At 42.0% G+C, this 576716-nt stretch overlaps 4 protein-coding genes and 4 long non-coding RNA genes across 20 annotated transcripts; 5 read left to right on the top strand and 3 right to left on the bottom strand.

Annotated features, from left to right (window-relative positions):
- The first annotated feature begins 20397 nt into the window (after positions 1-20397).
- PLAAT1 (phospholipase A and acyltransferase 1) lies at positions 20398-40509 on the top strand. Of its 4 annotated transcripts, none has more exons than XM_057739303.1 (5): positions 20398-20469; positions 26863-26996; positions 27601-27739; positions 31247-31515; positions 38945-40509. In XM_057739303.1, the coding sequence occupies exons 2-5, from the start codon at positions 26934-26936 to the stop codon at positions 39074-39076; spliced, it is 603 nt and encodes a 200-aa protein (XP_057595286.1). In that variant the 5' UTR covers positions 20398-20469; positions 26863-26933; the 3' UTR covers positions 39077-40509. The 4 variants fall into 4 exon arrangements, with proteins under 4 accessions (XP_057595286.1, XP_057595285.1, XP_057595288.1 ...); XM_057739302.1 differs by lacking the exon at positions 20398-20469 and adding an exon at positions 20593-20660; XM_057739305.1 differs by lacking the exons at positions 20398-20469; positions 38945-40509 and adding exons at positions 20593-20660; positions 37366-37762.
- A 320-nt stretch (positions 40510-40829) lies between these two features.
- ATP13A5 (ATPase 13A5) lies at positions 40830-154784 on the bottom strand. The gene is made up of 30 exons (XM_057740176.1): positions 154713-154784; positions 138006-138179; positions 137173-137319; positions 136880-136950; positions 136694-136774; positions 120842-120911; positions 118085-118219; positions 108994-109066; positions 107948-108076; positions 99349-99519; positions 97227-97384; positions 94291-94479; positions 90214-90275; positions 88351-88501; positions 85428-85514; positions 84365-84521; positions 82363-82480; positions 78248-78372; positions 77290-77450; positions 74942-75067; positions 73698-73777; positions 71320-71362; positions 69369-69478; positions 64963-65059; positions 62873-62945; positions 53800-53974; positions 50877-51079; positions 44999-45087; positions 42918-42998; positions 40830-41438 (listed from the first exon to the last, which is right to left on the bottom strand). Exons 1-30 carry the CDS (start codon positions 154773-154775, stop codon positions 41178-41180), a joined length of 3660 nt encoding a protein of 1219 aa, XP_057596159.1. The 5' UTR covers positions 154776-154784; the 3' UTR covers positions 40830-41177.
- An 846-nt stretch (positions 154785-155630) lies between these two features.
- LOC130854834 (uncharacterized) lies at positions 155631-163596 on the bottom strand. The gene is made up of 3 exons (XR_009054199.1): positions 163365-163596; positions 162889-162947; positions 155631-156434 (listed from the first exon to the last, which is right to left on the bottom strand). It is a non-coding gene; the product is annotated as an uncharacterized LOC130854834 (long non-coding RNA).
- Positions 158138-159633, top strand: LOC130854835 (uncharacterized). Its single transcript, XR_009054200.1, has 3 exons — positions 158138-158473; positions 158747-158849; positions 159461-159633. It is a non-coding gene; the product is annotated as an uncharacterized LOC130854835 (long non-coding RNA).
- A 10382-nt stretch (positions 163597-173978) lies between the features above and the next one.
- On the top strand, positions 173979-182188 carry LOC130855370 (uncharacterized). Its single transcript, XR_009054311.1, has 4 exons — positions 173979-174114; positions 178947-179063; positions 179858-180025; positions 181721-182188. It is a non-coding gene; the product is annotated as an uncharacterized LOC130855370 (long non-coding RNA).
- Positions 174107-297253, bottom strand: ATP13A4 (ATPase 13A4). Its single transcript, XM_057738878.1, has 30 exons — positions 297127-297253; positions 260433-260606; positions 244383-244529; positions 240687-240757; positions 240516-240596; positions 238941-239010; positions 236921-237055; positions 233283-233352; positions 227823-227957; positions 225155-225325; positions 224176-224333; positions 223388-223576; positions 220229-220290; positions 215467-215617; positions 213924-214010; positions 213540-213693; positions 212245-212356; positions 207477-207601; positions 202535-202698; positions 201605-201727; positions 200282-200361; positions 199341-199383; positions 198825-198934; positions 196853-196949; positions 194658-194730; positions 187193-187364; positions 186292-186482; positions 185099-185187; positions 181777-181857; positions 174107-176799 (listed from the first exon to the last, which is right to left on the bottom strand). The coding sequence occupies exons 1-30, from the start codon at positions 297187-297189 to the stop codon at positions 176587-176589; spliced, it is 3591 nt and encodes a 1196-aa protein (XP_057594861.1). The 5' UTR covers positions 297190-297253; the 3' UTR covers positions 174107-176586.
- A 54823-nt stretch (positions 297254-352076) lies between these two features.
- On the top strand, positions 352077-439715 carry OPA1 (OPA1 mitochondrial dynamin like GTPase). 10 transcript variants are annotated; one of them, XM_057738273.1, is made up of 32 exons: positions 352077-352296; positions 355931-356249; positions 356908-357004; positions 358755-358862; positions 359511-359564; positions 360247-360314; positions 369310-369420; positions 374369-374422; positions 377144-377248; positions 378606-378692; positions 379365-379478; positions 381405-381485; positions 381612-381686; positions 382006-382077; positions 382161-382260; positions 382590-382720; positions 385247-385319; positions 385412-385484; positions 386400-386515; positions 387395-387459; positions 388237-388313; positions 394121-394286; positions 396630-396782; positions 398371-398479; positions 398968-399047; positions 402090-402230; positions 404040-404156; positions 405914-405985; positions 406147-406240; positions 406692-406802; positions 431589-431663; positions 433756-439714. In XM_057738273.1, exons 1-31 carry the CDS (start codon positions 352265-352267, stop codon positions 431651-431653), a joined length of 3120 nt encoding a protein of 1039 aa, XP_057594256.1. In that variant the 5' UTR covers positions 352077-352264; the 3' UTR covers positions 431654-431663; positions 433756-439714. The 10 variants fall into 10 exon arrangements, with proteins under 10 accessions (XP_057594256.1, XP_057594260.1, XP_057594257.1 ...); XM_057738275.1 differs by lacking the exon at positions 352077-352296 and adding an exon at positions 352392-352471; XM_057738277.1 differs by lacking the exon at positions 369310-369420 and having other exon boundaries at positions 352078-352296; positions 433756-439713.
- Positions 439716-515826: 76111 nt separating this feature from the next.
- On the top strand, positions 515827-518089 carry LOC130855987 (uncharacterized). Its single transcript, XR_009054409.1, has 3 exons — positions 515827-516021; positions 516897-517038; positions 517712-518089. It is a non-coding gene; the product is annotated as an uncharacterized LOC130855987 (long non-coding RNA).
- Positions 518090-576716: the final 58627 nt, after the last annotated feature.

Genomic DNA, 576716 nt, shown 5'->3' on the forward strand with positions numbered 1-576716 from the left:
TTACATCTATTTATTATCATGACCAACTAAATGAAAATTATTTTCTCTGTTTATAAAGTGCACAGAGACCATTTCCCCCTTTCTCCCCTTTCTTAGTTTTTTGTTTGTTTGTTTGTTTGTTTTGAGACGTAATGAATTTGAGGTTTTGCTCTAACTTTTGGAATAAAGATAAATCTCCCTAAGAATTAAGCCCAGGCTACAGTTTTTACAATATAGAGATACCTCCAAGGTCATGAGCCAAATAACCTTTGGAATTAGCTCAGGGACCTCTCATGAGATGAACAGAGACCATCACACGCTTCGTCCCCTTTGTGTCTCAAGGAGATTAAAAAAAAAGTTTTAATTGCTTTCTACCATTTTACTCTATAAATTGGAGTGAAACTCAGACTTTGTAGCCACTGTTTCTACCTTACATGCATGTAAACCTGTAAATGTTCACTCAATAATAAATTGTGTTCCTTTTTCTCTCTCTCCTACGTTGGTTTAGGAGGCTCTTTTTTGTTGGCAGGATTGGATTATTTCTCCAACACCAACCAAAAATTGATTCTGGAAGTGGGAGTTTGCTATAACAAAACCCTTAAATATTTAGATGTGGCTTCGTGGTCCAGCATCTGCTGAGGAGGAAGCAGATATATCACATTACACAGTGGCAAAATGTGAGGTAATATCTTCACCTCCAGAAACTTGGAAGCCAGAACAAGTGTGTTCTAAATCTTTAGTTCTAGGGAAATAGATCAGGAAAAGCCAGAATGTTTGCCTGTACATTTTGTGTGTTAGTGATTTTAGCAAGGTATTATAAAGAAGAAACAAGCCTGTACAAGGATTGACTGGTTTGAAAGTAGAAATAAAAGGTGATAGGGATCTAAAAACTTAGATCTGAAAAGCCCACTGCTTCTGGACTCCAAACTGGTAGAAATATAAAGGCTTTGAGCGAAGAAGGTCTATAAGAACTTGCCAATTTACTGAAGAAACTCAGTCCTGGCACAGATCAGATTAAGAATACTTCCTTCCTGCCAAAGCCTACTGTTTCAGATCAGCCTAAGGATGCTATTAGGTTGAGAGAATCCAACACATTTGTGAAGAAATAAATACAGCCAGCTGGAGCACTAAGTCCAGGAAAGAACTTTGGATGTGGTCATTGGTCATTGGCACATGGAATTGACAGGCAACACACAAATCAGAAGCAGGGAAACACATTGGAGGGAAACACATTGATTAAAACAAAACAAAACAAAACAAAATGGAACAAAACTACAGGCTTGGCCTTAAAAACCCTTGATGTAAACATCTTTGAGCCTTCATCTTCCCAGAAGGTAGAGCTAGGGCATAGAAAACAATCGGCTGGGGAATTCATTCCAGAAACCAAGTCCAAGGTTTATTAAGAGTTTTCTCCACTATAGAATAAGGGTTCTTCACAAGACCCATCTCTCTGTATCTTATCCTTACTATGACACACAGCCTCCTGAGTTGGCCTTACTTCCTTATCCTGAAAAGAAGCTTTCATTTGGATGTCCTGTCCAGGGCTGTCCCTGTATGTTGGGCTAGGAGGTCGGATGGCAGGAACTTGTCTTTTCTATATTCCCAACCTCAGTATGCCATAAACAGAAGAGATGGGAAGAACGCATATCTCTGAGAGACTCTGGCCTTAGAGATGGTGAGATGGGACTTTGGATTGTCTCACTCCGGGAGGAAGGCAAGTGAACCTTTGGGAAACAGATGGGTAAAGAAGATTTTTAGGAAGTTACGCTCTATATTGACTCATTCAATTCTCTCTCTCTTTTTTTTTTCTTTTTTAAGTCTTCAGCAAACACCTTGAATATTTTTCAGAACTTTCAGAGATGGATTGGTTTTTTCTTTTTATGTTTTCCTCCAGACAGAGATGGGTTTTAAGCAGAGCAAATGGTTGAGATATGACTGCATTACACACACATCACATTTATTTGGCTAAATAAACATAGCATGGGAAAGACACCACTAGTGAATCAGTCTTTTAAAATGAGCATTATGCTTTGATCTCTTATAATTAAAAATTACCCCCAAGTCCTGAGAGTAGCTTGTTTTACCCATTTTCTAGTTCCATGAAGGAGCCCAGTTTCCTCAGCATGTACATAGGTTATTATTATTTCTTTTCAACTCCAGGGTGTTTATGTCCTCAACTGCAAAGCCAAAGAAAGCTACAGTGTTCTCATAGAAAATGCGTGCTTTTCTTCTTCCGCTGTGGGGGTGGGGTGACCCACAGTTGCACTGGCTTAATCACGCCTGCACCTGGCAATCAATCACTCTTCTGGAGACTGCATCCCATTAGGCGTCAGCACAAAAAGGACTCTTGCCAAGCAGAAGCAGGGGCAGAAAATGCAATTCCAGTCTCTGACAGCGATTGAACATAGATTCTGCCAAATCTTTGCCTGTTGTCCCTGGATATGAAACAGGCACAGAAAAGTTGCAGAATGAGTGACTCCTGTTTCCTTTAGAACAAAACTGCCATGCTTTTTTCATTCCACAGTGTATCCATGTGGGACACAACGCTAGAGCTGTATGTTTTTCCAGACGGAGGTATAATATGATATGATATGAGAGGTATACTCCAAGTAGAAAGTTCAGTGGCAAAGAACTACCTCTTAATGTTTCCACCCATGTGCAAGAGTTTTGTAAGTACTCTCTGTAAATTTAACCCTCTTCTTCTCCACTTAATCCCTCAAATGCCTACCTCATTTTGTTCCCTCCCCAAGACTTCATTTAAACTCTGGTCCAACCTACACAGATCCTTCCTGGAAATCGCAAAATCACAGAATGATGGGATAGGAAAATTCCATGAGCGATTTTGCTTCACCCCTTTGCTTTAAGTACTGAAAAACTAAGCCCAAGAATGGTGAAGTGATTTATCCAGGTTCAAACAGCTAGTAAAAATCAGACTCAGGATTAGAACCCAAAGCTCTTGTCTCCTGGTTCAGAGCTTTCCTCTTATTTATAAGTATTTTTCCATTTACACTGAGATTCTTGAATGTTGATAGACATTTGGTCAGCTGAATCCATTAGGTATTCAACTAAATTTTAAAGCTGTTGAAAAGACACCGAAGAGGCAAGCTCAACACTCTATTTGAGGAGAAAAAATAGTGCTCCTTGGCTTCTTTTATGAATTGCATCCTTATACTCATAGATCTTCCTCAAACAAAGATTTGCTGCCTGATAATCTGGAGTGAGAAGTATTGGCTTGTCCAAAAAAGGAATTTATCCTGGAAAGATAGAAGTTAGCAATTGTAGAGCTGCATATGAATGATAGTTGTGTGAAGACGGTTAAGGTTGATAATTAATTATTCAATTAATTAGTTAATTCATTCTTTCCTCATTTCGTGTGTGATGTTGGCAAGATACTGTGCTAAGGTTTCTGGAGAACCCAAAGGTGAGGAGGTCCACGTCTGCTGCCCTAAATGAGCTGGCTTCTGGTCATTAAGAAACAGCAAGTAATGGATTTTCAATGGGGTATTTTGATTCTGTAGGAGTGGAGGGCACTCAGATGTTTCTGGAGGAAAAGGTTAGCTGTCACATTCTCCCTATATATCCATTTTTAAAAATAGCTTTTATTGAGGTATGACATACAATAAACCTCATGTATTTAAAGGGAACAACTTAATATGTTTTGACAAATGTAGACATCCATGAAAACACCACCACAGTCAAGTCAAAACAATGACACGTCCACAACCTTGTAATCTGCTGGTGTCCTCCCTAATTCCCTCCCCTCACTCATCCCTGACCCCACTGCCCAGCCGCCAGGAAAACAAGGACTGCTCTCCGCTGTTATAGATTAGGTGCACTCTCTATGACTTATATAAATGGAACCATCAAACTCTCTTTTGTTTGGCTTTTGCTGCTCAGCATAATTATCTTGCTATCCATCCACACTGTTAGGTGTATCAACCGTTTGCTTCTTTTTATTACTAAGTAATAGTCCGTTAAATATATATATATAATGTAATAAAAGTATAAATATATAAAAATAAATGTTACAAATATTTATATATAATTTACACTTATTTATAGATAATTAAATAAATATATATATAAATAACACTTTATTCGATGAATATATATATACACATTTATGTTGCTTCTACTTTTTGACTGTTATAAATAAAGCTATGAACATTCATGTGCAAATCTTTATTTATGTAGACATATGCTTTCATTTATCTCGAGGAAGTAGCACAGAGTGGAACGGCTGGATCATATGGTCAGTGGATGTTTAACTTTCAAAGAGGCTGCCAAACTGTCTTCCAGAATGGCTGCACCATTTTGCATTCTTACCAGCAATGTATGAGCGTTCCAGTTGATCCACATCCTTGCAATACTTGGTATGGTCAGTCTTTTTAATTTCAGCCATTCCAAAAGTATTTTTATATATCCATGTATACCCACTGATTTATAGAGAGGTTGGTAACCTCTTTGGAAAAAATCTTGAAGCCCATCTATCATTTACGTGCAGAGATATGTGCAGAGCGAGACAAAATGCACCACTGGGAAAAAATGTATCATAAAGGTAAAGGGAGGGTGTCACAGGGGACTAGACTTAGGAATGGAACCAAAGGAGGCTGTCGGTCCTGGGGTGTGTGTGGTGGCGAGAGCAGAACTCATCTTGCACCAGTTTGCTGCCCTGACACACAGGCACAAGGGAGAGAGCTGTTGCACTCCGGAAACCTGCAGTACTTGACTTGCGAGCGCCACCTTGCTAAGGGTCTCTTCTCCGCCCAAGTATCACACAGAAGGTGTGCTGTCCTTTTCACTTTGTAAGGATGACGGCAGGGATCTCTGTGGTCAAGTCGTTCCTGGTCCACCAACATCGGGTGTGGCAGCTTCCCAGCTCCACTGGGCCTCCTGTGAGGGCAGTGGTATTGGTGGGGGCGGAGTTTCAAATCCAAGTGGCACCTCTGAGAAACGGTGGGGCTCAGGCTGACTGAGGCGATGATTTCTAATCAGGACTTGATTATGGAAACATGAAAACAGACTTGCAGGTAATTGAGAAGAAACTGATTTCCGGTTGCATTTCTAAAACAATCAAGCAGAGGATCAGAGTTATTGATATTTAATAGAATAGATAGAACTATGCTTACTGACTGCTGAAGCCTAAGACACGCAGGTAACACACAGAAGTAGCCATGAGGTCAGGGAGAATTTAAAAGGGACAAAGAGATGGATAATGACAGCAGATATTTATTGAGAACTTAATGATGTGTCAGGTAGTATTCACAACGCTTTAAATGGATAAACTCAAATCTTGAAACATGAGGCTTTTATGTTGTGGATGGCAAAGCCAAAAAAAAAAGAACAGTCAAAGAGTCTTCATAGAAAATATGTGGGTTTTTTTCTTAAGCTATAGAAATGTAGTTACACAGATTCATTTGCTTTATCATAGCTGTACCTATGCGTTGCTGTTAAAATTATTATTTCCATTTTACAGGTGTGGAAACTGAGGCCCAATGAGCTTAAAAGAATTGCCCAAGATCACATTGCTAAGAAGTGGCAGGGCCAAGATTAGAATTGAGGCAGTCTGGTTCTAGAGATCATGCTTTTAATTGCTCTGCTGTGTTGACTCTAGAGAGAGCTGTAAAATGCGCCTGGATTCACAGAAATGTTTAGCTTTTACTGAGGGAAAAGGAGGGGCTTCATGCACGAGACAGCATTTTAAATTACATCTCTGCAGAATTATAAAAGTAGAGAATTGGAGGTTTGTAACGGTTAGGACAGGATGGAGAGCATTTCTGCCTGATGTCAAATTATGCCAATGATTTTTGGATGCACTGTTTTCACTCTAAATTTGAGTGGAGGCAGCCTATATCAAATACAGCTGGACTGACTTATTAAAGATACATATATATTTTATTGACTTTTATTTAAAGTAACACGTATTTGAGTGTTATCTCCAAGTCTTCTGGCCACTTGGAGTCTTTTAATATAGCGTAGTGGGGGAAAGCATGTGCGGGGGTGGGGAGGTGGAACTATCTGGGCTGGTCCAGGTCTTGGCTCCACAACTTTTTAACTCAGTGGCCTTGGACGAGTTGTCAACCTCTTATCAGCACCACAAGGAGACTGAGATGTTACCCTACGTGCAAGCTAACAATTTAGTCTGCCACAGTATCATGGATGCTGGCAGCAGACATGAGACCTGTGAGTCAGAGACAAAGACTACTCATGGCAGCAGCAGTGGCCAAGGTGCCAGCATTTGTGCCAGTTCCTCGAGTCCCAGTTATTAGAGGGTGATGGGATGAGGGCAAGATGACGTCACATGACATGGATTGTGTCCACAGGAGAGGAACCACAAGCACAGGGAACCTGAATCTTTTATAACGAGCAGTAAGCCTGCCTGACCTTTGCCCTGAAAGATGTTATCTTCCTTACACTGGACAATTAACACACCCACCCTTTGCACCTGAGGGAGATGTTATCTCTATTTTCCTAGCCTGTTTGCTATACAAACATCCTTGAATAGATAGTCTGGAAAAACAAAAAATGAAAAACAGCCAGTGCCTCTGCCTACAAGATGTACAGAAGCATGAGAGACCCATCAAGAACTGTCTCCCAACACCTCTAGGAGCACAGTTTATTCATCTATGAAAGGGGGGTATACATCTTCACAGAGGTGCTGTGAGATTGTATTTGATTATATTTGGAAAGAACTTAGAAGATTATATGCCACATTTTAAACATGCAGTGTTAGCTGTTGTTCATGTAGTTGCTATTATTTATTAAATTATTCCCACACCCATCCAAGAAGAAAAAAGCCTTGTGCACAATGTCAATTAACCTCAAAATCCCTGCGGAAGATTCCTGAGGTTTGCATGTTATCCATTATTCCAAACTCCTGTTCCTGGTACAACGCTCTATACTCTGATATCTTTTTTCAGATTCTCTGGTCCTCTCTGACTTACTTTGTTCTCAAAATGTGACCATAGTCTCATCTTCTTTACTCTTGCAAATGGAATATTCTTCTGTATAACCAATTTCCACTGCAGTAAACCTTACTCACTGGAACATTATTTAAGTTTAGTGAAATACAACATCCTTTCCTCTTGACAATGGAATTCTTTGCTTTTCACCTCCTTGTGAAAGATGCCAATATTTATAAAATAGAAGTATTTATTTTGGCACATTAAAGTCATTTGAATTTCTTCATATGTATTTTCATACTACCTTCTCTTTTGAATATTAAGATGAATAAATTTAATTTTTCCTCCTGTTCAAAAACAATCAAAACAAAATATATTTTATATCTGCATTTTAATGAGCGTTGCTTTAATAATTAGTTCAATGTGAAGTTAGTCAACACTTAATTGAGTTACAAAAATAGAAAATAATTATTCAGATGCCCGAGTTGGGGTTCAATGATCGTCAAGTACAACAAAATCCTATTTTGACTTATCTAATGGGAACCTTCAATTAAGCTTTCATTTTATTTGTTTTGGAGAATCAGAGGAGGGAAGGAGGAAATTATTATCAGGTAAGACAGAGTCAAATAGTTTTAACCTTTATCCTTTGTCCTGAGAAACTCTGGGCCTTCCTTACCTAGTGGCTTTTTAAAAAACATATATATTTGAAATTTTTTGTCCACCACGAATATTCTCATTGGTGCCAGATTCCAAAACAGACAATCATAACACCTAGATTTCATACATATAATAAGGAGGAAAAACCACATTCTCCACTTTCTCTTAACAGGGAGCTGAATGTCACGCCAAGGCCTGACAGAGATACCTCACACCGCCATGTGGGAACAAAAGGAGCAGAAAGGTGGACATTCCCAGCTGCCACACTTGACAGTTAGAAGGGGTGAGAACACATTTGAATTTCTTAGCAAAGTTATTATAACTTTTAGTTAATCACAGGCTTCTATAGTATTCCCCAATGAGATTATTTGGTTCTGACACAACTACTTCTTTAAGAGATTTAGCGCGTTTTCAATTCACACACAAACACACACATAAAGACGCAGGCACACGTGCACATGGATGTGTACACACGCACATACACCATGGAGCAACTAAAAAGAAATTCAGATGAAAGTACAAAAGAAACCAGGCAGGAGAGGGGCACAGATGAGAAGCCCAGCACGCCGGGTGGTGGTGGAGGTGGTGACGAGGTGGTTCTGGTGATGATGGGAGCTGCTAGTCTTTGGTTCCTTACTTAGCATGGCCACTCAGGATGCTAAGCCTCTCCCTTGTTGAGGGGCTTGCTGCATCTGAACACTCCATGCCATAAGCTCTAAGATTCCTGCATCCAAGTCAAAGGGAGGAAATGGCGAATATAATTTAGGAATTTAAAAACTGAATTGGAATTTGTGGCAAGAAACAATCTGGGTAAATGTGGTTTAAATACCACAGACTCTCACTTCTCGTACTGAATTTTCATAGATATTCTTGAATAGGTGTTTCTTCATTTGCTATTTGCCCTTAGGGCCATTTCCAGGAGCTTCACTTTTTTTAAATATAACGTTCACAGGTTTCGCTGGGGAGTGCGTCACTGGTCACTGCTGTGACACCGGAAGTTGGTCTCCTCAGAGCGCTTTCAACGGATACGTTTCACAAGGTGCTGAAATGCCCTGGGTTTTATAAATTTTGTGATCTGTCCTAGCCCCTGATGAATTCCAGCTGGACTTTTTGGCATGCAGTAATCAATTCACACAGCTAGGCTCAATGTGGGTGATTTAAGAGATTTATCACAATAGTACAGAAAATATATTTGATGTACAGTTTAGGAAGGACAAACCTCCTACCATGTGCCTGTCTAGGGGAGCACTGAAGAGGAAAGATGGTTCCTCTTTGTTGGATTCAAATCCAATAGCTCTTAGCTAGTTTATTTTAATTAGAGCTAGGAAAAGAAGTGAACCTCCAGCTTTCATTTTAATCAATAAATTCAGCTTTTTTCTTCTACCTAAAGTTCATTTTTGGAGTTGTATTAAAAACCAAGCAAAGTGAATGAAATTAATGACACAATTTCTTTGTAGTTGGAGTGCTAATCTAGTGTGCAGTGTTGATGGAAAAGAGACAAACCCAGAAAGTTTCCAAGTAATCTTTATCAGTTAGGATTAGTTCTGGTTGCATATAAAAGGAAAACCAAAATAGCATGAAACATTCAGGATTTATTCTTCTAATAGAAAAGAAGGTAGAATAGGTAGAATAGGTTCAGTATTGACATGAATGCTCCCAAATAATTAGAAACGCAGGCTCCTACTTTCTCGCTGCCTCTGGCTTTCATCCTTAAGGCATTCATGGGCCAACACAACAACTGGAGCTCTAGCCATGTCTGTAGCTCATGGAACAGAAAGGAAGAAGCAGGATGAAAGAAGGGTGTATCTCCCAGCTGGGTTAAATCCCTTTTCTGGAAATACCACAAAGTGATTCCATAGTATTGCTTCCATTACCATCTCACTACTCAGACATCGTTACACAGCCACACACAGCATCACAGAAGCCTGGCAATTATACCTTTTAGATGGGCATATTGCCAGTTCAAATGAAAGTGGGGTTTTTATTGAGCGAGAAGTAGAGAAAGGTTTTGGAAGGGCAGTTAGCCACTGGACGACAATCTAAAGAATAATCATCCAGGTGCTTCTTCTCACCTCAAGTTATTGAAGTTGACTGAACAGAGAAACCATACAGAGGAAACGAACACCTGACACTTTTCCCCAACACTTTTACGTTTTTCTCAGTAACCTTTAGGGAAATTCTAGCTGCTAGTGGACCTCACATAGGCCAGGACCTGACTGAGAGTTAAGCACCCAGGCTGTAGAGTCAGGCAGAGATGGGTTTGAATCCTCCCTCTACACTCTCTAGGTGTATGACTTAATTTTCCTCAAATGTGAAATAAGGCTGTCAGTCTGCCTCAAAGGCTTGTGGGTTAAGAGGGTACAGGAGAATCCCAGAAGACTGTTCCTGTTGCATAGTGACCACACCATTAGTGTTAGCTGTTATTATTCTTTATGGCAGCTTTCCTTATCACTCATCCCGCGTGACGTTTAATGACTCTAATCAAAATAGATTTATAGTGCTCTTCTAAACAGAATAAGACTTGAAGTCCTATTCTATGTCTAACGATACAGAACCACCTCATTGCTCAAGGGATATAATCAGAAGTGCCCATAGAGGTTAGTCACCTCTCTGTTAGGTGCACAGATATTTCTAGGACATGATTTTTATCTGGTTTCTAGTCTCATGTGTCTAAACTGGACATATGGTCTCACATATAAGTGGTACCAATGGTGACAACTGGTTAACGTGCTTTGAATGGGGACCAGCTGGCAAAGATCCTTGGTTCCTGGTGTTAGAGGTTGGTTTTTTTTTCCCGGATAATAGAATACGTCTCAGGCATTGTACTTAGTTTGACCTTCGTGTAGAAATTTCTGTATTTTAGACATTGTATTTAATTTGATCTTCCTGAAGAAAACCGCTGTGGAAAAACAGATGACCAGGGCTAGGGTAGGAATAATGCTGTATTAGTATCCACCGTCCCCCTGATGAGTTTTCTATTTTGCACAGTGATTTCTAATTCTTTACATCCTCTGAACTTGGTAAGAACCCAGCAAGGTCAGCGGGGCCGGGGAAAGGATCGTTTTCCTTGTTTTGCACATGAGGAAACAGAGACACAGCTCTAAGTGTCCTACATGCAGTCATACGGATTTCAAGCCACAGAGCCAAGACCAGAATTCATGCCCTCTGCCTACAGGCTGGTACCCTTTCAGCTCCGCCAGAAAGCAGAGCAGCGGGGCGGCTGCTAAACAGCTTCTGAGTTGTCAGAAAGCCACATTTTCAAGCAGTTTCTGGAAGAGTAGAGATGACAGCAGGTGGGACGGGGCAGCTATTTTTTATCAGGTTATAATTTTGTGTTAGTAGCTTCAAGAGAACATCCTTCATTTCCCCGGGAGGAGTTAGTGAGAGTCACGTTACTTTCTTTGGCATCTGAGATCTTGCTGGGAGGTGGTCTCAGAGCAGTGAGAACTGGCACTTGTGATCAGCAAATGAATCCCAGGGGAGGAGTGCCAAATGATTGTGGGGAGACAGAAACTAAAACAAAGGCAAGCTCATTCATATGTTCATTCCGCTAAGATTAATTTAACCAGCGTACATACAACTGCAGTCCTGAGTTAGGTATTAGGGACACACATGAATAACAGACTATAAAACTATCCATCGTTTTGCTTCTGAGGCATTCACAATTGACTGGGAAAAAGAGAAAAGCGCATCTGACAAGGACTGTTTTAGAAAGTTATGAATAAAGTGCAATGAAAGAGAAGAAGAGGATAAGGCTGCTTCCTTTTTAGAGTAGTAACATTTGAACTGGCCCTTGAAATATGAGGAGTTTTTATCATTGAAACAGGAGGCATAAGGGCATCGTGGACGTGGAGACAAGATGACATCTGTCATGGTCAGGGAATTTTAAGTGGTTCATTGTGGCTAGAACATATGGCGTAGGGACTGGGGGTGGTAGGGTGGGAGAGGGAGGTAGAGGTGAGAAATGAAGTTTAAAAGGTATAATGGGATCTGACATCAAGGCGGAGGTGTATGGCTGAGGAATTTATACTTCATCTCGCAGACGGTAGAGACGGGTTTAATCAGGGGAGTGACATGATCGGAGCTGCCTTAGAAACAATTCCGGTGCCCCGTGAAGGTTAAACATGGGTAAGTGCTACTTGGCGGGCAGGAAAAAGTAACTCAGCAAAGCAATGCATGCTTCCTTGGTAGAGCTCTTTTTGTATTTTCTTTCCCTTAAATTTGCTTCTACTCTTCTATGTATTTTTTTTTCCAGGAGTTTACAGGCATTCTGGAGATATTAGTGCTATTTCCAACTAGTACAGGAGTTACTGCCAGTGGTCTACCTGAATATTCATGACAGACCATAAAACCATTTCACATGAGTAATTACAGAGGAGTTTAAAGAGTCCGGGGGCACGCGCCACAGAGACCCACAGGCAAACAAGGGGCGACTGCTTTGTGGCAGCTCTGTCACCCAACCGCTGCACTTTCAAGTATGTCTGTGCCCTTCCGCCCATCGCAGGTCAATTTGCTGTGGAAATAACCGTGCTATACTTGATGTGCAAAATCCCAGGCTCTGGCCTCTGAGAGGACAGCGTTAGCTGGATAAGACAGACACTGAGAATCAGTAGCCCAAGGAGTCTTGATATTTTTTCTAGCAACAAGCCACAGTGAATCACTACACAAAGTTTAACATTAAGAAGCTGAGCTTCAGGCAACCCTGGGAAGAGTTAAGATTAGTTATCTGCTAAAGAAAGAAAAAAGGGGTGAAGGAGGCTCTTCTAGCCAGCTTGGAAGACACCTGCCTGTTAAGCTAGTTCTGTGGTCCTAATGGAATCAATCAGAAAAATGTGGATAGAAGGAAAACAGGTCACTTGAGCCAAAAACTTGATTTCAACGATTTAGTTTCCTGGGTTGAATGATTGGTTTCTGGCTAAAATTTCCAGGCAGTTCAGTGACTGGAAGTCACCGTTTTATGTCTAATTTTGCATATACATATGAATATGCATAATCTTCCAGGCAGTCAGGTTTTATGAATAGTCCAAGCCAGAGAGATAAGGACATCTGTGATCTGTTTTACACAAGGCAATGTCTTTTATATCTTTGGAAATAAATTCTTGCTATAATTTCTTTTGCAATTCTTTTTTACTTAGGAGTAAAATAGTTATGTTTTGCCCATGTCCTTAAATCTGCCTAGTCAAAGATCCATTTCCACCATACTCTTTTTTAATAAATTTATTTATTTATTTATTGGCTGTGTTGGGTCTTCACTGCTGTGTGAGGGCTTTCTCTAGTTTTGGCGAGTGGGGGCCACTCTTCATTGCAGTGCGCAGGCTTCTCATTGCGGTGGCTTCTCTTGTTGCAGAGCACAGGCTCTAGGCACACAGGCTTCAGTACCTGCATCACGTGGGCTCATTAGCTGTGGCTCTTGGGCTCTAGAGCACAGGCTCAGTAGTTGTGGTGCAGGGACTTAGTTACTCCATGGCATGTGGGATCTTCCCGGACCAGGGCTCGAACCCGTGTCCCCTGCACTGGCAGGTGGATTCTTAACCACTGTGTCACTAGGGAAGTCCCTCCACCATATTCTTCCAAGTGTGCACACACTGACCACGTATCTACTTTGGGTAGCAGCAATGACAATAAAGGCTAACATTTACACAGCATTTGCCAGGTATTAGTCTAAGCATTTACTATCTAGTGATTTGTTTAATTCTCACATTAACCTAAAAAGATAGGTCTTCATAAAAGATGGGAATATCGGAAACAGAGAGATGAAGTAATCCGCGCAATCGTGGCAGGGCTGGACTGTACCCCCAGGCAACCTGTCCTTCCTGCCTCTCAGAGCACAGCCTGGCCGAGGGCTCATACCCAGCAAGCATTAGAATCTAATTATCTCGAGAGCAAAGTGCTTGCCTTTAATGTCCAATCTCTTTTCCTTTTCTTTGTTGATCATTCCACAGAAAGAACGGAAAGCCATTTTCTAATGGACTGGAGAACGTGCCAACTTGATACAATGTACGATATATACGAACTGGGGGGCAACAGGCCTGTGTCTTCATCCCCGATGTCATATTTGACACAAGATTTCACAGCCAGGGCTGATTTTTTATTAATACTCTTTTACCTGTCTTCCCCATGCTTTGTTGAAAAACAAATCTGAGTGTCTACACATCCAAATATCATTTATTTCAAAATGCCTGCCTCACATGTCATCCGAAATGTCATTACAAAATGTAAAAATCAGTGTCTCACGATCGCAATCATGCAGGGCTTACTCGAACGTCTGGGAGTGCCGGCATCTGTATCTTGAGGTCCACGCTCTCACACCTGATTCTAGGGCTCTGTGATTTGGAGCCATTATTTTCTCCTGTGCCAGAGAACAAGCAGCATGGGACACAGAGTGCTTGAGATGAAAAGGTAAGGAGGCTTTCCTTGCTTCCTCTCTCCCTCCCTACTGTACAGGTTGCCTTCTCCTCTGCGACCCCACATTTCAGGCCTGAATGATGTCTTCACTCTGTGGTTGATACAATAAGCCACTGATTGCTCACGGAAGAAGTGAAGAGGGGAGCTTATCTGGGCAGTGAAATCCTAGTGTCTTTTCCAGGCTGCCTTGGAACTTGGAGGACGCTGTTCTGGGCTACAGCCTCAACCTGCCGAGAAGCAAGCTTCGGTAAATTATTTAAAGGGAAAAAGACATTCCGAATGTCTGATTTACAGATGTTACATAAAAACTTGGTCTTAGCTCTTTTGCAAATCATGAATAAGGGTGTGAAATCAAGTAGGAAAAAATTCTGTCCTTACTCCCCAACCCCCACCACCAACACAGCAGACCTTTTCTCAGCTTTTCTCCTCTTGCCTTTTGGCCATTTTCCTTCATCTATCAACCCAGTTCTCCCCTTGTTATACCCTTCTACCAACCTTCTCTAATAGGATTATGTATATAATTTTTTCCACATAATTATATGAAAATGTTTTCCTTTAATGAAACAGTAATTAAATTGGAAAGATAAGTCATATAAATGGCTACATTTTCAAGATTGGAAGGGTGGAAGAAACAGGGGCATTACAAGGTGAAAGCACTCGATTGAGTGATTCTGGGTCTCATGGTTTACCAGCTCTCTAATCAGCTGTGTGGTATAACTGGGGTATGCTACGCATGGCATTTTATCAGCATGGTGGTTTTATTAGTCATGCTATTCTCCCTTGCCTACTTCTTTCCCTAAAGCCTAGGAAAGCCATATACTTACTTTCTCAGCCTCTCTTGCAAATAGGAATAGCCCTGACCCAGTTCTAGTCAATAACATATGAACGGAAATCGGCTGGAAGATTCTAGGAGAGGTATTTTTTTCCCTGTTAAGAGAGCAGTGCAGGAGGAAAAGGCTCTCTCGCCACTGCTTCCTACTTCTGCAGATGGTTGTGTGAGGACGTGATGGTGGGAGCTGCTGCAGCCGTCTTGCAGGAGAGAGAAGGCCAAGAGAACTGCAGAGACACTGACAGAGGGATCCACATCGTTCAGTTGCTGCCGTGTTCACGCCACAACCATTTGTCGAATGCTTACTCTGCACCAGGCACTGTACTAGTGCTGGGGGCTCACATGCACAAAATAAACGATGTCCCTGCTTACAGGGAGCCTACATTTTAGTAGGAGGAAAGACCGCTAATAATAAATGTATGTCAGCTGGAGTTAAGACTTATAGTGAACAATTAAGAAGGATAAGGGATCTGGGGCGTGATGGGGTGATATTTTATATAGGAAGTTCTGTCTGATAAAGTGACATTTGAGAGACCTAAAGGAAAGGAGGGAGCATATCAGGCAGATATTTGGGGGGGTGGGGGGTGGGGGGAGAAGGAGTGCTCCAGGAGGAGGGAACAGCATGTGCAGAGGCCTCATTGCCTCTCTGGAAACAACAACAAAGGAGAAGAGGGTCCATTTGCTTGCTGAGATTTTGCCATGAAGAATCACATGGGTGAAAAAGAAAGAAACCTCACCCAGAAAGGAAAGGATGGTTGAAAGGACTTCTTTTGCAGGATGGCAACCAGTGCTGCTAATCTCCTTATTCTGGTGGAAAGTAGGCAAGTCAGTTCCAAGACTCAGTGAGCCTGGTATACAGGAAATGATCAAAAATGGACCGCTTTGGGAGGCCCTGGATAGTTTCATTAGAGCACTGCTATCCAATAGAAATTTAATGCTAGCCTCATATATAGTTTAAAGTATTTTGGTGAGCATCTTAAAAAAGTAAAAACAAGTGAAATTAAGGTCGTATTTTATTTAACTGTCTATATTCAGATATTATTATTTCAGCATGTGACACAGACACGTTTCAGGTGCTCAGGAGCCACATGGCTCATGGCTACCCTACTGAGCAACATATCGTCAGAGAACCAAGAATAAAAAAAAGGTTTACTTTTAGAAAACTTGTGGAAGGATAAAACACAAAATATTTTTAAAAACTCATGTATAATTTTACCTGTTTTAATGTATCTCAATCAAAATGCAGACCATTTCTAAATCATTAAAATCTAGAATAATATTTGAGAAAAATCCAGGACTTGGCAATTCAAGGGAAAATGGGGATAATAATATCCATTAAGTTGATGTACATACTAAATGAGATGAGATATATTTTTGGAGAAACAGAGCGTGGTATAGATACATACACCTCTATGGATATAGGGTTACTTCCTTATTTTATTAGAATATTGGCCCCTAGTTATATAAACACTTCAGAAATCTGTAGATGATTCTTTCCTCCCAATATTATTTTGCTCTTTGCTTTTAAAACCCCTATACAAACAAACATATGGACACCAAGTGGGGAAAGTGGGGGGTGGGGGGGTTGGGGGGGGATGAACTGGGAGATTGGGATTGCTAGATATACGTTACTAACAAGAAAAAAAATCAAATTGTACACTTTAAATATATGCAGTTTACTGTATGTTGATTGTATCTCAATAAAATTCTTAAAAAACTAAAAAACAAAAAAGACCCTTATACATTAGGAAACACTGACCAGGAACACATTTGAAGTCCTAGGCGTAATCAGTTTGATAAAAACTGTGCCCTTCTTTCCCAACATGCAAGAAATATCTGGGTCTGCACACATGGAAAATCGAGAGAGTTTCTAATGTCGCTACAAATGTGGGGGAAGAGACAAACTCTGATGGTTTGTCAAGCCTTTTCTGAATTAAAATCTGATTTAATTTACTGTATTCTGAGGTATAAGTGAATGTAAATATATAACCATCTTTTTTCTTTGTGACGTCTGAGATTTCTGAATTCCTCTGTAATTACATTTAGCAGGGGGAAAACATCCATGCCTGTGCTGAGCAGCTCCCAGGAACCTGTCAGGTTTTCACAGCATAGTAACGCACCCATCACTGCCTCAGACCTTCAATAACTACGTAGGCCATGTGCCTGCGTGTCCAGAACTTCAGAGGTTTCCATGGATACGGGAATTTTAGTGCTAAGGCACACTGACTGTCGTTTTTCTTGTCACCAAGAGTCCTCTAAACACTTGTGCTTTAAGATTTTGTGCAGAAATTTAGCATTTTATAGAGGACCAAGTCAGAATCCTCTTTTCCCCGATGCTTTGTATGATTTCCCCTTAGGGCAAAGTCACTGAAATCGTTTACGTTTGTGGCCTCTTTTTAGTGATGGACTTTTATTTATTAGACTAATAAAAGACAATAAAGGCTTAACTACGTTGTCAGTATCACTTTTAAGGGACAGATATTTATACTGTGTAAACGTTACAATTAATAAATAAGACAGTTTGCTCTAAATTTAAAATAGAAAAAAGCAAATAGGAAGGCAAGAACAGGAATATTATGTATATATTTAGCCATTTCTCTTCCTGAACAGGGTGAAATATAAGTATCAGTTTTCAAGGACACCTTTGTGTCACATCTATCAACCAATCACTGTTGGAATGCATTCTTTCTTATATTCAGGTTTTTTGTCTAATTAAAAGAACTTTTTGTAAATCTGTGAACATGGCCGGCTATGCCATTACTTTTCCTGTTTCATATATGTATAACTGAGGCTCAGGTTTCAGGAATACGCCTTGTGTCGCACAGCGAGCAAGTGGCAGAACTGGGATTAGAACCCAAGACTCCTAACTCACTGTCCGGGACTTTTCCATTGTGCTTTTTCCTGGGCAGAATACAGGCAACTTTTTCTATAGAAGGCATACGCCTGTCCTTCCTTCCTTTAGAATGTTGATAGGTTTCTGTGCCTCTGACCTGGCCTCCATTAAATCTTTCTTTTCTCCACTCATTTCTCCAATCATTCAATCCCCTTGACTGCCCCAGACACTTGGCTTATCTAACTCACCAAGTTTAGTAATTTCAAATGCACATAACCGTGGGGAAACAGCAGTCACAGAGATATCACATACCCTGGATGTGCATTCCATGGGGACTCAGCAGGGAAACAGATTTCTAGTTAAACCACATTGACCACGAATGTACAAAGCCCATTGAATGAGAGGCTCACGCAGTTTATACCAAAATCCAATTTGAGCAGACGTGTTGCCTGAATAGTCAAGTAGAGAAAAAAGTTTTTACTTTTACAGCATTGCCTTTGCGCGGCAGGGTTGGAACTATATGATTGACTGTCTGTACTCTCACTTATTATGCTCCTGTAGCCAAAAACCTCTGCATCGTCTCAGCAAGTATCTCAGTTGAGGCCATGAGATCTTTACAAGACCATTTTTGCATGAAGTCTCATCTATCATGTATTTTGTTTTTGCAGTTTTTTTTTTTTTCACCTAAAATGAAGACTTTGCTTTTAGTGTCTAATAAAAGAGGGAGTCTGGGTAGAGGAAGAGCTCTTGACTAAGAGAACTGATTTGGGCCCTTCCCCGGAGACCCTGAGTGAGGAGCTCCACGGCTCAGGCCTCAGAGCTACTTCCAGGACCTGAGTAACCATGGGTTTCTTGTGAGGCTCAAATGAGACAGAGGATATGAAAGTGCTTTGCTAATTGTAAACTATGCACTAAAAAACAGAGTTCTTTCAGGTAAATAACAAGGTCCTAATGTGTAGCACAGGGAACTGTAGTCAATATCCTGTGCTAAACCGTAATGGAAAAGAATATAAAAAAAGAATATATGCATGTGTATAACTGAGTCACTTTGCTGTCCAGCAGAGATTGGCACAACATTGTAAATCAACTATACTTCAATAAAAACAAAGAATACCAACCCCCCCCACAAAAACCCAGAATTCTTTCAAGGACTGTCTAACTTCACACACTGCCAACTGGCTTTAGTCTCCTTATGTTAAAGAGGCAAATAATGACACTTGCTAACACTGGGCTTTTGCTGGACTTTATTCATTTTACAACAAACATGACTCAACTATCTCCATCATGGTTATTTCAATACGTTTCAATCCTTTCAACCTAACTAGGCAGCCACTGAGAGTGTCACCCACGTGGTGCTTCACTTAATATAATAGCCGAAATAATGGGAATTAGTTATTTGGTTGTAATCTAACATGTGTTCCCATCCCATGCCATGTACAGCCCCTGACATCCCAAGACGACAGCTCTAGATTCAGACATACTTTGGCTATTCCTAGTGGAGGCTAATTCCTCATTCTTTCTGGATGGAAAATTTAATTCAGCACTGTTCACCCACAGAGTACTGCCAAGGAGCGATTAACTATCTCTCTAACCTGAAGGAATGAAGGGAGAACTCAGAGTTCTCCTGAACCACAAAACTTTCTCTGTTTCTCCGACTAATTCCATTCAGGCATGCAATTGAATTTACTCTTAACCGAACGCATTTCATCTATACCTGGCAGGGATCTAGAAATAAAATCAGAAGATTTATTTCATTTTAATTCCATCATGACGCATTTAATCATAAATACCCCCCAAGATGAAAAGACAATTTATCATTTTGCCCTGACGGAGCAACCCTCCTCAGTTCAGATTCATGAATCCATAATGCAGGGAGGAGAACGGATGATTAAGTGTCCGATTAGAGAAAACAGATTAACCTGGCAAACATAATAAATTTAGCTCATAAGCAGGATGGCTTTATAAATGCTCACAATAACTCTCCTGTATGAAATCATGAACCACTGCCTTCAGTGGTGACTCAATCCAATAGCTGGGGAACATAAAGCAGATGCATGTTTATGGAGCTCTCTTTGCGACATTAAAAGCGTATCAAAAGGTGTATCTGATTCAGTTTATAAGTCTAAAAATACATTAACTAGGGAACATGTAAGAAAAACATTAACTCATAAAAACAAAGCTACAACCTCTCAAGCGCTCGGGTTTCTGCTTTACCTATAAGTGTATCTAGATGCCACATTTTCAACGTCTTTCTACTACGTCGTTTCAAAGATGCCAAAGCCAGACCCCAGTTTCAAACCCTGCAGATTTCACCCTTAACCTTCACCACAGAACCTGATTCATTTACAAAGGCAGCTGCATCTTTAGGTAGTTCTTATGCTGTTGGGACAAAACAACATAAAATTAGAGAGCTATTTCAGCCTTTGAATCAGTAGGGGGAAAATCTTTTAACAGAGAGTCCATTTATATCAGAGTAAAAATCCAGGTTACGACTTGTTCGAAGGCAAGTCCCTGTGCTGTGCTCCAAAAAGTTCACGTAGCTGTCTGCGAGCCTTCCTTACTCAGCCGGTTTGTTTTCCTGGCCTCCCTTTTTTAGCAAGGAGAAAATGGATACTCTCCATGGCCAGCTTTATTTTTAAACTCTTACGGCTATGTTCCTGGAGGCCTCTGCTGGCCCATGGCCTGGAAGACAGTCGGTTAGGCCCTGCCCTGTCACATGCACCCAAGTCACTCAGATTAAGGGACTTGCTCTGCTCCTCTATCTGGAACCAGACCTTTGTCAGGGGCAGGGCGGGGGACGTGGGGAGGGGCGTGGGCTGCCTGAGAGAGTCCTGTCTTTAAGGAAGGCCCCATCCCCAAGCCAGGTAAATTTCCCATCGGGAGAAACTGGTACCTAGCCACCTAGGGGCCGGGGCACCCTTTCTTCTTCCTTTCCCTCCTCCTCCTATTTCTGAAGTTGATTGTAGGCTGGAGGGTGGTGACAAGGAGGAGTCCTACGGGGGTGGGGAGGCCCACGTGCATCCCCACAGTCCTGGGCGCTGGATCCGGCTCAAAGGTACACATTTTGTAGGTATGCCTGGTGGGAAGCAGGGAGGCTTTTTAAGGCCACATCTTCCTCCCACCTTAGCTGAGACTGAGATGCTTTCCTGCCGCAGAGGGACCAGGATCCTTTCTGCAGCCTCAAAGGAATTTGTGCACAGCTAGGAGGGAGCGCACTTCTGGGGGATGTAGAGTGCATTCGTGCTCACAAACATTTCTGGGCTCAAGACAGGTTAACTGTACCGTCGCCGCCCCTAGACCGGCCCTTGGTACCGGGAACGTCCCCGTGGCGGGGCGGGGTGTCCTTGGCCAGTTAGATTGGGTTTGTGTGTGTGTCCGTGCGGGCGGAGGGCCGCTGCGGTGCGGGTGCTCGCGGGGGTGCGGAGCGGACGCAGGCGTGTGCGGGGTGCGGGGTGCGGGCTGGGGCTGGGGGTGGGGGTGGGGGTGGGGAAGGGCTCCCCGGCGGCGGGAGCCGCGAGCGTGCGCAGGCGGCCGGCCCTGGTGACCGGTAGTCGGCCGCTGCCGCCGCGACCTCCCCCGGGCGCGGATGGAGTGGACCCGGCCGCTAGCGGGAGGGGCGGCAGCGGCGTGGCCGGCGCGACCCCGGGACCCTCGCCGCTGCCTCGGTGGGGAGAACAGCCCAGGCTTCAGAGGGAGGTGGGCTGGGGATGGGGAGCGAGGACCTCTAGGAGCCCAGGCAGCCTTGCCGAACCAACTGTCAGACCAGGGAGCCCCAAGGACCAGTGGAGAGCATCTATTTAACCCACGTCCCTCCCTCCCCACCGCCTTTGTTTGTTTCTTTTTATCAAATGGGGGAAGAGAGTCCACCAGGAAACGGAGACTTGCTTTTCCAAACAACACAGCTGTCAAGTGCCAGAACCGGGACTGGAGACCTGGTCTAGCTTTCCAAGGCCTTCTACCCACCGTCCTCGCTGCAGTGAATGTGGAAAATAATACAACTATTAATATCATATTAGGTGTTGGAGCTGTGAATGCTGGTTATCGCTGGCGTTCAGGGCTATTCATGTAATGTATGTGCTGGGAAAGCCCAGCCGCTCTGTCCTCCCTGGGCTCGGGCTCCTCATTCCTTCATTGAGCAGTTATTTGTGTCAGGCGCTCTGCAGCGACCTGAAGGTGCAGCGATAAACAGGAAGCAGCCTCCACATGGCGCAGAGGAGGAAACTCCCCAGACATCAGTAACTGACGCAGGTGTAGGAAATGCAGTGGGGGGTAGAGAGGTAAAGGAGCAGTGGTAACTGGGAAGGAGAGGTCCCTTGTGGCTGAAAGGAGGAAGATCTTGGGGAGGGGGTGACATCTGGTCACCTGGAAATGGGCAGCGCTTTCCAGGTAGAAGTTTCGGTATTAGCAACATAACTCCAGGTGAGAGGGAGGGATAATGGTTTGGTTTGCCTAGAATGTCCGGGTGAACGAGGAGTCCAAGATGACAGAGAGAGCGAGATGCGGAGTCGACAAGGGGGATCCATGGAGGGATTCCAAGCAAGGAATGATGGGCAGTGGCTGAGGATGGCTCGTTTGGCTGGGAGTTGGAACCCTCAGCTGTAGGGAGAGGGTGTTGGAGTGCGGATCCTTGAAGCTCCGAGGGTCTGTGAATTAGCCAATCTGGGAGCGCAGGGCTTCTTGGAGCCATCTCAGTGTGGCAGGGCTGTGGATGAAAGATGCAGCTGGAGTGGGAAATGGTCCAAATTGAACTGAGAGACTGTTGGACTGTAGGGATAGCCTGTGGTCGTGTTTCAGACTGCCGATAGCATCCTTGGGAGTAGTTTGTGAAAAAGTGCTCTTAGTATTCATGTAGCACAGGTGGCCCCATGGACACAAGCAGCAGTTAATCAGCCTGTCCCTATCTGTGCAGGGCGCCGTTATTTCTTCTGATGCATCCCTGGGGATCAACAGGGAGCTATAAACAGGACAGCGTGTTTTGGCAGTTGAAATGGGAAATTTCTTGTACAAAGATTACAGACTTACCTTCATGTCACTCTTTATTATAAACTAGTCAAACAGTTCTTTGCAGATGAACTGTTAAAATGAAGTATATTTACCTTAAAGGTGACTCACAGATTTCAGCAGAGGACTTAAAAATGTGTCTTTAATTGGTTCTGTATCATCATGTTTATAAAGCACAACATGACATCCTTGTGCTTGAATTGGGTAGATGTCCACGCAAATCAAATTACCCAAGCAGACAGGTTTTAGTCATTTTCCTAAGGTATGAGTCTGGGAATCTTCTAAATGATTCCAGCCCATGTTGGCACCTCCCCTGCAGAAGAGCAGGGTTCCCCAAGGCTCCACTTCCCATTACTCACTGGTTCTGCACATGAATGTTTAAAAACTTCCTGTGTTGTCTTATGGAATATACATTCTGCACGCTTTTGCAGCTTCTCCATCTCATGGATATTTGAGAAGGGGGAAAAGATGAAATGTTGTTTAGTAGTTAGTAATTCCTTTGGTTAACGATATTAATCAGTGGTGTGAGGAAGGAGCGTAGAGTCTGGAATAAGAAGACAGATCTGGAATTGAATTCTCGTTCTGTCACTCACCACCTGGGTGACTTTAGTTCTGATATTTAATGCATAAGAGTGTCAGTTTCCTCATCTGTCAAATGGCGCTGGTAATGACCAGCTCACAACTGGTACCCAGTCTCACAGCGTGAAAGAAGGGCTGCAGAAAGGTCGGCGAGGCAGCAGGACAGGGCACAGGGGGACCAGCAGTTAGGATGAGGAGCCTGACCTTGGAGGTAGGCTCATCTGAGTCCAGATGTGGGTTCTGCCCTCTCCTACTGTGTGATGTTGGATGAGTCCCTGAACTGCTGTGAACGTCAGATTCCTCATCTTTAAAATGGGGGAAATAATTATATCTACTTCGTGGTGGTGATCTGAGGATGGCGCAGTTCCTGGGAGAGAGAATGAGATGAATACTAGAGAGGAAAGGGGCCTTGGAAAGCCTCTTCACCCTACCAGTGACCCCCTTCCCACCCCATGGCAATCTTATTTTTATCAACTGTGACTGTGTTTAAACATTCCCAGTGACCGAGACTGCTGTCTATACAAGGTGCTGCATTCCGTTGTTGGATCACCTTCAGTATAAAAAAATATAGCTAAAAGCTGCCTCAGTGTAACTTCCGCATATTGGCCATTTTCTATTGGCTCTGTGGGAAAAGAATACATTCATCTTTCCTTTTTTATTAATTTTTAATTGATTTTGATTTTTGATTTTTATTTTGAGGTAACAGTAGATTCACATGCACTTGTAAGAAATAACACAGAGAGATCCCTTGTACTTTTGCCCAGTTTTCCCCAGTGGTAACATCTTGTAAAACCACGCGGCAGTATCACAGACAGGTTATTGACATGGACCAAAGGGAGAGGAAGAGCATTCTACCACCTCTAGCATCTTTCACATGTTGCCTGTTTATAGCCACACCCACTTCCTTCTTACCACTTCCTTAACCTCTGGCAATGATTAGTAGTTCTCTATATCTATAATTTGGTCATGTCAAAAATGTTGTAGAGATGGGATCATACATATAACATGTCATGTCACTGGCTTTTTTCGCTCAGCACACCTCTCTGGAGAGCCATCCTGGTTGTATTGTGCATTTATCAACAGTTTGTTCCTTTTTATTCCTTGGGAGTGGTGTTCCATGTATGGGTGTCCCACAGATTGTTTACTGTTCACCCATGGAAGGTCATCTGGCTTGTTTCCAGTTTTGGGCGATCATGTCATAAACATTTGTGTAGAGGTTTTTGTGTGACTATAAGTCTTTAATGTCTTCCGTCTCTGGGATAAATGCCTGGGAGTGCCATTGCTGGATCACATGGTAGTTACAAGTTAAGTTTTTAGAGAAATTTGCAGACTGCTGTGAGTGGCTGCAACATTTGTATTATCAACAGCAGTGAATGCGTGATCCAGTGACTCCGCATCCTTGCCAGCATTTCCTCCAGCATTTTAAATCTTAGCCGCTGTGATATGTATATATTGCTATCATGGTTTTAATCTAAATTTCCTTAATGACTAGTGATGTTTAACATGGCTTACTTGACATCTGTGTCTTTTCTTTGATAAAATGTGTCATTGTGTCTTTTGCTCAAGTTCTTATTGTAGTCTTTGCTTTTTAATTGTTAAGTTTTGAGAGTTCTTTGTATGTTCCTGATACTGGTCCTTTCTCGGATGTGTAGTTTTCAAAAATTTTCTCCCACTCTGTAGCTTGTCTTTTTATTGTTTTTATAGGGTCTTTTGTGCTGCAAAAGTTTTAAATTTTGAGGACATCCAATTTGTCAGTTGTTCCTTTTATGGATAGTACTTTTGGTATAGAGTCTAAGAACTCTTTCTTTACCCTAGATCTTGAGGATTTTCTCCTATGTGTTTCTCTGCCTATGTTTTATAGTTTTATATTTTACATTTAAATTCCAAAGTGACAGAACCAGCATGGAGAAGACCTGAAACAAGAGCTCACGTCTCTCATACCTAGGCCAGTTATTTTTCCCTCTGTATTTTATAATACCAGGTTTCAGTGAGAATTTTCCTAAAGTTGGCATTTGCTCCTATCACTTTTTAGCTGTAAAATGGGATAATAACATAATAAACTCAAATCATGGTAGGTTTTTAAAAAATTAATTAAGGTTAATTGAATAGTGCACTTGAAAAAACATGTTATATTACAAAGTACTTTCTGTTCAAATGGTGGTTATTGTTGTAAGCTTGGCTGGGTCTCTGAATGCTAACAGGCAGCTGTGCATGCTTGCTGATTCCTATTCATAGGAAATGTGTTTGTTTATATCATAGTATAGTATCTATTTTTCTTTTTAGTGCCCATGTGGCCAAATTGTGAACTGCCATATTAATAAGACTCAAACATATTTGAGAGGGTAGTTAGACTTAATGGTTTCCATACAGTTGTTTTGATAGTTATTTTTCAACAGATGGACAGTTTGCATTTGGCCTCATTTCTGTGACAGTATGGTGATTGAAGTTTTCAACAGATGGCATACAAATACTTGGGAAAACACCCTCCCAATATTAATTGTTGTAAAAAAGACTTTTAGCGTGCCAGGAAAATGATAGTCTGTATTCCCAAGTCCTTTGCCTGTGCTATTATAAATATAATTTAGATGATTTGGAAGTTTCCCTTTCTGGCACTTAGGTTTTATTTTGTAAATGAGTATACGTATCTACATTACAGTGAGAGATGATGAGGCATACTCTCTTGTCGATTAGATGTTCCACATGGATATAGCATGAAATCTCCTTCTGATTATCAATGAATGTACATAAATTCCTCTTACTGAGTCATTCTACTTCAATGCCGTATGTAGAAAATGTAACGTTCCATAAAAATGAACCATCAGAGACTTATGTGTTCTTTCTGAAAAGTACTGACTTAAAAGGAAAAAAATTCACCAAACTGTGGATTTTCAGACATACCCATCAATATGATGAACTCCCCAATCTTCCACCTTGTCCCCCTTCTGCATCAGCCACCTTGTACTGTTTCAGGAATCAGAAATGAAGAATCAGACAGTAAGTGGGGCAGCTGGGGAGTGGTAGAAATCTGTGGGGGTGTTTGTGGTTGCCACAATGACAAAGGGCATTTACTGATATGTAGTAGGTATGTCACCGAAACTGGATTTGGGTCCCCTTGCCTGACATGCAGCAAAGCCAACCTACTGACGCTGGGTTGTGGTGAAGGAAAGTACAGCATTTATTGCAGGGTGCCAATCAAGAAGAACAGGCCGCTGGTGCTCAAGAGATCTGAACACCCCAGTGACTTTCAGGGGAGGGTTTTTAAGGCAAGGTGAGGGTGGGGGTCACAGGGTGTGTGATCAGCTTGTGCTCAATTCTCAGATTGGTTGGCATTGAGGTCAAGTTTCAAGCATCATTAATCGTCTGGTTTCAACCAGTCAGAGTCTATGTGCTTGAGGTCAGCAGTTTTCACATAATGGGGGTCTGCTTCCTGTAAAAATAACTTAGGAATGTGTGCCAGATCTTTATCTATATATTTCAGGGTACCAGAAGTTCAGGGACCCTGCTCTGTGGCTGATTTATAGTCTAAATTGTTACCAGTTTCCCCACCCAACAACTTAACTTTTCTTAATCATTAACTCTTGAGCCAGCCTTTTGAGATTCAGGGGAGGCCTGGGAGACTAAAGCAAAAGCCTTTTACTTCAAAGGATAGGAACACAGGGACTTGTATATGGTTTCAGGTGGAGGCCAGTATGCCTGGGTCTGCACAGCACAGTTCAGCACAAGGAAGAAGGGTCCTGTGTCCTACAGTATGCCTGAATATCTCACTGGACACTCATCGGAGCCTGGAACTTGTGTCTGCTTAAAGCACAAAGTAAGTTTTGCAGGATAAAGTATTTTTTTTGCACAGAATGTTAGTGTCCACCCAAAGCTCTTCTCCTTGATTTTACTATGTTGCTATATGAAAGGCTGAAAGACTTCTGATCTTCTGCCTCTGAATCCTGACTTTTTCATGCTAAGTGCTTTATTGTATTTTTGGTGTAGTCATGAACTGAGCATTTACGTAGCAAAACAGATATTATTATAAATTTGCTTCCCCTTTCTATTCCAAATAGGGCATCATATTAATTTTTGAAATTTTGTGTATAGGTAAATACATTATCCATGAATTTCTGGATTTAAAGAGAGAATTGTGAAATACGTATTATAATAAAGGAGCCCTGGGGTTACTCAGTACGAGAAGCATTGCTGTAGAAAATTAAGCAATAGCAGACAAGTTCTTTCTCCACTTGTCCATGTGTGCACGCATTACTCCGTGCCGGGATCCTTGAAAGAAAAGGACAGCGTGTGAATCTGAATACTTAATAAGGAATACAATCTCAATAAATCCAGTATTGCCATGTTTCTATAGAAGCCTTGAACTGATTTTCCTTTGGCAAGTCAAATCAGCTACATCTTCTTTGTATCTGTCATTGCAGATGGCATTTAATGATTGCTTTAGTTTGAACTATCCTGGCAACCCTCAGCCAGGGGACTTGATTGAAGTGTTTCGTCCTGGCTACCAACACTGGGCACTCTACTTGGGTGATGGGTATGTTATCAACATAGCACCTCTAGGTAAGATTTGTTTCCAGAAGCTCCTGGGAGCTTTTTAGTTTTCTTGTTACAAGAAGGAATCATGAACAAAATTATAGAGTAAAAACAAACTAGAAATCAAATATAGAAGGTACATAAATCAAGCTGATCTAGGTTTAAAGAAGAACCTTCTAACACTAAAGTGGCATTAAAGAAATCACAAAAGCCAATTAACATTAATTAATATTTTAAACCTTTGGATTAAAAAAACACAATTAAAAAGTAAATAATCAGCCAGGGAAAATATCTGCCACAAACATGACAAGCGTCAGTGTCTTTATATATAATACAAATAGATTATTTCAATTTATCCAACACCTATTTATAGATTTTCCAGTATGTGCCAAAAGCTATTTTAAATGCTAGGGATACATAAGTCAGTTCCTGCACGGTGGAGCTTACATTCTAGTGGAGAGAGAGAGAGACGGAGAGAGACGGGGAGAGGGAGCGTGAACAAAACACAGAAAGCAGTGTTAGGTTAGAGAGAAGTGATACGGAGAAAATAAATCATAGAAGTAGGATAGGAAGTTCTGGGAGTTGTGGGTGCTGCAGTTTTAAATTAGCTGGTCAGGGAAATCTCGTGAGAAAGGAACGTTTGAGAAACAACTTGAAAGAGGTGAGGAAACCCAGCATATGATATTTGGGAAAAGAGTTTCTTAGGCTGAGGGAACAGCAGACACCTAAATCCCAACAAACAAATGGGTAAAAGATTGTGAACAGTCTGTAGAAGACGAAAATCTAATACCTACTCTTCAAGGTTTCAGCTTTTCAGTCACCTAGGAATTGTAAAATAAAATGACAGATTTTACACCTCTCACATTAGCAAAATTTTAAAAACTGATAATCTGTTGATAAAAGTATAATGAAATGAACACAAGGATGTTGTTGATAGAAATGTCAGTTGATAAAATTGTTCACAAAAACAATTTAACAATATATGCTGTGTCTTAAAGGAGTTCATATGCTCTGACACTGTAATTTTACCTCTGTGAATCTATTCTTGAGAAATATTTTTAGAGGTATTTATTTAATATCTGTGTATGAGAATGTTCACTTCTATCTCATTTATAATGGTTTAAAAAACAGAATGGATTAATGGTCAGTAAGGGAATGGTAAAGTGAATTAGGATTTAGCCACAGGATATTAGGTATCTGTGTCTGGCAAAATTTTTTAGTTGCAAGTAACATAAATCAAATTCAAATTCGCTTAAACAAAAAGGCAAATTCATCTCTTCACTGAAGGAAACTACAGAAAGGGTGGAGATGGTGCTGGCCTCAGGGATGCCTAGATCTAGGGGTTTGAACACTCTCAGAACTCTCCATCCCACATGTGCTTTCTTTTTCTACATATTGTCTTCATTACCCCAGCTTATGTCTAAGAAGCTGAACTGAGGACCATAGCATCCTTAGGCACTCATCCTTATAGGCGTGTGACCCACAGGAGAGAGAGACTCCCTGCCTGTTGCAGTTAGAAGAATCATGGAGAACGACCCTGGTTGTCTGATGTGGGTCCCATGTCCATCACTGTACCATCCCTGTGTCCAGGGCTGGCCTAGAAAGAGTCTTTTCCAGAAAGAAAGACGCCGTAGTAGGATGGGGTGTTAAGCAGACTAAAGCAGCTCTCACTTTAACAGCTAAAACTCATTTCTAGGCATCTTTAACTGCATGCAGGATGATCTTGTATGATAGCTATTGGAAAATTCCAGATTGTAAATGCAGTGTGTAATATGGTACTCGGTTTGTAAAGAAATCATATGTACACACACATGTTAATGCAAACACACACACACACAAGTGATAATAAAAGACAGTAGAAATACATCAAAATAATAATAATAGTTATTTCTGAGTGGCAGGATAATAGGTGATTTATATTTATTTATGTGTTTATGCTGTATTTTTCTGTATTTTCCATGTTTAGAAATGAGCGCAAGTTAAGAAAAAAGGTATGCAAATAACAAATAGCCTAGAATATTTTTTCCTCAAGATACCTTTATAAAGAAGTGTTTATAGGCCTAAGTCTTACTATCTTGAGAGCTTCTGAGAACTTTTAATGAAGTGATTTTTGCAAGATTTTGAGCTATTCGCCTCTTGTTCTAGAATATTGAAAATGGAAATGGTAAATAAAAGGACATTTACAATAAGAGCCATTCATTCTGTAGAGTCTAGTGATTAACGCTAAGCAAGTCTTTACATTCTTTCTGCAGTTTTCACATTTGGAAAATAATATGAGGTTTTTGTGCTGCTTCCTTTCTTTCATATCTTAAACTCCATCTTTCTGTGGCTCAAGCACTGAGGTTTGATCCTGTTGACTGAAATTAAATTCCTGTTTCTGTTAACTACTTGTGTGGAGTTCCACAAGCAAGTTTATCTCCCCAAGCTTTGATTTTCTCATCAGTAAATTGATTGCATCAAACTAGTAAAAAAAAAAAAAGTTGCATAATTCTAACTAGAATGCATGTGTCCTATGAACGTGTAATGTGTAAGAACTTTCAACAAGCAAGGTGTTAACTGGAAATGCTGCTCCCATGAAAAGGCGTTTGGAGGAGAGGAAAAAAAAGAGGAGTGGGAAAAAAGTTTGCTGTTAGTCATTACTGAAAGGAAAAGCGTCTGAACACTGGTTATATAGAGACCCTTCATCTCATGGTTTTACTGGAACAATGGCCAAGCATAGCAGTCTTGGGCAGATGGAGAGGGTCTAGGGCCTGGTATTAAAGCTGAACACTAAGGAATCATTTGTCCAGCCTCAGATGCCGACCACAGAATAGCAGGATACAGAGGTTTCGGGCAGTCTAGGCAAATGTGTGCTAATAGAAGCTGTAAGATGGAGCGATAGGGAATGGGGCATTGTAACAGGTGGGTAGGGCACAGCTAAGGGCCACAGAAAGTGGACAGTGCCTACTACATTAGGTTTAGTTTCAGGACTTAGTTTCTTGGCTAAAAGAACTACCAAAACAAAGGCAGGGCCCCAGCCTGACCCCAACTGATGCCCCTCAGAAGGCCGAGGTCCCCTGCAGGTTTCAAAGTGAAGCCCAATTAAAAGAACAAGTGTAAAAGCAGAGATGGGGGTGAGGAGCTCAGATTAGATGCAGGACGAGAGCACTGATTGAAATGCATTATTAGTTTAGAAGGGTTTAAATGCTGAAAAAGAGACTGCTGTATAGAAAAAGGGGACAATGATCTTATCTATACTATGTTAGAAACACATGGCAAGACCCCTAATAATAATACCAATTGATAGAGAACTTATTCCTCAAAAATGGGTAGAGTTTTTACACCCAGTTTGTTCTATGGGTAGATATAAATTTTCAAAACATTTTCTTATATTCTTACACATAGAGTAGTTGAATAAGTGCTATTGATACATTAGAGAATGAGTGTTTACAGTTAGTAAGATTAAATGGTTTCTGGTTTGAGGGTAAGTTGGGATGGCAGTGGAGTTCCCTGGGCTGGGTCGCTGTATCTTGCTAACCAGGATTCTCCTTACAGACGATGGCGTCTCTGCATCGTTTACAAGCGCCAAGTCTGTGTTCAGCAGAAAGGCCCTGGTGAAGATGCAGCTTTTGAAGGACGTTGTGGGAAACGACACATACAGAATAAACAATAAATACGATGAAACATACCCGCCCCTCCCGGTCGAAGAAGTCATGCAGCGCTCAGAGTTTGTTATTGGACAGGAGGTGGAGTATGACATATTTGTCAATAACTGTGAGCATTTTGTGACTTTGCTCCGCTATGGAGAAGGAGTTTCAGAGCAGGTGAGTTTCCTTCAGGAGAAATAGAAGTTTCTTACGTTGGGAAAGTCGTAACTACTGACTATGATCAAATTTTCAGGCCTCAAACAAATGGAAAGAAACAAGAAAATATGAAAACACTGAAGGACAAAGAAGGGAATCGAGTTGCCCAAGGTCATGAAGCAAGTTCATGACCAAACAGAGACTAGAACATCCCTATCATGAATGTGGGCTAGAAGGGACTTGAAGCAGAGTCAACACCACAGCTTTCCGTTGGTCTTATGGCCCCATGTCCTTCAGGCTTTTTTCCCATTACCCCACGGTAGAGCAATTAAATCAGTAACTTTATATACTGAGAAGACTGCTGAAAAGAATGCTGACTTTTCTGAGTGGGAGTTCATTTGCCAAAAACATAGATGGTAATTCCGAGATTCTTTTCCATTAGCTGAAAGAGGCTAACTGATGGCATAGCTTGGTGGGTTTGTAAATGCCTTCTATCTCCTTGCAATGCTAGTTTCAAAGAAATGTTGTGCTTTTAAGTCGATCTTTGACTCATTGAGCTTTTGGATGATTTTTAGTGGATTAATTGACTTTGTTTTTAAAGCAGCTTCTAGTTTTGTTATTTGGTAATATGGCAGATTCCTCACTAAAAGCGTGCTCGATTCAGTTGCCCTTTTGCTACCTATCTTCCCACCAATCCGATTCCATCGTTGATGTTTTAACCTAAAGATTTATTAAAGTGGTGTGAGAAAATGAATATACAAAGGCTTCCAGTATCTTGGAATGGTGGATCTCTTATATAAATGTCTACTCTGAGGAATGCAGTTACAATTTTGCTCATGAAAGCTTGGGAAAATGGGAGATGGAACATAGTGAAAGGATACATTTGTTTTTATTAAGAAATAATTTAATTGGAAATTCATTTTTATTAGGAAGTACATTACCATAGTGAATGTTCTCTTCACATGTAGCAGTAAATTGCGCCTCAGCCAGAACACAGAGGACACACATGCGTTTCCACTCACCTGTGCGTTGAAAAGTGGTATAGCTAGGAAATTAAGTTTGTTAATGATAAAGTTGTCCACTGCACTTAATCAGCATTTTTTAAAAAATGTGACTAAATCAAAAGGAATTAGAGCCATCTTTTTGCTTTGACTCTCACTTGGAATCTATCATCTTTCCACCTATCATACCCAGATCAAGACCCATGAAGCAGTAACCATTTTTTAACAACTCGTAGAACCGTTCTCTAGCAGGTTCTCATGAAGATGGTGTAGTGACAGCCTTAAGGACACACCTAAGCTTTGAAATTCTGCTGATCTGAGCTGGAGCCCCATCTTCACCACTTCTTAGCTGGATGACTTTGGACAGTTTCCTAATCTATAAAGCAAGGTTGTTTTATAAATTGTAGGAGATTTTTAAAGTCTCTTAGCATACTCTATTATATATTATTGATCCCAATAAAAGGTGTACTTTCAGAGATATTACTTTTAATTTCAGTATTTTAGCCATTTTATAGATGTTTCTTGACACTCCAGTAAAATTCTGTTGTTATTTTTATTACTATCAATAATTAGTAGTAATAACAGCTACTATTAGATTTGTTTTTTGGGGTCTCTTTAAGGCTCAGGGGTCTTGAGCATAGAACAGTATTCTTGGGAAATGGCTATTTCCCCCAATTAAAAAAATACTATAAATGCATTGAAAGGTTAGAAAGGTGGAAGGATTGTGGCCCCATCTTTTTCTTCTTTGTACTTTTCTGTATTTTTAAAAAAATTAATGGACTTTTTACTTTTTTAGAGTAGTTTTAAGTTCACAGCAAAATTGAGCTGAAAGTATAGAGAGTTCCCACATACTTCTCCTCCCACACACATATGTATATCCTTCCCCACTGTCAACATCCCACAGCAGTGTGGTACATTTGTTATAAAAGATGAGCCAGTATTGATACATCATTATCTCCCAGAGTCCATAGTGAAGGAAACCAGAATATGCCACCCCAAACATGTCACTTTGGCATAAGGATTATTTTGAACAGTTGAGAGGCAACTGAGTAGAAGCAGATGCAAGAAAAGCTCCCAGCCTGCCCCCTATTTGCCTAAAAGCAGGACATACATTTTCAAAGGTGTCCCTCCTCCCCACTCTACCAGGAAGGACAGAAGTTAATCATCAAGGACAACCAGTGGTTAATGTAAGACCCTTATCACCCTGGAGAGAGCACTGGAGGAATCGATGTAACAAATTACTAACAAGCCTCTATTTACCGTTAGTTTCCTGTATGTGTACCTTCCCACAGTTTGCTGTTTGCTGCCCTGAAACGGCAAGCCGCTTTCCTTTGTCCCGTCATTTCTCTATAAATTTATGGTTCTTTGTTGAAGGTGCTGTATAAGCCGGAATTCTAAGCCACCTCTTTGAGTTACTCTTCCCTGAATTCCTCCCATGAGTATATGAGATGTACATGTTAATAAACTTCTGTTTGCTTTCCTCTTATCAATCTGTCTCTTATTACAGAGCCTCAGCTGAGAACTTACTATGGGTAAAGGAAAAAATTTTCCGCCCCTAAAATAGTTAACATTAGGGTTCACTCTTTATGTTGTACCTTCTGTGGGTTTTGACAACTATGTAATGACATGTATCATACAGAATAGTTTCCCGGCCCTAAAAATCCTCTGTACTCTGCTTATCATTCCCTCTTCCTCTAAACCTCTGGCAACCAATGATTTTTTTTTTACCACCCTGTAGTTTATCTTTCCCAGAATGTCATATAGTTGAAATCATACTAAGCAACAGGCACTTAAAATTCTTCCCTGTCTTGTCAGGGTTTGATAGCTCATTTCTTTTTATCACTGAGTAATATCCCATCGCCTGCATGCACCAGTTTATTTACCCGCTCACCTACTGAAGGACACCTTAGCTGCTTCCAAGTTTCAGCGATTATGAATAAACCTGCTGGAAACATTTGCGTGTAGGTTTTTTGTGGTTGTAAATTTTTGACTCACTTGGATACACACCAAGGATTATGATGGCTGGATCACATGATAAGAGTACGTTTGATGTGATAAGAAACTGCCCAGCTGTCTTCCAGAGTGGCTGTGCCGTTTTGAATTCCCGTCAGCAGTGAATGAGAGTTCCTGTTGCTCCACATCTTTCTTTAACATTTGGCGTCAAGGTTTTGGAGGTCAGCCATTCTGATAGGTGCGTGGTGATAACTCCATCGCTTTAATTTGCAATTCCTTAAGTGTATAGGATGTTGAACATCTTTTCATATATTATTTGCTATGTGCATTTCATATTTACCGATGCGCCTCCTGAGATCTTTTGCCCAATTTTAATGGGGTTGCTTGTGTGTTTTCATGTTGCGTTTTGAGAGTTCTTAGCATATTTTGGAAAAGAGTCCTTTATCAAGTATGCTTTTTGCAAAAGTTTTCTTCCGGCCTGTGGCTTGCCTTTTCTTTATTTTTACAAATTCCTAAAATCAACATTTTTCACTGCTGGAGTCTAAACAAGCTGTTAAAATGTGTCTGTCTTTGTGGACGATGGTCGCACCCTTGAATGGGCCTGGACAGGCTGACACACAGTACGCCCTGACTGTGTTTCATTGCGTTGCACTGCAACCTTAGAGTCTTGGGGGAAGAGGGATTCTGATAACGCCTACAGTCACCTGTGACCCAGCTACCCTGATGTCTGGACCCAGCTGCTTCACTTGCAGCTAACATTTCAGTGGGCATGTATATATAGATCCTCAGAATGGGGCCTTTATCATGCCTCCCCCCGCCCCAGCCCCAAAACACTGTAAAGGATGAAGTGTGCAGGACAGGATTTGGTGATCTCATAATCCTCAATCAGCCATGAAGTAAAAGCTCTGTTCCTGCTGGTTCACCACAGAAATCCTGGGATTTTATAATCTTGCAGGTCAGATCCCAGTTACATGTAACTCTAAGGGATTGTCCAAATTACATAGGATTTTTCCATTAGAATGCAGCTTGAAATAAATAAACATCTGGGATTTGGGAAACTGCATGCTGGAAGTAGCTGTATTATAATTGTATCTTGCCTGTGCAGTCTCAGGGGATTTTGAGTTAGGCTCAAGTTGTCTGTCCCCTCCCCCGGTCTCTTAGATGTACGGGATTTCTCTTCCACGCTATGTTTCTAGTGGCTGAAAGACACCCAGTGAGTCAGGGCTGCATTTAGCTGGGGCCACCCCACCCACAGGATCCTGCCATTTCCCCAGGGCTGCCATTTCATACGTCTGTTTGAAGATACCAATTGCACCTTCCTATTTTTTCATCGCCTGCCACATTTTCCTGTATCAGATCTCCTTGGGATCTTAGCATCTGCCTGGAGTTGCATGAGGTTTGGGCTCGGTTTGCAATCCTCGATCCCTGTCGGATTATTGATTCTGCCCTTTTTTGGAATTTTGTCCTGTATCTTGTACCTCCCAGCCCCTTCTTGCTCCCCGTGGCCTATGTTGGTAGCTCTGTGCTACAGTGAATTCTGACTCTCTCCTAGGAAGCAACTTAGGTAGCAACTAATGAAAAATTACAAATAGAAGAAACGACCAACCAACCAAATACGTAAAACTAGAATTGTAAACTAAAACAGGATTTTTCAATTGTTTGCCAGTGTCATTCTCCTTAGCAGCCGGGGATGGTGGCAGAGCAGAGAGTTACAATTACAGGCCTCGTCCCTGCAGACCACGCGGTGATGGAACGGAGTGAATACTCCTGCCGTTGTGCTTCTGTCCTGTCCAGGACCCTTGCTGTCTGTTCCCCTAGGGAAGCCACAGATCGGGAGGGAGCATTGTGTGGCATGTGGGGGTGGCAGGCTCCGCGGTGGGGGGCTGTGGGTTAAACAGAGGGCGTGCTCTAATGTGAGCTGGGTCAGGCTTTCCAGCATTTGGGCTGGTCCCCAGAGTCATTTAGGAAAAATGTTTTGCTTTATTTGAAAGCCTGATGCTTAACTCCCAGAGAATAACTGTTGTTTCCAGAATACCTGATGACTCTGAAGTATTCGAATGTGACCTTTGGGTCATAAAATTGCACTCAAACCCTTGCAGATGGAAGGCGATATTAGCTGAGCGCCACGAATCCATGAATATTCATCAGTTCCCTCATCGTGATGATGATTAGTTCCCTTAAAGCTATGAATGTCTGAACTCCGTTATGGACAATTGAGCTTGAGAGTGGTTTCTTTTCGTTTGTCTACACAAGAAATTAATTTTTGACATGGCAGTTAAATCAGTATTGACTTACCTTGAAGTTTGTCAGAATAGAACGTGTATCTACCAAATAAAAGCCTATATGTATTTAGCTCAAGTCACATCCTTGAATTATTTTCCTAACAGACATTAAGTCGGGGAACACACACACACACACACACACACACACACACACACACACACACACGATATTCACCTTGGTGTAGACCCAACCAAACCAGTGTGTGTTTAGGGGTAGGGGCTTCATAGGGGGAGAACACATGGTTCAAGACTAAACTATATCCAAACATCCTGGTGGTCTGACCTCCCTCAGGCAAGTCACTTTTAACTCCTCAAGTTTTACAAAACAGGAGTCACGCTCCCTCCCAGGGGTCCTATGATAATTCTTAAGAATGTTGGCATCATGCGTTGTTAACCTGTCAGAAGCTATAAAAATATGAGGAATCTATACCTGTGTGTATTTCTATCTTCGTCATGATAAGTATAAATGTATTTCATCTTCATACAGAATTTTAACTTTGCATGGAGTTTTAAATTCTTCCATTGCACATTAAAATGGGTCTTCAGTTTAGGAAACACACTAAAGCTGGGGTTTAGGACACTGAGATGCTTTTAGAATAAGATATGTTTTTTGTTTGTTTCCTGTTTCCTTATAGGCCAACCGAGCAATAAGTACCATTGGGTTTGTGACGGCCGCTGCTGGTGCCTTCTCTCTCCTGGGCTTGTTTCCAAAAAGACTAAGAGCAAAATACTATTAATTTACTGAAGAGATATTGGAGCTGAAGGAATTTGTGAGGAGGAAAAAAAAAAAACTTGGATGAATACTTATTTTCAGTGCATCATTCTTGTTCCAATTTCCAATGATGGATGGCAGGCTCTTTAATAAATTGCTTACTGGTATTATCTCATCACTGAGCCATGGAAATTTTTCTCCCTACTAGCGTAGATTTCTCTTGGCAGCTTGAATAAGAAACAGTAGCCTTTTGAGGGAGCCAGCAAAGGATCTTAATATCACATCAGCGTTTTTCTTCCATAAATATTGTTTTCCTTTCCCCCGAGGGTAACTATTTAGTATTTGCCAGAGAGATGAAGAACCTTTGATATGTGATTGTGAAAAAAATGTTAAGAGCCCCAGATTGTTTGGGTTGACATCAAAATTCATATCCCTTTTCTAGTGAGAAAAGAAATTTGGGAATTCAGCATCTGGTTAGGCAGCTTGAAGGACTTTGATTTATAAACCATTTGCGGGTGGACACCCATCTCCTCGCTCCTGTGTAGATGGGGGCAGGGAGAAGGGGCCCTTGGCTCCTGTATTTCAGATCCAGTGATTTCCCTGGAAGCAACTCATTTGTCAGGAGTATGTGACAAGCAGGAGTGGGCTGTTACTTCTACAGAGTTCCATCGTTCCCCTTTTAACCTTAGCAAGAGCTCATTAAAGGTAGGTTTAAGGTGCCTTATTTAGAAAATAATATCCTGTGTTACTTTTTAAGGCTTTTACTATGTCAAGCAGTATCAGGATTTTATTCTTGCATTTTATTGATTATGGGTTGAATGAAGCAAACTACTTTTTAATATCTTTCCAGTGGAATTCTTGTTGGCAGCAGCGGGGGAGAAGTGGATGCAGGTCTCTAGCCCCTGGGATTGTGTCAGATACTATAACGTTACCCTACAAGTCACACTACCAGCTAATGACATCCTTATTGTCCCATCGTTGAAAGCATGGCGTTAAATACGGGAAAAGTTTAAGTAAATATAGGGGTTGGGGGTGGAATGAGGGAACCAGGAACATGGTAGATAAAGTAACTGAACAGATGACTCAGTGAATGTCTTGGACCCGTTAAACTGACTCAGATTTTACTCCTGGGCCAGAAACACTTTACAGTCTAATTGCAGGGCTGAGAATAATAACAGAAGGGGTCGTGTGCTGCCATCAGGACCAGGAGAGACCCTGCCTCTCTTCCTGCTGCCCGACTAATCCCTTCCCTTTCTGAAGGCACCAATTCTGTTTGCAGATAAGCCCCAAAACTCTCTTCCTCCGCTGCTCCTCTGGGAGGTGCAGTGTCTCCTACCTGAGAGTGTGATCCAAAATTCTCCTCTCCTTTGTGTCCTAAATTCAATTGCTTATTCCTTTTATGTCCTACTATTAATAACAAAATTAAAAAAAAAAAGGCTCTTTCCTAGTATTTTCAAATCAGGGTGAGATTGGCAGCAGCTTAATGTGTTATGTCTCCCCAGGTGTGCTTACTTTTTAATAAAGATGACTGCCGAGGACAAATCTTAGCCCTAAATAGGAGACTTGGGTGTGGTGGAATTACCACACCGGCCTGGAGAGAGGGAACAGAATCAACAACACAGAGGACATCCTGAGGATCCTCGAGTCAAAGCTTTCTAGAGGACTCTGGACACGTCCACTCCAGGAGACAGTCCTGGCAATATTGAATAATATGGAAAAGTCACAAATGCACGTTTGAAAATTCATGGGTTCATTTTTCACCAGTAGTGTTCAAGGCTCTAGGAGTTTGCAGCCTCAGAGGTAAGCTCACAACGTTAGCCATCAGTTTTCCCCCCAAACGGCCACTCTTGGTGATGGGCAGCTTACGGCGGTCCGGTCTGTTTTTCCTATAGGTGATCATTTGGTATGTGGCCGTGTTCATTGTCCTTTTATCAAACATTTTTTCCAAGACTACTTAACCTTTCTCTGACTGTATTTTTAACAAAGTCTAGTGTAGAGTCCAACTTTATCATGTCCAGTCCCACCTTCAAAAAAGATGTGTGAAATAAAGATCATCACCTATCACATACCTAATTGGATATTGAAAAACTGAGTGGGGGAGGTTGTACGTTTATTGAAAAAAGATTAAAAAAAATCTCTTTATGCTATCTAAATGTCATAATGTATCAGTTGAATCTTATTCTAAAGGTCAAATTACTAAATGCAGATATTTCAGCTCAAGGAAAATGAGCTGTCATATGTTTTAGGTTGACATACATTTCTTAATCATAAGCTATATTGGACACATTTAAAAACTGTCACCTCTCCAAGGTTAAAAATAAAATACAATATAAATATAAAATGTTTGTTTTAGTAGGGATTTGCATTTATGCGGCTGGTTTGTGTAAAAAAGCATAGAATACTGTTTACCGCAACGAGTTGCTGAAATGTTGAAAACATTTTTTCAATCCTAAAGATTTCAGAATTGTAAAGACATGATTGAATCCATACATCACAGTATTAGGCACATAATTGGCACTCATGGAATGGGACTGGTTAACTAATTGCCTGTGACCCATTAAAGATCTGTTTAATTAGCAAAATTAGCTGTATGCTTACAAGGAAAGCCTAGTAGGTAATTTAAAATGTCCGCCAGGAATAAATATCATTTCAAGGTCACAGTGAGGCTGATATATGTTAAAGGTAATAACGTGCAGAATATATTTGTAAAGGATATACCCTTTTCTGTGGTCCTTAATGTGTATCAAGTAATTGATCTAGATTCTGAAAAGATGAAATGGAACTTAAGATCGTTCAGCATCCTGAGAATTGTCATGCTGTAGATACAGATACTATGGGTCCCTTCCCTAGGGTTGCTTTTCTTAAGATGAGCGGTGCTGAGTCTGGGCCAACTTTTAAAGTTAGAACTTGAGATTTTCCTCTGTCAGTAATGAAAAGCAAATAAAGGTTCCATGCTTCTTTGAGTGAAAAGCACATTTTAATAATTTATTTCATTATCTTTGTGATCTACTCTGGACCTTCTAGCTCACCGGCCCCAAAACAATATACTTTGGGAGACACCAACTTTGGTGGAGTTTGCTTTGAGGTTAGCTGTGCCCAAACCAAGATTATAGGCAGTTATCAGACACCTCTATCAATCTCCACTTCCACACTTAACACAGTTAGAGCTGAATTTTCTAAAGTAAATTTCATTTCTTGTTTCTCTATTAAAATCATACAAAGAAGCAAAAAGAGGAATTCTGTGACTTTAGGAAAAGATATGTACAGTAAATGTTCTTTGCAAGTGAATATAAGGTTAAGTAAATGTGTGACAGTTTATTGAGCGAAGGTTTTTGTTTTCAGATTCCTTTATTTCTGTAGATGAAAATAAAAATACATTGGTACAACTTTCAAAGATCAAACTCTCCTTCAATTTTTCTTTCTTCTATTGTTGTTCAGACTATTAATTTTATTACCATGAAAAGTTGTGCATTTTAACCAGGATAATGCTATGGACTGTGAATACAGTTTGCTAGAAAAATAAAAATGATACTCTAGGAAATGCATTATTTTTCTCAATGGTAGAGGATACAGTCAAAATAAGCATATTTAAGGTCCTTTGTTGCAAGGCTCAATACACTGAGAAAAACACTTTGAATCTTCAGATGAAGAAAGAAAAGATAAGGGTAGACTGTCATCACCTCCCTACAGTGCTTGCGTTTCTGGGTAAAAGAGGGATGCTGTTAACAATTCTGATTACAATCTGGTCCAGAAATGCTGTTCTGTGGTTTGGCCTCCCAGTTCGAGTTTTCCTTTTGGAATCTGTTCAGAGCCGTCATAGCCTTGGTTGGTGTAGAATCCATGTGTGCCATGGCCCGAATAATCTGTCCTGTTTGTGGGAGGCCAGGTTGGGTCTTCTGCCAGGGTTTTCTGCCAGTTCCTATATTGACTGTTAGAATGGATTCCAAATTTTTTCTTGATCAATAGCCAGAGCTCTCGGTTTTGAAGGATGGCATCCTGGAAAATCAGGTGGAAAAAACAATTAAACCATCATCCACTTCCCCGCCCCCCCCTCCCCCCCTGCCCCCCGCAGCCAGGTTGGTCACCGCCCCCCCCATTCCCCCAGGCCTTCCTCTACATGTGCTTATTACTGATGCTCTGTGGTCCCTTCTCCTTGCAGCCCCACGAAACCTAGCAGCTCCCTGGGTTCTTTCCCTTGAGAATTGAGAGTGTGCTTGTGTTCACAGAAATCTCCAAAAGCTTACAGCTTTTCATTTTCACAGATTTCCTAGTTCCATTCTGGCTGGGGATTCACTTAGAATTATTTTACTGCCAGACCGAAATGATAAAAAAATAATGCACTCAAAATCAAAAGAAGAAAAAAAAAATCACTGCTACCTGCCCCATGCCACAAAGAAGGTGCCAAATAATGGTTTGTTGAATGAACAAATGAACTCTAGAAGTCAAATGGGTTTTGCTTTCCATTTGCGGTGGGGGGGGGGGGGGTCTCTTTTTTTTCTATGTTTACAAGCACACAATTTTTATGCAGTTATAATCATAGAATTGGTCAAATCTTGCATTCCACTTTTGTTTATGCTAGACACTCTCTGTCATGTATAATTTGTAGCTACCATCTTCTCAATAATCATTTTTAATGATTATAACATTTCTTCAAGTTGTTGTATTACTATTTATTTAAACAGCATTTCTGCTTTTGAACACTTGAGTTGAGTCTAATATTTTACCACTGTAGATAATACTGTGATGAGAACCTTCACACACATACATTTTTTTCCTCTCTTTTTGGGTTATTTTTTAAAAACAAAGTCTCACTAATGGAATTGCTTAGAGTATGAGAAATTTTACGTGCATTGTATACAATGGGATATTTGTATATAAACATATTTTTTCTTAATTTGGTCAATGTCTTTTCCCAAGGAACTTCAGTAAATGAATCTTTATTTTTTTAACTGTCCCTTAAAAAATAGTCCCTAAGCCTTTCACTGAGTAGATAAAGCTATTTAGTGACACTGAGTAGAAAAGATATGCTATAGGAGAAGACCTTCAAGGGTAAGAATTGACTAGGATAGCAACAGCTTCTCTCCTCTCTTAATTAAGGAAGCCCTCCTGAAGTCAGTTCTTCACTCTAAAAGGTCTCATTGAATTTTAGAGCTGGAAGGTCACCTGGTCTAGTCTCTACCAGATTATTAAAAATACTAAGAAAGTACAATACAATGCCTTCATGTGAGGCAAAATTCGTTAATTTGATGTTTTGCTTTCTACACTACAGACACTGAGAGCATTTCTATGCAGCCTTCAAAGAATTTTCACTCATTCTCATCTCCCCCAAAGAGAACATGTGCAGTTTTTACAAACTCTTAAGAACTATCATTTTGGGGGATAAAAGTGGTTGCTCTAAAAAATGAGAATCTGTTGAGAGTCAGCCCTTTATTTATCTCCCCAGAAAAATAACGAGTCATACAGAAATTTCTTTACCTCTACAAAAAAGGCCACACAGAATTGGGTGAGGGCTGCCACGAACATTGAAACCCTCCACGATGTTATGGTTGGGATGAACTGTTGAAAAAGAAATACTACCTTTATACTTCTCATACCTTACACTTGAAAAGAGCACATCTCATCTTATTTAATTTATGTATTGGTAACAACTCTCTGGGCTTGGAGGGTAGGCGTTACTCTCTCCACCTTACAGATGAGATGGTCAGTACCTTGCCCAGGGACTCAACGCCAATAAATAAATGACAGAGCTGAATTCAAATCAGATCTGACCGGCTCTTGCCCTGTGCTCCCCTCCACTGCCTAACAATGGACACAGAGTAAATGCGCCCTGGGTTGCAGACATGAGACAGGACACTTTGGAGCCTGCGTGTCTCTCTTCATTTTTATCTTCTCAAATAGAGGGAAGATTAAATCATTCATCTAACAATATTATTACTTCTCATTCTCCCAAAGCAAAAGCTACCTGGAGGTCTTTCTTGCAATAAAATTGACATGTGAGTAAAAGAAACAAAAGGAGGACAGAGGTTCAAGTTTATTTTGACAGAACCTAGGCAACAATTTTTTGAACACATGTTCCCAGCCTTAAATCTAATGGCTTCATGAAAGTTGAACCCGCCCAACCCATCTCCTTTTAAGGAGTAAAGGGTACACCTTCACCACCAAATACACTTACTTAATAGGTGTGAGAACTACGGCTTCCCATGGCTGCATCCACAGCAAAAGAATAGTTATGCAGCCCCCTTTCTGACCCTAAAGGGTACAGAATATGTGGGATGACTGTGGAGAGGATGAGCTGCATTCAGGACTAAAACCACAGACCCTCCACAATGTTTAAATGCTCATCTTTGATTCTTATCCCTATTCTGATAGGGGTTATTTCAAAGTAACACCATGTTATTCTTTCCCCTAAGTGGAGACATCCTTTCTCAGGGCTGTGAAATAAGCTCCCTGGTTGCAAGGGTGGTGGGGAGAAGGCTGTAAGATCCGGCCGCATGTCAGATCGTAGAGGAGAGCTTGGCTCTTTCCCTCATGCTGCCACCACCCTGATCTGGGAGGTCCCTTTCCATCCCTTTTCCTGGAAGGCACTCGTCACACTGTTTTGGAATTTGCTTCTGCGATGCTCTCCCCTACTAGCTTCTGAGCTACTTGAGAGTGGTGACCACAACTTCTTCGTCCTTGTAACCCCAGCGCCAAGCACATCCTGGAGCTTCATAATGTTTTGTGAATGACTGAATGGTCTAGGTTTTCATTTCCTAACTGCTTCCCCTCCACAGCCTCTCTCCTCTCACATACACCCTTCTTGCTGTCATCTAAGGCATCGTCTTAAGTGCCCCACTGGAAAAGCTGCTCCGATATCTTCAATGACTCCCGCTGCTCTCGGCAGAGAGTCCAAACATCACTGGCTGTCCTGCTCACGCTCCACAGCATACCGCCTCAGTCCCAGCTCATCTTCCAGGTGTTCTATGAAACAAGCCCTGCTTTTGATTTTTCTCTCTGCCGCCCTACGTTCTTTTGCTTTTCCAAGACAAAAGAGATCCATTCAGCCCTCTCTGCTTGTGCTTAGGCTTTCTCCTGGTTGGGACTATCCCTGTCTCCTACTTAGCAAAATCTAGCCTATCCTTCTGGACCTGGATCAAGTTGCATCTCCTGCATGAAGCCTCCCATGGCATCCACAGGCCCCAGGAGAGCTTCTCCTTCCTTTCTCACTCTTCACGACTAGGTTATAAAAGATTTCTATGTGATTAAAAAATTAGACTTGAAGGATTAATTATTGTATTAATGCATTAATTTCATTGTATTGGTATAACACGGAAGAATAAAATATCCAAACATGGTGTTCCAGGTATGAACAGAAAATGAACTCAAATGATGATGCTAATTATATGAAAACATTCAGAGGCTAGCATGTGTGAGATGGAGATATGTTATTTGCTCTTCTAGTAAATGAGAATAACCTCACAACATTCTCGGTCCAGAGAGACTACATGTGTAACTGACTTGCAAATTACAATGCAAATATGGTCCCACTGCACATGGGAGCCATGGATGCCACGTACCTCCATTCCACGGTATATATCTTGAAAATCAGAAAACAGAATGAAAATTGTGAGGCCCAAGGCAGACACCAGCAAAAATGAGAATATATCTGAAGAAACAGCAAACATTATTTTTAGATGCTAAAGGAATGTTTCCCATAATTTGGCACACACGTTGCAGAATCAATTATCTCTGTTGGGCAAATACCACATACATCTTCAGATGTTTTGATATATCCTCATATGTTTTCAAATATGTTCTAATGCTTGCAAGACAAAGGTGATATCTTAAAAATCTTTCCTTGAAAGGCTGAGTGTAGAAAGCTGTTAACTAAATGTATTCTAGTAAACTCCATCAAGGAGTTACCTCAACTGAGGAGTCCTCGGGGCTGCGATACCCTACAGTGACTGGCCTGTGTAAGTGGTCACCGGGGAGGTCCTAAGGCTTTATCACCATGGGTCTAGTGAGTTGTGCATGGATAAATGAACAGTCTATCTTCTTGGTGGCACCTCACTCTTCTTTGTTGCCTAGAGAATCAAGTCCAAGGGTCTTGAATGAGTGACATTCAAGGCCTTCCACAATCTGGATCCAATCAGCCTTTCTAAACCTATCTCTGGTTGCTCTTCCTTATGTGCCAGTAAAGTTAAACCACAAACCCGCTTCCACAGTGGGTTCAGCTTCTATGTCTTTGTTCATAAAATACCCTGCATGGATGATATTCTTCCAGTCTTGGCAAGTTGCAATTTTTCTTAAAAAGCCCAGTTCCAATACAGTTTCTTTCAAAGACTCCCTAATCCTGCCTTACCAAGTTTTATTTCATATGATATCTATCACACTCTGCTTTGCCTGGTCTTCATTTATGTATCCACAAGGCTGTAACCATCTGAAAGGGACTTTGTATCTGCTTCTCTGAGACTCTGAATTGAAACAGGAAGTGGCTTCTTTCTCTCCAGGCTGCCCAGATTGCTTTACTTTGGGGTGCTCAACTTCTCAGGATGCACTGCAGCAACATTCCTGTTCTTAGTCCCCAACCCCATCCACTCCGCGTCCATCAAAACTTTCAGGCACTTTGTAGATGGTGCTTTATAAATGCTCTTTGACGGGATTAGCACCTTCTGCCCCAGACAACAGCATTTAATCAGTGTTGATGTGATGCAAATGATTCTTACAATCCTCAAAATTTATAAACAAACAAACTAGGTTTTCTCCTATATTCTCTCTACCGCATTTATTCCAGTGGCTCCTGGCTCCCAACTCTACACAGGTCCACACCAACCAGAAATTAGAGGCACCTGTCCCTCTACAGCAGCCCCTATGTTTTGAAGCAACAAGGGCTCTGTTTTCACCCTCACCACCTACACCTCATATTCACCCATGCCTCATTTTATATGTACAACTAGATGCAACACTTCCTGGAAGAATACCCAGGCAACAAGGGCTCTGTTTTCACCCTCACCACCTACACCTCATATTCACCCATGCCTCATTTTATATGTACAACTAGATGCAACACTTCCTGGAAGAATACCCAGGCTTGCTTGAGAGGGGTGTGAAACAGAGAGAAGAAAAGAGAGAGCTGTATCTCCTCAAATAAAGCAATCTGAGCAGCTTGGTGATGAGCATACCCCAGGAGATGGCTGTGTGTATTTTTCATTTACTTCGTTGTTTCCAAGTCCCAAGGACCCAGATGCTGGGAAGAAGGTGATGCCCCAAATGCCCATCCTGATGAAGGCCTGGTACTTACTGGAACTGGGCTGACTGCTGTGCTCATCACACTGTCCTCAGACTAGTGATCTGAACAGAAGGCCAGTCTAGGGCACAAATGAGCAGTGTGGAAACAAAATGATAAAGCTCTCTTCTTTAATTTGGCTTTGATTGGAAAAGGTAATAAAGAACTGAAGTGAATGTTGCTCTCCTAGGTTAGCTGCTATTGATGAGGAATCTTGAAAGAATGGGCTCTGTTTGCACAGGTGATCTGGGGAGACAAGCCCTGGACAAGCCATTACAGATGATGCTCAGATAAGAAGAGAGTTGGTGAATATTCACACCTGTTTCCATAACAGTTAAACCTGTACTTTTTCTACATCTCATAATCATAAAGCTGATCTTCTGTCAAAGGCTGTTAAGAGAGGCAAAGGCTTTTCTGTTACACCAAAATAAAATTGCCTGCATATTTTAACCACAGTTCCAAGGACTTTTGACGTGTAACCTTGAGCATATATAATTTATTATAAGATTACATTTGTTAGAGTATGTTTATAAAATTTCTTTTTCATTTAAAATTATTGGTTATGTTTGACATAGGGATTTGAATTTACCTACAAGTTTTAAGTTACCATGATGTAATTAATTCAGCTCTAATTAACTCAATTTTTGCAGCCACTATTCAAACTAAAGTACTAGCCAATGTAATATATCCTCCTTGTAAAATATATTTAGTATAAAATATCGGCTATAAGAGATGAATTTGAAAACACAAGACAGAATCTTAATTTTTGTGACAGAAGCCAGGGGCATTATCAAATACTCTGTCAAAATTATGAAAAGAGATAAAAAATTCAGGAAGAAATTTGTAAAAACTATAATTAAAAGAAGATCTTAGTGTGCTCTCAAAACCTTTGACAAAACAGCTATATTAAAAAAAAATGGGAGGATGAAAACAGAGAGAAGGGGAATAATATAATTTCTAAAACTGGATTTCTATGGTAAATTACTTTTCTAATTTAGGGATAGCAATGAGACTTATTTCTCTAATATCTATGACTTTTTTCAGAAATTAGAAATTAGAGTTTATGACACGTGATGTACAAAACTGGGGTAAATTCTCCAAAGCAGAAATATTACAAGCTAGATTTTCTCCGATCATGACAATAAAACTAGAAATTAGTAACTAAAACTCTCCCCACATACAAATTGAAAACAAAATTCTAAAGATCTGCTGGGTCAAAAGGGAAACCAAGTCCATTTGGAAGCTATTGAGAAAAAGAGCAGTAGAGGAACGAAAACAAAATCTCTTCCCACTTGAAAATTAAAAATCACTATTCTTGACTAGTGGGTCAAAGAGGAAATTAAGTCATAATTAGAGACATATGAAAATGTAAACAATGTAACCCAAACTACAATTATTGGCCTTGAATGCTTTTCAAGTTTCACGAGAATAAAATACATGGATTATAAAATCAACTCAAACATTAAAAAATTTTTCATAGGAAGTAAGAAGGGGGAAAAATAGGAAAAACAAAAATGAACAAATTAGAAAAGAGAAAACACACAGAATTATTACTAAATCGAGAACCAGTAGAAATACATTTTTGGTAAGAATAAATGAACATATAGGTACTTCTCTGGTGGCTCAGTGGTTAAGAATCCACCTGCCAAGGCAGGGGACACGGGTTCGAGCCCTGGTCCGGGAAGATCCCACATGCCACAAAGCAATTAAGCATGCGCGCCACAACTACTGAGCCTGTGCTCTAGAGCCCACGAACCACAACTACTTAGCCTGATTGCTGCAACTACTGAAGCCTGTGTGCCTAGAGACTGTGCTCAGCAGCAAGAGAAGCCGCCACAATGAAAAGCCCGCACATGACGACAAAGAGTAGCCCCCACTCGCTGCAACTAGAGAAAGCCCACTCACAGCAACGAAGACCCAACGCAGCCAATAAATAAAAATTTATATTAAAAAAAGAATAAATGAACATAACACACATGAACATAGTTAAGATGAGAAGATATTAAAAGAGTTACGGAGGTCATTAAAAATCATAAGAAAATACCATCCCAAACCCTGTGAATAATCTCAATGAAATGGAATTATCTGGGCAAAAATTTTTATTTTAAAAAACAGTTTGAAAAGAGAACAACCTAAGTCAACCCTCTAAAAATTAATTCTTTCAAAGAAAGGATTTGGAACCAGATGATTTTACTGGGTTTTTACAAATGGTCAAGGGGTAGACTATTTCTACCTGTAAAATATTTTTCAAAGAAAAGAAGAAGTCCAAGAGTTTTCAGGTCTAATACCTAAACCTAACAAAACACTACACAACAAACTTCAAACCAATCCCATATAAAATGTAGATATTAAAAAGCAATAAAATTCAATTCAGTAAAAGTGTAATCCACCACAATAAGTAGAGTTTGCTTAAGAATATGAAGATGATTTAATAATAAGTTTATTAATGAAACACATTCTAGCAATAGTTCAAAATAGAAAACAAGTATAATCATCCTAGTAGGTGACAGGAAGACATTTGATGAAATGCATCTCCCATTTTTTATTTTAAAACATACTCGATTTACTAGAAATAGAAGGGTGTTTTCTTTGCATGATGTGGCCCACCTTGAACCTATATTCAAAATCCTATTTACAAGTGAAACCTACTAGAAGTATTTTTATGAAGGAGTAGAACTGTCCGCTTTTTCCACTATTATTAACACTGCCCTGGCAATTCTTCCTTTCCGATAGCATTTTAGCTATCGGAAAGGAAGAAGGAACATTATTAATTGCAGATGACAATAATTATCCTTCTAGAACACTCAAAAATCAAAGATTAACAGCAAAGTTCAGAAAAGGTTCTAAGTAGAAAATAAAAACAACACTCTATCTTTCACATGTATTTGATTACCGATTAGAAAATATAATGGGAAAAAGTCCGTCAAAATATAAACAAAAATATGAAAAGCATAGGATTAGCTTTTTTAATAAATGTGCAGTATCTATAATGGAGAAAACTGCATATATTTACTAAGAGACATAAAAGAAAGACATGGCATGTTCTTAAAGGTAAAAACTAAATTGTGTAAACAAATACATTTTTCTCCTAGTATCAAAATCCCACAGGTGATTTTTTAAAAATCTGGCAATTTATTCTATAGTTTATTTGGAAAAATAAAGAAAGAAAAGTAAGAAGTTTTTGAAAAATAAAGAGTAATGATGATATACCAATCTTTTACTTATTAGAACTTATAAAACTATAATTTCTAAAGTATAGTAGTATATTAAGAAGAGACAGGCCTATCAATGAAACATAAAAGATAGTCTAGAAACAAATTAATTATACATAAATTAATATACAACATAAATATAATATAAAACATACAAATTATATATATATATCAGAAAACCTTAAATATACATGTATATAGGTATGATAAAGGTGGCATTATATTCAACTGAATAAATCATCAAAAGGAATATTAAATAATAAAATCTGCCAGGAAAACTAGTGACTAGCTGGATAAACTAGTTTGATCTCTCTCTTAAACTAAGTGCCAAAATTAACATTAGATTTAAAAAGCATTAGAATAAATTTAAAAACTAAATGAATAATAATCTACCTAACTTTGTAATGAGAAAAAAAAAACTCTCTGTGCATAAAGGCAATGGAAAAAAACCACAAAGAAGTAACTCATACAAATAAGTAAGAAATACAGCAGCCACGCAACAGAAAAAGAAATGGAAAAAAAAAGTAGACCGCTCAGAGAAGAAAGGCTAATAACATGAAAATACATTCATTGTCACTGATGATCAAATAAATGCACAGAATGATTGAAGTTATTTGCCCAAAGTTATAAAGCTACTAAGAGGTCAACTTATATTTGAATTTGTTAGAAAGCTTTTTACAAAATATCTGGACATATGTATATATGCTTAAAATCATTCTTGATGACTCAAATTAGGACAGGACTCATGTGACCATTCAATAGAGCATGTGCTCACCTGTACATGAGCAGGTTTCTGCCCAAGGGCTCTACCACTTATGACAACTATCGTTCAGTACCCAATTTTAGAATATTACAATTATTTCCTTCTCAGCCAATCACTTCACCAGTGAGTTGCAACTCTGGGGATGGTGGGAGAGTTGAAAAAAAAATATTAGAAATATTAAACTTCACACTTACAGTTTGTGTAGATGGGTTTTCGAAACGGCTTGCCCTTAGAAAAGATAAATGCTGTTGTGATACAGTTGATGGTGGTGATGGGCCACAGCGAGGTACTCTCAAAGCTTAAGACCGAACCAGGAACCAAAGTTGCATTTGCAGTCCAGTTTCTTTCCAAACTCACATTTGTTGAGAAATTACTCTGGTTGTCCAGAAAGCACTTACTAGAAAAGAATCACCAGCATTTATGAAACTTTTTACTCTATTTTTATCCAGCTAGTAGGAAAAAAAAAAATTAATCATGACCAGGAGACCTCACCTTGCAAGCTGTTCCAGCCAGTAGCTACCAGAACATATTTTGTTCACCTCTTGCAATGACAAAGCAGAAATAAAATGCAGAGGAAGTCAAGACTGTTCTTTGTCCAGAATTCCATTTGGAACAAATGATCTGTCTTGAAAGGGCTTGGATGACAATTTCCTAAGGAATCCTTTTCAGTTCAGGACATATGAACTGTGTATGTGTGTGTGCGTGCATGGGTTCTGTGTTTTCTTTTGCACACTAACGTAAGCCTCCTAACATGGGTGGGTCCTGAGTTTGAATCTGCCTGCTCTAATCCACTCTCCTCCCACAGCCAAAACCTCTTCCTGAGGATCTGAACATTGTCTTGCCTATGAGTGTCTGTGTTTCTATTTTGCTAATAAATTAAGTTCAAACTTCTTAGGCAGGCCCAGGAGACCTTCACACTCTGGTCTCAGTCAACCTTTTGAGCCGTATCTTTTGCCAGACCTCCCATGCTCCCTATACTCCAATCATAGGGGAATAGTCCCTGTCTCCCAATTTGTACACCTCTGGGTCTAGACATCCTATTTCCTCTAAGGTCACTCCATCTGAAACATCTTTGCATTCGGTGGTGAGTATAACTAGTGCTCCCCATTCTTCTCTCGTGTGTTGCATTCAGCTCACTGTTCTGCAATTATTCCTTCACGTATTTTCATTTCCCACCCCTGGGATGAGGGTTCTTTGAATGTGGAATTTTTTTTTTTTTTGGTTTTATTTTTATTTGTTTGTTTGTTTTACTCAAATATATAAGAAATCCTTAGCACCTAGCACAGTGATGCCACATGATATTTGCTCAGAAAAATATTTAAGACATGGGCTTTCCCGGTCTGGATTGATCCATTTGCAATATTCATTTCTTTCAATAATCAAGTCCACAGACAAACATGTTTTCATCAGTTTTCTTGTTCAGCTTGAAAGTCTTTACTACTATTATAACTGTTTATAGATAAAATTCATTTTTCAACTGTGAACTCAAATGCAAGGCTTAAGTCTTATGACCCTTGGTTCCCCAGCCTCCCAAAATGTGCTTTACATATTGTAGCTGTTCAGTTACTGTCTGCAGAATAAACTAAGAAACAAACAGCAATTACAAAGCTTTGCACAAAGGGGGCAAGTAGACCAGAAGGCCTGAATTACAGAGTTTAACACCAAAGTGTATCTAATCCAATATACTTACAAAGCAGATAAGAAAGTTGAGGGCTAGAATGGCATAGCTACTTAATGACAGAGGCAGGACCACCCATCCATCACCCTTTTGGCTACATCATGTTGCCTCCTAGATTCAATCAAAAGGTTATGTCTCTGAATACATGCACTCCAATTGGGGGAAAAATCTGGTTTTGAAACAAAAATGAATTCTATATTCAAGGAATACTTGAATTGCTGAATTTTGGGTCTGACAGTCTTAGATATCATTTTGTAGTTTTCAATCTGTCCTGCACTGACAGGAAGGCGCTATGATACCTTCAAGATGACAGTGGAGTGAGGGGGAGTTTGTATAAGCCTTATCTGAAAAAGAGCAACTCTTTCTGCCTTTCCTTTTGGAAGCCAGGCAGGCTTTGTCAGAAAAAATAGTTTGAACATCTAAATTCACCTCCTCTATGGATGATGCCTTAGAGGACTGGGACGGGGAGGGTGGGGGGGAGTCAAGGGAGGGAGGGAATACGGGGATATGTGTATAAATACAGATGATTGAACTTGGTGTACCCCCCAAAAAAATAAATAAAATGGAGAAAAGAAAAAAAAGAACTTTGAAAATAGAAACATCCTCCAAGAACCAATGTACAACTTCAGCTTTTTCCTGTTTAATAACTATCAATTCAGTCACAATCGATTTGACTGCCAATAATGATTAGAAATAAAAAAGTAAATAAAGGAATAGAAAAAATAATAATAGATAAATGAATTCACCTCCTCTTACCCTTAATTTATCATTAAGGAAATTAAAGCCCTGGGAGGTGAAGAGATTTGCCCTGAGTCTACTGTTCAATTCAATGAGAACAATGACAGCACCAATGAACATTTTAACATTCATTTGAAAAACTGAAACTAATTTAAGCAAATCTCTCTTGGATCTCAGGGGCCAGCTGACTATAGCCCATCGGCCAAATCCGACTCACCACCTGGTTTGGTCAAAAAGGTTTTATTGGAACGCAGCTACGCTGACTTGTTTACATGTTGTCTCTGACTGCTTTTTCATTACGACAGCAGAGTTGTGTAGTTGCAACAGAGACCACAGAGCCCACAAAGCCCCAAATATTTACAACCTGGCCCAAAATATTACTATAAGAAGTGTTTGCTGACCCCTGGTCTATACGACGTCCAAACCACCAACGAATGAATACATTCTTTCAGCCAACTGGCCGTCACATCTATGCAACAGCAGGCAAGGTGAAGATCTGTCCCCACCCATGCCACCTGGCTCACCCCTGCACTCCACCCATTGACTGTGTTCTGGGTTCTATCCCATCATTGGTATTTTTCAGTCTGGAAACAACTTTGGTTCATTAAAATTTTAGAATATATATTCAAACCAAGCTGAACAACGTCACTGGGTACTCACTGTACCACCTTCAGAAAGGAAAACTAAGACACCAAACTTACCTGTACCTGTAGACTTCACAGTACCAGGGCTGCTGCTTCACAGAGAGGAAGATACAGACCTGCACGACGCAGGTGAAGCAGGTGTGCAGGCACACTGACAGCAGCAAAGGAGGAGAAAGGAGCTGCCCTGCTGGTCGGTACGCAGCCAGCTTTGGGTAGGCGTGAGTTGAGCTCACTGAAAGACAAATGCATTTTTCCTTGTTTCAATTTCATTATTGAGAATAAAAGATTGAGATGCGTGTTATCCTGAGTCGTGCGTTAGGGTTCAGATTCAGCGAACGTACATCTAGCTAAGCTCACCGCCTAGCTGCACATCTAATGCTACCAGCCTTTGCCTCTTCCATGCTTTGGTCTCATCTTCAAAAATGAAAATTAATGGGTTCAAAAGTTCTATAATTCATACATGTACCATACTGCACACTGCAAATATTTCAAATATTTTCTCCACAAACAGACTGTCCAGGAGTGGTGTGTAAAAGAGAAGTGAACTTCCACATGGATGACAGTACTATTATCTCTCAATGATGATGGGAAAGCGGAGAGTTAAGATGAAGAGAGTAAGGAGGCATCTAACTGGACTGCCCTTCGTATGCTGGGAAATTTTTTTTAAAAAACATTCACTATATTATTCATTTAGGCAACATCCTCTGAGCACTTCAGTGTACCAGGATCGATGCCAGAGGAGTGTTCTGCTCCCTCCTGGATAGGTGTGTAAATGGAGGACTGCTAGCATTAGTTAGGCAGAAGAACTTAAAAAAATCTAGCATCTAGATCAGAGTGTTAAAATATATTTTGGTCCTAGGATTTATTTTTTAACATTTAAGGGATTGGCAATGGGCAGGGATGAAACAGAACTACCACCCGCTCCCCCTTCCAAAAAAAAAAGACGATTACATCCATCTCAGAAGCCTTACATTCTAACAAACTGATGAAAATGGAATGTACATTACTTCTCAGGATGGAGCAGGAAAGTAGCATGGGGAGGTCAGGATGTTTCAGTTCGTACATCTGTCACTTCTCCCCTTCTCATAGCTTACGACTGGTTTCTTTGATATAAGAAAGTGAGGTGTGTACCCTTAGGTAGAGGTTCATGCGTGTAGAGGCAGGATGGAGGGGAGTGAGTTTGCAGTTTTAGATAATAAAACTTTAAACCGAGTCTTTAGTTTGCTCAATGTGTGTTCTGGGGTAATCACATTCCTTGGTGCTTCATTTTCTCCCACATAGAATGAATGCGTTGGAATGTCTAAATGGTCTCCAAAGGCTCTTCCAACTCATTTACCCTAAACCTCTCTGACTGTCTAAAGCTTTACCTTTACCCACTTCATCATTGTTTCCCAGAGGCTGCTAGGCTAGCAGCTGTGAGGTATGCAGAGCTGAGAAGGGCAGCTCACCTGCCTTTAAAGAACGTGAAGTTCAGTGGAAAACACAGACAAGGTGTACGTAATAAAGAACGTGGCGAGCCTTTGCCTCAGGTTCCTGGGAGGTCACCTCTGGACCCTTGGAGTGAGACGTTTGACAGGCCTTTGTCTTCACTTCCTGGGATATATCCTCTAACTCCTTGGAATCTACTGATTGATAGGAGTATCTTTGTTGTTCCTAGCGGACCTGAAGAGAGTCTGTGCTAATGAGATGACGCAGGACGCGAGCTAGCCATGCCAAAAATACCAACTGTGTGATTAGAGGGTTGGGGCCTTCAGCTAAAGACAGCTGGAGACTGAGTTCAACCCCATGGCCGGTGATTCAATCAATCGTGTCTATAAAACGAAACCTCAGTAAAAACTCCAAAACTCAGGTGAGCTTCCCTGTTCGGCAGTACTCTGCACATGGTCACACATCCACGTGCCAGGAAAGTAAGGCAAACTGACTCCCTCGGGAAAGGACAATGCAAACGTCGTGTTTGAGACCCTCCCAGACCTTGCCCTTATGTCTCTCCCTTTGGTTGGGTCTAATTTGTAATAGGACTGTAATCGGATGGATAGCACTTTCCTGAGTCCGGTGAGTTGTTGCTGTGAATGACGGAACCTGAGGGACTAGTGAGAACACCCACCTTTATAACCAGCATGTCAGAAGTGCGCGTGGCACGGGGCTTCCCAAACTTACAGCTGGTGCCTAGAGTGAAGGCAGTCTTGTGAAGGCTGTGCCCTTAACCTGTGACATCTGGTCCAGCTCCAGGTCGCTGGTGCCAGGTCACTGCACGGGCACACAGAGAAGAGGTACACAGTGCGGACCGTGGTCAGTGCCTGAGGGAGGGGTGCAAGGAGGCTGCGCTCTGCCGCCGTAGACAGCAGAGGCTGCAGGGCCTGGAGCTCTCTCTGCAGTCCCATATCCAAGGCAGAATGTGGCCCCAGAGTTCACAGAGAGGCTTTGGGTAGCAGAAAGACATGTCATTGCATCTCTGTGCATCTGGCTTCTACCTCTTTGATCTTCTCTTTCTCAGATGTTCATTGTAGTTTCTGCCTTTTCTTTTACACAGGGACTGTGGAAGATGGAATTATTGGCATCATTGTGACAAACTGTACTTTATCTCCCCTTAATTTTGGTTTTTACTGTGTGATTTTCTTTGGCCAAATAGATGTTAGCAGAGCTCTGAGGCATGCTTGCATGGCTGGGCTTGCTCTCTGGCTCTGCTCTGCTCGATCTGCAGGGATGGCATGCCCAGGTCTGTACATTCAGCCTGGCCCCAGAAAGAAAAATATGCAACAAACCTGAATTAAACCCAAAGCCTGGACCAAGGCCAACTAATCTACATCCTAAGCAGAGTGGCTCGGGTGAGCCCACTTAGATCGGCTGGATGAGAGTCGACTCATAGAGCCGTGAGCGGCTACTGTAAGCCACTGAGGTTTGGGGGTGGTTTCCTAGTCAGCATCACTCTGATTCACCCAGAGTCCTTACGCAAACATTATTTTAGCTATTTCCTAATAGAGATGCTTAACACGTTCTGACAAGGAGTCTGTATACTTGACAATAAACAAAAATAAAAATAAAGACCACCATTTTAGAGTTCCTACTAGGTTCCAGAGGCTGTGCTAAGTGTTTGATAAACATTATGGTTATTTCTTTAAGAAGCAATGCAAACGAGGTATTTATCTCCTGCTTTACCAGTGAAGAAACTGATGTTCAGAGAAGTAGAATCCCTTGCTTAAAGACCCATAGTTAGTGAGTGACATGGTGGTGATGTAAACTCAAGTCTGTCTGATTGTAAAGCCCCATGTTCTCTGCTCTATAGCAGATTGCAGTGGTTTGGATCACGTGAATTAAAAAGAATAAAATGAGGAGCCCTGGAATACCAGCTTAGACAGCAGGACTGTTTATCAGCAACTGGAAGAACTTTTCTAAATTGTCTAGGTTTCTTTAAAATGATGATATATCTCTCAGATCGCATGCAGAGGAATAAAAACTTGTGACGTGTTATATTTTATTCAGAATTAATCATTAGCTCCTCAGAGTTTCCTCAGCACATTACCCATATTGCTGCTATCGTTCAGAATGTCTTGAATTAAATTTACGTGTTTACACACGTACTCAGCAGGCTGGGAGCTCCCTGAGGGAAGAAATCCTCTCGTTCCACTTTCTGTCCCTTACTGAACCTAGCCCAGAGCCTGCTGTGTGGGAGGGCTTAGCAGCTTCAAATTCTATTCTCAAGATATAGTTTTCAATTGTTCATCATTTGGATATTATGTAGGTATGTTCTCCTAAATAGTCGACTTACTTCGTGTTATGGACACTTCAAGTCGCGTAAGTCACATTTCAAGAGTCTCATGAACCCATCTAAACTACATGCACAATTTTGATTGTGCCTCAGGAGATTTTTAAGGTGAGAGCTATACCTTCCCTCAGATTCTCCAAGGGGACCAAGACCCAGAAAAGACTCATCGAAGTACTGATGGAACTTAAATGATATATTTCTATAACAGATACAATTACGCCTACAGCCTCCTTCTCTGTAAACTGCCTCCTCCCGTATGCTGGAGTGAGCGATTGGCCCAAACAGAGCTGAATTACCTGACTCCTCCTTCATTCATAGAAATGATTGGCCTCGAGTGGGCATCTTACCCAAGAGAAATTGATAAATTTTCTCTCCAAATGATTTGCAAATGACACTGAGAGGCTGATCTAATTGGCTGTAGGAGGACATGCAGAAAGGTTATGGAAACTCAACAGTCGTCACCCTTTGGAGTCATTTGCAAGGTGAATGGGTGAAAGTCAGATGAAAACCGGGAGGGCAGAAAGAAGAAAGACACAAGATGGTCTCTTGGAAATAAGGAAAAGGACGCTAGCCCTCCTCAAGCCTTCCAACTTTCTGTTTTCAGAATTTTTTTGAGAATTAGATTCTTAAAGATGCCCCTTCCTCAATCTTCTTGATCTAACTTGAGCGGGTCTTACTGAAAAGACCAGAGACATAGCTAGAACAAGTTCCTTTCAAGATGGCTTCTAAACCTATGAGGGTCCAACTGGACTTCAAGACATGCATTTTCCTAATTGAATTTTCTGACTTCATCTTACTTTTGTCCTAGATTTTTCCTTTCATATATTATACCTTGTCTTATTAGCAGCCTTTGTATGTTGCCCTAAAGTCTCGTGGGAACAAGGCAGGGTGTGGATAGATAAGCAAGTAATAAATAAATAATGTGACCACATTGTCTTTTTTTTTTTTTAACATTCTCCAAGAGAATATACTTTGTAGATCTATTTCATTATGGTTTTTGAAATTACTTTTTAAAATTTTTATACAAGTTTTCAAGGTTACACTCCATTTATAGTTATTACCAAATATGGGCTATATGCCCCATGTTGAACAATATACCCTTGTAGTCTGTCTTACACCCAATAGTTTGTACCCTACCCCTTCAGTGCCCCTCCCCACCCTCCCCATCGGTAACCACTAGTTTGTTCTCTCTATCTGTGAGTCTGCTTCTTTTTTGTTATATTTACTAGTTTGTTATATTTTTTAGATTCCACATATAAGTGACAGCATTTGTCTCCCTTTGGCTTATTCCACTTAGCTTAATGTGATGGCATTATCTTGGTCCCATACTAACTCAGGCTTAAGGTCAAAGCCCTAACCTGGGAACCTGGAAATGTAGATGCCTTGGTGAGAGTGATTTTATATTGACCGTCCAATCGTCAATGACTCAACATCTGCAGGTAAATGTCTACAGTTCTCAGCCTGGCAGCTAAGATTCTGTGATCTGACCCGACCTACTTAGTCAAATTTTATGTCCTGCTGTTTCTTTCCACATACCCTACAGTGTGGTCAAATTGAAAAACTCACGCCCTATATTTATCAGCTCTCTCTTGTTCATGCTGCTTCCTTCTACTTGAAATGCCCTTCTTTTGGTAAAAATATTTGAAATCTATTCACCCTTCCTATTTTGGTGTAAATGCTATTTCTTCCATGAAATTATCCCAGTATCTCTCTTTTCTCCATTGCCATCTCCTCCTTAACTGCAGATAATCAGAAACAATCTCCCCTTTTTCCAATCTCCCAAAGTGTCTGCTGTTTTCTGGTACTCAATATTCTTGACTTGTATTTCATCCATTCATGTATGTGAATCCTCCACTAAACTCTACACACCAGTGATCAGCCTTTCAATGCCCGGGTACTTAATGTGCCCAACACACAGAAGGAGATGATCGCTTCTCTAAGAGGAGGTTGAATGGAGATTTTCCTTTTGTCTGGGAAGTTTTGTTGAGCCTCATATTTGAGGACAATGAGACGTAGGTGCCAATTTAATGTAAAGAGAGATGACTACCATATCTACATACTTCCTACTAAGAGGGATTCATACTGGTCCTGCAACTGTAAGCATGACATCCTCACTCCCCCAGTTACCTATGTACAGACTACATAAGAGAAAACCATGGAAATGATCAAGGGATGCTTTAACGGGAATTTTTAGGAGCATCAGGAATTGCATTTTCTTCCCAGCATTGCAGCACAAATGGAGGGAGGTCATAAGAAGCACTCTGGGAGAGACCTGAAGTGGTGAGGGTGATTGGCTCTCATTCCCCTGCTTAGAATAACGGGAGGAGAGAGGGGGCAGCAGAGAACAAGCTACACATCTACTATCAGGTAAGTCAAGGAAAAGGGATGGAAATTAGCCAACCAGGAGCTGTCTTGGAAGGAATCTGCCCAATGGGGCAGTCAGCTGAGGCTAGAGGGCCCAGGAGAAGAAAAAGGGTTTGTGATATGTTCCACTAGAAGGCAGTTCCTGAAAGAAATCCTGAGGCGTCAGAGGAGAAAGCACCACCCATGTCAGGGACTGGTCTAGTCCAGACCACTGGACGGGGAATTTCTGAAGAACTCCAGAACTCACCAGCAAGCCCCATGCCAAGTGCCTGAGTTTAGATGCCTACCTTGTTAAAGGGCACTTGACAGGCTGGGGCTCCTGCTGCTCACCTTCGCCGAAGCAGAGGGGAGAGTAGGTAGCAAAGGAAAATCGAGACCATGGCCTTCTCTCCCACTGCCTGCTCCAAGCCATAGGCTTCACTTGGGGAAGAAAACTTTGAATTGGATGAAAACATAAAATCTTAATTTATAATACCTGGACTTATACCCAAAGATGAGGTCATTTTAACACCTAGAATTGACCAGGAAATCATCTACCTGTAGGATGACTGAACTTGCAGGGATGGGAAAGCAATAGCATTTGAAGGTAGAGGGTGAAAACAAAAATAGCAGTTCCCACCCTCTATTTCTCACCTTCACTGTTTACTTAGCCAGCTACACATTTGTTGAATAATACTTGGATAAAGTGCCGTCATTTGAATAGAACACTATGCTTCTGACCTATCATCACCCTTCCGAGACTTTTCTCTCCTACTGGCAATAGTGGTCCTGTCCTGCGTCATCCCAACTCTCCCATCGAGCTCGCTCTGAGATGAGAGGCTACGTTTCACAGCATGACCAACTGGCGTGAGAGTCAACAGGCTGTTGCCATGGGAAAGCATAAAGTATACCCATCACCTTGGGAGTCAAATTCATAACCGATATCATGGAATTAAGTGTGCAAAAGCTCAAAATAACTTCCTCAAGTCATCTGGAAATTCTGAGGCGAGGCTACCACCCATTTTTTTTTTTAATTTTAATTTAATGTATTTATTGGCTGCATTTGGTCTTAGTTGCTGCAAGTGAGCGTTTCTCTAGTTGTGTCTGGTGGGGGCTACTCATGGTTGTGGTGCGAGGGCTTCTCATTGCTGTGGCTTCTCTTGATGTGGCGTATGGGCTCTATGCCCTCGGGCTTCAGTAGTTGCAGCGTGCAGTGTCAGTAGCTGTGGCTTGCGGGCTCTAGAGTGCAGGCTCAGTAGTTATGGTGCATGGGCTTAGTTGTTCTGCAGCATGTGGGATCTTCCGGGACCAGGGCTCGAACCCGTGTCCCCTGCATTGGCAGGCAGATTCTTAACCACTGCGCCACCAGGGAAGTCCCACCACCCATGTTTTTGAATTTCAAATCAAATAGTCTACCTGTACACAGTCTAAGTCTTTTCAAGGGCTAATCAAATTAGTCAGTCATCTCAAAGTAGCACTGACATTTATGCACTACCAAATGTAAAACAGATAGCTAGTGGGAAGCAACTGCATAACACAGGGAGATCAATTTGATGATTGGTGATGACCTAGAGGGGTGGGATAGGGAGGGTGGGAGGGAGGCTCAAGAGGAAGGGGATATATGTATACATACAGCTGATTCACTTTGTTGTACAGCAGAAACTGGCACAACAGTGTACAGCAATTATTCTCCAATAAAGATATGGAACAAAAAAAGACAAAGAGGATGGGTGTAGCCCAATATCATTCGTCTTGTAATGAGCGCTTACAGGGTGTGATGTACCGTGCTATACACTTTACATGCACTATATTATCTGATCCTCACAACCCTATAAGGACCTTTCATACAAGTCAATTATTTTGTTTAGAAAATAGTTTGCCAAAGGTCACAGAGATAGGGAGTGGTGGAGCATGGCCATGGCCTTCACTTTCATGCTATCGCCTGCTAGCTTAGCTCTTGGAACATCCCGGTATTCGGCTTTTCTTTTTAGTATCATTGTACATCTTCACAACTTAAATCATACAAATGGCTTAAAAAAATAGCAAACATTCTAGAAGCAATATCACGGATTCAAAATTATCCAGCCGCGTGAATATTAATAACACATAGAAAATATTTTAATGAGCTATAAATAGACATTTCGACCCTAAGAAACAAAATTGATATTACTTACATCTCTGACACTGGTAAATTTTGTCATCGGGTTAATATAAGAAATAACCTCAATATCACTTTTATGTTTTAAGATGCTACATGAAATTCTCAAGGTTATTAATATCCTGCATTGCTGGGTGTTTTATCTGTTATTTTCTATAACACTTCCTTTGTTGAACAAGGAAAAGGAGATGAGTATGTCATTCTTTTTCTTTGCTCTCTGTTGAAGCAGTCACCTTTCTCACTTATTAAGAGTGAGTATCAAGCTCCATGTTCCTTGATAGGAAATGCTTTATCAGTGTCATCTGAAAGGAAGGAAATGAGCAATAGCTGCTGTGAGCCACACCTTGTTTTTGAGAGAATTCCACTAGAATAAAATGCTAGCATTTGTTCTCAAACGTCAAAGACCTAGCAAAAATCTGGTTTCACGTCAATGTGAAGCACAGCTGAATAATGGAAAATGACCTTTGGGTTTTAAAGATTTCCTTTCCTAGATTTCTTGTATATTTTTCGGTGTACAAGACACAAACCTACAAAGAACTCAGAACGCGTTGACAATTTTATGAGGCTAAGACGTATTTTCTATCAGGACATTGCTAATACCAAGTCTGAGGACTTCAATCCTCAGCTTTCTTTCAATACCACTTTCAAAAAATTCACAGGTTGGGGAGGGATGAATTGGGAGACTGGGATTGACATATATACACTAATATGTATAAAATAGAAAAAAATTAAAATAAATTCACAGGTAACGAGGTCTTGGGAGTTAAGGTGTGTCATTCTCAGGAGCTCTCATTTATTTGTATGAGTAGTTCTAGAATTTCGTGGATAAATACAAATGATATGGTTTACTTTGCTAAAGAGCTTACTTGTTAAACAGACCATCAAGGTAATGGCAATATCTTGCATGAGATACTGGTAATTCCCAAAGAGCTGTAGTTGCTGAAAAGGAAAGGAAAGGAAACACGTGAGGCGTCTGCCATCACAGCCTCTGTCATTCCCGACACACCTCTCAAAAGCAGTCAGGAAGCGACTGTTATTTTGCTTGCCACTTTAGGAAGAAAGGGACTCACCTAAGATCTTTAGCATCCCATTGGATAGAATAAAACCAAATCGCTATTTTCCCAGTGTTTAACTTAATTCCATATTAGCAATGAGAGGCAATCAGTTGGGAAACACCCTGATTATTGGCCACAGTAATTCTAGCAGCTGTAGACGCCGCCTGGATAGTTGAACTCTCAACCTAAGATATTAAAGCCTGAAAGTTCTGCTGGGAACGTCATATTCAAAACTTGAAGTCAAGGCCTCAAATCATTCAACACGTTTTTCTCTCCATCCTTATCCATGGATTGAGTTCACAACATCGTTCCCTTGGAGCCCATTTACTTTCACAAACTGAACAAATGCCCCACCCCAAGCAAGCCCGTTGCAGACTTCATTCTGGTACACTAGCCTTTCTAAGGTTTCTGTAGACATAGAACTTCTTTCAGTACACATTCATGGAGTTGAAGTATTTAAACATAAACGTCAGCTCAGTACTCCAGCAACTTGCCTTGCGATGCCTTTTGCAAACAGGTCTGTTTCTCTGCTTCGTAACTAGTAACTGAGCACTAAATCATAATCTGGTTCTATGCATATTACGGACCAGGTTAATGCAAATTTAAATATTTCTGGCCCCCTAGAGGGTGAACTCAAAGCCAAGATGTTTCCAGATGAAGGGCCTTGGAGGACACTCTTACTTAGATCTAGACCTAGGTGAGATCAGAGTGAGTGGCTTCAGAGTAGACTGGTTCCAACTCTACCCATGGAGACTCTGGAACTGAAATTCTGATTTTGTAATTTTCAGAGACTGCAAATGGTTTCTCAGTGTCCCTCTCATCCTCCAATTCCTTCTCGGTCTTTTTTATATTTCCTTCTCATATTCTTTTCCCCTTAGAATGGTAAAATTATATGTAAGCAGGGTGAGACGGAACAAGGAGAACTTTTCAAAGGCAGCTTTACTTTTTCTTCTGGGAGCAGTTTTCAGAGAACGATGGAGAGCTTTGGAACTCAGTCAGCCTGACTTACCAGAGGCAGATAAAGGCTCGGCCAAGGGCAAGATCTAGTTTGTTCTTAGTGACAGAGGCAAAACCTGAATCCAGGTTTCCTGACTCCCAATCCATTTCTTGTTTCTATCCACCTGGTTGGCCCTTAGCCTCTGTCTATGCTTCTTGCAATCAAGAGCCCACCGAGGCTGGAGTCCTGTGGTCCCCGCTTTCATCACTCAGAAGCCTCAGAAAAGCAGTAAAACAATTCCCTCCCCGCCGTGTTCCTTGAGCGTGTGGGATCATTTTACTGTAGGGCAAGTTATGACTGAACCCATGCAGATTACTTTCAACCTATACATAGTTCTTCCATATAGCTAATTAATTCTTAGATGATTATTTTTATCATTTCACTTCAAAATCTCTTAAAAACATTTTTACAGAATTGTTAATCCTTTACGAATGACGTGTGTAAGTTCTGGGCAAGTTCAGAACTAAAGCTCCAGTGTGGGAATTTTTCCAGTTTTTGAGTCCTTCAAAGTCAAACTCAACAACTTCTCTTTCTTTTTATCTCCTTTTAGTCTGCCAAAAATATTGCACAGTTGGAGACTGAGGCATTTCCTGCTGAGTTATATTTAGGCCACTCTGAAGCTCTCTCCATACTCTCAGGGAAGAAATAGAGGCTCGAGGAGGTCAAGTGTCTCAGGTTATCTAGAGAAAAGCAACACTCCTAGACACTGAGCCACATTTACTTATTTCTAGATCCTTGTTTCATGCACAGCTGTACCAAGTTCTCAAGTTTGTAGACATCTATTTTGAGAAATGTCGTTTATTTATAAAACATTAAATCCTGTGTAGGAGCCGCACCCACCCCCCAAAATAAACAAGGGATATAAATGCAATTAGAACTGGGAAGAAATTATTTTGGTGCCTACCCAATAGAGCAGTGATGTACCAATAAACTGGATTATGCCATACATTGTCAAGTATTTAAATACTCCGAAGGATGAGACCAGAGCAGCTCGGCCTTCTCTGTTTAAGAAAACATAAAAATAACTGGTTATATATGATACAAGTCTCCCCGTCTCTTTCATATTTGAAAAGGAGCTCATTTTAATAGCCTGCTGATATACGTTCACTTAATCACTGATTCATCCTCCCAATTATTCATGTAAGCCCTCATTCACTCACTCGTTCTTTCCATCATTTCCTCACCCATTGCTTCATATGTTCACTTTTACTCAAGGCTTATAAGGCCTCAGGGTCACAGAGGATACAAATGATTCAGGCACCGTCCTAATTTTCAACAAGCTTTCAGTGAATTAAGAAGATTAACGTGGACATTATAACACAATACACAGTGACAAGGTGCAGAATGTCAAGCACTGACCCGCCTGTGATTCATCCCATCCTAGCAACACTTGCTCCCTGTGTGTGTCTTACAGTCCCTTAGAAACATAAAGCTAAGGGCCAGGTGCTCTCACATTATAGGAAGAGTAGATGTGATGCCAATATTTGAGATGAAATGGATTTTGTTGGTTTCAATACACCAGAAAGAACTCAGGGTAAAAATATGAGCTGGTATGAGAACCCAAAGAGATAAGGACAATGGTAAAAACTGCAGCTTAACAAGTAAATAGTCCCTAGTCAATGACATTGTAATAATTTTGTATGGTGACAGATGGTTACCAGACTTGTCATGGTGATCAGTTTGTAATGTACATGTCATGGTGATCAATTTGTAATGTACATAAACATCGAATTACTACGTTGTGTATCTAAAACTAATATAACGTTGTATGTCAACTATACTTCAATAAAAAAGAAAAAAGGTAAATATCATCCCCTTTAAAAAATTCTGTTTGAACTGTTACTCCTTTAACTGAGTCTGGCTGGTGAAGGATTACGACAGGCCAGAGTAGCACACGTTGCAGGGGGCTGGGGAACGTGGCAAACAAGCCCTCCTGCAGCCTCCTCTTGTCAAGGCAGAAGTGAATCCACACAGGAGGCAGCCCACATCCTCTTGGGTTCCAGTCCCCAGTGACAAGGACACCTGCGCTGCTCAAACTTTGTCAATAGACCAGGGACACAAGAAAGAAAACCCAAAGAGCCAACGAACAACCGCATTGTTTTGGGCAAGATGAGAAGATTCTGGTGGGAGGTGGGCCAGGATGCTTTGGGTGGATGCTTTCTACCAAGCTGCGAGGTACTGCCTTTTTGTTTCCAACACAGAGGGTGGAGCAGAAGACCAGTTAAGAATGGCAAGCATGTGAAGCCTGGATCGTTTTCTGACATAAACTTTGTGATTTCATCCTTTTTTTTCCTGTGGAAAATTGACACCCAGATTTAAAAAAACAAAAAAAGTGCAAAAATCCGGAATAGTAAAGCATAAAGAATGTTTGCACAGCCTCCAAAATGACTGCTATTCCTAATGGTTGTGAATTTTAAGTGGCTCACCCACTGACTAAATGCATTCCACAAACGTTCATCGAATGCTCTGATGGACTGTGGTAGGCACAGTGACACAGAAAGGAATAAGGCATAGTCCTTGCCCTGAAGGACTTGAGCTATAACAAATGGATTGTGTTTCAAAAAATAAAAAAGGAAACCTGGGGATCTGGACCCATGTACCTAAAACTGTACCTCATAGCTCCTCTAAGGGATGTTTTCTCAGGACTCGGCATGTAACAAGAATAGCAAGGGTAGAATCAGCCTAACAGAGCTGAACTCTTATCTAATTTTTATGAATCTGTGAAGTATAAAAACAAAAAGTTTCTACCCTGAAGTCTTAACTAAGCCATCTGCCACTAGAGAAATTTTACATCCTGACTTGTATTTTAAAACAGTATATTGCTGGACTTCCCAGGTGGCTCAGTGGTCAAGAATCCGCCTGCCAGTGCAGGGGACATGGTTCCATCCCTGGGCCGGGGAGATTCCACATGCCACGGAGCAACTAAGCCCATACGCCACAACTACTGAGCCCTTGAGCCACAACTACTGAGCCCGTGTGCCACAACTACTGAAGCCCGAGAGCCTAGAGCCTGTGCTCCACAACAAGAGAAGCCACCGCACTGAGAAGCCCATGCACCACAAGGAAGAGTAGCCCCCACTCTCTGCAACTTGAGAAAGCCAGTGTGCAGCAATGAAGACCCAACACAGCCACAAATAAAAATAAATAAATAAATATATGAAAAACAAAACAAAACAGAAACAGTATATTGCTTTCAGACATGCACTGGGCATGAGAAAGAGCATCCAGAGTGCAAACACCACTGCCTTTTGGATGAATCAAGTAGGCACATGATGCTACTGTCCTGGAGTTTGAACCCCCTAGGCGAGGCCTCCACACCTGGTGCTCCAGCTTCCCCTCCACAGCTCCTATCTGAGAAGCCTTCCAGCCCAATGTGGCTATCAGGCCCCTGCACTCTCCAGTGAAAACTCCATTTCTAAACATGGCTCTCCAGTCCCCCACCTGGAATTCCCTCCCACCTCTTTTGCATTTCCATACCTCCTATCCATCCTTCAAATTGCAACCCTCCTTTGAAACCTTCATCCTGATCTGCTGGAAGGACGACGGTATCATCTGGAGTTCATTTCTTTAAAGCTGATTTATTAAGCGTCTGTCACTTATCAGGCAGAAGATTCTGAGTTACACGATTATATCTACATATATCTACACCCTTTACTGGAAGGTGAGTCCTCCAGGGCAAGGCTCTGTCTCATTCTTAATCCACCACATTTTCAAGCACAATATTTTAAAAGAGCTGCACGTTGTGTTGATGATAGGAAACATGAAGTCTGGCAAGTGTCCTGAGCGCTCCGGATGTGTAGTCACCATGACACAAACCAGGTTAAGGCAATAGAGATAGCAAGGGTAGGGCCTGGAGGGTCTCTCCAAAAGACCCATCGCTAAAACATAATGCCTGGTTTGCTGGGGATGAAAAAGAGGAAAGACTTAGAAGCACTGTGAAGTATCAAGCCTCAAAGATGGACTCTAAGGACCAAATGGTCCTCAGAAGCACAAAACATGGGAGTAAGTAAGGGAAGCTGCTTTGAAGGCAGGGGTGATGCTGTTTGAGGGCATGAAGGACACAGGAACAGGCACCCCGTGCTCAGTGAGAGGGGTCAAGCTGCCTTGCTGCTTTGCAGCCACACAGAGGCTAGCACCTTTAGGTAATTCCTATCAGCCGCTGCCCATTCAGATGCACCAAGGGACATGCTGAGAACCTCATGGCTCTCTTTTTTTGTATAAACCTCAAGATTCGCTGATGTCCTCCAGACCACTGGCTATGAAGATGGCTGAAATTATGCCATGGTATTACAGGAAAAAACAGAGGGATAAAAAGTATGAACAAAATACACAGCCTGATGTAAGTCAGAAAGAGAAAGACAAATATATGATGTCATTTATATATGGAATCTAAAATATGACACAAATATGATACGAAACAGAAGCATACAGATATGGAGAACAGACTTGTGGGGAGGGGTTGGGGAGGGAAAGATTGGGAATTTGGGATTAGCAGATGCAAACTATTATATATAGAATGGGTAAACAACAAGGTCCTACTGTACAACATAGGGACCTATATTCAATATCCTGTGATAATGGAAAAGAATACGAGAAAGAATGTATATATATATAACTGAATCACTTTGCTGTACAGCAGAAATTAGCACAACATTGTAAGTCAACTATACCTCAATTTAAAAAATAGAAATGTATTAAATGAAAAAAAATCTGACGTTTTATTCTTAACCGTATTTAAAATGTGAGTAGAGACAAGATCAGAAATGAGAATGGAGTGGATGTAAGGCAGTTATGCTGGGAAAAGAAACAGTTTTTAATTTCTTCCCCTTCCCTAATCATCGTCAATCCATTGTAAAAGACTGCAGGGCAGTCATTTTGGATATTTGCTAATTTGTATTTTGGAGACATAACACTATTAGGGGAAGCTTTCTGGTGGAGGGTTCCTTTTCTGCGTCCCCCCGCCCGCCCCCCACCATCCCCAACTCCTGAGACAAAGGTTCCAGTAAGCATCCAACACACAAAATAAAGGAGAGGAGAAGTAAGATGTACAATTGGTTTTTAAATATCAACTCTAGCCTTCAACGGTCCGCAGGACACAGCCACGCGTCCTTTAAAGCTCAGCAACGGTCACCTTTTAACAACAACAAAAATGCTTTTCACCAGCATTCTCAAGCAGCACTCGCGGCTCCGTAGCACTTTACCCAAGCCTCTGCTGTGACATTGATCACGTTCAACGGCAGCTGAATTCTGTCCGGAGCCAGACAAGCGAGCCCGACGGTCAGCGGATAGAAGGGGGGAGAGGTAGCTTACCTGATGAGGTGAGGCACACACGTGATGTTGGCTGTTTTCGAGGTGAAAGGGGAGGCCACAGAGGCCTCCTGTTCTGACAGAGAAATGCCCGCATGAGCCATTTTCAAAGCCTGGAATGATAAGGCCATGTTACACCCACGACCCCTCACGCCAGGCTCTAACTCCTCTAACCTCGCGAGGCTGTTCTTCAGGTTACAGATGTGGTAGCGTTGCACCCTTCCAGCCCTGGGTCTCTCTTTACACAGCTCCTGCACCCGGATGCACGCAGTCACCAGCCAAAGAGGCACCGACTAAACAACGACCCAGTGGTAGAAGAGGACTGTGTGTGTGTGTGTGTGTGTGTGTGTGTGTGTGTGTGTGTATGTGTGTGTGTGTCTTGGTTGAAGGGGTGTAGGCATGATAAGAAAGCGGAGGGACTCGCTGAAGAAGAATATGAAAAACATGACAACATTTGGATGACTCTTTGTGGGGGCCTTTACCATCACAGGTCTCACACGTGAGGCCATCTTCGGGAACTGCGGGAAAAACGAATCCCCACCTTTCCCTAGGCTGCCTGATCCACCTAACCGCTGGGATGAAGGCTGGAGCACACAGCATCTTCCCTGCAGCCAGGGACCAGATCGCACTCCTCAGAGAATCACTCCAGAAGATATACCGTCTCACTGAAATGAGGGCTAATTCATCTCTCGCCAAGACTGGAAACTGTCCAGAGAGTGCCCAGAGCCGAGAGCGCCAACGAGCGGAGCAGACAGCCCCTAATCCTACGAGAACTGCATGAACATACAATGAGATTCTGTATTTCTCTAGCTCTGCAGAAAGTGCAAAGTACCTGGTTGCCATGGCCGGTGTACACTAAACTCAGGTGCAATTAATATCAGAATATTTCCTTCTTCCTCCTTTCTCCCTTAGTGTTTTATACCTCCATTATGTAATTTAGGATCCTCTACTTTATGGTAGGGTTAGTTTTATGCATGACTTTTTCCCCCACCAGATAATGAACTTTTCAGAGGCAGAGTCTATGTCCTTCATAACATCCGGTTTATTTGTTTTGTTCTAAATTCCACATAATTAATGAGAATAGGTACTCACTCTAGATTTTGAAGAGCAGCCTAACAACTAGCTTCTCATGAAGTACACAGAACTTTGAAGAAAATATTTAAGAAGGAAGTAAAACAAATACCCAAACCTTAAGTATCTAATAGACTTTGGAAGTACAAAGCAATTCTCTTCACTTCATGTCCCACAAATTAGCTCTTAATATATTTTCTCATGCACGTAAATCTTCAAGGCAAGCTACTGTTTCAGCCATATCTTTGAAACTCAGATTATAAAATATGCACTGCCTTCCATTGCGTTAGAGAAGTAATCTGCTGAGAATCTCATAATTTAGGTTTGCTATTGCATGTAATCACCAAATAATTTGGTCTATTATTTTGCTGAGTGTAAGAATTTGGGGGTAAAGCCAACTTGTAAAAAGTAACCCTGGTGTAGAAGTCTGGCAGGAATAAACACAATTTCCACGTAATTCAAACCTTTATCATCAGTTTCAAATTCTTCCTTCATTAAGCATTTACCAGCTGTGAGACTTCAGGCAAAAAAAAAAAAAAAAAAGAATTCACCTCCCTGAGGCTCATTTCCTTATTTATAACAGGAGAGATTTAAACCAGCTAGTCTTGTGAGGTCCCTTTTGGGTCTGAAATATGGGAGTCTATATAGCCTTTCCTTGTCTTTGTTATTCTAGGAGTTGCTAGAAAATAGCTGAAGTGACTCATCTCACTTTATTTCTCACCACACCCAGCCCACACTCTGGAGGAAGGGAACGTAAACACCAGAATGATTGATGTGATGTGATTGTTGGCAGTAGGGTGAAGAGTCAGACCTCAGGAGACATGGGGTCCTCAAGAGGGATAGCAGTGAACCCCCTGCCTTAGAGGAAGTAATTTCTACTCACCCCACAGTCATTAGCTCCATCTCCACACATGCCTACACAATAACTGCAGGGGAAAGGAGAAGAGGAATTAATAGCTTAACTCCTCACTTGCGTAATTTCCATTATAACGAATACACATGCGATGTGTGTGTGTGTGTCCAGAACACATGTGGAATCAGGCTGAAGGAAAATGACTTGGAGAGAACTATTCCCAGAGGGATAAGATCCTTGTATACTTAAATTATTTCAATCAATCAATCAATCAATCAATCACCCGGAAATGATGGTGATACTGCCAAGATGATCGCACACTTCAGAAGAAGTCCTGTTGGACTATATCCACCAAGGCCAGGCTGAAGTGTGTGCTGTCATAATCACAGCACTTCCCACACCCTGATGCACAGGTCATAACCTAGTCCATCTGCGTTTTGGTTGCTGATGGCCACTGAAAGTTTAACATGTACACACTAGAAGGAGAAACATTTGAAAAGCGGTTTAACATAGAGATATAACTAGATATAACTAGAGACATGTACACATGTTCTAGATGCATCTTGGAGTGAAAATGAGATAATATACTCCCCATCTATACCAGTTTGATGTGCAAACACAACGGTATAAAGAGAAGAGTAAATTTTAAAGCTGTTACTAAAGAAAAGGAAATTCTGATGCAAGACACACTCTGTCTTCTATTACAAGTAAATAGTACATTGGAGGTATTGATTAATGGCCATACTATTAAAGGCTCAGTGGTAACTTGCCAAAAACACATGAAATAACACGATATAGAGAAAAATGAAGTCATCAGAGAATTTCCTTATTATTAGTTGACACACAAGAAATGGCCATCTTTATAGGTCAAAAATGGTCAAATAGAAATAAATTCATATGGTTTAACCTACTATCTGGCTAGTATATATGAAGATCACATTTGTTTGTGCTCATGTACGTGTCAAGACTATACCCATTTGCTGAAAAAGACTTCCTTTCTTCAGGCGTAAAGTATGTATTTAGTCTTTATATCACACAAGGAATCTTACATCTTCTTGTGTGGTCTGAATAAAGAATAAATTCTGAATGAAGATCTGGAAATTGAGAGGATAACTTACTCTGAGACAGCATGTATCCTACTGAATTGATTTTTATTTAGGGGAATACAGTTTTTCAAAATTGAAGTTGTCAACATTTCTCAGGTATTTGAGAATGGTAAAATTACTTACTTCAGCCAATATCACATAATGACCATGTAAGTAAAAGTCATTTTTAGACACTGGTTACTAACCCAGTCTCAAGGCATTGTGGGAGTTAATAGGCAGTTTTGGAAACTTCCCTAAGAATGCTTGGGCAACAAAAAATAATAGTCAAAGGCAGTCTTTTGATTTTACCTACTACTTATCAGCAATTATCTAAAGTTTCACTACTCTCCACTCCTTCTCACTTTCCAGAAATCTGTAGTCCAGAAACTGTAACATTCTCAGCAAGTAATAGGTAGGTCTGGTCTCAAGAAGAGCTGTTTCACTCTCATGTGACTTGATCATCTGTATTTCTGAATGAGATAAGAAAGGACTTTTTCTTTTTTTTTCACTTTGGCCTCTATACCCAAGACAGTGAGAATACCATTTCATCTCCTTCCCAGAGGACCTGAAATTATTCACATATCTTCTGATGGACCAACCTCAAATAATACCAGGTAATAATTCACACACTTGCCCAGTTTTCCTATTCTGAGCTGTACAAACCCCTGTTGTTTCCAGTCTCTATATCCAAGCAGGGGATCTTCCTCTAAGATATGCCACAGAAGGAATGCTCTCTGGGGTAGACAGCTTCTAAAATGTCCCTCAGTGATGCCCACCTCCCGGTATTCATGACATTGGCTAATGCCCTCCCTTGAGTGTGAACTGGGCCTCCACAGTGGACTTGCTTCTAATAAAAGGAATAAAGTGATGGGATAGGATGTCACTTCTAAGGTGAAGATATGAAAATTGGTCAACTCTCTCTCCCTCTCTCCCTCTCTGACTCCTAGTGCTTGCTCACTCTCACGGAAACTAGCTGACACATTTCGAGCTTCCTTACGAAACAACCCATGTGGCAAGGAACTGAGGGCAGCTTCTGCCCAACAGCCAGAGCAAAACCAAGACTCTTCGTCCAACCACCCACAAGGAACTGAATCCTGCCAACAACATGCGAGCGAAGCCAGTGGCAGATCCTTTCCTCCAAGTGCTGAGACAACTACACCTTGTAAGAGACCTAGAGCCAGAAGACTCAGCTAAACACACCTGGATTCTTGACCTACAGCAATAGAAAAAAATAAACGGTGTTATTCTAAGCCACTACATTTTGGGGGTAATTTGTTACATAGCGTAGATAAGTATAATCTCCTTTCATGCAATAACACTTACTTTAATTTCTGAAATTCTTCAACAAGGCTAGATTTCTGCCCAGGGGACATTCTTGCAAAAATGGTTCCATTCACCAGAATCTAAAGAGAAAAACAACGATTGCAATAAATGAGAAAGAAGAACACTTTTTAAATAAAAGAACAGCCCTTAAAAAATTACTCCTGGCCACTATTTTAGTATAGCATTGGGTGGTGTGACATTAGACCAAATGTCAGGGAAGGGAAAAAGGGGGATTTAACACTTTAATATTTAACTTTCACTTTCAGTTTTCCATCACAAGTCTATTACTTTGTTCCAGGCCATTTTCCCAAGATGGGGGTAAGCTCTAAAGAATAAAAAGTAACTAAAAAGCAGCAGAGCATATAAGATTAAAATGCTTAAGGAAATACAGTTCTTTTGAATAAGCTCTGTCTCCATAACTGCAGACTAAGCAGAGGAAAGAGTACTAGATCAGGAGCTGAGAATCAAGGTTGTATTCCCAGCTCTGCCCCAAACTGTGCAAACCTTAGGCAAGTGACAACCTCTCTGAGTCTCAGCTTTCCCCATCTCTTCAATGAGGAATTGCACTAGCAGCTTTCTAGAAGTCTTGGGGGGGGTCTAGAGTCTATGGTCTCTGACGGGCAAGGCGACAGGACTTTCAAGATGCTAACAGATGGCTGCTGCCCTGGGCTCCTGCTCCACCTATCTCCTTCCCACTGACAGCACAGCCCTGCACCACACTATTTGAAAATAGACACACAGAGACAAGATAACAAATGATTTTGAGAATATACCATGAAGACTTTGTTTCCTCCTGCTGTAATTTAAGAATTCAGACAGGATGGGGAATAGAGCTCAGCCTGACATGAGCTGGTGGCTTTCACAGAGAAACAGACCCAAAACACAGGCATCCTGTTTGGAACTCTCTGGAGGTTCCCTTTGACACAGAGGGACAAAGGGTGGAGGTTGGGGCTGGACTGGCCGTGGGGGTGGGGTGAGGGGCGGTACCAGTCTCAAGCTCTGAACAGGAGGCCACGTGCACGTGCAGGACCAGGAGGCACAGGGCCAGGAGGCACAGGGCCAGGAGGTGCAGGACCAGGAGGCGCAGGCAGGCAGGAGGCTCCTGAACAAGCAGTGCATGCTTGGGGGTGTTTTTCCTAACGCTGAGATAACCTCGCTGATCATCCCCTTCACTGTTCTCTTACCCCTTTTTATCACACTAATTTGGGGAGCAAACTAAAACACATCATTTCTCCAGTACTTACTTTTGGAAGCAAGCTGTTGAAATGCTGAAATATCACTTGGTAAGATTTCCCACTCATTGCAAAATGGTAACAGCTCCCTCTTTCTCCACCAGGCACTGAACTGTTTCCAATGTTAATGGAGGTTTCCTAAAATCAAAAGCGCTTTATTTCTGCATTGGCTCTTAAGGAATGTCCTTGCTTTCCTACGTTGTATGGAAGGAAGCGTATTCATGTTACACAACAGTGTGAAGACTGGCAGGTACATAATGTGGAACTTGCCCATAGAACCTAGACTTAAATGAAGAAGACACTCGAAATGTCCCCCCCAAATTGTATGAACAGAGAATACTTTGGCAACGTGGTGCTCTGGATCCTATTCTAGGAGGTAATAGGTGTGATGTCAGTCTACTGAGCAAATCATTCCAAGGTACCAATGAATGATTCCAAAGAAGGGAAACAGTCTTCCCTTCTCTTCCTTCTCCTCCTCGTGCAACTTTTTATTCCCTCAGGTCTCTTACCATTCATTCATTCAAAAATCATGCCCCAATTTCTTCCCTGTACAATAGGTAGACTCTTTCCTCAGAGCCTAACCTGACCTCTCCCCAGCCCACAGGTAACCTCTCCCTCACGGTGCCCAGATGCTCTTCCACACCCTCTGTTTCCTGCACCAGTGCTACTTCTTTTCTTAAACCCTCTGTGTCCTGTCTTTCACCTGTCAGTGCAGCCCAATCACTGGGTTCTAGTCCCAGCTGGCTCAGCTCCAAGGGAAAGCATCTGATGACCCCTCATGTCAATAGCTGGTGATGATTGTTCATGCAGTATTTCTCAGAGGACCTTACATTTGTATCAGACTCTAAATTCAGATTGTATAAAAGTTGAGAACATTTTCTTCATTAGAGGAATTCACTAGGGGAAGCATTGCATTTGGAAGAAAAAATATTTTGATGTGCTAAACTGGGAGGCAAGGTGATACTCCCCTCACCTTCCAACCTCCGTTGTAAAACAGCCAATGAAGACTTGCTGTAAAGTGTTCACCTGAGGCAGGGGCTGGATTCCCTTTGATTTTTTGGAAATCGGGGAGAGAAAGTGTGGTGGGAGGGAGACAGAGAGGAGCAGGAAAGCCTGAGACTATGATGAGACTTCTCCCTGCACTGACAAACCTCCAGGAGAGGCATTCAGCTCATAAATGAACTCTTTATTAAAAATTAGTAAGGATCTATATTCAATATCCTGTAGTAAACCATCATGGCAAAGTATACGAAAAAATATATAGATGTATAGCTGAATCACTTTGCTGTACAGCAGAAACTAGCACAACATTGTAAATCAACTATACTTCAATCAAATAAATTTTTAAAAGTACTCCATCTCTGTTAAAAATGTATATATGTACATGCAAACTAATTTTTATTGACTAAATAATTTTAGGCCCTTTAAAAAAAATTAGTGAGGATCTGAGCTTCATCACTCAGTGCAAGTGAGGCAGCATGCATGGACGTGGAGGCAACTGGGCTTGCAAGGAAATCAGCACCAGAAAGCAGAGACAGAGCTGTCATCTCTCACAGCCTGCACAGTGGATGTGGGCCAAGTTAACGCACCTCTTCACAGGGTAGGGGCAGGGTCACTCTGCACAGCGGTGCAGCTTGTATGCTGCACAAAGGCCTACTTGACACCAAACAATCTGAAGGGCTAGTCAGCTTGGAGGAAGGGAGCTTTCTGTAATTTATCACCTGGAGGACCATCTCTTTGAATTCACACAAAGGCAGAGGCGCTACATTTAGTAATGAAACGTCAGGCTGCGGCCCATTCTCTTCACATGAAAGAGCTGTCCTGCGGGAAGAGCACAGGAAGCTTGCTACCTAGAGAAGCCCAACATCTGTTCACATCATGTCACAGGTACGGTACAGTCTAAACACCCATGGATTGGCAGGGAATCAAACAGACTGAATTTGATTCCTTGCTCTGCAACTCACCCGTGTGTGTTTTGGGCGCTCTTACCTCTCTAGGCCTCAGTTTTCCCATTTGTAAAATGGATAGTTTGCTCAGCTGTGTAGGGTAATGGGATGTAAACGGACGGACGTAAATCAGCGGTTCTCAGCCACATCTGCACACTGGAATCACTAGGGGAAGGACTGATGCTGGTTCCCGGCCCAGAGATTCTGACTGAATCTGTAGTCTTGGCTTTGGAAGCTTAAAAACTCTTCCAGGTAATTTCTACATGAAGCCAAGACTGAGAAGTGCCGGTGGAAGTGCTGAAAGGTTTGCAAACTGTAAAACTCCGGGCACAGGGGAGGAATGATTACTGTGGTGACTTTTAATGCTGAGAGAGGGTGCGCAGGGTCAGGGCGGGCCTTGTAACATGCACTCACGTGCTTTCCACGCCCACTCTCTTGGTTCTCTACCAGCTGCCAGGTCACGGAGGCAGGGACAAAGTCTTCAGGTTCATTGGCTTCCACAAGGATCACTCGACTCCCTCGAGGAATCATTTCAGAATTCTTTGCAACAGTAACGGCTGTTTGGAGGTTGTCACCTAGATGACAAAGAAAGTGGCCTTGCTTTGCGTAGAAACCCCTCAGCATTCAGAGCTGAGCTCTCCCTCCGCTGAGTGACCACACCATATTCTTAGTGCTCTTGGGGGGCATTTATCGCTTTCTGCTTTTTTTCATAACCATTTATCAAACCTATCTGTCCCTCGTGGTCAAACACTACATCTGCATCTCCCTCCCATAACAGCATCATGTCCAAGAACATTGCATACACTGTATTTCCAAAACATGCACAAATGAATAAATATTTAAGTGCTTTACAACTAACCCTCAGGAGACTGACAGCTTTCAGCAGTGAAGGTGATATGGGCCTGGTCTGATAACATAAACCCATTCTTGGGATCTGGATTCTAATTAAGTAAAGAAGAAAAGCACTCAGGGCCGGCCATGTTGGATTTGACCGCCACGGGCCATACCTACCCTAGCACCCTGCAGGACAGTCCAGCAGAGTCTCAGCCCCGTTACACAGAGGTCTCCCTGGGTGCTAGATGAGAATCCCAGCCTCATCTTTCAACATTTGCTGTGAGCCTGTTAGCCCTGCACAGGTCCTGGGTCGGAACAGAGGGCATTAAACAAAGAGAATCATATATGGTCCTTGTCTCTAAAGTTCAGGGTCGTGTTCAGGGGGAGCTACACATGTTCCCAGGTAACTGGAGCAGAGGGTAACAAACTTGACAGCAAGGCAGTGTGCTTTCTGCCTCAGTCATGCGAACTCAGCGCACATGGTGTTTTGCTTATGCCTGGGATACAGTTAACTTGTCAGGCTTCCAGAAACTCATACCGGTAATCATGACGGTCCTGATGCAGGCCTCGCTCAGTTCCTTCAAGACTGGTTTGGTTTCCTTTTTCAAGCGATTTTCCATTATGAGAAGTCCCAGAAATGTTAACTCTGACTCCACCTTCTCTCTTTGGATTTGGAAGAAAACCAATATTAAAGTGTATTCATATAATCTCAACCATTGGATTTATTTCTTCTCGTTGAAATTTCCAAGTTTTATCAATATAGCACACGCACAGGCTTAAAAACTCAAACAGAACCCAAAAGTTTATAGTAATGAAAACCAATAGCCCCTGTCTTCACAGCACCTCACACCTTCTGCTCAGAGGTAACTACTTTTATATCTTTTATCTGCTTTTTCCAGTTTTTCAACTCCATTTTTTTTAAAAACATGGTGTTTATCTTCCAACTCTTATGTTGTTTGTAAGATTTATTTTGTTATTTATTTATTTTATTTTATTTTTGGCTGCTTTGGGTCTTAGTTGCTTCTTGTGGGCTTTCTCTAGTTGTGGCAAGAGTTGTGGTGCACGAGTTTCTCACTGTGGTGACTTCTCTTGTTGTGGAGCATGGGCTCTAGGCGTGCAGGCTTCAGTAGTTGTAGCATGTGGGCTCTAGAGCACAGGCTCAGTAGTTGTGGCGCACGGGCTCAGTTGCTCTGCGGCATGTGGGATCTTCCTGGCCCAGGGATCGAACCCGTGTCCCCTGCATTGGCAGGCGGACTTTTAACCACTGCGCCACCAGGAAAGCCCTTCTGTTGGTTTTTAAAATTTTTTTGTTAATCATATATTTTAAAATTTTTTTAGCATTGTAAGCATTTCAGTTTGGTAGACATTTATTAAGTACATACTGCATATAAGATACTATAGTAATAGCTGAATATGAAATCATTTATTTCAAACTCCATCTGTAACCTCCAGTAAATATATGACATCAGCCAAGCATCTGAAGAGTTTTCAGAATTTGAAAGTGGAGGCTTGGAGTCTAACTGGGTTACATTAGCTATGTGGGACCTCTCCTCCAAAATAAAATAAATCTCAGGTGTTTTTTAAAAAGTAAATTTGGGGCCCAGGAGCTCTTTCTTGATCCCTCATTTTTCCTTTTTCTGTCCAGAGTGGAGTTAAGATTTCAGGGAGAGGACGTGGAGGAGAGGGAGACCTAGGAAACTAACCTCCGTGGCTGCCATCAGTTAATCTCACGTTCACTGTTCTCAGTCTCACCTCCAGCTTCCATTGTACATGACATATCAGAGTTGCGTCCTCTCCGGGCTTCTGCAGGGTGAACCAGCTTTCCTCTTGCAATCGCTCTCTCTCTCTGGCATGGTATAGTCTATAGCTTCTTCTCTCCTGCTGATTCAGCTACCACTCCTCCACTTACTTTACATCTTATAGAAACGTGTAGAAATCTCTCATCTACACTATTGCTTCTCTGGTTTTCTTTGATACTGTTTCTTTTCTATCACATCAGTAGGATTCAGAAGGGAAAAAATCATGTGGTCAGTAAACCTTCAAGGAAAGATCTGAGTTGGATTTCTTGATAAGAACCAAGTCCAACTTGGATAAGAATACGATGAAGAAGCTTCTCTCTGGAGTAGAATATAAGTAGCAACAGGCTTCCCAACAGTCCAGTCACTAACTGACTACTTTATTTTAGATCCTATATGAGGCACATTGGTGAATCCTCAGATAATCAGATATGAATCCTGCCTCATGATCTTACAGAATATTATAAAAGAAAGTCCACCTGAATACAGAATTTGTTAAATTCCCATCATTTAACTTCATGGCTTTCTATTATAAATTGGATTAATATTTTCTTATTAACTAGAACCAAAAGAAAGATCCCCAAATCTTCTCACCAGTGTATTCTGGTTTGGGGGTCCGTTTTATGACTCTTCCCTTGTTCACTGCTTCAGGCACTTGGGCCTCTTGGGGTTCTATAACATTCTAGCAAAATACTGTATCAAGGCCGTTGCAGCCACTATTCCTATTGCCTGCAATGCGACGCTCACTGACTTTATCAGACCTCTGTTCAAATGTGGCTTCCTCAGAGGACTTCCTGGATTAGCCCATGTGAAACCGTGCTCTCTGTCATTTCTAAAATCCTTTTAGCCTGCTTTATTTTTTCTTTCAGGGCATTTATCACATCCTGACAATATTTTATAGGTTGACTTTATTACCCATTTCCCCCAATTAGGATATAGGCTTTGTGAGGGCAAGGATGTTATTTTATTCACTTCTGAGTCCTCAGTGCCTTGAGGGGTATCTAACAGCTACTACATAGTGAGCTCAACAGAAATTGGCCAAACTCATAAAAAGGTGAATCTTGATAAGGTATTTCTTCTGCTTTTATTCTGAGTTTTTTTTCCCCCAAGTCATCTCAAGAAACTCTTCTACTTCCCTTTTGTGATGCCAGTTTTTTAAAACTTTTTGATTTTCCTAATTGGAAACCATTGCTAACTATCATTAGATTCTAAAAAATAATCAAAACCCTATTCTTTTCGCCTGTTTGAAAATAATAACCGTATTCTAGGAAGCATGATGATACATAAGCTCCTGACAGTCTCTGGGAAAACCTGAGATGGTTGGAAATTAGCACATTTATCCTCATTTTCTTATTTTGTGCTGTTTATAATGATGTGTATCTAACTGGTAGCTTTTAAATGAGAACATCACAGTTGTATTTGTACGTGGCAGCTGGGTGGTGGCCATACTCCATGCGTAGCAACATAAATCTTGTCTTTACACATCACCTTAACCTCACTATTAAAATATGTATCTTGAAAAATTACAAAATCCTGTGCCTTATGGGGCTTCATGCTTGCTCAAGAATAGTTAACGCCGTGAATGTTAAACCTGAGAGTGCTGTTCATGTATTTGTGAACTGCATATATTTGTGTATCTATTTAGGAGATTAAAATGTCATGGCTGAAAGGCTCCTTAGAGATCATCCCATCCCACATTTTATAGATGAGGGAAATAGACACAGGGTAAGGAAGGGAAGGTGATTATTGATTAGAGTAGATGGACTTAGGTTGTAAATAATAACGTGGAACTGAGGATATGCACGTTTTAGGCAGAGGGGTTAATAATTGTATATAAGTGAGGATCTCTCTATCAGCAACACAAAATCAAAGATAAGTCATGCAAATGGTTTGTTATTCAATCTTCCATAGTGTTTCTTTACTCTTTGTCACAAATAATTCAAAAACAACCTTCAAAAACTGAGAAACTGGGCTTCCTAGGTGGCGCAGTGGTTAACAATCCACCTGCCAATATGGGTTCCATCCCTGCTCCAGGAAGATCCCACATGCCACGGAGCAACTAAGCCCATGTGCCACAACTATTGCGCCCATGTGCTGCAACTACTGAAGCCCACATGCCTAGAGCCTGTGCTCCGCAACAAGAGAAGCCACGGCAATGAGGAGCCCGCGCACCACAACAGAGAGTAGCCCCCACTCACCACAATTAAAAGAAAGTCCGCGCACAGCAAAAAAGACCAAACTCAGCCAATAAAATAAATAAATAAATGAATTTTTAAAAAAAACCTGAGAAACTTTGAAAGAAAAAATAATCTACAGATTATCCTCTATTGAGGACAATTTATACCCTGAATGTAATTAAGAATACTGAATCCTATTTCATGTAAGGAAGTCAATTTGCACTCACTACCTCTCCAGATCTGAGGAAGGTGTACTAGTGAGTCTTGAAAAAAGACACATCTAAAGGATTCTGGACGTCATTCAAAGTGCCAACTGTATCCTCTCAACCCCTTTGCCTGCGGGACCCCCAATCAGTCAGCCACGTGATATTCCAAGGTTGAAGGAGGGTTAGTTGTTTGGGGTGGGATGATGGAACACAGGGCAGAGATAGCTCACTGACATCTGAGAGTCAGGAGCTCTCAACTGCCATCCTAGTTTTGCCACCAACCAGCACTGGGACCTGAGCAAGTTCTCCCCAGTGTGGCTTACAGCTGCCCCTGTCCAAAGCGAGGGACTGCATGGGTGATTCTGCATCTCCAAGAGGCTTCCTGGTGATCTGGCTGTCTGTTCATCCATCTCCAGGGCTCAGTCACTCCATGCACACATAGCTTGCCCTGGCAGCAATTTTTGAGTTCCTTACCTGGTCAAACTCTCCACTTCTGAAAGCTTCCCCATCTTCAAGACTTTGTGGGCAAGAGCAATGACACGGAAGCCTTGCATTGTATAATTCCTCAGCTCCTGTGGGAAATTCTTGGGCACTACCAGGAGAGAAGGGGGAGGTACATGCAGGTCCCATTAAAGGTGGCTCAACTCCTAAGCAAGACTCTGGGTTGCAATACTGTACCTTGTGTTAACTTTACCTCCGTAAAAATGCTTTAATAGAAAAACTACAGCTTCAGTTAAAGGCTACAAACAACTTCATCAGTATGTTATCATTACTCTCACAGAAACAAATGCCAAAGATGTTCTGGTCATCAACGGGGTGTCACATACACTGACTGAGTTCACTAAAGACAGACCTGAGGACTGTCTACCCAGATGAAATGAGGGAAACTACTGATCTTGTAGATCAGGAGCTGGCAAACTGCAGGCTAAATCTAGCCCAATTGCTTGTTTTTGTAAGTAAGGTTTTATTGGAACACTGCCACGCCCATTTGTTTGTTTATTATCTATGGCTGCTTTGGGGCTACAATGGCAGGGTTGAGTGACTGAGACAGAGGTGGCATAGCCTGCAAAATCTAAAATATTTATTACCTAGATCTTTGCAGAAAAGTTTGCCAATCTGTACTTTAGATAATGGATGACCCAAAGCCAACCTTTGTGTATTTTGACATGGTAATCATAACTAATGTTAATATATCTATAAAATCTGCATGGTTTATGTGTGCTTATAAAGATATTAGGAGGAAGCACGGTATAATGAGAAGTGTAGTGGCTGAGGCTGCAAACCACCTGAATTCTAATCTCTATTATACTTCCCACTAGCTCCCTGACCTTGGTCATTTTAAGTTTCTCTTCTGCACCTCAATTTTCCAATCCATAAAATGAGGAGGTTATAGATCTCTATGTCCCTATTCAGCTCAGACTTTCTGTAATTCTAAAACCATTCTGGAGGTGGGGCTCTATCTCAAGCAAGCTCCTAGCTCTCTATTTCTTAAATACAGGAATTAAAAAAAAAAAAATCACTGAATACGACATTAGCATATGTCAAAGATCAGATGTTAGGACAAGAAGAAGAATTGGGAGGGCTACCAGATGACTAAAAGGTGGCAGATGACACCTGAAGAAAATAACAGCCAAATACAGACCTTCAATCTGTGAAGGATGGAGTTAATGGAAGCTATGAGGAAGATCAAAGTCAGAAAAGAGGGGGACTGCTAAAAAAAGACTCAAAGTAGAGAGAGAAGTTAAAGCAATCATTTGGCAAATCTTAAGATTTGTGCACAAGCTGATGGCTCTCAGCAATTGTAAGGAGAATATAGATGAAAATCAGGAGGAAAAAGGCCAATTTTATCCAAATGAACTCATTTGAATGCAACAATATTCTTACAAATCTAGGCTGTGGTTTAGAGAGTGCATATGTTTATGAGACTAAGAAACAATACAAATCAGCTCAAAATCTGGCTCAGAAAGATGAAATTGCTGTGAAAATGATCAATTACCTTGCTCTAATACCATCTAATTTACTCTAATCACTTTTTTTTCCAAAAGATTTATCTTTTTTGTATTCTCCTCCCATTGATCTAAGACCCCATAAGAGGTGCCAGCCCCCAGGAGGTGACAGAGCAGCCCTGTCTGCAAATTAGTCTAGTGTTAAGACCTGTCTCTTTGGTTCCCTCTGGACGCTCCTCATTTTCACCCTCCCTGGCCCTCCGACCCCTCTGCAGCTCCCTGTCTGGTTTCTGATGCTGCTTCACACCTCCTTCTCTGATGCCCCATTGTGACTGGGCTTTTCTGGCTGATATTTACTCTCTGCTTGGAAATGATCACCTCTGCCTTAGCAGCTCTACTGGGCTCACTTCCCTCCCACCAAGAAAACAACCACCTCCACATTCATTGATTCAGGTTGTTGTTTTGCTCTGTGTGTTTGAGCCCTTAAAATATTTTTACCTCCTGAAAGAGAAAAGTGTCACTTTTAGTACCTGTTTCGGATCTGCAGAACCCAGCCAGCATCTCCGGGGCACCCTTCATGTAGACACAGAAGTGATCCTCTCCTGCCAGCTGAGCGACCACAGACATCCTCTGCAGGCTGGAGGAAAATGGAAACTGACGCAAGATGGTGATGGCTTCCACAGGACTCTGAGTGCCCAAGAGAGGAGAGCTTAAGAAGCTATTAAGTGAGAGTTAGCACACACACACCAACAAATCAGGTTTATTCTGTAGTGAGCCCAGGGACATCATGAAGCAGTATGTTATCTGAACGTTGATATTTTTCTAGCTGTGTCTCAGGAGATTCCCTCATCAAGTTGTCTGGTCTGCAAGGCCCTTGCCCTTGGCTGCCTGGAGAAATCCTAATCATCTTCCAGGCCAAGCTTACAGGACACCACCACCTCTGTGGTACTTCTCTCCCAGAAACAGTATTCACTCCCACCTCTGGATGCCCTAATTTTTTTTCTTTTCAAATATTTATTTATGTATTTGGCTGTATTGGATCTTAGTTGCGGCACATGGGACCTTGCTGTGGCATGTGGAATCTTTCGTTGCTGTGTGCGGACTCTTTTCTACCGCAGGCGAGCTACTCTCTAGTTGTGGCGCAAAGGCTCTAGAGCACTTGGGCTTACTTGTCCTGAGTCAGGTGGGATCTTACTGCATCCCCTGGACCACCAGGGAAGTTCCCACCTCTGGACTCCTGCTGCTTTCTTCAGCCTTTATTACAGCACTTCGCACATTGTATTGCATTTATTTGCACTTATATTGGTTTTTCTATCAGTCCACATACTCTTCCAGCACAGGGCCCAACATGTCTAGTTTTGAAGTCACTTTATCCCTTAGCACCTAGCACAGGGCTCAAGCATACGTAGGTATTCTATGAGTGCTTGTTGAATAAATTAATGGATAAATTCAAGAATGAAGGAATGAGTAAACTGATCATGGATACTGTTAGGATACGACAAAATAATAGGAATATAAAAATATGTAAAAGTCAGGGGAATCTCACCAGTTTTAAGGGGGAACATTTATATAACTTAAAAAGGCACATCATACCCGACTGGCTTTTGGTCCTGGTTTTATTATTGTGTTGGAGTCTGAGGTCCCAGATTTGCAGTGGTCTACATTACAATCTTCCATTTCCTGTTTTAAAATGAAAACATTCATAAGATTCCTTAGAGAAAAATAATAAGAAAGAAATATGTCTCATTTGCATAGCACTTTAGTCTTTTCAAAGCCCTTTTCACCTATTTTCTCTTCTAGGCCAATTTTTGTAATATCATCACTGTCAAATTTCTGTTGTCTTGATTTATATTAAGGACTTTATTGTAAAATGTCAAAAAGCCAGAATTATTATGACTACATTTTAAGTAGTAATTGATCAAGGAGGTGTGAACTACAGCCCACTGGCTCTTCCTAAAAGGCATGTCTTGTAAATGGATGAGGGTTTAAGTGGAGATCCACTCTTTAATATACCTGAGCACATTAGCTCTAAGATGACAGAGGGTTGAGTCTTGAGATAAATATGAGACTATTTCTTATGCTCTATCTATGCTACTACCCTAATTGGTTAGCTGCAGAGTTACAATTTAGCTGCTAGCAAATTAGAAAGCATATTTGAAAATAGTTTGTATTCTTTGGATGCTACAGCAGTATAAGCTATACCATCTGAGTAACCAATATGAAGTTAAAATATGGGAAAGGCAGTCGGGTATATAAATATTAGAAGTCAGAAAATGGGAGACGAACATCTGGTCTCTGCTCAATCATTTACTTGTTCAGCCTTGGGGACATCACTTCATTTCTCCAGATCTCAATTTCTTCTGAAAAATATTCTGACATCCCTTCTAGTGCTAATACTCTTAGAGTCTGTAAGGACATTTTCCTTCCCTGTTATGTTTAGTGAAAATTTCCTAACTCTCGAAAGATATTTAACTAGAGACTCCCTCTCATCCAGCTTTAAACTCAGTGGACAAGCTTGCACTTTCATGCTTTGTTTGGGGTGGATACAACTGGTCTTAAAAATAGTTTTTATAGAGCTAATACTATAGATTTATATCCTCACAGAAGACCCCAACTTGTATGTCACTTGTACAAAGAGACCAAGCCTCCCTTGTTGGAGAAAGGGGCACTGTTAGAACCAGGATCAAAGTCACATGAAGCAATAATGCCCATGTGCAGCTCCTCACTGTGTCAGCTCGAGTGATGCCGGTAAGCACATTGCTTATAATAATTACACCGATTCTGCGCCATTAAGATCCAGAAAAGTGATTTCTGTCTTGCCTTTATATCGTGAATAAAAAGGATTGCCTGCCATATCAGCAAATGGAGGATGTTGCAGCCGTCAAGCCATCCCATTACAGCTGCCTGGACGGTGAGCCCTGAGAGAACTCGGGATGGGAACAGGATGCCCGCCGTTGAGCAGTCAGCCACTGCAGCCACCGCCGACAGAGCACCCGGAGGAGACGCAGGTGAGAAAGCACAGGATGCTGGCCCCAGACAGCTGAGGTGCACATCAAAGGAAGGATTTCAGTGAGCCCAGACTCTTGCATTTTCCCATACTCAGAAAAACGCTAAATTCCTTAACTTGAGATCTCTGGTTTTCTTTAATTAACAGTAATCTTTTGATTCCCGACCACCTGGGCTGTGTTGCAAAAACGCCTGTGTATCCTGCCCCCACCCCCACCCCCGTCATCCCACCGCTTGGCTCTTTGGAGCAGTCTCTCAGAATCATCTGAGGTGCTGCAGCCTGGGCTGAAGTCCTCAGCTTTGTCTGCCAAATAAAGCTTAACTCTCAACTTTTCGGTTGTGAATTTTTTTCTGGTGGACAACATCAAGCGTTTCTCCACAGCAAACGCTCTAATTTTAATTTACTGATATCAGAAATTTCCCTGTTTACCAAGTTTCCCCTTTTATTATTTTGGCCTCTAGAAAGCTACAATTTTCCTACAATAAATACGTGAACTAGCGTCTCTGTGAGGTGTTCTCCACGTCCCCTACCATCGTTTGTTTTCATTCCTTCACAGCTCTGTTGAAATGCTGTCCTGTATTTGACGCATCATTGTAAGTAGCGTTAGAACATTGTTTTTGGAGGGCAGAACCATGTAGTTAATTAACTAACGAATGAATGAATGGATACTCTCCATCGTTTGGGCGCTTTACAATGCACGCAGCCCCTTCGGGCTCATATTCTCCACGTGGTCTGGAGTGAGGCATTGTTATCCAAATGCACAGACGAGGTAATGAGTCAGAATCTTCCTTCTGGATCTGGGGTCTTGCAGCTAGAGGGGGGTGGCGTCTAGAGGCTCTCCCGCTGTGCCGTGACAGCCACAGGATGGTCTTCTACCCTTCAGTTGCCATGCGCACGCACCTCAGGAAATTGAACCCACTGGATTGAGGAACTTCCATTTTGGTTTTGAGACTGATACTGTCTGATGCAGTAGCTACCAGCCACTTGTGGCTATTTAAATTTAAATTAGTTAAAATAAATAAATTTTAAAATCCAGTTCCTCAGATGCATACCCACAATTCATGTGCTCGATAGCCACCATGGCTGGTGGCTACTGTATGAACAGCACTGCGTTACACTAGTGTTTCTCCAACGGTGTTTTGTACCTTGTTTTAGCCTGTCAAGGTTTTGGAGGTGAAATAGGTTGTTTAGTAACTGTTGCGTATTATATTCCCTCTTGAATATTCACAATGCATCACAATATATTAAAGAAGTCCTAAAGTTAAGAAATCAATTTTGTTTAAACAGCAGTTCTCAACTTTATTTGATCATGGAACCCTGTTTCATGCTGCACTCGTTGACAGAGTCTTGGAGCAGAGATTTGGAAATTCAGGTAGGATCAGACCCTCATTCACATATTGCTGTGAATCTTCTCTGGGTTTCAACCAAAGTTAGAAGAGCCGTGGCACTCCCAGAAAGCATTCCTTCCAGTCTTCCTCACTCAGTTGAACCAAGAAACAATCGCCTTACCCAAGCTGTGCCCTCAAACATCTTGAGGTCCAGTGGGTCTCCCTGGATGGTCCCGTCGAGAAGGATCAGAGAGTGGCAGCTGGCCATGGCCGCACACAGTGGGCCCCACGGCAGAGCCGCGCCCGAGGTAAAGCTGTGGACTTCCTGGAAGCTGGTGGAGAAGATCGTCCGTGAGTTACGGTCTTCAGCAAAATCATCTTGCACCATGCCCCTTAAATTTTACTAATCTTCAATAATATTGAACCCCTATGCTCAAAACTGCCCATGCCCTGTGATACATTTTGCTACTTGGGTATAATCACAGGGCCTTCAGTCAGGTTGCTTGCCGCCAGCCCGCTTGGTGGCAGTGTTGCGGGAAGACACATTGTGGGAAGGCTCAGAGCGGACGTCTGCAAATGCTGCAGAGCTGCCTCTAGAAAGCCACCCAACCCAGGCAAGAAGTCTCCAGGCCAATGCGGTAGCAGGGATGGAAAGGAAGCTTGCCTGATGGCTCCTTTCTTCTTCAAGTAAAAGCAGGCATGGACTCAATAGTTCTCACTAATTGGCCCTTTGGGCTTTGCCCCTATTTCCTGAAACTCCCGGCATGGGTGTCCAGCATCTAAAACTCATTTCCCTCTTTGACAGGAGACTGGCTTGGCTTACCTTCTCTCCTCCCATCTTAGAGCTGGATAGTAATTGTTTCTAGTGGTTTCTACCTCCCCCAAAGTTTCAGAGCACCAGGGGCGAGGGAGGGAGAGAAGAGGTGGAAACTGCAAACATCCCTTTCCCTTTTCACTGCTCCGGCCCAGTAGAGGCCCTGCTTGTCTGGACAAAGGCCTGGCCTGGGCATCTGAGCAGCCAGAAGCAGAGGCACATGAATAGGAGCCCAGGTAGTTCAATGACACCCAGCCCAGGTATCTCCTGCACCATCGTACTGCCTGACTGCTGCTCCCTGGTACCAGTGCTGCACCCAGCCCTGTCACCATCCTGGAGAGCCCCTGCCTGACTCTTTCAATACCAGCAGCCTCAGCCAGTATTTGGAGCCCAGGCAGGGTACCCTGAGCTTAAGAGCAGAGGCACCTCCACTCTGACTGAGACGGCAGGTCCTAGCCCTGCAGGAAAGGGAGCTTGGGGGCACTCTGTGAGGATGGGCCCTCTCTCCTGCCTCCAGCTCTGTTTTGGGATAGCTTTTATGTGATTGCCCTCTCTGCTCCCTAGTGCCAGCTTCTAACCATATCTGTAAAAATTCGAGCCATAACCCCTTCAAAACTTATCTCAAATGCTCTCTCCTCCAGGTGGTATTCCTTGATCCATACATTTTCAAAATGAATTTCTACCTTTTATCCACTATGATATTATAAAAATCAGGACTGTGTTTGTTTTTTCATCAAGCAATCATTATTATGTCTTCTTCTCTACCCTGATATCTGTGCCTTAATCGTAATTCTTCTCCTGGCCTGTGTGGTACATGGAAGGTGGCTGCATTTGCACCCTTTGTCGCCCTAGAGTGTGACTCCATGAGGGGGGAGGTGGAGGTCCTCCTTTCCGGATTTCCCACCTCACAAGCCACTCAGGAAGTCTGTCCAGCTTTTAGTTAGGCACAGTCCTGATTTCACTCCTTGCTTTTTTGTCTTATTCATTCACCTTCCTAATCATCCACCTTATTCTATTCCATTTTTCATGTGGAGTTTGAAGACCTACTTTCCCCGTCTGATTCTGAACTTAGAACTCATTTAATTTAACACATGAGACTAACGGGGAGCTGGTACCAGCCAATGATGTATATGTTATGTGAGAGTCATCCCTCAACACTGGGAGGCTGGACTGGAGTGTCACCAGGGTAGCCCCACCAATCACACACTCTGTCTTCACTAATGTGCCCACCAGTTGTCAGCAGTAGGGACAGTCCCCCAGAGGTCCAGTCCATCTTCTGTAAGAGTGCCAGTCTGCAAAAAAATTAGAATGGATTTAGCAGAAGATTTAGAGCCTTTAATTATATCATGATTTACACAAAACCTAAGCTCCTAAGAAGTTAAAGTACATTTAGTTGTCCCAAGCCCTTTTTTTTACATTAAATGTGTTTATTATTTAAAATTTTTTTCTTTATTGTGTTTATTTGTAGTAAATATGATACTCAATTCTCCATTATTTTCTTTTTTTCTCTCCCAAGAACATATTTTTTTCATTTTTATTTTCCATTTGTTCAATGATTCTTTTTTTAATTTAATTTAATTTTTTATATTTTATCTTTATTGAGGTACAGTTGATATAAAATATTCTATAAGTTATAGATGTACAATATAGTGATTCACAATTTTTAAAGTTTATACTGTGTTTATACTTATTATAAAATATTGGTCAAGCCCTATTGGTAAACATCAAATTTTAAATCAGAGAAGAGCGCCTGAGAGAAAGAGTCAGTAGGTGACAAATGATTCCCAACACACCATCTTGAAAATTAGGTGAGTCTAGTCACTAATTATTACAGAATGCAAGTGTTTCATTTTTGTTTGTTTATTGTTGTGACTGTTGCTGTTGCTGAATGAAAGAGGTTCAGCGAATAGAAATCCAGTAAGAACCAGCTCGAGTTTGGCACTTGCTGTCTTTCTGAAGCAGAGCTAGGAATTTCTTTCTTTGCAAGACTGTTTAGTTCCCAGTCTGCCATCTGGTTCACAGCTACTTCCTAAAAATGTGGGTCACGTGGTGACTGTCCAGATCGATAATGAAATGTTGATAAGGGGTTTTGAGGCTACAGAGAGTAGTGAAGAGCTAATAATAAATATTAATTAACGCCCAGGAATGGGTTTACTGTTAGATCAAGAGGAAAATGGTTGGGAGAGTTGATTTGCTGTATTATGGGAAAGTATTTGTCAGATAATGTAACAGAGAAAGCAAAACGGACCTCAGTACTATCACAGCACTTTTAATTTGCTCTTTGCTTCACCGTCAATTATTAATTACAAACCCCGGTGTCTTTACGCAGTAGGCCAATTGCATTAGGCCTGCTCAACACCCAGTCAGAGTAAGGAGGTGGCTACCACTGCCTCAGCACTGTCAAGGCTGAGCAAAACATTGCCAAGTGCTAGAATATTCTTTTCAACACTGACACCCAGGACTCTGACTCTATTTTTCTTGGTCATCTCTGTGTAAGACACTGAAGTTTCTAGTTTTCTATCAAAGGGTATGTTCTATCATCACAGCATCATGCTTTACAGTGAGGTGCTTATAATGCTTTCACTTCCTACAACTAACTAAATAAGGTGAGACATTCTAGCTTAGAAGCGAAATGAGCAGACCTAAGGTACAGTGGCCTATAGGTTGGAGAGAAAGAACCAGAATCCAGCCCGTCTGGAGACTCCCACCAGACGACAAATGTTAAATGACTTCTGCAAAGCATGTGGAGAGACACAATCTGTACTGGGCTTCTGGATTAAAGAAGTAAGGAATCTTGGTCTGATTACCTCGTCTGGACTCCATGGAGAGCTAACACGCTTTGTATGTTATTCCTTCAAGAACAACAACAGCAAAATAACAACAAGCAAACAAGTAAACAAACCACTATCTGCTTCATTTCCCTCCCGTATTTTATAAGGGCCCCAACCTGTGTGTTTAGATTCCAAAGGCTCTTGAGTTGCTACATTTCAAAAAGAGATAGCAACTTAATTCAAACTGAAATGTGTTCCTGATGATTAGATTATGTTTTTAAACATCAATATCTTAAACATGAAAATGGAGATGATACCACAGCAAAACAGATATGGGACTATGTTATTTCTCTACGTGAAAATGACCCTTATACAATCAAACTAGCCATAAATGGAAAAAAACTAAATTATAGTTGCTGTTGTAAAGGGAATAAGATAGAAAGAGAAAACTTCTTAGCAGGAATACTCGCCCAGACTTGGACTGAATTGAATAGAAAAGAGAGAACTTGTTTTCAAGAACTTATCACAAACCAACGTGAGCTAGAAATATATGGGAGCAAATGTGCTCAGAAGCCCAATGGTGAATATCTTCTAAATTGAAATAACACTAGATGGAAATTCAATTAATTGTGGAGGGCTTGATTCCAACATCATGTGGGTAGAGGTTTATGATACGAAAGCTAGAAAGAAACGGAGACAATTGTAGTTCCAGCTTCTTATCTTAAAAAGTCCCACAGAAACGTAGTGTCAGATTCAGGATTAGATTTCTCATTTTGCTGATGGCCAGTAAAGAGTCCTCTGCATGATACGATGCCATCAGGCCACACGGAGTTCGGCCAAGCCTGCTGTTGAGCAGCCCTATGACAGCCTAGCAAAGGAGCACTTGAGGATGTGGAGGGAAGAGCTTTCTACGGGAAGGAAAACGAAAGCCTCTGAAAAAATTAGTTTTAGAAACAGATATGTAATGAACACATTTCCTAAATCTCCCGCCTATATTCTAGACACTGGTGAGGCTGCTGGGTGGTTCACGGGAACCCATGATCAGGGGCTGGCCTCTGTCCCTGAACCCAAAAGGAAGCTATTGTTAAGTTAACCTTCCGGGTTTCTTCGTCAAAGGAAACTAGAAAAGAATAGAACTGAAATGATGTAAGAGCTATGCCCCTTCCACCTGGGGACCAAGATGTGTCAGGTGAGCTCATGGTGTCTCTCTAGCATGTCCCCTGCTCTGCTTTCCCACCCTCCTTGTCTAGGACAAGGAGCCATCTCTTTCATTGTCCCCGGGAAGACCCCTGACTCAGTCCTAGCTCCCTTTGGTCCCTTCTCACCCTTTCCTCAGATGGATGAAATACAACACGCCTATAGAGATGTCGCTGATCTCCTTAAAAAATGAGAAGGGCTCCCATTCTCCTCCACCGCCAGGCCCTACTCCTTAGCTCGGCACATCCGACCCTGGTTCCAGCTGCATCCCCACCACGCAGCCACGTTCTCGCCACCCAGGGTCCTGCTCCCCGCCTGCTGCAGCCCTGGCATCCCTGTGCTGCTGGGCTGCTCGCTGCTGAGCCTGGGGCCCATTGGGCTTGACAACCAAAGCCACAGCTCAAAGGGGCCTCCCACCTGTGGCAGGGAACTGCAGCCTGATGCTTGGTTCATACCTCTCTTCAGCCCACATTTCACTGCATTTTCATCATCTACGACTCCCTTTTACCTGCTTTCTCAACTAGATCATGAGCTTCTCAAGAGCTAGAGCTATCTCATTAATGGGGATCTCTGCCAATGTGGGTTACCTAAAAAGTGGCAAAACCTTTATCAATTATCCTTATGCAAACAGAGTGAAGACATGGAGGGACCAGGCCAGGCCCTCTACATTAGAGATGGTAAACTGGGTACCCGAGCTGAGGCAGGAGCTGTCCCCCCACAGGAGAGCCACGGAGAGGGGTCCCAGGACCTGTCCCGTAGCAGTTGTCCCCTCCTCTGGACATACTTCCCTTCTGCCACCTTTCCAGGCCCTGCGCACAGACAACCTGCCCCAGTCCTGAGTCCTGACATCCGGGGAAGGATAGGAGAAAAGAGGGGCCAGAGTGTGTAAACATAGATCACAGCCCACTCCCTCCCTTTCCTTAAAAGAAGCGGCAAAGGAGAAAGAAATATGCTCACTTAAGCTCTAGACAACAGAGCTTCGGGGAATAGAAATGTTCCTCATATTTTTTTGCCTGAAAAAGCCAGTCAGTCAGAAAACTCATTATAGTAAGCGGTTGTTTTGAAACCCAAAACAGGCACAAAAATATTAAATTTCACAGGGAAGAAATTCATTACGTGATGGCTAAACCGCTTCCTCAGGACTCAGGGAAGCAGGCTTCTAGAACGTGATCTCACACTAGCTCCCTGTGCAGTCTTCACGGCCTCTGTGTTCCCATCTGTCCCACGAGGGTGCTGGACTAGACTGGCTTCCCAGCCTGGCTATGTTTTTTTTTTTTTTTTCCCAGCCTGGCTGTGTCTTGAGGTCATTAACCTCCAAGCCGGAAAGTTGAGCTCATACTTTGTCAAAGCACACGAGGTTGATTTGCCCACACATATTGATTCTCTGCGGGGAGATGCAGAAGATTTTCTTCTTCTTCAGCCTCTTCTGTGCGTACACGATGCCTGTGGTCAGGGCGGCTGGCAGCACCGGAGGGACAGTCAAGGTGAGGAGGAGCAGGGCCATGGTCGCCGTGTCTTTCGGAGAGACCTGGGGAGGGAAGGGGCATACAGGTTAGCCTGGCAGAGCAGGCGGGCGCCCTTCCTGGCACCATCTCCTGCCATGTCCCTGGGATTCTAGAAGCTCAGAACAGTCACTGTGAGCTGTCTTGGTGGGACCGGGTGTCCTCTTGGCCGTGCCCAGGAATCAACAAACTGTCTTCCACTGCAGCACAAAGGAGATCCTGGCTCCTCACCCCAGGTCCTGCTGCCTTTCCTGACCCTGCTTCTCTCCACCGAGGTTTCCCTCCACCCAGAGCGCCACCCCTTCTCTGCTCATCAGACATCCTCGCAACCCCTAGACCCCCGGGCACTGGGACTAGTCTCAGGGTGCGACATTTCACACTTGGCTTGGCTGCGGGTTTATGAATCTCCCTCCCCCGCTAGCCTACACACTCCTCGGGCGCAGCCGCGGTGCCTTCTTCACCTTTGAAGTCATCTTGGAATTCATCGTACGCATCTCCAGGTGCGGAGCCTAGTGCAGTTCTGACACTCGGGCGGTGCTCAGCACACACACTGAATGCATGGTGACCCCATAGAAACTCGGACCGAGACTCTGCCAAGATCCCAGCATATGTGAACTACTCTGGGGAAGCCGGTCATAAAAATAGCTTGCTCTCACTGGACGCGCCCCCTGGGACAGGCACTGTGTACATACAGTATTTAGTTACTCCTCACACCTTAAGACAGTGTGATAAATATTATTTCCTCCATTTGACGAAAGAGGAAACAGAGACTTAAAAGATTAAACAACTCTCCTAAGGCATGCTGGTGAAATGGTGAGGATATATACCCTCGTCTGTTCAACTCAAGGGCACAAGTGTGTGACCAGTATGTCACATCATCAAGCCAGGTCTCGTGGAGTCAGGATTCCAGGCAAGTCCACAGAGGCTCACAGGACGAATAGGGAGGGGCCAAGACCAAATCATAGGTCACTTAATTTCCCCATGCTTTATTAATTAGCGGCTTTCCCTCCGCAATCTTGCCTAGGTTTTTATGAAATTATCATAATTTTAGCTCTACAGTCCTCTCTTCAGTATTGGAAACACAGATTCAAATTCAGTAACAATGGCTGCAAGACACATCTTTGGGCCATTTCTAGTTTGCCGCAAATCCATCATTTCCTGCTTTCTCCCAACCCCAGCCACAGAGAGGTTTTAACCCTGAGGACTCATCCCTGCCTCATGCTGAGCCGGTGCAAACAGAGGCAGCCAATAGGACCCCAAGTTCTGTCCTATAAGAAGACCGGGTGCAATGAGCACGCTGCTTTGGTGTGTATTGGATGTTGAGTCCTGCCCTAGACACCTTCATTACCCATCATTGGCAGGGCTTCCTGGTGCACAGGGGAGGGCTTTTTGCTTCTTTTCCTGCTCAGTACTCCTGATCCCCAGATGAAACTGTCACACTGCCTCACATTCCAGCCCCACTAGCTTTGACATTCTCCCTCTCTCTTTCCAGCTCCATTCTACTGGCGCCAGTGTGCCCTGGCCTCCTCTGGCCACCCTTTCCTTAGAAATGCTCCCTGGGGGCTTTTTTCAGACTGAAATGACTACCCAGAGCTCAAATTTGAGTCTGAACATTGCTTAGAAAGTCTTCTGACTGTCTTTGCCTCTCCCCCACTCAACACATACACGTTTCTATGCCATCGCTGATGCCATCAGTTTGACATTGTAAAGAGGCCACCCACTCCCAGTTTGATACCCATGTTTGGATCCTTTTATTCACAATGTTTTATTCTCCTCTATAAGCCCACGCTACTGAGATCCCAGCATGTCTTACAGAAGAGACTGCACGGTTCATAACAGATCAGACACTTAGGACCAGAAAAGACCTCAGAGGTCATTTGTGACACCCCTTTCCTCTATAGCCATCACAACTATTCAGAGAGAGGTCCAAATGATACCAGATATCCTGAAACTTGAAAAAGGAAGTGGGAGTCCAAACAGAACACAGCTCTGTAAAAGCAGACATTTAATTTCATCTCGGAAATTAACTTCATTTCATCCCAAGAAGAACATAGGGCAACTCACTGACTGCATGGTGTGTTGGGTCTTCCCTGAACAATGTACACACTCGAATGCTTTAACGTTCTCAAATTGTCCAAACTTCTAGGAATGGGAGTCAAGATCCCCTTCAATCTGATCTACTCCTACCTTGCTAGGCTTCCCTCTTAATTGCTTGCTGGTTGCAGGATCCGTTTGTGCTTTTCTTTCTGCTGCATTTTGTTCATTCAAATTAGTATGCCCTTTCTGCTTTCTGATCTGATTAACTGAATCCTCCCCATCCTACCAGGCTTGGGAGACGCATTTCCTCTGAGGCTTGGATATCCCAAATGCCGCAAATGCAGTATCCTCTTTCTCCCATCCATGTGGTGAAAGGAGCCATGAACTTTGCAAGTTTTGACAGCTGCACCTTTCAAAACAATTTCCACTCATCATGTGAGGCTATTTAAATTTAAATTAATGAAAAGGAAATAAAATTTAAAATTCATTTCCTCAGTCATACCAATCACACTTCAAGTGCTCAATGAACAAGTATTAAGGGCTACCAAATTGGACAGTGTCGATATATAGAATATTTTGCAGGTATATAGAATATTTTCATCATCCTAAAAAGCTCTAGTGGATGACATTGATTCTGAATGATGGGATGAAGAGGAAACCTTATCTAACCCTTTTAAGTTAAGTTAAGCTCCTTGAGAAAGCTATCCTATTAAAAAGCCTTACCCCAAGTACTTACTCCATGATAAACATATATACCAAGGGCATAGAAAAAACCCATGATTCCAAGGAAGGCCAGGAACACTATGAACTTGAAGGCATCACTGTATAGTTTGAAGTTCAGGGGCCGGGGGTAAAGGATGGATCTCACCAAGTCCCCTTTGGCTGTGTTGTAACCTGTATGAAAATAATCACAAATGGAGTAAGATCCTCGAAAACAGTTTCCCTAAAAGCCAAAAACCGGTTTGCATCAAATTAAGGATTGGCTACTAAGGTCATTTGAACATGGAAGTAAAGCAGCAGTGCTGTGACCTAAGAGTGTATTTACACTTGCTATTCTTTCAAGTTGCCAGGAACAATAAATGGCGTTCACTTAGCCCTGCTCAATTTCTCTTGCTCTGGGCGTCAGTGCTTCAGCGGCTCACACAGTGTAACCACCCCACCCCTGTTCACACATGGGATTGAGGAAAAGGGGACCAAGGAGCTGACAAATGCCGTGACCTGATGAGCTGTTGAGAGAAGAAGACTTTAAAGGGAAAATATGTGTTGAAAATAATAGAAAATTAAGAGAAAAGTAAAGCACAAGTAATCCTTTATGCCTCTGGTCATGTTATTATGCTCAAAAACCTTCCAGACCCCGCACTTTTTAGAATAAAGTTCAAATATCTATGAACTTTAATAATAAAGTTCAAAATATGCCATGGTATTTAAGGTCCTCTTTTATTTGATGTACTCTTGCCTTGCTAGGCTTATCTCTTCACTGCTCACTGGTCCCAGAAGACCCCCATGCGTTCCTTCCTCTGTGTTTTGTAGACACAAATTAGCCTATAATTCCAGCTATCTGATATGATTGGCTAAATCCTTCCCATCCTATCAGGTTTGGCTCAAAATGCCACTTCTTCAAATAAGTGTTTCCAGAATTCTACTCCCACATTTCATGCCCAAAGTAATTTCTCCTTCTCTTTCAAGTCCCTGTACCACTTGGTCATATGACATCTCTCACGGCTCTGTGTTTTGTTAGCTATAAATCCATCTGTCTCTTGTATCAGACCATAATCTTCTTTAAGGGCAAGGGGTTTTCACAATCTTTTTTTTTTGGCCCTCCATGCATAGCACTAAGTAGATACTCATTAACCTCTAAAGTATTGGTGAAAATGATTGACCACTATATATTCCTGGTGTGAGTCAGTATTCTAAGCACAAAACATGCCTTAATCCCACTGCTTGATGAACATCTGCTCTCCTCAAACATGGCTTTGCAGGCTTTGAAGGAAAGGATCAGAGTTTCCTCTAAGCTGTTGCCTTAGCATTTTCCAGGCTCAGATCAGGGGTTCTTATGATATCCACCCATTAGCTTCTGCTTAGGCAGCAGCCTGAGAGATGTTTTCATGCCCACTGACTACTTTGAGCACAAAGAAAAGAACCTCCTTTTTTTAAACTTTTTATTTTGTATTGGAGTATAGACAATTAACAATGTGATAGTTTCAGGTGCAGAGCAAAGCAACTCAGCCATGCATATACATGTATCCATTCTCCCCCAGACTCCCCTCCCTCCCATCCAGGCTGCCAGGACCCAGGAGGTATTTGCAGAATCTATAGGATGTGGTACCCTATTTGGTAAGGGAGAAAATGAAGAGTTAAAGATGATATGAAGAGACTAGCCAGATGGTGATGATGTCAACAGAAAGAGGCAACAGAGGCGGATGAGTTCCCTTTTAGATGCCTTGATCTTAAAGCATCTGTAGGACATGTAGGTAGAGGTATCCAGCAACAACCTTGAAATGACAGCCCGACAAGCAACTCTCTGAAAAGAAAAAGTCCTCAAGTGGTAGTAGTTGAAACTGTTTTCCTGGTAATCACTTAGAGGAGATATAGAGGGAAAAGAGAAGCCTAAGGACACACAATAAAACCAAGAACATAATTTTGCCTTTGAGGAAGGGTGCTTCAACCCTGTATACCTGTCATCATAGACAGGGGTATTAACAAGAGCCATTCAGCTGGAAATAGTGGCAACTTAGAATAACAAGGATCTGATTGGAAATCAGAATATGGCAAACTCCATGACCCAAAACAAGATTTCCCTAATCCAGCTCCCCCACCCCTAATCATGGACCAAGTTTACAAAAGTGGAATCTACTAACCTGTTTGCAAAACGACAGCTCTCACTGGCCCCTGCCTAGAGGGCTTGACCTGGATAACTTCTGTTCCACAGAAAAGGACGTGTTTCCGATAGTCTTCCAAGCTGTGGGATTTCCAGGCTGTGGTGTTCTCCGTGTGAGGCAATGGTGTCTTTGTAACAGGTATACTTTCTCCTAAAGAAGATGGTATTTTGTTGATTCTGTGTGAACTCAGGTAGTAATTTAGAGCTGGCACTTGCCAGTTTTAAGAAAGGATACAAACCATAGCTAATTTGGTGGTGAATTCCTATGTCGTGAGTCAGATGACTGTTTTTAGGGATGCCAGTGATGCAAACAGTGGTACGCTTGACTATATTTCACATATTTATTTAAGATTTGGCTATCTTTTCCACATCTTGCCAGTATGGTTTATTGTTTTTATTTAAAAAGGAGCCCATTTTAGAGAAAGGCATCACCACTGAATCATTCCCCCCAGCGTTCTTTAAGCCCAGCACTATACCAGGCAATGTAGAAGCTACAAAGCGTGTGTATAGTTATAATTATTATTTGGCTTTTATTCACTCATTTATCTGCCCATTCAGCCTTTTTTTTCAGCAAATATTTTTAAGTGCTTATTCTGTATCAAACACTGCTCTAGATGCTGGGAATGTATTAATGAAGAAGACACAGAAATTCTGCCTCATAAAGCTCATGGGACCAGGCCAGTAAACAGCAGTAAATAATTAATTAAAATACAATGTGGTGAATACCAGTACCAGGTGATCTGAGGCTCCAACCCAAATGGAGGATCAGGAAAGGTTTCTTATACAATTAATAAATGACAACTTGAAAGGTGAATAAGTCCAGCCAGTTTAAGGAGAAGAAAGTGTTCTTAGAAGAGCTGAGAGGAAGAGCATGGTGTGCTCTGGGTACTAAAGATAGTTGAGGATATTTGGGACATGGAGTGTGGGGGTAGAGGAATACAGTTCTGGAAGCACAGAGACGGATGAGAAACGATGCTTTCATGAAATCTATACAAATTATTCTCAATATTCTTCATTCGGTGGTGGAAGGAGAGGGAAGTGGGTGAAGACTATCAAAAGGTACCAACTTCAGTATAAGAGAAATCAGTACTAGGGATGTAATGTATGAGATGATAGGTATGATTCATACTGCTGTATGTCATATATGAGATTGTTATGGGAATAAATCCTAAGTGTTCTCATCACAAGGAAAATTTTTTTTATTTCCTTAATTTTGTATCCATATGAGATGATGGAAGTTCACTGAACTTGTAATCATTTCATCATGTAAGTTAAGTCAAGTCATCATGCTGTACACCTTAAGTTGATATAGTGCTCTACGTTAATTACAGCTCAATAAAACTGGAAGAAAAAACATTCTTCATGGTCTTTTTTTGGAGCTTGCTGTGAAAGATAGAAACAAATATAACAAGACAGAACCTCTCTTTTCTCTTTCTGGATGACCTCAGCTCTACTTCCATTAACTAGGCCTTGTCCGCAATAAATTGGAACTTGCCATCTGCCTGCACAAGGACTAAATCACATTGTGCTGCTGTGACTACTGCCCTTCCACATCCCCTGAAGGGAACTCAGGGTGGAGACCAGGAGTGAGGCACTCTGTGCTTTGGAGGATGCGCGGAACAGGTCTTCAGATAGTTAGATGTTTTCAGGAGCCGATGTTATGCGCCCAACCCTTGCATCTCCTCATATCCAGAAAAGCACTAAACCCCTACATGGTGACGTCTGCTCCTCATGACGAGCAGAAACCCCTGCAAAAAGTGTGTTTGATTGCATGTACTCCTCCTTTACCAAGAATACGTATATACCAATCTTCCCCCCTGCCTCTCTGGGACAGTTTCTCAGAGCTATCTGGGATGCGGTCTCCCGGCTGGCAGTCCTCATTTTGCCCCAGATAAACTCAACTCGCAACTCTCATGTTGTACATTATTTTTAAGGCGACAGCCTTCTAAATAGATATGTCAGTAATGTCTATCTCCACCTTTCCTCTCTCCTGGGTTCTTGTTTTTTGCTTCCCAGTGTTGGCTGTTCATCTCAACTTGGATAACCCACTAGCCTCTCCAACTCAACATTTTAAAAATCCATACCAATATTTTTATACCCAAACTTCCTCCTGACTTCCCTGGTCCTACCCTTCTGCTAAGTCACAGATTTATAATCTTGGAAGCATCTTTGATTCCTCCTCTTCCCATAATCTGCCTTTCCATGGACTGATTCTCCCAGTCCTACTGCTTCTTCCTGTGAGTGTCGTTTTCGGACTCTTGCATCTAGGTCCCAGGGGCTTCAGTGGCAGTCTCTGTCTGACTCATGGTGGTTGCGTTAACAATGGATTAGCTGTGATTTGTTTAGCCCTCTGAAGTACAAACATATTCTCTGGATAATTTGAGGCTACGATGGAACTAATAAGTCCTTTTTATAAATAAGCATCTCAACCACAATCTGCCTTGACATCCTGAGTTAGGAAAAACTTCTGATCCTTCCTTCTGTGTTTCTTCTCTACTCTCACACTACTACCACACTCACAACACTTCTGACACCAGGTGTGGGAGGTAGGGTTTTCTCTACAACAAGCAATTTTGTGACATCAGCTGGCTGTCCTATATTTAACTCAATTCATCTCAATTTTGACACCATTTATCTGGAGATAGCGTCAGATCCCACAGGTTAAGGGTTCAGTCTCATGAGAGTGTTCCCACCCCATTCGGATGTAAATTGCAAATCCAGATTGTTACCTGTGCAATCAGATTGTCACCAGGTTGTCATCTGTGACAGATGAGCTATCAATCTGAGGGTCCCACGACCCCTTCCTTGGATTCAATTTTCTAAAGTGGCTCACAGAACCCAGGGAAATACTTAGTTACATTTACCTGTTTATTAAAGAATATGATAAAGGACACAGAGGGACAGCCAGATGAAGGGATACATAGGGCGAGGTCTGGGAGCGCTCCGAGTGCAGGAGCTTCTTCCCCTCGGAGTTGGGGTGCATCGCCCTCCTGGGATGTGGATGTGTTCACTCACCTCGTAGCTCTTTGAACCCCCTACTGTTGGGATTTTATGCAGACTTCCTCACCTATCAACTCCACTTCCAGCCCCTCTCGCCTCTCTAGAGAATAGAGGTTGAGGTTGAAAATTCCAAGCTTCTCATCTTGGCTTGGCCTTTCTGGTGACCATCCCCCACCCAGGAACCTCCAGCATCCCATCAACAGAGGCCTCATTAAGACAAAAGATGCTCCTGGTGCTCTTATCACTTAGGAACCTACAAGGGTTTCAGGAGCCTTGTCCCAGGAACCGGGGGCAGAGACCCATATATCTATTTTCTATTATCTCCCACCTCCTAACTGTTCTCTTCCCTCCAGTCCCTCAACCCCTTTAGTCATCCAAACCATTTCCCGGTGAATCCTATCAGAGCCCCCTTTCATAATCTCATTCTTTTCTCAAAAATCCCTACGCTTTCCCACTGCCATTGCTAAAAGGCTCAAACTCTCCCGCTGGATTGTCAGAGCCACCACAATCTCAGCATCCACGGCTCTTAGTCCTCAACACAGACTCCAGCTGAACAGGCCACTGGCAGAGCCTGGTATTGACGGCCACTCTTTGCCAGTATTATTCCCCTGCTTTCCCTCCTGGATGTACAACAGGCTATTTCAGACCCAATAAAAATCAGCTCAGGGTTCAAAAAGGCTACGTTTCAGAGACAGCATAAAAATGTGAATACTTCCTGGCTCGTAGATTTAGAAAGCACTAGCGTTTAAGCTCTCATCAGATTTTTGCTAAATATTCAATTAGCAAGATAACATGTCATATTTCCTGTTTGGATATACTATTACATCGATTATAGTCATACAAATTTAGGTTTTTATCTCTCCTTCTCAGTAATAACTGAGGGTAAGGACTTGGACATATATAACTTTTTATATTCATTTTCCCTACTGCTATGTAATAGGTTCAAAATACATGTTTTTTTTTGGATGCATGAATGAATTAGAGAAAAACAACTACCCAGGTTTTTCTATGATTAGTTTTTGAAAACTAGTCTTCTACCATGATGCAGTTTTTATGTCCTAAGGTGCAGGGAACTATAATATTTTTATTAGTGTTCACAAACATTCTCCAGGAAATTCCTTTAGCCGAGCATTTCCCCTACATCATATTCTTTGAAACAATTATGATATCCATCCATTGTATGGATTTATCGGTTGCGTTCTAAATGACTTTGTAAAAGGGATAGAACCTTTTGACAAATCTCCAAATCACTGTGCCACGTTGTTTTGAAATCAGCCTTTGTAAAAGGCAGATACTCATAGATAATTTCAAGTGTTTTTATGCCTTTGGATTACAGAATATGAATTCACACTATATGATTAGACTAATATTAGTGAACAGCTTCACACACACAACTGACGATATTGCAGGCAGGCAGGTACTCGATCAGAGAGTCCTTTGGAGATAATGTTCCAGAGATGACACTTAGAGGATTTTTACACAGAGATGATTTTCAAATCTTCTTTACACTAGTCAATATTAATAAAGAGTCTTGTACATGGCCTTTCTTGGGGTCCCAGGAAAGGATGGATTTGCCTACAAAAGTCTGGCAATCTAGGTAGGCTGGAGAGGGTTTCAGAAGGAAAGACACTTATCGTCAACTGTTCAGTTGGCTTCCGAGACCCGGAGATCCTGACTCCTATGAAACGGAGATTCTCTCCTTTGTCGCCCTTGAGCCAGATGCCTCAGCATGGTGACAGTGTTTTGAAAGGTCCAGTCCTTGTTTGTTTACACATCTGGGACCATAAGATTGTAAACTACTTGAGGGCAGGGACCATTTCTCATTTCTTGTCTTGATTTCAGCACACAAAAGAGTGCGGGCTGAAATGGTATTTAATAAACAGATGAATGAGTGAATAAATGAAAGAAAGAAGGGAGTGAGAGAGAGGAAAAAAGGGGAAAAGGAAGAGAGGAAAAGCTCTGACCTGTCCACTGACTATAAGCTTGTCTGACAGGATATAAATGTGAAACAACCACTTAGGGAAATGCCTGTGTGTCCAACTCAGACCACTGCGTGCTTCTGCACAGACCATTCAGATGGACCTGTACTTCTAACGAGCAGAGGGCGAGGGGAGGGGGTGTGGCAGAGAGAACGCTACCCCTCTCCCCTGTAATTACCCTTAAGAGAGTGAGGAGCAGCAGTTTCAAGCATAGGCTCTGGGGACAGAATGCCTGGGTTTAAGTGTTTTATTTTCTTCTTGGAATGTATAGCTATTGGAAATTTATGTCATTTACCTACTTCCGTGTTTTCTGTCTTCCCACTTGAGTGTCAGCTCCTTGAGGGCAGAAATCTGCCTTGTTCACGGTTGTATCCCCAGCACATAGTAGAGCATCCGCTCCATAGTGAGGGCTAAGAAACATGTGTGGAATGAATGAATGAATGAATAAACAAAGGAAGTCAAATCTCAGCTCCACCACGTTTAAGCTGTGTGACCTTAGGCAAATAAATCACCCTCTCTGGACTTCAGATTCTTCCACTTTACAGAGCTGTGGATTGAATGAAATAGCACATGTAAAATGCTAGTAGAGTGCCTAAATTAGCTATTGCTACCAAGAGAAAATTTCCCTCCATGGTATTCGCTTCTGCCTCTTGACTCCTTTGTGAGGAGCTGAGTCTTGAAGGGGATCACTGTCTCGGGAGGCAGAAATAAAGGACAGAGGACTAGCTTTTGAGTTTCAAAAGTCATTCATAAATTTGATGATGGATTTTAGAGATCACCGAGAGTAAGACAAAGCTTTTCTGTTCATTATGCCTTTCCTCTACTACTTTTCTAACCAAAAAAAAAAAAAAAAAAAAACCCCTGAACCAAAATAGGATATTCTAGAAATATTCTAGAAGTCCCCTGGGTCTGCCTCTTCCTCCAGGTAGATAGGCCCTGGACACTTCCCAAGCCCCAAGTGGCATGAGGCAACAGAAAGGAGCATGTGCCCCAGACCAGAGGCCCCTCCCCACCACCTTGTGCAACTTTTGTAGCCAGACTAGAATCAGGAGGTCCTGATAATTAATGGGGATGCCTGACTTCTACCAGATACTTCAAGCCGCATTACTTTCAAGGACGGCCAAATTTGGAGCCAAAATAAAAATGAAGTGTAGTTATAAAATCAAGTTAAGGCTCTTGCATAGCTGAGCTCATGACAATAGGCTAAGGTCAAGAAGATGAGGAGGAAAACCCCACAATGTGCGTGTGCTATGCATGGAAATAACCAGGAGAGAGGAAAAGGCAATGAGACACCAAACAGGAAAGCAGTAGCTGTGCCCACACTCAAATCTCTGTCCTCACTCCTGTTCCCTCATGCCTGGAAGCCAATGCCACCTCCAACTCTGACCCTCTCACTCACTAGCTGAGCAGCCCTGGTCTCTTCTCACCTCAGTTTCCTCATCTGTAAGTTGGGTATTATGATAGCTCTTTGTCTAATTTCTTTTATGCCACAATGAAGTGAGATATAAAAGTGGTTTATAAAAATACGAGTGTAAATTTCTATAGAGATGCTAGGAGTATTTGCTGTTCTTGTTAGATAAATAAATGCTTCTGTATATGCCTGTTTTTGCACATGGGGAAAACTACCTGAGTCACAAGAGTGGACACATGCCTGAGAAATACAGCTGTAGTTTCAGGAATCTAACCCTACTCTGATTGTTCAATCAGGATCTCTTCCACAAATACAAATGTGAGCGGAAGGGTCTAATCAGTCTGTGTAATAAAGTATTCAGAGCATGCTGGTACTTAGATCTTTTTCAAGAAATTAATGAAAAAAAGGACTTCCCTGGTGGCGCAGTGGTTAAGAAGCCACCTGCCAATTCAGGGGACATGGGTTCGATCCTTGGTCTGGGAAGATCCCACATGCTGAGGAGCAACTAAGCCCCAGAGCCACAACTACTGAGCCCCTGTGCCACAACTACTGAAGCCTGTGCACCTAGAGCCCATGCTCCGCAACAGAAGAAGCCACCTTAATGAGAAGCCCGCACACCACAACGAAGGGTAGCCCCCACTCGCTGCAGCTACAGAAAGCTGGAGTGCAGCAACAAAGACCCAACACGGCCAAATAAATAAATAAAAGAAATTAATCAGAAAGAAATAAATGTATTTCCGTTTTATGTGTTTATCTCTAAAACTGACTTGATCAGTACTTAGGTTACATAAATATTAATGCTGGTGATTTTTTTTTTTTTTTTTTCCTGAAACAGACCCTCAGAAAAAAACCACGGACCATTTGAGGTCATTTGAGGTCAACCCTGCACATTTGTTAAAAGGCGGTTTTTTTTGCCTTTCCTACTTCTGAGACGCGCTGAGTTTTCCTGAGAATCCGGGCAAGAACAGCTACCCAGGTCAGCAGACCCAGGGGAGTAAACCCTGCTGTGTGTCCTCCCCTGTTTTCTCACTGCCATGCTCTCTGTCACCGCGAGAGAAGCCCCTCTGGGTCGGCAGGCTGCTGGGAAGGTGAGACAGCTGCTGCCTCGGAGGGAAGGGCACGGTTTTCTTGGGTGTGAGGCTTGCGCTTGGGGGACGAAGGCAACGTGCCGGGTGAAAGGTAACCCTCACGGCGACCGTTATAAGGCAGTTAGAGTTCAACACCGTAAAGGGGTGTTTTGTAATTATACTGCACGCGTTTATGTTTACTGCATTTCCTTGTATCGATTTTAAATTTAATGTGAGACCTGCTTGTGTTCAACAATTTAGGAATAGAGAATGCCTTTTATCTTTAGATGAGGTTAAAAAGTTTTGTGTGTGTGCGTGTGTGTGTATTCTGTCTTTACACCATTTGGTAATAGAAAAATACAATAATCTGTAAGCACAAAAGACAAATAATGTGTATTTTTGTTTTCCCATATACTCTCCTCTTCTTTCATTAAGATGCTCTGTGTATTTTCTTTTTTTGCCTAAAGAATATTTTATAAACAGTGCCTTAACTAATTACACAAATTCAAACGGACTGTGCAAAGTGCAAATGAGGACAAGGACAGTTCAAACCATAACTAGAAAACCAGTTTTCTGCTTGGCGAGGTCAACTGGAAACATGATCCTAGAGAACAGAACTGTTTTGCTGCTTTTCTAGAAGGTTCAACTCAGTCACCTTCCCATTGAAAGCTGCAACTCAGTTTTCCATCTATAGACTACAGGGTTGGATAAAATCTCTATTTCCTGCCAATTGTGAGGGCATAGTTTTAGGCTGTGTTTTGTTTGTATGGGAGTATAAATTATTCTTATATTTATGAAGAGATTGTGTATCAAACAGTATGGTGTTCTAACCCTCCTCTGAACTCAGAAGGTCCTATTCATCCCACTCATTGGGCAATTAATTAATTCCATACCGTATAAGTTTTTTCTTCTAGTTTTGTGTGTATTGTGGTTTGACTCATACTCAAATATTTTCTCTTTGCATATATTGTTTCTACCCACACGAATAGTCTGGGTGTGTCTTCCTCATCTATCTCTCAATACCTTAGTATTGGTATAAAGCAGGTAAGTGTACATTGATCTGCTTTGCCCATTTGGCCTGGCTGTTGGAAGGAAAGAGGAAGCTCTATGACAACCACCTACCTGTAAGCATGCCTTCATTCACCACACAGCTTCCATCAATCAGAACAGCATCACACGGCAGTGAAAGTTTTCCTGGAAGAACAAGAATATCTCCGGGAACCAAGAGACGGGATTCCAGCTCCTGCAAACCTATCAAACAGCAACGTTTTCATGACTAGCTGAACTTTTCCTGTTTTTACTTAACTAAAAATGACTGAGAACTCATCAACTTGTTGGCCAAGAACTACCCTGCATACTCACCTGCTCCAGCCTCTTTCCACTCAACCTCAGGTTCCCAGAGAACCAGGATTCGGGAACTGATACCTGGGCCATGGCAAAGGATTTGCTCAGCAATAAGATCTTAGTACCTGGGACAGTGCTCTCCCCACATTCAAGGGCGTCGGTCAATGAAGGAGTACCCCTTTGCTGCTGCTCGTTCTCTTTGGCTGGGTTCCTGACCCCCGGTAGCACACTCTGTCCTTGGATAGGGGCCTGTGTAAACACTCCAGACAACTTCTGCTGCCCTGGAGTGCAGCCACTCCTTGCTGACAGCCTTGGCCACCCCAGCCCAGGCTAACTCAGAGCAAATGCCAAGTGTCCAGCCAGCCATCTGTAAGCCTTACGCAGGCCTGAGTTCCAGACAACACATTGAAATGTATGACGCAGGGTCTGTTGGGGATGGTTAGTTGGGGAAATCAAAAAGCCTTAAGAAGGCTTTCTCAGTAACATTCCAGTGAGTGAACTATGGAGGACAGAGGGAATTTGACATAAACCAGACACTGGACAGAAATGCTTCCATCAGGGCTGGGACCAGGGTGAAGCATGCCAGGTACGCAAGGTACCGAATTCACCGAGGGGCGCGCTCTCAATCCCGCAGGCGCAGGCCAGCATTCTCACGCCCTTGCCTCCTTAAAGTTTGCCTCTATGATGCCTCGTTTCCCTCGCCTTCGTCCCAGTCCTCCGTTCAATTAGAAAAGGCTTTTTCTCCTTGACTAATAATCGAAACAAACGAGGCTGACTCCACTCTGAATGCTGGAGCGCTGACGACGGCAGAGCACATCGCTTACCTTTGCCTCTCGCAGTGATGGTAACCTGGACTTTGTTGTGATCCTCCACGAGGTTGTGCAGCTTAACTGATTGCTACAAATTCAAAGTCAATGTGTAAATATTAGGTAGCCCATATCCAGAAACCCACCTGATCTCAATACAGTAAAAGCTGAACCTACCATCACAGCCAAACTGACTCTGGGGAAAGACTTTCCATGCTCCTGCTTCCCTGCCTCAGCCCCTACCTTACCCAACTGCCTACTTACAGCAGCAAATATGTTCATTAGTTTAATGCTATTTCAACCTCGGGAAAAATGACGCACGGTCACTGCCCCACGGACTCAAGCCAAGGAACCCAGACTCCCCTTCTTGAGGATGCACGGTTAGACTGGAGAAAAGCAATGAGACCACAAACAGGTTCCTTCCCTTCTCTGTGCCTCTCTTGCCCTGTCTGTAGAAAGCCAAGCTGCATTTGATCTGTAAGTGGCTTTCCATTGTTAGAGCCTGTGAATATTTAGGCTGTATTTTGATTGTATGTGGAACAGGCATCGCCTCCTTTATGAACTGGTGGGATTTCATATTGGATAATTCTGCAGATGAGTCCCGCTGCTCCGTGTGCAATCCTGGGGCTACCACTTCTGAGTTGTTTAGCCTAACTCCCTCTTCCTCATCTGAAGGTGGAGATAATAACTATCTATTTTATACGGTTGTTTTAAGTTACTTAATGCTTATCTTATTTTAGTCATCCCTTTGAATAGTACGCGTTACTACAGTAAGAGCTCAATGAGTGTTGATTAATAAGAAGGGTGTTGTTAACAAAACTAAACAAAACAGTTGTCTGAGTACATCCGCTGGAAAAAATCACTTGAGGTGGAATTCACGGAGATATGACCCTGTACGAAGCAGAGGAAATGGAAGCAGCCTGGAGAAGTAGAGGAAGCATCTCCTAAGATGATTCAGAGGACAGGAACACAGAGGTGAGAGGGGATGTGGCCCACAGAGTTCTCTAAACTGACCGTCAGGGGCGCCACCAGCCAGAGGGAGTACGATGCAGGACCAGCTGGGGCATCCCTGGAAGACACTGCCCCCCTCTGTAGGGTTGTCAGTTACTTGGATACGTCTAAGTAGAGGAGGTCTGAATACTGTCAATAGTACTTAAACACCGTTTAACGTGATTCAAATACAAAACTTCTTTTTAGATGTTAGAGTAAATTTTTTTTATCTGTTCTGTTGATGATGGTTAATGTTATAAATGTCATCAGGCTTAGACAAGCATTACACACAATTATGCAACGTTCCTCCTGGGAGAACATAATAAGTTCAGTGTTAATATTTATATAGAACAATGTATTCTTTACTTCAGTTTTGCATGAAAATCTCTACTTCAATCACTGGGACCAGCTGAGTGGAAGAAGTGATACCTGTTGGGCACATATTCATTGCCCTAAGCTGACTCCCTGAGGCGTACCTGTTGGGCATTCCTTTTAGTGATGGGTGACAGTGAGAAAGTGGTTTGCTAGCAAGAGCACTGGATTCAATCAGGGTTCCTGAGTGTGGTTGCTCACCCAGTAACCAGCCAAGTACCCGTACAGAAGACATTTCACCTTATAAATTAGCTGTTTCCTTTGTAAACAGACAACATTGAATTGGATTATTTTCAAGTTCCCTTCAGGCCCTAAAATGACATGATACTGACTTATTTTGCTATCAGAGATTTATTCAAAATCCCTAAGGCTTCATAGAAGAAATACCCAGAGTATAACAGATGATTCAAATTACTATTTTTAAACAATTTAGAACCTTATTCACTCATCGTGTGCCAGGTGTTATTTTAGGCACTTGGAATATATGGCTTGATTTTTTTTTTAATCCTCAAAATAATCCTATAATGAAAGTCCTATTACCTCTAATGTACGTATAACAAAACAAAAACAATAAAACAGAAAAACAGGGGCTTGAAAATGTTAAAGGAACTTGCCCACAGTCATTTACTTACTAAGTATTAAAATCAACAATAAAACCAGGTTCATCTGACTCTGAAGCCTTTTCTGTTGATGAATCTGTTCTCTGAAAGTGCTTGAAAGCAGCTTTTGTCCCTTAAGAAGATAAACATCCTTCCTTACAAATTTCTTTAAGTTATTTTCTTGCTTAGCAAACTCTCTAGTCAATGTCATCCAACTTCAACTTAGCTTAAGAGGATGATACCACGTTTGGAAGTGGTGAAGTATGAGTTAATAATGCTTAACTATAATTCTCAAAACTCATGATGGCATGAAGCTGGGTTTGTTTATCAGACTTAGCATTCTGCAGAAGCCGCCAGGCTTTGGTGCCTTCACTTGAGCTGTTCCCTAGAATGTTTATTTACCCCCATGTTCTACTAGCCAGCTCTTTCTAATCCTTTACGTAAAGCCCTGCTCAAATGCTGTCTCCACTCCATAAGTCCTTAACACCCCAGGAAGGATTAATTGTTCCGCTCTCTGTGTTTCCACCTGTGTTAGTGCATAGATCCCATTGCGTTAGAGCTATCTGTTTTCTTGTCAGGTCTCCCCTCCAAGTCAGGAGGTACAAAGATGGGACTGTGTGTTCACCTGTGTCCCCTGTGGTGCATCACATAGTAGGCGCTCAGCAAATATTTACTTAATTGAACTGAATTATTCTACCTCTCCCAACAACACTGCAGTAGGATAATATAAGCATCCTCTTTGAGCCAATGTACTCAGAAACACAGGTTTCTATGACAACCAACCAGCTAGGAGAAAGCCAGTGCTGTGATGCTTGCCATGATTTCGAAGCTCACTCTGTGATTTTCATTAGGCCCCTTCTGGTTTCTCCAGTCCCTGTTCAGCAGGACCAGGATCCGTTTCCAAGACTAATTTGCATATTGTTATTATTCGGCATCTGTTGCTGTGAACTTGTGTTTGCTGTGGCTGGATTTCCTCCAGAGATGAGTCATGAGGGCATTAATTCAGGTGTCTCTTGAGCCCGGCTCAGTCCTGAACGAGGCAAAGCGCTATGGGGCAGATATGCTCCGTGCTATTGCCAGCAGCCTTCCGTGGAGCCAGCAGTGAAGTGCGCAGTACAGGTCCATGGAAACGCAATTGAGTGCCAAAGTTTGCGCTCATACCCACACCAAACGCGGTGGAAAGGGACTGCACTGCAGTGGGGGTGTTTCTTGGCTTAGGTAAGGTAACCTCTCTCTGTGTGACATGACTTGGGGCTAGAGTAGACGCAGGAAGATATCTTATTCTAATTCTGCCAACACCTCCCCTTTTGCGATTTTCAAAAACATTTTTTTGTTCAGCGTGATTTGGAGACGGCAGTAGATGCTTTTTTTTCCTTTTCTCCCAGCCCTCTTCCCCAAATCTGCTTTTTGTTATAAAATTATCAAAACGTCATTTACTGCCACAGAAAGCTCACAGGTTATGTTGAGATTTTGCTCGATGGGACAGCGACTTGATTTGGAGTCGGGAAACCTGGGACTAAGATCTATAGCTGCTGTTCCTGGGTGAGTGTGAGCAAGTCACTTTATCTCCCTGATTGTCCCTGTCCCTCCTTCTCAGGTGATGGGAGGCTATATCACACATGTATCATTTCACAGTTTGTCAAGTCTCATACGAGCACATTCATTATAAATGTCAGAACCCACTGCAAACTGTAAAGTGCTCAACAGATATTAATTGTTGAGGACTTGTGATGTAAGCTGCAAGGATACAGTTTCAGGAAACTGGCCCATTTTGAATAATGTTACAAGATACCTTGCAGGTTGGGTCAGATAAGCTTTTATTAACAAATGCTGATGGGATTAATGTCATCATTTCAAAGAAGTCTTTTGCAATATTGCCATCAAGTCTGAAATTCCCATGCCAGTCACTGTTTTGAATAAAGGCATTCAGGGATTCTTTAAAGGTGTAGGATCTGAATGTTTAAATTCCATTAAGGATTTCAAAATAAGTATTAAGAAAATGACAAATAGGAAAAAACAGAATACCTAATTTTGGAAGAGGAGACCTTTATAAGCAAACAAGAAACCCAGAAACCATAAAGAAAAAACAAACATATTTAACTAGACGTATTTTTTAAATCTAGCAAAAGTCAAGGTCAAGAGAAGAAAAGACTAAAAAGTAAAACTTTTTCATGTATATGATGGATATAAAGAGATAGTAGATAAAAATGCAAATCTCTTTTAGACAAAGGAAGAGTGTGTCTAACCTCACCAGTAATCAGGGAAGTGTAAATTAAAACATCAATGAGATGCAATTTTTAAAAATGTATTAGGTTGAAATTTTTAAATCTCAAGGTATAACACCTAATGCTGGTGAGGACCTGGGAAAATGGATACTCTCATAGGCTGCTGATAGAAGAATGAATTATTTCATTTGGGGAAAATAATATTACAGTATTTATTAATATCCAAAACATACATATCTTTTGATTCAGCGACCTGGCTTTGATTGTCTTGCTGAAAAAAAGAAATGCAACCACTAACATGTAAGGCTACCTTATGTTGTAATGTTTAATTCAACATATTTGTGGTGGCAAAAATTGGCGAAGAAACCCCTTATTTTCCATAAAGAGGAGAACAGTTGAATAAATTATGGTACACCATGGAATATCACATCATTATTTTTAAACTTGATTTAGAATTATTTCTTTATAATGGTGGATGGCCACTATGTAAATCATAAAGTGAAAAATGCAAGTTCCAGATTAATGCACATAGGACACTTCTGTTTTGAAAAAAAATAATAAATACAGAAATAAATCGCTATATAAACTTGTATTTCTGTGCATCTTACAGAGTGAAACAAGTGAAAAATGTGTTCCGCTGATGATGACATTAGTAAATAAATAAATAGATGTATTTGGGATCTTGGTGCTTGAATTTACCTTCGGTGGATTCCTCTGTAACAATAGCTGTTAAGCCTTTAGAATGCATAATGATTACCTGTTATGAAACTGTTAAAAAGTGCAAATTCCTATTATACCTCGGATATTCTGATTGAATAGAAAGGAGTTCAGGAGCTCAGGAATCTTGAGTAATATTCTTACTGCAATGTTGCCCTCTGGACTGTGGAATCAAACCTAATTTTCTCTACAACACTTCCTCTACTCCTACAAGGGAATTTCTCAATTTATTTGGGGTTCCCTTAAAGAAAGGTATACCTGAGTTCCAAGTGAAGAAATGGGCATTGTAAAGGAATTTTAAAAGAGAGACTGAAATTTGTCATAAAGATACAGATGAATAACGTGTAGGACAGAGATAATATCTAAGTCAGGGGAAATGGGTGGACACATGCTGGGGGGTGTCATCTATCAAACAGTAGTACCACGTTTCCTTGGGACAAACTGATTGCGAATAACAGAAGCTTGGTAGGCTGGTTTAAGCAGAAGGTGAGAATTTATGAGGATGTAGGGATGTCTTATGAACCTAAGGTTGGAAGTACAGCCAAGTCTCCCAGGGCAGTTTCCTGAATAGGAACAGAAAATGCCCTGAGGGACAGGTGACTCCATCTCTGCTGGACTGTGTACTCCTCATCTCTGTGGCTCACGGTGTATTTGGTTCATTCTTTTCCTCTCTTTCTCTGCAGAGGTGTATTTTTCCTTTGTTTGTCCCCGGTCCTAGCTATACATCATTTCTCAGATCACTCTCCTAACGGAGTATGACCAGCAGCTTCAAACCTTTATTCCAGGATCTCAGGCAAGAAGATATGCTGCCATCACGCCTGCTGATGGATCGACTTCCACTGGCCACGTGCCCCCTGTTCCAACTAGCTGTGCCAGTGGAGGGAGAAAGCTATATGCAACAAACCAGTTGGGGGCTGCAAGAGCTCTGGGTGCACCCACTTTTCAGGGAAGAGGAGTAGGGGTGCAGCACTTGCCCCAACATATGTGTACTTCATTCCATACTTGTCACAGAATAGGAGGCTGGCAAGAGTAACTCAAGTTCCTGGGTCCAGCCCCCTGTAAAGTCCATCTGTACTTTATGTCCTTGGATTTCATGAGCTGCTGGTGTGTATTTATAATATACATCCCTTTTGTGATGAAGGGAGCTTTTTATTTATTTATTTATTTATTTATTTATTTATTTATTTTAAGCTCTTTATTGGAATGTAATTGCTTGATACACTTGTACCAGTTTTTGAGGTACACCAAAGTGAATCAGCTGTATTTACACATATAACCCCATATCCCCTCCCTCCCACGACTCCCTCCCACCCTCTCTGTCCTGGCCCTCTAAGGCATCACCCATCATCAAGTTGATCTCCCTTTGTTATGCAGCAACTTCCCTCTAGCTATCTATTTTACATTTGGTGGTGTATCTATGTCTATGCTACTCTCTCACTTCGTCCCAGCTTTCCCTTTGCCCTCCCCCACCAAACCCCATGTCCTCAAGTTCATTCTCTGCATCTGCATCCTTATTCTTGCCCTGTCACTGGGTTCATCAGTACCATTTTTTTAGATTCCGTATATATGAGTTAGCATATGGTATTTGTTTTTCTCTTTCTGACTTACTTCGCTCTGTATGACAGTCTCTAGGTCTATCCACCTCATTACATATAGCTCAATTTAATTCCTTTTTATGGCTGAGTAACATTCCATTTTATATATGTGCCACATCTTCTTTATCCATGATGAAGGGAGTTTAAATAAACAGGTTTCTATTATTTGTCCACATCCTGACTGAGTAGTTTATTTGGCTGGTCAGTCCAACATTAATAGGGTCCCACAGGAATTGACTTCGGTCTGCAACACATGCTCCTGCATTCCCAGGGGCCAGATAGTTTCTTATTAGTGTTTTAATGTTTTCCAGAGCTCTTTTTTCGTCACTTATCAGCAGCCTTGGCAAAATGATAGAATCTTAAAAAGGTGGTACCTAAAGAGACAGTTTAACCTCCACTATTTACAGCTGAGGAAAGTAAGCCCAGGGAGGAGAAAAGAGTTCCCAGAGTCACACAACGAATGAGCCAGTGGTCGTTAGACGCCCCGTCCTGGGATGTTCCCGCGCTACTTCCTTGTTCAGTGTATCGCTCCTCCCTTCAGTCTCTGTGCCCCTTCCCGTCTTTCCCATAATCTACTTTCCCCACTCCAGGAACAGTAATAAAAACAGCAACAGCCATAACAATGATAACAAAAAGCAACACTGGATGAGCACCTACTATGCACCAGGAACACAAGGAATTCAAATGCACCGTTTCATTTAATCTTCTCGACTCTAACGCTGAATACAAACACACACATCTTACAGATAAGGAAGCTGACCATTCAAGTGTCAAGTAACAAATAGTGTCGAGTAACACAAATAGGAGTGGGGGGGGGGGTGGATTTTAGCTTGACTGGATAAGATCTCCCTGCCGAAGTCCTCAGAGCATTCTGTATTTTCCCTCAGAACACTGAGATGGTTTGTGATGCTGTACTCAGCTGACTGTGTGTATGTCTTCCCAACAGAAGGAAGCATATGGGAGAAGAACTGTATTCACTGATGTCTGACATCAGCCAGAAAGCATGCGAGTTGCCTTGTACGTATCAAATTAGACATTCTATTAAAGCAAAGATTTCTCAAAACCAGGAACTAGAAGTTTGACCTGGGAGCGTCACATTACATACCTCTATCAAATGACAAAGGTAAAAGTCTGGGACACTGTAATTTGCCTCCTACTGTGACGGAGCGGCATGTGGTACATCTTTTATTGTCCTGGTGTTTATTTTCCTTCTTTTGTCAAATGCTCAGAGTTCACCGGGACAGTCACTCTGCCCCCTGACTTGGCAGCCAGACAGAACGGAATTGCCACCATCAAAGGCAGGTTAATGATCACTGGTAATATTTTTGTGATTTAAATTAGTTCATGAAGAAATACACTGGGCACTCATGTAAAAAAAAAAAGCAAAAAAGCAAAAAACCAAAACAAATAAGTAAATAAAACAAAGCCCTTCTAGTCCTCACTCTCTAGCTCAAAGTGTCTCCATTGATTTACCTTTCATTTTCAGGTCCTGTTTTCTAATTCTTTAAATATATATTGCCTTTCTTTCATTTCTCATCAAACACTTCATATCTTGAAATTTGTAGGATCTAACACCAGACAAAAAGCCAATCTTAGACCTAATATTTGCTGAGTGACTAAAATAGAATAAAAATGAAAGATCTCTTTCAGTTGGGCTTATTTCAAAGCCTCCACATCTGCCTTATTGATATGTGCCCAGACTTTACTCTGCTGACAGCTGCAACCCATCTCTCCTCTCACACACAGGTGTGACTTTCTTCCCCAGCTATGTGCTACTTTGGAAAGTGCTTTCTGCTAAGGAAATATTACACGTGCAATAGAATTTCACTTGTGGGAGCCAGAAGCCCTGACTCTGTCACAAACCCACTTTATGACCTGAACAAGCTCCCGTGTTTGTTTCCCTTGAAAATCTTAGTTTCCTCATCTCTAGATGAAGGATGAAATTTGAGACTAGGCGGTTTCCACAGTTCAACAGAGTTGACAGGCGGACACAAGTACCATTGCTCCCCATGTTTAAAAAGCCAATTTCACAGCCAAGTTTTCAAAAATGTACAACAAATACAGTGAGACACCCTTTGGATGTTGCCTCATAATTTAGCCTGAAGGATCTTAAGCAAAGTAGTAGAACATTTTCTAGAAAGATGCTGTGGGGAACTGAGATTTAGAGGGGCTGTGGTAAGGAATATTTAGCTAGATTCCATTTCTGAATGTTATTATACCATTTAAAAGGCTGATTTTCTTTAAAAAGGAAGAATTTAAATGGCTGTAAGATGAACAATGATGGTAAGAGAGACAGAAAGGTACTATGCTGTCATCGTTAATCCATCACAGTTTTCTTTCCCACCACACTCAGACACAGCCTCAGAGTCCTTCTAAACATAGTATTCAGTGCAGCCTTCAGTTGATAATCAGTTTGCAAAGATGTTTAAATCCACCTGGTATTACTGAAGCCCTCCTCCTGAGATTCCATATTTAGTGAGCCTTTGCTTTTTTCCTCTGTTATGACTTATGTTTAACAAAGCAACTCTTTGCTCTCAGTGGAAACGCCATAGGTTTGGCTTCTTGTGTAGCCAGAAGCTAAATAGAATCCAACTATGATTTCTGTTCTTACCTGTCGCAAATCATACACACTTAAGACAATGGAGAGAACAGACAAGATGATGATGGCCACTGAGTATTCGATGTAACCTTGAGACAGCCACAAAGTGAGGGTAAAGGCTTGAAACACGTAGAACGGATTTAAAACCTGCAGGTATGAAAAGAGCGTCTGGGTCACTTGCACGGACCTTAGTGGCAGTCAAGGTGATGTCATTTCTTTATAGAATTTTTTCTGTCATTTTTACAACATACAGCAATAGAATTCACTTGGAAACTATTAATTTCAGTAGAGACAATGTCAAGCACATAAAAGGTGATAGCGTAGAAGTAAATTTGTTTTAAGTACTCAGAGCCTTGCCCACAAATTGATCGTTCTTATTTATTTTGAATTTTCAAAAATATTTGACCAATAACAAAATCTAACAATTTACCTTTTTAGATAGATGTACCCACAATGGAGGAGAAACATGATTCAGACTCTTTTTAAAACAAACTTCAATTTTAACCTTTTACTGCAGGTTTCTTTTTCATGTAATCCCATGCTGTGGTGTCGTCAAGTTGTACAATGAAAATTAAAGATTCCACTTTTATCCAGGTCATTCACTTAAAAATAACATACCCTCATGTCACAGGTCTTAGCAAGATCCTCTGAGAGTCAGCCAATTCAGCATGGACCTTCCCTTGAACAAGGAGGGGTAGTCTTACCCAGGGAAGAGGCAAGTCTTATTGAAAGATGCAGTGAAAATCATGGGCAGACGATATATCACCAGCTGGTCATCCATGCAGGTATTTTTGGTCTCAATAATATCTTTAATTTTTTTTATTCCCTCAGTTGTCCCCAATTTGGTCCTGCTGACTTCGCTATTAATAATAATAGCAGAGAGGGTAAACCCAAGGCAGCTAGAGAAGGTCACATGACCTACACACTTAACTTGAACTAAAGAGCCCATATAAGCAAAACAAGGATTCTTTTCTCGATGAACTGCTCTTTATAATTATTATGAGTTTAATGAAGTATTACCTAAAACCAGTGCTATTCTCTTACCTCTACTTTCTATCATTCTCTACTATATTAAATAAACTTCCATCTTAGTCCTAAAAATGAACTGACATCTGGTTAATAAGTTAGGATATATCTTAAAAGTTTCTTAAACCCTTGGATATATTTTGTACGTTAAAAAATCTTGTGTTCCTTAATGTTTTTATTATTTCCATTGCAACATGCTTTTCTTACAAATTAAAGCTCTTCTGTCTATTTGGGCATAAAATGCTTTAATTGTAGATTATGCGTTTGTGATAATACGATTTTGAGTTTGTATAAACTCAGTAGAAACTTGGCTAAATACTTCTTGTAGAAAAAACAATACCATCCTAATTAATTTAGCTCCCTTATTCAATATTCTTTTGAAACCAAATGTGAAGACGTAGCTTTAGTTGCTTTTTTTTTTTTCTGCTAAAGGCCTAATAAATGTGTTAGAAAATATGAGCACTCCTTTCAAAATAGACTAAATTGACACTTGAAAGTGTCTTTGGTAATTTGAAAATGTACTTGAATAAGAAGTTTAAAAATCAGCCTGCTTTTTAATAGTAGGAGGGATTGTGCCTATGTGGAGGCGTGGGGTATGAGGGAAATCTCAGGACCTTCCAATCAATTTTGCTGTGAACCTAAGACTGTTGTAAAGAAAAAAAAAGTCTAATAAAAAATTCATTTTAAAAAAATGGCCATGCTAAAAACCAAAATGATCATCACTGTGGATTACAAATAGACTAGAAACGTGCAGCACTGAGTGGGGACGGATTGATCAGTCCGTTGGGTTTCACACAAGGACTGGAGATCGATGGCTACGAGCTGAGTGCTAGGAGGAATGTGTCCCACAAGTGACAGGGGACTTCACCAGGCTTGCTAAAAAAAACAGCGGTCCCCAGAGCAGAGGCTGAGAAAAGTCACAACCAGCAAGGGTTCACCAGCAGAGGCCGGAATAGAAGACACAAGTTCGTGGTGCAGCTGTGGTCTTGGTCAAGCCCCAAGCTGGCTCAGGGCCACCATCTAACAGATCCCCAAGGGACAGAGCACAAACCTCCAACACAGGCCCCAGTTCTGAACTGGGGACCCATGGGGACTAGTGAGAACCACCAAAGAGGGGAAGTGAGCACAGAGAGGGAGGAAAATGGAAGAAAGGAAAGTGCCACCCAAGCCCAGCTTACCAAAAGTAATAATTTCAAAGCATACAGAGAAAATACTCTAAAACAAACAAAAACACTAACGAAGGAAGAAATCACCCTCATGAAAATGGATATAATAGAGTGACAGAGCAATACAGAAAAGGCTAGAATAATACGTTTTAAATCCTCAAAGAGATCATGAAATATTCACAATCCTCCCCACACCTCACCCACCACAAGCACCATCAAAAACTGAAGGAGACAAAACAACCAAACAGGAGATCATGAAATGGGAAAATCCCTTCCCAGCGTCCCTCATTCTGGGAAGGGATTTTTAACGTGGATCTGAATTTAAAACAAGTGGTTATTGGAAAGGACCAGTTAGAATTCCTGGAATAAAAAATACATATTTATTGAAATAATAATAAAAAAGAAAACCTCAATAGACAGGAAAGCATAAAGTCAGTGGGAATAACCAAAAAAAGTTGCACAAAACACAAATTTTTGTCCCCGTTAAAGTATCCATTTGTTTAAGATTTCCCTGAGGATTAGAAAGAAAAAAGGAAAAAACAGGAGTTTACTTTCAAAAGTAAATGAAAACAGTTACCTGTTTAACAAGCAGCTTCCATATGGGTTGGATTTCAACCTCAATGGCATTTGGCCCGCACACTAATCTTCTGTAGGAGATTGATCATCTATTAGTGTCACACCTACATGCTCATCAATAAGTGAGAACAGGCCACACTAAGCAGAAGTCCCTTCTCTACCCTTTAGGGACTTATTGACTTCAATTAAAAATTAACATGCTAATCTCAAAATACTAATATATTTTTAAATGAAAGTTGTTAGCACGTGATGGAGAAAGTTGTTTTTCTGGTTACAATATATCTTAAGTACAGAACAACTCAAGAAACAAAATGAAGTTAGAAAGGCATTTTGAGGTTTTTTTTTTTTAATAATTTGATTGTATTCCGAGAGCAGCTAAAAAGACACAGATATGAAGATGTTCCTAGAATTCTCAGGCATTCTAGATCGCACTTGATTTTGGAGATCATGTCTATCTTACCTTGGTATCTCCAGCACCTAGGACAGGTCTTTAGTATATGAACACAGTGAATACATGAAGGAATGAGCCAATGAACTGGAAGATGGTACGTGGTCTTCACGGCTCACACCTTGTAAATCCACACATATGTACGACAAGAAGCCCTCAGGGAAGGATAAATTAGGAGGTTGGGATTAACATATGCACACTCCTATCTATAAAATAGAAAATCAACAAGAACCTATTGTATGGCACAGGGAACTCTCCTCAATACTCTGTAATAACCTATATGGGAAAAGAATCTGAAAAAGAACAGATATATGTATATGTATAATTGAGTCACTTTGCTATACACCTGAAACAAACACAACATTGTAAATCAACTATACTTCAATATATAGCAAAAATTTTTAAAAAGAAGCCCTCATGTTTGCATAGCAATTTATAATTTACAAAGTTCTTACAAAAGATTCTCTCATTTGATCATCACGATAGTCCAAAGGATGTGGTACATATATGCAATGGAATATTCCTCAGCCATAAAAAGGATGAAATAATGCCATGTGCAGCAACACGGGTGCACCTAGAGATGATCATAGCAGGTGAAGTAAGTCAGACAGAGAAAGACAAATATCGTATGATATCACTTATGTGTGGAATCTAAAAAGATGGTATGAATGAACTTGTTTACAAAACACAAGTAGACTCAGACTTAGGAAACAAACCTCTGGTTAACAAAGGGGAAAGGGGGGTGGTGATAAATTAGGAGTCTGGGATCAACATATATGCACTACTATGTACAACATAGATCATCAACAAGGACCTGCTGTATAGCACAGGGGACTCTACTCAACATCCTGTAATAACCTACATGGGAAATGAATCTGAAAAAGAATGGATATATGTATGTGTATAACTGAATTCCTTTGCTGTACACCTGAAGCTAACACAACATTGTAAATCAACTATACTCCAATATAAAATAAAGATTAAATTAAAAATTAAAAAGAAACAAAGGAAAGAACTGATATCCCCATTATGCCAATGGGAAGAATTATTTGGTGTGAGTATTTCAGCAAAGGTGCACATAGCTAATATTAATCATGACAATATAACTTTAAGCAGAGGTGACAATGTCAAAAACTGAATTTATATACATTTTTCCCTTTAATCATCACAGATCCCTGTGAGATTTTATATTATCATCTTTATTATAAAGAAAACTGAAGTTCAGATAACCTAAGTAACCTTCCCAGAGTCTCAGAGCTAGAAAAAAGCAGAGCCAGACCTCCCACCATGGTCTCTAGGACTTCACTTCACACTCTGTCTCGGTAAAGACCGATGGTGAAAGTCTGTATGATGGACCATTTGTCCATGTCAGAGAGCCGAGTTCGTCTGACTTCTCAGTCATGCTATTCCAGATACAATTATCGCTTACAAGGGTCAGTGAGGACTCAAACCAAGGTCTCTGATTCCATGCGTGAAAGCACCATGGCTCAGAAATGTTGGGAAGCAGTGAGGTCAAACAGCACGTGCTGCTCTGTTAGGGACTTCAGAAGTCCCTAAGCCTCACACTGGGAAGAAATAACGCAAGCCACTCTACTGGTGTGAGGGACAGTGGATGTTTTATGATTCATTTCCAGAAAACGGAGTACAATTTGCTGACACGACCAAAAGCTCATGCCAAAAAGTAACAGAACAAAGCGAGGCATGGTAATAATCAGGTCGTCTTAAAGGAAGTCTAAACCCCCCAATCAAATAGCAACAAAGTACTTATTTTAACCTCACTGATAGGCGACATCAGGGAGAGCGTGTGAACCCTGCAGTACTCAGCCAATGAGAAACCAGAGGTGGGATTTGCGAACTAGGGGATAAAATGCTTGCTGTGGCCACCCTGGGGTGCGCCTGTCTGGCAGACACCGCTCTTGCAAGACCGATACTAAAGTCTCGCTTTGCTGTACTCCGGGCTTCCATGTCCTTTCTTTGGGAATTGGACAAGTGGGCTTATTTCTTACAATTTGGGGGCTTGTCCAGGATCTATTTCAACTCGTGGGGCCTGGGTCTTCCCATGGGGGAGGGAGACGCTTCCCGCCCCAGTTTCAGGTGGCCTCCCCTGTTTGGGAGGTTCCTGGCCTCTGCGGATCCATGGAGTTCAAGGCTTGTTTTTGGAGACAGCCAAGGGGAGGACACTAGGGGAGGGAAAGGAGAAAAAGACAGGCACTGCGGCGGCCCAGTAATCTTGTGCACGAGCCAAGGTAGGAAAATTGGACTGTAAGTACTGCCTTGGGGCTCAGGAATTCTCGGAGTCTGAGTGTGCGTGACTGAGACGTATCCTAGATACGAAACGGGTGCGGAGTCTCCATCCGCAGTTCCATTCTCGCGTGGGGGAAATGGCCAGAGACAGATGAAGCGGGTCTTGATGTGTGCGAGAAACTTCCTTTAAGGGGGGTTGAGTATGTCGGGGGGTGGGGGATGGGGCTTGGGAACTAAATCACTCGCCTGGTAGACGAGAATGGGAAACAAAAAGTCTAGGCCTAGGGAAACTGGGAGGAAAGTTCAGAAGCTTTCCCCCAGATATTCCCCCAGGGAGTCCACTGGGGGAAGGGCTCGGTTGAAAACACCGAGGTTTGCTCAGTTGTAGGGAACTGAGCCGTCTTGGCTGAATGGTGAACAGTTAGATACAAGGCTCCTGACCTGATGGCTTTCCTCAAATTAGCTGCTCCAGTGGAATTTGTCAGGATAAAAATTGAGAATTTTACATGAGAGCTTTGCTCCAAAGAAAAGGGACAAAAACTCTTCCTGGCCGGTTACCGCTTTCTCAGGCGACTGAGAGATTTACGGGAGTGGTAGAGGCGGAGTCCTCATACCATGCAGTGGTCCCATAAGGAAACCCAGTCATAATTAAAACACTTGCTCGCCGGGGTTTGCAAAATAAGAATTGGCCAATAAGCGATCCGACCTGCTTTGGTCTTAAACTACCGAAGGGAAAAATCGAGACATGTAAGAGAGCTGAAACGACTCTGGGGTGACTTCTAGAGGAATTAAGCTCACAAACGGGACACTGGCCCACCACACAGTTTCACTAGTAAATTTTATCCCTGACAAAGTCAGTTTTAAAATCAGAAGAAAGGACCTTTCAAACTGGAACAAGGGACCTCAGAAAGCCAGCTTCTGACTGACACCCCAGCCAGGTAAACAAGTGTACAAGACACCTTGAAGGGTAAAATGAAAAACTGGTAGAAGAATTCCTCAGAGAGGTACAGACAGTGTTTGTGAAACAGGACGAGGAGATGAGGAATGGCATTTCATTTTAGGGAAAAGACAGTAGGTTTGAACTACAGGTGGCTGCTTCTGAATGGGAAAATAAAGTAATGATACAGAAAGTGATAAGAAGGTTTGTGGAAAGTGGACCCTGAGAAAAGAGTTTTGTGCATGGTCAGGATTGACTAAGTTTAGAATAAATGTAGTTGAGTAAATGAATTTTAAAGGTTAGCTGATACAAAAGTTGAATTTGGCTTTTCTCTCTGTTAAGAGGACAAGTTTTCTGGAAAGAAGAAATGTTACAAATATAGAAAACCAGGTCACTTCAAGAGAGAGCGTCCCCCATTGGAAGAAGGAGGAAAAAGTGGCCTCCCTCATGGCTTTAGATGAGGAAGAGTAGGGGAGTCAAGGGTGCCCCTTTGCTAGACCCCAGTGGGAACCCTTGGCAAATTTGAAGGTGGGGCCCAAAGGGGAGGATTCAACCTTTCTGGTTGACAAAGGGGCAGCCCATTCCTTCCTAACGTTCAAACCACAAGGGACCGAATTCTTACTGGAGAAGCTTCTAGTTTCGGGGGTGAAAGGAGAAGGGTTTCAAGTTCCTATATTTGAAGCGATGACTGTGAGGACTGAAACTGAGGGGTCATTTTTATTTGTTCCCGAGGCAGGGGTGAATCTTTTAGGCAGAGATTTGATCATTCAGTTGGGTTTAAATACAGGGATAGAGAAGGGCCAGACGGTGGTTGACTGATTCTCGGATCCTGAAATATGAGGCAGTATTATTAGAAAGGGATTATTTGATACTAACCACAGATTCCTGCCTCAAACTGGATAGCTTCTTAAGTGCCAGAGAGGTAAAAAGTCAAGAAGAATTAGGTCATAATTGTCTAGATATCATTGAATACCAAACCAAAGTCAGACCGGACTTGGGGGAAATGCCACTGCATGGGGGCATCAAGCTGTTCATAGATGGGTCCTCCAGAGTGATTGAGGGCAAGAGACATAACGACTATGCCATTATTGATGGAGACCAGTTGTCTACCTGTGAGAGGGGAAGGTTGCCTAATAAATGGTCTGCACAAACTTGTGAATTGTTTGCCTTTAATCAGGCTCTGAAATTGCTTGCAGATAAAGAGGGCACCATCTATACAGATTCTAAATACACCTTTGGAGTGGTCCATACCATTGGGAAAATCTGGGCAGAAAGAGTTCTTATAAATAGCAGGGGAAGGGAACTGATCCATGGAGAACTGGTTGAAGAGGTTTTAGAAAATTTGTTCCTCCCCACAGAGATAGCAATAACACACGTCAGTGGTCACCAGAGGGGGGCTCCTTTGAGGCTGTTGGCAACAGACTTGCTGATGAAGTAGCCAAAGAAGCCGCCTTAGAGAGTGAGACTAAACTCCTAAACATCACCACCAAGATACCCGGGTCACCGTAAGGCCACAGTTTACTGAAGAATAAATGAGGAGAATGGAAGAATTAGGAGCTTCCCCAAATGGAGAGGGGAAATGGTTTCTCCCAGGTGGGAGACAGATGGTCAGTAAACCAATTATGAGAGAGCTAATGACCATATTACACAAGGGAAACCATTGGGGATCTCAAGCAATGTGCGATGCACTTTTGAAAACCTATGGGTGTGTGGGCATTTACACCATTGCTAAACAGGTCGGTAGAGGACATATAGCCTGTCAGAAAATAAACAAGAAGGCTGTCAGAAAATTAGTGAAGAGGGGGAGGCCCCCAGGGCTGAGGCCATTTCAGAGCATTCAAGTTGACTTTACTGAGATGCCAAAGAGTGGAAGACTCAGATATTTATTAGTAACTGTTGACATCTCACTGGATGGGTGGAAGCGTACCCATGAATGACTGCAACAGCAAGGTCAGTAATAAGGGTACTTTTGGAACAGGTGATTCCTAGGTTCGGTTTAATAGATGTTGATTCAGATACTGGGAGTCGCTTTACCTCAAAGGTGTTACAAGGGATAATGGGGGCCCTCCAGGTGCAGTGGGACTTCCATACACCCTGGCATCCACCATCCTCAGGGAAAGTAGAGAAAATGAATCAGACCCTTAAGAAACATTTAACCAAATCAACGCTGGAAACTGTTACCTTGGATTCAATGTCTTCCTGTAGTGCTCCTAAGAATCAGGACAGCTCCCAGGAGGGATCTAGGGCTTTCCCCTTATGAGTTATTATGTGGATTTCCATACCTGGGAAGGGCAGCTGACCTGCCCACTATGGAAACAAAAGATCAGTTTCTAAGAGGATATGTGCTGGCCGTGTCCTCCACCTTGTCTTCCCTCAGGTTGAAAGGACTCCTTGCCAGCCTGGAGAGCGGGTGCTAATTAAGTCTTGGAAAGAAGATTGACTCCAGCCCCGCTGGGAAGGCCCCTATCAAGTGCTCCTGACCCCCGAGACCACCATAGGACAGCAGAAAAGGGCTGGACTCATTATACATGTGTCAAGGGATTAATAAAGGACTTAAAAGGGGGAAGGGAGGAAGAATGATGGGAGGTGCACAGAGTGCCTGGGAAACCTTTAAAGCTGACTATAAGAAAGATGTCCAAAAATGACAACTAAATCCTGGCAAACTGTATGAGGGTTAACGTGGGTAGACCAGATAGTGGTATCTAGCACATCCTACCTAGGGTGGGATTCAGTTTACAGTGAAGATCCCAATTACTACCCAGCTAAGTTAACAATCAATGTAACCAAGTCAGCTACACCCTTAACTGTAAAGTTTGATGCTTGTCAAGTTTTACCTCGTGGGAATCTAGAAGCTCAGAGGCAGCTTTCACAGGTAGACAAATATCTCTGTCCTAAACAAATCTCAGGTGAAGGTAATTACAGTTAAAGACTTAAGGCAAACTCTAGAAATTGAGACAGGTTATGGAGACACTAATGCCTGGGTAGAATGGGTCAAATTTTCAGTACAAGCTTTGAACAAAAGCGATTGTTACGTATGTGCTGCAGGATGGCCACTGACGCAAGTGGTCCCGTTCCCTCTTGACTGGGACACAGATCCCACTGGGATGAGTTGTATGCTGCCCTGTACCAGGACAAGGATGCTTGGGGACATGAGACTTGTAAGAGCTTGTCTCTGCTCTTCGCTGCACTGCAGAGGTCACACCCGAGGACAATCCCCTCCTCCATAGGGACGATGAGTCACTCCTCGTGTCTCTCTAGTCAAGGGGAAGGTTTCACAACTCCTGTGGGACAACTGCTGACCTGTACCCACATCCTAGACATCTCCAGTAAACCTGGCAGCAACTACTCGAGTCTGCACATCCCCCGAGCGGATGTGTGGTGGTACTGTGGAGGGAAAATCTTGCATAACCAGTTGCGGTCGAACTGGACTGGGACCTGTACTTTGGTCCAATTGGCCCTTCCATTCACCCTGGCATTTCATTCTGACTCTGAAGGTAAACATCAACACAGAAGTAAGAGGTCCGTGCAAGGGTCATTTGATTCTAACGTGTACATGGACTCAATAAGGGTACCTAGGGGGGTTCCTAATGAATTCAAAGCCAGGAATCAGAGAGCTGCAGGGTTTGTGGTGGTCCACCATTAATAAAAATGTTGATTGGATTAATTACATTTATTACAATCAACAGAGATTTATTAATTATACCAGAGATGCACTGCAAGGAGTAGCAAGCCAGCTGGAAGCAACTGGTCAGATGGCTTGGGAAAATAGAATAGCCCTGGACGTGATTTTAGCTGAAAAAGGGGGAGTATGTGTCATGCTGGGAGAAAAATGTTGCACCTTCATCCCTAACAACACAGCCCTGGAGCCTGGGATGGCACGATAACTAAAGCATTACAGGGATTGACAACCTTGGCTAATGAACTAGCTGAAAACTCAGGAATTAAAGACCCATTCACAGATTGGCTAGAGGGATGGTTTGGCAAATGGAAGGGGATGGTTGCTTCAGTCCTAACTTCCGTGGTCATTGTAGCAGGAGTCCTAATAACCATGGGATGTTGTATTATTCCACGTATAAGAGGGCTAACCCAGAGGCTAATAGAAGAGGCTGTAAACAAACAAATGCCCATGACTTATACCCAAAAGAACCTCCGGGTGTTAGATGAGAAAGAAGATCATGAAAAGAAAGTCAACATTTGCTTGACATGTTTGAACAACAACAAGGCCTTAAGGGCCTAATAAAATAATAAAATGGAATCAGAAGTGATAAACAAAAAGAGAAGGGAATTGTGAGAAACAGTAGATGTTTTATGATTCATTTCCAGAAAATGGAGTAAAGTTTGCTGACATGACCAAAGGCTCACGCCAAAAAGTAACAGAACAAAGGGAGGCATGGTAATAATCACGTCGTCTTAAAGGAAGTCTACATCTTCCAATCAAATAGCAACAGAGTACTTATTTAAATCTCATTGATAAGCGACATCCGGGAGAGCGTGTGAACCCTGCAGTACTCAGCCAATGAGGAACCAGAGGAGGGATTTGCGAACTAGGGGATAAAATCCTTGCTGTGGCCATCCTGGGGTGCGCCTGTCTGGCAGACATCCGCTCTTGCAAGACCAATAGTAAAGCCTCGCTTTGCTGTACTCCGGGCTTCCATGTCCTTTCTTTGGTCATCAGACAAGTGGGCTTATTTCTCACACTGGTTAGGATTCTTTTCCAGAATCCATCAAAATAACCTGTTGCTGGCAAGTGTCAGAATTTCTCAGAATCCTAAACTTGGTTTTTTCTCTCTCTCTTCTTGGAATAACCCCCTCACATCCTTCGCTTTGTTAATGCCTACTTAGGCTCTGAGAGCCAAATCTGATAATAGAGTCTGGTGGTGATAGGGATAGAGTAGGTTAATCAAATAGCTAGTTTAGAAATCCCTCTAGGGAATGGTTATAAATAGAGAGGGAATTTTAGGGGGCTTTGGGAGACCACTGTAAGTTAATATCACTCGAGAAAGCAATCCAAACATCATGAAATAAGGCAGGCTTGCTTAACTTGTGAAACCAAACAAGCTTACTTAACAACAAAACTAACAACAAAACTATACAACAAGTCAACGACAACTGCATCCTGCTGGTTGAGGTCAGTAAGTTAATGATCCCTAGGACATGCTCCTCTGCTCACACTAAAAAAAAAAAAAAAGAAAAAGAAAAAGGTGACATTCTGAAGTAGAAGACCCTCATTATACTAAAACCATATTTTAGCATATATTACCACCCTTCCACTGATTTGAATAGCTCCATGACCATCCTGGTTTGACCACTTAGGGACAAGAAGACAAGAAGACTCCCCCATCCTATGTGGAGGAAGAGCTGATGACGGAAGCTTGATGTCTACTCAAGAATAAGGAAGAAGGTGATCTTCTCCCCCTCTCCACTTTTCCGTTGATTATAAAAAACGTAGCCCACTAAGTTCTGGAGGCAGCGCCCGCTTGTCTGCCCACTTGTATCCTTCACAAGTGTCCTGTACTAATAAATCACTCTTATCTATCACTTTGCCTCTCACTGAACTCTTTTTGGGCCAAGACATAAAGAACCTGAGCTCCACCAAGCCTGGAGATGCATTCTGTGGTTTCAGTGGTTCAGAAACTTGAGATCCAACAGACCTGGGTATAGCTAAGCCTTTGTACTTGTTTCTTTCTCTACTTGGAACCAGTTTCCTCCTCATCTTTGCACGGCTCATGCCCTCCTTTCATTCAGGCCTCTGTTTAAATAGTATATTCTTATTGGAGGCTTTGCTAATAATTGTATTTGAAATAGCTACCCGAGGGGCTTCCTTGATCATGCAATGATTAAGAATCCACCTGCCAATGCAGGGGACATAGGTTTGATCCCTGGTCTGGGAAGATCCCACATGCCACGGAACAACTAATCCTGTGCGCCACAACTAACCGAGCCTGCGCTCTAGAGCCCGCAAGCCACAACTATTGAGCCCACATGCCACAACCACTAAAGCCCGTGTGCCTAGAGCCCATGCTCTGCAACAAGAGAAGCCACTGCAATGAGAAGCCTATGCACCGCAATGAAGAGTAGCCCCCGCTCTCCACAACTAGAGAAAGCCCGCGCCCAGCAATGAAGACCCAACGCAGCCATAAATAAATAAATAAATAAATAAATAAATTTAAAATAGCTACTCTGACCCCCCAACTCAGATTTTCTTTATCTCCTTAACCTGTTTCATTTGTCTTTATAGTGTGTTTGATAATCTGAAGTTACACTGTATTTTTTACATGTTAATGAACATGCAAATTATAGACTGTATCCTCCACTGTAATATAAGCTTCTAGAGGGCACTGGTGTATTCTGAATGCCTAAAGCAAGGCCTAATTCATAGGAAGCACTGGAGAATGATTTGTTAAATGAATGGATGGATGGAAAAGGTGTGAGCCTCGGTTCCATCACCTATAAAATGGGTTTGATAATACCCGCCTAATAAAATTGCTTGTAGCAGCATATGATGTAAACAAGTAAGCATTTAGCACAAATGCCTAGAACATGACGCATTCTTAATAAGTGGCAGCTGTATTTGAAGTCCTCCCCTCTCCTGTAGGCACAATTAAGTATTTTTCTTGCCTCCAACAACACTTCATTTCTTAGTAACAGCACATGCCTCTTTGAACTGTAATGTATATGAGTGTTAGTCAAATGTTATCCGCACTCTGGCTGTAGAATTTCTCTACAGCCAGAGTAGAAATCCTACAGCCAGAGTGCGGATATTTGACTTACCCTCGTAGTTAATGTCTTTCTCCTCAAATTTCCTAGACCCTCTTTAATGGGAGGGAGGGAGCTTTCTCAACACTATTTTTCTAGCATCTAGATGCACAGTGTCTGACAAAGGATGTTCCTTAAATATTAATTAATTCCTAAATATTGGAATTAATTAATAAGGACCTTTGTGACCCCTGACTAGAATACTGTCTCCCCTAACAAGGCTGAAAACTCAGTTCACAGAACTACAGCAGCATACAAGCTGTGGAAGCCAGTTTGAAAGGAGCAAGCCAATGCCCAGTGATCTTTGTCTTCCTTTGGTGAGATGGTTTCTGATGTTACTATTAAGGGGCTAAGCTCTCGGGAGGACTGAGATCCAGTGGATTAATACTGGCCTGTAGATGGTCCTCTTTAGGGCACATCTGGGCTGTGTGAATAAAAAATATTGCCTGTCATGTCAGTAAACAAAGGATGTTGCAGCCATTAAGCCATCACATTACAGCAGCCACCCTGAGCGTGAGCCCTGAGGGAACTCAGGATAGAAATAGGATGCCCACCATCTAGCACTCAACTGCTGCAGCCACCCCCAAGGGTGCACCCCGAGGAGACTCAGGATGAGAAAACGCAGGGTGCTGGCCCCAGACAGCTGAAATCATATCAAAGGAATGATTTCAGTGAGCCCAGACTCTTGCATCTTCCCATACATAGAAAAGAACTACATTCCTTAACTTGAGATATCTCTTTTTCTTTAACAGTAATCTTTCAAAGCTCCAACTACCTGATCTTTATTGCAAAAACTTTTGTATATCCTGGCTCCCCTCCCCCCTTGCCTCTTTGGAATAATCCCTCAGAGAGATCTGAGGGTCCTGTCTCACTGGCTTGAAATCCTCAGAATGTCCACCAGCTAAAACATAATTCGCAACTGTTAGGTTGTGAATTTTTATTTCAGTTGAGAGCCATGTTTGAATCACAGACTGGCATGCCCCTTGCTGCTGCATCTTTTCCACTATCTCTTGCCAAAAAGTATTGCGTGTTTTGGGAATCATATACTCATCTCAATCTCAGCCAAAGCCAAGCAGAACGTTTAGGGACACTGACCAATGGCTGAGCAACCAGAAGGAATATGAGGCTTGAAGCTGGGTCACAGGAGCAAAGTTCCAAGGAACAAAGGAGATGAGATGCCCTGACTTTAAAAATCTGACGAGCTGGCAGGGAAAGAAGCCCTAGAATTAGTCCACGTGGCCTCACGAAACTAAATAGTCTGAATGAAATTAAGAAGACTTGCCTAATATTCAGAACCATTCATTAGGGGAATAATTGTTTTAAATGTAGAAGGTCCCTCTGCAAAGCGTTGAAAGATTTCTGAACAGGGAAGTTGTGAAGGGCATTTCTGCACTGGCTATGAGCTACACTTGAGGGAGCACTGAGGTTTCTTGCAACCACGAGATATTAGAAAATCTGCTGGAAGGTATTTATTTCTGAAAAACCAAGCAGGAATGACTAGGAATATTTTCTTTGGTGATGGTCTGTATCTCTTTTCAATTTGATTATTTGTTCCTTCATTCATTTATCAATTTATTCAGCAAATAATTGTTGAGAATATGTTTTATGCTGGGCCCTTTAGGCTCCAAATGGTGAAGACTAGGCTGGGGGTCCTCAGCAAGGCAGGAGGACCATGTCAGAATCACTGGTGAGCATCTTCAAACTGCCTGTGACCACCAATAGAGTCCTTGGTAAGGAGGGAGGCCTGTAGTTTTCCAAACAGTTAATACTAAGCCAGGAGATTCTAGCATGACCCCTTTCCATGAACTCTGGAATTTCTAAGGAGTAGGTTTATTAGAGTTTGAAAAAAATTCCCAGGTGATTCTGCTAGCTAATCCCTCAGTCACCTAATGTACCTGCTTTCTAAAGGAAGGGAGACATAAGAAATTCACAGATGCATAGAAATGATATCCAGTTGCTGCAATTAGGGTATGCTTGTAAAGTATAACAGGTATATTCGTCTTAGAGCCCTCCCATTAAAAAAAATAAAAATAACAAGATAGGCATGCTTTGAGAAATTGCTTTCAGGGGAAAAATAATCCCTATTTTAGCCGTACTTGAAGCTGCTTCTGTACTTTATACAGAGTGGATCTGTTTTACAAATGACAAAAGAGATTTTGTTTTTTCACATTAGTCCTCGTCTGTGACCTGTCCATTTCCTTCATTTCCTAAAGCATGTTTCCAGATAACCTCAGGAAAGTCAAGTGCTTGCAGGGTTTCCTGCCCTGTATGTGAGCTAAGTGAGGTGCTTCCCATCAGCTTTTTTGGGGAAAGTGGCTGGAGCAATCCCAGGCATGAAGATCCAGAAAGCAGAGAACCAGGAGGGCATCTGGGTGGAGGTGGGGATGGAGAAATCCCAGGATCTCCAGGGAGACACAGGACTAAGACTTACTCATGCTGCCATAAGATTTTGCTCTGAAACAAGGCATTAGAGTTAAGTGATTTTATATTTTCAGTGGTCCCAGAGCCATAGAACCATGGGTTATATTTTTAAACAAGTTATTGACTTCTGGCCGAGTGCTAAGATTTGAGACTATCTCAGTGGATTCCAGAAGAATGAGTGAAGCCTGTCTCTTCTACTCCAACCAAACCTTCCTTGCTCTTTCCCAAATAACTGATCTGATGGGCAAATGTCTACACTTGGGCCATATTCTAGGGATGGAGCTTTCCAAAGGAATAAGGGTCATGGTATATGGGCATGATTTCTTTTCTGACTTTTGCTCCCCACAAGACCTGGGGAGTAAGAGAGTAGGGTTTCATAGCAGCCTAATCGCTTTCTCTCTCCCCCACCTTCCTCTTGCTTCTTTTCTCTCTCTCTTCTCCCAGAATAGCTTCCACCAGCTTGGAGCTGAGCATTGATGGCAAACCCACCCTCTTTTGCTGCTGTCACTCAGATTTCTTTCCTTTAATACTAACAGGCATGCCTTTTTTTTCTCAATGGTATAATAAGTGTTGAGAATTACGTTTGCATAATCACCAAGCCAATTGTGAGCAGGACTTCACAGTTCCACGTTCAATGTCACAGTGAAATGAGCCAAGCTTGGAGTGTTCCCATTATAGAAATTGGCAAACCCTACCCACTGAAGTTTGTTTCTTCCAGAGTTCTGGGTTACCAACAAGGCAATTGGTGTGGAGCTAACCCCTGGTTAGGAGGTGCCTTGCCCTCTACTGCCAGAAAGTTCCCCTTCTGTTTTCAGGAGGCAGGAGCAGTGCGGGTTGAGTGAAAAAACGAAGAGTCACTCCACTTAAAAACTGTCCTAATAGGGAGACCACTTGGATGGACGGGGAGTGAGTGCGGTGTTTTTTCCACCGTGCCCTGTGTCTGTGAGGTAAGAGAATTATCCCAAGTGTCTGTGGATTTGTCTAGAAGAGGCACTAAGGAGGGAAGTTGTGTTCAGCTCATGAACGAGTGAAGGTAGGGGCAGGGGACCTCCTCGAATAATTTTCCTGCTTTCTTCCTGATGCCCTCTGATGATTTCTCTCCAGGGTAAAGTTATCACTCCTGGTGTCTTGACTTGCTTTTTGCTACTGAGAAGTGAGAACTGTACACCTGTGCATTTTTTCTCTTTACCTAGCTTCTAGGAAGCCTGAAAGAGGAGGTTGTATTTAGACTTTGTGGCTTTTCATGATCAGAGATTTTCGTGCATCCCTCTTCCTTTATTTCTCACATTGGGTCCTTGCTTTTCATGTACACAAGCTCAAATTCATTTAGGAAATTGCTAAGAGTATCACTCAACCAACCAATCACATTTAATTTTTGAAAAAAGTGTCCCCTAAAAAGTAAAAGGGAAAACGGGTGGGTGGGTGGGGAAAGTTCCACATCCTGCTTGCCCTCTTTATTCGCCAAATAGAAAAACCCACAAAATAAAATATGACCATATGTTTCTAAGTAGATTATCTCCTCTAGTCTCCATATTTGGGAAACTATATTCTTTGTCTTGCTTATTAGATTGTCAAGTTCTTTACTGTGTGGACCAGACTTAAATTTAGTTATGCATGGTGTTTATTAAAGCTTGGCACTTGGTAAATGAGGACAAACGTGAGGTAGCTACACGGATGGGGAATCTTTCCTACGGAAACAGTTTCCTAGGCAGAGAGTATCTACATTCGTCAACTAGATTTCCTGAATAGATCAATCCTTTAAGTGTCCTGTGCTTAGCGCTATTAAACCAATATGTTTTTAATGACTTGGAAAGCTTTTTCTATTTCAATGTTTTAAGTATTGTATCTGAAATCTTACATAATGATGCCATTTCTAAGGCACTTTGTAATATTGTCATAATCTAGATGCCTGGTTCATTTTTCATAGTGTTCAGACAGAGGGAAAACTTGATAATAACAGCTCAGTAATTCGCAGGCTTGGTGTGAATACAAATGACAGGGGTGCTTGCTAAAAATGCAGTTTCTTTTCTCACCACTACCCCAGCTTCCACCCACTAAGTCAGAATTATGGAGGAGAACGCAAGAACCTATATTTTAAGTACCAGATTACTTCTCGGCTTGAGAATTTGTGTTTCTGACTAACTGTGAAGAAGGTCAGGTAGATCCTTCTTCTTGTCCCTAAAACTGGACAAGAAATGAAGGTGATTATTAAGATTCCTGGGAAGGCTTGCGATGGTTTACTTTCAGAGTCACCAGGATTTGCCATTTCAAATTATAGAGGGACGCGGGGACTCTAGGCCACTGTGAGTTAATGAAGAGTCTAAGCATTCCCTGTGCTACTATTATGCTATGATTTTCTAATCTACTGGCATCTATAGATCTCATTCTCATAATTGTACCACTGTTCTTTGTCTCTCCTTCCCACCAGTCAGTTAATGTCTCTGAGACGATGACCAAGTCTTATTTATCCTTAGATCCCTAGTGCCTTGCAGAATGCCTGGCATATTAGATGAGTTTAGTTCACAGATCAATGAATGCATTTACTTATTCATTCCTTCCACACATATCTATTGAGCTTCTACCATGAATCAGGCACTGTTCTAGGTTCTGTAAATAACAGTGGTGAATGACACAATTAACTGAGAAAACGAAATCCTCATCTCCAGGGCTGGTTCTCCACAGCTTGTAAAATGCAATCATTATATTGTCTTTCAGCCTGTCAGAAGACTTGGAGGATTAAGATGCTGATGTTTATGAAATGACTCAAGATTTTTTTAAGGCAAGAAAAAAAGGCAACACAGAGCATACTGTTCTATAACCCTGAGAAAAAAGATCAAATGTTATTTGATTGCATTGTTCTTTTAGTCTTTTCTTTTTAATAAGTGTGCCTGAGATACAAATAATTTAGAACATCTCTCTGATGCCAGTAAATGAACTGGGGTTATATGAAGTTGATGAAGCTTTATGCCAACAACTCACTGATCATAAGCCACATGATATTTCCATTTCTGCTGGCAGAGTTTTCTCCGGGATACCACAAACCCTACCTGACCTCCTGTTCTTCACTGGTCAGACCCAGTCCAAACGTGTGGTGGATGTCGTAGCAGGTGTTGCTATCTTCCAGCAGCCTAGGATGTGGTCAGGACAGGAACCGTACTTCAGTTCACGGCACTCAACAGATCAGTGGTCTTCCCTTATATCCTGATAAGTGCTGAGAAAAAAATCGGACTTACCCAACTTTCTGAAACCTCTTCTCCAAGTTGTTCCAAACATACCTGATTTTCTGCACTTGGATGCATCGCAACTGCAATTACAAGTGTGATAGAACAGATGTCATTCACAAAGCAAAGCCCAGCAAGGAAGGTGAGGCTTGTTTGGTACAGATCCCCGCGCAGCTCTCACTTTCCTTGATACGTAGCTGTAATTCCCAGCCCAGCAGTGAGATTTTCAGAGCTTGCATCCAATAAATACATTATTTGCTTGTAGCAAAAACATGCCATAACATTGTACTCTTAAAATCACTTACTTTTAATTCTGGCTTCAGTACGGCTTGGTTTATGACCGAGTGGCGGTCAGCCACCAGGGGTTCTTCTGGGTTTTTGCTTATAGGAAACTTCAGTGTGGATAAGTAGAGGCAGATTACCTTCTTTCTCGTGTATCTTTGAAATTTGTCCTAGAGAAAACAATCCAGCCCATGAAATTCTCCAGAGTTATTCAATAAAGCACTCAATCAGCCGAATACCTACCAAGTGCTAGACCAGTGGTTCCCAAAGTTTGAGCTGCAGATAAGAGTATCAGCATTGTCTCAGAACTTGCTGGAGACTGCAGACTCTTAGCCTCACCCCAAACCTGCTGGATCAAGCATTCTGGACCAGCAGCCTGTGCTGTAAAGAGCCCTCCAGGTAACTCTGATTTGCACTAAAAGGTGAGAACCACTGTGCTAGGGAATAAACAGAAAGATACACTTTGTCTTACAAAGTTTACATCCAGAAACTAGTTTCCAGCTACCTTAAAATCACATCTTGATGTTTACAATGTATAATTTCCCTCAAAATACATATTTTTGAGAAACTGAACAATCATCCCCATGCTATGTCTTTAAGCATGGTAACACTGACAGCCACTGCTCATGTAATCGCTAAGGGCACTCACAATTAGCCTGACATGGTAGAAATTTCTCTAGGCTGATGTGGAGGAAATGTCCTTCATTCCTGGGTCAAAATAAGGCATAGCAAATAGATGGCAGCGATAGTTTTGCCATCTCCTACTTGGAAGGAAACTCTTAAATAGAGGAGGATCGGCTCTGGAATGCTGGCCATCCCAGGTTGTGCAATAGATGCAACACAGAAGGGCACGCACCGTTGTCCTTAGCAAAATAGTGTCTGCTTCTTGCAAGGGGCATGGGATGCAGTTGGCCCATACCCTCCACTGGGGCTTCCAGTAGAAGAACAGGAGAAGGAGCCCACAGGTCAGCACAGATGTTATAAGGCAGAGAGCTCTGCGTAGATTTTGGGTCCGGTAACCAAATGCCTCCTGGAGAGTAAATAAAAGATCACTCTATATTTTGTCCCACTTAACCACACATTTTGTTCCAAGACACACAAACTTTAGAAGCAGGGGTTTGTTGGGAAAGAAATCTAGTTTTGACTGGTTGAATCAGATTGATTGCGTACAGCTGTCAGCTGATATAATTTAAAAAATAGTAGAAGGAAGGACTCATTCTGCTACCCTGGCATATGGAACTAAAATATTAGAAGCAAGGAATAGGCAGGCTTATTTTGTTCTAAATACTCATAAGAGTCACCTCAGATTTATAAAATACCTTGTGTTTTGGATCAGATTTTCTTCCTCAGATGTAAAGTTTTTTTTTTTAAAAATATTAATAGGAATTTACTGGAGGAAGTTGATCAAATCATGACCTATATGACCCATACTTATATATCTTTCTTTATTCAGATTCATATTTGTTTTATAATAACATGATTAAGAAGAATGAAAGTGTGTGTAAGTGTACTGTTTTCTAAAACAGTAAGGTGATATAAATTATGAGATTATCTGTGGACATGAAAGACTTTCAAAAGACAGCTTATAGGTATTTAACCTGAGAGTAACATGCTGACATATTTCTATTTTTAATAATATGTTAGTTAACATTTGTCATAAATTCAGTAAAGACTTGAGATGTAGTTTTAGGGGAAGTTAAATAACCAACAACAATAGATTTGCTTAATTAAAGCTAATTTCTAGTTTCCGCCTTCTACAATGAAGTTTCACAGCATTGTTTTTTAAATTTCAAAAATTAAATATTTAAAATTGGTACAAATTAACCAGTTTGCAAGGCAGAAATAGAGACATAGATGTGGAGAACAAACATATGGACACCAAGGGGGCAAAGCACGGGGTGGGAGGTGGGGGTATGAATTGGGAGACTGGTATTGCCATATATACATTACTAATAAGAAAAAAAATCATATTGTACACTTTGGATATATGCAGTTTATTGCATGTCAATTGTATGTCAATAAAAGTTCTTAAAGAAAAATAAATAAATAATTAGATATTTAGTGTATTTAGAAGACCCAGAGGGCTCCTGATTATCAATGACATTGTTACTCTACCATTACTTTACTTTCTGCTGTCAATGTGTGTGTGCGTGTGTGTGTGTGTGTACTTTGTATGACTCTGAAATCCCAGGTCCAGATAATAGGGCTGTAACGTCAAGAAAATAGGTTTTTATTGAGTTTCTATAGCACTTTCAGTGATGGAATCTCCTGAATTTTATGCCAGTTTAGATCATGCTATAATAAATCTCTTGGCTTAGTTCTTTGGAAAAGTTTCCATCTTCAATATGGTCATTTCCATTAATATTTTCTAATAAAGAACTCTGTTAGATAAATATTTCAATAACAGTTGTTGAAAGTAACCCTTAAACATAATCGAAAATGTCACAGGCTTAAGAAGCAAAGATGTAAGTTTGAGTCACCGCCTGCTAGTTTTCAACCATGTGACCTCAAGTAAATCATTTCACCTCTAGGGCAGTGGTCCCCGAGCTCCGGGGCTGCGGACCAGTACCACAGCAGGAGGTGAGCTGTGGGCAAGCAAGCCAAGCTTCATCTGCTGCTCCCCATCGCTCGCATTACTGCCTGAACATCTCCCCCACTCCCACCCCGTCTGTGGAAAAATCGTCTTCCACCGAAACTGGTCCCTGGTGCCAAAAAGGTTGGGGACCGCTGCTCTAGGGAATCCCAATTTACTCGTCTATAAAACAATTAGAAATGTGTTCCTTACAGGGTACTCGTGCTCAAGTGAGATAATGTCACCTTAAGTATTCTGCAAAGTGATTAGAATGTTGAGAATTCCTTTCCACTACTCCTCAACATGATCACCAACCTGGAGGAAAAAATGTCCATTAAGTTTAGTGATGCAACCACTCTATTTGGAGATTATTCATGATAAAGTTTAAATGTAATTTGAAAACATGTGCTCACTATTCTTTTAAGCATATTTTCAGTTAGATTTCCTTTCTCTCTCTTATCTTTCCTCGGATTCTGTACACATGCTTTGGTTTTATTTGTGAATTATAGGTATTAGACTCAAATAAAAAGTATATGTCAGTTCACACATTATGTCATAAATGTGATTCTTTTACAACGTTATTTACAGGGGCTATTGTCAAAGCCCAAGAGTGTGCTAAATAGAAGCAGAACAGTTTGGAATTTTAGTGCAGCTTGTAGCTGAAATGAGCACATTTGTAAATGACTTTCCTTTTTTCTGTTTACTTACACACAGCAATGGCATTGGTAATCATAATTCTGGTTCCCCTTCAAATTTTTTCTATACAACAACTTTTTTGATAAAAAAAGGAACTCACAATGCAATCAAGACTACAATGAAATCGCTACAGCAACATACTGCTAATAACCTTATAAACTGGAGTAATTCTTTAGGGAAAGAAAGGTGACAAATTGTATTAAGAATTATAAATATGTTTCTATCCCTTGAATCAGTAATTCCACACTCAAAAGTATACCCTAAGGAAATAATAAAGTGGAAAGTGACATATATAAAGATGTTCAGCACAGCATTATCTGTAATAGCAAAATTATTAGAAGAAATAAATGATAGTTAATGGTTCAATAAGATGTAACTCAAAACAATGGACTATTGTGGAGCCATTGAAAACAAAATGTGTGAACTCAATGTAGAGGTATGGGACATTATACGATGCAATGCTGAGTGAAGAAAAGAACAAAGAACAGATAAAATAGATGGAAAACAAATAGCAACATTATGAACTTTAACCCAAATATATCAGTAATTACAGTAAATATAAATGGCCTTAATTCTGTGATTGAAAGCAAAGATTGTCAGACTAGATAATAAAAGAAGATCTACTATATGCTGTTTACAAGAGACACACATTAAATGTAAAGAAGCAGATAGATAAATTAAAAGGATAGAGAAGGCGGGAAATGTAGCATGCAAACACAAACAAAAGAAAATCAATATAGCTATATTAATATCAGACAAAATAGACTCTAAGAAAAGAAAGATGAGAAAAAGAAAGACATAGATCCATTCACCAGAGAGACATAATCTTAAATTTTTGTGCACCTGTAAACATAGTTTCAACACCTGTAAAGCAAAATTGATGGAACTTAAATTCACTCTCATCATTGGAGATTTTAAAACACAAGGAGGGAAATAATAAAGATAAAAGAGAAGTGAATAAAATAAGAAGCAGACATACAAGAGAGAAAATCAATAATGCCAAATTTGTGCTTTGAGAGGTTAAGTTGATAAACTCAAATAAATCTGAATATTTTTTGGTTATTAAAGAAAAAGAATTATTAACTAAAAGCCTTTATACAAAAAATAAAAAATTTTCAAGCCCATATGGCTTGTGAATCCTTTCAGATATTTAAGGTAGAGTGATATCTATCTTTCACAAACTCTGGGACTTCCCCAGTGATGCAGTGGTTAAGAATCCCCCTGCCAATGCAGGGGAAACGGGTTTGAGCCCTGATCCAGGAAGATCCCACATGCTGTGGAGCAACTAAGCCTGTGCCCCACAACTGCTGAGCCTGCGCTCTAGAGCCCATGAGCCACAACTAGTGAGCCTGTGTGCCACAACTACTGAAGCCCTCATGCCTGGAGCCTGTGCTCCGCAACAAGAGAAGCCTGCCGCAATGAAGAGTAGCCCCCGCTCACGGCAACTAGAGAAAGCCCACATGCAACAATGAAGACCCAACTTGGCCAAAAAATAAATAAATACATTTTTTAAAAAAATCTTTCACAAACTCCTTCATAAATAAAGGAGGTAGGGATGCCTGCAGTTCATTTTATGAGGCAGGCATACTCAGATACCAAAATCTGATAGGTATGTTACAAGAAAGGAAAATTACAAGCTAAGATCTGTCAGAAACATGAATGAAAAAATATTGAAGTATATTATCTAAGTTAGTGATATATTAACAAGGTGATACATCATTACCAAATGGAGTTTATTCTAGGATTGCAAGGACTTGAAAAATCAATGTATTTTGGTATGTTAACATTCAGGAGGAAAATTATAAGGTGATCTGAATAAATACAGAGAAACTTTCATAAAATTCAACACCAATACATTTAAAAAAGAAAGAAACCTCTCAGCAACCTAGCAATAGATAAGAACATCTTTCAGCTAACTTCATGCTTAATGATAAAATATTGAATATTTCCTTCCTGAGGTCACAAGCAAAATAAGGTTATCAATAATCACCACTAATAGCCAATACAGTACTGAAAGTCATAACCAGTGCAATAAGACAAGAAAAAATAATGTTTATAGTAATTGGAAAATAAAAAGTAACAATACTGTATTATATGAAATATATATACACAGTATATGTACTGTGTGTATATATATATTGAAAGTATATTGAAAGTTGCTAAGAGAGTAAGTCTTAAATGTTCTCACCACAAAAAATAAGTGGTAGCTATGTGAGGTGATGGCAGTATTAGCTAATGCCATGGTGGTAATCATTTCACAATGTTTAAGTATTTAAGTATCTAATCAACATATTGTGTACTTTAAACTTACAGATTGTTATATGTCAATTATATCTCAATAATACTGGTAAAAAAAGACATAAAACTCTCTTTATGAGTAGATATTATGATTATGTATATAAAGAAATCCAAAAGAATGTACAAACAAATTATTAGAGTTAGTAAGTGAATTTATCAACGTTGCTGGATACTGGATCGATATAGAAAAATCAATTGTATTTGTACATACTAGTAAGAAAAAATTTGAGAATAAAGTTTAATATTTTTAATACTATCAAGGGAAAAAAATCAACGACCCTGTAATACTTCTAACAACATTGTGCAAGACCTCTAAATTGAAAACTATATATTACTGCTGAGAGAGAAGATCTAAATAAATGAAGAGATATGTTATGTTTGAGGATTAACCATTAGAAATCCCATTTAACTAACTGATGATAGAAGTCATTGAACTGTATACTTAAAATCAGTGTATTTTATTGACACCACTGTATATATGTCAATAAAAATAAAATAAAAGTGGAGTTTGTTCCAAGCAGGTGGAAGTTACTTTAATTACTTTGGTGGGACTGGATTGAGAAAGAGAAAATGGCAACAAAATTTGAGAAGTGAATGAAAAAAGAAAAGCACTAGAGAAATAGGAGGGAAATAGGAGGTTTGGTAACCTGGGAAGACAGTATCTGCCTCCTGGTGAGGACAATTGGGAAGAGCTGACACACATCAGAGCAGAGATAAAATCACATCCCAGTAACCAACATCAATTTCTGTGAAAGACATTGCTTGTGGCTGGGGACAGTTCAATCAAAATATCAACAGTTTTTTTTCCCCTGTTAAAAAATAAGTAGATGATAGATGATGATAGATGATAGATAGATACATAGATGATAGATAGATGCATAGATGATAGATAGATAGATAGATATAGATAGATGATAGAGATAGATAGATAGATGATAGATGATAGATAGATAGATAGATAGATAGATAGATAGATGATAGATAGATAGATGATAGATAGATAGATAGATAGATAGATAGATAGATAGATAGATAGATAAATAGATAGATAGGAAGAAAGAAAAGAGCTTGTAAATGTCAGAGTAACTTTCAGAAATGTGTAGCTCCTTGAGCAAAGATGAGTAGAAGCAATGTTTTTGCTTCCTTGATAAACTGGCCTCATAAATCTTGGTAAAATTCCCTTCAATCACTTAGTTTTCCCAGAGTTTATGTGGTTAGATATGGGACTTGAGGTTTTGGCTAAAAGAATCACTTTTACTGGCGATTCTTTATCTGGCATTCTTTCAATCTGCTCCCAATCGGCTTGCCAACGTTTAAGTGATTTGAGTTTATTACGTTTCCATTTTGATCCATTAATCTCAAGTATAATTTGATTGTTCTAAATGATTATTCTTCTGAGGCAGTAAGATTCACTGAGATTTCTACTAAATATTGATTCACCTCTGGTAAAATCCACTAAGAAATGCAGGGTCGAGGAGGGAACCAGGAGCAACGTGTGTTCCATAAAAGGAAGATAAGTAGAATCCAGAGGTCTTGTAGATGGAGAGATGCTGGGAACAGAAGTGAGAGGATCAGAACCTCAACCCCATCATACATGGCTCCTCACAGTAAAGTGAATTTTGCCACCTATTAGCTATGTGACCTCAGGACTTAACCTCTCTAAGTCTCAGTTTCCATCTCTGTACTTAGAGGATATTAATAACACACACCTGGAGGAATAGTAGTGAAGATCAAACAAAAAGTGTAAGGTGTTGAGCACAAAGAGCTCTGTCAACCTTAGCAGTGGTTTGATAATAGGTTCCGCCAAAGAAGGAGAGGGGTGACCCTTTCAGCTTTGAGTTGCAGTACACTGAGTCCAGGTTGGTAATGGAAACAGACTGTGTTCCACGGGGTAAGGACCCCAGACCTGCCACCTATTAGTGGAGCCAAATAGCACAGAGATTGTGTCCATCTTCACATAGACTTGAATTGTATTCTCTCTAAGCGATAATGTCCCCTCATGTTTTAGTTCCCCACTAGAAGTCTGTATTCCAGATACTAGCCCCAGAGTACAGGGGAAGCATCCTGGATCAGGAGTGACTGAAATATACACAGGCCTTTTGACAGAGATTGTTCCCCAAGGTCGCAATTTAGAGCCTCTCCAGGTCTGTCAGAGCCTCAGTTCTTCATAGCCAATCCGATTGCCTTCTAGAAGCTCTCAATTCTATTTCTTGCTCCATCACTTGTCAGTTAATGTGATATGGGTAAATGATTTAAGTCTCTGAACTTTAGATTCCCCATGTGAAAAATGTGGCTGGTTGTAAAACACAATGGAAGTAGTTTGATGTTACAGTTAAAAGCTGGGGATGTGGCATGAGAAAACCAAGAGTAAACCATGCCTCTACCACTCAATCAGATATATGAGCTTGGGTAATCCACTTTATTTCTGATGACTCAATTTCCTCCTTCATAAATGGAAATAATACCATTATTTTTCTATGGTCATTGTGAGAATCTGATGAAGTAATGCATACACAGCATTTAACACTTTACCTGAAACATTTTGAACACTCAGTATATGTTGGGAGTAAGTATTAGCTTGGTTAATACACAACAAAATTTCATTGGATTAAAAGTGGCTAGTCCCACTGGATTCACTGTGAAATGATCTGACCACAGGCAATGTTTAGAGCTAAATGTTATTTGCCAAAACCATAAGTTGTGTTTCTAAAAGTGATTGATCCAATGGCTTAAATGGAATTTGTGCTTTTCCCAGAGAGCACACATTGTCAAAACTGAAGTCAAATGCAGGCCAAAAAGTGAACTGCTCACCTTTGCAATATATGAAACTAGGAGAGAGGCTTTAAGATAAACACCAAGTTGATTCAAAGATTAACTAGATGTAGTAACTATACACATGAGCGTGGGTTGGGAGCACACACACACACACACACACACACCAATACAACCATTCTTCATCTGTATAGGAGGTGAACAGTGTAACAGAGCATCCTTTCTCTGTTGCTTACATAATGTGAGCTTTTATACATTTACTTCACTGAGCCCATAGGGATTAATAGGGATTGAATGAGAACATACATAAAGCACTAGCACACAAAGGGCATTAAAGGTTTTTTTCCTTTCTTCTCTTTATAGGTAGTTCTTACAGCTGCCATCAGAGATAGAACTAAGACTGGCCATATTCTTCAGGAAAGGAGAATTACAGGGCCTGGCTTCATCTAAACATGGTTTCTTCCCCAAATTCCCTTTTGGTGGGACCCTCTTGGTCTTGTGGAGCCATCCCCCAGGTGTCTTCCTGTCTTTGTTCTGGAACTTTTGTTGCATCTGGAACGCTGTCATTTATGAGCCACTGGTCTTGTAAGCAGGTCTTTTTCAGTTTTTGTAAATCATCTTAACCTTATGTTCACCGTTCATGTGTTTATCCATTTGAAATATTTGTTGCATAACCACCATGCAAAGACACAGTAGTGATTCAAATTTTTTGGAGTGTCTATTTTGGGTTACTGTTCATAACACCTTCACTTACTCAAACCAGATTCTTACAGCTCCAAGTTATAAATGTATTTACTCAACCAAGACATAACAGAAACAACTCTCAGTACTTCAATATTCTTCTGTGGACGGCAATGCCAGTTTTTTGCTAACATGTTAGGCTTTTCCATGAGCGAGAATGCTCCAATAGCCTTAGAGTAATTTAGCTTTTTCTGTGTAGTCCTCAAACTTTTAGTCCTTTGAATCATGGCCAAGGAGACAATATCTCTGTGTCCTTCTACGAAGCTAGAATTGATCATGTTTTATCTTCTTTTTTTTAAACAACAATCACAGCACTGAGTTTCTATTTATTATTCACAATCTACCCTTTGTTGTCTTTATCTGGACATGCCAAATTGTGTTCTTGTATGTGTTAAATGGGAGGATATTCTGAAAACTGCTCTCTTATCTCTAACTCTGCCATGTTTCAAAGTTCTTTTCTTTAATGCTAGGATAATATTGTCTCTAGATAATGAATCATGTTAGTGTGGCTATTGTTCCTCAACCTTCTATTGCTGGTTTGGTCACATGCAGTAATTTGTGTTAGTTATCACTAGTTGCCAAATATTGTTAATTATAGTTTCCTATATTTTTCCCTGCATTTCATGTCATGGAGTGCCCTTTGAGTAAAGATAAAATGTCATGAGTACTTTCACTTTTATCTACATTTGACATTAAGAACTAACTGTTCTGGGCATTTACTTAGGTGTCATTTACTCCTCACAAGAACTTACAAAATAAACATTATTATGTATTGAAATAGTTATTATTAATAATATTTGTAAGTTATTATTTGCAGATCAAAGAAACTGAGTCTTGTAGGGGAGAGATAAATTAAGAGTTTGGGATTAACACACACACACTACTATTTATAAAATAGACAACTAACAAGAGAACTATACTAAATATTTTGTAATAAACTATAAGGGAAAAGAATCTGAAAAAGAATAGAGATATATATATATATAACTGAATCACTTTGCTGTATACCTGAAACTAACTAAATCTATATGCACTAAATAAATAAATACATAATAAAAATCTTTGCCAACCCCCCAAAAATAAAATAAAATGTAGCCTTGTTGACAAACCAGAAAAATAAAAAAGAAACCAACGGGCTTCCTAGGTGGTGCAGTGGTTGAGAATCTGCCTGCCAATGCGGAGGACACGGGTTCAATCCTTGCTCCAGGAAGATCCCACATGCCGTGGAGCAGCTAAGCCCATGCGCCAAAAAAAAAACCAAAAAACCAAGCCTTGAACAAGTTCTAAATAATTACTGAAGTAGTTTAACCTATTAAATATTCTGCTTATGCTTTCTTTATGGAGTAAGTCCATTCTCCCTTTAGAAGTGTGAATCAAAATCTAGAGATGAACATAATGTCACACTCAGCTGTAGGCATGCCCATAAAGTCAGAGAAGACTACTGCAGCAAAAGTGCTATCACGTGGTCTTCCTGGGAATAAAGGTGCAACTAAGGACTTCTGTTTCATGAGGCCAATGAGAGAGCACTGAATGTACATTAAAAGGGAATGAGATGCGTGGGCTGGTTAGCAGGGACAATTTCTAGAACCAAAATTTGCCCTTTGTCAAAGGCATGGGGCAACATAGCATGTTCTATTAGAAGCTATTTGTGGAACAAGAGCATCACGAAACAGGAAGGGTGTCTCTGGAATTATTTGGTTCAAATTCATCTTTTGGAAAAAAAAAATATCTGTACACCATCCTTCACAGATGAACATCTATTGTCTGCTTAACATAGGCTGCTCACTACCTGGCAGGGCTGCACCTTTGCTTGTTGTACAGCTGTGATGGCGTATTCATTTTCTATTGCTGCATAACAAGCAGCTTAAAACAACACAAATTTATTGTCTCACAATCTCCATGGGTTAGGTCTGGTTAGCTGGGTTCTCTTCTCAGCATCTCACGAGACTAAAATAAGGTGTTGTCTGGACTGTGCTCCTTCTGGAGATCAAGGACTTCATTCAAGATCACATGATTGGATCAAAATGACATACCGGAGACAGAGACAGTTCAAGATGATGGAGTAGGAGGACATGCACTCACTCCCTCTTGCAAGAGCACCGGAATTACAACTAACTGCTGAACAATCATTGACAGAAAGACACTGGAACTCATCAAAAAAGACACCCCACATCCAGAAACAAAGGAGAAGCTGCAATGAGACTGTAGGAGGGGTGCAATTGTGTTAAAATCAAATCTCATAAATGCTGGGTGGGCGACTCACAAACTGGAGAACAGTTATACCACAGAAGTCCACCCACTAAAGTGAGGGTTCTGAGTCTTATGTCAGGCTTCCCAACGTAGGGGTCCAGCAATGGGAGGAGGAATCCCCAGAGAATCGGACTTTGAAAGCCAGGAGGATTTGATCGCAAGACCTCCACAGGCATGGGGGAAACAGAGACTCCACTCTTGGAGGGCACACAAGAAATAGTGTGCTCACCAGGACCCAGGGGGAAGGAGCAATGACCCCCATAGGAGAATGAACCAGACCTACCTGCTGGTGTTGGAGGGTTTCCTGCAGAGGTGGGGGGCAGCTGTGGCTCACCGAGGGGACAGGGACACTGGCAGTAGGGGTTCTGGGAAGTGCTCATTGGCGTGAGCCCTCCCAGAATCCACCATTAGCCCCACCAAAGAGCCGGTAAGCACCAGAGCTGGGTAACCTCAGGCCAAACAACCAACAGGGTGGGAATATGGCCCCACCCATTGGCAGACAAGCAGATTAAAGTGTCACTGAGCTCTGCCCACCAAATACAATTACAGTTTTACTGAGCTCCACCCACCCAGCCCTACCCACCATCAGTCCCTCCCATCAGGAAGCACACACAAGCCTCTTAGATAGCTTCCTCCACAAGAGGGCAGACAGCAATATCAAGCAGTATCAGCAGTATTTCATTCTGCGGAACTGAAACCCACAGCCACAGAAAGATAGAGAAAATGAAAAGGCAGAAGACTTTGTACTAGATGAAGGGACAAGATAAAATCGCAGAAAAACCACTAAATGAAGTGCAGATAGGCACCCTTCCAGAAAAAGAATTCAGAATAATGATGGTGAAGATGATCCAGGACTTTGAAAAAAGACTGGATGCAAACATCAAAAAGATGCAAGAAAAGTTTACCAAAGACCTAGAAGAATTAAAAAGCAAACAGAGGTATGCAACACAATAAGTGAAATGAAAAATACATTAGAAGGAATCAATAGCAGACTGAGGCAGAAGGGCAAATAAGTGACCTGGAAGACAGAATGGTGATAATCACTGAGATGGAAAAAAATAGAGAAAAAAGAATGAAAAGAACTGAAGACAGCCTGAGAGACCTCTGGGACAACGTTAAACATACCCAACATTCACATTATACGAGTCCCAGAAGGAGAAGAGAGAGAGAGAAATTACCTGAGAAAATATTGGAAGAGATTATAGTTGAAAACTTCCCTAACATGGGAAAGGAAATAGCCACCCAAGTCCAGGAAGCACAGAGAGCCAGGCAGGATAAACCCATGGGGAAACACACCAAGACACACAGTAGTCAAATTGAGAAAAATTAAAGACAGAGAAAAAATATTAAAACAACAAGGGAAAAATGACAAATAACACACAAGGGAACTCCCATAAGGGTAACAGCTGATTTCTCAAAAGAAACTCTGCAAGCCAGAAGGCAGTGGCATGATATATTTAAAGTGATGAAAGGGAAGAACCTACAAACAACAGTACTCTACCTGGCAAGGATCTCATTCAGATTTAACTTAGAAATCAAAAGCTTTACAGACAAGCAAAAGCTAAGAGTATCAGCACCATCAAACTGGCCCTACAACAAATGCTAAAGGGACTTCTCTAAGTGGGAAACATAAGAGAAGGAAAAGTCCTGCAAAAGCAAAAACAAAACAATTAAGAAAATGGTAATAGGAACATACATATCAATAATCACCTTGAATGTAAATGGACTAAATGCACCAACCAAAAGACACAGACTGGCTGAATGGATACAAAAACAAGACCCACATATATGCTGTCTCCAAGAGACCCACTTCAGACCTAGGGACACATACAGACTGAAAGTGAGGGGATGGAAAAAGGTACTTCATGCAAATGGAAATCAAAAGAAAGCTGTAGTAGCAATACTCATATCAGATAAAATAGACTTTAAAATGAAAATGTTACAAGAGACAAGAAAGGACACTACATAAAGATCAAGGGATCAATCCAAGAAAAGGAGATAACAATTATAAATATATATGCACCCAAAATAGGAGCACCTCAATACATAAGGCAAATGCTAACAACTATGAAAGAGGAAATTGACAGTAACATAATAATAGTGTGGGACTTTAACACCCCACTTACACCAATGGACAGATTATCCACATGGAAAATTAAAAAGGAAACACAAGCTTTAAGTGACCCAATAAACCACCTAAATTTAATAGATATCTATAGGACATTACATCCAAAAACAGCAGATTACACATTCTTCTCAAGTGCACATGGAACATTCTCCAGGATAGATCACATCTTGGGTCACAAATCAAGCCTTGTAAAATTGAAATCATATCAAGCATCTTTTCTGACCACAATGCTATGAGATTAGAAATCAATTACAGAAAAAAAAAAAAAACTGTAAAAAACACAAACACATGGAGGCTAAACAATATGCTACTAAATAACCAAGAGAGCACTGAAGAAATCAAAGAGGAAATCAAAAAATACCTAGAGACAAATGACAATGAAAACATAATGATCCAAAACCTATGGGATGCAGCAAAAGCAGTTCTAAGAGGGAAGTTTCTAGAGATACAATCCTACCTTAAGGAACAAGAAAAATCCCAAATAAACAATCTAACCTTACACCTAAAGAAACTAGAGAAAGAAGAGCAAACAAAACCCAAAGTTAGTAGATGGGGAGAAATCATAAAATCAGATCAGAAATAAATGAAATAGAGACAAAGAAAACAATAGCAAAAATCAATAAAACTAAAAGCTTGTTCTTTGAGAAGATAAATAAAATTGATAAACTTCTAGCAAGACTCATCAAGAAAAAGAGGGAGAGGACTCAAATCAATAAAATTAGAAATGAAACAGGAGACATTACAATGGACACTGAAGAAATAAAAAGCACCATAAGAGACTACTACAAGCAACTATATGTCAATAAAATGGACAATCAGGATGAAATGGACAGATTCTTAGAAAGGTATAAGCTTCCAAGACTAAATCAGGAAGAAATAGAAAATATGAGCAGACCAACCACAAGTAATTGAAACTGTGATTAAAAATCTTCCAACAAACGAAAGTCCAGGACCAGATTGGATTCACAGGTGAATTTAATCAAACATTTAGAGACGAGCTAATGCTCATCCTTCACAAGCTCTTCCAAGAAATTGCAGAGGAGGAACACTCCCAAACTCATTCCATGAGGCCACCATCAACCTGATACCAAAACCAGACAAAGATACTGCAAGAAAAGAAAATTACAGACCAATATCACTGATGAATTTAGATGCAAAAATCCTCAACAAAATACTAGCCAACAGAATCCAGCAACACATTAAAAGGATCATACACCATGATCAAGTGGGGTTTATCCCTGGAATGCAGGATTCTTCAAAATACATAAATCAATCAATGTGATACACCATATTAACAAATTGAAGGATAAAAACTACATGATCATCTCAATAGATGCAGAAAAAGCTTTTGACAAAATTCAACACCCATTTATGATAAAAACTCTCCAGAAGGTGGGCATAGAGGGAACCTACCTCCACATAATAAAGGCCATATATGACAAACCCACAGCAAACATCATTCTCAATGGTTAAAAACTGAAAGCCTTCCCTCTAAGATCAGGAACAAGACAAGGATGTCCACTCTCACCATTACTATTCAACATAGTTTTGGAAGTTGCCACAGCAATCAGAGAAGAAAAAGAAATAAAAGGAATCCAAATTGGAAAAGAAGTAAAACTGTCACTGTTCGAAGATAACATGATACTACACATAGAAAATCCTAAAGATGCCACCAGAAAATGACTTGAGCTAATCAATGAAATTGGTAAAGTTGCAGGATACAAAATTAACACACAGAAATCTCTTGCCTTTCTGTACACTAACAATGAAAGATCAGAAAGAGAAATTAAGGAAACAATCCCATTCACCATTGCAACAAAAAGAATGGAAGTCATATTGCACCATGGGGAACCTTCAGGAAAGGAAGAGCAAGTGGTGAGAGGTTGTAAAGTCACAGATTGACAGCTTCCAAAGGCTGGGACTAGACTAGGCCCTGGTTGAGTTTGGCCCACTGATTATTTAAAAAAAAAAAAAAGAAAATTCCAAAGTTTATAATAGGGCTATTTTACATAAACATACAGATTTCTGGCTTCCCTTCCAAACTTGAAAGATCTGATTGCACTGGGCCTGCGACTTATAGGCCAGCAGTTGCCGGAGGCAGGGGACAGCTTCCTCTCAGCTGTCCAAAGTTTATAATAGGGCTATTTTACATAAACATACAGATTTCTGGCTTCCCTTCCAAACTTGAAAGATCTGATTGCACTGGGCCTGCGACTTATAGGCCAGCAGTTGCCGGAGGCAGGGGACAGCTTCCTCTCAGCTTCCCCTTGTCGCCTACCTGCCTCAGCGAGTTTCCTGATCCACAGAAGTAGGTTTTGCACCTGTGCTCTCTGCCTAAGCTCTTGAGTAAGGCTTATGAAGAAGAAGTGGACAGCCCCTCCCCCTCCCCAGGATGCCCTGACAGTGAGGTAAGCTTAGCTGGGAGTCCTAACAGAGTTTATCTGTGGATTTCTCTAGAATTGTTTGATCACCAACAAAAAAGAAGAAGAGCGCTCCTGATCTGTTATTTAATCCCTTGATACATGTGCCCTGCCTGTGGTTAAGAGAAGTAAAACACTAGGCTCTAAACTTCACAAACACAGCACCTGTTTAGAGAAAAATTAGAGCCACCAGAGATTTTCAGGAACGCTTATCGACATGTTGAATAAAACATTAGATTTGGCACAGAATTGTTCGGTAGTGAATACAGGTGAGTAGGTTTTAATTCTTTGCATCCCTTCAGTCCAAGGATTTTAGAACACTGTACCACGGTCATGATCAGTGAAGTACAGTAATGCAAGCCACTAATGTGAGACACTTTTGTAATTTCAGTTTCCCCACAGCCACTTTAAAGAAGTAAAAAAAAATAAGCAGGTGAAATTAATTTTCATAATGTGTTTTATTTAACCCAACCTATGCAAAACATTGTTATTTCAATGTGTAAGCAATTAAAAATTATTAATGAGATATTTTATATTTTTTACTAAGTCCTCAAAACCTGTGTGTATTTTACACTAGAGCACATTTTAATTGGAACCAGCTACTTCTCTAAAACCACATGTGGTCAATGGCTGCCTTATTGGACAGTGCAGGTGTACCTGAAGTCACTTATTTTCCATAGGTTCACAAATGCAGGTAGGTGGGGAGAGAGTGGGTATGGATTTCGCGTGGATCTCATAGGGAACCGGAAAAACCGGTCAGTAAACTGATACCCTCTGATATATGAACCACATCCTCTGGGTTCTTTCCTGCCCTCCAGTGTGCCGGCTCTATCCTGTCCCCTCTTTTTCTTCGTCTCCCTTTTTGTTGCCGAATTAAGAGTGTGAACAGGACAGGGTATGGCAGGGGGAAGGTGTGGACTGGCTTCCTGGCCTGGCCCTTGGAGGCTGAGGACCTTGGGCAAGTTACTTAACCTTCCAAATCTCAGATTTCTTGTCTACGAATTTGTCTGTGAGTTCTGAGGATCAAATAAAATAATAAATGTAAACTCCACAACACCAAAGAGATACTGTAGGAGTTTTCAAGATTTTCATGATTATTTTTCAAGATTTTCATGATGACTTTTCAAGATTTATATGTGTTTGGTGGAAGAGGCAGTGGGGAAAAAGAGACGTGAGAACATTTTTTTAATACGCACTAAATCCCAAGTCTCGCTCTATTCCTTTTTCAGTACTTGGTGCTTAAAATCTCCCCTGGCTCTTGTAAGCCATGATTTCAGCCCAAAGCACTCTGAGACTGAGTTATGCAGATGTACTAAAAATAAATTTGATTTTTTTTTAAAGTTTCAGTTTTTGCCTGAATTTGTCTAATTATATGGGGTGCCTGATGATAACGGGGAAGACCTCAAAGAGTACTCTGTAGGAGTGTATCCTGATTATGCTGCAAAATGACTGGGGAGGGAGGTTCACGGGTGCAATCGAGGCACACGAGGATGGCAAGAAGGCCATTATACAGAAGACACCACTTTCTCCCCCCTGCAGGCTCCCCCACCATGAAAGTGCGCCTGGTGGATGTCCAGGAGCCTTAGCAGACTTAAACCTCTCCAGTTCCTAAAGCCAGCATCACTCCAAGTAGCTCAGAGGCTCAGGCCCTTTGAGAAACTATAATAAAAAGAAGGGAAGACTTACCAGTTCATTCTCCTCTCCTGGGTTGAGCAAAGCCCGATGGTCCTTCCTGATTTTCTCCTCCATCTGAACTGGACTGCCCGGCTAATTCCTTGGGGAAATGTCAGAACCACCCGGGATTCTGTGAACTCAAAACAATCACTACTTGTCAGTGCTGTTCTCAGGTGCATTTAAAATCTCTTAACACACGCCTTACCTATTAGGCTAACAAAGGAAAGCAAGGAAATACTTTCCTCTGCTACAGGATTGGTCTGTTAATCTATCCTTTTTTTTTTTTTTTATTCTTAGTAGTTATTTGCTGAGCTAGATGCAATTGCCGCCAGACTTAAGTTATTGAACTAGGAAGATAAATAATTTCATGTCTGTCCATAAATATCTCAGCCAATGAATAGGAATAGCTACTTTGCCAGAAACCTGAGACTGAAGGATTAACCAGTGAAAGATGACGGAACACCTTATGGCCTTTGGAAAAGTAATGAGCCTATCGGGAGTGACAATGAAAATTGAAGGAAGAGGTTTTGGTTCATGACAGGAAATGTAGGGATGATTTTGGAATCGGGAAAATCTGAATTTTAATCCCTGTTCTACTGATGACTCTGGACAAAATCACTTAAAATCTGAAATTTAGTTTTCTAATCTATAACACGTCAACAAGAAGGACAGAGCTGATGTGAGGATCTAAGATGATGTTTGTAAAAGCCCAACTATAGCACGTGTCACACTCAATAAGAGACCACCATCATCACACTAATCAAAAAGAAATGGACTTTTTATTTATTTTATTTTTTTTATTTGTTGCAGTGATTTTTTTTAAATTTATTTATTATTTTTGGGGGGGTACACCAAGTTCAATCATCTGTTTTTATACACATATCCCCGTATTCCCTCCCTTCCTTGACTCCCCCCCACCCTCCCCGTCCCAGTCCTCTAAGGCATCTTCCATCCTCAAGCTGAACTCCCTTTGTTATACAACAACTTCCCACTGACTATCTATTTTACAGTTGGTAGTATATATATGTCTGTGCTACTCTCTCGCTTCGTCTCAGCTTCCCCTTCACCCCCCGCCCCCTCCCAAACCTCGAGTTCTCCAGTCCATTCTCTGCACCTGTGTCCTTGTTCTTGTCACTGAGTTCATCAGTAAGAAATGGACTTTTTAAAAGTAAAGTATAATAATGATTTGATTTCTTTCACTTTCTCTTTTTAGTTTAAAAAGTTTTCAGACAAGTAAAGCAGATGGAGGGAGGAGGAGCTGGGAAGGCTAAATAGTGGGCGTGTCATCTAGATTTCAACAACTGCATAATTCCCACTGAACTTCATATTTTAATCCAAAAAAAATGGGTGCACTTTGATCCGCTCAGGATGTTACCGTAACAACGGCTACTCTGCGCTGAGGCCAAATAGAAATACAAAGACAGATTTTGGAGGAAGAGAGAGTTGCCTTTATTTTTCTGCCAGGCAGAAGGGAAGACACAGCAGGCTAGCGCCTCAAGAACTGTGTCCCACCCCACCCCCACCCCCCGCCTTCTTGGGGGTCGGGGAAGATTTCATAGGTGGGGCTCGCAGTTGGGGGTATGTGATAAGGATCAATGTGGTGAGGTCTTGCATTCTTTTTGCTTCACATTATTTCAAAACAGTCATAGCTGGTGTTAGGCCACCCGGTAATTGCAGTTCGACAGTCTGTTAATTGTCCATTTGTCTCTGGTTTATCGGCTGGAGACCTTCTTTCTGAAATGCAAAGAACACTACAGGGAGTGATTTCTTACAGTGGTCGTATGGAATGCAGCTTCCAAGTTGCAATAAGGTTAGGGAGTGAGAGGCAGGATGTAATTCACATAGAGTTAGGGGTGATAGGTGTCACGTGTACTTTGTATAGTATCAGGGAGTTTTGTGGAGTAAAAATCTAGTTACTACAGATCAGTGACAGCTAAAGTAAAACAAGGAATGATTAACTCTTTCAGGCCAGGTTATCTTTCTCCTCTAGCCTGTTCAACGTTCTCTTTGTTTTCCTTGTTCAAAAGGAAAAAGAACAATCACATCTATTTCTATTGCAACAATTTCCCTCGCTGCTAGTTCATTCCTTCCATATCAACGGAGAAGGGATAGCGGGCTTAGTTCTTGTCTGGCTGAGGATAAAACTTCAGTTTTGATCCATTTGCCAAACACCAGTTCTCTGGCCCAGGGGCCCATCTATTTCCTACTTCTATTGGTTAATTTGTTCATGATACAAACTTTTATCATCGTATTGCCTTTTGATTACATCTAGTCCTGATGCAATAACATCAGGGTGCAATAACTGAACAAAACTCTTGCAGCTTTGGCCACGGAAGAAAATTTACTAGGAATGACTACTACTCGAGGGAGATGTTTGGCACTTTCCACTGCCCGAAATAGTTGCTGGTTGCCTTGGGGGGATCCAGTGCCCACCTTGAAATTCAGGAGAGGTCAAAATGCTCTCTGGCTCAGGAGAAAGTGGCTGATAAGAATAAACAGACAATTACAGCTTTTCATGCCAGAGGGGCTACTGAGGTGTCCACACGATAGAAGAACATGCCATCACAAGGGTCGCACATGACGTAGCACCAACCTCAAGTAGAGTTCAGGTTTGGAGAAGAGTCCTCAATTTTAGTAAAACCTAAAGAAAGACTTGAGGGGCAGTCATCGTTCACTTCTTATTGATCAGCTATTCACTCATATTTTTTGCTAGAAGAAGTCATACTTTCTCTGGGAAGCATGACTTCAGATACAAGCACCAAAGATGAGTCCTGACGTGTCTTAGAGTGGACACGTGACCCAGTTCTTAACAGTAAAATACAAGGGAAAGAGCTGGGGACGGGAGTCTTCTGGGAAAAAATGCCCTATTGACAAAAGAGAGAGAATTTTTTCTTCCTTTACTTTCTTCCTTCCTTTAAAAATGATATGTGAGGATGCAATGCTTAGAGCATCTTCAGATGATGAGGAAGATAAAAGTCACCATGCTAATGATGGTGGAGTGGAGGGTCAAGGGCTTAGATCCTTGTGAACCCCTGAGCCACAGCAACTAACCTGAGACCCCCTAGCTCTAGACACCTTGTGAAACATATAATTAAATGTTATTAATAAAGCCATTGTTGTCTGTGGTTTCTGTTACAGCCCAAAGATACAAAATATAACACTCATAGCAACTCCATTCAGCGTTTACTCAACAATTATGCGTTGAACAACAGATATTCCAGACATTGTGCAGAGCCCTTGGGAGTCAGTGGTGTAAAGGAGAGAGCCACCACCCGAGGGAGTTTGTAGTTGCTTGGGAGACACAGGCCAGTAAACAGCCTCTTAAATAGGAAGGACATCAAACTCAGACGTAATGGGATAATAACAGCTTCCTGAAGGAAATGACACCTATGGTGACATCTCAAAGATGAGCGCACGTTAACCAGATGGAAGGGATAGGGGATAGTGGCGGATGGTGAGCACATTCTAGACCAGAGAGGAGAACAGAATGTGTGAAAAGGTTCAAGAGAGGTGAGAAAATACAGCTTATTGGGGGTATCAAGAGATATCAAAGTAAGATCTCAGAACAGAGGAAATGAGGGGGAGTGTTGGGCAATGAGCATGAAGTGTAAACACAGGTGTACCCGCCAGGAAGAGCTTGTGCACCGAGTGCAACCGGTTGACCTTGAAGTTCGGGAAGTCCTGAGCCCTTGCTGCAGCCACCAGAGGACATGCCCTGTGTAGAAAATAATCTCGTCTGCTTTACACCCTGCCTCCCGGAGGACCTGCCGCAGGTAGTAAAGCTCAAAGGATCTATGGACAGGTGCCCACAAGCAGGAGCCAGCCAGTCACCCCTCAGTGGCTTGGCCGGCCCCTTGAAGGCCCATGAGAGGAAGAGCCACCTACTGTGTTTATGCAGTGGGGGGTGGCGGGCAGGAGGGTTGGGCTGGGAATGGCAGGGAAGCAGACCCAGCCTTGGTGGGAGGGGCTTCCTAGAGGCTGCTTAGCCATAGCGCTCAGGAGGTTGTAACGTAAACTGACACTTTCCCAATCTTTTCCATCTGAAGAGACCAGATTCCTAATTACCTGTGACTGGAAGCAGAACACGGTGATGAACCCCAAAGGCAAACACCCCACCAATGAGACCCTGTCAGCATCATATGCAAGCAGGTAGGGGCCTCCAGAGACAGGAAGGAAGGGAGGAGCCAGATGAGGAAACACAAAAGGAAAATAGAGTAAAATGCTCGTTTTACACAAGGGACTGAAGAGGGGATAATACTCCAGAAGCCATGTCTTAGCACTTTAAAGGGTCTTTCTGTCCAGAGTGAAGCCAGAGGAAGTAAGTGACTGAGAGAATATCTCCCCAGACAATCCTTGACTCAAAACACAATTACCAGAAAACAAAAAAGAAACGCAGAGATGGAAAGAGGTTTACTCAAAGCCACACAGCAAAATAATGGCAGATCCAGGACGCAGAGCCAGGTCTCTTGGTTCCAGTCCAGTTTATTTCAGCCAGGAAATACCTCCGCCTTTCCTGCTGTATTTGCTCTGGAACTCTGCTCTGACTCTGGAGAGGTGAAGGGCATGCAGGGTTACATGGATTAGGGGAGAGGGGATGTCTCCACCTTTAGTCCATGAGGCTTAGAGATGAAGAAGCAACAGGCATAGCGGAGTGTATTAGAACCACGCGTCACACTCCTATGGGGCAGGGACAAGATGCCCTCTCCCCACTTCCCCATGACCTAGAGGAAAACAAGTCCGGATGTGGATGTCTCATCTAGATTTCTCTACTGACCGCTGGAGCCTTACTGGAGCATCCCATCTCACAAACCTTGTTGAATACCTACATGAACAAGACTGTTTAGTGAAGGTAAGCTGACTGCTACAACCACAGTGAACTATAACAATTTGCAGTGGTTTAACACAGCAGAAGTGTGGGTCTAAGTTTGTGGTGATGGCGGGGTGGGGCATTGGTGGAACAATGGGGGGGGTGCTCTTCTCCACGCAGTGATTCAGAAGCCTGGGTCCTTCCACCTTGTGTCTCCACTACCTTCAACAAGAGGCGTCCGAGGCTGCTTTGATTGCATAAGAGGGGGAATGCATGGGGGAGAGTTAATGAAGCTTTCTATGGACTACTCCTTGAAGAAGTACTCTGTACTTCTGCCAAAAGACTGGCTAGCACTTGTCAGATGACCACACCTCACTGCCAAGTTGATTAGGAAATGTGGTCCACCTGTGTGCCAGGAAGAAGAGGAAATGAACTTGGCGGTCATCCAGCAGTCTCTCCCACGGAGACCCTGTGATGATCCCAGTGAGGGGCAAAGGGGTGGATTGGGTCGGATCCTTTTCCTCAGAAGACTCAGAGTCTGATGAAAGAGGCAAAACCACGCGGAGGTGACTGCGATACGAGGAAGAAGAGGGGGTGGCCTGGGTTATTGCAGACTAAGGAGGATTAACACACCATAGGCCACTCCACACCCTATTAACTCCTCCACGAAATTGACTCCAGCAACCCTGCAGGAATCTCACCTGATACAGATAAAATCCCATTTCATCCCTATTACACAATTAAAGACAGTCTAGGTGCTTCACTACTAGTTCTAATCTTACTACTATGATATATGATTGAGGGGCTTTGTGGGCTCTTTGCAACTCTGACCACAAAGTGAGGAAGATACTTGAATTTCAGTAAGTGGCTAATCCTCCATCTGAAATACGGATTCCAGAATGTTGGCAAATGTCCACTCTTTAACGACACTCCGTCTGTTTACGGGCAGAGCTGCCCAACATTTGCCCCTTCTATGCCCTACCTCCACTCAACCAAAATAACCCACACGTTCTCCACGACCAGACCAGACCAGAGGGAGCTCCCTTTAGGAAACAGAAATATGGTGAAGGCATGGTTTGTCTTTCTCACTCTCTGTCTTAAATTTCTATTTAGAAAATCAGCAAATTGAGAATTTGGTGAATGTGTCAAAACTTAGATGAATAGAAACAAAATTGTATCTTATCTGGGGACAAAAAACAGAGCCCAAACTGTGAACAGGAACCTTCCCTTTTTATCCCTCAACTCCTTCTTGTCTCGTTAATTGATTTAGCAACAGCTCCTAAGCGCTCTGACCAGGGTTAGGACTGAAGGGGGTGTGGAAATGAACCACACTCTGATCATGTCCTTTGTGAGTTCACAGTCTAGCAAGGAAAAAGTCAAAAACGCGACTTTGCCATCAGGGGAAAAAAGTGGAATGAACCAGAGAGCACAGGTGGAGAATTGTCCGCAAGAGAGAGAAAATCTCAGAATCTGTGAGCTCAAAGGACTGACAAAATGCCTCGTCCAGGGTCCTATTCACTTTGGTGGGGTTACGGAGAACTTTGAGAATCTGGGGAACTTTGTACATTTTCTCCGCCCAAGAATAATACATCTATGCCTATGTGAATAAAATTTTACTTACATCAGACTTTGCTTACCCCTTATCTGGCCCAATCCCTTCATTTTATAGTTCATGAATTTGTTAAACAAATACTTATTGGGAGCTTCCTTTCTAGAAGGCCCTGTTCAAGGTGTTGGAAGTATAGCAGTGATCAAAGCAGACAAACATCACTGCCCACGAAGCTGACATTTCAGCGGGGAAAGACTGACCACACAAGGAAACGAGTAAAATTCACAGTTGGGAACATAGTGACGTTGCTGTGGACAGAAACGAGGTTAGAAATGGGACTAGGCAGTGTCAGTGGGGCGTCTGGAGTGAGGGAGTGGAGGACAGAAGGAGAGGTGGAGTTGCATTTTAAATAAATTGGGCAGCAAAGGTACTGCTGACAAGGTAACATTAGAGTTAAGGAGAGAAGGTTCTGGGTAAAGGGAATATCGAGTGTCCAAATGCTGAAGCTGGGGGCCAGGAAGGAAGGCAGTGTGCCCAGACCTGCATATGCGAGGGGTGCAGCCACAGGACTGGAGGCAGAGAGGCAGTGCTGGGGGCCTGGTATATTTGGCACCTAGAGCAGTTAGTTGTTGTTTTTTTTTTTCAAGTCAAGTATGGTTGCTGTACAATATTATGTAAGTTGTAGGAGTACAATATGGTGATTCACAGTTTTTAAAGGTTTTACTCCATTTATATTTATTATAATAAAATATTGACTCTATTCCCCATGTGGTACAATGTATCCTTGTAGCTTCTTTTACACTTAATAGTTTGTACCGCCCACTTCCCCACCCCTCTCCTCACTGGTAACCACTAGTTTGTTCTCCACATCTGTGTCTGTTTCTTTTCTGTCTTATTCACTAGTTTATTGTATTCTTTAGATTCCACATATAAGTGACATGTGACATCATATGGTGTTTATCTTTCTCTGTCGAGCAGATCATTCTTTATGCTGCCTCCTCTATATGACGCATGATTTTCAATTTGTGAAATGAAATGAGAACAAATAGAAAATCAACATCGATGCCAAAATGGCCTGTGATTGGATTTTGTACATATAATTACACCAGTAAAGAGATTTTAACAATAAAAAATAAAATAAATATTACTGTGCACAAGGAAAGAAGTAATGGATTGGGCTTCCCTGGTGGCGCAGCGGTTGAGAATCCGCCTGCCAATGCAGGGGACACAGGTTCGATCCCTGCTCCAGGAAGATCCCATGTGCCGCGGAGCAACTAAGCCCGTGTGCCACAACTATTGAGCCTGTGCTCTAGAGCCCGTGAGCCACAACTATTGAGCCCATGTGCTGCAGCTACTGAAGCCCATGCACCTAGAGCCTGTGCTCTGCAACAAGAGAAGCCATGGCAATGAGAAGCCCACACAACACAATGAAGAGTAGCCCCCACTCACCGCAACTAAAAAAAAAACCCGTGCACAGCAAAAAAGACCCAACACAGCCAATAAAATAAATTAATTAATTAAAAAAAGAAGTAATGGATTAATATTTTTAAATTTTATTAATGTATTTTTACAAAAAAAATTCATGCTTTGTAATTAATAGTAATATTGTGGTAACTAATATATGAATTTTTAAAAAATCAAAACTCCTGCAAAAGGTAAAATCTGGGCAACTATGAAATTGTTCTATGCAATGTAAAATTTTATTTTCTTGACCCACTCTTTAGTTTTAAAACAAACAATTGAAAATTTGAAAAGAAAAATAAATTTGAATTTTAAAGATATTATTCAAATTCAGTAAAATATTTCAAGTATGAACTAAAATTTGCACTTACCAAACACAGGTTTTTCAACTTGCAATGTGCATTCTGTTCTACTTTTTTTGAAGAAATACCTAGGAAGAAAAAACTAGATAACTAAATTAAAGCCAGAAGATGGAAATCTGGGGCTTCCCTGGTAGCACAGTGTTTACGAATCCACCTGCCAGTGCAGGGGACACGGTTTCAATCCCTGGACCAGGAAGATCCCACATGCTGCAGAGCAACTAAGTCCATGGGCCACAACCACTGAGCCTGTGCTGTAGAGCCCACGAGCCACAACTATTGAGCCCACATGCCACAACTACTGAAGCCCACACGCCTAGCACCTGTGCTCTGCAGCAAGAAAAGCTACCACAGTGAGAAGCCTGCACACCGCAATGAAGGGTAGCCCCTGCTCGCCACAACTAGAGAAAGCCCAACACAACCAATTATAAAAATTAAATTAATAAATTTATTTTTAAAAAAAAAGGAAGATGGAAATCTGAACTTACTAACTAAGTTAGATTTTACATGGTTGGCAAAAGCATCCCCTGGAGTTGTTAGCTTAGCTGGTCAACCTCTTCAGCTCTTCTCCATCCGATTCTGCCCACGTGCATGAGAAGCTGCCGTGTGCAAACACTGTTCTAGGCCCCGACATGAGAATCTAGTGATGAAGGAGGCTGGAACCCTGCCCTTGAGCTCAATCTGCCGGACCCACGCTCTGGAATCGAGTTCTCCTGTACTCTCTACTTGCCTCCAGCTGCTCTTAGCAACCATATCCCAGAAGGGCATCGACAAGCTCCTCTCTCATAGACAGGCTCAAGTTTAACTTATCACTGATATGCAAACCACTCATTGCTTAGCTGGAGCCTTTGACGTATCTTCCTCCTATAGAAACTGGGTGGTTCAGAATCTATTGGCAGACAGAGGGAGGGAATATGGGGATATGTGTATAAAAACAGATGATTGAACTTGGTGTACCCCCCCCAAAATAATAAATAAATAAAATAAATAAATAAAAATAAATAAATAAATAAAAATTTTTAAAAATGAATAAAGAGAAACCTCAACTAAATTGTATTGTAAATCAACTATACTCCAACAAAATTTAAAAAAAAAAAAGAATCTATTGGCAGAAGTTATGACTTTTGAAAGTGATTATTGGAATTTTTGAACTTGGGCCCAGGGACTTCTGATGAGAGTATGTGAATCAAAGGGAAAGGAAATATTCCACCTCACCCTCTTTGTGCTGTGACCTGGCCAGTTAGGAACAGGCTCCCCTCTTCTGCTGAAGTCTTTTCTCTGGAGTGCTCATTTCTGCTCCTATTCTAGGCGTGACTGCCCCTCCATCTGCCCTCCACAGGGGCAGAGACACAAGTTAGGTAGCTGACCTAGTTTTTCCATGGCCCTCATGGGAGTCAAGAAAGAGAACTTGGATCAAATCCTAGGCTCCACTTGGTCTTCATCATAAAATTTACTTTATGTGGTACAGATACTGTGATTTGATGTGGGCCATTGAAACAGTTATTATTTTTTATTTAAGTGCTCCAGTTTGAGATTTTTTTTTTAATGTCTCTTCGGTCATTAAATAAGTATTAATTTATTTACTCTATTATGGATCAATTCTATTTTACTAACACTTTATGTGTCCCAGGCTTGGCGGCCCTCACTGCCCTTGGGTCCACCAACTTTGCTTTGGGGACTATTCCTGTAGCATTTTATGCATACATCAATAATGGCTCTTATTATCCTCAAGGGAAAGAACCATTCATCTTCAAATTCAAGTACTTAGCTCAGGGAGTGGCAGATATGTCAGGTGTTCAATAAATATTGTGTAGATGAATAAATTGCTCTTTCCCTGCCTAGGAAATCTGCTTCACACTATTCCATTTTTCAGATTAGGTGAGTGCTTACAGAATTTTTCCTTTAGGTTGGTCAGTGGCAGAGCAGAAAATAGAGCTACAGTAGACATTGTCTGCAGTCTGTTCAGATCCCCTTGGATGTCTTTGATGCCTCCACAGGCATTTATGTGTTTTCTTCTAGTGTACCTGCAACTCTCTGCAGAGGATTGTCCTTGAACCCTTTTGCCTGTCCTAGCAAAGAACTGAAAGTACCTGGAGTTTACTCCCCATACCCACCCGGCCCAAGCAGCCCCGAGCCAATGACTAAGACTAAAGTCTGAAGCTCTTCTCCTTTGCCAAGAGTTGGGACAGAGAAGTCACATTTACGTTCCAAGGCTCCCTGCCAGCATCGAGTTGAGGTTAATACGTTGCCCAAAATAACACTCTCCCTTGTTTTTTCTTCTCCTCCCTTACCAGTTTCTCATAGGAATACCTCTTTAATAAATATTTGCATACGAATCCTTGGAACATAAACTTGACTTCTCTGTCTGCTTCTGGGGAATCCAACTCCAGAAAAGAACTAAGGGTTAAATATTTGTGACCCCCATTATGGATCAATGGCTGTGCTCATTTCTTTTTGGGGGGATTGGGGAACTACTTACTGTATAAGCAGATTTCATCTTTCCTTCTTCTCACCTGGCTTTTATCCAGCTCCCTCACTTCAAAGCCCCCAGTTTCTTCTCTCCCTAATTAAACAATTTCCATTCAACTTCTCTGAGTTTGGTCTAACCATTCTTTCTGCCTAAGGTATTAAGATTGTTCCAGGAGAATTCAATAGTTCATTTTATGCTTCTGGAAATGTATTGATTCTTATCAAGGACTTTTGGCTTGCCAAAGCTTCTGCCACACTGTCCCGGCACTCTGTGTATTTAGTAGCAGGATAGGATCAGAATGTCTGTTTAGTTTTAAAGTCTGGAGGGCTTTCCAGATGACTGGCCACAAGAACAAATCTATACAGACTGCCAGCTGCACGGCTTGTCAGCTGAGCACCAGAACTGCCAGGGAGAAATGACTGTCCAGTGTTAACTCTGTTTGTCAGGTAAGTCACCTGCAAGAGTCTGACTAGTGGCCCAAAAGATGCCCCGGTGCTGTCAGATTGCTAAGGACAGAGTAGGTGGTTAAATATTTAATCCCACTAGAGGATTATAAGTCGAGCGAAAAGTATGGGAGACCCCTATAATTTAATGATCACACAAGAAAGCAGGTTTGCTTAGCGACAAAACCAAGCAGGCTTGCTTAGCAATGAAACTAACAACAATTCTAACAACAAAACTATACATCAAGTCAATGAGACTCACATCCCGCCCAGTGAGGTCAGTAAGTTAATGATTCCTAGGACAGGCGCCTCTGTGCACACTAAAAACAAAAATATAGGGGAAAGGTGAAGATATTCGAAGGTAGAAGACCCTCATTATACTGAAACCTGAGATGATTTACCATATTTTAGCTTATGTTACCTTAACCTTTCTGCTGATTTGAATAGCTCCATACAGTCCCAGGTTGACCATGCAGGAACAGAAAACTCCCCCACCGACATGGAGGAGGAGTTGATGATGGGAAGCTTAACATCTACTCAAGAATGAAGAAGAAGGGACTTCCCTCGTTGGGGCAGTGGTTAAGCATCCGCCTGCCAATGCAGGGGACACAGGTTCAAGCCCTGGTCTGGGAAGATCTCACATGCCCCAGAGCAACTAAGTATGTGCGCCACAACTACTGAGCCTGTGCTCTAGAACCCGCAAGCCACAACTACTGAGCCCATGTGCTGCAACTACTACAGCCTACACGCCTAGAGCCCATGCTCCGCAACAAGAGAAGCCACTCCAATGAGAAGCCCGAGCACCGCAAGGAAGAGTTGTGCTCACCACAACTAGAGAAAGTGCACGTGCAACAACAAAGACCCAACACAGCCAATAAAAATTAATTAATTTTTTTAAAAAAGGAAAAATTTTCCTCTGATTATGAAGCTGTAGCGCACTAAGTTCTCAGGTCGGCACTCCCTTGCCTGCCCGCTGTGTCTCTTGAAGGTGTCCTATACTATTAAATCCACTTCTTACTTTTCACTTTGCCTCTTGCTAAATTCTTTCTGCACTGAGACAAAAAACCCTAAGCTTAAATAAGTCCTGACACCAGATGAACAGCTTTAATTAAAAGACAGTGGGTTTGAGTCCCCTCCTAAATCACGGATCATGGGTTCAAGTCCCAGTCTAAGGGTTTGAGTCTCATCCAAGAAGTGCAGTTTCAAGATCAATACCTTGAACACTAAACTCACATCTCTGCTCGCTTCACTGCAAAAAATGCTATTGACCATTGAGACCAATGAAGGATACTGAATGGAAGAACAGTGGCATTTCCGAAATTGGTGTAGTCTCTGCTCAAAGAACAGAGGTTCAATAACATTTGTCAGTCTAAGAGGCTTCCCCAGAAAGAAAACAGCTGGGATGAGATGGGGTGGTTACAAAGATGCAGAATGGACTTAGGTATTCCAGAGTGAGCTGGACCCCAAGCTCTATCCTAAGGAGAATGTAACCCTCTACATTGATGTCCTGAAGCAAATTGATTTCTTACTAATCAATTCCAGTTGATTTAACCTGGTTGGAGAGATGAGAACTCCTTTGAGATATTCAGACGTGGGCACGGTCCAGCAGGAGTTATTCTTTTTCTCCCTCATCTGAAGGATGGATTAGATCGAACACCTTAAGGAGTGGTGTTCACATACATGCACTTTCAACCAGCTTCAAGAATACAACGTATTAAACACCATTCTACGTTTTTGCCTTTGGCTAGTGGCAATGCCTTCCTGTTGAACTTAGCCAGCAGGCGATTGCTTTGTTAAGAATGGAGTACTTAGTATTTTAACAGAGAGCAGGGATAAATGGGCGCACCTCGAAGGGAAAGAAGTCTGTCAGCAGGCTTTCCTCCCACTAGGGACTGCTTTTATAACATAAAGTTGAGAATGTGACAGTGACAAACATAGCATTTCCAAGGGAAATATACCGCAGAATAGTCTCTCAACACTGCGGGACTTGGCAGAAAAAAAATTGCAGATGAGTCTCTATGAGGACAAATGCAAGAGAGCACATTTAGGGGAATATAATCTAAGTTATTCTTTTAGGATCACAAGTCATAAGCCTGACTCATCATCAGAATCACCTGGAGAGCTTGTTAACGATACGGCTCCCCGGGACTCATTCCAGAGATTCAGAGCATGTCTGAGCCTGGGCCCAGGACTTTATTTCTATAATAAGATCCTTGGGATCTTCATGATGGGTCACGTTTGAGAACAATGTTCAAAAAAGAAACTTATGAAGTGCTACAGACAATTCCCTGGAGAGACTGGGCAAGAAGACCAACGAAACACCCCCTACAAATATGTCTGAATCTGGGCTACTTAGTACAGGTCTTTGCGTTTCGTGGGAGATTCTGTAGACTTGGAAGTCATCCAAGAAGGGCCAATTTAAAAAAGTAGTTCTTCAGGGTAGTCAGGTAATGGGACAAGAAGGGCTCCAAAATGAAGTCTGAAAAGAAAGTTGACTCTTGAAGGGCACGTAATTGATTCTGTGAACAAAGGCTAACAATAAGACACTCTGTATCTCATCTTAAATAAATAAGGAGATTAAAAAAGAATAATTTTAAACAATTAGTAAAAAGATAATATTATCATAGATAATATTTTAATTAAAATTGGATTATATTCTTTCAATTCCTAGAAGTTTACAGTGTATTCATCAGTTCATTCGTTCTCCACTTAGGCCTTCGTTTATTTACTCCTTCACTGACTCAGCACATTAAATAGCTATATTACATGCAAGACCAAGACTTTAAAATCCTCCTTACAGCCTGAGAGATATAGGAAAAAAAATTAGGTGCCACATTTAATCTCCTTTGATTTTTGCAGTTATGAAAAATAAGTAATATTCTTATGCCAAGAGCCAGGGAAACGAAGATGTAGACAGAGTAACTAACTTGCTCAGAGTCACAGGTAAGAGAAGTCTAGGTTAGAGCTCACACCTGCCTGACTCCTAAGCTTATGCTCTTAGCTGCCATATGCCATTGCCCGAAAGAGACACTTTTGAGATTGACTTTATCTATCTGAGCGCTGCGTGGCCCCAGGGATGAGGTCAGACATGGGGTACCTGTCATGACCCCATGACCTCAGCTAGCATGGCTGTTCCAATGCCCCCAAAAGCCAGCTCTGCCCCCACCCCACACACAGGCTCCAGGTGCAGGCCTGAGCCCCTCACTTTGCCCGGGGACACCCGCTGTGCTAGGGTGAGGTGCGGGCAGACACAAATATTTGGCCTTTGCCAAGTATGACTCTTGGCATCCAGGTCAAATAGATTATGGGATCCCTCGAGGGAGGATCTGAACCTGTAAAATTGTCCCCATATCAAACCAGTTTCTTATTAGTCATAGATTGTGGCTGAATTCTTGAGGCCAGCCTTGGGCTGGGTCGGGAGAGAACTGACTCAGCTTTCAGGCAGGAGCATCCAGCCAGTTGTGCAGTCAGCTTATCTGGTACTTTGTTCAGTTCCTGAACAAACCAGGAACATGGCGTGACCTTGGGTCTCTAAGCTGTTTTCTCAGAGTGCTTTACCCCTAAGTGTTCCTGCCTATATTTTCACCAATGCATCTTCACCTCCTGGAGAGGTCTCTCTCTTATCTTTATAACCTACCTTTCCCTAGTCACATAAACCTGAGACTGTTGCCAAAAAACAGGATCACAGAAGCACTGCCACGCTGAAGTCTCTCCTGAATCACTGAGAAGATCCATGGACTGCTGCAACAGGGCTGCTGGTGACAGCATGCTCTTCTCTCCCGCACGGACACACAGACCGCCACTCTGAGATGATCTCTGCTGCTTCCATGAGGCTGCTATGAGCTTTATCTGACCCAGAGGTTGATTTTGGGGAACCCCAGATTGCACACTGCTCACACCTCCCCTTCCTCCATCTTCTTTAGCCACTTTCTACCTGTCTTAGCCATTTGGAGACATGCTCAGACTGTTTATATGTCTCTGTGTAACACCATCAGCCACTAGCAAAATGTATCTTCCTCTGGTGCTTGCACAGTCACATCACTCCAAAGTGACAAAGGCCACAGGTGGATTCCCTCCACTGTGTTTTTATCACACTCTGACATACCAATCACAAAGTGGGCCTCTATCTCTATCTCTATCTCCATCTCCATCCCTATCCCTACATCTCTATCTCTACCCTTATCCCTATCTCTGTCTCTACCCTTGTCTCTTTCTCCATCTTAATCTCTAACCCTAATCTCTTATCTCTTTCTCTCTTTTCATCACAACTTTCTCTTCCTTGGGCCCTTGCAAAAGTTTGTAAAGGTAGGGTGAAACCAGAGAACAGATTGAAAAATACACAGCCAATTATACTTAAACTTTCCTCCTGTTCCCAATATCCATTGTTTGGTTTTCAAACAAGTTTGCTTGCCTCAGTTCTCTCTTCCCTGGGCTTGAGACCCTTTCTAGGAGAGCCTTTGCCCTCACAAATAAACGTCTAGTGTCCTCTACATATTGAGATGCTCTTTGCAGCATATACCTAGCTCCTCTAATTCCACAGCACACCTCCCCACACCCACTCTACAAATGGACAGCCTAACTCATTAAGCACACTATTGGAATCACTATTCTTTGTACTTTGGGTTGTTTTTATTCATAGTCCTATTGTTTTAGTTAATCTTCTTTGCACTGAATGGAAAACAGATGTTCACAGACAAAGGGGGAGAAATAAATCAACAAAACGTTCCAATGCTTATGTTTTCTTTGTTCAATCACGCCACAGCTGCTTGCGGAGCCCAGCCATGGCCCTGTGCTGGGTGCAGAGTGGGAAGATGAAATGAATCAGGCTTGGTTCCTACCTTCAGAGAATGTGCCCCTAGCTAAAGTGGGGTTGCATAGGCATTGGAGGAAACTGAAACACTACAGGACCATAATACGAGGTAAAAAGCGCTGCCTACTATACGAAGGATGGGTACGTAGAGTATGATGTGTGTGCAGATAAAAGAGGTCCCCCACCTGGTTTGGCAGATCCAGTGGCGTTATAATCAGATCTTGAGAAATAGATGGGATTTGCATGTATGAAGATGAGTAACAATTATAGAGAAAACAAAGAGACAACAGCATGAGAAGAGGTATTGAGGTGGGAAAGTGGTTACTGTATGCTGGGAATAAGTGAGTTACTGAACGCTGGAAATAAGAAGTGAGTTACCGAGTGCTGGAAATGACAGTCTGCTGCATTATAGAGTACAAGGGTGAGAAATGTCTGAGATGAGGCCAGATGTGGCCAGTGCAAAGGGGCTAAAATTCCTTAATAAACGTTGCATATTTTATTTGGTAGATAATTTAAACTCTGAAAGGTTGCTGATTACGGACGTGGCATGATTGAGTTGAGTGATAAAATTCATAGGGACTTGCGAAGCAAAAATAGAAGAGAGACTTCAGTTGGGGAGACCAGATAAGAGATTCTTATATTCAGGCAGGTGGTGGCCAATGTCTTGGAGGAGAGGAAGTTCTGCCTGAGAGATTCCGCCAAGAGAGAGTGCAGGGATGTAAGAACTGATTGAAGGGGGACAAGTGGGACCCTTCATTGCATGCCCACGTTTGTGGTTGCACAAGGAAAAGTCCTCACTTACCCACAAAGCCTTCTTCTTTTTTTTTTTTGGGCACACGGGCTTAGTTGCTCCGCGGCATGTGGGATCTTCCTGGAGCTGGGATCGAACCCGTGACCTCTGCATTGGCAGGCGGATTCTTAACCACTGCGCCACCTAGGAAGCCCACAAAGCCTTCTTGATGTCACACAGAGCCACCACTTTTGGCTGGTGATGCAGTGTGAATGGCGCCCCCTTGAGTTGTGCTGTGCATAGTACACGCAACATATGTGAGACCTTCCAGCAGCCCTGGCACCCTCATCAACAACTCCGAACTCACCAGAGTTTCCACAGTCGATGTGTGCAGCCTTAATCACACACCAATGCTTTATCAGATTTTTCACGAAGTTGAAACAGGAGAGAGAATCGGGGGGAGACAGCAATGAAAGAGAGTTGGGAGAGTCTGGATAACCCCTTGAGCACTCTTCATTCAACCATGGCTGTTGCTCTATAGCAGGTTACATTCTTTTCCCCAGTGATTTCATTAGCAGAATCTGGCTAGGAGTGAAAAACATAAAGGGCCTTCATTTGGAAACCTGTAGACCTGGATTTTAGACTCAGGTCACCCATTTCCTAAGTGCATGATCTCGAACAATTGGGATATTTTTCAACCTCAGGCTCCTGAAGCATTGCTCAAGTATTAGGTAGAAAACAAACCAAGCTACTGGGGTGAGAAAATCCTTGGATAAAGTGGTCAGGTCAGGACAGACTTTTTTGAAGTGGCCAGTGAGCTGAAACCTGAAGGAGAAGGAATCAGTCATGAGGGTGGGGGTTGGTGGGAGTGGGGGGGGTGGGGATTCATGGCAGAAAGGGAAGCAGATGCAGTCTTCCCAGGGAAGGAACAAGCTTAACATGCTTGGGAATGCCAGGGTGGCTCACCCCTAAGGCTCTATCAACACCTCCAGGAGAGGTGCATTTTTTCGTTGCTGTTTTTATTTGAATGTTTGTTTAATTTTGAAGAAAGTCATTTTGTTGATAAAGTTTAGAGGGTCATTTTAACAAGTCTAATGGAAACCCAAGCACAGCCAGTATGGTGTGGCAGCAATTTTCAAGGGTTTTTTCTTACACATAAAGAAGTGAGCATAGTACAAAGCCAAGAGAGAATTCATAGGACCCTAAAAAAAGCTGTACAAAGCAGGGGCTGAACAAAGTTCAAGCAGAGATACAGGTTTCTGCTTCTGGAGACTGAAGGCAGAAACCAGAGCTTTATTTGATCTCATGACACAGGCTCACAGAGCTTTGGCTTTATGATTTTTCTCTCTCAGCTGAGAGTTGACCTTTTCTGTGATGGATGGGTAGGTCCAGGAGAACTTCTAGGGAAACTAAAACTCTTCCTGGAGGAAGTCATACTCATGATGGAAATCCACTGCACCGTTGCCTTGTTTGCCTTCTCGATTGTTGGTGCTGCAAACATCCCAGGGAAAACAACCTGGAAGACTGGCACAGCAGGGACTTCGCAGGCAGAGAGGTGCCACGTCTGAATCCAGCGCCAGCTCCTCCACTCACGAGCCGTGTGCCCTCCGACAAGTTACCGAGACTTTGGAGGATCTGGTACCACCTGAAAAGAAAGAGGATCGTAATCCTCGCCCTGCCTTCCTCGTAAGACTGTTACGAGGCTTAAATAAAAGCACGAGTATGAAAATATTTTGGAGACTGCAACACTCTGTAACAAAGCAGGGAATAATAACACCTGCAATATTAGAAATGCCTGGGACTTTGTAATGATGTTGCTTTGACTCAACACTACTGGCGACCACACCATTTTATTATCCAGAGTGAAAGACTTCATTGTAGGGAAGGGAGAAACCTATTTTAGAACAACAGAATGATAGATTTTACTTGCTTCTTTCGTACAGAATAATTTATTATAGCATAAACAACATACAAGGCTCTGAATATGCGATCGCTTTTTCCAGTCATCACACCTGCAAATGTGTAACGCACACTTCTGTGAGCACAGAAGGACACAGAGGGCACAGCCGTATTTCCATCCTCTGTTTCCATTGTTCCATACTTGGAAGGCGAGCCTGGAGTCTGGGTTCTTCTCTGTGGGTGAGAGCTGTACCCCTTGGAGTAAACATATAGGGGACCCTCCCAAATGATTTGGACCAGATGACTGTGTCCTTTTCTCCTCCAAGTCCTAGTCAGGAAAGCATATTGGGCACAGGTAGCACTGCCCTTGGGTTTGGAGTGCTGTCCCATGTTCCTTTTCCAAAAATTTTCAAATACCTCTTTCCGAGAAAATATACACATCAGAAGTATCCCCCAGCTGTCATTTTGGCAGTCAGGACCCCTCTCTGTGCAACTTTTTTCTTAGTGCCTTTCCCATCAGAAGCCACCTTCCAAGGTACAGAGCAGTCAGCCTGTGTGTCCTCACCACGGGACCTCCCCAGCCCAGCCCCCGGCAGGATCAGTCCGATGTTCTGTGTGGGCAGCAGTCATAAAAGTTTCACCCTGCAGCGTGAGACTGAGACACTGGGCGTATCAAGCCTGAAAGTCATCCTGCAGACAACTGAGTTTCATCCGATCCTCGACTTCCTCTGCTAATCGGTCTTGGAATACCAGCTGCACCCACCAATGCCACAGAGGCCACACCCTGTGAGGTCACCCGCTCCCACCTCTGGCAGTGCTGACTGTTAGGGAGTGGTCTTCGTGTCCCACCACGCTCTTCACCCACTCGTGGTGCCGTCGGACCCAGGTCAGAGCTTTCTCTCTCACTGTAACTCCTTCAAGTATTTCACTACCATGAGGGTGTTCCCTGAATGCCCATTTTTCCAGGCTAAGCACTTCCTGGTCTTTCACTCACTGCTTCTAAGACGTAGTTGGTCTCAAGAACCATCTTTAGAATGAGTCCCTTTTGGCCAAGACTTTAGGGCTGTTTGGCTGGTGAAGAGTTAGAGTCCTCTGTCCCTGTTCCCTGCCAGCTGTGTGTGAATTGCTGAGGATGGAATCACTTCAGATCAAGACAAAAGCAACTCAGAGCTGCAGAAAAACAGACACCTATGGTTTGGGGTTTTGTTTTGTTTTTAACATACCTCTAGCCCAAGGCTGGCAGGCTGCCTGGCATTCATTTGAACAGAAGGCCCTGGTATTAGCAAAGGCTTGCCTCCTTGCACCTGGCAAAGAAGAAATTCACTCTTTGTTTGACTGTGAGATGACACCACACACCCCTGCCCTGCTGGAGCTTAGTAATTAGGAGGTACTTGGAGGTAACAGCAGGTTCGCTCAGAAGATTAGTGTCCGAGGTCTGGGTGTGCTCTCCTCACCCTGAATCTCAGATTTCTCATCTGTAAAGTGCGGTTGGTAAGCCCTTCTTTGTCTGAGTCGCAGGGGAATTACATAATTCGGATGCCTAGGGGAGGTGACAGCACTTGGTGAAGGGCTCTTTCCAGTATGGACAATGTACCCCATACTTGCTCATCTCTAGGCTGCAGACTGTCTCCAGCTTGCCCCCGCCCACAACTTTTGAAAAATGAAAACAATTATCAGTTTTACAAAAAGATATTCAGAGCTGCCGTATCACTGCCAAGGCTGTCTTTGTGAAAGAAAACCTTTCTTTCTGTACCGAGGAAGACGATGATCCTGCAGTCTGCTTTAATTGATTCCTCACACCCTATTTTAAAACCAGAAGCCACAAGGTACCTTTGTGGCTGAGAAACACCATGTTCCAGAATTACCTGTAGTCACAGGGCCACCAACTACGCTCAGGAGTTCAGCGGAGAAGGGAATGCTTGCAGATGTTCTCGGTAAGGAGCCAACCAGCCAGGGACTCACTCCCCGCCCAGAACATTCACATAGGATTTGATGTTTGTCATGAAAATGTTGCTTTTCCTTTAAAATACTATTCGTGGATGTTTCCCTAGAGTTCAGTGTTGTCTGCTGAACTCACAGAAACCTGGGTGTTTTCTACGCCAAATGAATTCTATATAACCAAATTGTAGAAGTGATAAATGAGGGAAATTTTTGTTTTCTGAAAACTAAAGCCTCAAACTTAAGAAATGTGTAGGTTGTATGAGGACTTATGTTAATGATAACATATAATGTTGTAGCACAAAACTAGCGTTTCTCAAAAATAATAGAGCAGAGGAGTAAAAATTCCTGGAATTGGCACATGAGATGAGGGGTTCCTAAAACAGAAGTTCACAACGTCAGGAGACAGAGTTTAGTGGACAGTGCTCTTTCCTTTCTTCCCCAGGAATATAAGCCAGACCAACTACGTAGTTTGTGGGGAACCTTGTCAAAAATTAAGAACTTCGAGATGGCAACAGCAGAGTATTAAACCAATAACGGGGCCTTTCTGGGCACGAGGCCCTGTGTGACTGCCAGATCCTATGCCCGTGAAGCCAGCCCTAAATACATGAGACGGTACTTCCCAGTTTCTTTGCCAAATCCCTGGTCAATGCAGCGTGAGTGATGGGAGAGATGTGTGCCTCTCCGGTACAGTGGAGAGCCTCCACCTTCCTTCCCTGCTGCAGCACACGTGGAGTCCTCGTGTTGAGTCGGTGGAGTCATCAGACTGGATCCGTCCCCACCCCAAGGAGGGCTATTCTAAAGAGTCTCTCAGACCAAGAAAGAAGCTCGAGTGTTGAGACACTGAGATACTGGAGTTGTTTGTTATTGCAGCATTGGCTTAGCATATCCTTACTAATATGTAGGAGAAGGCCAGAAGTAGAAGGAAACATCGCAAATCTGAAAAGTACCACAAAGGAAAGGAAACCAGGCAGTGAAAAGCAGTGTGATGGTTCGCATGCATTTGTTTTTCCACCAATGAAAAAAAAAATTTCAAAAATGATCTTTAACATGTTTACAATTCTATGCTACTTTCCCTCAACTCATTTAAAAAATATATTATCTAACAAGAAAGATGACACACTCTCCTCCTTCAGCCTCCCAATCTCTTGGCCCATGGCCATTCCTGGGCCACTCTTGAGTCAGTGAACACCTCTAATACTTCCAGCCAAGAGAGAAACACTCCCCTAGGGCAGTGTTCTGTTCTGTAGAAAGTATTTTACCAAAAAGACTTTAATTTGTCACCATGATTGGGCAGGTTTTTGATTCCAAAAACTCCAGATGATATTGTAAGAGTCTCATTGCTTTAAAAACAATCACTGAAGCGGATCCCTTTTTGTCATGGGTTCAGTGTTATATAAACTTGGATATCACGTTGCCTTCAAAGCTGTTCCTCGTTGCTTTCAAACACCGGGTTGCTGTAAGACACTCCCCTGCCATAGCCCGGCAGGTCAGCGTAGGAGGTCTGGTTTATCAGGGGCCAGCTGGGCTCATTGGCCAAGGCTCTCTGCCATACCCGATACTGGCTTTTTGACTGATAGCCAAAACATCTTTTGATTATCATCCACAGGGCTCTATTTTCAATAATGGCCTCCTGCAAAATAAAAGAGTTATGGTTTAGAATCAGAGGTTAAGTGTTTCCAGAATACAGCCTTCCATAGATCCTTATAAGGCACTACTGCATTGGCTGCTTTGATCTAGCTTGACCAAGAACTTGAGCCTCTGACAAATCCAAGGTGATTTCATGTGATAGGTCAGGGCCTCTCAAACTTTTCCACTTGAGAAACTCTTCTGGAAGAAGGGAGAGAAACACACTTTCAAGAATCCAGAAACATAGCATGAAGTAGTCTGCCTCAAGGATGAAATTTCTTCTGAATTTCATATGTAAATTAAACGTAAAAGCACCCAAATTCTGCAGTTCACTCCATATCACATCGGTATGTGATTTAATATAAATGACACTTAAGATTATTTACTCCCAAATGCTACTGACCTTATAGAAAGATACGCCGTGCTTATGATGGGACTTGGGTGTACCCTGGTACCTCACTGTGCAATCATGAACACAGGGAAAATTTGGGATGCGGGCCACAGTTTTGGAGTTGGACAGATCTGGATTTAGTCCCAGCTGTGACACCTACTGTGGGCAAATTAATTTCCCCATCAGAGCCTCAGTGATTAGAAAGAATAATTCCTTCCTCTCACATTTGTCCTTAGGGTCATATAAGTCCCCTCACAATGCAGGGCACGGCACGGCATAGCTGCCTGCCTTTCCCATTCTTCTCAACTGTTCACTTAACAAATGGCTGTACATTGCAGCCTGACTCACATACGCCTCCAAATCACCTGCAAATATTTCACTGCAATGCTTTTTTTAAGATGACAAAAGATACGTCTCTTTGAAAACATCTGGACTGGCATTTCAGTTCATGCGTTAGACCCAGTCTCGAATAGAGCCCAAGTGATAACTTACAATCCATAGCATGTGAGGGGTTATCACGTTAATTTCATTTGTTTTAATCGTATGTGGTCACAGAGATTGACCACCTTAGACGTTACTGTGACAGAAACAAAGAGGAAAATATGACACCCAAGCTGTCCCACAGAATTAGAACTGGTTTGATGTCTGTCAGTGGTATCTTTGCTAAACTGAAAGAGTTCATTCTGTAGGATTCTACAAGAAACTTTGCTAGAGATAGTGGTTTCCTAAAATCCACCCGTCTTTGACATCTGAGTCCACTGCCCATGGAAATCATAGAGAACAGCCAGTCTGAATATTCCTCTAAAAACTGACCATCTGCTGACAGGCTGTTAAACACTCACACAGCAGTCTCACCAGCATCTTGCAAACTTCAGGGATCACCCAGCCAGACCTGTTCCTTTACCTTCCCACAGCAAGGTTTTTTTGTCCTCCTTAATAACCAAGAGAACAGTAGTTCTCCTTAGAGCTGGCATAAGGCAGGAGCATAGGTATTCAATTAAAGGTTTTAAAATCTAACTTACATCCGGGAACTCTTAGCAGGCTTCAGACAAAACAAATGAAAACACACACACACACACACACACACACACACACACACACGAAGCCTTCAGTGCTCTGCGCTGTATCTTGAGCTTTGTTACAATTCTAGAAATGTGATGACTGGTATTACTTTGCTGCTCTGAAAAGGGAATCAAACAAAGCACTGAAAAATAATCTGTCCTGTCACTCTACGTTGTAAATTAGTTTTAGAATGAGAAACAAAAGGAAGGCCTTGATGATATATCATTTCTTAGAAAAACAAGCAAACAAAAACTTCATCCATGAGCTCTTCTGACAGACATTCAAACAATTCATACATATATATACACACACACTCATATACACACACACACATATACACACACACACACACTCACACAAATGCGTAGGTAATAAAAAGGGGGGTGTTAAAGCTATCCACAGTAGCTCCTCTGCCTGTTAGCAGGAAGTTAGACCATGAGACTCAGCGAGTAAGGATAAGGTCTCACACAAACCTGTTTTGTGAGTATCCAATTACCCTCTCCATCTACTGGGGGTGGGTAGGCTCATTTCTGACATTCAAGAACTGAATAAACCTTTACCCAGCTCCTATTAGAATAAAGCAGGGTTTCAAATGTTATAACTACCAAGATGACTTCTTGCCCCCATAGTTCAATGGCAAGAGAAGAAAGAAATTTATCCCCACGTCACTACAATGCGTGTCTTCTTTCTCCCTGTAGACTGTGAGCTCTGTCCCTCTGCCATTCTTACGCCCTTCACATCACGCCCTGGACACGGCACAGGTGCAACAAATGCTTGTGGAAAGAATGGATGAATAAATGATTGATAGACACGAGGTAAGGAATGGTAAACGCAGCAAGAGGTAATATAATCGTAAGAGCTTATATTTACTCAGCCCTTCCTATGTGCCTTTCACGGTTTCCATCTCATGCTCACGGTAACCCTATGAGATCAGGTACATTATCACCATCATTATCCTGATGAGGAAACAGAGACACAGAGAAGTGTAGGAACTTGACCAAAGTCAGACAGCAAGAAAGGGTGGAGCCAGGATTCACACCCAGGGAGACAACTCTGCAGCTACATTCTTTTTTTTTTTCTTTTTAACTTTTATTGAGGTACAGTTAACAGGCAATAAACTGCATATATTTAGAGTATACCGTTTGGTATCCCAATCTCCCAATTCATTCCCCCGCAACCCTCCCTGCGTTCCCCACTCAGTGTCCCTATGTGTGTTCTCTACATCTGTGTCTCTATTTTGCAGCTACATTCTTAGCTGCAAATAGACTGATGGAGAAGGGCTTCCTGCCAGGGGATTATGGCAGACTTTGTGGTTTGATTACCTTTCAGCCCATTCCTCCTGGCTCTTCCCTGCCCACTTAAAAAAAAAAAAAAGCATAACTAGTCTAAGCCCATGTGTCTAACTTTTTGGCACAGATCCACTTTCCCTGAATCCTTTTCTACTAAACATGACAATGAGACAAAGTTCTAAGCAATGAGGCCTAAGAGGAAGCCTGCGGGTGGGCTGCAGGACATTTTTTTTGTTTCCTGATAAAAGGTTCATACTTGTGGGGGAAAAAACTTGCTGGTACCTCTTCTTCCATTTTTTTTTTCCCTGCCCTGAAAACAGACATGAAGCCTAGCTACGTGGGAGCTAGCTGGGTACCATACGCAACAAGCACAAACATGAAGGCCAGCATCTAAGGATGGTGAGACAGAAGGTGGACGAATGCACATCCCCGATGATGCCACAGAGACACGAAGCTAGACCCGAAACCACTAACTTCCAATCTTCCTGGTAAGTGGGTCATTAAATATCTTTATTGTTTAAGCCACTGTTAGCTGAGCTTTGTTACTTGCCTAACTGAAGCGGGCGTCAGGAAAAATTCATGAGCAGGATGATACCACAGCTGTGCCACAGAGGATGGAAGGGTATTTCAATACGCAGAAACGGGGGAAGATGTACTAGACAAAGGAAATTATGTGAGCATAGACAGGAATAAGATATACTCATGAGATTATCCCTTAAAGGGCAAGGACCATCTTTCTGCAACTCCATAAGAGGACTCTCATGGTGACGCTCCTTTACTAATTAGGTGGCTTTGGAGACCATATAGTTTAGCATAGGACTCGGTGTGGTTCCTGAGTCAGCTGCATCAGAATCACCTGGTAACTTATTAGAAACAAAAACTCATGTCTACTGCAGACCTACTAAATCAGAAATGCTGGGGCAGGGCCGGACAATCGTGTGTTTTAACAAGCCCTCCAGGGAATTCTGATGCCCACTCAAATTTGAGAAGCCCTGGGTTAGCAAATAGAGAGATGCTCCTTACCCGAATTCTGTGTCCTGTTCTGCCACCAGCTCCTGCACAGTCTTTACCCTGCTTAGCAAAGGAGGCTCCTAGAGCTCCTGCTTACAAAACACTACAGGGACGTCCAGGTGCCCCCAGCCCACCATGAATCCCCCGTCACTGGAACCAGCCTGGGTTTGTGAGTAAGAGCAGGAATGGGGACAGATGGAGTCTTACAGCTCATTCCTCCTTCAAACTGGACACCTTTTCTGGGGCACCCCCTCCCCAAGAGTGGGCTTTAGGAAATGGAGATTGTCCCGAGTCACAGCTATTGAGCCCACGGGCCACAACAACTGAAGCCTGCGTCCCTAGAGCCCATGCTCCGCAACAACGAGAAGCCCACGCACCACAACGAAGAGCAGCCCCCACTCACCGCAACTAGAGAAAGCCCACACGCAGCAACAAAGACCCAACACAGCCAATAAATAAATAAATAAATAAATAAATTTATACATTAAAAAAAAGCAATGGAGATTGTGTCCAACAGCACGTAAGAAGGAGAGAGGGAAGCATGGAGCAAGAGAAAGGGAGAGCACAAGCTCATTTTACTGAGGAAATGGAGCCTAAAGAATAAAAGCCAGGAAAATCTCACTCTGAATCTCATTTCCCATCTGCAAAGTAAAAATGATACAAGTTGTTCAGTGAAAGAAGCCAGACACAAAAGGCCATCTATTGCATGATCCCCCTTTATAGGAAATGTCCAGAATAGGCAAAGTCGTAGAGACAGAAAGTAGCTTTGTGGCTGTCAGGGGATGAAGGAGGAAGAAGCGGAAATAAGGAGCCACTGCTAACGGGTACAGGATTTCTTTCAGGGTGATGAGAATGTTCTGGAATTAGATGGTGGTGGTGGTTGCACAACTCAGTGAAGATACTAAAAACCACTGAACTGTGCCCTTTAAAAAGGTGAATCTTATAGCATGTGACCCATATCTCAATTTCAAAATAGGAATTGAGTTGGGTCTCTATTTGTGAATTTTAGAAATGGACAGGACCTTATTCCACCCTCCCCAGCCCCATTTCACAGATAGCAAAACTAATGCTTTGTTTGGAATTCGTTGGAGGCAAGCATCATTGCTCATGTTGCCAAGGAAGGGAGCCCCCGTACTGTCGAATCTTGTCAGCTACAGCCGTTCCTTTTTCAGACTCCCGGAGAACGCCCCTCGCCCTAACCAGCCATCAGCAACCTGAGGGCACTTACCTCCACGACAAGGGACACAATGAAATTGGAGCTGAGCATAGTGACAATGTAGACCCTCCACAGGACAGGAGTGCAGAGCAGCTGGTGGGAGATGCAGAAGCACAGTCAGTCTGAAGACAAATCATGCTGCAAAAATTTCATGCTGTTCACAGTGTACATTTTCCTACGTTGCACATTACGTATGTAATAGACACAGGCAGATATGGGAACATATGTGTTACATTTACATACATATGTGTACATTTTGTATATGTAAGCATTTCTATGCATGAATGCACAGAAAACGTGGAAGGATGACACTCAATGATTCCAATGATTTGGGGACTATGATTGTTGCTTTCATTTATCTTCCCTTCTTTCCTCTTTTATTTTTCCTCTGTAATTTCTAAATTTTCTAAAATAAATTTGGTCATTTTGCAATAAAAAAATAATAGTAAAAGTATTTTTTGTTTGCTTGCTTTGTTTTTTTTTTTTATGAGGGAACACAGGACTGTGGCTGTGTTCCCGGGAGGGTCTGAGCGACACATGTCAAACCTCCACGGTGGGCAGCCTTGCCTTCTTCTCTCTGGTGGCATATATCCCTTCAGCTGAGCCCTGGTTTGAGCCTTAGGTCAGGGCTTCCGCCTCTGGGCTGTGCACACAGCTTCCCAGGCTGTGCCGTCCCAAGGCACTCACCAATGCAGCAGTCAGGGCTGAATTTGGTGTCACTACCCGTCTCTTTCCCTGCTTGCTCTCTGTCTTCCCTCACCCCTCCCCAGGCACGGGATATATATGATAAATATGCTGAATGAAAGAACGAATGAATGAGTAGAACGAAGCCAAGTGGACTCTTTCGTACCTGGCACTGCTTCATACGTTGCCTTATACGTGGGTGGGAGTAGAAACTGTACAACTCTATGGAGGGCAATTATATTAAAATTAAAAGTTCAAATCCATTTCCAGGAACTAATCCTAAAGATACACTTGTACGTGGCTGAAGTGATACATGGGTATGTTTCTTTTATTTCAGCTTTGCTGGTGATAGTAAAAACTTGAAAACAATTTAATGTCTGTCAATAAGGGACTACATACAAATGATGGTATATATAAACAGACAATGAAATACTGGCATAAAAAGAATGAGGAAGCTTTATGTGCTAATATGGAACAACTATCAAAATATATTGTTACATGAACAAGCAAAGTAGAGGATTGTGTATGTGATCGTGGCAGCCATGAAAATGCCCCACCCAGATCTCCTGCTGCTCGTGGGATAAAAGGCAAACATTCCAACTGCTACAACGCTCAGAATCTACCACCACATTCACCCCATGGCCACACTTCCCACGCGTGGTCTGCTCAGTGCTAATGACTGAGGACCGCAGGGCTTCTAACCACACTCATTCTTGTGAGTCACTAGACACCTCTGATGAGCGACTTTGGCTGGACTTTCTTGGAATTGGGCTGCAGTGTGAAACTTGACTCATCCAGCTCACCTTCCTTCCCTCTGTCCTTCGCAGGGGTCAGACCCACATCACAGTGTGGAACCTTTCCCACCTCCACTGGCTTCCTGATCTTCTTTTTTTCTTTTCCTCCACAGGTAATTCCTCCAATAACTTTCTTACACATCTCATCTCACTGGACATCTCCATTTCAGAAGACAAGGACAAATCTAACAGTTTGCTACTATTTGTATAAAAATGTGGTAGAATATACACATGAGAAATGTATATGTACACACGTATAACACATATCTGAAAGCATGTAAAATAATCTGGTGTTATCAGCTGTCTCCAGAGAGGGGAACTGGTGGCCGGGGAACAAGGATGGGAGGGAGATTTTCACTACATAACTTCTCTAACTTTTGAATTTTAAACCATGTGAATGTATTCTCTATTTAAAAAAAGAATCACGAATTTTTAAAAAATGAGCAATGATTAGATTGCAACGCAGCATGATTCCATTTAAAGTAAAATAAACTTCATAAATCAAACACACATGTATAATATATGAATTTTCAAAGACGGAAGGGTACCGTCAATAATGTTATAATTTTCCTCACCTGAATAGTTACATTTTCTATACACCCATAATTTTAGGTAATAATAAGAAAAACAATTATTCTTAAGGTAAGCAACAATGCAGAATCTTTTGAAGTCATGCTGGTTTCCTGCAAACCAAATACGTTCCTTATATTGTTATAAAGAGGACCCAGCCCCTGTGAAAGTCTTCACTACTAAAGAGTATAACTAAATCCAACATGTCCTAACCTTAACTCCCGCAGGATTAAGGATCTTTAATTCGCTTAGAAGACTAGCGGGCAAAGACTTTATCTCCATGAGTACCTAATTTAATTGATGAATACGATTATCCTGTGAACCACAGTAAGAGAATTATAAAAATGAAAAACTGAACGTAGATATTAGTTTATACATCAAATGTCACTGTGGGTTCGTGAAGGTGCTGTGGTTTTGAATGCATTATGTACTCCAAAGGCTTGTCTACATTTAGGAACCTGATCTACAATGATCAGTCAGCCAGTCATTGCCATTACGTGCCATTCGCTATGCCAGGCACTGGCAATACAAGAATGAATAAGATAGGATCTTGGCCCTCGTGAGACTTATCTTTGAGATGGAGAAGCAGATGGGCAATTTTACAAAGAACCAAAAGCTCAGTTCCTTTTATCGTCTCTTCTGCATTCTATTTGTTGGTCTAAAGGACATTTATTAACGATTAACTTCTAATTTAAAAAAACAATAGACTAGAGGAATCAAAATATACATTTTCTTTTGTTTGAATATGTAAAATTTCTGTCTCTTATAGAGTTTCAAAGTTGTCTCAAAATTGCAAAATGTCCTTGAGAGTCCTTGAGGTAAGATATGGATCTTTGAAAGTAAATGTTGAACACACTAAGTATGTACATACAGAAAAACATGTTTTTAAAGAGTTAAAAGATACGTAAGTACAGATTTGAGAATTACTCCCAGAAGTGTTACAGGCAAAACTGTTTTAAACAGCTTCAAAGCAAAACCACTTAAGAGAAAATTCTCTCACATTTGAACGAGAAAATGTATAAATAGAATTTCCAGTCTTAGAGGGATCTTTCAAAGGAAAAATGTTCAATGCTTTTGAAATACTTGAAATCAAGGCTAGACGGGATTTTATTTCCCAACCAGCTTAAATAAAAAATATGAATAAATTCAGCATTCATTTTAACCCTACCATCTCAAAAGAATAATAAATGTCAAGAATCCATGTCAACTGCAATTGCAGCCTGCTTTTTGAAGTCAGGGTGTTATATAATTATAAAATATCGTCAAATCCCAGAGATAAGACTTACATCCAGACGCCGATATAAATCTGGAATATCGGCAAATAGAATGAATAGACACACGCTCAGCTGCGTGACCAGCACAAGGACAAATACATCTAAGGAAAGAAGAACGCAAGCCATCATTTAGAGAAATCTGAGCACAGAGTGTCACATCCATTGATAGACACATTCTAGATTAATACTGATTAGATTTACTTGATTTCTACATCCAAATGCAGCATAATGGATGAAAAGTACTCATTTCTATGCAATGGGTTTCACCTCTACGATTTCCATGCATGCCCTTCAGGTAAGTGGAAAATTTCACATACCTGTTACATGTTTCAATTACTAAAAATGGGAAATACATATAGGGTAATATTGACAAAATACATTTTCAAGAAATGCCTTGGAGAAATCCAAGTATCTGAGTCTCTTTAATGGAAATCATCTGCCTCAATTCCTTTTCCGGAAAAAAGGAGGGTTGTAAATAAACAAATGTTTAAATTGTAATCATGTGGAGGTCAGCATTCGACTGCTTCCTCATCCCAAATAGAAGAGCAAAATAACTTTCTCTGAACAGAGTTTTACAAGGATATTGATTCTTCAACATGTGCTTCTAAACTTTCCCAATTAGAGGGGTAGTGATGCTATGCAAATACATGTCCCCAAAGCTAACCAGATCACCCACTTCTCCAGACACATACCCCCCACCCTCAGCCCAGATTGTAAGGAGGTGAGAGGTACTTTGGGCAAGAGCCTCAATGACCTTCTATAGTCAAGCTCCTCCAGGCTGGACCCACTCCCAGAACTGCCAATCATACCGTGCCGTCCTGACCATTATATTCATGGCAGGAGACACTTCCAACTGAGTGCTGTGACCCTTCTCTCTACCTCCTCCAAGATGAATTCTGACAAGTACTGACGAGTGGAGAATTAAATGTGTCTCCCCAATTTGGAGTGAGCCCATGAAAAGACACCTAGAGACAAATTTCCAGTGAAGGGAAGACGTGGATTAAGAAACTCTAGTATTTAATGCAGCATTGAGGGAGGTAGTAAAGGACCAGGAAATAAGGCTGCATGTGTTTACAGAGCCCTGGAGTGCAAGTCAGAAGACCCGAGATGAGTACCAACTCTGCAACTGCTCCTTGAGTGACCCAGGAGTGTCTGTTCTCCTCTCTGATGCCCTCTCACCTCTGATCTGGTACAATTCTACTCACAGTTTTTGTAGGTGGGCTGCCTAAATGGCTTTCCTTTAGAGAAAACAAGAGCCACAATGATACAGTTGATTGTTCCCAAGAACCATATAGTGGTGTTCTCAAAGCTTAAGGTACCATTACTTCCGATCTTATATGGAGCAGTTGGAGAAATGGTTAACTTTGAGATGGTTTCATTTTGCACTGTGCAGGCACTAAAAAGGAAACCAAAGAAGCTAATGAAGTGAGATGACAAGCCCTTATGAAGCGTATGTATCTACACAACTACATGCCCTCAACACTTCTATAATTGCCTACACTTTGGGAAAGAATATACTGGAAAGTAAGGAGAAAGAAACCAGCATGTATAGATCTATATTTTGGGTAGATGGATAGATGATTGGTAGATAGATAGATAGACAGATCGATAGATAACAGATTCAACAAATTATTTATTCAATAAATTGGGCACCAATGAGGTATTAAGGCTATGTGAGAGAAAAAGATATGAGTAAGTCACGACGCTTCCCTCTATTTGCTTAAGATTCCTGAACACTTACAAGTAGGGTGACTGTACAACTTATCATCCAAGAGGCACAAATTTGAATGTGAAAGGAAAAAAAATTAATCATTTCTTTGGGATATCAGGCTTCAATTAGAGCTGCCTAGCCAAACTATAACGCGTGGTCACTCTAGATATAAAAGATGGCGGTAGCTCACCATCATACCAGATGAGAGAAGATAAGCACCCAGGAATGATGCCACCAAACTGTGCTACAAAGAAGAGACGATCACCAGGAAACTGCCACGGGCTTTACGGAAGCCAAAGCCTTTGGTAGAATGAAGACCCATTTCCCTCTCAACATATGGGCCAGATGATGCTTGATAGAAATTAGAATGTGAGAATCTAAGGCTGTGATCGTACCTGTGCGTCCTCATGGAATACCAAGGCTGCCTCTGAACCAGCAGGAAGCCCACAATTTGCATGGCCAGGCTGAGGAGGATGTTGAGGATCACGGAGAGCAGCACAGGCGGGGAGATAAGCCGTCCTGCAGGTCGGAAAGGCACCAGCTTGGGAGAGGCACCATTCAAATTCACTACAAAATAAATTCACGTTGTATACGTACATGAGAGCAGGAAAAGTGGGTCTTCTTCATTAGAAGAGGGGGCTAACCCCTTGTGCCCACGTAGCTGAGGAAATTAACAAATCGAATACATCACAAACTGAGGGAATAAAACAATGAACGAATTCAAACTCAAGTATACGAGGAATTCTTGAAAGAGCAGACTTAGAACAACCACAAGATGCTTTTTGTCACCCTATTACACAGGCAAAAACTATCAAATTATAGATGAGGAAGTGATGAAGTGCGCACTCTCATACGCTGCTTGTGGAAACGTAAATTGACACAAAAATACCTTCTACAGGGCAATCTGGCAATAAATATGAAGAGAGTGTAAAATGTCCATAACTTTTGACATAGCTATTCTAGTTCTGGAAACTTATCCGAAGCTAAAAATCAGAGATGTAGAAGAATGTTCATTGCAGCACCATTTACAATAAATTATGGTCCATCTCTATAATGAAACAACATACAGTCACTAGGAAGGGACGCGTTCAAATATTTAACAAAGGGAGGAGTGACATCAGCCACATGGTAGATTAGGCAGCTCCAACGTCCCATCCCTGCACAGAAGCATGGAAAAACAAAAGGAAACTGTCAGAACCAACTTTGCCATAACTCTGAAAAAGAGACAAAAGTTTACAGCAACCAAGCAAATGCTGAATCAAGAAAAAGACAACTTAAAAATGGGAGGAAAGCCTGTGGCATTCTTACTTGCCCGTGCCCCTCTCCCTGCTTAGCTCAGTGGCAACCTTGAGCATGGTCGTCTGCATTCCCAGCAGGGGATCCTGGGCCCTGGCTACAGAAGAGGAAAAGCAGACTTCATCCACAAATCACTGTGTATGTCTGTTCTAACCTGTCTGGGAGCTACCTGGAGGACTGGGACAAGGTGTTCATCTCTGTTTCACCTAATACAAAACTTAGGGCAGAAAAGCAGCATTCACTGCTTGAAAACTCTGTAAGGCTAAGAAGCTACTCACAGTCACGGGGAGCAAAAGATTACAGCTGAGACATAATATAACCACCAGAAGCTTAGAAAGAAAAGTTGTGGGAAAATGGGGAGGGTTGGGGGGGAAGTGAATCGGGAGATTGGGATACCAAATTATGCACTCTAAATATATGCAGTTTATTGTATGTTAACTGTATCTCAATAAAAGTTCTTAAAAAAAAAAAGAAAAGTTAAGGAGCATTGATTTGGAAAATTATGGTATTTAACAGTACCTGTGCATGTTGGAGAGTATACAAAGCCATATGCCTGCCAAAGATGTATGCTCAGAAAAGACCAGAAAAGACCCTCCGCGTTCAGCCCTGGATAACCGCTAGACTCAGCATAGCTTGGGTGAGTGCTGAAGTGCCCCAGCACAGAACCAGTCTGCAAAGACTGGGAAAGGTATTTCTTTGTTCATGGTTTTACACTCATGGAATTCAATTCATGAATATCTGTCAAAACATTAGCTGAACAAAAGCTAAAGCAATAGAGACTTTAGTGACCACACGGACAACTGATCCAATCTTTGCAAAAACAGTTTAGAAAAGTCACAAAATAAATGGGCTACTGCAGTCTTCAAAAAGCAGCAAAACAAAAACATCAAGTCATGGGGAAGGGAAGGAATCTGATTTCCAGAGTTACATTATAACATTTAATGGAATAAAATAGACAGAAATTATTTCTGAGGAAGTCCAGACATTGGACTTACTGGGCAAAAGACTTTAAAGCAACTGCCTTTAACATGCTCAGAGAATTAAAGGAAATCAAGGAAATAACATGAACAAAAGGAGAGTATTAATAAAGAGATAGAAATTTTAAAATGAAGCCAAAAGAAATTCTTTTTTAAAGAATTCGTTTTTATCATTTCTCTCTCTTTATTGACATACTCATTTTGCCTAGTCAAGGTAATTATTTGGGCAAATATAAAATCCCATATTTTTGTATTTTTGTTTTTTAACTCTGCTTTTTATTCCTACATGATTTAAAAGACAAATGCATAAAAAAAATTATATACGTATATTATTGGGTACACAATGGATAAAAGATGTAACTGGTGACCACAACAACATAAAAGGAGGAGACAGACATGTAAAGTAGCAGAGTTTTTGCATGCTACTAAAGTTAAGGTACCGATTCAAACTAGACAGTTATACATTTAGCATATTACATGTAATCCTCACAATTATATATTATATAATAAAAAAAACCCTACAGTTAACATCACATTCAAGGGTGAGAGATTGAAAGCTTTCCCCCCTAAGATCAGGAACAAAACAAGGATGCCCACTTTCACCACTGCTATTCAACATTATATTGGAAGTTCTATCTAGAGCAATTAGAGATGAAAAAAAAATAATAGTCATTCAAATTGGAAGAAAGAAGTAAAACTATCTCTATTCACAAGTGATATGATCCTCCATATTGGAAATCCTAAAGAATCCACAAGAAAACTACTAGAGTTAATACATGAATTCAGTTATGATGCAGGATACAACATCAGCACATAAACATCGGCTATGTTTCAACACATCCACATAAATGGATAAACAAAATGTGGTATATATATATATAATGGAACATTATTTATTCATTAAAAAGAATGAAGTTCTGACACATGCTACAACATGGATGAACCATGAAAGTATTGTGCTAACTGAGATAGGCCAGAAACAAGGGGACAAACATCACATGCTTCAACTTATTTGAAACATCTTGAATTGGCAAATTCATAGAGACAGAGTAGTTTAGAGGTTATCAGATACTGGGTGGAGGGGCAATGGGAGTTGTTGCTTAATGGCTGAAGAGTTTCTGTTTGGGGCGATGAAAAAAGTTAGAGAGTGGTGATGGTTGCACAATGTTGTGAATGTAATTAATGCACCTGAATTGCACACTTGAAAAAGGTGAAAGTGGCAAATTTTATGTTATGTATAATTTACCACAATAAAAAAGAATTAAAAATTTAATGATATTAAAAAGTAGTCAAAGTTAAACTAAAAAAACCAGGATGCACAACTGTTATATAGAAAACATAATTCAAATTTCTTTATATATGTATATGTAAAGAAATACATATATTATATATATGAAATTGGAAGGGAATACATCAAAATGCTTTAATTGGTTAGCTCTGGATAGAAGAATATAGGTGGTTTTTTCTTTGTTATCTTACAATGTTTTCCATTTTCTTTTCACAATGAATTATATTAATCTTAAAAGCATCAAGTCATTTGTCAAAAAATGGAGAAAAATCTGGAGATTCTTGTTATGAGCAAGAGAATAACCAGGGAAGAAATGAGAGCTGTTTTCAAATATCTGAAGGACTAATCTGGGGAGAAAAATCAGACTATTCTCTGCCACCCCAAATGGCAGAACTGAGGACTGAGATGGGTGAAATTTACACAGAGGTAGCTCTGGCTTGATGTGAAGGATTGCTCTGTTAATAGCAAGGACCGTCCAAGGATTAAATCTACTGTTCTTACAGTAGATTTAACAAATGTTTAATGAGCTCCTTTGACATGGCAAGCACTGTCAAAAGTACTGGGAATACAGCAGTGATCAGGATAGACAAGGTGCTGTTCTCACAAAGTTCACACACTGAGGAAAGGCAGACAAAAACAAAGGAAAACATAGATAAATACCATAATTTCAGATTGCGAAAAGTAGTGTGAAAAAATAAAGCAGAATATGTGATGGGGAATAACTGGCTTGGTCACTAAATGACCTTTCTGAGGTGGTGATATTTGAGCTAAGATCTGACTAATGAGAAAAATCCAAAGTCACATGAAGATCTACAGGGAAAGTATTTTAGGCAAACAAAATAGCAAAAACAAAGGTGCTGAGGTGACCATAAGCTTGGCAATGCTCACAAGACAGAAAGACCAGGGTGCTTGGAACAAGTAAGTGACTAGCAATTCGGTTAGAGGTGAAGTTGGAGAAGTAGGTGGGAGCCGAATCATGTAAGACTTTGGATTTAGTGGAAATGGGAAGGATGACAATAAAATTTACATTAAAAAAATAACACTCTTACTACTGTGTAAAAGGTACATTGGGGTGAGGAGAAGGCAGCAAGATCAGTTGTGAGGGTACCACAGTAATCCCTAAGTGAGGTGACATGGCTTCGTGACAGTGGCTACAATAGGGATGGAGAAAAGCAAGATATATTTCAGAGGTAGAGCCAATAGGAATTGTATATATATTACATGTAAAGGTGAAGAAAAGAGGGACATTAAGGATGACTCCAGGTCTTCAACTCGAACAATTTGGTACACTGTGGTACTATTTTAATAGAATGTAAGTTTCATGAAGAAAGGAATTTTCATGTTTTTTTCCACGGATGCATTTCAAGTGCCTATTACAGTAAGTAGTACAAACCAGACACTCAGTAAGTATTTAACAATTTGGTTGAATATCAGATCTGATAAAATAAAGCATTCTGTTTGGGCATGTTAAGTCTCCGTCCTATTAAATATCCAAGATTAGATGCTTAGCAGCTGCATTTCCAGAACTCAGGATAGACATCAAGGTTAGAGACATAAATTTGGGGTTCATCAGCATACAGATGACATTAAAGCCATAGATTGGTTTAAATTACTTAGGGAGATGGTATAGATTGAAAAGATAAGAGAACTAAAAACAAGAAAGCCTTGGAACATTCTAAAAGAGCACAGGAAAAGGAGCAGAGGGCAGCACCATAGATGGGGAAGCTGTATTCATTAAAGCGAGAGATAATTCAGGAGTGTGTAGCCTCACAAAAGCCAAGCGAAGAAACCTGTTGAAGAAGAGTGCTGTTGAGAGATTCAGGTACAATGAGGAAAGAGAAGTGATCAGTACTGCTGACAGCAAGGAAGTCGTCGGTGGACTTGACAAGAGCAGTGCTGGGGAGGTGGCAGCTGAAGCATGGTTAGTGGTTACTCTCCTTGAGTATGTTCTCTGAAAGCAAAGCTTTTGAGCAAGTTTTTAAACAAAAAGTTGGCGTGATAGCTGTTAAGATTATGAAGAGAAGGTATAAGAGGAAATAGTGTGAAAGCAAGACCGGAAGGCATATGGAAGGGGCAATCTAAGACTGATACTTTTTTTTTTAATGACGTATAGTTAATTTACAGTGTTGTGCTGGTACAGCAGATTCAGTTATACATATATGTATGTACATGTATATATTATTTTTCAGATTCTTTTCCCATTATAAGTTATTACAAGATATCGAGTATGGTTCCCTGTGCTGTACAGTAGCTCCTTGTTGTTTACCTACTTTATATACCGTAGTGTGTACATGCTGGTACTTTTGAAAGTATCAGTAATGTGTACGCTCCCAGCCAGTGGTGGCTGGAGCCGGATCCTACTAGCTCACAAGAGCCAACTGCTGCTAAGTTTGCAAGCCAGTTATTAAACATAGCCATTATTAAAAGAATATTATATAAAGTTTCAATTAAATATCTTGAAAACAAACATAATAAATACTCAAAACTGATAATATCCTGATGATTTTGCTACATTTTAGCACGGTCTCTGTTCTTGAAGTCGATAATGGAGATTGAACTGAAATGTGTGTCCCATCTGTGGCCATCACATCACGAACAATGGTTTTTTAACTGGAACATATTCTTCCAGCTTTCAAGAACTATTATCCAAATTAGCAAATAAGTTGCTCACATGACTGACGAATGATTCAAGTTTCAGCATAAGCCTGCATTGTTTCATTCATTCAGGTAGAGAAAAACATCAACCAACATTCACACTGGAACTACTTCAGTCATCAATCACAACCATATATTGACTATGAACCCAAGACTTTGACGAAACTCAGTTCAAGCAGTTTGGGAGAATCAGTTGGCCAAATGGAATGCACAAAAAAGAGTAGCGTGTATTTTATTATTACTTGATAGGTGCTCACTACATATGTTTCTTTTCAGTAAAGCTTATAATACACATATGCATATGCATATATATGTATATATACAATTTTTGGGACAGCTGGTTGTTAAATATTTGCCAGGAAACCACCGCCTCCCACCAAACAACGACACAGGCTCAGAATCCAAATTCATGCCCTTGGATGTCAGAATCTGGCTGATCGAAACAGAAGGACAAGAGACTTAGAGATGGCAAGTGGACAAAGTGGGTCTACTCAACTGCTCAGGGAGTTTGAGAATAAAGGCGACAGCAGGTAATGGTGGATGTGGGGTCATGGAAGAGCTTTTAAAGAAAGAAGATACAAAAATATATTTATAGGCTGAATGGAATGATCCAGTAGACCAGAGGAAAGCTGATGATGGAGAGAAAGATTATCACAGGAACGAAATCCTGGAGGAGGTAGGAGCGGGTAGGATTAAAAGTACAAGCGGAGCTGGTGGCATTCATATGTAACAGAGAGAAAAGCAGAGAATACGGTAAAGATGCTAGTGAGTGGTGGTCAGGCTGGGGAAAATCCCGAAGCAGGGAACTGAGGAGACAATTCATGTATTAGTTAGGAGGGGGGTGCGGTGAGAGTGGCATAACGGCAAGATTAAGTGTCATCTCTGTTCTAAATCCTGAGAGGCTAGGACTGGAAATGGGAACCATAAAAGCCATTTGGCTTCTACACATTGGGCCCATTTGGACCATAACTATATCTAAAAGCACACTGAAGTCAGTGTTCCTGATTTTCAATGTACTTTTTCCATTTTAAATGTTTAGTGACTATTTATAGAAGCTCTATATTTTGTGGAAAACAGCAAAACAACTAACCAGGTTTTCTTTTGCTAACAACTTTCTTTCAACACTTAAAAATGAAGATCTAGCAGATACAGAGAATGGACTGGAGAACTCGAGGTATGGGAGGGGGCGGGGGGTGAAGGGGAAACTGAGACGAAGCGAGAGAGTAGCACAGTCATATATATACTACCAACTCTAAAATAGTGGGAAGTTGTTGTATAACAAAGGGAGTCCAACTCGAGGATGGAACTGGGGAACTTAGAGGACTGGGGCAGGGAGGGTGGGGGGGACTCGAGGGGGGGGAGTCAAGGAAGGGAGGGAATACGGGGATATGTGTATAAAAACAGATGATTGAACCTGGTGTACCCCCAAAAAAAATAAAAATTAAAAAAAATAAATAAATAAATAGAAAAAAAAATGAAGATCTATTTCCTCTTTTTCTCTGTATAAACAATACCCCTTTGGGAATAAGTCACGCATCACTGCTGCTATAGCTGCTACCCCTCATGGTGGACCAACCCTGCAGGGGCAGAGGGAAGCAAGTGAAGGGGAGCATCTCTGAGAAGAAAATTTAAAAGATGTCTTACTTGTTACACCAATAATAGTTGTAATGGCCAGATCCTGGAACAGAAACTGGTAATTTGAAAGGTTGCTTGTCTCCTGAAAATAAAAAGGAAAACGGCTCAAAAAAATTATAACCTTCTGGATGAAATGTGACATCAATTGCACTCACTTTCTCACTGCCACATAGGATTTTCAGATAAATTACCAAGGAGACAGTGTGGCCAAGGGTCTGGTCATGTCAGCAGAGGTACCAAAGACAAGCCTGCAAACCCCTCTCTAACTAGGAGGGCCACTGCAGTGGGTTTTCTGGGCTGGTCCTTTGAGCATCAGTGTCACCTCTTGTTGAGGGGAGCATCTCACTCTACTTGATTCATCTCTGCTCTCTTTTCTACTTGTTAGCAGAAAGGTTGGGGTTTGGTCTGGCACAACAAAATGGTACATTCCCAATGGTCAGTGATAAATGCATGGTGATCTTACCTAAGTTTCACCAATGGAAAATGAGAATAACCAAACCTACTGTTTGTATTCTTGGGTGTTGTTAGAAAGTCCTGATAAAGCACCTTGATATTCTTGAGAAAAGAATGTTCAGGTCTTACTGATTTCAAGGAACTTGCTTGCTTGCCCCTAACCCCTTCATGGAAAAGAGACCATGTTAAACCCATGCTTAACTCTACTTTGGAACACAATGAGTTATTGGGATTCCAAAACAGGACCACATTTCTATAAATAGCCTCTCCTTTGCCAGCCCATTCATCATAAGAGAAGAAAGACATATAATCTGAAAATAACAGCAGTAAAACCTTCAACCCAGGAGCAAGGGGGCAAGACATCGAGATGAACCTAGATACCTTCAGCACAAATGGAATTCCCTTTCTCAGTGTTTATTAATAGAATAAGCCCAGGTGTTGAGTTCACAAATACTAGATATGTCTTTGCTCCTTTTATGTTTTGTTAAATACTAAAAGCTATTACAAGGGCTTCCCAGGTGCTGCAGTGGTTAAGAATCCGCCTGCCAATGCAGGGGACACAGGTTCGAGCCCTGGGCTGGGAAGATCCCACATGCTGTGGAGCAACTAAGCCCATGTGCCACAACTACTGAGCCCACGCTCTAGAGCCTGCAAGCCACAACTGTTGAGCTCCTATGCCACAACTACTGAAGCCTGCGCACCTAGAGCCCATGGTCCACAACAAGAGAAGCCACCACAACGAGAAGCCGGCACACCGCAGTGAAGAGTAGCCCCCGCTCACCGCAACTAGAGAAAACCCGTGTACAGCAATGAAGACCCAACACAGCCAATAAATAAATAAATAAATAAATAAATAAATTTATTTATTTATTTTTAAAAAAATTAAAAAAATAAAAGCCATCGTAAGACCTATGTACTTTCGTGGATGTGATACGCCAATTTTCAAGTCCCTATATTCAGGGAATCAGTGATATGCTGCTTTGTACTAACTCATGAAAGTCAATTGCTAAATTTTCAGGAATTTTGTGAGCTGTTTGCTAAACAGCCAACATAGAAAAATTATACAAATTTGCCATTAAATAAATTATACTAAAAACAAAGGTAATAAATACCCAAAACTCAGCACTCTCTAATCAGTTTCCTACATTTAGCTGTAGGAAAATGGTCTTGAGGTTTTTTACAACTCTTGTATCTGTATGGTACAAGTACTATAGGAGGTATGCTGCTATACATCTCTTCCCAACTCCATGTTCAGTGACGTCAGGTAGATAGCTTGAAATCAGCCGTGGTGGGAGTGTTCATACCGTTGAAACTGGTACACATTAATAATCAGGGCTTGTGTTTCCAAGGAGAGCCAGTTATGAAACATTTACCAGCACCCCAATTAGGGAAGCATCTCTTTAATGAATGACATGCTAGGGTGGAGCCACGCTGGAATTGGGAAGATGGAGATCCGGTCCAGGCAAACCAAAGCAACAGGGAGAGAGAAAGGCCACCTTCAGTTCCGCACCTCGGCTACAAGGAGATTAAAAGCTTCTGTCAGAGAGTCAGAGAACGGACACCAACGGTTTTTCCTGTGTATGTCTGTCTATTTCTGACTTACTTTCGAAAACTTTAAAGATCGTTCTAGAGGGGCTGTTGGGGCTCAGATTACACCACGTGCACTCTGTCTTTAAGAGGCGGTGCACACTGCGAACGACTGCTGCTCGTTTCAGCTCTCACTGACCAAGAGGCTAGGTCCCAAGTCATACCCAGTAGAGCAGCAGCACACCAGCATACTGGATCATGCTGTATAGAGCCATGTACTTAAACATGCAAAAGGAGGTAACGAGAGCTGCACGTCCTTCCCTGTGTGAGAAAAGAAACGAAAAAGGAATGAAATGAAAGTCACGGAAAGAAATGAGGTCAGTTACTCTGCGCTGTTCGGCTGAGCTCGGAAGAAAAACACCAAAGCCTGATAATTCGATTGTTTGTCGGACAGACTGGACAGGCTTGAGCCAGCGGGAGCCGGCGGTCAGTGTGCTAGATTTTCAACGAAGACTAATTCCAAGCCAAGGTCCACGGGCCCTTGACTGAGCTTTGGAGGCCAGATATAGAGTTACTCTTGTCCTGCCTGCAGGCATCATTTTAGCTCCGAGTCAGGAGACCTGGGAACTGGTCCCAGATCTCACATCTACTCACTAATGTGATTTGAAAGGTCATTTTCCCTCTCTTGGTCACAGTTTCTTCATCTGTGAACGGAGGATTTTAAATCAGATTGCAGGTTTGGGGGCCATTTTCACGCTCCAGGTGCTTCAGGAGTTTGGCAAACATCCCATTCGAATTCCATTTGGCAGTCCCAACTTTTTCTAAAACACAACTAAGACAATATGCACACACAAATGGGGCACACATCCAGTTTAAAGAGATGGGGATCAATGAGCATGTTCATTTGTGCTCCTGTTGATTGACTTTCAGTAAACAGTTATAGTTAGAGCGTAAAATAGAATACTTTCGAAATGCCATTTTTATCTCTTTCATTTGGCAAAATATAGAGTTTAAATTTACTTCTGGTCAGAATGGTTTCCTGGGATCCCAAAACCTCAAACCAGGGAATTTCTTGCATCAGGGCTTTTCTGCTGCTGTTTACTCTGCCTAGAAGGTGGTTTCTCCTCCTTCCTCACCTCCTTAGAAAGGTTTCCCCACACCGCCAGATCTGAAGCAGCCCATTCCACGGGCCAAGTCATCTTCTGACTTTTCACGCTACCCCTGATTCATCTGTATGTGTGCTTGTTGCCCGACTTCTTCGCCAGAAGAAGCTTCATGAGATCAAGGGACATTTGATTTATTTGCTTCTGGGTCCCCATTGTCTCCAACGGTTCCTGGCACAAAGTCCCTACCTTATAAATATTTGTCCAAAGCATGAGTACATTTTTTAAATGGGAGGAGCTAGTCAAATCATTATTTTAATGTGGTGAAAGAGTATGATATTTGTAGATAAAACACATTGAAACAAAATTAATTCTAATACAATCTTCAATCCATTATGGCTATGAGCTTGGATACATCAGGTTCTCTGAGTCTTGATTTCTTTGTTTGTAAAAGAAATAGTGACCATCCCTACAATTCCAGCCTGCTTTGATGTATAAGATACTAGGCATTCAAGCACTTTATAAACTGTAAACACATACTAGTTATAATAACCAAAAGCAGCCACAATGCTAACCATCTCTATCATTCAAACAAAATGCAGCAGAAGTACATGTTCTGCAGTTGGGGGAGGGGAAAAAAGCACCCAGGGAAATTGTAGTAGAAGCACCAAGGATGAATAAACATTCTGAAAACTGGGGATAGGAAGGATATTCCAAGGAAGCATAAAGACGCAAGAGGAAAGGAAGGCAAGTAGGGAAGAGAAAGTTTCTGTCAATTCTCCATTAAGAATGTATCTAAAATAAAATAAGAAGAGTATGATTGACATTTTCAAAGCAGCAACAAGTTCCAGATTCCAATCTTCTAAAGATAATCTATTCAGTGATTCTCATGAGAAATGCCACTGCTTTCCCAGGAGGTAGGTCCACTCTGGAGTAGAATGTTTGACTGCTTTTTCCCACAAAGCAACCTCCCCGCCCAGGCACACACATTTCCCCTAGTTTTTGCCTGACAGAGCAAAGGGACCTGGCAGAACAAAGGCACCTAAAAGTCAAGAGAGATTAAAACAATGCTGGGGGGGAAGTACCCACTTACTTGATAAGCTGAGGTACACACTCAATGTTTGGAGTTTTGGAAGTGAAAGGCGAGGCCACAGATGCCTCCTGCTCTGATAAAGAGATGCCCACGTGAGCCATTTTCAAAGCCTGAAAGCAAAGAGTCAGCTTACTATATAGATGCACACTCACATATATCTCTCCTGAGGCCACATAAGAAAGGCTAAGTAAGCTGGCCACGAGGTGGCTTGTGGCCCCAAGCACTGGCCAGGAGATGATCAAATTTGGCTCCGCCTGACACCTAAGAGAGAGATGGCACTGGGACACCTAGCCAAAGAAGCAGGGAATCCAGAACCAAATTCTACCCCAGTTAGTCTATATTGACCACTGAGTCATTGCGTGCCTTTGGTCAAAACCTTCCCAAACCCTCCACATCAGTTTCTCCATCAAGAGGAATGGAGATGCCATGTACCCCAGGAGTTACTGTCTTTTACAGGGCTGGGAGCAAGTACAATTGAGGGTGCGGTGATGGCCCCACACCCTGGCAGCTACTCACCCCGCAGTCGTTGGCTCCGTCACCACACATACCTACAAAGTAACTAAAAGGGAACCATGTCAATTGTAGAGGAGATCAAAGCAAACTTACTTGCTAATTGCTCTAATTAAAAAGATAAAATGAGCTTCATTACTTAAAGCTTAAACTTATTATTTCTTTTAAGGGAGTTTCCCTAACAGTCTGGTTTGACTAAAAGTAAAGTATGACTCAGCAGTTCCTACAATGGATTAAGAAATCCAACACAACCTTCCTGACTCCAAGTGCTTCCAGGAGACCCTGTACTTCTCTGTCCAGGTGGCAGCTCTGTCAGCTGTAAAACAGGATGTTCACGATTGTATGACAGCATGGCCCAGTGGGGTCCCGTTAACAGGAAATAAAGGATCCCAAATGATGGAATTCTGTCAATGGAGACCCTTTGTGTTAAGAGTATTTTTCTGATTTAGGATGGAGTGGATGCTTTGGCGTAAGGATGTTTTAAAAAATCCAACACAGTTTTAATATTTTTAGGGTTATGTGAATCTCTTGTCCTAGGAACCTCCCTATATCATAACTGTGAAAATAATTTGTAAACATAAACTGTAAGTTTTCATTGTACCTTCAGGAGCCAAGTTCAAATGACCTTTCCAGAGTTATTTCTTGTGCCCCTTACGTTCTAGTTCAGCAGGGTTCTCAACTCTGAATGCAAAATTAACTTATGAAAGGAACTTTTAAAAAATCCTGATGCCTGAGCACCCACCTGAGCAACTGAATCAGAATCTCTGGATGGCGGTGTCCTGGTATTGCTAATTTTTCCAGGCTCCCAAGGTGACTGTCATGTGTAGCCACATTAAGAACCACTGCCCTAACCAAACTGAGTAACTTCCTGTACCTCTTAACTCTCCCTTCCCCTGACTGTCACGCCTCCACGCATGTCACACCATCTGAATTGGTAAAGAACCTACTCTAGTTTCTGAAATTCTTCCACCAGACTGGATTTCTGCCCAGGAGACATTCTTGCAAAGATGGTCCCATTGATCAATATCTGTAAAGAATGGAAAAGGGAAACTTTTTTTTTATTATGTCAGCTGGTTATACATGCAATGTACATGCAAAACTGGGTAATGATATCCATGAGTGAGAAAAAAAATTTGTTTCCAAGAAGTCCTCCTTTGGATTTTAAGACAGCTATTGAGACGTTGGTCATCAGATAAGTGACCAAGAAGACCCAAACCAGTAAAGATGACCACTTAATGGACATAGTTGATGCAAATGATGGCCTACAGGAGTTTAGCTCAGTAGCCATGGAGAATGTGGTCCTGAAAAACCCTGAGCTTGATGGAACCTTAAACCAGTAAAGTATGAGAAATTACAAGATAACAAGAGGTCAGGATCCCAGGAGTAGGAAAGGAGGCAACTGCTCAGAAAATTGTTTGGATCTAGCAGCAAAATAGCCTAGCGATGAGAGAGTGACTATCTATGGTCTTTGATTTAACCATACCATCTGGACTTGACCAACTGTGAAACTCAGCTGGTAGCCCCAGCCTCATTTGGGCAATGAAACATGAATGGATTGTTGCAGTCATGGATTGTCATATAAAAACCTGTACCAGCTCCATCCACCTGAGCCCCATCCTACAGAGTCTGAATTCTTCTGTGTTACAGCTGTATACGCCCTGCTCTTCTTGGCTGTAAGCTCAGCTTATTGTTCACTCAGCTTTAAAGTTCTCATTCTTTTTTTCTTAAACAGTACCTAAGATAATGAGCTATTAAATACAAATAAATCATATTTGCGTTACATTGGACACACCCTTTCTCTAGTGCATGTGTTTTATATATATAACTTACCTGCCCCCACAATGGGTTTGTTTTTCATCAGAAAAGTTTTAAGTTTGACCCTCTTTTGAATAGACATCCTCTATCAAAAACCTAATGGAATTCCTCTATTCTTGGCCTGACTTCCTGTACAATTGCTGATTTCCACTATACCGTGAGACCCCCCCCCACCCATGGCAATATAGTTGACAGCTACCCCAAAGCAATCTTATCACTTAAGAAGTCACTAATACTTTAATTCTGTAGATGATGGGTAATTGGCTGATCAAATTCACTTATTTTCAAACTAGCAGGAAATGAAACAATAGTGACCTCTGCAAAACTATCTGCTTCCCTTGTGATACATTCAAGAGGTATATCTAACCTAGTTAGAGGCTGGAAATTACTTACGACCATGCTCTGTGACATTGTTAGCATCTTTACCAGGAGATTGGTACCCTCTTAGAACCTACCTTCGGCAGTAGGCTGCTGAAATGTTGACTTACAACCTGGAAGGATTTCCCACTTAGGGCAAAATGGTAACTTTCTTCTCTGCTATTATGAGAGACTTCTTCCCTGATGTTAATGTAAGTGTCCTGCAAAGCAAGACACAGTTATTTTAGACTTGATAAAGTGGTTAGGACCACAAGCATATCTGAGCGAAGGCAACCATGATGGTCTGGGATCTCTTTTTAAGTCATACTCCAGCCCTGATTCCTCAGAGAAGCACTTTCTCTTTGCTGGATCAATCTTTGCACATCAACAGCCTTAGTGAACAGGAAGATAACACTTACCTGTGTCCTGTCCTCATCCTGATTTGATCTCGGTGAGTCCCAGACAAAAGCACATTTCACACATTTCAAGTGTAAAATACAAAAGCATTGCAGCTTCTCTCCCTGAAGTGAGAACTTTCCTTTTTTTTCTTACAGAATTAATATTGTTTCACAAGGACGCAATAGAGATGGGGCACTGACAAGATTGGCAATAAACGAATAAAACTTTTCTTTCCCACTCTGAAGACATAGTCTGATTTTCCAATGCACACAGCAGCGTCTCTCCTAGAGACTAAATCCCCTTTGAACCCAGTGGGATGGCTGGCAAGCAAAGGAAAAAATGGAAAATTAGATCTGCAGTCCTGCTTACTATATTCTTTCTAAAGACTTTTTTAAGTTTAAGAGGATGGATTATTTCCAGCACCCAGGAAAGCACCATACCTTAAAGCTCAGTAGGAAGGGTATGAGAAACTGATATAATTGAGTTCTTTGAACTGTATACACGTTAGACATTTGGAGTAGTATGTTGACCCTAGGTCACCTCTACACCTCTGCCAGTCAAAGCTGCTCAGCAGCCAACACTGTGTGACGAGTTAGATAATGTGGCAGAAGGTCTGCTTTTAGGTATACCTGGTTCCCGTATGCAATGTGTTTCTTCTCTTCTACTAACTTCCAAGATATAGATGCTGATGAGGACCCAGTAGTTTCATTTGCTTCAATGAGAATGACTTTTTGGCTTTCAGAAACCATCCCAGACTTTCTGGCCACTGTTATTGCGGTCTGGAGATTGTCACCTAGGAGAAAGGAAGAGTATCCCAAGATGAGATCAAAGAGACAGAACCAATTCATGAAAGCCTGGGAAACTAGGGTAAGGAGTTCAGACCTTATTTTTGGTATGAGAAGAAATAATCTCTAAGGTCTCTCTCAGCCCTGACCTTCCATGATTCCATGATCCCTTTCTCATTATCGCTGCTTTTCATCAGGTTATCTCATGAACTACTAGCATATTTTTGCCAGGGAGTGGGAAGCAAAATTAAAAAGGCAAAATTCAAATATATTTCTGTTATTGGTCAACAGTTTGGTAAATGTTTAGCAAAACTCTACTGGTGTAATGCAGTATCCAACGGTTCCACTTCCAGCTAATATGGAGTAAGCCCACTAGAATCTATTTCTCCCAGTGATTACAATGAAAAACTCTGGAAGAAATACCAATAAAAAAACCTACCCAAGGACTTTGAAAAGTAAATACAAATGGCAGAATGTGAAAGGGAAATTTGAAGAAATAATCTACAAGATGGAGAGGTTCTCAGCGTTTTTTCTCTTTCCGCTCACATAAATTTGACCAAAGTGTGAGCCCCAGTCCCACAGCTGTGCGGATAGCTAAAACGCCAAGAAAAACCTAGTCTCTCTGATCAAAGGAACCAAGAAGGAGGCACTGGAGGGCTGAAGAGATGTGAGGGAAATCCTGGAAAGAAGAGAGCTAGACAAGGAGATTAATTCAGTGTGTGAACTAGGTAAGCACCAAGCTCAACCCAGAGCTGTGCATCTACAAAGCAAACCCAAAGGAGGACAGCAAAAGCTTCAAAAACTGAACTATGATATTAATCACCTCCCATGGTCCAGAGTTTTACTTGCTAAAACAAAAACCTCAACATTCTTTAGAGGATTTTAACAAGAACCAAAGTATTCCAGCATGATATTCAAAATGTTCAGGGTACTCAGCATATGAAAATCTGCAAAGTCTGGCCAATTCGCAAGAAAAAACAATCAATAGTTTCCTGTCCCAAGATGACCCAGATGTCGGAATTCTCAGACAATGCTTTTAAAGCAGCTGTTATAATCCTCCTCCATGTGGTAAAGGTTAACACTCTTGAAATAAAGGACAAGCTAGTAGTTCTCAATTGAAAAAGCAAAGAACAAAGATTGAAGAATATCAAAAGAACTCACATGCATGTCACTAGAGCCCAAGAAGGAGAGGAGAAAGAGACTGGAACAGGAAAAAAAATTTTGAAGAAATAATAGCAGAAAACTTCCCCAAAATGGTAAAAGATTTAAATTTACAGGTTCAAGAAGCTCAGTGCATCTCAAACATGATAAACTCAGTGAAAACCATACCCAGACACATAATCAAGCGGTAAAAAAACAAAGATAAAGCAAATATCTTAGGAGCACCTAAGGAAAACAATAAATTACATATAAGCAAACAATAATTCAAATTATCACAGATTTCTCATCAAAAACCGTGAAGGCAAGATGACAGGTGGAACATCTTTAAAGTGCTAAAAGGAAAAAATTGTCAACTCGGACTCCTGTAGCTAATGAAAATATTCTCAGGAATGAAGGAGAAATAAAGACATTCTTAGATAAGGAAAACTAAGATAATTTGTTGCCAGCAGCTATGCTCAAAAAGAAATTCTAAAGGAAGTTCTTTAGGCTGAAAGGAAATGATACCAGAGGGAAACTTGCAACATGACATGAACATTTAGGAACAGAAATAATAAAGAGCTGGATAACTACAAAGTCCATATTTCTTCACTTATGTTCTTCAACTCTTGACTTGAAATTAAAATCTCTAACATGGTCTGGTGGGGTTTCAGTTTGTGTCCCACACGAGAACTACAACAGAGGAGAGAAAGTAGGGGATGTTTATGATGATAAGGCTTCTTGAAATGGTAGGTACAGATATGGTGATTCCTCCAGCAATCACTGAAAATAAACAATGTAACAACTGGTTGGCTAACCCTAACATGGTTTCTCCCAGGTTTCTACCAAAATACTTTGAGAATCCTCAAAGGCGCTAACGGCATGGGGTAGGGGGGTGGGGATGCTCTAGCCTGAGATCAGAAGAGTACAGGAGCCCTGAGAGTGAGAGGCTCTCCCACATGCCTCAGCAGGGCAACAACAGCCATCTGCTTTGCAACACAGACCCTTTTGCCACCTACCACCTGTGAGAGGTCTGTTGTTTAGGACATGCAGCCCAGGCCCGAGCCTCAACCACCTGACAAAAAAAAAGGATAACAACTTGCTTGAGAAATTCCAGAAGCTAGATAAGGAAAGATCAGGCAGGACAACAAGAACACGACTGGTAAAGCAGGCTAACTGCTGGAGACAGAAGACACCTTCATTAAAAATACTGAGAGCACTGAGGAAACTCAAATGGAGCACAGGGAAAAAAGGGTTTTCTAAAGTCACTCCTACCCCAAAACATAACAACCTCACAATTCAAAAGGTGATTTAAAGGAAATCATTGTCATTTTTGATAACTCAGTTTGCAGTTTGGAAAAATTGGGTGCCAAAAAATAAACAACTTTAAAGTGCAAAGCAAAATTATAAAAAATATGAGCATGTATAAAATAGGTCACACAGGGCAGGAATAGAGATGCAGATGCAGAGAATGGACTTGAGGACCCCGGGGGTGGGGGTGGGGAAGCTGGGACATAGTGAGAGAGTAGCAGTGACATACACACTCTGCCAAATGTAAAGTAGATGGCTAGCGGGAAGCTGCTGCAGAGCACAGGGAGATCAGCTTGATGCTTTGTGAAGACCTAAAGGGGTCGGATAAGAAGGTTGGGAGGGAGGCTCAAGAGGGAGAGGATATGGGGATATATGTGTACATACAGCTGATTCACTTTGTTGTACAGCAGAAACTAACACAATACTATAAAGCAATTATACTCCAATAAAGATAAAAAAAAAAAAAAGGTAGGCCACAAGGATGTATTGTACAACACAGGGGATATAGCCAATATTTTGTAGTAACTGTAAATCGAATATAACCTTTAAAAATTATATAAAAATGTTTTAAACATGAGAGTTAGAAGAAAAAAGACAAGAGACTGAGAAGACAGATCCAAGAAGCCTGTCATGTGAATAATGAAAATTCCAGAAGGGAAAAAGGAAAGAGAGAGAACAAAAGCCCTAATTAACAATAGAAGAAATTTTCCTGAGAAGAAGACAGATTAAAAGGGCTCACAATATTCTGGACTAAATTAATGAAAAAAGACATTTCTAAACTTCAAAGTTAAAGAAAAAGGATTATATGTAAAAAGAACACGTTACCTACAGTGGCCTGGCCTTGGCCTTGTGATATGCTATACCAAAAACCCGAAGACAAAAGAATGAAACCTACAGACCATTAATTAAAAAGGACTCTCTATATAAAACAGATAACTAATAAGCATCTACTGTATAGCACAGGGAACTCTATTCAATACTCTGTAATGACCTATATGGGAAAAGAACCTAAAAAACAGTGGATATAGGATATATGTATATGTATAACTGATTCACTTTGCTGTACACCTGAAACTAATAATTGTAAATACTCCAATAAATTTTTTTTAAAGGACTCTAAGCCAAACATTCTATACCCAGGCAAGACATCATTCACCTGTCAGAGCAGAGAAAGATATATTTCAGGGTATATAAGAGACCAGAGAACATATCACCCTTCCACCCTATCCAAGGACAATTCTTCAGAAAAATTACAACCAAGCAAAGAAAGAAGCAGAACAGAAATTTCAATATGAAAGAAGAAGTGAAGAGGGAGGGTTGTGAGTGATGAGCTCTTATTTCTACATAAATCTAAATGGTTAAGGATAGATTCTGGGAATGCATAAAGTAAGTGCTAAATAAAAATTGTGAAACAGAAGGGCCATAATGTAACGGGAATTCTAAAACGTAGTAAAGTAATTCAGCAACACCTAGAAATTGGATTGAGCAGCTAAGAAGGAAGAGGGTAAAAGTGATCCAGTCTCTTGGATTGGGGCGGGGGAGTGGTGGAGAAGGATGAAGACGCTTTGAAGGGGAGGTAAATGTATTCTCAAGTTTCCAACATTGAATTGGGTTCAAGGGCAGTGGGGTGGGAAGAGAGTGCACTGGTGTGGCAAGACTGTATCTTGATGCCAGAATTCACAGAGTTAAATGCATCTGTCTTTGAAAGCAGAGAAAGGGAAGGCAACACACCCTCAAACCACACGAAGGCATTAGGAAATCATTGACTCTCCACTCAGAAGCATTCACTAAGAAATTTCACACATTTCTCTTGCACATTCCTTTCTCACTGCTCTCTTGTTGTGATTGGGAGTTTGGGAGCAGGGGTAGAGGGGCAGCACTTTTTAATCTCCAGAATCATAGATTTCACTGATGGGCCTTCAGTGTAGTTTATAGGCCACGCTGACTAAGCATTCTTCTTCACCGCACGTTTAACAATAAAAATCAACATCTCTGCGTGGCTCATGTCTTCTTATTCAGGTGTTACTTCACACGTCCCCTCTCAGAAAGGACACCTCATCTAAAGTAGCCAGTCAGACACACTTTACCACATCACCTGTTTTGCGTACCTCTTAACACTTATTGGTAGCTGTTTATTCGGTTGAATGATTGGTTTCCTATTTTAACCCACATGAAAGGAAGCTCAGAGTAATAACTTTGCCTTTTTTGTGACCCACGTCCAGCATCTAGAACAGTGTCTGGCCCACAGTAGCAAGTCAACAAGATTCACTAAATGAGTGAATCTCTGTTTATTTCCATATCAAATTCTTCCTGTTTTCACACACGCTTTGTTCTATACCTGTGATCATCACGGTCCTTATCCGGGCTGAGATGAGCTCTTCCAGGACAGGTTTTGTCTCTTCCTTCAGTCCATTTTCCAAGATCAGCAGTCCCAGAAATATCAGGTCTGATTCTACCTGGTCCCTGGAATAATACAGATGATTGCACAGAAATCACACACGACTGTCTTTCATACAGGAAGCAAAGCAAAATCAAAGCTATCTTCCTCTCAGTGGTCCCCACTCACTCATTCACGCACCATTCCTGAGGCACTGAATGTGTGCATGCACCATGCGGAAAGAAGACAGGTTACAGAGGCATTTTCTTTGACAGAATCAAGAGGGAGAGAAGATGCTTGTTAAGCGCAAGATTTGCTTTAATCTTTGCAGAGAATGAATTAAATGACCACACAGTTGTCTTCCATCTGCTGTGGTGATTTCCATCACATCACCCATCAGCAACCACCAGAGAGAACTGGTGCAAAACATCATGAAAAAGAAGTGAGGTACAGGAATAATGAAATAAAATACCAGTTTCTCTAAAACCAAAGCTAGCGTCAATACTATTTTAGTCCCAGGAGGTATGAGGCCATAATCACCAAAAAAAGCTCCCGCCTGCCCGCCCGTCACAAGGATATTTCCAGGACATTCCACAGGACCAAGTGCAGGGGAGTACACTTGGGGTTGGGGTTTCAAAGATTCTTCCATGATTCATTTATCTGGGATCCAGAGACCTCTAGCAGATACAAAAGCGAGGCACCAGCACCACCCAATTCTGGCCAAAATGTAGATGAACGTAGAAAAGCCAACCTGCTTTGCTTGCTGTGTGTGTTTCCAGGCTGGGCCTCACTTCAGCCAGGGTCCTGACCTAGAATTAGGGGCACTTCCCAGGACACTGCTAACACCTCCACTGGAGTGGCAGGAAGTAGACAAAGCTTGAATGACTTACCTCAGAGCTGGCTCAGAAAGATAGCACTTCCTATTCTTCTGAACCTGGCGTTTAAATCTCCCCAAAATCTGATTCCAGATGATCTTTCCAGCTTCATCTATCATGAAATTCTTCATTCACCCCAACCTCTAGCTCTATATACAACCACCTCTAAATATTTGCTCTAGGCTGATGTAAGATACTTATCTCCTAGAAAAGGTTATAAGTTCCCCTGATCTGCCATTGAAACCCTTCCTATATTTTGAGACTGAGCTCACATGCACCTCCCCATAAAGACTTCCCCAGGTAGAAATAATTCCTCTCTCAACATAGTACTTCTACTTCACTGGAGCTTGTATTTTATTTGTCCATATATTATCATTCTTCGCTATCTGATCTGTCTCTCTGTCTCAGCTCCTTAAGGGCAACCTTGCCTGGGTCAATGACAAGTTCAACAACATCCCCGTGGTGCCCAGCACAGAGGAGGTGCTCAGTAAATATTTGCCAGTTGAAATGCTCTACTGCCTGGTGTAACCATTTTTTGCCAGGCGACTTAGGAAAATTCATTTCCTCTTCCAGAAATTCTACTGCCAGAGGGGTCTCACAGGAACTTAAGTCAGCCAGTCTGTCAGATTAATGACCATTTAGTGAACACCTAAATAAGTGCAAGGAACAGGGCTCAGGAAAGGGGAAGAGAATATGCAGGGACTATAGTAGCTCCTGGCTCCTGAGGTCTGACATTCAACTGGAAGGGGACAGGGTTAGACCTGAGCACTTTAGTTACATGGAAGGCTGGGAAAAACACGATGATCATGTATAAATAAGAGTCCTATGGTGTCACAGAGGAAGGTGTCATCATTTCTGGGTAGAGCGATTGGAGAAGCCTTCCTAAAAGAGGTGATATCTGAGCTGCTCTTTGAAGGATAACAGTTGATGCCTGACTGAGGTCCTCTAATCTTTCTAGCGGTCTTCGTACACAGGCATCAGGTTTTAGATATTTTAAGACACAACTGACACGGTCCAACCACAAGGCACCAGGTCGGGCCAAGAAAATGGCTGCAGGGTCAAGCATCTGACAAAGTCTGCAACTCACTTTGGTACACGCACTTCGTAGGATTCAATGCACAGTAATCAGGAGACCAGCATTCTAATCCCAGCTCTGAGACCACCTTGCTGTGTAACTATGGGCAAACCATTTTCTTTGCCTGGCAATTTATCTCTACTTCTGTAAAAGCAGATGGTGAAACTAATGGATCTGCAGAGCCTCTTCTAGCTCTAACATGACATGATTCTTCTTTTCATTCAGTCTGAGCCGGAAGATAAAGAGAAGACGTAGTCCCCTGAAGGGGCTCACGCTCTGTAACTTTGAACAGCAGGCTCTCTTTTCCTGTTTCCTGCACAGACCTGATACCTCCTTCTGAAGCACCTGAAAATAGTGAAGAATGAGGAGTGTAACACAAAGCAGCACGGTCACTCCTGTGATTACACTTTCATGGTCTTAGAATCCATGTGATTTTTAAAAGAAGAAATATGCACAAAGCGAGCCAAGAACCACCAAAGAAATTATATTAGTGCTGGAAGCACCCTGAGTAAACACTCACATGCACGCACACGCACCCCTCCCAGAAAGAGTGTTCTGCTCTAATCATGGATTAGAAAGGCTAGATAAATTGACTTAGCTAGAGGTAGAGGTAGTGGTGATGCGGCTTTAACACAGGACGGGCAGATGGATGACCTAAGATCAGATCCTACCAGTGAACTTGGGTAAAGACCTTAACAGATTTTGAAAAGTTGGAATTTCAACACGGTGGGCCACGTACTCTCCTGTGTGTCACAGCCCTCACCTTTCCCCACTGTCCGTGTACCTCCACCTGCGTGCTTTGTTACATGCACAAGCCCCAAGGTCATGAGTATGAAACTTGATCTGCAAGTATTTTATTATAATAATCAGAAGCAGCAGCACAGTAGCCAGAATCTTGATGTATATGTGCCAACAGGCTCTCAGGAAACAAAGTTCCATTCCCAATTCTGCCACATGCCAGAGCCAAGTTCCCTCTTCTTTAAAAGGTGAGATCCAATCTCAAAGTTCACTTTTAGCTCTCTGGTTGATTAAATTACAACAAACATCCAGAACTGTAATAGCCAAAGTTTGAAGGGTCACAGTAAGCTGGACCACTCTCCCTGGGCCAAAAAGTCCAGGGATCGAACATTAATGACTCTGGATGACCCACTTCCCCCTCTGGGCCTCACCCACCATTCACAAAGAGACAGGGTTGGGACACATCAGTGATTCTTGGCAGTGGCGATACTGCCCCTAGAGGACATTGTGGAAATTTTTTGGACATGCAAAATGTGACCCTGCAACCCACACGCCTTTTGAATATTTTATAGGACATTCATGGGCACTAAAAAATTGTTTATATTTTCCCAAGTCAGTACAGGATTATAAAGTTTATTTTACACTACTATTATACTATATAGTCTACTATATTGTTATAGTTTATATAATACCACTATATTATAATAAGCAAAAATAAAATTTATACTTCCCCTAGCTCTGTTTTACATATAAACACAAAGTATTTTTTACACAATTTTAATATTCGGTTGAGTTTTCCAGGAATGTAACTACCACATACATTGAGAGGAGGGTGTTCTATTTTAGTCATTTTTACCAAGAATTCTTAGCCATTTCACAGAGTCACCTTGCTGACAGTAAGACTGCTGGTGGTATTTGAGACTTTGATGTACAACACACCTGTATCAGTCTGTATTCCTGGCTGTTACATCCCCAGTGATTCTACATATGGTGTAAGCAACGTATTGCTTCATTTTGTTTTAATGGAATCAGCTGAGTATTTATTAAACTATTACTTTTTGTAATGCATTGTAATTTTTGCTTTTATTTTTACTATATAGGAGGGCATTATATTTCTTTTTTACAGGGAGTATGTGCAGACCATGTTACACATGAATTTTATTTTCTTGTATTAAAGGAAGTGATACATAAATATGGTTACAGTAAGATAGTGCCGAATCTGGCAAGGTTGAAAACAAATATATTAGACCTCCCAAATTTAAAATCCTAAATAACAAAATAAGCCTTGATTATCTCCATAGCAGTGTTACCAATAGTGGCTTACATAGAGTATTGGACACGACACTGAAAATGAAAGAAACACCAGAGCCTGGAAAAGGTGGAAAATAAAGCAACAAATACATTTGAATTACTAATCACTGCAGTCTACTGTAGCTTTTAAGCATCCTTATTTTGACCTCTACATAGCAAAACTCTCTTTAGAAGGGTCTCTGCAAAGGTTTTCTTGTTTTTCTACAAACAGTACCTACTTATATGTTGAGTCCAAGCTATATTTATTTGTTTCATTAAGCTGTGTATTTTTTGTGAAGATTTTTTTCAGACAAGTATTATGTTTTCTAACTTTCAACAAATTCACTGTGATAAAAAATAAAAATAATAAAATCCAAAAATAGCTAATTAATTAATTAAATACCAAAAATAATTTAAAATCAAGCTTATATTTGGTTCAAAATGGGGGCATGACTACAATTTCAAGCTCTCTGAAACATGGGTTATATTCATATATCTGTTTTCACAAAGCTGTAAAATTACATCATATTTTACAATTTATACAGCTATTTCTCATCAATTCTCCTAGTCAGTGCTCACATCAGCTTTGTGATTTAGTCAGGGCAGGGATAACTATGTCCCTATTTGCTAAGTTCAGAGACATTTCATGCACACAAATTCAGTAAGCTGTGTTGCTGAGTCCACTGCCCAGTCTGGTGCATCTTCCCATGAAAGCATTCTGCTTTATCAAAATTCTCCCCACCCCACTTACCTCATCAAAGCAGTGGTGTGATGTTCCATTTGCAGCTTTTTGTAGGCCAGTCCTATGACCCGGAAGCCCTGTGTCGTGTATATCTGAAGTTCACTAACAAAGCTAGTTGGTACTGTTCAGCAAACAATACAAGATTAGTATGCAATGTGAACTCAGTTGGTACTGGCAGAGAAATTCTTTACAAACAGATCCAACTCTTGCCCAAGAAAACACACCTCTAAAAAGGTACACAATCAAGTCAGGGGGAACCTTAAATATCAGCACATTGTCATGGTTGACCTCTTGGGATCCAGTGAAGCAGAAATGAAAAGGAAGCATTCAAAAACAAAAACAAAAACAAAACAAAACAAGCAGAAGCAGAAGAAGAAAAAACAGAGGAAGAAGAGGAAGAAGAATGGGAAAAGTGTATGATTATTTTTTCTCCACTTTAACCATTAAATATTTATTGAGAGGCACTACGGGTCAGGCATTAGCTATGCAGAGATCGCACTGCAATCGCCGCCCTGAGGATCTTTGTCTAGTAGGGAAACAGCCCGTAGACTAACAATACAATCGAATCAGATCCTTGCTGTGATCCAGGCAACTGCAGCACGTTATGGAAGCCCTTGGTGCATCTATCAGATGGTGAAGGGAAAGAGCATTTTGGCTGAGGGAGTATCCTGTGCTCAGGCATGGGGCCGTGAGACAGCAAACCTTGACAGTTCAGCTCAGGGGCAGCATGTGATGTGAAGATAGGAGTGGTAAGGAAACTCTGGGACATTTGATAGGAGTCAGCAGATCATGAAGGCCTTAAATATGATCCTAAAAGAGATGATCCTGGAGTATGTGAAGCAACCAAAGGATGAAAGCAGGAATGTGACAACATAAGTATGCTATGTAACGGAGAAACCAATCTGGTCATAGGGTGAAGGCTGAATTAGAGAAGGGGACACTGGGGGGAAGGGAACCAGTTCACCAGCTGTTGAAGTGATCCAGTGGAGGGACGATGAAGGCCGGAGCTGATGGAGTGACAGGGCCACGGGTTAGCAATTGACAGAACAGAGCCATGGAGGGAGAGGGAGGAATCAAGGAAGCATCCCAAACTGGGATGGAGGAGTCGTACTTTCCTTCACTAAGATGGCAAATATAGAAAGTGAGAAAGATAAGCTTGATTTCGGTACTGAGTTTGGGATGCCAATGAGTCACCCAATGGGTGATGACCAGGAGGCAACTGGATTCATCGATGAAGTGCTGAGGGGACATGTGTGGGTTGCAAATACAGATTTGCCCATTGTAATATGAATCTGTCCACTTACCTGTCTCAGGCTGGCAAAAGCTGGCCACCCGCTCTGGCGCGCCTTTCATGAACGCCAGCCGGTCGCCCCCCATTTCTTGGACGATGACTGTCATCCTCTGCAGCGCTGATGAGAAGGGGAACTGATGCAGGATTGCAATTCCTTCCACCGGGACCTGGTTGAGGGGTGGGGAAAGCAGAGGGACATGCCACACAGCTTCCAGCTGTTGGGAATGAATGACTCCTCCCCTAGTCCTTAGTGTAGCAAATAAGGGAAAAAAGGTCTCACCAATTCTCACATGTGGAGTTCAAAGAAGACACACCTCTGAGCTTGCAAAACCGTGGGCCTGACAGGACTGTCTTTTTGTGTCGGATATTGTGGGGGTAGAGAGCAGGCAAAACTCACCTGGCTGGCTGTTTTGCAGGGCTTAACAACCATGGCACGAGCCGGCTCTCCCTTGATTTGGAAATCGTCCCTGGAAACGGCCATCTCCTATTTCAAACAGGATATCTCACTGTAGAGATGTCTTTCTTGTTCATCCACTAATACTGCGCTCAAACCCTCCCCTTGAGAAAATCCTCGGACCGGCTCAATGTATTCTCCTCCCTCAGCCACACGGAGGTGGACCAGACTTAATTCGCCACACACAAAAATAACGCGTCGGAAATTCTGTGGAACTCGAAGGGCAGACACTTCTGAATTATTCATGCAATTTCTCCTGCTTTCTCTGCTGGAAAGTGCTGTATAAAGGCTCATTCTCCGCTTCTGAAGGGCTTCCCTTGAAAACACTGAGTGTGAATAGCCAGCACTTTACTGTCTTTCTTCTCCTGGTTCACGGCTGCTCCTGCTCTTCCCTCTCTGCCTAATTTGGATTGATGGTCCCCAGCGGATGGCAGGGCAGGGACTGTGAGGTACATGGTTAGTTAGTGTTCAGTAAACACTCAGTAATTGCTATAATAATGACCGTAAATTATAATCAAAGGAACCTTTTACCCAAAGATGCCAAAGTGCTTTACAATCATCTCATTGAGTGGCAGGAAAAAAATCTCAGAGAGGAAATTATGATCCCTACTTAAAGATACAGAAACAGTAACCCAGGAAGGAGAGAGAAAGTTACATCAGACTGCTACAGAACCATGCTGTATTAGCACCGAAAAGAACCCTAAAAATTGTCTCCTGCAGTGGAGCTCCTGTATCACAGGGGCCTGGAGCTGAACCAGGCTACAAGGGGTGGAGGTGGGCTTACGGCTAAGTAAGTGGGGACATGTGCTTCCTAAGCTGTACCTTTCCTCCCCATCTTCTACCTCAACCAGAGTAATTCCAACGATTTGTTTTGTGTAGGGTGCTTTAAAATAAAGTTTTCTTTTAAGAAAAGATCCCAGCTTTTTTGTTTTCTTTTCTGTGTACACTGCTGGTCTAATTCAATCCCGACATTTTAAAGTCATGGAAAGCCCCAACAGGAGATATGACCTCACGAGGTTGAGGGGTCAGTCAGAAAAGAGTCAAGACTAGAACCGGGAGAGCCGGCTTCCTCGTCCTCGACATGGCCATTGGCTCTGAGATCTACTTCAGAGTCTCAGCAAAGGCTCTCATAGCTTTCCTTTTTATTGTCTAGTCTAAGAGACGAAATTTACGCTAAAGTAGCAGGAATAAAACTTCTGGTAACCAGGAATTATCCTAAGCACTGGGGACAGTGATATTTCCTAATCCCCATGTTCTAGAAAACTTTGAAACCAGACATGGCTCATATGACAGTTGGAAAGAGTTAGAAAATAATTGTATAATAATTATACTAATACTATTGAGCTTGTAATATGTCCCAGGCACATTTCCAGGGATTTGTTAATGTATCGTTCCATTCAATCCTCACAATAACCCTAGTATGGAAATACCTTGTTGACCTGGCATCGAAGGAGCTTCTTAAAATCTTTGCAGAACAGACGCTTACCCAGGTAGTGGCTTCAAACATTTTAAGGTCCAGTGGGTCTCCCTGGATGGTCCCATCGAGAAGGATCAGAGAGTGGCAGCTGGCCATGGCCGCGTACAGTGGGCCCCATGGCAACGTCCTGCCCGAGGCAAATCTGTGGACTTCCTGGAAGCTAAGGGAGAAAAGGGAAAGGGCTTTAGTCCTATTCCTCCAGGCAGAATGGAGCTTCTAGAGGTGACTGTCTTTTTAAAAAAAATAGTTAATATGCTTTGTTACATTACATATTCACCCTCTAATCTCCCCAAATGAATAGTGCTTCATTCAGCCATCGTCTTTACATAAGTTCAATGAGTATAAGAAAGATGCTGAGCTTCTTTTAAGCTCTTTCTTCCCTCTTTTCCTTACCCTCTCTCTGCCACTGATTTAAATACAGTGGTATAGAAAGAGCTGGAAGTATCACCTTCCCACCTAAGCTTCCAGACCATTTTGTCTCTTATGCTGTGAGACAGAACAGGCTAGCTCATCCTACAGCTACTTGTGGATATATCTCCTTCGATCTATCCTCCAGGGCAGGGCTGTGTATCTCCTTCGATCTATCCTTCAGGGCAGGGCTGTCTCTTCCATATCTCTCTCTCTAACATATCTGATGTTTTGTCCACAGTAGACAGTCAACAAATATATGAGTAAATAAATGAATGAGTTGGTTACTGGAAATCTGAAAGACCATAAAGGTAAAGAAATGAACTTAAAAAAACATTTTTAAAAATGACACTGCATTCTCCTCTTCCACCCCAGCATACAGGGTCTATATCGCAGCCATCATCATCGCTTCTTACAGAAAGTGGCCTCATCTAAAACTTACCGAGATACAACTCAAACATCATATGCAGGTTTCTTTCACTAATTCAGAGTTGAAGTCAAGTTTGGCCTTGGGCCTACTAAAGGATGTCCCCTGGACCTTATCAGTCAGTTCCTTCTTACATGTGTAGCACAGTAAGTGGTTCACAAGGCAGGCCATCCTATTTGGAGGACCCTGAGTGGCAGAAGGCGCTTTCCTTGATTGAGGCCGAATCTGCTTCTTGGAGCCAGTCAGAATCTACTTGCTCTTCCTCCTCCACATGTCAACTTCTTTCAGATTTGTGGGCCAGCTTGGCTGCACCCCATTTTATACTCCCTTCCTCAGGGATTACACAGGAACCTCTAGCTGTGTCTCCAATGTGCAGTTTCCAGACCTCTGACCTTCCTAGTTACTCTTCCCTGGAAGAGTTTGTATTTTTCTCTATTTATCATAGTTTGTCTTAAAACATGGTCTCCAGGATCAGACTATCATTTCTCACGGTATAGACATTGCATTGCCTTCGGTTGCTCCAGACTTTTGTTCTTGAGAGCACACCAGAATGTTAACATAATTCAGCCGTATTTATTCTTGACTTCCTCATTCAAGCTTCCTTAAGAGTTCAAAAGTCTCTTGACTGATACTGACCCTGTTGATCACAGCGTTATATACTGAAAGATCAAGTTATCTCAGTGGTTCCAATGTGTCCCTGGTATTTTAGTAAACATCTAAAAAGAAGCAATCACCATCGTGATTAACCAGACTCTCAAGCTCACACTGTAAAGCAAACACAGATCAGGAAAAAATAATCTTATTTCTATATTTTTTTTTATAAATTTATGTATTTATTTATTTTATTGGCTGTGTTGAGTCTCTTTTTTGCTGTGCGCGGGCTTTCTTTTTAGTTGCGGTGAGTGGAGGCTACTCTTCGTTGTGGTGCGTGGACTCCTCATTACTGTGGCTTCTCTTGTTGCGGAGCACGGGCTCTAGACATGTGGTGGGCTTCAGTAATTGCAGCACATGGGCTCAACAGTTGTGGCGCATGGGCTTAGTTGCTCCGCGGCATGTGGGAACTTCCTGGAGCAGGGATCGAACCTGTGTCCCCTGCATTGGCAGGCAGATTCTCAACCACTGCGCCACCAGGAAAGCCCCTAATCTTATTTCTAAGATGGCACACAAACTGTCTTCTGTATGTAATTCTGAATACATAGTTCTGAGTTTCTGAGGATTGGGCCAGACTGTGGTTTGCACAACTAATAAATAGAAGTCTCTGTCATTCCTGTCCCTGAACTTTTATTTGAGTGTTTATGACTTATCAAGACCAGGTAGCTCAGGTAGACTTCCAATAATTTTGAAGTACCTGGCACATTAGGCAAGCCCTCTTTGGAAAAGATAAGAATTATTAGAGATGAGCTTGTAAATATTTTAAATAAGATATTTAACAGCTTCTATGTCAAGTGCTGATTTCTTAGAGTTGAATCTATTTCCTCTTATTCTATTAATTAAATTTATCAATTAAAATTTTTTGATTGTTCTTTTAGTCATTTGGAGACAACTTTGACCTTTTTGAAGGAAGAAAGGGTGGCAGAGGGGGAAGGAGAGTGACGGGTTGAATTAATTTATCAATAATCTAAGTAGTACATCAATTGTTTTTACTTAAATTTGACAAGTCACTTCTAGAAACAGAAAGTTTTAAAAGTTTTGTGAATAAGGTGGCGTCAATTAATAAGGAGAAGAGCATTCAGGAGATGGAACATATTAAGTTCATTTTAAATAAGCAAGCATTTATTGTCCATCTACTGTGTGTGCCTGCAATAGTGCTGTATTGCATTAGTGACACAAATATAAGTAAGAAAAAGACTGCTCTCTGAATGCTCACGTATTTGAATAAATGCATATACTTTTTATAGAAGCTTAAACAGGAAAATACTGGTGAACAAGAAGACTGGGTATATATCCCAATCTATCTTCGAGAGAAAATGAAAAGAACTTTACAAAGTTACTGTTATAATCGGCTTCTTCGGTAGACTAAAATGGTTAGAAGCACCAGGACTGATTTTTAAACCCAGGAAATGGACTTGTTTATAAATAGTATATTAATATGAAAATGTATTAAACATATATAATTAAAATATTTTATGGAAAAATCATATATCATTTGCATAATGCAGAAGAATCACGATGTACCTTTTAAATACAAGATGCTTTATGATTTAGGTTGCAAGTATGAGAGGGATATATTTTCATTAAAAAAAAAAAACCTAAGCTCATACAGCTCAATATTAAAAAAGCAAACAACCCAACCAAAAAATAGGCAGAAGATCCAAATAGACATTTCTCCAAAGACAACATACAGGTGACCAAGCGGTACATGAAAAGATGCTCAACATCACCAGTTACTAGAGAAATGCAAATCAAAACTACAATGAGGTATCACTTCACACCGGTTAGAATGGCCATCATCAAACAATCTACAAACAATAAATGCTGGAGAGGGTGTAGAGAAAACACCCTCCTACCCTGTTGGTGGGAACGTAAACTGGTACAGCCACTATGAAGAACAGTATGGAGATTCCTTAAAAAAACTAAAAATAGGCTACCATATAATCCAGCAATCCCATTCTTGGGCACATATTGGGAGAAAAACCATAATTCAAAAAGATATATGCACCTCAATGCTCATCGCAGCACTATTTACAATAGCCAGGACATGGAAGCAACCTGAATGTCCATTGATAGAGGAATAGATAAAGAAGATGTGACACATATATACAATGGAATATTGCTCAGCCATAAAAAAGAATGAAGTAATGCCATGTGCAGCAACATGGACAGGCCTAGAGATTGTCATCCTGAGTGAAGTAAGTCAGACAGAGAGACAAATATCATATAGTATCACTTACATGTGGAATCTAAAGAAATGGTACAAATGAACTTCTTTACAAAACAGAAGTTGAGTCACAAATACAGAAAACAAACTTGTGGTTGCCAGAGGGAAAGTGGGGGTGGGATAAATTGGGAGATTGGGATTAACATATACACACTTCTATCTATAGAATAGATAACTAATAAGGACCTACTGAATAGCACAGGGAACTCTACTCAATACTCTGTAGGGACCTATATGGGAAAAGAATCTAAAAAAAAGTGGATAAATGTGTATGTATAACTGACTCGCTTTGCTGTACAGCAGAAACTAACACAACACTGTAAATCAAGTATACTCTAATTTTTAAAAAAATTAATTTAAAAAACAACCTGAAATCAACTATACCTCAATTAAAAACAAACAAACAAACTCTCAAAACCTGAATTTGTCAAATGTTTGTGTTCTGATCAGGCTGGAAGTTGTAGTGGGGGAAAAGCAGGCAGAGAAGCAAACTCAAACGAGAGAGCCCCAGGAGAGGGACGTCCAGATCTTTACCACCTTGAGCTGTACATTGCCAAAACTGAGTCCTTTCTGGCCAGAAAAAAGGAATTTCCAGCAGTCAGAAAGTAGTGCTGCCAGAGCTAGAATACCAAGGAAAATGGAGTACAGCTGTGATTCCAGGGCAGTATTCCTCCCAGCACATGGAAAGGCTTCAGTCTGTACAAGGAGTGTTACCTCCTTGAAGGACAGTGTCTTGCTATTGTCCAAATGGCACACACTGGCCCCTAACTGATATGCTGACAGCAGATCACATTTTTGCAAAGGTTTAAATGCAGTGTCTGAGCTTGCCCTTCATCTCCTGGGTTCTGTGAGTGTCCCAGGGCTGGGACTGGGGTGGAGAACGTGTGCATGTTCTAGTGAGCTCTGGAAGCATCAAGAAGAGAAATTAAAGGAGGATACTCTGGCAACCACTGTTCACCAAAGCCAGTGCCAAAATCTTTCCATTATTAGTATTCAGGGAAAAACTACAGAGTTCTGGGAAAAGAGAAATGACATTGCATTTAGTCTCAAGTACTCACCTGCTGCTGTCACAGGGCACGACTCCCCAGAGATCCAAGCCATCCCTTGTTAAGGTGCCTGTCTAAACAGAAACAAACACTCGGTTTACTCTGAAGATGCAGCAGCCCCAGAGCGACACTGATACATCAGCTATGTTTTCACAGGAAAATATATGTCACAAACACACGATCAAGATCTCACTTCAAGGAAGGACACAATAAGGTGGGTATCTGGAGTCCTGGGTGGAAGCTGCGATGAACTCATACCCGTTGTGTGACAAGCTGGTGCTTAATCTCTTTGAACTTCAGTGTTCTCAGCGATAAAGGGAGGAAAACGGTATTCGCCTTATATATTTCAGAGGCTTGTTTTGAGAATTTAGTGGAAGACTGAATGGATGGGAGAGTCCTTGGTAAGCTTGCTCTAAGAGCTAGAAAATGGGTGTCTCCACAGATATAGAGAACACACTTGTGGTTGACAAATTGGGGGGTGGGGATGGTGGTGAGGGAGGGATGGATTGGGAGTTTGGGATTAGCAGATACAAACTATTATATATAGGATGGATAAAAACAAGGTCTTACTGTGTAGCACAGGGAACTATATTCAATACCCTGTGATAAACCGTAATGGAAAAGATTCCGAAAAAGAATATATATATGTGTATAACTGTCACTTCGCTGTACAGCAAAAACTAAACATGACATTGTAAGTCAACTACACTTCAATAAAATTTTTTAAAAAATGGGTAAGTCTCAACATTTATAGCAGCAGTTAAAAGTATGTCATCAGAAACAAGTAATGGAAGTAGAATTTTTCACTGTTCTAAAGATATACAAGGGTGAGTCAAAAATTATCCACACCCTGGTTATATTAAGGCATCTGTAAATTCTACAGCCAGACTGTGGGTAATTTTTGACTCACCCTCGTATTATAGCTTGATATTTGACGTCTACTTGGTAAAAAGGCGTTTGTTGGTATTTCTCTTGGTACAGTATAGTGAGGAAGAGCTTGGACTGGTTTAAAACACCAGTGTGACCTGGGCCTATTATTTATTCCCTCTAAACATCAGAGCCCTTATCTGTAACATGGTCATAACCATATGGGTTTTGCAAAGATTAAATGAGATAATACAAAGTGTTTAACATCTGGCATAGAGGAAGAGCTGAAAATGATGATAGTTGTTCATAATTATTATGTATTTTTTATTCAAATTCATATCACAATGATCTTTCCCACCCCTGTTTCCTTTTCCAAGTCCAAGGATCATATGATCCTAGAAATAGAACATCTTTTCTTATGATGCTAGTTTGATCACAAAACAACATTGAAATGGTGGCAAGAGCCATGTTAACCTTCTGTTCTTGGTAGATCTCTCTGATATTCAAGTAATTATAAAATACAGCTCTGATCCCATTAATTCTCTGCTATCAAAAACCTCCACTGTACTGTTTAATAGGTAAGGAGTTTCATTTTGGGAAAGGGAAAAAGTTCTGGAGATGAAAAGTGGAGATGGTTGCACAGCAATGTGAATGCACTTCAAGCCACACAAAAATGGTTAAAATGGTAAATTTTATGTTATGTGTCTTTCACCACAATAAAAAGTAAATTAAAAATATGGAAGGCAATAATAAGAAAGAAGAAAAAACACCTTTGGTGGCTCCCTACTGCCTAAAGAGTATCTAAAAATTTCTTAGCCAGACGTTCGAGGTGTACAACATCCTCTCCCATTCCTAATGTTCTGCTCTGATCAAAATCACACTCCATTGCTCTCCGAACTCCTTGACCACATCCACCTGCCTACAGTGACCTTGGGTTGTATATCTTTTCGAATTTTCTGTATATGATGATATTTGACATGTTAAGAAATCATTCTCATTTTTAAATTTATTTTTAATTGTGAAAACAATGGTTTGCATTATATGTTATAAATAACTTTATATAAGTTTTGTGTGTACAACATTATAGTTCTACTTCTATATACCATACTGTGTGCCCACCACCAAAAATTTAAGAAACCTTTCTGATCGAGAGACTGCCTCCTTGGGGCTCGCCATTTCTTAGAGGTAACCAGGGTCTCAGCCAATAGCATGCCTTTGATATGCAAACTAACCAGCCAGGAGTCACACTTTCTCTATCTGGCCACATTCCCCAGGAAAGAGTCTGACTTAATCACCCCAGCGCCAGCTACTTGACAACTAGAGACCACTCCTATAGCCCAAAGCGCACCAAAATCATTCAGACTAGCCAGTCAGCTGTGTACCCTGCTCTGTCTTGCCTTTCCTGCAGAAACTCCTATAAAGGCGATAACTGAAGCACTCCCCTCACTTCTGCTTTTGCTTCCTGATCAAAATCTAGCATTCCTCCTATAGCCCTGCCTGGTGAGACATGCCTCTTCTGTCTAGGGGAACTGTGAGTAACATGAAGCTTTTCTGTCTAGGGGAACTGAGTAACATCAAGTTTTTCTTTCAATGGCATTGACCTCTGCCTGCAGTCACTTGCTCACCTTTATAAATTAAGACCCAAGCACAAAACAGCCCTTCATTTCCATTTACCCTCTTACAGCTCCCACCTTCATGCCAGCATATTGTATACAGACAAAAAAAAAAAAGTACATTCAGGAGAAGGTAGAATAAGAGGCTGGTTGGGAATAATTGGTATGGGATCAAGGATTATTTTAAGCAATATACTGCAGGTAGGAAAACATAATAAGGAATTGACTGGGAATTTATTTTAACCAAGTCTCATAGTAAGACACAGCTAAATAAAGTCTTCCTTTTTTATTCATTTATTAATTCAATGAATATTTATTGAGCACTAACTGTATGCCAGGCAATAGACCTAGCATTAGGGATACAGGAGTAACCACAGTAAAAGGTTTAAATTTTGTTCTTTGAGTGAGGGTTTTGTCTCTAGAGGGACAGAATGCTATGTTAATTCATTGTGTTTCATAGAATATTATAGCTGGAAGGACCCTAAAAGATTCACCTATTCAGTCCCTATTCTCCTTTCTCTAAACCCCAGAATCTGAGAGCTCAAGAGATGTGTCCTTGCGAGACACATCCAACCAGAGATAAAATGAAGTCAGGTACCCAGTGTTTCCTGTCTCACAAGAGTGTAAAGTACCTGTACCTGATACAATGATGATAAAAAAGGCACTGAGGATGAGGATGAAGCACACATACCTTGTCAAAGCAGACAAGGTTTAACTGTCCACATACATTGATCCTCTGGGGGCTAATGCAAAAGATGCCTCTCTTCTTCAGCCTCCGCTGGGCATAGATAATGCCTGTGGTCAGAGCAGCAGGTAGAGCAGGAGGAACCGCAATTGTGATGACATCAAGGGCTTTCTTCACCACCTCCTTGGTAGGTTCCTGGGAAGATAAAGTCCTTTTTAACTATTACAGATAAATCAACGGTAACACTTTCGTGCATATGACTTTTTCCCTCCTTTTTGTTTACCTCTTTAGGTCACATTCCTAGAAATGATATGAGTGGGCCAAATGTGGTTTAAAGGCTATGAACATGTTTATGGCTCTCAATGTATCTTACCAAAGTGCAATGAAAAAGCTTGGAACAATTCATACTGCTACCAGCGGAGAACAATGTACCAGTTTGCCATGGTCTCACCAACACTGGCTTTTATTTTAAATTCCTCATGTAACAGCTATAAAATACTACATTATTGGAATAAACATATTCTCAGATTGAAGATGAAAAAATAGTGTAAGGGAAAGTCCAAAAGTAGAGGCAGGTTGATATCTCAATAAATAAAGTGTTTATCCCATTAGATCTGATGGCTATTATGGAACTTGGTGTATTGGGGATCTGGGAGTATATAAGCAGGTTTCAGTCTTTGGCTTTGTTTTCCCAGGTTTGAAGACCACGCCTTAGATTAAGATAAATGTGAGTGTGTAAAATACTGCATAGATGAGTGATGTGTGTGTGCAGCAGAAGAACAAAAGCAGCTTACCCCACTGCGCACATAGATGCACAAAGTATAGATCATCCCAATGGTGGCTGTCCCTATGAGGCACAGGAGGAACCTGATGGCATCCCTGTAGAGCTTAAAATTCATCGGCTTGGGGTAGAGAATGGATCTCACGAGGTCCCCTTTTGCAGTGTTGAATCCTGAAGCAGCAAACACACACCTCACACTCTCAGGATGACAAATCCTACTGCTGGTGCTCTTCTAATCCTCAACACGGCTCTTGTTTTCTCTAGAGATACTTAAACAGTGCTTAAGCCAAAAGGCAATGAAAAGATAACCGGCAAAATACCTAAGCGCTGGAATGGATACATCGTAGCTCTTTCAGAGCCTATTCCTCTCTGGCTTTGCCTCTTTATACTTCTAATTTCATGCATCCCAGGGATAGGAAAGCACCACATGGGGGCAGAGCACAACTTTTCCAAGTATAGCGTCATTTTAAGGAAAGGATGCGTAAGTGTGCAGATGCCCATGTCCGCGTGTACACACACACACACACACAAAACACTTGAATTGAAATGAAATGGCCTAGTAAATACAGATGGATTCGTTTTCTAGTACTTCTCATCAAGTTTTCAGTTTCTAGTCCTGCATGGAAAGAACTTGGGATTAGTTCTCTAAATTAGAAGACCGAAGTTCTAGGTCCAGCTCTGTCAGTGACTGGCTGTGTGATACTTTTTTAAACGTCACTTGAATCGCACGGGCCCCAGCCTGTTCACGTACAAAGCAGGGACGGGCAACTTCGTTCCGCTAATTTGCTATGTGGAAATAGTTATAAATTACAAAGCATATGAATAATAATTGTCACCAATGTTGTTATTTTTACTAAAAGGTATATGCCACCGTTCAATTCACATTTTAAACATCTATATTTACTGCTCCTCACCCAGTTGATTCAAGGCACTAGACAAATGGAGTGAAAATATTTCATCAAAATAATAAAACGAAGGAGATGCTAACTAACCCGTCTGCAGTACCACTGCTTTCACGGTGCCAGAGCAAGCCCCCTGGGCCTGGATAACCTCTGTTCCACAGAAGAGGACATGCCGTTTGTAATCCGCTTCACTCTGTGTTTTCCAGGGCACAGAGCCATCCATCTTAGGTAACGGAGTTTTAGTAACCGGAATACTTTCTCCTACAGAAAACAAGCGTCTCATTTTGTGAGGTGGGCGGCCTTTACTCAAACACGCATATCCTAACACAGCACGCGGCAGGCATTTGCTGTGAGCCTGCCATGCGGCAGGAACAACCCTAGGTATAGGGGATACAAGGAGAAACATAGTTCTTGTGTTTATGGGGTCTGTAGTCCAGAGGGGGAGACAGCCATGGAAACAAATAAGTACAATGTCATATCATATGAGGGGGTGGTCAAAAATTATCTGCACTCTGGTTGTATTAAAACTTCTATAAATTCTACAGCCGGAGTACAGATAATTCTTGACTCACCCTTGTAAATACTATAAATATTATAAAATCAAACAGGGACACTGAAATAGACTGGAAATAACCATTTAGGGCATAACAAGTTGTGCGGTCTAGAATGTGGGGAACGGGGAGTAAGAGGCCACGAGAGCGATGTAGGAGCCAAAATGGGGAAGACCTGCAAGCACGCACTTAAGTGTTTACATGTCTTTCTATAGGCGCTGGTGGCAGGAAGGAAATAGGGAGATATTTAGCTGTTTGCTTCAGGAGAGTGCAATGACATTTATGTACACGAGAGTACACTCTGTCTGCAGTCCAAGGAATGAATTGAAGCCTGATGAGGTTGGAGGCTGGATATCCAGTTGGGAAACCATCACAAGAGTCCTGCTTGAAGAGGACAAGGTCTGAATTATGGCCACTGGCAGTAGGAGTAGAAAAGCGGCACCGGTTTTGAGAAATAAGAAACTGAGGGGCTATAAAACTTGGGGAGATTTTTATAGTGGCAGATCATAAGGACAGAGGAATTTTAAATGGCTTTCTGGTTCCTGACGTGGAAGAATGAGCAGAGCGGGGGCTTTAATCAACAACACAGAGATTACAGGAGGAAGGAGGAGTTGCCTTTTGGTCCCTGAGTTGGAGATGCCTTGTGGAATGACCACGTCAACATACTTGGTAGGCTGTTAGATATTTATTTGGGTCTGGAGCTCAGGGGAGAGGCCTTGACCAGAGACGCTTGGTCACAGTTCATCACCTTATAGACAATAATTAAAGCCACAGGAAAAGACGAGATTACTCAGGGTTCATGTGAGAGGTGAGAAAATGGAAGGTCCAGGATGCCTGAACAACATCAAAAAGCAAAGAGGTGGAGGAAAAGGAGCGGTGCAGAAAGCTGAATGGTATTGGCAGTGGTAGAAGAACTCAGGGAGTCAGCACTGGCTTGGAGAGTTAGAGGGAAGAGTGTTTTCAGAAGGAAGAGATGGGCAGTATGGTTAAATGCAGCAGGCAGGCCAATAAGATGAGAAATTTAAAGAATCCATTGGATTTGCCAATTGGGACATTTGTGACTTTTGCCAGCGCACTGGGAGGGGCAGATTTCAGGGGGTTAAGTGCTAATACAAGATGGTGAATGAATTGTGAAAGTAACTATGGCCTGTTCTGAGAATACAGCTTATTGAAGCCCTCTACCTCCATTTGGAGAAAGGACAGTATAAAGGCAGGGATATGTTCTAGTATATAGTATACTAGCACCACTTTCATTAGGACAACGGTCCTTGGCAGCGTAAAAGTCCCAGCATGAAGGGATTTTTATCAGTCTATGGATTCCTTAGAGAAAGGAACCTAACCTTTTATGCCTTTTTTTTTTTTTGGTTAGTTCACACAGGAGGGAGCTGTATGCTCTTGTCTGCATTTCATGCCTTCCTGGTCTGCCAGGAGAAATGGATTTGATTTTGACTTTAATGGGAACCACAGTACATCAATATGTATTTACAGCCTCCAATTCCATCTCTGAAAAAGACTTTATGATTCTTTATATTATAGAAAGGTCGGCACAGCATCTTCTCATAAATGCATATGTGAGTAAGAACTCAAAGCACCGTGACCTTGAAAAGTCACTTCTCTCTGAACCCCAGCTTCCATATCTGTGATAAGACGTCCCTCCCAGCTCCAGCATACGATTTGAAAATGAAACACAGCTACTCCAAACTATCCAGCGTGAATTTTGAAAGTAGCAGATTTGGCAAATCCTGCATCAACCAATTTTCAACATTTTCGAACCAAGCTAGGAAGAGCTTGGGCTTGACCTGGGGTGGGGGAGTGGGGGGGGAGGGGGGAGGGTGGTGTGGGGTGTGTTTCAGGACATCATTAATGGGTTTCAAACCCTTCTTGTTTATCTGAAGATGTATTTTATAGAAAAATACTAAACATAAGAGTCACAGATGATTCTGAAACATCGAATGATCTCTAAAATCTTTAAAGGAAAAATGACAGGGTTGTAGTAGAAATGCTAAACACTCAAAAAGTTAGGACTGTTATCAAACCTAGCGCAGAGAAAACAGCTTTGATTTGAACTCTTGGATCTGTCCAGTGCAAGACTGTTAATAAGATCTGTGCTAATAGGAAGGTCCCATAGCAACCCCATGCACTGCATTATCATTCAGGAAAAACCTGGAGAACCAGCAGAGGCTGTAAGCCAGGAGACAGAACCATACCTGTCAGCATGCCTTCATTTACCACACAGCTGCCGTCAATCAGAAGGGCATCACATGGCATTTGCATTTTGTTCCCCGTCAAAATTAATAGATCTCCAGGTACCAGCAAGCGTGATTCCAGCTCCTGGACTCCAGCTGAAAGTATGAGGAGACAGAGTTGAGTCAGATTTTTTTCCCACAATAACATAGTTCAACATCTACCTAAATTGGAAATCAGTGAAAAAGCAACCAGGGCGTATATAAAAAGGAGGCCATTCCTCAACATTGATTCGAAATCTGCAAACAATAAGAGAAAAAAGATAATACATTATAGTACATAAAATAAAAACCTTTGTGTGGCAAAAAAAATAAATAGGCAAAGAAAAATCTAATGACAAATTCTGACAACGTGTTTGAAAATTACATTGCCGTCAAAAGATTAATATTCCTAATAAACAAAGAGTTTGGGGAAAAAGATGTATAGCAAATGACTGTATAGTAAAATTGCTGGAGACCTTAACATATAGTTCACACGCACACACACATACACACACACACACACACACAAGTGGCAGGTGTGAAGCATTTGAAAAGATATTCATTCTTACTCACAATAAGAAAATGGAAAACTCTGTCCTTCCTTTCTACCTTCTGTCCTTCTTTCTGGCCTTCCTTTACTTCTCACCTTCCTTATTCAGTCCCAAAGCCCAGAGCTATGGTTAAGCAAGAGAGACATCCATGCTGGGGGCTGGGTGAAATGGGGCTGGGGGTGGCAGCCCCCTGCATGTGGTGGAGCCTAAAGTGGATGAATGGGGCTTACATGGCCTGGTGCAGAGTGTCAGAGCCCAAGGAGGGAGACAAGGACCCCCATGGTGGCAGTGGCCTGGTGTGACATATTGGAGTCCAAGCAGGGTGAGAAAGGCAGGATGGATACATTAAGCAGATATAAGGAGGCTAATGAGAGCCAGGTTTCCCACTGAAGAAAGGAAGTTACAAATAGAAACAGAAATAAAAGCAGAATGAGCTCTGTGATATCGGACTAGAATAGCAGACAACCGTGTAAACTGATGGTGTTCAATAAATAGAGAAATAATATAGATGTGAATGTGTACGTTTACAAGGATATATGCAGATATATGTGCTTGTCCTTTTTTATATGTACATTCTCTAATTCTGTTCTCTGAGAGGACTCAGGAGTAGTGAAACCCAATAAAGACGTGTACACCTACTACCCAAAGTTTGGTGTCTAAATTTCATTTCCCTTCAAAGAAGAACTAGGGCTCTTTAAAGAAATGGCTGATTACAACCCTGGGCCAAGAAAAGTACAAATAATATAAGATAGAACGTCCCGTGGTGCCACTAAGCAGGGACGTGCTCCCAGAGCGACGGGGACAGGTCCAAAAGATACTACAGCCAACTTGCCGGGCTCTCGCTGCCGAAATCTGTAACAATTTGAGCATCGAAGTAAAGGATAATAATAATGAACAATAACCCATCAAATAAAACAGGAGTTCATTAGTCCATAATGAACAGTGTATCAGAAACAGGAGAAAAAAGAACTCTAAAAAAATCTTAAATTGTTTTTAGGACTCGTGTTGCTGGGTGTGTTGGTTTGTTATTCTGAGATTATTATGTGTAATGCCATAAAACAAATGGGTAATTTGTTGCTATAGTTGAGGATCAGGACTTTAGTGTGGAGAAAGGAGAAACAGAAGGACAATCAACAAAGTTAAGTGAAAAACCCATAGTTCCAAACTTAATCTGGAAATGTCAGTATGAACTCATAATTTATGTTATCTTTAGAATATTATTTTCTAGGTAAGTCTTCTGGAAACAATGACTAACAGCACAGAAATGAGCACTCGTAACACTCTGAGGTCTCTAAGTATCACATGAAAGAGGTCTTTGGAAAAATGGATGTGTCCAGGTTTGCAGCAGGAATTGTCCAAGATGAACTTGGAATAGTTTATCATACCAGAGCGCAATACAATTTTCAAAGACTACTGGGGTCATGTCAAATAAATTCAAGAGTCAATCTAAAAAGGTTCTGAATGGCCAAAGATGGGCAACTTGAACAACAACAAGAATAAAAACTACAATTGATGAAAATATACCAACCATGTTAAAATTATACATCCGTAATGACACTAACATTTTATTAAAGCCTTTGGAAAATGCTAGAAGATCAATGCATTATTTTGAAAGCTGGTAATAAGGAGATTTATAGTCATATATTTAATCTGAAACACACCATCTCAGGATAATGAAATAGTTGAAGAAGAGTGTCTCTCTTTATGGAAATATCCCACTTAATGTATGAAGATGGCACATATTTTAAACTCTTAATGAAATAATAAATCTGGGTCATGAGCATTTACTTCTGCTAATATCACAAGAAAAAGAGAGATATTATGTACCTCCTATTAGAAATACACAATACCAACTATGAAGTACTCTTGCCAAAAACTCAAGCCTCAGATCTAACCATCAGTTTATAGGAAGTACAAGTAGAACATCATGTTAAATTATCCCATAAGTATGCAATCAATACGTTCAAAACTGTGGAAACCACAGGATGAGCTACTTACTTTCTTCAACAGAAACTTTTCAAGGAAAAAAATTGAATGTGGAGGCGAGAAAGTGTGGATTAAAATAAACTTGAAACTTAACCAATTGCAGTATATGGACTTTATTTTGATCCTGACTTGAAAAAATATATACATTGTATATCATATATATCACAAGTATATATACACACACACTTGTGATTCAATTGTGGAAATTTGAATACTGCCTGTATAATTGATGATTTCTTAATTATGTTTTTTTAAAGCCGTGATAAAGGAATTGAAAAGGAGTCTTTATGTTTTAGATCTACACTGAAATGTTTTCAAATGAAATTATATGATATCTGAAATAGTTCAGAAATAATCCAGGGCAAAGGAGGAAGTAGCATTGATGAAAACAGAATTCAGGGACTTGATAGTAATTGAGTCTGGGTGATAAGTACCTAGGGCTTCATTATCGTGGTCTCTCCACTGTTGTGTAAATGTAAAATGTTTCATCATAAAAAGTTAAGATAAGAAGATGATCAGGACCTTTTTAAAAGATAAAAATTCACTTCCAGCAAAGAGATAGCAAAAAGGAGCAAATCTATCTTCCCACATGAAACAACCGGAAGTCACACAAAGTAGATGAAACAGTGGTTTTAGGCACAATATAGGCAACAAAAGAAATGAGAAACCAATGAAGATGCCCTGCAGCTTACTGCCTGTAGGTTTCCAGGCCACTATGCAGGAAGGGGATCCTGGACAGAGTCCTGAAGACTCATGGTTCAGAGCAGAGATGAAAGTGTGTGGAGATGAAGGCATCTTGTGTTCACAGAACAGAGTACTGGAGAGAAGGTAACTACCCAGGTGGAGAGCCACAAAGGCCCACAGAGATCCCTCTTTAGTATTCAGCAGACTAGTAGTCAGCACGTGCATATGAGGGGAAAAGGAGCAAATGAACAACGGGACATTTCCATTTAAAATATTTAAATAGCATCAAAATATGAAATATTTAAAAATAAATCTGAGAAAGAATGTGAAAAACTGTCCACCAAAAGCTATAAAACCCTTCTGAGAGAAATCAAAGACGACAAATAAATGGAGACCATGTTCAGAGGTCAGAAGATCCAAATTTGTTAACACGCCAGTTTTTCACAAACTGATCTACAGATTCAACACAATCCCAATCAAATTCCTAGCAGGTTTTTTTTTGTAAAAATTGACAGGCTGATTCAAAAAGTCATATGGAAATGCAAAGAGCCCAATATTGCCAAAAGAGTTCTGAAAGAGAACAAAGCTGGAGGACTAACATTATTCTATATCAAGACTTATTATAAAGCCACATTGTGTGGTATTGATACAAAGACAGGCAAATAGAACAGTAGAATAGGACGAATAGGCTAAGGAGTCCAGAAAAGATCCACCCACGTACAGGAAACTGATTTTTTGACAAAGGTGCAAAGACAATTTAGTGAAGAAAGTACTTTCTTTTCAACCCATGGTATTGGGACATTTGGTTATCTGTTTGCAGAAAAATGAACTTCAATCCAAAAAAGAAGAAAACAGGAAAAAAACTTCAAAATACAACAGAGACCAAAATATAAAACTTAAAACTATAATGCCTCTAGAAGACAATGTAGAAAATCTTGATGACCTCGGATTAGGTAAAGATGTCTTAGATATGACACAAAAACATGACCCACAAAAGAAGAAAATTGATAAAAGTAAAAATTTACAAAAGTAAAAACATCTGCCCTGTTAAAGACACTATGAAGGGAATTAAAAGATATTATAAATTAAGACTGAGATAAAATACTTGTAAATCATATCTGAAAAAGGACTTGTATCCAGAATGTAGAAAGAACCCTCAAAATTTAATAATAATCAAACAGTCTAATAAGAAAAAGATTTAAACAGATACTTCACCAAAGAAGATATAAAAGTAGCAAATAAGCACTTGAAAAGATGCTCAATGCCATTAGTCACCAGGAAAATGCAAATTAAAACAGCAATGAAAAAAAAAAACAAACCAACAATGAGATACCACCACTCGCCTATTAAAATGGCCAAAATTGAAAAGACCGACCATACCAAGCACTGGCAAGAATGTGAAGAAACCAAAAGTCTTACACATTGCTGGTGGGAATGTAAAATGGCACAACCACTTTGAAAACAGTTTGACAGTTTCTTTAAAAGTTAAATATTTATTTATCGTATGAGTCAGCCATTCCACGGTTAGGTATTTTCCTATAAGAAATGAAAGCGTATGTCCATAGACAGTCTTGAAGCCAAATGTTCAAGTGGCATTATTTGTAACAGCCCCAAACTGGAAATAACCCAAATTTCCATCAACAAATGAATGAATGAACAAACTGGTCTATCTAGACAATGGAATTCACTCAGAAATAAAAATAAATAAATTATTGATGTTCTTAACAAAATGGATGAACTTCAAAATCATTATGAACTTCGATCCCCCTGAAATTAATCCAACATATACTATAAAAGACGAAAAATGTGTACTGTATAATGCCATTTATAAAATATTCTAAACATGCAATATGGTTGCCCAAGGATGGGGATGAAATTGTGAGAAATTGAGAAGGAAGATTACAAACAAGCACAAAGCAACTTTTACGGGTGATGGACAGTCATCATTTTTTGGGGGGGGGTCATAGTTTCATATGTAAGTACACATGTCAAAACCTATCAAGTTGTACACTTTAGTTATGTTCAGCTTATTGTATGTCAGTTTTACCTCACTGTTTTTTTTAAAGGTGAAAAAAAATCTCATGTTCCTCACCCCTCTAAGTAAGTGTGCAGGAAAAGATACATACGAAGCTGAGAGTAATAGGGACACTCAGAAATACAAATTTAAATTCTTTTCTGATTTCATATGGACAACACATAGATCTGAAATGAAGTGACTTACCTTGCTTCCCACATACGGAGACTGTAATGCTACTATGTGATTCAACTAAATGGTGGAGCTTTACAGATTGCTGAAAAAGAACAGAAAACAGGAAAAGGCTTTTCTATTTGAGGATAGGTCCTAGATATTATTCAGTAAAGTGTTAGCCTTCCTTAAAGACGGAGCCAACTGAATGCACTGTTTAAAAACAAAACTGAGTAGCCTGCTACTCAATTGAAAAAGCATCCAACCTGTGGCGCTCTTCAGCCAGTGATAAATAGGCGTTGTTTAGTAGAAAGGAATTTCCCAGCATGCTCTGTCCATTCAAAAGAACTTTGATCATTCAAAATTTTTGTTTATACCTAAACAGCTTCAAGAGCCAAGCATTATTTCAGCTTTGGGTTACCCCACATCAGGGCTCCTAATCTAACTTCATAAGGAGTTTGGTGGTTCCTGCTATTCCCTCACAGTATTTGCTGTTTTAATATATGAAATACATGGGACCCTGAGAGTGAATAAGTAAGAGGAGACAAAAATAATAATATGATTATATTTGATTTCACATTTATTAAGAAATTATTGTGTGAAAGGCCTTTTACATGGTTCTGGGATTAAAAAGTCCCAATCATTTAGTGTTTTCATTTTTTAATTCTCATTTTGTCATTTAAGACACTCCCTAAATCTCCTAGCCTCAAATAATTTACAAGTCTGATTACTATGTCCTAATAATGATTAATAGAGTAATATAAGGTGAAAGAGTGTTCTGCTATTAACTTGTTCTTTTATTCATTTGTGTGCTCACTCAACATTTATTAAACAACATTTACACTAAGAGGTGGGGGTAGAATGGTCAACAAAACCGATATGATTCTTACCATCAGGGAATTTACAACCTACTGGGTAAATACAGTTAATCAAATAATCACACACATATATCACTACAATCAACAATAAAATGAAAAAGGATGAGGTGTTTTTGGAGCATATATAGCTAACCAACCAATAGACATCTTCCCTGAAGAAGTGACATTGAATCAAATAGGTTGTTGAACCTATGAGTCTCAAACTCAAAAGAGATATTTGGACTTGAAATACATATATAAATCTGAAAGTTATTAGCATATGCCTTTAGAAGTCATTAGTACATACAGTATGAGAGTAATGAAGACTCGAACTCGCCTGTAAAGACCATCAAGACACTATTAATAATAATAATAATAATAAAGCTAGGTAGAAAATAATGTAATTATGCTCCCTCTTACATAAGAAAGAAAAATAAAATATATACATATCCCAAAAAAGTTTTTGGAAGAATGCACAAGAAACTAATAAATGTGGTTGCATAAGTGGAGGGGTGGAGGAAGGGGGAGACTTTATATGGTAAACATCTTCATATCGGTTTGATATTGAGACACTCATGTTTTAAAAAGCCAGGTAGAGGACGATGAAGTATAACAAGATAATGGAAGAGCAGCTAGAGAGATGGAAAGTGTGATGTCACTGAAGCCAAAGGGAACGCACGGGGCAGTTAACAGTGTCAAATGCAACTGAGAGGTTTAGTGAAATCTACAGTGTGGAAAACAGTGTCCGCTGTGGGAGGGGAATCAGAGACTCAGCAAGCAAAAGACCAACCACCCAATAGAAATTAACGAGGGACATGAATACGATTCATAGTAAAAGAAATACAAATAGCTTAAAACATGAGCACGTGTTCAGCTCACAATGGAAAATGTGCTATTAGAGTTATGGAGTCCTATTTTCACTTATATTGGCAAAAATAAGGAAAACAAACACTTACCTGCTCTTGGGAGAAGTGTATATTGGCCTTACTTGTCTAAGAGGCATTTGACAATGTCTACTAAAATAATATATCTAGCTTATGATTAATTTCAAATATAGAAAACATATCTCCTTATCAGTACAGATATGTTATACACAAATTTACATGTAATATGAGTCACATATACTTGTGATTTATACGTATTTGTAAACATGCATATATGTGGATGTGTGAAAAGATATAAGTGCAAATATCCTCAATGCAGCATTGTTTTAATGGCAAAAGACTAGAAACAACCCAAATATCCATCAATATAAGACTGGTTTTTAAATTATGGTACATTTAGAGAAAATATGTTTGTGCAGATATGGAAAGATATTTAAGATATGTGCAAATACAAGCACATAACAGTATTATGAAATAGTACACTTCCATTTGTGTAAAACAAATTAATGTGTTTTACAATGCTAAAAGTATATAGAACATCTGGTCCCAGTTGATGCCTCTTAAAAGGAGACCCAGACACTGAAAGAACTAAGGTGGGAGGAATATTTACTTCTCATTTACACTATTTTGTTCTGTGTGAACTTTTTTTTATTATGTCCATATACTACTCCTTCTATTAAGAAAAAAAGAGTAGCTAGTTTTGAAAAGTATCGTTTTTTACTTTTACAACTATCTATGAGTCTTGGGATTGTAGTGGTGACCTTAACAAGAGTTGTTTGAATGGAGTCATAAGAGAGGAAGCCAGCTCAGTATAGATGAGAAATCAGAGGGAGATGAGTAAATGAAGAGAAATGCATAAACGAGGTCAAGAAGTTCTGCTGTCAAAGGGAGAAAAGAGGTAGAGTAGCAGCTGAAGTTTGAAGCGTGGTCAAAAGAAGGAATTTTTTCATTTGTTCCTGTTTTGTCATTTTTTAAGTTAGGAGAAGCTTGAGCATGTTTAAATGCTGATGGGAAGGCTCTCAGGGAGAGGGAGTGAGAAAAGGAGTCATTCACTGACCCCATGGGCATACTGAGAAGGTAGGAAATGATGCTATCAAAAGCACAAGCAGAGGGCACTTCCTCCTCTATAATGAGAGTTCAGGTCAGGAGGGAGGTGGAGACAAAAGTCATCTGGCAGTAGGAGGGTGTGGAATTGAGCAAATTCCTGTCTTATGATTTCTATCTTTGTGGAAAACAAAAAAAGCAATGTGATAGATTATCAGCTGAATTAGAGGAAAAGTGGAATGTGGGAAGTTAGGCATCTCAGAAACTGGAAGAAGACTTGGTTTGAGACCTTAATTCTGGAGAATGGGAGAGCACGTTGACCAGAGAGAAATAGAAAGCTTGCCCAGATGAGGTCGGTATTCATGGATTTATAGTGCAATCAACCAACCTGTACCATCTGATTTTTTCCCAGCAGCACCTAGATCCCCTTGTATAGGCATAAAGAGAGCCAAGAGTTGGACTGGGGTTTTGACAAATGAGTACCAACCAAACATAAAGGACAAAGATATTAAACACTCATTGAATATTAAAGACTCCTCCACCTCCATCCCTCTTCTACCATCTTCAAGATCCATCAGTATTCTCTACACATATTTTTTCACTTATTCACAATTCATAAATATCTGCATTTTCTCCTCAATAATCAGCCTTCATAAGCTAAACAGAGAGAAAAAATAACTTGAAAGGTTAGGGAACGGAATGTGAAGAAAAGGAAAGGACTAGCGCTTGTTGAGCATCAGCTATCATGCTAGATAGATATTTACGAACTTGGCCTCATTTGTTATGAAGTGGGCAGTGACTATTTTCCAGTTATACTTTTTTCAAACAAAATTTCAACAAAGTCGCAACTCTTTCTTCCTCAGACCATAGGATTGGTGGAAAAACTCACCACTCTGAGATCATATACAGTCAAAGCGATGGAAAGGATGGACATGATTATGATGGCAACAGCATACTCCTTATAATCTTCACTAAACCACAGGCAGACGCTGAAGAGTTGAAATACGTAAAATGGATTTAAAACCTGTTGGCAGATATCAAAACAGGAAGACAAAGGAGATATTTAGGCTTTACACTTAGCTATTCATTGACTTATTTGTTACCGTAATCCTCTCCATCATGTAAATCGTCCTGCACAGTATTCTTATTCTTATTACATTTATGTAGCATCTACCATGGGCCAGATGCTGCACAAAGCAACTTTACCTGAATTTACTCATTTAATTCCCACAATTATCTTATCATCCAGAAGTTATTACTTATCTCCATTGTAAAGATGAAGAAACTGAGCCTTAGATCTTGAGAAACTTGCCCAAGGATACAGAGCCACGACTGTCACAGACCAGGACTTGAACCCAGGCAACCTGGCCCCAGAACACTGACTTTTTTTTTTAATTAATTAATTTATTTATTTATTTTATGTATTGGCTGCATTGGGTCTTTGTTGCTGCACACGGGCTTTCTCTAGTTGATACGAGCGGAGGATACTCTTCATTGTGGTGCACGGGCTCCTCACTATAGTGGCTTCTCTTGTTGCGGAGCAAGGGCTCTAGGCGCATGGGCTTCAATAGTTGTGGTACATGGGCTCAATAGTTGTGGCTCAAGGGCTCTAGAGCACAGGCTCAATAGTTGTGGCGCATGGGCTTAGTTACTCCCCGGCATGTGGAATCTTCCCAGAGCAGGGTTCGAACCCATGTTCCCCGCATTGGCAGGAGGATTCTTAACCACTGCGCGACCTAGGAAATCCAGATCACTGACTTTTAACCATCGCTACACCTTATAATTTACAAAGTATTGTCTCATTTATCATCTTGTTGACCATCACAACGGTTGTGTAAGGGGTAGATATTATCATATCCAGTTTACATTGAGTGGCCTTCAGAAGAGTGAAGTAGTAGGTCAGTTTACAAAGTTAAAATGCTTTCTAGTTTATTGCTCTCCTCTATGACACAACATTGCCATATCGAAGCCATTAAAGTCCTTTAGATTAATGTATGAGATGAAGACTAAATTTTCTCCCAAATAGAGAGCCAAGGTGAAAGGGATGATCTGTAACTGAGCATCTAGAACACTGTGGGAGAAAGTAGAGATTAACTCCAACAGTTGTAATCCTGCTAGGGTTAAAAACATTTTGTGCCTTTACTCAAATTCCTTCTAGTTGATTTTCATCTTTCTAAAATAGGAACAGTAATCCTTCCTCTGGTTAGGGAATAAGCGCACAGACACTTTTCTTATCAGTTTCTGCTACTTTCTTTCATGACTTAAAGCTTGCTAGAAATATTGAGAAAGGAGCTTGAGTTTAGTAAGCCTTTTTTAAGGCAAGGAGGAGTGGAGGTAGCGTACAAGAGGGAACCCAGGGTACAGCTGTTAGTTGTAGTGTCATAATAATCACGGTAAAATGAGAAGTAAGCCCAGTGATAGAGTCAAATAGAAAAAATCCAGCTTAGTAAATTATGGTCAAATCTTTCTTTCCCTCCCCCCCACACACTGAGATCAACAGAACTAATAAGGCTGAACAGATGTTTTCTTCCTACAATTTTGGATGCTGAGGAAATTGTGTATGTCGCCTATAAGAAAGAGATTGAGTTAAGTTTTAATTATTATTTTAGTTTCACAAAGATGAGACAGGGGATAAAAAACACAGGATTAAAAAGGAAAGAAAGAAAGGAAACCCTGTGTTCATCCAGTCATTAAAGGATAAGTAGACACACAAGCATCATATCTTCTGCTAAAATGGGTAATGAGTGTGCAAAAATGGACCCCAGGAAAGAGTAGAGATATGAATACACTTTGCATTCTTTGAAAATAGCACAAATTACAGTTACTCTTAACAAGTAGCATTCTTGATCATTTAACTAGAACCTAACTTTGTTATTTTCTAGCCAGCACCAAGACAGAATACTGATTACCTCCTTGATGAGCAGTTTCCAAATGGGTGTGATTTCAACATCAATAGTATTTGGTCCACATATTAACCTCCTATAGGGAGAGATCACAGCTCACTCAGTTACTAATAATAAAAATGAAACTCATTTCTCACCCATTCAGAAAAAGGTCTATGCCACGTTTGCTTTCTTACTTGTGGGATCAACATAAGCCTCCCTTGTTGCATAACATCCCCAGCTTTCTCAAAATAACTTGGGGGGGGGGGGGTTCCAGGTGCAAAACCAATAAACATGATCATATTGCATTTATTAAACTGCACCCTTTCTGAGGTCTAAATATTCCCCTGATGGTAATTTGAGTATTTCATTTTAGTCATTGTTCCATTCAAGTAGTTTTAGGATTGGCACCCTCTCAGCTCTGCCTCTCCCCCAACTCTGGCTCCATGGATGTGAGACAGAGGGCTCATTACAGGAGAAGAGCTTTACTCTCCTCCTCCTATTCAGTTCTGGGAAGCAGCAGAATTTGTTTTAATATAAGCAAAAAGTGTTAGGCTTTCAAAAATAGCTCTGCGCAGAGTTATACGGCCTTTTAATTGAAAACTCAGAGATGTGTTTCTTGGATGACACAGAGCAATGACCCTCTATGAGTTATTTTGCTGTTGAGAATGGTAGACATTTTCTCTGTGCCTTCTACATAGATGCTCAGACCAAAAAGCTTAACAGAATGTGTTACTGGCGGTGCTTCTCAAACTTTAATGTTCATACAGATAACCTTGTGATCTTGTTAATGGGAAGATTCTGATTCAAAAAGGGTGAGGGGTGGTCTGAAATTCTGCATTTCTAACAAGAACCCGGGTGAGGCTGATGGTAGTCTGGGTCTGTTCAAAGTACCACCAAAACTCCACCCCAAAGTGGCGTGGAGGGGAACTCAGGAATCATGGAAACTTAGGACCAGCAAGGTGTTTACAGGCCTCCTCCCCTTTTGAACAAGTAGGAAACTGAAGCCCAGAAAGGAGAAGCTATTTGCTCAAAGCCACACAGTAAATTAGTCACAGCCTCTTGACTTTCAACCCAGTGCCCTTCCCAAACCTCGCTCCTCTGCCCAGCACCTGATTTAGAATTGTGGGGCTACGAGTCTTGCATGATATTCTTGTGCTGCTCTACAATTATTATTTAACTATGTTATCACAGTATTACACATATTTCCTGATTACAGTCAAAACTGGTTCAACCTTATTATTATAGTAACCTTGAGAAGCATTATGCAGAGTAGAAAGAGAACTACACCTATAGTCAGAGATGCAATTCTTCCTCTGTCACTTCCATTAGTGTGACCTTGTTCAGGCCATTAAACCTCTCTGAGTCTCAGATTTCTCATCTGTTATGTTGAAATGATGAGGATGTCTGTTCTAACTCCCTCACAAGGTTGCTCTGATGAAGTGAGATAATGTATGTAAAACATTTAATTTAATAATACTAAATAGAGCATTACAACATATTCTGATATTGACCAGTTAAGATAACCGTTTCCTGGGATCTTTCTTTGACTAACTGGTGACCATCGTTCTGAGCGGGTGTAGATAACAATATACATGGTACCTGATCTCTTGTTCTTCTTTTGTTAGACCTGATCCAAACTTTAGATGTATCTTGGCAGAACTGAGCCAGTCTTCCAAAGAGCTAAAATAATAATAATGAGAGAGACATACTGAGCAAAATATTTTTGAAATAATATTTTTCTTTTTAGATGCAATTCCTCAAACAACTTACCCAATTTTCTGGAACTGTCCTTCCAAGTTGTTCCAAACATATCTTATTTTCTGCACTTTTATGCATCTCACCTGCAAAAGAAAATTACTAAGAAGTCTCCAGTCTGCGGATCAGTGGATATATAGCAGTTTAGTGACTAAAGAAGCATTTGTGGAAGAAGCAAAGATAGAGCCCTAATATACTTATTTTATCCTTTCCTAGCAAGTCCTCTCCTTGGCTACTACACAAATGGCATTCTTTATTTGAAGTTATCGTTCAATCAACATGTATCATGGGCCTGCTACACTGATAAATATATGAGTAAAACTCAGCCTCTGCATTCCACTACTCGATAACCTAACAAGGGGAGAAAATATGTTATGAAAGGGAAAACAATACTATACAGTCAAATTATGTACGTGTCAAAGAACTGAAAACATAATAAAGGAAGAATTATAGTATTGAAATGCTATAAAAGTATAGAGAGGGTACATGACAGAAGGTGTGATGGAGAAGAAGAATCTGAGCTGCGTCCTTAAAGGATTGGAAGAACATTGCTCAGATGAGAAGGGAAGAGGGCATTTCAAAGAGATTATGCACAATTTAGTTGTGGGGGAGGAGCACGTGAGGGGGCCTGTTTGACAGCAAAATGGAGAATGAGGCTGGAAGCATGAGGAAAGATCAGATCCTTGGGTGATAGGATGAGTATTCAGAATTTTTGTAAGCAATGGATTTGCAGAGTAACCTATGGAAGTGACACTGAAAAAGATGAGACTGGTGGCAGGTTCTAGAAGACAGTGAGATGGTTATTGTAAGAAAATGAACTCCAGGAGGTGAGCGCCTGAGGGTGTTGGCAATGGAAAGAAAGCTTAATGCTTACGACACTACACCTTCTTGTTTCTGATTTCTTACAGCAACTTTACATATAAATCTGAATCTCCTTTAACTGGTGACCTAATTAAGCACAAAGAGAAACGGTAAGGCTGTCGTATTGTTAGGGAGCGATGGTTATAAACCTCATTTTGCCCATTGGAATCAACTGAGAAATTTTTAAAAATACTGATGTCTGTGTCCCACCCACAAAGGGATTCTAATTCCCTTTGTCTGGGGTACAGCCTGGGCATAAATATTTTTAAACGTCCTCAGGTAATTCTAATGTGCAAAGTTGAGACACAGTGTCCAAGACTTCCTTTGATAGCTACTCGTATCACTGTATCCTTGAGAAATTCAATGAAATTTCTCTGCACCTCATTTTTCCCATGCATAAATTGAGGCAATTGGCCAGATCATCTCTGAGTTCCACTGCAACGCCTCTGAATATGTTCTATACTTATGGGTATTATAGTCTGGATAACCATTAGATAAAATCTAAAACTTGGAAGAGCATATAGCTGGTACATAACAAGTACTCCACACATTTTTTATTAAATAAATAAAGGAATGCTTTTCACAACCACATATCAACCAGAAATGGAGTTTCTTTTTTGTTTCTTTTTTTAAATTGAAGTATAGTTGATTTACGATGTTGTGTTAATTTCTGCTGTACAGCAAAGTGATTCAGTTATACTTATACTGTATATACTTTCTTTTTCATATTCTTTTCCATTACGGTTTATCACAGGATGTTGAGTATAGTTCCCTGTGCTGGACAGGAGGACCTTGTTGTTTATCCATCCTATATATACTAGTTTGCATCTGCTCATCCCAAGCTCTCACTCCATCCCTCCCCCTTGGCAACCACAATAGAAACAGAGTTTAAATCCCTAAACTCCAAGACCTGGGTTACTTCAAATGACTTTTAACCTTATTCAATAAATATGTGTATGTAAACTTGCTGTGGTAGTCATTTCATGATGTATGTAAGTCAAATCATTATACTGTACACCTTAAACTTACACAGTGCTCAGTGCTGTGTGTCAATTATATCTCAGTAAAACTAGAAGGAAAAAAATACATGTGCGTGTGCACCCGTACCCATGTTCATATTTACCAAGTAAGGGTATTAAGTACTGTGTTTTTTATTTTACAGGATGGATTTATTTCAATGTGTTGGTTGCAAAATAACATTTTTTAAAAAATAAAGCCTACCTTCCAACTGACTTTCAGTATAGAATTGGAGGGACTTGCCACCAGACACAATGCTTCCTTCACAAGCTACAAGTCAAGGTGAGGAAATATGACCCGCCTAGGCTGTGTTAGCTGCTGGGGCCCATCGTGGGGCCTCACGTTTTTTTGCCTCATGTTTTCCTTTCCTTTCCAGTATTCTCTATAGTTTTACAAATAGAGCTGGACTGTGATCACAGCTACTGTTTCCTGAGTACTTGGGGGCAGGGGTATTGTCTTTTTAATCACCCTGTGGTAGGACAGATATTATCTTCATTTCCACTTTGCCCTTTCAGTTCATTTTGATTAAGTAACTTGCCCAAGACCACATCTATTAAGAAACAGGGCTGGAAATTGAACTTGAGCCCCTCTAGCCCCCAAGTCTAGTCTTTGGAGGATCTAATAGTCAAGCTAGTCTCAGAAGATAGTCTGAAAATCCCATAACTTCCAGAACAAGTTGTATGAAGTAAAAGTTGCCTACTTTATTAATTCTGTAGGTTCAAAAATCCAAGTTAGAAAAAATGTAAAAGACAAACAATGGTAGAATGCGACACCACTGATCGGTTAGACAACCTAGATAGATAGGCTATAAATGTATAAAACATAACAGATACAAAGCAGCCAATGAAGCCGCAATAATGAGGAGAAAAGAGGTTACTGATAAAGTTTATGTCAGGCCAGAAAATGGAAAACCCCATTATCTCCTGACAGTTTTGGAGGCTATTCATCACAGAGTGAGAAGAATGACTCCATCTTAGGCCTTTTAAACATCTTTGAGTTTCCCCAAGGAGGAAGCATCTCTGCCTGGAGCTTTCTCAGCTTCCCTCATCAACTTCAGAGGCTCTGGAAGCTGATAAGAGGATGGTACGCATCATATTTGCAAGGGGTGAAGTTTATTTGCCCATTTCCTGGAACTTCGGACCAGGAAACAATAATTAGGAAATCAGGGATCAGCTGTGGGGTGATTTTCACCTTTCCGCTCAGAACCAGAAGCTGTTTCAATCCTCAGGCATCCCACTCTTCATTTCTTGTTGGAACAAGTTGTAAGAGTATCCTGTCTAACAGGTTAAGCACTGGGTTTCAGTTTTGCATGCAGGAACAAAGACCCAAGGCAGCCAAAAATATAAATAAATAAATAATAAACAAATAAATAAATTTATTTAAAAAATGCACTGAGCATCTACTATATACCTGCCACCATATTGATCTTTGTATTTCTTAATTTATTAAATTTTATCAATTAATATTAGAGGTATGCATCTTCATCATCTTAGACATGAGGAAACTGAGGCTCATCAGAGGGTAGTAATTAAACCAAGGTTGCACAGTTTCAAAGGATGAAGCTGAGATTTGAACTGAGCTCTATCTGGCCCCAAGATCCATGTCTTTATAATGTTCTATACTGTCATAGAGATCTGAATTTAATCTTCTTTACTGAAGTATAGTAGCTGTACAATATATGTTACAGATGTACAATATGGTGATTTACAATTTTTAAAGGTTGTATTCCACTTATAGTTATTCTAAAATTGGCTATATATGCATGTAGTCTTGTATTTGGAAGGAAAAAAGATTCAATTTCTCTAGCATCTGCAGGAGCCATAAGGGACTTACCTTTAGGTCTGGCTTTCTTATGGCCCTATTTATGATGTACTCCTCCTCTGTGATGAGAGGGTGGTCCGGAGTGAGCTGAAATGCTTTGTTCAGTGCTGACAGGCAGATCCACACTACCTTTTTCCAAGAGTAAGTTTGGAATTCATCCTGAGGAAATAAACCCCCGTGAAGTTAAGAGATGTCATCAGGCTAAAATTCATTTTAATATAATTCTGTAAATTTACGGAGTTAAACATTCTTGACAGAGCTCTATGCCTCTGAAAGCTGGTAGCTTTAGAGCCTTGAGGGGAAAAGCCTTGCCATCACTTACTGAGGAACTGGGATGTGGATAGTGGCACACGAAACAATGCTCAAGAGTCACAAGGCAGATGCTCAGGTAAGAGCTAGTGTTCCCTATCACCCTCCAACCACGGGACCACGGCCTGATACAAAAAAAATAAAAAAAGCAAGCCTTCTAAAGTGTTTTTGTAGGCCTCAAGGGTTAGGAGACCAGGTCAACTGAACCATCCCCGTGTTTTGAGGCTTAACAGTTTCACCTCTTCCAGAACAACCCCTTTAAACTCCTCCTGGGGGGGACTGTCACTGTAGTAACTCTGAAAGACTGTCACTGTCCCTCTCTTGCCCTCCCAGTTACTACCTTCTGCCTTGCATTCTCTTAGTTGTTCTAGACGATCTGGAAGGTAAGGACCATGTTTTACGGTCCCTTATATCCCATCCACGTGGGGAATTTTGACCTGCTCAGTGCGAGTCTGATGAATGGATGGGAAAAATACTGCGAGTACGAACTGAGCATGCCCAAGAGTAATTGTCAAGATGTTAGCACAGGTGGCACTGAGGACGGTACCCTCGTGCATGGCCCTAAGTGAAGCTGCTTGCCTTTGCAGTTCACTGATGACTCCACCGCAGAATAAAACTAGAGGGCGCAGTGCTGGATTGAGTAACAGGTAACACAATGGTCCCTTAGAGACTGATGTGATAATAACAGTGGTTATTATCCAATTGGATGTCTGGTAAACCTCGGGCGCTAGGAAGAACGGCCAGGGAAGTCAAGCCTGGGAAACAATTTGATGCCTGGGAATGTAGCTCAGAACCAGGTATTGGCTCCACCACGCCTGCTTTGGCCATGAAGAGTGTCTGCGCTGACCGCAAAGGGCAGAGAGAAGGGTTAGCAGCTGTTGCAGCTACGTCTCTTGCACTGATTCTCCTCCGGAGAAGCCCACCTCCATGCCTTTGCTGCTGCTGCCTCCTCAGCCTGGAGCGCACATCCTTCTCTCCTCTCATTAAGTCTTCATGGGGCTCGATCTTCACCTCCCCTGAGGGTCTGGCTCAAAGTGCATGTCGTGGGAACGGCCCTAATTTCTCCGGGCGATCTGTCCTCTAAGCCAACAGGGTATGTGAGACTCTTACCACCCTCTACCTCATGGCATCGCCCTTTGCCCCCTCCCTGTATCACTCCGCTTGGACTGTGGGTAGCGATCATGTTTGATGATGTCTGTGCTCCAGCCAGGCCTGGCACAGATTCTGGGGGGGGGGGGGAGGCAGAGGAGTCGGGAAGCAAAGCAGAGGAAGTAGGGAGGGGGAGGAAAGGGAGAGGAAAGGAGGCAAAGCAAAAGAGGAGGAGGAAAGGAAAGAAAGAGAGAGGAAAGGGGAGGAGGGGGAGGAGGGGAAGGGGAAAAAAAACCTTAGTAGACATTTGAAAGTTAATGAATTAATTTTAAAAACCAGTAAAATTGGCTATTATCGCATTTTCGGAAAAGATGACTAAATTAAATCAAATCAGATGTGCATGGAGTTACCTTCAGAGCCTAAGAATGACTGAAGATGGCTACATTTCCAACCACTAAGCCACTGAACTTGTGGACGTGTTCCAGATGCCGTGGAATACACCACCAACTCCCTAGAACACACCTTGACATAGCTCAGCATGATACAGCCTTGCCTTTGACGATGTCAAAAGGTCATGTGGTCTCTGTTAGGAGAAGAACTTTGAGTTTCTAATAATAACAGTAATAAAGACAGTTAATATTTATTTAGCAATTTATTGTGTTCTCAGCACATAATGCCACGGGTGTATTCCTTCATTTAAAGCGCAAAAACCCTGTGAGGTAGTTACTGTTCATTACCTTTTCCGTTCCACAGGTGAGGAAACTAAGTCACAGTTGGTAACCATTAGAGCAGGGATGTGACACCCTCATCCCCCAGCCCCTCCAGAGTCCCATCTTATCCTCTGCTCTATTCTATACTCTGTTTAAAAACACAGTTTGATTGGACTTTCATTTTTATATCCAGCCTGAACTAGGATTGCAAAGAACAAAGCTTCAATGAAAACTTTAGTAAGAAAACACATAATTTGTAGGTAAATAGGAATACAGATTATAAAAGTGGCATCAGGACCAGAGACCTCAGGCCACCAAGGGAGAACAATTAGAAAGATAAGCTCCTCTTGATCCTCTTAAATGAAACAAAATAATATTAACTACTAATCTTCAAATGATTACTTAGCAGTTTAAAAACCCTTTTTGTGTCAGTTGTCCTATTTTAGGCTCACAATTCCCCAAAGTCGATATTATGATCTCCATTTTGCAGATGAGAAAACACTCCATCAACAAGGCTAAGAATTGCCCGAGCCAGTCTGGTATGCCCGAGGCCAGGTCTTCCCACACTAAATCTTGGCTCCTTCCTTTTTGTTTCAACAAGTTGTCCCATGGTGTTCGTGGCTCATGTATAAAAATGACCTTAAATTCTAGACTGTGTAACAAATAGCATCCGGTTGTTCAGAATCTCTGATCTCCTAGCAACAGAGAATCTGATTCCCAAAATCAAGCTGTCACACTCTGGCGCAGTGTGATAGCAAACAGACCTCTAGACCATAATTCTTAAAAAGGGGAAGACAAATTGGAACATTGAAACTCTCAAGCTCTCACAGACCAGTGTTAATCTAATGCACCAACTACATGCCTTAGTCTAGGCAAGTATTAAAGGCTGAAATTCACCTTATTACAGTAGCATAATTAAATTCAAGGTGCTTGGATATATTTGCCTCTAAGCTCAGTTCCTGTCATCCCCTTTACCTCTGGGGCATTTTAACTCACAATTTTGTATAATGCAAAGTAGAATTCCATAGGCTAAATAAAGATGCCACAGTGAGACATTTTTCTTAGAATAAGGTAGCATCACTGACTTTTCTCTTGTTTACTACTCTGTTAAAGACTCAAAATCATGCGTATTTTTTAATAACTGCAAATGAAAAGTAACCTTTAAAAATTATATCATTAAAACCAATTTTAATTTTAAAGAAGAAATTCACTTAACTTTTTAAGGGGAACATAAGGCAAAGAAAGGGAGGGAAAATGTGTCATTGTGAAGTGGTCACTCTGGGTGACCTCATCAACTTCTCTCTGTTTTCAGCTTGGTGTTGTCCAGGATGGAAAGAGCATGGGCTCCTTCATGAGGTCAAATCTCAGCTCAAAACCAAAATGAAAAATCATTGCAACTCTCTGAACCTAATTTTCTTTATCCAGGAAGTGGGGATGATAGTACACATTTCATGGATGTTTGAAGAATTACAGGCGTAATGTACATGACCTGATCTGAGGTCTGGCCCATGGCTGGGTGTGACAAATGTTTGCTGGGTGTAGCTCTGTACCTCATTTTCACAACATGTTGTTTCTGAGATCTTGCTGTAAATAGGAACTTTTTTCCCCTTTAAGGAAACTTTAGAATCTCTAAGAGTCTGTTTTTCTTTTCTAAGAAAGAAGTATATTTACCTGGAAACTGCTATTTTCGCTTCAGTCTGTTTCCCAGCTCTTTCAAACAGTTAATGATCTACAAAATACTTCAATGCACCAGAAGACCTACCACTTTAAATAATTGCTTTGTAATGCAGATAATCCAAATTGTTTGCCTGGAAAATCTAGACGTTTTAACACCTCAAGTCTCCTCTTTATCTCCTTTTTACCAAGAGAATTAACCAGACTAGTCCTTGAACTCTAAAAGAGTAGGATTTAAAATAACTCGAGTGGATTTCCAAGAATGGAATGCACACAGAAGACTTGAGTTTGACCTGGACAGAAAGATAGAGAAGCAAACCTGGGCATTTCTATGTGGACTTGCACTTTCTGAACCTGAAAATACCAGATTAACTTCTCTATTGAATGAAGTGAGTGGCCTTGCTTATCTTCTTCCAGCCTTTTGCTATAAGCACCTCACCTCTTGACATTTAAAAGCAGTGTAATGGTCACTTCAGGTTGAGGCCAGTGCCATGACTTGCTCCCCTCCACCCGCCCCCGCACCATTTTTGCCTCCTGGCCTGAAGGATCCTAGTTCCCTGCAGAAATCGAACCCTTGCCCCCTGCAGTGGAAGCGTGGAGTCTTAACCACTGGAACTCTGGGAAAGTCCCTTACTTATCTTTTTGTTTTTGTTTGCTTTTTTGTTTTACTTTATATAAACAATGTATTGATTATACACTTTCAAAGCAGAGGGTATGTTTTAAGTCCGTGACTTATCCTCTTATGGAAGAGTTCATTCCACAACGGTGTAGCACTTCTGCGCTTGCCTTAAAAAGAAAAAAAGTAACCCATTGCAAAATTCCAAAGAGGTATTAGGAAATCAGTATTTCTCACTTGAGGATGGATACATTGTCTTGTATTTAAGTAAGGTACCTACAAGAGTCCAGCTCTATTGTCTCCTTGGTGGTCCTTGGAATTTGGTTGTAAGTCCTCCTGTACTGAAACCTCCCGCCTTGGTAGGAGGCAGGGTGTCCTCTGTTACCAGCTACTGTCCTCCAGGATCTCACGCCCCATCTTCTATGTTTTGTTCAAGTGGCCTTTGGGATTTCACTTACTGTTTTGTTTGGGTTGCTGGCTTCTGTTCTCAGGATTTTGTTTTCCTTTTTTTTTTTTTTTTTTTTCTTCTGGTAAGTAGTTGCTTTTGGAATGTGAGACATTCACTCTCTGAGGACAGCCTCCTTCTGGAACTTCTGCTGGTTTTACGTATAAGAACTATGGGCCTTAGTCCTGCAAGTATTTGTCTTGCTGGACTACCATTACCTGGGATGATTTATAATAAAATTGGCCAACAAGGGGCTCCTTTGAAATTCCTAAATTAGTTTGTCTGTGCAGTCAATTAGAAAATGAACGTAAGGCAAGAATGGAAGCATATCTCAATTGGTATTTTTGAGGACTGAAGAAACGTAGCAATGGATCCACTATTGCCTCCCTCAGAGAAACTGATCCACAGTCCTCTCAAAGGATTTCACACCTGGAAACTCTTCTGAGGCCTCGGAGAGCTCTCTCCCTCTCGTCTGTCTCTCTTCCTCCTCTCCTTCCTATTCCTCTGACTGTCCCCTGCAATGCTCTCCTCCTTGCTCTCCGTCTCTTTCTGAACTTTCTTTTTAAGACACCAAGATTGATCCTCCCCAGAAGGAAACAATGCTAAGGGCCTGATGAAAATGTCTATGCTTATGATGGCCATTTTGAGAAAAGCTTTTTTTGAAAAAAATTTTTTTTTTTATAATTCTGACCCTAAGGGAACAAAAGTCCTTCTAGAAAGAGCTTGCATTTCTCCCCCTGTACCTTTGAAATATAAATGTTTTACCTCATCTTTTCTCAGGGAACGCTTATCTAGACCATCTCCAATTCCTAAGACTGAGAAAAAAGAAAAAAAAGGAAGAGGCCTTTTAATTCGAGTTGCTAGAAGGACTCTCTTGCCCAAATAGTCTCCCTCAAATTGCTTGTCAAGGCAAATGCAAATCTTGTAAGTCTTCTGCAAACATAATAGAAGACCTTAGCCATCTGAGCAAGCAGGCGTAATTTATTCCAACTGTTATTTATAAACTAGTCAGTTTTGTATTGTACCTGATTGATGACTAAAACTTTAAAATATGAGACTGTCTGTGCCTATCTGGATGCATGTATGTCCATGCATGTACCTTACAGGGGTGGTGTGCTTCTACTTTTGAATGGTATTGCCAAAATTAATTTGTAAAAGAGCTCTATTTAAATGGCTTAAAGAAAATTAAGCACTTAAACAAAATAAATTCTCAGAAATATAGTAGAAACTAACCCAAATGAATTTCAGGTTCATGAGATCTGGGAAATATTCAGTATTAAATTAATATTCAGTATTAAAGTTTATTGATTTACTTAATACAGACATGCCTGTAGAATCATCAACATTAAGTATAAAACTTTTATTGTACCTAGGTTTACTAAAAGTCAAATAAGTTCATTATCTCTGTTACAAAATTTGTCAGCAATAAAAATAACGATATGATATTTTCATAAGTAAATTAAATAAATGTAAATGAGATAAGTTTCTGGGTGAACTCTTGAAGAATAATTATGTTTTATGATGTGCCTATATCAAAATAGTTCCCCCAAATCTTTTTGGAAACTTTAGAGTTTTGCTAGATTAAGTTAAATGATGGAAATTTATTAAATATCTAGATCATCCCCAAATAAAATAAGGTACTGAAACATTAATCACTGAATATAGGCTTCCTTTTACAGAAATACAGAAGATATTTGGGACCATTAGTAAATATTTTTGGTGCAACACTGAAATATTATCTATAAGAAAGCACAAGTTTTTAAAAATTATAAAAAGTAATTATGTTTGCCAACCTATAGAATGCTAATGGAAAAAGCAGCTCATAATGGCTTATTTCTTAGTTTTTACTAAAAATTAAGATTTCTAAGGCTTAAAAATTCTAAACAATATACATAATTTAAACTACTAACATTAATGGGGAAAACATTTTCATATTGAAGGAAAAAATTGTCAAAAAAGAAGTGACATGAAGTAACATGAAGTAACATGAAGCCTTCATGTTGTGTCTGTATAGATATATATTTATAAGTGTTATAGAAACTATGAAATTTCTGAAATCCTGATATGTCCTGGCATAATGTTATCAATCATAATCCTAGTTATTACCTTAAAATGTTGTATGCCACAGAAATAACTTAATTTCCTTGTCAATTGCATTGTAATCAGCTCTTTAACCATACCGTTTTAACTCTTTTGTCATTCAGAGACAGTTATTGTTTTACTTTGATGCTTTTACAAATACGTTTTATCCTTAGAGAGATTCACAGAAAGGCATCCGACACGTTCTCTAGAGTACAGGTTTCTAATAAACTCTCAGATCACACTACTGGATTGGGTAAGAATTTACAGAACTCCAGCAAAGACACATAATGGTTTCATAAAACTGCTAACAAAAGATGAAGAATTACCTCCACAGGACTGCATGAATTGAGGAGGAGGATTATAATTTTTGTTTAAAATATTGCTGGTTCTTTTATGTTTCGCTTTTTCAGATTTAAGGAAATCTTTTCTCTCAAGCTAGCTACAGCTTGCAGCAATTTGAAATCTCATACATTTGCAAACAAAGATAAAACATTTACCTTTTTCTCCCTATACCTGATCCCTCCAGAATTTGGAAATTCTTAGTAAGAAACTCTTCTTATTTTCATGGCAATATAGTTATTTGCATAAGTTCAATAAGAATCTGTTCTCCTTGTAACAGGACACAATTGGAAACATTGGTTATATTACCAAGACTTGACTGAAATGTCATATTTGACAGAGGCATGCATTGACTCAGATATGACCAGACAGCTTTAAAGCACTAAAATTGACTTTATGGAGCCAATAAAGACTCTTGGAACTATTTGCCTAGTATCATGCCTACAGGGTTCCCAGAAGTCTTACCAGATGAGTAAGGAAGGTCAATTCCTGGCAGGTGCATGAACCTCAAGATAGCTTGGGGACCTCGAGAGGAGAGAAATTTACTGTAATCTGTAGGTATTGCAGAGGCTGATGGCAAGTCCTTACTTGACTTGCCGGGCTGAAGAGGCCTTTTAAAAGTTCAACCTGAGATTCCTTTTGAAAAGTTCCAGCAAAGCAGATTTAAAAGAGCCTATGTGATCCGTTGCTAGTTTATTTTTTTTTTTAACTTTTTGTTGGAGTATAGTTGATTTACAATGTTGTGTAAGTTTTAGATGTACGGCAAAGTGGATCAGTTATACATATACATATATCCACCCTTTTTTAGATTCTTTTCCCATATAAGCCATTATAGAGTATTGAGGAGATTTCCCTGTGATATGCAGTCGGTCCTTATTAGTTATCTGTTTTATATATAGTAGTGTGTATATGTCTATCCCAATCTCCCAACTTACCCCTCCCCACCCTTACCCTCTGGTAACCATAAGTTTGTTTTCTGCATCTGTATCGGTTGCTATTCTTGTTTCACTCATGTGAATAATCAGATCATGTTTACTGAAAACAGACTTATTTTGCAAACAAATTAGTCTTAGTTTGGCTATATTTGGCTTAATTTGGCAATATAAATGAGGGTGATTTTAGAGAGAAAAACAAGTTTCAGTAATACACCGTTGTGTATATCAAGTTCTAGTGCTGTTAACTGTCTTTGAGCTTTTGGTATTTACCTGTAAACTAAACTAGATCCTGAATTCTTCTTGTTTCCTCCTATTAATATCTGGCTATGACTCTCCAAATCAACGTCTCCAGATATTCTTCCATTCTTTTAACTTGGAATCATTGAGAACTAAATGCCATCTACCAAAACCCCCGATGACATCATCAGGGACACCTTAAACTGCAAAACAGGCTTTAATCCTGACATCTGGAAATCTTCAGCTGGCTCCTCTCTAGACTTGGTGGTTTATTGTGATCTGAACTGCAACTAGTTATACTAATTATTTTTCTAGTTTGTTTTCTCTTTGTTGTTTTTAAGCTGTTTATACTTTGTGTCTCTGCTGCTATATTATGACACCCTTCCCAGGAAAATCGTTAGCTCAACGTCCGGAGATGATTAACCATCGTATGAGAGTCCTCCTGATGTAGATCCACAAATTTCTCCTATTTTGAACGCTGCCTAAGACACACTTCCTTGATGGCTCATTATTGCCCAGGTGTGGCCATAAACTCTCTAAAAGCATACACCTCCTACACAACCACCTCTCTTCCTCCTCTGTGCGACAGAGCTCTCGGGAATAAGCCTTCCAAGTGCCGAGGGAGCTGACACCAATGCCAAACAATCAAGTGGTTGATTATCAATGCTTCCTAAAGAAATATCTCTATCAAAAGGGAGAAATGTGAAAGGAAAATCAAAACGGAGTCAGTATTGCTATGAGAGCTCCCTGAAATGAAGCCAGGAGGGCACTAAGGAAGTGTGACTTAGTGGTCACACTATTCCAGCACATCACAGCTGGAATAGAATCTGATCTTTGATTTGATGAAGTTACCTGCATCACCTGCTGAAACTCGAGATACTTATCAGACCCTTAACCTAAGATAACGCACGTCACTCTGGCTACTTATTTGACCCTTACCCTAAAACAACTGTGATTTCTTAAGGACAAGTATTTTCTGACCTGTGTCAGAGTCAGTCGCAATTCTCTCCAGGCAACTTTTAACAACCTCCTGGCTTTTTGTGTTTATAAGCCTCCGATTCTTTCTCTTCCCCAGAACACTCTTTCAGGGTTACACAGATCTGTGTCTCCTGAATTGCAATTCTCAAGACCCTAAATAAATTCTTTTCTTATTTGCAGCCCCTTGCTTTATTTTTGGTTAACATAGGATACATCAACCCAAAAAAAAAAAAAAAAAGAAGAAGAAAAAGAAGTGGGGAGTGTCCAAAGCAAGAAAGTTATATGAATGACAAAGCAAAGGCTATATCTTTTTGTATGCAAAAAAGAAAAAGAAATCCTGAACAATTCAACATAAACTTTGTTTTCACTGCTTACAGCTCTAGGGCCATGAGCATTTCTTTTATGCTTCTTTATGCCTCCAATGTAAAACGGGGAAAAAATAATCTCTACCAGTAAGGACCAAATGGGACAACACGTAGGCAAGTACTTTGCAAACTGTGAATCACAATATAAATAGCTCCGTTTTATAATAATGGCCTCAAAACTATTTGTCTTAAAAAAAATCACCTGTGAGAGGCCAGCCCACAGAATCTCAGGGATTTCAGACTGAATGCCTAACTAAAAAATGGTTTAAGATGGGGGATGGAGGAATGGGATTCAGAAAAAGAATGAGTACCTAAAACAATCATGATACTATCTTCTCTTACTTTCTCCATCGTGACGTTTCATCTTAGTGTCTTTGTGATAAAGTGTTGGTAGAAACCATTTATTACAGATTCAATTCATCTATTTAATTGAATTAAATAATTATTGAGCACCCACTGTGGCCATGGCTAGGTGCTGTAGGGAATGAAAAGCCATGGCCACCGTCTCCAAAAAGCTTCTAGCCTAACAGGAGAAAAAGCTATAGAAAGGAATGTAGCATAGTAGGGGAAAGCTCTGGGCTTAGAGAGTGAGAAGACAGGTTCCAGTTCTTTCTCCACACTGTCCCCTTTACCTAGACCATTCCCCATATGCTCCTCCCCACCAGCCACCATCACCTGTTTTTTTTTTAATATTGGGGTATAGCTGCTCTGCAATGTGGTGTTAGTTTCTGCTATGAAACGAAGTGAATCAGCTATATGTATACATATATCCCCTCCCTCTTGGGTCTCTCCACCCCCATCCCACCCACTCTAGGTCACCGCACAGCACCAAGCTAAGCTCCCTGTGTTATACAGCAGGTTCCCATTAGCTATCTGTTTTACACATGGCAGTGAACATACGTCAATCCCAATCTCCCAATTCATCCCACACCCCCTCCCCCCCTGCCCCGTGTCCACACATCCATTCTCTAGTCAGCCTCTTATGGCTCAGAAAAGCCTTTCCTGGTTTTCTTCACTTGACCAAGTCCCTTGTCTATAATCCTAGGATAATTGTGAACTTTTCCTAAGTACCACTTATAACAGTTGAATTTTTGCATTGATTTGTGTAGCTAATCCGATGAGCTCTGTGGAATCAAGAACCCTGACTTTACTGTTATATATACTCCCTGCCCCTGCGCTGTCTGTGAGCTAGCACTGTGGCTGGCATACAACCTGTGCTCATCAAGTTTATGAAGGAAGGAGGAAGGGGAAGAGATAGAAAGGAAGGGAGAGGGAAATTCTGGCTGACGTTTACTAGGTTGCAAAGTTATTGTCCTCTCTGTATCCTCATCTGTAAAATAAAAATAATAACGCCATTTTCTAGGGTTCTTATGAGAATTAAATAATATAATCAGTGAGGTGCTGTTTCATAAAATGTAAAGCAAATAGCATTTTAATAGAAGGCAAAAAAAAAAAAAATAGAAGGCAGACTGAAGAAAGCATTACAGCAGTCAGAGTTGAAAAAATACAAAGCTAGAAGAGAATGAAGGACAGGACCCTCCAGAATTGGGGCAGAGAATAGGTCAACAAAGATTTAATAGAAAAGGTGGTGCATGACTGAGGAATGAGTAGGTTTTAACAAGTAGAGATAGAACACCTACTCTCTATATTTACTGTATAGAGAATGTGTGTGTGAGTGTGTGCAAGTGTATATAAGTTGAGTCCTCTCCAGAATGTCCCCCTGTAAGAAGGATTTCCGTCTGTTTTGTTCACAGCTGTGTTCCCAGTGCCTATAACAACGTCTGGTACCTGATTGGTGCTCGATAGATACTTATTGAAAGAATAAGTGAATGAATGAATGGAGGCGATACGGAGTAAAATCACAGACAATACAAACTGTCTGATTCCCTTGGAAAATGGTGCTGATGTGGGGAGCCTGGGCTTGGAGAGACCGGGTTGCAGAGGAGGAGGGAGGGGGTGAAGTAAGGGATCCAGGAAACATGAACATGAATGCTAGTGTCTGATGAGTCCCCGGCGGGCTGGTGGACCCCAGATGTCATTTGCATGGCTGATTTGCGGGATTTCTAAGTTTTCAAACTGAAGCCCCTAGCACTGACATCTTTAGGTGAAACTGAAGGAAAAACTTTCCCTATTAAAACGTTGAAATGAAATGCCCAGAGTCAGGCCTAATAGCCAATCATCACAAAGTTCTTGTCCGCACATCGTGAGTCTTTGGCAACATGTGACATACAATGACAGTGAAGGAAAAATCTATTTGTAATTATGATAAAGATGAAAACTAAGGAAGTCATCAGGAGCATCTGAATTCCAAACGCCAATGAATGTAAATCATGTTATTTGCATAGAAATGTGGCATCGCTACAGATCCTGGTTAAAATTCAGAAGTAAATGAATAATGGATAAAATACCACTTTTAAAATTATAAAATAGAAATGTAATCACTCTTATGTTTTGGAAAAATCTCACTCTTAGAGGCGCTCAAAGAGGAGGAGAACAGAAAATAAACTAGGTGCTAAAGACTTCCAGTCAGTACATCACGTTACTATTTTTTTTTAATGTGGAAAACTGACTACCTAATCAGGGATAATGATCTGTAATCTTACCAGCGCAAGATTGAGGATAAATACCAAGTACTGATTTTTTAATAACATGAAAAACAGATATACAACACACTTTCAGGCAGAAGTCATCTGGTCTTCCTCACTGGGAAATCTTTACTGTCCAGCTCTTATACTACAATTCAAATAACAATCTTCCTTAAGATGTTGTTTTAATGCAAATAACCTAACATCAGACTTTTAAACTATTGGCTCTCAAAGCTTATTTTTAATCTAAGATTCACATAGAAGTGTTTGAAATGATTGAGTTCTTGTCTAATTACATAAAGACTAATTTAGCATCACATTTATTTGGAGAGTCTCTGGCATAGCAAATCCATTTAAAATGACGCACAAGAGCAGGTAATTAAAAATTAAGGTTGAAATCAAAATGAAAAAGGCAAGATTGAGGCTGCTTTCAATGGCTCTGATTAGTTACAGAGGGCAGCGAAATGGGAGAAAGGCTTAATAGGCTTTCAAAGAGTCAAAGAAAGAGGCAGGGTGGTAGAACGTAGCTCCCTGAAACACCAATGCCTTTTTGAATCTTTCTGCTATATGTCCAGCTCAAAGCTGATCACACACAACTAGGGGAGGTGACCTACTTGAGCACATATGAGTGTTGGGGGTTCCTAGCTATCTATAGGGCATCATCCCCATGTCTCCTGTTCTGGAAGGAAATGCCAGGCCTCCCGGCTAATAAGGGAAGGACACAGCATCCAGATGAGTAGGGCCATTATACGTGGGTGCATCTAGGCTACAGCAAGCCCTTTCATACAGCAAGTTTGTAGAGTCGCTATATCAAAAACACAGACACACAGACACACAATCAAAATGATCTTTGATTATACATTTTACAGTTTATAAACGGTTTTTACACATGTGATCTCACTTCATCCTCACACAACCCAAGAAAGAACAAGTGCTTTTATTAGGCCCACTTTACAAATAGAGAAACTGAGGTCCTGAAACATTAAGTAACAAACCTAAAGTGTCATATATCTAAGGTTCTAGAACTAGAAGTCAAAACTTGTGACTCCATATCCTAAAATGGACCATCTCTTGTTGGTTGATAATTTTTTATTTCTTTCCCTCTTACCAGATCTTTTTCTTTCTTTGTGAATTTTAGGTTTTATTATTGAAGTATAGTTGATTTACAATATTATATTAGCTTCAGGTGTACAGCATCGTGATTAAGTATTTTTACAGATTATACTCTATTAAAAAAGTTATCACGAGATAATGGCTACAATTCCCTGTGCTGCACAATATATCCTTGTTGCTTATCATAGTAGTTTATGTCTTATACAGAGCAGTTTGTATCTTACTAGCTCTTTTCTTCTATTTTCTCCCTCTTCACTTCTCTTTTACCTATTTCCCTCTCCTTTTCTTTCATTTTGCTCCCTTCCTTGCCATTTCCTTGTTCATTTCCTCTTACTCCTGTCTGTGCCTTGACTCTGCTGGCAACCCCAGCATTTAGAGCTCAGCCAACCAGATGCTCTCAGATCTGAAGAGTCTGGCCGTATATCCTGAAAGGCAGCAAGCTTTTCTGTCTCTGAGATTGTTTCTGCTGCAACAAAAGCAATTCCCCCTGAGAACTAGTTGGGTGAAATGAAAGCATCCACAGGGTAGAGTGAAGTACCTTTCCAAATCCTCCGTTCATGCCAAAAAATAAGAATCGCATAGGTCCTTGAATTCACATGGAGGAGGCTGAACTATGAAAGGATCCCAAAGATGTGGTCTTCCATAAGTCCTTAAGTCCCTACTCTGAGCCCCAGAAAACAAGCCTCTCTCTACCCCTGCTCCAGCAAGACACTCAGGCTGTGTACAGGAGGACCACTTATAACACTTTGCTAAATCTGGATCATTTCCCCTTGAGACCGTATGAAGATATATTGGCTGAGCCCTAAAGCAAATGTCCAGGCCTCTATTCCTGCCCCAAGGACCAAGTAAGCTCGTCAATGGGAGTGGTGACCATCTGCAGTATGGTCCCTCATCAGGAGAATGAGCGTCATCTGAGAACTTGTTAAAAATGCAAATGCTTGAGCCCCAATCCAAATCTAAAGAATTGGAAACTCTGGGAGGGGGACCCAGCAATCTGCTCAGAAGCCCTCCAGGTGATTCGGATGCTGACTGAAGTTTGGGAACCCCTGGTCTATGTGCAGTTGCATGGGGACAACCCTGAACCAGGAGCAAGGATAGAAGGGATTTCTTCCTGGTGAAGCCCCTCACTCACCAAGGAGTGTGGCTAAATCATGTACACCCTCCAGGCTCCATTTCCTCCCCAATCAAATGATGAGGTCTTCCGTGGTGAGTGCCAGGCTCTCTTTCTCACGCATGTTCTGTGAGCCTTCGTGAAGTGTGGTTTGAGGCCGCAGTGGAGCAGGGCTCCCAGCCCAACGTCATCCCTATGAATGGCTTGGACTCTGTTATCTTCTTGCCTTCTTAACATTGTGAAGTCTGTTCTCCCAGAATCTTGAGTTAAATTATAGTTGAACTTGGGTGGAACTGCCTTAGCGGTCACCTGTATGTTCACATGTTCACATATCAACTAAGCTGGGACATAGAATGAGTGGTTCTGGAAGTGACCAGGGGCCAGAAATGAGGGATGGGGCTGACCCCAGGGGGGCAGGTCAACAGAGACAAACTTCATCCAATTCCCAATTTCACCGAGGTCTAGCCCCAGCTCAGATTGAAATGTGGAAAAAAATTTTTGGCCAGTTATAAGACGTGTTGCTACCCTCCTCTCCCACTGAAATAAATAGAATGTGTATCTGGAGAGGTTGTTATATAAAAAAAAAAATCTAACAGCCAAGCAGAGTTTGATTTATCAAGAATTTGGTTGTCGTTCTAGGTCATTTGGGCTGATGCATTGTTAGACACACTCAGTAAAATCAGCCACGAAAGGGTCCTCTGTGGGACTGTACTTTCACTCCTATCAAGGGGAATATCCACGTTAGCCTGTCAGCCACCGCATGTTTATGGAGTCCCTACCACGTGCCAGAACTAGGAATGCAATTAACAAGTTAGAGATGGTCCCTTCTTTTGTGGGGCTGACTGTCCGGCAGGAATAATGCACATTGCCTAAGTGTAATGAGTGCCAGAAGGAAGTGTTGTTAGAGCAGATGCAGGGAAACTCGCCCTATAACACCAGGACCTTGTATTAGCAGAAAGAGGCAATCTGCTCAGGGACAAGATGGCTGCACTTTTAACCCTAGCATATCTGCAGGATGCGACAGACTCCTATCAACCGTGGGGAAGACAGCATCCTCCTCAGAGGGGTACTTCACACCTTCCCTTCCCCCAGAGACGCCCCAGGGGAGGGGGGTCAGGGAAGGTATTGATATGTCTGGGTGGGGGTGGGGAGAAGGATGCGTATGAATGTTATAGACTGTAGCCTGACGTAACTACATCACACTATTACTTTTAGCCACTAGCATGGTGATTCCCTACTCCAGCATTCACTAAAATCACAATTTTAAAGGGAATACCCTATGAATTAGGTCTTCTTAATGAAATCCCTTCATACACAGATTATTGAATTCTCGGTAAGTAAATGTGAGGCTGTGATGGAGCCTGAGGCTGGACATCCAGCTGCCGCCTGCCTTGTGCTCATCTCCCCACAATGATCCCATAACAAGAAGCCCAGGAGAAAGGGCCACCAGGTGCAGAACCAGGTACACACTTACTGTGGTCCTCAGCAACACAACATCTGCTTCTTGCAAGGAACACGGGATGCAATTTGCCCACACGTGCCAAGCGGGTCTCCAGTAAAACACCAAGGGGAGGATCCCGAAGGAGATGATGGATCCGGCAAGGCAGAGGGTTCTCCGGCATCTTTGAGTCCGGTAGCCAAATATTTCCTGGGACACAACCAAAATGACCCGAAACATTGGTTAAGCACAATAAACAACAAAGGAACGAACTGGAATTTTGGTGATGAAACTGGTGGGGGGGAGGGGCAGAGCGTGAAGAAGATGAGGAGGGTGAGGGGAGGACAGAGGGAGGGATGGAGAAAGTGAAGAAGGATCCCTGACAAAGATCCTTCACAAGACGTGACCCCAGGCCCCTACGAAGTTGTAATCTAACTGGGAAATTCAGTTTCTACAACTTCAGCCCATGGCTACCCTGTGCCAAACACTGTATACTATGTGATACGTTATCTGGTTTCAGTCTCTGAAGCATTCCCTGAAGAGGATGATATGACACTCACTTCATAAATGATGAGGCAGAGCTCAGAAAGGCTGAACGTAATGACTGGTCCAAGGCCGCCCAGCTGGCAAGTTCTACTGCCAAGATTCACAACCAGATCTGTCAGCCTTCACGTCTTGAACTTGATCCACCGCCTTCACAGACGTGACCATGAGCCATGTGACAGAAGGACAGGGTGACAGCAGCAGTGAATGTCCCCTTGGCTGGAACCAGCAGCGTCGTGGGTAAGAGGGGCTAGAAAAGGCCTTGAGTTTGGAGTCAGGATTTAGTGAAGGTGTTTGACCACCAGAGGATGAACAACTGAATCCCAGCTTGCCTTCGGGGGTTTGCGGTGGAGGGAGTTCTGCCTCCCCACTCTCCTCTCTTGTTTAAAAACAAAAAGAATTTTACGTCAAGGGGAAAAACACCACAGAGACCATTTGGTTTATTTCAGCTATTGAGCAGTGCTAAGTGCCATGAAGTCAAAAATGAGAACAAGATAAGAGTCTGACCTCTAATAAATGTATCATCTGGACAAACTTCTTTCTTCCAAGAAAAGCCTGGGACAGAATGGAAAACCACACCTGAAGTGTACGGCCTCGGTCTCACAGCTATATCCTACAAAGTCATAGGTATACTTTATACTGGTTATAATGCCTACAGTTGAGAGGCAGAAGCACGTCCAGGTTAAAAGCATATTCTCTGGACCAAGTCACTTTGGGTTCAAAGCCTAGAGTGCCCCTTACTGGCTGTGACCTTGAACGAGTTAGTTCACCTCTTCATTCCTCACTTTGTCATCCATAAAGTCGGGGTGGTGACAGTATGCCTTTCCCAGGGTTGCTGTGTGTTACTATGTATAAATACTACATAAACATTTATTGCTGCTGCTACTGTGTTACTATTTCCCCTAATAGAGACCTGAAATTCAACCCATGGGTTTTACTGGCATTTTGATCTAAGCATTCTTAGTATCAACAGTTCTCCTTTTGCTGGAATTGCCCGTTAGGATAATGAGGGGTCTGGAACATGCATCTTTAAATCCACTAACTTCTCTGTCTCACTCGATAAAGATATATTATCAGAAAAGTTTCTGTGACCCTTGACTGAAAACTGCTTTCACGTGTAGTTTTTGGGTCCCTTTCCCTTGCTAGCAGTGCACGCAGTGTCCACGACTGGCACGCCTTTGAGAACATGCTCGCCTCACCTCAGAAATACAAGCTTTGACTCATTTTGCAAAGTAGAACGTCTATCCTGACATAAACACTCTCCTGTCCCACACTCAAGCTGTTGCTCCCCGGATGCCCAGCCTGGGTTGCTCCCGTCCCCTCACCCGCCTAGAGCAATGCTTTGCTGGTTTCATGCCGAGCAGGGTCCCGATTCTAAATTCCAGACACCTGTCCTGGGTCCAGCCCACCATCTCTTCCCACGTGTTTTAAGTATATTCCTGCACTTTGGAACAGGTCAGCTTCTACCCGCCCTCCCCACTGGGTCATTTTTTCATTTTTTTAAAATATTGTGTTTAAAAGCTTCCTCACCCTGCCATTCAGTCGAGCCCCTCGTATCATATGCCCGAGTTGTGCCATTTCTACAAGCACAAATCTCCCTGTCACCGTGCCTTCTTTTACGGGCTATGCAGTGAGAGCTCTCTGTAGTTTCTACACTGTCTCCGCGTTCATTTTCAAAGTAGAGCAGGAATGATGACCTTCCATTTCCAGCTAGGAAAACTGAAATGTAAGCTGATGATAATAATAGGTGTTATTAGCAGCTAATAATTTGGAAACACTGACAGCAGCTAACACTGATGGAGCACGGAAACGCCTTTCACCAAGCACTTTACACGCACTTTCATTTCGTGGAAAAGGATTAAACCGGTTTCCCAACGCACAATGCTCATAAGGAACTCAGAACTGGGCCTCCCGTCCAGCCCTCGGCAGCACACTGAAGGCAGTGTGAGCTGACCGTTTCTACTCTAAGGCCCTTCTTCATCCTCTCTTTAATTTCAGTTTGACTTCAGAAATATCTTTTTAAGTGTCCAGAAAACAGCAGGCATACGCTAAACACAGAGATGAGTGAGACAATGTTTCCCGCCCCAAGAAGCTCATTAGTTTAATGGGGAAGCTCCAGAGACACATGAACAGATTAAACAAGTTTAGAGCAATACAAGTGTTGTATAGAAGGGTGATGATATGAATTGTCATCTGAATGCGGTGCTGTTAGTAAAAACACGGGTAGACCAGGAATACCCCAGGAAAGCCAAATGAATACCCCCGAGTGAGACCTGAGTGTTACCCTAAAAGCTTGCTTGCTTTCAGCCTGCGGACATAATACCAGTTAGTAGCTCATGACCCGTTGCCAAATTTTCAGTAGAAAAGCTGGAATAATGCAGACAAGGAGTGTTCAATTATTGCTTGTTGAAATGAGTTGAACTGAACTGACGTGAAGTGAATTTCATTGCAGGGACTGGTCATAGATACTAGGTTTAAAATTGCAAAAATTAGCACAGCGCTGGCTGTTTCTCATCACCCCATAGCAATCTTCTTCCTGCATCATGGAATACCTTCCATGTCTCTGAAAATGCTTGAGAGAACTGTCCCTGCTACCCTCCACCCACGCTTCCTCCCACAAAAAGGAGTCAATTAGTCAAAAAAAAAAAAAAAAAGGTGGGAAAATGTCCAAAGAATATTACCCTCATGGCAGTCTATGTGCATGACGGAAGAGTACGCTGCTCCTTTCTTCATTCCCCTCCAACCCACAGATGCTCCTCCTCCGTCTGTCCCAGGGCATCTGTATCCTTTGCACCTCTAAGAACTTAAGGTCTGACTTCCAGGTGTACAGGCATTCTCCCTTCTCCCCTATACTCAAGAAGTCAAACTATGCTCCCCGAAGCAATGGGTCTAAACTACCTCAGCCAACAGAATCCCCTAGAAATCTACAGACCCTCTCCCCAGAAACACACACACACGTAAGTTCTCCATAGAGATTCAGGGAGTTCCCAGAGTGTAGAAAAGACCCTGCCCTAGAGGGTGCGTGAGGCTTAATCAAGGCTGATCTTTCAGAGTTTACACTCTGTGCATGAACTTGGGGCCTGGCACTAGGTTAAACACTTGGTGAATGGAGAGGTGTGAAGACAGGAACTCATGGAGATGTAGGGGAGAGTGAGAGCGTGACAATAAAAGCAGAGCAGTGACTGACTCTAAAAAGCTCCTTGAGTGATATTATCACCTAGGGGGCCACCAAGTCCTGAGAATGGCTCCTGGCCGTCTCGTCCCAGAGACGGCCAGGAGAACACCTCTCCCAGAGAAGACACACGTTAACCAGGTCTCAGAAACTGGGGTGTCACGAGAGCAGGAGATGTCTGTACCTGTCACGCGGGCCAGATAAACACATGCGCGGTATTAACAGTCTGTTCTCCTTCAGCGGCACCGTCTCTACCGCTGTGATTGTCCTGCCGATGGCGCCGTCAGCAAACAGAGTGCTTAAACTGGGCTCTGGACTCTTCTCTGACGAATTCTCCCACCCTGACTGATGTGCCTTCTTTAAATATATTCAATCAATTACAGCCAGATCCTGTTGGCCTGGGAGCCGTTTATTCTCTTCAAGACAATTTTGCATTTGTCTACTGGCTTCATTAAATATTTGCAAGTGTAAGTGATTCATTTTTTTAAAGTTTACTTCCCTAAAGATAATCTCTTTTCCTTATTTCCAGATGTTGGGTGTAAAGAGAATGTTTTGCGACAGTGTCCATGTGGTACAACAAGTGGTGCTAAAGGAACACAGTTTACCTCACTGCTCTTCCGAACCATGCATTCTCGTCAAGTTTCTGCCTGGGTCATTTCCTGTTTGCCACTCTTTTGTGCTAAAGAATGATTTCCTAAGCGTCCTGTAAGTTAACTTAACTTCTCCATCCAGGTGAGACATTCTCAACCTGAATGACCTCATCTTAAACTGGAGGCTCAAAAAGAATGGCCCGCAGACAGGTTTCTTGCTGGTCTGGTAAGTATTTCTTAAAACTTTAAATTTGTCCCCCAGTTATTTTCACATGAAAGTTCTGCCTTTTCTTCAAAATTAATCAGATGGGATGAATTGGGAGATTGGCATTGCCATATATACATTACTATTAAGGGGAAAAAATATCAAATTGTACACTTTAAATATATGCAGTTTACTGTATGTCCATTATATCTCAATAACACTCCTTTAAAAAATAAAATACAGTAAAATAAAATAAATCAGAAATTGTGACCATACTGTACTCACGTTCTTGCACTGTAAGAATCAACTGGGGACTAAAAAAAGGATATAAATGAACTTATTTACAGAAGAGAAACAGACTCACCGACATAGAAAACAAACGTATGGTCACCAAAGGGGAAAGAGGAGGAAAGGATAAGTTAGGAGTTTGAGATTAACATATATACACTACTATGCATGAGGCAGATAATCAACAAGGACCTGTGTATCGCAAAGAACTGTGCTCAATATTTTGTAATAACCTATATGAGAAAAGACTCTGATAAAGAATATGTAGCATATGTATAACTGAATCACTTTGCTGTTCACCTGAAACTAATACAACATTGTAAATCAATAAATAATTTTTTAAGAATCATTTGGGGAGCACCAAGAGACATATACAAAATAGCCCAGGAACTAACCCAACACCACCCAGTGAGACAAAGGATGATACACTGTGATGTGTTCATGCCACAGGATGTGATACTGCACCTCAAACAAATCAGCTCCCAGCAACACCCAAGATTAGGGATGACTCTTAGTGATATAATAGTCAGTGAAAACAGTCAGGGCAAAGGCTTACATCAGCATGATAATCTTTCTATACAGTTAAAAACAACTAAAATTGTAAGAATATTTTGAGGATACACTTAGATAAAAGAAAACTACATAGAAAGTAAGGCAAGGGAACGATGACCCCATGGTCCAGGAGGATGGTGGCTTCTGTGGGGGCAAGGCAGGGAAAGTGGGGCCACATTGTCATGTGTAGATTATTGCCAAAATTCTCGATTTTGCTTAAGTGGTGGGGTCATCACATTATTATAAGGAATTAATTAAATGACTAACAATATTAATGCAATACAGTATTGGCAAAGAACAAGTGTGTCATGAACCAAAGATTATGGACAACTAATTGTGAGCACCTGAAGTCTTCAGGAAACAAGGAAGAAGGAATCAGCCAGAGTGAGTAAGAGATGCCCACCTTTAAACAAGTGGCTGTCCCCTGTTCCCCATGGTCTCTGCCATGCTTTCTCTTGTCCCCAGCCCTGAGGCTCTATGTCAGCTTCTGTTTCTCATCTCATCCTGGGCCTGTTCATTGGAGATACAATCTCTCTCTGTAGGCCAGTATTTCTCAACCAGGGGTTATCTTGTCCCCCAGGGGACATTTGGCAATGGCTGGAGGTGACTCTCACCTGGGTGAGAGGTGCTACAGACATCAGATGGGTAGAGCCCAGGAATACTGCGAACCATCCTACAATGCGGAGGAAGCTGTCCCCAAACCTTCACAACAAACAATTGTGTGCCCCAAAATAGTGCCAAGGTTGAGAAGCCTGCTGTGGGCATTTGAGTTTGCCCCACCTAAGCAGGTCTCTAGGTCCTACTGCCTAGAATGTCATCCTCAGCACCCAGAGGAGAACTAGAAAGTGTTGACATTGAAATCTATGGCAAATAAGGGTGTGCACTTGGACTCCCCAGGGGGCACAGTGGTTCAGAATTCGCCTGCCAATTCAGGGGACATGGGTTCCATCCCTGGTCCAGGAAAATCCTACGTGCTGTGAAGCAACTAAGCCCGTGTGCCACAGCTACTGAACTTGTGCTCTAGAACCCGCGAGCCACAGCTACTGAGCCCATGTGCCACAACTACTGAAGCCCAAGCGCCTAGAGCCTGTGCTCTGCAACAAGAGACGCCACCTCAATGAGAAGCCCACGCTCTGCAATGAACAGTAGCCCCTGCTCTCCACAACTAGAAAAAGCCCGTGTACAGAAACAAAGACCTCAAGCAGCCAAAAATAAAAATTAATTAATTAAAAAAAAAAAAGGATATGCACTTAAAGCCAAATGACCACTAAGGTCAGTAGTGGTCACAGGAACTCGTTTCTCAGACAAGGAAACAGGAACTAAGAGAGAAAGCCAACTGCCCTTACGGAATGCACTGGCCTCCCTCCCCGACCTGAACCACCGCCTCTATCTCACGCTGCCCCAGCCACAAGGACATTTCCTTAAACTCACGGAGCCCCATCCTGCCTCAGGATCTTCCCTTGGCTGGCTGCTTCTCATCCTTTTAAGTCTCCTTCAAGTGTTTGCTTCTCACAGAAGTCTTAGCCAATCTTCTACATAATTATGAGCCCTCTATTTCATACACCATTTATAATACTTTAATGGCATTCTCTCAACTGGCAATTAGTATTGTTTTGCTTCCTTTTTGAACTGTTCTTCCTTTCTGCCCCCACGAGGTTTAGGTTCTGTCAGTTTAGGACCTGTTCAAGTTTGTTTCCTCCAGTTCTGTATACCAGCACCTAGTACATGCTCTGTACATAGTGGCACTGAACGAATGAATGAATGAGTGACTGTACTGAGGGAAAGAGGGAAGGAAGGAAGAAGGAAGGAAGGGTTAAGAGAGAGGAAACCCTGCTTTCTTGTCCTATCCCAAGACATGTAACTGTATCCTACTTTTAGACATTTTCAAAATTAAATCAGTGTACTGGGGGTCAAAGGAAACAGGAGGTGGAAGCATCTCCCAGACACGGCTCCGTGCCTGGGCCATTCGCAAATGTTAACTAGTCTCATGGTTTACTTTACACTCACTCTCTAAGGCTAGGGTTCTTGAATCAGTACTTCTCTTTTTCTTTTCCTTTTTCTTCCTCCTAACATCTGTCTCCGGGAGTTGAAAAGAGGCGAAAGTTAAGGCTGAGCTTCTCAAACTCCTCACCTTCAACAGAGACAAACCAAGGGCCTGGGATGAACGGATGTGGACACCTGGTGCCCAGGATCCTGTTCTGAACCAACAGGAGTGCTCGCAATTACCTTTGGGTATGCTGTGCTAATTTCCCGGTCTTGAAAATTACTTTTAAAATACATAAAGAAATACTCTGCACCAATAACTACTTAACCACTGAGTCCCATTTTCCTTTAACAGTGTTGACATCCATCAATTGGTACAAGCGTGAGCCTGGAGGGAGGGGACCCTTGGGAGTCTACCGACCTGGCTGCCATTCACTGTCCTGTGGCAGAAAGTTAGACGGTCACTAAGCTCGATTTCACGCCCAGGTCTGGGATTTCACGTCTTCTTCCTAGCTTTGGAGTGCCCCTTCTCTGGCCATTGCCTCCGTTTGCTCGCTCAGTGTTATCTCACACGACTGCTATGGGAGATGGTGGAATGACTCTGTCAGGCCCCAGGACCAAGGAACTCCTCATCAAAATGTTTAGGTGCTGCATCTCCAGCAGAAAGGCTTCAAGGTATCTCTGCTTCAGTTCAATTTATATTGCTTACTGTGTCTAAGGCCATGGGTAAGGTGGGTCTGTTAGAGACAAATGTCCCACCCTCAAGAGGCTGACAGGAGAGGCGATGGATTAAAAAATACAATTCAGGGCAGAAAATATCACATGTCCTGCGAAAAGCACAGAAAGAAAAATGCTATTAGCTTAAAATGACAATGCTACCCAACTGAGATGATAATTAGAAAAAGCTTGCCAGGAGGGTGGTCACTTGAGGTGAACTTGGGGAGAATTGTTAGAACTTCAGTAGTTGGGAAAAGAGGGTAGGAGGAAGGATAGTCCAAGTGCAGGAAACTAGCCTTTAGCCAAAGGCTACAGAGACTGGAAACATACTGTGTACTGAAGGACAAAATGTCAGTCTAAGGTAGTACAGGTCTCTGTATTGTGGTGCTACAGTTAACCCCATCCCGTATGGCCAGAGATTGCAACTTTGGGTGGGACTTTGGGATTCTAGGGCATGTCCTCTACTCCAGCTAGCCATTGACCAGAAGAGAGTTTGCCAAACCCTTAAAAATGACACCTACATCTCTCCCCCTCCACAACCAGCAAATGGACCTCTTGTGACTTTCCTGGAGCTGGGGTCCTCGGGCAAGTCAGGGACAGAGGCCTCTGCCTATGGCCATTCCAGCTGGGCAGCTGTCTGGTTATGGAAGCAGGAAGATGTTATGGGGGCTTCAGTGTCCTTCAACCTAATCAGGGTTTCCTTTTCTCAGCCCAGGAGGCTGCCAGCCTGGGCTGTGGGAAATCCTCCTTGTCACCACAGTTGTCTGGCAGGGCAGCAACCTGTCCCACCCGTCAGTGGCAGGCAGGGTGGTGCTGCCCGGCTCTGTGGGTAATTGTCCACCCAAACTGTGCTGAAGCTCATGAAACACACAGTTCGTGTGAATAATACCTTGTCATTATGTCCCCGCCACCCTAATATCTGTCTTTCCATATTCTCTTTTAATCCTCACAACCCTACAAGGAAGGTGGTATCAGCTGGGGGTGAGATTAAGAAAGGTAAGTTTCAAGGAAGGTAAGGAAAGCCCCAGAGTCACCCAGCTAGTAGGTCACAGAGAAAACCCTTTCCACCAATAGGGCTGCGTCTCGTGAAGACACTCCCGCCCCTCTCTCCAATAGTCTCACCTGGCAGGTGCCACCAGGGACAGTGCCTGGACACTTGCTGATTGTTCACATTTGAGGTAATGGGTGTACTGCCCAGACAGGTTCTTAGGTTCTCCTTCAACAAGTTTTCCCAAGCTTCAAACCACAGAGAGAAAGGAAACAGGAGGGAGGGACTCCACCCAGCAACCAGACAGTGGTTTCTGCAGGCAGCATCTTAATCTTCTGGTCTGGTAATCTGGGGCAAGATGCATTTTCTAGATTCCTGTGTGATGCTGAAATGAAAACTTCTCTCTCTGGTGATGCCTGAGGAGTGTAAAATAGGTAGAACTCAGATAGATCAGTATCTGGGACACCATCTGGTCTGCGCAGCGTCCTCAGTGCACAGGAGAAAGACCCAAGACAAGGCAGAGCAGGGGGGAACACCACACGAGAGACCAAACACTGAGTTCAAGACCTGTTTCTACCACTTACTAATTTTAGCATCTGGAAGTCACTACCCTACCTAAAAAATAATAACTAGGGCTTCCCTAGTGGCACAGTGGTTAAGAATCCGCCTGCCAATGCAGGGGACACAGGTTCGAGCCCTGGCCTGGGAAGATACCACATGCGGCAGGGCAACTAAGCCCATACACCACAACTACTGAGCCTGCGCTCTAGAGCCCGCAAGCCACAACTATTAAGCCCACGAGCCACAACTACTGAAGCCCACATGTCTAGAGCCCGTGCTCTGCAACAAGAGAAGCCACTGCAATGAGAAGCCCACGCACCCCAACGAAGAGTAGCCCCTGCTCACCACAACTAGAGAAAGCCTGTGTGCAGCAATGAAGACCAAACACAGCCAAAAACTTTAAAAATTAAAAATAAAAATAAAAAAAGTTTAAAAGAAAAAAAATTTTAAAAATTAAAAAAAAATTTTACTAATGCCTACCTCACAAAAATGTTATTGACTATGAAATGGGACAACAGTGGCGAAAGTGCGATTCAAATAGAAGTTGTTCTTATTATGAAGGCGGTTAGACTTAAGGTTAACTGATAAATCCTCATGGATGCCCTGACGTGGCTTTCCCCCAGTGCCTATCACTCAGATCTCAGCTTCCATGACCACACAGTCTAAAGAAGCTATCCAATCACTCTCTTCCCATCATCCTTTTAAAATCTCTACAAGCCCTTATCTTTCCCTGACATTTTTCTTATTTGTATTTTTTTTATGATCAGTTCCTAGAACGTAAGTTCCTAAAAATGTAACAAGAGCTGAGCCTCCATCTGTCTGGTTCATTGCTGGATGCCTGCACATAGAAGCACACTTCCTAAACATAATAGGCCCACTAATAGTTTGTGAGTGAACAAATGGCTCCAATTACATTTTTGAATATTGCTAGACTGCTAAACAGAGAGGCCAAGAACGACAATTCCAGACTGTTAGCATGTGATGAATCTTAGCAAACATCAGTCTAACATCATTTTTCAAGAGGAGAAATCTGAGATCTTAGGAGAATTCTCAAACAAGGGCACAGAGAGAGAGAGAGCGAGAGAAAGCATAGGGAAAAGCAGTGATCTTCCAAAGTCAGACCTCCACTCTTTGCTCAAGGGAGAATTTATCTTGACAATTGATTGTATCCTCAAGGGTTCTTACTGGTCTTTGTCCCCAAGTATGATGATTTGTCACTTTTCATAGGATTTTAGAAAATGAAAGGGGGGGGGGGAAGTATGCTGTTTGAATTCCGAAGGAGGGAAGGGTCAGAGATCTGATTCTGCATTTCTTCCACCATATGAAACACCCACACCTCCAATGAAGCAAACTCTACTTCCTGGGGAAGCCTGTTTCATTTTCAGACAACCTTACTAATAGCCACACCACGTACCAGACCCTGGGCTGAAGCCCAGAAGGCGGTACTCTGAGCTCACACACTTCCCTCTCAACCAGAACAACTCCACTTCTATCTGTCCAAACAATATAAAATCAATATAAGTATATTGATCTTCCATTACAAGTTTATGCTTAAACAAGGGCTCGTGTAGATAAAAACCGTTTTGAAAATCACTGTATTTATTACCAAGCTCTCTTGTTGAGATGGCCTGAAATCTTTTCCATATAGTGGAAGTGGGTGGAAAGCACGCCTAGAATAACAGTTAGAATGAGGACCCCTTTCTTAACATTGCTGGTGAGAGATAAATTGTTAAAAGCACTTTGGAAAGCAGTTTGGCATTCTGCAGCGAGGCTAAAGACATGCATACGGCGTGACCCAGCGATTCCACTGGTAAGTGTCTTCCTACAGAAATGTATGCACACGTGTACCAGGAGACACGAACAAGAAAAACTCAAAGCCTGAAACAATCCAAAAGTCCATCGACAATGAAACTGACATTTTTTTTAGTATAGTCTTACAATGATCTATTCTGACACAATGAAGATGAATAAGCAATAATATGAATACATGTCACAGAAGAGGCAAAACACAAAATAATATAATCAATGTATTTCAGTCATATAAGCTTCAAAAATATTGTTATGGAATGGTTAGAAAAAATATATTTTAAAGGCAAGAAAATAAAAATTATAGAGGTCAAGTAAGAGGTTATTTCTGCATTGGGGGAGGAGGCAGAGGTGGGTTATGGTTAAGGAGGGCCCCAGGAAAACATCTGGAACACTCGCAGTGTTCTATCTTAATATCCACGCGATGACCATATGGGTTTCAAGTTATTATCAATTGGTTGTATATATTTCTTGCACGTTTATTCGACAGGTTTTAAAATGCTGCACATTCTCAAATGACTGAGTTCTACTTTTGCTTATGAAGGCTGTCAGTGTTTGTGGGGCATACAAGTCCTTGCACCCATAGCAATAACTTATTGAGTCATAGCCGACAGACAAGTCTGCAAACATGGACCTGGAGGGTGGAGGGAAGCATTGACCTGGAGATGGGGAAGCCTGGGTTCTAGTCTGAACTCTGATTCTGTTAAATCGTCCTCTTCCTCTCTCTGGGCCTCAGTTTCACCCTCTGTAACAGAGGAGGTGGAATTACACGATCTCTTGAGTAGTTCTAAATTTTGATCCCTATAGTTCTTATAACAACAGGAACCTCACAAATATCACCTACGTAACCAGCTTGCAGTCCCCTCATAAATGCACATCTAAGGTCATAAATCCCTTCCGTGGAGACGCCTGCCTCCATTTCAAAGCTGCCCATGTGGTCTTCACTCAAGCTTCAACATTCCTATAAGGAAAAATAGAGGGTGGTTTCTATCGTGCAAATTGCTGCCAACGTATTGTGCGACCACCTGCTCAAGACCATCAGCCAGCCCTCTGGAAGGGGGAGAATGCCACATGCAGGAAGCCCCATGCCTGGCCCCGAGGATGGGAGCTGGCATGCCACCCCCATTGTGACATTGTGTGACTTCCTGGCCACATGTATGATTCATTTCCATAACTGGTATTCAGACCTGAGCACCGCCTTGGGGAAGCTTTCTCGCAATTCTGCAAGATGGCGCCACCAAGCCAAGATGCATGATTCTGGTTTTGATTGACAGACAAGAGGCTCCTAAACGGCTGGAGAATTTCAAGCAAGTGGACCAAAGTGGTAGATGATGAAGTGAGGATAGGTGATAGGGAAATGAGTGACACAATAAAAATGGGAAATTGTTTGGGATAGTAGAGGGACAAAAGGAAGACCAGAATTTCTACCTTTTGGATATATTCTGGGATGTCACACCCAACTAAGGGATAATTCAGGACACTTAATGCTGGGCCAGATAGTTATAATATAACCTAAGGTATTTCTTTTATGCTTTTATTATTACAGAAGCAGTACATGCACATTTTAAAGATCAGAAAAGGAACATACAACCAAAATCTTCACATTCCCACAACCCAGAGATTTCTGCAGTTAACAACTTACTGCATTTATGTTGTTTCTTTGACCAAAATGAAACCATACCATAAATGCTCTCCTATAATCTGCTTTTTCATTCACTGGCCTCCATTTCTCCACGTCAGTGACTTTTTATCTCAACTAAAACCCAAATCACATTCAAATTTTTCAGTGAACCCACTAATGTCCACTACACATGGTTATTCCAAACTGGCATGGCATTATTCTATTTCTTAACCTCGATGATAATTAATAGATTTTTGCCTTATAAGTAACCATTAAGTGGTACAAAAATATTTCTTGTGCTTTTATATAGATATATATATAATATTAAAAGAAAGTGGGAGGGAATTCCCTGGTGGCGCAGTGGTTAAGAATCTGCCTGCCAAGGCAGGGGACACGGGTTCAAGCCCTGGTCCAGGAAGATCCCACATGCTGCAGAGCAACTAAGCCCGTGCACCACAACTACTGAGTCTGCGCTGTAGAGCCCGCGAGCCACAACTACTGAAGCCTGCACTCCTAGAGCCTGTGCTCCGCAACACAGAAGCCACCGCAATAAGAAGCCTGCGCACCACAAGGAAGAGTAGCCCCTGCTCACCACAACTAGAGAAAGCCCGCGTTTAGCAACAAACACCCAATGCAGCCAAAAATAAATAAATTTATAAAATTAAAAAAAAAAAAAGAAACATAGGATTATCATCGTACTTTTGCTGGTTCTTTTAATCTAGCTCTTTCCCTATTTCCTGATGACTTATGGAGCAGTCAGTACTTCTGCAAGAGTTCAAATGCTAACGGCTACATTCCCACTGATTTCAGACGTTACACAAAGACAATAGATAAATGACCTAATCTTCAGCTGCTTTTACTTTAATGGGCTTTTGTCTTTTTTTAGAAATAATAACATTTATCCCAAAAAGAAATGGTAAAACAAAAAAAAATCCAAAGTTTTTGTTTATAAAGAACTTATTTTACAATATATATGTATACCAAATCATCACATTGTACATCTTAAACTTACACAATTATATACTTATATATAGATAAAGCTGGGGGTGAGGGGAAATAAAGTCTGCGAAAAAGAAAAAAAAAAGAACTTAATTTTTCTTTTGTATTTTGCATTCTAATAAAAAAAAGTGGTATGATTTTACATCAATTTGAGTTTGGCTATAAACCAAACCATAAAGGGATTTCCTTAGCACAGTGCTTCCAAATCTTTTTATACACAGTGCAGATCAGATAAGTAGATGAGGCTGCTTGAAGCTGGAGGGGCTCAGCATCTCACCCTTCCTATAAGAACCCCTGAAATCCATCTGTAGCACCCCCAGCGCCAGCCGTGGTATACCAGTTGGGTAGCCATGCCTTATCCTATATTTATAGTAAAATAACACCTTCTTTTCTCTTATTTCTCTCAGTCTAATCAGAGTCATAACAGGCAAGATTGTACTTAAAATGAGTATATCCTATATCTACACATCATTCCTAGAAATACCCTCTTACCTACCAATATGACTTTATTTAAGCAGGTTTTGTTTGTTTGTTTCTATTTCTCAAAGCCTGCCCCTACCTTGTTGTTCCTTTGCCTAGGAAAAAAAAATCCCAGCAATCTTTAAATTTTATCCAAATAAAACTTTCTCTATGAAGCCTCCTCACTTAGAATTCATCACAAGTTTAAAACCAAACTCATTACCCACACCTTCTTCTCTGTCTGAATCACTACTGCTACCACACCGGTTATAGGACCCAGAAATCTAGGGATTCCCTGTAATATTCTCCCCCTCCTCCCTCAGCATCTAATGACCTCAAGGACTATGGATTGCGTCTCCTAGATTTTTCTCAAACTGGTCTCCTCTGCTCCATCCCTGATACTTCTCTCCTATTAGTTCAACCTCTACGCTCACTAGAATCACTGCAAGAACCCCCTTCTCAGTTCCATGTGCACCTACACAGTTGTCCACACTGCTACGGAGTTACCTTCCCAAACACCTGCTTTCAATTCCTTACTAGAGTAATCAACCATTGCGATTTGACTAGGACTGAGGGATTTTTCAGGATGTGGGCTCTCCATGCTAAAGGCCAGAAGGTCCAGGCAAACCAGGATGGTTGCCTAAGAGTCACCCTTCAATCCCTTTCGAATGGCAAGCAAAGCTCTTCCTAACATTCCCACACTATCTTCTGAGCCTCATCTCTCTGTTCTTCCCGTCCCACACCACTACACACACGTACACCCTGCACACCAACGTTGCCAGGCTACGTTCAGTTCTCTGAATGAACTGTGCCCTATCTTTACATCTCAGTACCTTTGTACACTGTGTCTCCCTGATTTTGAATGTGCTTCACCTTGTCTGGGCTTGCTGGTAAACTCCTATTCATCCCTCTAGATTATTTTCAGTTGGCACTTTTGCACTGTGGTCATTCAGGAATTGGCTGTAGCTTCCTCTGTGTCCCCACAGCACCTTGCTGTCATGACACCAGCCCACTGAACTCTATCTTCTACCAGATATTTGACCCTAGGACTTTTCTTTGTATCCCTAATACCAAGCACAGGGACTCATACACAGTAAGTGCTCAATAAATAAGGAAGCAAAGAAGGAGGGAAGGAAAGAAAGAAGGAAAGGCATCTCCTTAGATCACTTTGCCTTCCATGTAGAACATATATTTAGGTTAGTTGAATAAAACGTTTGCTTCTTTCATTAGAGCATTAGTTCATTGAGGGCTTTATCTATCTCCACAGCATCCACACTGCAGAGACTCATTACATTTGTTCAATTGGTATGATTTATCTCTTGTCTAAGACTGAGAAAAGATGGGTGACATGAAAGTCCTTGCTGGGGGACATGTCAAGAGGGACTGCAAGGATGTATACATGTGGTCCAAAGGTATGAACTGAGTGCTATCCCTTCCCTGCATGTGACTGCCACGCATTTACTTTTGCAGCCATCATTTCTCTTAAGAGGAAGCCTCTTTATTGCCAAATAGATAGGAGAAGGGAGAATTGAAATCTCCCAACTAAACCAGGCGATGGAAACAGTTGAAACAGCTCTCCCCTTAATTAGCTTCTCTGTCTATTGAGAGAAAATGATTCCTTGCTCAGTCGTCATGTAGCCCCTATTTCAACCTCATAAGTAAATATTTATACGCGTGCCTACATGTGGGGCTGCCAATCATTTGCATTAGAATCACAGGGACACTTTTAAAAAATGCAAATTCCTGGACCACCACCCCAAATTTCTGAGGGTTGGGCCTGAGGACCAGGGCATTTCCAGCTTTGTATCTCAGCTGATTCGCATGCACATGGCCTCTGGGAACAGCTGATCGATCCAGTGAAGGAGACTCTGCCATTTAGACCAAGTAATATTTCTTCTGTCAAATGAATATTATAATGGTAACTGCCTCATAGGGTGGATGTGACAATTAAATAATATGTTGCCTACAAAGTGTTTACACGATGTCTAACACAAGGCAAGTTGCTCGGTACATATTAGCCAGTACTGCTCCTAGACTTTGAGTTCCTTGATGAAAGAACATGCCTTTTTCATCCTTGTATTGACCTTGATGTTTTGGCATCCAATATATGAACCTGCAGATAACCAGCCCCCAATAAATGGAGTTACACTGAAACTTGATCTTGAATAAGGTTGGAGGGAAAATTTAAAACAGGATGCCATTTTCACTAAAATTGGCCAAGATCTTTGGCAAGTGCTGAAAGCTGACCCAAGAGAGTTACAACAGCATTTTTGTACAAAGTTGGAAGGATCCTTCATAAACTGGCACAATCTTTTTAAAAAGCAATTCAGCAAATTTATCAAGAGTTTTAAGTGTTCATAACTTTTGTTGCAGTAATATAGTTATTATTTCTAGGAATTCATTGTAAGGAAAGAATCTGAAATGAAAAGGTAAAATTCTACATTTTTATACACAAGAGTAAAACACGCACATGCACTAGAAAGAACTTAACTGTCTGACATTTGGAAAACAGTTCACTAAATATGACACCTCCACAAAACTGAATGTTATCAAATTGAATTTTACACTGCATTTTTCATGGCATAAGGAAATACTTATTGTGTGTTAAATTAACAAAGGCATTTATGGTTTGAGTCCTATAATGAAGAAAATTTACAGAAAAAAAAAAGCTAGCAGCAAATATACTGAATGTTAACAATGATAGAGCCAAGGTGATGTTTATCACATTTCCTTATATTTTTCTGTGCTTTTGAAATTTTATAAAGTAGAATAAAATAGATTTTAAAATAAAATTGGAAAGTAATATTATCTTTAAAATTAACTGAGACTTCTGCTTCTGGAAACGTGGAGTACACTTACTTTATCCTATTCTTCCCAATCAGTTCAACTAAAATCCGTGAATATCATATAGAAAACAAACATAAAAAGATTGAATGGTGGAGAGAAGGCAGATTGACTACAGAACTTGGGAACCAAGGAAACAGCAACACAGTAGTGAGTTCTCTTTGCCTCACCTATGGCTTGGAGCAAAAGAAGCTGGCAATGGGAGAAGACACACACACAAACACACACACACTCACTCACACCAAAAGACTGATCTCTCTAGCCAAATTACCAGGAAAGGATCCAAAGTTCGCACACAAAAACTGTGGGCCCACCCCACCTACACCAGCAAAGGCCAAGTGGGGAGTCTAGAGCACTCTTCTCCGCACGTTGGGAGGAGGAACCTCAAACCCTGGCAGGAATGATGTCAGATAAGGCTACATAAGGAGCCAAGACTTTCATTCCCACCAAGCAGTAGCAGGCACCCTTTTCCCTGTGGTATCAGTGGAAACTGTGTGGCGCCTAGACCACCACGCCCAAACAGAGGTAACGAAGCCCCTCTCCTCCTCCTCTGTGCTGGGATGTTGTCAGAGGAAGCCTCTAGAGAGTCAAGATTTTTTCCTACCACCTAGCAGTAGTAAGACTCCCTCCCATGGCATCAGTAGAGGCCATGTGACGCGGAGAAGTGAGGCACTTCTAGTCCTCCAAGCTAGAGAGTTGTCACCGGAAGCCTAGTGGTGCTGAAACTCCCACCCTCAACCAACAGTAATAAGAAGCCTCCCCCTCCTCTGGTGTCAATGGCGGTTGAGTAGGTTTCCAGGACTTTCCTCGCCAACTGGCAGTAATGAGATGGTGCCCTACTCTTCTGCCGGAGCAGTGGCAACAAAAGCCAACTAAGATAATCAGTTTTAAATTAGATCCAGAGTTTCATAATGTAATACCTGAAATGTCCAGTTTTTAATTTTTTAAAAGTCATACCAAAGAGATCTCAAACTGAATGAAGAATCACAATCAATAGATGCCAACACCAAGATAACAGAGATGTTAGAATGATCTAATAAAGATTTTAAAACAGCCATCATAAAGATACTTTGAGGAGCAACTACAGTCACACCAAAAATAAGTGAAAAAAAGAATATCTCAACAAGAAAGAGAAGATCAAAGTAGAATCAAATGGAAATTTTAGAACTGAATAATATTGTGCCTGAAATTAAAAAAAAAAAAAAGGAACAAAAACATAAAACTCAATGAATGGACTCACGAGCAGAATGGAGGAACAAGAAATAATCAGTGAAATGAAAGACAGAATAATCAAAATTGCCCAAACTGAACCACAAAGAGGAAATGGTCTTTAAAAGATGTTGAATAGAGCCATAAAACCTGTGAAACTATAACAAAAGATCTTATTATTCATGTCATTAGAAGGATAAGAGATAATTTGAATAACCCTAGAACTACCAAGAAAATTGAATTTACACCTTTTAAATTTCCAAAAAGAAATCCCTGGAGTTCCCTGGTTACCTAGTGGTTAGGATTCTGATCTTTCACTGCCCTGGCCCAGGTTCAGTCCCTTGTTGGGGAAGATCCAGCAAGCCTCACGGTGCAAAATAAAAAATAAAAAATCCTTAAGTCCAGGTGGTTTCACTGAAAACTTCTACTAAACATTTAAAGAAGAATTAATATCAATTCGTCACAACTTCTTCCAGAAAATAAAAAAAGATGAAACATTCCCTAATTCATTTTATGAAGCTAATGTTACTCTGATAACAAAACTAGACAGAAAGTATTAAAAAAAAAAAAAAAGAAAAGAAAGGAAGGAAGGAAAAAGAAAGCAATCACACGGTAGATCAATATCCCTTAGGAGTATGGAAGCAGAAGTCCTAAATGAAATATTAACAAATATAATTCAGCAATATGCTAAAAGAATTGTGCACCATTGTCAAGTGGTGTGTTCAAAGGATACAAGACTACTTCAACATTCATAAATCAATGTAACCCATGATGTTAACAGAGTAAAAAAACAAACAAACAAACAAAAAAACACAATCATATCAATTAATACAGAAAATACATTTGACAAAATTTCACAACCATTCACAATTAAAAACTCTCAGAGAAATAGGAGTGAAGGGGAACTTCCTCAACTTCACAAAGAGCATCTTTAAAAACATACAGTTAACATTATTATTTGATGATGACAGGCTGTTTTCCTCATAAGATCAGGAACAAGGCAAGGTGTCTATCCTCACCACTCTTATTCAACACAGTCTAGTTGTAGCTAGACAAGAAAAAAAAAAAGATAAACAGCATAGAGAAATAAAATTTTCTGCTTGCATATGGCATGATTTCTATATAGAAAATCCAAAGAAACCTGTAAAAAAAACCTTCTTAGACTCTTGGAAATAATAAATGAGTTCACTGCAATCACAAGATACAAGATAAACATACAAAAATCAATTGTACTTCTATATCCCAGTAATGAACATGTGAATACCAAAATTAAAAATATGAGATGGTTTACAATCACTCAAAAAATGAAATACTTAGATGTAAATATAACAAAATATGTACAGGACTCATATATTGAAAACTACAAAATGCTAACACAATAAACTAAAGATCTAAATAAATGGAGAGACATGCCATGTTGATGGTTTAGAAAACTCAACATACTAAAAATTTTAATTCTCTACAAATTAATATATGAATTTAATATAATTCCTATGAAAATCTCAGTAAGATTTTTTTGTAAATATAAACAAGATTATTATAAAATTTGGAATATGGAAAAGCAAATGAACTATAATAGCTAAAATAATTTTGAAAAGTACAAATGAAGTGGGAGTAACCAGTGTACCTGATTTCAAGACTATTATATAGCTACCTTATGCAAGACTGTGTAGCATTGGCACGTAGCTCAGTGGAACAGAACAGAAACCAAGAAACAGACCTATACAAATATGCCCAAGTGATTTTTTTTTAATTTTATTTATTTATTTATTTATTTATTTATTTATTTATTTAGCTGTGTTGGGTCTTTGTTGCTGCATGGGGACTTTCTCTATTTGGGGCGAGTAAGGGGCTACTCTTCATTGCAGGGCATGGCCTTCTCATTGTGGTGGCTTCTCCTGTCACACAGCACGGGCTCTAGGTTCATGAGCTCAGTAGTTGTGGTGCACAGGCTAAGTTGCTCTGCGGCATGTGGGATCTTCCCGGACCAGGGATTGAACCCGTGTCCCCTGCACTGCCAGGCGGACTCTTAACCACTGTGCCACCAGGGAAGTCCCTGATTTTTGACAAATGTGCACGAGTGATTTAATGGAGGAAAAACAGCCTTTTAAACAAATGGTGTAGGAGCAGTTGGACATCCATAGGCAAAAAATGACCCTCAACCTGTCTCACACCTACACAAAAATTAGCTCTCAATGGACTGCACATTTAAATATAAAACATAAAACTTCAAGAACCAAAGTAGGAAGAAATATTGGGGACTGTGGCTACACAAAAAGTTCTTAGACTTGACTTCAAAAGCACAACCCATAAAAGGAAAAAATGATAAATTGGAATTCATTCAAGCTTTAAACTTTTGTTCAGTGAAAACTTTTGCCTGTTAAGAGGAGGAAAGGAAAATCTATTGACTGGGAGAAAATATCTGCAAGCCACACATCTGACAAAGGACTGGTATCCAGAATGTATAAAGAACTCTCAAAACTCAACAGTAAAAAAAAAAAAAAAAAAAAAAAAAAAAAAAAAAAAGAATTCGACTAGATAATTGACAAAAGACATGAAGATGCAGATGGCTAATAAGCACACCAAAAGATGATTAAAATCAATAGCCATTAGGGAAATGCAAGCTAAAACCAGAGTGAGATATCACTACATACCTATCAGAATGGTTAAAAAATAGTGACAACAGTAAATGCTGGTGAGGATGTAGAGAACCTTATCATTCAGACATTGCTGGTAGGAATGTAAAATGGTACAGCCACTCTGGAAAACAATTTGATACTTTCTTTAAAAACTAAACATGTGACTTCCATACAACCCAGGAATTGCTCTCCTGAAAATTTATCCCCAAGAAATGAAAAGTTATGTGCAAACAAAAACCTATACACAAATGTTGATAGCAGCTTTATTCATAATAGCCAAATACTGGAAACAATTCAGATGACCTTCAATGGATGAATGGTTAAAATAAAATATGGCACCATGGAATACTACTCAGCCATAAAAAAGAATGAATTCTTGATGCATATAGCAATCTGGATCAATCTCCAGAAAATTACACTGAATAAAAAAGTCAGTCTCAGAGTTTACATACTCTATGATGACATTTCTATTACAGTCTTGAAAAGATGAAATTATTGAAATAGGGAACAGAATCGTGGCTGCCAGAACTTAAGGAGGGAGTACAGGTAAGAAGGAAATGGATGTGGCTATAAAAAGACATTAAGCATCCTTGTGGTAATGGACATGTTCTGTACCTTGATCTTATCAATGTCATTTTCCTGATTGTGAGATTGTATTATAGTTTTACAAGATGTTACAGAATCTTGCCGAAAATTTCTTATAACCACATGTGAATCTGCAATTATCTTTACCAAAAAAAAATAAAACCTTAAAAAAATGAATGTGTTGGACTAGATTATTTCTGAGTGAATTTCTGTACCTGCAATTCCAATATATGAGGGGTCTAGGGATCCATTTGGCTCCTGGTGGTAAATGGCTGCACTATGTCTAGCAGGCAAAGCTTCTTACAGATCTGAGCAACCTCAAAATGAGGACAGGTATGAAACTAAGTCAGACAGATCCTACAGATCTATATCTACTTAGAGATGAAAGAAGCAGAGGCCAGACAAGGGAAATTCCTCACACAAAATGAATGGTTAAAGGAAGAATTCATATCAGAAAGAGCCCAGGCTCCTAAACGGGGCTTCTACCACAGCAGTTTGTAAATATCTACTGCCCTCCCTGACAGCCTGCCCAAACTCTTAAACACCACCCAGCCCCAGTCCTTTCAGAGTTCTACTAAACCAGCACTGGTGGATAAAGAAGATGTGGACAATCTTAACAGGTAATATTTTACTATGACAATAAAGGGAAAGATTTTTTAATAAAAGAATGAGACCTGAAAGGAAAGGAAAAGAACAAGTCAATGTTTTCTGTAAAGTACCAGAGAGAAAATATTTTCTGCTTTGTGGGCTCTCTCATGACTATTCAGTTCTGCTGTTGTAGTGCAAAACAGCCAGAGACAATCCGTAAACAAATGCAGGAATCTGTTTTGCAAGAAAACTTTATTTACAAGACAATCAGTGGGCCAGATTTCAGCTGCAAACCATAGGATGCAGACCTCTGTCACAGAAGAACAACAGAAGCATTTCATGTTTGCAACTGTAGTGACAGCACCTACCTAATGGGGTCATTATAAATTTACAGTGAAGTATCGCATGAAAAAGTGCATCTCAAAGGACATAGGTCCGAGTAAGTAGTCAATAAATGTGACTGTTACAATTATTAGGTGAGGATTGTAAGCAGCTATTTTGCCCCTTTTCTCTTTGAACATCTCTGTTTCTCTCAGACCTTAATTATAAAAATGAGATCACTAGGTAACATTTAACCTAACTCCTGTCTTATGCTCTACTGAATGTACGCAATGCCTTGTCTAACTTGTTGATTTCTTTCCTGGATTAAAAGCACTAAGAATGAAGAATTAAGTAGTTAAAGAATTATGCACTCTTTACCTCCACATCCCCCTTAGCAAATCTGCAGGTGGACCATGCAGGCAAGATAGCATCCAAAGGAAGATCAGGAGAGGTCAGCAAATCTACACGGAATGGAAAAATGACAAAGAATCTGACCCCCTCCCTTAATGATTAACTGAGATTATTTCCCCCAAGCAGAATTTTCAGAGTTGGTTTTGGGACATGAGTCCACCTTCTCCCCCGGTTGCCAGCTTCCTGATTAAAGCAACCTTTCCTTTCCAATCAGCACTTGTCTCTTGAGTATTGATTTTTTAAGCAGCAAGCAGCCAAACTTGAGCTTGGAAACAGAATCAGACTCATCTAAGACCTGTCTGGTTCTGAACAAAGGAGTCTGAACTCCCTACCATCAACAACCTTAGTGACACAGTAAGCAGCACTTCCATGTTCCTCTTGGTATATGCCCCTTTATCCCAGAATCTCTGTGGATTTCAAAGGGAGAATTACACTAAAAGAAGGTAGCTTCTTTAAATTATTATTCCAAGATTTTCTGAAGTAAATTTCAAAGAACTATGCCACGTGAAGAGTGATTGAAGAAACTTTGTTTAGATTGGAGAAGAGATACCTAGAGGGGTGGAACTGGGAGACACAGAACAATTTTTAAATGCCTGACTTGTAGAAATGGAAGTTGATTTTTGACAGGTAGCCCCAAAAGGCAAAAGAAGTAAGACTAATGAATTCAGGTTAATAGAACCATATTTCAGTTCAACATAAGGAAGAGTTTTTTAAATTGTCAGTTCTGTCTTACAAGGAAATGATTTATCTTACGGTGAGTTTCCTTCTCTGAGGGCATTTAAGCAAAGGTTAGATGGGTGGAATAAGGGGCAAGAGAAGGTCAGATAAAGTTTGAAGAAGATTTTGGCCTTAGACTGTGGGTCTACAGAATGAATCAGTGGTGAAATGAAGTGTAGTAAACCAGGCATCAACTTCCCTCAATTCTAATCCTTATTTAACTTTTAATTTGTATGCTATTCCATATAATTTTGGAATGTAACTGTAACTAGCTATATTCATCCATCATCCATTCATTTATTCATTCCAAAAATATATATTGTGCACTTACTATGTGCCAGGCATTGGAGATATAGCAGTGAATAGTTGATCAATAAGCTATGAAAAATTAAGTAAAAAGTATATCTTCCTTGGGTAATAAAATATTCTACTTTTATTTGCATATCTTTTGCTATTTTCAATTGGCCAATTAATTTATATAGGGACTCTTTGTAGGCAATTACTTCAATGATGTTAAAACTCAAAAATAATTTTCTCCTGCTCTGTGATCTTGCTTAAAAGTTCAGAAAGAAAATGATTGGGTTTTTCTCCCAATAGTTTGAAAGCCCCTTAATCAGACCTTTATTAAGGAACAGATACTATAGTTGTGACCACAAGGCATAGAATTTGATACCAAGATCACAGGAATTCCATGTTTTATTTATTCCTCCTAGGGTAGAAACAGCAGGGGGAAGCTACATAGAAAACTTTTCTGAAATGAAATATGAAGGCTTCCTAGTCTATTGCTACAGCCCCGTTCGTCTCTGCAACATGGGACTGCTGTGGTCATAATTGATCCTTTAGGGACTTCCCTGGTGTTCCAGTGGCTAAGACTCTGCACTCCCAATGCAGGGGGATGGGGTTCGATCCCTGGACAGGCAACTAGATCCCACATGCCACAACTGAGAGTTCGCATGCCACTACTAAAGATCCTTCATGCTGCAAATAAAAGATCCCACATGCCGCAACTAAGATCTGGATCAGCCAAAAAAAAAAAAAAAAAAAATGGAGCGAGAGAGAGAGAGAGAGAGAGAGAGCTGATCCTTTATATGCACATGATACCTTTTGCCTGAAAAGCCTTTTAAATAAATAGAAGCTTCACAACTTTCTATTACACGTTTCCTCTTCATAGTTTTCTGGGATGGAGAATGACAAACATGGCATTTCTGAGCATCAAAATCATATCCCCTCCTGCAGTTCCACATGAGTCTAGATCTCTACTCCTGAGAGGGGTTTTGAAAGCCAATCTGGCCTTACAAATGCGCAGACCTCCAAAGGGTACGATTTTAACAACTAGGAAAGACTGTCTTTAAAAATATCCCTGTAACTTATATAAAATGCAGACAAGGTTTATATTTATGTTGTAGATATTCACTACAATATTAGTAGTAGTAGTAATAGAAAGCAACCTATGTATATAAGAATAGGATAATCATTAATATTATATAGCCATTAAAATAATGTTTAAGTATTTTTAATAACATGGGGAAAATATATCTGTAATAATATTAAGTGAAAGGAAAAAACAAAATCATGCAGTATTATTTCAGATTTAACTGAAAAAAAGGTGAAGCACAAACAAAAAAAGACTGAAATATAAATGTATAAAATAAAATACTAGTGGTATTTGCCTTGGGCAATGGCATCCTTGTGATTCTTCTTTTACTTCTATATGGTGCCGATTTTAATCACTGAATATGATTAAGTGAACTTTTTAATAACCAAAATTATTTTATTTTTTATTTTTATTTTATATTGAGGTATAATTCATTAACAATGTTGTTAGTTTCAGGTGTACAACAAAGTTATTCAGTTATACATATACATGTATTTATACTTTTTGAAATTCTTTTCCCATTTAGGTTATTACAGAATATTGAGCAGAGTTCCCTGTGCTATACAGTAGGTCCTTGTTGGTTATCTATTTTAAATATAGCAGTGTGTACATGTCAATCCCAAACTCCCAATCTACCCCTCCCTGCCACCCTTCCCCCTGGTAACCGTAAGCTCTTTCTCTAAGTTTGTGAGTCTGTTTCTGTTCTGTAAATAAAAAAATACGACTAAGTGAACTTTTAAAATCAGAAAAATAGCAGCATGGATGGACCTAGAGATTATCATATAAACTGAAGTCAAATAAAGACATATATTATATGATATCGCTTAAATGTAGAATCTAAAAAAATAATACAAATGAACTTATTTACAAAACAGAAAGAGAATCACAGACATAGAAAACAAACTTATAATTACTAAAGGGGAAGAAGGGATAAATTAGGAGTATAGGATTAACAGATACACACTACCATACATAAAATAGATAAAAAAACAAAAATTTATTGTATAGCACAGGAAACTATAATATCTCGTAACAACCTGTAAAGAAAAGAATCAGAAAAAGAAAAAAAGATATATATATAGCAAGAAGACAGAAAGAACTGAATTACTTTGCTGTACACCTGAGACTAATACAATATTGTAAATCAACTATACTTCAATTTAAGTAATTTTTTAAAATAAACATATATTTTTAAAAGCTCTGTTCTACCTCTTCACAGATATTTAAAATACTTTCAGGAAAGCTCTATATTTTATATTCTCTCAAGCAAAAAAATCAGAGGGGGACTCAACCACTTTAAACATTATTTGTTTAGCTCAGTTAAACCATTATTTATCGACTATCAGATTGGAAATTCTGTTTGTCCATTTGTATTTTTTGTCTAGACCACACAATACTGATTTATTTCACTCCAGGTAATAGCATCCAATACCCCAATTTTTTCTCTCAAACCGCCCCCTTCACCACCCTCTGCTGGTAAGCTTGATGCAGGGTTGACTCTGATCCCAACTCTAGGACTGGGCAGGTCACTAAGACCATGGTATTCTCCTGTCCACACTAATAAGTTTGAAAAGGCGAGATGATCCAATCAGAGCCAGTGAGAAAGATGAGTCTTTTCTGCTCATCTCTTTTGCTGAGACTATTGAAAGAAAGGCAAATTATTTTTTTCCACTGGCTTAGGACCTGGCGATATGTGATCCTGGAGTTATCAGAAGGCCCCACGTGAAGTTAGAGACTAAAACCAGTTCAGTATGACCACGTTGACAAAGGTCAGTTACTTCTAAGTAGGAAATCCTCTCTGACACAAGCAAAAATCCATTGATGCTGGGTGAAGAATGGAAGCAAAAATCCTCTACCACTTACCATCCTGAAACCAGGATGCTACAAAATCCCACTCAAGAAACTGCGAGGGGAGGGGCAGAAAACTCCCATCTAAGGCCCACGACAGATAGAAGACAGAGGCGGCTGCCAGGGAGAGGATGAACAGGGGTATTGACAAATCACCGCTCCCAGAAGCCCAGACACGAAAGGGCTGGCTAGGATTACCCTCTGTGCCCCTCCTAGAAGCCTAGCACTGAGTAACAACCCAAGGAGGCCACACTGGCAGAAGGACAAGAGCATGAAGAGAGACCACTTTGTGATGCAGGCAGGCACGGATGGCTGAAAACTGAAGGGGGATCCGGGTGACCTGATTCCAGCACCTGTGCCCTTGTTCACTCCTGTGCCCCAAAGATCAGAAAGCTATGCCTTTTATAAAAGAGACCTGGAGGTTTTGTTTCTCACAAGCTCAAAATGAGCCCTAAGTATAAAAGAGCTGCTAAACTAACACGCACTGTGTTGGATTCATTTAGTAGTTGTAGTAGTGGTGGTGGTTGTGGTGGTAGTAAGAGCAGCGATAGTCGGGGGTTGTGACAGCAGTAGTAGAGACAGTGCTGTTAGTAGGGGCGGTAGCAGTAATCGTAGCCAAGAAACTATTGGAGTTAGAGCAGGAACTTAGGAATCAAACTGCCAAGGTTCAAGATCTGTTTTTGCTGCTTCCTAGATTTCAGATTTGGACATATTATATAATTTCTCAGTACTTACTTTTGTAAAATTCAGATTAACAACTCAATTGAGTCAGGAAAGAAGAGAAAAACTCTTGCAATATTTGTAATATTTCAATCCATCTTATCAGAAGCATATTAAGTACCTTCAATGTTATGTGTAAGACATAAACATGAAATAAGACTCAGTACCTACCCATACTAACTCACAATCTGTGAAGCCAGAAAGATAAACACATGAATCTACTACAAAAGCCAGTGAAAATTGCTATAATAGGCATTCAAATCCACTGCAGAGAAGGAAGGGACCAAGTGTGACCCAGGGGCTCCCAGATAGCTTAAAGAAGGAAGTCAGATTTGAGATGAGCTCCGATGGATGGGCAGGGCTCTGATGGCCAGATATTAGGGTGAAGATACCTCCCTGGCAGAGAAAGTATCTAATATATTCTGGGAAGAGCAAGAAGATCACATTTGGATGATCAGAGAAAATGGAAAGTAAAAAATTGTCTCTTGGAATTGACTAAAGGAAAGACCTGCACAGGGTGAAGTGGTCTCCAAGCTGAAAGATCCTTATCATGCTTGACGACTCCAAGTTGAAGGAGAGAAAACTAGAAGGTAAATGTGTGCCATAAAAATCAACCTTATTCTTCCCTTAAAAGCAAGTAAAAAAAAAAAAAAAGCAAGTAGAAAGAACCACTTATTGGGCTTCCCTGGTGGTGCAGTGGTTAAGAAGCCACCTGCCAGTGCAGGGGACATGGGTTCGATCCCTGGTCCGGGAAGATCCCACATGCCGCAGAGCAACTAAGCCCGTGTGCCACAACTATTGAGCCTGCGCTCTAGAGCCCATGCTCCTCAACAAGAGAGGCCACCGCAATGAGAAGCCTGTGCCCTGCAACCAAGAGTAGCCCCCATTCTCTGCAACTACAGAAAACCTGGGTGCAGCAGCTAAGACCCAAAGCAGCCAAAAATAAATGAATAAATAAATAAATTTATTAAAAAAAAAAAAAAAAAAGAACCACTTCACTTATCTACCCAAACTGAATTGTTGGAGGCATTTGTTTTTGACCTGGACTCAAAAATTGATCTTTCCTCACGACATCATCTTCTTTGTACTGATCCTGAGACTGGAGTACCAGAGATTCAAAGTCCTGCAGCCATGGTTCCCCCAAGAAGCTAACAGATTCTGCAAAAGCTAAAGTGATTATAGTATCAGCCAGAGCCCTGTATGTGCAGCCACTAAGATCAGAAAGTGTCCTTGCCTGAGGGACATAATATTTCTCTGGAAAGCATGCAGCACACTTGGGCCTCCTCCTGTTCTTTTTCTGAGGGGGCATCTGGGGCATAACTGGGCGCGCTGTCCACACGAGTAGCCTCAGGCTGAGGACGGATTTGAGGAGGCGATGTTCTGAGCTGCCTTCCAACTCCACCCAGCTGTGGTTTCTCAGGCAACTCACCAAGGTTTACAAGATGGGCATCGAGAAATAGCTGTAGCCCATTGAGATAGGTGGTCTCACGCTGGCTAGGCTTCACAGGGCTTTGGAATAGCCACAAAGTCTTGAAACTGGTGCCCAGTTTGGACATATCACCAAATCACCAACTCTTGAAGGCCAAGTGCCTGTGCTTTATGTCTTCTGTGGTCCGAGGAAGCTGCAGAGGTTAGCCCTGGTTAATTATTTATGGATAGATGTACTCCTTATTCCTTTATTCATGAGTAATTCACAAAGCAGCTGCCATAAATTTCCAGCTCCCACTTAATGTAACGTCTCCAGAGAAGTTCTCCTTTCCACGACTAACGGAATCTCACAGCACTTTGAAAAAAAATCAAGAATATCACTTAAATTTCTTAAGATGTTTCACAGAGATTTTATCTACCTGTTTCAAAACTTTTGAAACCACATGTGTGCTGGAGATTACCCCAAGAAACCATCTGCATTGCTCTCTGGCTCAAACCAGTAAGGTATTATTATCTCCATCTCATAAATGAGATGACATCAAAGAGAGGTGACCAGGATCTACTTTAATAATGGCAGAGCCAACCCCACAATGCTAATCTCCAGACTCTTAATACTGTGTTGCTTTCAGTTATGCCCTGCTGTTTTGCAACCATTAACTAAAGTAGTGCGTCCAGAATTAAGCAAAGCCAAGAGGCGGTGAATTACCATGTTTAAAGCACAAACTTAGGCTATAGCCTTCCATTTACTTAGCCAGATGAACCTGGGCATGTCATTTAATCTCTCTGTGCCTCAGTTTCCTTATTTGTAGAAGAGAGATGCTCATTCCTCTTAGGGTTTCCGAGGGGGTTAAATAAGTTACTGTATATAAAGTTCTTAGTCCAGATCAACCACCATAGAGGTACTTGCTATGACTATCGCCGTCTCCACTCCTAACCTATTCCTATTTTCCCTGTGCGAATAAGCGGTAGCATCATCTTCTCCCATTGGACAAAGTAGGAACCTTAAAGACTTCCTTAACAACTACTCATCCTGTTCAACCTTCTCTCTTATTCCACAGTCTATGGATCATGAAGCCTTTTTAATTCTAATTTCTAAGTATCTCTTACATCCACTATCCATTCCATCTCTTAAATCCATACAGGCTCTAGTTTCTTCTTGAATGTCTCACCTGGAGTATTTCCAACACTCCTTCTTTGTCTCTTCTCCTCCAACCGAACTTCCTCATCCTCTGATATAACATCCTTTGGAAAGGCAAATCTTACCACATCACTTCCTGTTTCAAATTTTCCAGTATTGTATCCATCAGGCTGGCATCACAATCTTTCTGACCAAGTCCAGCTCAGCCATCAAAGATTTTCATTTAGTAGGTCTGGATTGGGGGCCTAGGAATCTATGTTTTGTGTATTCCCCAACTTGATTCTGGTACGGTTTTTTTCATGGACCAATGTTTGGGAATCATTGGAAAAGATAAAATGTACACTCATTAGGATGCCTCAGAAAGTCCTTCGAAGTCTGGGCCCCACTTATCCTTCCAGGGAAATTAAACGCCGTCTTTCCCCTTGGAGCGTTCTTTGACTGAGTTGCTCCTTCTGTGCTCCCACAGCTCTGTATGCATGTCTCACAACGATACCTATTTCAGCACATTTTCATTACGTTTGAAACCCTAGTTCCCCAACTGCAGGACAGCCTCAAGAGCCTGTGGCTCGTGCAGTCACACAAGGCCCTGCTCTCAGAAGGATACCCTTCCAGTCATCCTGAAGTTCTTAATAATTGTTGAACCAGGGACACCTCATTGTCATTTTGCACTGGGCCCCATGAATTGCACACTCGGTCCAGCCCACTCAACTGTGAATGCCTTGAAAACAAACTGTTTGCTATGCGCTCGAAATCCTCTTTGGTTAGCACAGAAGACTCCTGGCACACAGTAAGGTTTTTGGTAAATATTTGTTGAGTTTATACGTGAATGGATGAAAGGGTAGAATAAGATATTTCACAAAAAGTGTAGTATGGCTAATTCACTCTGAAGAATAAGCTTTGTTTATGCTTGAGGGAGAGAGCGGTCAATTGATAAATTCACAAGATGATTGGCAGTCCTCAATAAATAACATAAAATTTCCTCGGTTTCTCTTTAAATTACTCAGACTGTTGCAGCCTTTGAGCCTCGCTGCCTCACTGCTCTTCTCAGAATGTGAAATTGCAGGTTAATGGGGCGTGCCGTTGTACCATCAGATATGCCCTGAGAGCGTGTGCCGAGCACTGCGCTGGATTCCGGGGGTAGTGGGAGAGGGGAGGATGAGGCCATAGGAGGGTGGACCAGGCAGGGCCCCTGTCCTCAAGAAGCCATTAAATCTTCCTCTTCAAGAGTTTCCTTCAAAGATGAGTTGACTTCATGGGAGTTCTGCAGCCATGAATCAAGAATAAAGACACTAGGCTTGGCCAGTGGCCCAGCTTCCTGAACATTTCAGCTGACAAAATGTCCCAGTCTGAACACAATCCCTCCACTATGAGATCTGTGGGTTCACTCGTTAACATGGGCGACCCACTCAGAGGTGCTCACAGCGCATAGTAAGTAAGTGGCTACTGGGGGGGGAGGTGCTGGTGCACCCCAGTGTTAGGGGAGAGAAGGCCAACATTAGCCAGCAAAGTGAGCCAAATCACTGCCCAGGACAGATGCCCCCGGCTTAGGCGGCAGGCACGACAGGGCTTCCAGCGTGGCAAAGGCCACACCCCACCCCACTGCCATACTGTGTGCTGGTGGCACGCACTCCTTGCCATTCCCACACATGACTTGGGAGCTCAGGAGTGCTCCTGCTCCCCCACACTCACTAGTTTTCAGTCACCCAGTCTACTGGTTGGTATCGCATCAGCGATAACATTAAGATATTCTAGTGAAAAAATAAAAAACACGAGCAAACCGACAGAGATGTGATCCATTTCGAATCAAGGAAATGAAAAACTAAGACAGACGTAAAGTATCGTTTTCACCATCCAGAGGAGCCAAAGTTAGAAAAAGGTTGATGTTGCTCCACAAGGGCAAGTACAGTGGAGAAGCCACGTGTTCTCAGAAAAGACTGCTCGTCAGACTGTAAATCAGTACAATCTCAATCTTAGGGAGGGCACTCCGGCACCAAGTATCAAACAAAATTTAAAAGGTACATCCCCTTCCATGTAGCAGTACTTTTTCTAGGACGTTATCCTAAGGAAACGATCTGATAAATATTTAAAAACATGCACAGGTTGCGGTGGGATGAATTGGGAGATTGGGATTGCCATATATATGTTCCTAATAAGAAAAAAATATCAAATTGTACACTTAAAAAATTAATTAATGAAATGAAAAAAAATGCACAAAGTTGTCCATCACAGCCAAAAAAGAATTTAGAAATGATGTAAGTATGCAACACGAGAGATTTGCTTAGTACAGCATCGTCCATCCAAACACAATTTCAACATTAAAATGACCATGTGGAGCTGTAAATATCAAAGGGAAAATATGTCCCTAGTATATCTTTTTCCTTAATATATTTTAAGTATAATGAAAAGGCCAGCTTTCAAAAAAGAGTCTGAATGGGAAGACTCCAATTTTGTTTTAAAAAATAATATATATTTGTGAATAGGTGTACACATTCTTTTAAGAACAGATTGTGACTGATTGTCTCTCGTTCTGGCGTGGTGCATAAGACAAATAAATGGACGATATCCAAATACAATATTCTTATTTTATTCAGACATGTATGGTGGTGAAAAAGGGAAGTCTCTCAGAAATAGCATGTGCTGTGCGGGTTCATATTTACCAGCCAGCCTTCAGGTAGGGCAGGTAGAATTTCTCTACAGCACTTACTGATTTCTGTGGCATAAATCCTCCCAACGTTATTCATTTCAATCTACTCACGTGACACCCCTGAACACAGAGTTGGGAAGAGATGTACAGTAGTATACCATTAAGTGGTATTTCCATAATACAGATGCAACAGATACAAATAATCATGAGTATAGATAATATTAAAACATAGTAAAATATTAGAAAGCTGTGTTTTGTATGTGCATTTTTTATAAGTCTGGAAGGAGAGTCATCAATATAATAATATTGATCATGTCTGGGTGGAAAGTTCATGAATCATATTTACTTCATTCTTTAGACCTTTATATGTCATTTTGATATTTTTATAATAAACATGTTGCCTTTATAGTCAGAAAAAAATTTTCAAGGTTTTTTTTTCTTATTTGCTAAAATCTAGGAAAGAAAAAAATCAGAGAACACAATTTTTAAAACAAGTCTAGCCGTAACAAAATACTTCCCCCAAATGGAGTCTGATTTCATTAGAGTGTAACTAAAGATACCAGTGAGTGAAGTTTGAATCAATTAAATCATATCTTTGTTCAGTCATGATGTAAGGAAATGAGCACTCGGTGTTTCTAAGGCCTTTCAAAGTGTAAATATGTAACATCTGAACACAAAAAATTCGAGCTCCCAGCCCCTCAGATACTCTTCCTTTACAAATAAGGACACTGAGTCCTAAGACTGGTAGGTATTTTCCAAAGTAAGCACTACAAAGCAAGTTATAAAGTAACTCCGCTGCTCTCCTTGTATAAATGGTCCCTATAGCATGTGAATAAAGGTATATATTCCTCACTTATCATGAGAAGAGGTGACTCATGGGAGGTAGTATTCATTCAATTGGTTAATTGCTGAAGCTCTGACTCTTTGTATCTTTGTGTGGATATCAGCTTATGAGTCTCCAGAATTTTATACTTCTTCAGACAATTCCACATAGACTGTCTTAGTTGATCCTCATAAGAGCCCTGTGAGACTGGTAAGGTAAGAAGTACCACTCCCATTTTACAGATACAAAAACTGAGGCTAGAGCAGGCAAATGGTTAGCCCAAGGCTAGTGAGAGCCCAGCCTCTGCTCCCATTATGGTGTTGTCTGGGTGTTGGTCTCCTCTTTGAGGCCTTTTGGAGGCAGTCATCTAGGTGAACCTTCTCAGAAGATCACTTTCTCCCCTTTCCTGCCTTGTCCTCCTAACAAGTTCTTTCCTCCATTGGCTCCTGTCTCATTTTGCACTTAAGGATATTACTTTCAGGTCACCTAGAGTGTCTCTTTAATTCCTGTTTTATTAGTTCTAGAGTGGAAGATAGTCCCAGGCATCATTAGGCCTGAAAATAGTCCATTCTTCTTTATTTGACATGAGGGCTAAACCCTAGAATGATGCTTTCTCTTGAAACTTGCAGTCATTTCTATCATTGGAGGAATGACTTCTGCAAAAAGTATATATTAGAAAGCAAGAGGCTGTAGACACTTTGGTGTGACAAATTTCTAGACAGTCTTGATATGCTAAAAGGGATTAACATTGAGGCCAAAGAAGACAGGCTGACTCAGGAAATGCAAATCATACGTAACAAGAGATCCTGGGGCATCTAAGCAGATCAGATGCTCCTAAGCTTTGTGTTATTACGGGAGGAAGGGTGTTCTCCTATTAAGAGTGCTATAGCCTCTGGAGAAGCTGAAGAAGGTATCAGCAGGCTATGTTCAGGTCTACCAACTTAACCTATGTGGGGTCTCAACTCCTGGCCTCAAAGGCTGATGTAACCTTAGACAAGCAAACTCTCAGTGTATCAGTTTTCTCCTCTTTCAGGTGGGCATCATAGCACCTACCTCGCAGGGTGTCGCGAAAACTAAGTTAGCTAGAAACTATTTTGTAAACCAAAAATTTCTAAACATATGTGGCATTCATTTAAGATATCTTGCTAATGTTTGAAGCTTACTGCTCTGGGAAAGAGAATGGAGTAACGAGTTTAAAAGGGACAGAGTGTCAGACACAGCAACAGGCAGGTAGCCAGGTTTCTCCAGGCCAAACAGGATGGAGCGGTTAAGAGTGAATACTAATTTCTGCACCTCCGCCGAGACTACGGGCCAGATGACTCCTCTCCAGAAAACACAGTGTCCTTTCCTTGTCAAAGGCCCTCTCCTAACTGGGACTTCAGCTGCATGCAAAACGAGGTTGACACCCTGAGGCACTGATTGGGCGATGCTGTTACGAAGAACTGTTAATGACATTGCTTCCCTGCAATACGTAGGCTGAAGAAGGGGTAGCAGTTTCCCTCAAACTAGAAAATGCCTTGCCAGCAAGTAGATGATTCTTCATGAGTCTTGAATGACAAATTGTGGAAGAGAAGAAATGAGTGTACAGGAAAAGAGGAGGTGTATTTCCATCTGAGGATTTGAGGGAGGATTTAAAAAATCAGTAGAGGAAAGAGGACTCTGCCTTCTGGTGAAGAAGATTCAAGATAAGGATCAAACTTTCAACTTAATATAGAGAATTCTCTTAATTCTCTTAACATAGAAAAAACACTGGAGAAATAAGGATGATATCCAACATGGATCAGAAGGTCATTTCTGGTGACATTTCTGTAGGGCCTAAAGGCAATTATCATTTGGTGGTCAAACCTGAAAGAAGTAAGGCGATGATTAAGAAAGCCACGTAAACTTGGATGACTTTGATTTCCTTATAATTTTTTCAGCTTTGATAGCAGAAGGGATCTACTCTTGAAGGTCCAAAAAATGTTGTTGCTATAGGAACAGGTAAGCAGATTAGACTTGAAAGACCAGTTTAGGAACAAAGAATTTAATAGTCAGGGCTGAAGCAATTAACCAAGAAAACACTTCAAGTAAATATCTTTCGGGTTTGTTATTTATATATTAATTCCAGGAAGATAAAAATGCTATTGTAGAATGAGAGCTTCACATTTTAACATTTTATTTACACCATTACTGGCATAAAAGACTATGCTTACGCAATTAGCAGAATGGCCTTATTACCGAACCGACACATTTCTAACTCTCTCTTAATTATATTGTAATTGAGAAATACAGCTTGAATTTCAGCAAGAGCATAAGAATCATCTTTGATTTTCGAGCAGTTTCTCAGATGAGAACACATCTAAAAGAGACAGTGAACTCCACAAATTTTTCTGTAACCCACCTGTATGTAGGGAGCTACAGGTAAAATTCTAGAAGTAAAGAGAAATTCACGTAGGCTGATAATTGTTAATCTGTTATTTGTTTTCCCTGTAAAACAGTCTTTGTGAACACAGATATGTGAGCAGAGAAGAAGGTCAGAACCCGGCTGCCCTCCCACTTCACTATAGATGTGCTGCTTCTTCCTATCAGGGAATACGCTGCTCTCACCATCAGGGATTTGCTGAAATTATTAGAAGTTTTGAACAGAACTTGCGATGCTTATGAGGCTCAAGAACAAATCATAAAGCTGCATGTTGTACTTCTCTCCCTTTTGATTTTACTTCAAAATATTCTTGATAAAATGAATACAATATTTTTCATCCTAGCAAATTTCTGCTGTCAGAGGTTACATTTACAGGAAAGAGAGATTTCTTGAACGTTACCTTTTCTCACATAACGCCAGAATCAAACCGCAGAGAAGTGCACGTGTGTGTGTGTGTGTGTGTGTGTGAGTGTGTGTGTGTGTGAGAGAGAGAGAGAGTGTTGTGGAGGCTGGGGAGTGGGAATGGAAAGAAGGGGAATGTGGCTAGAATCTTACCATCTCATTCTCTTCTCCTTCATTGAGCAAAGCGTGCTGGCCCTTCTCGAAGTGGTCCCCCATGGGAAAGTGATCCCACTCCTCCCTGACCTTCCGGAGCAGATGCGTCAGGATGAACTGAACTTGCCCAGCCACCACCGCTCGCCAGCTGACTGAAAGAGTTAATGATCCTCCAGGTTAAAACTCCTTCGGAGCACACACCTTCTCTCAGCAAATGACAATACTTAGCAAACTGAACTCCTCCCACCAGCCACCCTCTGCTTGGAGGAATTTCTGCAGGCTCCTGGCTAACTGCATTCTCTCTGAGAAGCTGTCCCGGAGGAGGCTGCTCCCATGCTGATCTTTTTGTGCCCAACGTACAGGGAAAGAACTCATTGCTTGCACAGTGCCTGCCAGCAGAAGACATCTGACTGCAAATCCAGCGGGACAATGCAGAGTTGGCAGGACCTCTCCGAGGAGTGGGGAGCAGGCACAAGGACTCCCAGATTTATTCACAAGGAACTGGGGTGGAGGGAGACCAACAGAGCTGCGGAATTTATTTGAATAATGAAAGCCCTAATCCATTGGCTTTTAATAGGAGCCTCATTCATTGTACTTACAAAAGGTACAAATTGTGACTAATCCTCTTCAAAAGGTATTTGAAATCACATTTCTCTGTGTGTGCAAAACACAGTCCACCTAATGTGTATGTGGAATTAAGTTTACTTTTTTGAGAAACTTGCAGAAAAAGAACAAAGGTACAACCAAGCTATTCTGTGTAGTCTCCTCTCAGTAAAATACTGGTGGTTAACCTCTTAAGGAGTCTAGACCCATTTTTTGATTTTTTTCACACATTTGTTCAAGACACATTGTTTGAGCACAGGGAAAGCAAAATCCAGCTGCTCATCTGTGCTGGCCTCGCTGTGCGATCATTTCCCCTGCAAGAGCTGTTTCTTCTCATCCAGTAATTAGAGGAATTGAATGAAGGCTTGGGAAAGCATATTGTACAGCCCTGACTAAGGGCTCTTTTCATAATTAAACTAAACGGCCGATTTAACAGCAGTCAGCAGAGGGCAGTGTTTAAGGGCATGTGCTCTGAATTTGAAGGCCCTGGGTTCAACTTTGGACTTTCCTGGTTATGTCACCTGTAGATAACAAGTTTCCTAAGCTCTAGAAGTCTCTATCTGCTCACATGTAATATAAAGATGATAATAGAACTTACCTCCTGAAACTGTTATATGATGGATAGTGCCTGGGAAACAGCATGTATTCAATAAACGAGAGTTATTTTTACCCTCACCGTGTCCACTCACTCTCCTTCAAGCTACGCACAAATGTGGGCACTGATATCCCCAACCTGATGTGAAAAACCCTAACAAGACCAAGACTAAAGTGTGTATGTGTGTGTATGTGTAAAACATTGAGGAAATGGTAAAGAGTAACTAAGATACACATTAAAAAGTAACCTATGGGGAAACTGAGAAGAAGCGAGAGAGTAGCACAGACATATATATACTACCAACTGTAAAATAGTCAGTGGGAAGTTGTTGTATAACAAAGGGAGTCCAACTCGAGGATGGAAGATGCCTTAGAGGACTGGGGCAGGGAGGGTGGGGGGGACTCGAGGGGGGGGCGTCAAGGAAGGGAGGGAATATAGGGATATGTGTATAAAAACAGTTGATTGAACCTGGTGTACCCCCCCAAAAAAAAAAAAAAAAAGTAACCTATGGTAGTATTAATTACTGCATATATGTGTCTATACACACACGCAGTTCTCTGAATTTCTAAAAGTTATTAGCACAACTTAACCACATAAATAACCATTTTAATCACAAGATGAAAATATAAGTACAAGATTTCTTTTTAGGGGGATGAAAATCTTCTGGAATTAGATAGATAGTGGTTATAGCAGCAAAACTTTGTGAATATACTAAAACTCACTGAATTATATACTTTTTAAAAGGTTAGATTTTATACATGTGAGTTATATCTCAATAAAAAATTGTATCTTGGAAAAAAGTGAATATTTTAGAACTCTAGCATCAGTCATTTAAATATTAAGCAGAGAAATTAGTAAAATAAGAAGATTTTAAACTTTCTCTCAACTTATGGGGATTGAGAAATCCCCATGTGAAGTGGTAAAACTATACCAGTGCCAGTGGGCATTTGAGAAGGAAGTGTTTCATTCTACTGTCTTCGGCGATTCCTGCACTCTTTCCTTCTGGCTGGGTTCCTGAATACACCTGGCAGTTCATGTACCACTGTGGGGTTAAGATGAGGGTGTAACTGATTAAGAATTTCAGGGAAAACTGCACACACACTTACCTCTTTAAACAGATCTGGTTATGCCATTACAATATTTAAGCCAAACTTGCACAGAAAAAAATCAGTCCCGAAGAACATTAAAAATGTTTATAAAAACCAGGAGCCCATAGAAAATCATTTCAACAACATGGTCCAGGAGAATGAGAACTTGGAAACAATGAGTTTCCTCACATCCCTCCAAAAGTTCTAATGGTAAAATGTCCAAGTGCCTCTACAGCCATGAGACGTGTAGGCCGCCTCCTTCCTCATTTAGCGCTGTAAGTCTGCAAGCGTGAGTGTACCCAGAAACAGAGCTACCTTCCACAGAAAAGGAAACAGAACATTTACAGAACTCCATATACCAGGCATTATTCTGAGAATTTTACACACACGTTCACAATCCTTACAATGGTCTATGTAGTCAGTGCTATTATGGTCCTCCCTGCTTAGCAGACAAGAAAACATCAGCACAGAAAATACCTAATTAGTGAAGAGTGAGTGTTTGGAAATGGTAATGCAGCTCTCCCCATCCATGATCCTAGTTACTAGGCCAGCACACCTTCTACAGGTTCATTTGGCCTAATCAAAGTACTTTGCTCTGTGAGGGGTGTTACATCTATATGACCAGGAGAGCCTCTTTGTGAAGGACATATTTGAGAAGGGCCTTGAAAATAGACAGGAAAGGCTTCAACAGGTGGAGATGCTGGAGCCCAGACTGGAAGTGGGCCAAAGGAAAGAGCATCTGAAACAAGGGACCCATCAGAAGGAGAAGCACACAGTCTGGTCCAGAATAAGTCCATCACCTTTGCTGCAGCCAGGGTGTATGTGAGGAAGAGTGGAGTGAGATATGGCAGGAAATAGAAATCAAGGTCATTACATGGACGTCTTGAATTTGAGGCCTGAGTCTGGTCTTCATATAGTGAGTAATGATGTCAGTGAAGACAAATGGATATCACAAATATGCGTATTTTTTTGATCAGTCTGTGCTTAAATATTATAGGCATCGTTGCATAAGCAAGTTCTAAAGTAACCAAGGCTTTCCAGATAATACTGTGTGTAGATAGACAGTTTCTTTGAACCCTCTAAGTTAAATGTTCTACTTCCTTGTAGAACATTGTTTGAAAGTTAATTACTGTTTATTAAATAAATGTTAACATTAAATGAATTTCAACAAACTATTTTAGAGAACTTTTAGGTTCACACCAAAATTGAGCAGAAGGTACAGAGATTTTCCATACAGGCTTTAAAAATGTACACCCTTCCTCCCACATTAGCATCTCTTTTGCTGAAAGCCTTACTTTCGGTTTCAAGGTTCATAGGATTCGCTGGCAAAGTAACCACTCTACACTCAAACAAGAGTTTAGAGAGAATTTATTAAATGAACAAAGATCACAGAATACTAATTAAGAGGATAACTGGCTAAGAAAGAATAGTAAAGACAGAGGCTCATACATCACCAAACTGGGGAAACACCTACATCCAGCTCAAAGCGGCGCTGGGAAGTCCCTGGAACGGCAATCTGGAGCCCCAGTTGGGAAGGGTCCCAGGCAGTGCATCCGCCCCACGGGTGAGACTTCAGCTTGGCGTTCTGGGGGATCCTGCTTATAATTCCAGACCACAAACTGATCCAAAATGCAGCTTTGGATTTACTTTCACAATGGTGTTGATTTCATCATGTGAGTCACAAGAGTCTCCAGACCCCGGGGGACTGGGCAGATCCCCAGGGCTCAAGAAATTCTATGACCCACCTCCTTTCTTATCATAAAGTGCCACTTGACTTGCTAGCAGCAATTGTTAGGTGTGTCAGCAAGCGTGCAGTCCAGGCAAGGACACAGAGTCCTGTTTCTGACTCTGAGGCCTGAACAAGACTATATGACTGATCTCCCCAACGTTTGGCCCCTAGGATTGTTTAGGCTGAAGAGCATAAGAATAAGGTAATATAACAGGAGCAGTTTTTTGAATACGGTAAGATAAATAACAATTCCAAATAGTCAGTAGAAGCAAGGCAATCAAAGACACAAGCAGTGGGTTAAGTAACGTGGAGAACAATTTCCAAGCCTTGGGGGACTGAGTAAAGAGAAAGTCCCGCCAAGAATGAGAGGTATGCTTTTTGTACATTAATTTCCACAACCCTTCATCTGTGAGGTGCAATACTGGTAACAATAGAGTGTTAATTCGCATTCCAGTCCACAGCAAATGTGATCATATAGGGGACAGTTAATAAGTTGTTCCCTTCCAAGATACATAGCAACTTTAAGAAAAAGGAAAAAAAAACCTATTATAGGATTGAGGAAATATAGTCGGTTTACTATAGTTGGTAGAATGTTCCAATAAACAGGATTCCCATACACTCAAGGTTTGTCCATCCTTCAGCTGTTCACTCTCAGTCCAGCAGGAGGTGTGTCCCGTTGCTTATGCCCGCAGCATTAGCCATGCAGGTATAATTATCTTGAGTGCAGTCTTGTGAACGCCAGACAGAAGAATCACGCCACCCAAACGCGATTGGAGGTGAGATCTGGGTCTTCATGGGATCGGCAGGGATAAAGGCTGTTATCAGAGGCAGCATCCACAGTAGCCATAACAAAGAGCATAATTCCAAATGCTGTATGTAACTTTTTCTCCCCGATGGCCACATTTTTGGTGAAGGGGAATACATGCAATCAAGGAGCAGTCATCACCAGGAAGGCTTTTAGTGCTTTTCTAGATATGAGGAGATGCAAGGATTGCGCTCATAAAATCAGCTCCCGAAAACATCTACGTGAAGACCTGTTCCGCCCATTTTTCCAAAGCACAGAGCGCCTCATTCCTGATCTTCCATCCCCTGAATTCCCTTCAGGGGATGTTGATGGTCTGCACCTGCAGCAGCACATGTGATTTAATCCTTGAAGAGGTAGATGGCAGGTGCCCCTGGCAACTGCCGAAGGCATGGCCCCCTCATGGTCATGAATTCAACCATGCTTTGGGAGGCATTTCATGACCATTTCGTCCCATGGTGCTAGGAAGGCTCATTCCTAGGTCTAGCGAAGATTTTGCCATTAGGCCACTCAGTGTGCTATTATTGGGCTAGGTCTCTTCAATAAAAGTCAAGGGTCTCTGGACCACCTGTATTCCTAGTCTGTTACGGTCCAGGAAAACATTCCCTCTTGTTGCATCTTCCCATATCCAGAGTTACACTGCCAAAATCATTGATCGAATACAAAACTATATATTTGATCAACTGTTTCAAGTTGCCTAGTCATCATTATTTTTGTCAGCAGCTCAGTCACATATTTGGTAATACAAAAAAAAAAAAAAAAAAAATTTAAAAACAGGCAAAATGCAAATACATCTAATAACATAAATAGAGTTATAGGCAAATGTTTAAGCCAAGACGTCCATTAGGTGTAGCCCAATATATCCTCAGGTCATTTGACTTCCATAAGGCCCCCAGTCCAATTTTCTAGTATTACTATCCTGGTTATCCTTAGTATAATTTAATTGTTCCCAAGATAAAGGGGGCAGCATTAAAACTTAAATGACCACAGCCTGTTAATAACATAAATCCATCCCATAATTTGGGGAGGTTTCACTTTTTGGCTGAATATTGCTTATTGTTCTGACTGAGCGTGAGGAGCTTTAGAAGAAAATTCAATAATTCAATTCCTTTTTTTTTTATGGACAGGGTCAGAGCAGGTATTATTAGTTGGATTTTTTTTTCTCTAGAATAAATTTCCTAAGGGCTATCCAATTAAAGCCTTGGAGGGGAGAAATCCACCAACGTAACCCAAAAGTACTAGTCATAGGTAACTGACCACAAACCCAACAATTGGACTGGTTTTTGAAATGAACATAGGATTGCTCCCATGATAGGAAAACATTTGATTTATATGGAAAGGTCCAAGAAGTTAACAAAACATTATAAATGATCATACAAATCAGGCCCGGCATCTTGAGCTGGCTGTCTACATCTGATGTCGCTTCTTCTCGTCCTAGTGTGAATGTAGTTTCTCCTTTGATAAGTGTGCTTCAGTCTAGGTTGGACATTGTCCTTTAAATTATATCTTTTCCAGTATATATATTTATAGTTCCCTGGTTGTAGGTCATGGGGCATCTGATTTTCATTCAAAGATAGATTATTGAGATAAGATTCAGAAACAGACGTAGAGTGTCCTTTTTAATAATTCAATTAGACTTTACATTAATATAGTGTAACTGCAAGAGACTATCCAGGAATCTTAGCAAATACAGACCCCATCAGCAAAACTGGCATTTAATATTTATTGAAACATAATCTTTTTCTCTTTAAAATTACCCTCATTTCTACCACATATAACCAAATTAAGACTAATTTGTTTGCAAAGTAAATCTGGTCTTGATAACTTGGCCTGATGATTTATATAACTGTAATTGATGGCTTTTTGCTTTGCTGAAACTTTTATAAGGAGTCTCAGGCTGGACTTTTAAAAGACCTCTCAGGGCTAGGAAAGCCATGCCAAGGGCTTATCACAGATTTTGCCTGACAGATCTAGGTGAATTCCTCCCTTGAGTTTTCTATACCTGTTAGTGAGGTGGCCTCCCTAATTTACCTGATCAAGCTGCTGGGAGCCTAAGAGGTTCCAAAGTCTGGAGGGAACAGATAGAGAGAAAAGATAAATGTTTCAATCCTGCTTACAAATTTATAGTTTACCAAATTGTTGTAAGTCATAATTAGTTTGAGGGGAAGGTTTTCCTTACACCTGGAAAACACAGACTAAAACCAGTAATTTTGCAGATAGAAACCATAAAATTTATAACCATAGTCACCAGTTCACTCAGTCCTATGTAACAAATCCCTTTTGTTAACAGCTTATGAAGCCATCAGTTTTCACATTCGGATTCTTCAATTTCTTACCCAGTTCAGCATTATGGTCTGAAAGTCAGAAACTTGTATTTATCCAAAAGTCCTTCTTATAAATCTTCTTGAAGAGGAAGTATTTTTGCAAAGGCTTCAGAATAAAGCCATAACTGTCTATGATGACATAAGGCTTAAGAAAGTGCATTTAACATCTGAGTACAATGCAATTGACAAACTTGGTTACTGCTGTGGCATGCAACACTTTAAGACAGTAACTAGAATTATGAATGATAACATTTTATCAGGACATATCAGGACTTTAGGAACTCCATATAATTTCCAGAATATCTATGTTAATAACGTTTACCATACACTAAAACCTAAGACTTATTATGCATTTGACAATATTTCCCATGTAACTTAACAAACCAAATGAACCTAGTATATATCTCTCTTTGGGATGTTTCGAGGGCCCTTTGAAGGATCCCAAAGTTAGCTAGAGGTCAAAAGGACTTCATTAGAATTTGACTTATGAAGTTTTGTCACAAATGTCAAAAAGGGGTTTAGAGCACTTAGTCGGGTAAGATCACAGATCACAGATCACTGTGAAATAATAGTTATTCACTCAGCCAAAGTAACAATAAAAGATTTCCAAGGCAAACATAGAACAGATTGCTTAAAGGGTAAGGAAACTTAAAATCTGTTATCAAAGGCAGTTCAACATTTTCAGAAAACTTGTCCTCTTAACAGAGAGAAAAGCCAAATTCAAGTTTTGCACCAGGTTACTTTTAAAATTCATTTACTCAACTAAATTTATTCTAAGCTTAGTCAATCCTGACCATGCACAAAACTCTTTTTTCAGGGTCCACTTTCCACAAACCTTCTTATCACTTTCTGTATCATTGTATTACTTCCCATCCAGAAACAGCCACTTGTAAGTCAGACCTACTTCCTTTTCCCTTAGTAAAATGTAATTCCATTCCTCAAGGCTTCTTTGCTGAAAACACACATCCTACTTTCCTTAAGCAACCATGAACTGTCCCTTAAGTTAGCATTCTGTAGATTGGTGAACATAAATACCAGTGATATTTTCTATAAACGTTTGCTTTCTTTAGAGAACATGGCACCAAACATATTCATTAATAGCCCTAATACCTTTTGTTTCACTGTAAAAGCAAGCCAATGTTCAGTAATTAATGGTTCAGTATCTTATTTTATTTGGGAATGACTTAACCATTCGATAAACTTCCATCACTTAATTTAGCACAACTCTAGAATTTCGTGTTACCAGAATCTGGAGAGACTATTTTAAATAGACATTTCTAAAGCATAATTATTCTTAATAGAGTTTATCTAAAGGCTCTTATCTCGTTTCCATTTTCTTTCCTTAAAAGTTTCTTCACATTGAGTTACTTTCCTTGCTGACAAATTTGCAACAGATATGACAGGATCTTATTTAGCTTATATTAAACCTAGGCACAGTAAAAGTATTACACTTAATACTGATGACTTCTAAGACATGTCTATGTTAATTAGATTAACAAACATTAATACCAGGTATTAATTTAATATTGAATGTTTCCCAGTTCACGTGAACCTGAAATTTATTTAGCTTAATTTCTCTTGTATTTAGAATTGTTTGATTTGTAAGCGCTTACTTTTTTTTTAAAGCCAATTAAATAGAGCTCCTTTATCATTTAACCTTAGCAGCATTATACACATATACCCAGACAGAGATCTCAGAGGTTTGCTTCGATATTTAGCTCATGCAATCTTTATAGCAGCTTTTCTTGCTACTGACTGGAAAGTGGAGACTCGGTCAGCTAACAGGTAATTTTGACATTGTAACATGGACAAACATCCTTGCAAATCACATAATCATTTTCTAATTTGGTTTCTTTTCTACCACTTTTAATTTGGCTTCATGTACTTTACGATAGGCAGAGAGGGGGATCCCGTTTCTCAGACCCAGCACAACACATTTTGTCCTTTCTCAATAGGCACGAGATGTAAGCATTCAATGACTTCTAGAGGTTTGGGCCGCTTTGATTTGGATTCCCAGTTCTCACACAGTCCAGTCGATATACCCCATTCTGCAGCTCACAAGCAGTACCGGAGCTCGTCCCATCCTAGAATAAAAACCTGATTAACCTGAACTTCCTTCTTCCTAAATAGAGGCGTTTTGCTCCGCAAATCCTGCTTACAGCGACAATTTATGTTTTGCCGAAAACCTTACCTTCAGTTTCAAGGTTCACAGGATTCGCTGACAAAATAACCACTCTACACTCAGTTAAACAAGAGTTTAGAGAGAATTTATTAAATGAACAAAGATCACAGAATACTAATTAAGAGGATAACTGGCTAAGAAAGAATAGTAAAGACAGAGGCTCATACATCACCAAATTGGGGAAACACCTACATCCAGATCCAAGCAGCGCTGGGGAGTCCCTGGAACGGCGCCCCAGTTGGGAAGGGTCCCTGGCAGTGAGTCCACCCCATGGGTGAGACTTCAGATTGTGGTTCTGGGGGATCCTGCTTATAATTCCAGGCCCAAACTGATACCATCAGTTTGAGTCTAAAAACGCAGCTTTGGATTTACTTTCACAATGGTGTTGATTTCATCATGTGAGTCACAAGAGTCTCCAGACCCCGGGGGACTGGCCGGTTCCCCAGGGCTCAAGAAATTCTAAGATCCACCTCCTTTCTTATCGTAAAGCGCCATTTGACTTGCGAGCAGCAATTGTCAGGTGTATCAACAAGCGTGCAGTCCAGGCAAGGACACAGAGTCCTGTTTCTCACTCTGAGGCCTGAACAAGACTATATGACTAACTTCCCCGACAGCACCCCCCACCAGAATGCTATATTTGTTACCAACTGAACCTATACTAACACATCGTTTTTACTCAAAGTCCACAGTTTACATTAGAGTTCACTTTGGGTGTTGTCCATTCTGTGGGTTTTAAGTGCTGTAGTTTCACTGCCCTAAAGATTCTCTCTGCTTCCCTAGTCATCCCTAACTCTCCCATGACCCATGGCAATCGCTGATGTTTTTACTGTCTCCATAGTGTTTCCTCTTAGAATGTTATACAGTTGGAATTACACAGAGGGTTGCCTTTTCAGACTTTCTTTCACTTAGTAATATGTAGTTGTTTCTCCTTGTCTTTTCCAGGCTTGATAGCTCATTTCTTTTTAAAGTTGAATAATACTCCATTGTCTGCATGCACCAGTTTATTTATTCATTCGTCTGCTGAAGGACATCTTGATTGCTTCCAAGTTTTGACCCCTATAAAAAGCGTCTATAAATGGTCACGGGCAGGTTTTTGTGTGGACATAAGTTTAGGAACAAAGAATTTAATTAACCAAGAGAAAATTTTAAGTAAATATCTTTTGGGTTTGTTATTTATAATCAACTCATCTGATTATGTCATCAGGGAGTTGCAAATTAAAACAACAGTGAGAGATCCCTACACACCTATTAAAATGGCCAAAATCTGGAACGCTGACAGCACCAAACGCCAGCAAGGATGTGGAGCAATGGGAGCGCTCGTTGCTGATGGGAATGCAAAATGGTACAGTCACTTTGGAAGACAGTTTGTGAGTTTCTCACAAAATCGAATGTCTTACCACATGATTCAGTGACCATGCTCCTTGGAATTTACCCAAAGGAGTTGAAAATTTATTATTTAAATCAGCCTCTTTCCCTTCATTTCGCCTGTTCGAAATCTCTATTCTACGCTCTATGTGCCTCACAGGGTGTGCTATGACATGGTGAGAATAGCAGATGTGGATTTGGTGTGGTCTGAATTCGAATCTTGATGCTTTGCTGAGAGAGACCACTCATTCACTTATTTAACACTTATTGGATTAACTTCAGTGTGCTAAGACTTGTACTAGATGAACAGTATAAATTAATAAAATGCACCCTGGAAGAGCTAAGTCTATTAAGAAGCAAGAAAAACACCAGAACACAAACTCCAAAGCAAGTGCTGATTACAAAGGAGTGGCAGAGGACGTTCGGGTAGGGAGTTAGGCCAGGAAGTCTTCATGGAGGTGGGGAGTTCTGTGCCAGCCTGCATAAGTGGAGGTGGATAGAGAAAATGTTACCAACAAAGAAGACTGGAAACAAAGGCCCAGGAAGACCTGCCCAGGAGCCCATTCTCAGGAATCTGAATAGTACACGTGTTGATAACTTAGAATCAACAGAAATACCCAAGAGGAAATGTTGCTTCAGCCATTCCCCCTCAAACACTCCATCTCAAATAAAAATGGAAAAGGGAAAAAAAAAAAGAAAACCAAAAATTAGCTACCTTTTTGCTGATCTGGTATCTCAAGTTACTTTCATTTATCTCAGGAGCATGTGTGCTGCTCTGAGAACTCCTCAGCCTCTTCGGGTGTATAAAATAGATGCTAAATGGAAATAATGGCATTTCTGGGTTCTGCCAAGACTGTGGGGATGCGGCTACTCACATACCTAACCCATTTAGATGGTGTGAAGATTAGTGGTAATACTGTTTCATCATATATTAATTTCCACCTTTCATCTGAGAACTCCACAGCGTATTACAAATACTATTCCTCGCAACAGCTCTATGAAGCATGGAGATGAGTAATATTACTGCCCCCGCTTGAGAGCTGTACGACCTGAGTCACAAAGGGATCACACAGACCCGTTCAAGGTCATGTGTCCTCAACATGGAGTGGAACCCCAAATGAGCTTGGTGTGTCCGCTTGTCCTCATTGGCCACGAGCTGCCGCAAGTTTCCTCTTCAGCCCTTATTCCTCAGATCTGGTTATGTGCCAAGTGCTTGAGATCTTTAGTTCCAGAACGTCATCTAAGCTCACGGTTTCTTTATTAATTATCCTAATCCGCACTAATGCATAACCTGTGGACGACACTGGAGTAGGCAAAGATGTGATGCGCCAAAGAGGAGTCACCTCCTCAAGGTGGTGATGTAAAGTCTGATTGCATTAATTAGCATTTGTGAAACGTTTCGCAGCACTCAGATGAGAGGGTCTAACACAGAGACACAGGGCTTCCCCATTAACTGCAGAAGAAAAGAGCGGGTTAATGCTGCCTCTGCGTCTCAGAAGCATTGATCTCAGTTATCCCTGCTTGGCACGGGGTTCGATCTTTTTCTAGGGTGACTTGGGTTCACCTCCAGAAGAGCTCCCTTGCTTTCTGTTATTTATAAAAATTAAAAATAAAAATCTCCTCTCTAGTGGTAAGGCAGCGTCCTTTCTGTGAAGCATATCTTAGTTGGCAACTATTATGACAATCCCAGGTCATTAAGGACAGTCTACAAAAATAAAAGCTAAAAGAGCAAATTCCCTGGCAGAAGCTTCATGCCAGTGTACTTAATTCTGAGGACATCTAAGCTGAATTTCTTTTTTTTTTTTTTCCTTTGGCTACACCCCACAGCACGTGAGATCTTACTTTCCTGACCAGGGATTGAACCCGTGTCTGCTGGATTGGAAGCAGGGAGTCTTAACCACTGGACTGCCAGGGAAGTCCCCTAACCTGAAATTTTGAATATGCGAAACAATGCATGCTAAGGTATAACTATTAAGAGTCACCCACTGTTACAACTAGACTGGACCTAAGAAGTTACTAAATTACCATCATTGTTTCTCAGGTGAAGAAAAAGTTCCAGGAAGACTGTATAACGATTTTCTGAGGTCACAGACAATGAGAGGTGGGCCTCAAAAAAAAGAACTCAAGTCTCATATGAGGTACTTTACACTGCACCATATTGCTACCCACTTTTTTTTTTTTTAAACAGGAACTTCTCATTTAATTTCTTTCAGGATTGACATTAAAAGTAAACCAAACAGATGATTGAACTTGGTGTACCCCCCAAAAAAATAAAAAAATAAAAAAAAAGTAAACTGGTCCACGTAAAGTGTAGAATTGTAACACACCCCGTTGTGAAAACTCTCTTTTTCTGTAGCCCAAAGCCTACCAGACTTTGCGGGTTTTATAGAAGAACCCAGACTGAGGGCCAGGCCACACCTGGCCACTGACCCTGAAGTGATGTGAGTTGTCTGTGGATTGTCCCAGCTGGGGAGATGGGGTGTGACTGTAGTGCTGGTGACAGTACACCAATGCCAGTGACACACAGCTTCATCCAAGGAGGCCTGTTAGGAACCTAGTGCCTGTATCCCCACAGAGGTCCCAGTCTCTTTCTGGAGGAAATGGTTAAACGTCAAGTCAATTATGATACAGTCAGACAATGTAATATTTTGCACGGATAAAAATGCTACTTTTGAACCATTCTTGACATGGAGAAATGTTAATGTCACATCCATTCAAATAATACTTAGCCAGTGCCTCTGTGACAGAAGGCCAGCTGATTACAGAGAAGAGCAGAAGCAAAAACAGGCCACATAAGAATCTACTGGAAATAACTCTCTTTGGCAGAAAAAAGTGTTTTCCATCCTATAGCTAATTGGCCTGCTTTTCAGACCTCCTGAGCCAGAAGAGATCACCCCAGGATCACAAACTTTACAATTGCTGGGGCCCAGCGTGTCCCAGACAGAGGGAGAGCTTTAGCCTAGCAAACCACTGGGTGATGTGGCTACCCACTTTTTGTAAAGGAATCAGAATAGGATTCTTTGAACAGTCTCTCTAGCATATTTGAAAAGAGGATTTCATTTGGAAAGTTCGATTTAAATAGCGCGTTTGCAGAACCCGCTAACTATGCAGAGCCATGGCCATATCCCAGAATTGTAGGGGTACCCAATCACTTGGGCAGGATAGAGTGAATGTGGACGCATCCAATGCGGTAAATATCTGTACTTGGGGAACTGATGGAATTACAGGTGCTAACAAAGTAAGTTCAATCTAGAAGTTGAACCGTATGCAATCTTTGCTTACAGCTCAGGAGAGAAGTTGGCCAAGAAATGGGAGGCCCTACGACTGAAGTGGAAACGTTTCCAACAAGCAGTTAAGTCCAGCCAAGAGGAACATGGGGCAGGTGATACTTGGAAATCCAAACAGGAAGCTGGCGCCAGGGGTCTGTCCTCTAGGGACCAAGCCCAGCCAGAGACTTTGGGCCTGGGGCAGTGTTCCAATTCCGGATAGGAGCCTGGCAAGAGAAAGTCTAGTCCTTCTTCCTAGGAAGGATCTGGGGCTTGAGGCAGGCTGCCAGATGGGAACTTGGGAACAGTAGTACCCACAGGGGATCTTATGTTTGGGAATGAGGCAGAAGCCCAGTTAGAATCAGCGTACTGCTTCTGGTCAGACTGGTGGGGAGCGTGACTTGGGGCTGAGCGGTGGAGAGTGAGGCTGAGAGGGGTTTGGTACCCCTGCCATGGGATGACCCAGGAACAGGGCTGAGCCTCCTGGTGGGAATCAAGCACAGGTCCTTGCTGGAGATGGAGAGGTAGAGGCAGCCTGGGACTGGCTATTGGGGCTCCCTGTTTACCATCCCCCCTTGTGTCCACTTGAGGGTGACTCACGCTAGTTATCCCTTTCATCTCTCATCAGCAACTAAGACCCTGCACAGAAGGAAGGAAACTCTCAGGTGGAGCGACCAATGATATCTGGGGAGGAACAAGAGAATGCAGTGGATGTCTCGTGGAGTTCAGAGCTTTTATTTGTTCATCTCACACATGTCTTCCAGTGCCCTAAGCAAACGGGTGATGGGAAGTGCTGTTTCCTGATGGGAACACACGTGGGAATTGGCACTGATGCACTCCCGGTGCTGAGACCCGACCCCTCCACAGCGTGGCATCAGAGGAGGATGGCTGAGGTCTCCATGAACCCTGCCCAAGCATCTCAAATTAACAATCTAAGGGAAAACTGAGTTTGCCACAAAATGCACCTTTATAATAAGGCTCCCAACTTCCAGCTCGATCTCTGTTCTAACCCAGGTGTTTGGGGGCTGTCACTGCCTTGCCACTGCCCTCCTGTGCAAGGCCCCATGAAACACCCCTTCCTTCCCACGTCCGCCACAGGAATGTCCCTGTGCCTCTCCTCATGCTGGGGACTAGGCAGCCTTCTCCCCCTTTAGTCTTTCTCTGGCCCCAGGTCCCTTGTCATCGGCCGCCTGCGTCTCCGTTGCTCTGTTTGTTTATATCCCATTCATCCTACAGGGGCGTCTAGAAGAGCAGCGGTTCTCTACTGGTGGTGTCCGGCGGTCACCTGGGGACTCTTCTAGACTCCACGTGGCCTCCCAGTCCAGACCTACCGAAACAGAATCCCTGGGAGTGGAAACACAGCACCTACACTTTTGGCAAGTGGGGTTATGTTGTGCTGTACGACTTTCTTTTTAAAAAAGAAAAAGAAAAATAAGGTAGATCTGTTGTCATGGCAAGCCGTCTGTGATACATAAACTCCAAGTTAAGTTCTAGAACACTATGTGGGACATAGTCCTGTTTTTGTAAAAGTGGAAAATATATATATTTGTGTGATATGATGTATTTGAAGATATTTAATCAAAGGAGTCCTTGGACTTGGGATTTTAGCCACTGTTTCCTGTTCCCTTCTGCCACTCACCTCCCAAATCCTTAATGCACTGAAATTAGTTCCAGCCATAGAATCAGACAACATATTATGGCTCTACCATGTCATAGCAATGAAAAATATGACAAGTTACTGAATTACATTAAGCTTCAGTTTTTCATCTGTGAAATGGAACACTACTACTACTCTATTCTATGGGGTGGTTGTGAGGATAAATAAGATAATGTATACATGCCCAGTCTCGTGTGAGACAAATTATAGGAATATTTTTAAAGGAAAAATTAGTGGAAGTTGAAGATAACTGTACTTGGGAATTTTTTCTTCCCTAAACAAAAATTTTATATGGAATATATATATAAATACAAAACATATTTATAAATATTACTTGTATATTTATTCCATATACATTCATAAAATTGGAAAAAAAGACAATTAAATAATTTTATTTTGGGGGGAGGGTCAAGATAGGGGTACAGGATGAAGAGATACAAACTACAATGTATAAAGCAGATAAGCAATAAGGATGTATTGCACAGCACAGGAAAATATAGCCATTGTTCTGTAATAACTTTGTGGAGTATAATCTACAAAAACACTGAATCGCTATGCTGTACACCTGAAATTAATAGAATATTGTAAATCATTTTATATTTTGATAAAAATAAATAAAGAGTAAAAAACAACTGTATTACTCTTTCTAAAATAAACACACACACATTGATCGTTTGAAGGATGTCAGTCTATTAGGACGAGAGCATTCAGAACAGGTCAGGCTACACCAGAGACATCCCAACCCTGGCCATTGAACTTGCCTACCTGGGCCTTGCTGTGGGCACTGCTACCTGCCACCTACAGGCCTTGGTCCCAGCCTGTGTACTCTGTGACAACAGCTACGTGGCTTTTGGCAGATTGAAGAATCATCCAAATATCCAATTACCTGGGCAAAATCCACATGTGACGGTTAACAAGCTGATAAGAGAAACGCAGCTATGTCCCCTGAAATGCGTTTGCAGAAACTCATGGAGGTGCTTGAGGAAGCGCAGGTTGGTCGTCTTCAAACATCTGCCTGCTTGTCCTGTAGGATGGGATTGACACAGATGTAGTGAAGCCAAGGGAAGAACTGGGATTAACAGAGAGAAGCTGCTGCCTAGTGGTCACGAGCAAGGGCTTCCGTCTTCTTGACTGGGGTGATGGTTTCACAGCCATACGCTTGATGTATTTTATACTTTATATATGCTCAAGTAATCCAAGTATGTGTCAATAAAACAGAAAAGCATATGAGCCTTTACGTCCGGTGCTTCTGGCTCTAGGTATTGCCTCGCCACTTACTACCAGTGTGATCTAAAACAAATCCCTTCACCCCTAACAGATCTCTTGTAGTTGATAAGAAGTCAGATGAGATAATGCATGTAAAGGGCTTAGCGCAGAGTCAGTGTGGCAAGAATTTGCCTAAGAGCCCCCTAGGAACTTTGCAGAAGGCCTCCTGCCAGGCCTAGGAGGGCAGATGCAGGGTGGTGGGTTTCCAGGGACTTAGGAGAGGCCATCAGAGAGCACTGCAAAGAGGGAGAATCCCAGCTGACTTTTGTCGCCCTCACTGTCTAACGTGTGTGTGTGTGTTTGTTTGTTTGTTTGTTTGTTGTGGCTGTGCTGCATGCAGGATCTTAGTTCCCTGACCAGGGATCAAACCTGTGCCCCTTGCAGTGGGAAGGCAGAGTCTTAATCCCTGGATTGCCAGGGAAGTCCCAGCCCCAGCTTTCTAAATGAGAGGAATTCAAAGTCAGATAATCTTGGCGTTGAAAGGAACTGTAGGAATGGGCTGGTCCAGTTCCAATCCAGACACCCCACTCTGTACTTGAGGGGTCCCCGCCTTCCTCTTCCCCCCACCGCTGGTACATCCGCACAGGGCACGTTCCCTGGTCAGCACTCTCTGGCACCTGCCAAGTAATTGGAATAGCATGTGGGAAGCACATTCACTTCCTGTCTCTTATTCTCCTGCTACCTGACCTTGACAAGTCCCTTCACTGTTCTAAGCCTCAGTTTCCTCATCTGCACAATGAACTATGACTTGCCCCATCCTTGTGATCACGTAAAACACTCAGTCCTGCTCAGCACAGGGGCAAGTGCCCTATGAAGGGCAGACCACGAGACTGCTGCGAGGGAGCCTCACGGGAGCTAGCAGAGGTGAAATGCACATGGAGTGGAGTGCCCGGGTCCTCAGCGCGCAAACCTGTGCAGGTGCCAAAAGGAGCAAGTGAAAGCGCTTTCTTCCCTTCCACGTGACACAGATGCACTTTAGACTGTGATTCCCTGGAGGCAACACACGCACCTTTGTTCTCTTAACCATCTATTTTGCTACGCTCCTAAATTCCAGTTTCATTTATTGAAATATTTTAATAAACGTATTTATTTAGTCAGCTATTGTTGTCTGCATTGGGTCTTCGTTGCTGCATTCAGGCTTTCTCTAGTTGCTGTGAGCGGGGGCTACTCTTCATTGTGGTGCCCGGGCTTCTCGTTGTGGTGGCTTCCCTTGGGGAGCACGGGCTCGAGGCATGCCGGCTTCAGTAGTTGTGGCATGCAGGCTCAGTAGTCGTGGCTCACGAGCTCTAGAGCACAGGCTCAGGAGTTGTGGTGCACGGGCTTCGTTGCTCCGAGGCATGTGGAATCTTTTCAAACCAGGGGTAGAACCCGTGTCCCCTGCACTGGCTGGTGGGTTCTTAAGCACTGCGCCAGCAGCGACGTCTCTCATTTATTGAAATTTAATACGTCAGTGATTATCCTTAATTTTGGATCTCCAGGATTTCCTTTGCTTTGATCTTGTTTACCCCTATGGTAGAACAGATGGTCTCCAGCTTATACCTTCTCCACAACTGAATCTTCCATCCCAATCTGGACAGCAGCTGGCCTGCCTCCTTCCTTGAAGCACTGGTGACCCCACTCAGCCTGTATTCTGCCCTCAATAATCTGTGACTGCTCCTGGGTGCACAGCCCCAGACTTGACCTGCTGGGCACCCCCAGCCCTAAGAAGACATCAGGCATCACAAGAGCCTTGCATCTCTTTCCCTCGAGCCCCGCAATGTCACACATGCGTATACACACACATGCACACACTATCCCAGCGTGAGCCCTGGTCACACGTCCATCGCATGCAATAGTGACATTTTAAAATTAAAAGGTGCTGGGAAAACTGGACAGCAACATGTAAAAGAATGAAACTAGAACACTACCTAACACCATACACAAAAATAAACTCAAAATGGATTAAAGAGCTAAATGTAAGACCAGACACTATAAAACTCTTTGAGGAAAATATGGGCAGAACACTCTATGACATAAATCATAGCAAGATCCTTCTTGACCCATCTCCCAGAATAATGGAAATAAAAACAAAAATAAACAAATGGGACTTAATGAAACTTCAAAGCTTTTGCACAGCAAAGGAAATCATAAACGAGACAAAAAGACAACCTTCAGAATGGGAGAAAATATTTATAAGTGAAACAACTGACAAAGGATTAACCTCCAAAATACACAAGCAGCTCATGCAGCTCAATATCAAAAAAACAAACAACCCAATCCAAAAATGGGAGGAAGACCTAAATAGACATTCCTCCAAGGAAGACATGCAGATGGCCAAGAGACACATGAAAAGATGCTCAACATCACTAATCATTAGAGAAATGCAAGTCAAAGTCACATTGAGGTATCACCTCACACCAGTCAGAATGGCCATCATCAAAAAATCTAGAAGGAATAAATGCTGGAGAGGGTACGGAGAAAAGGGAACCCTCCTGCACTGTTGGTAGGAATGTAAATTGATACAACCACTATGGAAAACAGTATGGAGGTTCCTTAAAAAACTAAAAATAGAACTACCATATGACCCAGCAATCCCACTACTGGGCATATACCTGGAGAACACCATAATTCAAAAAGACACATGTACCACAATGTTCACTGCGGCACTATTTACAATAGCCAGGACATGGAAGCAACCTAAATGCTCATGAACAGATGAATGGATAAAGAAGATGTGGCACATATATACAATGGAATATTACTCAGACATAAAAAGGGATGAAGTTGAGCTATTCGTAGTGAGGTGGATGGACCTAGAGTCTGTCATACAGAGTGAAGTAAGCCAGAAAGAGAAAAACAAATACCTTATGCTAACACCTATTTACGGAATCTAGAAAAATGGTATTGATGAACCTAGTGGCAGGGTAGGAATAGAGATACAGATGTAGAGAACGGACCTGAGGACACCGGGGGGTGCAGAAGCAGGGACACAGAGAGAGAGTAGCATCAACATATATACACTACCAAATGTAAAACAGATGGCTAGTGGGAAGCTACTACAGAGCACAGGGAGACCAGCTTGCTGCTTTGTGAAGACCTAAAGGGATGGGATAGGGAGGTTGGGAGGGAGGCTCAAGAGGGAGAGGATATGGGGATATATGTATACATGTGGCTCTTTCACTTTGTTGTACAGAAGAAACTGACACAATACTGTGAAGCAATTATACTCCAATAAAGATTTTAAAAAAATGATGTTATAGAATTATGTCCATTGACGTGGAATATCCACATAGTGTTATTAAGGAGAAAATAAAGTTATAAATCAGTAAAAAATAAAAAACAAAACTTTACTCTTGGGACTTCCCTGGTGGCACAGTGGTTAAGACTCCACGCTCCCAATGCAGGGAGCCCAGGTTCGATCGCTGATTGGGAAACTAGATACCACATGCTGTAACTAAGAGTTTGCAAGCTGCAACTAAGGAGCCTATGTGCTGCAACTAAGGAGCCTGCCCACCACAACTAAGGCCCAGTGCAACCAAATAAATAAATAAATAAAAAGGGTACAACTCAATGGTTTAAAAAAATTAAATTAAATTAATACTTTATTTTTTAAAAAGCAGTGTGAATACAATGTGTTTGTTAGAATAATTGGGAGCTGCTTATTTTAAATATATAGCAGCCCAGTCTTTATCACCTTGTTAAAACAGTTAAAGCCGCCTTGATGGCTTTGTCAGGATTTAGGTCTAAATTGATGGTATAAACTGGCTCGGATTGGCCTCAAAACACTTGGTTTAGTGGGATAGCTCTGCCCTCTAGTGGATTAATATACGATCTACGTTTTGTGTCAAAGGAAAGACTTCATGCTCCAATTCAGATGTTTCGAAGCCTAGATAAGAGTCACGCTATACTCAGAGCCCTTGACCTATTAGACCTCACTCTGCTTTATTCATATACGTAGAACTTTACCCTCCTGAGTGGTCTCTGAAGAAAGGGACACCTGTAACAGGAAAGAGCTAAATCAGACTCCATGGTGGACCTGTTTCTTTGACTTTAACCTTTGCTTTTTGCTGCTTTTTTTGCTATAATCTCATGGTGGCCTGCCTCAGGGAACACTGCCCCTCTGCCTGAATGTTAAACTGAAGTGCCTCTGTTCAGCCCACAGGCAGACAGTCTGCCCTGCCCACCTGTGAGAATAGCTGCAGAAAAGAAGACATTAACACATCCCCTCATGGAGGCTGGTCATTCCCAGAGACGTTTTGCAAGACTGACGGCCCTTTCACTTTACTTCCTCAGCCTCTCCCTCTCTGTTCTACCCTTTTACTTTACTTCCTCACAGCCTCTCCCTCTCTGATTCTATAAAAGAAACTGGCATCCCGACCCTGACAAGATGGTTTTATTTGGAGACACTAGTCTGCCCTCCTCTCGGTCTGCCAGCTTTCTGAATAAAGTCATATTCCTTGCCTCAATGCCCCGTCTCAGATTCATCGGCCTGTCGGGTGGTAACAAGTCACCTGTTACTACCGTCACCTGTTAGCACGCAGGAGTTCTCTGTCAATGTCACTGTTCCCTCAGATTTCCCCAGGAATCAGGATCCAGTTCTCTGCTTGAGGTCCCCAGCCACACTGCTCTGAGGCGTCTATCATTCCACAAGGTATGAGAGTGTCTCCAAGACTGGTATCAGCACCGAACTCAGTCATACTTCCCAGATCTCTCCTTCCTCAGCTCTGAAATGTTTAGTGAATCCGAGATAAACTGGATCTGAAAACTGGATCTTACACCATTCATTCTTCCAAAGTCTATTATTTATAAAATACAATTTAGCTTTTGTACACGAAAGTCAGACTTTAAGACTCAGAAATCCTTTTTATCTAAGTAAAGCATCTTCTAGGAATTTCAAGTCTGTTTTGGAGACTTAAGTACTGATAATTGTCTCATTTCTTCCTCTCTGCTTTCCTACTGTAACCTTACACTGCGTGCTTATAGAAAAAAGTTTTGCTGGTGATTGAACAATCGAAGAAAGGATGGGAGTAAAAAGGAATGAATATGTGTACACACACACACACACACACACACATATACACATACATGCATATAAGCATACGTATTTATGTAAAGAATATAAAAATCAGTTCAACAAAAGGTTTGGTGGTTGCCTACACATTTCCCCCCATATTTCCCACATTCCTAGAAGGAACATGTTTCATATCATCAGAAAAAAAAATGATATATAAAATTAAACCAGTGAACAAGGTCTCTGACTCCCGGCATCACCACGCACCGTGAAGGAGGAGGAGGAAGGGCCCCAAGGCTTCTGTTGGCCTCATCCAATGCTTTCCTCTCCTCAGTCTCTGTGTTACATGATCTTTGACTCTACTGACCACTCTTTTCTAGAAATCCTCTCCTTTCCTTGGTTTTCAGGGCACCAAGCTCTCTTAACTCTTTTCCTAGTCCTCTCATCCATCTAAAACCTAGACCTCAAAGTCTGTCTGATGCTATAATAAGATGAGACATTTGGGGGGTCCTGGGAGGAAAATAGGGTAATTTGAATGAAAGAGTAATGTCAAAATTTGTGGCCAGAGGATGTACCATGGTAATAAAGATGACTGGACATTTACTTGAATCTGACAGGCTCTGTGACTGCTTTGACCAATATGGCAGATGTGACACGAAGGGCTTGGGCTTTGAGAGACTGGCAGCTTCCAATTCTGTCAGGAGGAGCCCTTTTTCTAGGAGCCCTGAGCCACAATATGAAAGGTAAACTGGTCGGAGAATACATACTCTGCCACAAGGAGGCCAGACCCACCACACGGTATGCCATTTGGAGAGAGAGAGGATGACAGTTGTTTTAAGTCACTAAGTTTTGGGTGGTTTTTGTGCTGTAATGGACAATTAGAACAGATTCCCCCATAAAAAGAGCCTAGTACTACTGTAGCTTTCTAGGAGGAGTTATAGTGAGATTTACCTTCATAATAGGTTCCAGAATTTCTATGGGGAAGGGTGCTTTTTGTTTAGGAAAATGCCTTGATGAGCCAGTGAAGACTAGAAGGTGAGACCCAATGGGGATGAGTTGGTACAGAGTAATAAAAAGATGTAACTAAACCACGTTGAATTGAAAATGGACAGGAGTTTGGAGGCAGGGAACAGCAAGGGTATGATAAGGGAAGTGAAATGGAAGAGGGGCAAGTAACATGGCAGGAAGCTGGAAGCCTAGTTGCAGAAATGACGGAGAGACTTTAAAAACATGAGTCACAAATTTGATTCGGTTACATATTCACGATGAAAATCTCCCTGTTTCTCCAGAATGTCCACCAAATCTGCCACCAGTATTAGATATCTTTTCCTACCTTTTAAGAAAAAAAAATTGGTGGAAATTGAGAAAAATGTCTGAGTGTCACACTCAGACAGACTTGGTGAGAACATAGACAACACGTGTCAATTCCTACAATGAATTACTTTAGGATAGCAACTCAGTGTAGAAATGGACAGGCTGTGGTTTTTCCCCTCAGGGAACATTTGATGTTGTCTGGAGACACTTATGATGGTTCCTGACTGGGGACGGGGCGGTCGTGACATTCAGACTGGCATTGAGTGGGCAGATACCAGGGATGCTGCCAAAAATTCCACACTGTACTAGACAGCCACCCACAATACGGAATTGTCCAGCCTAAAATGTCAATAGTCCTAAGGTTGAGAGATCCTGATTTAGGGGACACAAAAGTTCTGAGTCAGATGTGTCTGTGAGAAACAGAGTCTCCCACAGAATTTACAGAAATCTTGGAGAAGGCGTCAGGCTTTCTACAATCCATAGAATGTAATCTGAATCAATCTTATCTAAATTATCAGAGCAGGGTTGTTCTGTTCAACGTCTGGGTTGTGGCGTCAAATAAGAAGATCAAATTCATTACGGTTCTTATTTGCAAGTAACAGAAACTAACTCAGGGAAAATTGAGCAGGAAAGGAATGTATCAAGCAATAGTGGGCAGCCTCTCTGGAAGGACTGGAGAATGTGGCTTGTTCTTTTCTGAAAAGCACACTGCAGAGCTGATCCGCAGAGACAGTGGTGCTCCCATCACTGGTACAGACACTGCTGGAATGAAGGAAGCAGTATGGATGCACTAGCAATTCTGATAGGATGGATGCTTCAAAAGAGGAAAGGAAAAAGAAACATCAAAGCAGTTTATTTTAAAAGCATATAAATGTCTTTCAGCCTTAACGTTAAAAAAAATGAGAACACTGCCGTTTAGGCTTAAAGCTTCATTGCCATCTTTGACTCCATAATCATAATCCAAGTCAGAACACGTTTAGATAATTACAATGTCCTCCTAACCAGGCCTTCTGTTTTCAGTCACCCACCTTTGACCAATCCTACCCCCCACTGGTAGACTAACCTCCAGAGAGCATCATTTGGATCATGGTGCTTCCCCACAAAGAAATTACACATAAGTCCTTTTGGCAAAATAAAAATATCCAAATAAAATTTGACATCTTCAAAACACTCTTGTGATCTGCTCTGAACCTACTTTTCAGTTTTCTCTTTCATTACTCTTTCAAGCAAATGGTTTGCAAATTGAGCCCTAAATGTACCATACACATCCAAATTACTGTGTGGCCTTGAGAGAATTAACATATTTCTCCGAACTCATAAGAATAAAACTCATTGGTAGAATAGAACATGGAAATCATTACGGTCTACACTGCTTATTGGTAGAACAGAACCTGGAAATCACACGGTCTACACTGCTCATTGGTAGAATAGAACATGGAAATCACACGGTCTACACTGCTCATTGGTAGCACTGGTAGCCCTAAACCCAGTGTCCTGAGGTAACTGGAAGGTGAATACTAGCACACAGACTTTCTCTTGTCTTTTTGGCTGATGCAATGGGATTGATCTTCAAGTCCAGCCCTTTATCAAACAGACCTCTAAGTTGCTCACAACAACCTTTCTTGCAGTGCTTTTAAAAGAGTCAGACTTTATTAGCAGTCCTGGGGAACAATCCTGAAAGTCGAAAATACATCAATCTCTTCCAATCTCTCTACATAGAGGGTGTATTTTAATGGAGCAGGTATGAACGTCAGACTGTAAACTCAGCTTTGTGATAAATATTGCATTTCTTTAAATCAACTGAATTTTAACTCTGAGCTCTAGCTTCTGGAAATTCTGGAAATTCAACCTCTGCTAATATAGTGGTTCTCCTGTTATGAAGAGTAAAATAAAATTAGGTTACTCTCCCATTATGTAGAATAAAATAGAAGTAGGTTTCATGGTGTATTAGAAACAGATGTACATGGGTTAAAAAGTAATCTAAAACTATAAGTTCAAAGGAAATATAGATAGTAATACTTAGAAGAAAATATCTTATTATTGGAGAATAAAAACATTGTTGCTGTTATTATAGAGGATGCTCATAACAGCAGAGATAGGCAGTGAGAACAACTGTCCAGTTCTCCTCTGTGGTTCTCAGCTTTACTGGTGGTGATGTTGGCCATGGGACTAGGTTCTGGCCAATAGAATGTGGGCAGAAGTGAACTTTGACCCTATTGACCACTCACATAGTGGTCACACTCTCAAGTCATTTCTAACTCTTAAAAATCATACAAAACAGTCCTCTGTGCTCACAAAAGCGACCTTGAAGGCCACATGTTTCAGATGGCATAGGCTTAAGTAGGAAGCAACTTGGGTGTCCAAGTCACCTACCTTCAGGGGAGCTCCCCCCGCCCCCCAGTGCACATCCATCAGACTGTCATGTGAGCAGGAAATAACTCTATTTTGATTAAGTCCTTGAGATTTGGGATACTTTCTTCTAGAGCAGCCTATCGCACACTATCTCAACTAATATAATCACTAAGTGTTTATGATGTACCAGGCCCTGCTTTAAATGCCTCATATGTTTTAGCTCATGCCGTGATGAGATAGACATATTAGCATTATTATAATGTCATGGTAGTAAAACGATGCAGAAGAACAAAGCTAAGATGGTGATTGACCCCCAGATTTACCACATACACCCTTACAGTATTTCTTCCCCCATCCTTTCTGCTCGTCTGAATCTCACCCATCCCCAAGGCAGGAACAAAATGGCAAGCTGGGTAGAGTAAAGGAAACAAAGGAAGAAGAGGCTCTAATTTTTGTTCATTGTATACAAATATGTAAATCTAATCCTGCTTGTTAAGAGCCTCTTGGGGGCTGTGCATTCCTCTCTTCTCTCCTACTGGTATAACGTGGTAAATGAGTCACTGTAAGCAGACTCATTTTGCCTTTTCTAAATGCAAGCACCATTGCCGCTAAGGTAGGTCTCCAGACTGGGAGAGGGTGGATCTCACTCTTCTGGTGGTGTTTGTATACTAGATCGGGATTATAGCTGTTGTAGCAGGCTGCTTCCTCGACTGCCCATCTTGGCCCTTCCTTTCGGGTGGAACGTTAAGACCATCCTAGGTATGAGGGAACAAGGAGGTGGTCAACCACAGCAAGGATGTAGGAGTTGGTCCCTTTGCAAGGCATACAGTTCAGTCTACTCCTGCTGAGAAGCACACCAACAGGCTGGAAAAGGCATCTGCTGCAGATATCACAAGAATGGATTACCATGCGGAATTACTTAAAGGTTAGTGTATGTTTTATTTCTTGGACAGGCCAAGCTTGGGAATAGGGTGGTGGTAGAGAATATGTTATTAATCTAAAAAGAAAGCAAAAAGGAAATGTTCCAAAGTGAAGAGCAAACATACCTCTAAGCAGGGGGAGAAAGCTTAGAAGCTGGGGAGTGGAGAAAAGGATATTCTGCAGGCTTTGGACCTGACATTGGGCCAAAAGAGGACATGGCCATAGAAGCAGTTGGACATATAGGAAACTTCAAAACGAAAAAAACTAAATGGCACAAGGTTTCAATTATGGAAAGCTGGAAGAAGAGAAGTAGTGTGTTCCTCAAGCACACACGCGCACGTCAGTGTTGTCCTGGGAAAAGTTTAGCAACCAGCTCTACCAGAAAGCATGCATCCTATGTGCAAGGTCATCATGAACTTTACTAGGAATAAGTGCTTGATTATTTTCATTACTATGGATACTAAAGAATGTACTGTCAATTACTAAAGATACTAAAGAAGTTGCTGACATCACTGACCTATGAGTTTAGCTCTGACACGAATATAAGTTGATATTCTCTATACATTAGCAAGTAAGAGAAATGTGAAACAACAAAGACATACACCAGAACTCAGGTCATCCATGAGGATGTGCAGGACTTCTTTCCTGAATCAGATGAGATTTTAAATACTGGGAGAATATTTCACAAGGGAACAGCCACAGACACAACACACTTTTTTTTTTTAAGCTTTCTTGTTTTTTTCTTTAAGAACTTTCATTGAGATACAATTGATATACAATAAACTGCATATATTTAAAGTGTATAGTATGACATTTTTTTCTGATTAGTAATGTATATACGGCAATCCCAATCTCCCAGTTCATTCCTCCCAACCCCTGTCCCCCCCACCCCCCACCCACGCCCCCGCTTTCCCCACTTGGTGTCCATATGTTTGTTCTCTACATCTGTGTCTCTATTTCTGCCTTGCAAACCAGTTGATTTATACCATTTTTCTATATTCCGCATTTATGTTAATATATGATATTTGTTTTTCTTTTTCTGATTCACTTCACTCTGTAGGACAGTCTCTAGGTCCATGCATGTCTCTACAAATGTCCCAATTTCGTTCCTTTTTACAGCCGAGTAATATTCCATTGTATATATGTACCACATCTTCTTTAGCCATTCATCTGTTGATGGACATTTAGGTTGCTTCTGTGTCCTGGATATTGTAAACAGTGCTGCAATGAACACTGGGCTACATGTGTCTTTTTGAATTATGGTGTTCTCTGGGTATATGCTCAGCAGTGGCATTGCTGGGTCACATGGTAGTTCTAGTTTTAGTTTTGCAAGGAACCTCCATACTGTTCTCCATAGTGGCTGTATCAATTTACATTCCCACCAACAGGGCAAGAGCATTCCCTTTTCTCCACACCCTCTCCAGCATTTACTGTTTGTACATTTTCTGATGATGCCCATTCTGACTGGTGTGAGGTGATACCTCATTGTAGTTTTGATTTGCATTTCTCTAATAATTAGTGATGTTGAGCTGCTTTTCATGTGCCTCTTGGCCATACATATGTCTTCTTTGGAGAAATACCTCTTTAGGTCTTCTGCCCATTTTTTGATTGGGTTGTTTGTTTTTTTTTAAGTGAAATTTTTTTTTTATTATTTTTTTGGGGGTACACCAAGTTCAATCATCTGTTTTTATACACACACCCCCGCACTCCCTCCCTTCCCTGACTCCCCCCTCCTCGAATCCCCCCCACCCTCCCCGCCCCAGTCCTCCAAGGCATCTTCCATCCTCGAGTTGGACTCCCTTTGTTATACAACAACTTCCCACTGACTATTTTACAGTTGGTAGTATATATATGTCTGTGCTACTCTCTCGCTTCGTCTCAGTTTCCCCTTCACCCCCCGCCCCCTCCCATACCTCGAGTTCTCCAGTCCATTCTCTGTATCTGCGTCCTTGTTCTTGTCACTGAGTTCATCAGTACCATTTTTAGATTCCATATATGTGAGTTAGCTGTTTTTTTTTGATATTGAGCTGGACAAACTGTTTATATATTTTGGAGATTAATCCTTTGTCTGTTGATTCATTTGCAAATATTTTCTCCCATTCTGAGGGTTGTCTTTTCATCTTGCTTATAGTTTCCTTTGCTGTGCAGAAGCTTTGAAGTTTCATTAGGTCCCACTTATTTGTTTTTGTTTTTATTTCCATTAGTTTAGGATGTGGGTCGAAGAAGATCTTGTGATTTATGTCGAAGAGCAATTCTTCCTATGTTTTCCTCTAGGAGTTTTATAGTGTCTGGCCTTACATTTAGGTCTTTAATCCATCTGGAGTTTATTTTTGTGTATGGTTTTAGGGAGTGTTCTAAGTTCATTCTTATACATGTAGCTATCCAGTTTTCCCAGCACCACTTATTGAAGAGGCTACCTTTTCTCCACTGTATATCCTTGGCTCCTTTGTCATACACTAGTTGACCATAGTTTATCTCTGGGCTTTCTATCCTGTTTCGTTGATCTATATTTCTGTTTTAGGACCAGTACCATATTGTCTTGATTACTGTAGCTTTGTAGTATAGTCTGAAGTCAGGGAGTCTGATTCTTCCAGCTCCATTTTTTTCCCTCAAGATTGCTTTGGCTATTCAGGGTTTTTTGTGTCTCCATACAAATTTTAGGATTTTTTGTTCTAGTTCTGTAAAAACTGCCATTGGTAATTTAATAGGGATTGCATTGAATATGTAGATTGCTTTGAGTAGTATAGTCATTTTCACAATGTTGACTCTTCCAATCCAAGAACATGGTATATCTCTCCATCTGTTTGTGTCATCTTTGATTTCTTTCATTATTGTCTTGTAGTTTTCTGAGTACAGGTCTTTTACCTCCTTAGTTAGGTTTATTCCTAGGTATTTTATTCTTTTTGTTGAAATGGTGTATGGGATTGTTTCCTTAATTTCGCTTTCTGATCTTTCACTGTTAGTGTATAGAAGTGCAAGAGATTTCTGTGTTAATTTTGTATCCTGCAACTTTACCAAATTCATTGATTAGCTCAAGTAGTTTTCTGGTGGCAACTTTAGAATTTTCTATGTATAGTATCATGTCATATGTGAACAGTGACAGTTTTACTTCTTCTTTTCCCATTTGGATTCCTTTTATTTCTTTTTCTTCTCTGATTGCTGTGGCAAGGACTTCCACAACAATGTTGAATTGTAGTGGTGAGAGTGGACATCCTTGTCTTGTTCCTGATCTTAGAGGGAATGTTTCCAGTTTTTCACCATTGAGAATGATGTTTGCTGTGGGTTTGTCATATATGGCCTTTATTATGTGGAGGTAGTTTCCCTCTATGCCCACCTTCTGGAGCGTTTTTATCATAAATGAGTGTTGAATTTTGTCAAAAGCTTTTTCTGCATCTATTGAGATGATCATGTGGTTTTTATCCTTCGATTTGTTAATATGGTGTATCACATCAATTGATTTGCATATATTGAAGAATTCTTGCATTCCAGGGATAAACCCCACTTGATCATGGTGTATGATCATTTTAATGTGTTGTAAGATTCTGTTGGCTAGTATTTTGTTGAGGATTTTTGCATCTAAATTCATCAGTGATATTGGTCTGTAATTTTCTTTTCTTGTAGTATCTTTGTCTGGTTTTGGCATCATGGTGATGGTGGCTTCATAAAATGAGTTTGGGAGTGTTCCTTTCTCTGCAATTTTTTGGAAGAGTTTGAGAAGGATGGGTGTTAGCTCTTCTCTAAATGTTTGATAAAATTCACCTACGAATCCATCTGGTCCTGGACTTTTGTCTGTTGGAAGATTTTTAATCACAGTTTCAATTTTGTTACTTGTGGTTGGTCTGTTCATATTTTCTATTTCTTCCTGATTCAGTCTTGAAAGGTTATACCTTGCTAACAATCTGTCCATTTCATCCGGGTTGTCCACTTTATTAGCATATAGTTACTTGTAGTAGTCTCTTATGGTGCTTTTTATTTCTGCAGTGTCTGTTGTAATGTCTCCTGTTTCTTTTCTAATTTTATTGATTTGAGTCTTCCTCTTTTTCTTGATGACTCTGGCTAGAGGTTATCAATTTTATTTATCTTCTCAAAGAACCATCCTTTAGTTTTATTGATTCTTGCTATTGTTTTCTTTGTTTCTATTTCATTTATTTCTGCTCTAATCTTTATGATTTCCCTCCTTCTACTAACTCTGGGTTTTGTTTGCTCTTCTTTCTCTAGTTTCTTTAGGTGTAAGGTTAGATTGTTTATTTGGGATTTTTCTTGTTTCTTGAGGTAGGATTGTATTGCTATAAACTTCCCTCTTAGAACTGCTTTTACTGCATCCCATCGGTTTTGGATCATTGTGTTTACATTGGCATTTGTCTCTAGGTATTTTTTGATTTCCTCTTTGATTTCTTCAGTGATCTCTTGGTTATTTAGTAGTGTATAGTTTAGCCTCAATGTGTTTGTGTTTTTTAGTTTTTTTCCTGTAATTGATTTCTCTTCTCATAGCGTTGTGCTTGGAAAAGATGCTTGATACAACTTCAATTTTCTTGCATTTACCAAGCCTTGATTTGTGACCCAAAAAGTGATCTATCCTGGAGAATGTTCCATATGTACTTGAGAAGAAAGTGTAATCTGCTGGGTTTGGATGTAATGTGTTATAGATATCTATTAAATCTAGCTGGCTTATTGTGTCATTTAAAGCTCATGTTTCCTTATTAATTTTCTGCCTGGATGATCTGTCCATTGGTGTAAGTGAAGTATTAAAGTCCCCCACTATTATTGTGTTACTGTTGATTTCCTCTTTTGTAGTTGTTAGCATTTGCCTTATGTATTGAGGTGCTCCTGTATTGGGTGCATATGTATTTACAATTGTTATCTCCTCTTCTTGAATTGATCCCTTGATCATTGTGTAGTGTCCTTTCTTGTCTCTTGTAACAATTTTTATTTTAAATTCTATTTTATCTGATATGAGTATTGTTACTCCAGCTTTCTTTTGATTTCCATTTGCATGGAATATCTTTTTCCATCCCCTCACTTTCAGTCTGTGTGTGTCCCTAGGTCTGAAGTGGATCTCTGGTAGACAACATATCTATGAGTCTTGTTTTTGTATCCATTCAGCCAGTCTGTGTCTTTTGGTTGGTGCATTTAGTCCATTTACATTCAAGGTAATTATTGATATGTATGTTCCTATTACCATTTTCTTAATTGTTTTGTTTTTCTTTTGCAGGACCTTTCCTTCTCTTATGTTTCCCACTTAGAGAAGTTCCTTTAGCATTTGTTGTAGGGCCGGTTTGATGGTGCTGAAACTCTTAGCCGTTGCTTATCTGTAAAGCTTTTGATTTCTATGTTGAATCTGAATGATATCCTTGCCTGGTAGAGTATTGTTGTTTGTAGGTCCTTCCCTTTCATCACTTTAAATATATCATGCCACTCCCTTCTGGCTCACAGAGTTTCTGCTGAGAAATCAGCTGTTAATCTTACGGGAGTTCCCTTGTATGTTATTTGTCACTTTTCCCTTGTTGCTTTTAATAACTTTTCTCTGTCTTTAATTTTTGTCAGTTTGACTACTATACGTCTTGCCACGTTTTTTCCTTGGGTTTATTGTGCCTGGGACTCTCTGTGCTTCCTGGACTTGGGTGGCTATTTCCTTTCCCATGTTAGGGAAGTTTTCAACTATAATCTCTTCCAATATTTTCTCAGGTCCTTTCTCTTTCTCTCTTCTCCTTATGGAACCCTGATAATGTGAATGTTGGTGCATTTAACATTGTCCCAGAGGTCTCTTAGGCTTTCTTCAGTTCTTTTCATTCTTTTTTCTTTACTCTTTTCTGCATCAATGATTTTCACCATTCTGTCTTCCAGGTCACTTATTCGCCCTTCTGCCTCAGTTAATCTGCTATTGGTTCCTTTTAGTGTATTTTTCATTCCACTTATTGGGTTGCTTATCTCTGTTTGTTCTTTAATTCTTCCAGGTCTTTGTTAAACTTTTCTTGCATCTTTTTGATCTTCACATCCAGTCCTGGATCATGTTCACCATCATTATTCTGTATTCTTTTTCTGGAAGGGTGCCTATCTCCACTTCATTTAGTTGTTTTTCTGGTGTTTTATCTTGTCCCTTCATCTGGTACAAAGTCCTCTGCCTTTTCATTTTCTCTATCTTTCTGTGGCTGTGGTTTTCAGTTCCACAGAACAAAATACTACTGATACTGTTTGATATTCTTGTCTGCCCTCTTGTGGAGGAAGCTATCTAAGAGGCTTGTTCATGCTTCCTGATAGGAGGGACTGATGGTGGGTAGGGCTGGGTGGGCAGAACTCAGTAAAACTTTAATCTGCTTTGGTAGGCAGAGTTCAGCTGGAAACTTTAATCTGCTTATCTGCCAATGGGTGGGGCTGCATTCCCACCCTGTTGGTTGTTTGGCCTGAGGCTACTCAGCACTGGAGTTTACAGGCTCTTCGGTGGGGTTAATGGCACTCTGGAAGGGTTCACGTCAATGAGCACTGCCCAAAACCCCTGCTGCCAGTGTACCTGTCCCCGCAGTGAGCCACAGCTGCCACCCACCTCTGCGGGCAACCCTCCAACACCAGCAGGTAGGTCTGGTTCAGTCTCCTATGGGGTCACTGCTCCTTCCCCCAGGTCCCGGTGTGTACACTATTTTTTGTTTGCCCTCCAAGAGTGGAGTCTCTGTTTCCCCCAGTCCCATGGAGGTCCTGCAATCAAATCCTGCTGGTTTGCAAAGTCTGATTCTCTTGGGATTCCTCCTCCTGTTGCCAGACCCCCAGTTGGGAATCCTGAAGTGGGGCTCAGAACCCTCACTTTAGCGGATGGACTTCTGTGGTATAACTGTCCTCCAGTTTGTGAGTCACCCACCCAGAGGTTATGGGATTTGATTTCATCATCATTGTGCCCCTCCTACCATCTCACCACGGATTCTCATTTGTCTCTGGATGCAGAGTGTCTTTTTTGGTGAGTTCCAGTGTCTTTCTGTAATTCTGGTGCTCTTGCAAGAGGGAGTGAGCAAACGTCTTCCTACTCCGTCATCTTGAACCACCTCCAACACACTTTTAAATTGAACCTACAGCATTACCATTTCTCCATCACTTAACACTAAACAGTCAACAAAGTAATAAATCAAGCCTTGATTGGTAGTGTTTGCTGATTACTGTGCTGTAAATACTACCACCATGACTAATTTCAAGTTACCAACAAGATGTCACTGAATTCAGTGTTGGGAAGATACACAGTAACACACAATTATGTACTATTTCCACCAAATGGATATAGTAGACATAATAAATAACCGTGGGCATAGAAAATAGTTCTTTAAAATTAATGGTCATAGGTAATTTCTGGAGTTCCTCCAAATTCCTAGTCTCCATGATCCCTTTAAATCTGATCAATCTGCCATTTCTCATCATGCTTAGGTGAAATCTTTTCAGGCCAAGACCTCCCAGAGGTCTTAATCTCCCCCAGGGAGAGGACAGGCAGTTAGGGGAGAACATTCTTCTCTTTCTGGTGTCTAGGAATCTCTACCCTCCAACTTTTGCTTCTCCAAGGCCCTCTCTCAAGTCAGGCCTCCTGGCAAAATCCTAACCCTGGACTTAAGCATTCATAGGAAGCATTCACCAGGAGAGCCTTTGAATTCCCCATACTTCCTTCCTCCTAATATCCCTAAGCCAAGGAAATTACAAAAGCTGCCTGCCTTTTCCATGGTAACAGGGAAACAGAAGTCTGGAAAAAATAGCATAAATTCAATTTTCAAAAATGTATTCCACCTCGTAGTTTGTCCAGCTAAAGCAAGGCTTCAGTCTGAATATCAACAAGGAAGCCACATTTTCTCAGCCAGTAAGGTCGATATTTGACTACCTGTCCTTGGTGCAGTTTATTTCTAATTAATTACTAAAGTATCTGTCAAAATGCAACAAAAATATGAAAATTTATAACAATGACCAAAAAAAGACTTCTAGCCAGAATCATGGAGAAGTAACCACTAAGTACAAGATCTATGCAGCAGAATTAGAGATTTTCATCGTTGGTTAATAGATACTTTGCGATTAAAAAACAAAGTAAACCCACTGGCCTAGAAGAACAAGGAAGAAAAAAAATGAAGCCCATGAAAAAAATACTGTAGAAAAGAATGGAAGGTGATATTGTATAGAGAGAGGGAGCAGTGCCCAGCACATGCAATGAGTGTCTGCTGCTGTTAGTAATCACCATAGTCGTCATAGAAAGATCCAGAGGAAGATCATATCCACGATTTCACTGGCTATGACACTGTATGTCTACAGGGACAAGAAAAAAAAATTAGACAATGTTTGCATCTTTAAGATAATGAAAAAACTTGACCTCTAAGGTACGGGCAGAGAAAGCAATAAAGATAAGTAAGGGAAATATCTCAAGATTTACAAGGCAGAAGAATGTTAAAAACTACTTAGAAGGAAAAAAAGGCGATAGTACCACTGCAGAAAATGACATTTGTGGCTTAGAATGAGAAATTGAGATTTCTTTTTAGACCGCAGGAAAAAATGACAAATGTACAAAAATTATTAGAAGTTAAGAAAATGATAAATGTGAAAACAAAGATTAGAAGTACAATTTTAAAACTACAGCTATTCCCAGGTGTGGCTGGGTGGGATCAACTTAATACTTCACACACACGCACAGGCACACACACACACATACACACACACACACACACACTCCTCCCTTAGTATCAGAGAGAGACCACTCACAAGAATTTAAATGGAGCTGTGTGGTAGGCAGGGTAATGCCTGCCACAAAGAAGTCCACACCCTAATCCCTGGAACTTGTGAATATGGAGAAGGGGAACTAAGGATGCCGTTGAAATTAAGGTTGTTAACTGTTTGACTTTAAAATAGGAAGATATTTCTAGATTATCTGGGTGGGACCAATGTAATCACGAGGGTCCCTAAATGTGGAAGAGGGAGAAGAGTTAATGTCAGAGTGATGCAATGTTAGGAAGATTCAGGGAGCTATTGCTGGCTTTAAAGGCAGAAATGAGCCACAGCCAAGGAATGTGGGCAGCCACTAAAAGCTGGAAAAGGCAAAACAAACAGACAAAACAGATTCTTCCCTAGAGCCCCTAGAAAGAATCCAGCACTGTAGACATTTTTTTTTTTTGTAGCCCAGTGAGATCCATTTCTTACTTCTGACCTCCAGAATCGTTTGGAGTAATTTATTACAGCAGCCATAGGAAACTAATACAGCTGGAGTAACTTCCACACAGCACGTAGGCTATTTGCCTTTCCTGGTCATTCTCTGCTCCTCATTCTAACACTGATGAGACTGTCTGTCAAATGCATTTTATTTCCCTTCTTGTGTTATTTTTACAAAAAAACATATGATACAGTTTAAAACTTTTATAATGAAAAATTTTAAACATGTACAAAGTGAACAGAAAGATATATGTATGAACTGTGTATATATATATATATACATATACATTTTAAATGAACTGTATCCACCACCCAGCTTCCACAATCATCAACATTTTGCCATTCTTGTTTCATCTAAACTCTACCTGCTAAAACCTTCCCTACTCAATTATTTTTTATAAATGTATACAAAGTATACACACACATATCTGAAATTTGAAACGCACAAATCTTAGCTGCACATTTTGGTAAATGGATACATCCAGGTCACTCAGAATTCTATCATATGAACATTTCCATCTCCCTAGAAAGTTCCCCAATGTTCCTTTCCCACTCCCGACACCCATTTTCCCTGTTCTAGAACATCACATGAATGAAACGTCCTCTTTTGAGTTCAGAATGTCTGTTAGACTCATTCATGGTGTTATCTGTATCAATAATTCACTTCTGTTTGTTGTTGAGTAGGATTTCCCTGTATAAATTTTCTTATCCATTTTCTTCTGGAGGAACATTCGGTTTGGTTCCAGTTCTTGGCTATTGTAAATAAAGCTGCTGGGAACATTTTTGTACACATCTTTTTTTGCACACATATGTTTGTTTTTATAAATTTATTCATTTATTTATTTATTTATTTATTTATTTTTGGCGGCGTTAGGTCTTTGTTGCTGCACACAGGCTATCTCTGGTTGCGGACAGCGCGGGGTACTCTTTGTGTGGTGCACAGGCTCCTCACTGCGGTGGCTTCTCTGGTTACGGAGCACGGGCTCTAGGTGCATGGGCCTCGGTAGTTGTGGTTTGCAGGCTCTAGAGCACAGGCTCAGTAGTTGTGGCGCATGGGCTTGGTTGCTCCCTCAGTTGGACCAGGGATCAAACCTGTGACCCCTGCACTGACAGGTGGATTCTTAACCACTGCACCGCTAGGGAAGTCCCTCCACATATGTTCTCATTTCCCTTAGATAAATCCCAGAGAGTGGAATTGTTTGACCAAAGGGGAGGTGTATGTTTAGCTTTGTAAGAAACTGTCAGATATTTTTCCAAAGTGGTTGTATCATTTTACATTCCCATCAGCAGTGCCTGAGAGTTCTTCATCAAACTTGATATTGTCAATCTTTTTAATTTCAGCAGCTTTAGTGGAGAAATATTGGTATCTTGTGGTTTTAATTTGCATTTCTGAAAACTAATAACATTCTGCACTTCCTTAATGTGTTCTTTGGTTATTTATATATATCTTCCTTTGGTCAGTGTTTGTATGAATTTTTTTGCCCATTTTTAATTGGGTCGTGCCTTAGTCAGGGCTGCTATAACAAAATGCCATAAACTAGGTATCTTATAAAGAACGGAAATTTATTTTTCGTAGTTCTGGAGGCTGGATGGTCCAAGATAAAGGTACCAGCATGGTCTCTTTCTAGTCAATGAGATCCTCTAATCTCTGCCTCTGTCTTCACATTACCTTCTCCTCTGTGTGTACCTGTGAAATCTTCCTCTTGTAAGGATACATGTAATGGCACTTAGGGCCCACTTGGATAATCTAAAATATCGTACTAGTCACATCTCAAGGTCCTTAATATACAACTGCAAAGAGCCTTTTTCCAAGTAAGGTAGCAATTACAAATTCCAAGGATTAGGTCCTGATATCTATACAGGTGTTTTTGCAAGTATATAAAAACACAATAATTTTTTTATATTTACCTTGTATTCTGAGACACTTCTTACCTCATTAACTATATCTGGTGGCTTACTTTTTCTTATTGATTTCTTAAGGTTTTCAATGTAAACAATCATTTGAAAATATTATGCCTTACATTTCTTTTTCTTGCATTATTTCACTGCATGTAATACTTTTAGTCTTAAAATATAATCATAAAACATAATCATTATAAAATCATTTGGATTTAATCATTTATAAAAAATTTTATGTTCTTGCACAGTTTCCCAAAGGTTAATGTGATTCAGTTTGGGACTTTCCTGGTGGTCCAGTGGTTAAGACTCCACACTTCCACTACAGGTTGCACAGGTTCAATCCCTGGTTAGGGAACTAATATTCCACATGATGTAGGGTGTGGCCAAGAAATAAAAAATTTGTTAAAAAGTGATTCAGTGTCACCTTTATAAAGACAATTCTCAAATCTCTATTGCAAGCCTTACCTCCCTCTGGAATTCCAGGACTTGATTTCTAAGAGCCTCATAGATTTTTCAACCTAGATAACGCATCAATGCCTCAGCATTAATCATCAATTCAAAACCAGCATGTTCATCTCCACTCCAAATTAACTTCCTTATATCTGTGACTGCCACTAGCACAGCTGATTCACTACAGCTTGAAGCACCAGTCATCTTTGACTCCTGTCCCTAGTTTCTGCATTCAGATTTCCATTGCTTTAAATATTCAGAAATATCCTTTTAAATGATCTCTCATCTCTATCTCCGTTGCTCTACTTAGCTCAGACCCTTCACACTGGATTTTCCCAGTAGCAGCTCATCTAGCCTTCCCAACCTTCAGTCTCTCTCTTTACAAATTCATCCTTTTCAGTTTTTATTCCAGATTTATCTTTCTTAAGCCCACTTGATTATGCTATAGTTCTGCCCTGTAGCAGAACTTCCACCCCTTACTTGGTCCTCAGTTTGTACTCAATCATTGTTTACCTTTGTAAACATTGTTTACCTTTTTAGGTATGTATCTCCCTAGCCAGATCATGGTTACTTGAGAGCAGGGCTGGGTTTTACTCTTTTTTTTATATCTTCAGATGAGGATATTTAGGAAATTAGTTATAAGTATTTGTTGATGAGGATTATGAGATGCTTTTCTGAGAAGTGGGAGAGTTTGATAACCTGGTTGTGTGTGTGTGTGAGACTTGGTCAGTTTCCCTCTCCAGGAAAGCACAGAGCAAGAGTGCAGTGTCAGGCAACTGGGGCATCTCCCAGGAAGAACGTGGCAAAAAACGTCTGTTGTAAAAATTTTAATATAAAACTTAAGAAAACAAATGCAAGTATTTCAGTTTCCATTAACATCTCCCTTTCTGAAGATCCCTGATTCACTGAAAACTCTGAAAAATGTCTTTTTACAGGCAAAGATAAAGGTTTTGAGAATTTTAACTGACGCATTGCTCAATTTCCATCTGAACCTGAGAGTTTAGTTTAAAATAGTAAAATTATTTCATGACTTCTGGACCAGAAGAAACATTTTTAACATCTATTTCCGTGACTAAATAATACACATGTTAACAAATGCAGAGTAGAAAAGGATTTGCAGTGAAAGTAAGTCTTCCTCTCGCTCATGACTCACCATCCTCAAGTCCTTCCCCAGACCCTTCCTGTAAAGGAAAAACAGTCCTCTCGTGTCTACTCCTGAGCCCCTCTGAATCCTCTGCTTTACTTCTTACACTTCCGTCACCAAAAATGACTGGGGGTGGTGGGGATTGGGATGGTTCCCTCACACCAAGCAATTTTCAGATTCTCCAGACACCAGCTGGGTGTTCTATGATTTAATTCAGTTCCCACAGGTTAAGGGCTCAGCTCAACAAGACTGGTCCCCACTTCCTCTCTTCAGATCCAATCACAAGTCCAGGTTGTTACTGTTACCAAACAGAACTTGGGTCCACTTGACTGCAGTGCAATAAAGCCAATCTACTGACAGCAGGCTGTGGTTAAGGAAAGTATAGCATTTATTTGCAGGGCACCAAGCAAAGAGAATGGGCAGCTCATGCACAAAAGACCCAAACTCCCTGATGGCTTCCAGGAAGGGTTTTTAAAGGCAACATTTGGGTTGAGGGTTGCAGCTTGTGAACTTTAATCCGATTGGTGGTGAGGTAACAGGATGATGTTTCAGGAATTTTTTTTTTTTATAAATTTATTTATTTATTTATTTATTTATGTATTTTATTGGCTGTGTTGGGTCTTTTTCGCTGTGCATGGGCTTTCTTTTTAGTTGCAGTCGTTGTGGTGCATGGGCTCCTCATTGCCGTGGCTTCTGTTGTCATGGAGCACAGGCTCTAGGTGCGTGGGCTTTAGCAGTTGCAGCAGATGGCCTTAATAGTTGTGGCTCATGGGCTCTAAAGCACAGGCTCAGTAGTTGTGGCGCACAGGCTTAGTCGCTCTGCAGCATGTGGGATCTTCCAGGAACAGGGATCGTACCTGTGTCCCCTGCGAACCTGTGTCTCCTGCACTGGCAGGCGGATTCTTAACCACTGTGCCACCAGGGAAGTCCCTGCCATACGTATAATTTATTTAATTATTTCTATTTCTGGCTATTTTTCTTGTTAAATTAATTAAACAAAAAGGTCATTAGACAAGATGGTTCTAATGCCTTGGCAGTGTGGAAAAGGAAGAAATTTTCCTCTACCCTTCTGAGTTCTTCTATCTGGCCTTGAAACAGAGCAGGACCCTGTGGGGCCCTCCTGGGTACAAAAGCATTTACATATCCCCCATTTCTTGTTTGTAGGAAAAGATGCTTCGGCCTCCTAGACCTAACCTGAGTTCCAAAGGGCAGATTCGAAGTTTCTAATTAGGGAAGGAAAGGAATGCAGAAACAAAGAAGGAGCAATCACAAGACAAGAGGACAGCCCTAAAGCAAGGCGCTGATTCCTCCTCAAGGGATATACATAAAAATACCTTTGAGTGCTTCCGTAGAAACTCAGGCCCCCCACTCAGGTGGAGAATGGTAACTACAGGCCGAGCACAAGCTTCCTGGAACAGGGCCCTGTTACCCCACCACCAGCCCATCAGGAAAAGGTCCTATACCATGCAGCCTTCACCCTAAATTTTGTGTACAAAACCTCTTCCCCCAAAATCATCTGGGAGTTTGGGTTTTCTGAGCACAGCCTGCCCATTCTCCTTTCACGGCCCTTGCAATAGACGTTTGCCTACTCCAAACTTTTACGTCTGTTTGGCATTGCTGTGAGTTGCACACATGAACTTGTGTTCAGCAACAATCTAAGAATTAAATTGACATGAGACAGATAAATAGGAGGCAATCAAACAAACGTTTAACGATATGTATACACGGAGGAGGCCCAGAAAACCTGTAATTCTCCAAAATGACTGAAGCCTTATCGTAAATATCAATACCATCCTCAGCGAAAAACAAAAGAAGATGTTGGGGATAGGGGCTTGGGACTTCAAAAGGGAGAAAGGAAATTTGCGTGGAAATGGAAAAGTAAATATTTTGTAATAAATGCTGGGCCACTCAGAGAAAATTGGATGGAGAGTGGATGTGTAACAGGAAGAGCTAAATAGGACTCCACGTGGGATCTGTTTCTTTGACTTTAATCTTTACTTTTTGCTGCTTTTGTTGCTATAATCATACATGATGGCCTGCCTCAGGGAACACTGCCCCTCTGCCTGAATGTTAAACTAAAGTGCCTCTGTTCAGCCAACAGGCAGACAGTCTGCCCTGCCCACCTGTGAGAATGGCTGCAGAAAAGAAGAAATTAACACATCAGCTCACCAAGGCTGGTCATTCCTGGAGATGTTTTGCAAGCCTGATGACCCTTTTACTTTACTTCCTTTCAGCCTCTGCCTCTCTGATTCTATAAAAGAAACTGGCATCTAGACCCCAATAAGATGTTTTTTTTGGAGACACTATTCTGCCCTCTTCTCAGTCTGCTGGCTCTCTGAATAAAGTCATGTCCCTTGCCTCAACACCTCCTATTCATTGGCCTGTCGGGCAGTGATGAGGGCGAGCTTGGACTTAATAACAAATTTGGCTTAGCCAGCCAGGAGCTTTGCTGTGTGTGGCTAGTCAGCCCTGGTCAAGGGATATTGGGGCAAGGCCCTAGCAGTTGCCAGGACCATTTGTCCTGAGGATCTTCCCTTCAAAGTTCCCTGAAGCAGCACCAGCTACCCCAGCACTTGGCAGTTGAAGCGAAGAACTGACAAACTTCAATTTGGGGCTGCAAGTCAATGGACTCGATTTGATTCTGGAGGGCAAGTCACTCTGCCATGCACACCGGGAAAATGTTCCCCCTCAATCTGGGCTTTTCCTTTATGGGACAAGCTAATCTGGTTGGGGTACCCTACTGGAGGGGTGAATAGTTGTTGGACTCTACCTGATTCTGGGAACTGGTTCACTGGGGACTAGTTCACTGGTTTTTGTAGCGTAAGGCTATCCGATCTGGGAACTAGTTTGCTGGTTTTCATCTTGGTTTTGTCTTGGTTCTGTGTGCATTGATGCTAGAATTACTTTCTGCCTTTTGTGTTGGAATTTGCTTGCATCGCTGGTGTTTTAGTGTTATCAAACTTATAAAAATGGGAAATATTCCATCAATCCTGAAGGAGAGCCCTTTGGGGCATATATTAGATGAATGGGCAAAACATAGCCGTGAGCCTATGACTAAGAAAGACATGACATACTATTGTAATCAGGTGTGGACCCAATATATGCTAGAATCTCACTCAATTATTATGCCATCTCGCAGACAGAAGTGTTTTGCAAAAGAGCTGGGAAGAGATGAGATTCCATATGTAGGAGCATTTACGATATTGCATCAGGAGGAAAAGGAGTCGTAGGGCTACCACCTTCTGTTGCAGCGGTCTGAAAGGAAACCCAAAGGGAAACCTATTCTGCAAGGGGAAGAGGGAGAAAATGAGAGTGAGGACACATTACTCCAGAACTTAAACCCACCTCTAGCCTATCCACCTCCCCCCCTGGCCGAGCAGGCTGCACCAGCAGTTCTTTCAACTGCCCCATGTTGACTTAAAAAACAAAAAAAAGCACAATGTGAGAGTTAGGAGTTAAGCTTTATTTGGGGCAAAATGAGGACTGCAGCCCAGAAAACACATCCCAGATAGCTCTGAGAAACTGTTCCAAAGAGGTAGTGAGGAAGGTCAGTATATATATAATCTTGGTGAAGGAGGAGTACATGCAAAAAACATGTATTTTTGTAGAGGGTTTCTGCCTAGTCATGAGGAATAGACATTGCCATGAAAGGATTTAATGCTTTTCTAGATATGAGGAGATGGGAGGATTGGCTCACAAAATCAGCTCCTGAAAACATCTAACTATCTTAAGACCTGTTGTAACTGTTTTTCCAAAGCACAGAGTGCCTCATTCCCTATCTCCACCCTGAATTCCCTTCAGGGGATGTGGAAGGTCTGTAGCTGTAGCAGCACATGTGATTTAATCCTGGTAGAGGTAGATGGCAAGTGCCCCTGGCAAGTGCCAATTTGTAGTTGACAGGGCACCCTCATGGTCATGAATTCAATCATGCTTTGGGAGGCATTTCATCACCATTTCGGCCCACGGTGGTAGAAGGGCTCGTTCCTAGGTTTGGTAAAGATTTCGCTGATTGGCCACTTAACGTGCTATTATTGGGCTAGGTCTTTTCAACAAAAGTCAAAGGTCTGTGGATCACCTGTATTCCTAGTCTTTTACGGTCCAGGAAAAATGCCCTCGTGTTGCATCTTCCCATATCCAGAGGTACAATATTACAATCATTGATCGCATATATAACTATATATTTGATCAACTGCTTCAAGTAGCCTAGTCATTATTATTTTTGTCAGTGGCTCAGTCACACACTTGGTAATACAAGAAATGAATAATCTTGTAAAACAGGCAAAATACAAATAATATAGCTAATAGCATTAATAGAGATAAGTAAATATTTAGGCCAAGAGCTTCCCACATCAAACAAGTTTTTGAAGAGGTTGTCAAGACTTCAAAGTGGGTCACTTAAGGCAGAAATCTGATTTTTTATACGCTTCATTAAACATGTTACATTAGGGGATTCATCAGATATGAAAACACAGCATTCAGTTACAATTATGGCACAAGTGCCTCCCTGAGATGCTTAAGGATGTCAAGGGCCTTGTGGTTTTATAGCACCACTTGTCTCATTATAGACACCACAGAATTCAATAGGCTAGTAGCCTAGTTACTAGCATTTAAGGCCTGTTGAGTGAATTCTGTTAAGGCTCCCATATGGCTGATTAGAAGGTGGGAAAATAGCGGCTAAATATCAGCGGAATACAGATCTCTTGACGCATCAGGTCATGACAACGGTCTCTTATTTGTTACACATATAACCTTGATTCCATGGGAACCCTAGGGTATATATTCCTACCCATCCCAGTGGAAGCCAAGGCCATAAATTAGTACCACAAATCCAATGAATTAGAGGCAACCCAGTGACTCTCCCATCATCTGACTCAGTTCCATGCCAATCACTGCCTCTAAGGTAATAACACGTACGCATTGTTCATAAGGCACCCAGCCCAATTTCCTGATGTGACTGGGCTGATCATCTTTAGTATGATTTAATCATTCCCACCATGGAGGAGTTTTTAAGCTTAAATGATCATAGCCTGGTGTTAACCACATGAATCCATCCCATAATTGTGGGAGGTTTCCTTGTGATAGACAAGAGGTAACAGGTTTTGTCTGAGACTTAGTTTGTTGTCCTGATTGAGCCTGAGTGACCTTAAAAGAAAATTTGAATTTATGGCCAGGGTCAGAGCAGCGATTATTAATGGGCCGGGTGAGGGGACCCCCTGAGCAAGACTGTAGTTGCTTTCTCCTGTCTAAAATAAATTTCCTAAGGGCCATCCAATGAGAGCCTTGGAGGGGAGAAATCCACCAAGGTAACCCAAAAGGACTAGGTAATTGGCCACAAACCCAACAACTGGAGTGATGTTTTAAATTAGCATAGGATTGTGCTCATGATGGGAAAACGTTCGATTCATATACAAAGCTCCAAGAAGTCCAGAAAGCATTATAAATGCTCATACGAGTCGGGTCCAGGGTCTTGGGGCTGGCTGTCCACTTCTGACGTCAGCTTCTTCTCTTCCGAGTGTGAGTAGAGTTTCTCCTCTGATACATGTCCATCCTTCTAGGTTGGAGACTGTCCCTTACATTATGTCCTTTCTAGTATGCACAATCGCCTGGTTGCAGGTCACGGGGCCCCTGATTTTCATCCAAAGATTGATTACTGAGATAAGCTTCGGAAGCAAACTCAGAGTGTCCTTCTAAAAATGCAGTTAGACTTTACATTCATATAGCATAACAGCAAGGAACTATCCAGGGAGTGAATCTACAAACACGTATTTTTGTAGAGGGTTTCTGCCTGGTCATGAGGAGCAGACCTTGCCATCAAAGGATTTAGTGCTTTTCTAGATATGAGGAGATGCAAGGATTGGCTCACAAAATCAGCTCCTGAAAACATCTAACTATCTGTAGACCTGTTCTGCCCTTTTTCTAAAGCACTGAGTGCCTCATTCCCTACCTCCACCCTGGGTTCCCTTCAGGGGATGTGGAAGGTCTGCAGCTGCAGCAGCACATGCGATTTAGTCCTGGTAGAGGTAGATGGCAGGTGCCCCTGGCAAGTGCCAATTTGTAGTTGACAGCCCCCATGCTGCCAACATATTCACCCCTTTCACCACCTCTTGTTTCCCGCACCCATGGGGATCAAATAGAAGTTTCTATGTTAACCCCAGAGCACAGGGACCTGGTTTAGTTTCACCATCCAAGACCTGGCAGGGCACCCAATTTGGACTGGCAACCACTTCATTTTTGCAGCAGGGAAATTTCCCTTGCCCAGATATCCTGTCACAGACCAGGGGACTCCCTTGGACTTGAGGCGTCCTGTTCTGATTTCCCCACAGGAGCCCCGGGTAACGCTGACAGTGGGGAACAAGTTGGCTGACTTTCTAATAGATACGGGTGCCACATATTCTGTGGTAAACACCAAGGTGGCACAGAAAACATCTCAGTCTATCCCAGTCAAGGGAGTTTCTGGGGAAGTACAAAACCATTCATTCTTACAACCTCTAGAAGGCCAACTAGGGGACCTCACCCTACAGGGTCTTGGACCCCAAAGAATGTGGATCCCCCCTCCCCCAAGGTGCAGGCCCTCGTGGCTAGGCATTTCATGGCCCAGTCTGCCCCAGACATCAGGCGCAAAATTCAGAAAGCAACTGCAGGTGCTCAGACTCCAATGTGAAATTGGCTTATTCAGTTTTCAATAATAGGGGATATGGCTGAAAAGGCTGAACACACTTAGAGACATATGCAAAAAGCCCACATGATTGCAATGGCTTTGTCTGCTCAGAGACCAACAAATGGAAAACAAAGTCATCCTAGGAGAAACATGCCTGTATCTTTGAGATGCAAATGTCATATCTGCTCTTCTCAAAAACCCTTATCTCTGCCATCTTTTTAAAATGCAAATTTTGAAGAAGAGGGTACAGTAATTTAGAACTTGACTTGTTTTCCATAAATATTAGTAAAAAGAGTTTAACCATCTCGACAATAAAGCTTGATGTGTTCCATTTGCCCAAACCCAATCTTAATTCAACCTTTTGCAAACTGATGGGTTTTTACATTGCTTTACCTGACTCAGGGCTGAAATTTTGAAATGAAAACTATGAGGTCTCTCTGTTTGCATGTTTGTATGTGTCTTTGTCTTTGGATAACATTTTTGAGGTTTATCTATAAATGAGCTCTATTTAATTGGCTTAAACAAAAGTAAGAGCTTACAAACCAAATAATTCTAAATACAAGAGAAGAAACTCAATTAAGCTAATTGAGCTTTAGGTTCACGTGAACTGGGAAATATTCAATATTAAATTAATATCTAGTATTAATGGTGTCAACTACAAATTGGCACTTGCCAGGGGCACCTGCCATCTACCTCTACAAGGATTAAATCGCATGTGCTGCTGCAGCTGCAGACCTTCCACATCCCCTGAAGGGAATTCAGGGTGGAGATAGGGAATGAGGCACTCAGTGCTTTAGAAAAAGGGCAGAACAGGTCTACAGATAGATATTTTCAGGAGTTTGATTTTGTGAGCCAATCCTTGCATCTCTTCGTATCTAGAAAAGCCCTTCATGGTGATGTCTGCTCCTCATGACTAGCAGAAACCCTCTACAAATACATGTGTCTCATTGCACATACTCCTCCTTCACCAAGATCCCATATATACTGACCTTCCCCTCTACCTCTTCAGAACAGTTTCTCGGAGTTATCTGGGATTTTGTCTCCTGGGCTGCTGTCCTCATTCTGCCCCAAATAAAACTTAAATGGTAAGTCTCACATTGTGCATTTTTTTTTAAGTTGACAATGTTTAATTTGTTGATCTAATTAATATAGACATGTCTTTAGAGCCATCAACATTAAGTATGGTATTTTCACTGCACTTAGGGTTAATAGAAGTTAAATAAAATCTTGTTATATCTGTTGCAAATCTGTCAGCAAGAAAAAAATAACTTGATATGATGAAACTTTAAAGTAAAATGTAAATGAGATAAGAGCTCTTTGGTAAACTATAAGAATAATTATGTTCAAAAAAATCATCTCAAATAGTTTCTCCAGATTCTGATAACTATTACTTGTCTCTTGGTTTTCACTAGAAATTAAGGTGTTTTAAGAGTCATGGATTCTAATTTAAATATATAATTAGAGCTACTGGAAATAATAAAACATTTCAGTATGGTATAATATGTTTTCAGTTAAGAAGGTATGAGAAATGGAATTACATTTTACTGAGAAACTTTTGTACATAGTCAGGATTAACTAAATTTAGATTGAAGTTAATGCAGTAAATGGATTTTGTTAAGTAACCTAATACAAGACTGGAGTTTGATCTGTTAAAAATGCTCCTTTTTGATAATAGATTGCATAAGTTTCTGTGCCCTTAGGTGATCTGTATTTGTTTTCTTTCAATCCCTTTGTGACTTTGGTTGAATGAATTAAGTACTGTTTCACAGTGACCTATGATCCTGCTGTGTTTTAAAACCTTTCTGATATTTTTAACAAGCTTCCCAAATATCAAAATCTGACTAAAGCTTTTTTGCCTCCAGCTGACTCTGGGATACTTTAAAAGAACATCTCTGAGACATCTCAGAGAGAAATGTCAAACTAAGTTTATTTGGTATGTTATTTCAAAATATTGTCAAGTGATTGGAGATGAACCTTAGTTTATAGTGTAAGGATAAATGTCATTTACAGAGATATTCCAAATTTGTATGGAATCCCTAACATCTGATATGTCCTGATATGTTGTCAATCATAATACTAGCTATTTTAAAATGCTATATCCAAGTTTCCTGCTAATGGCTTTGTACATAAATCTTTAACCATACTTTTTAAAATAAATTTATAACCACACTATTTTAAATTTTGTCCTAATGCTTTTACAAAATGAAGATTTTCAAGAAGACTGATGAAAAGGAAATTTTTAACAAATATGTTTCTGATAGCCTTTATTTATTTTTTTCTTTAAGAACTTTTATTGAGATACAGTTAACATACAATAAACTGCATATATTTAGGGTGTACAATTTGGTATCCCAATCTCCCAGTTCATTCCCCCCCAACCCTCCCCACTTTCCCCGCTTGGTGTCCATGTTTGTTCTCTACACCTGTGTCTCTATTTCTGCCTTGCAAACCGGTTGATCTGTACCATTTTTCTATAGTCCACATATATGTGTTAATATACAATATTTGTTTTTCTCTTTCTGACTCATTTCACTCTGTATGACAGTCTCTAGGTCAATCCATATCTCTACAAATGTCCCAGTTTCATTGCTTTTTACAGCTGAGTAATATTCCATTGTATATATGTACCATATCTTCTTTAGCCATTCATCTGTTGATGGACATTTAGGTTGCTTCCATGTCCTGGATATTGTAAATAGTGCTGCAATGAACATTGGGGTGCATGTATCTTTTTGAATTATGGTGTTCTCTAGGTATATGCCCAGCAGTGGGATTGCTGGGTCACATGGTAGTTCTAGTTTTAGTTTTGCAAGGAACCTCCATACTGTTCTCCATAGTGGCTGGATCCATTTACATTCCCACCAACAGGGCAAGAGTGTTGCCTTTTCTCCACACCCTCTCCAGCATTTACTGTTTGTAGATTTTCTCATGATGCCCATTCTGACTGGTGTGAGGTGATACCTCATTGTAGTTTTGATTTGCATTTCTCTAATAATTAGTGATGTTGAACAGCTTTTCATGTGCCTCTTGGCCATCCATATGTCTTGTTTGGAGAAATACCTATTTAGGTCTTCTGCCCATTTTTTGATTGGGTTGTTTGTTTTTTTAATATTGAGCTGGATAAACTGTTTATATATTTTGGAGATTAATCCTTTGTCTGTTGATTCATTTGCAAGTATTTTCTCCCATTCTGAGGGTTGTCTTTTCATCTTGCTTATAGTTTCCTTTGCTGTGCAGAAGCTTTGAAGTTTCATTAGGTCCCACTTAATTATTGTTGTTTTTATTTCCATTATTCTAGGGCGTGGATCAAAAAAGATCTTGCTGTTATTTACATCGAAGAGTGTTCTTCTTATGTTTTCCTCTAGGAGTTTTATAGTGTCTGGCCTTACATTTAGGTCTTTAATCAATTTTGAGTTTATTTTTGTGTATGGTGTCAGGGAGTGTTCTAAGTTCATTCTTTTACATGTAGCTGTCCACTTTTCCCAGCACCACTTATTGAAGAGGCTGTCTTTTCTTCATTGTATATCCTTGCCTCCTTTGTCATAGATTAGTTGACCGTAGTTTATCTCTGGGCTTTCTATCCTGTTCCATTGATCTATATTTCTGTTTTTGTGCCAGTACCAGACTGTCTTGATCACTGTAGACTTGTAGTATAGCCTGAAGTCAGGAAGCCTGATTCCACCAACTCCGTCTTTCCTTCTCAAGATTGCTTTGGCTATTCTGGGTCTTTTGCATTTCCATACAAATCGTAAAGTTTCTTGTTCTAGTTCTGTGAAAAATGGCATTGGTAATTTGATTGGGATTGCATTGAATCTGTAAATTGCTTTCGGTAGTATAGTCATTTCCAATGTTGATTATTACAATCCAAGAACATGGTATGTCCATCTGTTTGTGTCATCTTTGATTCTGATAGCCTTTAGATAACATCACTGGACCAGGTAAGAAATGGCAAAACTAAGGGAAACCTGATTATTTCATCCAGATCAATGTGAATTACTTACATAGGACTGAGTGAACTGGTAAATATGATTTATAACTTTGTGACTTTGGGAAATATACTGGCTTTAATCCTTGTTTTTTGGAAAAATCTTTTCTCTCATGCTATGATCTGCAACAAGCTGATAAAGTATGCCTTTGTAAACTAAGAGAAATCATTTATCTTTTTACCTCTACCTGATCCTGCCAGAATTTGGTGTTTCCAGTTGGCCCTCCTATGGACTTGATATTATGCTAAGCATTGTTTTAATTCGTTCTTTGTTTTCAAATTGTTTGTGCTTTGTGTCTTCCTGCTGCACTGTGTCTTTGTCAGTGTTACTAGCTGTGTCACTTATATCCTGTCTATTTTGTGATTGTTGTCTCTTGTAGTACCCAATGTGTAATCAGGCTTCCAACAAAACTTCTATGGCTAAAATTGCAATAATGTGATTCTAGGTATGGGAAGAAGCAACACCGGAAAGCGTCTCCTGGTTCAGAATTAGACAAAGGATCCAGAGAATCTTTAATTATCAATATGGTCTAATCCAAAAATTAGCACCTGGAGTGGCATATTAAAAATTTTTGCCTGAACTGGGATGAGCCTCCCAGCACCGTGGGAAAACATGTGATCATGAAATGTCTCCCAAATACTGCTCAAATTCCTGACCAAGAGGAAAGTAGCAGTTATCAGCTGCTGCAGCCCTCCAATGTGAGCCAGTGAACCCTGAGAAAACTCAGGAAGGAGAAGAATACCTGCCATCTAGCAGCCATCGGACTGCAGCCACTTTCTATGGTGAGCCCTGAGGAAACTCAGGATGTGAAAATACAGAATACAGGCCCCAGATAGCTGCGGTATATATTTTAAAAAAAATGATTTCAGTGAGCCCAGACTCTTGCATCTTCCCATACATAGAAAAATGCCAAATTCCTTAACTTGAGATGCAGGCTCCTGGGTTTGAAGCCCTCAAAATTCCTAACTCTCAACTTTTAGGTTGTGAATATTTTTTAAATCTACCGGTGAAAAGTAGACACCTCCAAAGTGAAACAAAAGACAAATCTGCGCCTTTGGAACACTGACACCGATGGCGGACACTCCCCAAAAGACCCATCTGGCAGGACAGTTAGAACGTTGTCACTCCTTTTCCCACAAGATTGTAGAATGGCCTTTGACAATGGGGAATTGTAACAGGAAGAGCTAAATTGGACTCCATGTTAGATCTGTTTCTTTGACTTTAACCTTTGCTTTTTGCTACTTTTGTTATTGTACTCATACATAATATGGCTTGCCTCAGGGAATACTGCCCTCTGCTTGAATGTTAAAGTGCTTCTGTTTAGCTCACAGGCAGACAATCTGCCCTGCCCACCTGTGAATGGCCACAGAACAGAAGAAATGAACACATCCCCTCACTGAAACTGGTCATGCCTGGAGGTGTTTTGCAAGCCTGAGGACCCTTTCACTTTACTTCCTCAGCCTCTCCCTCTCTGATTCTATAAAAGAAACTGGCATCCAGACCCCGATAAGATGGTTTTTTTGGACACACTAGTCTGCCCTCTTCTCAGTCTGCTGGCTTTCCGAATGCAGTCATATTCCTTGCCTCAACATCTCGTCTCTGACTCACTGGCCCGTCGTACGGTGAGCAGAGCAAACTTGGACTCGCGTAACAGCTTCTGATTGCTAAGAGTTTCCTCCACTACACTCAGTCCACATCTTTTGCAGATATCTCTGGTGATAGCTCTGTTCCTACAACAGGCCCTCTGTCTGAGTTCTTCAGGCAGCTAAGAGGGAGGTAAAAAGAAAGACTTCCTGATTCTTCTGTTTCTTAAAAATAATCAACTTAAATTAATCCTCATGCCAAAGAGACACATTTTAGGGTGGCAAATTTTGTTCCCCTATGGTAGCCTAATAAGCAAACAAAACCTAAGCCTAAAGGTTAAGAAATGAAAACCTAAAACAGCTAATCAGAAGCAGCCAATTACACATGTATACAACGGAATACTACTCAGCCTTAAAAAGGAATGAAATTGAGTTATTTGTAGTGAGGTGGATGGACCTAGAGTCTATCATACAGAGTGAAGTAAGTCAGAAAGAGAAAAACAAATACCATATGCTAACACATATATGTGGAATCTAAACAAAAAACGGTACTGATGAAGCTGGTGGCAGGGCAAGAATAAAGACACAGATGTAGAGAATGGACTTGAGGATGTCGAGGAGAGGGGAAACTGGTACGAAGTGCGAGAGCAGCATTGACATATATACATTACCAAATGTAAAATAGATAGCTAGTGGGAAGCTGCTGCATAACACAGGGAGATCAACTTGATGCTTGGTGACTATGTAGAGGAGTGGAATAGGGAGGCTGGGAGGGAGGCTCAAGAAGGAGGGGATATGGGGATATATGTATAAATATAGCTGATTACTTTGTTGTACAGCAGAAACTAACACAACATTGTAAAGCAATTATACTCCAATAAAGATCTGAAAATAAATAAATAAATAAATAAATAAATAAATAAATAAATAAATAAAAGAAACATCCCGCTAGGCTTTTCCAAATAAGGTAACCACTTAAACTACAGCCAATGGAATAATTTCCTGTCCTCGCTTCTGTGTGTTCTCTATGAAAGAGTCGATGGATAGAACACTTCTAACCATTTCTAGCTTGGTACTGCTTGATTTGAATAATTTTTGATCAAGTAAACCCTTAAACTTTTTAATGAGTCATTAACTTTTAATGATGTTGATTCCGATCTTTTGCTATTCCATACAATGCAGATACATCTTTGCATGATTTGTAAGTAGATAAAGTAGAGGGTCTTGAGAAAGAAAACCACATACGGCTTTTTTGGCATAAGAGAAGCCATTTTGGGCCTAAGCCATTTTATGATCTAAGTCTGGCCACAATGCTTGCCCTCAGGTCCCAGTAATTAAGGATCTTAAGGGAACAAAAGAATGCAGAAACAAACTGTTATCAGGCAAGAGAAGTAACACTAGTAAAGACAATGTATCAGTTGTGAAGACTCTCAGTCCTGTGTCACTGGTAAAGATTAGCCTGAAGCCTCAACCACCAGATCAGTTTGAACCTAAGGGATGATCATGTTGACCTTTTCTGACCTGCAGTGACTCCAGTCAACTAAAGCTTGGACTCTGTTGACTGTCCAAGCCCCTTCACACATATGCATGTCCCCTTAGCTTAAAACTTCCCCAATTTTGCTACTGGAGGAGACTGCTTTGGCAAAGATTCCCAGTGTTCTTCTCATGTGCTGCAAGTAATAAATCCTTCCTTCTCCTGACCTTTGGCTTAGTTGTGTCTTTTGGCTTGACACCCATCAAAAGGAGAAGCCAGTTTTTCAGGGAACAGACTCAGTAGGCTGAATGCCCAGAAGTAGAATCACAAAACAAGGGCTTTGCAAGATGTATAGATGACACATATATAAAAGGAGTTGCCATTATTTGGTTTCCCCTTTTTTCCCTAAAACAACTGGAAATTCACAGTAAGAAAGGAATTTTTGCATAACTCTACAATCCTGGAAAAACCTACAGTTGGTACAGATCAGTATAGCAAGTTCCTATTTGTTCTTGCCATTAAAAGACACACTAAATATAAAAAAGAAAATTCCCAGAGTCCTTCATTTGGGAAGTTTACTACCAAAGGCTGGGTCCATACTTGGTTTTACTGTGAATGGGTGCATACTGACTTAAGATTCTGATGATTGAGGGGAAAGGAATTTTCTTTGTGTTTAGCGTGTGCGGGGGTGGAGTTCTTAAAATGAAGGGGGCACCCCCAGCCCTCTGATTTGGTTCTGGCTATGCCACTAATTAACTTCACCACCTTCCACAGGCACATCCCTTGTATGGGCCTGTTTCCCGCATAAAACATAAAATGATAAGAGTTGGTGAAGAGGAAAATTAGAAACTTGCACTCAGCTAAAAATAACTCCATGCTTGTTCTGCTTTTGTAAAACACTCTTGTTGCGCTGAGAAAAACAGGATGACCTAGCAATCCAACGTAACCATAAGATGTTTTGCTAAAAATGGAATGTTCTGCACCAGCTCTTTTAAGTTTCTGTTTGGAAAACTCTGTGCTCTGTAAACCAAGTAACCAATCTACCCATGCTAACTGTAAACATGTGCACTGACCCCTATGAAAGTAAAGCTCACCCTGAGCTCGGGGCCCAGAACTTTGGAGCGTTAGCTTGTTTGGGGCCACCGGCTCAATAAACCTGAGTTCTCCAACCCTCCGTGTGTGGTGCTTGGTTTCTCAACGGACCCAATTTCTGCAACATTGGAAGGGGAAAAGGGCATTTAAAGTCATATAACTGACTTAGATTACTTAGAGAGATGAGGACTGAGAAGAGGAGTCCAGGATCTCTTGAGATCTGGAAGCCTCCAACGTTGAGAGGTTGGGCAGAGGAAACAGCAGAGGAGACTGGGGAGTAGCAGGTCCTGAAGAAAAGGCGAAAGTGATGTCCTGAAAGCCAGGAGAGGGAAGCCGATTAAGGGGAGTGCTGAGCATCCAGTATCCTGAGCTGAATGTGGAGCGGTCCAGTGACCACTGGCAGAACGGAATTGCTGGAGAATTTGACAACAGCAATTTCAACAAATTAGTGAGATCAAAAGCCAGATGAAATCACTTTTGATGCCTCTGTAAACTGCACAAGCTTGTTCCAAGCCCTTAGCTCGCCTAATTCATGACCCGTTAGAGCTGACCTTCAGAGACTCCAAAGCACTTCACTTGTCCAGTACTCCTCCTCCCGCCTCCCCAGATTGCTCTAAGGAGATTTATGAAACTACTTCCTAAACAAAGGCGCCAAACAAAGCAGCAGGGCAAAGGGGCAGCCGTGGGTTTTCATTACTCTATTCCAGTACTCTGTCCCTGTACCGCAGTGTACTCATTTCGTACCCCATAGACTCCTCCATGCTCCTGCAATACCAAATTTCCTTAAATTGGTAGCCACCCAGTGAGAATTTATCACTCCGTATTTCACGCCCTTCAGTCCCCGCCCAACACATCGACCCCTCCCCTCCTCAAGCCTTTAACCAGAGGCACGAATTCACCGACCCAGCCCGGAGACAAAGAGGGCGGGACCGGGAGAGGGGAGGGGAGAAACAGCGGTTCCCACAGAGGCTGTGAGCGCATGCGTGAGTCCTCTCCCGGACCGTTTGTGCTGCCCTCCTAGGAAGAGTTGGGGGGGGAGGTTTGCGCGAAGGACCAAGTACGGGTGCCGGGCAGGCTCTCGCGGAAGTCCATTCGCCATTGGGAGGGCCGCAGTGGCTGCTCCGTGCCCTTGTTGCCGAGGGCCTCTTCCTGTGTCATTCCCGGAGCGGTGGCCGGACTGGGGCTGACATCGGGGCTCCCCGCTGGCCGCCTCGGCGCCTGTGTGACCTCCTCGCCGGCGGGATGTGGCGACTACGCCGGGCTGCCGTGGCCTGGTAAGTGCGGGCTCCGACCTGGCCCCGTTATTTCTGGGGCCTCCGGAAAAAGAGGTTGTCCCATCACCGCCTGCAGAACGTGCAGGTGACTCTCAGGCCGGGCAGAGGGCAGTTGGGGGACTCCGGGATGTTTCCGAGGACCGGGAGTGACAGGAGCCCTGGCTGGGCTTGCTAGGTGCTGGCCCCGGTGCTGGCCCCTGTCCCTGTTCCGGTGCCCCTCGGAAGATTCTGGGCGCTTTTCAGCCGTGGCCTGTTTCTGTTGTCCTTTTGTGCCTGCCCCTTTCGCCCTGCTGCCCTCGCTGCTCTGTCTCTGGTGGCTGCTTCTTTCTGTCCCCTCTCCCTCCGGGCTCTGTGGCCCTATCCATGTGTCACCCTTTCCGCGTCTCCTTTTTTTTTCTACCTCCACGCCAGGTTTACGTTGCTTTTGCAGGTACCCGAGCTCTTCTCTCGGGGTGAAGGGGACTCTGCCTCTTTCCTAGTCCGCTGAGTGAACACGATCTGGAGTCCTACCTGGAGCGGTGACGCATGCAGTGTCAGGGATGGTGATTAGAGATACTCTCTTAGCAGCAGCTTTTTTTCAGTGTCTAGGGCGGGAGACTTGCATTTCGGATGTGAGATGGTGAATGTAGGACCACCTTTCTAATCACTGTGCTGTTGTTGCCCTGGTCTGGCTTAATCCTAAACCGAAAATCATGGAAGTACTTATATTTCTGTGGGTTACTATGTGCGTTTTAATGAAATTAAATTTGACTTTAACCTTTACACGTAGTTGTGTCCTAGTACCCGTAATACCTTCAGGTTTAACTCATTGTTACAGGCATTTGATGGGAAGTAACATTGATGAAGCATGATTAGAAAAACTTGGTTTTCCTGAATTAACTCAAACTCTAAACACCTGTCTTGAATTTTTTCCCCAGAATGTTTTAAGTGGTGTGATTTTAGTGTTTATAAGTGATGGAATCTGTTTTATGAAGGTTAACTTGAGTCTAAATTTAGAACTGAATGGCATACAATAGTTGTAATTTTAGTCAATTAGAATAATTGAATAAGTTACTCTTTTTTTTTTTTTTTTAGGCGCACGGGCTTAGTTGCTCCGTGGCATGTGGAATCTTCCCAGGGCAGGGCTTGAACCCGTGTCCCCTGCATTGGCAGGCGGATTCTTTACCACTGCGCCACCTAGGAAGTCCTGAATAAGTTACTTTTAATGTCATGCAATTTTAATTTCTGAGTAAATCCACAGTCCTTGGTACTGAACTAAGTTATTTACAACCTTTTCATTTCTACTCCTCAACATTTACTGGGGAAATATATCTAATTTTCTTTAAAGAAGAAAAGACTTTGCAGAAATTAGTGTACTTGTTGGAGCAATTAAGATATGTAGGAAAAACTAAAAATTGAGTTTCCAGCCAACTAATTATCAACTGATAATTGTTTATTCAGTTGGATGCTGTCGACTAAATTGTTTCTAAAGTTACTTTTGACTCTTTGGTCATGGCTTAAAATGTCTTATGTTGGTCATTTAGCTGCCTGCAGAAGTAGAGATGCAGAAGGTCAGATGCTCCAAGTTCTGGAGTTTGTCTTTTGATGTAGTTCCTATGCACGTTGTGAAGGAGTACATTTAAATTCTTACTCTTTAACAAATAAACATTCTTTGACATGCATATGTAAATACGTGCCATAGACATGTCAGAAGACCAATGGCCAACATTTATTCAGGTGCAATAAATATTTGCATAAAACTGTTGAAAAAATAATTACATACTAGGAAACAGTACATCGGTTAAAAGAAGATGTTGGATGAGTGTGAATAGATGATTTCTGGGGTTGGGGTGGGGGAGCCTTGTTTTGTATCACATTTGATTTTTAGTTTGGCCTAATATAGAAGTATATGTTCAGATTCCTTTTCCGCCATTCACTAGTCATTCTACCTTAGGCAAGATGCAGTTTAAAAAAGGAAATTGGTAAAATAAGGATACTTACTTTACTGGATTTTTCTAAGAGTTAACAGTAGCGTTTGTGTAAACATCGGATATAATGCGCTTTCCCCTCACTGTCCTTCTTCACAACATTATTTCAGAGTTCCTTGATTCCTTTTTCTTAAGGTATTTCTAGTCCTGTGTAATTAAACGAATTAAAAATTTATTCTTTAGAACAGGGCCTGGCCCATAATTTTCATCCCTGGACCATCTCAGGATTGTGAGACATAGATGAGAAGGCAAAGAATAGATGTTCTAAGCTACTGGAACTTTTGTGCTTGAATGTAAAAGTTTCCATGCCTTTTTTTGTATAGGTGCATCCATAATTCACATTTCTCTTTTTTTTTTAAGAACTTTTATTGAGATATAGTTGACGTACAATAAACTGTATATATTGAAAGTGTACAATTTGATATTTTTTTCCTTATTAGTAATGTATATATGGCAATCCCAATCTCCCAGTTCATCCCACCCCATCGCATTTATTTTCACATCACCATTTTAACCTAACATCACGTGAAATCTTTTTGTGTATCTACGTGGTCTTCATCTTTATCACTTTAATGGCTATACAGTATTCTCTTTTGTTTATATACCATAGTTTGTAATTTATGTTCTTAATATTAGATATTAAGTGGTACATTATTTTTTGCTATTGTAACACATCTTTTCTTCCAGCTTTATTGAGTTATAATTGATATACAGCATGGTGTAAATTTAAGATGTACAGCATAGTGATTTGACTTATATACATCATGAGATGATTATCACAGTGAGTTTAGTGAACAGCCATCATTGCATATAGATACAAAGTTAAAGAAATAGAAAAAAATATTTTTTTCTGATGAGAATTCTTAGGATTACTGTCTTAATGTTCATATATAGCATACAGCCGTGTCAATTGTATTTATCATGTTGTACATTACAATCTTAGTATTTATCTTAAAACTGTAAATTTGTGCTTTGTGACCACCTTCATGCAATTCCCCTTTCCGCAACCCTCTGCCTCTGGTAACCACAAATCTGCTCTCTTTTTTGGGTGTGAGTCTGTTTGTTTTTGAAGTATAATTGACCTACAACACTATGTTAGTTCCTATTACACAATATAGTGGGTTGGTATTTCTATACCATTTCAAAATGATTACCATGGTAAGTTTAGTTCAGGTATGTCACTATACAAAGATATTTTGTTTTCAACTTTACTGACAGCAAATAGCTGCCAATAGTTAATAAACCCCTACCTTTTTTCTTTTCAGTTTTGATTTCTTGGACCATGATCGTAGCCCACATATAGTAAATTAGGGGATAAGCTCTGGGGTCCCACTGCCTAGGTTTGAATCCCTCCTTTATTCCTTATGTCAGTGGGAACTTCAGCAACTTACTCACGTCTGTCCACCTTTTCCTCGTTGGTCAAATGGGGACGATGCTGGTGCTTCTGTCGTAGGATTATGAGCAGGATTAAATGAGTCAGCTCCTGCTGCAGCCGTGCCTGGCGCACAGTAGATGCTTAGTTACTACCGTGCACTGTCGTAGGACATGGTGTAATTGGTCATGTGTGCCCGCCCGTGTGTTTTCCCTTTTGCATATTGCTTTTTTAATATCATTTCCTTTCATTGTTTCCCTTTCTGATCTTTCTCCCACACCTATTTTTCTTTCAGTGAGGTCTGCCAGTCCTTAGTGAAACACAGCTGTGGAATGAAAGGAAGCTTACCACTACAAAAACTGCATCTGGTTTCACGAAGTATTTATCATTTGCATCATCCTACCTTAAAGCTTCAAAGACCCCAATTAAGGACATCATTTCAGCAGTTCTCCTCTTTAACTAACCTTCCTTTACGTAAACTGAAACTTTCTCCAATTAAATATGGCTACCAGCCCCACAGGAATTTTTGGCCAGCGAGATTAGCTGCAAGACTCTTAAAACTTCGGTATCTTATACTCGGATCTGCTGTTGGGGGTGGCTATACAGCCAAAAAGGTGAGTTTAACTATGCTGCTGCTTTTCGAATTATTCCAGCATAATTATTTTAAGGTTTCATAGCATACGTTGTATTCATTTAGTGCAGTAGAATATAATTAGATGTTTAAACATTTATTGTATGTCTCTCTTATGTGCTAAGTTGTTTTAATGGTGCTAATAGGAAAATGCTCTCTGAATCTTAGTTGTTATAAGAGATGAAAATGGCCTAATGGAAGGAGCGCTGGTCTGGGAGTAAGAACACCTAGGTTTGGTTTTCAGCTTTGCCGTTCAGTAGCACAGGCAGGGAAGTGAGTGGCATGCTCATACAACCACGGCGTGGCAGCTCTGGGGCCAGAGGCAAGGTTTCCTGCTCCCTGGTCTGTCTTCCTTCTGTTCCTCAGTGTAAAGCCAAATCCTGAAACCTGTGTGAAGTAGGAGTACATTTTGAATTTTTCCATTTTCTATATTTAGTAAAGGAACATTTACATGTTTTATATATGCTTGTCTGCTAATTTATTTTTAGAAGAGTGGAGGCCACTTTGTTTCTAAAAATTTTGAACATAATACATTGCTCTTAGTAGCTTAGCATGTTTTAACAAAATCAATTTAAATAGTTTTTCTTTATATTTTATATGGCTTTCAGATCATCTGATTGGCATACTTTCTTATCTTTTAGACTTTTGATCAGTGGAAAGACATGATACCTGACCTTAGTGACTATAAATGGATTGTGCCTGATATCGTGTGGGAGATTGATGAGTATATTGATTTGGGTTTGTATTAACATTAAAATACTTTTCTTTGTTGTATCTTTAGGAACGAGAAATAGTTGTATTGAGATAGCTCCTTAACTCTAAGTTTAAGGTTGCAGCAGTTTTATTTTAATGATAAAAGTAATAGAATAGCAGAGGAAAAATTGGGAAGAAAAAAATATCCACTAGTTCATCACTTTAGCACAGCTGCAACTATCTTTAAGGAGCAGTTTCTTTTAATTGAACCTATTTTGCATATGTGGTTAATATTTTACTTTCCTTTTTAAAAATTGTATAGTCATAGTAAATACACACTTTGCTGTCTTGTCTTTGGCTACTTAACACATTTGTCAGCATTTCTGCACTGTCAAGCAGCCTTCTTGAACGTCATTTTCAGTGTTGTATGATGTTACCCAGAACAGATGCACTGTGCTTCACCTAACTAGCTCTCTTTGTTTGAGTACCTTGGTTACCTCTACTTTTTGTAACCAGCTTCCTTAAAAGCCTACTAGTGTCCAGAGTAATTTCTCCCATTAGTCTGCCATTGTTCCCTTTTCCGAATAATAGATAGATGAGAAAAAAAGTATATTTGATAGTTGTGATTGCCAGTAAGTCACGGTGATATTTAGAAAAAAATTTTTTCTGATGAAATTATTTTCCTCAAGTCTCTTTTTTTAGACTTTAGCTTAAGTGTGTACGGGGGTGGGTTTAATCTCTGCCTGCACTATTCACAGCACTTTTTTTTTTTTTTTTTTTAGCACTTTCTTAAAGATAAAATTGTTGCATTGACAAAGATATTTGCAAGACAAGCACTCCTTCAAATTATGTTTCTAACATTTCTGAGGAGAGCTTTTTAACTTGGTACACTCACCAGTACCACACTGTAGTGGCTGTGAGCCTCAGTTCTGAAGCTAGACTGCCTAGGCTGAAACCTGACTGCCCCACTTTGCTGTGTGTGCAGGTCCTGTTACTTACCTCTGTGCCCCATTCCTCATCTGTAAAATGGGGCTGATGAGAACTGTTTTGTAGCATTGCCGTGAAGATTAAACAAGTTAATGCTTTTATAGCACTTAGAATAAGACCTATTACATATTCTTATTTTGAGAAACTTTGTGTTTTATCTTCTCCAGAGAAAATTAGGAAAGCCCTTCGTAATTCAGAAGACACTGTAAAGTTCTACCAAAGTTTGACAGAATTGTTGAGTATTTGTAAACAAAGATAAATACTTGATCATTTTATAAATAAAGCCAGCAAAAATAAAGTAAAGGCTTGTCTCGGGTACATAGGCAGCTTTTCTGAAATGGTCACAGGTGTGAGTCTTCCTAGGGAATATGGAAGAAGAGAGAAAAGTAATGGAATTCTGTTCTTGAACTTGAACTGGGATTTTATGACTTTGTTTTGAATTCAGGCCAGGTGCTACAAAAAATATTTTTTCTTTTTTCTTTGATGTGTTGCCTCTCTACTATGACTTCCTCCTAAAAAAGTGCTTCTGATTCCAATCCAGTGTTAATGTTTTACAGTGCTCTGACTTAAGGCATTTAACTTATTAGTCAAAGATACCCTTCTAAGCTATATGTTCGGTGAGTCTTTTTTAAAAATTTTCACGGCTTATAGATTATCATCAGAATATATGTAGCAGTTGTAGTTGGAATAGAGAGAAAAATGGAAAAAATATTTAAATTTAAGTTTATATATGATTATTTAAATTGTATGAATGTTTCAATAATCAAATTCTTATTCTGAGACTATGGATTTATTTTCTCTTCTCCAGAGAAAATTAGAAAAGCCCTTCCTAATTCAGAGGACCTTGCACAATTGGCACCCGACTTTGACAAGATTGTTGAAAGTCTCAGCTTATTGAAGGACTATTTCACCACAGGTAAGGAAGGACCTGTGTTTGATCTTATTTAAAATGTCAGGCAACACAGAGGAAAAATACTTAAGGCGTATTCATTTGTTTATTTCCATCTTTTAAATGTAAAAGTTGAGTACAAATAAAAGCCACGTTTTTGATAAAAAAAAATAAACACAAAGTTTTCTTGCTCCATGATTTTAAATTTTTTTATTTTTTTTTTATTTTTAATTTTTGGCTGCACTGTGTGGCATGCGGGGTCTTAGTTCCTTGACCAGGGATTGACTCTCGCCCCCTGCAGTGGAAGCGCAGAGTCTTAACCACTGGACCGCCAGGGAAGTCCCTGTGGTTTTAATTTTTGTTTGGCCCAACAAAATGAAAATTTGCAAGAACTTAAACATGCTTGGCTTTAGTCAGCGAGGGAAAAATAAATCAGTCTTTACAAGTAGATGATACTTCCTGTATGTTTGCTTTTCATAATTGGTTAGTGCCAATTTGGTGATTTTAAAACAAATTTAATTATAATGGACCATAATGGGTAGAATTTACTGACATTAATCCTGGTGTATTTGCCCAATTCTGCCCTATCATGATATAAATCTGAGGTCTCAGGCATCTTTGCTCATTCCTGTTCAATTTTACATTTCTATTTCCCCCTTTGCTGATTTTTCACAGGTCACAAATTGGTTAGTGAAGTCATAGAAGCTTCTGACCTGCTTCTCTTGTTAGGTGTGTAAACAGATATTTTTGCTGATCTTAACGTGCCTTTTAAATGCTTCTAATAAAGTAGTTGCAAATAAAGTTGCAGACCAGATTTATAGTGCTGCTTATGCGGAGGTTTAAGATGTCAGAATTACATTGGGCAAATTCATTATTCTTTAGGTGGAAATAATAAAAGAATTACTTTGTGGTAAAACTAAAATTCCTAAATATGTATCTATATTATAAAATTAAAGCTATTAAAAAGAAAGTTTGCTTAACCAAAATATTTTCTTGAACGTGATCTGATTGTTGTTGATAATTGAAAGGGAGAGTCATTTTAGTTTGTCTCATCTGTCCTGTCACAGTTGACATTTTTAATTTTTTTTTTACTCTATGTGGTCTGTAATGGCAGTAGTGTATGGCCGAACTGTAAGTACTCTTATGTAAAATAATCCTTATCAAAGATCGCCTTAATTTTTATTGTAATTTTCAGTGATATTTTAAAAAAATCAGTTAAACATGTCCTATAATGGTTTTGAAATTTTTTTTCTTAGGTTACCACTATGTTCCTTAAAATAAGAATAGCTTTCTAAAAAGTGATTTTTGCTTAAAATCCACTTACCTTTCAACTGACTGAACATAATTTGGAATTTAGTTTAGACTGTTGACTTCACTGGAGTATTTAAAGGACTGCATATTTATCTTTAAGGTTCACCTGGAGAAACGGCATTTAGAGCGACAGATCCCGGGTCTGAAAGTGATAAGCGTTATAGAAAGGTAAGTATAAAGGAGCATTCTTTTTACTTAAATCGTCTTGAAAGATTTTTTTTAAAGTTTTTAACCTATGCTGGGAGATTTGAAAATGGTAACATCTGAGAAGCAAACCTAAAAGCATCCAGTGGAGGTATTGTTATTATTCTTGGTACAAAACGCAAGGTGTTACGCAACAGTTCTGGAAATATAATTGGAAAAGCCAGTTTCCCTCAAATATGTCTGTGAAGTATTAGTTTCCAGGGTTGTCCCCAACAAAGGGTTTTCTTGTTAAATATGTGTGGGGGAAGCTGGTGTAAATAAAACAAGCAGGCTTCTTTTCTTTTCCCTAGGATTTCTCAGACCTTTACATGTGCATGTGCATTGTGAACTTCTAAGAGAAGTCAGTGTGCAGGGTTTTCCAGATTTATTCAGCCACAAAACCCTTTCTCCACGGAGTATCTTCTAGGGACTAATGTTTCATGATATGCACTCGGGGGAACTATTAAGGGAGTAGCAAGTTTGTTACTAGGGGACAAATAGATTTCTGTGAAATTGATAGTCAACAAAATTATGTATGGGGTTATTTAGGATATGTTAATTTCAATATGTGCATTAAAATCCGTAGGAAAGTTTTAGGAGAATTGCCGATGTAGAATAACATGCATTGTTGTATATTCATATTCTTATGTTAACCTGACATTATCTTACTCTTCACTTTGTTCATCTTTTGATAACTGATTCCTTGAAAGGGCTTTTTTAAATGATACCTAGATAAGTAGATATCTGGAAAAAATACTCTATGAACATTTAAAAATTAAATATGAACATTTAAAAATTGTGATGAAGGTTATTATGGTTTTAACACATTGAGGTAAATAATTTTATGGTTTTTTGGGAAGCAGGAAGAAAATAATTCCAATGTATAGGTTTCCATCTTGTTTCCTGTCCTTCAGCTTTAAACTTTTTACATGATATTCCAAGTTTTAATTATATTTCAAAAGTTTTTTTTGTCTTTTAACTTGATCTTTTGGAGAGAACATTTTTCAAAATGTGTGTATGTGCATGTGTATTTGCCTTTTAACGTGATCATTTTTGATACCTTTTCCACTGGCATTATTTTAACCAAGGGATACCCTTGACTATACATGCTACTGGGAAGAAAAATTTGAATAGAAATTAGCCTATGATGCACAGCTTATGTTAAGCCAAGGCCTTGGCCCTTAATGCAGATAGACTTAATGTGCAGGGAGAAGCTAACCTAACTGGGGAGAAGGAACCCCTGTTACAGGCATGGTAGTATGGTTTTCAAGTGACAAGATTTCTTGTCGCCTCGATCAGTTAGGAGAGGCCTGCATCTCTGTTCTTTTCCGATGTGGCCTAGGATTGTTTTGGGAAATGCAAATCCTGTTTAGGGCCTGATAGATAATTCCCTTAAAATCCTGGTAAGGTGGTCAATGAGTAGTAATTGATAAATGATCAGGAGTTCTGCAGTATAGAAGAAACAAGAGAACTGATCCCTGGGAATTTATGTATATTTACAGATTTTATTTTATACAATAGACATGAGAGCAGTTTATTGATTTATTTTATAATTTAGTTGAAGACAAATGCTGTTGTAGACTATTTCTTTTTAACTTGTCCATAATTTATGGTCTTATCTTGCCCATTAAAAACTCACCAATTATTTCCAACTATTTGTTGTAAATGCTACATCTAGAGTTCTAATTAAGCCGTTTTCATTGTACACTTAAATCAGATATTATTAGATGCTAGTATAAATGTTTACTATACAGAGAAGTATTCTCAGCCTCCACTAGTGGTTTTAAAGTTTATTAATGTGCAGCATTATGTTTTCAAGGCTTGACTGGTACCTGCGATGTTTGAAAATAATGAACTACTCAGACAAGAGGTAGATGAACTGATTGTAAGAGACTTGTCTGTAAATTGATAGTTGAATGTAAGCATAGAAAGGGCTTTCAGAAGCCCCCCCCTTTTTTTTTTTTTGGCACACGGGCTTAGTTGCTCCGCAGCATGTGGGATCTTCCTGGAGCTAGGATCGAACCCGTGACCTCTGCATTGGCAGGCGGATTCTTAACCACTGCGCCACCTAGGAAGCCCCAGAAGCCCTTTTGAAATTACTCCAGAACATCAAATTTAAAAATTTGGGCAATGATCAGAGGTGGTAGGATGGCATCCAGAGTTCAGGTAATACCTTTTTGATTGGTTCAATCTGGTGTCTGAGAGCCCCAAGATTTAAGATGGTGTTCATGCCTTAGCTTAGTGATTGTCTGGTTTTGTACCAAAGTTTCTAGCTAGACTTATATTAGAAATGTAAAAGTAAATGTGAATCAGATTTTTTTTTTATGTAGTAATAAATTAAAAACATTTCTACGACTACAACTAAAAAGAAAAACTTGTTTTTTCTAATAAGAGAATACACCTGGAAAAGTGCTGGCGAGTAGAGGGACAGTTAAGAACCTTTCTAAGTCAACTGAAGTGAAAGTGACAGGAAGTTGTAGGAACATAGATGTCAGATTGACTTGAGTCAGACAAAATGAATAACACAATAGACAGATTACCTGTGGTTCCCAGTCTGGGGACACTAGACTTTTAGGTGTTCTGAAAAGTTGTAAGTGAGGTCTTCAAAAAGTCAAAAAACATGTACTCCCCCATAGTGCTACACAGGCTAACTTAACATCAAGTTTCTTTGATTTTGTCTGGATTTATATCCGTTCAGTTTGTGGGCAGTAGTTATGTTTATCAAAAGTTCTTGCACAGGGGCTTCCTAGGTGGCGCAATGGTTAAGAAGCCGCCTGCCAATGCAGGGGACATGGGTTCGATCCCTGCTCCAGGAAGATCCCACATGCCATGGAGCAACTAAGCCCGTGCGCCACAAACATTGAGCCCATGTGCCCACACGCCTAGAGCCCTTGCTGCGCAACAAGAGAAGCCACGGCAATGAGAAGCCTGCGCACCACAATTAAGAGTAGCCCCCACTCACCGCAACTAAAAAAAAAAGAATGCCCTCACACAGCAAAAAAAGACCCAATACAGCCAATAAAATAAATAAATAAATTTATAAAAAAAAAAAAATTCTTGCACATATTTTTGATAAATAAAAAATGGAAAAATATTGAAACCACATTTTAATAAGTGCTTTTAGTTAATCAAAAATTTTTAAACTTGTGTCCACTGTAGAAAAATATTAGAAGGAGCCCTTAGTGTGAACTGAATAATATTCTTGAGACCTGGAGACCTTTAAAACTACCTGAAGACATATTCAGAATTGGAATGGCAAGCCTTTTTTAATGAATTAATGGACTCAGCTGGTTTGTAAATCAGATTTCTGTTTATCGGTCATAATATATTAATATATAGGTGACAGGACCACTTAGTGTATTTCCTTCTTTTAGATTCAGTAACATTGTTGTGTTCTAGTAAGAATTAATTTGCTAAATGAGGCATTATCTGTGCTTTTGTTCTATCATGTTTCTGATTGCTCATAAACATCTCACAGAAGTAAGGAATATGGTCATTCTGAAGGTGACAAGCCCATTTATAATTTATGAAAAATATCTGAAGTCCAAATCATTAAAAAAAAAAAATCACTAAATAGTAATACTCTTCTTTTCCATGTTACTCTAATTCTTATTTGTGTGGCTTGCTTATCTTGTACCTCCCCGCTGAGATCGCTCTCTTCCCTTTTCTCCGCCTAATTTCCAACTCATCCTCAAAGCCCAGTTCGGCTGTCACCTTCGTGATGCCTTTCATAACCATTTTAGTCCCAATAATTATACTCTTAACATTTAAAAATTTGACAGATGAAACACTATTTACTTTGGCTTTCGTTCTTACTATTTAATGGGCTATTTCTGTCACAAAATCTCTGTTCTCAGAGCACCTAGGATAATGCTGAACTCTTAACAAAATTCGTCAATTTGATTTAAGTCAGTAAAAGGCTAATTTAAAGTAAGTAAATTTGATTAATGTTAACAAGAGTGGGCCCAAAGATTTTATGTAATGTGTCTTTTTGCTCTGATTACCTGTGAATTTCTCCTGGCCTTCAATATTTGGCAACTATTAAGGAGAACAAGAATGTGAAGGTAGCACATACACTCGAATTCTAAATTGTAACAAAGCAGTGTTTCTTCAGTAGGATTTACATTTCTGGGATTCCTCATGCAACAAATAATGTAAACTGTGGCAAAATGAAATTCTCAAAACCGGCACCATCAAGTAGACACAGATTCAGGAAACTTGACTTTCCCCGAGCAGCCAATGACTGGCAACTATACTTGGTTAGATACTTGTTTTATTCCTTAATAATAAACATAGTGTATTTTTATGTCATTAAAAAGCATTAAATATATACTGTGTACATAACACTGTTCTTAGGTAATAATTTAGCACAAAAGGGATTTGGTAGAAATTGTAATATTGATAAAAACTAATGGTAATAGACTGATTTGTTCATCTCTTAAAATTATTATTTGTTCAGATTGTCCAAATAGTAAAGTAGGATGTTGTATTTCTGAATTGGAGCAAGTTAAATAATTCAAGTAGGAAGAGGTATTTCCTTCTGATATCCAATAGTAAACATATTTTAGGTGGCTATAAATGTCTTGAGCTGAATTATATAATACTGGGAGGGAGAAAAATAGGAAAATAGATCTCTTTAGCTAATCAAATAGCAGAATTATTCAAACTTTGAAAAGTAAATTACTGCCTAGGAATATATTTTAAATGCAAAGAGAAAGAAGTCTTCTTTCATGAAGTTATTTTCTGGACCCAAGTTACTTTTTTTTTTTTTTTTTTTTTTTTATTATTATTTTATTTTTTTGGGGGGTACACCAGGTTCAATCAACTGTTTTTATACACATATCCCCATATTCCCTCCCTTCCTTGACGCCCCCCCCTCGATTCTCAAGTTACTTTTAAAACTAATAAAGCAGGGGTTGGCAAGCTTTTCCGTAGAGGTCCAAGTAGTAAATATTTTAGGCGTGCAGGCTCTAAGGGCTCTGGGACTACTCAGCTAGCCCACTGTAGTTTGCCAACTCCTTCTCTAAAGAGTAATTTCCATCTGCCCTCCAGTGTATTGTAGTTTTACCATTTCCCTTATTTAAATGTAGATTGAACCTGAAGGGTGAAAGGCACTTTGAAAATAGACTGTAGGTGTGGGGGTGGGGGGAAGGCTTTAGCACAAGATCTGGCACATAATAAAACTAAATACATATTAGTATAATGGTAACAATAATGATTATTACCATCTAACACTTTGAATTACTGAATGACTTAACAGCATGTTAATATTATTTGATTACGTTCCTCTGCTTTTCTTAATTCCTGTTGAGTCTGCTCTGGGAATTGTGATAAGTGGGAAAATGGATTGTAGTGCTGATGTGTAGCTTATTTATAGAATAAACAATTTTTAGGAAACCCAATTTGGATTTATGCTATAAACTTTGTGTGCATTTTTAGGTAAAAGTACGTTATTTAATTCATTCAAGCATCAAACATGGGCCAGGCCCTATCCTAGTTGCTGGCCGTAACACATCTAATGTGTCAAGCCTTATTTTATGTTGCTAGGTGTAAAAACAAACAAGCTTGGGGCCCTGCTCTGCTATTAGTATTTAGAATACTGTTAAAAATATAGTATTGGGTTGGCCAGAAAGTTCGTTCGGGTTTTTCCATATCTTACAGAAAAACCCAAATGAACTTTCTAGCCAACCCAATATTTTATCTGATTTTTTTGCCCACACCTGGTGGCTTGCGGGATCTTAGTTCCCCAACCAAGGATCAAACCCAGGATCCCTGCAGTGAGAGTGCCAAGTCCTAACCACTGAACTGCCAGGGAATTCCGTAAAATATAGTATTTTGAATGTATTCACATAAGAATGAATCATAATTTCAAAATTTTTAAAAATATTTTTTAACAAATTCAACTTTTAGAAGTATTTGCAGCACTTTCAGTTGATATTTTGGTTTCTGGAGTTGTCACTGATTTTCTTGGTCTGACATTATACTTTCTTAAAAAACCCGAGAACATTGTACGTGAAATATGGGACTAGGAGAGCTGCAGTGTCAAACTGACAGTAACCAGGAGATGTTTAGAGAGTATTGCATCTGTGGTTGTTTACAATAACTATTTTTGTTATAGACCACAATTAGTACATTTTTAATGTAATATATATCATTTAAGAAACAGTTATGTGCTATTTTTTGAGAGAAAAATGTCTGAACTTGGGAAAATATTTATTGAGTAAAAATGTTTTGTTCGTGTAAGGAGGCATGAACAAATGCCTCATCTTGCGCTGGAGGCACACACATTTTTTCCCCTTCTTTTTTCTCAGGGCCTTAGCTTTAAAAGCTAACCCAGTGGTGTTTAGAGGGAGATTTGTTGCCTAAAACTAGATAAAGGTAACCTTTTTTAGTATAGTGTAAATAGCCTTTTCTGTGTCTAATTCTTGTTTTCTTCCTACTTTTTTCAGGAGGTAACAGTTAATTTCAACTACCTTCACATAACAGTGCTTCAGTAACAGACTTGGAAGGAAAGTGAGGTGTCACTAGAAAGAGGATGTTTTTCTTGTAATGTAATAGATATTGGAGTATTTACCGTACAATTTGTTTACACATATAAGCAATGGATTAGGGAGAGGTGTTTAAGCGACCAATACACAAGAATCCTGTGCCTGACAGACCAGTACAGTTAAGAAATGTGGAATATTTTCTCACTGCTTGGGTGTTTTATAAATTATAGTGCTGGGTATTATGTTAATTAAATCACAGGTACACTAATGTGTAAGCCAGAATGGGAAGCCTCCTTTAAAAGGAAATTGTTTTGAGACATCTAAACACTTGGATGAGTAGACGTGGTGGTTATGATAAATGACTAAATGAATAAAAATGAGTTGGATTACTTTTCTTTCTGCTTGATGAAAGGCAGTGAGACAAAAATGAAAAAAAAAAAGGACATAAAAAGTTATGGGAATGATGAGCGTAGTGAGTTGGCATTGCATTTCTTTGATAGATTTATCAATGACCATAAAAGTTTTTATTTAAAAGATACGTCTTAAAAGATAACTGCAGGTTTTTATAAACATATTTTGTACTATTGAATTGGGAAACAAATGTTGATGTTTCAGTTGTATTACTTGCCACTTTGATGTTCCCTTACTTGTCATGCAGAAATACCAACTAGTTTCATCCTTTGATTTATAGCAAGTCAACCACTTTCATTATGTTGGTATAACTTAGTGTATTAAAACTAAGAATCAAACAAAATAAAAATCCCCTTAATTGTTTGCTAATATTTCCCTTGATTTAAAGTGCCTTACTATAACACAGCTTTTCTATTTGTTTTTATTTCTTTTCTGGTAAACTATTTTATTTATGTAAATCTTTGGATGATATAAACTAAGTTATTAACCTTCTGGGTGAGTCTACTCATTAAAATTTGAATGTAACATTAATCAGTATTTCACTTTAAGGAACTTTAGTATTATACAAAATAAAATATTTGGGGCAGTTATTTTATAAAGCTGTGAAGCTATTTGAAACTCCTAATTTAGAGTATCTTAATGTGTTAGTTTTCCTAATTCTTTTCATTTTTATAACTTGGTAAAAATTGAGCCCATTGTTTTTCTAGATAAACTGTTCTTGTGCAGATTAAACAGTGACCTCATTCATTGGAACTTTACCTTTTTAGGGTTTCTAATTGAGAAAATATAAGGTTCCTGACGTGAATTCCTAATTGTTTTTTCTCCTACATCTCTTGAGGTTGATTATCTAATAGACCAGCAATTAAAAACACTATAGAAAGTGACATGTATTTTAGTTTTTTGCCACAAGTAAATAGATTGCATCAGATGAACATTTCATGATTATTAAATGGAATGAATTTTAAACAAATGGTGATTATTTTGTGCATAGGTCCAAACTGAGTTTTGTTTCATTTTTATTTTCATAATAACTATATTATCTCTGTATCTTAGTTATGTTCTTTATGGAACTTGTGCTTTAGTAATTGATATAGCTTTATATTCTCAGAGGACATTTTATTTAATGTCAAAACAGCTCATAAAAAGTGAAAATTCAGTCAAACTACTTATTTGATGTTGTATAAAGCTAAAACAGTACCTCAAGCATTTTTTAATTTGCAAAAAAACCCTTACATTTTAGTCAAGATTATGTGCATAGGCATGTAAAACTGTGAATTAATGTAAAACCTTGATTAACTTGATGCTCGAAACTAAATTTTGAGGGATCTTTATTTATTAACTTTTTGGCCGTGCCGCATGGCATATGGGATCTTAGTTCCCGGACCAGGGGTCGAACCCACACTCCCTGCAGTGGAAGCTCAGAGTCTTAACCACTGGACCACCAGGGAAGTCCCTTGAGGGATCTTTAATTGAAGACATAGGATGTCAAGGAAAAATATTTACTTAAGAATAATAATGTAACAAGTAATTAAGCTATTATGTATTCTCAGGAAATTTATGGTTGAGAATTAGAAGATGCAGGCCTTTAAGATCAATGCTGTTCAAAAATCAGTTTTGTGTTTTTCCTCATATGTATCAAGTCAGGAGCATACACGTTCATATTGGCAATTCAAAAATAAGGGTTGAAGGATTTGTTTTCTCAGTTTTCCTGTTACTAGGACATTAGCTAACTATAGTGCCACCTGCCTTGAGCATTCCAGTTAGTCTAGGTTTTACTGTATGTGGATGTTATATATCTGGCTCATTTTATTCAGCAAACAGTCACTTATTGCATTTTCCTTTTCACTTTTTAAACTATGCTGTTTTATATTTCTGAGACGTAATTTTACTGAGGAGAAAAGTGGAAATGTGGTCCAGAGCCCAGTTATATAGTGGCTCTAAAAGTACGTAACTGAACTTCCATTTTTGTTATAAGCTGTCCATTCCTCTCTGACTTGCGTCTGTTCCTCTCTTGTGCCCTTTGGTTTAACATTGTTCTCCTCCCCGATTTTCCTCTTCTCCTCGTTGTAAACTCATGGCAGGGTCTGCTTGGTGAGCTCATTCTCTTACAACAGCAAATTCAAGAGCATGAAGAGGAAGCGCGCAGAGCCGCTGGCCAATATAGCACGAGCTATGCCCAACAGAAGCGCAAGGTGATGGATGGTGTAAGGGGGCTACTGATATGTTCACACTAATCAGCCATTTCTACCGAGATCATGTCACCTTAATCCATTCATGGTTCCAATTATGAGAAGTTATTCTTGACAGAGTCAAAATATGAGAGAGAATAGAGATACACAACTTTCCTAGAGGAGGTAAACAAGCCCAAGATATCAAACATAGGAATTCATTTTCTGAAAATTAGATTATCTGTGAGCGTTCATGGGTTTGTACGTAGATAAGAATTCTGAATTGGGGTTTACTTGATTCAGTTATTGAGTCACCGTAATTTGCAGCCAGTTTGTCTGTTCTCCCAGTTGTTATTTCTAAAGGGACAAGGATTACTGTGGATAACCATCTTAAAGAATGAGATGTACTCATTTTAGTTAAGATGAGTCATCAGAGAATTCTTACTTCTTACAAAAGAAAACTATTTTGACAACTTTTGGGCAGAATTATTCTTAGATACTCTGATAAACTTGTATACAGATTTTCCACATTTCTTAATAAGGTTAGCACAGATTTTCACTTTGTCCACTGAAAGATTGAACATTGGAAATTCGATATAATTCTGGTCAATAAAGAACAAATTCTAATAAAACTCAGCGTAATGCTGTACAAATGTTTGGTTGTAGTTGCAACCAAGAAATCCTTAAAAATATGCTTTTGCCTGTTAGATGATCTTATAGGACAGATCCCAAGGTTAATGTTCTAAAGAGACCGGCGTTAAATGAAATGTATGTAATGATTTTAAAATTATAGTCTAAGATCTTTATAGTCCAAGATCTTGAGATTGGCTAGTTGTGTTACATATATTACATAAGAGAAGTTTTAGAGTTAGGTACAAATCTTACTCAGGAACAAAGATTCAGTCATATAATTAGCTTCCTGTAGATTCTGATACTTAAATTAACCAGTATTATAGATAATTAGTGCAGCAATTCTGCTGGCTGACCCTGTCGCATTTCTTGGTTATTAATACTTGAGCACCCATCATAGTTTCATTTATTTTTTCAATGTCGCTTCCTGGCTTTTCTCAATTCCATGGCTGTGGAATCAACTCCTATATGTTGTTTAGCTTTCAGTGAATGAATAACGTAGGTAGAAACAGAACACAAGTTATTTCCCTCCTTGTGTTAAGCCAAGGGAGGACTTGCTTCGATGGAGCTTCAGCACTCTGTTCCTCATGGCGTGGAGAGCACCATTTAAATATTCTAGCAGATCGGATGCTGAGGCCAAGCCGTCTGTTCCAGAGCTTTGTTACAGAAAGAAGGGGAAGGAGCTACTATGTTTTGGAATGTTAGGAATATGAATATAGCTCTAGTTACCAGTAGTTCTTGTTTTTTTTCATAATGCTAGAATAATTTGCAGTGAGCTGCTATTTTTGAGTCTGCTATTTTTAAGAGTCTGAGATACAGTTTAAGATGATTGATGTGCTGTTGAATCTGATGATTTAAGCGATATTAATAGTGAATATTGTTTATTTTCTATACTGCCAGGGGTTCATGTTCATTTGGGGCCTGCTTTACTAGCCTTTTATCAGGCTTAGAGATGTCCTTCCTGGTCCTAATGTTTATTGGATTATCCATGTAACCCTTTTATTTCTCACTTTACGTGTTTGTAAAAGAGCTACTGACAGAACTGTACCTCCCTCTGTTTTGTTTATAAAAGGCATATTTAGTAGACACGAAACAGGGCTTGCTCCTGCCCACTCTGCAGTTACCTTGTGTGAAAGTAAATGAGACTAAAAACAACTTATGCTCCTCTATAATAATATCATTCCTTTTGCTGTCCTTAAAGATGGTTTCCTTACTGTGTCTTCCCCTCTCTTCCCCCTGTGGTTAGTACACAGATGACTTTTCAGCCCTACACTGTCATACTGACCAAAATTCCAAGATTTTTATCATTCCAAGCATTTGAAGTTTACTTGTACAAAACCACAGCTACTTTTAGTTACTTTTTGATCATTCTTTCCGATTACATCTTGAAAATATAAGTAAGCTTTCATTGTTTATATATTAGTAGGAGCTAATAGGTTTTCCCTGTATCATCAGAGCAAAGGAGCTCATGCAGAGACAGTAGATTAAAACTGCCATTGGTAGGTTTGCCTCCTGTGAATATGTACATATAATAGAAATTTTTACAAGTCTTATGCATTTCTGTATTTCAGAATGGCCACAATTGCTTAGTAGGAAGAAATACTTAAAATTTAAAAATCAGGCTTGGTTTTGTGAGGAGCTAGTAAAGGTTTTTCTCTTTCAGCTTTAGCTTGTTTCTGCAGAGGGTTCCGCTCTTTCTCCATCAATTTTACAGCCCTGGAATTGTAGAAAAGCTCTGGTTTCAAGACTATTGATACCCATTTCTGTCAGGGTGAGTTTTAAATTAATTTCATAATGAAAACCAAATATATTGAACATTAGGGCAAGAACTTACTGTAAGTAGCTGAATTTCATGAGTAAAGTGCATCAAAATAAAATATACCCAGGTTGCTAGTTAAGACCGCAAATAAGTGATAGACTAACAGTAGCTTGTACTATTCTCTTAAGAGAATATGTGAAAGTATCTTATCATTAATCTTCTGTATTTATTTTGTGAACCTAAAGGTTTTAATCTTGTTTCCTAGAAAATATAAGGTCTAATTCTTGGCTCTACCATCACCTGCCTTTTATATAACATTTATCTTTTAATTTAACATTAAACTAAGCAGATAGGAATTGTGTTGGTAAAACTATGCATGAATTATTCCTAACAATCATGCCAGAAGGGCACATGATAAATTTACACACTCTTAAGAATCCAAATTTATAAAAATCTTAACAGTCATTGTTACTAAATACCAATATTAACATAAAGATTGTATTTGTAATGTTCTAATAACCTTACATCATTTAAACTCTTTATATATCCTTTTTATTTTACCAAACTATCAAGGTTACTTTTTATAGTCCTTGGCTTATAGTAAACATTCTAACTCTTTTTGTCTAATTGTGTCAGTTTCTTAATTATTGCCCCAGATATAGAGAAATATTGGATTTTCTACTGTGATTTAGGATATATTGCATGAAATCATTAAATATTCACATCCAAAACTAAAACAGTTTATACTAATACTGTTTATACATTCCATACTAATTTAACTGCAGTTGGATGAATATTTAATGGAACAAAGTAGAAATGAATTGGGAATATAATCTGCATAACAATTTTTATGACCACATTATTACAGTATGATGGCATGCCATATGATCAAAGTATGGAATTATTTATTTCTTCATTGGCCTTCAAGATTTTGTTCTTTGGGTTGTGGGCTCCTCCCCAACGTCCTTGTTTCCTCACATTTTAAGAGATGATTAATAATTCTTGTCCATTTTATACAAACACATAGTCAAATGAAAAACACTTCTATCCACAAGTCTCTGCTTGCTATAATGGAATGAGAAATTATAATACAAAGCTTGTTTTATATTATCATTTTTCTAATTAGTGAATCAAATTTGAAATTTTTACACATAGAGCTTTTAGGAAAAAATGATTTGTACCTATCATTTCTAGCAGGTATTGTCATTTTTATTTAAAAGAAGTTGGGGGAAATTTTGAGAAAATATTTGGAAATAGGAATTAAAATCTCAAAATACCTTTTTATTGCATGGATAAGAGTTATTAACCGTCTACCTCAATAAGTAAATCATTTAGAATGTTTTCATATATATTTGCTACTGTGATGTCTTGCGTGCTTAAATAGCCAGTGGATGGAGAAGAATAAAGATTTCCATGAATTTTAACTTGATTTTTGTCTCCTATGAAATAAAATCATGTTTAAAAATTTTGAGTATCAAAAATTAGATAATTATTTTGAAAGACTGAGAATGGCAACTTCGGCATCTCACCAAAGAGTCAAAGCGCAGTTACATGGATTTGTCATAAATGACATCAATTTAATTATAATTGATTATTGTGTTTTATATTTGGAATTGTGACTACTCTAAAGCCTGTTATAGAATAAAGTTCTTTGTTGTTTTGAATAGTTTCTTAGAACTATTAGAATTAATAACAATTCGGAGTAGTTTCTCCAATACCTGTGGATTTTATCCTACTTTTGTTTTATGTTGAAATCAATTGTAGTTGCTTTACTCAACTTCATTGCCTCTGATGCATTGCTTTATTAACGGTTAGCAGATCTTGCATCATAACTGAATTTAAAAACAGGCATCTGGCTCCACTTAAAGCTCTGAAAATGCAAGTTGTTCTTTGCATTTATTAAACTTTCCCACTTACAGAATAGAAATGGATAGTGTTGGCTTAAAGGACACACTATGACCAGTGAACTTTTTCAGTGGCGGTAAATGATAACATGTGTCTGACTTCCTGAAACATTTCTGTAAGGATATCAGTGCCTTATTTCTCTAAACATCTAAAGTCCCTGTGCTTGAGTACAAAACAACCTATCAAAAATACAGTAACCATATGTGTCATTCTCTTATTTTTCTAACAAGCCAGCCATGAGAAATGACTAGAATGGCAATAGGAAGATGATTGCTTTTTAAGGTTTTCACTTAATATAAAATTTTGATGAGCTATTTTTATTGATGAATGAGATTCTTTTACTTTCTTAAATAAGCATTTGATTTAAAATTTGCTTTGATTAAATATCCATATAAAGCCAGTAGTTTTCACTCTTAAAAGTGCCTTAGAGGACTGGGACGGGGAGGGTGGGGGGGGACTCGAGGGTGGGGGGGTAGTCGAGGGAGGGAGGGAATACGGGGATATGTGTATAAAAACAGATGATTGAACTTGGTGTACCCCCAAAAAATAATAAATAAAATTAAAAAAAAAAAAAGGGACAGTGAGATCAATCACCTGTGCCCCCCCCCCAAAAATTAACTTACTACATATTCTATATAAACCTAATTCTACTCAAAATAATTTATTTTAAATATTTAGGTGTCAGACAAAGAGAAAATAGACCAACTTCAAGAAGAGCTTCTGCATACTCAGGTAATTCTAAAAGAACCAGAAAGTTTTTCTTATACTGTGAGTTTGATGATGTGGAAATTTATCCTTTTAACAAAGCAGAATTTGGAGTGGTTTAATGATAGAATCTTATTATTATCAATAAATGCCCCCCAAAATGCAAAAGCTAATTGAGAAATAAGGAATAATGAAGGCACTTAATAAGTTTAATTAATTTATGTGTAAAAACCTATTTTGAGTAAATCTTATGCTTCTAATTTTAAAGAAAAATTATGACAGAAACTCGGGAAAGTGACTTGTCCTTATATGAATCTATGCTCGCATTTTTACACTGATAGGCTAATTAAGTAACAGGTAAAGAAATTGGAATTGTCTACCACAGGGCTTCTCTAAAGCCCAAAGCCCATCAGATAATAGCCTTTCTAAAGGTATTTCTAACACTGCTTTGAAAAGCTATCCTCTTATAATTGAAGGTACACTTATCATTATTTTAAAGACTTGTTCTGTGCAATGTAATTGAGTAGGTAACATTCTAGTGAAAAATTGCCCGGTCACCCACTCTATCATTGGTTATTCTGTATAGGTACAGCGATATGCAATAATTAGAAGTTTAAGTTAAAAAGACATTGGGTCTCTTTTTAGGGGAAAAAAACACAACAAGGACAATCTAGATGAAATTAGGAACTAATATATTTTGAGTCCCAGGTTTTCTTGGTATCTGCACATTGATTCTTACACCTGACTGTGAGTTGGAATTGCAGGTGCTCTCAGCAGCACTGGATGTGTTCTTATGGCTTGCCGGCCAGGTGATCACAGTCTGCAGCCGGAGGTTGAATCATTGGCCTCAGGTTGTGGTCTCTGGAGTATTAGCATCAGTAATATTCTTTGGGAACTTGTCGGAGACACAGATTATTGGTCCCATCCCAAATGCACTGAATCGGAAATTCTGGGTATAGAACTGAGCAATCTTTGTTCTCAAAAACCGTCCGTGATTCTGATGAATTCTTAAGTTTGACAGTTACTGGTCTAGATGTCTTTGCAGGACAGCCGAGTAGCACATCTCTGCAGGAAGGTTACAGATTGGCACCTGTACTAAAGAGTGTTTCCATCCCCAGAAAATGTAGACCCCATAATTGATTCCATATTTACCAAGAGGTGAGCCAGTGGAAATCCTACCACCCCTGTATATACCTATTGATATCAGCCCTTCAGTTTGTGCAGTTGTTGTCAGCTGGCATTGATACAAACACTTTATGGAGAATTCATGATGTAATAATGGCATTATTTATATCAGTAATGTCCAGTAGAAGTATAACGCAAGCCATGTGTACTTTAAAATGTTTACATTAAAATAAGGGTAAAAAGAAATAGGTAGAAATTTTATGTTAATGTATTTAACCCAGTAGATCTAAAATAATATTATTCAAACATCTAATTAAGATAAAAATATTAATGTGGTGTTTATGTACTTTTACTGAATTGTGGAAATCTGGTGTGTATTTTATCCTTAACGCATCTCAGTTCAAACTAGCCGAATTTCAAGGGCTCCGTGTCCGCGTGTGGCTAAGGGGCTACCATCCATGATAGCACACGTCCGATTCTTCCGTAACCCCCAGAATTTTGTGATATATGCTGTTACTACAGATAAACGAACAAGTTCTGTAAAATATACGTATGACAGAATCTAGCCTGTTGTTTTACCTGTCTCATACTGTATAGTTCAGTTATCTAATATTTTCTTTAATTTGGCTTAAGCTGGACATTCTCTGAGGATAGAGCCATGATCTCTTGGTTATTTATTGTGTGCTTGGAAGGTTATAACAGCCTAACATATTTTCTAAGAAATATTTTCCGTTGTAAAAGGCATGTTATTGTAAGTTGGATATAGGCATCCAGTTGGTTGCAGGAAAGAGTAATTCTTAATAGTTTTCTGAACATTGTTGATATTTAGATAAGAAACAATAGTGTACAAATAGAGAAGACCAGTTTGCAAAGGATCACATTTATTTGAGAAGAACAAAGCATCTACTTTGACAGAAAAGCCTGTCTAAACATATTAGTCTTCTTTAAATTGTTCTTATACCAGTATTTTAAAAATTAATGTATAATCTCTGGCCACAGAAACTTACCAAAACTTGGAAGAATTTGAGCCCTCAAGTCAGACCTCTGTGACCTTAGATAGGCTACCAGACATCCCTAACCTCTGATTCCTAATCTGTATAACCTTTGCCTCACATGAAGGCCTATAGGAGTTAATGCAGGTGAAACAGTCAGCAAAGGGCCTGTCACGTAATACATGGTCAGGTACCGTTAGCTTTTTTTATCTTATATCATTTTAATAAAATAATATGGGGGATGGGGAGAATTTGAATTTTTGTCAAATGTCCCTTTAATGAAGACTTAAAATTTTGTTGTAATAGGAAATATTGCTTCATAGAGTATACTTAAGAACTTCCTTCTTCAACTCCTTTTGTTTTTAGTATTTTTAATCATTTCTTCAACATAAACAGCAAAGAATTTTCCAAATAAAATGCCAGTTATGATAGAAAACTATAATGAAGTTCGTTACTTGAGATAATATTCATAATTTATTTGTTCAACATTTTCATAGATGACTTTTAAATGAAATAAGTCATTTTAAGTAGGAGATATTGATTCTGGATCTTGGGAGATTTTAATTTACACTTAATGTTATTTTTTAACCCCTCTTTTTCTTATAAAGTTATGTGTATTATTTTGTTGCAGTTAAAGTACCAGAGAATCTTGGAACGGCTGGAAAAGGAGAACAAAGAATTGAGGAAATTAGTATTACAGAAAGATGACAAAGGCATCCATCACAGAAAGCTTAAGGTATTTTAAGTTTGTCTGAATTCGTTAGCTCTCAGAGTTTTGCCACACATTGTGTGTTCAACAATACCGGTTTTTAAGGGACTGCGAAGGGTTTTGTCATCCTTTTCTTTCTGACCTGATATCCTTGGGGGATAGGGAGGTCTCTTCCTCTGTGGAGACCCTTCACAAATTATAGTCTCCAAACATTTACTTTATACTATATCCATAAATTCTTCGTACTTTCAGGAGTCATTTCTTGTGAATAGTTTATTTTTTCTGAAATATTTAATCTCTAGATGTACTTAATTTCTGTAGCTGTAAAGCCAGCAATGTGAGTGGATAGAAAATTACATATGTCTTATCTTCATTGCCTTCCTTGTATAGCCACTCAGTGAAGAGGCCACTTTTTCCAGTTTTACAATAGTTAATTTTTCTTCTGGAAGTTTCCTTAGGCATTTTAAAGAACTTTCGAAAAAAACATGCCGGTATTGTTATCAGCACATTGGTAATTACCATGATCAGTAAATTAAATCTCATCATTCTTCACTAAACCAACCTGTATGTTTAAATGAAATTGAAGTAATTCTTTTCAATGTCATTTAAGTAAGCAGCATTTGTATGTGGCACAACTGCAGTAAATCATGGCATGTGCATTTCAGGGCCGGGGTCCAAAGAAATATAGCTCTAGTTTGACCAACACGTGTTAATACTTCTGACTCCAAATTACGACTGCGTAAAACAAATAAATAGCATGACTTTTTATTTATGTCAGCACATGGCATTTGGGAAAAGGCATATCCAAGTGTTAATATATATTGAGGATTTACCTGAGAAATTATCTTTTCTCTCATAAAATGAAATGGTAATGAAAATTTGAAAAGGTTTTTGTTTATCCGTAGGTGGAGGGGATAACAGTTGCTTTCCTTTTAATTATTTCTAGGTGTTGAGAGATGAAAGATAGTGTAGGCCCTTATTTTATCCCTACTTTGGCATTAAAATTTACCTTTAATTATTAAATGCTTGATAGTAGCCTTTTTCCTGGGCCTGTTTATATGTTCAGTCATTCCTCAAATACTTGAAGCTTATTATTCTTCAGGTACCATGTTTGATACTGGTTTTACAGGGAGAACAAAACAGGATGTCCGCCCAGTTACCGATGTATGCTAATCATTCTTACTGATCTAACAATGGTCTTGGTGATTCTTCTCTACTTTACCCTTTCTTTAGTCTCTCTTTCTCTCTCTCTCTGACACATACACCAAACATTCCTTTCAGTTGGTTACCTTTCCCCTTATTGAATTTATCAGGTTTTTCATCTCGACACATCTGTGGTTTTTTAAAAATGTTTTCACTGTTATTAATTTTTTGAATTTCATAGAAATCTTTGATTGACATGTATTCTGAAGTTCTTGATGTTCTGTCCGATTATGATGCCAGTTATAATACACAAGATCATCTGCCAAGGGTAAGTGAAAAGTTAGTACACAGTGAACTTGACCATTAGCAAAAAAGCACTGTGGTTTTTAAAAAAGTTACATACATAATACATACACTTATGTATAGACAAAGACAAAATTTTCTCTATATTATAATATTCATGTGTTCTAGGTGGTGCCTTAAGCACTGAATGTTGTTTGACTCTATTTTGGTCCATTGGTTTACTTACATTTATGCGTAATGAAGGGAGACTTTCAGGGATTTGGTGTTATGTATTCATGATACCCATGATATTAAAATACCTGAATGGTGGATAAAATTAGGTACCTGAGTGAAATTTAACTCATAGAATTGAAAATGTCGTTGTAAACAGTAAAGTAGCTGTGGAAAAGGTTTGTGGAATATTAATGTTAATCTGGTTTGAAAACTAGTGGCTTAAATTAGCATAAGTTTTAAATAAAAATTTGGCTGCAAATAATGGATCCCATTAATGTTTTGCTGTTCATATTTTCAGTACACATCCACGTATGAACCATGATTTTTTTCTGGATGATATTTTAAAATCATTTAATTGTGGATAATTTTTAAGATTAAAATTAAAATTAAATTTTAAGATTAAAATTCTCAGCGGCAATCCAAATCTATTAAATTTAAGTTGGTATCAAAAAATATGAATATGTGGTATTTATTTTGTGGTAAGGTTGTTGTGGTTGGAGATCAGAGTGCTGGAAAAACTAGTGTGTTGGAAATGATTGCTCAAGCACGAATATTCCCTAGAGGATCTGGGGAGATGATGACACGTTCTCCAGTTAAGGTAAGAAAATAGGCCCTCTGGGTTAGTAGATGTATTGTGGTAATCATTTTGTCATGTATTTAAGTGTTGAGTCACTATGTTGTACACCGAAACTAACATGATGTTGTTTGTCAACTATACTTCAGTTAAAAGAAAAAGGAAAATAGGCCAAATGAAATTCCTCAGAAAAGTAACGCTTTAACGAAGTGTGTCCATTGTGTTCAAATGAAGAATTTTAACAAAAGAAATAATTGATATATAACATTTGGAATTATCGCTAGTGTAGAAGTTAGTAGGATGCACCCCTCAGACAAGAACAAAGATCAGGAGTTTTTCTTGCTACAATGTAGACACAAGGATGTGTGTGTATATGTTTTAATTCAGCTGATGGGTGGTGTGGGTATAGACTGATTGGAGAAATGGAAAATGGAAATTACCAAGAATGAAGGTTAGAATAGTGGTAGAAAGTGAGACAGTGAGGCTGATGCTGAAATCTTGCAGAATTGAGGTCTGTTTATAATTGCAACAAGCAGTCTAGTGTGATTCAGACAGAGTGCATTATTTGGGGTCTGACTATGATTTCAACCGTGTTGTGTAAAACTAGTTTCTTTTTCATTGCTTTGTGTTATTGTGTGAATGTCCCACACTCTGTAGATCCATTTTACTGTTGATGGGCATTTGGAATATTACCAATTTAGGGGGAAAAGAATGACTGTACCTTATATCATGCTCTGTAATCAACTGTAAAAATGTTGTGGACCTACCTTTTACACTGTAACCAGCACCCTAATTGTAGTGGCGGCGGCTGATAATTTATCTTAGGGAGGAGTTCACTTTCTTCTGGCAGGCAGATATCATATACAGATTTCCTTGAAACAGACAGGGCTTTTCTCTTTGCAGTTTGCCATTACTTCACTAGTATTCACCAGGACTTCTGCTAGTGAATGATGGACTCTAAACTCCAGATTTTTGTCTCTCCTTGAAGAGTGAAATTGCCAAAATCTTGACTTAACATTTTAACCTCTTTAACAGCTTCTTTCTGCTTTGTTCCTCGATGTACAGATGTCTTAAAGGGAAGCTATACATAGAATATAGGGCTCAGTTTTTGGAGATTTATTTCTGCTGTCCATTTTTCTCTGAGATCTTGTGGCATCTCTTGTCATAGCTGCTTGATAACCCAGGAATCCGATTTTGTCTCTTAAAACAATGAGACTGATACAAGTTTTAAGCTTCTCTTTCAGGCCACCCTGTGTCACAACCTGCCAATGCCCTGAGGGAAGATAGCTGCAGGAATATTACCCCTCCCTGCCAAATCCTTTGGGGTCTTGGACTCAGTCCATGGTTGCTCCTCCAATGTCTTCAGACAGCTAGCTTTTACTTGTTATCTTATGCATGCTTAGCTAATCTTAGTAGACGAAATTGTATTTTAAAGTGAAATCGGATTATTATAGAGCAGCTTGAAAAGTTACAATTGAAGAGTTAAGGAATGTGAAGTTTAGAAGTTCTCATGAAACCACCGACTGTTGACATACAAGTTGTTAGAGAATTTCTTGCTCAAATGTCAAGGCTGCCTTAGTTCCCCTTTGTGCCACTCTCCTCTGTGGCATCCTAGGTTTTGCTACACTAACCTATCATCTCTGTGTATATTTCTCCCAGTATATAACAAGGCCTAAACCAGGGACAGTCAGTTCTTCCAGTTTCCCCACCTACAGTGTCAAACACAGTTAGCTCTCATGAAATAGATGTCAAATAAGCAAATTGTCCTTTACCTAAATTTACCCTTGAAGTGAAATGCAAGATTTCCTTTTAGTTTTTCAGGTTTTGAGATTGATGGTTTTGAGCTTGTTACTCTGTATAATGTTGACTGGAAAATGAGAACCATGTAAGTGCTGTGGGAATTAATAGGAATCGTAAACTACAGTCTTCTCAATTTTCTGTTAATTTCAGGTGACTCTCAGCGAAGGCCCTCACCACGTGGCCTTGTTTAAAGATAGTTCTCGGGAGTTTGATCTTACCAAAGAAGAAGATGTAAGTAGAATTCATGTGAGGTTTATGTGTGTAACTTTTTATAACCTGTGTAAACATACAAAAGACAACTAAATGGAATATTTAACTGAAGATTTTCTTAGAATTTTGTTGTTTTCCATTGAATAGCTTGCAGCATTAAGACATGAAATAGAACTCCGAATGAGAAAAAATGTGAAAGAAGGCTGTACTGTTAGCCCTGAGGTAAGTGTTGCAATTCATTTCAACAATGTGTTATGGAAATCCGGTGTTTATGGTTTGAAATCATGATATTAGCATTGATGTTTAGATTGCAGCTGTTCCAAGGTAGTCTTTTTTTTTTAATATTCTAAAGAATGTATCATTTTGTGAAAATTTTTCTATAATAATCTTATCAGAAAAAGCATAATTTTTTTCTGAGCCACATATATGAATGGATATGATACAGTATTTTCAGAAAATATACCACCAAAAAATTCCTAACAAGCTGCCTCCCAAAATTAGTTTTTCTGTTTTTGGATTTTTTTTTTTTTCCCCTCCACAGACCATATCCTTAAATGTAAAGGGCCCTGGGCTACAGAGGATGGTGCTTGTTGACTTACCAGGTGTGATTAATGTAAGTCTCTACAAAACACTTGCTTTATCGTATTCCTGTTGTGGAAGACATTTATAATGACCTTTAAAACCTTTTTCTTCAAGACGGTGACATCAGGCATGGCTCCTGACACAAAGGAAACCATTTTCAGTATCAGCAGAGCTTACATGCAGAATCCTAACGCCATCATACTGTGTATTCAAGGTGAATCTGATTGAAACATCCTTCTTTATTTAGCAATCAAAGCTTTGTTCTGTGTGTGCACGTTACAGAAACATACAGAATAAATAGGTTTTGTCCTGTCCTCTTACTTGTTCATTTTATTAGTAAATAGAATTGAAGTTGGTGTATTTGGATAAATGTCACTGTGTAGGCATCATAGACTTTTTTTTTGGCTAAAAATTCTTTTCATAACTAAGATAAAATAGTAAGAAAACTTTTCCTACTGTAATGTAGACACAAGGATGTAGCTTGTTGAAGTTTTTAAGGCCTGCCCTGTAAACGTCACTGTGTCGTTCTTCACCTTCTTGCAGATGGCTCCGTGGATGCTGAGCGCAGCATTGTCACCGACTTGGTCAGTCAGATGGATCCTCATGGAAGAAGGACCATATTTGTTTTGACCAAAGTAGACCTGGCAGAGAAGAATGTGGCTAGTCCAAGCAGGGTGAGGGCAAGCTCTTTATACACGCTCCAGTTACGGCGGGGACTGATTGGAGAAAAAAAAACTTTCCTTGTGAGATACAAGTAGTAATGGGATTTTTCTTGTTTCTCATTAAAAACAGAGTATTGTAAAGTTATAGTAAATTACTTAAGTGCAATATTGAGGTATAGGTGAGATTCCACAATTATAATTACTTATAATTCAAATACTTAAAATTGCTAATGTTGCTTACTCTAATTTAATTTAAATTTTGTATGCTGACATAGTCATTAATCTCATTTGTCATATTTTTTATTACAGTTTAAACTTAAGTTGATGTTCATAAATTAGTGTAAAACTAGTGACAGTTTAAATGCCTTTTGGAGCTTATTTATCCTATTTATAAAAAAAATTTTAAAATTATTTATGCATTTTTTTCAGGTAAACATTACCTTTCCTAACTGATCAAAGACTGCAAGGTTTTCATAATGGAGTAGGCATTGGATGGGGTGTCAGGGCTCAGCATTCTTACACATGCTCTACCACCAACTGGCTACGTGTCCTGGGGCAAAGCTTGTTTCTTTTTTGCATCCAGGCAGTGCACCAACCAACCTATTAGTCTAGCTGATCTCTAGGGTCATTTTCATTTGTGAGATTCCATACATGGTGTTCAGTGTCCCTTCTCTCCTCCCTTAACAAGGAAAGAATTTTATTTCACGGCACCATTGTGTACAAGTTTTATTAGGGCATGCTCTCTACTTAGTTATGAAGTCACAGGATAAAAGTGGGTAAAAGTATACAGTCTGCAGCCAGATTGCTTGGTTTCACATCTGCTCTACTGTTTGCTAGCTGTGTAACCTTAGGTAAGTTATTTCATTTTTTCAGTGCTTTAGGCTTTCTCATCTGTTGGAAATGAAGATTTTAATGGTACTATCTCATAGGTTATGAAGATTTATTGATTAAGTATTTGTTGTAAAGTAGTTGAAATAGTGCTTCACACAAAAGTGTTATGTAAATGGTGGCTATCATCTGTTGTTATTATATCTTCATCCCATAGAACAACAACTTCAGATATAAGTACCCATCCCTCTTGCTACTGCTTAGAATTTCTCTTTTCCCATCTGAAACTTTGTGGGACTGTGCCTCTGTGATAGAGATTCCCAAGACAGACCACCCCTAGGTGCACTGATTCTGTAGAAGTCGCAGTACATAGTCATACTTACACCTAAGATTTTGTTGCAATGATAGGATAGGATACAAAGCAAAAGGAGAAGGTGCAAGAGATGATATCTGAAGGAAACCAGGCTCAGGTTTCCAAGAGTTCTTTCCCGGTAGTCATACAGGAAACGTTTAATCCCGCCAGCCACAAGTTACTCATTAGAGACTCAGCACCTCAGGTTTTTATCGGGGGCTGTTCATGCAGGCACCCTCAAGTACCAAGATTCCAGACGCCCAAAGGAAAGCAGATGTTCAGCATAAACCACATGGATTGCACAATGAGCCACTGTTGTTTAGGGAAGGTTTCATATCAATGTAGGGAATTGTTTACCAGTTAAGTTCCCAGATGCCAGCCGAGGACAAGCAGGCCTTTCTGAGGACAGCAGTCTCAGGCCTGCTTTGTTAACTTTTCTCTGCACAGCCTCCGTGACCTTAGCTTTGCCTTATTTTTAAGGGTAAGGCCTGTCCTGGCAGTATTGGTCCTGATATGGAGAAGAGGAGAAGCGAGGTGGAAGCAGATTTCTGTGCTTCCTTCCCATTTCCCATCATTCATTTCTTTCTCCTCTTCTTTAGGATGATGAGTTTGTATTTCCTTTGAATACAATTGAAGCTTATATCAGTCATTTTTTTATACCAAAAGTTCAGCATTAGCTTAGGAATGTGACTTGTCTCAGAGGAGGGATTCTTACCTCAGTGTTAATCTGAATCAGCTTCTGGGGTAGGAACTCTTATGTGTGAATGATACATCTCTGTGCAAATGTGCATTTTTCTGTGGACAGAGTCTGTAGTTTTTATTACATTTAGAAAAAGAGTTTTGACCCTACAAGAGCTGAGAACCAATGGATCCAAATTTCTTTTCTTTACTGTTAAGAAAAAGAAAAAAGAGACCGTCCAACTTTGTTAGAATTTAGATATTGGGGAAATGATAGCAGCTACTATTTATTGAGTGCTTCTGCTTGCCTGGCACTGTGTTAAGTATCATATAATCTTTTCAACTACTATTTTGAAAAAGTTAAGTAGCTTACTTAAGGCCACATACCTAGTAAGTGGCAGAGCAGAGATTCAAACTAAGGCCTGACTCCAAAGAACTGTATGTCATCCCAAGTTCTAATTTTGGTACTTATGTTGTAATAATACATTTTTAATATAACAAAATTAAGTTATTTAATTTTTTGCTCAAATAGCAATTGAAATACATTTCAGTACTTTTGTACAGACATATTTACCTAAACATATACAGCATTATTAAATTTGCTTTCTAAATAGCATATTATGCTTTAAAAATTATGTAAACTTACATCTCATGTTTATTTTTCCCACTTTTAAAAATAGATTCAGCAGATAATTGAAGGAAAACTCTTCCCAATGAAAGCTCTAGGTTATTTTGCTGTTGTAACAGGAAAAGGTATGCAGAGATGGATTATTATAGTTTTTTGTTGTTTTCAAATAATAACAGTGAGTTTTCTTAGTGAGAACTTTATCATCATCTGTCCCTAGGAAACAGCTCTGAAAGTATTGAAGCTATAAGAGACTATGAGGAAGAGTTTTTTCAGAATTCAAAACTTCTAAAGTAGGTATCTTGTTTAAATATTTAAAGAATTTATAGGAGGGAGTAGCTTCAACTGTTGTCATTTAAAAGTTTGTTTTATACCTGTCAGTTTAACATTGAATTTCCAGATTTGAATTCCCAAATGTGATCCATACCTAATAAACAAGTCCTCAAGCTGCTCTGATAGAATTGGGAGCGATTTATCCCACGGCCAGTACATGCTGTTGTCATAAACCGCCCCTTGGCATGTGGGCCCTGGAGACAACACTGACACCTCCTAAGTTTTACTTATAAGATGATTTTTAAAAATCAACACTTACATATTTAAATACATGTACACATTTCTCTTACAGTATTGGGGAAAGTTGGAGTGAGGTGTGGGGGTGTCAAAGGGGTGTCCTTAATAGATATTGACAGAAATAAACAACATAAGATACTGACAGAAAAGCAAAAAGGGAAAGCTAAAGGGCAGCTGAATTTAAATCATTATAGGATGTGGAGAGTCTCTTGAACTGGAAGAGTGTGTTTGCCTCTATTCGCACATAGCAAGTCAGGGTAGTCCTTTCACACAGTCTTGAGACTCGTCTGTTGGGATGGGAGGTGGCAGGTGGGTAGAACTGTGCCATCTAATATAGGAGTCACTAGCCTTGTGTGCTTGTTTAAATTTAAATTAGTTAACATTAAATGAAAGGAAAACTGTTCCTCAGTCACACTAGCCACACCTTTCGAGGGGTCAGTAACCCCATGTGACTAGTAGCTGCCGTATTGGGCAGCGCAGGCATAGATTCCTTCATCACAGAAAGGTCATTGGACAGCCCTATTGTAAAGTGATTAAGTGGCTATTCTCATCATGTTATAACAAGCACATTCTCAAACCTGGTGGTTTTGTCCTTTCTGCCACTTTAATATACTTTAGCTCCGGTTGCTGTTTTGCAGGACAAGCATGCTAAAGGCACACCAGGTGACGACAAGAAACCTAAGCCTTGCTGTATCGGACTGCTTTTGGAAAATGGTGCGAGAGTCAGTTGAACAACAGGCCGATAGTTTCAAAGGTAAGTTGGGTTTTAAAATAAGCTCTTAAACATAGATATTGTATTAGCTGCCAGTCTCAGGTCTCCATCAGATTCTTCACTTGCTGTCCTTTAGCAGTTATTTTTTGTTCATTTACCGTAAGATAGTATGTGGGAGATGGAAAAACATAAACCTTCAGTTGTGTGGGAGCAGAATTTCCTTTCAGGGGAAGGAATGTGCTAGGAGTACATCACAGAATTTAAACAGAAAGTTTGCAGTAGTGTTTGGGAGAAAGAGCCTCGTGTAACCATAGAGCCTTTTTAGAGGAAAGAGAGGAAGTGTGTTGGAAGCAGAGCAACCACATTGTCCTAGTTCCTGAAGTCCATGCTTTCCTGTTCAGTGGCTGTGCTTGCTTCCATAGTTTAATTTGGTGAGAGTATACCCTGCTTCCATTTTCTCATTGGGCAATCCTACCTGTTTATCCCATTTGTCCCTCAGTAACCTTGTAAGTACTGTTTTCATTTAACAGAAGAGTAAATCCAGGCAGAGAATAGCTTAACTAAGTAACACACCCAGCATCAAACAGTGATAGACAATAGACCCAGGATCTGAGTGGGGTTCAAAATCAGGATTGAGTTGGTGGTATGACTTCAGAGTCCTTTGCTCTTAACAGTTACACTAAATTGTGTCAGCTGTGTGCTTTGTGGATTGAAAATGGAGAAACTAAAGTCAAAGGAATTAGTTTGGAAGACTGTTGCAATAATGCAGTTCTGAGATATTGAGAGCCCAGAGTACTCACGGAGCTATCTGTACGCAGTCAGAAATTCAGTTAATATAGCGGATATGTGAGATAGCCTTTAGCCACTGCATCTGGAACGAAAGAGAATCCTCCAACTTGAGCATCTTTTCTTCTTCCTCAGCAACACGTTTTAACCTTGAAACTGAATGGAAGAATAACTATCCTCGCCTGAGAGAACTTGACCGGGTAATGTTTGTGTACCTCATGTATTTTGTATATATCTAATTTAATATTGTGTTCTAACAAAATTTATGTTGACGAGTAGAATGTGGTAAGCTAAATTGTTTTGGTTTTAACCATGATTACTAATTTAGAGTTGCAAGAATACATTTCCAGGAACAGTTGTCACTTCTACAATAATTTAAACTATTTATGACATAATAATAAAAAGTAGTAAGGGATCATAGGATATCCAAAGAAGTGTTTCAGAATTTTTTCTGAGAAGGTAAAGAATAGTCTTTCAAGGTCTTGTAAGTTAACGTATTTATATAATGTAAAGTTTTAAAAAAGTATACATCAGCTTCTTAACCTTTTCACTGTTTATACTCTAAGTTAATAGGACTTAAGTATTGGCATTTTAAAATCAAGGAAACCCATTCGTTTTAAAACACAGTATATCAGACTACTGTTACTAACACATTACATTAACATGTGTTGATAACTTTCACATAACGTTTGTTACGTGAAAAGCTTATCTGAACAAGTGTTACGTGAAAAACTGCATTCAGAATTGAGTGAATAAGGTAGACATTTATGTCAGTTTCTTTGTCCTCACCTGGATATTGGCCTTCCTAGAGAGAGAGACTAGAAGAGAAGAGCATTACTTGCTGGTCATGCAAGCTTCAGACCTGAGTCCAGCCAATAGCCTGTCACAGGCCTTCCTTTTAGCTGTCTCTAAAAATCAGGGTGGGGCAAATTCCCCAGCCTAGGAAAATCTTACTTGCTTGTCTCTATATTGCCTAGAACGAACTATTTGAAAAAGCTAAAAATGAAATCCTCGATGAAGTTATCAGTCTGAGCCAGGTTACACCAAAACACTGGTGAGTATTTGACCTTCTCTCAAAGACTTTACTCTGTGAATTATAATGGAATACTAAAGTTTCAGTTGATAAAGCAGTGATTTTTTGTGGCCGTGATTCATCCCCCCAGACATTTAGTGAATAGGCAAGAACGTAAAAGTATGTCTTATTGTAAAATCTCACCACGATTCTAGTCTAACCAATTAAGTATTTTAAGTATATTGAATTACATATTTATTAAGTATCTCTGAGGAGATGTTCTGAAAGAGTTTTTCTCCGTGCTTTTTTGAAATTTTGATTCATCTTAGATTTTTTCTTATCCTATACTTAATACATAATTTTGATTTCTGTAAAATCATTTAGGTAAAAGTTTTATCAAATTGTGCTTTTAGCTAAGTATCAAACAGTCTATCAAAACTGGTTGCTTTATTGGATTACACATAGAGAACAGAACTGCAGAGAAAATTGACTTGTAAAGAGAGAAGAGTATGTTGCTTTCAAATTCTCATATCTGCATAAGAACACTGGTGCTTTGTAATATGTGTCTAATAATGTTTTGTACAAATCACATTTGAATTTGAATCCTATTTGAGATTTTTTTTTAAATAGCAAGTAAATGCATTCTTTTGAAAAATACTCGTGCAAATTGCTTTTAAGGCAACTGTCACCTTCAGTTTGTTTTATGTAAATATTGGCACTCTTAAATATGTTGAAATAGCACTATAACCAAAATAGATTCCATGTACCTCAAGCAAGCTACATATAGCCTTTAAATTTTTATAATTGTATTTTAATTAACAGTTTCCTCATATAAAAATTATCTTTATAATGAAGTCTTAGTATTTTAAAAATTTATTATTCTTGGAGGAGAACTGCCATTTACTGTAAATATTTTCTGCAACTCTTCTATTTGCTCAGTTGAAGATTATCAAAATTGAACTTAGCAGAGTCCGGTCCTTAAGTTTGTATTCAGTACTGCTAGTTTCCTTATGTTGGTGCCCTTTCTTCTCTCTGCTTGAAGAGAAAGGGCACTTTTCTCTCTTCAAGTAGTCAAAATGTGCCAATTTTTAATCTCTCTCCTTATTCAAAAAAGAATTTCTGATCTTACCTGTTTTTGTTGATTAATCATATATATACACACACACACACACAATGAACTTGTTATCTTTAGTATTTGTATTTTAAGCCAGTTCTGTGGCTTTCTGTAAGTCATCCAGCTTTTGAAGTTTGCAAGAGATAGATATGTATGTGTGTATATATGTATATACGTACACACATACACACAGAATAAACATAGTACTACTTACCTTACTAGGTTGTATAAAGGTAATGTACAGAAAAAGTGACTTGTAAGCTGTAATAAGTAATAATGCTATTTATGGGAGAAAAATGTGGTGCCTCTGTAAATTTCTGGCATCATCAAATGGAATGGTTAGTTTTCTTTGGAAAGAGGAAGTCTGAAATCAAGTATACTTACACTTAAGTGAGCCTTGAAGATAAATCTAATTTACTTGATACATGGGTGGTGAAGGGACAAGAAACCTATATTGCCAGATTGCCTATTGAGAAGGCAAGGGTGAGAACTAGGACATCTGGCTGCTAGAGATTTATTCTTTGAGCTTCTGGATCTTTTCATCACCACCCCCCTTTTTTCCCCAGACACTATAGCTTAACACAAACATAGATTGAAACAGCAGGTCCTAATCTTAGCTGTTTGTGCCACATTGATTTCAACTGTATCATACCTAAACGTTTTATTTTTGTGACATAGTTTATGTTGTATTAGGTAGTATCTTTTTGCTGCTTAATACGTTATGTCACATTTTAGGATACACCTTTAAGATGTTTATAATTATTTAAGTCACAGGACTGTTTGATCTATATTTGGTGATCTGGAAGCACTATTACAAGCATTTTGTCATTCTACTATACTTCAATTATATTTTAAGAAAATTACTGGAGGTTTAGATTTGACACATGATTCATTATAGTGAGAAATAGGCTCTCAGCGTTTTCACACAATATACTTGATCATTAGGAGTCGGTTATAGACGCTAAGTGGGACATAATTATTTTATCCTTATTTAGAAGGATAGCTGGCTGGATTTATAGAAATACACTTAAAAAATGGTATCATGGTATGCTTACAATTTTTGGTGAAAAAATTTGTTGAAGTTTAAAGAATGAAAGGAAAATGGGAATGCACAGTTAAGTACCCTAACTCAGATGTAAGGAATCAAATGCACAGTTAAGTACCCTAACTCAGATGTAAGGATTCAAAAAAGATTTCTTATAATCTGAGTTTTAAAGAGTGAATAGGTGCTAGGTAAAGGCAGTGGCCAGAATATTGCAGAGGCCAAGAGGTGAGAGCGAGAAAAGTGACATAGGTAACTGAAGACAGTCCCCTATGGCTTTAGCATAGAAGGAGGCAAGAGACAGAAGATGAAACAGTGGATATAAGCAAGACATAGATGATTAAGGGCCTTGCAAGACATAGATGATTAAGGGCCTTACCAGCCATATTCAGAAGCTCGAAATTTATTTCACGAGCAGTGAGGGCCAGTGAAGAGGTTTAGGTCAGATTTGCATTTTAGAAAGATTTTTGTAGTAAGGGAAAGTGGAATACAGGTGGAGAAAACAGAGCAAGGCGACCGTGGCTGTTGAAATAATCTAGACGAGAAGAGATAGTGGCTTGAACTTGAATAGTCATTGTGCAGGTGGAGAAGAGGAGACATTTTTTGAGATACTTGAGAGGTTACCTAGAGGATAGAATTGATAAGATTTAGTCATTGGACGTGTAGGTAATAGAGAAGAAGAGTCAGCTAAACACTGAGTACATCTATATCCAGTAATTATATTGCTAGGACTCTGTGGAAGTGAAGATATTTCTGACAAAGACAAATGCATAAAAATCTTCACCATGGTTTTGTTTATAAGTGTAAAAAATTTGAAAACTTTTGTTTTTATTTGGAATTGCATAATATTTTATTTGGCCATAGAGCGGATTACTATGCAGCCAATGAAAAATGTAGGGTGTTAACATGGAAAACTGTAGAATATACTTCTGTATTGTATTTATTAAACAGTATGTGTAATATCACCTGTGTAAACACACACAAATAGTAATGTAGAAATTAAATTTTTTTAATGATAAATTAAGCTGTGAATTAGTGGTCATCTGGTGAAAGAGAAATTAGGGATGACGTCTTACTTTTTCTGTATTGGTTTTAAATTACTATATGGGTTAAATCCTCTGCTTTAAAAGAAAGAAATTTCATTTTGAAAAAAATTTTAATTAAAAGGGAGTGTATGTAAAGTTCAGGAGATAGAGGGGGCGATAAACAGAACTGTAATGGTAATTGTATTTTGTGACTTAGTGGTAATTTATCCCTGGATGATGGCAAAACTTAGAGTAGAGAAGAAGTCCACAGTCACCAGCAACATGCACTGGGGGAGCTGGTGGATGGATGTTGAGGACTCAGGGTCCGGAAGAGGGGCTGTGGGCTGAGGGGAGCGTAGCTCCCGCTTCCTGACTCTGGATTCCTGACTCTGGGGCACATGCAGCTAATGAGCAGCTCCCAGGCAGCAGAGTTGGCGGACAGTTGCTGCCTGAAAGGGAGGATCAGGAAAGGTTTGAAGACGCCAGGGAAAGGGAAAGAATGAGAATGTAAAATGGGTTGTTTGTTATGGAGCAAGGTATTGGAGGCACAATAAAAGTTATTGTGATGAAGGGGAGCAGAGGGAGTCTGGACCGAGGGCAGCAGCTTGGTGATGAAAGGCAAGTGAGGCTGGGTAAGAATAAGTGACAGCAGCCACCTTTGGTGAATGGGAAAGCTGCAGCCTCCTTTGAGAAGGTTACCTGAGGCTGGTCAGAATTTGATGGTCTGGGATTTTGTTATGATCTCCTTGAAAGGGAGTCCGGATTGTGGAGTCCTGTCCCATAGACTCTGAGGAAGAGGTAACAGACCATGTCTGTTCTGAGGCAGCAGCAGCAGAAGGCCTTTGATCAGAGGCTGGATCCTGATTTTTTGTTTATCTTTCAGAAATCTTGAGTTTGTGTTGAAAATTGTCTGAATAGATAGCCCTGACAAACTTCTTTTCTTCCAGCTTGGTCTTAAAATTCTCCCATTATCTGTAATTCATGCCATGACTAAGTGGACTTCATCCTTCTGATCCTCAGTGGTGTGTCCTCTCCTCATACTCTTTTCTCCCTCTCTCCCTTCCTCCCTTCCTTTCGTTTTTACTGAAATATAGTTGACATACGATATTATGTTGGTTGACATTCACATGCGTTGTGAAATGATCGTTGCGATAGGTCTAGTAACCGTCTGTCCCCACACAACGTTATTACGATATTATTGATCACAGTCTTCATGCTGTATATTACATCCCCATGACTTATTTATTTTACGTCTGGGCGTTTATACCTCATTATCTTCTTCACCTGTTTTGTCCTCCCTCCGATACTCTTTTGTTTTCTGGTTGTAAGGGGAAAGAGACCTGGAAATTAGCAAGGGAAAACCTGCAGCTAAGCTCATTGACTCAATAATTAATTGCACACAGAATGTTGAGTGAGTGTGAGTCAGCTTGCATGGCAGGGAGTGGTGGCTCTCATCACCCGAGAAAAGTGTAGTTTGGCCTTTGGACAGTTGGGGGCGTTTCTGTTGCCTTGAGTTTTGTAACTGCATCCTAAAAGGTGAGGTTACTCTTTAGACTGATCACTTGATAAACAGGGTGTTTTTGTATGTTTTAGCACTGTATTACAGTAGAGGTTAGTTTGGGAGAAGTCAAATAAATATTTTCTGGACATTTCAAATTTTTTCTTGATTGAAGTAGTTTTCTTTTTTCTATTTAGGGAAGTGTGTTCTTGTGAGATGTCTTTTAAGGTAGAATTTTCAGTTTGATTATTCATCCTTCATATTATCATGAAATGTTGAGCAGTTTTACCTAGCAGTATCCCATAATGTCTCTGTGCTTTGTGCTGTGGTCTGGTAAATTGTCAAAATCACACCAAGAAGTTTAGTCTTGGACTCCACTTCACAGTCAACACATATAAAGTATATATTAATAGTAGGTAGATGAGCACATAAAAAGATACTTAGAGTTAATAGTCATTAGGAAAATGCAAATTAAAACCATGAGATACCACTGTATATCTATTGCAATGACAAAAGTGAAAATGACTAATCATACCAAATGTTGGCAAGGTGTAGAGGATCTAGAACTCTCATACTTCTCTGGTGGGAATGTAAAATGGTTCACCCAATTTGGAAAACAGTTTGGCAGTATCTTGTAAAGTGAAATATGTAATTACCACGTGATCCAGCCCTTCCACTCCTAGATACTTGCCCAAGAGGAGCAAGAGCAGGTGTCATGCAGACTCGTGCGTGAGTGCTCATAGCAGCTCTGTGCTAGCCAGCAGCTGGAGACAGCCCAGGTGTCCGTCAGCAGGTGAGCAGGTACACAGATCTATGCAGTGGAGTATGACTCAGCAAAAAGGAAAGTGAGATATTACTCTACACAGCAGCATGGATAAATCTCAGAATAATTATGCTGATGAAAGAAGACAGAGAAGATAAGAGAACATGCCACATGATTGCGTTTATATTAAATTGTAGAAAATATAAACTAATCTATAGTGACAGAAAGTAGATCCAGTGGTTACAACAAGTTCATTACCTTGATTGTGGGGATGCACAGGTGTGTACATGTGTCAAAACTTTAAATGTGTGCAATTTATTGTAAGTGATGATGCTTCAATAAAGCTGCTTATAAAAACTTAATATTGTATTTGAATTTGGTGTTCGAAATTTTTTTTTTAATTTCAGGGAGGAAATCCTTCAGCAGTCTTTGTGGGAAAGAGTATCAACTCATGTGATTGAAAACATCTATCTTCCAGCCGCACAGACCATGAATTCTGGAACCTTTAATACGACAGTGGATATCAAGCTTAAACAGTGGACTGATAAGCAGCTCCCTAATAAAGCAGTCGAGGTTAGGATGTAATGTAATTAACTGGGTAAGAAGCAGTATCTGAAGGGAGTAGGAGCTCTGAATTTTAGGGTTTATTCCCATCACAGCCACTGTCTTTCTCTTTGGTTCTTATGATCCTTTTATTCTTTATTCTTAGTCTCTGTGTTGGGATTAACTTTAACGCTGCTGCCAGTGACCACTGGTGAAAAACTTTACTAATTGGAATGGTGTTGGTCTGAGGGTATTGGTTCTCCTTCCAAAGATAGCATTTAACAAAACCAGCAAAATGTGTTTGAGTGTGAAATATTTTTAACTTCCTCTGTGGTTAGAGATTCCATAAGGAAAATGTTACTGGATGAAACAATTCATTTGTTGATTTTCTGCAGGGCTTAAAAAATTTTACCTAAATAATTATTTCCTTAGTTAGGACCCTGACAGAAGGTTAGTCTAGGAATTAGAGGAAAGTACCTTAGAGAATGCATTTCTGATACCCATGTATCTTGGCTCTACCGCTTTGTAGCTATGCGATCCTTGGGCTGTTTGCTTAATAACCGTCCTGTTTTCTCATCTGTAAAGTAAGGATGAAAATGTTGCCTACATTGCAAATTGTTATGAGGAGTCAAGGAGTTAGCATATGTGAAATCCTTAAACAGTGCCTGGTCCCTAGTGACCACTTGGTGAACGCCAGCTCCTGTCATGATGGCCGTCGCCGTCCAAGTTGATCCTGCCGTGCAGGTTGCTCTGAAGAGTGATCGTTGTAGATAAGCACCCGTGTGTCCTTTTGCTTCTGTGGGAAGTCACTCACAAAATTAGAATCCATGTTAAAAACTTTCGTATTTTATACCTACCTTAGATACCAAATGTCAGTGTCTATTCAGGTGGATTTTACCCCTTTCCTATCCTGCCAGTCCTTGCTTCTTTACCTCTGTTCTCAACTTCCTCAAGTCTAAGAACTCTTACAGCCACTCTGCCTAAGCTCCATGTTGCTGACCCCTGGTCTCAACACATTTCCCCTAAAGTAATTAGAGAGCTGCTGCCACCTCTTCTCCTCACTACTGGCCCTAACATTTTTCTGGGCCCTGTCCCATGTGAGCATATTTTCACATCCTAAGGTTCAAGCAGTGGAAGTGATTATAGAAATGGCAAGTGATTCTGTCTTTTGCTGCTTTCTTCCTTCACACATAGGTGTGGTAGAAAGACATGAACCTGCTGAAGGTCAGGAAACAGATTTTAATACCTCACTCTGTATTCTTGGACAGTCACCTTTCTTTATGCCATAATTTCTTCGTATTTATAACGAAGAGGGCTAAATATAAAATAGAACATTAACTAGCCCGCATAGTCTTAAGTGGGTTTAGTTCTTAGTTGCTTTTGACACTGTTCTCTCCTTTCACTACTCAGATAATTGGAAGTTAGCAATAGTACAAGGCTGAATAATACCTATGTTTGAAAGTATTGACACATTGCTTCATATATTTGCATAAGGCAAAGAGGTGAAAAAGATTAAATCATTAAGAAATTTTAAACTTTTTACATTGGAAGATGCAGGCAAACTCAGATGTTGTAGAGAGTGAAGTAAATAAATGAACTGAGTCTGGTGGCTCATGCGGGCTGCAGGCCTTCTCTGAAGGGGCAGCTCCTTTTCAGCTCCAGTGGGCAGAGGTGTGCAGGAATGTGGGCCCAGTGTTGCCAGATAGTTCAAGTGAGGCTGGAAACAGATTTTGTATGAAGTCTCTCAGTTTTTAAATGTTGGTTACTAATTTTTTTTAATTTAAGGTGCTGTGTATATGTAGTGAAACATATCAGGAGGCGAAATGTATTCCGCCAGCTACCAGTATGAGCTCTTTATGGCAGAGTTTATATTTGCTACCATTTTTTTTCTTTTTTAAAATTTATGTCTGCGTTGGGTCTTTGTTGCTGCACGTGGCTTTCTCTAGTTGCAGCGAGCAGAGGCTACTCTTCGTAGTGGTGCGTGGGCTTCTCATTGCGGTGGCTTCTCTTGTTGTGGATCACGGGCTCTAGGCACGTGGGCTTCAGTAGTTGTGCCACGTGAGCTCAATAGTTGTGGCTCACGGGCGTTAGAGATCAGGCTCAGTAGTTGTGGCGCACAGCCTTAGTTGCTCCGTGGCATGTAAGGTCTTCGAACCCGTGTCCCCTGCATTGGCAGGTGGATTCTTAACCACTGTGCCACCTGTGAAGCCCCTGCTACCTTTTTTTTTAATAAAAATGTGATTTTACATGTATTTTCTGATAAGGTGATTTATCACGTCTACTTGGCTTAAATTCATGTGTTTATTTTTCTTATTGCACATTCAGTGAAAGTATGCAATATAAATACAGCTTTTTTCTTTTAAATCATTCTAGGTTGCTTGGGAGACCCTACAAGAAGAATTTTCCCGCTTCATGACAGAACCAAAAGGAAAAGAGCACGATGACATATTTGATAAACTTAAAGAGGCTGTTAAGGAAGAAAGTATTAAACGGCACAAGTGGAATGATTTTGCAGAGGACAGCTTGGTATGTCATTTGTATATTAGGGTGCCAACCTCATATTTTTTATAATTTCTCAAACTGATATTCTTTATAGGAGAATATTTTTATATGACTATATTAGGTTCTGAATTAAAAATAATGAAGGAAAGAAATGGATTTATGAAATACAATCAGCCTTTTGACATTTCTCTGCCCATCTAACATCGCCCTCTGCTGTTTCTTTCTTGGCTGTCATTTCAGAAGAAAGTCAAACCTTGCAGGAAACAGGTTTCTATAAACTTCCACAGAATTTACATGAGCCTGAACTATGGATAGCTGCTTCTCATTTTACCCTCACTGGTAACAAAAGGAATTAGATGCATTGGTTTTCAGTAGGGTTGAGTCAAAATGTTAGACTCCAAAATCATAATGCTAACTTCCTGTGTTGGATGCTTACAAGGTCCTAGAAACCCTGTGTTTTGTAAGCATTATTCTGTTTTATTCTTACGCTGTTCTGGGATTGGCAAAGCAGGGATACAAGCCCCGCTCCAGCTTAAATACAAAGCCTAGCTCCTGACCTTCATCACCTGATAACTCTTTTGTTGTGTGGAGTGTTCTCATCACCGTAATCAAACCTTTAGTAAGCACCCACTCTGCTCAGACAGTTATGAGAGGAGCTGTTGAAAGGTAAGAATAAGCAGTTTTCTAAAAATGCATATCTCACTGTGGGCTGATCGTAATTATAGTTTTTTTTTTTTTTTGAAGAAATGTTTGTCTTCATATTTGAAAATCATATTCTTATTAAATGCCTTAATAAGATTAGTTTTCTGAGAGGATGGTGCCATTTTCATTCATTCATTAATTCAAAAACTATAAGATTGGAAACCAATTTTCTAACAATAAATAACATTTAAGAATAAGGGTGCAGATGCAGAGAATGGACTGGAGGACATGGGGTTGTGGGGGCGGGGGGTGAAGGGGAAGCTGGGACGAAGTCAGAGAGTAGCATAGACATAGATACACTACCAACTGTAAAATAGCTAGTGGGAATTTGCTGTATAACAAAGGGGGATCAACTTCATGATGGGTGATGCCTTAGAGGGCCAGGACAGGGAGAGCGGGAGGGAGTCGCGGGAGGGAGGGGATATGGGGATATATGTATAAATACAGCTGATTCACTTTGGTGTACCTCAAAAGCTGGTACAAGAGTGTAAAGCAATTATATTCCAATAAAGAGCTTAAAAAGAAAAAAAAAAAAAGTTTACTTATGATTGTCTAGACCTCTTAAGCTTCCTTCCGTTACATCTTCCATTGCTGTTCACAGTGAGATAATGGTATTGCTTTTTTTTTCTCCTCTCTTTTTGAAAATACTAACACATAGGTCATATGCCAAAAAGAAGCAGTAGGGGTGATCTGAATCATTAGTTCCTGAATACCAGGGCTAGGCAGAAAGCTGACAAATAAGCTGGGAGATAATAGGACCCTCTGCATTTGTGTGGGAGGGACATACTTTTATGTTGCTGTAAATACATCTGTTAGTTTGGATATTTGCTGAGCTGTCAGTTAGAATTAAAATTACTAAAATGACAAGACATAAATCAAAATAGCTGTTTTTCTCTCCTTGTTATTTCAGAGGGTTATTCAACACAATGCTTTAGAAGATCGGTCCATATCTGATAAACAGCAGTGGGACGCAGCTATCTATTTTATGGAAGAGGCTCTTCAGGCTCGTCTCAAGGATAGTAAGTAGGGACATGGTTATTGAGTGTTGAGTATTCTCAGTGGAGAAGGAGTCATCTGACTTTAGTGGACATAGGTTAAAAAAAGTTTAACATCTCAAGTTCTTTGTCAGTACTATTCTAGTTGAATATTATTTGTGCGACTTTTCAGTCAACTGCTTATAACTACTAAAAATATTAAATTGGACACATGATGTCTATATGTACTTATATTCTAAAAAGATGTAATTCAGACTATTTTAGTGTTTGCTACTGTACTTATGGGAATTTTATAAGCAATTATACTTTTCATAGATTCTAAACATAGATAATTAAATTTTCTTATATATGTACCATATCAATCATATAACTTTTTCCTTTATTTCAACTGACTTTGTATTGACACAGTGTTTTGAAGTGGTTAAGAACGTAAGATAGTATTAGTTATAATTTATGTACCTGATAAGTGATAAAATTCCTGATAAATTAAAAATTTTTTTAAATTTTTCTAGCTGAAAATGCAATTGAAAATATGATAGGTCCAGATTGGAAAAAGAGGTGGTTATACTGGAAGAATCGGACCCAAGAACAGGTAAAAACAAACAGATCTTTGGCATTTTAATTCAGGCATTAAAATATAATCCCTGAATGCCTCTAGACCAAACTTAATAATTTCAAATATTTTATATCAGCCTTTCTAAAATATAATAAATCTTTAGAATAAAAAGTAAACTACAAAAGAAAGTTTTTAAAAAATGAGGTAACTGTGTTATTAAAAAGAATGGTTGATTACTTTGTTCATCTCAAGTGCCTATTTGAAGTAAAATGAAGATTAAATTTATTAACAAAAGGAAGAAAACGACAAAGGTTTCAGAGTATGTGGAATGAATGTGGTTAGAGTAAAAGATACAATGACTTTTTTTTAACCTTATTCTATTAATATTATCACTGGATTTTTCTGTTGTCTATTCAGATTATTTTATTCTTTTGCTCCTCTTTTCACAAAATAAATGTAAAAATTCAGACAGAAAGTAGAATTATAGAATGCATTCATTTTATAAACATTTAATGATCACTTTAAAGAACAAAATGGTAAAGGCAAGTATAAGTAACTTTGCAAATGAATAAATAGGGGGAAAATGTGTAATCACTAAAATCCCCCCCCAAACCCATTTTTGTTCTTTCCTTGTTGTTATGGCTTCTTTTCCTATTAACATTGAGTCTTATATTGCCATCTCTTTCTTGCGTTAATTCCTTAAATAAAAGATTGTAAATAGAATATAGAATCAAAATACATAGATGAAGGAAGTAATGAATAATGAATTTACTTTCTTTCTTCCTTCCTTGATTCCATGTAATTGGAGAAATGAGACCATCCGATATCGGTATATTGAGAGAGCAGATAAAGAGAATGAAGAATTACCAGACATATCATTCCTATTTTCTTCTTTATTTCTTTGTTTTCATTTTAAATAGAGTTAATTATATAATCAACACCCTATTTTTTTCTGGTTTTATGCATTCTTATTTCAAAAGCTATCTATCAGATGTGAGTTCCAGTTTGTCTTAAAATACTGAGGGGACAGTCTTCCTCTTTTTTTCTGATATGATTTTTGTGGGAAAATGAGTCATTAAGAGACTGAAGAGAAGCTGAAGAAGTGGACAGTTAGTGGGTGGGTCATGCCTGTAATTCAGAGAGCATCAGTTATCTCTGCTCCACAGATGGGCTGTGGGGAGGTGGTCTTTCAGAAAAGAATTTATAGGGGATCCATCAGAGGTTTCTGACTTTTGAGACAGGAAGAGGCATTGATTAGAAAGAACTGGTGTAAAGCAGATAAACTCCAAAGAAAAATGCTTTCTGACCCTTAAGGCTTAGCGAAATTAGGCCTAATTAGGTCCAGAACAATCAGTGATGGCAGAACTTGCCTCAGCAACTCGTAGTAAATATACTTTGGCCAAACATTCTCAGAGGGGAATGATTCCTGATTGTAAGTTACTTTCTCAGGAACTTGAACCCATAGGGAATCCCTGTAAGAGAAGCAGAGGAATTAGTTTTAATGTCAGTGCAAGGATCTGTAGCCTAGAAGAGGAATATAGAAACCCTTCAGAGAAGAGCTTTTCCTAAGGTTTCAGGGCAACATGCGTAAGACTCAGTCTGACTGTAGAACAAGTGGAGGCCATAGTTTGGAGTGTAGAGGGGAGGAACAGGAGGACCAATCGCTGGGGAGGTGTTTATATACGCATGTTTTGTTTTCTCTTTCAAAACAAAGCCTCATGTCAGACTCACTGAATCAAGTTCTCCTTCTCTAACTTCTCTAACCCTCCCACTCCCAGTGGAAAACCCCTGGTCTAGACTTCATACCCAGAGGTTTCAGTGAGAAACAGATTCTAGAAGAAGCTGAGAATATCCCTAGGTTTCACACTGCACGTTTAGATAGCTGTGTAAACAGTTCCTTTTCTTTTTAAGTTGACAGGATTTAGCAGGAAAAGAAACTTAAGATTGTCCTTTGTTAAAGATGAGAAATCCATGTTCTGAAAACTATATTTTGCTTTTGTATTGTTACTTTTTCCTAATCTTCTGGGGGGAAAACCATTCCTTTGAAACATTCTCACTTTGAGCTAAACTAATGGAAATCTTGGTCAGGATAGATGGGAGGATGATGTTCTCCGGAACACCCAGCGTGGTGGGGACAGGTGGAAGTGAAACAGGGCAGGCAGAGTGGTGGGAGAATACCATAATCGGAGATTTCCTTCCTCTCTCAGACCAAATAGCAGAAGTTTAAGGAAACGGTGAAATTTCTCTATTAAATGTCTTCTAATGTGTCATGTTTTCAGAGAATATTATTTAGTAGTTCCATTTACAAGCCATTCATTTGTGTTTCAGTGTTATTTTTATACAGATTCCATAGCTTGGCACAGTTTGGGGCAAAGTGCTGTGGTAGTAACTTGTTTAGAGTAATGAGTGAATTTGAAGGTATTTTTCTGTACCATGCAGTCTTGAAAGGATAGACAAATGAAAAGATAAAGTTAATTTGACACCCAACTGAGTCTTGCTGTCAAACTTATCACTAGTGTGTATGCTTTCCTCATTTGGTGAAGAGATTGTAAACAATTATAGAGAAGAGACTGGAAGTGAGTTTAAGAATGATGGGCACCTCACAGAAGCAGTCTAAGAACGACTTTTAATGCAAGACTTTTTTAAAAAGCCAAACTATGAATTTCGTATTTAATCTATCCAAAAAGGAGCGTGTCAGCAGGCACAGGGCCTTATAGTCATCCGGTTCTTAGATATGCAGCATTTATAGAACATTATCTCTGCCCATGTATACAGGATACTTTTTCAGAAGTACATAGTATGGTGCCTGATCCTGTAACTTGGACAGTAAAACCTCTCAGCCAGGGTATCGATAAAATTCGGCAAATAGGGCTAGTCGCCTCCCCACCTTGGCCCCTCATGCATCCAGGTTGTTCTGCATTCATAAGCCAGGGTGCTCTGTCTTCCTTGTCTGTTGTGCTTGTGCCTGTGTCACCAGGCGTGCAAAAGTAATATGTTTATTAAAATCAGGATTCTGTTTTTATAATTATGCCAAATCATGAACTCTCTTAACACTGTCCTCTTTTCAACATTTCCAAGTGTGTTCACAATGAAACCAAGAATGAACTGGAGAAGATGTTGAAATGTAATGAGGAGCACCCAGCTTATCTTGCAAGTGATGAGATAACTACAGTCCGAAAGAACCTTGAATCCCGAGGAGTAGAAGTAGACCCGAGCTTGGTAGTAAACATTGCTGAAAAGCATGAACTTGCTTCCTTAGTCTTTGTTTCTTGTAGTAAAATGTTACTACTTCTAATGTATTACTTAGATATTTAAGTGTTTAATTTGACTTTGATCGTGTGTACTTTTGCTAACAAAAAGAACATGGTCATTTTGAGTGTGGTAAGAGTTGAAATTTTATCCTCAGTATTGCTTGAAGTATAATGCTTTAATTTGTAAATGGGGAACTTGAGACTTAGGGAAATATCTGGGCAAATTCAGCAGTTAGTTCTGGCAAAAGGGGATGAACCCCACCCAGATCTCTGTACCACATTATGCTTTTTCAGATTACAAAATGAAATTTTTGCTTAAATATGGCTCATTTATATGTATTTTTTTCAGTCACATGTATCTTAATCAGGAATGAGTAAATTAGACAATGTCTTTGGGTTCTATCTCATTTTCCTTCTTTATAATAAATATGAGGATATGTAGTTACAGCTTAGACTATTTTTTGCTTACCTTCGTGATGTTTATTTGGAGAAGAATTTTAAAAAGCAGTTGTGTTTCTGGGCCTATGTTCCCTAGTTAGGGTGTAAGGGATCAAAACTTCATTTTAACATTAGCTTAAGTTAGCTTAAGTGAACCCCATTTAGAAAAGTAAGTCTAGTGAGGAAAACAATCATTTACGAAATTTCAGGGCCACGCATAAATCCTTTTAAAGATTATTTGCTTTGTGTGTTTCTGCGTTTGAGAAATGAGTATACGTAATTTAAAATCCACCAGAGGTCAGAACAGGAAAAAAACGGTGAAAAGAAACAGTTAAAGCTGTTACACATCTCATTGTTTATAAATTGAAAATGAAATTAAAACTAGTGATGACATGCAGTTATTAGTTGAATATAGATTTAATTTATCTACACTGGTCCTAGCTCTAACTAGCAGTAGGTTGTGTTCAATTGGATACTTTTGAGCTTCATGAGTGGTTAATACAATAGAAGGGACTTTATCCGCATCCTAGGATATTGGCTGTATATCTTAATTACTTTCTGTGAGGAAGAAAATATCAGGTTTTTTCCAAGAGAAACTATGTTCACTGCATTTTATGAAGCTGTAAAATAGGCCGCAGAGTACTGTGATAAAAATAGTGGATGGACTAAATGTCAGGAGATGTGAATTCTAGTACGTTTCCATTCCATTAGCTAGTAATATTGCCTTTAATAATTGGTATAAACTCTCTCAGCCCCCTTTTCTCATCTGTCAGATGGTATTGATGATGCTTGTTCTACTTTATCAACATGACTTTTGTCATGCTCAAAAAATGACAATGGTATGAAAGAACTGTGAACATTCCAACAGACTATATAGTAATAAAGTGGTGGGAGTCATATTGCTGAGGTAACAATGAAATTTAATAATGAGAAAGGAAATGTTGTTGGGTTGATGGACATGGTCTGAGACCAGCTTCCTATTCTAACTCTGACCTTAGACAAGACTCACAACCTCTTTTTGCCTTGGACACCTTACCTCTAACTCGGGGAAGATAATCCCCACCCTCTCTACTCTACAAGATGCTTGTTAGAAACACTGCAGATTTCAAAGCATATAGACTGGTAAGCAGTTAGAGTAGTAGTAATCTAATCTTCATCTTGAAAGAAAAATTTTTTAATGGATTTAAAAGGTTGGCAGAATAACAACATTGCCATTGGTTTTAATTAACATTTTTTAATAAATAAACTTTGTATATGAGTTTTCAGAATGTGTTTGATCAGCCTGGAGAGTACACAGTAACTCTTTGGTCTGTTTTTTTTTTTTTTTTTTTAATTTTAGATCAAGGATACTTGGCACCAAGTTTATAGAAGACATTTCTTAAAAACAGCTCTAAACCATTGTAACCTTTGTCGAAGAGGCTTCTATTACTACCAGAGGCATTTTGTAGATTCTGAGGTAAGGTTTCCAAAAACAAAGAAATGTTTTTTTAGTGATAGTTGTTTAATTGCTTAACAGTAAGCTTGAGGTTTAGCATTAACTGTAAGTCTTTTGATCTGAAAAACAGTATGTCTGATTTATAAAGAGTAACCTAACTCATATTTTTTCAAAGATATTTACCACTTTGGTAGTAATTACATTTTTTTTTTATAATAATTTCTTTCTGTTGTTTGTATTTATTTTTTTTATAAATTTATTTATTTATTGGCTGCATTGGGTCTTCATTGCTGCACACAGGCTTTCTGTAGTTGCGGCGAGTGGGAGCTACTCTTTATTGTGGTGCACGGGCTCCTCATTGCAGTGGCTTCTCTTGTTGCAGAGCACAGGCTCTACGCATGCAGGCTTCAGTAGTTGTGGCACACGGGCTCAATAGTTGTGGCTCACAGGCTCTAGAGAGCAGGCTCAGTAGTTGTGGCACACGGGCTTAGTTGCTCTGAGGCATGTGGGAACTTCCCGGACCAGGGTTCGAACCTGTGTCCCCTGCATTGGCAGGCAGATTCTTAATCACTGTGCCACCAGGGAAGCCAGGCACTACAATACTTTTTAAAGATTTTTTTCTTAAGAATTAACTTTATGTTAGAAGATAATACTTTCCCATTATAGAAAGTAAATGAAATAAATAAATGTTAAAAAAAAATGCAAAAGGAAACAATGTTTTATAATCCCCTGACCGAGAAGTAATTTTAGTTAACAATTTTATGTATATCTGTTCACCTCTTTCTATACATGTTGTATGTATGTATGTGGAGAGAGAGAGAGAGAGAGATAACATAACATTTATTTGCGTAGTTTAAATAATAATGCAGTACATTTTTATCATGCTTTCTTTTCCCCTCGTAATTCTTCATATCGTGAAAATCTTGCTTTAAATAACTTTAAAAGAACTGTGTAAAGTGCTTAGAATGGACAACTGCAGTTTAATGTCACATTTTACAAAATCACCCCTAGGTGGCGGTAGACTAATGTATTTTGAGCATTTTCATGCAAGCAGAAATGCTTTTTGGTGTCCTTCTGAAAGAGCTCTGTTAATCAGTGATCTTATTTAAGACCCCTAAAATGTGTTTCTTTTGAGTTTTCAGCAGATTAAAAGAAATTTGTGTTTAAATGTGCCTATGTAAAAATTGGCAAGTTTTTTTTGCATGATTTTAATTGTTAGGAAGACATCTCTGTATAGAATAAGCTTGCTTTCTTTTTTTTCTCTTTCCCTTTCTTCTCTTTCACTCTGTTTCTTTCTTCTTTTCTTTCTTTCTTTCAAAAAGGAACATGCTAGCTTTTTTTTTAATAGAAGTATTTACAATGTTATATTAGTTTCAGGTAGACAACATAGTGATTTAATGTTTTTATAGATGATGCTCCATTTAAAGTTATAAAATATTGGCTTTATTTCCCTGTGCTGTACAATATATCCTTGTAACTTATTTATTTTATGCATAGTTGTTTGTATTTCTTAATCCCCTACCCCTATTTTATTTCTCACCCAGAGTATAAGCTTCTTTTAAAAAAATCACTAATTTATTTTCATATACAGCTGAGTTTCAAAAATGGCTTGAGTGCACACTCAAAAGAGGTTAGCCTAAGGACATATTTAAGATAACATGATTGTTAGTTGAACTCAATGCAATTAAGGATATATTCTGTGAGCTTCTACTTGTATGTAACATAATGAAATTCTCTACTTCCCAAGTTTATTTGCTTTGTCATTGGAATCAAAACAGAGTTACGTAGCTGTGGGGCAAATAGAACCCAAATCACGTAGAACTTCATGGATCCTGTGCAGAAAAAGTTCGGTAGGTCATATTTGCAAGAGGAATATATGTATTAGGTAAATCTGAATGTTTTTTATTAGCACCTAGGCTGTAGGTGCTGACTTCAGTAGTTGTATGTGTTCATGATTGTGGTTTTCATTTTTGAATTTGCATCTGGTAATCTTGATTACCTAATATTGCAGTTGGAGTGCAATGATGTTGTCCTGTTTTGGCGAATACAGCGCATGCTTGCCATCACCGCAAACACTTTAAGGCAGCAACTCACAAACACTGAAGGTAAGCCCCAGAGAGACCACTCGCTAATTTGACATAAAAAAGGAACAGTAATAACATTCAGTTTAAATAGAAGGATGCCAAAATACTTCCTGAAAATTACATTTATTAGGAAACCAAAAATTGTAATATGCCTTTAAAATATTAATGGAAATAAATCACAGTTGAAAAAGATGGGAGATCACTTAGGTTTTTTGGGGAATCTGTACTTCCATTAAAGTATCAGGGGTTAAGAATAGGACTTTCTCTGAGAACATGTATTAGTTTCATGTTGATAAAAGTACTGTGTAATAGGTAGAGATATTCTCCTCATAACCGTGAGGAGTCTGAACTTAGCAGTAGGTTTACTGTGATGAGCAACAGAAGAGCTTGCTCTTCATACGTTGTTAATTTTATCATCCCTATACGTTCATAAAAATGGTGCTTCTCATGTTTCTTCATTTGCTTTACACAGTCAGGCGATTAGAGAAAAACGTTAAAGAGGTATTGGAAGATTTTGCTGAAGATAGTGAGAAGAAGGTAAAATTGCTTACTGGTAAACGAGTTCAACTGGCTGAAGACCTCAGTAAGTAATCCTTCCTGCCCTCCATCTCACTGCCTTTTCACCTTCCCCGTGTCCATGTATTTCTCCTTTTCATTTTAAACTTATAGAAAAGAACATACAAAGAGCTTTTCCCCCCTGAACTGTTTGAAAGTTGCTGACCTGAAGCTCCATCAGTTCCAAGTACTTTAATATGTGTTTTTTAGAAACAAGAATTTTCTCCTGGCAGCCATCACAATCAGGATGTCAGTAACACTGATACATCACTACCTCTGATTTTCAGACTCCATGCACGGTTCACCTGTTGTCCTAATACTGTCCTTCCACACAAGATGCTCCATGTTCATCTTGTGCTTTCCCTGCCCCGGCTTCCCTTTTTTGTAGAACGATGTTTAGAAATCAAGAGCTGGGACCTGGATATGTTCATTGTTATTGAAATATCACTGTTCCCAGACCCACTCAGTGGAGCGAGGGAACATATCTTTTGTGTGTGTGTGTGTGTACGCGCGCGCGTGTGCATATACACATATTTCCATCTGTATTTCTGACCACATATGTATGTCTGTATTGAAAACCATAAGTTGACACCAGTGCTGTCCATTTTAATTTAATAATACCGAGTTCATTCTAGTTTTCTCCTTTTCCGTATTTGTAATTCCTTTTTCTGACAATGAGAAATATGGCTCTGAGTATCCTAATATATTTACTTATTTTGATCAGTCCTCTTATATGTAACCAAACTGGTCACTGTCCCCTTCATTGCACACATGTCCTTCCCACCCAGTTCAGGTTCTCATCACTGGACTCCAGGCCGCCAGCACAATGCCTCACCCTGTGTTGACACCCTGTACACCTCACTTAGGCGCTGACGTTCCGCGCCAGGTTGCCCTTCCTCACGGAGTCCTTTTTACTGAGCTCATGCTCTGACACTGCAGGCATCTTCCCTCTCATTCTTCCTACCCCCCACCTGGCTACACAAGGACTCTTGCTCACCTGAAGCCCAGCCGTGATTTTGTAGAGACACCATCTTCATCCTACTTGTGCTTTGGCAGCCTGCACTGACCCTCCTCCTACACGGATCCCCTCCTCACAGCTGCGCAGGTCATCAACCCCCCCCCCCCACCCCCGATGAACCCCCTCTTAAATCTGGTCTGGCTTTAACACCTCTACCAGGATGGTATGGCTCCCCACCCTCAGCCCCCAACCTAGCTGGGCCCTAGCAGTCACTTTGTTACTTTGTTGGTGGGGGGTGGGGGATATATGATTCTTCCTTGAATGCTAGTGAAGTCCCAGCTTTAAGATGTTTGGATTGCACATTAAGATTTACTTAGATACTTGAGAACCCAAGGAAATCAGTGAGAAGTTAATATTATTAAATAAAAATAGAAATACTAAAAAAAAAGGGGGAGGGGGGACTTTGCTGGTGGTCCAGTGGTTAAGACTCTGTGCTTCCAGTGCAGGGGGTGCGGGTTCGATCCCTGGTTGGGGAACTAAGATCCCACGTGCTATGTGGCGCAGCCAAAATATTAAAAAAAAAAAATACTAGTGGTTAGTGCTTCTGTTTGAATTTACATTGTTACAAATTTCCCTTATTGCAGCTTCATGAAACAGCATTTTTTCCTTTCATTGTATACTTAAATTTACTATCTATGAATTTTCTGATATCCAAAAGATAGCACATGCTCAACAGAAAGCAATTCTTCAAATTTGAAACCAGTTTCTAAGCTGAATATTTAGCACTACAATACAATCTCTAGAACATCCAAGAGAAACCAGGTGGAGTTTTCCTGTCTTCTTCCATGTGCTTGTCCTCTCCTTCTCTCTCTTCCTCCCTACTTATCTCAGCTTCTTTCCTTCTCTTTTCCTTTTCCTTCTTTCTTTAGGTAATCTTTTTTTTTTTTTGAAACATATCTCACTTTAACTTTTATTTCCATCTTCTGTTGCTGTTCTTTCAGTTTTTTCATGCCACTTTGGCAGTGTAGTTAAGTTTGTGCTAACTCATAGAAGGTCTGTGTTTAAATCTGAACTGCCATGTACTAGCTGTGTTATCTTAGGCAACGTATCTCCCACACCTTAGCTTCTCTGTAAGAATGATACTATAATAGTTTTTTTACAGGGTTGGTAGAGGAATTGGTTCAAAAAACATTTGGAAGTTCCTGGTTCATAATTTTATGCTAAACTAGTATTGTTACAGGAAGAGATGTATCAGTATCACAGTGTATACAGATCTATTTCTTTTGTATCCCTCAAGACATAGCTATCAGAAAGTGAAATACTTCCATGTGTTTTACCAGCATATACATTTTTAAATGATTGGAAAATGATGTCTTTTCTCATGTTTTGTAAGAGTCTTGTGTAACCCCATCACTTTCCACTACCAATCTGATTATCTGAGGAAAGTGTATTGCTAACACAAATTTGTGCACTGTCAAGCCAGGTCTTATGTTTTCCTGCTGGTTTTCCTGAGAAAGTACTCATGTGACTCCCTTGAAATGACTTACTACTTTTGTATATATATAATTATTGTCATGTTAATGTACCAAATAATGTCCTTGGAAGCAAGTGTTTGACCAGTGACTCAGCCTCATCAGTCACACTAAAGGAGATGAGCCATGACTTCATCTCTTAGTCGAAAAAGAATCTTGAGAGTACCTTTTCCTTACTGTTTATGTTCAGTCTATCAGGAATATGGTTGTGGATACTTTCAGCCAGAAAACTTTCAAAGTTTAACAGTTACTACTGTATTACACAGATCAAAATCCCTAGTATAGCATATTCAATTAGAATATGTTAAGTTGGCTAATGAAATTTAGAGAAAAGAGGCACAGTTGTTTTTTTTTTTTACTGCAGTTTCAAAATGGTACAGGGTAGATTATTGTAGAGATTGGTAGAAGTTTGATGCATCATATATTTTGCCAGGTTTGTCTTAAACCTGCCCAATTTCAAAGAGATGAAAGAAGAGCTCGCCTCTTCTAGTCCTAGGGGACTCGTGGGATGAGGAGTCACACAAGGACTCTGGAGATGCAGTGCACTCCATAGGTGGAGCAGGGAAAGGTTGGGAGGAACCTAGGGCATCTTAGGATGTAGGAAGTAAGGAAGTAGCTGCAGGATGATAGGGACATGTCCGCAAGATATCGCAGCCAACGTGCAGAGGCCCCTGCTGGCCAAAACTAGGACAGTTTGGGCTTCAGAATAAATAAGGACAGTTATAAGTTATAACCTATTGAATAAAACAGGAATCTGTAAATTGATAATTGTGTAAGTAAATGAATAAAACAGTGATGAGGAATGGGATGTTTGTATAATCACACAGAATATCTCCATGCAAGATAATTAAAAAGGAGAAAAGGGTACCTTTATAGTGGAGAAGCCTGGTAATAGCCAGCTTAGGTCAAATCAGTGGGGGTCAAATCAGAACTGTAGGCCACTTACAGAATGCGGTGAGAAGAACCCAGCGTCACTTCCTGTGATTTTTTTTTTTTACCAGAGATGTATAACTGAAATCCAGTCATAAAGATACATCAGAAAAATCCAAATTAAAGCACAGTCTGCAAAATAACTGGCTTGTAATCTCTAAATGTATCAAGATCATGAGAAACAAGGAAGGACTGAGGAACTGTTCCAGGTTGAGGGAGACTAAAGAACAGGAAAACATAATAATACAGTGTGTGATCCTTAACTAGATCTTTTTGCTCTAAAGGACATTAATGAGACAGTTGGTGGGGAGCTGAGGGTTACATGGTAGTAATACTTTGATGTTATTTTTATTTATTTATTTATTTTTAAAGCTCTTATTGGAGTATAATTGCTTTACACTCTTGTACCAGCTTTTGAGGTACACCAAAGTGAATCAGCTGCATTTATACATATATCCCCATATCCCTTCCCTCCCATGACTCCCTCCCACCCTCCCTGTCCAGGTCCTCTAAGGCATCACCTGTCATCGAGTTGATCTCCCTTTGTTATACAACAACTTCCCACTAGCTATCTATGTTATAGTTGGTAGTGTATCTATGTCTGCTACTCTCTCACTTTGTCCCAGCTTCCCCTTTGCCCCAACCCCCCCCCCCCACCCCGTGTCCTCCAGTCCATTCTCTGCATCTGCATCCCTATTCTTGCCCTGTCACTGGGTTCATCAGTACCATTTTTTTTAGATTCTGTATATATGAGTTAGCATACAGTATTTGTTTTCTTTTTCTGGCTTACTTCATTCTGTATGACAGACTCTAGGTCCACCCACCTCATTACATATAGCTCCATTTCATTCCTTCTTATGGCTGAGTAATATTCCATTGTATATATGTGCCGCATCTTCTTTATCCATTCATCTGTTGATGGGCATTTAGGTTGCTTCCATGTCCTGGCTATTGTAAATAGTGCTGCGATGAACGTTATGGTACATGTTTCTTTTGGGATTATGGTTTTCTCTGGGTATGTGCCCAGGAGTGGGATTACTGGATCATATGGTAGTTCTATTTTTAGTTTTTTAAGGAACCTCCAAACTGTTTTCCATAGTGGCTGTACCAACTTACATTCCCACCAACGGTGCAGGAGAGTTCCCTTTTCTCCACACCCTCTCCAACATTTATTGTTTCTAGATGTTTTGTTGATGGCCATTCTGACCAGTGAGAAGTTATACCTCCTTGTGGCTTTGACTTGCATTTCTCTAATGATTAGTGAGGTTGAGCCTCTTTTCATGTGTTTGTTGGCCATCTGCATGTCTTCTTTGGAGAAATGTCTATTTAGGTCTTCTGCCCATTTGTGGATTGGGTTATTTGCTCTTTTGGTATTAAGCTGCATGAGCTGCTTGTATCTTTTGGAGATTAATCCTTTGTCCATTGCTTGGATCGCAAGTATCTTCTCCCATTCTGAGGGTTGCCTTCTTGTCTTGTTTATGGTTTCTTTCACTGTGCAAAAGCTTTTAAGTTTCATGAGGTCCCATTTGTTTATTCTTGATTCTATTTCCATTATTCTAGGAGGTGGGTCAAAAAGGATCTTGCTTTGTTGTATGTCATAGGGTGTTCTGCCTGTGTTTTCCTCTGGGAGTTTTATCGTGTCTGGCCTTAACCTGTAGTTCTTTAATCCATTTTGAGTTTATTTTTGTGTATGGTGTTAGGAAGTGTTCGAATTTCATTCTTTTACCTGTAGCTGTCCAATTTTCCCAGCACCACTTATTGAAGAGGATGTCTTTTTTCCATTGTATACTCGTGCCTCCTTTGTCAAAGATAAGGTGCCCATATGTGCTTGGGTTTCCCTCTGGGTTCTCTGTTCTGTTCCACTGATCTTCTTTTCTATTTTTCTGCCAGTACCATACTGTCTTGATCACTGTGGTCTTGTAGTATGGTTTGAAGTCAGGAAGCCTAATTCCACCAACTCCGTCTTTCGTTCTCAAGATTGCTTTGGCTATTCAGGGTCTTTTGCGTTTCCATACAAACGATAAGATTTATTGTTCCAGTTCTGTGAAAAATGCCGTTGGTAATTTGATAGGGATTGCATTGAATCTGTAAATTGCTTTGGGTAGGATAGTCATTTTCACAATATTGATTCTTCCAATCCAAGAACATGGTATGTCTCTCCATCTGTTTGTATCATCTTTGATTTCTTTCATCAGTGTCTTATAGTTTTCTGCATACAGGTCTTTTGCCTCCTTAGGCAGGTTTATTTCTAGGTATTTTATTCTTTTTGTTGCAATGGTAAATGGGAGAGTTTCTTTAATTTCTCTTTCTGCTGTTTCATTGTTAGTGTATAGGAATGCAAGAGATTTCTGTGCATTAATTTTGTATCCTGCTACTTTACTAAATTCATCCATTACTGCTAGCAGTTTTCTGGTAGAATCTTTAGGGGTTTCTATGTATAATATCGTATCATCTGCAAGGAGTGACAATTTTACTTCTTCTTTTCCAATTTGGATTCCTTTCATTTCATTTTCTTCTCTGATTGCTGTGGCTAAAACTTCCAAAACTATGTTGAATAATAATGGTGAGAGTGGGCACCCTTGTCTTGTTCCTGACCTTAGAGGGAATGCTTTCAGTTTTTCCCCATTTAGAACGATGTTGGCTTTTGGTTTCTCATATATGGCTTTTATTATGTTGAGGTAATTTCCTTCTGTTCCCATTTTCTGGAGAGTTTTTATCATAAATGGATGTTGAATTTTGTCAAAAGCTTTTTCTGCGTCTATTGAGATTATCATGTGGTTTTTATCCTTCAATTTGTTGATATGATGTATCACATTGATTGATTTGCATATATTGAAGAATCCTTGCATCCCAGGGATAAACCCCACTTGATCATGGTGTATGATCTTTTTAATGTGCTGCTGCATTCTGTTAGCTAGTATTTTCTTGAGGATTTTTGCATCTATATTCATCAGTGATATTCACCTGTAATTTTCTTTTTTTGTGACATCTTTGCCTGGTTTTGGCATGAGGGTGATGGTGGCCCCGTAGAATGAGTTTGGGAGTATTCCTCCTGCTATATTTTGGAAGAGTTTGAGAAGGATAGGTGTTAGCTCTTCTCTAAATGTTTGATAGAATTCACCTGTGAAGCCATCTGTCCCTGGGCTTTTGTTTGTTGGGACATTTTTAATCACAGTCTCAATTTCCGTGCTTGTGATTGGTCTGTTCATATTTTCTTTTCTTCCTGGTTCAGTCTCGGAAGATTGTGCTTTTCTAAGAATTTATCCATTTCTTCCAGGTTATCCAATTTATTGGCATATAGTTGCTTATAGTAGTCTCTCATGATCTTTTGTATTTCTGCGGTGTCCGTTGTTACCTCTCCTTTTTCATTTCTAATTCTGTTGATTTGCTCTTCTCCCTTTTTTTCCTGATGAGTCTGGCTGATGGTTTATCAATTTTGTTTATCTTCTCAAAGATTTTTATTTAATTTTTTAATATTTATTTATTTATTTGGTTGCAACTATGGTTTTAGTTGCAGCACGTGGGCTCCTTAGTTGTGGCATGCAAACTCTTAGTTGTGGCATGCATGCAGGATCTAGTTCCCTGACCAGAGTTTGAACCCAGGCCCCCTGCATTTGGAGTGCGGAGTCTTGTCCACTGCGCCACCAGGGAAGTCCCTTCAGTGTTAATTTTTAAACTTTGATTGTTAGATTGGGATTATTTAGGAAAATATCCTTATTTGTAGCTAATACGCAATAGAATATTTGGGGCTTGTGGGGCATAATGACAGTAAATGAGTCAGGAAAAATATTCTTTGTAGTATTCTTACAGCTGTTCCCTAAGTCAGAGAAAAGGGTAAAAAAAGATTTAATTTTAATTTTACGGCTGATAATGGATCAGGGATCACATGAGAATAATTTAGAGAAAATGAAACTTTTGAAAACGTCATCTCTGAAGATGTTGAAAGACTGGGTTGCTTCATGGACAGTTTGGTAAAATACATAGCTAATCTTTCCACTTTAATTCCTTTTTGGCATTGTCTAGTCATACTCAGAACTGTCCATTTTTAAATATGTCCACTATGACCTTGATAAAATTCTTTTCATTTTGTAGTGAATTTTATCTAAAAGGATTTTTTTATAGATATTTAAATACAGCATTAATTTAGGTAAAATCTGTTTGGATTCCCAGCATAGTTTTTAATAACGTGTCCAATCTATTTTTTGAAACAGACTGCAATTTTAAAATGCTTTCTTTAGAGAGGGAAAAATTGGCATGTTATAGCTCAACTTAACGTGTTTCTTTCTGTAATGATCTGCTTATGATTTATAAAGTCTATTTTATGATTGTCATTATATAAGATAAGTAATAGTGCTAACATGTCACAGACGTTTTTTGGAATTTATTCTCCATCGCAGCCTGGAAACTGAGTGTCTGGGCACTGGTAACAACTGCTGGTAATTTTGCTAAACTGAGTTTTATCAGTACAGCAGGGGATTCTTTTATTTGCTCTATAGATATTGTATCAAGCATTATCTAGGTTGGTGTGAGTTTTTGGACCTTGATATCAATTGCATGGGGTTTAGAGCTTAGGTTTCTTTTTTAACTCTTGTTCACTAAAGTCTGAGTTACACTTTTCATTCTCTGTGTACGTATCGAAGAATCACTGATACAGGAATTAAGAGGATATAATCATTTAGATTTTTCTCTTATTTTACAATAAATTCATTTTTGTATCAGAGCTTGAACCTGCTTATGAAGGTGAATTAATATTTGAATGTATTTCCTGTGCCAGATATTAGGTTGCGTGTTTAATGTGCAGTCTTATAGCTATGGTTGTTTTTCTCATTTTATAGGTAAAGAAATGGAGGCCTAAGAAACACACACATAGGAGCTAGTAAAGCCAAGATTTGAGCCCAGCTCTTTTAACTACTGTGCTGAACTAATTTGGGAAAAACTCCCAAGGTGTTAGTATAATTATATAAAATGGCCTTTTACATTTACATGGGAAGCTCCCATGGTTAACAGAGTGGGTCACAAAGACATACGTGTTAGTTATGACCATGGTAGTTGTGTTCATCATATCCGGTGTACTTGCTACGCTACAGAAAGCTGTGCAGCTTGAACTTTCAAACAGTATGAGAACTTTGATAGAATTAGAACATCTGGGTAAGAGAACACTAAAGTGTAAATGAAACCAGTAAGCAGATTGACGGAAGTTAATTTTCCTTATGTGACGTGTTAAAATGTCTCGAAGTACGCTCAGTCGAATTCTGCCATGGGTAAGTAGTATCAAAGCTGTGCAAAATTCAGACACAGCTTTTCAGTGTGGTATATCTGTACTTAGAAACTTAAAATCCAGCTATACCAGGTACAGAATCTTTACTTGAGCATAATGGCTGTTATTCTAAGTTGAGGCTTTTTGTTGAGCTTGTCTGAGAGTGTCAAAATGTTTTGTAATAAGCTTCAGTATTTCTTCATATTTCTTGTACTTTATATGAAGAGAAGATATGCTTGAGTCAATACTGAATATATTTACATCTATCTCATTTACTAATGAAATGTGAAAACAGTCATACACTTTTTTACTTGGGCTACTATTGCACAGGCTTATTTTAATGATAATGGTTTGATGTCCTCAATGTTAAAAACAGTGTAGCTTAAAGAGGCTGGTAAATTAGAGTTTTCCAATATCCGAAGCTTTTTTCCCTCCCGCGGTTAATTTGCTCTGCTGACTGTCTACGCGAGGTGGCAACAGCTGGCCTTTTTACTAGCGCTCCGGGGATTAGAGGGGCTGTGGCAGCAGTGTGCTCGGCCTCTTGCCTCTGTTGACTGTTCTTTATTGTTTGATGCCTGAGCATCTCCCGGACAGCCAGCAATTGTTTCTTGAAACCTAAAGTTTGTTTCTCTTGGGAGTATACAGTGCTGGGGGGGCTCGTCTTTGTGTCTCCTCACTTTCCCAGTCTCTTAGCCTCCATCCTGTGCTTTCTCTTGATAATTAGAATGGAGTAAAGATACAAGCTTTGTATCTGTGTGCAGCAGACTCAGTTTTGATGCTAAAAACTTAGAAATATAGATGACAGATGGAAATTTCTTTTTTCTCTGAGTTACCAGATACTAACAAATTATTTTTATAATGAAAACTTTGTTCTTTATAGTTAATGTACTAGTGCATTTTTTAAATTACGGTAATAAAGGGATAGCGGCAGAGTGATCCAATGCTACCATTTTAAAAGCTAAAATCAGAAGAGAAATGCACCTTAGCTGCTTAAGTTTAAGAAGTACCTTCATTATCTCTAAAATATAGTTCTAATTTATAAGAGAGTTAAGAAATGTCTTCATACCGTGTTAAAACTTGGATAAAAAGTAGTCAGGAAATATCTAACTAGGACAAGCTTCAAGAATAATTTTGTTTTTCTTCATTTAGAAAAGAAAAATAGCGAGATGATCTTGAATTTAATTGTCATTGGTTCCCCCACATTCCTAAACTTCTGTGATACCTGCAGAACCCTTGGGGGCCTTTGTGGATGAAAATAGTGGCCACAAAGTAGTGTGAGACTGAAAATTATCCTAGAAAGATTATGATACTCAGAATCTGGAACTTAGAACTATAGAACAGGAAAGTCATATGTTTGAACTACTTTCCCGGAGGTAGGGCTCTGGCAGGCATGTTTTGCCAAGTCTCCACATGTGACTCTTGCTATGCACCACCTGGTCTCTGCCCCCAAACCAGTACTCTGGGGAGTTCTCCATGTTGACAATAGTATAGTCTGTTATTTTATTAATTGGGATGAAATTAACATATATCTTCTTTTAGTAGAGTCTGATAAGTCATGTGACTATTGAAAATTTGTTATTTGAACTATTATCTATAGAGGCATGTTCATTTTGTTTCCGTAGACATAACCAAAGAAAATGAATTTTAAAGGGATTTAAAGGAGAGGGTAGCATTGAGTTATAGAGTTCTAGGTAGGTAGGCAACCGTAAAAACCATAATCCCTGTGGCATCATATGTATCTAAATGCTGTTATTGTGGTTTTTTGGCCAGTGATTATAGGACCTCAATACTGCTTTCTCATCTCTCCTGGCTTCTAGCACGTTTCTAAGCAGTCTTTCCCTCTGTCTCTTTTTTTCTTACGCCTCTCACTGTGCCTTCTTCTACATCGTTACTCTCTCTTGATCCTGAGCTGGTGTTTCTCCTCCTCCCTGCTTATCTACTTTCCTTCAGTGGTTAAAAACCTTACTGAGGTACTGCCAGTGTTTAACTGAGCAGAAGGCAGGCTTCCCACTGTAGACAACTGTAGATCAACCGAAATAACCAATTTAAGAAAAAAAAACTTTCTTGTCTAGTATGATTGATCTATTCTGCCAAAGTGATTTGCTTCTTTCATAAATTCACCATACTTTGTATATCATGTATTGTATGTGTTTGCTGAATGTTGGATCATGACATTTTAATACAGACTCTTTATTAGCCCCCTTCTCTTAGCTTAGAAAAGAGGGGGAAGGAAGCTTTCTCATCCTAAGGAAGCTTTCTCCCACTCTGTCTCTCCAGAAAACTGCCATCTCATTGCTCTTGCAGAGCAGCTGTCGTTTGCTGCATTCACCCCTGTACCCACACATTCGTTCCTTTGCCAGCATCTTGCGACTAGCTTTCATCCCTAGCAGAACCACTTCTTTCTCGGTCACCAGTGATGGCCTAATCCCCAGTCCACCTAGTTCACCGAAACACTTTCATTTTTTGTGTGTGTTTATTAGGAATTTTTAAATTGGTTGGAATATTTTTTTTTATTATATTTTTTTGGGGTACACCAAGTGATTGGAATATTTTTATTCTCTTTGACATTTATGTACTTTTTGATATGGTTTGTAGAAGTGAGTATATTTGAAAAAATGGAAAGATTGGAACGTTTCTTCTCTTCACTACAGAATAAATAACTTTTCTGTTTTATGTTATCAGTGTTTGAGGTCTTTAAGGCATCTTCTCACAGTAAAGGGGATTGAATTTTAAAATTCTGCCTTTGTGGAATATTTTTCCTAGTAACGCGAAATTGACAAAGCAGCTAAGAGAGAGCGTGAAGGATTATTTTTACCTTGTGTCTGCAGAGATGAAGTAGACTCTGCCTTTGTGTTGTAGCCCGAAAAAGGGAAAGAGAGAGAGAGAGAATTGACACAAAAAATAAAGTAATCCTTAGGGAGAGTCTTCTGTGTTAGAGAAGTAGTTATTTACACGCGGAATTCCACACGATGAGTCTGAGTTGTGTGCTTTCCAGGTTATTGATGAGAAAATTCAGGCTCAAAATGGGGCTTTTACAATCAAGCACATTTTTCATGCCCTAAGCCTATCTTTTAAAGACAACATGGAAGGAGATTGATAAATTGGTACAAGATTAAAAGGATATTTACTTTTCTATAATCTTATACAGGCTACTAGTACTCAATGCTTTACTAGCAAGTATATTCTTTCTGCTTTACACTCACATTTTAACTGATTAAAAGTGAGAATAAAGGTAGGAAAGGCTCTTCAGTAATTTATGGATTGAATTTTTGTTTTAAGGTAGGTTGTGTTAATGTGTTATTGTGTTACATGTTGTGTATATGCTTATGTGAAAAAAGCCAGCGTGTGTATTTAAAGCTAGAAATGAGGCTGTTTTCCCCTTTGTTATCAACGCTCACCACTCCCTCAGTGAGACTTTAGAATGAAATAACATGTTTACATTTTGGATTAAACTTTGATTTTTTTTTTTAAATTATGTATTCTTTCCGTTCTAAGATGGAAAAAAAATGGAATCTAGTCATAGAAAACTAAATCAAATTGCAGAACAATCCATTGGCCTGTGGAACAGCATATTAAAAAATAAAATTAATCAAGATACGAATACATTTTTTTAAAACGAGAGAACTGTCTTGAAGGACAAATTGATGTACCCCGAACTGGTTACCTCTGTGAAGTAGGAATCTCAGGATAGTTGCAGGAGGCGTTGAGGGCAAAAGAAATTTGAATTTCTTTAACATTTTATGCATTTCTAAACTGTTACTTTTCCCAGCTGAGCATAATTCACAATTACCTTAGAAATTTCATATTTTTAATGATCATATTCACAGAAATGATTAAGCTGATTTGTGATGTGATCAGTCTTAAAAGTGACTGGTATCTTCCCAGGTAACCTCTTGGTGATCTTGACACCAAGGGACATTCCATGGGGCCACGTGGTAACTGGTCATCACTGTATCGTCCTTCGGGGTTGGGGATTCACTTTGAATTCTTCTCATCTCCAGTAACTGCCCTTCATGGATCTGTCATCTGTGAATGAATTGAAATCTCTCTCGAACTAGTGAAGTTTTCAAGCTTGTGCAGCCCATTTAAGATAATAGACTTTCTCTGCTTCATCATTACCTCCTGTGTGTGGAATTCGTCCATTTTAATTTCTCTTAGAAGAGCTCTTTTACTCTGTTCCTTAGTTTTAGTCTTTTGAGTTATATCTTTTGTCTGGGCCAAGGAACTCAAGTCTTTTTTTAGTCTCTTCTTTTACTGGTACCACTTTGTATCCTGAGTCGTGTGTCCTTTCCTTCACCCAGTACAACTACCAGAATTTTAGGTGTTTTTGTTTTCTTTTTTATCACAAAACTAGTGCATATGCATTGTGTAAAATTAGAAAATATAGATGGCAGAATTTTTTAAACGATTGCCACTGCCTGGAGATAACCACTGTAACTTTGTATTCTAACAAAATTTTTACTGTGATCTTAGGGACATAATGTCTGTCACACTTCTGGAACACATTTTCCATGACAAGCTCTTGGGTTGGATTCCTCTTATATCCCAAATCTTCAGTGGTTGTCATTGCTCCTATTTCTGGTTTCTCATCTATCAGAGTAGGGTGTTTCTCTTCCTTTTCTTCATACAAACTTATTTCAAAAAGATTCACTGAGAGGAATAAGCAGTATTAGTAAAAATAAAACCTATGGTACCCATTGCTTTAAATAGGTCAGGTATTCCAGAGGCTATATTGTAACAAAACATGTACTAAAAATCACTCTGCTTTTAAAGTTAATCTCCCACCTGGAGGCTTCGCTGGTGGCGCAGTGGTTAAGAATCCGCCTGCCAATGCAGGGGTCACGGGTTCAAGCCCTGGTCCAGGAGGATCCCACATGCCGTGGAGCAACTAAGCCCATGTGCCACAACTACTGAGCCTGCGCCCTACAGCCCGTGAACCACAACTACCAAGCCTGCGTGCCGCAACTGCTGAAGCCTGCGCACCTGGAGTCTCAGTTCCACAACAAGAGAAGCCACCACAATGAGAAGTCTGCACTACAACAAAGAGTAGCCCCCGCTTGCCACAACTGGAGAAAGCCTGTGTGCAGCAATGAAGACCCAACACAGCCAATTAAAAAAAAAAATCTCCACCTGTATTCAGGACTCTGGCACTTCCTACATATGCTTGTACCTTTGTTATGTCTCTTTCTTCAAAGACGCTCAGATCATTCCCATCTTATAACTACTGGGTTGACTCTTCTGTGCACTCTAGCTACTTTTGATCATGATTCTCTCTTACACAGGAAAACCTTTGAATATTTGGCTGCTGCCTCTACTTTAAACCATCCACTGTCTTCTTAACTTTGTAATCTTTTATCCTCACTTCTGCTGAGATTGCTGACAATCAGGAAAGCCATGAGCCAGGCAGGCATTAGGAATAGAAAGTATTCTCATGTAACTGCGTCCCTGGGTACTTTGGAATCAGATCCTGCTTGACACTCTATATTTATGTCCCTTAAATTTGTGTAGAGCTTTGCACTTTATTTACACAGTGTGTTATGTTTGCCCGTGTTTGTCTTGTAAGCAAATGTGTAAGGCTCATAAGCTCTTATCCCCATTGTTCAGATGGGGAAATTGATGTTCATTGAGGGCAGTGATTTAGCCAGTTACACAAATATTTATGGCAAAGCTGGGGCTAACAACGTGTTAGAAGTAGTATCTTTTTAGATTTGTTTTGGGATTCTGTTCATCTTTAGTCTGAATTTGTGCTAGTGGGTGACCATAGATAACCAAGTTCATATAATTCAGCTTCATTTTTTATATTAATTTCAACACTTTAGTTTTAGAGTCTACTCTCCTAGTTCAACTAATCATTAACTCTAGAACAATGATTTTGTCCCCTAAAGACATGTAGTAATGGTTTCATTCTTCAAAAAAGATAACCAAGGCTTATGTATCTGTGTATTCTTATTGCTATATGATTATTCCTCTTCTGTAGAAGAAAAGAAATTGTGACTTATAATTTAAAGGTGATTTTCTAAATTAGTGAATGCATGAAATTAATTCTAAAGTTATATTTATATGTCTTTGAGCCTTATTCTGACTTTTGCAACCAGTATCAGTAATGATACCTCTTTATTGGATTTTAGTGAGAAATAACTGAAAATTTATGAAATCAGCCTTTAAAAACACAAATGCCTATTCTCCTTGTGATAAGATTAATAATACTTTGTCCTAATGTAGCATCTTATTTAAGAGATATAATTGTATTTCATTTTGTTTTTCATCTCATTTCATAACTTTATTAATGTCTGCAATTTTTGGTTCCACACTTTTTTCTATAAACTTTTAGTTTGGCTCATAAATCAGAATTACATTCTCCCTTCTTGTATTATTTTCTTTTACTTTTAAAATTACATTAATGTGCTGACTGTTTAAGAATCATTCTCATGATTCATTCATCTGTTATGCCTCCTTTTTAAAGTTTCAGCACTGAAGGTCTTTTGACAAACCAATATTTATAACAGTTTGGCAGCAGGATGAGGAACAGCGTTTGTCTTTGTAACAGCTTGAAGAAAGACCCTTTCCAGGATCCAGTCATGCAGTTACAATCTTGACCTCTTTCTTATGCTGGGAACATACAGACAGCAGCACCTCCCATGTGTTTTCTTGTCCCATTGACTGTCCATTCACTTCCCATCTGTTTTGCAGTCTTAAAGGAACAGAAGGGCCCTCTTCTTATAAATCTGTCTTTGCAGGTGATAAATGATGTCCTGTCTCTTTAAGAGCTGCCTGGGTGGCTTTCCTTCTCTTAAAATGTTTCAGCTTCCCTCCTAACAAAATTTGGAGTAAAATATGCTTTTAAGAGTAAGAGGGAAATAGAAAAGAAAAAAATGATGAATTATTTTAAAACCTTAATTGTTTGGGACTGAATATTTTACTGGTTATTAGGCTAGTGCTTTTTTTAGCTTTCCTAATTACATATATCATAGTTTTTAAATTGTGTTGATATTTAGGTTTTTCTATGGGGGAAACAAAGAAATGTATTCATTTTGTAATAGTGTATTTATTTAAACTTTTTTGAGAATTCATTAATGAGTAGTTAGCACATAAAATAACTTTTAAATATTTTTTCATCGTAAGTTGAGTTGATAGATGTAATGAATATGAAATAGTTTATGTACTGGATACAGAATGAGGTAAGTCACAGGAGACCGTTATAATCTTATGGTAGAATCTGTATAACATTTACATTTAAAAAGACGATCATGAATCCCATAAAAATGTTTGATTTTTTTCTATTGCTGAAAATAATGACTAAGTATAGATTTTATATCATTGAGTTTTCCGGGAATTGAGCAGAAATAAAAATAATTTTTTTTCTCTCATGTAGAGATTATTCCTGTAAGATTAAATATGGCAATTACTGTCCCCCAAAAATGTTCTTAAATTACTGATTTAAAAAGCATCACCAGTATGAGAAAGATCATTTTGGGGCTATTACAGTGTATTGTATGTATCAGCTAGCTAGTGGTATATCTTCTACAAACTAGCTTGTTAGCTTATTAATTCCCTGCCTTATTCCCAAAACAGTTTGAGACAGCTTATAAAGATCTACCCTGTGTAAAAAGTAAAAATACTTAAAGTGGAAAAATTGGTTGGAAGGGAAGAAAAAATCCAGGTAAGTGAGATAATGTGAAACTTGGGATAACACGGGTGCTCAGGGGTTCTGTATATTTTGTTATAAACAAGCTGCAGATTTCACCCTGAGCTTTCTAGTAGTGTTGCCTGACGAACTCTGGTTCACTCGCCCTGTGGGCAGCAAAGCTGATCAACTGACACTGGGTTGTGGTGAAGGAAAGTACCCCATTTATTGCAGGGCCCCAAGGGAGAAAAGGCAGCTCACGCTCAAAAGTCCTGAGCTCCCTGATGGCTTTCAGGAACAGTTTTTAAAGGCAGCCATTGGGGTGAGGTTCACAGGGTGCCTGGTCAGCTCGTGGACGTTGTTCTCATTGCTGGTGAGGTAACAGGGTGGTGTTTGGGGAATCCCAGTCATCAGCTTTCCATTCCAAGCAGTCTAGGGTCTACCTGCTTGCGGTCAGCATGCAGTCATCTTCCTCCACTGGGTGGGGGGTCTTAGTTTCCACAGAACAACTCAGAGATATGCGTCAGGTTGTTATCTGTATCCCTTCAGGAGGAACCAGGAGTCCAGTGACTCTGTTCTGATCAGTAACTGCTTGAGTCTGCTCTTTGGAACTCAGGGAAGGTCAGACGAGAAGCAGAGGACATGGCCTTGCACCTGGAGAGTGCTCCGCAGGGCCTGCCTGGTTTCAGTCCCCTCTTTTCTTTGCTGCTCCTCAATCCTCAGGGGGACACGGACAGGACAAGAAAAGGGGTAAAGTTTTGGGCAGAGAGGTTAATCATAAGTTCTGCAGGAGAACTCAGTTTTAGGGGGACTTGGTTTCAGTAGCTGATGCAAAATGGAAGGCAGAGTTGATTACATGACTTATGGTAGCTATCAGACAACAGCACAGCAGTTGCTTAGTTGAAGCATAAGTATTCCTGGTACACCCAGCTGAGAAAAATGTCACTAGTCCTCATAAAAGGAGCATTGAGTTATATGGTATACCGAATCAAATGGCTACCCGTAATCATGAACTTCATGCCGCCCTTTACTGTAACGTTCCTCAGCGTAGACCAGTGACATAAGCAGTTCTGCACAAAATAAGGATGATGCCCTCTAAAAAAATAGCTATTTGATTTGGCTTATCTAAAGATGAAATATATAGTATCTAGAGAAAGAAATGAATTATATATCCCCCATACAGTTTTCCATAAATGTGATTTCTTCTTGCAACTGAGCCTTTTAGTAAGTATCAGGTAGCAGAAAGTTCAAGATTTTACACTGACTAAAATTGACAAGCACCTGGAACGGTGTGACTATTGGTTAAGGGCAGGTCCGTAAGAATTAACAGCTGAGCTGAAATGAGGGTTGCCATCTAAAGGTCTGAGTATAAAGCTACTCTGTGTTCATCCATACTGAAGTCTTTTGGAGAATAGGCTTCAAAATATCAAGAAAGTATTTTTTTTAATTGATTAATTTATTATTGGCTGCTTTGGGTCTTCGTTGCTGTGCGGGCTTTCTCTAGTTGTGGCAAGCTGGGGCTACTCTTCATTGCGGTGCGTGGGCTTCTTATTGCAGTGGCTTCTCTTGTTTCAGAGCACGGGCTCTGGACACGCAGGCTTCAGTAGTTTTGGTGTGTGGGCTCAGTAGTTGTGGCTCACAGGCCCTAGAGTGCAGATTTAGTGGTTGTGGCATGTGGGATCTTCTCTGATCAGGGCTCAAACCCATGTTTCCTGCATTGGCGGGCGGATTCTTAACCACTGTGCTACCAGGGAAGTCCCAAGAAAGTATTTTTAAGAGGTTTTGATTATATTAGCCAAAAAAGAGCCTGGTAGAAATGCTTAAAGTTGTTTTTAAAGTTTAGGCTGCTGAGACGAAGCGAGAGAGTAGCACAGACATATATATACTACCAACTGTAAAATAGTCAGTGGGAAGTTGTATAACAAAGGGAGTCCAACTCGAGGATGGAAGATGCCTTAGAGGACTGGGGCAGGGAGGGTGGGGGGGACTCGAGGGGGGGGAGTCAAGGAAGGGAGGGAATACGGGGATATGTGTATAAAAACAGATGATTGAACCTGGTGTACCCCCCCAAAAAAAAAAAATTGGCTAAAAAAAAAAAAAATTTAGGCTGAATTTATCCACAGGTCACTTTGAGCTATTTATACATACAGCAGACATGGGTTATAATTTACTTCATAGACTTTTTTTTTTTAAGAAATTTATTTTATCTATTTATTGGCTGTGTTTGGTCTTCGTTGCTTCATGGGCTTTCTCAGTTGCAGTGAGCGGGGACCACTCTGTTGCAGTGCACAGGCTTCTCGTGGTGGCTTCTCTTGTTGCAGAGCACGGGCTCTAGGTGCACACAGGCTTCAGTAGTTGTGGCTCGTGGGCTCTAGAGTGCAGGCTCAGTAGTTGTGGCACACGGGCTTAGGTGCTGTGTGGCGTGTGGGATCTTTCTGGAGCAGGGATCGAACCCGTGTCTCCTGCATTGGCAAGCGGATTCTTAACTGCTGCACCACCAGGGAAGTCCCTCACAGATTTTCTTATAGTAACTTTCTTTCTAAATCTTATTGTTTTGGGGTCTGAAATAGCAATTTTTTAAAATAATTATTTTTAATGTTTGGATTAAGTATTGGTTAAGTCAGATCACTCACCAATAAATAAATGAATGAGCAATGAGTGAATATTCATGGCATCTGTTACATAGCAAGTGCTGTAGCGCTTACTAAGTAATATTAAATGACAGACTTTTTTGTAAGTAGATAATTCATAAAAGCAGTCCCACATTGATTCCTAGGGGGGGAAAAGTGTAAAACTCATCTTTCTAAAATGAATTCTGCAGCTCTGTGAGAATATTATCATTTGTGGTTACATTTTTTACTAGGAGCTTAACATCAAATAAAAAGATACAGGAACAAGCAAAAGACCATTAACAAGTTTTAAAAGGTACAATTAAGACATGATCAGTTAGAATAGTACATTTCAGTGCTAAGTTTTAAAGTAATATGAGCTTTTTTTAGACGGATTCCCTCATTTTATGGATAAAGAAACTAGGACCTTGATTTGTCTACAGTCATAAGTTTAAAAGTAAAGGAAGGACTAGAAACTTAGTTCTCCTGATCACATTATCGTGTACCTATTAATACATTATGTTCTCATCTTTATAAAAATCATATGAAATAACTACCCCATTGATTATTAGGAGCATTAGACCAGGGATTCCTAACATTTTTTTTCATTAAACACTCCTTTCATTGTTGTATACTTTTGCGAAGTCCATGTTTTATAAGATTTCTACAGTGCATGTATATTTTTAATTTGAAACATAAAATTGCAATTATATCTTTAATCAGCCTAAATAAATAGTTACAAGAGTAGATGTAATTCTACTCAATCTTTGTAGCCCAAACAAAGATTTCCATTTGACTTTTGAAACAATGGAAATAACCTAGAGAACTCTATTTCCACCTCACAGACCCCTGGAAGTCTGGGACCCCACCCAGCGTTGAAATTACTGTCCCAGTCTGAAACAGCTTTCCAGGACATGGGAAATGATGCCTCCTTCTTCTGTGACAAGCAGAAGTATACTGCTTGTCTTCATTAATGAGTCTGTTTAAAAATAATGATACCTATTTGTAGGGAAAAAACTACAGGGCCAAGATTCAGAAGATAAATGTTAGATTTGGCTGTATATCTTTGTATCTCTTTGGCTCTTCCTTTCAACTGTAAAAGGTATACATCTTTTCTTGTGCTAAGCGTAAGATTTTAACTGTAATTTTGAGAATCTTGAATCTTGTCTCTCGTTCAGTTTGGGTTTTTTTGTTTTGTTTGGGGTTTTTTGTTTTTTTGTTTTTTTAATTTTTTTTTTTTTTTGGTTTTCTTTCCTTGTTTCCCTAGATGAGTCCTTTAAATACTGAATTTCTAAAGAGCACTTACAGTGTAATTGTCTAATGAAAAGGAAGCCTCTTTAGGAACAACATATATAACATAATAAGAAGTGTTCCTTTAATTTTTAGTCCTTTAGTGAACAGCTTTTTTGTAGAAAAATCTCACCTACAAGGTGTTCTCAGGCTTAGTACAAAATGTGTATGCAACATGTTATAAAACAATTCTGTTAAGGTATGTTTAGATCTTTGGATGTGTGGTTTGTTTAAAATACACTGCATTGGTAAGTTTGCAGCTCGTTTCTTTATGCTTTCTCTAAAAACATCAAAAGTTGTAAAAGGTTTATTTCAGTTCATGTGGTAGTGTTTTGTGTGTGACTCTTTGTTCCTGTTCTAAACTGTTATTAACCACTGAAGTGAACCTTCTCGCGCGTTTGGCCTTCTGGTATTCACAGTGTATTCAAAACCTAATTACAGATTAGTCTATATTTGAGACTTTTAGGGCAAGTATCAGAAGACTCAAAAAGAAAATGAGAGTAGCAGTATCATTTCATGTGGTGATAAAGGGACCCAAAACATGAATGGATGTCAGGTCATCTGAAGAAAAGAAAAAAGAGAAGGAACTTCATTCACTGAGACTGAGGGTTTATGCGTTGGGGATTATGGGAATATTCATGACTCAATCAAGACGCACAATGAATTGATGTTTGAAATTGTTCATCTTTTAAGTAAACATTGAATAAATGGGAGGTAGACTCAGTATTCACTACATGTGGAATTGGCTCTTTCAGAGTAACAGAAGTACCAGTTTCTTAATCCCTTCCTGCCTTGGTTTAGTTTGTCAGGTAGATCACAAATTTGTAAGAATTTTCTAACTATATAAATATTTGATGTAAATATTTAATAGAAAAAGGAGTTTGCTCTATAATTAGCCATGCTAATATATACACATTTTTTTCTGTGGGAAAATAAATTCTAATGGTGAAAAAAATTAAATACCATAAGATTTGGGGATTTGAAAACACTAATATTGATACATAATTTTCAAAAGATCAGAAAGTGGAAAGTGTTAGTTGCTGACATTCCGACTTGGTTTTTATGTATAACTCAGTTTTCTGTGCAGCCAGATGGCATAGCTGGTATACAAGACAGTACCAGAAACTTACATCAGAATGTAAAATGAATGAATTCAAATATGGAAAATAATGCTGCTTATTATTCATAGTATAGCTTCCTTGCAAAGCATGAACTCACGCGTGTATGTGCCTGTGTAGTCAGCATACTTTAGCCTTCTTAAATAAGGTGCTGTAATTAACCCGCCCCACTGCCCAGCCCATGCTGTTGTTCTGAGACCCACGCGTTCTCTGTTCTGTGTTGCTTTCTGTGGTTCAGGTGAGCCACCGGCTTTTCTTGATCTTCACTGTCCGTGTGTACCCTGCTCCCTGTTCCCAGGCTTGATCTAGCTCTTGTGGTCCTGGCATAACATCCAGAAAGCATGTTAAGTGCTTTTCCCCCGCTTCTTGATAACCTACAAGCCCTCACTTTCCATGCCATACTTTTGAGAACTTCATTTATCGTATATTTATTGAGCATATATAGTGAGTCAGACATTGTTGTAGACACTGAAAATGCTAAACTTTTGGGGGCCAGTTTCCTATTCTTACATTCTCCAAGGATCTCTCCAAATGTGTATAAATCTAGTCTCCTCGAGAGGTAATAATATTCATCCGAGTATGATAGCATGTTATACATTATTTAGACATTCCTAGGCACAGAACTACTTAGGAAGTGCTCAGGAATTATCTCATTCCCTAATTTTGATTAAAATGTCTTATTTCACATAAACGATAAAACTTTCAACAAATACACTTGAAATAATCGCATTTGTTTTGTTACCATTTAGAGTCTGCATATGGTAGGACATCTAGTACGTGTTTCTGAATTGCAAGAATGTGGACAGAGCTAACTTTCCAGGCTTATATCCTCGTATTTGGCAGTGAGACCTGCAGGGTTGTATGAGGACAAATGAAATGTGGGATCTGAAATCACGCAGAACATGGTAGACGCTTGTGTACTTAGAGGCAGAAAGCAAGGAATTCTTAAAGGCAGGGTAGCATGTATGTCCCCATGTCATGCCTTGAAGTGCATTGTATAAGTGAAGGAACAAATGAAGACATGAGTTTCTCAATTTAGTATTAAAAGGATACTTTTAACTTTCATTTACGAAAAACATCGCTTATCTACTTTAGAAGAATTTGAATTTGATTCCGATTCCACAGTTCGGCACATGCATCAGAGTGGCTCTTGGTTTCTTTCCATACAGATAGATCTTGCCCTGGACAGTCTCCTGGGAGTGAGGCCACTGTACCACCCCCTCATAGTCTGTCCAGCTGAGCGTGGAGTCCTCAACAGGGCAGAAGGATGGGTAGAGCTGGCCTTTCACCTACCCAGTTGTACTCAGATCATGGAGCAGATAGAATGTGATTACTTTTCTTCAGACAGTACAGTTTTCCCACATAGAAATAATTCTTAGTATGATGCTTAGAGAGCTGCTAAGGCTCTGAACACTTGTTTCAGATTTCCATGTTTTGTGCTGTTTAAGCTAGGTGGTTTTTTTAAAGACCCCATCCATTTCCAGAATTCTTTGAGACAATTAAGAAAACTTCCCCCCCCTATTTCCCAACCCCCTTTAAAAATTCTTCAACTGATGAGCTATAGAATCTGGAACTCTCTAAATGTTCAGTGAAGAAAACAGGTGAACTGTTTCTAAGCAACTACATGAAATAATTTTTCAAATAAGAAATGTGGCCTTATTTTGAGAAAGGAAGTATGTTTACTGGTCTGACTGCTAGTTTAAAAAAAAAAAAAAAGACTACCAAAAAGTACAAATTGAACTTCTAAGAGTTTTTTTTATATATATAAGGAGTTACTCCTGCCTTTGTGATAACTGTAATCATATTTTCTTAGTAAATTTGATTAAAAAGTAGGGGATCCACCTCCCCTGATTTTTTTTTTTTTTTTTTTTTTTGCTGTGTGTGTCTCAGTCTAATACCAAGAATTAGAAGCACTAAATTACTGGGAAAAGAAGATGAAGACATTGCATTCTTTATATGCAGCCCTGGTAGGCTTTGCTGAGTTCCTGCAATGCTAGTAAGAACTTACAAAAAGGATAGTTCCTCTTTCTATTGGCTGCTCATCACTAATGCTATCTTACTAATAGAAAGGGATACTTATATTTTCAATCGCAGATTATTTATTTTTAAGTGTAAAAGATACAAATGTTGTAAATCAACTATACTTCAATTAAAAAAAAAAGAAAATCTGAAAAAAAATATTATAAACATCATGAGAGTGAGCATACTGTCTTATTCAGGCTGAGCACTAAGCAGTCACTCAGTGACTGCCAGCACATACAGTATGTGTGCAGTTCAGGGGGCGGGGGATGTAAATGTTGAGTATTAAAAATTTTATTTATTTATTTATTTCTATTTTATGGCTGCGTTGGGTCTTCATTGCTGCTCATTGCGGTGGCTTCTCTTGTTGTGGCTCATGGGCTCTAGGCACGTGGGCTTCAGTAGTTGTGGCGCACGGGCTTAGCTGCTCCAGGGCATGTGGAATCTTCCCAGACCAGGGCTGGAACCCGTGTTCCCTGCATTGGCAGGCAGATTCCTAACCACTGCGCCAGCAGGGAAGTCCAGCCATTTCACTTTAATTGATAATTCTCACTAACGTGTTAAATCGTGTTAACAGGACAGAAGTACTTGTTACTGTGCTTACTATACCCTGTATTTTAAAATGGGAGCTACATGATTCAGTTGGCAGTGAAGCAGAATAAATCATGACTTCTGTTTCTAATATTAGGAGATTGGCATGTCCTGTGAATAGTTTACATTTTGAAGGAAATTTTTGTATTTCAGAGAGAAATTGTAGATTTCATTTGAACATCTACAACATGAAAACCTAAACTAAAATAATGTAAATCTGTCTTCAGTGGCTCTGGTGTTTTTAAACTTTCGTTTCCTCATTCACAGCATTTTTTTTTTTTAAGTGCTATTGCCTTTTTCACGTTGAAAATATTTCCTGCAATTTTCTTTTGTCTTTCAGTTTTAGGACATTTTGACATATAAAGAATACTTTTTAATGTGGTCATATTGGTTGATCTTTGTAACTCCTCCCATTACTTCATACCTAGAAGGTCATTTCCTAGTTGAAGGCCAGTTATATACTCACCTAATTTAAAAAAAAGTGGTTTCATTATTTTATATTTTTCTCTGTTCCAGATAATGCTATTTGGGAGTCCTTGGTTAGACTCCAGGGAATCTGACAACTTCTTAAAATTCTATACATAATTGTAAATGTATCTATACTTGCATTTTCCTGTGCAGGAATCCACAACTTTTAAGAGATTCTCAAAGGGATCTGTCACAGACCCCCACACTCCTCCCCTTTGCAAAAAATTTAGAAGCTAATGCTAATTGTATAATCTGTTTGAACTTTATCTGAATATAAGATGGTGTGTGGTGCTAAGATAATTTTTCCCCCTTTTCCCAAGTAGTCAAAGTATCCCAAACCATTTATCTTCTATGATTTGTGATGCCTTTGAAAAATAAATTTGTTTTGTAACTAATTTATCTCATTTTATCTCCACAGAGAAAGTTAGAGAAATTCAAGAAAAACTTGATGCTTTTATCGAAGCTCTTCATCAGGAGAAATGAATTATAAGAAGTGAGTAAAGAACCTCTTACTGCATTGGTACTGACTAAACACAGAATTTATTTTTTAAACGTATTTTAATAGTTTGTCATTCTACTTAACTGTAGCCTACTTGCTGCTTACTAATAATCTTAATGTAATGAAATAATGTAAAAAGCGAGAGTCTCTGAACCCAGACTCTAAGTTTTGTATGTGTGATGTCGCTTTGAATAACTTGATTGCCTTGTGGCTACACCAAAAATATCCTCTAGAACTCATTTTGAACAGAAGAAAGGTGAACAAAGCTAAGATATTTAACAGTGTGCAGGTGGCGTGTAGACTTTTCTGTGTGTACAGAATTGAGCTGTGGCTCTCCTTTTATTTCTCATTGGCCATATTCAATGGATAATTGTGTATATGTCCAGTGGCAAAGCTTTTTATTTGTCTTAACTGAAAATTTTAATAGTTCTTAATCTTATTCTCAGTGTTTAAAAACATTTAAATAAACCATTTTTCAATTTAAAGTAACTTAGAAAGCTGTAGAATGTAGGGCTTTTCTGAATATGTGGGCTCTTGTTTAATTCTGTAGTCTGGCATTATAAGCAGTTCCCCATGAAATATTGTATATTTGAAGACTCCCCTTAGTAGCAGAGTTAATTGTTAATTATTGCTGAAGAATTATGATTAGTAAGTCTTTTATTGAAGAAGTCGAGAAAGGGAGAATGTTATAATTAAGACTTTATCATTTATTTAAAATACTCACTTTATCTGTGAGCCTTACTCTGTAGACAGCCTGTAACATAGTCAGAAGTGAAAGGAGAAGAAATGTGAAAGATTCATTCTCTCTCTAGCTGCATTCTGTTCAGAAAAGGCCCTTAAATCAGGCTACCTACTTTCTTGTACTTTAGAGGCAATGTATTTGAGAAAGCAAGCTAGAAAGGGAAGCACAGCTCAGACCAACTCATTCAGAACAGTACACCAGCAGTGAATGAGAGAGGAAGGAGCTAAAAGCTTTAGAATAATGCTTTGTTAGTTTCTTTTGTTTGTTTTGTTTCTCATAAGTTAAAACAGATGTATGGATGTATACAAAAATGTATGTAGAAACTAAATATCAGTCATCTTTAACACAGACCAAAAATAATCAGTTTTTAAGTGTCTGTGTTTGTAAATGTTTTATACAACTTCAATTATGAAAATTTTCTTTTAAAACCATACAGTGTTGTGATAGCTTCCTCTTTGTCATAATTACTGTCAGTAGTTAATGTTAGAAACGTTTTGAGAGTCTTCTGGGTTTGGAGATTCACTTCGTAATAAGCACCAGAGTTTACTTGATATTTTTTGTTAACAAGTATGGTTTTTGAGGGGGGAAATCCTCAGAAACCCCATTAAAAATATAAGGTACATTTCTGTCTTTTCAATGAAATAAGGAAGCCCAAAGCCAGCCAGTGCTTTATAAAAAAGTCTTGTCACTTCCCTAAGCTGATCAGTGTGACATCTGGAGTTACTGTTGCTGCTGGGAATGTGCCTTTTCCGGCCAGAGTGTCTGTCCCAAGTGCAGGCCAGGGGAGTCCTGCGAGGCAGGTGTGTACAGGAAGACAGTCCCAACTTTCTTTGTTCCCTGCTTGTCTCTATTCTATAAGGCACTTCCCAGTCCTTGGGATGTATGGCTCTGTGAACTGTTACATACATATCTGTGAATTGGACAGAAGATCTATTTGTATCCTGCAAATCCATTTAAAAGAATAAATCTGGCAAGATTGGAGCCTTGCTTCATTCTGACTATTTAATAAAGTTACCAAGCATCTTAAGGAATACTTTCTGAAAGAGTATTCTCAATGAGCATCTCAGTTTCAAGATGCATGGAGTTACTCAGCCTAATCATTTTGAGTAACTAATTCTGATACTTGCTGAAGATGAATTCCAGTATTTTTTGGTTCATACATCATGCTTCATAAAATTATTTCGTATTGTTCTGGTGGATATTTGAAATCCAGTAAAACAAGCGAACTTAGGCAGTTAAGCGTCACTATTTTTATGATCATGCAGTAGTAAAATTTACTTAGAAATCTTACATTTGTCTCCCTAGACCTAAATTTATCAGTGAAAATTCTGTTTATTTTTACAGACTCCTCCTCATAATCACCTCTGCACACATCTGAGGAAAGAAAACTCCGAAGTCTTTTGTGCTGCCTTTTTTCCTTCTGCTCTTCCACCTTTCTAAACGTAAAATAAAGTCATGGGATAAAAATAACTTATGCGTGTTAGAGGCGCTGTAACCATCAGCTGTCTTTTGAATGGAAGAACAGTGGGAATGGCATTAACATTCTATTTTATTGTATTAAAGTGACAAATTGGGATAATTTAAGTGGTATGGCCATTAGGCTCAGTCCTTGAAGATAAGAAACTTGCTTTCCTGCTTGTTGTCTCATTTGTAGTGGCACTAGTTCAGCTAACGCGTTAGCTGATGTTACTCAATGTCAGTTTCTTTTGCAGAAAAAGAATGCTAGGTGTTTTGAAATAAAACTTACAGCAATTTTCTAAAGGCTATCAATTGTATATAAACTGATGGTACCCTGCTGAATTGTTGTCTGTATCTTTGATGTTCTATATCCAGATATTATTTGACCATGATAATTCAGTTTATATTCATCACATGGAAGAAAGCAAGTTAACAGAAAAACCCCTCAAATAGGTTAATTTGTATTACAATTCCGTGTACGTTCAGCGAAAGATTTCAACCCTTCATTGACAGCTTAGAAGTTGCCTTAGAAGCTAAGTCAGTAGCAGCTTACCTATTAGATTCAGTTTTTGTATCCTATCCATTTGAAATTCGTTCATTTTGGATGTTGTATGTTTGAGTTAGGCTTTCTTGTCAACAGTGTTTTTTTACCTGTTGACATAACTATTGGTTTGTGACATAGGATAGAGACAATTAAGCATAAGCAGTTGACTGATTTCATGTAGACGCTTGTCAAACGTTTCAACCAGGCCTCAGGAAAAAGCCTTCTTTCATAAGACTGTATTTTAAATAGAAGTGATTTCAACAATCAGAATAATGTGGACCATCTGCCTCTTCCCTGAATGTTTAAAGAAAAATTTAAAGTTTAATTCATTGCCGTTCAATGACAATAATATCCTCACATCATCTTCATGTTTTTTACATAAATATTTTTTTATGGGCTAAAGGACTTTAAAGCAAAGAAATAGGCCATTTTTTACTTTAAATGTCCTTTTCATCTCACTTTGCTCTTTGCTGCCATGTCATTAAGCCCCTGTTATTCTAATAAAAATGCCCATTGTGGGACAGGTTTTATATGACACAGAGTTTCCGTAATGTTAGTTTTCTTGGAGTGGTGTTTTGGTAACAGCTCCCTCACCACTCCACTTTTTTTTTTTTAACTTAACATCAGTACATTCTTTATTGTGCTCTGTCGATGTGACACTTAATGTGCAAGGTCGAAGGATATCACAAAATATTTCAGAAATTGAGAATTGAGGAAATATTTGTTTTGCACTGATAAGAAAAGTAGATCCAGTGTTAGGCAGCTGGGAGCAGTATACGGTACTTTATCTGGGAGCTGAGCAGTCAAGGACATTTCTGTATCCTTCAGACCTGGGGATAGCGGGTGAATGGAACGGGAAGAGAGCTCCCCAGCGTTCTGTGTAAAGGTTAGGAGGTGACCTTACCGGTTAACGCCCTCTAACCAGTGCTGGCCAGTGGGTAAACACCCTCGCAGAAGCAGACGTCGTGCAATTATTAATATTTTTGCCATTGTAAAACACAACCACAAATCCATTTCTAAAGAAAAGTAGGACCATGTTTATTTCTGTGAGCTATGGATAGGGAAAAATGCCCTCAGTTTTATTTCTACAGATTTTCCCCAAGCAAAAGGCTGATGTGAAGTCAGTGCTTTTATTCCATCCCTTTGTATAAATTTAAGAAAATTGGGGGGGGGGGGGGGAGTCTCCATTTCTTTGAGATCGGTGTTTGTAATTTAAAGATATAAATAGATAATACAAATATTATTAAAAATCCCATATTAGAGTCCAGACATTCCCCATCCTCCTCAGTAATACAACTTCTTTCATGGATTATACATTTTTTTCCCCTTGTGGCCGATCTCATACTGAACATACTTCCCACCCAAAAACTAGGCATTTATTAAATGCAGATGTAATGAAAAGGAAAAAAATAAAATTCGGATTCTCAACAGTAAACCCTGTGTGTTGTGTCTGTAGTTCAAAAATTACAGATGATTCAGATATGAACAAATCACTCTGCAGAAGTATAAAAACATAACAAATATAAACAAATACAATATACAGAAGTTAAGTTCTAACTAGACCAGGCATCATGTGTCTTTCATGTCAGGATTTGCGAAGAACAGAATGAACAAAGCTCTGTATGGAAGACAGAACACCTGTAAATAGATTATGTCTGAAATTGACTTGGTCCAGGTGTCATTTTAAAACATCAGACTGTGTAGGCGAATCGTGATAGGAAACGAGTGGTTCTTGCAGCTTCACGGTTGAACTATAGTTCAGCTGACCTTTAGTTACAGGCGGAGCAATCAGCCTTTCTTAGCGGCTTAATTTTATTCTCTTTTCTTTGTATTATCCCCCCTTTCCAGGCTTTACTCCTTCAGACTCCTTCCCACAAATTATTTAGCCTCCAGATGCAAATGAATAGTGTAAAAATGAGTAGGGGACATTGCAGAGAGTGGTGTTTCCTGACCTTATAATTTGGGAATTTTACCTATGATAAGATTCAGAGTGTAGGTTTAAAAGGTAAATCCCTTAAGTCAGTAATTTTATTTTTATTTATTTTAGATGTATTTATCTGCAAAAAGAAATATGGTGTTTTATTTTCCGATAAAGGGGATCAAAGTAATTTTTTTTGAAAATTTCAGTTCTCTAAGCTGGTATATGCTATAGTTTCAGGAACTTTAGCCGTATAGAAATGTGCTGATAAATATGCTTAGCTGTTGCATAATCATGGCTTTGTGTTTAAATATTTAAAGCTTAACCTTGTTTTACTTGCGCACTGTGAATGAACTTTGTATTATTTTTAAAAACCTTCACACTATATGTAGATGTTACTGCAATTTATATTTTGCCTGTGCTTGATCTAAGGTCATTTGTGTAGATGAGTAATTAAAAATACTGAAATCATGTTATAATTCTATTATTGGAGAGCATCTTTTAAGTTGTCTCTGTTTTACTGAGGGAGAGAGAAACCTGTACACCTATGGTGATTTGACCCCACTGTATAACCAAATCCACAGTCTAACAAGCCTCTTAAAGTGGCTCTTCTTTGAATGCTTGAATTTCACATGCCTCACATTGCACAGTTGGAATTCATGGTCTAACAATGCTGTTTTTCATGTCTTGATACTTGTCAGTACATTTTGGTATTTTCTTTGGTAAAATATACTTTGGAAATGTTACTAATTGCATTTTGCTGCCACGGCCATCATTTTCATTAATGATGCTAACATGTTCAGTCATACATGAGGCTTACTAAGAGGTCATCATTAAGTCTTAGAGCAGGAAGAAACCTTAAAGATCACTTAATTCCATTTAGCACCTGATTATGACCGCCCATGTTTTATTTTATAATTCTTCCCAGAACTTTGCTCATAAATGATGGTTATTAAAGATTTGGTGATCATTAGATGTGTAAAATAAGGCAGAGCCTGGGTGTGTCTCCTTAAGGATTCATGTGGTTGGCGAAAGTCAAAACCAGGAAAAGACTCTGTAAAGTCACTATTGCTTCCCTAAGTAGTACACAATACCTGGAGTGTGATATATTTCTAGTGAATAAATGTCAAGACAGTCTTTAAATTCCTTTAGAAGGTTTATAAGGAAGAACATATTTCAATCATATTAGCAGTTATTTCACATATCAGTGCTAACAAACCAGTGCTAGAGGCCCCGAAAGTAGTTGCATTTTAAATTGTTTTCATTCTTTGTGCACTTCAAGTTCAAAATCTTCATGGATCAAAAAAGTTTGAAGAGTTTACTTCCTGAAGATTTAATAGGATAATTTATCTGTTTTCTTCTAATGCTTTCAGCTGAAGAATTAATATCTGTGTCACAGTGAAGTAGCTACCATGTGCTGGTAAATAATACAGATGTATTATTTAATTATACTACAAAATATGTTTAAAAATAATAATTATTGTTTAAATAAAATTTAAACAATAAAATACCCAATTTGTGATAACGGTCAGAATTTCTGCACATATTAGACTAAGCTGATAGATGTAGAAAACTTAAGAGTTAAGACAGGTACTGCAAAAGTTGTCAAAGATTAAAAAGCAGGACGGTGTCAGGAAGGTTTAAATGTGAATGATTTTTAGCCCAAAGAAGACAGTTTTATAAAATAAGGGTAAGAAAAACATACATCATAAGGCATTGGGTTAAATGTGTATCTTGAAATGAGAGCTGTTACCAGCTTGACAGTGAGAGAGGGTATATGACCGCCCTCTGAAAGCCTTCCTGTGAGTTTTGTTCACATTCTGTAGGATCAGTGTGAAGGTTCATTTGGGGTCAAGTCACTGACGGGTAACTACAACTTTTAAATGTTTTTAATCAGTTCCTTATTCTTTGTGGTAAAGAATTCTTATTATTTGTTTTGTTTTGTTTTTAACTAATTAACCCAGGTGTAGCCTGGTTCCTATCTAAGTATTTGAGAAAATGCAAAAAGTCTTTTTTTTTAAATGTAGGCCCACCCCACTGAAGACCCAGTGAGACTGCCAGCAGCCTCCACAGAGGCATGTCGTGTGGTTAAGAATACAAGCTTCACTCCTTAGCGTTTAAAGAAGAGTGTCCATTCGTCTACTTACTCTTGGCATAACTAACTCATAACAACATGGAAATTAGAATTTTATCCACTTGTCAAAAAATATGGTCATGGTATACGTGACCTAACACTTGCCAACATCTTGTGAGACCTCTAACATTTGTGAGAAAGTATGTAGAGAATAGGTTAACTCCATCTTCTTGCTTTGATGAAGCTTATCTGAGAATTAGGCCAAATTATCAGAAAGCAGTACTGCCTGGACTACTTACCTTCACCCACTTCTTTTTTGTTTTGTTTTGTTTTTTTTTGTTTTTTTGGGGGGTACCACCCACTTCTTAATTTATCTAATATTATATACCCTTGGCTTTCATAGACAAATACTATGTGATGCATCTATTTGAAGAAAATACAGTAGTACCTTCTGCAGAAGTAGAACCTAATGACATGTCTCTATAAGTCCTGTAAAGCAGGGACTACTAGATAGTTAAGTGCCAGCAAAGTTTCCCGTTCCAAACGCATATGGTGCTTCCCTTCTGTCAAAGAGAACTCAAGACTTGACCTGTTCCTTTGCTTCAGCTACCAGGAAATTTTGAAATTAATATACCTCTTAAGGAATAAACTTATCCAGTTCTCTGCTTCCTTAGTGTGTGTTCCGTTTTTGTTTTTAATCTCTCTTTTCCATGCAGCTCAACACAGAAGTAGTCATGAGTCATTAACGAAATGCCATGCTTACTACTCTTCCACTAAGAACTGTGCTTGTCTAGAGGGCTTACGTCAGAAGTTCTCACGCAGTCAGTGATGGTCCAAGTGGTACACAGCCGATCCCTCTGATTGGCACAGGAGTTCTGACCTGCTCCATTTCTGACCTGGGCTGATTCACCCCTCTTTAGGCAACCTGGTGGTCCCCCGCTCCTGGGAGGTCACCGTGTTGATGCCGAACTTGGTGTGGACGCTCGGTCCACAGAGTCACTACAGCCCAGAACTCCGGATCAAGCGATCCTCCTGCCTCAGCCTCCTCAGTAGCTGGGACTACAGGCGTACGTCACCACGCCCGGCTCGCAGCCAATCCCTCTGGACGCCTGATGGATATCATTTTTTCCTACAGTCAGTTTACATGTAGTGAACACCGGGGGTCACCTATGCCTTGAGCCAGCACACAGCCAGTAGTGACAGTGAAGCCACCTCCCCCCCGCCGTGAGCAACGCTAACGGGAGGAGGAAGGGTGACAGCCGCCTCAGCCCACAGCCGCTGCAGGGCTGGCAGCACTCCCTGAGTAAGAGCCTGTGTAAAGGACTTAGCCGGACTCGGGTCACGGTGCACTGTCACTGGCTGTGAGCCTTTGGGGATCTATCTAGAGACCCCCCGAAACCTTTTCAATAATGACTCTCCTTTTAAATTTTAAAGAAAAGAACTTGAATCTGGAGCAAAGGAACCAGTATGTCTTGTGGTATGCATCCATTATCACGGCAGTATTATTTTCATTTTATAGATGAGAAAATAGGCTCAGAAAAGTTTTGAGTAACCGAGGTCATTCGAGTGAATTGCAGAGTGTAAATTGGAAATAAATCTGATTACGAGCCTATGCGCTTTCCAAAACATGCTCTCTCTCAAGTATGCTTTTAGGAAAATGAATTTATTTGTAAAATTCTGGGTACTGATATACCTAGAAAGTGCAATTTGAGCTAACTTTACAGAAATGGCCTAGGACGGTTTTCCCTAACTATATGAGGCCTCTGTTGCACCCTGAGGATGGAAACCCCTGCAGAGCTGTGTGGTGCCCTGCAGGGCCCTGGGGAACAAGGTGACACTGAGCTTCAGGGAGCTCTAATTGCAGATCTACCCCAGACCTCAAGTCTCAGGAATGAAACGAATACGCTGCAGTTTTCCCTCACCATGGTGATCATGTTAATTTTCCCATTTGACCTCCACAGCTTCTCTAACTCTTTTTGAGTGAGCCCAACTATTAAGATACAGAATTATTTGTACCCCAGTTTTCAAAACCTTGATTGAATTCTTTTCCCAAATTTTGACTGCCTTTTGGTTTCTAATAAATTTAGCACTTGAAAGGAAAGCTATTAACAGAAGCCTTTACAATCTTGAGTAAGTTTATTTTCAGGAATATCATCTATATTTATTTAATTTTCTTGCCCTGAGAACTTCTAGTTTCCCCGGATCATCAGGATAGAAGTAGATAATAAATACTTCCCTGCCAGCATTCTCGTGAGCTTCTCTATTCCTGTCTCAGATCCCCCCTAGTTTGAATGCCCAGTTGAGCACGCCTGCCTTCTGCTGCACGCAAGGCTCTCAGCAGGAGCACGAAGCCATGCCCGTTCTCACACATCCAGATTTCTCTTCATAAACATCTGGGACACTTACTAACTAAATATCCGGGACACTTGCTAATTGCACTAATTGCCACGGTCATCGCTGAATCGGGGTCCTGAGGCTGTGGGTCCGCTCATGACGAAAGGACTGTGTTTTGTCACCTTAGCGGTGGACTGACGAGGCGTTTGGATCTCGTTCTCTGGGACGGGCGCCCCGGTAGGGGCGGTTCGCCAGCTGTGTACCCTGTGATTGGCTGGGCTTTTGATGTGCAGATACTACAAGCTGGTCACCAACTTGTGTACAATGGGCCTGTTCTGGTTCATGTGAAAATCAACATCCTTTTTTTGTGTTCTTGGCTGCCAGGATGCTACAATACCATTAGCATTTGCAAAGAGCGCTCTGTGTCCGAGGGTGTAACCGCAGGTCCTGTGCTGCTCAGTTTGTGTTTCTCTATTATGTGAGAGACACAAAGAAGCTGAAGGCTGGCAAAGGCCTGTCAGGTCTTGTAATGTAGCGCTCGACCCCCAAACTCCACTTGGCCTCCGAGGGGCTCTTGTTCCCGGTCCCGCCTCTTCCCCTGAATGGGCTCCGAGGTAGGTAAATGAATTCGGGGGCCTGGAGGGCGGGGGGCTCCTCTCTGACCTCACTCCTGTACCATTTGTTTGTAGGCTTGTAGGGGGAGAGGAGGACATTTTGGAATCCTTTGTGTAGAATAATTTTCTTGCAGGTTGGAGAGTTAATGGTAACTTTGTCTGAAGCCACCGGAGCAGAAAGCCTCCACCGCCGAGGCGTGGCCAGCTCACCCGCAAAACTACAAGATGGGAATGTGGCAACAGGGACGTTTCCATGGCAGGTGGATACGTGGCACGTCTGCCTGTTCAGCATCTGCTGGTGGGCTGCTTCCATCTTCCTGAGTGCCTGAGACGGAGCACTTCCTCCTTTCAAAAAACAGCGTCCTTCTTCTGAGTTACCATGGCTTTTATATACCGACGCCTATAGTTTGGATAACCTTTTGTGTCACCAGTTATATATATTCTGAAACATTTTTAAAACCTTCTACCACCTGGCTTACTGTACAGAGTATGGTGTGATTTCTAGAAGAGTTTTATCATTTTTTTACCCTCGGACTTACTTTGCTTATCTAGAAAGTGAATTGTATGTCAATTATATCTCCATAAAAGTTCTTTAAAAAAAGCGAATCATAATTTTAGAACAACGATAGCTCTTGTTTAGTTAAAAAGAAAAAGAAGGAAAGAAAAAAGAAGAGAAGAAAAGAGGCCTAGAGAGAAGAAGGAATTTGTTCAATTAGCGATCGAGCTAGAACCTTTGCCTCCTGACTCCCAGGGAAGTGTCATTTCTGTCCCATGAAGATTTAAGTCAGCAGCCACAAAATGCAGTGCCTCCAAAGCCAGTCATTTTGTAAAAGAAGTTGGGCATCCGGATGGTCATGCAAAACCTCCCTCCTTTTAAATGTTAGCATCTGATTTTATGAATCTTGAACAGTGTGTGAGTCAGATGGAAACATCTGTGTAACACGCTGCCCACCCATGGGTCACCATTTGAAACCTCTGATTTAAATGGTAACTTTCTGCTCACCTCTGGCCTCCATGTATTTGAGTGACAGTATTACTAGGGCTTCTGAAAATAATATGATTTCTGGTCATTCTTAGAGATGCATAGATTCTTAGCTTCATTTACATACAAGAGCTCTAGCTTGACTGGTAATGCGGTTGGACTGAAGGGGAAATTTTACCAGCAGGTCAGCTCTGGCTCCGAGAGACTGCCCAACGTTCCAAACCCAGCTTGTCAGCCAAGTCTTTCTGGGATCCCAGGTAGGTTTGAGTGCAGAGCGTGGAACAAAGGGCAGGTGTTTGATGGGCTGGCCGTGTGCTAACAGCCCTGTCCCTCACCTCCTCAACTCTCCTGAGATGGTGATTCCTTTTCACGTTGTGAGCTGCTTGGCAAAAAGGCAGGTATGTTCATAAAGGGAGAACTGGATGCCCTACTTCCAGCACGTCGGGCAAGTCGGCGCGAAGGGAAAACCCCAGTTGAATGAGATGCGCATACTCACATAAAAGTCTTTTGCTCCAACATCAAAGTTTTTCAAGTTCTGAAACCCACTGGTGAACCTCAGCCGGGGGGAAATGGCAGTTGTCATGCCAGGTTTTCACATTTTAAGTGAATTCCGAGGATTCAGAGCACATTTATTTTTAAGGTTTATTGAGGCGGTAGCCCAGAATCTTGATAATTATTTTGTATTTGTGGCACAGCTTGAATAAAATCAGCTCACTAACTAAAGCGTGCTTTTTCATAAAGGAGAGTCTATTGTCTACTAAGTGTTTGTGTGTGTGTATTTATCCTGGATTTGTAACCAAGAATTCATGGCTGTTTCCAGAAAAAGAAATCTACTTGGAGAAATTCCCAAGAAGGAGGCCACTGCTGAGAAGGGCAAGGCCCTGACAAGCACACACATACAGGGTCTGAACCTGTGTGTTTACCTGCAGGAAAGCAAGGAGAGCACAGGCCATGGAGCCAAAGAGCCATGCCTCTCATGCTCTGTGTCCACGTGATGAGTGACCTTATAGAGCCACTTCCTCCTCCAGGATGGTCCCAATGTTTCTGCCATTGATTAAACTTGCATCTAAAGATGTTCTCCCAAAGCCGAGGAAAAATGTCTCCTGATCCAGCTAAGTCAAGCAAGGCATTTTCCAGATTACATTCTCTTTTTAAGTAAAAAGTATCACATTTGCCTCCAAACCGGGTACAAGATGTTTCTCTCCTAAATGCTTCTAAATGATGATACCAACATTTATTGCGTGCTTATTATCGGTCAGGCACTGTGGTAAGCACTTAACCTATATGAATGCTGTTGGTTTGCACAACCCTGACAGGTAGGTACCCTTTACAGATGGGGAGGGTGAAAAAATGGAGTCTGAATTGTTCAAGTTGTCAGAGTTTACTTAGCTTGTAAGTGGCAAAGCTGGGATTTCCGCCCTGGCAATCTGTCGCCTCATCTGTGCGCTTAACCACTGCACTGTACGTAAACTGTTTTTCTGCTAGAAATAGCCTGCGTTGCTTCGTAGGAAGCCTGAGGAAGAAATTGCTGCCGGCAAAGGATGTCAGAGACGTTTGAGAGGTTGTGAGTTCAGACGGCAGGCATTTGGGAGCTATAGATAAGAAAGTTCCAGCTCCCCCGGGAGTGTTTGCAAATAGAACATTTTTCTATTTCTAGGACTCATTGCCACACCTCACCACACCCACATCCTTGGGAACCAGGCAGCCCAGTCTTGGGATACCCTTGACTGCCAAGGAGACAGCTCACAGCCAGCAGCCCCTCCCCTGCTGGAGGGAAGGGCAGGAGCTTAATTTGCACTGGAACAGGGGAGGGCCAAGACCTGAAACCAGCTGGGCTGCCTGAGAGGGCGCAGCGCGAGCTGTGGGAGCCCTTCTGTCCGCGGTGGGTAGCGAAGGGACTGGCTCGCTGGGCCCTGCTAGCGCTGCTGCCAGGCCGTGCTTTACCGCGTGGGTATAAGGGAACGTGGGTTTCTGGCATCTAGTTCAGTGTGGTTGCTTCCGTTAGCTATTTTTACATTTTTCTAATTTGAATGGGTTTTCCTTCGTCTTTGTTTTATACCGCCACTGTAGTTTACTGTCTTCTCCGTTCTTCTGACTCAAGTTATCTGGAAATAAAGCAGTGAATGTTTAAAAGGTCCTTGAATCCCAGAATCTAGAAGTAAATCGGTGTCTTCGGGGAACCCTGTACATCTGTGAACCATGCACTATCTTTCCTTTCATTCTCAGCCAAGCTCCTGGGGAGAGAGATCACTGGTATTCATTCTACAGCTCACTCCAAGCCGGTATTTTCTTTACATTTTTTTTTTTTTGGCACACGGGCTTAGTTGCTCCGCGGCATGTGGGATCTTCCTGGAGCTGGGATCGAACCCATGACCTCTGCATTGGCAGGCGGATTCTTAACCACTGCACCACCTAGGAAGCCCATAAGCCGGTATTTTCTTTACCAGCTGGGCCTCCCTGCCCCAGGTCCTCGCCGCCTCCACCACCGCCCCCCGGCCAGCTGCCCCTCACGGAGGCCCCCGGTGGTGTCCGTGCTGCTGCCGGCCCCAGACGCTTCTGTACTTACTTTGCTTGATTCACGAAGGCCATTTAATACTTTGTCACATCTGCTCTCTCTCCCAACTCCCCTCTGACTTCTGTACTTTGTGCCCCCACGTTCTCCTGTCTTCCTTCGTATAACAAAGTGGCTGCTGATAGTCAAGACTGTGCGCAGACCTTCCAAGCATGGGCCTTTCCCGGAGTCTCCCCCTGCACGCTTCTATTCTGTCTCCCCTGCCTCCTGGCTAGTCGACTCCCAGCCACATCTGCTTGTGACTGTCACCTCTCCAGCTCCATCCTGTTCCTCTCCCCACGCTCCAAACTCGAGCTCCAGCTCCCCACTTGCGTGTGCCCCAGGTGTCTTACACTCACCCTGTCCAAAGTGCAACCACCCCTTCCTCCATTAAACCTGTCCCTTTTCCAGATCTCACAATTTTGGTGACAGGCACTGTGATAGCTGCCAAGACAGACACCTAGGCCTCTCCTGGTCCCTGATACAAGCAACAAACCCAATCATCAATGGCTACAGTTTTATTTTGTGTTTTTATAATTTTATCTATTTATTGGTTGTGTTGGGTCTTTGTTGCTGCGCGGGCTTTCTCTAGTTGCAGGGAGCGGGGGCTACTCTTCCTTGCGATGCGCAGGCTTCTCATTGCAGTGGCTTCTTGTTGCGGAGCACAGGCACTAGGCTCGTGGGCTTCAGTAGCTGTGGCATGTGGGCTCAATAGTTGTGGCTCATGGGCTGTAGAGCGCAGGCTCAGTAGTTGTGGTGCACGGGCTTAGTGGCTTCATGGCATGTGGGATCTTCCCGGACCAGGGCTCGAACCCGTGTCCCCTGCATTGGCACCATGCCAGCAGGGAAGTCCCTATGTCTACAGTTTGATCTTAATATTTTTTGTGCTTATCCCCCCATCTCTGCACACCTCAGAGGGCTCACCTCTGTTCCCACCACATGCTTTCATTTTCATTTCTCTCTTATGCATCCTTTACGCTCTTGCCAGAGAGAAGACTCTAAAATGCAAATATGACCATTTTTGATTAAAACTGTCTCCAGATAATTTTCAAATAAAGTTCAAAGTCTTTAGCACGTTGCTCTGCAGGGGATGGGATCTGTCCATGTCTCTAACAGTAATTTCAACCATCCCCTCAGCCCACGTGCATATCAAGAGCCACAGACCTTCCTGCTCTGTTGCACCGCCTTCCAGCACACACTGCTCAGGATGGAGTGCCCTCCTTGCCGTGCTAATCCTCATCCATGCATGGGGACCCTGGTCCAGCACCCCTCCTCTGGGAAACTTCTGTGACCGCTCCCTTCCTTCCTGACTCCCACCTGAGTCGGCTGCTTTTCCGTCAGCACCCCATGCATGTGTCTGTCCTAACACAGCATCGTGTACCGGGACTGCCACTCTACTCACACGTTTCTTCACAAGACTGAAAGGTCTTAAAGGGCAGATACGGAGTGTTACAGGTCCCCTTATCCCTAACACTTAGCACAGCGTCTGGCACATAACAAATATTGAAAAACTGTTTCAGTGAGTGAACTGTGCATGTCTATAAAACATACAGTATATAGACATTGAGTTACGTATAAGGTAATGTTTCCTGCTATCTATATGTTTACTCAAGCTTGTGAGCGTGTGTGATCTCTTTTTTCATTTGCTATCTGGTATAAATAATTAACTTTTCACTTTCATTGGCAAAAAATTGGCCCCATAACCAGGATTTGCTATAATTTGGAAGGTCCTTTGTATCCTTAGTTTTAGTTTCCTCATTGATAAAACAAGAGAGTTTGATTGGCTGTTCACTAAAGGTCCTTCATATTCTGACATTTGTAAAAACTCTGATGCTATTTTTTTCATAATTAATTTTTATTGGAGTATAGTTGATTTACCTTGTTGTATTAGTTTCAGGTGTACAGCAAAGTGAATCAGTTAGACATATATATACCTCCACTCTTTTTTAGATTCTTTTCCCATATAGGTCACTACAGCGTATTGAGTAGAGTTCCCTGTTCTGTACACTAGGTCCTTATTAGTTATCTATATACAGTAGTGTGTATATGTCAATCCCAATCTCCCAACTTGTCCTTCCTGCCCCCCGTAACCACAAGTGATGCTACATATTTTTCTATAAAACTGACTTTTCTAAATAAAATGCCATGAATTGGCATATCACTTTCCGAGATATTACCTCATTTAATCTTTAAATATATCAGTATGGTAGATAAGATAGGCATTGTGATGAAATGAGTAGAATTCAGTTATTGGCTTATTTTAAGCATGTATCTAACCTTAATCAAATAACTTGATTCTAGCACTAAATTTCTGAAATATTTATCACGGAAACACAGGATGTACTTCTAATTCCTTTTACCTCTCGGAGCTGTACTCAAAATATAGAACATTTTCAGAAAGAAATCCTTGCCTTTTCGGCATCTGGAGTCTCTCCTAGAGTAACTGCCATCTTAGATGCCAAGTCTTCCTCTACACCGGCAGTTGATAAGCGTGGTCCGTGGCCCCCGGGGATCCTCAAGACCCTGCCTGTACGCACGAGGTCAACGCGATTTTATACTAACACCGACCCTTTACTCTCCCTTTCCGCTCTGTTGACATTCCCTGGCTCTGCAGAAGCAGCCGTGGGTAACACTGTTTAGCATGAACCGCGACAATGGTGCAACCCGTGCCAGTGGGCGCTGTGTCGTCTTTACCGCCACGTACTCAGTTTAAAACAAACAAGCTAGTTTTGCTTCAAGAATGACTTCATGAAACAGTAAAAATCATTCATCTTATTAATTTGTATTGCTATGATATTAATGTATTTGGTTGATTTTTAGTTTTATGAATTCTCAACCCTTAAGTACATGTGTTTTTAATAGTCTGTGTGACAAACTAGGAGCATCACATAAAACCCTTTGTAACCCAAAATATGATGGTCATCTTGATGAAAAGTACTTGTATAATTATCTGATTTATGACCTAAACTGTCATTTTTTCAAGAAACATCAATTTGATTAAAAGAATCACTAATCAACTATGGTAATTCAAACTGACTCATAAAACAGATATTTTTTCAAAACTAAGAGTGAAACTGCCACTTCAGGGAAAACACCTCTGTTTGTATTGGCTGCCAATGGTAACACTTATACATTTAAGCAAAAATGAGAGTTTAGATAAACATAATTAGCTTGACAGCTTCTCAGTGTTTTTCTGATGAGTTGGAGGATGGTATTCATGAATGTGATTTTTTGATATTGTAAAAAGAAATGTGTCAGTTGGAAGATCTGCATAATAGCCAAGGAAACTGATGTTTTCTGAACAGCTAGTGCATGATGGGTCCAGATCAGGCGTGGGGAAAGGTCCTCTCCAAGCAGGAGGTAGACCAAGGGATCTTATGTCATAGAGAACAAGTGTACTGAAGTGTCAAGTGTTGGTGTAGCATCAAAGAAGCAGCACAACTACCTGGAAAGTCAGTTCCATTCTCCTTGTTTTTTCTCATCCTATTACTGTGTGAGTCCAGGTTTTCTTCACCTTCTTAACCAAAACAACATATTGCAACAAGTTGAATGCTGAAGCAGATAGAAGAATCCATCTATCTTCTATCAAGCCGGGCATCAAAGAGTATTGCAAAAAAAAAATTTTTTTTTAATTATTCGTGTTGCTACATTCTTTTGTTTTGCGTAAGAAATGTATTTTATCTTAACATGGAATCCTTTTTAGAAATTTATTAATGAGTAAACATTTTAAATATTTCTCAGTTTCAATTTTGAATATATCAACATCAAATATATCAAATATTAAATATCAACAGACATAGACCCATATCAACAAAAACTTTGGGGTGTACAATACTTTTTGAGAGATTAAAACTTTGAAAATCATTGCTTTGTACTTTGAGGCTTAGCGATAGGATCAGAGCCTTTGTTTAAAATATCCGCAGCAATGCAATCCCCATGAGAATTATTTCTTAGTTTCTTACCCTGAATTCAGGATATATTTTAAACACAGTGGCAAGGGTTAGAAGGAGGTCTAGTGATGTCAGTTATCATTGCTGTGTGAGTTGCAAGTTCAACCATTTTTAAGAATAACTTAAGGAAACTGTTACATCAGAGATGACATTTTTAATGCACTACACAGTGTTTTGTTTGTTTCAGGATTCACCATCTCACCATTCACGGGGTGGGGGGCGGGGCAGGGAGCCCGAGGCCTCAGTTTCAAGGAGGACTGTGCTTCCCCTGAGTGACTGGTACACTGTGACCTTCTCTCAACCACTTTTCTCCCTTTTCTTTGGCTTCTTGGACGCCTGAAGCTAAATTCGCAGCTTAGCTTTCCTCACAAATGGAAACTTACGTCTCCATGTCTTATCCTCATTTTGCCTCTCCTCTCGTACTTATCTTTGATTTCTTCGTCTGAAGTTTCATGGGTATTTCCAACAGCTACCTCCAGTCCTTTTGCCAAACAAAGTGACGTGTAAACGTATAAGTGCTTGCAACCACCAGCGATGCAGGAAGTTTGTTCTCCTCTGGGTCCTGAACCCAACTCCTTTCTAAGCCCCGGGTTGCATATCTGTAACGTCTTTGCGGTTCTTTCCTTTAATGCGTCTATAAAATAGGGACGTGGATTCGCGATGCAAAGCAGCACAGCCAGGCCTCAGGAGAATCGGGGAAGCCAGCTGGGGCCCCGAGGCTGCCGAGCAGAGAGGCAGAGAGGATGCCTGCCGCTGGGTAGGAGGCAGTGGCCAGACCCCAGGCCACCAGGAGGAAGCTGCTTCTCTAGTGAAAGGGCCCTTCTTTCCAGGGGATTATAAGACTATTCATGACCCTTGAGATCAGCAGGTGAGGCCCAGCCCTCCCTACTCATCCTTTGGGCAAATAGTCCAGAAAGCCGAGGTTGCCGAGGTTGCTGGGATAAGAAAGGAACAGTGGGAGCGGAGAGATTTTTCCGCATCTCTTGGCCCCCAAGCCCCTGTATTTTCGAGGGGGGTTGGGGGGGTGGGCACTTGTCCTGAGGTGAAGCACGGACTGTGTCTTTCATTTCTAAAGAGCAGGCAGCGAGGCCGAGGCAGAAGTCCCGTGACATGACTTGAGACACAACATGGTATCTTAGCATCGAAGACCCCCTTTGACAACAAGAAGAAAGGCCCTTTTCTTCCCAGCCCGGATTAGGCGAGGAGGGCATTCTCTGGAACATGGGTGCATTGTTTCGCGGAGGGCAGCCTGGCTGGCCCCGGGCTTGCCTCCCAAAGTCAGCCCAGGGAAGCTTGTCCCCGTGTCATGAAAAGGGAAGGGAAACAGCGGGGCGTCTTGTTCCGCCGCTGCCCACCAACGTGGGGTCCCCGGGGGACGGTGTGGCCCAGGAAACCAGCTCCATTCACGGTCGCCGCAGGCCTCGCTGGGTGTGCGGGCTCTGGAGGCAGAGCGAGGACAGGGCCCGGAGTCGCATCGGAGCCCTTCTGGGAAAGCGGGAAGAAGAGAGACCCTCTCGGACGGCAGAGATGCCTGAGCTCCTCCCCGCCCGACGGCACGGCGAGGCGGCGCTGGGGACCTGCGGCCGGGGCTCAGCCCCTCGTGGAGACCAGAGCGCCGGGGCGCTGCCGCCAGGACGCCGCGCATCCGGCGGACGCAGGCCGGCCCCTTGCCTCCTCCCGCTGCCGCCGAGGCCGCGGCCCCGGGGGTCCCAGGCCAGGGCCGGGCCCGGAGGCCTGGGGCTCACGAAGGGGGGTGGCGGGCGACCCCTGGCCACACGCGTTTCTGGAAAGTGGTGTCTGGTGTTCGCCAGCGGTGACATGTCTCACTCGGAAGTGACTGGGAGCGGTAACACCCTGAACTAGAGGCCGAGGTCTGGCATTTACAGAGCTGAGTCCAGGTAAGGAAGGAAAAAAAAAAAAAAAAAAAAAAAGGTCCTTTTCTATAAAAAAAGAAAACGTCGTGAAAAACGTCCCAATTGCCATTTCCCAAGAACTTCAGTTCAAGATGTAGACGTTATATCTCAGTTCCCCCAGCTCCTTCTGCCAGGGCCCGAGGGAATCTCGATCAGCCGTCTGGAAACGCCTGACTCCTGACTTCCCAGGTCCCCAGGGAGGACCCTAGCGACGACAGCCAGGCGGGTCAGTGCTCCGAGACCCCACAGCGTCTGCCTACGGCCACGCACGACCCAGAGGCCTCCGCGCGGAGCCGGTGGGCCTGTGCGCTCTGCTGTCTCCGGTAAGTGATGCATCTAAGTCAGTATCGGAACGGCGACCCGGCCCTTCTGGCTCCGCAAATATTGGAACAGAGCCTGGAGCGCGGTGACGCTGTTGACAGTGACGAGATGGTGGCATTGTTGTCTTTGTGACCATGAAGTGCCGCCCGGTGGAGCCCGGCCTAACACCCTGTGTACACAGAGCAGACAGTGTGCTCAGAGGCCTGGGTGTTTGCTCAGCCAACACGCGCAGGCGGCCGGCCCTCCAGCCCCTCCCAAGGGCACAGCTGGGGTGCCGGCCACACCGCCCTCTCCGCGTGCTGGGGGCTGCTGACACAGTCTTCAGGCCACACGCTGCCTTTCCTCTCTCTTTTCATCCATTTGTTAAAAATACATTTCTATTGAAATGTAATGGACACGTGTCACCTTGTCCAGCTTGATGGAAACTGCCACGCCCTTGTATCCATCAGGTCAAGAATCTGAACGTTTCTAGCAACCCACAGGCCATCCCAAGGCACTCCCTTCCAGGATCGCCTTGCAACGGTGACCACTATCCTATCCAGACTCCTCACATAAATTCCTGATGCATGCTTTAAGCCTTGTGCTTTTGAAACTTTCCCTTGGCATTTGAAGCCAAGGTCCTGTGTGTTTGTCCAGCAGGGTGTGTGTTACAATGCAGCGCTGACTCCGATAACAGCTCTGCCCTAGTTTGGGCAAGCCGCTCAGTGCTCTGGCATCCGGGTTGGCCTTGTTAAAGAACAGAGTTGGTCTGAGTCTCTTGGGGCCCTTCCAGTGTGAGTGTGTGGTCCCGGGCTCCACGGTGGGGGTGGATGGCTCTGAGCCCGTGTCCGTGCACAGGCTTGGGCGTATGTTCTAAGAAGGAGGAGCTGCCCTGCCACCATGCCTCACTGTACCTCCTCCTTCCAGACCACCATCCAGAAACATCAGAAGACAGGTCAGTTCAGGGTTCTCTCCACACCACTGGAATATACCTCATTTTGTTCCAGTCCTGAATCTGGTCCGTTCTCCTATCTGAAAACTGTCCCAGGTAGATGGAGAGAGAAAGGTGGAAACTTCCCTGTAAACACATTCTGCTGTGTGATAGATATCCCACTCCTTTTCGCATTCCTAAAGCCTTTTCTGTGTGTGTGCAGTGGTGGCAGTGGGATTGGGTGGCAGGGAGTGGAAAATGGCTTGCAGAAAGCATGCTAGAGCTGGGGGCTCAACGTCTTCACTTGCAGGTGAAGAACGAAACTTGAGTCTGCCCGCCCAAGGTGCAGGAAAGCCAGTCTGCTGACACCAAGGTGCCGTGAAGAAAAGTACAGTGTTTATTTCAGGGCCCCAAGCGAGAACAGGCAGCTAGTGCTCAAAAGACCTGAACTCCCAGATCACTTTCAGGGAGGGTTTTAAAGGCAACATTAGTGGTGAAGGTCACAGGCTGCATGATCAGCTCATGGACCTTCTTCTTATTGGTTGGTGGTGAGGCAACGGCGTGGTATTTCTGGAGTTACCATTAACAGCCTTCTGGTTCTGAGGTCTCTGTGCTGGTGGCAGCACACAGTTAACCTCTTCCAGCTGCTGGGGATTTTAGTGTCTGCAAAACAGCTCAAGGATGTGGCTCAGGATATTACCTGTAGCCCCTGAGGAGGCACTGAAGGTCCTCGACTTCATTTTATGGCTAAACTATTGTTCTTTTGCCTTGCTTGACTGTTTTCCTTTGTTTTTGCATGTCCTCATGTCTCTGATTCAATTTGTTCTTTGGAACTCAGGGAGATCTAGGAGGCTCAAAAAGTGAACTGTCCTATCTCACCTTTGGCGTAATAAGCCCTTAATTGTGATAATGGCTAAGAAAGTTTACATTGTATTCATGTCATACATTTTACTTCAAAGTGTGTTATAAAGTCCCCAATACATTGTTATTGTTTTTGTTTGAAACAGGCAATTACCCTTTTAAAAAATGATATTTGAAAGGAGCTTGTAATAATAAGAAAGATCATGCAGTTACTGTTCCTGGTATTCTGCAGCCCTTTCCACAGATCCAGATTCCTGCTTGGTATCACTTCCTTTACTATTTTTTTGTAGTGTAGGTCTGCTGCTGCTTGAGCTTTTTCAGCTTTTTATTTGTGTATTTTATTGAAGCATAGTTGATTTACAGTGCTGTGTGATTTTTCAGGTGTATAGCAAAATAATTCAGTTATGTGTATATATATATATTCCTTTTGGGATTCTTTTCCATTATAGGTTATTACAAGATATTGAATATATAGTTGCCCGTGCTATACAGCAGGTCCTTGTTGTTTATCTATTTTGTATGTAGTCATGTGTATCTGTTAATCCTGCACTCCTAATCTATCCCCAACCACCCCCTGCCCCTTTGGTTTGTTTTCACATGACTGTGAGTCTGTTTTCATTTTGTAAATAAGTTCGTTTGTATCATTTTTTTAGATTCCACATATAAGTAATATTGTATGATATAGAGCTTCCTTGAAGAAACTAAAAATAGAGTGACCATATGATCCAGCAACCCCACTCCTGGGCATATACTCAGAAAAGACAAAAACTCTAGTTTGAAAAGATGCATGAATCCTGATAGTCACAGCAGCACTGTTTACAATAGCCAAGACATGGATGCAGCCTGAGTGTCCTTTGACAGATGAATGGATAAAGACGATGTGATATATATATATACAATAGAATATTACTCAGCCATAAAAAAAGAATGAAATATGGGAATTCCCTCGTGGTCCAGGGGCTGGGACTCAGCGCTTTCACTGCCGAGTGCCTGGTTCCATCCCTGGTTGGGGAACTAAGATTCCACAAGCTGCCTGGCACAACCCTCTTCCCCCAGCTCCCCCCCAAAAAAGAATGAAATAATGCTATTTGCAGCAACAAGGATGGACCTAGAGATGAACATACTAAGTGAAGTAAGTCTTTCAGCTGTTATATGGGAAGAAGTCTTTATTTCACCTTCATTTTCAAAGCTTTTTTTTTTTTCTTTTTTCTTTTTTTGCTGGGCAATGAATCTCTAAGTTGGTTTTCCCTTTCAGAACTTTAAAGATGATTCTCCACTGTCTTCTAAGTGGTGGTGTTTTCAGTGTGAAGTCTGTTATGATTCTACTCTTTGTTCCTTTGTACATGCTGTGACTTTTTTCTCTAATTGCTTCTAAAATTTTCTTTTTACCGCTGGTTTAAAATCATTTGATTGGGTATGCCTTGTACTTTTCTTCATGTTTCTCGTGTTTGGGGGGTTGTTGACTTTCTTGGATCTGTGCGTATATAGTTTGTTAGTTTGCTTTAATTAAATTTAGAAAAACTTCAGCCATTATTTCTTCAATATTTTCTCCTCTTCTGTGATCCTCACTACACGTGTATTAGGTCACTTGGAGCTGTCCCACAGCTCACGGATGGTCTGTTCGTTTCCTGTTCTCTTTTTATTTTATGGCTTTCATTCTGTGTTTCTGTTGCTATGTCATCAAATTCACTCCTCTTCTCTTCTGTAGTTACCCATCTGCTGTTAATCCCACACAGTGTATTTTTCATCTCAGACCCAGGGTGATGGGAACTTGGGGTAGTGGTGGAGAACCTTTGCATGCAGCTGGGGGAATCAGAGAAGGTTTCATGGAAGAGGTGGCATTTGAGATGAGCCTCAAATGATGGGGAGTGAAGGTACTTCAGAAGAAATAGATGAAAAGAGAAAAAAAGAGTTCATCACTAGCAGAGGACCACAGAAACAAAGCGCAGAGATCAGAAAGGGCTCTGCTGGTGTGAGCACAATTTGAGTGGAGTATGGTAAAAGGATGGGATGAGCTGGAATGCAATTGAGGAGAGCCTTGAATGTCACAGTGAGTCTTTTACATTTCTAAAGGCAAAAACATTAGACCAGACTGCAATCTAAATCCTGAGATAAAGCTCAAAACCAAACAGAATCAAACCCAGAAAATCTGTTAGAGGTGGTGTTACAGATTCCTTCCATCAAGATGTCACTTCCTCTCCTTGGTAATCAGCTTCCACATCTGAAATAACAGCGTTGAATGTTGCTTCTCTGCTGTTTGGTATATATGATCTCTGAGGTCTCTTTCTACTCTCAATGTGCTCCGTAAGTCAATTTAATTTTAGTAACATTGTGGAGTCATTGATTGGTTTTGAACAGGAGAGTGACCTGCCTTTTAAGGAGATGAATATTTGAACATTTATCGACAAGCCTGGTACGTTCTCTTTATAACCACAGTTAGTGAGACTTAGAGGGAAGGTGTTATACCTATAGATGAGAGTTGTGCATTTTTCCCCATTCACCAATGAGGATGAAGAGAGGACCAGAGAGAGCATGAAGAATATGTTTTTGAAGGTCTATTTTGCAATCAAGTAAACATCAGATGGCTTCAGGTATTAAATACAACCCAGCTAGCTCCTTCAAGCACTATGGTAAAGTGGTAGCAAGAATTACAGCAGATTTGGATTCACATTTTTACTCTATCGCTAATGAGATTCTGTAACCTATGTGAGTCTTGGTTTCTTCATCTATAAAATAGTAAGAATAATGCCATAACGTGAAGATTTTTGGTAAAATTTAAATATGATTAGCATGTAATTAAGGATAGTTTCATCAATATCCCAGTAGCTTTTTTAGTAGAAATTGACAAACTGATTCTAAGATCCAAGTGGCAGCAATTCAAAGGACCTAGAAAACCAAAGCAGCTTTGCAAAGAAAAATAACCAGAACACGATTAACAATACTTGATTTCAAAACTTACTGTAAATTTACGTTACTTAGGACACTGTGATAGTGGCATAAAGACAGACAAATAGATCAATGGAACAGAATAGAGAGTATAGAAACAAACTCACGCACATATGGACACCTGATTTTTGACAAAATTTCAAATATTATTCAATAAAGAAAGGATTTCTTTTAACAAATGGTGCTGATACAATTGGATACGCAAAAAAAATCTTCAACTCATGATACATATAAATTATAATGAAATGGATTATAGACCTAAATATAGAGACCCTAACTATTAAACTTTTAGAAGGAAACATAGGAGAGAAGCATTGCAAGCTTGAGTTAGGCAAACACAACTAAAACACCACCCATAAAAGAAGAAATTGAGAAATTGGACATCATCAAAATTAAAACATCTGTTCTGTAAAAGACACTGTTAAGGGAATGAAAAGACAAGCCACAGCCTGGAGAAAGTATTCATGGATTTGAAAAAAGACTTGTACTCAGAGAATATAAAGAATTCTCAGAAGTCAATCATAAGAACTCAACTAACCCAATTAAAAATATGGGCAATATATTTAAATAGACATTTCACCAAAGAAGATATATGATGACAAATGAGCACATAAAAAGATGAAGTACAAATATACACCTATTAGAATGGCTAAAGTTTAAAACTGACCATACCAAGTGTTGACAAGTATCTGGAACAATTGGAATCTTCTTACAATATTGGTGGAAATGACATGACCACTTTGGATAACTGTTGGCAGTTTCTTACAAAGTTAAATTTCTAGCCCACCATATGATTTAGCCATCCCATTTCTAGATGTCTACCCAAGAGAAATGAAAGCCTGTATCTAAACAAAGCTTTGTACACAGATGTTTTTAGCAGCCTTATTTCTAACAGCTGGATACTGGATATCACCTAAATGTCCACCAGCAGAGAAATGGGTAAGCACACAATGGAATACTGCTCCGCAATTAAAAAGAATGGACATGCATGGGTGAAGCTTCACATGGGTGAAGCTCAGAGTGGTGATGCTATGTGAAAGAAGCTAGATTTTAAAAATAAATAAAAAGAGGACATACTGTATGATGCTAGGAGTCATACATTCTAGGAACTGCAAACTAATGTAAAGTGATAGAAGATCTGTGGGGGGTTGGGGAGAGGATGAAGGTATTATCAAAGGCACAAGGGAACTTTGGGGCTGATGAGTACGTTCACCATCTTGATTTGGTGATGGTTTCACATATGCAAAAACTTACCACTTGTACACTTTAAATATGCACAGTATATTGTGTGTTGGTTATACCTCAACAAAGAAACAAAGAATATAGTCATCTCTGTTGCAGACATGGATTCAAATCCCATATTTAAATCCTAGCTCACCACCTATAGGCTGTGGGACCTTAAGCAAATTGTTTAACCTCTCTGAACCTCAAATTCTCACCTGCAAAATGAGAATGAGAATATTCCTACCTTCTTTATGATTGTGAACATGAAATGAAATAATACAGATAAATTGCTTAACAGAATATCTGGGACATAGTCAGTGCTTAATAAATATTAATTATTATTATTATATCTTGAGAGAAAAATGCATTAAACCTGTCTATCAATTTGTGATCATTTGACATCATTTCTATGTTATGCCTTCCAATAAATGGCTGTGGTGTGTCTATTTAAAAAAAAAGTGCTTCTCACAGCACCTGGTATTCATTAAATGCTCAATAAAGTTTCACCCTTTCTCCACCCTTACCTTCCCCCACTGAACTCTCTGTATTTGGTCGTGAAGAGTCTTGGCACTCTAGCTCAAGAGGGGACGCCAGGTACACCAGGCAGGAAAAGCCAGCCTCTGAGAGAGAATTCAGCTGAATCTAGGTCTCCTATCTTGTCCCCAGGTGGACGTGGGTAATGCTGGCCCCATCTGGCGAGGGCTGGAGGCAGCCTTCCCTCTGGGTTGCGACTTGGCCTAAGAGGGGCCTGGCACTGTGGAGGCCCAAGTTCTCCTTTTCTCCCAGACCTCATGGAACTTTCCATGTTCACAAGTCCTGGGCTGCCGGGCCATTTGTGCTCCTCAGGGTGCAGCAGGCTCTTTGGAGGAGCTGTCCTTATTGTCCAGGAGGATTCTTTGGCCACAAAGGCCCTGCTAAAGTCTCCATGACCCTGGAACAAAACTGGGACTACAGCTTTCATGAAAGAACAAGGCTTACTCTGTGTGGCTGCAGCAGCTGAAACTTCAGCCAGAAAGGCTGAGAAGGCAACCCCACCACTAGTTTGTTCTGGCAACAAAGATGGCCCCCTTTCGGTTAACCTTTCAATTCTTCCTAGTAGCCTGACAAAGGCCCCTGAGGGAGCGGGGAGGTGTGATCAGGATGGGGTGGTGGCTGGGACTAGTGAGCAGGTTTCAGATGCAGTGGAAATAAAGGGAGTTTGTTCAGCTTCTCCTGGAAGGTTTGCCTATTTGCCTGGTGGCAGGCGACAGTGCCAGTTTTGAGAATCAGATGGGACCCAGAGATGAGCCCTGATGGGAAGTCAGCTGAGCTCTGAAGGCCAAACCTCTTCAAAAGGAGATCTGCAAGCATTGTCTGCGGTCTGGGATTTGGGGAAATCTGGAAGGCAGGTGGCTTCCATACCCCTATGTGTACCAGACATACTTCCAGGACCCCTTTTAACCTCACACCAAGCCTGTCTGTTTCATGTTATTTCTGGATGAGGCAATGGAGGCTCAGGGCACATTTGAGCTTTGGAGGCAGAAGAATCTTATCTCAGTCATTCATTCAGCAAATACTCAAAATTGCAGTGTGGGCAGGATGTGGGGGATACGGTAGTGAACAGAAGACAGTCCCCCCTTAAGGAGGTCACAGCATAGTAATTTGGGTTCATCGTGTCTGGTTGTATGATTTGGGGCAAGTCACTGAACTTTTCGAGCCCCAGCTCCTACATTTAATAAATGGATTTATAACCCTTTTAAAGGATTGCGGTAAAGATGAAATGGAATTAAATGAGATGATGTATGTCATTCCCCCAAGGCCTAGCACAGAGCAAATCTGGCCATGATGGCTCTCAGTGACTGGCAGGCTTTCGGTCCAGGCTGGTCTTGTGTTCCCAGGGGACCTGCATCCGATGGGAAGGGCCAAGGCAAAGTCTGAAGAGAGGCAGCTGGAAACTTCCCAGAGCCTTATACATCCTGGTGGAGAGCGGGGAGGTCCAGGGGGCTCCCTCACAAAGCAGGAGCCCTAGCTTCATAAAGGGTATAGAAGTGAGTCACTCCCATTCCTACCACGCATATGTTTACCAGCAGCTTCCATGGGCCAGATGCTGGGCACGTAATGTTGCTATGACACCTGTTTCAAGGACCGTGTGGTCCAGCGTGGGGGACCGACAAGCCCCAGGCAGCTGCGACACCACGCGTGGATGGGGGTGCCCTGGGATGACAGATGACCCAGCCTTGGCGTCCTGGGAGCTGTCGCCTCTCCCTCTCCCTGCTAGGCCGTGACCTGCAGAGTCCCCTTCCTGCAGCGTGGGTCTCAGTCTGCCTCTCTCCAGTGTTCCCCTTCCCTGTCCAAGGCACCCTGCCGCTCGGACCACGCTCGGAGCTCACAGCACCCGCTTCGTTGCTCAGAAATCCTCAAGGGCTCCGCTGACATGCACGTGAGACCTCTACAGCCCCAACCGTCACGTCCAAATGTACCTCGCATGTCCTCTCGGCTCCAGGAAAACTGGTCACCGTTTCACATTCAGACCTACCTGGTGTGCTTCCCTAATGTCCTCCCACCCCACTTCTGGCACCAGAGAGACCATAATTCGATATAAAATTTTTTTTTTTAATTTTTGTAGTGTTTTTTTGTGGGGGGAGGCCCGGCGCCATGGCTTGTAGAATCTCAGTTCCCCAACCAGGGATTGAACCCGGGCCTTCGGCAGTGAAAGCGTGGAGTCCTAACCACTGGATGGCCAGGGAATTCCCTAGATTCTTTTTTTAAAACATCAGCCTTTAATTCTGTGAATTCTCAAATCCATTTCTAAGTATTGAGAGCCATGACTCAAGGAGTGACATTTCCCAGCACAGGAGACATTGCTTTGCAGTCATTTATGTGATAAATGCTCTTTACAAAGTGCTCTTCACAGACTTTCTCTTCAGAAACACTTAGGGAAGAAGGCAGGGTGGATGCTATTCCTCTTATGCCCAGTTCACAGATGAGGAAACAGTATCAAAGAGCTGATGTGTCATGGCCCAGTAAAAACCCAAATTCAAGGTCTGTGAGCTCACATCCCATGTCTCGCCTCCCATGTTAAATTTAGGACCAGATGAGCTCTTTTTCATTGGGAGATCCGTGTAATGAATACATGTTGATTGAACAAATTGGCAGAAGAACCTTCCAGTCAGCACGGCCAGTGTCCTGGTGGAGGCAGGGGTGGCCACCAGCCCGGCTAAGCCTGCTGGAGACTCAGCGTCACATCCTGTCACCTGCAGTTCTGCTCAGACACGCTGGATACCTATTATGCATCAGGCCAGTGGTTGTAGGGGGATTTTAGGGGCATCTCAGACCCCACCCCTGCCTTTAAGGAGAAAGCAGTCCCGGTCCTCGGTGGGTAAGCCACACGGGCAAATCTGCCCTGTGAGAAGAGAAGGCCTAACACGGCCCTGGCAGATATGGTCCAGGGCTGTGATGTTGCTGGGGGTGCCGTCAGGGGGACAGGGACAGAACCCTGAAACACTCTGTGGAGGCAGTGGGACTCGGGAGAGCCTGCGGGAGGGAACCACAGATTCAAGGAAGGGGCAGAAGGGGCAGAGGAAAAGACGGGGAGAGGATGGATGGAAGTGGAGGCAGGAAGTGGGGGGACACACTCCAGAGAAGCTTCTTGCCCTCCTCCTTCCAACTCTCTGCCTTCCTTCTTCTAACAGAATTCTCCTTCTTTCCAAACTGGGGCTCAGGCCTGTTTGATACCATAGCTTCAGATTCAAAATAGACATCTTGTATTAAGTTCCGTGACTTTAATTTTATTATCAGATAAATTGAGAATTTAGGGTGTTTCTAAAACAGAAAATACTAGGTGATTTTGAATGCACATGATCCCTGATGAATCCTTAATAGGAAAACTCCCCAAAACAAACCATTTCCTTGCTCCTGCTGTAAACCGGCCTACACTCGGGACGAACTGTCTTTGCAGCCACATGAAAGGCCAGTGTCGCCAGTGGCTTACTTTCTGCATCCTCCAGGGACCAGCGGTTTTTCCCAGGCCTGGGCTGCTGGTGCCTGGCGTTGACTCCCCTGTCGCGGGAGCGCCACCCACTCCTCCGGAGGAGCCAGTCTGGCTGGGTGCGGCTGGGAGGAGCAGCTGGGGAGAGACCTGCAGTGTGGAGAGGGAAGTCGCACTGAGTGCCAGAGTGACCGTCCTCAAGGGCAGTCAGAGGACAAAGCCCTGGAAGGAGCTATTGAGATTGAATTGTGCAAACCCACGTGGCTGATGGGAAGGACACGGCGGGGCTCTCGGGGGCTTCTTTCTGCTTTCTTCCCTTTCTTTCCTCTTTTTCACGTTTTTCCCCTGACTGATGGAATAAAAAGAAATGATGCGTCTGTCTGTCACGGCCTGGGGACTTTCTTAGGGTTCTCTGTGTGGAGTTATTTGAAAAAAGATAAAACTCCCAAACAAAACACAGTTGTATTAGCACAAAAGTCCAACGCCACGGTTGAAGTCTCTCTTTCCATTCCCAGGGACGGGTTTCCCAAATGAACCCGTGTAGACAATGGGGTCCCCAGGGAGCTGCACGTGATCAGAGCAGTGAGCAAGGGGCCAGGCAGGTCAGTGGGAGGGGAGACTCTCCCGGCTGCCAGCGGGGTCTCTGTGACCTGCCCCCCAGCCCTGTGAACAGGGCAGATGAGTTTTGTACTTTCAGCCTGTGTCTTCTGTGTTCAAAGGTGATTCCAAGTGCCCAAAGGATCAAGGCACACAGGGTGCATCCTGACATGGCTTTCTGTGTGCCTGTCTTGTCTGCATGCCCCACGGGACTGCAGCCTGGTGCCCTGTGCAGGGCCCACGCCAAGGGTACTGGACGCATTTTGCTGAACAGATGTGTATTCTTACATATGCATCTTCTCACGTACTTTTTAGAGTTTATGAAGATCCTCATTTATCTTCACAAATTAGGAGTTTGGAATTAACAGATATGCACTGCTATACATAAAACAGATAAAACACAAGGACCTACTGTAGAGCACAGGGAACTATACTCAACAACTTGTAATAACCTGTAATGGAAAAGAATCTGAAGTCACTTTGTCATATACTTGAAACTAACACAACATTGTAAGTTAACTATACTTTAATTTTTAAAAAAGGTAGAAAAAGTTTATGAAGATCTTTTACCAAAAAAAAGAAGAAGGAGGAGGAGGAGGAGGAGGAGGAGGAGGAGGAGGGGGGAGGGGGAGGAGGAGAAGGAGGGGAAGGGGAAGGGGAAGGAGGGGGAGGGGGAGGAGGAGGAGGAGGAGGGGGAGGAGGAGGAGGAGGAGAAGGAGGAGAGGGAGAGGGAGAAGAAGAAGGAGAAGAAGGAGGAGAAGGAGAAGAAGAAGAAGAAGAAGAAGAAGAAGAAGGAGGAGGAGGAGGAGGAGGGGAAGGGGAAGGGGAAGAAGGAGAAGGAGGAGGAGGAGAAGAAGGGGAAGAAGAGGAAGAAGAAGAAGAAGGGGGAGGGGAGGGGGAGGGGAGGGGAGAGGGAGGGGAGGGGAGGGGGAGGGGGAGGAGGAGGAGGAGAAGGAGAAAGAGAAGAAGAAGAAGAAGAAGATAGTCTTTAACTGCTGGAATCTGGGAAACAGGGGGAAACCTGGCACGAGGACCTAAAATGGGTGCTTTTAAACCTGGAGGAATCTATGGGGGTGCTTCAGACAAACCTTTGGCTGAACTAAAGGAAAGAGGTGAGAACTCTTACCTATATTATTATATTAAATTACCAAGTAACTGAATGCAGCTGAATTTGGGGCCGTCCCAGAGAAACAGAATATTGTCTTGTTTTTGCTGCTGGGAAACCCTTGGTAAGCAGCGGCCTCTCTCTGGGATAAAATCTCGTGTGTGTCCACCTAAAGCTACTGCATCTGGGAACGGACACAGCCTTTCAGACATCAAGGTGTGGGGTTTCCAGAGTCATAGGAGAAAAGAACTGGAGAGACTGGAAAGCTCCTTTTGGTCCTTGTTCTACAGATGTGGTAATGAAGTCCCCAAGAGAAACGCTACTTAGAAGGAAGATGGATTGGAAACCTCTCAGCCGAGAAGGAGTTTCCCTGGGGGGGCTTCCAGCCCCCACCTCAGACTCTTAGGGTGTCCGGTGTGTTGATATTTTAAGTTGGGAAGTTCAGCCTGCTGGGCAGTTACTTTTCCCGTTCTCAGGCTGGCCCAGGGCTTTCAGGAACTAGGGATGCTCCAGAAGAGATGCAGGTCCTACCTGGGGTCCCCATCAGCCGCAGTGCAAGATGGCACCCTCAGGGGTGCTTCCCTACCCAGGGTCCCTTGGTGCTAGCTGAGGCCACATCCCCACAGGGCCTCTGGTACACCTTGGGCAGTGGACACCCTCCAATGCAATCCCAGGGTGGAGGCTGCAGAGTACAGTCCCAGCTAGCAGGGAGGGGATGCCCAGACCAGCCTTACCTCACTTTCCTAGGTACTGAAGCCTGAGCCCAAGGGGCCAGATATAAGCACGGGAACTGCCTAGGGGCTGGTGTTCCCTCTCTCTCTCTCTCTCTCTCTCTCTCTCTGTATTATAAATGATGCTGCTGAGTGAGGCATGGCAGTGGTGGTCCATGACTTTGCCTCCTTCATCTAGCAGCTTCCCTGCCCATCTTCAAAGTACAGCTCATGGGCTCTCAAGTTCCCATGTGGCCTCGGGGTGAGGACTGCGGGCCCAGGGCAGGCCTGAGCTTCTCTGACCTCCTCTTCAGCTGCAGCGCGGAGCCTCACTAGCTGGCCTCTGTCAAGCCTTGAGCAGAGTGACCAGTTCACAGCCACCAGGAGGACCTTGGCTTTGCTCTCCATCAGACCCTGAGAGTCAGCCTGGATAATCCGGGGCTTTCAAAGGACAGACAAGCCCCATGTTTGCATTTGTGGCGGCTGCTGCCTGGGCTTCCAATAGTTTTCTATTCTGTCACACTTTCCTTTTACTTCTCTTTTCCTAAAAGAAGACTTCTCTTCCCTATGGCAGCGAACAGTGGTAGACTGAAGAGGGCAGAGGAACTGGTTTAGGAACAAAGAGAGCAGGAAAGAATGAAGCTGCAAAGGGGCCAGTGGGACCAGAAAGAACGTGCAAAGAGGAGCTGGGAGAACTGGGTGGGAGCCCATCTCTGCACTTAGGTGAGACTTCCCTGTCTGTGCCTCGTTGTTCTCATGTGTAAAATGGGGATCAAATAGACCTCCTCTATGGCTTTATTGTAAAACTGAATAAAATTATGAATACGATGGAGGTTTGTATAATCACGTGGCCCAGGTCTGCAAATTTCCATTGACCCACAGAAACTCTCCGGCAGAGTGAAGCTAGCGGACAAAGTGAGCATTCTCTCCTTGCTAATGAAGTGGTTACATAACACTGTTCCAGGCCTCTGCAGGTGTTGTGGTTGCAGAGAGGAAATCTGACTCCCCCCATGGTTGGGTAGGGAACAGGTGCCATGGGTGGGGCTGGACCATCGCCTGAGGATAAGAAGAGGCCCTCAGTGTGAACCCTGGAGTGTCCTGAAAGAGAAGATGACTTGGGATTGCCCTGATGTGCGTGCATTAAGTTTTGCCTGAGAGATGTTTGGCCAACTCTTGGGAGTTTAGGGAATTTTTTAAATGACAGATCCAAGAATACCCACCAATTCTGGATCCTGAGCCTCATTTAAAAAATGATCTAAACCACCCCTTGTGGCCAGTGAGTTTCCTTTGGTCAAGCCCTGGGACTGACCCTCTCTGAGACGGGATTAGCAGGTTGCTAGGAGATTTAATCAGCAGAACCTCCCCACCTAAACTCTCCTCGGTTACCTACCAGTCTGCCCTGCTGCCTGAAACCATGGAGGGTTGGGGCAGTCACCCGGAGAGAGGGGCCGCATTTATCACCAGTCACTGAGCTGTCTCAGGGCAGAGCAGGGCAAACCCTATTTTTTTTTTTTTAATGCACATATTGCTCTGCAGCTTGATCTTTTTCATTGAATATATCTTGGATATCTTTCATCCTAAAATATTAGGCTCCCTACATGCACTTTTTAACGGCAGCGTAGAGAATGAAGGACCACCCAATAATCAGAGTTGTCCAGCGACAGTAGAAGAGCCTTGGAAAGTAACGAGCTTTCTTTCATTAGAAGTGGTCAAGTGGACACGAGCTGTTCATGAGACATGGTGAGGATCCCTGTTACGAATAAGCGTCTGACACACACTGAACAATTGCTGTGTCCCAAGCACCATTCTAAATACAGTTGACCCTTGAACGATCGTGGGTGTTAATCTGCATACAATTTATAGTCTGCCCTCCGCATACACAGTTCTTCTGCCTCTGCAGATGCAACCAGCCACGGACTGTGTGGTACTATAGTATATACTACTGAAAAATATCCATGTATAAGCGGACCCATGCAGTTCAAACCTGTTCAAGGGTCAGGTATACTTTCCGTGGGTTCTCTCATGTAACATTCACAGAACTCTTTGAAGTAGGTACCATTATTATTCCTGTTAGTAAAGATGAGAATGTGGAGGCATGGGGAAATTAAGAAGCATGCCCAAGGTCACAGAGCGGAGAGGTGGCAGAGCCCGGACTCTAACCTGGGTGGGATGCCTTCAGAAGCCAGGGTCTTAATCTTAATACCATAATACCAGCATTTGCAGGAGATCTCCACCTGAAGCACCCTTCTCTCTCTGGGGTTCACTGACTTCCCATCTTGCCAAGGAATGGTGCCACGGGTGTTCCTGTAAAGTTGGACCTAACTGGCTGGTACCTTCGTTTGCTCAGCCAGGCAGTAGGGCCGACAAGAGATGCATGTCTTTGAGGAACGAGAGGCTGCCCCTGGAGGAAGCAGACAGTAGGGATATTCACCCTGTTGCATGATTGGCCTAGGAGGGGCAGGGGGCCATCAGGGTATGTCCTACAGTTGGCATCCAGGGCCCAGTCCCAGGGCAACAGAGCTCCCCCAACCCAGGGCTTTTGCAGTCCTAAGGGGGCTACATCAGCTGCCCCATGGGCATCCTGACCTGGTACACCATCTGCTTTGTGTGCACGTGACAGCCTCAGGCCTGCAAGGAGATGAAACCAGGGCCTGGCACACCTTCACTTGGCAGCTGAGTGGAAGCCAGCTGGTGCCCGAACTCCTGGCCCTCTGAGGACTGGCTCTTCCATGGCCGGACACCTAGCTCCACAGGGACCCATGCCTACTGATCGGATTTCCTCACAAGGGCTCCTAAGTCTCTCCCAAAAAAAAAGAGTAGAAACAGTAGAAAACACATTCCCAGACATGGATACTTAAGGCGAATAACAGTCCTACAAGCTGCCATTTATTGAGCACCTACTATGACCCAAGCCCTCGACAAAATGCAATTTCAGCTGTTGCTTCTGGTGCCGCCTCTACTCATAGCAGGAAACATGGATGGAGCACGTGTGTCAGGCACTGGGCTGCACAGGAAATTGAGGGCTGGTCCTGGCTTTTCCACTTACTGACTGTGTGGCCTTGGGCAACTTACTGAACCTTTCTGTGCTATACCTATTTTCATCTATGAAATGGGGATAAGAATAGTATGTGGTTCCATATAGATGTTGAGATAATATATGATATATAAAATGCTGATATACGAGGGTGAGTCAGAAATTATCCACACTCCGGTTATATTAAATCTTCCGTTGGCAGCGCTGTCTCATCAGCACCTTCCATTCAAGGCTCCTGTCTCCCCAGTCCTTGCTGTGCAGGTGTGAACGTGTTACATCAGTTCATTTGTAACTGCGGTGCAAGCAAAAATGGGTGCCCGTTTGGGATTTGCATGAAAGAAGAGCAGCGTGCCGTGATTCATTTTTTGTGGTCTGAGGGTGTACCTGGTGCCGTTTTTTATTGAAGACTTTGTACGCAGTATGGAGAAAGTGTTTTGTCGCAAAGGTCACCTATAGTCCTGATTTGCTGCATCAGACTTTCACCTGTTTGGTCCCCTGAAAGCAGCCCTATGAGGACAAGGATTCACTTCTAATGAAGAAGTGAAGACATTTGTGTATTGGTGGCTCGCAGCTCAGCCTAAAACAATTTTTAATGAGGGAATACGAAAGCTTATTGGCAGATGGACAACATGTATTGAAAAGGAGATTATGTAGAAAAATGATGTATTTGTCTTTTCTAAAAATTAAAATAAATTCTACAGCCAGAGTGCAGATAATTTTTGACTCAGCCTCATACTAGTGACTGAAATAAGGCATATAAAACACTTAACATAGTACCCAGCCCTTAACAAACACCATCTTTATCATGATTATTATCAGCATCTCACTGTTTGCTTTTTCTTTCGGCCGCACCGCATAGCATGCGAGATCTTAGTTTCCGGACCAGGGATCGAACCTGTGCCCCCTGCAGTGGACGCGTGATGTCTTAACCCCCGGACCACCAGGGAGGTCCTAGCATCTCACTTGTTATTGGCAATAATTTACTAGGTCAGTGTTGTTATTATCTCCATTTGATAGATGAAAAAAGCAAGGCACAGAGAGGTCCAGAAACTGCCCCCAAATACATAGCTTGTGCATGGCAGGGTCAGAATTTAAACCCAGGTTTAAATATCCGGCTCCATACATTCCCTCTTGCCTGTCAACTGAAAGGTTAACACAGACTTTCAGGAGTGTTCCTTAAATTGTTTCTAGTCGTTGATGTTATGTGGAAATGTCAGCCATTCCCAATTATAGGCTGCTCATCTGGGGAAAGTGCTTAAATTGGTCAGAAGGTCGAGGGCCTTCCACGAGGAATGTGAATGGTAACTCTTCCAGAGAAAAAGCTGTGGTAGCTGTGAATGGAAAGGTAGTGTGGTTTGCTGGAGAGACCCCTGGGCTGGGTCGAGATATCCACGGTCCCTTTTCAATCTGCCACTAAACTGCCACATGACCCAGTAAGTTATTAGCCTTCCCTGGGGTCATTTTCCTGATGCGTACAGTGAGGGTTGAGTCTCAGTGCCCTTCGAGGGGGCTTCTCATTCAAAGAATTTTTAAACTCATTCATGCAACAAGTTTTATTGAGCACCTACTATGTCAGGAACCACTTTAGGAGCTGGAAGTGCAGGAGCAAACGGCGCTACGGGTGTGGGTCTCGCCTTCCCAGGGCTTGGGGGGAGACAGACGGAAGCAGACAGTGGCACAAAGTCATGGGTTCCCTGAAAGCATGCGGCTGTGGCACCCACAGGAGGGCTCCAAGTCCAGTTTGAGGGGCCAGGTGAGTTACCCTGGAAGAGGAGACACTCAAAGGTCGAGTAGGAGCTAACACGGTGGCAGGAGGGGAAAAGGTACCCGGGCGGCTCGTTTGTAGACGTGGGTGAAGTGCAGGGTGGCCGGCTCACAGAGGGCGAGGGGAGAGGAGGCGGCCTGGGAGGGGGCTGGAAAGGCAGCAAGGCCCTGACATCCTGCCGGACCTTGACCGCTTGGTTAAGGAATTTGATTTTATCTTTAAGTCACTGAGGAGCATCTCAAAGGTTTCAGGCCAACTTGTTATTCAGAAAGATGACCCTGATTCCACGGTGGAGCCTCAGAGGAGGTGAGCATGGAATTGGACAGACCTGAAAGCAGCTACTGCGTCAGACGCTGCAGCAGGGATGCCGGTGCTCGGCTGCGGAGGGCGGGCCGTGGGGACGGAGAGCAAGACAAGAGGGCAGCTTAGAAGGTGGAATAGGCAGGGCTTGGTTTCTGGCGACCTGATGTGTAGCAAGAGGGGAGCAGGGGCGCGAGGGAGCAGCGTGGCAGCAGAACTATGTGAGGGGCACTGGGTCCAGGTGGGTGTTGGCCTCCAGCTGGCCCACTCCTCGGGCCCTGAGCCCAGCCTTCTGCGTTTTGCTCTGGACCACCTCGCGCCCCCCGAGGCTCACAGGTCCTGCGCACGCCTCTTGCGCAGGGAGGTCCGGAACTCCGGGTCCATCCGGGTGGTTCCTTCTTGGCCACCTCTGAGCACCAGAGGCCAGAACCATTCACCTTGCCCACCCTCAGCTTCCTCGCTTCCTTTTGGGACCCGCGTTTCTGCAAAGGGCCCCACCTTCCATCCGGCCCCCTTTCAAACACAGGCTGTACACAGCCAGTGGGAGTGGCGTGCGCCTGCAGGGTCTCCACACATCTCTGAAACCCTGGGCCTAGCTTAGCAGGTGGCAGTGAGGGGCAGTGGGGAGAGAGCAATTACAGGCCTTCAAGACACCGCCTGCGCTGTTGGCGGGAATGTTTCTTCCCTGGGTGTCAATAGGGACGCAGGGTCATTTTTCAGCATTTGCCAATGGCTGTAATTGCATAAGGCTGAGTGGCTCTCCAGAGAATCCCCGCCGTCCCCCATTCTCTCCACCCGGACAGTGCTCTATAGACACACCCCAGGCCATGGATCATGTTTTTCACATAACCCGTTAATTACTAAATAAAACAACCCAGCTTTCAACCTGATTAGCCCAGATTAATGGCCAGCAGCGGGTTTCACGCGCCTGTACAATTTATCACTGAAAGGCACAGTGTCTTTAATGATTTAGCTACCTGGCCTCGCAGGGCCGGCTCAGGGCCGCCGGCCTCCAAGAGGAGTTAATTGCCGTTCTGCGTTTCTGACCTGGAAAGGCCCAGGTGACAGTTCCCATTAGCCAGGCTTGGCCTGCTGGATGACAAAGGATGGCAGGAAGCCCTCCCCTCCCACTTTGTTCAGAAGATATATTGAGGTCAAATGTCCCCCGGTCCCACCACGCCAGCTGCCAGCTGGAACAGGTTGAGTCCACCTGTAAATTTATATGCCTTTTCCCCTTGCCCCAACTCCTGCCCATTCTTTCTTTCTTCCTCATTATGTTGAAAGAATGAACCATTTTTATTTTATTTTTTTATTTTTAAATTAAAAAAAATTTTTTTAGCATTTCTGTGAGGTAATTTCTTTTAATTTAATTTAATTTTTTATTTTGGGCTGCATTGGGTCTTTGTTGCTGCACGTGGGCTTTCTCTAGTTGTGGTGAGCGGGGCTGCTCTTCGTTGTGGTGCGCGGGCTCCTCATTGCCGTGGCTTCTCTTTTTGTGGAGCTTGGGCTCTAGGTGCATGGGCTTCAGTAATTGTGGCACATGGGCTCAATAGTTGTGGCTCAAGGGCTGTAGAGCACAGGCTCAGTAGTTGTGGTACATGGGTTCAGCTACTCCACGGCGTGTGGGATCCTCCCTGCCCAGGGATCGAACCCGAGTCTCCTGCATTGGCAGGCAGATTCTTGACCACTGCACCACCAGGGAACTCCCCCATTGTTATTTTTAGTTGTTAAATTTCACCAAGAATTCTAGGACCTTTCATAGAAACGAGAAAAAGTTGTATATCCCCTACTTCCTTTTCTCTACCTTTTGCATGATTTGGCCCTATTGTGGAGGAGGTAAGAGTGAAAACAGTTTTTTAATCATTTATCATTGGAAGATCCTTTGATTCATAGGCTCTTCAAATATCAGAACTGATCACCAGCACCTGACCCAGTTCTTGTGTTTTCCAGACAAAGGTGCTGAGTCCCAAGTTAGGGTAAGTGAGCTTTCCAAGGTAACACGGAGAGTTAGTGGTAGCACAGAGGATCACCAGGGCATCCTGACACATAACACAGCTGACTGCTTCTTTATCAATCGTAACAATACCACCACTTACGGAGCACCTGTTCTATTCCAGACATCATTTTATTCAATAGTCACAACAACCTGTGAGATAGAAATTACCCTGGGTTTTGCGGTGAGGAGACAGAGCCCTCGTTTTGTGCCAGGGCAATGATGTGCCGTAGCACTTTCTACGGTGATGGGAGAGTTCTGTGTCTGTGCCATCCCATAGAATGGCCACTGGTGACATGTGGCTGTTGAGGGACTGAATGATGGCAACCGTGACAGAGTTTTCGGATTCTTCATTCTTGTTAAAGAGAAATGCTTCGTATGGTGATGCAGTGCGTGGTAATTTTTGCATGTTGATCCTGTAATCTTGCTGACCTCCTTAGTTCTAATAGTTTTTTTTAAAATTGAGTTTATTTTTTAGAGCAGTTTTAAGTTTACAGAAAAATTGGGCAAAAAGTACAGAGTGTTCTCATTTACCCCTCATGAACCTTTCCCATCTACCCAGTTTCCCTTTTAAGGTCTAACATTGGGGAGGGGCGGGGGAGGAGTCTGTTTGTTACAATTAACCAATATGGATACACTATGATTAGCTAAAGTCCTTAGTGTAGCGTTCGCTCTTTGTGACCTCAGTGCTATGGGTTTTGAAAAGTGCATAACATCACCTATCCAGCATTAAAGTAACATACAGAATAATTGCACTGTCCTAACAATTCCCTGAGCTCCACTTATTCATACCTCCTTCCCTCCTCCAAATGCCTGGCAACTATGTTTTGTTTTTCTTTTTGTTTTTTTAACTGTCTTCAAAGTCTTGCCTTTTCCAGAAAGTCAGATAGCTGGAATCACACAATGTACAGTATTTTCAGACTGGCTGTTTCCACGTAGCGATACCCGCTGAAGGTTCCATCATGTCTTTTCACAGCTTGATAGCTCACTTCTTCTATCAGTAAAAAACATTCCATTGTATACAAAAAATGGGAGATACAACAGTTTATCTTGGTTGCTTCCAAGTTTTGGCAATTATAAACAGCGCTTCTATAAATATTAGTGTGCAGGTTTCTGTGCGAATGTAAAATTTTATTTATTTAAAATCTTTTTAAAAAATTTTATTGGAGTATAGTTGATTTACAATGTTGTGTTAGTTTCAGGTGTACAGCAAAGTGATTCAGTTATACATATACATATATCCATTCTTTTTCAGATTCTTTTCTCATATAGGTTGTTACAGAATATTGAGTAGAGTTCCCTGTGCTATGCAGTAGGTCCTCATTGGTTACTTATTTTATATATAGTAGTGTGTATACGTTAGTCCTAAGTTTCTAGTTTATCCGTCCCCCCTATATTCCCCCTTTGGTAACCATAAGTTTGTTTTCAAATAAAATTTTAACTTATTTAGCTAAATACTGAGAAGAATCATTGCTGGATTATATGGTAAAATTATCTTTAGCTTTGCAAGAAACTGCCAAACTATCTTCCAAAGTAGTTGTACCATTTTGCATTCCCACCAGTAATAAATAAGAGTTCCTGTTGATCCACATCCTCACCAGCATTTGCTGTTGTCAGTATTTTCAATTTTCACCATTTGAGTAGGTGTGTGATGGTATCTCACTGTTGTTTTAATTTGCAATTCCCTAATGACATAGAGGGTTGTGTATCTTACCATATGCTTATTTGCTGTCTGTATATCTTATTTGGTGAGGTGTCTGTTAAGATCTTTTGCCCATTTTTTTAAATTGGGTTGTTTCTTTTCTTATTGTTGAGTTTTCAGAATTCTTTGTATGTTTTGGATAACTGTCCTTTGTCAGATACGTCTTTCGTGATTATTTTCTCTCAGTCTGTGGGTGGGAGTCTTGACAGAGTCTTGCAAAGCAGAAATTTTTAATTTTAGTGAAGTTCAATGTATCAATTACTTGTTTCATGCACTGTGCCTCTGTTGTGTCTAGAAAGTCATTGCCAAACTCAAGGTCATCTAGGATTCTGCTATGTTATCTTCTAGGAGTTTTATAGTTTTGCCTTTTACATGTAAGTCTCTGGTCCATTTTGAGTTAATTTTTGTGAGGAATGTAAAGTCTGCGTCTAGATTCTTTTTCTTTTTTTTTTAAACATGTGGATGTCCAGCGGTTCCAGCGCTATTTGTTGGGGTTTATCTTTTCTCTATTGTGTTGCCTTTGCTTCTTTGTCAAAGATAAGTTGACTATATACATGGGGGTCTATTTCTGAATCTCTATTTTGTTCCATTGATCTATTTGTCTATTCTTTCATCAATAGCATACTGTCTTAATTACTGTAACTTTGTAACAAGTCTTAGGGTAGTGTCAATGCTGACTTTGTTCTTCTCCTTCAATATTGTGCAGGCTCTTCTGTGTTGTCTGCCTCTCCATATACACTTCAGAATCAATTTGTTGATATCCACAAAATAACTTCCTGGGACTTTGATTGGGATTGCATTGAATCAACTTGACATCTTCCTATCCATGAGTCTTTCTATTCATGGACATGAAATATCTATTTATTTAGTTTTTCTTTGATTTCTTCCATCAGCGTTGTGTAGTTTTCTTTATATATATCTTGTACATATTTTGTTAGAATCATACCATATTTATATTTCATTTTGAGAGGGACTAATATGAATGGTGTTATGTTTTAAATTTCAAATTCTGATTGTTCACTGTTAGTGAATATAGGAAAACTATTGACTTTTGTATATTAACTTGTATCCTGCAGTCTTGTTGTTATTGCTTATTGGTTTCAGGAGTTGCTTTTTTTGCTTTGGGGTGTTTTGTTTTGTTGGTCTATTCTTTTAGATTTTTCCACATATACAATTATATTATTTGCTAAGAAAGTTTTTTCCTTCCTTCTCAATCTGTATGTCTGTATTTCCAAACAAACATTTTCTTTCTTTCTTTTTTTTTTTTTAAGCTCTATATTGGAATATAATTGCTTTACACTCTTGTACCAGTTTTTGAGGTACACCAAAGTGAATCAGCTGTATTTATACATATATCCCCTTATCCCCTCCCTCCCGTGACTCCCTCCCATCCGCCCTGTCCTGGCCTCTAAGGCATCACCCATCATTGAATTGATCTCCCCTTGTTATACAGCAACTTCCCACTAGCTATTTTACATTTGGTAGTGTATCTATGTCTATGCTACTCTCTCACTTCATCCCAGCTTCCCCTTTACCCCCCCCCCACCACCCCATGTCCTCCAGTCCATTCTCTACATCTGCATCCTTATTCTTGCTCTGTCACTGGGTTCATCAGTACCATTTCTTCAGATTCCATATATATGAGTTAGCATACAGTATTTGTTTTCCTCTTTCTGGCTTACATCACTCTGTATGACAGACTCTAGGTCCACCCGCCTCATTACATATAGCTCCATCCTCATTCTTTTTTATAGTTGAGTAATATTCCATTGTATATATGTGCCGCATCTTCTTTATCCATTCATCTGTTGATGGGCATTTAGGTTGCTTCCATGTCCTGGCTATTGTAAATAGTGCTGCAATGAACATTATGGTACATGTTTCTTTTTGGATTATGGTTTTCTCTAGGTATATGCCCATGAGTGGGATTACTGGGTCATATGGTAGTTCCATTTTTAGTTTTTTAAGGAACCTCCAAACTGTTTTCCATAGTGACTGTACCAACTTACATTCCCACCAACAGTGCAGGAGAGTTCCCTTTCCTCCACACCCTCTCCAACATTTATTGTTTCTAGGTTTTTTTCATGGTGGCTATTCTGACCAGTGTGAGGTGATACCTCATTGTGGCTTTGACTTGCATTTCTCTAATGATTAGTGATGTTGAGCCTCTTTTCATGTGTTTGTTGGCCATCTGCCTGTCTTCTTTGGAGAAATGTCTATTTAGGTCTTCTGCCCATTTGTGGATTGGGTTATTTGCTTTTCTGGTATTAAGCTGCATGAGCTGCTTATACATTTTGGTGGTTAATCCTTTGTCCATTGCTTTGTTCGCAAGTATTTTCTCCCATTCTGAGGGTTGTCTTCTTGTCTTGTTTATGGTTTCTTTCACTGTGCAAAAGATTTTAGGTCTCATTAGGTCCCATTTGTTTATTCTTGATTTTATTTCCATGATTCTAGGAGGTGGGTCACAAAGGATCTTGCTTTGATGGATGTCATAGAGTGTTCTGCCTATGTTTTCCTCTAGGAGTTTTATCGTGTCTGGCCTTACATTTAGGTCTTTAATCCATTTTGAGTTTATTTTTGTGTATGGTGTTAGGAAGTGTTCTCATTTCATTCTTTTACTTGTTGCTGTCCAATTTTCCCAGCACCACTTATTGAAGAGGATGTCTTTTGTCCATTGTATATTCTTGCCTCCTTTGTCAAAGATAAAGTGCCCATATGTGCATGGGTTTATCTCTGGGCTCTCTATTCTGTTCCATTGATCTTCCTTTCTATTTTTCTGCCAGTACCATACTGTCTTGATCACTGTATCCTTGTAGTATAGTTTGAAGTCAGGAAGTCTGATTCCACCAACTCCATCTTTCCTTCTCAACGTTGCTTTGGCTATTCGGGATCTTTTGCATTTCCATACAAATCGTAATATTGCTTGTTCTAGTTCTGTGAAAAACGCTGTTGGTAATTTGATAGGGATTGCATTGAATCTGTAAATTGCTTTGGGTAGGATAGTCATTTTCACAATATTGATTCTTCCAATCCAAGAACATGGTATGTCCCTCCATCTGTTTGCATTGTCTTTGATTTCTTTCATCAGTGTCTTACAGTTTTCTGCATACAGGTCTTTTGCCTCCTTAGGCAGGTTTATTCCTAGGTATTTTATTCTTTTTGTTGCAATGGTAAATGGGAGAGTTTCCTTAATTTCTCTTTCTGCTCTTTTGTTGCTAGTGTATAGGAATGCAAGAGATTTCTGTGCATTAATTTTATATCCTTGGGTGTCCTAGGTGGTGCAGTGGTTGAGAATCTGCCTGCCAACAGGTTCAATCCCTGCTCCAGGAAGATCCCACATCCTGCAGAGCAACTAAGCCCATGTGCCACAACTACTGAGCCTGCACTTTAGAGCCCATGAGCCACAACTATTGAGCCCATGTGCTGCAACTACTGAAGCCCATGTGCCTAGAGACCATGCTCCACAAGAGAATCCACAGCAATGAGGAGCCCACCCACCACAACGAAGAGTAGCCTCCACTCACCACAACTAAAGAGAAAGCCCGTGCACAGCAAAAAAGACCCAACACAGCCAATAAAATTAATTAATTAATTAAAAATTTTTTATATCCTGCTACTTTACTAAATTCATCAATTAGTGCTAGCAGTTTTCTGGTAGAATCTTTAGGGGTTTCTATGTATAATATCATGTCATCTGCAAAGAGTGACAATTTTACTTCTTTTCCAATTTGGTTTCCTTTTATTTCATTTTCTTCTCTGATTGCTGTGGCTAAAACTTCCAAAACTATGTTGAATAATAATGGTGAGAGTGGACATCCTTGTCTTATTCCTTTTCATAGAGGGAATGCTTTCAGTTTTTCACCATTTAGAACGATGTTGGCTGTTGGTTTGTCATATATGGCTTTTATTATGTTGAGGTAATTTCCTTCTATTCCCATTTTCTGGAGAGTTTTTATCATAAATGGATGTTGAATTTTGTCAAAAGCTTTTTCTGCATCTATTGAGATTATCTTATGGCTTTCATCCTTCAATTTGTTGATATGATGTAACACATTGATTGATTTGCGTATATTGAAGAATCCTTGCATCCCAGGGATAAACCCCACTTGATCATGGTGTATGATCTTTTTAATGTGCTGCTGCATTCTGTTAGCTAGTATTTTCTTGAGGATTTTTGCATCTATATTCATCAGCGATATTGGCCTGTAATTTTCTTTTTTTGTGACATCTTTGCCTGGTTTTGGTATGAGGGTGATGGTGGCCTCGTAGAATGAGTTTGGCAGTGTTCCTCCTTCTGCTATATTTTGGAAGAGTTTGAGAAGGATAGGTGTTAGCTCTTCTCTAAATGTTTGATAGAATTCGCCTATGAAGCCATCTGGCCCTGGGCTTTTGTTTGTTGGGAGACTTTTAATCACAGTCTCAATTTCTGTGCTTGTGATTGGTCTGTTCATATTTTCTATTTCTTCCTGGTTGAGTCTTGGAAGATTGTACTTTCCTAAGAATTTATCCATTTCTTCCAAGTTATACAATTTTTTGGCATATAGTTGCTTGTAGTAGTCTCCCATGATCTTTTGTATTTCTGTGGTGTCCATTGTTACTTCTCCTTTTTCATTTCTAATTCTGTTGATTTGCCTCTTCCCCCTTTTTTCCTGATGAGTCTGGCTAATGGTTTATCAATTCTGTTTATTTTCTTAAAGAACCAGCTTTTAGTTTTATTGATCTTTGCTGTTGTTTTCTTCATTTCTTTTTCATTTATTTCTGATCTGATCTTTATGATTTCTTTCCTTCTGCTCACTTTGGGGTTTCTTTGTTCTTCTTCCTCTAATTGTTTTATGTGTAAGGTTAGGTTACTTATTTGATGTTTTTCTTGTTTCTTGAGGTAGGACTGTATTGCTAAAACTTCCCTCTTAGAACTGCTTTTGCTGCATCCCATGGGTTTTGGGTTGTTGTGCTTTCATTGTCCTTTGTTTCTAGGTATTTTTTTATTTCCTCTTTGATTTCTTCAGTGATTTCTTGGTTGTTTAATAGTGTATTGTGTAGCCTCCATGTGGTTGTATTTTTTACAGTTTTTTTCAGGTAATTGATATCTAGTCTCATGGTGTTGTGGTCAGGGAAAATGCTTAATATGATTTCAATTTTTTTGAATTTACTGAGGCTTGATTTATGACCCAAGATGTGATCTATCCTGGAGAATGTTCCATATGCACTTGAGAAGAAAGTGTATTCTGTCATTTTTGGATGGAATGTCCTATAGATATCAATTAAGTTGAGATGGTCTAATGTGTCATTTAAAGCTTGTGTGTCCTTATTTATTTTCTGTTTGGATGATCTGTCCATTGATGTAAGTGGGGTGTTAAAGTCTCCTACTATTATTGTGCTACTGTTGATTTCCCTTTTTATGGCTGTTAGCATTTGCCTTATGTATTGAGGTGCTCCTATGTTGGGTGCGAAGATATTTACAATTGTTATATGTTCTTCTTGGATCAATCCCTTGATCATTATGTAGTGTCCTTCCTTGTCTCTTGTAATGGTCTTTACTTTAAAGTCTAATGTGTCTGATATGGGTATTGCTACTCCAGCTTTCTTTTGACTTCCATTTGCATGGAATATCTTTTGCCATCTCTTTACTTTCAGTCTATATGTGTCCCTTGGTCTGAAGTGGGTTTCTTGTAGACAGCATATGTAAGGGTCTTGTTTTTGTATCCATTCAACCAGTCTGTGTCTTTTGGTTGGAGCATTTAATCCAATCCCTTATATGTTATTTGTTGTTTTTCTCTTGCTGCTTTTAATATTTTTCCTTTGTGTTTCATTTTCGTTAGTTTGATTAATATGTGCCTCGGTGTATTTCTCCTTGGGTTTATTATGTATGGGACTCTCTGCACTTCTTGGACTTGGTTAATTATTTCCTTTTCCATGTTGGGGAAGTTTTCCACTCTAACCTCTTCAAATATTTTCGCAGACCCTTTCTTTTTTTCTTCTTCTTCTGGGATGCCTATGATTCGAATGTTGGTGTGCTTAATGTTGTCACCAAGGTCTCTGAGACTGTCCTCCATTCTTTTTATTCTTTTTTCTCTTTCCTGCTCTGTGGCAGTTATTTCCCCCATTCTATCTTCAGGCCTATCATCGGCACCGTCAGCATGGATGATGTGATGCTGGAGATGCTCTGTGCGAAGTTATGAAGGCATGCAAGCCATACGTGCAGTTCACCATGAAGCACAGATGAGGAGCTGTGAGCAGAAGAGTGTAAAATAAACTTTCTTATTATTTGTACATAAAAAAAAAAAACTTATTCGTTCTTCTGCCTCAGTTATTCTGCTGTTTATACCGTCTAGAGTATTTTTAATCTCAGATATTTTGTTATCTATTACTGTTTGTTTGCTCTTTAGTTCTTCTGAGTCTTTATTAACTGTTTCTTGTATTTTCTCCATTTTGTTATTGAGATTTTGGATCATCTTTACTATCATTATTCCGAATTCTTTTTCAGGCAATTTGCCTATTTCCTCTTCATTTATTTGGTCTTGTGTATTTTTACTTTGTTTCTTCATCTGTGACATAATTTTTTGTCATCTCATTTTCCCCCCACTTTGGATGGGTGGGATTGTGTTCCTGTCCCACTGGGTGTTTGGCCTGAGGTTTCAAGCACTCAAGTTTGTAGGCTGTTGAGTATAGCTGGGTCTTGGTGTTGAGGTGAGAACCTCTGGGAGACCTCACTCTGATGAATATTCCCTGGGATCTGGGTTTCCCTGTTAGTCCAATGTTTTGGACTCAGAGCTCTCACTTCAGGAGCTCAGGCCTTACCTTGGGCTTGTGAATCAAGATCCCGCAAGCCATGTGGAGCAGAAAAACAAAAAAATTAAAAAAAAAAAAAAAAGATGGAGCAACAACTGGAAGGTAAAACAACCGCAATAGCTGAAGTGAGGAGGTGGGAAATAAAAAAAAAAGCTAGAAAAGGCATTGGCTGTGGGGGTGGGGCTTAGACAAGGAGGGGTGGGGTCAGGCAATGGGCAGGGCCTACACTTAGAAAAGGCCTTAGGGATGGTGGGGAATGGGGCTTAGGCCCAATGAGGCAGAGGGGCCCAGGAATGCCTCTGGTCCTGGGGGCAAAGGACCAGGTCAAGGTACCCAGCAGGCTCCCCTGGCCCAAGTTGGTGGGAGAAATGCTAGGAACCTCCCCTAGTCTTCCAGTCTTGGAGGGTCGCTCCCCTTGGTTTCTCTTCCTCCTTACCCCCTCCCTCTTATTCCCTAAGACCCTCACAGCTGGAGGGGGCACTGGAAGACAGGAGACCAGACTCTGATGCCCAGTAAGCTTCCCAGGGCCAACTGGGCTAGGGTAAGGCCTACAGCACTTCCCCAAATTTCCCAGTCTCATAGGGTCCCTGTTTGCCTCTCCTCCTCTCCCCCGCGCCCCCACTCTCCTAGGTCCCAAGCAGCTGGAGGGTGCTGCAGAGTGTGAAAGACCAGGTCTGTGAGCCTAGCAGGCTTCCCAGGGTTAGTGGGCAGGGGAAATACCTTCCCTGCCTCCCTTGATCCTCCAATCCCAGAAGGCTCCCTCCCCTGCCTGCCTCTCCTCTTCTCCCCTGCTTTCCTTCTACACTGCTAGGACCAGTGAGATCTAGAGGGGCCCCTGGAGGACTGAAGACCAGGCCTGGGGGTGCAACAGGCCTGCCAGTGCCAAGTGGGTAGGGAGATTTCCCGCAGCATCCCCCCTGATCCTCCAGTCCTGCAAGGTTCCCCCCACCGCTGTCTGCCTCTCTTCCTCTTCTCCTCTCCTCCCTCCCTCTCACGCCTGTACAACCCACTCAGCCAGAGAGACTGAGGGACCAGACTCAGGAGCCCAGCAGGCCCACCGGGCCCAAGTGGGCAGGGGAAAGGTCCTCTGCACCTCCCCTGGTCCTCTGCTCCTGGAACGTCCCACCACCGGTCTGCCTCTCTTCCTCTTCCCCTGCCACACTCCAATGTCCCTGGGACCAATGCGTCTGGGAGAGGACCCTGGAGAGTTGGAGACCAGGCCCAGGAGCCCAGCAGGCTTCCCAGCCAGTGGGCAGCAGAAATGCCTTCCGCTCCTCCCCCATCCTCTGATCCCAGAGGGTCCCTCCCCCCTTCCGCCTTTCTTCTTTTCCCCCCACCGCTTCCCTCCTGTACTTCTAGGACCAACAGCCCAGAAGGGCCTTGGAAGGTGGAGGACCCGCCCAGAAGAAGTACCTGGCAGTGCCTCCCCTATACTTCTGACCTGCAGAAATCCCTTCCCACCCTCACTGTCTGCCTCTCCCCGCCCCCCCGTCCCCCTCCCCACCACGCCCCCAGGACCCACGTGCCCGAGGGGCCCTGGAGAGTGAAGGAAATGCCCTCTCGCCTCCCCATCCCCCTATCTCAAAGCCCCCACCCCCACCTGTCCGCCTCTCCACCTCCTCGCCCCTCCTCCCTCCCTCCCACAACCCCAGGACCCAGGCAGCCCGGAGAGAGCTTTGGAGGGTGGAGGACCCCTCTGGGGAGCCCAGCAGCCCCTCAAGCCAGGGAGTTCAGCAGGCCTCCTGGCCTCCTGGGCAGGAAAAACCCAGTTGTGGTTTCCTGATCTCCCCAGCCCCCAAAGAACTTCCCCCCTCACCCAGCCACCTCCCAGGGGCGCTGGTCCCATCCAGCTTCCCCTTCTCCGCCCCCTTGACTTCCCCCAGGTCATACCCAGTTGCTCCAGGGTTCCTGTGGTCTCCTTCAGCCTCAGGTCCCCCACCGGCCTCCGGCAACCGATCTATTTGTGGGGAGACACGATCTCCGCGTCTTCCCACGCCGCCACCTTGACTCTGCTCAAACATTTTCTTATAAATGATATTCACTTGCTTTTTTATTGTCTTTTTTTCTTCTTTTCCTCCTTTTCTAAAAAGATCTAAAATATTACTGTGAATAACTGGAAAAAAAATTCGTTAACTTCTAACATTTATTTTCAAATCCTTGAACTGCATTTAAATGGTCAAAGTAGCACAAATTTGTGTATAAACCTTTAAGAATTAGGAACTAATAAAGGAATCCTTGTTCTAAGTGGAAAATCATTGCTTCTTGAAGCTCAGAGCTTCGTGGAAAGACTGTGTTCTTCCTCTAAAGTACTTCTTTTTTAGAAGTTCCTTTAGTAACTATTCTCTTTATAACAGTTTTTATTTGTCTGATGATGTCTTTTGTTCTTTCTCTTAAATAATATTTTAGTTGGGTTTACAGCTCTTGGTTGACAATTATTTTCTTTTAGCACTTTTTCTGTTGATTCCAAAAAATATGTATTCTGCATATTCCATTAGATCTATCTTCCATTTAACTAATTCTTTCTTCAGTGTGCCTAATTTCATGTTTAATGTCCCCCTACTTTTTTTCCTCATCCATTTAGCTTTTAACTATAATAATTATATTTTCTCATGTTTAGAATTCTGTCTGGTCTTCTTCCACAAATGCCTGGGCCTTTTTAAGAGTACAGTCGACCTTCAGTATCTGCGAGGGATTGGTTTCAGCACCAGCTTACAGATGCCAAACTCTGTAGATGGTCAAGTCCCCTGCTCAGCCCTCAGCATTTGTGGATTCTGCATCCCACGGTGAAAATCCGGCTCTGAATCTAAAAGTGTGCACGTTATATTTTATGCAGGATATCTACATGTTCTATTTCAGGAGGAATTTTCAAACTCTCTAGCTATTTGCCACAAGTGCCATAGCACAAGTTTCTTTCTAAAAGTAGTCATGTTTTCGGGACTTCCCTGGTGGCGCAGTGGTTAAGAATCTGCCTGCCAATGCAGGGGACACAGGCTTGATCCCACATGCCATGGAGAAACTAAGCCCGTGCGCCACAACCACTGAGCCTGTGCTCTAGGGCTCGTGAGCCACAACTACTGAGCCCATGTGCTGCAACTACTGAAGCCCGCATGCCTAGAGCCCATGCTCTGCAACAAGAGAAGCCACTGCAGTAAGAAGCCTGCGCACCACGACAGAGTAGCCCTCACTCCACACAACTAGAGAAAGCCCGCACAGCAACGAAGACCCAATGCAGCCGATAATAAATAAACAAATAAATTAAAAAGAAATAAAAGTAGTCATGTTTTCACTAGTAAAATATCATCTTTTCTTTGAAAAAATGGGTTATGTGTGTATGGGAAATATCTGCTAGGTCGCATACTACTGGCATACTACCTATCACAGAAAAGGGCAGCAAATTTGGAATAATTTGTCTTTTTGTAAGAGAAAGAAAATGTGCCTCATTTTTAAGTGCCTTGCTGTGAGATAACCTGTGGGATCTTTATTGTCACCATCTGCTATTTAAAATAATTACTAAACTCACCTAATTGTGCACATATGAACTACAACACCTTGTAATAAGCCTAGAGGGATAGAACAAATGGAGATTTTTCTGTCCACCTGTCCAAGTTATGGGTATCTCAGTGACATATCTTGGATGAAGACATCATTAATGTTAATAAAATTTAAATTCTAGATGTTATAATCAAATAAATATATATAGAAGTACTACCATTTTATTTCCCTTATCCCAGTCACTAATCTCAGCTTCCCTCTGGGGTGTGGGTACCAGTTCCCATGCTGAAAACATTTTTGGTTGTCACAGTTGGGGGAAGGTATTTCTGGCATCTAGTGGGTGGAGGCCAGGAATTCTGCTAAGTACCCTGCAACGCACCTGCAGATGCTGCCTGTCCCATCAGTGACTTTCCACTTCACAGAATGTCCAAGTCAGAAGGCCCTTAGGCCTTGTGCTTTCCATGTTTGCCCTGTGTTTTACAGAGGGAGGAACCAAGGGAATGGTGGTGTCCGGTTCCCTTTGCAAGGCAGGCTGTTATTTCTGAGGGCAATCCTCCTTGGTTGGAGGGGCCTGAGAGTAGACACTATCCCTGATCTCAGAGGCCCAGAAAGGGAAGTGGTCAGAAGCTGCCCAGGGCTCGCAGGTCACGGGGAGCAATCCAGCTTGTGCCTGGAGGAACCCAATTCTCACCCTCAGGGAAGAGATGCTGAAGAGCTCTTTAAGCTGGAATCAATGTCTTCTCCCACAAGGAGTGAGAAAATAAAATCCATGTTGAAGCCTCCGCTAATGAAAAGGAGACAGGATCGCAAGGGTGGGGGCGGCCAGGAAGCCCAGGAGGAGGTATTTATCCACTGAACTTTTTCTGCTTACGCAACAGATCTTCACTATCTACACTGTCCTGCGGTCCTCCGGCTCCCCTGGGAGATGCTTAATGACATAAACTGCTTAATAAGTGGTGATGGTGCCCCCAAATTGCTGATGGAAGGGGAAGGCTGTGCCTTCTATCGCCCAGTTCAGTGTGTTTCCTTTCTCGCATCTTATCTTTGAGACACTGGCCAGAGTCAGAGAAGAAAGGCAGCTGGCCTCACAGGCATTTGCTCTGATGGACGCTGACTCCAGGGAAGGCTGCCAGTCACTTTCCCTCATGAAGGGACACAAGGCGTCCGTTTTGTGTGCTCTTCGGTGCAGATTTCCTCCTTGGGCACTCTCTTGGGCTCCCCACAGAGCTCACGTTTACTTTAATTTTATTTACCAAACACATATATCACTCACGGTACTCCAGATCATATCCTAGATGCTTCATAAGCATTCACCTATTTAATCTACAGAAGAGGGTTACAAAGTTAGCTACTGTCTCTAAGCTCTATTTATTTGTTTACTTATTTATTCCTCAAATAGCCATTGCTCTTTAAGAGCAATTAGTATAAGAAATCAGCATATAGTATTTTATTTTCACTTAGTCCATTTCTTATGTTAGTCGTCCCTGTTCTAGATCCATATTCCTGACCCGCATCGCATTCCCTCTGTCTGGAGAACTTCCTGTAATATTTCTCGTAGAGTTGATGCAACAGCTGTTTATCAGGAATGTCTTCATTTCTCCTTCACTTTTTTTAAAAAATTAATTTTTACTGGAGTATGGTTGCTTTACAAGGTTGTGTTAGCCACCACCGCACAACAAAATGAACCAGCCACACACACACATATATCCCCTCCCTTTGGACGTCCGTCGCATTTAGGTCACCACAGTGCATTGGGTAGAGTTCCCTGTGCTGTACAGTATGTTTCTAAGCACACCTTTTTAAAAAAATTTATTTAATTTATTGGCTGAGTTGGGTCTTTGTTGCTGCTTTTCCTAGTTGTGGAAAGTGGGGGCTACTCTTCGTTGCGGAGCAACGGGCTCAGTAGTTGTGGCACACGGACTCAGTAGTTGCGGTGCACAGGCTTAGTTGCTCTACGGCAAGTGGGGTCTTCCCGGACCAGGGACCGAATTCGGGTCCCCTGCGTTGACAGGTGGATTCTTAACCACTGTGCCACCAGGGAAGTCCCCAAAGCCCTTTTTAAAGACAAGGAAACTGAGACACAGAGGGTAAAGTCTGCCAGCCACAAGGAACATGGTGGCCACCATGTACTTCTAATCCCTGTGCTGGGTGCAGGCATGGCCTGGTGTTCCCTCTGCTCGCCATTTAGATAGAGTCCTACACGCATTCCTCTTTCTCCAGGGGTCCTTCCCAGGCTGCTCCTCACTTGCTGCTCTGCCCTCTCCATCTCTCCCAGCCCTGGAGGGGACATTCACATGGTCCTTGCACATGCACTCCCATTTATACACTTCCAGCTAATTCACTGTCCAAGAATTTCCTCACATATCAAACATCAAGAAGAGGCATCTCTCTCCTAAGGAAATAACCTGAAGAAATGTCAAAGATTTATCCACGTAGATATTATCTCAACATCATGTGTAAGACTGAAAAACTGGGAACACCCTAGGTGTTCAAGAAGGGGGAATTGGTTAAGAAAAGATGAAGGAGTATCACGCAACCATTAAAATTTCCAATTTCAGGAAGCTTTTAAGGAGGGGATATATTAATTAATGTGAAGGGAGAACATGGGATCTAAATTATATATGTCACATGAGCTTAACTATTATCAGTGGTAAGTGTGGGGGGAGAAGAATATTTTTTCACTGATATTGTTTAGAATTGCTGTCACAAAATGAAAGGCAGACAGCTTTTAGTCGTTTTTATTGCTGTTTTAAAATTTTCTACGGACAGCTCACCTCCTCATGGTACTCCGGGCTGACTGTTCCCACCATGACCAGCACCTTAGTATGTCACTGCCATTTCAGTATGTTATTTTGTCTATCAGATGTCATTTGATTGCTTGTTCAATGTCTATCTTCGTTACAGAACTTCAAGCACTATGAGGGCATCTCTCCAACAACTGAAGATTTTGAACCTTCTTTCTTGTGTTTATTGGCCATTGATATGTCTTCTTTTGTGAAACGTCTATTCAAGGCTTTTACCCATTTTAAGGAAACAATTGGACTCTGTTTTTTTGTTTTTTTCTTTGTTTTGTTTTTTTTTAAATATGGATTTGTAGTTCTTTGTGTGTTCTGGATACAAGTTCTTCGTGGGACATTTTAAAATATTGAGATATAATTGACATATTAGTTTCAGGTTTACAACATAATGGTTTGATATATGCATATATTGTGAAATAATCACCCTAAGTCTAGTTAAGGTCCATCTCCACACATAGTTATAATTTTTTTTCTTGTGATAAGAACTTTTAAGATCTACTCTTTCAGCAACTTTGAAATATACGGTACATTATTATAAACTATTGTCACTCTGCTGTACATTACATCCGCAGGACTTATTTATTTTATAACTGAAAGCTTGTATCTTTTGACCCCCTTCATCCATTGCAACCACCGAACAGTTCTCTGCATATATGAGTTTGTTTTATTGTTTGTTTGTTTTTAGATTCCACATATAAGTGAGATCATATGGTACTTGTCTTTCTCTTCCTGGCTTACTTCACTTAGTCTAATGCCCTCAAGGGCCATCCATGGTTTTGCAAATGGATTTCCTTCTTTTTTATGGTTGAACAATATTCCACTTTATGTATTCATATATATGTGTGTATTTTTTCTTTACCCATTCATCTGTCAATAAACAGATAGATTGTTTCCATGTCTTGGCTATTATAAATAATGCTGCACTAAACAAAAGGGTGCACATATCTTTTCAAGTTAGTGCTTATGTTTCCTTTGGATTGATATGTAGAAGTAGAATTGCTGGATCATATGGTAGTTTTATTTTCAATCTTTTGAGAAACCTCCATACTGTTTTCCATAAAAGCTGCACCAATTTACATGCCCACATTTTTTCCTTTTCTCCCCTAGTGAGACATTTTATTATACATATTTTGTCTCAGGCTGTGGCTTGTTTTCCTTTTTTTAAAAAATTCTTTTAATGAGTAGAAATATTTAATTTTGATAAGTCCAGTTTATTGATTTTTAAATTTCATGGTTAGTGCTTTAGTCTCATCTTAAAGAAATCTTTGCACACCCTGAACCTCAAAAATATTCTTCTTTTTTTTAGAAGTTTTACAGTTTTAGCTTTTAGGCTTAGATATAGGATTTATCTTGAATTACAGTTGGCCCTCCATATCTGTGGGTTCCAAATCCATGAATTCAGTCAACCATGATCAAACATATTAGGAAAAAAAGTTCCGTAGAGCAAAACTTGAATTTCCCAAGTGCTGGCAACTATTTACATGCCATTCACATTGTATTTACAGCTATGTACATAGCATTTACATTGTATTAGGTATGGTAAGTAACCTAGAGATGGTTTAAAGTACACAGGAGGAGGTGAGTAGGTTCTATGCATACACTACAGCATTTCATATAAGGTACTTGAACATCCTCAGGTCTTGATATCTGTGGGGCTGCGGACATCCCGGAACCAATGCCCTGCGGACACCAAGGGACAACTGTGATTTTTGTTCGCTGTGTGAGATGGGGATCAGGGTTTATGTTTTCTAAAGGACGTCCTGTTTTTCCGACGTTATTTGTTGGAAGACGTTACTTTCACTATTGATTTGCCGTGGTGCCTTGGTCAAACATCAATCGATTGTATATGTCAGGTCGTGTCAGGCCTGTTTCTTTTTCTTTGTAAAAGGGGGGAGTCTTTTTGTTTTGAGGCTAGTTTTAGGTGCTAATTCTAGGTCATGGCTTTTGCTCTTAACGCATAGGCCTTTTGAAGGCTCCAATCAATCCTCAAGGAACTTTTTAGAAGGTGTGTCCACACTGGTTGGGCCAGAAGTCCACTGTCTCTCTGCCGCAGGACATCCGGTGTCTCTGTTCCGGTCTCACTCCTGCAGTGTGTGACCTTCGCTAGGCATCATGGATTCTTAGCTGTCTATGTGTAGCTCAGTTCTCAGCCACAGACCCACAATCACTCCCCATGCAGACTTCAGGGCTCTGCCTTTTTGCGGAGCTCTTTCTTCTGTGATATCCTGCCCGCAAATTCCAGCCTCTTCTGTCGCTGGGGTTCTGATCTCTACCTGCTCAGCTCTGAGAGAGCACCGCTCAGCTTGGGTTCACTCTCCACTGCTGCAGGGAAGTCGCCCTGGGCAGAAAGCTGGGCTGACCACGGGCGTCTCCTCATACAGTTCACATCTCTGCAAAACCACCGTCTCCAAGTGCCTGTTGTTCAGTGTCTGAAAACATCTGCTGCGTATGTTTTGGCCCTGTTTGTAGTTGTTTAAGGCAGGGAGACAAGTAACGTACCAGTTACTCTGTCACAGCCAGAAACAGACATCCCCACATGATTTTAATTCTTTGCAGCAGCATCAACCCTGCTGATACTGCAGAGCGAAAGGGTCCCATTCCTCTTAAACTATTGCGTATTCTTTATTAAGTCCCCTCAGTGCAAAGCAAGAAGTCGTGAGTCACTCAGCCTTGGCTGACTGAGTGATTTAACTGAGAAGGTTTGTGAGGATTAACTAGAAGCCGGCCAAAATGTACTATAAAGAGATAAATGGCTGCTTTATTGCTTAAAAAAATGTCTAGCTGCAAATGTCCCCAAAAGGAAGAGGTTCAATATCAGGCAGACTTAGTCTTCTAATTTTCTCTCTACATCTAGGAAATAAACGTCATGTCAGAGCACATGAAACCAATGTTCCCCTTCATACTCATCACCCTCTACCAGAACCCCTGTTTCCAGGTTAGCAGAAAATTGAGATCTATCTGAAACCGACATGCACTGAATATCCTTGTGGAAATCTCTCTCAGCATAAGGTGTCACTTCCTGCTTGTCCCGTGATTAGTCCTACCTATTAGGCGTGCCCTGTGCTCCCTCTTGTTTATTTCAGAGCACTTAAAACAGCTTGTAATCACACAGATATCTGTTTTGCTTCTTTTCAATCTCTCCCAATTTTTCGTCTGCTTTTAACAGGTTACAAGCTCTGTGGGGGCAAACACATTGCCTGCAGCCCCAGTGTCTAGCAGAGTGATTGGTACACGGGGTCTAAGAATTGTTTGCTGAATGAATAAATAGAGGAATGAGTCTATAAATGAACTGACCCTTTGGGAATTAGACCAAAACGGATACAAAGAGAAGCCTTAAAGGATTCAAAGAGAAAGGACTAGTTCCTAAATACCTGCAGTGTTTAATCTTCAAGAGACAAAGACCTCTGAGCCAGAGATAACTTGTGAGTCGCCATTGTTTTACTTGAAACAGAAATTGTTGCTCGAGAGTCCCTCAAGAGATGCCGCTCCTGAGAGCTGGGCATCTGCTCTTTCCATGGGAGCTTCTGTGGCACATTGGATTTTGTCCCTAGACTGCACAACTATAACGGCCCTCCCTGCCAGTAGCACGTACCAGGGAAAGCTGTCTTGTTCTCTGTGGGAGGGCTCAGCATGCATGTGCTTTAATAACTCCCAGGGCACAGAAGTTTCCACATGTGGCGCAGAGAACATCTTGTCCTCTCCTGGTTATAGTAGCAGGAGAAACCAAGAACAAAGGCAGAACATTCTTTAATTGAAGGAGCCCTGGACACAGCACACGAGGGACTATTTATCAGAACGTCTCATCATGTAGGTGGTGAAACTTGATCTAGGGACCAAGATGGGACAAAAGGAATCCGTGGTCACGCAGTGAGTAGAGAGCTTCATGAGGACTAGTCTCCCCTCGACGACATCTACCTCTAGTCCGGGCTGTTACTGCTTGTTTGTTGCCCCTCCGTCGTCCCTCCCCACCACTCCTGCCAACACACGAGGCTGCGTTTCAGCTTGAATCATTTATACTCCCAAGTAAGAGCATGGTACTTTCTAATCTGGTGTGATTGGAGAAAGTCAGAAGAGAAGCCTTTTTTCTTTTGGCAACACACTCCTAGGTCAATGGTCCAAGTTCAATGACTATTTAGAATCAGTAAAGGCTGCGGTGGGGATGAGGGGAGGATGGAGAGAGAGGCGGTCCTGGAGTTTAAAGGCCTGAGCACATGCTGCTTCTGACTTGTTGCATGAGCTACGGGAGTCCTTCCCTTCTCTACCTCTTAGTTTCACCACGTGTTAAATAAGAGAGCTGGAATAGATCATCTCTACCGTTCCGTCTAGCTTATATCTTATTCTAAAATAGCAGCACACTTGAAGGAAATGTTTACTGCCATTGTATAGATTTAGAGAATCTCTATTTCTCTGGATGTTCTCAGAAACAGAAAAGGTTCCTTGTTTCTGTGGAACTATGCATACTGAAGCCTAAACTTGCAGCCCCGGGAAGTGTAGTGATGGTGGATGTCCTGGATAAACCTACAAAGACTGACGCAGTCATAAAAGCCATCCCTGCCAGCCCCAAAGTGGATAAAAGTAACTTTTTTGCACACCCCCTCCACAGGAGTTTAGAACATCAGGATTCTACATCTAGTTTCTCCTCTTACCTGCTGGAAAGTCTAATCAGCTCCCTTTCATGATAGGGCGTCATCTACAAGTTTAATAAAGACAGAAACAAACCATTCATGGCTATTACTAGTATCCTAGGATGAGAGTTGTGTTGGATGAGGGAAAAAACCTAAGAATTTCTTTAAAATGTTTAGGGGGACATAATGTTACCAGCTAAAAGGTTCTATCAAAGATAGTCTTCTATAAAGGCCATTTAAATTTCCACGAATCTTTTCTAGAATGATTCTTACAACATCTCTCCCATAAGGAGAAACAGCTTTGGCCAATAGAACCATGATGAAACTGATTAGTAATTGTGACAATCACAATGTTGTCAGCTATTACTGTCCTAATTCATCTTACATTTCTCTATGACAAGACCTGACACAGAGATATTGAATATGCAAAACTTAAAATATACAATGCATATGATTATAAAAACAGAAGACCATGTGTGCCTTTACTGATGGTGTGTGCTTACAGAGGAAGCCAGCAGCTGTCTAACCTCCTCATGAGATGTCACCTAATATGGGGTGAGAGGCAGTGAAGAAGGCTGGATGTGATCGACATGAAGGAATTTACAAAAGGCAGGGGAAACATTCTGGGTATAATTAAGGAAACTGGAAACTAACAACTTGATGTCATTAAAAGTGGGGGGGGGGGGAAATGGAACAAGATAGCCTTTTTGTCATGCTTGATCATAAAAGGCATGTTTTTGTATGAAGTTGAAATGTCATTCCTAGGTGGAGCTGGGCTTTTCCAAGTGTACTAACTCCCAAAACATGTCAGCGGGGTGGAGTTGTTCCAGCAGATTCTCAGGCTCTTCTCCAGCAGCGGATTCTCAGAGTTGAGCAGAGGTAAGGCAGGGCCTTGACTGCCAAGTGGCCTTTCTTCTGACAACTCTACCCCCTCCCATGGGGAGCAACGCTATCCTGAAACCTCACTGGGCTAGAGACGAGCTGCAGGAGAAACGCAAGAAAGCAGTAGATCCCTGCTGGGGTGGGGGCAGGGAGGTGCTTCATGGCCTGGTGGGGGGTGAGGGGGGGGTGAGGGGGAGGGTGGATCACACATCCAGAGGGAGGAGAGGCCCTCTGAGTCTAGGCAGTCTGAGCTGGAATAACTAGATCCTGCTCCCCTCATCTACCCAAGGACGTTGCTCTGGTCATTTTCCTCTTCTGCATCCTCAGCCTTCCCTTCTCTGTCAGATCGTTGTCAATAGCCTAAACAGAAATCACAAATAGGACCTCAGATGCCCCTTAGCCTATCACCCTACTTCTCTCCTTCCCTCTCTTGCCAAACACCTTGAGAGATTGTCTCCTCACCCCATCATCAGACTCCACTCCTCCAATTCTTGCTTAAATCCCCTGCCAGACTTGTTTCCCATCTCCCATCACTCTACCTCTCCACCCAAACGGCTCTTATCAGTGCCACCAAGGGTCTCCATGTGGCTTACTCCCATGGCCAATGCTAGTTTCTCATTTTCTTACTATCAGCAGCATCTCATCCAGTGAGTCTCTCCTCTTGAAATGCTGTTTTCACTTTGCTTCCTGGACATCACACTCTCTGATTTCCTCTTACTGGACTGTTGACCACTTCTCAGTCTCTCCTACTTCTTCCTCCTCACAGCCCCAACTGCTCCAGGTCTCTTCTGTTTGAATCTCTTTTCTCTCCCTATAATTGTCCTCTTGGAAAACTCATTGCTCTCATAGCTTTAAATAAGCTTTCAATTTTATATTTCCAACTGTAGTAGTCTCTCTTTGCTACTATAATGGGTAACTATAAACTTGGTGACTTACAATAACACAAATTTATTACCTTGTGCCTCTGGAGGTCAGACGTCTGAAATGAGTCTTACAGGGCTAAAACCAAAGTGTCACCTGAGCTAGTTCCTTCTGGAGGCTCCTGGGGGAATCTGTTCCTTGCTTCTTCCCACATCTAGATTCTACCAGCATTCCTTGTCTTGTGGCCATATCACTTTAATCTCTGCTTCCACCATCACCTTCTCATCTGACTCTTACTTCTTCTGTGTTCCTCTTATAAGAACCACTGAGATCACACCTAGATGATTTAAGATAATCTCCCCATTTCAAGATCCTTAATTTAATTGTGTGTGCGAAGTCCCTTTTCTTGTATAAAGTAACATTCATGGATTCTGGAGATTAGGATGTGGCCATCATTCCACACCAGCCTAGACTTCTCTCTAATACCACATTGGGACACCCAACTGCCTACTCTACAACTCTGATGGGATGTATAACAGGCATCTTAACACCAGCATGATGGTCAACGAGCAGTTCCTCTTGCAGTCATCTCAGTTAATGCCAACTTCCTCATCTCAGTTAATGCCAACTCCTTTCTCCTAGTTGCCCAGTCCCAAAATTCTGAAGTCCCCTCTAACTCTTCTCTGTTTTCCCACTCACATACCACATCCAATTTCAGCAGCCAATACTCTTGCCTGTCTCTTTAAATTGTGCCAGAATTCTCCCACTTCATACAATCCAATGCTATCAGACTGTCTCAACTCACCGTTAATGTTCACCCAGATTATTGCAACGCCCTCTGAACTGGCCTCCTAGCATTTTGCACTGCCCCACCCACCCACTGCAGTCTATTCTCCACACAGTAGCCTGAGTGATGCTGCTAGTTGGATCATGCTGTTCTTCTTAAAACTCTTCTTCAACAGCTTCCTATTTTACTAATAATGGCCATGAGGTGCTATATGACCTGTGCCCTCATTATCTCTCTGGCCTCATTTCCCACTGCTGTCTCCTTTACCTACTCTGTCCCAGCTGCAATGAACTCCTGGAATGGTCCCTGAAAATGCCAAGCATCTTCCTACCTCAGGATCTTTGCACATACTGTTTCCTCTGTCTCAGAGGCTCTTCTCTCAGGTGTCCACGCAGCTCACTCTCTCATACCTTCCAAGTATTTTCTCAAATATGTTCTCAGTAATGACATCACTTACCTCTGTAGAGAAAAGCCCAGCCCATATCCTCCCATACCCCAGCTCTCTCTCTCTCTCCTGCTTTCTTTTTCTCGATCACTTTTTTCTCCTCTAGTCATTGCTATTTCTCAGTCTATCTATTTTACTTACTTGTTTTGTTTGTTGTTTTCCTCCTCTCTTTTCTAAACTATAAGTTCTATGAAGGTATGCATTTTTTGTCTGCTTTGTTTCCTTTTGTAACCAAGAATGGTGCTTGGCATGTAGTAGAACTCAATACAAATTTGCTGAATGAAGAAAGGAGGGTTATCCCCCATAGGTGTCCAGGAGATTAGTGAAATGCGGCATTTACCGTACGTGTTCTTTTATTAACTTAATCATTCCCTGTTTGCCAAGGGTCTGCCCTGAGCCAAGACCTCAAGGAGCTCACAGTCTTTTGGCTCATGTATGTGCTGTGACATTGATTTATAATAAATATATATATGCAGCTCCTAAAACCCTTGGAATTTCCTGCCCAGAGAGTGATAAAGGTGTCATATTAATAAGGTGAGTTTTGGAAAGCACCTAAAGATGGGGGCTGGTTGCCAGTGGAGCCAACCAAGTGATTAGAGGATTGGAACTTTCAGGCTCACCCCCTGATTCCTGGGGAGGGGAGAGGGGCTGGAGACTGAGTTCAATCACCAAAGGCCAACAATTTAATTAATCATACCTGTGTAATGATGTCTCCATAAAACCAGAAAGGACAGGGTTCAGAGAGCTTCTGTGTTGGTGAAACAGAATGTTCCCAGGTTCTACCGTGCTGGCTCCCCACTCCATGGAACAGACACTTCTTTGTTGCGGGCATTGCCCTGTGTATCTCTTCATCTAGCATTTGTATCTCTCTCTCTCTCTTTTTTTTGGCCTCACAGCTGTGGGATCTTAGTTCCCTCACCGGGGATTAAACCGGCGCCTTCGGCAGTGCAGAGTCCTAACCACTAGACTGCCAGGGAACTCCCTGATCTGTATCTTTTAATATCCTTTGCAATAAACTGGTAAACTAATGAGTAAACTGGCTTCCTGAGTTCTGTGAACCACTCTAACAAATTAATTGAATCCAAACAGGGGGTCATGGGAACCTCTGATCTATAGGCAGCTGGTCAGAAGCATAGGTACCAACCTGCACTTGTGATTGGCATCTGAAGTGAGGGCGACCTTGTGGGACTGAGCCTTTACCCCGTGGATTCGGGTGCTCTCTCTGAGCAGATCGTGTCAGAATTGAGTTGAACTGTAGGACACCCAGCTGGTGTCTGAGAATTGTGATGTGGGGGAAAACCCACACATTGGAAGTAGTGTCAGAACTGGACGTGCGGTCACCTAAGTTTAATACAAAGCAGACCTAGAGGTGCTGCAGTAAGAGTCCAGAGCACGGTGGGGGCACAGAGGAGAGAGAGACATTCGATCCTGCCGGTGGCTTTCGGTGATTGGAAGCGGCTTCATGGAGGAGGTGGCATTGGAGCCACGCCTTGATGGATCCGTGGTGCCAGGCAGCGTCGGTGTTCCTTCAAACCCCAGCATGGGACCCAGTTCCGCGACTGGGAGCCCGACGCCCACCAGTCTGACGGTGGAGAGGCTAAACTTAGGAGGAGTGTAGCCTCCTCCTCGGCCTGGCCCTTCTTAGAGGTCTCCGGGGAGAGGATTGGAACGATCACATCTGCTAAGCAGAAGGCAATGCCTTCAACAAGGTCAAAGTAGAAGTTGTGCCTTCATGATGTCATCCCCAGAGTCTGGGCAGAGAATCTGGGCAGGAGATCAGAGCCTTGCTGGGGAGGGATGTGGGGCTGGCAGGAGCCAGGCCCCTGGAGTCCAGGGGCTCTGTCGCGAGGGCTGAAGGGAACGTCATTCGAGAGCAAGGATAGAGTAACAGGCCGCGCAGCCCTGAATGGCTCCCCTATCTCCGTCTCCCAGTGGCCTTGAACTCCCGCAAGAGGATGGAGGTTTTCTGAGAAAACAATGCCAGGTTGCCCTGGCTTTCTGGAATCTGACCTTCTGTTCCCATTTCAGACTTCAGAGCAGAGTCATCTTAGCTGCTTGTTTCCCATTTTCTTCTTCATTCACTGCAATGTCTTTAGAGGCAAAGGTGGAACAAGTGAAGTGGAGACTTGGGAACTGCCATGGTTTGTAAGTGCCCCTCCCCGTTGCTGATTTCTCGGGGTCACTGGGCTTTCTTGCGGGTTTGAGCGTGTTATGAAACTGGTCCGCAACGGGAGAGACGCTCCACATAGATGTGCCCCTTGACTGTGGGGCTGGTGGCATGGGATATGCACTTTGCGTGGCTGGCTGGGCTCTGGAATCCATGAGGCTGTAAAAGAATAAAAACTGGTGGTAATCCAGGCAGCCTACGGCTGGGTCCCAGGTTTCTGGGCTGCTGCCTGGGTCCTGGCCACAGCAGGGGTGGCCTGCGTCGAGTGGTGCCCGTGGCAGAGCTCAGCTGCCGTGTGGCAGGTGCTTCCCTGCTTCACAGTGCTTCCCGTGGCGGGAGTGAGCACACTGAAGGTCTTCCTGAAGTTGCTCCACACAGAGCACAAGACACCCAAGGTCATGGCCTCCCTTCTCTCTGCATCAGGTCTGGCCGTTCCCCTGGGGCGATGGCGACCAGGCTCTACTCTACAACCCTCGGGTGAGTCTGCTTCTGAGCAGCTGTGGAGATGAGTGAAGAGCACCTGGGCTGCTCTCCGGGCACCAGGAGCCCCGCCCTGGCTGGGACCATTACTCCGCAGCGCTTTCTGCACAGGACCTTCGGCTTGCCTTCCTCCCTTGGACCGAGTGATGACCAGGACTGATCATCCCTCCCTTTGCTTGTGGCAGGAGATTGTTTGAATAAATAACTGATCTTAGGAGAACAAAAAAGTGGTAAAACCCACGATGCTGCCTCAAAGAGATAGCCTCTGTAAGTTAACCCCTAGACCCGGATGTTCTGGGCGGAGGCAGAATTTGTGTTTGAAGAGACAATGAGGTTGAGAGAGGTGAGACTGAAGGAAAGTAGATCCCAGAGCCAGGCTGTGGAAGGTAAGGGTCCAGGAGGACCTCAGAAACCCACCGTCTGCACCTCGGCCCTGGACGAGCGTGCAATAGACCCAGGAACAGAATCGCTGCTTGAAGGCTAAACACAAGCTTGTCCACACCCTCAGAGCTGGTAACTTAGTTTTAAACTATTTATTTGATTTTTCAAGAAAAACTAATGAAAAACACCGAAATGACAAAACAAAACTAGCCCGATCTCTTTTCCTTCTATGATACCACCTCTAGCTTCCTGCGATGCCTCTATTATACACACAGGTGTTTATACAGAGCTAATTTGGAGCCGGGCTGCCTGGGGGTGAAGTCCTGTTCTGTCACTTACTGGCTGCCTGAGTGATGGGCGAGAAACTTAAATTCTCTGTGCCTCCATCTTCTCATCTGTAGAATGGAGATAATAACAGAACCTACTATTTAAGGTTTAGAGAGTGAAATTTAGAATCATCTGTTAGATGGATGTGAAATAAAATCAATGCCATAGGCGGATCAGCCAGCCTGCCATTCCCCCACTTCCAGGCCTCCTCGACTCCTCCATTCTGATTAAAGCTGCTCTCTTTCTCCCCGTAAGCACTCCGTCTGTGGATGTGCAAACATAAAACCCATGCCTCTGCCCCAAAGAGTTTCCCTCCTGTAGGTAAGCTCCTGTACCCAAGGGCACACGAATGCTGGCCTCTGCAGGGCATGTAGCCCCAGCGCCTGTCACTTCTCAGGCTCAAGGCTCTTCCAGAGCAGGAGGTGTCTTATTTATCTCTGTATCCCCTCATGGCATGTGGCACTCAGAAAGAACTCAGTCAATGCTTGCTGGAAATAAATAAAAATATTCTCCCACCTAATGGTTCCTGATATCGCCTTTCCCAGTGATCTCCCAGCAGCTGCGGGAGCGAGGCAGGACTGGGACTACTGTCTCTCCTTTTACAGGCCCCTAGAGGGGATGCAGGAGTCCAACGTTCCATGAGCGGCAGGCCAGGCCACAGACGCAGGTGTCCATCAAGGGCACCTCCCTCTGGGTCGGCCTGTCCTCTAAGGCTCTACGCCGTTTCTATCCCTGTGGCTGCCTTCATCTCCTGACTCTCTCTAGCCATCCCCGTGGGCCCCGCTTATAACACAGAAGAGATGCCAGCTCAGTGCCTGGGAGCCCCGTGAGGCAGGGGCTTAGAGAGCTGGGCTGCCTTGCCCACTGGGCCGTAGGCCACAGCCTGCTCTCAGGGCAGCAACAGTGATGAGGCCATCCGGGCCTAGCTGCTCCGGTGTCGCTGTGTCCAAACATACTCGTGTACCAGGCAGTCTGTGCAACACACATCCTGGCCGTTACCCCTTCTTGAGCCTCCTCCACCCCAATTCCCGGGCCCTCGGGGTGGGGAGGGGTTGACTGTAGCTGTTAATTGGTAATTAAGAAGAAAACAGAAAGAAGTATGCTTTTTTTTTTTTTCTTTTCTTTTGGCTGCATCAAAATACTTCTGCTTTCCAAATGGCCACACAGGTTTGCCCCACCCTCCCCTCAAATGTAGCCTGTCTCTGCTTCTGGCTCCTGGGGCTGTAGAGCTGAGTCAGCAACACTGGCTGTGTGGAGAGAGGCTGGTGTTGGCTCTTGTGACCAGGGTCCCTAGGAAGCACTGGAAAAATAGTGCTCCGTAATTGTACATCATCTATCACTTTACAAGTCAATTCCTCATCCATTATTCATATGACCCTCACAGCTCTCTGCCTAGGTCAGCAGTATATTACTAGGGGCAGAAATGGATTTTGTAAGTCTCAGGAAGCTTGAATTGGCTGTAACCCTTGTCACAATCCGTTGGTGTGAAACTGCAGCACAGGAATCTAATACAGCCCATGATAGAGATGATGGAGTTAATCCCCAAACCAAAATGTAACCTGGTGCAGAGCCAGCACACCTGGCTTCTGGCCTCACTTGCCAAATGAACTTGGGCAACACACAATCCTCTCTGGGCCTCCGTTTTCCTATCTGTAAAGTGAGATTTACAATCTGCAATATCTTGCCTAGTTATTTGAATGAGGATATATTAAGAGATAACATGATAGGGCTATTATATACCTACTGTTGAATCCCCCTCCCCCCACACATACCTACACACTCTGAAGTGGGGTAAATGTCTGTTGAAATCAATAAATTCATGAACTTTTCCCCCGTTGTTACCTAATCAGTAGGCGAAGCCTGTCTTAAGCATTTAATCCTAACTTCATTGTGTAATTTTCTTTTCAAATTGATGGCTTCTGTGCTCATGAGGGTCTCCTGGAAGTTTGAAAGGGTTGTAAGAAGATGGAGAGGTGTCCGGAGAACCCAGTGGGGGCTGTATATTGCGACATCTTTGATGTGACCTCCGAAATTGATGGTCCCTCTATTTCCTTGTTGCCAGCAGAAGGAGAGGGGAGCAGGACACAGAACCCTCCTCTTTTCTCCCAGGCCTAGGAAATAAGCAGTGGATGGCCGCTTCTTTCTGGGTCCTCTGCTTCTTCGGAGAGTAGCAGGTTCCAGGCTGCCCCATTTGCAGGTTCATACTCAGGGCAGCGAACATGGGAGAGCATGGTGAGTACGCAGCAAGTCTTACTTGTGCTGTAAAATGAATCTTCATCTACAAATACCCTTAGAAGCAAAAAATAAATAAACAAATAAATAAACAGAAGCTCAGTCAATCATTTTGCCAGGCTCAGTCCTATACAGCTGAGGTTGTGAAGTGCTAAACCCTATGGAAACAATTGTCATCAGTTCAATGAACAAAACCCAAGGTTGAAAAACAGAACTTTCAACAGGTGTTTATCCTCAGTGGAGCTGAATCACATGGTCATGTATCCCTTTCTACTGGGCTGGAACTGACTCCTGACTGAGTGAAAATGAAGAAATTTTGATTTAGTTTTAAAAAGTAATAGTATCAGAGCAAAAAATTATAATGATTTTATAAGATGTAGTAGCAGCCATTTAAAACAAATATAGTTGATTAAAGCATTTATATTATGGACTTCCTAGGTGGCACAGTGGGTAAGAATCTGCCTGCCAATGCAGGGGACATAGGTTCGATCCCTGCCCCAGGAAGATACCACATGCTGCGGAGCAACTAAGCCCGTGTACCACAACTATTGAGCCTGTGCTCTAGAACCCGTGAGCCACAACTATTGAGCCCATGTGCCACAACTACTGAAGCCCATGCGCCTAGAGCCCGTGCTCTACAACAAGAGAAGCCACGGCAATGAGAAGCCTGCGCACCACAAAGAAGAGTAGCCACCGCTCGCCACAACTAGAGAAAGCCCGTGCGCAGCAACGAAGACCCAACACAGCCAATAAAATAAATAAATAAATAAACATATAAATAAATAAATACATTTTTAAAAAAGCATTTATATTATGATAATGTTGGAGAGGGAATTAAAAGATGAAAATTCATGGCAAAAGCAAAATTGTATTAATTGCTTTTGAACTGAATAGTGTTGTTCTTTTAAATTGAATTAACTGTTTTAAGTCTTTATTCAGGCTTTTTTTGGTAGCCCTTGCAGAAATTCTAACTAATATATATTGGTTACATATTAATGTGATAAATAGAGAAATCAGTATAAGTTAGTGACATTAATATTTGTTATGTATCAAATGGATATAAAATATGTATTCTGTGTTAATAGAATTTTAAAATTCTATAAGAGGTATTTGAAGTATAGGTCCTAGAAACGGGAATTAGTTTAATGATCTAATTTGCATGTGTTTAACTTTAAAAGCCTCTCACTTAACAGAAGATAAAAAAGAGAGAGGTTTTCATTGCGGCTCCTGGAAATTAGAACACAAATTATGGTACAAATTCTTGCAAGTATTTGGAAAGAATGAATCCAAAGGAAAGAAGAAGAAAAAGCAAGAGTCAGCTGCAGTCCACTTGACAATATTTCTTAAAATAAGGCTGTTCAAAGCTACAGAATCCAAACACCAGGGTCACAGGGAGTGGCCCCGCACACCCTCCACCTTATGCTCCGCTTATTACAGCTAATTTCTTTCACGTGTTCAGTAGAATGGGCACTGGATAGGAACTCTGCACACGCAGTGAACTCTTACATCTAACAATCTGCAAGTACTTCTCTTTTTATGGAAAAAGCTCAAGAGGTAAGCAAGGTTAATGACGTGCCTAAGGTCACAGGGAAAGTAAATGGGGAAAATGGAAACAGAACAGTCTGCCCTGATCAGCCTCCCAAACTTGGTCTTCACTTCTCCACTCTTTCTTTCTGTGACACCTGAAGTAACTGATCAGGAAGCAAGATGAAATGACAGTTTCCTTTGCTTATCCTTTTTGACAGTTGGAAAAATCGCTTTGCTGAGATGGTGCCCAATTTCTTCCTAAAGCGTTCAATAAATAAGACCTCCTGAAAGTGCCTATAAATGGAATCCACGTCCATCTATCACCATCACTGTCACCATGACCACCACCATCACCACCATCATCATATCATCACCATCATCATCACCATTATCACCATCACCACCACCATCATCACCACCACCATCACCACCACCACCACCATCACCACCACCACCACCATCACCACCATCACCACCATCACCACCACCACCACCATCACCACCATCACCACCACCATCACCACCACCATCGCCGCCACCACCACCATCACCACCACCATCGCCGCCACCACCACCATCGCCACCACCACCACCATCGCCACCACCACCACCATCGCCGCCACCACCGTCATCATCACCACCACCACCACCATCATCACCGCCACCACCACCACCATTGCCGCCACCACCACCATCACCGCCACCACCACCATCACCACCATCACCACCACCACCACCATCACCACCACCACCATCATCACCATCACCACCACCACCATCATCACCATCACCACCACCACCATCACCTACCAGCATCACCACCACCACCACCACAATCGCCGCCACCACCACCACCATCGCCGCCACCACCACCACCACCACCATCACCGCCACCACCACCATCACCACCATCACCATCACCACCACCACCACCACCACCATCACCACCACCACCATCACCACTACCACCACCACCACCATCACCACCATCACCACTACCACCACCATCACCACCACCACCACCACCACCACCATCACCACCACCACCACTACCACCACCACCATCATCATCACCACCACCACCACCATCACCACCACCACCATCACCACCACCACCATCACCATCACCATCACCACCATCACCATCACCACCATCACCATCACCACCACCACTATCACCATCACCATTACCACCATCACCACCACCATCACCACCACCACCACCATCATCACCATCACCACCACCACCATCACCACCACCACCATCACCTACCAGCATCACCACCATCACCACCACCATCACCACCACCATCGCCGCCACCACCACCACCACCATCACCACCACCACCGCCATCACCACCACCACCATCACCACTACCACCACCATCACCACCACCACCGCCACCATCATCACCACCACCACCACCATCACCACCATCACCATCACCACCACCACCACCACCACCATCACCACCACCACCATCACCACTACCACCACCACCACCATCACCACCATCACCACTACCACCACCATCACCACCACCACCACCACCATCACCACCACCACCACTACCACCACCACCATCATCATCACCACCACCACCACCATCACCACCACCACCATCACCACCACCACCATCACCATCACCATCACCACCATCACCATCACCACCATCACCATCACCACCACCACTATCACCATCACCATTACCACCATCACCACCACCATCACCACCACCACCACCATCATCACCATCACCACCACCACCATCACCACCACCACCATCACCTACCAGCATCACCACCATCACCACCACCATCACCACCACCATCGCCGCCACCACCACCACCACCATCACCACCACCACCGCCATCACCACCACCACCATCACCACTACCACCACCATCACCACCACCACCGCCACCATCATCACCACCACCACCACCATCACCACCATCACCACTACCACCTCCATCACCACCACCACCACCACCACCACCATCACCACCACCACCACTACCACCACCACCATCATCACCACCACCACCATCACCATCACCACCATCACCATCACCACCACCACTATCATCATCACCATCACCACCATCACCATCATCATCGTTATTCATCTTCTTATTGTGGTGATGGTGGTGACTGTTCTCGTTAGTAGCACTTTAGGCTTCCTGCTGCCACAGCCCTTTGGAACCACAAAGCCCTTAAGGCTTCTGATCCTGAGCTGTGAAGGCCACTCCTTCCACAAATCCTGATTTGCGAAACCTCGGGGGCAGGTGACTGAGTGGGCCAGTTAGAGGGATCCAGCCTCCTGCTAGGTTTAGTATCCTGTTCAGGGCCTGGTGGTGGTGCCTACTATTTGTTTTTACCATCTCTCACTCCCTGTCCCAACAGGCACCCTTAGAATAAGGTCCTCAGCATAAAGCACTTCAGACTGAGAGTTTCCAGGAAAGAGAATGTTAGCTTTGTGGACAAATTCCAGGGTTCAGAAGCCCTAGGTCTTAATTCTTTGTGCAGACTCTCCGTCCTGGGTTTGCACACCCCCCCGTGGTCCTAATTAGTCTTGTCGTGGGCTCCTATGCTATTGTTTTAAACACCACCCTGTGTCCCGGGAGCCAAGGGGTCCTTCGGGGTGAGTAGTGCTGTATTTGTGTATATTTTTAAAAAATGGTCATCGCGCTTCTCGCTGTGGCGGCCATCAGTCTTCGGTGGAGGTGTTGCCATAGAGATGTTGTCTGATCCATCTCTATTGGTAGCCTCCTTTAAAGGGGGCCGTGAATAGGCACTGAGGTAGGTAAATGTATGCAGTGACATTGAGCGGATGATTCTATTCTGAAAAATGCCTGCACCGTTTGTTTCTGGGCTTGTCTGAGGGCTGGGACACGGTGTTGGGTTTTGTCGCGCGTGCTCCCCTCACAGGCCCGGAGTTAAGGCAAGCCTTGTTTGGAACCACTGAAGCAGAAACTCCTCTGCTGCCAAGGACAAAAGCTTCACAGGCCACCTCGGAGGCTGCTTTGGGAAGGCCGTGTCTCCTGGGCTCCCAAAGGGAATGAGAGATAACATGGAACACGGAGGAGAGCCCTCAGAATTCTCCCAGCCCTCCTGGCCCCACCGGACACATCTGGCCCTGTCGGACACATCTGGCCCCACGGCAACTCCTCTGGCCGAGTGCGGGTCTCTCCAATCAAGGGTTTAATTTGATTTGCCTTTTTCCAGGCTCTTGAGAGAAATCATCTTGAAGATGTGTGTGCTTTTCTGTTTATGGTGACGTGTATATTTGCACAGCTCTCTGCTCTGTCTTTTCCCTCTCGGGTGCGGGGGTGAGAAGCTCTCTTAGGAAAAACAGTGATGGTTTCATCGGTTCGTGCCTTTATGTTTAAACCAAATAACACCCAAGTCTTCTTCCCCCTCCAAGAAAAAGAAAGGGAGGGAGGAAGGGAGGAAGGATTTACGGAGAGCCTTCTGTCCTTGGAAAGTCACCATAAATGCATTTTGTTGAAGAATGAGTGAATGAATGTTTAAAGCTAGCTTGAAGCGAGTTAGGAGTTTCCAGAAATATTCTTTTCCGTTTACTCTTCACAGCCCTGTGACACAGGAGTGATTAGCCCCTTTTTACAAAAAGGTTACGTGACTTGCCCAAGGCCACATGGAATATGAATGGTGGCCCTTGGAACTGAATCTGGGTCTTTTGATTCCAAGTCTAGTGCTCTTTTTTCCGGGACCTCCGCAGCCCTGTTTCTCCCCTCTGTGTTTGGTGGCCTCTGCCCAGAGGCCAGAGCTGCTGTAGCAAGGTCAGCTTTCTCCCTTCAGTCACTAGCATAGCCTGGGTGAAGCCACCCTCTTCCTCACGCTCCTTGCCCTGACCTCTGTCCTGGGCCATTTGGCCACGGCCGGCCCCTGCCTGATGTTAGCAGCATCGAAGAAGGGAAGGGTGTGAGACACACGTGGAAACTGCAGAGCTACATACATTTCTCGTGCTTCGGGAACAGGTCCAGGGGGTTTGTGTGAGGATGCTTCTGGCCCCCAGATGTTTGCTTGTCTGTTAAGTGGCTCCACGTGTGGGTCATGGCAGCTGAAGGCTGGAAGGTGGGGGAGGGAAAAGCATTGTCGCAACCCTTGCAGAGCTTTACTGTATGGATTTGGGGACCCACAACGCCCGTGTTCGTCCACCCATTTGTTCATTCCCTCACTCGTTTTCTCACTCACTCTTAATCTCATTCACTCATCCGTTCACATACTCAGTATACACTCCGGGTAGGACATGAGCGAGGCATAGGAGTCTGTGAAGGCGCAGACATGAAGAAGACATGCGCCCTGTTTCCTATAAACTCAGAAATGTATAATCATCGCATGGAAATAACAAGGAACATCTGCCCTTTATAGATTATAGAATGCCTTCACATCTCATATCCAACCTTCTCCATATTCTATGGGGTAGAAATTATTGCTAAATCCATTTTGCAGATGAGGAAAACAACACTCAGAAAAGCGATCCAAAGTCCTCCGAGCACAGGTCCCGTGTGGTTTTGAATAGTTCCAGTCTGGAGGGGCTTTTGTGAATCCCCCGCCTGCCTTTTTATGACCAAGGAGTCAGCTGGTTTGGGATAATGAGAAGTCACTTGTACCAGCTCTATCTGACTCCTTCAAAGAGCTGGGCGGCGACAGGCGGCGGAGAGGTAAGCAATGTTTTGCAGAACTCTCCAGGAAAGACGGCTTTGGCTATGTTCTTGAGAATTCAAATGTGAGTTGCAAGGTTTACTTGGGTTGCAAGGAGTGATTTTTTTTTAAATGTTTCTTTCTTTCTTTCTTTCTTCCTTTCTTCCTTTCTTTCTTTCTTTCTTTCTTTCTTTCTTTCTTTCTTTCTTTCTTTCTTTCTTTCTTTCTTCTTTCTTTCTATCTGTTGGCTGTGTTGGGTCTTCATTGCTACGTGTGGGCTTTCTCTAGTTGCGGCGAGTGGGGCTCCTCTTGGTTGTGGTGCGCGGACGTCTCATTGTGGTGGCTTCTCTTGTTGCGGAGCATGGGCTCTAGGTACTCGGGCTTCAGTAGTTGGAGCACATGGGCTCCATAGTTGGGGCTCATGGGCTCTAGAGCACAGGCTCAGTAGTTGTGGCACAGAGGCTTAGCGGCACGTGGGATCTTCCTGGACCAGGGCTTGAACCCGTGTCCCCTGCACTGGCAGGCAAGTTTCCTAACCACTACACCACCAGGGAAGTCTGCAAGTAGTGATTTTTAATTTTGGATGAACATTGGAAGCTTAGAAACACTTAGGCCTGCACCCCATCCCAGAGGCTGTGATTAACTGGTCTGAGACAGCAGCCAGGCATTGTGTTTTTATCCACGTCCATTCTAAGCTTAGGGTGTTCCTTGACCCTTCTAGTTTCAGTCTGTCCTGCAGGTGCCCCCTGACCAGGAACGTTGGGGGAGGGGTGTATGCTCCAGTGGCCTGGACTTGAGGGGTCTCATGCCCTGCTGGGCTCCATGCTGCAGCGTTGGGACTTTCATGGACATTTGTCTGAACACTAGACGTTAACATCTAACTAGCAGTGATCTGGGAAGTAGGACGAGTGACCAAGGTTAAAGAATGCCTTCAGTGACCCAGAAAATTCCTGTGAAATAGTCAAATATGATTTCTCTGTTTCCATGTACAATCCTTACAGAGGTAATGTAAGGATTGTACATGAAATGTGCCCAGAAGAGGGGGTGCAGAGTTGAATTAGACATACTCCTCATTTCATGGAGCTCATGGTCTGGAAAGAAAATACACACCAAGATCATTTCAATACAATGTGACATAGAGAACGTGGTAACAGACAACCTGCCTGCAGAGCCTTGGGAAGGCTGCACCATGCAGAAGACACTTGATTTGGTTTTGAAGGGTGAGCTGGGTTTTTCCAGGCCCAGTTGTGGGAAGCACTTTGCAGGTAGAAGTCACAGCAGGAAGAGAGGCAGGCAGTGAACAGGAAGAGTAAGAAATCCAGTAGGATAACCAGAGAGGGAACTGGGAAAAGATGAGGCTAGGGCCAGAAGATTGCAGCTTTGCACTTTATTCTGGAAGCAATGGAGAGCCAGGAAAGGATTTCAAGCCTGGGAGTCATGCAGTCTGTGTCTTGAGAAGATCATTGGTGCAGTGGCCTAGGGGATGTATTGGGCTGGCAGAGTCCAGCAAGCAGTAAAGGCTGGAGGAGAGCCCCATTAGAGCTGTCCTAAGGCCAGAATGGCAGTGGCTGGAGGTTGGAGAGAAGGGGCCAGAGAGGGATGCTCTAGCCAAGACCCTTAGGAGGAGGAAAGGATCCTTTCCAATGAGTGAGGGGCCAGCAACAGCTCCTGCAACTGCTACTAGAAAACAGACCCTCCCGGGCAGGCTCCATCCTCCAACTCCTGCTCACTGCCCACCTCCAGAGTCATCTCAGGAGTGCTCCCCAGGAACCTGGTCCTGCTGCATCTCCGCTTCAGCCCCTCAGTTCCCTAAGGATGTTAGGCTGCATTTGAATGACCGGTGAAGGCATGCCCATGTGTGGAGCCTTAAACATTAGGGTCTGTCTTGTTGACCAAATGCTCTGGGCTCCCCAGGGCTGACAGTGATTAGGGAAACAAAAGAGAACCTTTTAAATTAGACTCTGCATGTCCCTGCAGGGCGGGAGAGAGGAACAGAGCCCCAGTGGTTCTGGTGATTAGATGCAACAGAGGAAAAGTTTAAAACATCTGGGTGTATTTATACCTCCAAAGCCATGACCGAAACACGCGAAACACACAAGGATTTAGACGAGCTGAACCTTCCTCTCGGCTTTTGTTTAAACTTATTTGCAGACGCCTGGGAGGATCTAGTGGTGATGGGAAGTCTCAAGGTCAGCCCTCCCTTGCTCTCATGGGATGCTCGCCTGCCCTCTGGCAAAGCCCAGGCCTGGGAAGGAGAAGACGGGGAACTCATCGGTCTGAAAAAGCTACCTTTATACTGTTGTTCAGGGAACATTTTGTTGTATAACCAAATATCCCACTTTATACCCAGCGGGCACAGGAGGGCACCGAAGCTGGGGTAGCAGTAAGGGGCAGAGAGGTCTCCACAAGGTTTAAGAATTTCAGCTGCGAATTATATAAAGCCCCACTCCCAACTTTCTATAATACATGAATACATATCCTAAAAACGGAAGGGGAAAAAAAGGAGCGATGATTTGTTGAGACCTGTCCTCAAAAGTCACTGACTAACTCAAACAAAAAGTTAGCTTCCCTTCATCCCAGAAGTGTTTGTTTTGCAGAATCTGGCAAAATTCATTGAGACCCTTCAGAGTGATTGACTCTTTAGCGCAAGTCACAAAGAAGAATGCCTTTTTGTAAAAATTGCTCCCAGTATAAGACCTAGATCTCATACTAGAGCTGGTAGGAAAAATAGGGACATGAAGATGGCCAGTTCCCTCGCTCTTGACAAAATGCCCAGGGCTCATCTTCAGGATAGTCAGCTCTAAGCAAGGCCCATCACCCTGAGAGTCACAGAGGATGGAAAGCTCTCCTGGCTGAAACTGCTTTTTTTTTCCCCCTAAGAAAGACTGCTTTGCAAAAGCGGTTTGAACAAATTGTGCCGTTTGAAAGAAGGCAGGAATAGAACAGAAGCCGTCAAGCTTTAATTTCTCTGCTAAGTAATGGTTGATCATCTATCCTTTTATGGTTCTTGACCCCAGAAGGAAAATTTATTAGTACTTTTAGATTTTGCACAGTCGTGCTAAATGAGGCGTGTAATGCACTAATTTAGTACCTCGTTAGCATAAGCAGGGCCTCCCCAGCCCCTCTGCTCCCCACGCGAGGCTTTCTCCGGAGGCGTGGGGAATTTTCCTAGGACACACACGGCTTCCCTGGACTCAGATGCCTGAGAGGCCATAGCTGAGATGGGGGCTTTCCCCGGCCACCCTCAGGCTTCAAACAGGGGCTCTGGCCTTCATTTTAATGAGACTATTTAAATCCTCAAGTCTTCAAGCCGCTTCACAACAGTGTTTCCCCCAAACTCAATTTTACAGCCTGTGTAGCTATTTCTCACCATCTTCAACCCACCCCCTCCAAAGAAAAACCAAATCTTAGCCCTTGGAGAGGTTGTGTGTTTGTTGAGTTGATGGACAGTTGTTGACATTTATATTTAATACAGGCATTTAGGCTGGACGTCTCTCTGATGTACATGCCAGCTCAGTAAATGTCCACGTTCGCTGCATTTGTGCCTGAATCCCTGAGAAGGCTGTGCTGAGCTGACAGACGTCAGGGTCCAGGTTTTAAGGGAGGCAGGGAAATGCAGAGAAGCTCACTGGGCAGGGAGCTGGGCTGTATGGTGACTCTGCCGCCAGCTCCCTTTGAGAACCGCAGAAAGGCACTTGCCCTTTGCGGACCTCTGCTTTCCCATCTGTTAAACGATCTGTAAATCTCCATGCCTAAGGCCCCTTCCGGTTTTGACATCCCATCATTCAGCAAGTTGGGAATGCCAGAGGCAGACCGGGTGACTTAGCCCCAGTAAGGGGGTCCATTCAGAAGAAGAGTTTTAAAATATCAGAAATCCTCAGAAAGTCCGTATCCTTTGGCCCACCAATTGTATTTTAAGGAACATAACCCAAGAAGAAAATTAGACAGATGCATGGAAAAAAGCATATTTATGAGATCATCAGGGATTGGTTCAATGAAGTATGGTATAGCTATATGTTGGGTTACTATGAAACCATTAAAAATAACACCACAGAATACTATAGGCATGGAAAAATGCTCACAGTATTTTGTTATGCAAAAATCCAGGGTTTCTAAACAGGACTTCTCACAGGATACTAGTTTTGCAAAAATACGTCCATAAATGTATTTAAACAAAGATCTGCAAGGATCTACACCAATACGTTCATAGAGCTCCTTGAGGGGTAGGATTCTAGGGGGGGGTTGTTTTTTTCTTTATATTTTCAAAATTTACTCACGATGAATGCACATGACCCTTAGAATTTCAAAACATTACAGAAATCATTTAAGGTAAATAAAATCTTGGCTCTGAATGTATGTATTCTTTTCCCATCTCAGCTTCCACACATACACGATGGCAACCATCAAACATCTCAAAGGATCAGGAAATAAATGATTTATTGGCTGGAGTTCCTTCATGAAAACTTTGGATGACCAAAACTGTTTGATAGCAACACAACTCTGGCATCTTTTTTAAAAAATTTATATTTTGGCCTCACTGAGTGGCATGCGGGATCTTAGTTCCCCGACCAGGGATCGAACCGGCGTCCTCTGCAGTGGACGTGCAGAATCTGAACCTCTGAACCATCAGGAAAATCCCTATGTGACTTCACTTTAAAACTCTAGAGACAAAATGTGTGAAGGTTTTTGAATGCAGAGCCACTTGCCTAGTTCGTGGCGCATGATTCCCAAGCGTCAGTCTTGCAAAGGCATTAAAGATGATCCAGGCCAGCCTCCACGTTATACAGAAGCGGAAGGAACTCGCCTCAGGTCTGAGAGCTGCTTACAGAAAAGCCAGGGCTAGTACCTGTCTCCCAACTCCCATTTCTAGACCCATGTTGTAAAAACACCTTTTCTCTCCAAGCGCCTATGGAAGATGCAGCAGGTTGAGACTTCCTTCTGGGGCTCTCCAGGTATGAGTTCTGAGAGCTCAGGCCACTTCCTCCTCAGGGGAGGTCTTCAGCTCTGGAATGAGGCTTCCCTGCAGATCCTGAGTCTGGAGCGGGCATGCCAGGAGCTGGGGCACTCACAGCACGGCTGCCGCCCGCACACTGGGGCTTCGGGCCATGCTCTCCTCTGAGAAGGATGGTGGTGGTGAGTTTTTCTCCAAAGTATGTTGCTCTTTTGGGTTACTATGTCCTGTTGGGAGGGAAGAAGAGGTTGGAAAAGTCAAAATATCGGATCATCTGAATGCCACTTACAAGTTCCCCTGAGAACATCCTCACTGCTGGGAACAGCCCTGGGTCATTGGGTCAGGGGAAGACGTGAGGAGGGGGATTCAGGAGAACAAAACGCTACCCCTGCCTTCAAGATGTTGAGAATGTAGAAGGGAGTAATCATGCGCGTGAGGGCTGCAGAATAAAGCAGCCTACAAAACCCTGAAGGCGTACAGACCCAATCCATTCTCGGAGACTCAGAGTGCATTCTCCTTACTTTGGAGGCGGAGATCCCTGAAGGCGTCCAGGAGAAAGTGGCCTTTGATAGGCTTTCGAAAAAAGAAAAGATTTCAACATTTGGAGGCAGAGGAAAGGGCGTGAGGTTGAAGGAAGCAGGGGGTGACAGTAGTTTCAGGACTGCATAGTGGGGGCGGGACCAGAAACAGGAAAGGGACTGACGTGGCTGGAACTCATCGCATGTGTGGGAACACGGCAAGGGAGCCACTTGCTGGAGGGAAGTAGGGGTCATGTCTTGAGGGGCTTGAAGGCCCTGTAAAGGTGTTTGAACTTATCCTACAGGCAAAAGGAGACACTGCCCGTGTGATTTCGAGCTGAGTTGTGTTTGAGGAAGATTTTGCTTATGGCGGCGGGGAAGAAACTAAAGTCAGAGGCAGTGGTTTTGGAGAGAATACGGGAAGATCCCATTCCCCCCCTCCCCCGGCCCCCTTCTTCCAGGTGATGTGAGCATAGCAACCAAGCCTTTCAGGTCTCCTGGGCCCTTTGGCGGCTCCTACGACCTGCAGAGAGAAGCTTCTGATCTTGTTTCCTCAGCGTTAGTTGGAGCCAGGAAAAGTAAGGAGTGTCCTTGGTAGCCCCTGGGGGGCGATGGGAGGCTGGCATCCTTCCCACCACCATCCGGGAGAAATTCTGGTCCCAGCTGAGAGCTGTGACCCCAATCTGGTTCTGAGTCTGAAACTAGAAAGCCACATTTTCCAATGAAGAGATGCTGCAGGAAATAATAAATCTCTCAAGATGTATGGGCTAGGACATTCCTTCAGGAATACAGATGGAGAAGAGGCGAGGCAGAGGTGGGCAAGGCAGGGAGCAGTTGCCTGGGACCCTCCTGGCACATATACCGGGCTGGGGTGGGGTGGGGGTTTGTCCAGAACTCATGGTTGAGAAGGACTTTAAAGGTAATCTAATGGGATCTCTCTTACTCTTTGGTTATGGAATGCGTGCCTCTTCCTCTGGGAAACGGTGAGGATGAACTAAATGACCTGCAGGGTCTTTATTGCCGGGGCATTTGGTGCTTGTAGTAAAGACTGGTGTCCTTGCTCTGAGCCCTAATCGTGCTGTGTCTCACTCTCCCCAAGCGAAAATGCAGTCAAGGGCGTCTCACACATCCCCCACATTTGGGCTGAGGATTAACGAGGGGACATCTGGAAACTTCCCTTGGAGGGATACATCTGGGCCTGATTACCTTCTTATTTACTGTCTTTTGACTCTGGAGACAGACTTATAGACTCACCCCAGGGAACAATAACAGAAGCATGCACAGCATCCCAGCACACCTCCCAAATTACCCCCCGCCCGGCTGCAGGCGGAGACTGCGGAGGGATCCGCCCGGGCGCACACCCGGCTCGCACGCCTGCGCGCGGTCTGTCTGCCCCTTCTTCTGTCTGGGGTCGGTGAGACAGGGGCTCGCCTGGGCTGTCAGAGATGCGAGAGCGGGCTCGTCCCCGCCGCGGGCGCGGCCCTGCCCTCCCCCACCTGCCCCTCCGCGCGGCCTGCTGGTGTCCGCCGGCAGATGGCGCCCGCGGCCTCCGAGCGCAGCTGCTGGCCTCCCCACCCCCAGCCCTGGGCTGCGATCGTTCGGGAGGCATCTGCGGGAGGGCTGCCAAGGACTTAAATGGACTCTTTGGAACCTGGATACGCCTCCCCAGACGGGGCGCTGGAGGGGAGAGAGGAAAAGGGCTGGGGGGGCGGATCTGGCCCAGCTCTGGCAGCCAGACAGGTCCTTCCTGCAGGGCCCCACCCCAAGGGGTGTCTGAAGCCGGGGCGGGTCACACCCTGCAAGGGAAACGCTCTCGCTGGTGTGAAAACCCAAGAGAACAAAAGGATTCACGGAGCAAAACTGAAGCCAGCGAGAGCCTGGAGACCACGGGCATGCCTCCCACTCCCGCCGGGTCCCTGACTCATCCCTGAACCCCGGTTTCAGCCTCACCTACTGCGTGAAGCTGTCCCTGACCCGTGCGCCTGGCGTCCCCATTCGTCACCAGCTGCCTCCTTGGGCCTCCGGGGCCCCGTCCCTGCGGCGGGCGTCACAGCTCTCCCAGGGTGAGAGTTACTTGCGTAAGTGTGTGTCACCCCCATTTGACTGTGGTTACCCCGGGCCAGGGGCCAGACCCCGCTCATCCCCATCCGCCCCGAAGAGCGCCTGCCCGGAGGTCCTGGAGAGGCAGGGCACAGCGAAGCAACGTCTCTCTGGAGCCTGGAGAAAATTCTGCCAGCTGGAAGGGTGAGGTCAAAGGAGAAAACCCCTCTTGGGCAGGGTCACAGGACTCCTGAAGTAGGTGAGACACACACGTACACACACACACACCCCTGCTAGAGCAGTGGAGGAGGGAATGCAAAAAATGTGGTGGTGCCAGCCGCAGAGAGGTCTGGAAATGCCTTCTTCACTGAGCCTTTCTGGGAGCAGGCTGGCCGGAGGAGGGTCAGGCACAGAGAGGAGCTGGTGAGGAAGGGCCCCGGGGGCTCGGATCCTGCCTCCCTTTGGAAGCTTAGAGACAGCAAAGGCGGAGGCTCCGGCTCCTTCCTAGGAAGTACCACATGGCAACGCTGCTTGGAGAGAGAGAGAGAGAGATTTGCTCTTTCCTGCAACAGTTCTGTCTGTAGGACAGTCTTTCCCAATAGCAGTCCGAGTCCATTTTCTTGCAGCTTTCACCCCCTGGAGCCACCCAGGACAGAGCCACTTGCTTGGGCAGGAAATTTATGTGGTGGAGACGGGGTGCAGGAGCCTGTGCAGAGTCCCTGCTAAGTGCCAGACATCCTACATATACTACGTCCTGACGCAGAAGACCCCGGGGGACTGCTGCTGTGGGTGTTATTGCCACAGCCCCCGCTGCGGTTGAGGAAGGCAGCTCCGAGAGGTGGGTAGCCGGCCCAGGACACACGTTTTGTGTGGCTTTTCACCTTGCCTGGCTTCCAGGGGTGCTGGAACCCTCTCGTTCCCAGGCTACACGCTGATGTCTTGGCGCACGCATCCCAGTCCACCTGGCCGGCTTCTGGGATGCCCTCTGCTTGGTCTGCATCCCTCTGGAGCCAGGTTCCCAGCCAGGGACATAAGCAGGCTTGTTGCTTTGCTTGAAAAGCATTGCACGCCAGCTGGCAACTGATGTACTTCTTTTTTTTGCTTGAAGGAATACCATGAGCCTTGACCCTTGGGCAGACACTGGGCTGGGCCGATGGGAGGGCACTGAGTCGCCGGAGGGGCCCAGCGTGAGGCCCATGGGCATCACCACCATCATCAAAGCAGGCTGAGACAGTGCCTGCTCCTCTCTTCCCAGGCCTCTGAGCCATTGCCCCTGCCATTTGGAACATAGGCAGCATTAGGTTTTTAACTAACTGTGATTTATTCTTTTGTGAATCGGTAATACATTCTCACGGTTTGCAATTCAAGAGGTACAAAAGGTAGAAAGTAGAAATTCTCCCTCTTACCCCTTATTTCCACCACTGGTTACCCCTCTTCTAGTAACGGATGTTAGCAGGTATAACCATTATGCTTGTAATACAAGGAAATACATAAATACATGTAAGTGTATTTACACATTCATTTTTCCTTTCTTGATAAACGCAAATGTCAGGATACTATATCCTCTCTTCCACACCTTTTCTTTTTCCTGAACATTGATATCTTCCAGTTTATGGACTGGGGTTTAACGTCACCCTCTTCTGCTCCATGACACCAGCGATCAATCCTGGAACCCTCGTCCTGTGCACCCAAAACGCAATGCAGATGAAACCGTCAGTCCGTGCTCATTAAACAGATAGTCACCATGTAGATGTTAGGAGGGTCCTACTGCAGATGCATTCTTGTTTGCATTGTCCATGTACATTTTCCAGGAATTCAAGAGCCTTTGCACTGATCTTTGGGGGATGTGGCCCCTACTTTATAAGGAAAATCATCTAAGGATTGAAATGATTTATTCAAACCAAGTTGCTGCTCCAGTTCAGCTATTCCCATGTTGTGCTTTGGAGATGTTACAGGTGAGCTCCGGAGAAAGGAGAGACGTGGCTGAGTTTTCCCAATAATAATTTCAATGTATACAGACAGGCAAGGATGGAGTCAGGCTGTCAGTGTGATGCAGTCATGGGAGTCTCCTTCTTGCTTCCACCTTGAGCTGGAGACAGAGCAGGCACCTGACCATTTCTTTTAATCTTTCTTTTAGCTTCCCAGGCTGCAAAGCAGTGATAATTCAACCTACTGTTAGGATTTTAAGTGCTCCAAGGTATAAAGTACCTAGCATTAAACAGCACAAAAAATATATTAAAAAAAAAATACCAACTAGCCAAGTGCTAAAAATGACACTCTGTCTTTGCCTAAGTATATATATTCTACGAAATGGAAAAGCTGGCCTCTGGGGGACTGTCTGCAGAGCTCGGGCGTCTAGGAACCTTTCCATGATATATGTGCAATAACTTCGTTAGACTTGAGAAAAGATCTAAAACAGACATGGTTTTAGAGCATTCATGATAAATGGTTCTTCACAAATTGAAGCTGATTATTTCTCTCCCTCACTTTCCCAGAGAGGTGGTCCTGGCTTTTACATGGTTCATTCCTGGAAACACCGTCTTAAAGGCAAATCCTACTTTAATTGTACGGTTAAAGGCCTCTCTCTTCATGACAGAACTGAATGGATGAAGGTGACAGGGAGAGGAAAGAGGCATTTTTAGGCCACGTCTAACAAGGGTCGTGACAACTGAAGCCTGCTTCACACGATGCTCTATGAAGAGAATGCAGTGTGTTGTCACAAACAGTTGGTGCAGTTATTGAATTACGTAGATGGCTGTTGAAATAAAAGAGAAATACCGATTGAGACCATAGTGAAGAGCTGGAGGCCCCCTAGGAGATTTAGAGAGTGGTTCCCCAAAGAAGCTTGCTCCTCAGTTTTCTCCTTCCTTCAGCTACCTGCACATCTTGGTCCAGGGTAAGCAACCACCTTTCCGAGCCTCAGTTTCCTTCACTGGAAAGCAGCCTTGCAGCTCTCCAAAGAGAAGGGAAGGGCTTGTGGGTCTCCTGAGGAGGAGGAAGTCACATCTACCACATGATGCAGAGCCTGGAGACCAACCTCAGGCTGAGCCTCCTCTCCAAGCCTAAAGGACCAGGATCATCTGAGACCACAAAACTAGAAAGCAGCTAATGCAGAGGTCAGCTGCAGGGCCAGGTCTCTGTCGGCTATACATTCTTTGTCTGCTATTTTCAGTACCAAATTTAAACATGGAAGGGTTTGCGTGTTGAGTTGATGTGTGGCTTTGGCTCCCAGAAGAACAAATCCGGGGAGAAAGCACTGAACTCTTTCCCTGGAATAGCGGGCACACCCAACTGTGGGCTGGGGAGCTCCCCTCCTCCCCTCTCCCCACCCCAGTGGGAGTGGGGGACCAGGACAAAGCCACCAGCGCCTGCTGGGAAGCAGCGGACCTGCAGCATGCACCTCGGGGTGTGTCTGAAGTTGGGCTTCGGTCCTCCTGGGTGAGCTGGCACAGTTCTCCCTAGGGAAAGTGCCAGAGAGGCCTGGCCCAGAGGAAGGTGCCTGGCATCGTCCTCGGGAGAGAGTGACAGGGCAGATACCATCTCCCTCTCCACCAGCCTGGCAGGAGCCTGGTCCTGTGTGGGGAGGGGAGTACTCCCTTGCATCCGGTGAGTGCTCCTAGAGCTGTCCTCTCCGCAGGCAGAGGGAAACCAGCGTCTGCAAGAGACAGCTTGCAGAGCCACACAGCCACTCATGGCCTTTTTCAATGCACACAAGCTGTACGGCCGTCCAGCCCTTGTGGACCCAATGTCCATCCTTCCTCCTCCGTGGGTAACAGACCCCAATTTTATGCGAAGTGGCCGTGAGAGTACGCCCCAGCTATCCCTGCAGCTGGAGTGGCCCATGAGATGCATGCACGCGGCATTAGGTGGGTCTTCGAGGCAGCTGACCTAGTGGGAAAGGACCCCGGGGACCCTTGTGCTTCCTCTCTTCCTCTCTGGGCCCAGAGGTGACGGCTAAAACTTCAGTGGTCATTGTGGTCCAGGAGGCCCATGGGAGAGTCGTGCTCTAGGAATGGCTAAGGGGAAATCTAGACGGCCCTCTGTTTCCCGAGATTTTGTGGACTATAGCTATCTGCCAGTGCCTTTCGGATGAGCAAATAGACCCCCAATTTGATAAAGTCAAATTTGCTATTTGGGCTCGGCTACTAGTCGCGTAACATTCTTACCAAATACATGCTGACTCAGAAAAGAGGGAGCCCCTAGTCGCTGGAGGTGTGCAAGCGTGCTCCGTGGGGTTAGGGGGCAAGGGCGCAGGCGGGGGGTGGGTGGGTGTGAGCGGGGTGTGAACCAGAAGCCTTTGGTGTTTGGCACTTGTGACCCCACTGCACTGTGCGTGTACCACGGTGGCCCCACGGGGTGTTCGACCCAGCCCGTGGTGGCTGTCAGTTCAACGGCTTTAAAGCAGCAGCCTACAAACAGAGAGAAGTTCCCCACAACTTAGGGGCCAGTTTGAACCATCTGCTTGTAAACCCGGAGGCTTTGCCGTAGAGGAAGCCTGGGGTACCGGGGTGCTGGGGTGCGGGGGGCCCCACCTGGGCCGCTCCAGTTTCAGCGCGATGGTCCTTTGGGCCTACAGGCGGCGCCAAGGAACTGCGGGATCCCTGTGTCCTCTCGGGCTGGGTCTCCAGCCATCCCCAGCCCCTGCCAAGGCGAGAGGAAACACGGGGCTGCGGCTGGGGCTGGGACTCGGTTACAAAGGATGGGGACGAACTCCTCTCCCTTTCCCCCATTCTTCTTGAAGACTGAAAAATGCAGAGCATCTGGTTTTAAAGTTCAGAAGAAAGTCCCCGCCCCCACCCAGCCCTGCAAGGAGAGTTTGACATGCTGTCCCTGCATCTGGGGCTGGGAAAGGACCTTGGACACCAGCCAGCAGTCCTCACCACGTATGTAGCAAATGAGGAAATTGGCGGCCTAGGAAGGGAAGTGATGGGTCCAAAGCCACGCAGGACAGGGCGTTAGTGGCAGCGCAGGGACGAGCATCGGGGGCTTCCAACTTCCAGTCTAGAGTTCTTTCCACCACACCCACCACTGTGGCCGCGTTTGTTTTCTTTTCCGGCCCTTGGGGGACTCTGGCAGGGCTGGGGGTCTGATGTGAACGGGAATCTGTTTAATTTCACCTCTCATGGCTTCTGCCAGCTCGCCAGCACTGGCTGACGGAGGCAATTAGAACCAGACATCCCAGAAGGGCATTCCAGGGAGATCTCTTAAAATTCCATAGCAGCTGGGGACTTGCCTTTTCCTGCAGGGATCATCTGGTGTGTAAATACGCAGTTGTGTAAGTCACAGGGTGGAGAGGGAGTCTCACACACACACACACACACACACACACACACACACACACAGTCTCTCCATATACACTCGCCCACAGACAGAAAAATAGAGAAATATTCAGTAGCAATCTCCTTCCTTCCTACCTCCCAAAGAGAGAGGTGAGCAATGTACAGGCCACCCTGGGAACATCTAATTGCTTGCTTCTGAGGGGTGAGCACTGTTTGCCCTGGGCGTGGGTGGCAGAGGGGTGGGAGGACATTCCTGTTTTCCTTCCACCCCCTGCAGGTGGCTGCTTACTGCCAGCTTCTGGGAGATGGCCAAGGGGTGCTGGTGGCCAGCTCAGTGAATACACAGCCGCCGGACTCTGGCTCCGAAGGGCTATCCGAGTTTCGCCGTGGGAAGCGGAGCCTCTGAAAGACAAGACGGCAGAGCAGAGAACCCCAGCCCAGGACCCCAGACTTGGACGTAGCCACCTGTGATACCCAAGGGCAGCGACATCCAAAACTGAAGGCGGCCCCTGGGCCGTGAGCGGCCGGCAGCCCTCTTTGTTTCTTGGGGCTCCCATTCCACGCTTGTCATCAGGAAACCTTGCTTCAGCCGACGGTGTGCTACTGTGATGTCTACCAATGTTCTAGTGAACCCAGAGGGCCTTTTGTTAGAAGTCAGTGGGATGTTAACTGTATCTCAATAAAAGTTCAAAAAAAAAAAAAAAAAGAAGTCAGTGGGAAACGGCCAAAGGCATTGGGGGTGGGTGGGAAACTCGCACAGCCTCCTGAATCTGAGGGTCACATAGGAGCACCTGCTCTACCTGTGATTTACAGGAGGATGGAAAGAAGGGGACCAAAGGACATCCTTCTGACATGTCCACATACCCAATTAGTTGCAGAGCTTGGCCTAGAACTTCCGTTCCCAGACGAACGAAGAGAAACAGTCCCCCAAAGCCAGCATCTGGGGACAGACCCACCCCCTTCTTGCCTGGTTGGCCAGGGTGGTACCACCCCCAGGCCAGCTCCTCCCTTTGAGGTTGGATATTTGCTTGAATATCTCAGAAGAATAGGTGTAAAACAATAAGAAATTAAATCTGTTCATGGTTGCTATGAATTTTATTAGACATGCCCTATAACTCTGACTACCTTTTAAAAATATGCCCTGGACTTTGTGGTTTCTTGGTGATTAAGCGTCAACCCAGGTGCTATGTGATTTCATGTTACCACCTGACTCTCCATCTCTGTGTTACCCACTCTCCTGTGACTCCTCCTTGCAGATGTCACCGAGATCTTCGGTCTGTATTCCAGAGGCAGCACTCTTTACCAGACCCACACCCAGGAAGAGAAGTCCATTTTGCTGTTGATTTTTTGTCTGGAAGGTGTGCCTTTGTTCCTTTGTTCCTTCAACACCAAGCTCTTCCTGGTGCTGGGAATTGTGCAAGGTGCTGGGTTGGCGGTGGGGGGTGGTAGACAGAGAACTCAGTCTTGAGACATTCCAACTTTGGTAAAGGGAGAGAGAACATGCCCACAATTCACTCTCATAGAAAACAGACCCTATAAGAGAAGGATGATAAAGTGAGTTCAGAGGAGAGGAGACCGTTTCTGTTGAGGGTGGGTGGGGCTAACAACCAGAGAAGACTTCCTGAAAGTGGTGGCATTAAACTTGTGCCTTGAAGGATGGATAGGTGTGCAGACGCTGTGGAGGTTGGAGAGGCGGGGCAGAGCCTTCTAGGTGGGGGAAGATAGGCAGAAGGAAAGCTCGTTGGGTAACCATGACAGGGTCGGTTTGGCTGGTCAGGTTGGTCACTGGGGTCAGTCGTTGGAAGGCTGCAGATGTTGGTGAAGGAGCTTGGGCGGCAGGTGTGGGGCAGCTGTCGTGGCTTTCTGCCTGGACAGGCATGTGGGCACGGTCACCCCGAGAAAGGTGAGCTGGCAGCAGCGTGTGCATGTACATGACCAGGCTCGCCCGTGTGAGTTTCCCAGAAGCTCCCTGGAGTAAAAGCCTGGTATTAATAACTTCTGTTTGAGAAGTACTTTACAGTTTGCAAAGAGCTTTTACAGCCTTTACCTTCTCACGCCCACAGTGCTACCGTGAACAACTGTATGGCTTTTCCGTTTTATAGATCAGGACACAGAGGACTTGCCCCAGCATGAAGAGCGAGTCAAGGTTAAAGCCAGAATCCTGGTCCCGTTTCTTCTGACTCCAAATCCCAGACGTGACTCAGCACCACCCTGGCCAACCAAGCAAGAAGGGGGAGGGTCTGTCCCCAAACACTAGCCTTGGGATACCGTTTCCCTTCATTCAAAATGCATCATGGGGATAAAATTGGTTTAATCAAAGGGACAGGATTAATCAAAGGGATGTGCATGCATGTGATCTTGGGGTCCTTGATATTAGACTGAAATATTTTTTTTTAAATTATTTTCTTTTTTAATTTATTGGCTGCTTTGGGTCTTCGTTGCTGCACACGGGCTTTCTCTAGTTGTGGCAAGTGGGGGCCACTCTTGGTTGCAGTGCGTGGGCTTCTCATTGCGGTGGTTTCTCTTGTTGCGGTACACGGCTTCAGCAGTTGTGGCAGGTGGGCTCAATAGTTGTGGCTTGTGGGCTCTGGAGCGCAGGCTCAGTAGTTGTGGCACACGGGCTTAGTTGCTCCGCGGCATGTGGGATCTTCCTGGACCAGGGCTCGAACCTGTGTCCCCTGCATTAGCAGGTGGGTTCTTAACCACTGTGCCACCAGGGACGTCCTAGACTGAAATATTTGGATAACAGGTTTTGTCTTCCTGTTCTTCTTCCAGAAGTATAGCCATGGCTCTTATCTCAGGCAAGTCAGTCCAAAAGTGGTGGAGACAGAGAGCTCTCAATAGCACCATGCTTTTGAGCAACTGAACTGTTGTGCCAATAAGGGCAGGAAACCCACAGGCCTTGTCATTGATAATAGGGTTAATCACGAGAGACCATTTTCCTAGTGGGTCCTTTGCCAGCCTATCCTACGAGAGAAAGGGATGCTTTCAGTCAAATACCTCCACAATCGATCCCCAGGATAAAGGCCTGTCATTTACTGTCCTTCAGGTTCTTGGTTGTAACCGTCTAACCAGTGGTTTAGGGATCTTGGTTTCTTCATGTGTATGATGGACGTAGGTGTCAGAAGTAACATGAACCTTTTGTTTTAAAAGGACCTTCCCAGTTCTGATAGGGGGAAAATGTAACGTCAGTTGTTGTTCCAGAGTTGACCCGAGTGACTCAGGTGTAGTGATGAAGGGAGGGATTCATCTGTGTTCCGTTTCCAAGGATGGAGAACCACAGGCAGGCCGGTGGCAGCAGGTGGGTCCTCGTTAACCCCGATGCTATGTGTTTCTCTGGGTGTTTGTGGTTCCAGCGTTGAGAGATATTTAAGCTCTGGGCCAGAGTCAAGAGGCTAAAAACAGCCCTCTTGGGTTACTTGTTTCAGGAAGCCTCTGGGGAGCTGGAATTCCAGAAGTTGTTTGGGGAAGAGGCGTGCTCTGACCCCTGGGCTGAGGAAGAGCTCAGCAAAGCATCGGGCTGCCTTGAGAAAGGAAAGGGAGAGGAGCAAAGGTGTTCACTAGAGAGACCCATGTCAAAGTCGCTAGGGTCACCAAGTTAAATCCTTCCACTTAACCAACAGGAGCCCCGACTGGAGATACGACTGGCCCAGCATCTCCCAGCTGCGTGGTGATACCGTTAACTTTTAGGGGTGGGGCAGGCCCTTTGCAGGATAGAGAAGGTGTTAGGAGGGAGGTGAGGAGAGGACCAGCGGGAGCTGGGTGAGATCCCAGAGAGGAGGTGATCGAGCCCCTCGCAGGGAGAAGGACTGATGTGCCCTTGGGTGATGGCGAGCAGGACGGCTTCTAGGGACTGGACTGATGAACTGCGTGGGCTGGCGATGGACAGGGAGAAGAGGCAGGACCAGCTCATCCAGAAATGCTGGAGGAAGGAACACTAGGAGTCCACGAGGGGCCGCCCTGGAGGGCGCCAGCCACGGGCGGAGACCAAAGATCTGGATTCACGTTCTAGCTCACACCTCTACCTAGTCACAGCTGTACGCTCCTAAACAAGTCATGGTGTCTGAGATGTAGTTTCCTCAGTTGTAAAATGGGAAGACCACTCCCTACCCTGCAGGGTTGTTGAGAGAGTTAAATGACATGGGATGCGTGGAAATGTTTAACGAATGTGCTCCTACCTGAGTCGGTTAATTTATGCATACATTCAGCAAGCGTGTGTTATGCACCTACTGTGTGCCTGGAAAAGAGTAGGCACTCAACCAGTGTATTAGAAAAATAAAGTGGGGATAGGAAAGGAATTCGACGTGTCTGCCTTTGGCGTCCAGCGTGATCACGCGTATTAGGGAGGCCGGGGATGGAACCATCACAAAGGCAGTTGAGCTGCCGGGTGCTCATCCTGTTGGGTAGAGCTGATGGAGAGATTTGGGCTATTCGGGAATGCGGCGAGCGGCAGGATTAAATGGAGGGGAAGCGTTGACGCTGTCATCCGGAGACACATGATGGCTCTCCGTCAACAGAGAAGGAAGACAGAGGTCTGTCTAGGATTTCCCAGCCGGAGCCTGGGCTATTTCAGTCGGTTCTGGAACACGTTTCCCCCTAGTCTAGGGACTTGGGGTTCTATCTCCTCAGGCCTGAGTTTCAGGACGCTGGACACCGCGGGCCTCTCTAAAGGGGTTTTACCTTATTCGTTCCTTCATTTGGGATCTTCAGGGTTTTTAGGGGTCTATGAATAGTACAATAGGGACTTGCAACCTATTTTCAAAAGTTCAAACATCCTATAAGCAACTACATGTTCTTATAATGAGATTTTATTTGGCTAGAATACTATCGATTAGCCATGTTGGTCAGTGTGTGCTTTGATAAATAAGAAAGAGAAGTAAAATAAAAGCTGTTTAATAAGTTTAGAGTGTACAGAAGTCAAAAAATCTTTCAAACATGGGGGCCTAGAGCAGTAAGAATATAATATAAAAAATATCGAAAATAAAAATGAAAACATTGGTAATTTGATTCAACTCTCCCATTTTCCAGCTGACCCAGAGGTCAGAGAAGCAAAGACACTCGTTTAAGGTCACAGAGCTGCTCACTGGCAAAGCCAGACCCAGAACCCAGGTGCCCGACCACTGAGCTTTTTAATGCATCTCAGTGGCCTTGAGCATGTTTTGGAAATCTACTTAAATTGGCACATGGGTATTAGTAAATACAAGTCACCTTCCTAAAATCACTGCCTGGGTATCAAAAGGGAAAAGGATTCTGCAAAAGCCTTTTCCTCGGGTTCCTCCTCTTCCTAGTCCAGTCACCTGAGTGGTTAGTCCAGCTGGTGTTTACCTGATAGAATTTCCTAAGGCAGGGGGAGGCTGAAGGCAGGAACGCCCGGGGAGGTTCTTGGGGAAGGTGAACATCCTCTCTTTCTTTTCAAAGCAAATGTTCGGCAAGGGAAATGGCAATACTTCCCAGAATTCAGCCTGAAGCAAAACACAGAGGACGTATCTGACTGGCACCTCATTCATGAGATGGAGGGGCACTGTTGCCAGGGGTTGCCAAGGAGACCGCTTGTCTGTAAATAAGAGAGTGGGAGAGGTGAGAGACAGCTCCTACCTGAAAAAGGAGCATCTGGGTAAATCTAGGTTTTCCAAAGAGGGAATGATGCATAAGGACTGGAAGTTGTGAGCTGTTGAAGAAAGGGATTTAGTTGATATGTGTTCCCCACGGTTCTCAGTAAACGGCAGAAGGCATTTAAACTTTTCATCAGGGTACACAGATTCCGGGAAAATCAGGCAAGATGAATTCAAGTTCACAGTGGCCAAGTGGCTGTGTATTTTCCTTTGGGAAGACGAGTGATGCCTCATTTGGTGACATTTAATGATTACGTTTGGAGCATGCAATTTGTTTTTCTGTTTGGGGGCTTTCAAAATTTAATACAATGTTTTTCTTGAGATCCCTTCAAGCTGTTGGCCTCTCTAGTTTCCACAGACTTGAGATTTCATCCTGGCCATGCTTTCTTCCAGTCAAGTTGACGTACTCAGGTTCCAGCTGGATGTACTTAGTAGTCACACTGAACTTGTGTTCCCTTTGCGTCCTCCGCAGGACAACCACCTGGATCTTTCAGAAAAGCGAATCTGATGACGCCACCCATCCCTGCTTAAGACCCCATGGAGGGTTTCTAATATTCTTAACAGTTAAACCCTCCTAATGTGCCCTATCGGTCCCGGCAAATCTCCCTGCATCTGTGGCCCCAGTCATACGGCTTTTCTTTTCTTTTATTCCCTTGTAATCACCAGGGCCCCTCCTACCACAGGACCTTTATACAGGCTGCGCCCTCCACCAAATACCTTTGCTTCCGTCTTTAGCTGATTAATATCTACCATCCTTTAGATATTCCCCTACTTGTCAGTCCCCCGAGGGGACCTTCCTCCACACCCTTGTCAAATGCCCCATTTAATGTGCTGAGCGCACCGTGAACTCCTCCTCTACTAGTCCTGAAGACTTGGATTTTGTGTGCGGTCACTTGATCATGTCTGATTCCTCTCTGGGCCTCCACTGGGTGCTCATGAGGACAGAAGAACGACGGTTGTCACTCACTAGTGTGTCTCCAGCGATGGGGTAGAGTAGACACGCAGAGGTGCTCGACGGAATGAAGGGATGAGCTCACGTTGGCCCACGGTAGGTGCTCATTAGAGTAGCTGGACGAGAGTGGGAGGAAGAGAGGCGTGAGGGGTCACGGGACCTGGTGACGCTCACTGACTTGCTCGTGCCTCTTCACTGGGCAAGACCTGTCCTCTTGGCATCAGGGCCTCCTCTAAGGTGAGGTCTCGGATCACTGTTCTGTGCCGCAGCTGCATGGTGTCTGAGGACTTGAGACTGGATCCTGAATCTACCACCTTCTGGCTGTGTGACTTTGAGCCTGTTACTTGACATTTTTTAAAGTCAAAGTTCTAAAAGTTTAAAAATCTGTGAGGACTCACACTTAAGCCAGTGGCAGTAGGAATGAAGAGGAGATGGAGAAAAGAGTTCAAACAGTGATGAAGTACACTGGTGTCTCAAAGCGTGGTTCCGGGACCAGCAGCATCCACACCGCCTGGGGACTTGATAGAAATGGAAGTCTCCAGCCCCATCTCAGATCCAGTGAGTCAGAGAGTATGGGGTGGGGGTGGGGCTGATCCCAGGAAGCTGTGCTTTAAGAAGGCTTCCAGGAGATTCTGACGCATGTTCACGTTTGGGAACCACTAGATTAGAGGCTGAGGATGAAGGAGAGGGAAATGTTGAGGGCAGAGGAGGTGCTAAGAGGAAGATGAAGTCATCCAGGACTATTTTTGAAGCGTGGTGTGCCTGTGTAACAGGAGTGATGCCTGACCAGTAGGAGCTGTCTGTGGGGCAGAGTGGGTGGAGGGGAGGGACGCAGGGTAGGTCATCTACAGATGCAAACCCCGCTTCGATGAGGGACCTTAAGGAAGTTCTAATCAGGGAGAAACTCACATCTTGATTTCATGAGATGTCCTAACACAGCTTGAAAGAGAGCAAGGCCCTGGGAAATGGGACCATCCCATGCACCTGTGTCCTGGAGCGTCTGGTGACCTCAGACACAGGGAGAGGCAAACAGCACTGAAGAGACGTAGCTATTTCCTTTCCCTGGAAACATCCTGGGCCTGAGTGACCCATTTGTGCTGGAGTAAACGCGTGCCTAATGAGGAGTCCAAACAGGCACGGTGCAGTTCACAGGAATGCTTTCTATTCTTGCCAAATAATCAGAACATTTACTAGGTAAGACCTTGAGGGGATCTGAACACAGCCCCACCCATATCACCGCAAAGATTGGACAATAAACCCAACATCTGGTTTCTTGCCTGTGACATGACCATGGGGATGATTTTGAGACCAGGGAGCCATTGTTGTTATAAATCCACAGACCTTGGAATCCAATGAGCTCTTTTTTCACTCTGTGCTGATGTGTTTTGCACATGCTTTGGCTATATTCTTTTCGTGTTTGCTTGTTTTAATCAACATGTTGCACACAGATATGTTGACAGCAGTTATCTCTGTTTCTTCTATAATTTGTCCACAGCAAAGTTTCTTGAAGAAACATTTATCATCACCATCATCATTAAATATTTAAGAGCTAGTGTTCAGTGAGCAAGATCTCCGGAAGATGAGGTTAGAGACGCATATTCATTTATTCACTTATTTGATAAATATTTATTGAGCATCTATTGTGTACCAGGCACTGGAGATATAGCAGTGAATACAATAACAAAGTGCAGACCTACTGGAGATTATATTCCATTTGGGAATGTAGACTATAAATAATAGTAAATTATTAGAAAAGTATATGAGTACATTGGAAGGTTATGTGTGTTCTATTTAAAAAAAAAAGGAAGCAGGAAAGGAAGACGGGAAGGATGAGAGAAGAGGGTATTACTGCAGGGTAGTCAGGGAAGGGAGTGGGCTATGCAGACATGTGGGGGAAGAGTTTTCCAGGCAGAGGGAGTGGCTGGCACCAAGATTCTGAGATAGAATCTTGCCTAGAGGATGGACGGAGCCAGGGTGGCTAGGGTGGGGGAGGCACAGGAGAGAAGAGTAGAGATGGGTTTTGGAAGCTTGTGAAACGCCAGACGAGTAGGACTTTTTAGGCGACTGTAATGAAATTTGCCTTTACTCTGAGCACGTGGAAGTTACGGATTTGCACACAAGAGTCCCGTGATCTGGCTTCTGGGTTTTAACAGGAGCCCTCTGGCTGCTTTTTGAAAATAATAGTGGTGGGGCAAGGGAGGAAGCAGAGAACCAGTAAGGAGGCTCCTGCAATGATCCCGGCGAGAGATCAGGGAGATTGGGTTCAGGGTGGGAGTAGAGACGAGCAGTGTGCGTCCTGGATCTCTTTGGAAGATACAGACAACAGGGTTTGCTGATTGGATTGGATGTAAGGCAGACAGAGAAGGTAAAGTCAACTATGACCCCCAGTTTTTGCAACTAGATGAAAGGAATGGTCTTTAGTTGGGACAGGGAAGGCTGTGGAGGGGGAGGCTGGGGTGGGACATTTGGGAATTCAGTTCAAAGAGTTTAAATTGGGACTTTAATTACACACATTGAGCTTAGAATTATGAAAGACCTACTAATGAATTTTTGGTTTAACACAAAGACAACACAGAAATACAGTTTCTAGTGATCCTGTGAAAGATAGACTGTAGGCACAGAGATTAAAGGCAGGGAACACGCTAGGAAGCCATGGCCTTGAAGTTGATGAAGAGACCCCGAACAAGGACAGAAGGGACTGAGAGGAGGATGCAGAGCTGAGATGTCTCAGAGGTAGACTCAACTAGAAAAGGCGGCAAGATTAGATATCAAGGCTGCAAGATGAAGGCCGCGCCTAACCGTGTTTCCCAGCAAGACTGGGTCATGAAGATTCACAACCCAGTACAGCAGACACTGTGAAATAAGTTCCCACATTGCAGCCAAGGGCCACTTCTAAAATCATATCCAGGACATCAAAACTACAGGGTCACAGAGGAACTGAGGTGGTTATTTCAAGTTCTGATAATGGGTCAAATACCAGATGCATTACTCATTTGAATACTAATTAACAGCACTCAAACTTTAATTTAAATAGTACTTGAGCCTCTGTATAAGGAAAAACTGAACAGAGTTTTGCTATTTCTAGGCTGCTGTTTTACTGTTGTCTTCTTCTGGCAGTGACTTGCTTTCCTGTTATAACTTTTAGGCCTTCCTTTCGTGCTGTATCTGTTACCCAAAGCAATACATAACAGACTAGACAGGATTATTGGCCCAAATGACAAAACCAGATGTAATATGGAAGAGTTTTTTTCTCTAACCACACATAGAGATTTGGCCTCACACAGCTGTTTATTGGAAGTAGGAAGATTCACACCAGGGACTCCAAAATGGGCAGAAAGGGATGCAAAATCACCATCTGCATTCCTTTGGGAGTAGGACATAGGTGGGGGTGGGGATGGGGGCTCAGATCTCAGCTTCTGGTGGAGGTAGCCTTAAATGGTTGCCTACAGGATGTGATTTGCAGATTGTAAAGGGGCTGCTTTCTAGGCAACAGCATGGCGAAGAGAGTCGGGTTGGAAACCTGGGCTGCTCTGCCGCTTCCAAAGCCTGAGAGGTGGGAGATGTGGAGTCACCTCTCTGAGCCCCAGTGTTCTCCTCCAGGGAGTGAGGATAATATATTCCTTTTCTTAAGCACCTTTGTTAGCTTTTTCTATCAAGATTATGTTAGCCTCATAAAATGAATAGAGAAATGGGGCCTTCACATCTATTTTTCTAAAAGAGTTGTATAAAATTAGTCCTATTAATTCCATAAATGTTTGACAGAACTCACCGGTGAAACCATCTGGGCTGGAGTGATCTATGTGAAAATGTTTTTAACTAAGATTATGCATTGAATGTTTTTAGTAGGAGGTGGGCTATTTAGATTTTCTGTTTCATCTTGAGTCAGCTTTGGTTGTGTTTTTCAGAGAATTTGTCCACTTGATCTAAATTACTGACTACGTTATGACTAACATAGGGTTCATAATATTCCCTTATTAGCCTTTTAAAAAATATTAATTAATTAATTTATTTATTTATTTTATTTATTTATTGGCTGCACTGGGTCTTCGTTGCTGCACATGGGCTTTCTCTAGTTGCTGAGAGTGGGAGCTACTCTTCTTTGTGGTGCGCAGGCTCCTCATTGTAGTGGCTTCTCTTGTTGTGGAGCACGGGCCCTAGGCACATGGGCTTCAATAGTTGTGGCACATGGACTCACTAGCTGTGGCTCACAGGCTCTAGAGCACAGGCTCAATAGTTGTGGCACACAGGCTTAGTTGCTCCGTGGCATGTGGAATCTTCCCAGGGCAGAGCTTGAACCCGTGTCCCCTGCATTGGCAGGCGGATTCTTTACCACTGCGCCACCTAGGAAGTCCCTCATTAGCCTTTAATGTCTGTAGGATCTATAGGATCTCCCGTCTCTCATTCTCGAAATTGGTCATGAGTGTTTACTCTTTTATTCTTGATAAATCTTAATAAGGAATTGCAAATTTTACTAATCTTTTCAAGGAGCCGACTTCTGGCTTTGTCAATTTTCTCTACTTGAGGTATGTGTTTTATTTCATTGCTTTATATTCATGCTTATTAATTTCTTTTCTTGAATGTCAGATTTAATGCATTCTTCTTTTTCTAGTTTTTTAACTAGAAACCTAGATCATCAATTTTAAACCTTTCTTCCTTTTTAATATAGGTATTTAATCTCTAAATATCCCTTTAAGCATTGTTTTAGTTGTGTACCATACATTTTGATATATTGTATTTTCACTATCAATAAGTTCAAAAATTTTCTAACTTTCTTTGTCATTTCTCTCGTGACCCATGTGTTTAGAAATGTGCTATTTAATTTCTACATATTTGGGAAATTTTCTACATATTTTATTACAGTCAATTTCTAGTTTAGCTTTATCAGTGTAGGGAAGACAGTCTGCAACATTTCAGTTGATCTACTTTATGCTTCAGCACATGTTTGGTCTTGGTCACTATTACGTTTGCACCTGAAAAGGATGCATATTCTACATTTATCGGGTGTGGAACATTCTAGAAATATCAGTTCAGTTAAGTGTTGTTTGGATCTATATCTTTACTGTTTGCTTTTTTGTATGCTTGTTATTCGAATCACTGGGAGAGAGGTTCAGAGCAATCTTTTAAAGCATAAATCAGAATATGTCCTTCCCAATGTAAAACTCTCAAAGGCTTTTTTAAAAAAAATATTTATTTATTTATGTATTTGGCTGCTCCGGGTCTTAGTTGTGGGATGTGGGATCTAGTTCCCTGACCATGGATGGAACCCGGGTCCCCTGCATTGGGAGTGTGGAATCTTACCCACTGGCTCACCAGGGAAGTCCCCCTCAAAGGCTTCTCAGTGTGCTTCGAATAAGATGCAAACGTCTTTGGTCTGTAAGAGACCACGTGATCCAGTCTATGCCTTTTTCTCAGCTCTTCTCTTCTAGCACTCCACACACCCTCCTCTACCCCATCCCCACCAAGGCACTCTGGCCTTTTTCCTGTTCTCTGAACCCACTCAACTTATTTCTACCTCGGGACTTCTGCATTTGCGCTTCCCTTTGTCTGGGATCGTGTTTTCACCCAGACATTCACATGCTGGCTCCTTTACACCCCTTCAGTCTCAGCTGAAATGTCACTGCCTCAGAACAGCCTTCCATCACCTCTCTATCTGCCTCACTCTCTGTCACGGGCCCTGGTTCATTCTCTCTGTAGAACTCTTCACTAGGAGAATGAACTCTGTTCATTGATTTTTCTGGTTTATGTGTCATACGCTGGCTTTTTTAGTGTTGTGTCCCTGAAGCTGAAAATGCAGCCAGCTTGTGGTGAATGTTTAATAAACGCTTGTTGGCTGGATGGATAGTAGATAGAAGGATGGGTGGACGGACTATTGGCACTTTATGTCATTCAAGATTATCGATCTTATTTCACAGCCCTTTCCATCTGGGTGTTACGACTGGGCTGTGAGGTCTTTAAAAACAGGAACTCATTCTGCTTTAATTCTGTGCCTCTGACACAGCATGGCAACTGCTTAGTAAATAGTTGTTGGACAAAAGCATGGCTGGCCCAGGTGCTTTGAAAATACTCTGTTCATACCTGTCAGCAGTCACTTTACTGCGTCTCTCTTCTGAATCAGGTAAACCAGAGTTTGGCACATGACCTTGTATACAATATGTGCTCAGTGTGTGTTGAAAGAAAGAAAGGAAGATAGAAAGAAAGAAAGAAAGAAAGAAAGAAAGAAAGAAAGAAAGAAAGAAAGAAAGAAAGAAAGAAAGAAAGAGAGAAAGGAAGAAAGAAAAAGAAAGAAAGAGGAAGAAAGGAAGGAAGAGAAGGGAAGGAAGGGAGGGAGGGAGAAAAAAGGAAAGAAGGAAGGGACATGTCACAGCTCTGATGGACACATTGGCTGAAAGTTTCACATCTGGTTTCCCAAAGCCAAAATGTAAGAAAGGGTCTCCTTGCCCCTTTGTTACCTGGAGACATCGGAAGAACTTCAGTTCTTCGGTGGATGGCCCATTTCAACTCCAATCACAGGCACAGGAAGCGGGGGGTGTGGACATGAGCTGAGAAAGTTGTGTTTTTTGCCTACAGTGCTGTAGTACAGAGCAGATGTCATGGCAGCAGCCTGGAAAAATGAGAACCAAAGCGTTTCCATGCACTTCTGATTAGCCGTGAAGGCTTAATTGTTTCTTAAATGTTTTTTGGAAATGAATCCTCACTGGTGAAGAAGACAGGATGAGAAATGTGCAGCACAGACCATGAAATCATTTCCGCCCCTGACCAGTGAACGTCCAGTGTTCTTTTCCTTCGAATGATTCAAATCAGCCTGAAAACTTTAAAATTTTATCATTGTCCTGTGTACTCCTGAGTTCATTAGAACTCCCAGGATTTCCTCCCCATTGGACTGCAAGCCGCCTGTCTGTAACAGCTTCTTCACTCACCTTCTCCAGAGACGAGCCACCTGCTTGACCCCAGATTGCACTCAGCAATGGGGCCTCACATTGGAAAGACGCAGACTTGGAAGCTGCGTTGTTTGCACCCGAGGTGCACAAGCATTAAGATGACCAGTCAGCCTGTGTAGCCCAACTGTCCCTCCAGCCACGTGCTTCCACTGCGGCTGTGCAGATCCCATGGTAGGGGCAGCCTGTGTTGCTCCTGAACTTCACTTTGTTCTCTTTGTCTAGAGTGGGAGGGAGATGGTGAGGTTCTGACATATGGTATTTCTGTTTCCGCCCAGTAACCAGCCAAACCATTATAGAATATTAGGTATTTTAAAGAGTGGAAAATTGACTGCAATTTGGCTTACTTAGACAGAGATTCTGTAGAGGTGTGAACCTTAGGACTAACCTCTTTTGGACTAAAAACCTGTATTATATTCCAATCATAAAAATCAATAAATGCTACATGAAGAAGTAAAGGCTGCCAAAAGCCAGGATAGAAATTGAATATGATTGCAAAGCTAAATCAAGATGCAAATGCATGTAATTTACCCATCAGATCCTAATGTAATACCACTGTAGCATTCATAAAATCTAAATCTCTGATATTACACTGTAAAAAAATAAGGTTTAGAATAAAAAATGTTAAAATTAAGAAACGAGTTATTTCCTATCATATGTGACTTTTGAAAGGCATTTAAGAGTATAATATGTAGATCCATGATTCATATTAAAAACATTTAGATTCACCAGCTTGTTTTGAAATTAAAGAAAAAGGATAATGTATCAGAAACTCAGAGCTGGAAGAGACCTTCACAATCAGATTGTAAAATAAGCAGGTAGGCCTACCGCAGGGGTTTCCAAACTCCAGTTCTCAGACAGGAGCCAGGTTCCTGCCGTGCATTGCATCACCTTGCAAGCTTATTAAACAGGCAGATTGCCAGGCTCCATCTCTGGAGGCCCTGAGTCAGCCAACTAAGCTTGGGAACCACTGGATTCAAGGCACTCTCCCAGACATGACATTCAAGGAGCCTGTGACACCAGGCTTAGCCCTGCCCTTATCACTAGGATGGTCGGAGTAAGGATGCAAATGGCATCAGGGTCCATCTGCACTGGGACTGGGATTCTGTGTTTTAAAGGACTTGGGGTCCCCAATAAGTTGTTCAAAGCCCTCAGTTCATAAATGCCACCCTTCTGATCACCAGCTGCAAGCCTATAGCTCCAGCCACCCTGATTCCATTCATCCATTCATATAGCAAACAATTACTGAGTGTCTACTGCGGATGACAGACAGACACACAGAGAGTTACAATCCAGTGGCTGTGAAGAAGGAGCAGGCTGCTAGGGGAGCATCTTGGAGGACCACCTCATCAGATCTGGGGAGCAGCTGCTACTGATGGATGAGTGGAAGTAAGTCAAAGTGAGAGGGAGACACCATCCTCGATCCATCCTCTGGAGGTGGACACATTTCCATTTCCAGATAATAAAAGGGGAAAAAAAGATTCTGGGGAGGCACTAGGCAACCAGGAGTATCTGTCACCCATCAACATCATCCAGTACGCAATGTCAATTTCTTCGTTTTGATAACTGTACCATGGTTATGCAAGGAAGCTGGGTGAAGAGGATACAGGAACTCTCTGTACTTTCCTGACAACTCTTCTCTAAATTTAAATTATTTCAAAATAAAAAAGTTTTTAAAAAGCAATCATTCAGATAGAGAAGATAGGGGACTGATCTACGATGGTGACTGCGGGGAGGACGGATGCAGACATATTTGAGAGACACGTAGAAGGTAGAATGAAGAAAATTTAGGAATTGACCAAATGAGGGAGGATAAAGAAAAAGGATGCTTTAGCCAACAGGGGGATATGGAGCACCATTCTCTGGGATGGAGAACAGAGGAGGTGAGGTCTGGGGGGAGAGATAATAAGATCAGATATGCACATGGTGACTCTGAGGTGTTTATGGGAGTTTCAGGTGGGGATGATTGCAAGAGCACCAGGTATCTAGGTCTGGGGCTCAGAAGAGGGGTCAGCATTAGATGGAAAGATTTGGGACTCAACAAGAAACGAATGAGGAAAACATGGCCAAGAAAGTAATTGAAATCATTGGCGTAGATGGAATTTTCCTGGAGATGGTACGCAGAATGATACACAAGAAATGGATGGAGGGCCGAACCGTAAAGAAGGAGTTAGAAAAAGAGGAAATTGAAAAGAACACCCAAAGAGGAAGAAAGAACACCAGCTAGGCAAGGTATTGTAGAAGGAAACGAAAGAAGGATTTTCAAGAAGGAAGCAAGGTCAACCCTCAGGAAGGTCAAGCGAGATAAGAACAGCAGTGACTGGATTGTTGGAGACCTTGGTGAGTTCAGTCTTCCCACTAAATGCTTTTCATAGTGCAAAGACAATGTGGAAAAATCAGTGCATATTTTTAAGTGTTTACTTTGATGAAGCAAGCCCTGGGCGTCAGGAGCCTGGCATACGTGGGGCCTTAGGTGTCAGGTAGACCTAAGTTCAAGTTGTGGTTCTGTCACTTGCTATCTGAGGGGGTTTGAGGGGGTTACTTAGTTAACCTCTTGAAGCTCAGTTTCTTCATCTGTAAAATGAGGATGGTAATATGTATCTTGCTCTTTGAGGATTAGAGGTCATGCCTATAAAACCCCTACTATGGTGTCTGGCACTTAGTAGGTAATCAACAAATGGCAGCCATTATTATGGGCCAAGTGCTCCTCTTCTGGGCTCTAAAGCACCTCATACATCCATCTGCTGGGTCACTGACCATGATGGACTAAAACAACTTGGTCTTTAGGACTCTCTTCCAAGCCTAGCCTCCACCAGACTGCTAGTTTCTTAAGGACATCTCTTTCAACTTAGTTTCCCCATCCACCACCCCAGAGTAGACATCCTGGATGGCACCTTCATTCTGCAGGGTCAGAAGGAAGCCTGGGAGGTGGGCCCTGCCCTAGAGATGTCGCAGCAAGATTTGCTCTACTGAAGTGGCCTTGGAAGCTCAGGTCTGCAAACAAGACTGTCACATGGGACTCCATGTGAGTCCTTAAGGAGCTGAAGGTCATTTTTCAAACTTTGCAAGCAATCTAATCGTGGCAATCTCAAGGAAAGACGGGTGAGTCAGGAAAACTGGTGAGAACACTTGGCACTAATGTGTTGGTTGAGTCACCCAAACTCACACATGGGACTCTATAATTCTGGAGAGTATATCTTTCTGAATGAAAAGAGAGAAGAAGAAAAGAAAAACAAGCGAGAAAACAAGGGAAAAAAAGGCGTGAAAATCAGGATACATAGTCTGATTGAAGACTGTTTCCAGGTACCAGGTATAAGAAGGAATACCAAAGAGTGGTAGCTGGGCTGTCCGGGCGTGGGGATTTTCAGGTCGTCTGGATGGTTCCACAAGGAGCATCTCTGACGTCAGGGACATCATAGGTTCCTAACAGGTGGAAGCGCGGAGTGGTTCACACGCCCACCGTACTAGTTTCCCAGGGCTGCCATAACAAATTGCAACAAACTGAGTGGTTTAATTTACTGTCTCCCATTTCTGGAGGCCACTTCTGGGGGCCAGAAGTCTGATATCAAGGTGTCGGCAGGGTTGATTCCTCCTTGGAGATTCAGAGGGCAAGTCGGTTCCATGCCTCTCTCCTAGCTTCTGGTGCCTGCTGGCAATCCTTCATGTTCCTTGATTTTTAGATGCATCGCATCAATTGATCTTATCTTTGCACGGTATTGTCCCTGTGTCCCAATTTTCCTCTTCTTACAAGGACACCAGTCACTGAATTAGGGCCCCTCCATCCAGCGGCCTCCTCTTAGCCCCATTACGTCTGCAAAGAGCCTATTTCCAAAGAAGGCCACATTCATGAGTACCAGGAGTTAGCACGTCAACATACGTTTCAAGGCGGCATAATTCACCCTGAGAAGCTTCCAGGCCCTCCGGCTGCCCTTCCACCCTTGCCCACTGCTCACTAGCCTCAGGCTATTTGCATTTCTGCAAACTGGCTGTATTCTCACACTTCTGTGTCTGTACATGTGCTGAGCCTTCAGCCCAGAATCCTCCTATCCACCCCTTCTCCTCCACCTGGGTAATTCCCAAATATCTTTTAAAACTCGAGGACATGTCCCCTTTTTTGTGACCCTTTGACTGCCTCCTGCCACCTCTCTGAATCAGTTGTGAGATTCTCGGTGCCCCCAAACCCTTCCTGAGTGTGACAGTTAGCATGGCAGATGGTGACAGGCTTTGGGCATACCTGCCCTTCCCACTAGACTGAATTTCTGTGAGGACAGAGCCCCTACATGTTTATCACCGTGTGCCCTGGGCCGGCTACACAGTGGACATCCCACAGCACAAGATTCAGCACCTGGTGGGAGGCTTAACTCCACGCGTGTGGCTTTCCGTGGTCTGATTGAACAGGACAGCCTGGCCAAGCCAAGTTGTACCATTCCTTCTAACCCAAACCAGCACTTTGCATGGGGTCCAGTGTGGGGTGCCAGTGAATTTCCAACCTGATTTCCTCTGCTCCCAGTCTCGCTGGGAGGTCTCCCTGCTGGACCCAGTGAGACCCAGCCCACTGCGAGGTGACAAGCCGGGCTGGTCGCTACCCCAGTCTGCTTTAACGGAGACGGCAAATAGCGGCTTTTGGCTGCTGGTCCCAGGGCCACAATGAAGCATTCAGCAGCTGCTGTGGGGTGTCCCTGTGTGTGTGCGGCGGCTCGCGGCCCAAGGCCAGCAAAGCCCCGTAAAAATGTCAGGCCTGTGCAAAGGCCAGCACTCTTTGGGCTTTTTTCTCTCCTCACTAGTGCTTTGCTTCTTAGTCATCTGTCTCCTTCAAATAGGCCCTTCCTTCTCTCCATCTGGGATTCCTGCTCTCTGATTACTGACAAGCACAGCAAAGCAGTAGTCAGAAGAGAAACTGTGCAGATATTCACGGCATGTCAGAGCTTGGAAGTGCTCTAGAAAGAGAGTGTCTTGACAATCCTTCTTCCCGTAGATGGGGAAACAGAGGCTTGGGCTGGGAGAGGGACTTGCCTGCGATTTGGCAGAAAAGTGCTGAGAGAGAGGGTAGAGCCTGATTCTGTGACCCAGACTAGACCTCTTTCCCTTCAACCGCACTGTGTCCGCCTGTCTCTTCCCTGAATTAAGAGAGTTAAGGTTTAATTGCCTTTAATAGCAGAACAAACTATGTGAAACGTTTGCTCAAACCCCTCCTCTGCCTCTGTTCACTTAAAAGGGTACTAGCTATTGAAAGAGGTACTGTCCGCACTTGAAGGGACTTCTGCCCAGGACAGAGCAGAGACAGTGTTTGCTGTCCCGGGCGGTGCCATCAACACATCACCGTTCACAGAGACCACATCTCGTGGGCTGTTACCAAGATGCAAACAGATTTGGATGTTGCCTCTCAATTCAAAATGAGCCCATTTAAACCTCTCATTAAAATAAAAATTGGTTCACCCTTCGCCATTCATTTATAAGGCCCAAGGGTTCACTTCAATTAAGTGCCTTAAAAATAAAGGGGGAAAAACGGATACTTGGATGCCTTTGAAACTCGAGTCAACAAGAGCCAAAAGAAACAGTAACTCTCTCCATTGGTGGGCATTGAGCCTCTCACCACTTTCCTTCAGCGCTTCCCCGCCCTGCCGTTCCCCAGGGGAGGCCCTAATGCTGTGATGAACAGAAGCTCAGGTCCCTCAGTCTGCCTTCAAGACCCCCACCTGCGTCTGCCCCCACCTGTCCTTATCTGCCTCTGCTCCCGCTCTCACACCTCACCTTACTGATGTGCGTGCCTTCACTCTACCTGTACTGTCTCCTCTTTTCTCTTTGCTTGAAATTCCTTCTCCTTCCTTCCTCCCCAGCCTCCCCTCCCTCTTGCTCTGTCTCGACCTCTCCAAACCCTCAGTCCACTCTCCAGGACTCTCCGTAAAGCAGTCTCGCATCTCTCCCGTCCCATATGTCCTTCGTGGAATGTCCGGGGCACCTGAGTTGCCTCTTCTACGGAACCCGAGGCGTCCTGCCTCTTGACGGATTCTCTCTCCACTCACGTGTCCCTCCGCTCATTATCTAACCATTTACCAAACGCCTTCCACGTGCCAGCCACCGCGCCTGCCCCAAGGAGCTCCCCTCCCAACATGGAAAACAGAAGGCCATTATCAGAGAGCAGCCACTGTCACAAGATTTCAAATTCCTTCCGAAGGCAATGGGAGGTCGTTGAAGGATTTTAAAGAGGCAACGTGGTGATAGGAGCAGATCTGCTTTTTGAGGGGTGTCCTTGGAACGGCATGGAGGACAGATTTGGTGAGGGTGGGAATGAGGGTGCCAGCGTGGAGGCGGAAAGGTTAATTAAGAGGTTATTGAAATAAGTTCAGCAAAATATGAAGGTACGTCCCAAGGGAGTAACAGAAGGAACATGGAGGAGGACATATGTGGGCTGGCACGGACAGGAAGTGGTGGTTGTAGGCAGGGATGCTGCGCGTCCGAGACCCCGCGGCTTCAGGCTGGGGCTCTTGTGTGGAGGGCGATGTCGGCCCCGGCACAGGAACTGTGAGAGCGGGATTCGGTCGGAGGGAAGAGCTGCGGGGCTCGCTCCCGCCCGTGTGCTGGTGAGGAAACTGCGGGCGAGAAGACAGAGATCTAGGCAGTGACATCCGCGGATGCGGCGCTGAGGTCCCCAGCAGGCTGCACACACTCACAGACGTAATTTCCCTAACGGCCCTTGAGGCCAGGGGCAGGGACGGAGCATCATTCCTGTCTATCTTCTTCCTCTCTCGAATATAACAGATTCTCATTTGCCCTGTAAATCAATGAAGGATTGAAACTCCAAGATAGATGATATAAGTGGAAAGAAGGCAGAGTAACTAATGGGAATATAATCACTCTGATTCACTGCTCACTACAGCTCTCTGACCCTGGTTTCTTCCCCTACACTGTAGAGGCTGCGCCCGAACATAGGACCACTGTGAGGCCGTGATGTCACGATGGCACATGTTCTCATCAGCCAGGCCTGTGAGTCTGTGGAAGAAGCGTGGGTATAAGACTTGAGAGTCTGCAGGTATACTTCTGGCTGTGCCTTTGAATAAGCCCTTTTCCTTTACTGGGTGCTAGTTTCCACTTTTGTAAACTGAGGATGATTGGATGGCAGGATCTGGAAGGCCATCTCTAAGTTGAGGATGTTACATCCCAGAGACACCACGAGAAAATACCGATTTAAAGAATTGTACTGTTTCACTTTGCTGTGCAGCAGAAATTAGCACAGCATTGTAAATCAACTATACTTAAAAAAAAAAAACAAAAATGAAGGCTGACAGAACAACCCCTCCCCCGAAAAGAATTGTAATCACACCGGACACACCTACAGGCTCATGAAATGAGAAAAAGGATGAAAGGATGGTAAAATGGCTATCAAATGTCCCTTGCTCAAGACAGCCAAGCCTTGGAGAATTGCTCCCTGAAGTCTGCTCCTCCCGGGAAGAATAGCGGTCCCTATCTTCTTTCCTCCATAAACAGGAGATTAAGGGACCTCTTAGCTAGCACTGGGGATGGCTAGACCTGCAATGGTGACAAATGAACCACATCCACATTTCCTGTCAAATAACAATTCACCTTGTGCGAAGAATGCAGAGATTTGGTCATTGTTGATGCCGGAGGAAGAGGATGGGGCTGTGGAAGGATGGACGCTTTGGACAGAGGTGAAGCCTTGGTGGGGACTCGAGCTGATTGGTGGATTCTGCCATGTTTGCATGTGTTGCAGTGAAAAGACCACAGGAGCAAATGCCCAGCATGATGGTGTTAGGGGAAACACAGACTGAAGCCACCCACCCTGGCTAGGCAGACCGTAACAATTTGCATGAGTTATTTTACGACAGGAAATCCTGGTAAGGAACACGGAACTAACAAGCCACCACCAACCGGAAGAATACGGGAAAGGTCAAAAGGAGACGCCAGTCCACGTGTCCTACCCACCTCCCAGAATCCTCCTCGCCAGAGCCCATCTTGGCTGAGGGATGCACACACCACCAGAAAAGACCCTGAGTCAGAGCGATTGGCCAGGGACAGCCTGGAAATCCACCCCATCACCAGAGAACCCGAGACTGCGAGCCCGTGGCAGAGCAGTCCTCCTGGGCTCCCTCACTCTCCTGCTCTCCACCCGGGCGCACCTTCCCAGTACAGTCTCTTGCTTTGTCAGCACATGTGTCTCCCCGGACAATTCACTTCCGAGTGTTAGACAGGATCCCCCTCTCGGCCCTGAAGGGGACCCCCTTCCTGCAACAGTGGGGCTGGAATTCTGCCTCTGCCACCCCCTCACAATAGGAACTGGGAGAGTTACTCAGCCTCTCTTAGCCTCTGTCTCACCTGCGGGATGAGAGCAGTGGCACCAACCCGGGGAGCGATGCTGGAGATGGGATGCGAAAACGTGCATCTCATCTGTACTGCCGCAGAGGACGAGGCAGCCTCTTTAGGTTCAGAAACATTATCTTTCAGTCACCGTCCACTTTTCCAAACCAAACCCAAGCTGCCAGTGGGTGGATGGAGGGCCTGGCCAGCTCAGGGTCCTCTGGCTATGGCAGGAGATGAGCGTCCCCAGGTACACACAAAGGAGCAGGCTTGCTTGCTGCAGCCGTGGGGAGCTAGGCGTCTGCCAGGCCCGTGGGTGAGGCAAATGCGGGTCACAGTTTTTGAAGTAGCCTATCTGTTGAGTGAAACGTCTATCGTTCGCTGATGAGACTGCACGCTCTGGGGTGCACACGTCCCCATCACGGGCCAGCCTGGGGACAAGCATCCATCCTGTTTGCTCCTTCTTCGCCTCTCAGGGGTGGGGCGCCACTTCAGGTGAGCTGGCGTTTGAATGAAACCCAGGATTTTGTTTTCTGGTGTGGACCAGAGCAGGAAGGTGTCTGTGTTTCAATCGAGGCCCCGGGCACTATCCCAGACCTCTACCAGTGCCACCGCAGGCTGGGGTGGAGGGGTCAGAATGTGTGTTTGGGGGCGGAGGTGTGAGGGCCGAGGGTGCCCTGGGGAAGGGTGAGCTCCATCTGTGCTTTTCAGGTTGACAATCGACTTTTCACCTAGTCTGGGTACTAGACACGGGTGGAGCTGCTGGGGTGGCCATGGGGGGCAGGGGGGGTTTTGCTTGGAGACACAGGGGCCGCCAAGGAAGAGAGGGGCTCTGCCTAGGTATACGGCAGCGTGAACCACAAGCACCCGAAGGGGGGTTCAGAAAAGGGCTTTTGGCCTGGCCATGGCAGACTGCATTCCGGGGCCACTAGCCCCCCCACTTTTAACCCTCAGGCTTCTAAAGACATTCAGGCTACTTTCCTTTTTTTTTTTAAATTTAATTAATTAATTTAGTTTTAAGTTTTTGGCTGCACTGCACAGCGTGTGGAATCTTAGTTCCCTGACCTGCGTTGAACCCACACCCACTGCATTGGGGGCACGGAGTCTTAACCACTGGACCGCCAGGGAATTCCCTCGCTACTTTCCTGAGAGAGTCCACAGGCCACGTACCCGCGTCTGGAAGGGAGAACAAACCAGCACCTGCCTGAGAGCTACGCAGCATGTATCCGTGACTACTCATTTCCTCGGTGGCGCTTTACGGAGCTCCTGCAGACCTGGACCTCCTCCGCTGCTTCTCTGACTTGTCCTTGGCTTTCGTGGTGACCTGGCATGGAGGAAACCTCAGCTGGAGGCTGACAAATGAAGAACGAACAAATGAATGAACGAAGGAAGGAAGGAAGGAAAGAATGGGTAGCGCCAAGATGAGCCTGCCACCTGCAGAGTCTGCTGCAGAGGGACGGCAGAGGCAAAGCCCGAGGCTCAGTCGCCAGCCCACCGCCTGCTTGAGGACAGTCAGGTGGGCGCGTACGCTCTGGGCACACCTGGACTCCTATTCTGAGCCTGTCCCACCTGCAGGAAGAAGTCCAGCCTCCTACCGGGGTGAGAATAGAGCTCAGAGTCTTGAGCTTGCCCTTGTCTGGTGGCAAAAGGGACCCACAGCACAAACACATCTGCCTTTTGGGTCTCCACGGAGAGCCCAGTGAGAAGTGCAGAGTGAAGGCCAGAGTGGCCATCTAGCTGCTCATCAAGGCGTCCAAGACCACCCGCCGTCTGCCTTCCCCGGCCCCTTCGTGCCCCTTCCCCAGAGCTCACCTCCCCCATCCCCACAGCTCACCTGCTCTTTCCGCGCCTTCTACGGGGTCTCAGCAGTCTTCTCAACCACGCCCCCCTCCTTGGCCTGGCGCACAGATGGCCTTCCATTATGTCTGCCAGCTCAGCCTGTAGCCACCTACGAAATTCCTCGCCAAGAACGGTCTTCCCAGTCCCTCTACCAGAGATCAATCTTTCTGAGTCTGCTGATTGCATTCTGAGAATGAGACCCTCCAACAAGGAGAGGGGTCCACAGAGCTGGCACAGACAGTGTCTGGGTGGGTCAGGAGACTCGGGGAGCCAGTGGGCTCCAGGCATCCATTTGGACCAGCTGCTGTGCTGTGGGCGCAGGGGCCCCGGGTACTCGGCTGCCGGGCACATCACTGAGATGAGGACAAGGTGGTGCTCATTCAGCAGCCTGTTTGCTGTGGAGGGAAGCTGCCGGCCAGGACAGTGTGAGAGAACTTAAAGGACTGAGAATGTTCCCCTTGGCCTCCCCGGGCTTATCCCCACACTGTTCCTTATACTCTTGGCCCTGAGTTTGATTTCCTTCCAAACAGCCAGGTGAGACTGGGCAGGGTGCCCTGTACGAGAGGCCTCAGCTGTATGCTCTGCTGGGGGTGTCACTCGTCCAGAGGAAGGGACTCTTTTTTTGTAATCTGCAGGAAGGAAAAGTGTGGGCTACGATCGGCCCCTGACACTCACAGAGCCTGCAGGGAGCGTACAGATGGAGGGCTATATGCTCTATGCCTATGGTTGAAAATAAGCTTAAAACTATTAATGAAAAGATGTTCTATCCTCTCACTCTGACAAATATATCTTTCTCATGACCTGAAGGCCTAGTCTTAGTTTGGAATTCTCAAATGCTGGGAGTTTTGCGCCAGAAAGTAGCACAAGGGGAGCTTACCCCTGACCTGCTGCCTCCCGCTTCTTTTCCCTCCCATGCCAGCAGTAGCCCTGTCCACAGGAGATCTGTCCCCACACCTGGACACCTGGCCCAGACGTCCAAGTTCTCTTCCAAGTCCCTTGGCTGCAACTCTTTCTTGGTTAGGCCTGGGCCGCGGGGCACACACAAGGGGGGTGCGGTGTATTCCCTGGTGGCCGTGGGCCACGGGTGCACAGACTTGTGGCAAGACCCCTACTCCAGAAGACAGACCTAAGAAAGGCTCACGCAGGTCCTGGAAGTGGCTGGTGGTGTTTTGGCAGGGGATGGAGGGGCCCCGGCTACCCAGGGTAAGGTCTAGATCAGGGAGCACAGGCTTCTGGTGGCTGTGTGGCCTTGACCTCTTAGACGCCTTGCCCCTTGGAGATGAGTGTGGCCTATAAAGCATGGGAGTCCTCTCGCACTGCAGCAGCCTCAGGGGCCGAGTGCCACAGCTGAGCGGGGGGGGGGCCAAAGAGCCAGTGAATTCAGGCCTTCATTTAATGCCCATCTGCCCAAGGCCAGATGGTGACCTTCAGGGGGTATCTGTCTGCCCCTCCATCTTGCTCTTTGAGAACAGACACCTTGTCTCATCCTTTTGAAATGCTTGCTTGTTTTTGGCAGCAACAGGCACGGTCCTTCAAGGCCCAAGTGTTCAAGGGGTACTTTTAAACTTTGCTCTGGTTCAGGCAGCGAAAACAACGCTGGACGTGGGAGCAGGATACCTGGGTTCCCTCCCAGCTCTGCCACAACTCACTCCCCAGGTTAGACGTCTCAGGTTCCCACCCGGCCCTTGCGTCTCTCCATCGACGAAACGATGGGACGATTTCCAAAGTCCCATTCAGATCTGAAGGTCTGTGGTTACGATTCCTGAGAGCTACGTTTTTCTTGATCTGTCCGTCGTTCTCAGCCTTGGGTACTCATTAACATCATCTAGGAAGCTTTCCAAAAAAAAAAACAACCCAGAGCCCAGGCCCTCCCCCTAGAGAGGGTGATTTAGTTGTTCTGGTGCAGGGCCCAGGCTGAAGCTGCGCAGAAGACTCAGATGTGCTGCTGAGGTCGAGAAGCCCTGCTGGCCTCACACAGGCATCTCCCCCGCCCACGACCCCCACACAGACAGGGGAGATGCAGCAGGACTGACGCCTGTTGCCCAAGCAGAGCAGCTGTAGGCAAGGCCAGACGCTGGGGTCCTGGGGTGGGGGGTCTTCTGTTCCTCTCCAGGAAGACGTGGATAAATAGAGCCGATTTCCTGGCCTCCTGCTCCTCACCTCCCATCCATCTTCCCCTCCTCCAGCTGAGAACTGAGGGGGAGGAGGAGAGAGAGCAGGCAGCTGCCTAATCTGGGGAGATTTTCTCATGGGTGGGGGGAGGCTGACTTTTGGCTCCAGCCTTCCTCCTCCCTCACAGCTGGAGCTGGAGCTGCCAGAGCGCGCGCCTGAGCCGGGCTCCCAGCTGCTGGCAGTTGTTCCCGTGTTATCTCCCTGACAGCTGCAGGCCTCCTGACGTGTGTTCTGTGTGTGTGCGTGTGTCCACGTGTGAGCATGTACCCTCCAGCACAGAAAACAAGATGAAGAGGTGGAACGCAGAGCCCACGAGGTTGCCTGTTTTTCCTAGACCTCAGGATGCCCCTTCAGCCTTGCCGGACACCCAGCCACCTCCAATCTGTGGACGCCCCCTCCTCACTGCTCCCGTGAGCCCCTCGTGCTCCCCTCATTGAGATTCCATGCCAGGGACAGCTTCAATAATTACAACAGCTATCATTTATTGAGTGCCTACTATATGCCAGACATTCTCTGAAGTGTTCTAGGTCAATGATCCTACTTAACCCTCAAAACAACCCTGGGAAGCAAGCACAATTGCTATTTTATAGATGAGCAAACCAAAGAACAGAGAAGTTAATATTTACTCCGAGATCACACAGCCACCAAGTTTCAAAGTCAGGAATTCTGATGCCAACACCTGAGTTCATAACCACATGGCTATTTTGCCTCCTGTTGGTGGTTGATTATGGATGAAGTTCCGTTTGAATAAATGAGGACTCTTTCAGCTCTGAGACTCTACCGGTGCTATAGCTCACAGGGATGCATTTTAGGCACTGATTTTTTGTTAAGATCAAGGTTCTTTTTAGACAACATGGGCTGAACTCATAAGCCACAGACTCAGAAGCTCCTGCCTTCACCGCCACGGAGCTCTGCTTCTGGGACCACTGTAGGAAAGGTCCGTTGAAGGAGATGGTCGAGGGCAGCACTGCCTGCACCAGGCTCCAAGGACCAAAACATTGTCGAAAAACCACTGAGAAAGAGAACCTCTGATGGAGCAGAACGTATCAGTCTGGACCCTCCCACTCGCAGAGGCTTCTGCTCACTGGAAGCCTGCGAACACGGGATCATTTTCCCGACAGAGGGGTTAGGTTGTGTTGAAATCCTCACGCCCTTGTTCTCAGTGATGACTCAGGGCCTGCATCTCCAAGATGGCAGGCCAGGGCCTGAATGCAACTTGTGACCTGGTGCCCACAAAGCTTTTTGGTTTTGGTGTGCTTTTTGCTGAGCTTACTGACCTGGTATATGCGTGGCTGTGAGGATGGGGTGATTTGCTGAGAAGGGAGTGACCATGAGAACAGCTAAGATCTTTACTTCAGCAGGCCATGTTCTAAAGTAAGTAGTTACCAGTCAGATGAAAAATAGACTATTCATTGCTTTGTTTAACTGGTACTTCCCCAAAAGCTCAGTTAAACCCCCAAATTGTTTTTTTATGAGCAGAATTCCCTTTCTCCTCTCTCTTTAACCAGGTGGTCTTTCCATTTGGTTAACTACTGCTTGTATGGGCAAGCCCTTCCATTTTCCCACACTAGGATTCAATGTTTCACCCATTGACACTCACACGAAATTAAAGTTCTTTGTCAGAGGGAGTTGAATCCTCCTTTAGGAAAGTGCCTTTTATCGTGTAAGCCAGTGCATCTCAAACTTTTTTTGTACATAAGAATCGCCTGGATGTCTTGTTAAGAATGCAGATTCTGCTTCCATAGGTCTTGGATGAGGTCTGGGATTTTCCATTTTTACCAACCTTCAAGGTGGTGCCGATGCTGCTAGACCCCAGATCACACCTATTTTTGGATAATATATGTAAAGCATTATTTTTTCCAGGTTTACTAACATAATTAACATATAACATTGTATAAATTTAAGGTCCACAGTGTGATGTTTTGACATATGTATTGGGTTGGTCAAAAAGTTGGTTCAGGTTTTTCTGTGCAATGCTACGGAAAAATCAACGTTTTGCACAACCCAATATATACTATGAAATGAGTGAGCATAGCAATAAGGTTAATTAACATATCACCTCACATAGTTACCACGTTTGCTTGTTTTCTTGCATTTTGCCTGGTGAGAACTTTTAAAATCTACAATTGGTTTCTAATAACGCCCACACTGAAAGCAAGGCAAATGTCCATCCCCTGGTGAATGGATAAATCAAATATAGTGCATTTATATAGTGGAATACTACTAACCAGAGAAAGAGATGAATTTCAAATATTCACAGCAGCACAGAGGGGTCTCAAAAACAGGCCAAGAGAAAGAAACCAGATACAGAAGATTCTATGACTCTAATGTGTATGAAATTTCTAGCAAGGGCAAAATTATGATGACAAAAGCTTATCTGTGGTTGTCGGGGGCTGGCCGTAGGGTCAAGGGCTGATTGGAAAAGGACACAAGGGACATTTCTGCAGCGATGGAAGTGTTCTAAACCTTGAGTGTGGTCGCGGTGGCACTACTGTATAAATCCACTACAACTCGGAACCGCACACTTAAAGTGAGTGATTTTTATATATGTAATTTATACTGCAGTAAAGTTGGAAAAGAATCTTTAACATGTAAAACCTACCTACTCAACAAACAAACAAACCCCCACCCCCCCCAAAAAAAGAACCCCCACACAGCTCTCTGCTGGGGACACCTATGGTTCTGGCTTTCTTCAAATCTCCCGATGGTTTCCAGCCTGCTCCGCAGACCACCCTCCTCTGCTCACCCAGTAACAACCACACCCCCCAGGGCTGGCCCTCAGCCTCCTGTTCTCCAACATGCAAGCCCCTCCCTGGGCCCTCCCACTCATCCTCTTGCATTAACTACCCTCTATGAGCAAGGGATTCCCAAAGGTTCATCTCCATCCTGACCTCTTCCTCAAGCTTCAGACTTGTTGATTCTGGTGTTTCTTGGCAGGATGTCACCTGCTATGCCTCTGAGACCGGATCCCACATACTCCACGTATACAAAATTGAAGTCATCTTTTGCCTTCTTCACCTCTTCCTCTCTCATCTGCTTTAGGGTCACCACCACCTATACAAACTTCAAGCCAGAAATGTGAGAGTCAACAATGAACCAATCACCAGATCAGGTTTCTTTTTTTAAATTTATTTATTTATGTATTTATTTATTAGCTGTGTTGGGTCTTCGTTGCTACACACAGCCTTTGTCTAGTTGTGGCGATCAGGGGCTACTCTTCATTGCGGTGCGTGGGCTCCTCATTGCCGTGGCTTCTCTTGCTGCGGAGCACGGGCTCTGGGTGCAAGGGCTTCAGTAGTTGTAGCACATGGGCTCAGTAGTTGTGGCTCACGGGCTCTACAGCACAGGCTCAGTAGTTGTGGCGCATGGGCTTAGCTGCTCTGAGGCATGTAGGATCTTCCCGGGCCAGGGCTCGAACCTGTGTCCCCTCCATTGGCAGGCAGATTCTTAACCACTGCTCTACCAGGGAAGTCCCTGGGGGTTTTTTTGTTTTTTTTTTTTTAAGATAAGGTTCACGTACAAAAAAAATCTTCAGATTTTAAATGTTCAGTTTGATGAAATTTGACAGCCACATACACTTGTGTAATCCTCAGCAAAATAAGACATTGAACACTTTTATTCTTTGTGAATGCTGCCCCCAACCTCTCACTAGCCAGTCTCCCTCACCCCAACACACTTACACCCGCTGTCTGGTCTCTAACATGATCCATTAATTTTGTCTGTGTTTGGATTTCATGGAAATGGGATCTCGCAGTCTGTTCTGCTTCATGCCTGGTTTCTTTCGCTCAACATATGCTTTTGCTTTTCATCCGTGCCATTGCATATATCGTTCGTGTGCTCCTTTTTCATTGCTTACCGGCATTCCAGCATATAGACATACCATAGTTTGCTTATCTCTGTTGTTGTTGATGGACGTTTGGGCTGCTTCCAGTTCTGCAGTATTTGAGTAAGGCTGCTATAAACTTTGTTCATAATTTTATTGGGAACATACTTTCCTTGTACATGTTTTTGAGAACATATTTTTCTTGGGCAAGTATCTAGAAGTAGAATTACGTGGTCATAAAACAGAGGTACATTTAACTCTGTAAGAAACTGTCAAATAGTGCTCCAAAGCGTCTGCACTATTGAACTCTCCACCAGCAGCTATGAGAGTTTGTTCCTCCGCATTCACACCAGTGCTTGGTGTGGCCAGTCATTTTGATTGCAGCCATTCCACAGGGTGTGAGGTGATAGCTTCATTGCAGTTTTATTTTGCATTTCCCTGGTCACTCATGGTGTTGGGCACACTTGTACCTGCTTCTCCGGCATTCGTGTATCTTCTTTGGTGAGGTGTCTGTTCAAGTCTTTGGCCTATGGTTTTATTGGATCATTGACCTTTGTAGCTTTCGTGTGTTGCACCGTCTTGTTGATTTTTAAATTCAAAATGTTCTCCTTTTGGTCCCTTCCTTTCCATCCTACCACCACTGTACTAGGTCAGGCCCTTCCCATGTCTCAACTAAAGGATTACAGGAGGATTCTGACGCGTGTATTCAATTCTAGTTCCGCTCCCCTATATGTTTTATCTTCGATGAAGGCAGAAACATCTCTATAAATCAGCCCACGTCACTCCTCTGTTCCCTGCAACTTACAGGAAATCATCAGGCATCTTAGAATGACAATACGGCCCTTTACATGTGAGCAGACTGACCCCTCAGCCTCACCTCCCTCCACTCTCAGTCTCCTAGTCTGCCGACCAGTTGTGCCACTGACTTGTAACGGCTGCCAGGTAGCTTCCCACTGCCAGGCTTTTGCTGTGTGTTCACTTCTCTTTCTCTGACCCTCTCTTTTCTTCCTTTCAGAGTCAGGTGAAATGGCATCTTTCCTGGGAAGTCTTCTATAAACCCCCAGACTAAGTTGGGCTCCTCCCCTAAGCTCCCTAAGCAACAGGCTGTACATTCATCAAGGGCCCAGTTGTGTTGACATCCTTGGCTTCTGCAGGCCCTCTTCTCTGCTCCTCAGCAGCTGGGAGGCTGTCTTCCTTATCTCTGAACTTACAATTCCAACCTGTGACAGGAGCTCAGCAAGTGCCTGCTGACTGATGAATCAGTGGCAATTCATTTATTTCTTAGTGATGTCAGAAAAAAGCTACTCACACTTTTAACAAAAGGAAAAAAAAAAAAGATGTGTGTGGAGGGATAGGCAGGCTGGGGCGGGATGGATGGGTAAGATTCCCTCCATCTGAACAGCAGAAACCACCTCTGCAGGGAGAAGCTGGGGTGTGGGAAGGAGCTGATTTGCCGTGCCCGCCCCATGGAGTGGTACCCTCTGCACTCACACTGTGCTGGGAGACGAAGTCCCAGCATCCCCATCACCCAGCGTCAGTGCAAGGGGACTAGGGGAGCCGAAGGTGATCTGCTGCCCAAGCCCTCCGTCCTCTGCCTTCCTGCTCTCTTGCTTGTCACCTTGTAAAGACATGACCAAGAGACTCCCTGTCCTGCTGAAGGTGGCTTGTCGGCCTCAGCACTGGGGCAAGGCAGAGCTCAAAATCCCACCTTCAGGCCTGCGAAATGATTCTGCTTTCCTCCTTCTCTCATTCCAGCGACCCCTGTGGGAGTTTGCTATTAATTTCCCCACCTGCGGTGCCAGGCCTCCCCAATTACACCTCCATGTGTTTGAGTAAGAACCCAGGTGTTGGTGTTAGCAGCTCATTAAGTTAGAGCCCGAGGAGGCAGAGAATCCAAGGCTCTCAGAAAGAGTGAACTTTAAAGGATCAAGCCCTCTCCTCTCCTCCCGGCTTGGTTCTTCTCTACAGGACATCCTATTCCACAGCTCCGACTAGAGAGGACTCTCAGTTTGGAACTACAATAGGTCCCCCGCGCATCCACATCGCGCATGCCCTATCCTCGGGTGTCTTCCCCATGGTGCTCTCTCAGGTATGTGGAAACAGCTCTCCTGCTCCCAAGTCTTTTCTTCTCCAGGCCAAAGGCCTTCCATCCTACAAATCTTCTCCATGTGACATGGTTTCAGGTTCCCTCAGCAACTGCCCTGCTGTTACCATGCCATCTGCAAACTTTCCTCGGCTCCCATGGGGAATCAGAGCTTGGACATTGCCTTACTCTCCCAAGTCCAGCTATCGCACCCAATCAACTTTTTTCTTGTTTTGTTTTGTTTGCATTGAGTCGGCCATGCTCTTGGCAAATAGACACAGGCTATAAGCTTACTCAGCTGCAGTAGCAGCAGAAAGGACTGTGTCCCCTTCACCTCCATCTCCCCGTGGCACCCAGAACTGTCCAGGGGAAGGGGTGGGAATTGTTTGTGGAAGTGAATTGAATTAAGGGAGCTGGCTGGAACCTTGGAAAAGATCATAATTGCATGGATTATAACCTATGTAACTGACCAGATGGAGTCTTCAGATCTCATCACCAACATGGTCCATCCCTAGGTAATAAAAGGAAGAGAAGAGGTCCTTCCAGCTAAGGCAGGCCTGTGAAGTGCCTGCTATGGGCCAGTTTCTGTGCCAGATTCTACCCTAAAAACACAGCTTTTCACCTTGACTTTCCCAAGACCAGAGCAGGACCCACATCTTGCCTTCTCAGATAACTCAACCAGTGTGGAGAGCCTATTCCTGGATTGGGGATCACATGCACATTAACAGCCCCATGGAAAGGTAAGATGTTGGCAACTGACTCCCCGAGAGGACTGATGCTTTTCCAGAGATCTGTGGCTTGTCTGATGTAGCCCGCAAGGCCTCCTTGGCTCCGGGCTCCAGACCTTGACTTTCTCTTCAAAATAAACTGCCAGGAAGATTAGTAATTCAAGGAAGATCCTCACAGCTCATGGAGGGAGAGGCTGTCCTAGAGCAAGTCCTGAGTCTGAGGGAAGCCGGAGGGCTTGGGCTTCCTGGGTTTGCCATCAATTTTCCAAGACTTTAGACCTGTCTCTCTGGAACCCAGGCTCCACATTTTCGGTGAGCCCTAGAGACTCAGGAGTTAGAAGCAGTCCCCTAAGACTGATGTAGGGTACTTGGGTTTCTGGAAGCATTCCAGAACTGAGGCAGAGAAAAAAAAAAATCTCATTGCCAACATGCAAATTGCAGAATCAGAAGTGCTCTTTTGAAAATTTACTTTTCAGCCTTAAAGGTCATGGTAGAAATGATCTTCTACTTCTGCAAGAGGTATAAAACCTCAGATGCCAGAGCTCCTTGCTCTGAAAGTTTTTTTTTTTTTTAATTTCTATTTTTTTTTTTTTTCATTTAGCTGTATGGGAGAGACTGGGTAAAGTTACTGAGTTTGCGCCAGAGCGTGGAAAAGATCTGCAAGAAACCTAATTAACATAGAACACAGTTATAAGACAAAAAGCCCATGCAATGTCACACAAGACCTTCAATGCTAACATCGGATTCCAATCCAGGCCCTCAGCAGAAAGTGGTCTTTCTTCCTCAATCTGATCCGTGGGAGTGAGGGACCGGGCCAACCAGGATCACTCAGAGGAGCACGAGGCTCTGGGTGACATTCGGGTCACATTTGTCTGAGGTTCCCACACATACCCATGGAATTCAGAAGATTAACAGTGAAAAATAACCTATTTTAACAGGTGCATACTTGTGCCTAAGTGGAATTTAGCTGAGCGTGGAATTATTTTAACATGGAAATAAGTTGCGGACCTTCAGAAACATGACTCTTTTGACCACACAGGAATCAGACACGTGGTCAACACTGGAGAGTTTCTCAAGACTGGAAACGGATGTGTTGGTTGAATTTTTCCAGAGGAAGCTACCGTATCACAGAGAAATAAACACTAATGTCTACAAAACATGACTGTTCATGTTCAAATTCCTTCTTCAAAGCATGTCCCTGTTCTCAGAGAAACAGAGAGCAAAACTTCAAGTTAGGAAATCTGTTGAGGGAAGATCATCTCAATCACACCATATAACAGCAGGTAAAGGAAATCCAAGAGTCTCAGCACAGTGCTTTTGAAACGCGCAGTGGTCCAGAGAAAAGGTCAGAAGATGTGGTTCAGGGAATTCCCTGGTGGCCCGGTGATTCGGACTCCGCGCTTTCACCGCTGAGGGCCGGGGTTCAATCCCTGGTCGAGGGACTGCTCTGTGCCTGTGCAACGGGGGCCCTGAGCCTGCCCGCAGCCCACCTCGCGGGGCTTTGAAAAGAACAAATTTGCTGATGAGTGAATGACATTCTGTGAATGTAAAACCCTGTCCCCGTGGGGAGGGCTTCCTGGCTGGTAGGTCCGTCATTCCTGTGACTGTGATTTGAAGCTGCCCCTGTCATAGGACGGAACAGAACAGGAGGAACTGTTGAGGCTCAGTGGTGTCTCCAGGAGAAAATCATTTTTTTCAGGGTGACAGCTGTTCTCTTCTGTGACTGCACTTTCCCAGGAATCTGTTCAGGGCATTTGGAGATGGCAGTCATTAGAGACGTCACGGGGTGAGGGGCAGCACATGTCCTTAAAGAATTGAATCTTGCTTTGTCAAAATAGTTAGATGATACCTTTTAAGAACAATTTACATGGCCCTAAAGGTATGGTTTCACCCTTCATCAGGGTTTGTGTGTGTGTAGAGAAACACCGTAATGACACATGGACTCCTGATCATTTCTTTTGGAGAAGCACATCGGCTGTGTGACTTTTTCAGGTCACTTCATCTTTCTGAGGTGAGTATTCTCACCCAAGATTTAACTGCGCCCTGACCATGCCACAGGGCTGTGTGTGTGTGTGTGTACATACACATATTGTAGGATGCTGAACGGACATTTTTTTCTTTGTCTCTTCTTCTGTTTTACACACACACACACACACACACACACACACACACGTATACACACCCCATCTGAGGCTGTGGATAAAGTGAAGTCATTCAGAACGAGAACAGAGCACACATATGGAAAGCTGGTTTCTGAGGGTAAACTTTAAAAGGGAGAGCGTGAGCAGCGTTTGGTGAGAGATGGTAATTATGACTGTGTATTTAAGGCCTGCAGTGTGCCAGGCATCTGACGACTGTGTCGTCCTTTAACCTTTACAACAACCTGGGGAGGTAGATATGTCTCCTCTTTGCAAACGAGGAATCGGAGGCTCAGAGACGCCCACTCACTTGCCCGAGGTCACACAGCCCACATGTGGCAGCACTCTGTAGCTGATTTAGTGCTCTGCTCTGTCTCCTACAGAACTGGCCTCTCCCTGGCCCCTGCGGCACAGAGAACAGGGGACAGTGCAAGCGTCAAGGATCCCCAGCTGTTCACGAAGAAGGACAAACTGGTGCTGAGTCCGTGTGCCTTTGCTGGTTGTTTTGAACATGTATAGTTTTCGTCTGTCTGTGTCCCCGGATCACTTTACTCTTTTCTAGTCCGTTTTCCAGTTCTCAGGCCCATAGCTCTGTCACGACTCAGCCTCCCGTGCTCCACTACAGATGCTCTAGCCCCTGGCCTGCTCCTCTCTTCCAGCCCAGCTGCCCCCGGTTCCCAGGCCGAGTCTGCAAGACCCACAGCCAGGGCACTGGAAGAGGGGGCCTCACTCAGGAGCGAAGAGTGTCAGACTCTCGCTTCCTGCAGCCGGGGGCTCCTGGGCCCTGGCTCTGGCCACCCAGGAGACAGGGCCTGCCTGGGCAGAGCAGAGGCTCCGAGAGGTCCTCCGGCTGCCTTGTTTACCGTTGCCCAGACTCCTGGGCCTGCCTGCGGCCCCTGGGATGTGACAGGAGGGGGTGGTTTCCGTCGCTGATGAAAGCCGCTGAAATCAGAACCAGGCACCCATGAAAAGAAGGAAAGAAGAAGAGGCACAGGCCAACTGCCGGGTCGCAGGCGTGACTGGGCTTGTCTTCCACTTGGGGAGATGGAGACAAAGGTGGCATCGTCCTCCAGAATGAGCAGCGGTGCCTCCTCCGGCTGCCTGTGAGTGGAGCGTCTGTGCCTGAAACGTCCGTAAGAAGGATGCGCTTGGCTTCCTGAATTCTGAGCCATGTCCCCTGGCGGAGCGAGCGCGTCACTCACGCACATTCGGGAGTCCCAGGGGTTGAGAAACCTTGAACGGCGCGCGCTGAGAGGCAGCACCATCAATTCCTGTCTAGACTAGGTTTTTGGAACCCAGGTTCCCAGGATGAAAGGGCACATTATGAAGACAGGGCATACATCCACGGTGCCCACAAGACCCACATTCACCTTGGATTATTCACACCTCTGCTCATTACCTGTCCACGGCCCTCCGCTTTCAAGTCTGACAGATCCACCTCATACATCATACCTATAAGCAGTCAATGACACGGCTTTCCGTTTTGCGGGACCCGTCGCTCCAGGCGGATTCGCCCCCTTCCAAGTCCTGCAAAGTGGTACCTTTCCACTGGGGACCTTCAGGACACCATGAACGCCAGGGAGGGGCTCGTGTTAGTCATACGTGTGCAGCGACACCCAGCTGGAGAGGGCACCCAGCGTGTATTACTAATCCAGCCTCCGCCGCACCCTTGGCTCCAAGCCCAGCACTTTTGTGCGGCGGTTACTCAAGGATGTGGGAAGCCTCTGAGCAAGGGCACTGACTCGGCCCTTTTCAGAACTGCCAACCCCACTCCTTGGCAACCAGAGTTCGCCATCTGCCGGGTCACCCGGGGAGCACACAGGTCAGTGAACTTTTGCCAGGGCAGATGGTTCTGGGCATTGAAAACCAGCCGTGGGGTTCCACCCAATCTTGGGGAGCTAGTTCTGCCTCTCACCCAGGCTTGGTCCAGTGTTCCCAACTGTCTATAGGGCATCTTGACTGGGGTGATCCCTCGATGCTTACAGCTTAAGAGCACGAGGCTAGGTCAAGTCACTTTATCCTTGGAGGTCTCTCTTTCCCCATTTTTATCCTGAGAAGATTGGCCTGGGAGAGTCTTTCAGGCCCCTCCCGGCACAGTGCAATGGGAAAACAGATTGTGTGGGCTTTGAAATCGGAAATGTCCCCATTCTTATCCTGGCTCTGCTGTGTGACCACGGGCAGGCACCCAAACCTCTCCCACCCTCAGTTTCCATGTCTGTAAAATGGGGGCAAGTAATATCAATCAGCCCTTAGGTGTTATTATTCCTGGTTTTTATCAATGCTGATAACAGCGAACATTCATTGTCTGCTTCCTAGGAGCCAGGCTCTGCTCTGAGTGCTTTGTATTTACTAACTCAGCATATTTATAAGAGGACTTCTGCTGACACCAAGGCTGAGGTGGGTAGCATCTGTCCCAAGGCCATGCAGCCATCAGGTACTGTGTCTGGGATTTGAACCAGGCAGTCAGAGCTTAACTGCTATTCTCTTTTCAAGAGGAACCGTATGAATGTCAGTTTCTTTTCCTTTTCCTTCCCTCTTTCAGCTCTGTACATGCTTTAATTTGGTGTTTAAAATAATATCCACCTACGCTCCATGTTTCCACAACTATTCTTCTCAGCCCACACAGTCCCCTGTGGCTCCTACCGTTTCTCCACGCCCCCTTTACTTCTACGATTAGTGGTGTTCCAGGTAGGGGAACCACCTGTGCAAATGTCCTGTGGCAGGGAGCTTGGAGGGAAGACAAAGAGAGGGAAGAGCACGGTGGCTGCCTCAGGGTAGGCTGAGCTCCACACACGGATGGGGCCCAGGCACTCTGGACTTTGAGGACCACACGAGGGTGCTTTTATTGTATGCTGAGAGAAACAGGAAACTTCTGGAGGATCTTAAGCCAAGGAGTGACATGACCCAAGCTATCTTTTTGAAATGCAATTTTCCTCCTACCAGAAACCTTTCCAAGAGCCATTAATGCCTTCCTATGCCTCTGAGCCAAATTTTCTCTGCCTCACATTCAAGACCTCGGTCCAGCATCCAGTCAGGGTGTGTGTCTGGGTAGAAGGCAAGGCAAAGGGCTTCCTGGATGGATGTGAGTTCTAGGGAATCAGTGAGACTCGTCCATCTGGGAGAGTCCAGATGACCCGTATGCCTTCCACAAATCTCCAAACTTCATTTCTCTCCCATTCACCTTTTAAAATACTGTTAACCCTTTCTGACGAGCTTTGGCCTCCATGTTTTCAGAGGTCTGTGCACCCAAGCATCCAGTGCTAACAAAGACATTTCATGGACACCTGCGACGTGCTGGGGGCTGTGCTAGACCCTGGGGTGGACGCGGACCCCAGCCTTCAAGATGCTCACGTCCAGTGTTGGAGGAGGCTGAACCGTGTCAGCAGATGACGGTCATGACACCGAGAGGAGGACACACAGTGTGCTGGGCAGTCAAGAGGAGCGCCCCCTTCCCCCGGGGCATGAAGGTCAGCACTGGGGCTGGCACTTGAGTCAGGCCTTGTGGGCAGATCTGGATGCTCGCTCACGGAGGAGGGATGATTCCGTGTAGGCAGAGCAGAGGAAAGGCCAGGAGGCAGGACAGGCGCTGCTCGGGCCCAGCATGCTGTGTGTTTCAGGGGAGCATCTGCCGGGCTCCTGAGAGACAAGCCTGCGGGGGCGGGGCGGAGTCCTCAGGGAGCAGTACCACTCCTGCTTCCTGAGGAGCTTTCCTTTCACATCAAAGATCTGGAGCTCCTACAAGCAGGGCCTAGCCACTCCTCCTCCTCTTAGATGCAGTGTCAGCACCTGGAACTGTTATCTGAACAGCACAGATGCTCAGGGATGCCGAAAGAAGCTCCTGGGCTCTGCCCCATGGGCCCTGAGATGTCCATCCTCTCTGCCTTTCCCCAGGCATTTCCATCACCTGTGGTCCTTAGCATCCATCACTTCCAAATCTGCACCCTCAAGTCCCAACTCAAATGCTGCCCTGCCCCAGCTAGAAGGCACTGCTTCCCCTTTGGAACCTGGGAGCTGCATCGGAACTGTCCCTGCCTCTCCCGCACCCCCGAACACTCCCACTCCACATATCACTTGTCTGTGTACTGGCCATTTCCACTCTTCAGGGTGAAAGGTGATCCAAGTATCTCAGTACCTCTTCCCTCCTGACATCCTCCAAGACGCTAACGCAACAATCGTCACATGTTACTTGCACAAGACGTGCGTGCTGCTGAGACAGGAGCTTTAAAAAGAAGCCTGTGCCCTCCCTGGGCCCCAGCAGCCTTGTGCTGGGGGTGGTGAGGAGTTGCGAGTGGGGCATGGGACAGCCTCTGGCATTACCTGGAGCTGCATTTATCTAACTCTGCGCCTCCATGGCACTGCCTACCGAGCGGCTCTCCACAAACGCCTGTGACTTGATGGCCGAGTGACTGAGGGGCTGAGGCTGCTCTGTTCCCCTGCCCCTCAGACAGTCACGCCCGCAATCTCTGCCCTGAGTTACTGGGGAGGCACCCTCCCAACGGTGTTTTTTTGACATCTCCCCACACATTAAAAGCAGCGGAAGCCAAAATATCTATCTAGCTGCCAGGGAGAACTCAGCACGGCTGTGGGAATAAGCATCTTCTCTGCAGGACTTGGGGGTTTATGCCTTTTTCCTTTCCAGGCAGAATCTCCTCCCTCCCAAAGAGGTGACATAAGTCATGTGGAACCATCCCTCTCTGCTGAATTAGAAAACCCTCAACTCCTTGACATCTTGAAACCAGAACAAGTTATCAAATGACGTCGTGAGGGCTTTATTGCCCACCTCTATGTGCCCAGAGGTGTTTCAGCATTTACAAGCATATTAGTGTGCAAGCCTCAATTCCAAGTACATCTCAAAGGCCCCCTGCTCTGGGTGGAGCCAGCCCAGCTGGCCATGGCTTCCCTCACTCTGCCTACACGTTTCCACCACCAGCCAGGTTTGAACCCAAGCTGTTCCCTCCTCCTGGGGTCTCCTTCCACCCACACTGTCTTATTCATGTCTGCTTATGCTTTTAAGGCCTTGCTCTAGGTGAGCAGTCACCAGGAGACTGTAACTGCCCCCCGCCATCAGAATTCCTGCCCCCCCCACCTCCTAGCTCTCATTGAAGACTTCTGCGCCCCTTAGAAAGCATCACCTGCTGTCTCCAGCCCACACTCCCTGCCTCACTCACAGAAGACATGTAAGTTCTATAAAGAGACAGACAAACCCTCAGAGGACAAGAGACCTGGGTCCTGGTCCAGGCTGAACCTGGACAAGGATGGATGACCTGGAGAAGGAAGTCTTCCTCTTCAACCTCTCATGTGGGAGGAACTTGCCCAGAGCAGGGTTCCCCATCCTGGCTTTACCTTGCCCTATCTCCTGGGGCACTTGTCCAAGATATAGATTGCTGGGTTCCCTCCCCAGACGGATGAAATTAGATTCTGAAAGGGTACAGCCAAGAGTTTACATTTTTAGAAAGCTTCCCAGGCAGCTTGACACAGCCCACCTGGTGCCTGCCTCAGGCTGTCCCAGAGGACCCCGGACATGCTACGACCTTGTACTGTCTTTAATGATCTTTTTTTTTCCCTTCATTTGATACACCCTGGAATAAACGACATCAAAGCCACCATCATGAGAACAAGTCTGGTGCTTGAATGGGAAAACCCTGGGTCATGACTCTGTTTTCATGGTTCAGCAGGGGCGACTAGTTTTTGGAGAAATTTCAGGTAGTTGAAAACACATAGCCACCACCAACCCATCTGTCTTAGTCAGCTCAGGCTGCCATAACAAAATACCGTAGACTGGCTGGCTTAAACAACAGACATTTATTTCTCACTGTTCTGGAGACTGGGAAGTCTGAGATCAAGGTGTCAGCAGATTCAATTCCTGATAAGGACCCTCTTCCTGACTTGCAGATGGCTGCCTTCTTGCTGTGTTTTCCCAAGAGAGAGACGGGTTGGGGAAGACCACTCTGGTATCTCTTCCTCTTCTTGTGAGGTCACCAGCCCTGTAAGAGTAGGGACCTACCCATATAACCTCATTTAGCCTTTATCATCGCCTCACAAGCCTCTCTCCAAATATAGTCACATTGCGGGTTAAAGCTTTAGCATATGAATCTGCGGGGGACATAAACATTTATCCATAATACCATCTATGCCTGATGCTCTAGAGAGAGCCAGGCTGACCTAACAAGGCAAATTGGGGTCTAGATAAATTCTATTACCTAGTTTTCCCCAATAAGTTCTTGAGAACTGGCTGCTGCTTGCTCTGTTGCACAGGTAACTCAGCACCCCCAGTCTACAAAAACTGGTTGCTCCCCTCTTTGTGGTGGTGTGGGTTCCACTTAGCATCTCCTGTGCCCTCTTGGGATGCTTCTGGACAAGTTTCAAGACTGTTGGTTTCTGCCAATTCTGTGAGCACCTCCATTTCCTCATAACAGCAATGTCTTTTCTACCTAAGTCAGCTAACGTGGACTTCTGCTACCTGCCCCTGAGAACTTTGATACTTTCATCATGTAAGGAACAACTGAAGGAGCTGTCAGGATTTGGTCTGAAGCAGGGAGTTCTCAGAGAGTTACTGTTTATCCACACATAGCTGAAGGGCTGTCACATGGAAGAGAAACAGACTACTCCTATGTGGCTTTGGAAGGCAAAACTAGACGAAGGAGGAAAGCTCTGGGGAGAAATATTTCAATTCAACACAAGACAATATCAGTCAGAGTCCTCAGTCACAAGTGGTAGAAGCCCATGTTTTTTATATGTTCTAGGTACAAGTCACTTATCAGATATATGATTTGCAAAAATTTTTCTCCCATTCTTTTGGTTGTCTTTTCACTTTCTTGATGGTGCCCTTTGAAGTACAAAATGCTTTTAACGTTGACAAAGTCTAATTTACCCATTTCTTCTTTTGTTGTGTGTGTGTTTGGTGTCATAGCTAAGAAATCGTTGTCTAATCCAAGCTCATGACGATTTACCCCTAAAAAAAAAAAAAAAAAAAAAAAAAAGATTAACCCCTATGTTTTCTTCTCAGAGTTTTACAGTTTTAGCTTTACATTTAAGTCTTTATCCATTTTGAGTTATTTTTGTGTGTAATATGAGGAATGAGTTCAACTTTTTCCATTCGCACGTGGATATCTAGTTGTCTCAGTACAATTTGTTGAAAATATTATTCTTTCCTCATTGAACTGTTTTAGCACATGTGTCAAAAATCAACTGGCCATAAATAGGAAGGTTTATTTCTGGACTCTGAATTCGATTCCATTGATCTATATGTCTGTCCTCACACTAGTACCACCCTGTCTTGATCACTGCAGTTTCGTAGAAAGCTTTGAAATTGGAAATGTGAGTCCTTCAATGTTTTCTTCTTTTTCAAGTTTGTCTTGACTATTTTGGCTCCCTCAAATTTCCATATGAATTTTAGAGTCAGCTTATCAATTTCTGCAAAGAATCCAGCTAGAATTTTAATGGAGTACATTGTAGATTAGTTTGGGGAATACTGTCATCTCAAAAATATTGTCTTCTGATCCATGAACATGGGATATCTTTCCATTTATTTAAATCTTAATCTCTTTCAACAAGGCTTTTTTTAAAAAATAATTTCCAAGGTATGAGTTTTGCTTTTATTTTGTTAAATTTACTCCAACTTATTCTATTACTTTTTAAGATATTGTTAATTAAATTTTTTTTAAATTTCATTTTGCTGAACTCATGTATTAGTTCTAAATTTTTTAGTGGATTAAAAACATTGTTTTCACTATATTAAATCATGTCACCTGCCAATAGGGATAGTTTTACTTCTTTCTCTCCAATCTCAATGTCTTTTATTTTCTTTATTTTTTTTTTTTTTTTTTTTTTTTGTCTAATTGCTCTGGCTGGAACATCTAGTACAATGCTGAATAGAAGTGGCAAGAGCGGATATCCTAGTCTTCCTGATCTTAGGGGGAAAGCAATCATTCTTTCAACATTAAGTGTGATGTTAGCTGTGAGATTTTTATAGGTACATTTTATGAGGTTTAGGAAGTTCCTTTCTATTCCTAGTTTGCGGAGTGTTTGATCATGAATGGTGGGTGTTTTTGTTAAATGATTTTTCTGCATCTACTGAGATGATCATGTATTTTTTTTTCTTTATTCTATTGATATGATATGTTACATTAATTGTTTTTTGGACTTTAAGCACACTTCGCACTCCTGGGATAAGCCCCACTTAGTCATGGCATATAATCCTTTATGTATGTTGCTGGATTTGACCTGCTCGTATTTTATTGAGGATTCCTGTATCTACAGTCACAACAGATATTGGTCTGTAGTTTTCTTTTCTTGCACTGTCGGGTTTTGATATCAGAGTAATACTGTCCTCCTAGAATTACTGTAGTGGGGAAGTATTTTCTCCTTGTGTTAGTTTCCTAGGGATGCCATAATGAATTACCTCAAACTAGTAGCTTAAAATGACGTAAAGTTATTCTCACCCAGTTCTGGAAGCCAGGAGTCTGAAATTAAGGTGTCAACAGAGTTGGTTCCTTCTGGAGTCTCTGAGGGAAAATCCATTCCATCACTCTCTCCTGGCTTCTGGCAACTCTTGGTATTCCTTGGTTTATAGATGCATCATTCCAATCTCTGCCTCTGTCTTCGCATGACCTTCTCCTCTGTGGGTCTCTGTATTTTCTCTTTTTCTATCTCTTCTAAGGATTTAGGGACCACCCTAAATCCAGGATGACCTCATCTCAAGATCTTTAACTTAATTGTGTCTGCAAAGACTCTATTTCCTTATAAAGTCATATCCACTAATACTGAGAATTAGTACTTGGACATACTTTTGGGGGGGCTATTACTCACCAGTCCCACGAACTGCCAGTCCTTGCAAAGTCACTTACTCATCTGCTCGCTCCTTCAACAGTAACCCCAAAGACCACAGGAGGAATGGGGATATTAGTAATAAACTGGATAAAATCCTTGCCCTGAAGAATAACACTGTCTTGTAGGGCATTGGTACATAAATATAAAGAAGGGGATGGTAAGAGCCATAAGATTTGGAAGCTGAAGGACTAATGGGAGCAGACCAGAAGAGTGATGGCTTTTAAAGCAGTGGGTAACTTTGTCAGCAAAGGCAGGTGCTAAAAAGCAGAGGTGGGTCAGGGATTACTGCAATTGCATTTGGCAGAATCGTAGGGCAGAAATGGGTTGAAAAAGTGGGAAAGAGGGCCAGAGAAGCAGCTTTGCAGAGAACTCAGAATTGGACCACCATTGTTCATCTTAAGGCATGTGAGTGTGGGCTTGGGTGTTCTCAACATGTGGGACCCCATATTCATATCTTCGACAGCCTCCAAAACTGGCCTGAAGGTCTATGACCTCAGGTAAAGAACATCTTGAGCTGATCCTGCAGCTAGAAGACGTGGGCTGACCATGCACCTCATATACCTTCCTGGCGGAGGCCTCTGTGGCTGACTCCCCAGAACCAGTCTAGCTCCCCAATCCAGGCTCGTGCCGAAGCCTCTTCTGAATATCTTTCTTCCTCATCTGGCAAGAAAATCTCTGTAGCAAACCGGTTCCCAAGCTTCATTTCTTTCATGCAAATTTGGCTACAAAATCCTATCACAACAAACAGCGCTGGGACGGCCCCTAGGAGCCCAGTGACTGTGGTTGGGGCGCATTATCTCACTTTTAGGAGTCATCGTGGTGGCGTTTGTGATGGGGGAGTATTACTGCTCCAAAAGCTGTGGCCAGGGTCATGTCGAGGGCTCCACGCAGGGAGTGGAGAGCAGAGTGTGGGGAAGAGAATCACACTGGCTGGACTGTGGGGCCTCTGAGATTCTGAGTGAAAGCGGTGTCACCCCACACTCACTGGACCTTATCCACGGCCTCTCCCCTCTAGAGAGCAAAGGCCGGGGGCAAAGAGGAAAACAGATTCACATCGTAAAAGCTTCTGGGTCTTCAGCCAAGGAACAGCAAGTCCCAAACAAATTCACACGAGGCTGTTGGAAGGGAAGCATGTCACAGAAGCGTAACAATAAACAGCCGCATCGAGCCAGCCACGCCGCTTCTGCCACGGAAGAGCAGGCCCAGGAGCCAGTCTCCTGGGAGGAACCCCCTTTGGTGGAACGTTTAGACACACAGGAAGAGCACGCACTGCTGGGGCCTTCCTCCCCACAGCACCATCTGGGTGAAAAGGAGGTCAATGTGCAGATTCGGAAGCACGAGGTTATGACACGGAATAGGCAGGGACTTGGCTCTCCTAGACCTCCGTTCCCCCAGATTCAAAACAACTGCATAATATCCTCTGCACCACCCCCTTTCCTGTGGTGTCCCTTATCTCATCGATAATTCAGTCTGGGGCCCTCACTGAAACAGGCAGAGAGCACTGCTTCTCAGCCCCCCGCATCCAGCAACGTCGGGAGAGTCCCCGGGGTAACCCCCACATGCCCAAAACAGCTCGTGCTTTGCCCTTGGAAGAACCAAGAGCCACAGTGGGCTAGAGCCAGGGGACTTCTGGCTCCAGCTCTGCCACTAACAGACGTGGTGTCTTGGGCAATGCCATTTAGCATCTCTGGACGTGAATTTTCTCTCTGTAATATAATTCTGGGTTAAATGATGTTTGGGCATTGCAAAGCACAATGAGCTCCTTACAGAGCTTGTCACAGGCTCCACAAGCAATCTTGTTTACAGCCTTTTTTTGTAAGTAAAGCTGTACTGGGACGCGGCCGCACCCGTTCATTTGCATCTTGTCTGTGGCTGCTTTCACCCTACGTGGCAGGGCAGACACCAACCGTGTGTAAGGCCCACAAACCTAAAATATTTACTGTTTAACCCTTTAGAGAAAAAGTTTGCCAACCGTGGTGTCAGGCCAACACTGTCCTTATACCGGCAAGGAAACTGTGGCCTGGACAGGGAAAGCAATTTGCTAAAGCTCATGGAGCAAGTCAGGGCAGAGGCCGGGAGAGCCCAGCTCTCCTGGCTCTCAGTCAGCCAATCGTTCTTACCTGGCCCAAAGCGCTCCATCCAATTCTAAATATTGAGAGGAAGCTGCGCTGGGGGACAGAGGAGGCGGCGCCGGGCGAGTGAGCTCTGTGCGGCAGGGGAGACGTGGGTCAGTGGGGGGCTGCTGAGCCCGAGGGCAGAGGCGGGTGGCCCTCTTTCAGGTGGGAATCAGAGGAGAGCTGGCCTCTGGGGACATTTTAACCACAGGTCACAGATCTTGGTAAACTTCAGCTGGCTTTTGAACTATGGGGAGACATTTCTTCTTGCCTCTTTCCTCACTGGCTACTTCCTCCTTCTAGCATTTATTAATCTGACTGGTTAACCATTGACCCCAAATGCAGCATCCTCTTGTTTCAAGTCTTCTCCCTGTTGGCTTCAGAAAAGAGCTCCCATTAAACAAACCTACTTTTCTTCTCTTTCTTTTCACAGCCAGCGTCAAGTGATAAAGGAGGGTGGGGTCCGGGGTGCCATGTCTGCTATAAAAGACACACCCCCAAAACCTGGGCCCCAGGAAGGGCGGGGGCCCTTCCGACGCAAGCCGGTCACACTCAGAAAGAAATTCCGCAGGGGCGACGTGCGCCAGGCAAAAGCAACTTAATTTAATTAGTGTGGGCGCAGTTTAGAGGAGACATTTACAAAGCGTTAACTGATCATACATTGAACAAAGTACCGTATTTCCTGCTTCCAAACACAATGACTGTTTTGCTTTCATTCCCCCCTGTCAAAAGGGAGTGGTTTAGGGAAGGGGAACCGTGACAGCGGAGGCGGAACTGGAGGCAGCAGCTGCTGGAGGGTCTGTGGCCATAAGGGAGGAGCCTGTGAACAGAAGGGCCTCAGCGCCTGGCCTCAGCCCTGTCAGTCCTTTCCTTCGAAATGGGAGAATCCTCTAGAACACGAGCTCCACGAAGGCAGGGATTTTATTTGTTCACAGCTGTTGTTCCCAGCACCTAGAATAGTGTCTGGCATGAAGCAGGTGCTCAAATACTTGTGGAAAGAAGGAAGGAAGGAAGGAAGGAAGGCAGGAAGGCAGGCAGGCAGGCAAGATTACGGTCTGATCACTGGCCACAGTCTTTCCGCGGGTGGTGGAGGCCCCACCGTGGTTCATTCAGAAGTGGCTGCCCAGCTGGGAAAGAAGCCACCGGGGCAAACTTCATGAAAGACAAGAAGACAGACTCTCTCCTGAACCATTAAGACAAGCTCTAGAGAAGCATCACTCCCAAGGATCGCATTTCCACCAAGTACCCAGTGACACCCAGACAGTGACCCACAAAGCCCTTTCACTGTGATCCTGCCTCTCATTTAAGGGGACTGTATGTCTAGACGCAGTTACACTTTATTCTAATAACACCTACCAGTCAGTGAGCACCTATTTTGTGTCAGGCATTTTATATATATTTTCTCACTTGGTCTTACAATAACCCTGCTAGGTAGGTATCCTTATCCCCATTTTACAGATAAGAAAACAAGAGCTTAGTGAATTTGCCCAAGGTCACACAGCAGCATCTGGATCAGTCACAGGCTTGTCTGACCCCAGAGACAGTGTTCTTCCCACCAACCACACGTTCAGCCCCTAACTAGCTCTGTGACCTTGGGCACAAGCACAAGGCAAAGCTCTGACCGTCTTTCTGGGCCTCCGTGTCTATATTCTCGAACCCAAGGAGCCACACAACGTTATGTGGGAAAGTTTTCCACACGTGGGTCTGTGAACAGGTGACCTCATTCCTTAGTGGGCACAAAGTAATTTTGCTTTTGGAATATGAAATAACAGCATCCTTTATTGAGGGCAGCTCAAAATGTTTCCTCCCCACTCAGTTTGGGGACACTTGGGGCCACCCTGCTAAGTCCTGGCCCTGCTTCCTTTTCTAAAGTAAAAAGGAGCCCAGGCAGGCTCTAGGGACCAGGCTTGTTCCTCCAGTTGCAGGTCTTTACAAGGGTCCCATCTTCTTTTCCATTTGTTCTGTGCAAGAATGAGAGTAAACAGGTCCATCCCAGGACTGAGCCACTGCCTTGACCAGCCAGTGAGAGGGCCAGGAGAGGGTCAAACTTGATGTGATGACCTGAGAGCCAGGTACGTCACCTGAGCCACCCTGAGAACAGGCCGCACTGAGAGCAAAGCCAGGAGTGATGTTCCTGCTTTGCTCTCTTCCGGGGCTTCTGAACCTCCAAATCCATGCGCTTATCATGACCTCCTATTCTCCCAGTGCCTCACTCTTTAACCTCTCTTGCCCCTGTTATGAAACCTCACCCAGATGTCCAGGTCCTTGGTTCCCCCATTTTCTCTACGTCTATAGCTCTTTCCCAGTTCTCTTCTTGTCCTGTGCACCCTAGCCCCAGGATCCATCACTCTAAGCAATCTCTGGCCAGTGCCCCAACCCTTCACTCTCAGGAGTGCTCATCTGTATGCTCCGTGATGACTCAGTGTTCCTCACCTCCACCCTGACCTCTCTGCTCAGTTCCTGTCCTGTAACCAGATGCTGCATGGGACTGGCCGGTGGGCGAAAACAGCAAGCCCAAGTTCTCCACATCTAGAGAGGGGGACCAATAACCGGGGGGTATTCTTGGGTATTCTCCAGCTTGACCTCACGTTAGAGTCACTTGGAGAACTTTTAATCCATTGAGAAGCCTGAGTTCCACCATAGACCCAATGAAATAAGAGTCTGTGGGGGTAGGGGGCCCAGCACTGGTATTTTTAAAATAAACTTTTAAATTTAGTTATAATATACATCAGAAAATTATACAAAAATCTGGGCAAATTTTCACAAAGGGAATACCCACACATTACCACCACCTACACTGAGGGGAAAAAAGCACTACCAGCGGCTGTAAGCCTCCTGCATGTTCCTTCAGCCCCTCCTCCCCAGGTGAGTAACACTCTTCTGATTTCTAACGTGGTATATTTGTTTTGACTCTTTTTGATATTTGTAGGAACAGAACTATAGTGTATGTACTCTTTGTGTCTGACTTCTTTGATTCACTGTTGTCTGGGGTAGCTGTTACTTACTTTCGTTGCTGTGTAGTATCCCATTGCCTGGCTATCCACACAATATACATAGCTCGTCTACTCTGAACACACATGTGCGTTGTTTGCAGCGTCTGGCTCTTACAAGCAGTGCTGCTGTGAACATCCTTGTGCACGTTGCGCTTGGCACATATGTGCATTCCTGTCTCCCGAGTCTACATCTAGAAGGGGAGTTGCTCAGATACACACACACATTCAGCTTCTGCGGATGACGGCAAACAGTTTTTTAAGTAGTTGTACCACACTGATGTTTGGCAAAAGCTCCTCGGGTGATGCTACTGGGTGGCTGGGGGTGAGAACCCCGGCCCAGCCTTGCTGAGGGTGGCAAAACCAGCACCGCTGCCAACCATCGCCCTGGAGCCCCTCCCTCATCTGAAGCCTGGCAAGGGGTGGAGGAACCAGTGGCTTCATCCCAGGAGACAGACTCCTCCCCCTCCGCAACGTGGGGAGGGAAGCCGGCCACAGCCAACCCTAAGGCCAAGCGAGGTGGGGTCTCCACAAGCATCTCTCTTAGAGACGGGGGTGTCTTCAGGCAAGAGGGACTGCTACTGCCCTGTGAGCCTACAGACAGCGTCCACGTCCTTTCTGGCCTTGCCGGACTGGCTGATCTCAACCGGGATTAGGGAGGGCTGTGGAGTCTGAGCCTGCAGAGAGAAACAGGCCGCCCACCCCGCCCCAGCATCCTGCAGCCTTCTGCGGGTGAGCTCTGTGTCTGGCTGCTCCCAACACACAAGCACAGAGCAGGGCAGGGCAGGCACAGCAGCCAAAGGGCTGCCCAGGGCTTGCCCGGTGAGGGAGCCCCTCACAAACAGGCAACTGGGGATGGAGGCTACCAGCAGGGCCCTGGTCTGAGGCGATGCTCTGTACCAGGAGGGACCAACGTGAGGCTGCAGATAACACAGTCCCTCTTCCTAGAGAGACGGCCACAGCGGTGGAGGCCACTCGAAGAACCAGGGAGAGGCCAAGTATGCCTCCTTCTGTACATGAAGCCAGAAACACAGAACGACCTTCACGTCCCTGGGCCCTCCTTCCTGCTCCAATTCATAGAAAAGAGAGGTCCAGAATAGGAAAAGGAGGCTGGAAAAAAGAAGTGGCCTTGACCCTTCCCCACATAAATCCTTTCAGGAGAGCCCACGCTGGGGGAAGGGAAACCTCTGAAACAGATGAGGGATTGATGGATTAAAGGAAGTTTGACTGAATTATTATTTTTTTAGATAAAATTCATGTAACATAAAATTCACCATGTTAACCATCTGAAAGTGTACAGTTCAGGGGCTTTTAGTATCAATACATTCACTTGACTGAGAGTTAATGAACTGAAAATGATAAAGTTTGTCCAAGGCATCACTAAGAGCTAGAAGGAAAAGCAGGGACTTTCCCCTGACTGATTAGAGGGGAATTGAAGAGCAATTTTATGACAATTCCATAAACTTTACTTAACACTGAGCATCTCCGTTCCTCTATCCCACGGGCAACTCAGAACTCATCATGCCCCAGAGTGAATGCATCTCTTACTCCTCTACTCACCCCCTCAGGTGGGGAAAAAAAGACACCAGTTGATACATTCAATCAACCAACCCCAAGTCCCGATCATCTCCCAGATTCCTTCACGCAGACCTCTTGTCAGTCACGAAGTCTGTACATTCAACTGTTGAAATACCTACTTGGTTCATCCTCTCCTTTTAGCCCTCACTGCGGCAGCCTTTGCTCCGAGCATGGCTGTCCCTGCCTGGACTGTGGCAGTACCCTCCTCTCTGGCTGTCCTCTGTCCACGGCGCCCTCCAGATCTTCACAGGCTCTGCTCTGAGAGCTTTATACACCTGGAACCCAGGTGTTAGCATCAGAGTCACATTCACGGTGAGGCCTGCCAATCAGGTGCTATCGTACTTTACTGTTTGCATTTTGCTTTTTTTTGTCTTTCGCGCGCTGCTTGTCACTATCTGAGAGCAATCTTGCTGGTTTATCTGTTATTGGTTTATTCTCAGTCTCCGCTCTTCAACCCTAGAATATAAGCTCCATGAGAGCAGAGACCTCACCTGCCTTGTCCTCTCTCTCATCCCTACATCTAGAGCTGCCCTGCCCAGTACGATACCCACAGGCCACGTGTGTGTTGAGCTTTTGAAGTGTAACGAGTTCAAGTTGAGGTGTGCTATTAGAAGTGGAAAATATGCACCAATTTTGAAAACTTCAAATAGGATAACCTGAAATACCTCAACATTTTTTATATACATTACCTGTTGAAAACACTTCGGAACTATTGGGTTAAAAAGCATGTTATTATAAAGTTAATTCCACTTGTTACTTTTTCCTGTTTTAAGTATGGCTACTAGAAAATTTAAAATCACCTACGTGGCTCACATTGCATTTCTACTGGACATCACTACCTGAGACCATGGCTGGCTCAATGAACAGGTAAATCCTCAGTGAACACTTGTCGAAGGAAAGAAGGTAGCCAAAGTGGTCTAAGAGCAAATCTCATCTTCTAACTCACCTGCTATAAACTCTTTATTGGTCCTGCATTTTCAGCTAGATCAAGTGTCTGTTTTATGACCTGGCATATGAGGCTGTCACAATCAGGTCCTGCCTCTGCCGCTGGTTTTATTATCTCCTCTTCCCCAACCAGGATATACTGTCTCTTTGCACGTGGGTCTCCTTCTGTTTTGCTGCCCCTCCTGCAGTGTATGTACCAGTCAGCTCCCAGGCAGTTTTCAAGATGCAATTCAATGTTGTCCTCTCAGAAAATACATCTCTACTCTATAGGCAGCATCACTCCATCCCCTGGCAGAGCGACCAGTCCACTGGGAGGCTCCTTATTCCTGTGTATCAGATCCCATCAGGTCCCTGCCTGCTGTGCAACCTCACCACAGACTAGAGCTCCCCAAGGGCGAGCAGGGCCATGTCCCATTCACCATTTATTCGGCACACCTGGCATAATCTGCAGGGTGACTGGGTTCAGCTGCTGTGTGTGGTTCCCACTGGGGTCTAGAATTACAGTCAGGTGGAAGCCAGGACTGGGGTCATCCAAAGACTCGACTGGGCTGGGCACTGCAGATGGCTTCTTCGTTCACACGCTTGGTGCGTCAACTGGAGCCGCTGAAAGAACTGGACCTGGCTAGGTGGCCCTCTCCATGTGGCTCGTTTAGGAGTCCTCACAGCGCGACTATTTCAGGATAGAGAACTTCTCATGTACAATGGCTTCCCTCACAGCGAATGTTCCCAGAGACCCAGGGCACAGCTGTGGGGCTTCCGATGACCTGCCTCAAGTCAGGCAGCATCACTTCTGCTGCATGTGACTGCCCCAAAGTGAGTCACAGGGAACACAGGAAGAGGGGACTTCTTAAAGATGTGGATGTGGGAGGGGAAGTTTCACTTGGAGGTACCTCGGGGCACCAACTGCCACAAGTCTAATCTGAAACAAACCAGGAAAGCCAAGTGAAACCCAGACACCTTAAGTAACTCTGGGAACGACACAGGGCAAAAATAAATACTTAATGTAAATACGTGTGTTTCAATCAAGTACTTTCAATAGGGCTTTGAGCCTCAGCTGTGTATCGTATTCTACACCATTCAAGTCATCAGGGTAAACCTCTAACACTTTGGGACAAACTAATATTTGTGAGTTTTTATAAAAGACAGGCACAAGAGTTTTAAAGAGTGGCCAAAGTCATCTGGAGAAATCTATAGGAAACATTTGCTTAATGGTGGGGCAGCACTTAACAGTATAAAGCATAAGAATGGTCAACACTGTTATTTATAATAACAAAAAATCAGGAAAGAACCTTGATATCCAATGTAACCATCCAGCAGGCCATTATGCAAGCATTAAACACTGTTTAACGAGTTTTGATGGCAAAGTGCATAACGAACTGTTAGGTGAAAAAAGAATCAACGTGCAAAACTTGGCCTAAATATTATTCCAAGTATGTTCAAATATGTACATGCATCGAGAAAAGACTAGAAAGGTATATACCAAAATTTCAATAGTTAAACAGAATCATGGGAAATGTTTTAAATGTTTCTTCTTTGTGCTTTTGGTATCTTGTAAGTGTCATAAAGTGAGCACATGCTATTTTTATCAACAGAAAATAGAATTAAGAGGGAGATGAAATGCCCCTGAGAAGCTGGCACTGCATCACGGCCCCAAGGTCCCCCAAAAGCCTGTTCTCCCAGGGCTTCCAGGGATCGATATAACTATGCCTGGTAATTATAACAGTATAATTATTTCTGAGGCCTTATCAGATGTTACCTTAGACCAACATTTTATGGTCTCACATAAGTTTCTTAACCTCTCTAGACTTTGGTTATCAACTCTATAAAATTAAGGGTTTGGACAGTAAGATCAAATCTGTAGGACTGCAGACTTTACAAGCAGTTTCCCTTGTCCTGTCCGAGTCTCACAATAGCCTGATGTTAGAAGCAAGCTCATCAACACCATTTGACTTCTAAGAAAAGAGAGGCTCAGCAAGGTAAGGTCACTAGCCCAGGGTCACATAAATGCTAATAAATAGGGGTCGGGATTTGAAATCAGGTCTTCAGGCTTTATATCTGGGCCCCTAACTACTACGTCAGCGTTCCTTTTCTATATGAGCTGTAAAGTCCCATCCTGTGATAAAATTCCAGCCAAACTGTCCGCCTTTCGAGGCCACATGTACTAAGGCTAATCTCTCCTTCATTTCCAGATTCCAGGGATCTTCCAGGCAGCTCTGATGTCTCCTCTGAGTCACACACATCTTTAATTCCATCTGCTCTTCCTCAAATGGCATCGTTCGGGGGCCACACACCATTTCAAAATCTTAGAATTTCAGAACTGGAAAAGATCTTTAAAGGTCATCTGGCCTGAGTGGCTCCTGTCAGCCTTTTACAGACACCTTCTCATCTGAAAGCTATGTCCCTCAACAATGCTCCCAAGGGGGTGCCCGGGGCCGAGACAGGTCGATAAAGGCGCCCTTTCCCCCACTGAGCCGCCCGACATCTGCCAGGTTACCTTGATTCAAAGAGGGAATGTGGAGGCTGCAAGGGAGAGTGACTCAGCCTTTTAACAGGGACATGGCACACAATGGAAAGATCTGAGAGTTCCAAAGGGAAAGAAAACCAGAAAGGCCGAGACAACTCCCACACACAGAGAGCCAGTTTAGAACAAATCCCAAGGGCCAAGAAGAAACCCGGAGGGGGAAAAAAAAACCCTCTCCTGAGAGAGCTCCATTGTATGTGCTCTGGGTCAAAAGAGGCTCACTGTGCGAAGGGGCTCCCCCACCTGCCGGGACTCTCCAGAATGAGTTCTTTTTCTTCTGTCCGGGTTCAGCAAACTTCCTGCTTCCTCCATCCCAGGGCAGCGAGCCCCCTCGGCACCGGTCAGCGAGGGCGCTGGGGCTTGGCAGCCGTGGTGTCAGCTTGCCAGGCACTGGCACAAAGTGACTTAGTAAATACCGCAGCTTTGATAATTTCTTGCTTCGCTAGGCTCTTGGGATTCTTTCCATCTGCACTAAGAAAAAGAAGTTGGCCTTCCCCCTGCCCACAAATTCAGATGCTTTTATTTTGTGGAGGACTTCATGGAAACAGATAATCTATTTCTAATACCAACCCGTTGAATAATATATTTTTAAACAGGTGGCAAGAAAAATTCTTAAAAAAGGAAAGTCCTCCCAACTCCCTCAACTTCAGTGAGAGCTTTGTGAATACAGACATTCAAAAAGCAAAACTTTCTTCAGGTTGAAACAGAAATGTTTAATGGTTGGAGTCTCTTTTGACCAAAATGGCTTATACACGTGAAAAACCATTAAGCATAAAAACCCTACAATCGTTTTCCCCTTCAAATGACACCCTTTTGTGTGAATAAATGTTCCTTCACTGTGTCCGGTTTCAGGGAGATTGCAGACTCGGGGTCATGTGCCTTTGTTTCTGGGATTCTGTGAAATCAAGTCGTATAAGGGAAGGGATTCTCATTAGATATCTGTATCAGAGAACTGCAAACCTCAGACCCCCAGAGTCAATTCTTTCCACCCCATCTGATACCAGAGTCCCTCTAACGCTGTCTGGCATCAACTGCGTGCCAAGCTGGTAGATGCTAAGAATTTGGATGGCATTCTCATTTAATTATCACAACAGCTGAATGAAAGATGTGTAATCTCCATTTTCAAATGATGAAACCAGATGTCCAAGATCACAGAGCCAGTTAGTAAGAGAGCAGGGCAGAAAGGCTCTTGAGTCCTTCTTGATGACCTCCTTCAGATGGTCATCCAGTTGCTGCTCAAACCCCCCCACTGGTCAGAACCTCACCTGCCTAGACAGCCCAGTCCAGTTTGAGGCTGTTTAGGTTGTTTTTGTCTGTTTGTTTGTTTTTTGACTGCGTTGGGTCTTCGTTGCTGCATGTGAGCTTTCTCTAGCTGTGGAGAGTAATGTGGCGAACAGGGGCTCCTCTTGGTTGCAATGTGCAGGCTTCTCACTGCAGTGGCTTCTCTTGTTGTAGAGCACGGGCTCTAGGAGCTCAGGCTTCACTAGTTGCAGCATGTGGGCTCAGTAGTTGGGGCACACGGGCTTAGTTGCTCCACAGCATGTGGGATCTTCCCAGACTAGGGATCAAACCCATGTTGGCAGGTGGATTCTTTTTTTTTTTTTTTAAGAACTTTTATTGAGATGGAGTTGACAGACAATAAACTGGCAGACAGAGTCTTAACCGCTGCTCCACAGGGAAGTCCCTTGGTTATTTTTGAGATTTCTTCCTTGTTCTGAGCCAAAGTCTGTCTCCTTGGAATGTCCAACCACAAGGGTGATTTTACACCTCGGGCACAGCAAGAACCAGACTTGTCACTGAGGATGTTACCCAGAGGGCATCCTAGGAGGTATAAACTGGTGGGTGCTGACTAGGACGCATTATTTACAAGCTACGGGTCAGAAGGAGTTGAGGGTGGTATCACACCAAGCCCACACACAGCGCCGAGGTTATGGAACTCCGGGTTTCGAGACGTTTTGGGGGTGGTTAGCACAGGAGGGGGAAGCAGACAGACCACCATCCTCACACCACACTCGTTCATAGGAAGACAGTCAGCTCAGGAGGGACACACTTGCTCTGATCAGACATAAGCTCAAGATCCCACCTTGATTTGTCTGCAAGCCATTTCCTGGTTCTTGGATGGCTGTCACCTGGAAATACAGGCCACAGAGGTCTGGTTCTAGAAAGGTCACTTGGAGGCCTTGCCAAGCTCCCGAGATACTTATACTCTCTGCCCGCACAGCCCTTTGTAGAGCCTCTTTACCACATCATCTCACCATGAGCCGTTCACATTAGTCTCTCCTCTAGACTGTGACCCTGTAGGGCAAGAGTAGCAAACTATGGCCCACAGGTGAAATCTGTCCCACCACCTGTTTTTGTAAACACAGCTTTGCTGCAACGCAGTTGCTCTCACTCTTTTTTTTAAATAAATTTATTTTTATTTATTTATTTATTGGCTGTGTTGAGTCCACGTTGCTGCACACGGGCTCTCACTGCTCTTCATTGTGGTGCGTGGGCTTCTCACTGCGGTGCCCACCCCCCCCCCCCCACCCCATGGTTGCGGAGCACAGGCTCTAGGTGCAAGGGCCTCAACAGTTGTGGCTCACGGGCTCTAGAGTTGTGGTGCATGGGCTTGGTAGCTCCATGGCACGTGGGATCTTCCTGGAGCAGGGATCGAACCCGTGTCCCCTGCATTGGCAGGCGGACTCTCAACCACTGCGCCACCAGGGAAGTCCCTCTCACTCATTTTTGTATTCTATGGCTGCTTTTCTCTATAATTTCAGAGTTGAGCAGTTGTAACAGATTGAATGCACCACAAAGCCTAAAATATTTACTATCTGTCCCTTTACAGACAAAGGCTGCTGATCTCTGCTCTAGAGAGCAAGGACAGGGCATCGTTCATTTCTGTATCCCCAAAGTTATAGCCGTAGTTTCTTCATATGTAAAATAGCAATGATACCTTTGTCACAGAGTTGTAATGAAATATACAGGAGATGTCATATTTGGGGGCAGCATACGTGAAACACCTAGCACAGTGCCTGGCATAGGACAGATACTCAATAAGTATTTAGTGAATAAATGAATGAAGTAGAAGGTCAGTCCACTCAAAATGAAATGATGGATGTGCACGTACTTCACAAACCACAAAGTGCTCTGTGAGAGCATGGTGGGGGTGTCATCATTGCTGCCAATACGAGATGTCTGGAGCACAGCCTGCCCTTCCCTCGGGCTCCCCAGATCCTGATGGTATGAGTCAAGTTTCCCAGACAGTTTTAATTTCAGCTGATTCATATGCTAATTTTTACATGGCTCCTCTCCATGTGTCTCTTTGACATCTCCCTCTAGGTACTGATCTTAGGTTAGAGCTCGAGCTCCTTGAATAAGAGCTACGCAATATGGACGGCTGTGGTCGTTTTGTACTGGACCAGCCTAGCTGAGCTCAAATGATGTTCCCCAGACTTTTCTTCTTTGCATGACCCTCTTTCTAGTCGGCTACAGAGAAACTGACATGAGGTGCGGAAGGCAGAGGGAGGGAACCATCATTTCAGCTGACGGTCTGTGCACGACCCCAGGTGCCACCGCAGCTCATGACCTGCTCGCTCCCCTCCTTGGTGTGGGGAGGACCCCATGCTGTAGCCACTCCAGCTCCTCCTGAGTCCTGGGTTGGGCACATGTGCAGCCCCATGGCGGAAGGCACGAGCTTCCTCTGTAGGCCTCCTACACTATCAGGGTTGAATGTGGTGAGAGACAGGCAGGGGTCCCAGGCGCCTTTGCTCCCTCCCGCTTAGGATTCAGCTGGTCTTCCTGACTGGCCAATCCTGCAGCAACCTCACAGCCACCAGGAGACGCAGAGGTAAGAGTCTCTGCCAGAACTCTTCACCAGTTAGTAGTTAGTAACTTTTCTCCTCCGGACCTTTACTTCCTCGGCTTCTTTCACAATTATGTCAAGACTAATCCCTATAAGAAATCCTTTATTTGGGGTCATCGAGGGTAGCTCTGTCTCTCTGATCAAACCATGAGGAAGAGAATCTCAGGGATGGGTTCTCTGAATTGGCTGTGGAATTGTCTTACGAGACGGGTTCTCTGTTTTCTGGAAAGAGTTCTCTGGCTTGATTATATTTCAAGAATTAATGACCCTGATGCCAGCGATAAAGAGGACCCTGGTAGTCCACGGTCGGCAGTGGTAACAGCTACCTAAAGAACCACCTGCGACACCTGTCATTAAGTGCCCAGTGAAAGTGAGGCTCTGCACAACCAAGTACTTGCTGCCAGAGAACATTTTGGTGAAAATCAGGGGGTGAGGATGGTAGGCAGCTTCTAAGTGTGCTGCCGAACTTACAGGAAGAAAACCATCATCTTAAGGGCTTTACGTCCCCAACTCAAGGTCTGGCTCAGGAAAACCCGTAGCTCCTGTGGCTACAGGATCAAGATTTCTCAAAATCAAACCCAAAGTCGAATCTTGGGGCGAATAATGCAGATTGAAATCATGACCTCACGGGGTCCCTCATGTTAAAGATAGGACATTGCCTGGGGAGAACGGGACCCTGGATATTGGGATAGAGATGTAGGGGCAGATTCATTGTTCGTTTTAGGAACAGACAAACACAGCAACTAGTAGCCTCCTCACTTTGTTTCCTCATTCACGGGGTAAGCGCCATTGTGGTAGGAAAAGTCAAGGGGAAGCCGGTAGAATCACTTCTACTTACAAAAGATTAAAGAAATACCATGGTCCTGGAGATGCGGCGGAAATTAGTGCCACCACCATGGACTCGGAAGATGCAGAGATCCTGCCACATCCCCATCCCACTAGCTTGTTTGGCCTGATGAGTTGATCTTGGAGAATAACAATGGATTGTCATAAACTGAATTGGTGTAACCCCAATTGAAACTCCTTTTCCAGGTGTGGTTTTTCTGCTGAAAAAAGTCAACACAACCTCTGGCACATATTGATCTGGCAAATGCTGTTTTTCTCTATTCCTCTTAAGAAAGACCACCAGAAGGTGTTTGCTCTAGGTCAGCAGGACTAGCAGTACACCTGCACTGTGCTGCCTAAGGGCTAGATTCACTCCTCAATCTATTGTGTAATCCACTCGCAGGGACTCTGATAGCCTCTGCATTCCGTGGGAAACCCAACAGGCCTGCTATGATGATTGGTCCTGGAGGGCAGGAAATGGCAGCTGCTCTGACTACCTTGGTAAGAAACACGTAAGCAGAGGGAGGAAAAGGAATCTCACAAAACATCCGGAGCCAGATCTTCTCGTGAGATTTCTAAGAGTCCAGTGATGGGGGCACGTTGAGCTGTTCTGTCCAAAGTGAAGGAGATGTTGCAGCATCTGGCCTCTCTCACCTTCAGGGAAGTGGCGGGATGCCCAGTGAACCTCTGGATTTGGGAGGCAACTGTACCTCACTTGGTCAGGCTGCTTCAACTCATTTATTGAGTAACCGAGAGGCTGCCACTGTTGAGCTGGGTCCAGAGAAAGAGAAGACGTTGCAACAGATTCAGCCTGCCACCCATGGTCATGTACCATTTGCACAGAACATAAGAGTCAGGTGATTTATGTGTGCTACAAGTGTCTTGTGGCAGATAATGGCACTATATGGAAGCTTTAGCAGGTGCCTATAAGTAAAAGCATAAACTTTTAGGACTTGAGTGCAAACCGATGCCAAGCTCTTCCCCTTTAGGGAAGGTTCTGTCTTGCTATTGCTATGGGGCCTTCCGTAAGTCAGCCCA

Source organism: Hippopotamus amphibius, chromosome 6, assembly GCF_030028045.1.
Source record: "Hippopotamus amphibius kiboko isolate mHipAmp2 chromosome 6, mHipAmp2.hap2, whole genome shotgun sequence".
Classification (NCBI taxonomy): domain Eukaryota; kingdom Metazoa; phylum Chordata; class Mammalia; order Artiodactyla; family Hippopotamidae; genus Hippopotamus; species Hippopotamus amphibius.

Excerpts from the sequence above, each read along its gene's own strand:
- PLAAT1 (XM_057739303.1), top strand. The coding sequence starts at position 26,934 with ATGCCTGAATATCTCACTGGACACTCATCGGAGCCTGGAACTTGTGTC. Across the intron at positions 26,997-27,600 it reads GTGTCTGCTTAAAGCACAAA|ATGGCATTTAATGATTGCTT; the intron begins GTAAGTTTTGCA and ends CTGTCATTGCAG. Across the intron at positions 31,516-38,944 it reads GAGAAGGAGTTTCAGAGCAG|GTGTGCTTACTTTTTAATAA; the intron begins GTGAGTTTCCTT and ends ATGTCTCCCCAG.
- OPA1 (XM_057738273.1), top strand. The coding sequence starts at position 352,265 with ATGTGGCGACTACGCCGGGCTGCCGTGGCCTG. Across the intron at positions 399,048-402,089 it reads AGAATCGGACCCAAGAACAG|TGTGTTCACAATGAAACCAA; the intron begins GTAAAAACAAAC and ends AACATTTCCAAG. Across the intron at positions 402,231-404,039 it reads TAGAAGTAGACCCGAGCTTG|ATCAAGGATACTTGGCACCA; the intron begins GTAGTAAACATT and ends TTTTAATTTTAG.
- ATP13A5 (XM_057740176.1), bottom strand. The coding sequence starts at position 154,775 with ATGGAGGAGAAAATCAGGAAGGACCATCGGGCTTTGCTCAACCCAGGA. Across the intron at positions 99,520-107,947 it reads GAATGAAGGCATGCTTACAG|GAGAAAGTATACCTGTTACA; the intron begins GTAGGTGGTTGT and ends CATCTTCTTTAG. Across the intron at positions 65,060-69,368 it reads TGTGTGCCTCACCTCATCAG|AGAAGGCCGAGCTGCTCTGG; the intron begins GTAAGCTACCTC and ends TTTCTTAAACAG.
- ATP13A4 (XM_057738878.1), bottom strand. The coding sequence starts at position 297,189 with ATGGGGGACCACTTCGAGAAGGGCCAGCACGCTTTGCTCAATGAAGGA. Across the intron at positions 220,291-223,387 it reads ACCTTGTCTGCTTTGACAAG|ACAGGCACCTTAACAAGGGA; the intron begins GTATGTGTGCTT and ends GTTTCTGTTTAG. Across the intron at positions 200,362-201,604 it reads TCAGCAGCCTACTGCCGAAG|ATATTGATCAATGGGACCAT; the intron begins GTAGGTTCTAAG and ends CATTCTTTACAG.